The sequence below is a fragment of the Marmota flaviventris genome, chromosome 5 (assembly GCF_047511675.1).
Source record: "Marmota flaviventris isolate mMarFla1 chromosome 5, mMarFla1.hap1, whole genome shotgun sequence".
Classification (NCBI taxonomy): domain Eukaryota; kingdom Metazoa; phylum Chordata; class Mammalia; order Rodentia; family Sciuridae; genus Marmota; species Marmota flaviventris.
The window spans coordinates 73,096,263-73,672,978 of NC_092502.1; the positions used below are offsets into that span (position 1 = coordinate 73,096,263).

The 576,716-nt window shown below is 37.9% G+C and overlaps 1 protein-coding gene, 2 long non-coding RNA genes, 3 other non-coding genes and 2 pseudogenes across 11 annotated transcripts in view; 3 read left to right on the top strand and 5 right to left on the bottom strand.

The window, feature by feature from the left end:
* Window positions 1–209,682: 209,682 nt before the first annotated feature.
* Epb41l4a (erythrocyte membrane protein band 4.1 like 4A) lies at window positions 209,683–441,306 on the top strand. 6 transcript variants are annotated; one of them, XM_071612342.1, is made up of 24 exons: window positions 209,683–210,236; window positions 210,625–211,049; window positions 310,829–310,933; window positions 333,310–333,361; window positions 337,424–337,502; window positions 345,655–345,752; window positions 346,882–347,002; window positions 349,038–349,125; window positions 351,467–351,555; window positions 352,396–352,459; window positions 366,376–366,467; window positions 367,797–367,874; window positions 373,453–373,574; window positions 400,294–400,384; window positions 403,707–403,790; window positions 404,368–404,481; window positions 409,759–409,806; window positions 410,843–410,920; window positions 423,668–423,787; window positions 432,397–432,444; window positions 433,011–433,079; window positions 435,092–435,202; window positions 435,374–435,455; window positions 439,317–441,306. In XM_071612342.1, exons 2-24 carry the CDS (start codon window positions 210,951–210,953, stop codon window positions 439,443–439,445), a joined length of 2,061 nt encoding a protein of 686 aa, XP_071468443.1. In that variant the 5' UTR covers window positions 209,683–210,236; window positions 210,625–210,950; the 3' UTR covers window positions 439,446–441,306. The 6 variants fall into 6 exon arrangements, with proteins under 6 accessions (XP_071468443.1, XP_071468444.1, XP_071468447.1 ...); XM_071612343.1 differs by having other exon boundaries at window positions 373,459–373,574; XM_027927707.2 differs by lacking the exon at window positions 209,683–210,236 and having other exon boundaries at window positions 210,520–211,049.
* Window positions 251,475–251,911, bottom strand: LOC114086452 (transcription elongation factor A protein-like 8; annotated as a pseudogene).
* Trnaa-ugc (transfer RNA alanine (anticodon UGC)) lies at window positions 257,393–257,464 on the bottom strand. The gene has a single exon. It is a non-coding gene; the product is annotated as a tRNA-Ala (tRNA).
* Trnat-ugu (transfer RNA threonine (anticodon UGU)) lies at window positions 414,928–415,001 on the top strand. The gene has a single exon. It is a non-coding gene; the product is annotated as a tRNA-Thr (tRNA).
* A 74-nt stretch (window positions 441,307–441,380) lies between the features above and the next one.
* Window positions 441,381–442,878, bottom strand: LOC139705779 (uncharacterized). Its single transcript, XR_011707604.1, has 3 exons — window positions 442,383–442,878; window positions 441,905–441,970; window positions 441,381–441,638 (listed from the first exon to the last, which is right to left on the bottom strand). It is a non-coding gene; the product is annotated as an uncharacterized lncRNA (long non-coding RNA).
* LOC114086678 (small nucleolar RNA SNORA13) lies at window positions 442,066–442,198 on the bottom strand. The gene has a single exon (XR_003581677.1). It is a non-coding gene; the product is annotated as a small nucleolar RNA SNORA13 (small nucleolar RNA).
* Window positions 442,879–472,417: 29,539 nt separating the features above from the next.
* On the bottom strand, window positions 472,418–473,416 carry LOC114086450 (nuclease EXOG, mitochondrial pseudogene; annotated as a pseudogene).
* Window positions 473,417–574,007: 100,591 nt separating this feature from the next.
* LOC139705696 (uncharacterized) overlaps window positions 574,008–576,716 on the top strand; it is a 101,349-nt gene continuing 98,640 nt past the window's right edge. Inside the window, exon 1 of the long non-coding RNA XR_011707506.1 lies at window positions 574,008–574,091. This is a non-coding gene — a long non-coding RNA (uncharacterized lncRNA). The remainder of the gene's footprint in view (window positions 574,092–576,716) is intronic.

A 576,716-nucleotide genomic window follows, 5' to 3' on the forward strand; every position in this document is an offset into this window, starting at 1 on the left:
TATTGTAAAAAGAATGTTGCTTCAGTTTTTTTTTCCCATGTCCAGTGAAGATGGAGAGCTAGGAATGGCATTCATCTTTGTCAGAAGTCAGGATGGACACAGAAAGGATTTCCTGCATCTAGGAGTTATGGAGCACAAAGCAGGTCTTGATGGATGTGCATTTCCTGTCCCTGGAGAACTTACAGATGATGGACGATATGGCATACATTTGAGGGTGGGGTGGGGTGGTGAGTATAGTAATGGAATCAGGAATGCAAAATATTAGTTACAGAATAACTGGTTGCTCTGTTGCTAAGGAATCCTAAAAATGGGGTATGAATGAATGACTGAGAGGGGCGAGGGGCGAGAGGAGTGGATGGTTCTGTGGTTTTTAATAGGTAGCCCAAACCTGACAAAGGCAGTGCAGAGCTGCTTTCACAGCTGCAGAGCCGAAACAAGCTTGGGCAGCCAAGTCTGAATCCCAACCATCTTGCAGAGTTATTCTTAACAACAGCCTAGCGTTTTTTCAGTGCAGGCCAGGCCCAAGATAACAGCCCTCCAGATTCACAGTAAAGACTCAAGCCTAGGTTCCTAATGGACAGAATATAGGTCCCCAGTATCTCCAGCAAATGTGCCCACTTCCCACCTACTTTTCAGTCTAAGTCCCCAAGACTTCCACCCATCATGTCACAGTGTGCAAATAGAAATCTAAATGATGAGGGAAGGGCAGGTGATTCTAATTTGGAGCAGAGTTGTTTTTGTTTTCATCCTGGACAAGTTTGACTTCTATGGAACTTTTTTTTTTTTTTTTTTTTTTAAAGAGAGAGTGAGAGAGAGAGAATTTTTTTTTTTAATATTTATTTTTTTAGTTTTCGGCGGACACAACATCTTTGTTCGTATGTGGTGCTGAGGCTCGAACCTGGGCCGCACGTATGCCAGGCGAGCGTGCCACCGCTTGAGCCACATCCCCAGCCCTCTATGGAACTTTTTAGTACGATGATTCCCTGAAAATATTTTAAGAGTTCACTGCTTATCAAACAAATAGAGAAATTCTGCAGGGAATAATATGTTGGAAAATTTGCCTGCACATTTGCCACAGTATCTACCTGATAGCCTATCAATGGCATGTTCCTTGTTTCCTCTGAAGAGAGGTTCCATTAGAGATTATGGCTTTCATCTGTCATGGCCTGCTTGATGGAGTTAAAAATTTTTTTTTGTGTGTGTTGCTATAACAAAGGGCTTTGCTCACCAGTTTATTTTTCTTTTGGTCAATGGTAAAATATGATAGAAATGATAATAGATCGCTGTGTGGACACTGGGCAGATAACAGGAAAATGAGAGCAGGGACTGAGCACATGACAGGAAAAGGGAGAGAGGGGAGGAGAGGTGGAGGGGAATGTCAGCTGAAAAGAGGAAACTTAGCTCTCTTCCCCTGAGCAGGTGTGTTACTGTAGACCACAGCAGGTAGGGTTCATGTTCTCTGGGTCCCTTTGATGCCTTTGTCCATTCTTTTAAAAAGCTGCTTGAAGGAAGGAAGCTCAGGGCTGTGTTTCCTAAGGTTTCTACTTTACCATTGCTAGTAATATTATTAGTTTGTGGGTTTAGAGGCTTAGTCAGTGATTTTCGGTTTGTGGGATTACACAAAGGACATCCCAACTGAAGGGAAAAAAAAAATCTTTCTTTAAACTTTTCAATGTGATTCACTGTTTCTTCATTAAGTCATTATCTTTTCCTGGTGGGTTCTGTTAACTTTAAAAAGCAAAAATTGAAAAAAAAAAAAAAAAACCTTGGTAGAGGTATGATGACTATCTGATAATAGCATAGGCTACAGAATAGATTTTTTAATTTTTAAAATTAAATATAACTTGGGTATACTAAATTTCACCTCCCTTAGTGTATACTTTTTCAAATGTTGTTAAACACATTGTAGTCATGTGAATACCACTACAGCCAAGACATGGTGAGGTTTCAATGCATTAAAATTTTTTCTACATCATATCAAGATAATGTCAGATAGTATCCATATCTTTATTGGTCAAACCCTGCTTTTCCCAAGCCCCAGCAATCACTGATCTGTGTTTTGTTCCTTTTCCAGGCAATGTCATGTAAATAGGTTCATATGGTAGCATTTTTAATCTGGGATTTTGTCACTTGACATAATACCTTTGAGATTCATTTATGTTGTTTTGTGTATCAACAGCTTGTTTCTTTTTACTGCTGAGTAGTGTGCCACAGTAGGGGTGCACCAGAGTTTGTTTATTCATTTCATAGCTGAGGGACTGCTATGGACTGAATTGTGTCCCTCTAAGTTCATATGATGAAAACCTAAACACAATATAACTGTTTTTGCATAAAGCCAGAAGAAGGTAATGAATGTTAAATGAGGTTATAAGAGTGAGAACCTAATCTGATGGGGTTGAGTTTTCTTTCTCCAAGTACACACTGAGGAAAATTTATATGAGCACGCTGTGAGAAAGTGGTTGTCTGAAAGTCAGGAAGAGAGTTATTGTACTGGTTAGCACCCTAATTTTGGACTTCTGCGTTCCAGAACTGTGAGGAAATAAATTACTGTTGTTTAAGCCACCTACTCTGTGGCATTTTGTTAAAGCAGTCTTAAGCAGCCACTAGTCAGAAGGAAAAATCTAGATAGAATTCTAGTCATTCACTATTAGATACTAACAAAGGAATAATCATATGATAAATGAATCATTCTCTAAATAGAGTGGCCATGGTGGGTAGTCTCTGGTTGCTAGTGAGCTAGATTAAAAATTCATGAAAATAACTGAGAACGCATAGCTGGAGTACAAGCATTCATTTCATTATGGAGAAAAATGGAAGAAAAACCAGAATGAGACAAGAAGATGACTAAGTTGACAGTCAAAATAATGCTCTTAATTGTTTTTAATTACTTTTTGTGAGTAGCTCTGCCTAAAATAAATTAGCAGGATAAGTGTTCATTTCCTTTTTTTCCACCAAGGAGAAGAGAACTGTCCTTCAGAGGAGGACTTTGAGTGTGTACTTTTAATTTTTTGTCTTTTATTGATTTTATTTTTTAAAAATACACAACAGCAGTGGAATGCATTACAATTCTTTTTTTTAATATTTTATTTTTTAGTTGTAGTTGGACACAATACCTTTGTTTTTATGTGGTGCTGAGGATTGAACCCAGGGTGCACACATGCTAGATAAGCACTCTACCGCTGAGCCACAACCCCAGCCCTACAATTTTTATTACACATATAGAGCACAATTTTTCATATCTCTGTATATAAAGTGTGTTCACGAAAATTCATGCCTTTATACATGTACTTTGTGTTTTTTTGCATTACAATTCTTAATACACATATATACCACAATTTTCATATCTCTGTATATAAAGTATGTTGACACCCAATTCAAGTCTTCATACTTGTACTTTGTATAATGATGTCCATCACATTGCACCATCCTTGCTAATCCCCTGCCCCCTCCCTTTCCCTCCCACCCCTCTTCCCTATCTAGAATTTATCTAATCCTTCCGTGCTCTCCCTCCCTACCCCACTATGAGTCAGCCTCCTTATATCAGAGAAAACATTCAATATTTGTTTTTTTGGGGGGATTGGCTAACGTCACTTAGCATTATCTTCTCCAGCTGCATCCATTTACCTGCAAATGCCATGATTTTATTCTCTTTTATTGTTGAGTAATATTCCATTGTGTATATATACCCATTTTCTTTATCCATTCATCTACTGAAGGGCATCTAGGTTGGTTCCACAGTTTAGCTATTGTGAATTGTGCTGCTATAAACATTGATGTGGCTGTGTCCCTGTAATATGCTGTTTTTAAGTCCTTTGGGTATTGTCCGAGGAGAGGAATAGCTGGGTCAAATGGGGGTTCCATTCCCAGATTTCCAAGGAATCTCTATACTGCTTTCCATATTGACTGCACCAATTTGCAGTCCTGCCAGCAATGTATGAGTGTACCTTTTCCCCCACATCCTTGCCAACACTTATTGTTGTTTGTCTTCGTAATAGCTGCCATTCTGACTGGAGTGAGATGAGTGTATACTTTTTAGACAAAAGATGTCTAAAAAAGGGGCTACCTCTTGGAGTATTTGCTAAAAGAGAGGTTCCCAGGCCCTACTTGCGGACCTCACTTTCAAAAATGGTTCCTTAGAGATAGTTAAATTCTTAACTGTATCATTTGAACACATTAAGCAAAATGACTGTTTTAAAATGCATCATTGCTTAGACTCAGATCCTGCCTCTCCAAAAGATATGCACATACCAACTCTGGTACATTTATATGTACATAGACAAAAGCCTGTGATATTTTATTTCAGAGTTTTATTATTTATTGCAGGGGAGCCAGACAAGTTGATATTACTGAGAAGATTGCTCCTAAAGGCAGATGATGGACTTTCCAGGATCCCTAGTTTTCTGTGCATAAAATCCTTCAGCCAAATACTGGATGCCAGGGCTGCAATGATGCCTATCCTTTCACACATTTTAGTATGTTGAACCCTGGAGGGAGAAAGTTCCTATGGGCGTCACCATGGGGCATCAGAGGAAAACAGCTGTCCCTGGCTTCTAGTCAACAATCTGCAATGACAAAATGACTGTTTCAGTATTCCTGAATAGTCTGCTTAATAATTTGGAAAGCAGAATGTATTTCTCTGATGCTCACTAAGCATTTTTGGCAAGTAATTTGGGCACATTTATCTTCTCTGACACTGCCTAATGGTGCTATATACTTTCCTGGAGCATGTAGAATATGACTGGCTAAAATGTGTACATTCTGCACTTTACAATAAGGTGTGTGTGTGTCCCACAGATGAAAGCCACCACCATGGGCACCCAGCCTGAAAAGCTAAACTAACAAGTTCTCCAGTAGCTGTTTAGCAGGGTGTTTGTGTTATTTTAACCTTTGATAGCTGAGTAAGGTCTCAGATCTTTTAGGGCTGGACTCAGGAAGTTAAGAAAAGTTTTAATCAAGCCTGTCAAATATATTCCATTTAAAAATAGTTTAAACTAAGTGGGAAACAAACGGAAGTTAATTAAAAGGAATATTGTGAATACTTTACCCATATTTCAATTCCTGAATCCCAAGAAAGTAATGACAGTAGGAAAATATGGCTTATTGAGACAGTTGTATAAATACTTTAAAATTAGAATAATATCATAGGATGATGATGATGATGATGAAGAAGAAGAAGAAGAAGAAGAAGAAGATGACGACGACCACAAAGAAGAAGAAGGAGACTTGTGGGAATTTTTTTGTCCATAATATCTTAAAAATTTCTGCAGAAAAACCTGGTCTCCAAGTTAAGAAAAAGCAGGGAGGGTAGCCAGAGAAAGAAGGAATCTAAGACTGGTGCTTACATTTCATCTGTTTATAAATTCATACAAGGAATGATAAGCTCTTGTAAAGGAAGGGTGAAGCTGTGGGTTAAGTATGTATAAGTTCCTTGTAACTAATAGAGAAAGAGAATTCTAAGAGACAGACTGCTGTCACTATACGGGGCATGTGCACTAGTGTGGCTCTAAATCTTGGGGTGGCACATCTTCCCAAACCTGTCTATACCAACCCATCCTCCCAGTTCAACACCTAATACTGTCAGCTTAGCTTTTCATTTTGGGATAGGTTATAAAAATATTTCTAAGATGGTTCTTCACATATAAACTATTTACATTTAATCAAGTTTCATAGCATTTCTGACCAGCAATTGAAAATGCTGAGCAACTGAAAGTTACAGATAGATAGAAATATACCAGTCATTCACTGTGAAAAGCAAAGCAGATAAATGTTCTGGATACCTTGGGACTCTTGTCTTTCAAGATGGATTTCAAATGTTAAATGATACATTTTAGAGTTAGGGTTAGAGAAGATTCCAAAGTGGCAGAGGTCAAACCAGTAAGTATGTATAATATACTTGAATAGTGTCTGTTCTCATCCAAGTGCCAAAATAGGCTTCCCAATCTTTAAGTCTCTTGTTTTCATTTTTTCTTAGAAAGTATTTATTTCCACTACTTAGGAGAGAGAGAGAGAGAGAGAGAGAGAGAGAGAGAGAGGAAAAGGGAGAGAGAGAGATTGATTTCCATCTCTATTCCCCTGCTATGCCCCCACACATAAGCCTAGACCAGGGCTATCTTTTCCCCTCCCGGGATGTCCCACTATTGGACTAAAAATCTGTTAATGTGACTAGGTGACAACATGAATAAAAATCAGTAGGATATAATAATAATAATAATAAGAAGAAGAAGAAGTAAAGAAGCCCAGGTTCAAAATTGGGTTCATGAAATTGTTACAATTATGTTAAAATTATATATGAGATTCCACACATCCAGAGTTTCCTCCTTATTTCAGAATCTTTGGTGGTGCAAAAACAAAGCACTTGAGAGATTAACTTCATATTTGGGTACCAAGTTTCATCCTTTGTCAGACAGAAAGAAAGATTAGGATTCTTTCCTCTAGGATGGAAATAGACATGTAGATAAGACTCAAAGGAGAGAGACATATAGAAAATGAGGTCAAATAAATTATTGAAAAAAGATTTGAGATGAATAATTTTTTAATTTCATAATTTCCAATATTATCATTGCTATATTGTTTGCAATAAATAAGATTCTTTAAAAAAAGAATCTAGTGGAGCTAGGCCCTCCCAGAGACTAGGGGGGCTGTAGCAGAAGGAGCACTAGTTTGAGGCCCGCGTGGTCAATTTAGCAAGATCCTGTCTCAAAATGAGAAAAAAGAAAAGAAAAGAAAAGAAAAGAAAAAAAAAAGAGTTGGGGAGCTGGGAACGTAGCTAGGTGGTTAAGTACCCCTGGCCTTCAATCTCTAGTGCCGGGGGAAAAAAAAATCTTTGGTGGGTTTATACTGTGAAATCATAAAATTTTGCTGAAAGAAATGAAAGAAGGCACAATGAATAGGAAAATATCCAGTTTTTACAAATTGGAACACTTAATTGTTGTCAGTATTATCCAATGTGTTCCATAGATGCAATCAAATCTCTATTTGATTAACTTCTAACTTTTTTTTTTTTTAGGAACAGAAATATTCATCTTATAATTCATGTAGAATTTCAAAGGAGTCCAAATAGCCAAGCCAACCTTAAACAAGAAAAAGTTGGAGATCTCTCACTTCTTGTTTTCAAAACTTACTACAAAAAAAAAAAAAAAAAACAGTAAAAAAAATCAATGTGATACTGGCATAAGTACCCACATATAGACCAATGATATAGAATAGAGTGCTCAGAAATAAATCTTCTCAACATTTATTTTTTTCAAATTATGAAAAGGTTGTATAGCAATTAGTCAAGTTGAACATGGAATCACTTGTAGGTAAAGGAAGTAGCAAAATTTAGATTTTCTTTAGTCTTCTCACGAAAAGGAAAAAGAATATGAGAAAAGCATGCACATTTTTTTTTTTGCTCACTCAGTAACTAACATCCATTTGAGATCTAAAAATGAATAATCTCTGATTTGAGATTCTGAAATCTGCATTTGGAACACAGCATATCCCTTTAAAAGCCCTAAGAGAATAAAAGACTTCCTTCTGTAAAATTTCTAAGCTATTTCCCCATTTTTCATGGAGGAAATACAGACAAAGCAAGGGCAAAATTTCAGCATGAGGGCCTCCCCCTGGCTCACAGCCTTGGATGTTGCTAAGCTGGTGAGCATCCTATTGTCATTTGAGAAAGCCAGCTGCAGAGCTAGATAGAGTGAGCCTGTCTCTTCAACTCTAAGACTGTAATTATGCTAAAATGGGATCTTGCAGCAGTGAATATAAAGAGAAGCCTTGGAATATCTCTCCTACACTAAACAACTTTATGGTTGAAAGGAAGCAATTACGGAGAACAAGATGAGGCTAAGTAAAAACAGCCTAACTCTTCAACTTTTTCAGCTTGGGTATTGATAGTGTTGTGCTGACCTCAAACAGGCTACTCCTACCCGCAAAGCCATAATAATTCCAGTTTTCTTCCTGATTTTTAGATCAAGCAGAAATAATTTTTTAAGTTAGCCTTCCCCTCACTCAATTCAAAGCAACTTCCTAGGTCAGTTTAATACTATCAGTAATTCTATCAAAGTCTCTATGTTTAGTTATCTCTGCCACCAAGACCTGGTGAGATACTGGCAATCCAACTAAGCTGATGAATCACCTCGACTTTCTGAAGTTTGTCTGGGGATGTATGAGGTGTGAAAATAGCAGAATCTAAGGGTACTTAATTATTTTTCTTTTCCTGTGATAGAAAGTGCCAGAAACAGGAAATTAGAGACAGAACAGGATTATGCCTGAGATGAGAAACTGCAAATTAGTAGAATTTATAACAGTACAGCTACAACCTCTTCATTCTGACTTTACTGTCTGCAATTAAATATGGGCACCCTGAAAACCCTATCTGTGGTGTGTATTGTATTGTTAAGTAAAGAGGAGGTGGCGTTTGAAAATAAGCACTCAGGCCAGGTCTGCACAAGCTAATTAGATAACACTTCTCTCAATCATTCTGGAGCTCCCCAAGTCAACTTTTATCTAAATTATACAGATGGCCATGAAAAGTAATGTATATTACTCTCTTATGGAGGGCTTAGCCAAGACTGAAGTCAGCACAAGGAATCAGGATGGAAAATACAGTGAAGAAAGAGTAAAAAAGTCATGATCTCTAAATGATGTGATTGTCCCTTGAAAATTTAAGACAAAGATAAGAACAGTGAGGTCAAATGAGAGATATCAATAAGGAAATCAGGAATAATTATAAACATGCCAAAATCAATAACTTTCTTACAAATAAGAAATAATCAGTTATAAAATATGCTATGTAAATGAGAATTCTTTAAATAAATCAAGGTATTTCAATCTAATGTCATTACAAAGATGAGGTGAATCTCTGTAAGATGACATGGAAAGGTAACTAAGGTATTGTTAAGAAGAAATAGAAAGGTCCAAAACAGTATGTAAAGTATTAAAATAAATAAAATTATATGTATATGCATACATATAAAAAGGTATAGTACATATGTATGATATAAAATTTATTTATTTATTATTTGTAAAGAAAAATAATCTGGAAGACCATAACCAAACCCTTTAAGGTTGGTTTCTTAGGAAGGTGGAAAAGCTAGAATTATGACTACTTTTCATTTTCTATATTCTGTGTTTCTCTAATATTTGTACATGATAATTATGTTTTATATTTGAAATCCACAAAAGCAAAAAAAAAAAAATCTGAGGGAAAAATACTAAGACTCTCGAGATTTCCTTTCATAGAGAATTTGAAAGCTTACCTACTTGAGACTGAAATGATAAATGAAATAAAATCCACCAAAATGGATTAGAGTTCTAAGGTTTATTTCAGAAATAAAAGTAATCACATGCTAATATTAAATCAAAACATATTTTAAAAGATAGACATAGCACTGGAAATTCTCATTTCCCTGGTGTTTATATCAACCTTTTCAAACAGTATGTTTTTTCTTTCCTGACTTATGTCAGTAATTCATGTTTTTCTAGGAATTTAGAAAATACCAAAAAGAACAAAGAAGAAAATAGAAATAATCTATAATTTATGCTTTCCAGAGATAAACTAGTTTAATATTTTTGTGACTGTGTTTCCCTTTAGTCTTTTTATCAAAGCATATGTATATTTTAAAAAGAGGAATAATAGCTATTTTCATCTGACAACACATGGTGAGCAGCTTCCCATGTCATGCTTTGAAAGATCATCACAATTTTCCATTACTTTTAAATTTTATCACAAATAATACAGTAACAAACTTATTTATATAAAATGTTCAAATTAAAAAAAAAGGCTATGTTCAAAACATTAGAAAAACTAGGGATAACAGGAACTTACCTCAACATTGTAAAAGCTATCTATGCTAAGCCTCAGGCTAGCATAATTCTGAATGGAGAAAAATTGAAGGCATTCCCTCTAAAATCTGGAACAAGACAGGGATGCCCTCTATCACCACTTCTATTCAATATAGTTCTCGAAACACTGGCCAGAGCAATTAGACAGACAAAAGAAATTAAAGGCATAAAAATAGGAAAAGAAGAACTTAAATTATCACTATTTGCGGATGATATGATAATATATCTAACAGACCCAAAAGGGTCTACAAAGAAACTACTAGAACTAATAAATGAATTCAGCAAAGTGGCAGGATATAAAATCAACATGCATAAATCAAAGGCATTTCTGTATATCAGTGACAAAACTTCTGAAATGGAAATGAGGAAAAACACCCCATTCACAATATCCTCAAAAAAAATAAAATACTTGGGAATCAACCTAACAAAAGAGGTGAAAGATTTATACAATGAAAACTACAGAACCCTAAAGAGAGAAATAGAAGAAGATCTTAGAAGATGGAAAAATATACCCTGTTCATGGATAGGCAGAACTAACATCATCAAAATGGCGATATTACCCAAAGTTCTCTATAGGTTTAATGCAATGCCAATCAAAATCCCAACAGCATTTCTTGTAGATATAGATAAAGCAATCATGAAATTCATATGGAAAAATAAAAGACCCAGAATAGCAAAAACAATGCTAAGCAGGAAGTGTGAATCAGGCAGTATAGTGATACCAGATTTCAAACTATATTACAGAGCAATAGTAACAAAAACAGCATGGTACTGGTACCAAAACAGGCGGGTGGACCAATGGTACAGAATAGAGGACACAGAGACTAATCCACAAAGTTACAACTATCTTATATTTGATAAAGGGGCTAAAAGCATGCAATGGAGGAAGGAAAGCATCTTCAACAAATGGTGCTGGGAAAACTGGAAATCCATATGCAACAAAATGAAACTGAATCCCCTCCTCTTGCCATGCACAAAAGTTAACTCAAAATGGATCAAGGAGCTTGATATCAAATCAGAGACTCTGCATCTGATAGAAGAAAAAGTTGGCTCCTATCTACATATTGTGGGGTCGGGCTCCAAATTCCTTAATAGGACACCCATAGCACAAGAGTTAATAACAAGGATCAACAAGTGGGACTTATTTAAACTAAAAAGTTTTTTCTCAGCAAGAGAAACAATAAGAGAGGTAAATAGGGAGCCTACATCATGGGAACAAATTTTTACTCCTCACACTTCAGATAGAGCCCTAATATCCAGAGTATACAAAGAACTCAAAAAATTAAACAATAAGAAAACAAATAAACCAATCAACAAATGGGCCAAGGACCTGAACAGACACTTCTCAGAGGAGGACATACAATCAATCAACAAGTACATAAAAAATGCTCACCATCTCTAGCAGTCAGAGAAATGCAAATCAAAACCACCCTAAGATACCATCTCACTCCAGTAAGATTGGCAGCCATTATGAAGTCAAACAACAACAAGTGCTGGCGAGGATGTGGGGAAAAGGGTACTCTTGTACATTGCTGGTGGGACTGCAAATTGGTGCGGCCAATTTGGAAAGCAGTATGGAGATTCCTGGGAAAGCTGGGAATGGAACCACCATTTGACCCAGCTATTGCCCTTCTTGGACTATTCCCTGAAGACCTTAAAAGAGCGTACTACAGGGATACTGCCACATCGATGTTCATAGCAGCACAATTCACAATAGCTAGACTGTGGAACCAACCCTTCAATAGATGAATGGATAAAAAAAAATGTGGCATTTATACACAATGGAGTATTACGCAGCACTAAAAAATGAGAAAATCATTGAATTTGCAGGGAAATGGATGGCACTAGAGCAGATTATGCTAAGTGAAGCTAGCCAATCCCTAAAAAACAAATGCCAAATGTCTTCTTTGATATAATGAGAGCAACTAAGAACAGAGCAGGGAGGAAGAGCAGGAGGAAAAGATTAACATTAAACAGAGACATGAGGTGGGAGGGAAAGGTAGAGAAAAGGGAAATTGCATGGAAATGGAAGAGACCCTCATTGTTATACAAAATTACATATAAGAGGTTATGAGGGGAATGGGGGAAAAAAACAAGGAGAGAAATGAATTACAGTAGATGGGGTAGAGAGAGAAGATGGGAGGGGAGGGGAGGGGGGATAGTAGAGGATAGGAAAGGTAGTAGAATACAACAGTTACTAATATGGCATTATGTAAAAATGTGGATGTGTAACCGATGTGATTTTGCAATCTGTATTTGGGGTAAAAATGGGAGTTCATACCCCACTTGAATCTAATGTATGAAATATGATATGTCAAGAGCTTTGTAATGTTTTGAACAACCAACAAAGAAAAATAAAAAAATAAAAATAAAAAAAGGATACATAAGCACAAAGACTTTTTCTGTGTTATTTATGGGTGTATCCCTAGTGCAGGAACAGAGCCTGACTCTTGGTAGGGAATAAACATTAATGAACGAAATCTCTCATTTCCCAGTAGGGTCAGTAGGGCTTAACTTTTGGTGCATGTAAGGATTGTCAGGAGAACTTGTTAATGCACAATTCCCAGATATTGATATTGATTCAGAGATGTCTTTGGAGGGCCTAGGTGATTCTGATGCTGGGACCAAGCTCTGGGAAACATGCCTTAGGCTAAATATATAGAAGCAGAATTACTGGATCAAACGTATAGAGATTCTGAAGGCCTCTGATTTATATCATTAATTTTCCTTCCTGAAAGATTTTGCCAAGTTTCTCTTTTAAAGTGTTCTCCTCTCCACCTGGAATTATGTAAAACTGCCTATTTTGCTGTCTTTCATCAACACTATATATTATTAACTTTAAAAATTATTACTGATTTGATAGGAATAAGAAAAAAACAGTTTTTCATTAAAATGCAAAAAGTTATAATAGAAAATCATATTCACCTATATTCTCATCATCTAGAACAAAGTTCTCTTGTTCACTTCTTGGCATAGTTATTCCTCATCTTTAGTTTTTGTTTGTTTACTGTTTATTTTTACCTGCTTCATTAAGATTTAATTAATAAATATTTTAAATATTCAAGGTATACAATGTGATGATTTGATATATGCTTTACCACAGAGGGACATCCCCAGATCTTTTTTTTTTTTTGAGATAAAGTCTCAGTTGCTGAGACTGCCCTCAAATTTTCTATCCTTCTGCTTCAGCCTCCCTAGTAGTTGAGATTACAAGCATGTACTTGGTTCACTGCTGTTTTTTTTTTTTTTTTTAAAGTGGCACATACTTGTTATAAAGAATATATAGTAGATAAGGACAAATATGAAGGCTAAAAATGCCCCCAGATTGTAAGATGTAGACATAATTAGGCCTAACATTGGGAATGATTTTAGACATCTTTTTACACTTGTCTATTGATGAATGAGAGATGGATGGATAGACTGGTTGGAGAATAAGAGAGGAATACTTCGAGAAACATGCAACTGTACCATAGATAATGATGGGTTTGCTATCTTGGACATTGTCTGGAATCTCCTCTTTCTTTTGGAATTTTGTTAACTGTTCTATCCCAGGATTCATCATCTTTTTTAGGTGTGTGTTACATTCTTTTCATTGATTGTTAGGTTGTGCTATGAACTAGATTATTCTTTTTATTTATTTTTTCATATTTTTTATTGGTGATTATAGTAGTACATATTGATGGGTTTTGTTGTTACACATTTATACATGCACACAATATATAAACATATAATTTGGCTAATATCACTCCCAAGCATTACCTCTCCCTCTTTACCCCAACCCCTTGGTCCCTGTCCTCTGCTGATCTCCCTTTTATTTTTAGGAGACTCACCCCCTCCAGCTTCTTTTTCCTCACAGCTTCCAAATATGAAAGAAAACATATGACCCTTGACCTTCTGAATTTGACTTATTTTGCCTAACATGATGGTCTCAAGTTCCATCCATTTTCCTGCAAATGACATAATTTCATCTTTCTTTATGGCTGAATAAAATTCCATTGTGTATATATACCACGTTTTCAGGACTAGGTTATTTTTGGGGCAATAAGAGCTCAATCCCATCAGAGAACTTGGGGGTGGGGTGGGGGTAGGCAGTATAGAAGACACACCAGAGTTTACCATGCTTGAGGGTGGAGGAATTAAGTAGTCAACCCAGTTGTGGGCAAAGCTTGCTGGAAGGAGGCGTTAACTCTCCAGTTCCTCCTACTTGCACTAGGAGAGACAAAATGGGTTCTGCTGGTCAAAAGAACCGACTTGGTCTCTCCTAGGGTCAAAAGAACCCTCAACAAATTGTAGATGGTGGCAGCTGGAAGTTCAAGAAGCAGATGAGGGAATTGTGGATGCTGAGGAGTATGGGAGAGCCCCTAAATGTTGGTATTACCCTTGGGCTTTGGATTGCTTCTGCAGTCAGCCTGGAACCCTGGAGCATAACACACTTTGAGAAGAGTCAACGCCATGGCTTGTTCCTCTATTCTGTTCTCTCCAGCATCCATTTCCATTATTCCTCAGTCAGAAGATGAAGAAGGTATACCTAGTATGCAGTATATTTGGAGGAATTGGTGAGAATCCTCAGGATTTTGTCTACTATCTTGCACAGTTTCTGGGGTGGCAGTGATATTAGGAGCTTAATGTTCTTGTACATTGAAACCCTCTGCTCTGTTCTAGAAGCTGGTGCCCCCCCCCATTTCCCCTCTGTGTCACGCCCTTTAAAGGTTTTAAAGTTTATTGTTTGGTGGTTTAAAAATGTGTCCACAAATTCTTTGGCATCTTCCTTCTAAAGGGCAGAGGCTGATTCCCTCCTCTTCAGTGTGGACTAACTTGGTGGTTGCCTTCTTCTGGCTTTAGGATGGTGGAGGTGAAGAGATGTGACCAGGTCATAAAAGGCATCTTTTTTTTTTTTTTTTTTTTTAATTTTTTATTGTGGGTTGTTCAAAACATTACAAATTTCTTGACATATCATATTCCACACTTTGATTCAAGTGGGTTATGAACTCCCACCTTCACCCCATACACAGATTGCAGAATCACATCAGTTACACATCCATTGATTTACATATTGCCATATTAGTGTCTGTTGTGCTCCGCTGCCTTTCCCGTCCTCCCCCCTCCCCCCTCCCCACCTCTCCCCTCCCCTCCCCTCCTCTCTCTCTACCCCCTCCACTGTATAACCCTGAGGGTCTCCTTCCATTACCATGCAATTTCCCTTCTCTCTCCCTTTCCCTCCCACCTCTCATCCCTGCTAAATGTTAATCTTCTTCTCCTGCTCTTCGTCCCTACTCTGATCTTAGTTACTCTCCTTATATCAAAGAAGACATTTGGCATTTGTTTTTTAGGGATTGGCTAGCTTCACTTAGCATAATCTGCTCTAATGCCATCCATTTCCCTGTAAATTCTATGATTTTGTCATTTTTTAATGCAGAGTAATACTCCATTGTGTATAAATGCCACATTTTTTTATCCATTCGTCTATTGAAGGGCATCTAGGTTGGTTCCACAGTCTTGCTATTGTGAACTGTGCTGCTATGAACATCGATGTAGCAGTGACCCTGTAGCATGCTCTTTTTAGGTCTTTAGGGAATAGACCAAGAAGGGGAATAGCTGGGTCAAATGGTGGCTCCATTCCCAGCTTTCCAAGAAATCTCCATACTGCTTTCCAAATTGGCTGCACCAATCTGCAGTCCCACCAGCAATGTACAAGTGTACCCTTTTCCCCACATCCTCGTCAGCACTTGTTGTTGTTTGACTTCCTAATGGCTGCCAATCTTACTGGAGTGAGATGGTATCTTAGGGTGGTTTTGATTTGCATTTCTCTGACAGCTAGAGATGTTGAGCATTTTTTCATGTACTTGTTGATTGACTGTATGTCCTCCTCTGAGAAGTGTCTGTTCAGGTCCTTGGCCCATTTGTTGATTGGGTTGTTTGTTCTCTTATTGTCTAATTTTTTGAGTTCTTTGTATACTCTGGATATTAGGGCTCTATCTGAAGTGTGAGGAGTAAAGATTTGTTCCCAGGGTGTAGGCTCCCTATTTACCTCTCTTATTGTTTCTTTTGATGAGAAAAAACTTTTTAGTTTGAGTAAGTCCCATTTGTTGATTCTAGTTATTAACTTTTGTGCTATGGGTGTCCTATTGAGGAATTTGGAGCCCGACCCCACCGACTGTAGATCGTAGCCAACTTTTTCTTCTATCAGACGGCGCGTCTCTGATTTGATATCAAGCTCCTTGATCCATTTTGAATTCACTTTTGTGCATGAATCAACCTAACAAAAGAGGTGAAAGACTTATACAATGAAAACTACAGAACCCTAAAGAGAGAAATAGAAGAAGATCTTAGAAGATGGAAAAATATACCCTGTTCATGGATAGGCAGAACTAACATCATCAAAATGGCGATATTACCAAAAGTTCTCTATAGGTTTAATGCAATGCCAATCAAAATCCCAATGGCATTTCTTGTAGAAATAGAGAAAGCAATCATGAAATTCATATGGAAAAATAAAAGACCCAGAATAGCAAAAACAATGCTAAGCAGGAAGTGTGAATCAGGCGGTATAGCGATACCAGACTTCAAACTATACTACAGAGCAATAGTAACAAAAACAGCATGGTACTGGTACCAAAACAGGCGGGTGGACCAATGGTACAGAATAGAGGACACAGAAACCAATCCACAAAACTACAACTATCTTATATTTGATAAAGGGGCTAAAAGCATGCAATGGAGGAAGGATAGCATCTTCAACAAATGGTGCTGGGAAAACTGGAAATCCATATGCAACAAAATGAAACTGAATCCCTTTCTCTCGCCATGCATAAAAGGCATCTTGACTCCCCCCAGCTCTCTTGCTGTTGGATCACTGTGAGGGAAGCCATCTGCCCTATTGTGAGGACACTCACTGGTCGGCGGAGAGATCCATGAGAGTCTGTGAGCTGTCGGAAAGCAGTTACAACCTCCAGACAAGGGCCAAACGGGTGAGTTTGGAAAGATACCCTGAAGCACCTGTTATATCTTTAAATGAAAAACATTGAGCTAGAACAACTCAGCTAAGCTTTGCTCAGATTCTTGCCTCATAAAAGATGTGAAAATAGATTTTTTAAATGTGGCACTGGGGATCAAACCCAGGGCCTCAAGAATGCTGGGTAAATGCTCTACCACTGAGCTACATCCCTAGCCCATGTTTGTTGTTTTAAGTTACGAATCTGGGGTAATTTGTTAAACTCCAGTAGGATTAAAAATTGCATAACTTTTTCCATTTTCTAGCTTTGCTCTTTTTAGTAAATTTGAGGCCAGTTTTTAAGCTATATTTGATTTCAGTTTGTAAAAATTTGTAGTTTAACTTGCCAAATTAAACAAGAAATTTGATATTAACTCTTGAACATGATATAATCGGTCAATCTTTGCTTTTCACTCCTTTCTGTTGTTATACACAGCCATTAGGGACTTATGGCATTTTTTGTCATTTTATTTCTAGAACAACCTCAGTATGTTCTTCCCCCTTACAGTTTACTGTAAAGAGAATACTATGGGGTGGTGAATATTTTTAATTAGTAGAGATACTTTAACATAGTCTAGACCAAAGAAGGCTTTAGTGCTCCCCTCAAGAACCACTTTATCTTACATAGTTTTGTCCCACCTACTTCTAAAAATCCTCTGGAATCCTGGGGTTTGTCAATGCCCTCAGTCACCATCACCACCACAGTTCTCCCCTGGTTGATATGGATCAGAAGTGGTTGTGCCTCCATATCACCAAATAGTCACACTTTCATAGGTTCATAATTTCAATATTCTCTTTTTGAAATCCCTTAAGTAATGCTTTTCTTCTACAAAGTTCATTGGCATTTCATCTTTAGAAATATTGCATGAATAAAATAGAGCAAAGGGAAGAATCAAATGACTGAGTGGATTATGGCCTCATGAAGTTAGAGTCTATAACCTAGAAATTAGATTAAAGCAGACATTCTACTTATAGCAACTCTTACAACTCAGTTTTTATAGTAACTTAAACCACTGTGAAATAAAAATCTTCTATTTTGAAATGTAAACATTAGAGAACAGGATTTCCAGCCATACTTGATGACTTGGGGAAAAAAGTCTCCAGTAGAAACAAGTTTAAAACGTAGAACACAGTTGGGCAGTGTTGATGCACACCTATAATTCCAGAGACTTAGGAGGTAGGAGGCTCACAAGTTCAAGGTCAACCTGGGCAACTTAGCAAGACCTGTCACAAAAAAGGCGGGGGCGAGGGGTTTGCTGGGGAGTGAGCTCCATCCTTGATGCTGCAAAAATAAATAAATAAGTACATAAATAAAAGTTCTTAGTCAATTAATTTTAAAACTGTAGAACAAGAATCTCACATACTCTATATTAAGAATATGTGGAGAACTAAAGAATGCAAATAGATATTTCATTTAGGCCTAGACATCACAGGTACACTTTTTGAAACCATAAATTCAAAACCTTTCTGGAAGAAAGAAACATAGCTACCTATGCCTGAGTGGATTTCTGTAAACATACCAAGCGGCAGAATTTTTTAAAGTAGATTGGGCTGGGGTTATTAGGGAGAGAAAAAAAGCGTTCTTCTGGCTGAAGTGAGGCTTCTGAGCTAAGAGTTTGCTTGTATTGGCTGAGAAGTTTTCTTAGGTTTCTTTTCCTTTCCTGCTGTCTCCATTTTATTGTACTCTGCTTTTCTTCTGTCTTGTAGAAAATTTATTATCATTACTTTTGCCTGAGCAAAAGTAATGATAATAAATTTCTAAAAACAGAAGTGCTGGAAGTTCTAATTTTAAAATCAGACCAACAAGGTGGTGTGTCAAGAACTCTCCTTGAGTTCTTGGGAAAAGACCACCTTCCTCAGTCTCCTATGTTTGCAGCTTTCTGAGTATGGAGATTATCTAAGGGAGGGCAGCCAAGAAGATTGTGGAGCAGTCCTACAACTTGAAAACTAAGTAGGCCTGCGATTTAGGTCTCTCCATAAAACTAATTATGATGTTATTCCCTGTTCATTAAATAACATAATAAGCACCACAGGTTACATTACAGATGTGCTGCGGTTAACTTTAAAAACGTGGCATCTCCAGAAGGAATTGCACTTGGAGAAGGGCAAGTTGCATTGCCATGTCAAACTGCTTCTATATGTCCTGTGGCTGGCTGAACAGGGATCACTTATGCCTGTTCTTATGTATTCTTTCCCCCCTCTTGGCAAGCAGAGAGGTACACATAAGGCCAAGGCAGATCTTTACAGAAAGGACTCCAGCCCTGACCTTAGTGTTTTGGTGGAGGTGACCTTGTAGGATTCCTGGCCAGGGGGCGCATTCAGGAACCTGCATTCATTATAATGAATAAGGAGACAAGAGTAAAGACCTGTGTGGTATACAATGGCAAACTCAGGGATTCTTGTGCAGTTTTTCTGTGGCATTGTCAATCCCTGGGTTGGCATCTTAGGGAAATGTGTTTTTCAAAATGTTCCATTTCTTTTTTAAAAACATTTTTATTTGTAGATGGACACCATACCTTAATTTTATTTATTTATTTTTATGTGGTGCTGAGGATCAGACCCAGTGCCTAACATGTGTTAGGCCAGCACTCTACCACTGAGCCATAACCCCAGCCCTCAAAATGTCCCATTTCATTCTACGACCTGACCTCATACAACATGGGCGTCTCTGTCTTTTTTTTTTTTTTTTAACCAATACAGCATATCAGAGACTGAGTAATTTGTAAAGTCTTAAAAATGCAGATGATTTCTTTAAGTGATTTTAGTGTTAAAACTTCTAGAACGTGCCTGAAACATAAATCTACATCTTTCTTTATCATTCACTATTCATTTTTTTTCATTTCTTTCTTACGACTATCTGTGTTTTTTGTTTGTGCCTTTCTCAACTTTGGGTCTTGTGACCCTCACTCCATCCCCATTAGATATTCTACTTCTTACCTAAAATTCTTCCCACTCCCGTGTCTGTTGGCATACTCTCTATCTTTTTTCAAAAATCCTCTAGAGATTTTATACTCAGTCAGACATTTGCTATTGGTAGGACAAACTCTGTCCCTGAAGTCACATTTGGTGGAAGAGACTGACAGCTTCTAATATGTCAACCTCAAAAGATGAGGGATTGAGGGTAAGACCATAACAGGTAACTTTTATTCTTTTTGTTCTATACTTTTCCCCAAATGTTCAATAACAAAAATTTAATACTTTTATTTAGAATTCGAGAAGGTGGATATTTATAATAAATACCACTGGAATCCTTTTATTACTTTATATAAATACTTTTTGAAATTGTATATTTTATCTTTTAAACTATAAGTTTAAAAGCATTGTAAATTGACTACCTATGAGAAATTAGAGATGAATGTCTAAGCTTTTCTTTTTAGAGAATTATATATACTAGATTGTTTTTAGTCTAACATTGAATATTAGTAATGATCCTCATAAATCTTGCAAATGAACATAAAACATCTAAGTGCTATTTTACTTCAATTTTTGTGTCTCTGTGGCAAACAGTAAAATGAATTATGGCAAAATAATTGATGTCCATCTAGCAGATGTCTGTTGGGTGTGTCTGTATGGTAGGCTGTCTGCTCAGTCGGGACCATGGGCCTTGAAGTCAGCAAAAGCTGGGTTTGTGTCCTCATTTACTACTTCCAATGTCACCTTAAGCAAAATTTTCACCATTCGGAGTCATGTTTTTCTGACTTGCAAAATGGGATCATGAGATTAAGCATCTGATTGCTATGAGGATTATACAGCCTACAAAATCCAGAGTAGAGGAAACTACAAAATGAGTGTCCCAGTTTCTTCAGTGAATAAACTGAAGGAAAATAAGGATGTTTTGCCCTGGAGGAGTAGGGGAGAGAGTAAGAAAGAGACTGAGTATACAATACATTTAGTATAGGACCTAGCAGTAAAAATTGTATATCATTATTATCATATGTCTTCCAAATTAAACTATCCAACAGTTTACTTAAATCAAATAAATGTTCATGACATCCCAATAAGTGTACTTCTAGGTCTTACTGTAATTCATGATCATTATGCTGTCCCTGCTTGGTTATTCAGGGTTATAGAGAGGGTTAATGGCAGATCTCACTCTTGTCCTGGCTTTGATGTTTATTAGATGTGACATCCTGAGCAAATAATGTTTCTACTTCTCCATTTCCTCATCTATAAATCATGATGAATATAATGATATCTGTCTCTTAAAGCTGTTGTGAAGATTATTACACTGTCAGGTGTGAATACCTAGCACCCTACCTTACACTCAATAAATATTCAATACATAGTGCTTCCTTTTATTGCGATCACAGTAACAAACATGCTCTCGGTAAGCTTATGATCCAGTAGAAGAGACAGGAAACATCTGAAATGTCCACAGAGAACATAACCCAAGGACCAAGGTGACAAATGATGTAAGACACCTAAAGGTGTTGTGGGTGCACAGGAGTGGGGTGGGGGCAGTGCTTGGAGAGAGAGAAGATGTAAAAGCAGGAGGTCTGTGCCTTTGACCAACAAGGGTGTTTTAAAATCCTCCCCTCTGACAGTAAGAGCTGCAATCTCTTGGTGCTGAGCCTTCTTTTTGGAGCAACACAGGGGATGCTGCTGTGAATGCAAATTCCAGATTCCCTCAGATGGCATCCCCTACATGTGCTGGTGTGTTGGTTCTGACCCCATTAACACCCTTCTCCCTTTCACGTTCCTGCCATGCAGCAGCCACTTGATGAAAGTCTTGGAAGAGAGGAGAACCCTCAATAAGGGAAAGGGGGCAGGTAAATAGAGCTCAGTTAGGCCCTGGGAGAGGGAGATCAAGGACCTCTTAAGCAGAGGGACTCAGAGGCCTCATTGGGAGGAAGAACTTGAAGCTGTATAGGATAGTTCTCTGAGCTCCCTGACCTCTTTGCCCTACTATCTTATCTTTCTTAGGCAACCTTCGTATTCCATTAACAGTGCTCAGGGCACTAGGACTAAGAGAAGTGGTAAGGTGAGTGGGAGGAGCCCTGGATTTGAATCAGATGATCAGATTGAGTCCTGACTCTACCACTTATAGAGTGGCCTCTGACAAGTTGCATAACCACACTGGGTTGCAATTTCCTCAACCATAAAATAGATTTAGTAATACCTGCCCCGAGTATCTCCTGGGAGAACAGGGAGGATGAGTGAGTTAACGTACATGAAACTGGATTTTTTTATTGTTAGTGACTTTGCTCTCTTTATTCTTGACTTTGAATGTGCTTGAGCATCTTGAAATGAACCATTGACCTTGACCAGGACATAGAAACAGACTTGTTTCTGTAAAGGTCATTTACATTTTGATATACTTCAAACATTTTCTACATTTTTTTTCTCCCCTCAGGGAAATCCCTGCTTTCTGTGTGATAGAATACTTACTCATCTTTTTATAATTCAACATAAATACTGTAATCACTTTAATGTCATGGGTAGGCAAAGCAGATTTCTTCAAGACTCCACCATTTGCTATAAAGGGTAAAAGATGACCTTGTCTGAAATACAGGATGTAATTATTTCAGGTTCTGAGAAAAACTGTTCTTTGAACAGACCATGCCTTTCCTTTGCAAGTTTCTTTTTAAAATCTGCAAGCTCTAGCAAGAAATATGCCACAAAAATAGAAATGCCAATCTCTAAAGATCTTGAGGCACTTTCAAAATGATAAATAATTTATTTTCAAGCATCCCTAATATAATTATCTTATTTTAGAGATGAGGCAATGGAGGCTGACAGAAGTTAAGGGACCTGCTCAAGGTTATAAACAGCCAAGCCTGGAATAGAAGCCAGGCTGGAACTTGGAGCTTTGTCTAACAAAAGATTTTCAGTTTAGTGCATTTATTAAAGATGAACTGCAATGTTATATGTGCTCTGGGAGCCTTATCATCTAGGAACTCTCATTCTAGCGGGGACCTCTCTCTAATACACATTTACATACTCATACAAGCATACAACTACACACACACACACACACACACACACACACCCCTAATGTAAAGCAAACAACAATGAAAACTATCACATCAAAATTCTATGAAAGTAGAGGATGGAGAGATTAATTATCACTAAAGCACAAGGCAAGTCTGGGAATATTTTTATAGAGGATATGGGATTTGAGTTGAGGCTTGGCAATATTGATTGGATATTGATAGTGAGATAGAGGGGGGGACAAGGCTAGGTAACCCCAGGTTGAGTATTCTGGTTGAAGTCAATAACTAGGGTTTGGAAAGCATAGGAGAAACTCACACAAACAGCCAGTAAAACTGGTTGTGCAAAGAGTAAGGGTCAGTTTGCTGAGGATCTTAGATTCTGAATTGAAGAGACTGACTTTTGTTAACTAGGAAGAAATGTCTGTGGTGTTTGGGTAGGGAAGATATAAGATACCTGTTCAAATAGGAAGGATGCTATGGTACCAAGTTAGAAGGAGGAGTAATAGGAGGCAAGAAATCAATAATTCATTAATTAATTCAATCTCTTAACATATTTGTGGAATATTTTATTATTATTACATATTAAGTGCAATGCTGAGCATTACATATGCCAATATAAAAAGACATAGTTCTAGCTCCTGAAGTTAACAAGTGCTTCCCAAAGAGGCCAAGAAGTGGAAGGAATAAAATACTTTGCAGGCACAGATGAGGTGTATCTAAACCAGGGAAGATTTCCTAGAGAAGGAACTGTTTGTTACATCTCTCATAATTATAATAGAATACTTACTCATCTTTTTACAATTCATCATAAATACTAAGAACTGTTTGTTATACCTCTCATAATCTAATCATTTCACCTCTGAAAATTCTTGCATTGCTTCACACATGAGCTTTTGGGAGACACATCATACTAAATCATCACTGTAAATTTACCACTGAGCCACATAACCAATCCTTTTTTATTTTTCATTTTGAGACAGAGTCTTGCTAAGTTGCTAGGGCTGGCCTCAAACTTGCAATCCTCCTGCCTCAGGCTCCTAACTTGCTGGTATTACAGGTGCCTGGCTGAGTTAGGAAAGATTTTAAAAGGAGTAAGACTCAATGAAGTAAACAAGGAAGAAACACTGGAAAATTTTAAAGAGAGGATTGACCTTTGTTCTTAAAATGACATAACTCAGGGCAGCTTGTTTAGAGGCAGGAGTTTAGGGTGGCTTAGGAAATGGAGAGTGCCTCTGACTATCCTGAAAATCTGGCTGTAAGATGTGGATCCTTTCAAATTCTCTAATAACATAATCCTAACTTCTCAGGGGATAGCCATGAACTAAACACCCCTCCCACACCATACTCAGATACCATTGAAGAGTATTTGCTATCACCAGCTAAATTCTAGAGCTGCTGAAACAGAAGGACTACTTCTAGAAAGCAAACCATCTGTGGCATTAGGGTACTGGGAAGTATTTCAGGGGACAGCTCTCTTGATGTCAGTGAAGAAAGCCCTGTATATCCCAGAGAATTGACCTGGGACCAGGCTGGGTATTCCTGATGAGTTACTGTGCAAACAGGCCCAAAGTGGGCCACTTCGGATCCCAATGGTTATGCTAAGGCTCTCGTGGGATTAACAGTGAAACAAGGAAAGCCCAAAGCATGCCTGAAAGAAAGCGCATTGAGTAAAAGAGAGATAGTCAAGAGGGGCAGTTTAGAAACTGAGTAGTTGTATCAATCCATGACCAAGGGACCGAGAAAAGATAGACCTGGAATGGAAGGGTTTTAAAATTATGGCTACAGCCAAAGGAAAGAATAATATTCCCTACCCCTTAACTGCTTCCATGGGGCTAGATGTGCTCAAAGGCTTGAACCAGAGTAGAAGACAGTGGAATAGAAAGGAAACATGGACTTATTGGAGAGATAGGAAGAGAGGGCCCCTAGAAGAGGGTAGATCTCTATGGAAGTGATTTCTTAAGCCAGAGCCAGTATTTAGTGACTGCCCTCAAGTTCTCTGTGTGTGTTTTGAGGTAGCTTTGTTGCAGTCAGGATGACTGGACGGAGGATGTGAGCCTTTTGAGATTTAATACTCGAGAAAGTTCTGAGAGATGATGATATTTCAAATTGCTGCATCTCTGGACAGTATTCACAATAGTCAACCACCCCTTCATTCTTGAAACACTCTCCTCTCTTGCTTTGTGTGATACCGCAGCCTTGTATATTCCCAGTGGCTCCTTTTAATTCATTTGCTGCCCACTCTTTCTTATTTATTCTACAAATGTTGGAGCTCCTTAGAGGTCTATCACAGGTCCTTGCCTCTGCTCCAGCTATCTGATCTCTCCAGGTGAACTCACCAGGTGGACTCATGTAGTTCCTTGGTTTAAACATCATATATACACAGATGATCCCCAAATCTGCAGTTCTGGCCACTCCTGAATTCCTGACTCATGTATCTAAACGTGTACTTGATGTTTCCATTTGGATAACAGACGTCTCAGATTTTATGAGGGCAAAATTGCAATCTTGATTTTCCTGCCCAATCTTGTTCTTTCTGTTACCACCATCCACCCAGTTGTTCCAGCAAGACTATTCTTGATCCCTTCCTTTGTTTCAATGAATCCATTTCCAAGTACAGACCATTCTACTTTTAAAATATATTCCAATCTGTCCATTTCTTTTCGTCACCTGGGCTAACCTCATGATATGAGTCTCCATCTTCTGTGGCCTGAACTACTGTTAGAGATGCCTGCAGTGCACACCCGCCCCGTCTCTACCAACAAGCATTTGTATTATGACCTGCAACTCTCCAGAGTCTGTCACCATCTGACAATTCAGTTCCATCTGGCTTTACTCTCCTCCTTGTTTACTGCCCTTTCAGTTCCTTTAACATGTGAATTCTACATTGAGTTATATTGAAATGATATAGGTACAAGTTGGGAGGAATTTAGAAAGAGGAGGGCATGAGTGAGAAAAAAAGAAGGGGGTAAAACAAAACAAAACAAAAAACAAAGTGAGCACCTTTTTTTTTTTTGAGATAGCTGTTCTGGGCCACAGGGTTCTGTTCTGCTGAGATCTCCTGGAAAGTACACAGAATTATCTCCCAAAGATGTTAACTTAAAGGAGGGGAGGCTGGAACATTTGTCTACCAGATCCTGTCCCCCATAATTGAGGGTTTCCTGGAGAACATTAACACCCTGCCTATCAGAGAAAGAAGAAATATACTCAGATGCTTAAGGGGGGGTGGCTGATAGTTGGGGGTATATTTGAACTTTCAGGGAACTGTTCACCACAGCTGTGGCTGAAAACAGAGGAGGCTAAGGGGATGCAGTCAGGGGCACCAAAAGTGTCTCCTGCTCCAAGTGCTTTCTTATGTTGGTGGCTTCATACATGTGGTTCTTGTGGCCTCAGCTTCTCTTTTTCCCAACTCTGTAAGTAGCTAGAACCCTTCCAACTTTTAGACCTAAGCTTAAATATAATTTCCTTGGAGATGCCTCTCCTTATCTCTAAGTTATAGCTCCCTTATTAATCTCCATTATAATACTTTCAGTGTATCTGTCAGGATTTGTGATTATATAGTTATATGTTCCATGTTGTTTCTGTTATCTGCATGAGACTGTAACTCTCTGTCTCTCTGTTTATCTCTTCATATCCAATGCCTAACATTGTGTCTGGCACATAATAGATACACAACTAATGAACAAAGTTGAAAAAGTTGTAAACCTAATCATGTATCCCAGAAATCTATCTCTAATCCTTCTTTTGGCAGGAAACACAAGAGCCCTGGTTCTCTATCAAGCCTGGGTCACTGCTGGAAGAGTTCAGGTTTCCTGGGAAAGAATTAGGATAATAGTGGGGGGAGACTTAGGACACCCTATGAACAGGGCAGGACTTGGCAAACATTGGTGGAGCTTCCTCAGTGGTCCTAGCTAAGTGAAGAGGGTACAAAAATTGTGAGGACATAGTATCTGCTCTCGTGGAAGTCAAAGAAAGTTATAAATAGCAAAGTGACTAGAAGACTATAAAGCACAAGACAATGTGAGACCTTGTGGTGGTTGGTGAAAGATTGATCTAGATGGTTCTAAGGAGCCTTCTGGCCTTTGAATTTAAGGCATTTATATCAAATGGGGCAAGGATGAGAGGTATTTGGGGATCTGAAGGAGATTCTTGGACTATTTAAACTAAGAGGGTGCTTGAAAATAGTTCTGCTCCCAACTTTCAAGGGCTGCCCATCCCTTTGGGAAGACAGTTTCAGATATAGAACACAGCTGTGCAATTCCCAAGCCAGGAAAAGGAGGTTGGTTCAGTGCCACTTTATGGTAAATGAGTAATTATGCAGGATTCAATTTGGAATACTTTCTGTAGTTTAAACTTTGAGCTCATGATACATTTTTTCTTTGGGGTAATGATCCCAAATGGAATGGTCACATTGAACACAATCTGGTGTAATTTAAGTCCAGAATTTCAGCTCAAAAAGTATATTTTTACATTAAAGATATTCTGCAGTAACATCTGCTTCAACAACATTAACCACTAGTGTACAATCTGAGTATTAGAAAGATCCTGAGAAATAAATTTGTTTGTTGCTCCATGTCTCTGAAAGACTCCCCTTCACCACTGCTCAATGTAGACTCTCCATCCATGTCTTAAGTGTTCAGAACTTCCCAGGAATTCAGAGGGATGACATTCTGGGGGCACTGGTATGTCACCAAGGGTCAGTGGAATGAGCAGGTTCTGGGATTAGGAGGGCTGTTTTCCAGTTCCATTCTTCCACCACCCGAATGGATAATCATGGGCAGAAACTCCTCTGGCTCCAGTTTCTTCAGCCTCAAAGTCCTACCTGGTTTTTTCAGAACTAATACCTTTTGAAAGCATGGAGGCAAAACAGTATGTTTGTGAAGAACTTGGATTCTAGAGCCAGACTATCTGAATTCAAATCCACGTTCTACCACTTACTAGCTGTGAGAATCTGGGTAAATTACTTAAGCACAAATTTAGATAGGTTTAGATTTAGATAGCTTTGTGCTAGTGTGTATATAACAAATTTTGAAAGACCATAGAGACTCCTTTCTTTAATAGTGGTTATGTCTCTGAAGGAGACTTGAGGGGTAGGGAGGGAAGGTTAAAAGAGACAACTTTCTATTTTGTCCTTTTTACCATGTGCATGAGTGTATTTTTCAAGAAATAAGCTGGTTAAAAACAAAACCAAGGGCTAGGGTTGTGGCTCAGTGGTAGAGCGCTTGCCTAGCATGTATGAGGCACTGGGTTCAAACCTCAGCACCTTATTTAAATAAATGAATAAAATAAGGGTCCATCAACATCTAAAAATATATATTTTTTTAAAAAAACAAAACTAAACAAAGATAATGATAATGCTTGGTTTGTCTCAGAAGACATTTGAAGAATGAATGTGAGATACTGTATCTAAAAGTACTTTGGAAAACTGGAAAATGCTAGGTCAGTGTATTGTATGATTAAAATAAAAGTGTTTGGCCTAGAAAATCTAGAAGCCCTAAATGTACATGATTGCTGAAATTTCTGGCTTTACAGTATTTGTATTATGATTAACAGTAATTTAACAATAATATCAATGGATATATTCAGTATTGATGACAGGTAAGGTTGGAGTAATAATGAAAATAAAAAAACTTTTCTGAGAATTGACTTATTTTTCTCTTTAAGTAAAGGGTAAAGGATCCCTCCCCAAGATTGTTTGCTTGGAGTCCTAATTATTTTAAAACATTAAAAAAAAAAAAAACAAATCTAATATTGAAATTTCCAGTGTTTCAAGTATTTTTCCTTCTTCTAAAGCAGACAACTATTAAGAAAATATTCCCAAATTAGATCCCTTGCAGCCTTCATCAGAAATCCTGTCAGTGAAAAAGATTTATCCAATGGGAAACTTAAAAAAAATAAAATAAAATCAGTAAGAAATTAAAAATTAGGTCAGGCATGGTGATGCACACCTATACTCCCAGCAACTAGGGAGGTTGAGGCAGGAGGATCACAAGTTTGAGGCCAGCTCAGGCAATTTAGTAAGAACCTACCTCAAAATAAAAAAGAAATTTGAAAAAGGGGCTCAGATATAGATCAGTGGTGGATTATTCCCAAGTTCAATCAATCTCCTGTACAATTTCTTCCCCTGTACATTTATTCAGAACAATAGTAAAATTTTTAAAATAATTTTAAAACATAAGAAGTGCTCAGAGAGCACTTACTTAGTACATGTGAAATGTGAAGCCCTGGGTTCAATCCTCGGTGTCTCTCTCTCTCTCTCTCACACACACACACACACACACATACACAGAAATTAAAAAGCAGACTAATTTGAAAGATGAAGATTATATAAATGGTTTGAACTCAGGCCTAATAAAAAGAAACCTGGTGGGGAGGAAAGTTCTTCCTCACCCAGAGGAGGGAAAACATCTTTTCTGCACCCAGTCCTGGCTCATGGCTGAGGTTTCTATAACAAAAGACAAAGTAATTCATACAAACGTATTTAATATAGGTTTTACATGACACTGGAACCTTCATAAAGAAAGGAAGACCTAATGAAACACTGATAAAAATCTGTGTATTTGTATGTTAGGTTTGATGAGGAGTGGACAGTTGTCATCAGCAAATATTATCAGCAAAGACTACGATCTGATGGGAATAAACTGGGGGCACTTAGCAAGGCCTTCTTGTCAGGTTCTTTTGTGTGCCCTGTGTCTTCACAGATGAGAATGCTCCTTTCCTGCAGGGATAGGGAGGGCAACTCTCACATGAAGATCTTCTGACCTACTTCACAGGAAGGTCAGAAAATCCTTCCCAGGTTTTATTATCTGCTTTAGGGCAGAAGAGCTGGGGAAGGCCGGAGAGATCTTTCTGCTTCTTCTGTTTTCTTAAATGCAAAGGTGCCATATTTTGAGGTTGTACGTCCTGACCTCACCATTCATTTCCCACAAATGGGAGATTCTGAACTGAATTTAAGAAAATATAGTTTACTTTCTAGTGGCTCAGTCATGAAAAAGGATGTTCTGTAATTTTGTAAAGTTTGATTTCACACAGAATACCAAAGAATGTTTTTTCCAAAACTTCACTGCTCTGGGTTTTGTGAACCTAACTATACGGCTTCAAGTTGCTCCTTTTTTAAATTCCTGATTTCCAGGCCTAGCCCCTTTTGCAGCAGCCCCAAAGTGTGTGGCCTAGAAGACAAAATCCCAGTGGGGTTTTCTCTTCCCTTGTACATTTTTTTCAAAAAGCAATTTCCAGCCCCATTCACTTTCTCCCAGTACTCCTCATTTCTAGTTTCTAATTATCTCCTGGGATTCTTGACAAATCAGTCAGCCACAGACCCTCACAAAGTTGCACAGTGGCTTTGTGTATACTGCTGTTCCAATCCCTCTGGCCAGTGTCAAGGATTGGGGACCATCCATTTGGAGAAGTACTGGAGTCCTGCATCTTTCCTGCTTCTTCCCAAATCCTGCACAAAAGAAGTGTGTCTAGGTTGACTCCTCCACCCTCCCCATTTTCAGTCCTCTAAACTGGGTTGCAAGGAGCTGCTTCTCTCCTCCCCTGCGGGGAACTCCACCTGTCATCCCAATTTCTTTGGTTGTCTGGAGAGCAAAATGCAACACTCTTGGCAGCACAGCCACCATTTCTTTTTCTCTTTGAGAAGCCCTCTTCCAAATAGCAGCTGGTGGGTGCGGTGACCCTGGCCTCCAAACTGCTGTAGGCAGCTATTTACTTTTTCTTACCATCTGATAATATCCAACCATTTTTGCTTGCAAATTGCATGCTGCAGAAATCTCATGTCTCCTAAGAATTGAAGAAAAAGATCTGGATGTTTGAAGTAAAGTTATAAAGCATTCCATTTTGCTGGTGACACAGGGGTTCAACCACAGGACTCCTGATAGTGTTTTGAAAAGACAGATTTAGAATGATGCTGTGTTTGTACACACAGACTGCCTGCCTGGAGATTCCAGGGAATGCCTTAGGTTATAGTTGTCTGGAGGTTGAAAATGGAGACAAAGAATCTCTGCCTTGGAATAACAATTGGCTCTAGAGCTTTGATTTTGACTGGGTCTTTTATTTATACCCTCTACCCCAAATAGACTTTCCTGTAGCCCGGATAAGCTGAGGAAAGGGACTGCCAATGAGCAGTGATAGGCAGCAGGGATTACAGGTCTGAAAGTGAGCTCCTTTGCCCATTTTTGGGGAGTGTAAATTGTGCATTTAGGTTCTGTGGTCACTACAATAATAACAGTTGATTCTTTACAATGTTCTTCATGTACCAGTTAGGGTATTAAGTACTTTATTTATGGTAAGTTATTTTATCATCATAATAACCTTTCAGGTGGTTGATTTTATTATCTTCATTTTATAGTTGAGGAGACTAAAACTTAGAGAGAGGTTAAGCAACTCATGTAAGATCACACCATTAGTAAGTTACCTAAGTATGATTCATATCCAACCAGTCTGCTGCTCCAGTGACTGGATTCTTAATCACATCCCAATTCTGAAAATCTGAAATTCAAAATGCTCCCAAATCTGAAACTTTTTGAGCACCTCCACAAGTGCGAAATTCTACACCATGAAATAGTTTTATGCATAGTTAAAAACATTGTATGTAGGAAGTTCCCTTCAGGCTATGTGTACATGGTGTTTATGGAACGGAAACAAATTTCATTTTTAGATTTCTTATTATGTATGTGCAAATATTCCAAAATTCAAAATAAATTGAAACCCCAACACTTCTGGTCTCAAACATTTCAGACAAGGGACCCTCAACCTGTACTACTTTTCCAGGGGATACTGGTTTAGAGATCTTTCAGGTTCCTACTCTTGGTTTTATGGATTAGAAAGATAAGTAGTTTGGAGGCAAAGGAGGTTGTCCCTAGTAAGATGTAGGGCTGTCATGAAAAGAGCCCATTGTGTGGAAGTGTTGAGATGTTGAAATGAATCCTAGTTATGACCTAAAATAAAACAGGAAATACTGACTAGGAAAGGAAGATGAAAAGAAGAAGAGGAAGATAAATTAAACTACATCCATTCACTGAGTTAATAAATGAATGTCCTCTCTGTGTTAGCCAATGGGATGAACCTTGTAGATGCTAGTGAAACTGCAGTTTTGAGATGAAACTCGATTCATTGCTTCTGCTGGCAATTGGGGTCTACACAAGATTCAGGCTTCTGCAGCCTAGAAGTGTCGCAGTTCTTAATGGTGGGCCATGCCCTCCAGTGTTGCAGAACACCCCAACAGCTCATCTTCAATTTCTTCTTTCTGGGTTCTTGTCTTGTGATTTCGAAGACTGAAATCCACAGACCAGGATGAGTGAGTGTAACCATAGGATTTTATTAACAGGAGCAGAACTCTTGCAGTGCAAGAGGAGACTTGATAACAGGGTTTTTTGGTCTGAATGTGCTAGTCTGGGGGTTTATATAGCACTTGGTTCACTACTGTTAGTCCAAATTGATGCTAATTAGGGCTTGGAAACTTATTGGTCAATTCTTGAGTTTCAATTTTCATTCAAGTCTGCCCTATTTTATTTTCTCTGGTAGGTCAGGAAGCAGGAGGTTGAGGTTGTGGTTGTAGGATGGGGCTGCAGCGCTGTGTGGAGTGGAATTCTGCAGCAGGTGCTGATCCGACTTTGTCCGGCTTGGCTGCTAAAAGATGACAGATTCGTACACCTTGGCTTGTCTGGGTGCTGGCTCACCACACCTCAAGCCCACTGCACCTGTAAGGCTGGCTTCAACTGGCTGCAGGCTGTGCTTATTAGTGCTTTCTGATCCACCCAGGGCCACTACTCTGCTGCTCCAGTGCTTCACCTCTCTGCCCCTGCTTCTTGGCAGGTACAAGTAGGTTAGCCAGCTGGGGAGCCATGTCACTAGGAGTCAGTGGCATGCAAATAAAGAAGATGCATTTTTACCCTTGGGCAGGGGAGCATCATCCCTGAGTGTCTCACTCTGGATGAAGAAACTCCCCTCCCTAAAAGTCATTAGCCAATAGCTTTTTTTTTTTTTTTATTGGTTGTTCAAAGCATTACAAAGCTCTTGACATATCGTATTTCATACATTTGATTCAAGTGGGTTTTGAACTCCCAATTTTACCCCAAATACAGACTGCAGAATCACATCGGTTACACATCCACATTTTTACATAATGCCCTATTAGTAACTGTTGTATTCTGCTACCTTTCCTATCCTGTACTATCTCCCCTCCCCTCCCCTCCCATCGTCTCTCTCTACCCCATCTACTGTAATTCATTTCTCTCCTTGTTTATTTTAGCCAATAGCTTTAAAGGTCACCTTCAGCAATACCATATAAACCCCTAGCCAGCAGCAACTCGGAAGCCAGCACTTTCAGACCCCTCCCTTGTGGGAGCTACATTTCTTTTCTCTTAAAAGACAAAAAGAAATTCTGTCACTTTACCCTCCATTTTCCACCAGTGTCATTCTTTGGATCTGTGAGACAAAGAACCTATACCTTGCTGCTGTGCCTCTCACTGACAATATAATGGAACAGAGTGACCTTGACCTTCATCAATAACCACACCTGAAAGTTTTCAAATTATAGTGCTAGGAAGGAAAAATAAATATAGTAAAATTCTATAAGAGGGACCTGCCCTAGTCTTCCTCAAGGTTAAGCTGTGTCTGGCAGGGTTTTGATGCATTGCAATTCCCTGGGGAAAGGTGGAGTTGACTGATATCCTTGAATGAATAAAACTTGCAGAAAAGATAGTTATCTTAGTTTTTCATTAGAGGAAGTTTGTCTAAAAAAAACGAAGGGCATGATTTTTTTAAAACTCCCTTTTTTCTTCACTACTTGTTCTCATTTTGATATTTTACATACTCTGGTCCAATGCCCTTTTCTACGCTGTGCTCCTAAATCACTGTTGCTTCCTTGCCAGTAGCAGTTTATCACCTGGCAATTGTCTGCTGAAGGGTTCATTCATCAAGGAGCATGTCACTTCCCAGTTTGGCAAAAACATCTGGGAGCTAATTGGCTAACCTCAGCTTCTCTTCAGCCTTCTGTCTATCCCTAGAAGGTTTACCTGACCAAAAGGCTGCGATAGTCTTTACCATTTATTAGACTCACTGTTTTTTGGATCATAGATCATTTTACTATTATTCTGCAATCATAAGCAGAATATATAGTTTGTTATAAAGAGAAAAGTATAACATATAATTTGTTATATAAAGAAAAGTATATAGCTAATCCTATTTCTTTTATTTCCCCTTTACTCCGTAATAGGAAAAACTGAAACACTTAAAATCCTAAGATAGTGATACAAAACAAGTAATTATACAGTGATCCAGTGATCTTGTCATAATTAATACAGATTTTGTGGTAAAGACTATTAGTTTTCAGACTGTTTTCTTTTTCTTTGTTATAGGTCAAAAGATCTGATCAGGTTCTAATGCTTTAGCCATTAGGAAATCATATTTAGTTTAAAATTAAGAGAATGACTGCTATTGTTACCACTAATTCTGCTACAACTGCTCTTTGTCATGTGGACATTGAGTGCAGACCAAAGTGTTCTGTCATTGTCTCCTGACAGGGGCTTCTTGTGTTTGGATTTCAGAACTTAGAACCTCTGTGGAGTCAGCTGGCACCAGGAAACACACACACACACACACACACACACACACTCAAAACATTCTTGTTTCTATTAAACCCTACCACACAACCAGAGCATAAAAACAGACACCAGAAGCCCAAGAAGAATATTTATTATTCCCTTGCAGGACACACTGGAGGCTTTCCTCTGAGTCAAGGGACTGCTTTCTCACAACCTCAGGGTCTTGAGCCCATCTGCCTCTCAGTACCCCCAAGGGCAGTAAATGCCTGGTTTTCAAAAGAATGTGTCTCGTGGTTGAGAATGCCTGTCACCCTGGGGTGTGCTGAGAGATTCTTTCTAAAACCTCCTGCTTTTTCTAAGTTCTTGAAAGGGTCCCGAGTGACTGCCCTGACTTCTTTCAAGCAGGACTTTCACTTCCAGGTGACTACCCCAGCCTGCTTGAACTGTCTCTTCGGAATAGAGCTGTAGAAATTTCATTATTGAGAAAGGTCAAGTGGAAACTATTGCTCAGATAGAAAGTGATCCTTCTCCAAGGGTATAAGTTAAAGTAAGAAAAGTGCATTCTGCTATTCATTCAGGCAAGATCAATTGAGTGACACCATTCACCCATCCTGGGCTGGGGCTGAGGCTGGGGCATACAGTGGAGAGCAAAACAATCCTGGGCTCTGTCCTAGTGGAACACATTATCTACTTGGAGAGAGATTATTTGCAACGATCATATGAATGTGTTATGACAACTGTGAAAGCATTGAATGAAAGGTAGGAAGCCAGGAGAGTGGGGTGAACTGGGAGGGTTCCTGGAGAACTGAGATTTGAAAGACATCACCCTTCTTGTCTCTGTGTATTTGACTACCTCCTGCCTGTGTCCTTACATTTGGTTCTAGAACAGATACCTACTGGGGCAGGACTTTGTTGGGAGTAACCCATTCCCAGACCTGTATAGAGCCTTTGTTCAGCACTAGTAGAGGATTCCTGGCCGGCCTTCTGAATCTGCCAGAGTCACCCCAGGCTCTCAAAATTCGAAGGCTGTTTTCCCAGGTCTTCCTCTGACACATTCAAATTTTCCAATAAGGTGTTTGACTAGGAGACACAAGTAAGAAGTCATTATTCTTAACCAGAGCATTTCAGCTGCATGACCTCATCTGGTCCTCATGCCAGCCTTGTGAGATAGGCACTCCTTCTGTCACTCCAACTTACAGGTGACGAAGTACACAAGATTGATGTTTCAGTTTTTTGTCCCTGTACCTTCCCTTATCATAACACTTAATACACTTTATTGTCATGACTTGTTTAATTGTGCATTTACCCTGTGGGAATGTAAACTTTATGAGGGCATAGCCCCAGTGCGCCAGTACAGAGACATTGTCATTGAATGAGTAAATAAGCAAGTGAATGCATTGTCATGAAAATTTGTGTTCTGTTGAAAGAAAAAGACGTTGCATTAAATTTCCAGTGACATGTAACCAAACAGAACTACTTTGCTCCAGGTGAGCTGAAATTCAAGGAAACAATCAATGTCAGGGCCAAACCAACTTTTTGCATGTCTAAGCTGAAAATCTCTAAAAGATTTTGTGAAAATACACAACACTTAAGCCTCTTCCCCCAAATTACTACCTCCACCTCTGACTTGTCAGCCCTTGTCCAGAAGACATAGTTAGAACCACCACCACCCAACTTCTTGTCAAGATAATCTGAGTGTGGCTCTTTTACATGTTGGAGCAGAAATCAGAAGTCCTTTTTGGCTGAGTTAGAACCCTGACGTCATCAGGACAGAGGTAAAATGGGATCGATGTCTACTGCACCATGGTTCATGCCCCTGTCCCACTACCCTTCTCCATTCGCTACCAACTTTTCCACCCTTTCTCTACCCAGCTGCTGTACATAATCCAGTGTCAGTAGCACTCCACTCATGATTCTCCTCGGGCACAGGCAAGACATTCAGGCCAGAAGAATTTAGCAAATAGCAAGACCTCAGGGGTTCTCTGGCTATATTGCTTAGCCTGGGAGAACAGATGTCTCTGAGTTTCACAGTGAATCAGGCATTTACTCTTCTAGGTTTTTTCTCCAAACTAGAGCAATGGTAACCTGAGAGTTGGACCCATATCACATCAACTTGTGGAACCCAGCTGTTTTATCACCATTTCTGTTGTCACTGTTCAGGGGGTGTTGAGTTTCTTGCCCTAACAACTGTTCAAAGAATTTCACTTGAGTAACTTACGTGCAACTATTGCATAAGGGCTAAGGCAGAGAGGATTTGGGGTTAGAGCTAGATGTGATGTGCTCAACAGAACACTAAACACAGGGAGGCTAGTGCTTCAGGCTTCTCTACCACCACCCATTGCCATTGTTTTTATTTGAATGGAAGAATTGTCTGAATAAGGCTAATAATGTAGATATCCACACAAAAATTTCTAGTCCTTAGTGGTTCTATTTTGAATAATTATTACTGAGGGGAAAGAAGGTGGGGTCAGGGCTGGGGTGGTGGCTCAGTGGTGGAGCAGTTGCCTAGCACGTGTGAAGCACTGGGTTTAATCCTCAGCACCACATAAAAATAAATAAATAAAATGAAGGTATTGTGTTCCTCTACAACTAAAAATATTTTTTTTAAAAAAGAAGTTGGGGTCAATGTAAAAGGGATTTTGAACTTACTATTTCAAAAAGGAAAAGAACAAAATGATAATCTGACTATTTTGAGTTTATCTTCTCCACACTATTTTACATTGGATATTGACTCACACTGGAAGTGATAAAAGATGCCATAAAGAATATTTACAAATAAAATTGTGGTGACACCAACCTTTTTCTTTTTCAGTGCTGGGGAACAAACCCAGGGTCTCATGCATGTTAGGCAAATGCTATACCACTGAGCTATGCCCCAGATCTGATGCTGAGCTTCTGAATGGATCAGGAAAATACTCACTAGTCTCACTTCTACCTCTTCATTACTTATGTAGCTTTAGACAAATTATTTCTTTTGAACCTCATTCTCCTCATTTGCAAAATGTTGGGGCTGGGACAGATAGTCTCTAGAGTGTTCTTTACAGCAGTGAAATTCTCTGGTTTGAGGAAGTATTGTAAATATCTACAGGAAGCCAGTGCAATCTGTTGTTTTCAGTGAAGTGAAATTGGTTTCTGAGCTGTCACCTAGAAGGAATTTCTTAAACCACAGTTCAGTCAGTGGCAATTTCAGTGAAACGATCTATAACAGAATTTAAATTGCCTTAAAAATATCAAATCATACTGGGGTCTATCTGGACATGTTTAAATGCATTGATAGTTTCAGTATGACTTGAAAAAAAGCTACAATATCCATGATTATATATGTATATATTTTAGTTGTAGTTAGACACAATACCCTTATTTCATTTATTTATTTTATGTGGTGCTGAGGATCAAACCCAACGCCTCACATGACTAGGCTAACCCTCTACCACTGAGCCACAACCCCAGCCCTATCCATGATAATATTAAAAAGACAACTCAGCGTTAATGTCCCACAAAGAAAACATAAAACCGTACAACCTCTGATTATTAGTTGTTGTAGGGTTCAGTGATTTTTTTTTTTTTAATGCCATTGCAAAACGTGTAGTCAGGGAAAAAAGCATCTGCTTCAAACTCTGCTGGGACTAAGGCAATTGGAATGTTAGGAAGTACTGTCTTGGAGGGATCAGAAAGCAAGGGCTCTATTGTAACTGCCTACAAGATTATTTCTCAAGAGTATTTCTCATTCTGCCTATCTCAGAATCAGCAACCATGTGAAAGTGTACACCCCTGACCTCATTCAAACATTTGGAATTAGAACTGTGGAGGCTGGACATTTTAACAAGCTCCTAAGTGTAGGAAAGAATTGAGAACCACCAGTCTATAAACACACTTGGGGGAAAAAACCTTTGCAGAAAATAACAGTGACCCTTAAAAGAAGAAGAATCTTCAGGGCCTCTACAATTTTTGAAAACATGTTTTATGTTAATATGTCAGTAGCCAGTTAGAAATAAGATTTGTTAGATCCCTTAATTGGAATAAAAATGGGTTCAAGCCCAGGCATTCACCTGGAGCTTGGCATGGTGGGCAGCAGAGAATAGTGTTAAGGGCACTGGCTCCTATGCTGGATTGGCCTGGATATGGGTCTTGTTTCTACTTAACCCTGGTAAGTGTGCTTAGTCTTGTAACCTCTACATATATCAACACCACATGGTTGACTCCCAATAAATGTTCGCATTAGTTTCCTATTGCTGCTGTCACAAATTACCACGATTTAGTGGATAAGCCAACACAAACTGGTTTATACATTTACACAATTTCTTGCAGTTCAGAAATCTAAAATGGGTCATGAGGGCTATGTTCCTCTTGGAGGCTCTAGGGAAAAATCCTTTTCCTTGTTTTTCTAGCTTCTAGAGGTTACATGCATTCCTTGGCTGGTGTTGCCATTCTCCATCTTCAAAGCTAGGAGCAGAGAATTTTCAAATCTCCTATCCCTATGACCTCTGATTCAGTTGTCAGGTCTCCTCCTCTTTTGACCAACAGGCTTCCCTCTTATAAGAGACTTATGCTGACATAGGGCTCACCTGGGTTATTCATGACAATCTCTGCTTCTCAATATCCTTAATCATATCTTTACAGTCCCTTTGCCACGGAAGGTAACATATTCACAGACATGGACATTTTAGAGAGTGGGTAGCATTATTCTGTCTTCTACAATGTTGTCAAACAAACATTTCTTAACCTCTCTAAACTTTGGGTTTCTCTTCTGTAAGATGGAGTTTCTATAAGGATTAAATGAAATAATGACTATGCATGCACAAAAATAAATATACTATTATAATGATGATAATGTCTTCTAATCAATCTAGAATCAAACTATTTACAAGGAAGTGGCTTACATATACTAAACTCTCTCTCTCTCTCTCTCTCTCTCTTTAATTTTCTTCTTGCTGGTGCTTCATTACCAAGAGTATAGATTTAGGGCTGGGGATATGGCTCAAGCGGTAATGCGCTCGCCTGGCATGCGAGAGGCGCTGGGTTTGATCCTCAGCACCACATAAAAAAAAATAAAATAAAGATGTTGTGTCCACCGACAACTAAAAAATAAATATTAAAAAATTATCTATCTCTCTCTCTCTTAAAAAAAGAGTATAGATTTAAATTTAGGGAAACTTAGGAAGTCTTTGAAGAGTTTCTGTATCAGGGTTTATTTAATAAAGGAAATAGAACAACTCTAAGTATTTAAAGCAGGTAGGAATTTATTATGGGACATTAAATACTTTAAAAACCATTGAAAGTACTGAAGGAGAAGGGTATAATAATGGCCATAGCAATATTGAGTTTGGCAATGTTGAGGTCCCTGGAAATATTAAAATGAAATAAAACAACAAAAAAGCAAACCATGATCTTGCATTTATTTGTTTTCCAAAGAGGATGATTTTGAGCCACATATTGCAATTATATGATGGCGAAATGACTATTCTTTGCAGAAACTGAAATTGCTTTTTTGCCACCTAAATACATATATGTATGACACATCAATTTGGTAGCCTACAGTCAAGCAAAAGTTTTTTTTGTTGTTGGTTTTTAATTAGGAACACTACATTCTCTTCCATTACACTAATTTACATGGGTCAGAAAAAGATACCTGTAAAGCATAATTGCATATATAATTTATATGTAGTTACTAATAATCTAAAATTTCATATAAAGCATAATTTATGTTTAATATTTTCCACTGTTTTATTTATTTAAGTATGTAAAAATATATATTTTTAACCTTCTTTGTTATCAAAAATTTATACTGAACACAAAGCACTGTGGTTTTTTTTTTTTGGTATAAAATAGAGTGCAAGCTTAGAATACTGCAGTGAACTGGCAGAGCCCCCAGTGGACAGCTTGGGTTGGATTTGGTCCACGATATGAGTGTTCTTGGTGGTTTCTTCTCCACAGTGGGGGTGTTTGGGAAGTCCTAGCAAGTCTGGTGGTGTGCCAAGCAATAGAGGGATGGATTTTTTTTTTCTTGTAAATTGAATGAAACACCCCTCATCAGACCCACCCAGGGAAGGCCCCAGAACAGCTGGGTGGAATTAAATGGCATTTATTCCTCTATTGGTTGTGGCCAGGAGCCAGGAATTCTACACCCCAGACGCTTGCAGCCTACAGCACACATGAACAGCAGTGTTGATTGTGGCTGGAGCCCCATTGCTCTCACTGTGGACAGGATGTGAATAATTAATTTTTCTATTTAAAAATTTCCTGAAGGGTATGGAAGGACTGTTCATCTTTTATTTTTTTGCCTTAGGCTCAGTTTTCCTGATACCCACATAATTCTCATATGTCTACACAAAAAAGGAGAGAAATGCTCAGTTACATTCTCAGTTCAGATGTCTCGCACAACAAATCCAGTTGAAAATGTCCACAAAGATCTGCTCTCAGATTTACCAAATGACACTGTCACCAGTGACATTCTGAGTACTGTACTTAGAATCAGAAAGGCTCAATATTACAAAAATATAATTTCTCTCAAATAAACCTGTATGATCTTCTAGAAAATTAAATGTGCTAAAATTGTTGAGAATGTTTTGGGTGAAGGGAGAAAGATGTATGAAGTGGGGACCAGCCTTATCAGATGAAAAACTTGCTATAAATCTATAGTAATATAAATGGTGTGGTATTGGGGGAGAAGAGCTAGTTGATGGATAAAACTGAACAGAGAATTCAGAACAAGACCAGTATGTCTAGAGGAATTTAGTATATAATGTATTTTGTAATTCTAATTGATGAAGAAGGTATATATTATTCAGGGAACTGTTTGGGAAAAATTAAAGTACAGTGTTACCTCTCAGGAGATATTATCCCTCTCCCTCAATCCAGATGGATTAAATATTTAAACATTTAAAAGTCTTTAATAGACTAAGAAAAATGGAGGAAAATTTTTGTATTATGTGGAAGTAGACAAGCCTTTCTAAATACAACCTAAACCCTGGGATCATAACATGAAATATGGTTTAAATTGATTCAATAAAAATAAAATAATTCATGGAAAAAAAGTATAAGTCCCTCTATACATTTAAAAAGGTGCTTATTCTTAAAATTAAGGAAATGCAAATTAAGCATAAAAGAATACTTTTTGCCTATCAGGCAACTGTAAAATTTCTAAGTCAATATTGGTGAGAGAGTGAGGAAAGGAGTACTTTAGATAGAGGAGTGTTTGAACAAAGCATGATGTTATAATGTCTATGGAGGCAATTTGATAACATCAATCAAATTTTTAAATGCACACATCTTGGCCTAATAATTTTACTTTTATATTATGGAAAAATATGCCAAGAAATTTATTGCAGCATTGTGTGTATTAACAAAAACTATAGTAGAAACAATCTAAATGTCCAGCAAGAGAAATAACAAAGCTAAATTATGATGTATCCATGTCCATGTATCCATTTATATATATATAAAATTTTATTTTTTGATAGTGTGCAGGGAATTGAACCCACAGCCTTGCAAATGTTAAGCAATACTCTGCTATTTAGTTGTATCCTCAATCCCTATGTGATAGGATATTATCTCACCACTAAAAACTAAGTATGTACTGATTAAAAAATTACATTTATAAAATAAATAGAAAAATTCATGATGTTGAAGATTCTCACAGATATATAATAAATTTAAAAAGTGATCATATATATGTCAAGTTTAAAGTCATATGCATGTGTAATATAAATGTACCACATGCCTACTATATTTTTCCTGGACTGAAAACTGTTAATCATGATTATTTTTAGGTTCTAGGGAGGGCGGTGTGTGTGGTGAGAGTGGAGGTAGAGACCAATTAGTAGGAATTAACTGTGGAAAAGTTAATTTGTCTTGAAAGTCAAGAATTTTGAATTTGCACATAGGCAATAGTAAACCATTGTAGATTTTAAAGTACATTAACATAGTTCAAAAACAAAAGTAAAAATTATATAGTGAAAAAATTTTCTTTTATCCCTATCTTTCATCTTCCTAGTTCACCATCGTCCCAAATAGGAAACCACTGTAAGTATTTTCTTCTGTTTCCTTCACAGTTCGTTTTTATAAGAAAATGGAATTATGGATACTTGCTTTTCCTTTCTTTCTATACAAAAGTTAAAATTTTTTACATACTGATTTACATCTTGAATTTTATAAAAAGCTTACTCTGAGGTTTTTGAGATCTTATACAAGTGTGTACAGATATGTATTGTATTTGCTGTTATCTAAATGTTTGTGTCCTCCTGCTCCCAAATTCATGTATGAATCTTACCCCCAAGGTGGTGATACCTTTGGGAGGTGATGAGGTCATGGGGGAAGAGGGTTCAAAAGTAGCATTCGTGTCCTTTGAAAGGGTCCAGGAGAGGCCCTTACACTCTGCCATGTGAGGCTAGAGTGAGATGCAGGCCCTCAGCAGACACAGACATCTGCCGTGACTATGGTATTTTGTTATAGCAGACAAAACAGAATAAGATATGCTCTTTTGTAGAGCAGCATATTCTTTTATTTTAATAATCACCATAATTTATTTAACAAGTATACTATTATTGCTATTTGGACTATCTTCAATACTTTTCTGCAAAAAGTAGTCTTCTCCATATGTAAAGGAATAATATTTTAAAATTTCCAATTTAAGTACAGCATGAACGTCAGTGTTTTAGGATGAATACAGGACGTGAACTAACGAGTTGGATCACATGTGCATCAGTTAAATATTAGTCCTAGCCATGTCAGCTGGTGGATGTCTGTAATTTCAGCTACTTGGGTGACTGAGCAGGAGGATAGAAAATTCAGGGCCAGGCTAGGGGCCATAACAAGACCCTGTCTCAAAACATAAGAGGGACTGTGGTGTAGCTCAGTGGTAAAGCACCCCTGGGTTCAATTCTCATTACCACAAAAAATAAAAATTAAAAAAATAAAAGTCCTGAAAATCTTTTTGCATATAATCAAATACATAGAGAATGTAGAATGTAAAATCTGTGGAATCCATGGGTACATTCATAGAAACAAAACTGACAAATTAAAATGTATGGGTGTCTAACATACATTGCTAAATTGTCCTACATAGGAATCATATTTTCTCTAGATCTTGTGCTAGTGACTATTTCTCTAAACTATGTCAAATTTTTGGGATTTTTTGCCAGATAGCTAAAAATAGTTCTTTGGGGGTAGTTATAATATTCAATTTTTTCTTTCTTTTTTTGATGTTGGAGACTGGTAAGCACATGGTGTACCACTGAATTACACCCTGAAAACTATTCATTTTTCTTAATATCAATGAGCTGAAATTGAAAAACTTTTCATGTGTTTAAGGAATATTTATGGGATTTTCTTGTGAGTTGAATTTCAAATTCTTTGCTTGTCATTCTATATTATTTTATATTTATGGATTCTTTCTTACTGATTTCTAGGATCTCTTTCACAATAGGGATTAGCTGATTGTCTGTGATATGAGTTATATCCCCACACCCCAAGTTAATCAATAACCTTTTGACTTTCCTTCTGGTATTTTCATGCCAAGCTACTTTTCTCCCTCTATGGCTTCTGGTTTTTGAGTCATATTTGGAAAGGCATTTACTGCAAAATGATAAAAGAGTTCTCCAGTGTGCTCATTTAATAATAGTAAAGTTTTCATGTTTAATTGTATTATCTATTTGGAATTTATCCTACTGCCAGTTGGGAAGTATATTGTTTCATTGAAGATTTTTGCAACTTGTCTTACACAATAGAATGGCCATTTCTGTACTGATGAATGTTAAGCCTGACACAAATATCAGTGATACATTTTCTTTAAAAAATATGTTTTTTAGTTGTAGTTTGACTCAATACCTTTATTTTATTTATTTTTATGTGGTGCTGAGGATCGAACTCAGTGCCTCGCACATGCTAGGGGAGCGCTCTACCAGTGAGCCACACCCCCAGGCCCCAGTGATACATTTTCTACTCAATGCCTGACCACCAATTATTGGCATTGTAGAGTCACTGCTGGCCTCCTCCAGTGACAGCTATTTCTCCATATTCTTTTTAGTAAAGTTTTAACTTAGCTTGGGTAGCTATCTCTCCTTCATATGTCTTGGGGTAAAGCTTAGTTAACTTAAATCTATAGTCATCATCCTATTTCCCATCTCAGGAGTTTGTTGCATGTGACCTAGCTCTACTCAATGAGACTCGGAAAAGATCTGCTGAAAGGCTAATGAGAAAGTTTTCTTTTTGTACTACGGTCCATTTCATGCTTTGAGTATAAAACTTACATGATTTCCCCCCCTCTTCTTCTCTTTCTTCCTTCTCTCCTTCTTCTCCTCTCTAACTACAGGGGAAGTAAGATGAACATTCTTCCCACCCTAGGCCATATTTTCCTGTTCTTCAGCCCCATGACCACAAGCATGAAGGAATCCAGATCTGGGAACTGGTGGTGCCTGCAGATCTGAGCAAGGACTATCTCAAGATCACCATCTGGACATGAATCATAGTACTCACATGTGGAACCCAGTCCTGAACTTCCTTTTGAGAGGCTCTTTCTTTCCCTTTGTGTATGGGACAGTAGTTTTTGAGACATTAGTCTGTTATTCTCCTTATTGGCTAGCAAATCCATAAAACTTCTATTTCTTTTTTCTCAAAATCTTGTCTTCATTATTTGGGTTGGCACTAGGGACAAGAACCAAATTTTTGGTTCACTTTCATTCTTATGATAAGGCCGAAAGAGGGGGAAATCTCTCTTATTTTCTTTTGTGGGTGTTTTTAGCTTTTCATGGGACTCTGGAAACCAAAGTAGCCAACTTTTACTTGTTGAGAGGAGGCAGCTAAAGACAAAGCCAAATGCTGTGTTTGGCAGAATGGGAAGATGAAGAAACTGGAGTCCTGGTTGGTGTCATTGTATGTTGAATTAAATACCTTGTAGCCACTCTTCTTCTGGACTTCTGGATGCGTGAGCATACATTTTCTTCATTAAGGAAGATGGATTGGCTGAGTGTGGTGGCACACACCTGTAATCCCAGTGACTTGGGAGGCTGAGGCAGGAGGATTGCAAGTTCAAGGCTAGTCGCAGAAACTTGAGATTTTGTTTCAAAATAAAAAATTTAAAAAGGAATGGGGATAGAGCTCAGTGGTAAAGCATACTTGGGCTCAGTCTCCAGCACCCCACAAAATATTTTTTTTACGAGAGAAGGTAGAGGGGCTGGGGTTCTGGCTCAGTGGTAGAGCACTTGCCTAGCATGCATGAGGCACTGGGTTCAATTCTCAGCACCACATACAAATAAATAAAATAAAGGTCCATCAACAACTTAAAATTTTTTTTTAAAAAAAGAGAGAAGGTGGATTATTTATTATAATATCGCATCCAAATTCAGTGGGCCACAAATGTGGCATATAAAATGAAATGCAGTCATAGACGAGCAGAACACCCTTGATCTTAACATAGCCTTCAGGTTGGTTTCTTTACACATCTTTTGGGCTAACTCTGTGTAACCTCACTAGAGGAGAGTTCTTATCAGAACATTCAAGTACTTGAAAATATTGAAAAGTTGAACTCACAATGTCACAATATTATTTTAAGTTTAAAGAGTTTACTTATATTTCAAACAGAAGTTTTTTTTTTTTTTTTTTTTTTTTTGTAATTTTACCTTCTTGGTTTTAATGGAAGCAGAACTATCAATAATATATTCAAAATACAGTTCTTGAAAAAATTAAGAAATAAAAACCTATAAATAGGGGGCTCACTTTTCCTTTTGTCTTGGGCTCTAATACGACATGGCATGGCATTGTTGGATTCAGCTTTTATTTAAAATATTGTTGTTTGGTTCATCATGGATTTTTTTTTTTTTGCATTTTTTAGGTTCAGCTGTATGTATTAGAAAAATCAGAATAACAGTGGCTTAATAGCAGTTTAATTCACTCTCCTGTTAAAGCACTCTAGCAGTAATGTTCCAGAGCAAATGTGGTCCTTCTTGGTGTCAGAGATCCTGATGCCTTCCCTCTTGTTGCCCTGACATTCTCAGGCAATAAGGTTTACTTCCTAAGTCAGATATAATGAACATTGGATGACAACAAGCAGTCTTTGTCAGAGGTCAACTCTGCCTTTTCTCCTACCTTCTAAATTCTTGTTAACTGAGATAGTAAGCAATATTAATGTTTGAACCACTTTTGTTTGCTATATTCTAAGTGATGCTTCTTATTTCTTTAGCTTTTCCACTGTATTAATGATGCAAATATTTCATCATACAGCTGAGCCATGATTTACTTAATGCTTCTTCTAAGTTTAAATATCTAGGATGTTTCAATTTCTTACTGTTGATAATAATACAGTGATGAGCCCTTGGGCTCATTACATGTGACATATTGTATTTCTGATTATCACTTTGGAATATAGATTCCCAAACAAACAGAATAAGTTTTTTTTTTTAAAAAAAAGGTTTATTTCTTTTTTATTGGCAAATAACAACTATACATATTTATTGGATACATATTAAAAAAATCAATGTCATACATATTAAAAAAAATCAATGTCCCCTGCTGCTCCGTATTTTCTTCTAGTAGCTTTATAGTCCTATGTCTTACTTTTAAATCTTTAATCCATTTTGAGTCGATTTTTGTATATGGTGTGAGATAAGGGTCTAATTCCATTCTTTGGCATGTAGGTGTCCAGTTGTCCCAACACCATTTATTGACAAGACTGTTCTTTCCCTATTATGTGCTTTGGCAACTTTGTCCAAAAGGCATCCAAATTAGAAAGGAAATGTTAAAGTGCCCTGTTTGCAGCCAATATGATCTGATCTATGGAAAACCCTAAAGACTACATCACAAAAGTGTTAGAACTAATGAATTAATTTAAAAAGCTGGGCAGAGTGGCATATTCCTGTATTCTCAGCTACTTGGCATGCTGAGGCAGGAGGCTTGCAAGTTTGAGGCCAGCCTGGGCAACTTAGCAAGATACTATCTCAAAATTAAAAAAAAAAAAAAAAGTCTGGGATGTGACTCAGTGATAGAGTGCCCCCAGGTTCAATCCCTAATATTGAAGAAAAAAAATTAGGGATAAATTTAACCAAGGAGGTGAAAGACTCACACACTGAAAAACATTGATGAAAGAAATAGAATAAAACATAAATAAATGGAAAAACATTCTGTGTTCATGGATTAGAAGAATTAATAGTGTTAAAATATCTACATTATGCAATCTCCAGTTTCACAGTAATCCCTACAAAAAGTCTAATGATATTCTGTAGAGAAATAGAAAAAATAACCCTAAAATTCATATGCAACCATGAAAGACTCTGAATACCAAAACAATCGTGAGCAAAATGAACAAAGCTGAAGACCTCACATTATCTGACTTTTGCATTAATTTTGATCTTTTAGCATTTACATCGATTACTGGATGTTTTGATGTCACCATATGTTTTGTACTTGAGAGGAGTGCCTGCTTGCCTCATTTGTGCCCCAGCCCTGCTACTGCCACATCCTTGGGGTCACAACACACTTGTGCATAGTTTCTGGATGATGTGACCTGAGTCGCTGTTGTTTAACTTTTGGGGTTTAAAGCTCCCTAATTCTAAGGATGACTAATTTTCCAGAGATCCTCTGATTTTTCCTCCTTGCCTAATATTTAGCATCTTTATAAGAGAAAAAATACCCCCCCTCAAAGAAAGAAAGAAACTCCAGCTAAATAAGCCCTAACAACAATTTTTGAGTATGGAACTTTGAGATATGATTTAGAAATACAAAAGCCAGTTGTTTATTTTGGATCAAGTCAGCAGATTGTCATGCCTAGGGCAATATATGTAAAAAGCTCTTTGGAAGTTAAATTTGTTTTATTATAGTAGCAAGTGTTTTTATCTTTTCTAACCCATAGGCAACTGATGTATTTTTCTGTAGTCAGTTGGGGCAGGAGAATTTTTCAGATGAATTACCTCTTATTATACTCCTGAGACATCATTCATGGTGCTATCTAGGATCTTGCCAAAAGTGATTTGGTGGATTCTTAAAGGGGACAGAAAAAGAAAATCAAGAGAGTCATTCCTAAAATAGTAGTCATTTCAATAAAAGATTTGGGTGAAGTGGTTTTTATGTTTGGGCCCTCCATATCTTTTTCAACATGGGAGTTAAACAGATTGTTAAGTACTATAGTGGAAATAAAAAAATTGAAATCAGTGAGGAAATGTCAATTTCTCACTTAACAGCATTTGGAAATGCCTGCTCGGCAGGAGGCATAAAATGTGGCCATTCTACTGTACAGCTTGTGTAGACACAAGACAACCCACGGCCCAGCTGAGATGTTGTGCTCCGGTGTTTTAGTCTTCTCTCTGCTGTCAGACTACCAGCTCATTAGTATTTAAATGAGCTCATAAATATTTCCTGGAAATTCACAGTTGCTTAAGCTTCACCCCTATTCATCTCCTCATTCTCCTTCTTTCATTTTACTTATGCCTTTGTTTCGTAGGCTGATGCATTGCAGGAGGGTGGATCTCATTACATATTAATCCTACTAATATATGGTGATGAGAGTGGGAAGGGGGAAGTCCTGCTAGAGGATAAAGATGAGAAATAGAGAAGGGATGTAGAAGAAAATTTTACTCCATTTCCTTTGTACAAATAAAATTATATCTAATGATGCACCGAGGAAGCCTGTATAAAATAAGAACAGCCCCAAAGCGTATGCCAAGGCAATTCAACCTGAATGAATGTTTCTTTCACATACTCTTTAAAGAAGCTTTGAAACACACGAAACATTTCATTGGGGGCAGGCCCTGGATGTTCCCACTGGGGAGATGGTTGCGTGGTTACAAAACCTCTTCTGTTCAATGTGAGAGCTGTAATTCTAATTATAAAATAATGATGGCAGAGAGGGGCCAGTTCCATCATGATATTTTGTATGGTTCTTAGCATTCTGTCAGGGTTCAACACTAATACCCAAATTCAATGCCAAGAGCAGTAAGTGAGTGTGAATAAAATTTAACCAATGACAATGGGAGAAAAATAAACACATCCTATTTCATTGAATTTAAAGTGTCATTGGTTTTATAGAGTCCTAAGAAAGAAAAAAATGACTATCAATTAAACTATCATACACTATTGATTGTAAGTGAATCTTGATTATTTCAGATATAAAGAAATATGAATCAGCAAAATATGTTAATTTTACAACAGATTGTTCTGGAAAGAATATAGACTATGGTAGCTATATGATTTGGAAGAATGTTGAAAATAGTGTTAATTTCTTTAGCGGGAGCACCTACTCGAAGAAGCAATGACTTCCAATATTATATAGCAAGATGTGTAAGAAACCACACAGAAGCAAAACTTTTGGGAATTACCAAAACGTCATTTGGACATTACCAAATGACAGAATCACCACTGATTGAGAACCACTGACAGTGTGCCCAGGATGGGGGACGTGAGGGAGTCTTATCATTGGCAGCCTCATGTCATTTGCTCCAAAGTTCTTCTAGAAATAAACTTCAAAATAAATAGACATGCCAGGCCCAGAGGCAATTAAGATATCATTGTGGGCTAAGAAACAGCCAATCCTATTTAATCCAGTCTAGAAAACTTAACCTAGCATTCAAGGCCCCATAAAATCTGCCCTGATGTCGTATATACATATAATTTTTCAAAGTTCTTTTGCAACATTTGCTTTTTGCTTTTCTTTATGTAATTATGCTTCCAAAAAATAATTTACATTTTCTTAAACCTATATGATATCTTAATTCCTGATTTTTGCTTATACCACAGATTGTCAACCTTGGAACATTACTGACATCTTGGGTTGAATAATTCTTTTTTGAGGAGGCTGTTCTGAGAATTATAAGATTTTTAGCAACATTTCTGGACATTATTCACTAGATACCATTAGTACCTCCTCCCAGCTGTAGCAGACATTACCAAATGACTGAATCACCACTGATTGAGAACCACTGCTCACTTCACGCTGACATAGTCTAAGAGTGCAAACTTTGGCACCAAATGCATATGAGCTTGAACCCTGTCTCTCTGGAATGGATATTTGATTTTGTTGTTGTTGTTCGCACCTGTCCTTGCTTTCTAATGGCACTCCATCTTCCTGTGAGGGACTGACTTTTCCTCCACTGTATATAGACTTGAGGGGGTTGCAACCTTGGAGAGAGTGCCTTGCCCAATGTGGAACTGAGCTTAGTCAATCTCATACTTCTAGCATTCTACGATCTTGTTCCAGCAAGAGCAGGAACAAACTTTGGAGTGAACTGAGTCCTTGGTGGGATGGGTGAGTCATCCCTACCACCCTTGTATCTGTTCTAACTCTTATCCTGGTTTTGACTTGGGTTTCTAGTTTCTCATCCTTTGTGCATCCCAATGCCCCTCCAACAAATGACATTTTGTTTGGTTATTGAACCAAAACTCTAGAGACTAAGAGATCTCTGAAATAATAGGGTTCATTAAGCCATTGATTGTAGGTGTTAACCAAAAAGAACCAGCTCCCAGCAGTAAGGCCCAGGTAACAGTTGGGAAAATGTCTGAAAAAATCTAAGAATCCAGGGTATTTTACAGTGAAAATTTGGGGAAAGGAGCCATAAGAGAGGCAACATTATGTGAAGTGGGAAAAGTGTTGGGTTAGGGCGGTGTCAGTTGGAAAAGTCATTGTTGTTTCTGCAGTGGCTGAAGTTGTAAGCAGGATGCAGTGGCACCTAGGGGGTCATTTGAGCATCAAGAATGTGAGCTTGTCTTCCTTCCTTCTTAGGTTTTTGTTTTGCATACTGAGGATTGAGCCCAGCCATATTTTACCACTGAGGTACATCCTCAACCCTTAAAATTTTTTTAAGATTTTTTTTTTTTTTTTAAATTTCCAGGCAGGGTCTCATAAATTGTCCAGCCTGGCCTTGAATTTGTGATCCTCCTACCTCAGACCCCAGAGCAGTTGAGATTACAGGTGTACACCACCACACCTGGCTTGTTTTCTGTTTTTTTTTTTTTTTCCAATCCTGTAGCTCATTCACTGATTAACCTACCCAGCTCTCCTTTACATTTTCCAGGTCTTCATAATTAAATATAGGACATCTCAAAAATTTCCTCCTACGTTAAAAATGTCAGAGCTATTTTCTGTTGCTTACCTCCAAAGACACTACTATTGATGAGCTTTGTGTTTTAAATAAGTCTCTTTACACCTTCAAACCGATGTTTCTTTCCTGCAAATTGAAAATACAAGGCATTTTCTTTTCATATTTCTGTAAGATGCCCTTTCCAAAATCTGCACCTCTTTAAATCCCACCTATTCTATGTTCCATGCTAAATCCTAGAGATGAACAAGATATCCCCTCTATCTTTTTGGAGCTCACTTTCTTCCTCTGACAAAAACCAATGGCAGAACCCAGACAACAAAACAAAGCAACAGAAGCAAACAAAAACACATTCTGAGTGGAAACAGTACCAGCAGGTCAAATGGCATTGGCTGAAATTGGCTTTTCCCTCAGCACGCCTCCAAACCACTTCATTTTGTGCTTACTCCTTGCTAATGGCCTCCCTTTCTCCTTTTCACCACTGAGCATCGAGCTGGGAGGGCAGAGAGGGCTCCTGTCAAGGAGCTTTTTATGCATTCATTATTGTGTACCCCCAGCCTGGCTAAAGCTGCTGAAGTGTCTGGGATTCTGCAGTGCTGCTAGGTTAGCAGCAGGAGTAAATAAAAGAATCCAGGGTCAGCATTTTCTGTTTCTCATCTAACAAACAAGGTCAGGTATTTCTTTGAACAATCCAGTTCCAATAGCTGTGAAACACAGAGACAAAGAGGGAATGATTTTCCCGAAAGGCTGGTGGTCAGTCATAAGGTGGGTTTAAGTTTTCAGCTTTTGTTGTGGGAGAGGGAAGTTTCCCTCATCCCAGGCTTCCCCTTTTCAGAGCGAGGAAAAAGAATGATCCCGGTGAAAGGCTCTTTTGTCTTCCTTTGCTCCTTGGACTGAAGTGCCAGGTGCAGACTTCGGTTCCCAGGGGAGTCAGAACATCATTGCCATCAAGGGTTAAGGCCATTAGTCTGTATTTTCACTGCTTGTTGCTGCTTCCAACTCTGAATCTTGAAGCAGATGAAAGAGAAGGTAGTACAAGCAGGTGGCAGAAATGGTGTTGTGGAGGTCAGGTCTGAAGTGTGGGTCTTTGAGAGCTGAGGTTCAGGCCAGACAGGACCTCAGCTTGAAGATGGTGAGGGTTCCTTTATCTCTCTCCAGCAATCCTTGCCAGGTAAAACCCATGCACAGAAGGCAACCTATACACCTAAACACCTCTCTGTATACCTTCTGTTTTAACTCCCCAGGGGTAAAAGTTCAGTCTCTTTTGAACAAATTACATGGTTAACAATGTCATTCTGGCTAAGGAAACAAGAAGGTAGAATTTATTAGAGAAAGCTAGGTGAGTTAAAATCCTAGGTCCCAGCACAAACCACTCCTCTTGGACTGCCTGTCCTTTGGTAAATTACTAAGCACTAAATATTCTGTTTCCTGTGGACTGTTTCCTTTTATAAAAGTTTAATAAAATGTTGGAAATTTTCCCTGGACAGAGAAAGGCAACTTCAGTATAGAGCCCAGGTTTTCCATTGGACATCTTTACCTGGATGCTATACAAGTGCCCCTCAAATTAATATGACCAAAGATGATCTCAACCATCATCCACAAACTTATTTTTCTCACACCCTGCTTCTTTTGGTGAATGGGGCACCATTGTCCATATAGACACTTGGAATCATCTTAGGACACCCACACCTCGAACAACTCCTGCCTATCTCTCAAATTAAACTTAAAAAAAAAATGGGGACTGGGCACATAGCTTGGTAGTAGATTGCTTGCCTAGTATGCATGAGGATGAGTTCAATCCCCAGTACTTAAAATAAATAAAGAAAGAACCTTAGACCTCTTATTGCTACCTTTCTTCAGGATAAGGGATAACTAGTGAGGGGAGAAAGCCTCAATTAATATAGGTAAACCCAAAGTCACTTTGTATAATACCTCATCCTCTAATCTAGTCCCCTCCCCAAGGTAAACAACTATTGTCAGGTGGTCGATATATGTAGATTTCTATAATGTTTGCATATATATTTTTTCAGATATAAAAATGGAAATATATCATTTATTCAAATTATCTACCCTATGTAGAATATTCTATTCTTTATTTTACCCAACAAGTATCTTAAAGGTACTTCCTGTCAGCATACATCTCTCTTTTAACCTGTATAGTATTCCATCATGGAGAACATCAGTTCTCTTGCCCTTGGGAAGCCACCTCCCACAGCTACCTTGGGAGTTCTACCTCCTTCCTTCAGCAGTGGGACTGTGATCCACATTGGGCCAGTTGGTCTCACAAGAATGGTCCAAAGGTGAATAAGTGCCCTAATCTGGGCCAATAAACGTCATGACTGAGACTTGCTGGTTGTTAAGCTGAAGGTATTCCAGGCATCTTGTTCTCATGTCTACAACTTGTGAGTCTGGAACATTCCAGGAGCCACTTCCATCACTTGCAGCAATCTTCTTCAGGGTATTCTCTAGAACTTGATTTCATCTTTACATTCTGATTCTTGTGTTTCCTATATTTTAAGGATTCTTTATTATTTCTGGCTCACTCAGAGCATTATCTTTTGCTTTCCTGGCCTGTTTTAGATTTTTAATTATAAATCTTGGGTCACTTTTGTTATGATATCTTGCACATGGCCTTGTAATTATCTATTTACTCATCTATCTCCGGACAGGCATCTTTACAGACAGACAATAACTAATTATCTGTCTGTCTGGCATTTGGTAGTCATTCATAAATGCTTATTGCATAACTAAATAAAAAACTGATCTTGCAAATACCTTCTCTGGATGGTTCAAGAGACTGTAATGCTTTTTTAAAAGTACAAGTTTTTGTATTACCTTGTGATAGACTATTGTTTGACAAATATTTACTCTCCCTACCAGAATTCCATGAGAGTGGTATGTTCTTCCTTACTTGATTTTATCCTTGACCATGGAACTTTCTTGGGCATTGAGCTATGAGCAGACTTGGCATGTGCTTGAGTGGTAAGCTTTGCCTTTTCACGTACTCCTGTCTTTCTCAACGAGAGGACTCTGTCTCAGATAGATGCTGGCTCAAAGTGGGTAAGAGATATGTGGAGAGATCTGGACCCAGTCAATATCTTGCAGCCAGATTCAGCCTACTTAAGATGAACTCCAGCTTTTCTGCAGATGCACGAGTGAGAAGATGGTTATTGCTGTCTACCACTGAGATTCAGGGGTGGCAGGTTGTGACACAATATTATTATGGCAATGGCCACTGAAATACACCTACATCTGAATCATCTTGAGTGATTGTTATGAATGAAGTTGTCTGAACCACACCCTAGGCATAATAACTGATAATCTCTGGGTTGTTTTTAGAAGTTTGTACTTCAGCAAGATCCTCAGACATTCTTATGCTTTCTGCTGGGCTACAGACATTTATTACCAGGCTATTTTCAGTGACATGGAAAGAGCAGTAGGTTAGCACTCAGAGAGCTGCTACATTCTCCTACTAAAAACTGTTTTGAGAGATTTAGGGCTGTGAAAAAGCTAGTAAACAAGCTATTCTCACCAAATTTATTAAAGCAAGTGGGAATTAAAAAACTTCTTGAGGTGATTAATAAACAGGCACTGCTCAAAAATCTATCCTTACAAGCAGGTATCTACTTAATAGCTGCTTGTTTAAATTTCAGTAAAACTACTCAACCTTTAGAACATCAATGACAATACAATACTAATTAATTAAACATGTATTTAGTATGTGCTTAGTAAATACCAGAAAGTCTGTAAGGCATTGGGAAAATCAAATATGCCTAATTAAGATAATGTTCTTACCTAAAGAACTTCTAGTCTAGTTTATCATGTTCTCTTTGTGTGTAGATGTGGCAGTTTGGGAATTTTGAAGAAAATAGATGATATAGTTCTTGTCTTTCACATGCTTGCACAGGATGATATCATCCTTTTTGAGTGTTTGTGCTCTTTGGGACCCACCTTGATTCCTGTTTCAAGGAGAGATTTTTTTTCCCATATTTTTTAAATTGCTGCATTATAATTGTACATAATGGTGGGATTTGTTGTTGCATATTTCGACATGTCCCAATATAACAATATAGTTTGGCCAATATCATTCCCAGTATTTCCCCTTTCCCTTCCTTCCTCCCTGACCTTGTCCCTTTCCTCTACTTTACTGCTCTCCCTTTGATTTTCATGAGACTTCCCCCTCCCTTCCCCCCACAACTTTCTTTTCCTTTTTCCTCTCTAACTTCCAGACGTGGTCTTCTGAGTTTAGCTTATTTCACTTAACATAATGTCCTCAAGTTCTATCCATTAACATAATATTCTCAAATTCCATCCATTTTTCTGCAAATGACATAATTTCATTTTTCTTTATGGTGGAATAAAATTCCATTTTATATACATTTTATATATATATATGTGTGTGTATATATATATATATATATGAATTTTTTCTGCCATAAATTTATATATATATATATGAATTTTTTCTGCCATAAATAGAATATGGTATGTATATGTATGTGTGTATGTGTGTGTGTGTGTGTATATATATATATATACACATACATACCAGTCTAGGCTGGTTCCATAATTTGGCTATTATGAATTTTGCTGCTATAAACATGAGTATGCATATCACTATAGTATGATGACTTGAATTCTTTAGGATATTACTGAGGAGGGGTATAGTTGGGTCATATGGTGGTTTCATGCTTTTGAGGAACCTCCATTCTGATTTCCATAGTGGTTGTACTACTTTACAGTCCCACCAATAGTGTAAAAGCGTTCCTTTTTCTTCACATCCTTTCCAATATTTATTACTGCTTGCATTCTTGGTGGCTCTCATTCTGACTGGTGTGAGATGAAATCTCAGTATATTTTTGATTTGCATTTACCTAATTGCTAATGATATTGAACATTTTTTCATAAATTTCTTCTTTTGATAAATGTCTAAATAAATTTCATTTTCCCATTTATTAATAGTTTTTTTGGTGTTAAATTTTTTGAGTTCTTTATATATTATAATTATTAATCCTCTGTCAGAAGAGTAGCTAGCAAAGGTTTTTTTCTTCCATTCTGCAGGTTTTCTCTTCATATTCTTAATTGTGTTCTTTGCTGTGCAGAAGCTTTTTAATCTGGTACCATTCCATTTTTTAACTCTTGGCCTGAGCTTTAGGGGTTGTACTGAGAAAGTCGTTGCCATGCCTGAATGTTGGAGTGTTGACTCCACATTTTCTTCTAGGAGTTGCATAATTTCTGGTCTAATTCCTAGGTCTTTTATCCATTGAGTTGATTTTTGTGTAAGGTGAAAGATACTTGTTGTTTCAAGCTACTATTTATGGATAGCCAGTTTTCCTAGCACCAATATATGTTTTTGGCACCTTTGTTAAGGCTCAGATGACTGTATCTGAGTGGGTTTATCTTTGTGTCTTCTATTTTTGTACCATTGGTCTATGCATTTATTTCTATGCCAGTACATGCAGTTTGAGTTATTATGGTTCTGTAGTATAATTTGAAGTCAGGTATTGTGATGAGTCCAGCACTGCTTTTTTGGCTTAGAATTACTTTGGCTATTCTGGGTTTTTTATTCTTCCAAATGAATTTAGGATCTTTTTTTTTTCTTCTAGTTTTGTGAAGTATGTCATTGGTATTTTGATTGGGATTACATTGAAGCTGTATAATGCTTTTGGTGGTATGGTCATTCTAAACAATCTTAATTCTGGCTAACCACGGATATGAAAGATTATTTCATTTTCTTATGTCTTCTTCAATTTCTTTATTCAGTGTTTTATAATTTTCATTGTAGAGATCTTTTGCCTCCTTGGTAGGATTTATTCCTAGGTATTTTATTTTTATTTTTGGAAATTATTGTGAATGAGATTATATTCCTGATTTCTTCCTCAGTATATTGGTATATAGGAAAGCTACTGATTTTTGTATGTTGATTTTGTAATCTGCTACTTTGCTGAATTTGTTTATTAGCTCTTGCAGTCTTTTGGTGGAGCTTTTTTGGATCTTCTAAGTATGGGATCATATCATCAGCACACAGTGATAATTTGACTTCTTCTTTTCCTATTTTTATCCCTCTTACATCTTTCCCTTTCTAACTGCTCTAGCTAGAATTTCTAGTACTATATTAAATAGGAGTGGTGAGAGTGGACATTCTTGTCTTGTTCCAGATTTTAAAGGAAATGCTTTCAGTTTTTCCTAATTCACTATAATATTGGCTTTGGTTTTTTATATATAGCCTTTATGATGTTGAGGTAGATTCCTCCTATCCATAGTTTCTTCAGTGTTTTTATGTGGAAGGCTTTCTCTGTAGCTACTGAGATGACTAAATAATTTTGTCCTTAATTCTATTTATGTGATGAATTGTATGTGTTTACTTACATTTGTTAAACCATTCTTGCATCCTGAGATAAAACCAACTTGGTCATTGTGTACAATCTTCTTGATATGTTGCTGAATATGATTTGCTAATATTTTATTAAGGATTTTTGCATCTAAGTTCATCAGAGATATTAATCTGTAGTTTTCTTTCCTTGATGTGTCCTTATCTGTTTTTTGCATGAGTGTGATACTAGCTTCATAGAATGTATTTGGAAGTGTTCCATTTCTTTATATTTCATGGAATAATTTGAGAAGCATTGATATTAGTTCTTCTTTAAGGGTCTGGTAGAATTTAGCTGAGAATACATGTGGTCCTGGGCTTTTCTTTGTTGGAAGGCTTTTTATTAGTGTTTCTATTTCATTGCTAGTTATTGGTCTGTTTAGGTTATCTATGTTTTCTTGATTCAATTTTGACAGGTTGTATGGATCTCTAAATGTATTCATTTCTTCCAGGTTTTCCAATTTATTGCAGTATCAGTTTTCAAATTAGTCACTAATGATCTGTTGAATTTCTGTCATGTCTGTGGTGATTTGTCTAATTTTGTTAATTTCATCTCTAATTTTATTAATTTTGGTCTTCTTTTTCTTTTGGTTAGTTTGGCTAAGGGCTTATCAATCTTGTGTATCTTTTCAAAGAGCTAACTTTTTGTTTCATTGATTCTTTGTATTTTTTTATTCTTTATTTCATCAATTTCAGTTCTGATCTTGTTTCCTTCCTTCTACTGGTTTTGGAATTGATTTGTTCTTATTTTTCAAGGACCTTGAGTTGCATCTATAGGTGGTTTATTTCAGATCTTTTTGATTTTTTAATGTAGGCACTAATAGCTATAAACTTTCCTCTTAGAATTGCCTTTAGAGTGCCCCAGAGATACTGGAATGTTTTTTCACTACTTTCATTTGATTCTAATTATTTTTAAATTTCTCCACCAATTTCTTCTGCCATGCATTCATTATTTAAAAGTTTGTTGTTCAGTCTGCATGTGCTAATGTAGTTTCTGTAGGGTTTTGTGTGTGTGTGTGTGTTGATTTCTAATTCATTTTATCATAATCTGATATGATATATGGAATTATATCTTTTTTTGTATTTTCTAAGATTTTCTTTGTGGCCTAAAATATGGTCTATTTTGGAGAAGGAGCTATGAGCTGCTGAGAAGAAAGTGTATTGAGCTGTTGCTTGATGAACTATTCTATAGATGTCTATTAAGTCCATTTAATTTATGTTATTTTCCAGGTCCCAAGAATCTTTACTGGGTTTGTGTGTGATAATCAATCTACTGGTAAGAGAGGTGTGTTGAAATCACCTGGTATAATAATACTGAGGTCTATCTGAGGCTTTAATTTGAATAGTGTCTCTGTTTTATGTTATTAGGTGTACCAACATTTGGGGCATAAACATTTACTATTGTTATATCTTTTTGTTGAATTGTTCCCTTACCAGTATGAAGTGACCTTTTTTTTTCTCTTCTGATTAATTTTGGCTTGGATTCTGCTTTGATGACTGGGAGAATAGCTATACCTGCTTGTTTTGGGGCTCCATTGGTATGGTATATCAATTTTGATCTGTTTACTTTCAGCCTATGGCTGTTTTTGCCTGTAAGTTGAGTCTCTTACAAACAACATATAATTGGGTCTTGTTTTTTAATCTATTCTGCCACCTTATGTCATTTTCATTCAATGTAACTATAGACAGATATTTATTAATTTCTGCCATTTTGAATTATTTCTTTTTTTTCATTGTATACAATTGCAGCACAACTTTTTATTTCTCTTGTCATACATGCTGTAAATCACACCATATGTGCAGTCACACATGTACCTAGGGTAATCATGTCCATCTCATTCCCACATCTTTCCTGCCCCCAATGCCCCTCCTCTTCCCCACTTCCCCCTTGCCCAATCACAGTTTCTCCATTTGCCCGTGCCCCCCTGATTCTGGATCAGCATCCACTTATCAGACAGAACATTCGGCCTTTGGTTTTTTGGAATTGACTTACTTCACTTAGCATGATATTCTCCAACTCCATCCATTTACCTGCAAATCCCATGATTTTATTCCCTTTTAATGCTGAGTAATATTCCATTGTGTATATATACCACATTTTTTTCCATTCATTTACTGAAGGGCATTTAGGTTGGTTTCACAGTTTAGCTGTAGTGAATTGTGCTGCTATAAACATTGATGTGTCTGTGTTACTATACTATGCTGATTTTAAGTCCTTTGGGTACATGCCAAGGCATGGGATAGCTGGGTCAAATGATGCTTCCAAACTCCAAGTTTTCTAAGAATCTCCATACTGCTTTCCAGTTTGGTTGCACCAATTTGCAGTCCCACCAGCAATATACGAGTGTGCCTTTCCCCCCACATCTCACCAATATTTATTGTTGTTTGTATTCTTGATAACTGATGTTATGACTGGTGTGGGAACATTTATCCATATTTAATTATACCTAGTTACATCTGGCTATCAAAATAAATAAATAAATAAATAAATCGACCAAAAACTTTACAGCATGGTCTTATGAAAGCTATTTATAACTCAATATAATTAAATATATTACTTCATGTTATCACATTTTTATTAAGAATAGAGAATATTGTTGCTATGATCTAATTTTAAATGTATTGGGTGGACATTAAAAGTGAAAGAATGAACAACTAGAAAGCCTGCACTACAGAACATCCTCAGCAACATATTCCAAGAAGAGAAAATGAAAAACAATGATAAAAATCAGCAGAGAGAAGTATTACTCTAAAGGAAAATCTAATCAGAGGAGAAACCAAGTCACATTAAATACCAAAAATAAACAAAATGCAGGGAATACAAGTCATGTCTCAATAATAACCTTGAATGTTAATGGCCTAAACTCACCAATAAAAAGACATAGACTAGCATATTTGATAAAAAAAAAAAAAGACCCAACAATATGCTGCCTCCAAGAGACTCATCTCATAGGAAAAGACATCCACAGACTGAAGTTGAAGGGTTGGGAAAAATCATGCCACTAACAGGGACTGCAGAAGCAAGCAGGGGTTTCCATCCTCATATCAAATAAAGTAGACTTCAAACTAAAGTCAATCAAAAAGGATAAAGAAGGACACTACATACTGCTCAAGGGAAACATATACCAAGACTTAACAATTATAAATATATATGCCCCAAACAATGGAGCAGCTATGTTCATCAAACAAATTCTTCTCAAGTTCAAGAGTGAAATATACCACAACACAATAATTTTGGGTGACTTTAACATACCTCTTTCATCACTAGACAGATCTTCCAAACAAAAGCTGGAACAAAGAAACTATAGAACTCAATAATACAATCAATAATTTAGACTTAACTGACATATATAGGATATTTCATCCTTAAATGAGAGAATACACTTTCTTCTCAGCAGCACATGGATACTTTTCTAAAATAGAACATACTATGCCACAAAGCAACCCTTAGCAAATTTTAAAAAGTAGAAATACTACCCTGCATTCTATCAGATCACAAAGGAATGAAATTAGAAATCAATGATAAAATAAGAAATAAAATCCACTCCAACACCTGGATACTAAATAATATGCTACTGAATGAACAATGGGTTGCAGAAGACATCAAGGAGGAGATTAAAAAATTTTTAGAGGTGAATGAGGACACAGATACAACATATCAAAATCTCTGGGACACTATGAAAGCAGTTCTAAGAGGAAAGTTCATTGCATGGAGTTCATTCCTTAAAAGAAGAAAAAGTCAACAAATAAATGACATAACATTACATCTCAAAGCCTTAGAGAAAGGAGAACAAATCAACACCAAAAGCAGTAGATGACAGGAAATAATTAAAATCAGAGCTGAAATCAATGAAATGGATTTATTTCTAATGTTTAATTTGGTCCTGTTTCTCATTTGCTTAGTTGCTCTTCAAATGCTATTTGTTCATTTGTCAGTTCTGGGGTTTGTTTTTTATTTCTTCTATGTGGAGTACTTCTTTAAGTAAGTTCTATAGTTCCAGCTTAGTAATTGATTCTTTTCACACATGCTAGCTTAGTAATGGATTCTTTTTGTTTCGGCTTATTTTGGAAGGTGTTTATTTCTACTTTGATTTTGAAGTATAGCTTTGCTGGATATAGCAATCTTGGTTGACAGTTATTTTCTTTCAGGACTTGGAACACATCGTTCCAAGTCTTCCTGGTTATAGAATTTGTGTTGAAAAATTGCAAGTAATTCTGATTGACTTGTCTCTAAATGTGATTTGAAGTTTTTCTCTTGAGGCTTTTAAAAGTCCATTCTTATTCCTTACGTTAGGTATTTTAATTGTGTGTTGTAAATAGGTTCTTTTTTGACCTTGTCTATTTGGGGTTCTGAATGCATCCTGTATCTGGATATCTACCTCATTCTCAAGGTTTGGAAAATTTTCTATTATTATTTCCCTAAAGAGGTTATCCATTCCTGTAGCCTTCATCTCACAACCCTCCTCAATTCCAGTGGTTATTAAATCTGGTCTCTTAATGTTGTCCCAGAATTCTTGTATGTTCTGATTATGTATTATGTATTTTTTTTTCTTTTTAAAATATCTTTTGTTATGTATTTTCTTTTCTTTTTAAATATTTTTTAGACATTGATGGACCTTTATTTTATTCATTTATTTATATGCAGTGTTGAGAATTGAACTCAATGCCTCACACATGGTAGGTAGCCACAACCCCAGCCCCATATATTTTCTTTTCTTGTCTGAATGTTCAAGGCTGACCACTTCGTCTTCCAGCTCTGAGATTCTATGTTCAATATGGTCTACTCTATTAGAGAGACTTTCAACTGAACATTTTATTTGATTTTTTTATGTCTTTCATTTCCAAGATTTCTGTTTGGTTCTTTTTCAATATCTCTTATCTCCTTATAGAATTTTCATTCTTATCCTGTACTGAGTTTCTAAATTCATTCAGTTGTTTTTCTGTGTTTTCTTGGAATTCATTAATTATTTTTATAATCATTTTTAAAATTCTTTATCTGATATTTCATCCACTTCAATGTCTTTGGAGTTAGTTGCTGGTGAATTATGAACTTTAGGAGGTGTTGGGTTATCTTATTTTTTTCATATTTCTTGTATTCATGTGTTGGGTTTTATGTATCTGTTTATATATATTTCTCTTCCACTCTTATGTGTTTGCCTTTTTATATATGGCCTTTTTCTTGCCAAAGTGTTCTAGAATTCTCTATATTGAGACCCCCCCCATAGGTACAGTATAGGTAATTCTCTGTTTTGAGGGGCTTTTTTTGGCCCTGGGGATTGAACCCAGGGGCACTTAACCACTGAGCCACATCCTCAGCCCTTTTTTTTTTGTATTTAGAGACAGGATCTCACTAAGTTGCTTAGGGCCTCACTAAGTTTCTGAGGCTGGCTTTGAATTTGCAGTCCTCCTGCCTCAGCCTCTCAAGCTGCTGGGATTACAGGTGTGTCCCACCATGCCCAGCCTAATTCTCTGTTTTTGCTATAGGAGTGGCTGAAGTTTGAGTGTTGTTAATTTGTGTGTGGAGCAAATTGCATTGTCTTTTGGTTAAGTTTAGTTCAGCAGCAGAGTCTCTACCCTGTGATCTTGTAGTATCCCTGTAGATTCCTAGTACCTCATCAAAAAAGTAGAAACATACAACAATAACAATCAAAGAAAACAATATACAGCATTAAAATAAGTACCCAGTTCCAACTATGACATTTACAACTCTTATTACTAGAAAAACAGGAATGGTGGGGTCAGTAATTGCCAAGAGTAAAAACAATAAATAACCATCAACTAAATATGGCATTAGAGTAAATAGCAGGTGTTAACTATGTCATGCACAACAGTAATAATTGCACAACATGAATGGTGGGGGTGGGAATTATATAAACCAAATCGTTCTAAAAGATGACAAAAATGCAGTTCATTAAGAATAAAAACATGATAGGAAGATAGAAGAGAGTTCAGAATGTTCACACTGTGAATAGAGAGAATGCAGAAGAGATATAGCAAGTGACAGGTGAAAAATAGAAAAAAACAAAATAGAGAAAGAGTGAATAAGAGAATTTGGGTATTAGTGAGAAAAGAAAAGAGAGAAAGACAAAACAAACAAAAACAAAATAAGAAAATCCCAAACCCCTAACCATCAAAGACAAGGCAAGGAAAAAGAGCTATGGTAAAAATGAGAAACTAAAGAAGTACATATATGTACTATGCCCACAATCCATAAAGATTCTTAATGAAAAATGAAAAAAAAAATTGTTTGTCCACAGATGATGAGAATATATGGTCTCTGCCTATGCCTATCTGTTTTTTCTGTTTCTTCTTGAGCTATGTACTGAGAGAGAGAGAGAGAATAAGAGGTAGAGAGCTAGGGCTGGGGGCTGTTAACTCCTTCTTTTTGTGTTGCTCAACAAGCTGCAGAGTTTTATGGGAAGTTCCAGTGGGTGGGGCTTAGGTCTAATCAGAGCTGAGGGACTTTGGGGATGGTTTGTGCCCTGGAGAGATTACATCAACACACCCTAGGGCCCAGCATATATAGATCTTTGCTAGGAGTCTGGATCTCAGGAGTCTCCCAAGAATTCTACACACAGGCAGGGGAGCCAATCTTTCACACATTCTGGTGTTCACAAACTCAGTCTTCCCAGACTTAGTTCTTGAGTGTTTTCATATCCATCTGTTCAGATTTCCAACCCTCTTTAGCTGGTCATGTGAGTCACTAGACTCATGAGGGGTCTGAGGGCAGCCATGATGCCAAATAGAGATGGCTGACACCTTTGTAGGCAGTGTCCAGGAAGAGAAGAGCCAATGTACTCTTTCTTGTTCTTTGCTCAATGCACCCAAGTTTGTGACTCTCTAAGATGCTCTGTACAGTATTAGGCAAAATCCCTTTTTTTTTATCTACCACTCTAAGAAGTAGTTCTTCTGCTGATTGAACCCCAAGGCATACAGTAACTAGAAATGTAGATTCCCTTTAATCTGCCATCTTGAATCTCCCCCAGGGGGGTGCTGGGGATATGGCTCAGTTGGTAGAGTGCTTGCCTTATATGCACAAAGCCCTGTGTTCAATCCCCAGCACCACAAAAAAAAAAAAAAAAAAAAAAAAGAAAAAAACTGAATCTCCTCCATGAAAAGAATCTTTAAAGTAGATGACAATACAAAATTATTTCTCTTCTCAACCTTGAATTTACTTTAGCACTTTTGTCCCACCATCCTTCCCAAGTATAGTGCCTATGTCCAAGAAATTCTACCACTCAACTTGTTAGTCACCAAGCAATTGCATTAGGTGCAATCACCTATGTTTGAAGGAGTTAGGAGGAATCTGTTACCCCTTTAAGTGACTATTAACAATCCTTCATAGTTGTTTTAGTTTCACATAAGACATTCAAAGAAACTCAAAAGAAATCAGTTAAAATCACTTAGTCACTGTCACTGTTTTTAGATGACCTAGAGTAAACTTTGCTCATTGTAGTACTAAATTTTCTGCTGAGAGGTGTTCCCATTTGACATTTTTTAACATGTATGAACTCAAACTGAGCATGCTCAGGAATGCATGCCCACCTCTACGTACGATGACACATCTTTCCTATGTGAATAAGTGTAAGTGTCCCCTCCAAAGCCCCATGTTGTCTTTGTTCAGAGAGAGACACTGCTTTGAGAATTATCTCCAGTGCATTCCTTACTTGCTGGAAGTAATAAACCTTTCTTCATCTCCTGGTTGTACTTATTGGCTTTGTACTCACCAAAGACCAAACCCATTTCATTCAGTTACTAATGCCCATGTAGAAGGCCAAGGTTGCTGAACTCAGGTCCTGCAGTTCCATTCACTGTGTGCTAGTGAATGGGCATGAGCAGAGGTAATAAACAATAAACATTCTGATGGAGCACTGCTATAATTACCCAGGCCTTTAGAAAAGCATTTTCAGTAGCAGACAAAAATAAGAGGATTGAAATCTGTGGGGAGTCTCACTCTGATTAATATGCAGCAGAAGAAAGCATTGATTTGTTTTTTTCCCGTCTGAGGGTCATCTTCAAACTGTGAAAAATGGGTTACTGAGGTAACATTTGGTCACTGACAATATAGGTTATATGATGTCCTTAATTTTTTCCTAACAATGTAATATTACATACCTAGCAAATTGCAGTATGGCTTTCTTTCCCCCTTCGCATTATTCATCCAAATCAAGTCCGCCCTGTGGAACTTGTCTTCTGAAAAAATAAAAAAAGATAACTAGACTCATATAATAATAATGTCATTTTTATCATCTTGTATGAACAATTCTTAATGGCATCAAATGTTGCAAAATGAAAGCATTTATTTAATAAAAATTGTGCCTTTGATCTTATTTTCTGCCCAGAGTGCCCTAAAAGGATATTTAACAACTGTTAAATGGGGAAACAGTAACAGTAAGCTTATGGGCTGAACTTCTTTGGAATTCTAGTGCCCTGATTACATGATACAACTTGGCAGCTCTTAGAGTGCTATTTTCATCATTGCAAAGCCCCATGAATGCCAGCAGTGGTCCAAATGGTATGGCTTAAGGAAGCTCACATCCTTATTCCTGATATTCTAGAATTGGAATCACCATAGCTATTTGTCCTGGAGGCAGAAGTTATTGTTATCTGTGATGGTTAATTTTAAGTATCAATCTGACTGGGTTAAAGGATTTCCAGTTAGCTAGTAAGACATTATTGTTGGGTGTATCTGTGCGGGTGTTTCAGGAAGCTGTTAGCATTTGAATTGGTGAATTGAGTAAAACAGATGGCCTCCCTGAAGTGGGTATCTTTCCTGTGTATCCTCAGAACAGAACAAAATGGTAGAGGAAGGGTGAATTTATTCTCTTTGTCTGAGCTGAGACAGCCATCTTTACCTGCCCTTGGACATCAGTGCTCCTTATTCACAGGCCTTCAGATTCAGACTGAAAGACACCAGCAGCCTCATGGCTCTCCAGCCTGCAGACAGCACATGGTTGGACTTCTTGCTCTCTATAATTTCATGAACCAATTCTTATAATAAAATTTCTCTTATGTATAACTCTGTCTATATATCCTGGTGGTTCTTTTTCTCTGGAGTACCTGGATAATACAGATTTTGATACCAAGAAAAAAAAAAACAAAACAGGAAACTATAAATTTAAGGTATAAAATTTAAAAGATGAGTTTTCTGAATTGGTTCTGGGTTTCCTAAAATTGTCTCTGAAATTTGAGTAGGTTTAAAATACTAATGATTGTGTTTTCAGTAGTACAGAGAGTACTGATAGTCTATAGTATGAACAATAGACATATGAAGATAGGTATGTTAAATATCTCCATTGAATACTCCTATCCCATCACTTATAAGAAGTAAAGAGTTAAGTGATTCTGTATGTGATAATTATGAAATTTTTTTTGAGAACTAAGGAATATAATAAAATTGATTGGTTGCCCCAAAGTCACTGGACATAGAAGCCAAATAAAAAGATGGGCTCGGGAACTTGAATTCCCTGCTCAATCGTTGCATAAAAAACCAAAGAACTTCTGCTTCTTGGTGTGCCCTGAAAGAGAGCTTTATCACTGTGACTACAGGCTGAAACTGTGAAAATCAAACACAGAACCTCATTGTGCAATTGGCTGAATTATAACACAAGTTTGATTTTTCACTTTTTTCTGGGTATCTACTGTAAAAGTAAGGGCACTGACTAGGAAAGAACAAGATCCTACAAGTTGAATAAGAACATGTGTGAAGACTCCGGTGAAGCTGGGGACATTGAACTCCTAAATTCTGGTTAAGTCTTCTTTGCTAGAGGAAGAGTTCCCTCCAACCCAAGTGACAATGACATCTCCATGCCTCCTGACAATGGCTTCCCCACTCAGAGTGATATTAACCTTCCACCTCCATCTGAAGGCATTAACCTGGCATTGCCTAAGGAAGCTGCTGAGGCAGTTGTCATGCGAGGCAATGCTGATTTTTCTGGGGACTTCTGTTTGTTTCTAGAGCTGTACATTAGACTCAAGTCGCAGCAGATATCTAAATGTGAGGTATAGAATTGAGACTCATGAGGAAATATGTTACACTCCAAAAGAACAACTTGAGTGTGGGACAGACCCAAGATGGCTATAGTTAAGCTTCCTCACTGAAACTTCAGGACAGCTATGTTTTAGTATGTAGTCAAGGTCATGAACACCCTGATTCAGCATATGTACTCAAGGTCATAAATATCTGCTTGTGAGACACATGCTCACTTATGTAACCTGTTGGCATTGTGCCTTTTGTTGTTGTTGTTGTTTGGCTTATTGGAAAGATTCGGGGGCTGCTGTTGCCTCTGAATAAAGCATGTCTACTATTCCAACTGTGCCTCATATCTTCCTTTACCTGTTGGGATCCCAAATTTGTTTTTTTTTCCAGGGCCTGAACCCGGGAAGGACATTGAGTTTTCTAGTTTATACAAGCAGTAATCCAGGGAATATGTATGGGAATTGGTATTTAGGGTGTGAGATAATAGTTGAAGGAACATAAAATTAGAACGTAATTAGAACTGAATCTATTGATGTGAGCCCACTAAGTCAAGAGTTTGCATTTAATGTTTCAGCTTGGGAGGTTAGAAAAGGCTATTTGGCTGGAAGATGAGTTGGCTAAAATGTGGAATAAAATATGGTCTATCATGAGCTAATTGGAATTGCTTGACCTCCCTTGGTTTAATGTAGAGGGAGGGTTTCAAAAGCTTAGGGAGATTGAAAGGTTAGAGTGAATCTATTGCTGAGAGATACTTACCTACAATGGAAAGGTCCAGAAGATATACCTTTCACCACCAGTGCTTTGAGAAAGAAATTTGTGAGGGGAACCCTAGAATCCTTAAATAGCTGTCTTTGTTGGAAGTCAGGTCTTGCAGTGGGAATGAAGTTACTAAATTAGAAAACCTAAATGTAATGGAAGTACTTTGGATTCTTGGGTGCCAGGGGCCAAGTGGCTGCAACCAACTGATAAAGGCAAAGTGGGGGGCTGGATGTAGTGGCACGTGGAGACCCTGTCCAGTGCAGGCTACTGAACCAAAGTCACTCAGTGAATTTGGGGTGACATGAAAAGACCATGCAGACATGGAATACCTTTTAGAGCTTCAGGACAGCTTCCCCAGCTTCCAGCCTCAAGCTCCCACAAAGGGGAGTAAGAGAAAAACACGAGAGGCTGACGAGGGAAAGGGGGCACATTCTGAGGCTTGCCTTTTATTGGGGGTGCTATTCCATGGAACATTCTATCCAAAAAAGGGAAAGGGGTAGGATTATAAAGGAACAGGTGAGTGTAACTCAACCCTCCTGGGTGACGCTCACTTCTGGAGACACACACCTTATTATCCCAGTGGAGGTAAAAAGTCAAGTATTTTGCGGGGGTGCAATAATTGTTCAGCACCTTTTTACTCAGGACTTAAAGGTGTGTACACAGCTACTGTCCAGAGCGTGTCCTCACAGGTGCACATCTGTAATCCCAGCAATTTTGGAGGCTAAGGCAGGAAGATTGCAGATTTGAGGCCAGCCTGGGAAATTTAGTGAGACCTTCTCTCAAAAATTGGCTAAGAATGTAGTTCAGTAGTAAAGCACTGACCTAGCATTTGCAGAGCCCTGGGATCATTGCCCAATACTGGTAAAAATAACAACAACAACAAAACTCACAAGGATATGTAGTTTTCATAATGCACAGCCGAGTCAAATAGTCTGACTCTCATAAACCTGTGGCATTGGCTGGTTAAATCATGTGTTCCTAGAAGTGAAATAGGTCAACTGAATAAATATCTAACATGAATCATAAAAACAAAGAGTCAGACCAGGAAAAGTGGTTAATTTCTATAATTTCAGCAATGTAGGAAGCTGAGGCAGGAGGATCCCAAGTTCAAGGACAGCCTTGGCAACTTTGTGAGACCCTGTCTCAAAATATTAAGGACTAGGGATATAGCTTAATAGTAGAACACCCTTGGGCTCAATTCTCAGTTTTTTAAAAATCATAATTTCTTAATCAATTCCAAGACCTCAGCTAGTTTTCAGATGTGAAACCCCTCGAATGATGGGGAGTCCAGGCTCCTCAAGGAAAGGCCACAGTGTACCACAAAAAACTTACTGACTAGAGGTTGACGAGGGAAAGGGGGCACATTCTGAGGCTCGCCTTTTATTGCGGGTACTAATATTTCTCCCAGCTTTCCCAAAGAGATCTACAGTCTTTTACTGGGGTAAGTACATTCAGGAAATAGACTTTTCAGGGGCTATTGGATCCTACTTCTGAACTGACGGTGATTCAGGAGATTCCAAATGTCATTGTGTCCCTCCAGTTAGAATAGGGTCTTATGGGAGTCAGGTGATCAGTGGAGTTTAAGCTCACGTGTTTCACAGTGGATCTCATGGGTTCTTAAATCTATCCATGGTTATTTCCCAGGTTCTAGAATGCGTAATTGGAATAAACATACTTAGTAGCTGGCAGAATCCCCATACTGGTTCCCTGATCTGTAGAGTAAGGGCTATTACTGTGGGAAAGGCTAAGTGGAAGCCATTAGAACTGTCTTTAGCTAGGAAAATAGTAATCAAAAACAATGCTGCTTCCTGGAAGGATAAAAAAAATATAGTGCCAACACTGAGGACTTAAAAGAGGCAGGGGTGGTGATTCCCACACTTTTCCATTCATCACTTTGTATTTGATCTGTGTAGAAGACGAATGAATCTTGGAGAATGTTGTATTTTTGTAAACTTAACCAAGTGGTGACTCCGATTGCAGCTCCTGTACTGAATTGAACAAATAAACATATCTCCTGGTATCTGGTATGCAGTTATTGTTCTGAAAAATGCCTGCCCATTTCTCCACCCCTGTCCATAAGGGCCACTTATTTGCTTTTGGGTGAAAAAATAAGTAGTACACCTGCACTACCCTAACTCAGGAGTGTATTTACTCCCTAACCCTATGTCATAAGGTAGTTCACAAGCCTCTTGATTGCCTTATCCTCCCCCAAGATCATGCTGGTCTACAACACTGATGACATTAGGCTGATTGGATCTAGTGAGTGAGACGTAGCAACTAGAGACATTGGTAAAACATTTGTGTGTCTGAAAGTGGGAAATAAGTATTCTAAATTTCGGGGGCCTTTTAGCTCAGTGAAATTTTTGGGGGGCAGTTAAGTAATCTGGGGCTTGTTGAAATACCCCTTTTTAGGTGAAGAAAAAGTTGTTGCATCTGGCCCCTCCACAACTGAGAAAGAAGCACAAGCCTAATTGGCCTCTTTGGATTTTAGAAGTAAAATGCTCCTGGGCTTTACCTCTGCCCAGATAATGAGGTGTGGTTCCAGGAGTAGGCGTTACCCAGTGGGGTTGAGTTACACTCACCTGTTCCTTTGTGATCCTACCCAATGCCCTTTTTCAGATAGAATGTTCTAAGAAACAGCATCCCTCAATAAAAGCCAACTTCAGAAAGTGCGCCCCCCGCCATGCGTCCTCTCTCTCTCTCTCTCTCTCTCTCTCTCTCCCTCTCTCCCCCTCTCATCAGTCTCTTGTGACTTTCTCTTGCCCTCCTTGTGGGAGCCTGAGGCCGGGAGCCTAGGAAGCCATCCTGGAGCTTTTAAAAAGGTATTTCGTGTCTGCATGGTATTTTGTGTCACCCCAAATTCACAGGAGTGATTTGGGATCAGTTGGACAGGGGTAGCAGTCCCGATCCTGCTATATTACCTTCTTTCTCTTGTCTATCATAGGAAATTACTTATGATCCATTGACAAAGGAAGAGAAGGCTCAGGCCTGGTTTACAGATGGTTGTGCACCATGGGCCCAGCCCCTGAAAGTGGACAACTGTAGCACTAAAGCCCTCTCAGGGACATTCCTAAGGGACAGTGGTAAAGGGAATTCTTCCCAGTAGGCATAACTCTGGACAGTGTGCACTTTTCTTAGAAGGAGAAATGGACAGATATGTGATTATATGTCTATTCATAGGCTGTAGCTAGTGGTTTGGCCAGATGATCAGGGACTTAGAAGGAATGTGGTGGGAAAATTGATAACAAGGAAATTTGAGGAAGAAGTATGCGGATAGAATCTCTTGGAATGAACAACAACAACAACAAAACCCATAAAGATATTTGTGCCCTATGTGAATTTTCACCAAATGGTGACCTTAGCAAAGAAGAATTTTACTAATTAAGTCTCTGTATAAGTCTCTCTCCAGCCACCCCTGTCATTGCCCAATGGGCTCATGAATAAGGCGGCTATGTAGTAAGGGTGGAAGTTATGCATGGGCTCAGCAACATGTGCATCCACTCACTAGACCAGCCTTCGTATAAGCACTACTAAGTGCCACTCTGCCAGCAGCAAAAATCAATACTGAGCCCCTGATATTTGATCATTGCCCAGGGTGATCAACCAGCCACCTAGTGGCAGATTGATTACATTGGACAGCTTCCATCATGGAAGGAGCACATTGTTTCCTTACTGGAATATATAATCTGTTTATAGATTTAACTTTCTGCACTCAACACGTCAGAACTCCCATCTGTGGGTTACAGAGACCTTATCCATCATCATAGTATTCCACGGAGCATTACTTCTGATCATGAAACTCACAGCATAGCAAAAGAATTGTGGCAATGGCCTAGGCTCATGGAATTCACTAGCTTTACCATATTTCCCACCATCCTGAAGCACCTAGCTTGATAGAATAGTGGAATGGCTTTTTGAAGACTTAGTTACAATGCCAGATATTCAATGCCAGGTAGATGGCAATACCTTGCAGGGTTGGAGCAAGGATCATTGGAAGATTGTATATGCTCTAAGTCAGTGTCCAAGATAGGAAGTACTGTTTCTTCCACAGCCAGGATTGGTGGTTCCAGGAATCATGGGGTGGAAATGGGAATGGCACCACTCTCCATTACTCCATGATGTACTAGCAAAATTAGACTTTCTCTTCAACTTTTTGTTCTGTTGGCCTGTCGTTCCTAACTCCAGAGGGAGAAATGCTTCCACCAGGAGACATGGCAATGATTCCATTAAATGGAAACTCAAGTGCCACTTTTCCACTTTGGCTTCTTCTAAATCTGAATCAAAAAGCAAAGAAGGAGTTATGGTGTTAGTGGGGGTGTTATTTCCCCGAATGCCAAAGGGAAAATTAGACTACTTTTCTCCACAATGTAGGGAAAGAAGAATATGTCTGGAATACAAGAGACCTCTTTGGGTGTTTATCACCATATTCTGTGATTAAGATCATTGAAAAACTACAACAACCTAATCCAGGCAGGACTACTAATGGTCCCAACTCTTCAGGAATAAAGGTTGTGTTACTTGCTAGAATAAAAAAACCACGACTAACTGAGAGTTGCTGAATGCAAAAAGAATACAGAATGGGTAGTACAAGAAGGCAGATATAAATACCAACTATAAACACATGGCCAGCTACAGAACTGTAATTGTCATAAGTATTTCCTCTTTATCTCATTATGAATACCTCCATGTGTATAAACATGTATTAAGCAACTATCTTTGTTTTCTTTTCTCTTATTCCTTTGTCATGTGACAAAAGATGTTTTTACATCATATTGTTAATTATATGTTACAATATTTATGAGATGTAAGGAGAAGAGTAAACATCACTTAGGGACATCCTCTCCTGGGGAAGGGATTTTAGGGCATTTTCAGTTGTATGCTGGATAGTTGTATCATGTTAAATGAGCTATGACCTTGTTATTGTCTTTGTTTGGAAATTAAGTATGATTTAAGGAGATGAGTGAGTGTAAGTGCCAAGTTCAGAAGGACTTGCTGTGATTAATTTTATGCAGTATCATGACTGAGCTAAAAGGTGCCCAGAAAGCTGGTAAAACATTATTTCTAGGCATGTTTGAGGTTGCTTCCAGAAGAAATTAGCATTTGAATTGAAGAACTGAATAAAGCAGGTGGCCTTCCCCAATGTGGGTGGGCATCCAATATATTGACAAAAGGCCAACTTCACTCTCTCCGAATGAGCATCCATAATCTCCTGTCCTTGGACACTGGCACTTGTTCTTGGACTACTAGACTCACACCAGGACTTAAGAAATACCAACTCCTGGATTCTCATATCCTCAGACTCAGACTGAATCACATCACTGACTTTCCTGGGTTTTTAGCTTGCAGATGGTAGATCATGGAACTATTGGCCTCCAAAACCACATGAGTAAATTGATGATAATTCCCTGAGTTAGTCAGCTTTTAAAATTTTTTTTTTAGTTGTAGATGGATGCCATACCTTTATTTTATTTTTTATGTGGTGCTGAGGATCAAACCCAGTGTCTTCCACATGTAAGGCGAGTGCTCTGCCACTGATTTACAACCTCAGCCCCCAGCTTTTTATTACTATGAACAAAACACCTAACAAAAACAACTTAGAGAAAAAATTTATTTGGGCTCATGATTTCAGAGGTTCAGTGCATGGTTAGCTGACTACTAGGGGCTCTGTTTCTGTAACTGGGTTGACTGGGCTAATTGTGATTGGCTAAGTGTCCCTCCACCTGACTGCACTCTCCTGCTTCTGTAACTTGGCTTGCTTGCATTGGCTAGACCCCCATCATAGCAAAAAGGTATGGTGGAGGAAGGTTTCTCAGTTCATGGCAGCTAGGAAGGAGGTGGGGGAGAAGGAAAAGAGGAGGAGGAAGAGGAGGAGGAGGAGGAGGGGAAGAAGAAGAAGAAGAAGAAGAAGAAGGAGAAGGAGAAGGAGAAGGAGAAGGAGAAGGAGAAGAAGAAGAAGAAGAAGGAGAAGGAGAAGAAGAAGAAGAAGAAGAGAAAGCCGGGGACAAAATATATCCTCAAGGCCTGCCCCAAGTTACTGACTTTCTCCAGCCATACCCCATCTGCCTATGGTTACCAACCTGTAGACCATTTGATTTATCTATCTATCAAATGCATTAATCCACTGTATAACCCCTATGATGTAATCATTACCTAAAAGTCCACCTCTGAACCTTTCTATATTAGGGAACATACTTCTAAAATGAGATTTTCAGGGTATATTTATAGATCTAAACCATAAAACTCCCCTTATATATATATTTATATAGAACCCACTGGTTCTGTTTTTCTGAATTACCCTAACTAATATAATATCCCACCTGATACCCCTTTTTAGGATTATCTATCCTCCTTTCACTGCATATATTAGCTACTAATAATGGCAGGAAACTACAACTATGGCAGGGGTGGGGGGAGAGGGGTACATGTCCTTAAACTATGGGAACCACCTTGTCCAGAGAAGCCAGGGAAGTTATGAGCTCCCTCCTTTTCATAAAGGTGAATTGTGGTCAATGACTGACTGGTAGTGGGTGGAATAAAACTCCAGCCCCTGTGCCTCAAGGTAGAACAAACTGTGGTATAATTAATGTTCCAGAGCTCTGTGTGACATTAAGCTAAGGCTAGTTGTCTCCTGAAACTCCATCTTTGTTTAACATCTTACCTTCCTCTGTTCTGATTTCCTCTCTCCTGCACAAGTATTTTCCTGAGAGCACTGTCTGTATTGTTTCAACAAATTGCTTACACAGGAATCCTCATCCAGGTTTTGTTTACAAGAAATTTGTCCTAAGATACCCTTCTGGGTAGGGGTGAGAGAAAACTTTCCTAACAATATAATGATCTAACACTGAAAATAAGGTGTTATACCAATGCTGAAACCCTCAAATAACTCCCAGACCACACATTGCCATTCCAATTAAGCCTTTATTGCTGGCCAGCGGCGAACACTCCACTCTCTAAAATCGAGATAGTCAGAGTGACGCACCCCCTTCAGTTTGGCCTCATATTTAAGCCAAAAAACCACAAAAGGGACTTGGGGGTTTAGTCAATGCAAGCAAGCCAAGTTATAGAAACGGGAGATTGCAGTCAGGCGGTGGGAGGCTTAGCCAATCAAAATAAGCCCAATTGCCCCAGTATAGAAAAGGAGCCCAGTCACCCCAATTACAGAAACAGAAGCCCAGTTAGATAGCTCCGTGTTTTTGAGGGTTTCCACAACAAAAGGAAAAAACAACTTGCCCCAGTCATGACCTTTCTAGTTGGCATGGCTGTTTCACAAAATGGAGTTACTAAACAAAATGGAGTCACGATAGTCAAGACTTCTATTTCATCACAAAGGTATATATGTTGTTTTTGCTTGTTTAGTGTTTTTTTTTTTTTTAACTGATTTTGAAAGGTTAAAAATGTAAGAATTAAGTTCTGTTTTCCTGGAACCTAAAACTCATGTAGAAGTTAAAAACAACTCTCGGAAATGCCCACTAAATGTATGTTGAAATCTCCCCTGACCTTCTGGTTGCTCTGTAAAAACAACCCCTCTCAGAAACCGTGCAGTCTAGCACGTACACACCTCAGGGCTCAAACCAATCAGTTCAAATGTATACCCTTCTTTGTACTGACCAATCACCCCTACCTGATCTGTTCCCGCCAGTGAATGCGCTAATCATGTTATAGAATTGTCATTTGATTTTCCCGCGGTGTGCGGTGATTTGCTATGCTGTATGTGAAGTCTCTGCCCTTTCCAAGAAATGTATATAAGCTCTGCTTAAGTTGTTCTTGGGGCTTTCTGCTCCTCCGAAGTGAGCTCTGAGCCCCAGCATGCTGGTCCCCCAATAAACCCTTTGCGATTGCATGAGACAGTCTCTTGGTGGTCTCTTCCTCCGACGCTCGCCAGACCTTAACAATTTGAAACTCTTAAGATTCATATAGGCACCACTTGAAACACTTAAATCTGTGAATTTCAGAAGTAGTTACAATAGACATCCATCAAGATAGAATGTTTACAGACAGAGATGTTTTATAATCCAGTAGAGTTGCAAACAGAAACTCAAACTTTATGTAGAAGTTGCAGGATTTCTTTCCCTCTGGTGTTGTGAATCAAACCCAAGGCCTCATGCATGTTAGGCAAGTATTTTGCCATTATGTCCCAGACCTTTGAAAGTTGTAGCTATTAACCATAGTACAAGTCACCTGTGATAGCATCTTTGGAGAGAAAATGCTCATACATTTAGGTAATAATATTGAATATCAGCAGACTTTTCACAGATAAATAGCATGAATTTATAATGATAACAACAGTAGCAACAATAATAATTGCTGTTTTTTTAATCCATCATAGACAGATATTAGATATTTTATCCAAGTTTTCCCTGTATTACTCTATGATCACACAGTTAGCATAGCAAGGACCCCAATTCAACTGTGACTTATCAAGGTATTGCTCTTTCAAGCCACAAAAATTGGGTTAGTGGATGGTAGAAAATTGGTACTGTGCCAGGAGCACCTCCCTTTGAGTGTAATGCCAATTCTTTCCTTTTGAAACAATGAAGATAATCATCAATTCCATTTTCTTAAGCCTTTGTTCCTTCTCATTTCAAACATCTTTAGTTTTTCTTTATGTTTCAATTTAATGTACTGCCTGTTCATTTCAAACATCTTTAGTTTTTCTTTATGTTTCAATTTAATGTACTGCCTGTTCACTAGAAGCAACACTTTTTACTGAGCTACTAAACACAAGAATGTATTAGTTAAACATTAGCATTTTTTGAAGTCAAGTATAATCTAGAAGTGGCAGACAGTGAAATTCTGAGATATAATTCCTCCAACATCTTTTTGAAACTCATTGGTCTAGAATATTTACACACTTCAGGTTCTCTTCTCTGTGGCTAGAGAGGAATTTTAGTTACATATTCTTAGTTACATTGAGGGTGTCTATAAATTTCTTTACTAAATGATTTTATGTCTCAGCAAAAGGCATATGTGTGCACCTTGTCTTAAGAATAATGTCAAGGTGTTGGTAATGAACTTTCGCAGGCAGAGAAATGGCAGGGCTTTGTATATCTGAGTATATCTCTCCATCTCACCCCAACTCCATCACAAGTACTGCTTGGATATTCATACACCTCCTCCTTAATTATGTAAATGTCCTTCTTATCCACTGTGAGATCCTTCCTGTGTGCTTTGGAGACTCTCTGAGGGACAGTCCTCTCTAGTCATTATCCCTCTCTCTGCATCATATTCATTCATTCTCTCTCTCTCTCTCTCTTTCTCTCTCTCTCTCTCCTATCAGCACATCCTATCAGTACATGTATTTGTTCTAATATTACTCACCTTACTACAAAGCCCTCTTTTGAACTCAAATCAGCAACTTTTAAATTTCATTTCTTCCCTTCATAGTAAAATTTGTTGGAAGAGTTGTATATACTTGTTATGGCTTGGATGGCTTGAAAGTGTCCTCCAAGGCTCATGTGTTGAAGACTTGGTCCCTTTTGCAACAATGTTCAGATGTGGGGCTTTTGGGAAGTGATCGGATCACGAGGGCTCTGATCTCATCAATGGGTCATTCATTGGGGGTTACCAACCAGTAACCCATTTACTGGGGTCATTGGGGGCATTCCTTTGAAGACTATATCTTGTCACCAGCCTCTTGCAAGCTCTCTGTCTCTTTCTGCTTCCTGGCCACTATGAGGTGAGCAGCTTTGTTCTTCCATGCCCTTCTGCCATGATGTATTGCTTCATCACAAGCCCATAGCAATGATGCCAAGAAACTATGGACTGAAACCACTGAAATCATGAGTCATAATACATTTTTTCTCTTTTAAGTTTTTTTTCTCAGTTATTTTGTTACAGTGATAGAAAGCTGACTAATACAACACTAGATTTTCTTAACCTTTTGCTTGCCTTTTCTTCCTGTTAGGCTTCATTCCTAATTCTCCACTGAAACTGCCTTTGCTGAATCATTAATCATTTCTCTGTTGAGAGTCCTACAAATGACAAATATTTTTCTGTCCTTATGCCATTTGGCCTCTCAGCAGTGTTGCATGCTGTTGAACACTATCTTGCTTTTTCAGAATCACATGACTTCCATGAGGTGGTGTGCTGATAAACTAGTTCAGAGTAGTGATGGGGATAACCCTGACTTGCAACATTTTCCTTTTTCCATAGTTATCATGGCCAATATCAACTTCCTAATGTTTAACAGGGTCTTATATGCCACTCGAATTGTAAAACAAGGTATTGTTGAATTTTCCCCTGCTCTGTCCTCTTGCCTTACCTTGTTCTTTTTGTTGACCTGTCCTTCATTGCCAAATAAAGGTCAGCCTTCTTTGGGACTTAGATCTGAGCCCTCTTCTCTTTTCCTTTCTTTCTTCATAGACTATCTCAACCATCCATATTGCTTTCTTTTCTTTTTTTTTTTAATCAGATTTATAATAGGCAATAATTTTAAATTTTGAATTGATACAAAAATACTTGAAGAAATGTCATGCTTTACTCCTGTTCCAGTCACTCCTACCCATTAATTCCTCAGGTAAGCACTTTTATTAGTTCCTTATGTATTCTTCCAGCATTTCTTTTGTAAATGTAAATGCATATACATGCATGTATAGACGTGTGAGCTCATGTGTATATTCTGACAGTTCCCCTTTCTTTTTCTCCCTGTGGTGCTGGGGATTGAATCCAGGCTCTCACACATGTTAGCTAAGTACTCTACCACAGAACTACATACCCAGCCCTTATTGTTCCCCTTTATTGTCCCAAAAGAAATGTCATCAATATTATTTTACACTTTGCTTCTTTTTGTTTTAATATATATTCTAGAGTTCTTTCCCTATTAGTACAGAGATATCCACATGATTTAAAAAATATCATTTAAGCCCCAGCACTGCAAAATAAAAACATAATAAGTACCATTAATATGCTGATTACAACCAAATTCATATGTCTGTTAGAGACCCCTCTCTGAGCTCTACCCTTTCCAACTTCTTATCTGACTTTTGATTTTTCAAAGACATTCAAACTGACCAGGCCCCAAATGAAACACTGGTTTTAACCTCCTGTCATGGATGCTTTTTTGCTAGCCTGCCCAATCCCCATTACAGCTCAGAGACCCATTCCCCAGTTGCTGCATTGACTGCTAATGACTCACAGCTGCCTCTTCTCTGGAGCATTGCCTTTGGCTGAAGAGACCCACTTTGTCCTGGAACTTGTCCTCACAGGCACAGATGGGCCCCTTGTCTGAATGAGGCACAGTCAACTCTACAGGGAGGTTTATGTGGTGATAAGCTTTCCCTTGTTGCATTGTTTCTCTTTCCTTATCCTGCTTCCCTTATCCCTTTCGTGCTTTTCCTGAAGAACACTTCCTCAAAAAATCATGTGCACCAGGTATGGCAGTGCATACCTGTAATCCCTATGACTCAGGAGCTTGGGGCAGAAGGATCACAAGTTCAAGAGTAGCCTCAGCAACTTAGCAAGATCCCATCTCAAAATAAAAGATAAAAAGGGCTGGGGATGTAGCTCAGTGGTAAAATGCCCCTGCGTTCAATCCCCAGTACCCAAAACCAAACAAACAAAGCAAACACATGTTCCAAGATCTTTGCATCTAGGAAACAGAACCTAAGATACTCCCTTTACTGTCCTCCTTGGTCTTCTCCATCACAGTTGATATTGTCTTCATTTACCTATTTGTACAGACCAGAAACTTGGGTGCCATTCTTGACCCTTCTTTCCTCGTCAACTGCATCTATTCCTTCAGCAAATCCTGTTGAGCCTACCACAAATACATCTTGAATCTAGAGATGTCTTTCCAGATCTTTCAAATCCTAAGAAGGTCACCAGCATATATCTTACTCATTTAAATTTTTATTTATTTATCTTTTTGAATTGATGTTATAGTTTGGATGTGAGGTGTCCCTGAAAAGCTCATGTATGAGATAATGCAAGAGGCTTAGAGGTGACATGATTGGGTTATGAGAGCCTTAACCCAATCCATGAATTAATCCTCCAATAGGAATTAACTGAGTGGTTACTGTAGGCAGGTAGGGTGTGACTGAAGGAGGTGGGTCTCTGGGGCTGTGCCTTTGGGGTATATATTTTGTTCCTGTTGAGTGGAGTCTCTCTCTTAGCTCCCTGGCGTGATGTCTTGAGCCGCTTCCCTCCACCACACACTACATCACAACAGAACATCATCACCATGATGTTCTGCTTCACCTTGAACCCTGATGGACAGAGCCAGCTGTCTATGGACTGAGACCTCTGAAACCAGGAGCTCCCAAATAAACTTTTCTGCATTAAAAATGTTCTTGTCAGGTCTTTTAGTTATGGTGCAGAAAAGTTGACAAAACAATTGATAATACTTGTTCATGATTTAAAAATTTTAAAACTACAAAATAATATACAACATGAGACACCTTCTCAACTCTGTCCCCAAGCCATTTAGTTCTCTTCTCTAGAAGCAAATGCTGTTTCCCATTGGGTGGTTTATTTTCTGACACCAAAAACATGATGTTTTTCAACACCCATTTCCCAACTCTCTGACACCAACTGGGGTTCAATAATTCAACTCAGCCTCACACTATTTATTCAGAGTTAGCACAGGCCCCACAGGTTGAGGTATCAGTCCTATAAGACTTCCTCCACTGCTGGGTGTGGTGGAGCCCACCTGTAATCTCAACAATTCAGAAGACTGAAGCAGCAGGATTGCAAGTTTGAGGCCCAGCCTGAGCAATGTACTGAGACACTGTCTCAAGATAAATTTTTAATAGAGGGGGCTAGGGATGTAGCTCAGTGGTAGAGTACTTACTTAGCTCTAGGTTCCATCTCCAGTACTGAGGGTAAAATACTGTCCCCCTACAGTAACTAGTGACAAATCTAAGATCACTGGGCTACCTGTACTTCTGTCTGACTTGCCACAAGCTTTCTGTGATACTATGAGATTTTACACACACACACACACACACACACACACACACACACACACACACTTCTATATTCCTGCATATATAATGCAGGGTTTTTTGCCCATTGTTGTTACTGATGCATAATTCCCTCCCCAAGGCAGCATAGAAACTAGAATTTCTCTTTTTCAAGGAGGTTCATAGAAACTCTAATCATCCTCCGCCTTTCTACCTTAAACCTAGCCATAAAGAAATTCTCTGACCCACTTTGTCTGATAGTAGATCCCAAGACCCCCATTTCTGCCCCATACCTGGGAGGAAGGAATGCTGTACAGAGAAGCCTTGCCCGCTCCGTGTATTAGCTTTTGATCTTAGCCTTTTTTTCCGATTGCATTTTTGCATAGTTGTCTATGCTTCAGTCATGACTATGCAATGAAGTCTCCGAAAAGACACAAAAGGACAGGAGCTGGAGAGCTTCTGGGTAGCTGAGCATTCGGAGGTTCCTGGAGAGTGGTGCACCTAGAAAGGCAGGGAAGCTCCATACCTCGTCCCTCACACCTTATCCTATGCATCGCTTCATATATATTTTTTATAATATCTTTTCTAACAAATTGGTAAACATGCTTCTGTGAGTTCTGTGAGTTACTTGAGTGAATTAATCAAAACCAAGGAAGGGGTTGTGGGGATTCCAATTTGTAGCCCATCAGAAGCACAGGTAAAACCAACAAAAACCAAAAATACTTTGGGGTTTGGACTGGCAGCTAAAGGTGAAGGCAGGGGGTGGTGATGGTAGTCTTGGGGACTGAGCCCTCAACCTGTGAGGTATGATGTTAACTCCAGGCACATAGTGTCAGAATTGAATTAGAGGACACTTCAGCTGGTGTCTGCCGCAGAATTAACTGCTTGTGTTACCAGCAGAAATCAGAATTGGGTTCATAGTCCACGGAGCTGAAGAAAGAAGAATGAATGACGAGGGAAGAATGCTGAGATAAGCAAGTGAGCAGGAATTTTATTAAAAAGGAAAGCAAAATAAAAGATTCAGAACTCCCAGCGTAGTACATGAGAGAGGCAAGAGTGCCCTTTAAGTCTTAGAACATTCTTTTTTTTCAAAAGCACAGAAGGAGATAGGCTCCTCCTGATTGGTTGCTCACTGTTACTAGGGGTGTGAGCTTTGTTGATTGGTTCTTGATAATTTAGTTATTCCCCACACAGGCTGTGGCTGGATTAAGCAGTCACTTTCTGGGAGATGGAAGCTTCCTTCTTTTCTGAGAAACAGGAACTGTTTTATAACATGTCAGCACATGTTAAAGTGGCTGTTCTCATGCTTGTTTTCTTGTTGACCTTTACTGACCCTTTCCTACCTTCCACTGCCTATCTTTTTCTATCTCAGTCCCCTAATAACTGCTTCAAGGGAAATTGGGCAATGAACAGCAAGAAGTTTGGGTTTCCCCTTGGGGACAATCCAGTAGATCAAGAGGTTGGGGTAAAAGTCATATGGAATGGTTACTCAGTAACTGCTTCCTATTGTTAAGGGATGTTGAGAAGCAGCAGCAAGGATTCCTTTGGTGGCTGGTGCAGGGGTCCCAGATGAATGTCCATGTATGATTCCTTTGTGTCTAAGAGGAAGAGATTTGTTGATAAGAGACAGGATTTTGTTTTGTACCATGGTTTCAATTATTCTCTGGAGCAGACTGTGTATGCAGGGAATGACGCAGCACCCTACCACGATTAATAGCCCCAAGCACTACGATTAAAAAGTTACTGTGGCATATCCAGCTTTACGTTCCCTTATTCCATAAAAGAATGCCCAAGTGTATATATAGTAAGATCTGGATTGGACAGGGGAAAAATTTGGAGTTCTTCCCTGGACTGAGTAATCTATAGTTGAAGCTTGTTGACAATCATATTCAGGGTTTTCTTCTAGTGATTCTTCTAGCTAGGTTTAAATTTGAGCAAGGCCTAGTATTTTTATGAGATGACTATCTGAAAGCCATAATCCCCCTTTAGTACTTAGAATTCCTGAAATGTCATGAGAAGTGTATACAGTAAGATCTCTTTCTAGTATTATCTTAACTGCCTCAGGGACCAGCAAGGCTACTGCCACCGCAGACAATGGAGCCATCCCTGAAATACAGTATCAAGCTCCTTTCTGAGTTATCCTACTGACTGTTGGGCTGGTCCACTCCTTTGCCTTATCACCCCCAAGGCCATTTCTCCACTCTCTGTCACAAACCAATTAAATTCTAGCTCTGTAGGCAAGCTGAGAACATTAGTGTGAAGTAAGCCCTCTGTTAGGGCCTTAAAAGTTTAACATACTCTGGTTCCCATATTAGAGTGTTCTTCCCTTGGTGTTGGGTTTCTTTGAGGAATTGATAAAGAAAGGGGTCTGGCTATCTCTCTATACCCAGTGAGTCAAAGCCTGCAATATCCAGTTATCCCCAGAAATCCTCTGGTTTGCCATATGGTCTGGGGTAGAGGGTATCATCCTATAGGGTCATCCTTTCTTCCCCTAATCTGCAGATTCCATGTGAAAATTGTAATCCCAACTATTGAACCTTAGGTTGTCATAGTTGAGCTTTCTTCTTTGAGACCTTATACCCTCTATCAGCTAAATAATTTAGAAGCTCTGTAGTGACCATTTGACATTCTTCCTGAGGGGTAATACACAGGAGTTGTCCACATATTGGAGGACAGTTACAGATGACCTGTTCTTAAATTCTGCTAGGTCCTTGGTGGGGATCTGTCCAAACAGATGGGCGCTATCCCTAAATCCTTGGGGTAGCACTATCCATGTCAATTGATATCTGCTACCTGGGTCTTCAAAGGCAGACAGATATTGTGACTGATTATCTAGGAGCATATAGAAAAAGGCATCCTTAAAATCTAATACAATAAACCAAGCAGCAGCAGCTGGGATCTTGGATAACAAAGTATAAGGAGTGAGTACCACAGGATGAAGAGAGACACCTGCTTCACTGATTACCCTGAGATATTGAACTAGTAGCCAATCCCCATTTATTTTCTGGACTCCTAAAATGTATTGCAATCATGCTAAGTGAAGTAAGCCAATCCCCCCAAAACAAAGGCCAAATGTTTTCTCTGATAAGTGGATGCTAATCCATAATGGGGGCGAGGATGGGAGGAGTGAAGGAACTTTGAATTGGGCGAAGGGGAGGGAGAAGGGGAGGAGGTGTAGGGGTAGAAAAGATGGTGCAATGAGAGGGACACCATTAACTTAGGTAAATGTATGATTGCACGAATGATGTGACCCTACTATGTGTACAGCCAGAGAAGTGAAAAATTGTGCTCCATTTGTGTGCAATGCCTCAAAGAGCATTCTGCTGTCATGTATAACTGATTAGAACAACAACAAAAAACAAACAACTAAAAAATTCTGAGCCTCAAAGAAATGCTACATCAATTTCTTTCTCAGTCACCAAAGACAAAAAGCAAAATCCTATTTGTTTTACATCGCATATCACTGGGACATCATTAATTGTAAATGTATTGCTCATAAATCCTAATAGTGGCCTAATGATTAGGAAAGTTGGTTCTGAAATGTTTTTCAATATTTATTTATTTATTTGTGCTTATAATCTATATATTTACTACTCTTGATTTCTGAGATGTATCATATTTTTAGTTGAAGTATTTGGAATGCTTGAAAAAGATTATGATTCTTCTTTTTGACCACTTTTTAAAAATATAATTATGCCTCCCTTTGCTATTATATCAAAAACATTAACTAAATACTACCCTGTGGCAAGCTTAGCAGTAAGATTTGGGGTTGCAAATATGAGTAAGAAATGGCCTCATGATGACCATTTAAACTAGGGTGTTCTAGTGAACCTGAAGCTGTATAACCACTCTAAAACTTACTGACTCAAAACAACTGTATTTACTTGACTCAATGATCTGTAATTTGAGAAGAATTTGGTAAAATCTAGTTTTGTTTGACATCAGTTTGAGCAGCTCAAAGATTAGAAGCTACAATATCTGCAGGCTCCATTACTCAAATGATAGTGATTAATAGTTCAGTGATGTCACCTTAGTAGCTTGAATCTGCCACAGCATGAGTATGGGAATCAGTCATACACATCAGGGCTGTGTATTTATTTATTTGCGAGATGCTTGTTAAACATTTGAGCACACTACTGAATAGCTGGCACCAACTTTTGAATTTGTGACTAAAAATTCCCACATGTGAAAGTCTGAGTAAAAAATGTGCTACTGAATTTTTCAAATGATATTTGGAATTGAGCAAAACCAATCATACTGGCTTTTCAAAATGATTTTAAAAATACATCTTGTATGCATCTGTTATGGTATGGCTATATTTGTACATTGTGTAATAAATATGTACATGAAAAATAAAATAAAATGTATTGCAAGCATTATTACAAATCACCAAGAGTCTCTGCCATTTAAGGTTTTTGAATGATCTCCAGTAAACCTCTTTTTGCCTCTTGGTGCAAGGGGTACTATCTCTGGTGTGGGAAGATGGAGGGATCCTTCAAAGTTATTTTAATTGGAATTGCACTCTGCTTGCCTGATTTTGCCCTCTGTGGCCCATATTTCAGGGTTTACATTGCATTCTAATAGATGTAGACATAACGAGCCCTGGGTTCCCAAATTCATGGTGATGGAGGCCTGAAGTTCTGAGGGTATATTTCTGCTGAGAGCCATAGCCAAATCGGAATGACACATGGCATTTTTGCCAGAACGGAGTGGTTGAGAGGTGACTGCCAGCAAGCCATTGAGATGATGATGGTTATGTTAAGCTGTGTATTCAAGTGTATATTAGACCCCTGCTGTCCACCTCTGCCTGCTACTTTGGAGTTCTCATGCTACTTTGGAATTCTTGCGGGATTCCTGGGGAGTTTGCATTGGTTGGGGAAGTGCCGGAGGAGGGATTTCCGGAGGAGGGATTTCCGGATGGTGTGGTGTGTCCCGGGAGAAGGCCACGTGCGTGGCGTTGGAGGGAGTGCGTAGAATAAAGGAGTTCCTGTTTTGAACCTACAAGGCTGTGTGGCGGCTTGGTATTTCTTCCCAATAAAGGAGTAGGGCACTTTAAGACTATCAGGAATGCATGAGAAAACCTCACCCCATCCCATTCACTACTTACCAAGGGAGTAAAATACCTATTGATAGGTCATCCAGACATCTCGCACCACCATAGTATCAGAGGAAAGGAGTCCAGGGTAAGAGACAAATATAGAGAAGCTGGCACCAGTGTCCAGAAGAAAACCGACCTTTTGGTTCCCTACTGAGAAGCATACCAGGGTTCATGCAAGGTAATGGGAGTCACAGGAGCCATTAAGGTTGACTCCAGGCCCCTTCAGACTCTGTGCCCCTAAGGACCTTCATTCCTTCAGTGATGGCCTTGACAGACAGGACAGAGCCTTCGTGGGGGTGTTGGCATTCCCACTGGTAATCTCTCTCCTTTTCACAGTGGAAACAAATTGCTTTTTTGATTCTAGGTCCATTCCACTCACTTCCTCTAACACTCTGAAATCTTGCTCCCTGCAGGGCCATGACCAATACTTCAATCTTCAATTTCTATGTTCCCTTTCCTTCTTCTCCTCCTGATCTGTTATAAAAGACTTGTGATTCGAAGGATGTCATCTAAGGACTGATCAGAGACATATGATAATTTTTTTTAACTTCCTCCAAATGTCTGGGGTCAACTGAATAATGAATTTATCCTTTAAAATTATGTGGTCTTCTGTGGATTCAGGATCCACTATAGTGTGATTTCACAATGCCTGAGTTTTTCCAGAAAGATTGCAGGGTTCTCCTGAGGGCTTTGATGGATTTCAGATAGCTTAGAGTAATTGATAGACTTCTGCCTCAACCTGAGACCTTCAACAACCAGAGCCTGAAAATGTCTCATTTTTCAATCATCCTGTTCATCATTTGGATCCCATTCAGGTTCATTCCCAGGAACTGCCCATGTCCCAGACTGATAATTAGATTTACTCCTAGTCTGTCCTGCAGAAATACAATCATCTCCAAAATGCTCAGCTGCCCTTAAGACAGTCTCCTTTCCATTAAAGGTCATAATTTGGCTGAGCAATAACATAATATCCTTCCAGGTAAGACTGAACACCTGACAGAAGTTTTGGAACACCTCAATGTATTTATCTGGATCCTCTGAGAACTTCCCTAAATCCATCTTTATTTACCTCAGGTCCTGAAGGTAAAAAAGAACATGGGTCTTGGTTGGCCCAGATTCCCTTCCTGCCATCTCCTGAAGCAGCAGTATGTTTTGTCTTCCTCTAGGGGTGATGACGAGTGTCCTAAGTAGAGAAGACATAAGGGCTGTTGGCAGGGGTTATTAAAGGTTGGGAATCCTTGGAATTTCTCTGGCTTTTCTATCCTGATAGGTGTATCCTTAGATTTCTTTTCCCTCATGGGGTCTAGCTTACACTGATGACATAATTGGGGTTCTCAGAGCAAAAAAGTCTGATCATGGGGGACCTCAGACCACTTTCCTTCCTTCTTATAAGACAAATTAAACAGCAAGATAGTATTAAAGTTTATATATCCCTCTGGCGGCCATGATTCTCCATCATAGAGTTTGTGTTGAGGTCACATCTGACAGCAGAAGAAAATCATATACTTTTTTCCTGAACATTTGTGGATCAAAATTGTCCCATATTTTCAATAGGTGGCTAGTGGTGAACCTGGCATTATTTTGGAGGCTGAAGTTCTCATCTGGATACGAGAAAATATAACTCAGGCACCTGTACCAGAAGAACTGACCAATCTCATGGGGATGTCTTCCTGAAGAAATTTCTTGCCTGTTGGCAATCCTGCCCCTCTAACTCTACATGACTTGGTGGATTTATTGCTGCCTTACCTTCTCAGTCACACAAGTCTTTGGTTTCTGCATGACAAAGACCGGGAGGAACCAAGACTTAGTGAGCCTTATAGATCTCCTCTGGCCCCTACTGGATTTCTAGATACAATGGCTGATAATTAAATGTCAATGGACAGTGGAATATATTCCTCTGCTTTGTGTGTCTACAAATTGGTAAGCCTAGGGAATATAAATTTTTCTTTCAAGCAAGGCCCAAGGACATTATGTAAAGGCAAGGTCATTAAGGACAAAGAATCATTTTAAAATGGTTTTTTCATCTACAATCTGGATCCCAGGGGTCGTGGAAGGACAAAGAGAACAGGTTGTGTCAGAGGACCTTCTGTCTTCCTTATGGAAAAATTTGAAGGAGAATTTAATGAACAGGCTGTGAGCCTGTGGGTTGGAGTTACTCAGAGGGATAGAGTTCAGCCTTGGTGGAAGGTGGGAGAACGTGTGAGAATGTATCTCCTAGATCCCTAAAGAAGAAAACCACATGGGTGCCTCCTCTTCCCTTACAGGCAAAGGAACTATGGAGGCACAGAAACAACAGTAGGAAAGTCTTCAGTCCTTCAATTTGTGAGAAGAGGGAGCCCAAACCCATCCCTAAAAAACACTCCAGTATATGCCTCTTTCTATGGATAGAGTTTTAGCTATTAGGGAAGCACTTAGGAGGATAGAGTGTGAGGGAGGAGGTGCAGGCGGCTCATACTGAGGTGCCAGCCTCACTGAATGTTTGCTCAGTGCTATGTTCAACTAAAAACCACAGGGTACCCCAAGGGGCTGTTGGGAAATCGGGTTGGAAGAGGGGCCTTTGAGAGTCATCAAAAGTAGCCTCAGTCAGGATCTTGCAGTTGTCTTTCAACTTCACCCAAATTCTAACATCCAAAGGCAGGCCAGGATCAGGGGCCATTGTCTACTTGCTCTAGGCACACTCCAAACCAGGACAGAAAAGTAGGAAACAGCTCCATAGAGCCCAACATGCCTGATCCGCAGGGCAGGTGACTCAGGACAGAAAAACAAAGGAACACATCACCTGAGACTTGAGTGGTAGCCACACTAATTGCTTTTAAGTGGCTGACAGATAGATGCCCAGTTTTCTGGAAAAGGATAATGAAGGCAAAGGGCGTTCAGAGCAAATGACTTACTTTGGTGGGGATTGGAGATCCTGGAGGAGCCTCCAAGATGTTATGAGCCCCCAAGATGTTACTGGCAGGAGTTGGGATTGGGTTCATGATTCATAGAGTTGAAGAATGAACACCATCAATGCTGAGGTAAGAATGCTGAGATAAGCAAATGATCAGGAATTTTTTTTTAAATATGTATTTTTTGGTTTAGGTGGACACATTATCTTTATTTTATTTTTATGTGGTGCTAAGAATCAAATCCAGTGCCTCACGCATGCTAGGCGAGCACACTACCACTTGAGCCACATCCCCAGCCCTAGGAATTTTATTAAAAAGTAAAGTGAAAGAAAACAACTCAGAATTTACAGTGCAATATCTGGGAGGAGCAAGAATGACGTTTAAGTCTTACAGCCGTCTTTCTTTTAAAGGCACAAAAGGAGAAGTTGATAAGCAACTCCTGATTAGTTCCTCACTGTTACTAGGGGTGTGTGCTTTGTTGATTGGTTCTTGATATTTCAGTTGCCCCCCCCCCCCTCCCTGCTAGGGGTAGCCAGATTAAGCAGTCATTTTCTACAGGATGGAAACTGCTGTCTTTTTTGAGAAACAGAAACAGGGCATGTTAAAATAGTTGTTCTTATGCTTTCCCCCTTGTCGACATTCCCTACTGTCTCTTTCCTACTCTCTACTGCCTACCCTTTTCCATCTCACTTGCATGCTGTTGGAGAGAATCCCCACACCATTTGTGTGTGTGTGTGGGGGGGGAGGGTCACAAGAACGCTCTGTGCTATGAACATATAATGGGAGAGAGATTGAATTTTTTTCCCTTTACTATCTTCAGACCCTTTATCCCCAGCAGGTTCAATAGTTCACCAGAATGACTTATAGAACTCCGGAAAGTGCTTCAGTTATGATTCCTGGTTTATTATAAAGAATACTATTCAAGAGCAGCCAATGGAAGAGATGTACCGGGAAAAACCAGGGTGAGTGGTGTGTGGAGAGCTTCCAGGCCTTCAGTGGACAGGCTAGCTCACTACTCATGGATGTGTTCAGCAAGCAGAAAGCTCACCAAAGCTTGTTGTTCAGTGGAAGGTTCATTATATAGGTATGATTGAAATAGGTCATTGATGACTGACCTCAATCTCTAGCACCCCTCTCCTTGGAGATCAGGTGTGGATCTAGAAGTGCCCACCTTTTAATTACTTGTTTGATCTTTCTGGTGACTAGCTCTTATCCTTAAACTGTCTAGTCCCCCACCCTGAATTACCTCATCAACTTAAACTCAAGTATAATATGGGCTCATGCAAAGGATGATCCAATCACTCATGAAATTCCAATGGCTTTTCCTAAACTTGGGGCAAAGACCAAATGAAGGTTATTATTATATCACATGTATCCTTCCAAAGATAATTGAAACATATATAAACAAATATATTTTCATGCTACTTTAAAAACATACATTATTCTTCATCTTGTTTTCTTTACCTAGCAGTTTGTCAACCCATTTCAGAACTGAAAATACATTGCCATTCTTTTGTATTGGCAGGATCCCACTACTTGGAGGTGTCATGATTTATACAATGAGTCCCAATTTATAAATACCGGGGTTGATTCCAATCTTTTGCTACTGTGAACAATTGGAAATAATGTTGTACATGACGATAGGTGAGTGTCAATTTAGTTTCTAGTACCCATTGCTTTCCACAGAGTTGTGCTAGGAATCCCTGAGAGTGCCTATTTTCCCATACTATTGCCATTATTTTAGTAGAATTTTATTTGTTTTTTAAGTAAGTGAAATTAAACACACTTTCCAATTCTAAGAGCTATTTATTTTCTATTTTTTTGTAATCAATTCATTATATATTTCGTCCATTTTACCATTGGATGTTTGATCTTACTAAAATTGATTTTTAGGAGACCTTTATATATCAAGACAGCTGTCACCTGGATTACTTCTGAAACCTAATTGTTTTTTCTATTCTGCTCTTTTCATAATTAAGCCACACCCAGCCTAATAGCCTGGGGAAAACAGAAACAGGATCATGTCGTTACTTTCAATGGCTTACCATTGCTTTTAGAATAAAATTCCAAACTCTTTGCAATGGTCACGAAAGCCCCACATAATCTAATGACAGCTCATCTTTTGAGCTTCATATGCTTTCTTTTTTGCCCTTTTACCTCACTCCAGCCACACTGGACTTCTTGTAGTTCTTTTAAGATGTCAGGGCCTCTGTGTATTCCAATTCTTCTGTGTGTTTATTCTTCTAGTCCTTCCAGAATGACCATGTGGAAGAATGCTTTTCATCTTTTAAGTCTCACATGGAATCTCATTTAAGAAAAAACTTCCTTGTCTACTCTGTCTAGAGTAGCTATTGTTAAGAATTGTAAAGAGTTTTACTCTACTTGCAAGTTAACAATTTAGCCTGCTACAGTTTCACAGATGCTGATAGAAGACATGGATTCCTAGGTCAGGGACAAAGGACTTTATTATTCACAGCACAATAAGCATTGACAGCATCAGCCTATGTGTCAGTACCTCTTGCTCCAAGGCCCCGGGAAATAATGCAGAAGGGTTCAGATGAGTACTTGCATATGGAGTTGGTCATGTTACAGCAGATAATTTTTTGGTACCACCATTTTAGTGGAAACCAGTAAGGAGAACTATGTAGGAAGACATCTGTTCATGGCAATAAAAAAACACCCATATAAGAAGCACATTCTCTTTGTAGCTCTACTTTCAGATTTTATTGGATGGTCTCAGTGTCATTTGTTTCCTTGCCTAATTTCAGGAATTGAGACTGCCAGTTGCCTATCTATTCAATATCCATTTTCTGTTTCTTCCTTTTCAATAGAACCCTAACTTAGAGAGAGGAGCAGAAAGACTTGTGGGCAGATGTACAACAATATCCCAATCCTCCTCACAGAGAAGTGTGGCCCTGTGATTTAGATTTTGTCAGAGAGATGTAATCCCATACTGGGGAGAGGACCAGAGAGCAAGTAAGTGAGTTGGTACATGCCCTTCTGTACTTTGCTCTTTCTTTCTTTTTTTTTTTTCTGCTTGGACGGTATAGCATGAAATGACCTTAAAGAACAGGCCATGAGAATTACAAACAACTTGGCTCTGGTGTCCTCAAACAATTGACTTACTGCCACCAATCGTCTGCCTCCAGATTTCTCATTACTAGTTAGGAAAAATAAAATTTCTGATTTATTTCAATCACTGTTTTTGGTGTTTCTGCTATTTGCAACTGAACTTAATCCCTAACTGATGTGATAGGGGCAATCAATAAGAAAAATCAATTTAGGGAGATATTTTTATACCACAATAAACAGAAGAAAGTGCACACAAAATAAGCTCTCCTACCTCTATTACTAGATTCTTCTGAGAATGAAAATGCTGAGGAGCTGTCATAATTCTTTCCCTCCTTGTACCCCTTCAAAAGTAGAGCAAGTAAGCTTTTTTAGACTAGGTGGTTAGGCAAGATGTTAGGAAAAAGAGAAACTGACCCACCATCATGGCAATGCTCTTTCCTCCAAGGATTGTGGTGCTAGGCCTTGTGGCTGGGTCAATACTGCATCGAGTTTCAAGGGCAAAGCTCCAGTACTCCCATAGGAGCAGAGAGGCTAGGGGCTTAATGGTCTAGGGTTAATGGAAGGTAGAAACAACCTGCATTGTATCAGTAAATGCACAAAGCCTTTGAGTCAGGTATGCATGATGTGTAAAGGGATGAGGGTTAGAACTGGGTAAGTAATTCTGATTGGGTGACAAAACACAGAAAGGCGTCAGGAAGGAATTCAAAATAATAGTCCAGAGCCAAGAAGTTGGAGATCTGGAATAGAGGAGAGAATGGAGCGTGAGGTTCATGGTGGCCCCATCACCTGCAACGAAGCTTTCTTTTGCCTGCTACTGAGATTGTGGCCTGAACAAGCCAGATGGAAGAGATGAAGGAAATTTACTTTTTATAATTAAAATGCTACAAAATTTATCAATTCATTTTTTACCCATTATCCACCTGTCTATTTGCCAAATATCATCAAACCTTTGCTAGGGGGCAGGCATCCTTCTGATTTCACACTTTCTTAGTGACCCAATGTATTATTCAGGGATGAAGGTGACTGTAATGATGAAAAATCACACAAATTTGAGAATTTTAAAAGCCAGATTGGTAATCACAATTGAAAATTCTGATATGGCTGTTGCAATCCTCCTCGACTATCCGACTCCAATGACAAACGTCTGCATTTTGCAGAACCAAGTTGGCTACAATCTGACCAGTTTTTTTTTTTTTAAATTAATAAATTCCCTACAACCTTTCCTGTAGACTAAATATAAGGTAATGTTATGAGGTGTTTTATTGAGAGGTATAATCTCAGGTCAGTGAAAGAGAGAAAAAAAGGAATAAAAACAGGGAAGGACTGGAAGCAAATACTAAGCTGGCTATTTCTTCACAAGATTTCAAGGGACACAGTGGATTGCTTGATCACATGGATATCTTCAGAGAATTTGTTCAGAAAATATGTGGTTTGGAATGGCCTATTGAATAGAGGGAATATTTATTTGTTATCTTCCTGTCTCCTGTAGTGCCCATTGATTAAAGGTCACCTTATAGGCCAGGCATGGTGGCACATGCCTGTAATCCCAGCAGTTCAGGAGGCTGAGACAGCAGGATCCTAAGTTCAAAACCAGCGTCAGCAAGTAGATGAGGCCCTAAGCAACCCAGTGAGACCCTGTCTCTAAATAAAATACAAAAAAAAAAAAAAAAAAAAAAAGGCTGGGGATGTGTCTCAATGGTTAAATACCACTGGATTCAATCCCAGGTCACCTTACAGTTAATGCCCTATCTTAATCTGTTTTCTGTTGCTATAACAAAATACCGTAGACTAGGTAATTTATAAAAATTAGTGATTTGTGTAGTTCAGTTCATGGTTCTGGAGGCTGGGAAGTTCAAGAGCATGGCACCAGCATCTGCTTACCTTCTGTGAGAACTTTCTTGTTGCTTTATAAAGTATTAGAGTGCATGATGTGAGAAACAGTGAAATAGAGAAAACTCACTTTAACAAAGCATTCCTATAATAACCCATTAATCCAATAGTCCCTTTATGAGAGCAGAGCCCTCATGACCCAATTACCTCCCCAATATCCCACCTCTCAACCTGACTACATAGGGGGACCAAGTTTCTAGCCCACATGTTTCCTACACATGAACTTGTGGGGCACACATCCAAACTACAGCACCCCTCACAACTCCTGGCTGCATCACTGGGTTCCTCTGGCACTTCATCTGAGTTTAGCAATAGTGGAGGAAGCAGAGACACAAGTATGGATGTTAGGCTGAAGTCTGCATGGGCCTGTGCAGAGCTATCATCACAGTGGTGACAGAGACAGAGCAAGCAGCTAATGTCTGGGAGAATCTAAGGAAGTGAACACAAGGCCATGTTCTCACAAGGCTGTGTGGCAACCTACCTGGCCATATAGCATATGGAAAGGAGATTTAATTAGGAATGAACAAATAAATAAAAAGAAGGGATATACAATGTGGTCAGGAATGAGGATACTGCAAGATAATGTGCCATGCTTATACATTTTATGGTTCCAAGCTTCCTAGAAGCTACTTCCAAAAAGAAAATCTGGCTGGGTCTATAATTTTTAGGATCCATAGGAAATGTAGAGATTTAGAACTGGGACAGAGGGTCAGTGCCATCACTTGTGGCTCAGTCACTGTAAGCAATTGTTCTCCATTTCCTACTTTGTAAAATGGTGATAATCATAGTACCTACTTCACCAAACTGTGAGGCTTAAGTAGGCAACAGGTGTAAAGAACTTGATACTGCATGGTGTATCAAAGGGATCCACAAATACCGGCTATTACAATTACAAATTAATTAGTCAGAAGAAGCATAACTCTACCGAGACTATTTTCTTTAGGAAGGTCCTCTATGATGAGTCTCTGATAAAAGTCATCAAAATTTTCCATTGTCACTAAAATAACAGATTCATAGGAATATTGATTATGGTGATCCTGAGCCAAGACTGATGACATCACTCTAAAGTGGAGCTCAGAAAATAATTTCTTATGGTGACCCAACATAGGTCAATTCAAATACATGGCTGTCTTCTGGTTTTCCTAATATATATCTGGAACAGATATTTAATTTGGAGTTATGGATGAACCTGAAACTGCAAACGACATTATAAGCATATGAAGAGAGAGTCCACAATAGTGCTATCCAATAGTAATATGGTGAATATAATATTAACCACATTTGTAATTTTTAAAATTATAATCTTAAACCATATTTTACTTTAAAAAAGTAAAAACAAACAGGTGACATTAATTTTATTTCCCAATGTATTCAAATATTATTCTTTCAACATGTAATAAAAGAATAACAAATTCACTTACATCCCTTTTTTTGATAGTAAATCTTTAAAATTCAATGTGTATTTTACACAGACAGCACATCTTGATTGAGAATAGCTGCATTTCAAGTGCTCATAGCCACAACTGGCTAATGGCTACTGTATTGGATAGCATAGATATATAATTTTTTTTTTGTCCTCAGTGGCACTCAACCACTGAGTCACATCCCCAGCCCTATTTTGTATTTTATTTAGAGACAGGGTCTCACTGAGTTGAGCCTTTTGGTTGCTGAGGCTGGCTTTGAACTTGAGATCTTTCTATCTCAGCCTCCTGAGCCCCTGGGATTATAGGTGTGCACCACCATGCTTGGCAGAGCTATAAATTTTTTGTCACGTTCTTTAATAACTAATGATCAGAGGAGTGAGTAGAATTTATGAAATCCTACATATGATTTCTTTCCATTTTGGGGGGATTAAATGAATGCTGTTTTCTTAAAACAGAAAATCCATATGAAAAAAGAATTATCTGTAATTCCACCTGCAGATAATAGGTGATAACATTAAAAATTGATAAAATTTATTTATGGACTTGGTTAGAAAATTGCAACTACAGAGAAATGGATAGTACTTTATTTTCTTCCAGAAAATATTTTCTATGAATATGTGAGCACCAATAACTACATAATATACTTGGTTATTTACATGGAAAGGAACATTGTACTGATCACCCTATCCTGCACATTATTTTTCTCAGCAAATAATAATTGCTTAGATCATTTTTTTGGTATTAGAATATAACATATCACTTCACTTGTTAAAAACAGTACATTGCATTTGATGACATCATGTACTATAATTTATAATTTATATGATCAGTCTCCTTTTGATGGTCATTTACTTTTTTCCACATTGCTGCTGTAGTTATAGGCACTATCGCAATGATTATCTGTGTCTACAATCTCATTTGCTTGGTTTACTTTGGCAATAATCATATTTTAAATTTTGACCAAATTACCAAATCCCTCCAAAAAAGTTACTAAAATTATATGCTCACCAAGCAGTGTAACATCTGTTCCTGAATGCTGTTTTACAATTTTTTTACTCCACAAATAAGCAAAAAATGAAAACTTAGCTTTGCTTTGGTTGACGTTTCTATCATTTTGAGTAAGATTATTTTTAGGGTTTTGGCCGTTTGCCTTTTGTTATTACTGTTGGTAATAAACTGTTTATATAGTTTACCCATCCTATTATTTACATGAGCACTTTTTTCTGTCACATGTACTTTCTATACCTTCTTTTTTCCAGCAGATATTTAGTGGACATTTAAACAAAATTTTTTTAGTTGTTGATGGCCCTTTATTTTATTTATTTATATATAAATAAATGCTGAGAATTGAACCCAGTGCCTCACACATTCTAGGCAGGCTCTCTATCACTGAGCTACAACCCCAGCCCTTAGTGGACATTTTTGCATTTTTTAAAAATAGAGCTAAAAAGTTCACAACAAAAATTTAGAAAATGTAGAAAAGATGATATATGAGAAAAAAATGGTATTCTTACTGTTAGGAAAAAAAAGTCCTGTTTTATTGATTTTTCATAGTTTTTCTAGCCTTGAGGATAATGAGTGATTTTGAGGCATGCTTCCCAGGTCAACAAGGAGGTGTGGTGGAATAATATTTTTGAAGTACTAATGTATTTTAAATAGACTTGATGTCTTAATAAATATAATACAATTTAAATTTATTGATGTATTAAATGTAATTTAAAATATAGAAAATTAATGTTTGCTAATAGGATTGGTAATTTTCTTCCCTACTCTGCCCCCACTCATAGAGCCAGAATTTTCCCTGCTTCCCTAAGGATGCTATGGAATGGAAATGAGGGAGGAGGGGAGAGATGCTGCTGAACCCTAAGGGGTAACCCTTTCTTGGCTGGTGAGGATGGGGAATTGGGAAAGAAGAGAAGACTCAAAGACAAAAGGATCTTCTTTTTTTTGTCCTTAGAGGATCCCAGAAAAGTGATGAAAGTCAGACTCTTGGGTCCTTTGATCTAATGTGTGAGTGGAGGAAAAAAATCTTAGCCTGGCAGGGTAAGAGAGAGAGGGCCTACGATGATTTTCTGAGTCTCCCGTAGCTCAGAGTGGCCAGGTGTGCATCCACCCTTGCCCAAGATGGGTACAGAAGTAACTTAAAGAGGTCTGTCAGATTATGAGATGCTTCATACTGGGAAGAGGTTGCCCAAGAGCAGATGTCGGCGCTGTCCTTCTCAAAGGCCAGATGGGAACTCAGTTGCCTCCACGGATGCCAGCAGGGATGGATACTGACAATTGGCAACTCTTGGGAACAAGGACATGGCAGAGGATGCCAGCATAGACAGATGACAACCAAGGACCAGATGAGCCCCTTTCATGTCCAGATGTTCTTTCAGTCTCCTTCCATGTCCCCAGGGCAAAGTGTGGAGGAAGAAAAACCCCAAATGGAACAAATTTGCCTGGAATCAACTTGTTTCTAGCTGTCACCAAGTAGAATGGGGGCTTAATGTAGAAATCAGTGTCAGTCATGGAAAATACAGAGTTTTATATTTGTGCATGTCTGAGTTCTATCACCAGAAATATTAGGCTGGATTGAGACATGGGAAACAGAAATGTTCTCCACTATGGGGGGAAAAAAAGGCTCAACTTAGGAAAGGAATTCTTTAGAAAAATTTCAGGCAAAAAAAAAAAAAAAAAAGGTATTAGGATTATTTCTCTTTTCTATGTAGATGGGGATTTTGGTGACACTTGCAGCTATTGATTAAAACAACATAGAAAAATGGAGTGTGTTGCTCAGACTAACTTGTTCTAGAAAGCATGGTCTATGGTTTGCATCCCAGATTCATAGTATTGCAGTGAATCTGTAGGAGAAAACGGGAATCTGTACATTTCCTAATGTTCTGCTGTTCCCACCACTGCTCAGACACCCTATTAACTATGCTCACCGTGTTTAGGTTTAGAAGGGGAAGGAATGACCGCATTCATATCCCAGAATATGTATTTTCATTAAAAGCAGAGATTCTCAACCTTGGTTTCTCATTAGAATAATCTAAGGAGCTTTTAAAATTTTGAGCCCAGGACCCTACAAATTCACAATTCTAGTTTAATCACTCTGCCTTGGTTAGCAATCATGGGATTCTATAGAAATAGAGAAGACGGGAAACTTGACTTCACTTTGCTGTGCAATGTCAGCATGGATTTTACTATGGAGTATGTTAGTTATCCCTTATTTTAGTAAGAGACCTTTCAATTTTTAGGTGGATATATGGCCACCTAAACTAACAGCTTTTTTTTCCCCCCAGTGCCTTTTGCAATGAAGATGAGCCATTTGATTAAGTTATCCTGCCTACTCTTGCCTTTTCACTGAGAATTTATAGTGTAGTAGGAAATCAGCTCATGGTGGTAAAACAAAAGGGATTCAGGTTTCTTCCAATGGGTCTAGAGGTTGATAGTCCAGGGCTAAAAGAGGTTATCAAGTCTCAGGCTCTTCCTATGTTTCCTTTCTGTCATTCTTAGCATAGTGGCTTCCTACATTATGGTACAATATACAGTGGTTGTCACAGTTCCAAGCATTGTTTTTCTGTTTAAGCAGGAAGAAAAACAAAGGGATGGTTTCTGCTGTATCACTCTCTTTTATTACTAAGAAGTGCAAACACTTTCATTGAATCCCCTTGTTATAGTTTGGATTATAAATGCTTCCCCAACAAAGGCCATGTGATAAAGTCTTGGTCTCCAGCTGATGGCACTGTTGAGAGGTGGCAGAAACATTAGGAGGTGGGGCCTACTTGGAGGAAGCTCGTCCCAGGGGCATGCCTCTTAAAGGTATATTTTGTCCCTGGACATGTCCTCTCCTCCCTACCCCTCTCTGCTTCTGGACCATCATGAGGTGATCAGATTTGCTCTACCACATCCTCCCCATCATGATGTTCTGCCTCACCAAGGGCCAGAAACAACAGAGACAAATGACCTCAGACAGAAGCCAAAATAATCATTTCTCTTTTATTTTCTCAGGTATTTTGTCACAGTGACAAAAAGCTGACGGACACATCCACTAATAGACTTTCACATTCATCTCATTGGTTACAACCATGGCCTATGGCCACTCCCAGCAACAAGAGAGGCTGCAAATGAGTAGATTTTCTAACCTGTACATTGAAAAGAGCTCAGAGAGGAGGTAGAAATGATGTTAGGTCAGCCAACCAACCAACAGTGTCCATCATATTTACCTAATACATCTAGTTGAACATAATTTTTTCATGTATCACTTGGAGAGTAGTTTTGAATCCCATTTCTCTAATTCAAGACTATATAATCTATAGCCTCCACTTTTGCAAAAACTTCCAAAGTGGTTTCTATTTGTAATGTACATTGGCTGAAATACTTGAGAATATTTAATTTGGCTGTGCAAGACAAAACAAACAGGATGACTGCAGCTCATTCAAGTACAAAGTATCGACAGTAAATGAAGAGCTTATGAGATACAGACAAACTCATAAGATGTGTTAAGCATAATAATGATTAAATAAGTAGCATGGGACAGAGGTAGAATACATAAAATATGTTAACTGTAAATAGCAGGTTATTAACCTGGAAGGCATGCTGAGAATAAATAGAACAAATAGTAAATATGAGGTAGAAAGCAAGAGAATTGCTTACAGACACAGATCATTAATGCTATTACTGGGCTAACAGTTATGTCACCCCTAAATTTCCCACCTGGTGATGACACTCATATGACTATAATCCCCCCGTGGTAATGCATGTGCTGTGTCCAAGACTTGCAGATAAACTTGTTGCTGTTTGTTGGGCTATTGGGAAAGCTGTAGCTGTGGCCAGCAGTACTTGCCCTGTATCCCTCCAATAGCACCTGTGTCTTTGGCCTTGGGTACCTTCTGTCTGTGAGTTCCTTGTTCAAACTTCAACTCTTATCCTCGCAAACACACCATCAGTGGGGGGAAGCATGATGGAGGTCAATGAGGGAGTCATGAGAGAGAGGACGAATGAACAAGATCAGGGAGCAGCGTCTTTCACCTGCTTGTACCCTATCCTACCTGTGTTAACACACTCCATTTCTCTCCCCTGCCCCTTGCTTGTGTTGTGTTGTGGCACTGGGAATTGAACCTGAGGGTGCTCTACCACTGGCCTACATTCCAAGCCCTTTTTCTTTTTTCTTTTTGAGACAGTTTCATGAAGTTGCCCAGGCTGGCCTGGAACTTGCAATCTTCCCACTTCAGCCTCTTGAGTAGCTGGGGTTACGGCATGGTTCTCATTGTGTGTTTTGAATTATCCTAATGACCTGCGTTGTTTGAGCATTTTAATTTGCTCTGTGTATTTTTTTGTTCTATGGCTTAGCTCTGTTTCTGGGATATTTCTCCTTGTTGGGTACTTGGAGGTTACAATGTGTTAAGATCTTGTTCCGCCAACACTATTCTGTGTTTACCCACCTCTATGTATCCTTCACATACTGCCCCAAAGTGATGTTTTAAAATTGCAAGACTGATCAGGATTAACCCCTTGTCTCCAACCTTTTAGCAGCTCACCATTGCTATTAGGGCACACCAACTCTCCATCATGGGGTTGCAGGTCCAACTCCTTGAGAAGCACTCTGAGGAACAGATTAGCATGTAGAAAATGTGCTAGGGAGTATTATTTGCAGCCTTTATGTCCCCCAAACTGCCGCAGTCTGGCTGGGCACAATTCAGGAGCCACTTGTCAAAAGAAACGAACTTTATTTTTAGAACCACACACGCCAAACAAAACAGCTCCTCAGGAAAAACCTTCAGAGCCCAACTGCCACCACCGGCTTCCCACAAGCCTCTCAACCTCCCCCACTCCTCCTGCTCTTGAGGCCGATTGGCTGGGTCGTGTGGGCGGAGCCAAAAAAAGTCCCCCAATGAGCAGCTCCGTAGTCTGAAAGGGCGGGGAAACAGCCCAATGAGCATCACCACAGAGGAGCCAATCAGCTAGAAGTTGCTGGGGCGCTGTGAGCCAATCATCAGCTGGCAGTCTGAAAGTTTGCTGGGGCCCCTTCGGCTGTGGCTCTCAACATCTCCCCCTCTCTGTTTAAACAACAAGCATGTGGCTTAGGGACTGTGCCTGCCTTAGGTTGTCCAATAGTACATATGGTCCTTACCCATTATCAGATGAGCTGACCTCAAGGCGTCAGCCTCCTGTCTTAGGTTGGTACCATTGCAATTGGATCTTACCCGTCACTGACTACTGGTCCAGTATACAGCCACACCTGTGGATAGGTCTTTGTACCGGGGGGGGGGGGGGTGAGGTTCTTTGCCTCACCTCTGTTGGCCCCAAAATTTTAGCTGAACGATCATGACAAGCAGAAGGGAGGAAGATACACCAAGCCAATTGACGGCTCCTTTTGGAAAAATTGTACCACTGATGACATAATCAGCAAAAATACCCCAACACTACCACAAGTCACTGCACCAACAGATAGTTCACAATGCATACAGGTGAGTTCACAATGCATACAAGTGATACATAGTCCAGGCAAGTTCTGCAAGCAGTTCAGTGATGGCTATTGCAGAAGCTGTAGATTGGTTTTATCTTTGTCTTCACCAGCACTGGGATGAAGATAGGAATTCTGGCAATAATGGCTAAAGAAAAAATTATGTAACATTCCAGAAGGCACTAAAAGAAAACAATTTTCTTAACAATTTACATTATCTTGAAGAGAATTATTAAATATAATGAAAAGGAAAGGTGAAAGTAAACAAACAGATCTGTTAACCTCCTTTTTTGTTCACATATTAAAACAATCCTCAACAGTTGTTTACCCAATTTAAATTAAACCATTTAAATCACATGAATAAAAAAATATTTGGATCCATTTTTTCATGAGCGCTCATCATATATGATATATGGACATACGTACATACAAACATACAACATAAAACACAAGTGTGCACACAACACATAACATAATAGTAAAGGCCTTATAACTTTTTACAGGTGAAATCTCCATTGCAATGTTTAAAAACTCTATAGTCAAAAAATAGAACTGATCAGCAAAACATTAACCTAGGTCTGTATGAGCTCAAAAAACAAAATAGAACTTCATGGGAAAGGGCAATAATGAAATAGATATTAAAAAAAGCATCCTGGTTCTGTCGCAGATGTAAGGGTAGCCAAACTGGAGTTCTGGATATCAGCTGTTATGGATTTGAGCCAAATCATCTTCTTTTTGGTCTGTAGAAATCGCTTTAGTTAATCTTTCTGGAATCCAAATTGGCTGCTGTTCTCCCTGTGGAAACACATAAACAGACCCCCGACTCCAGGCAATCACTGGGTCAGGACCTTAGTTAATCTCTCTGGAATCCAAATCGGCTGCTGTTCTCCCTGTGGAAACACACAAACAGACCCCCGACTCCAGACAATTACTGGGTCAGGACCTTTCCATTGTCCTGTTAGAATATCCTTCCAAAGTACCTTGGGCTTATGTACATTTTTTGGACACATATGCCTTTCCGCAGCACTAAGTCCTGATGAATCCAAATTTAAAAAGTTTAGAGTAAAAAGGGTTATTTTAAGTTTATCTTTGGGGAATATATACCCCTTCCCAATTCCTTCTTTTTGCTTTAATAAGTACATTTTAATAGTTTGATGAGCTCTTTCAACTATGCCTTGTCCCTGTGGATTGTATGGGATTCCTGTTATATGAATAATGCCAAATGTTTAGCAAAATTGTTTAAAAGAGGTAGAAGTATAACCAGGGGCATTATCTGTTTTTAACTGTTTTGGAACGCCCACAGTGGCAAAATTTTGTAAGCAATGAGCTATAACATCTTTAGTTTTTTCTCCGGCATGAAGGGAGCCCATCAAAAATCCGGAAGAAGTATCAACTGTAACATGCAAATATTTTAATTTTCCAAATTCTGGCAAGTGTGTGACATCCATCTGCCAAATATGGTTAGGTATCAATCCTCTAGGATTGACTCCAAGATTAACTTGTGGTAAAAAGGTCACACAATTTTGACATTGTTTTATTATTTGTCTAGCTTGTTCCTTAGTTATTTTAAAACTCTTTTGTAAGGTATTAGCATTGACATGGAACTTTTTATGAAAATTTGTAGCTTCTTCTAGTGTAGAGAAAATATGTATGTCATGTGTAGTTTTATCTGCTAAATCGTTGCCCAAACTAAGGGCTCCAGGCAATCCTGTATGTGCCCTAATATGTCCTATAAAGAACGGATCTTTTCTGTCCCAGATTAGACTTTGTATAGTGGAAAGCAAAGAGAAAACAGTAGAGGAAGGGGAAATCCTACTAGCATCTTCAAGGGATATTATAGCATTAACTATATACTGACTATCGGAAAATAAATTAAATACAGAATCTTTAAACATCACAAAAGCTTGTAATACTGCATTAAGCTCTACCTTTTGAGCTGATTGTTTGGGTACTAAAAATGTAAAAGTTTGATCAGGTGTAACTATTGCTGCTGTACCATTATTTGACCCATCAGTGAATATATTTGGAGCATTCATGATAGGTGTTTTTCTTGTCATTTTTGGAAAAATTACAGGATGAGATGACCAAAAAGACAATAAAGGATTAGATGGTAAGTGGTTATCAAATGAAACATTAGATTTGCACATGATTTGCACATATTTGCAGCCTTTATGTCCCCCAACCCCCCAACATGGACCTGTTATTGCGTGTAGTTTGCCCATGGCAATGGGGCGTGACCTTAGTGAGCTCTCTGCAACTGAGGGCACTTCCTAGAGAATAGCCCTTTTGGAAGTCCTTAGTCCTGCAGAGGGGTGCAAGCAGCATGACATTGTCCTGTAAGACTTTTCCTGACTGGCTACTGCCATTCTCTCCGTCTTATTTCTTGCTTTTTCTTTCATTAGAGGAAAATACACTGAGAAATAATTGTCATTGTCTAAACACATCACAGTCTTCCTTCTCACTGCCTCTCTTCCTAGATGTCCTGTTTTCCCACTGCTTCCACCCCTGATGCCAGTCTGGACCCACACTTCTCAGATCACATCTCTCACCCAAACTACCCATTCCAGCTGCTGAATGGGTTGTCCCTTCTCCAATTCCCTCTGTCACCTTGTGGTTCTGAACCAGCTGCTGGGTTTGGGGGAAGAAGGGACTGAAGCCCTGCATGAGGTACAGAAGATGAATGCTTGGAAAGAAGGAAGTCAAAAGTAAATCATGCTCCCCATTCTCAAATGTCTTCTCAGAATAGCTCCCTTCCCTTCTACCCTGCCCTACCACCCCAAAGCCAGTGATGAGAAACTCGGAATCATTTTGTAACAGAAGACGGCATACTGCAGTTCTAAACTGTGCTTTACAATTTTAATAGCAGGCTAAATCGAAAAACACATAGGGAGCATTTTGAAGATGCCCTGCAGCTGGATTTGTTTTATGCTGGAGCAATTTTGCTGCCTGGCTGCTTCCTGCTGAAAGCACAGAGGATATGCTGAAATGCTGCCACTGTAAACAAAACTAGATCAGGCAGAGGCCTTCCTCTTGCACTGACAGACTTACCTTGTAAATTGCTGGCAGCGGTGTTATTTGACAGGCACAGCGCTAGGAAGCCAGTGGCTTCAAGAATAAGAACTGAAAGGCATGAATTCCTCAACGTAAGGTGGAAAATACTAGCACTGGAAGGGTAGTATTTTAGAAACCATCTAGTCCAACTCCTATGAGAAAACTGAAGCCAGGTAGGTTAAGTACTTTATCCTAGGTCACACAGCTAATGAGTGGCAGCTTGAATTAAAATGCAGATTTCTTGGCTTCTAGTCTAATTTTTATTCTACTAACATTGTATTCAAGTTCATCCAAGTTCATGAATATTCAAGTTCATTGCCTCACCTTCATGTTTTTATTTTTGCCACTGTGCATTGCAGAGGATCATGTGTAATTCCCATAATCAAAGTAACTATAGTATCTAAATGTATATGGAGATGTCTATTGGTTCTATCACCAGGAGAAACAGTTAACAAGTTTGCTAATTGGACTTTTGTGTTAATTTATTTTCTCAAGACTAATTACTTGTTTAATCAAGGCATCTTGCCTTGATTATAAATGCTATCACATAAAACGTTTGATGAATCTTGACTGTGCTATGAGGATCCAACATATGTGTGAAGTGCTTTCATTAGAACTTATGAAAACTAAACAACTAATTAGCTTTGAGATGTTTAAAGTTTAAATAAAAACAAATTCATGCATTTTAGAATTATTTTCTATTTTGTATATTAGTTCACATGTGTATGAAAAATCATAAGGGAGTTATTTGTGGAAGTTATGATTTACTATTTCCTTATGATTTTTTTTGGGGGGGGCGGAGTAAAACTTCCAACATGCCATTAAATTAAAGCAATTTTTGGCATTTAATACTTCTTTGTGTTTCTATGACACTTTTTTCTCCCTGCAGCTCAACATACTTAATGCATATCAATTTAGTAATCCTCATGACAGTAAATCCAGGGAGAGTAGATGGCAAGTAAAATCCTCTTGATCCAGAAAGTTGAGAGTGTGCCTGGAAAATCCAGTGTGCAATTGACTTGCATGTTAAATGCATTATCAGAGTATTTGTGCACTGTATGGAAATTGTTGTCCAATCTATATATGACTAGTTATTTGCTTCTGGGCATCTTTTCAATTAAGAAAAGAGGAACTAATAACAATACAGCATATTGCTGAGTTTAAAAACACCAAATTGCACACAACATGGGTTAATAATATAGGTATGATTTCCTCAGGATGTCCTTGTCTGTAGCTAAAGAAAACAACAGTGAAAGCAGTGAATATATAGAATAAACAAGCCACTAATAAAATCATGATTATAATTTAATGAGTTCCAACTCAGCATTGGGCTCAGATGTTTCTCTAATCCTCATGCTGATTCTGCAAGATGGGCATAATTATTCCTCTTTTGCAGATCATGAAGGTGTCATGGTGAGGATTTAAGGCACATCATCAAAAAGTGGTAGCACTAGTCAAGGGGATTCTAGGATTCACTCCCTTCCAGTTCCCTGCCTCACATTACCACCCCCTTCCTTTTCATTCATTGAACAAATGTTTATGGCAGACATTTAGGGTGAACATCCCTAATCTAAAAATCAGAAATCTAAAGAGCTCCAGGCCCCAAAAGTTGTGAGGACTGACATGACTCCATGAATGGAAAATTCCTTCACACCTGATATCACATGATGGGTTGCAATCAAGACACAGATGAACTAAAAATACTATACTTCAGGCTATATGTACAAACTATAAATAAATGTGCTATTTGGACTTGAGATCCAAACCTAAGATATCTCATTATGTATACATAAATGTTTCCAAATCTGAAAAATCTGAAATCCAAATATCTCTACTAGGGACACTCAATCTGTGCAGATTTCCTGCTCTTGTGACTCTTAACCTTCTTGGTTGAACCTTGTATTTCTTCAAGGAAGTGGAGAGAAGCAAACAGAATAGAGTTAGGTATGAGCTGATACACTCAGGCAAAGAAAATCAAAAGCACAAATATTATCAAACCAAATATTGATTATTCCAAAAATGGAAAGTGTTATGCTTTTCGCTTCTTCCCCTTAGGGATTTTATTTTGGTTATTTTGGTACACACCCAGCACCAGGCACCCTATTGTGGAAAAGAGCAGTAGAGTTTGTAACAAATTGACACAGTAGTTAGCCAGTAATGCCTACTGTGGAATCTTGGGGAATGTTTAAAGCTTGGGTGAAACATTCCAACCCATTATGAGTCCCCAGGATGGTGCAATCAGCTATGGCCTAACCAGTTTGTTCCATGTGTCCCAATGTTTCTTCACTTGGTCACAAACCACTCTCCTAGGCATTAACTATGCCTCCCTTACCCTCTACCTTAAGCCCAGGAGTGAGCTGAATTGTCTTCTCTATAATTATGTCTACTTGGAACCTCAGAATGTGACCTTATTTGGAAATAGAGTCTTTACAGATATAATCAAGGTAAGGATCCAGAGGGTATCGTACTGAATTTAGGGTGAACTCTAAAATCAATAAAAATTTCCTTACAGTGACAGAAAAGGACACACAGAGATACACAAGAAAGGAGACCATATGAAGACAGAGACAGAGATTGGAGTGATACAGCCCTAAGCCAACAAACACTAGGAGCCACCTGAAGAAATTTACCTGTAGAGGATTCAGAAGAGCATGGCCTATTAACACGTTGGTTTTGAACTTGAGGCCTGAAGAACTTGCAAAGAATAAAATTCTGTTGTTTTAAATCACCATGTTTGTGGCAATTGGTCACAGCAGTCCTCAGAAACTAACACAAACCATCTTTGCTTTTTGATCCCTCTCCTAATGCTCAATGGTTCTCTTAATCCCTTGCCTGCCCTACTCCATGCTCTTGTTGACAGGAGGCCAGGATTTCTATAACACGGAAGTTTAGGCATCCATTTGGCTGTCAAGAGGAGCATTGGGCACTTGTTTTGAAACTATACAAACATATAATTTCTACTTGTAATGGTGGTGTTGGGGGCAGCACTTTAACCCTCATTTCTTCTCACAGTCTCTTTGGAATGCCCCACCTACCTACACTTTGCCACAGGGGGATTTGGGGCTCTGTTTCAGGAATACTTCTTGTTTATTCTATTCTGGGAATTACTGTCAGGGTCCCTGAGCATGCAAGATTTCTGCCTGAGCAGCTCCCAAGTGCTGGCTTTATCAAAAAAAGCCAGCAAAGTACACCTGAGCTCGGTCTTCACTTAACATTTTTTAATCTCACAGAAATCCTACATTTACTCTATTGAGTAAGGAGTACTAGTACTAGTACTATAGTACTCCTTACTCAGTAGAGTAAATGTAGGATTTACTCTACTTCCTACTTCCATTAAAATTTTACCTACTTCCATCAAAATCCAATCTCCAATGATAGTTCACACACTCAAATCTTATAGATAAGTGTAAGTGGGCATCAGGGTTTCTTATGTCTTAGCATTTATTCTAAATCCCTATAACCTTACCTGTCTGACCTCCAGAACTCCATTTCGCGTCTTCCGCTCTTCCACAAAATCCTTATTCTCAGTTTATTGGTTCAACCACTCACTACAACTATTCTCCAAATTTATCAGCACTTTCTGTCTGCAAAAGAAAAAAATTTCAGACATTTAGTTATAAGCCTGTGTCAAAATTTCTTGCCACTAGTGGGCTGGTTCAAACATGGCAGAGAAACAGTGAGTACTCTTGGTAGGGCCACTTTACAGGGAAAAAGAAAATCTGTAACGTGGAATCAATCTGCCCATTTTGTGTGGCCTTTTTCTACAACTCCCTTCTGCTTGGATCAAGGTAATGAGAGTGCAGATAGTTGGATTGATCCTAATCCCAAACCCAGTGTTGGGTTTTGGCTCCGTGGGTATCATGCAAAGAAGAAAATCATTATAAGACAAGACAGAAAAAGAAAAGAATGCATAGCCAAATATCCCTGGATGCCTTTCAGTCCACTGGGAGGGTAGGTGACTAGTTTCTTAGAACAAGTCTTATTTGCTGTAAGGTTTAGAGTAAATTTGCCCAAGCATTTAATCAGAGAGGCTAATTTCTTCCCAGAAGAAGATTGGGAATTCAGTGATATAAAATAGGTTTGTACCAGACCAGTCGAGACAATTTTTCTTTTACATCTCAAACTGCCAAACCCAGCCTCCCACTCTGACCACAAACTCTTGTTCTAACTTGCTTGTTCTACGACTTGCATTACAACCATTTTTGAAGCCTATCCAGCTCTCCATTCCTTTGACTCCTCTATTTTCTCACTAAGTAATATCTAACATTTATATGCATGAAGTTCTAGAATATGTACTATCATATTTCCTACCCATGGTCACCCTATGAGATAACATTATCCTCATTTTGCACATAAGGACACCAAGGCACCAAATGGTCAAATAATGCAGCAAATAAGGCAGGCAGTTTCACTTCAGACTTTGTACTCTTAACCATAATATGATACTGTCTCTATTTTTTTTAAGTTCGTGGGATTGAAAACAAGTCCTCACCCACATTAGGCAAGCACTTTACCACTGAGCTGCATCCTCCATCCTATACTGTCTTCCTACAATGCCAATCTATCAACCTGTCTTAGTCTGTTCATGCTGCTGTACCTGAGACTGTCAAGTTTATAAACAATAGAGCCAGGTGCAGCGGTGCATGCCTGCAATCCCAGCACTTGGGAGTGTGAAGTAGGAGGATTGCAAGTTCAAAGTCAGCCTCAGCAATTAGTGAGGCTCCAATGTTGTAGGGACAGATGAGGATAGCAGGAAACAGTTTTATTTGGCTGCAGCCAGGTTTAGAGGGCACAGCTTTTGCTGTAATCAATCAATCCCCTAAACCCTGAGTTCAGGGAGTTTCAGAATTTTGTACCCATCATGTAAGGGGAGGGGCTCAGAAGTTCACAATGTGCAAAAGTTCACATAAAAGCAGCTTTTTCTTTCACTGCACTGGCAAGTTAACCCTTCAAGGACAACACCTGAGAAGGGGAGAGCTTTTTCTCCCCTTTCTTTCTTCCCCCTGCCAACTGTTACCATGTGTCCAAATTTCTTGGTAACTTCTCTTAATCTTAGAAATGTAGACATCTCTGTGAAGCTCCAGTTCAAGGCCAGAGGCCTTTTTACATGTTTCTACAAACAACTATACTGGATACATGTTTGTGAAAAGCTAGTAAGGGGGTGTCCAGCACCTGGAGTGCTGATATCTTCTAGGCTAGCAGCCAAGTAAAATAGAGCAACACAAAAATAGGAAGTTTACCTACATTGAACTCTCTTGTGGAGACTCTTTTGCTTATAATCTTAAAACCAATTATGGTGAAGATTTTTGGAGAAGCTTAGTTAAGATTTTTTGTGGAAGATGGGGTGTCACTATACTAAGCAACTTAGTGAAACCCGGTCTCAAAAAAATTTTTTATAACGTGCTGGGGATGTAGTTCAGTGACACCCCTGGGTTCAATTCCTGGTAAAACAAACAAACAAACAAACAAATAAATAAAAATTTAAAAATAGAATTTATTTCTCACAAATCTGGGCTGGGAAGTCCAAGATAAAGGTGCCAGCAGGTCCAATGTCTGGTGAAGTCTAGGTCTCTACTTCCAAAATGGTGCCTGGAAGTCTCCTAAGAAGATAAACTTGATGTCCTCATGTGATAGAAGGAATGAAAGGGCAAAAGGGGCCTCCCTCTTTCATATGGGGTTGATGTTTCCGTTCGTGAGGGCATTCATTATTTGCTCAGTAGAGCTTCTGTATCTCTACTAAAGTCCCCACCTCTCAACACTATCACATTGTCTCAGCACATGGATTTTGGGGACATTCAGACCATAGCACAATTAAATCTCATGTCCATCAGTATCTATCTTGGATATGCTGGCCCATTATTTCAATAATTTTCTTGGCAAAAACCCTACATTGCTTCTTTGCTTGATACCCACAGAGCCAAAATCCAACATTGGATTTGGGATTAGGATCAATACAACTATCTGTATTCCCAATACCTTAACCCAAGCAGAAGGGAGTTGTAGAAAAAGCCCACACAAAATGGGCAGATTAAGTCTACTCTATAGCCATGTTCACCAACTTAAATGGGCCTTCCATCCTAACTGGAAGTCCTATTCTACTTCATGGTTTACTCCCTCCTGCTGTCCCTCCTGCTTAGTTCAATCATCTCCATTCTTCTCTCAAACTCTCTCTCCTCTATACAAATACTTCCCTCATTCTCAGCTTTCTCCTTTGTAGAGAAATTAGAATCCATGAAACTCAATTACCTGTTTTCCTATATATGGGCTCCATACATTTTTAGCTTCCAAGGTTCTATTTAGTAGCAAGTTTAATAAAATCCTATAAACTTGCTAGGGATGTAGATCTGTCCTACAGATGGAAGAGAGCAGTTCTAAACTTTTTCAGTCACTGCTATTAGAAACACTTCCCATGGTGACCAACTCCAGTATACAATAAGCTCCTGCACCTTTATTGATGACCTCAGAGGTTTTTCTCATTATCCACTGATATCAGTTGGAGGGCTTCAGGATGCTGGTAAATTCAGGGAACACTAAAAAGAAGATAACTTTTTATTTTATTGATATTGAGGATTGAACCCAGAGGCACTTAACCACTGAGCCACATCCCCAGTCCTTTTTATTTTTTAAATTTTGAGACAAATTTTCACTGAGTTGCTTAAGGCCTCACTAAGTTGCTGAGGCTGGCTTTGAACTCCTGATTCTCCTGCCCCAGCATCCCGAGCTGTTTGGATTGAACCCAGGGCCTTCTGCATGCAAGGCAAGAACTCTATCAACTGAACTATATCCTCAGCTCCCCATATCATTTTTATAAATTAGAATTTATAGCACTGACTTAGATATATAGATACATATAAGGAAAATGTGTATGCAGTGCCATTTCAAGTGTGGGCTCTTAGCAAATCCTTATTCTATGCATTTACTAGAGCTAAACTGGACAGTTAGTTGGGGCAGCCCTGGATTATAATTTCAGCATTCATGATTAATCTAGTTCTAACAAAAAAGATTCTGTCTTACTTGTTTGGGCTGCTATAAAACAGAAATTTATTTCTTATGGAGGCTGGGAAGTCCAAGATCAAGGTACTAGCAGATTCAGTGTCTGGTGAGGTCCATTTCTCATAGATGGGACCTTTCAGCTGTGTCCTCATATGGTAGAAGAGCCAAATAAGCTCCCTTGGGCCCCTTTTAAAAGGACATTAATCCCATTCATGAAAATCCTGCTCCTCTTAATTCCATCAACTACTGCATCAGAAATTAGCTTTTGAGATATTAACTTTGGGCGATGCAAACATTCAGACAATAGTAGATGCTGATCTGACACCCAGCCACCGTGAGCCCACCCATAGACAACACCATTCCTTAAAAGGGCTGGCTATCTCTAACCTTAATCTATATCCTTTCCTTATTGCATCCTAGCATTTCAGCTTGTTTTGGGTGCTAAGGGGGATACTCTAGGAAAGTTCCATTTATCTTCCTAGACATTTCCTCTATATTGGTATAAAAAAGAGAATGTCCTTATCAAAGGAAACTGTTAGCTCCCTGGGATCTCTGTGGTTAGGTTTTAGGGCTCCTTCACCCATGCAGCCCTCAGGCATGTGCTCAGTTTCTCTCCCCTCCCCCCAGGAGACTAATATTATTTTTATTTATCTAAGTTTACTAAAATCACATACATTGTACACACATTTGTGTTGTTGTGAGCACTCTAGGTTAACAGTAGAATATACAAACACAGATATAAATCCATATGCTGTCTGAACAAACCACACACTTACCTACATATAGAAGTTCAGACTGATGAAAAGAAAGATCTTGTCATTTTTGTTTTAAAATTGTAGTCATGAGAGCTGAGGATGTAGCTCAGTGGTAGAGTGCTTGCCTAACATGCGTGAACTTGGTTGGGTTTTTATCTCCAGTTGCACTTGAAGTAGGCTGATCTCATAAGTGTTGTAAATATCTGGTATTTATCAGTGATAGGAGACTCTTACTCTTAAACCTATTTTCACTTAGACCATCATAATTGTTTACAACTCTTTGTTACTTCTTTCTATTGGAGACATTGTCTTCCAAGTTTAAACTACATTTCAAACACCCTCTAGCATCTGCTCCATTGTCTCCACTGCAGTCTTATGCCACCTGCAAATAACTGTAGCATTTGGTACCTAGTGACATTTAAAGTGGATCATGTCCCTTTCTATTTCTACCTCTGGCCATCCATTTGGGGTTCCCACATGACTGCCTGTAAAACTGGTTTCTGATTGTGTCCTTTCTCAAGCTCTGAAATAGTTCCCATAGATTTTTCTTTCTTCTTTAAAAATAGTCCAGTGTGTGAAAAATCATAATGAATACGTGTGCATTTACCCTACCCCTCTGCCAGCATAATGGTCCTGTCCTGGTATCTTCTGTAGCAGGAGTCAGGGCACCAATCCTGAAACTCACACCATGCCTTGTCTGGTATTATTAGAACAAGCAAAGATACATGGAATAAACTGTATTTGACAAAGGAAATGATTCGCTCACCTTTTTTCCTTAATTAATTTTGGCACCAATTCCTAAGCTTCTCCAGGGAAAAACTTCCCTCACTAACAGAACCTGTTAGAATGCTAGCAGGAGATTTATCACCACTCCATATGCGTGGAAGTCCATTTTGTATCTAAAGCCTGCGTAAGCTTTAACAGAAGCTTCTTTCTCTTAGAGAGGAAGAATGTATTTGGGTCTGGAGATTACAAGTAAGATTCTGGTCTAGATAAGAGGGACAGGAAATAAAAATAATCTGATTAAGGAATGTCTCATGATGCCAGGAACAAAATTGTTGTAGTCATAAGTAGATTGAGCAGTAATTAATCAGTGAAATGATTATGTGCCTAAGGAGGACAAAAAAGTAATTTGAGGTACAGGAGGGCAGAGAACTTATTTTCAGAAAATAAAATAAAAATAAAACAAACCAAAAAACAAAGACACACACACAAAAGCACACACACAAAAAAACAAAAAACAAAAACAAAAACCCTGGGCTTGAAGTGTAGCTCGGTGGTACAGCATTTGCCTAGCATTGATTCCCCAGCTCTGTAAAACAAAAACTAAAAAAATCCTGATTCCTGATTTAGTGGTTCTCAAAGCGTGGGTCATAACACTCAAATACTGATGTCATCTGAGACTCTGTTGGAAATGTGTATTGTCAGACCTTGGATCTACTGAACCAGAAACAGGGTGGCACCCAGCAATCTGTAGTTGAGCAAATCTTCCAGGTAATTCTAATTCCTGCTGAAGTTAAGGAGTTAAAGCCTCCTCGTCTGTGGGAAGACTGTCTAATTCCACACCTGGTATGGGAGAATGCTGGGGCAAGCAAATCAAGGGTCAATTTGTATTTCACATGGGCAAATTGATCCCACCATATCTCATGGCCAAGACTAAGAAGTCTGGGAACTGAGGCCCAGATGCCCCTGCTGCTTCCTTTAGAATTCAAAGGAGGATTTCAGAGCTGAGCTGCTAAAGACTTTGTAGCCAGATTAATTAGTCTCTAGCAATTTCCTGTAAGAGCTGGAAGGGCTGAGTTGGAAACTAGCAACCAATTGCCCTGGTGAGACAGGGAAGAAAAAGACCAACAGCACTGTTAAAGTCCCACAGAAGCCCCTCCTCTCCCAGAGGGTCTGAAGGAAGGCTTGTCTGTGTAATAGGTTGTAAAAAGCCATTCCTTTACTCTGATGGGAACTGGGCTCAAGAGAGTTTCCCTTCCAGCAAGAAACTGAGGGGAAAAAATCAAAATGACTGCCAAATCTTGTGTAAAGCCCAGATCCATGTGTCACCCAGCCTGCTGACTTGTGTGCTTTTCTTCCAGGGTTTCTTGCCTTCTTTCCTCTATTCCTTCCTTCCTTCACAGTGGTCAGAGACCTTGGCTATGACGGAGCACTCCATGTTGACCATGGGCAGACCACTGTCAGACACAGAATCAGTTCATGTGTAAGCTTGAGTTCATTATTTTAAGCTCTCAGGACTGAGTTAGATGCTCTTTAATGTCCCTTCCAGGTTCTGATGTTTTTCAGCTGAAACTTTCCTCGAGGTCAAGAGCTTCATCCGGTGAGAGATGCAGCTGGAGTTCTAAGGCCTGTTACTGCCTTTCACAAATTCATTAGTGCAGCAACTGCCTTCTGTCAGATGTCGTTCTTAAGCTGGATCAGCTCTTTTAGGATTGGCCTGATTTTGAGAATGATGGTTTCTTCCCCCACATTCCTTCATCCATGCATACATTTGTGCATTCAGCAAGAGTTTACATAACAGAGAATTAGAAGCTGCTTTTGCTAAATGCAGTGATTCTTTACTTAGGCCCGCAGATGCCCAGTTGGTAACTGAAAGCAGGATAAAGCTTGGCTTCTCTGTCCTTATTTTCTGTCTCCTTTATTACCTTATATTTTGTGTAGGTTCCCTTTCAGCTGTGCACATAGACATGTTAATGAACTAAGAAGTATTATACAAGGTAATTGGCCAAAATTTACCTAAGTTATCTTGTTCCCCTTCAAGACTGAATGAAGTATATGGAAAATGACAATCCCCAGAAGAGAGAAATGACAATCCCCCAAAACTATCTGAACTGGAGGAAGAAGGAAGACAATCATTAATCCTCTTCCAGTAAATCCTTTCCCAGTAACAATGGGCCCCAGAGGGTAAAAAAGCAAACTTTCACCCCTTCCCAACTGCAATGCATCCTGAAGGGAGGAAGCGGATACTGAAATACTGGGCCCTGGCCTTTTACCATTTCCCATTACCATTACCAATGAGTCCTGGAAGGAGAATGGCAAACAGTTAAGCTTTAGGCAACAATGCTCTTCCTTCCTCTTGAGGAAAAAAGATAAGCAGTGAACACCAAATTCTGAGCAAACCGACACACCTTCTGCTTCAGTCTCTGATGATTAATTCACCCTCATTGCAACCTAAAAAAACTCAGACTCCTTCTGTAATCAGTGGCCATTTTTCTACACAGAAAATGAGCTCCCCCCCCCCCCCAATGCCTGACTGATTGACTCTACTGTGGAGTAAAGGAACACTTGCTGATCTGTTTGAGGTCTGCTTCTGTCCTGCTAATTTGTGCTTCCATAATGGTGCTGAAACTGCGTTGGTTATTTTTGCTTACACTGAGGACACTGAAATAACTAAGATATTTTTAAGTTTCTTGGGGACATTCAACTGCCAGATCCTTGCAGTGATGCCTAGAAGTCATTGCTCTAAACCTGTAGTCATCTTGGATTCCAGGAACAGCAGAGCCTTGCAGACAGATAACCCCATGATGAGATCACCCCGCTAAATGTGAGCAATTACTCCGTGACAGGAACTGAGACTGCCCCCTAAGAGGAAGTAATCATCTCATGGGAATCTGATCACCCCTCAAGCGATAACTTCTCCAGGGCTACCTTGAAGAAACAGTCCTGAGATAATGATCACCAGACCATGGTCTGACCAGGGATGATTTACTCTACCAAGTATGCAAACTCCCCAACCATGCAAACCTCCCAACCCTTGCCTTTGTTCCCCCTTTCTATAAAACCTCAATGTTCATATCAATCCCTTGAAGACAGACCTTTGGTCATGCTATCCCCATATCTGTTCTTTCCAGCATGGCCGCACTGATTAAGGCTCCTTTCCTCCTCTTCACCACTGATCCTCTTTCACCACCATATTGGGATGGTGTCCAAGCCTGGTCTGTGGGGAGTACCAGCCCTGAGGCCTTCACCTGAGCACTCCAGTGACACATGCTGAGCACTGAATTCAAGCGCTGGGCTTAAATCCCTGGGCTCCAGGAGTGTTGAGGGGCTCAGTGCCATGCATCTTTTTCTCTACTTTTGCTTTTGTGGAACCTTTCCCCTCTGCATATAATTTCCTTCTCCTTGTCCAGGGTGACTGCATACTTTACCTTCATAATTAAACTCTCTTTAACCATCCTAAGATCCTAAGAAAATGAAGTTTCTCCTTTGTGCCTCCATAGTTAACACCTGCCACTTTTTTTTTTTTTCAGTACTGGGAATTGAATCCTGGGGCTCTCCACCACCAAGCTACATCCCCAGCTATTTTTATTTCTTGAGAGAAAGAAATGAGCTTCCAGGCTGGTCTAAGCTTCCCAGGCTGGTCTCAAACTTAAGATCCTCCTGCTTCAGCCTCCTAAGTAGCTGGGATTATAGGTGTGCACTACTATTCCCCACCCCACCTCTATTTTAAGCAGTACTATATTTTAATTCACATATTCATGTTCCTTTACCAAGATAGGCTGTGAAATCTTCAAGGACAGGAATAATTTTTTTATTCATCATTATATCCTTATGGCCAAGCTGGCTATGTATATATGTAGTACAGCCTCAGTAATGCTGAACTGATATGTTGATTTAAGTATTTATGTTTTTATGCTATTTTTCAGCCTAAAGAAAATTTGAGTCTTTTTTGCTCACAATAAATAGTTGTGAGCAAAAATGTATTTTTAATTAGAGCAATTTTCCTAGAAGTAGACAGTAAACATTAATTATTTAGCCCAGAGAAAACAGACCACAATGAACCATAAAAAACAATCTAAGGGAGTTTGGAGTCTCATCCTCAAAAGAAATATATGCCTTGAGCCAATAAAAATGTAAATAAGTAATTTATGAGCTCTAGTGCTTTTACATATTTGGATTCATGTATGGATTATAAATGTGTGGGGAGGGAAGGGATAGATATAAGGGGTTTTTAGTTCATTAATTTTGTGTTATTGACAAGTTGATGCATGTGCATTTATAAAATCTGGCTAAAAACTGTGTTCTTTAAGGTTTCATTTATGGAGTATGTTGAAAAGAAATATGCACACACAGAAAAGTGTAAATCAGAAAGATAAGTTAATATTATTTATTCTCTATAAGTAGAGGTTAGTGTCTTAAGCTAAGAACTGCTAATCTGTAGGTTGCTAAGCAGTCCATAATTTGATTCCTGCATGATCACTGCACCTTTAAAAACCGTCAGCTAAGGATATCTACCAAGCTGGCTGTTGCATTAAGGTACTGTGTTGAAAAGAGTTATTTTCATGCTCCTAAAGCTCTGTTACACCAGGGAAAGCCTGTGAAAAACCTCACAGTGAATTGCTGCCTGTCAGGGGCTTTGAAAATGTTAAGTGCCTTACAAGTGCCCAGCAGGGCTCCTGCTAACATAGTTTTATTGTTCTACCAAATAACTATGGCAATATCATGCCATTCCCCCAACAAGTTTAACATATCATTTGCATTTACAGTGTAAAGTTGTTATTAAAGGCAGGATATTTTTGAAAGTGCAAACATCTCTCTTCTGTAGTGGCACAGTATTTAAGAACCTGCTGCTCAACCACCTGTTCAAGTTTATTAATGTGAGAACCATGTTCTTGTCGTCAGCAGATTTCTTTCTTTGGTTGTAATATTGCTTTAAACACATCTAGGATAATCAGCTTTTCCTGATCTGGTAAAGATGAGCCTCCACAGGGTCATGCACTTCCTTTTGCTAGAAACTTCCTTTTGTTAGAAAGATCTCTAGGTAAAGGTAACTTCTGGTTCTCATCTTTGGGCCATTTTCACAATTCCTATTTAAACATGGGTGTGTGTCACAGGTGAATGGGGAGATGAAATTTGGTTCTTGTCTCCCAGTGAAAGGAAATTTAAAGTCAGACATGAAAAGCCAAGCAAGAGAATTTTAAGAAAGTAAAGTGAAAGTTCAAGCAAACAGCACTCTCAAGAGTAAAAGAGAGTGAGTGGGTCCTCTCTGAGCAGAGAATGACAAAGGAAACTTAATGCTACTTCCAAATTTATTATTGTTTCATGTTTGCCATGAGAACTGGGATCCACCTTCAGTAGCCTTCACCAATCTGGTACTTAACTCCTCCTTTAGGTTGGGTGGAGGAATTTTTGACCCTGATTGGTCCTTTGTGAAACTGTTCTAGCAACAGAGGTCTTCATCTACAAGCCAATTCTAAGTTAATGTGGGTGCTGGGATCAACTTTCTCTTATTGTTCCTGTGCTACTAAAGAATTTTCCCTTTTGAAATCCACTGGGAATCCTATAGTCATAAATCCTAACTTTACAATGATTCCAGTAGACTCTTGTCAGGAGTTATCCCCATTGAGCTTCCCTTCTTGACATATTTCTTAATTGGCTCCCTTTGTTTCTACCTTGCATTTACAGTGTAAAGTTGTTATTAAAGGCAGGATATTTTTGAAAGTGCAAACATCTCTCTTCTTCTACCTGTTTATTCTCAGGGCTAGTACACTTGTTGTTTTTCTACAAGTTATTTGGTTATTCATTCTCTTATCACAAATATTCATTAAATGAACAAAACTCTTAGGTTTGCAAGCTAGTTTAAAAGCATCCTGATGAGGAAACAGAATATTTGGTGCATAAGATCTCCTGGGCCTAACTATAATCAATTATTTGGATTTCACTGCCAATATGATTCATTGGGGGGTGACTAGAAGACTCTGTGGAATGCTTTGTTTTTTGTCTTTTTTTTTCTTAACAGTAAAAATGTTGGTGTAAAGCTACAATCCAGGATATGAGCTAAATAAAAGAGAAAAGAAATTCTCCTGTGATTGCAATCTGATTTATATACTCCTCCGCTGCTGTGCTTAGAAAAAGGAAAGGCTAAGAAAGAGAGAGAGGAACTAGGTGTGCTGGTGCATGCCTGTAATCACAGCTATTTGGGAAGCTGAGTCAAAAGGATGGCAAGTTGTTTTTTTTTTTTTTTTTTTGCATTACAATTCTTAATACACATATATACCACAATGTAAGCAAACAAACAAACAAACAAAACGGATGGCAAGACTCTATCTCAAAAGAAGAAAAAGAAAGGAAGAAAGAAAAGAGAGAGGGTGGGGAGAAATAAAATGAAGATAAAGACTGAATTAAGTGAAAGAGAACTCTAACAAATGCTTAAGAACGTGATTAAATGCAACAAGAACTTTGGGTGTGGTACTCTAAGTGGAAGAAAGAGGTAGGCTAAGAAATCTAACTACATTTGCACCTCAGTCATGGTGAGCTACCACAGAAAGGTACCGACTCCTTTAAACACTAGTAGGCCACAGGGGAGACACTCTGAAGGAAACATGATGTATCCAGTCATCAGGATTAAGAGACAGTATTAAAGAAGGGAGATAAAAACTGTTCCAGGAAAAGGAAGACTGAGAATATACCATAGAGTAAAGAATATGAAGGATAAAGACCTTTGTTCAGGAGGCAGAATTGGTCATTGGATAAGAGTGGGTACCCACCCAGCACAGAGGCACATGCCTATAATCGCAGCAACTTGGGAGGCTGAGGCAAAGGGATCACAAGTTTAAGGCCAGCTCCAACAATTTAGCAAGGCCTTAAGCAACTTAGCAAAACCTTGTTTCAAAATTTAAAAAATAAAATTAAATTAAAAGGGCTGGGGATATGGCTTAGTGGTAGAATGCCCATGGGCTCAATCCCTGGTACCAAAAACAAACAAACAAACAAAGGTGGGGCCAGATAGGGATTTAGCACAAACTCCTTTATGAACAAATTTTAAATTTGAAAAAGCAATATTGAAAGTTCATTTTTGGTAAAAGGGAAACAAGGGTTTTGTAGAAGGGAGGAAAATCATGAAAGCTAATTAGTAGAAATAAAATGAGTTATATATTAGAAAAAAAGAAGTTAGTAAGTTAAGAAATAAAACGGATTACCAAACACTTATAGAAAGAATTTATGGGTAAGGAACTTGTTTCTCCTGAAGACTGTAGGATAATTCAGTAAGGGACAAATCCTAGAGTTGGATACTAATTTTGCCACTTCTTTCCTACCCATCATTACTATTGCCTGGAAGAAAGCTTGGAGCAAGAAATGGAAGATCCTTCTCTGGGCATCGTGTTGTGAATTAACCCACAACAGGAGCAATCCAGACTGCCTATTGTTTAGATTGCTGTCTCTGCTTAGAGTCAGCCAGAAGGTTGGGCAATAATACAGGGAGGGTTCCAGAGCAAGGCAGCATTCGGTGGGCCAAACAATGTGCATCACAAAGGCTAGTGGCTGAGACTCCCACCTTCGAGAACAAACCTAGGCCATGCCCACCAGGGCTGCTGTAGGACAGGTTCTGAGAAATGGGGTGAATTTCTATGCTAAGTGGAGATTGGTTAAGTGTTTCCAAACACTGGAAGAAGGGGGCATTCTGAACAATAAGAAAAGAATTGGGAATGTCAAGATAGGTAGACACCAAAAGCTGAAGAAATTATAATTGCAAAGACAGATATGAGTGGATAAAGCTCTAAGATAAAGAATAAGGTATTGGAGGTCAAGGGCTGGTTATGAAGGAAGATTCTCTGGGGTATGGAGCTCTAGGTGCAATATTTCCCTTATGTAGGCTATTAGCTTTGTGTTATTTTGGTGAAACTGTTTTTTGTAGTATCCTACCAATACCAGTGATTTGTTTAAATTCCTGTTTGACTTGGGAACTACCCCATGTGAGTCTAATGCTGGATAGCTTCTTTTGGCCCTTCCCCCTCCAGATTATCCCCCTTCCATTTTGTCTAAACCTAAGAGGCCAACCTGTATGGATTGTATCAGAGAGCCGCCGTGGCTCTCTGGCTTCTAGTTGGGTTTGATCAATGATATGTGCTGTGAGGAGGATGAGAAAAAGGTCAGATCCGAGAATGAATCCTCCCCACCCTCATCAAGAATTCATCTGTCTTCTGTATTCCCACTCAGTCATCCACGGGGTAGGTTTTTATCCTTGGGCTTGTCTCCTGTGGCTGCAAATGACTGTCACAACTTCAGGCATCACACTTATGCAATGTCTTTCCACTCAGGAAGGACAGACACTCTCTGTCAGGGAGAACCCTCCCAGCAGACTTCCTCTTATGTGTCATTGGCCCCAACTGCACAACATGCCACTGCCCATGGCTTAAAACAACCACTGGTAAGGGGAAGACAATTCCATGATTGGCCTAGAATAGGAATAGACAAACTACTACCCAGGCCAAATCTGGCCTGTTGCCTGTTCCTGTAAATAAAGTTTTATTGGAACACAATCACACCCAATTGTTAACATATTGTCTATCGCTGGTTTCCCACTATAACAGCAGAATTGAATAGGTGTGACAGAGACTATCTGGATCACAAAGTTGGAAATATTTATAGAATATTTTAATAAGAGCACAATAAATTTTATAGGAAGTTTTTTTTTTTTTTTTTTTGGTACTGAGGATTGAACTCAGGGGTGCTCAACCAGTGAGCTACATCCCCAGCCTTTTTTATATTTTATTTAGAGACAGGATCTTGCTGAATTGCTAAGTGCCTTCCTAAGTTACTGAGGTGGGCTTTGAGCTCACAATCCTCCTGCCTCAGCCTCCTAAGCTCCTGTATAGGAAATGTTTTTAACCCCTGGCTTAAACTAATTAATAGCCACTCTCAGGATCACCTTCTCCAAGCACACAGTAGAGTGAACCCCCCAAAAGCCTAAAGTGGGGACCATGTCAGCAAGGACAAAGAGGAGATGAGATAGTTATTATTAGGCAAACCAGCCCACGTGGAGAGGGGCTGGAAGTGGTGGACTGAGATCATCCATGGGCACAGTTGCTGCTACCCTGCAGAAGTCTTGCTGGAGGAGTGTTAGTTGTAACCTCAAGGCAGAGGTCCCTGATCATGCCATTTCCTATCCAGGGGGCTGATGTTTTGGAAAAAGCAGGAGACTTAGTCTGTGGTTCAGAAATGCCCCTAGAACATCCCAGTAGGGGAAGGATTATCTAGAGGATAATCAGCCTCTAGATTATGTACAAAGGGGAAGATTGCTCACTAAGAGGCTGAGTGGATTAGAGTTCAGAAGGGACTAGAAAGGGCCTTGAGGCAAATAGCTCTTTGAATGTCATTCATGCCCTTGGTCTCCTGTTTTACAGTAGCTGGTGTAATTAAGTTTAACTTAATTTGTTAAAGTTAAAAAAATTCTCAATATTTAAAATTACTCTCCACAGTATCATACTATAGGAATAGGTTAAGACCTGGACATGCCTAGGCAAAAAATCCTTAAATAGCAAAGCATTTAGATTGTTTTTCAGGAAAAGTTTCCAGAATCCATTCAAGGACAGTTTGAAACTGGCTTTCAAGCATGGACACGTGCAGAAGAAGCCTCCTCATTCGCCAGTGATCTTTTGATATCAATAGTTCAAAATCCCCATGTGCAGATCATCATTCCCTCTGCAAAGAAGCATGCAACCTCTGAACAGGCATAACTACTGTCCATGCTTGTACAAAAGATTCCTAAAACTTCCCATTTTCACCATCCAATCAATAAACAGCTTCTCCTTTCCTATAAATTATTCCTCAACCACATAATTGTGGAAATAGATTTGAGCTTTTTTTTTTTTTTTTTAACTCATGGCTTCCATAATAGTTGACTGCACAATAAAGCTTCTTCTTTTTGCAAAAACCTGATGTCATAATATTGGCTTCTATGCACATTGGGCAGCAAGCCCTTGCTCAGTATCACTATCTGCAAAATACTTTAGTTATAAAAGAATTTATATTAAAGTTGCTCTTAATTGGTATAAATAGAAGGGGTGTTGATCCTTTTTAGACATACAAAAACCAAAAAGGAAATCTGTTTTCCAAGCAACAGGATAACCATATGACACACTATTTTTTTTTTTCCTTTAATCAAGCAGTTGTTCAACATTTATTGAGTGTCTACTATGCATTAGACACTATGGTGGGTCCTGGGGCTCATAGTCCAAAGTATGATGTGTTGGCATGCTGAGTATTTTTGAATTGAAGGACATGGGAAGGCCCCAGAAGCAAGAAGCTCTCCTTTCTGCACCCTTCCTTCTCCTCCAAAATAAGTCAGCAAACTAGAAAGGTCATTCTGACCTCCCTTCAATGAAAGTGTTTTACTCAGCTTTTTGGCTGATGTGACTAAAAGATCTGATAAGAACAATTTGAGGGGAGGAAAAGTTTATTTAGGGGCTCATAAAGGGGTTTCAGAAGTCCCAGTCTATAGAAGGCCAGCTCCATTCCTCAGAGCTCCAGTGAGGCAGAACATCACGGTAGAAGAGTGTGGGGGAGGGAAACAGCTCACATGAAGATCAGCAGAGAGACTTCATGTGCCAGATATCAAATATATACCCCAAAGGCACACATCCAATGCTTACCTCCTCCAGCCATACCCCATCTGCCTTTAGTTACCACTCAGTTAATCCTCTCAGGGGACTGATACACTGATTGGGTTGAGGCTCTCATAACCAATCATTTCACCTCTAAACCTTCCTGCATCGTCTCATGCATGAGCATTTAGGGGATACCTCACAACCAAACCATAACAGAAAGTAAGTCATAAGATCCCCATGTGATATGTGTCCTGCTTTATACCCAGAGAAAAGGGATGCTACACAGAGGCCAAGAAGACTCTGAAAAAAGCAGGCTTTGTTGTATCCCCCCTCCCTTTATTACCATTAAATCATACCCAGTCATGTCCAATCATGTTTCTGCTAACTTCTATCTACTTCTTTATCAGACTCAGCATAAAGATAGTTTTCCCTGAGTTTTTGGGTCTTTCTTTAGCCAGAGGGTTCTGCATTCCTGACCTGACACCTGGGTTTGCTGATTCCAGAGAAAGGCTAAGAGTGGCCCAGATCCACAGCAACCCTTCCTCCCTTGAGGGGAAATCTTTTCTTTTTTTCTTTTTATTTTCTTTCTTTCTTTCTTTCTTTTCTTTCTCTTCCTTCCTTCCTTCCTTCCTTTCTTTTTTAAGGAGAGAGAGAGAGAGAGAGAGAGAGAGAGAGAGAGAGAGAGAGAGAGAGAGAGAGGTACACAATGCCTTTATTTTTATGTGGTGCTGAGAATCGAACCCAGGTCCCGCCCATACTAGGGGAGCACTCTACCACTGAGCCACAATCCCAGCCCCTTGGGGGGAAATCTTTAAGTGAGAGGCTTAGGGGACCAGTTCTTGCTAGCCTAGGTCAATCTTGCTTCAGCCAAGTCCACTGGGAAGAGGAAGGGAACAAAAACCTGCCTTGACATTCTCTTTGCCCTGTGATTTCATAGGGAAAAGAAAAGAGCCAGTGGTTTAGAACAATTTTCGAAGAAGAGAACAAAATAGGGTCTGCAGCATCTCAAAGGGAATTTGAATGTGCAAAGGTTCTCATGGAATCTTACATTTCTTGGAGAATTTGCTTTTTTCTCTCTTTATACTTAGGAAAGAAGTTTTTTTTTTTTTTAAATTCAAAACCAGAAAAGTGATTTTTGTTCAGAATTTTTCAGATATTATAAAAGTTTCTAAGAAATCATGTCCAGCATATTTTTCAAGTCAATAAAGTCTATTTTCTTGATCACTACTTTTTGTTTAAGTAATTTGTATATTTTATGTTAAAGAGCAAATCTTCTCGGCCTTGAACCACAGGAGAGAAAAATAATAAAGATTCTATGACCATTTAAAAATGATTATTTCTGCATTTCATAGGCTAGAAATTATACCTATGTGCATAAAAGTATTTATTTTTTCCATATGTGCCTATTAATTCGTGATGTTTATTGAGACTTCACAGTGAGCTGAGCCCAAGATGGGATCCTAAATGTGATGCCAGGTCTCATTCATGATTTATCCTCTCTGTTCTAGCATCATGATTTACCTACAGAGAGTGTTAAATAAATGTCTGTTGTTAAATAAAATGGAGATAGCCTTTACCTTCTGCCCCTGGCTGTCACTAAAACAGCATGAAAGAGAAAAGTTAAGGACATTTGCTAGGACCTAGATGGGCAGATTGGAGAGTACATAGCAAGGATATATAACAGATTCGTGGAATTAATTAGCTTTTTCCTGAAGCTACCTTGTGTATGAGTGAGCCTGGAACAGAACAGGGCAGACGTGAGGAAGAAAAGTGTCAGGAAACAACATGCTTTGGGTAAGTTGCATTAAGCATGGAGTATACCTATTTCTTTTACCAATCTTAATCTGTAAAATTGGAACAATTATAGTCATCTCTCTGGATTTCTCTCTGTAACAGGCCATAAAAGAATTCTATGACCTATGTCCTCTGAAAGTAGACCTTCCTTCCAGAGAGTCTTGTTCTATAACTGGAGGCGAAGCGTAATCAAGAGCAATCCGAACAATACAGACTTATTAAAGTCTGTTATTACTATTAGATCATACCCTTTTGTGCTCCAATTATACTATATGCACAATTGTCCGTAAAATGACATTGTTTTCTACTTGGTAGTTTGAGGCAGAAAGTTTGAGACCAACCTGGGCAGTTTAGCAAGACCCTGCTTCAAAAAAAAATTTTTTTTTAAAAGGGCTGGGGATATAGCTCAAAGTTAGAACACTTATCTAGCATTCACCAGGCCCTGGGTTTGATCCCTAGCACCACACACACACACACACACACACACACACAAACACAAACACACACACAGGACACACAAAAATTTTTAAAAAGCATTAAAAAATTCTTAAACCCTTTGATCCAGAAATTTTGCTTTTAGAAATTAATCAGTAGCTATACTTTACTTGCGTGAATAAAATTAGTAGCATTATCAAAATATTAAAAACAACTGACTATTAATATTAGAACTGTCATGTAAATTACTGTTATTCATACAATGGAATAATAACATGTTTATGGTAAAAAAGGAGACGGAGCTACATGTAATAATATGGCACTTCAAAGTACATTACATGAAGAAAGTAAGGTTGAGAACCGCTAATGTAGCATGTTGTAATTGGTAGTAAAAACAACAACAAATGCTATGATGTGAAAATACAGACTGATTAGCTCTGGAAGGGATACATAAGAAACTGATTGCTATGTTTATGAGGAAAGGAACAGGGGCTTGGGAGGTCAGAAATGGAAGGGAGCTGACTTTCTTTTTTTAAATTTTTTTATTAGTTATTGATGGACTGTTATTTGTTTGTTTGTTTATATGTGGTGCTGAGAATCGAACCCAGTGTCCTCACGCATGCTGGGCAAGTGCTTTACCACTGAGCCACAACCTCAGCCCCATGACTTTCTTTTATAAGACATTTTAGATTGTGTAAATATTTATTTATTTATTTTTACTGAGTATTCCCTATTAAAATTTAAAAAAAAATTAAGTAAAACTGGTGTTAAAATATAGGAAACTAAATTTAAAAAAAAAGAATAAGGTAGCACAGTGTGCTGCTTCTTGCCTTCCCATGGTTCCTGAGTATGTAGAAGCACATGGTAGGACTTCAGGAAAGAAAGAACCCAATTCATCAGGGGAGCATGCTGGATCCAGGTGAGACTTCAGGAAAGAATCAGAAGCTGAAATGTAAATTCTCCCAGCACTTTATAAAGTGCTTGCTAAACAATAATGCACAAGATACTCTCATAGGTTCAGAACTTTCTGGTCTTGGGGATGGGTGGTATGGGAGGGAGGCTTAGGCAAGAGCACTGGCAACTGCCCTTAGCATCCCAGCTCCCTCTTGATAGGTATACCCCACCCCATTAATATTTAGTCCTTTTCCATCTACAATGTTCAGAACTCCTTCCTCTGGCCTGTAGCCGATGGATCTTAGCCCACTACCTGCTCTTGCATAAGGGGCTGGCCATGGAAGCCTGCAAAGCTGTCAGTGGTGGCAAACAACACGAAGTGCATGTCTTTATGCAGGGTGATTACCACTGTCTGCAGGACACTGCGCAATGTATTGCTCAGGTGTCCACAGGTACTGCCTTCTCAGTTTACAGATGAGAAGAATGGGGAGGTTGAGGACTCAAGAGACAGAAGGCTGAGTTATGACTGCAATGTGGCCTCTGGTACTGCCACCACCCAGCCCACCTCTTTGTGTGATATCTAATGAAATAAACACATCTCATTACTCTCTAGGAACAATTTTTATGGTATTTACATTTTTAGCCAATAGGAAGGCTGAAAGGTAGCAATTAACATGCTTACCTGCCACCACACTGTTGTAGAAGGGAAGGAACACTGCTCTGGGAGTCCAGAACCAGAGGCCTGACTTGCTCACTCACTGTGTGACCTACAAAACAACTTTTCTACACCTCAGTATCCTCAGGATTAAAGACAAAGAGAAGTTACATGTATTGAATCAAATGAAAACGGCATCTGTTTTAAATTAGCTTATAGCTAGTCAAAGTGGGAATGCTTCACCAAAAAAATCCATATTCTCAGACTTAGAAGGATAAGGCAGGTGGATCACAAGGTCAAGGCCAGACTCAGCAACTAAGTGAGACTCTGTCTCAGAATAAAAAAGGGTGGGGATGTAGGTCAGGGGTACAGCACTCCTGTGTTCCATCCCCAGTTTTGCCCCACCCACCACATCTGCATTCTCAGCTTGCTTCTGCAAATCATGTGATTTGACCTCAGAGGGCCCCCATGCTGCAGTCAGTTGCAGCTGCAGGGATGGCTGCCCCCTTTTCTCATTCCCTCCACCACCATCACGGAGTCACCTGCCTGATTTTTTTACAGATCTGCTGATCTTGCAGGTATTTAGTTGCTGCCCTAGTTATTCTGTAAGCTTTCTTTCACTTTTACAGTTTAATGATTTTAAAATTTGGTCCAGTTGTCAGTCCAGAAAATATAATCCTTTTTCATGTTGCTTAAAGGCCTGGGCATTTTGAGATAATGTTGGTGTAGCAAGCTCTGGCCTGATGCTTTTCTTTTTTCCATTTGCTTGTAGCAGACTATCCTTGGTTACCATGGTGATTACTACCCCTTAATGATACGATGCTCCCGCAAGGGGAATGTAATTTTCTTTAAGCACAGTGGAAAGCAGTGGTAACAGTAGTAGGTATAAAAGCTTTTTCTCTCCCTCTGTCCCTCAGGTACTCCTCAGTTGCCACAAAAGACAAGATCAGGCTTCCGATCAATCTCTCCAGAGAAGCCAACGTGAGAGCGGCTGTCAGGATTTAAATGCCTTCCCTGGGTCCCTGTGCCCATGTGGGAACCCTGAGAAAGGCTATTTTCAACCTCTGAAAAGTGTTCTGCATCAAGTCTCATGGGACTTAATTAAAATGATCAGTTTTCACAGCCAAGGCTTTTGACTTTAACTTCCTCCACAAATGAGCATCCCATGTATAAGGAGGCACTGCTCACACGTATTCAGAATGAGCGACACCTCTATTTACAGGCTTTCTCTCCTGCTAGAAATCCCAAGGTCTGCGTCTGGCCCTTCCTGGCTACTCTCAGGGAAGTGGAGGACACTCCAAGGCCTGTGGCTCTGCTCAGATCTCCCACATCTCACATTGGGGGTTCTGATGTTCTGATCATGTCCAGAGAGATGGAGAAAGATGTGTCCTCTCCCTCACCCAAAGCCTCAAACTTTGGGCACACTATGGGAAGCTCCTGTGGGGAGGCAGTGTGGATCTTCTCAGGGCTATCCAGCTCATCAGGACTTTGACATCTCCGATTCCCTGGGTCCAGTTTTAAATCATAGTCAAATAGAAACTGGGTAAATGGAAGCAGCTGAAATTTAAGAAACGGGTTATTATACCAGAGTTACCTCAATAGGCCTTTCCCCTTTCCTTCCCTTTTCCCCACTTCTTCAAATTCTCAGAGTTAAAATAAAGAAATAAATGGGTATATGAGGGGCTGGAGTTGTGGCTCAGAGGTAGAGCGCTTGCCTACCATGTGTGAGGCCCTAGATTCAATCCTCAGCACCACATTAAAAAATAATAATAAAATATATTTTAAAAAATGAGTATATGAGAAAGTGAACAGAATCTAGGTGATACGTATACAGGGATATGCATTGTAAAATAATTTCAACTTTTTTTTTTTTTTTGGTACCAGGGTTTGAATCCAAGGGTGCTTAACTACTGAGGCACATAACAGACTCATCCCTGCTTATTATGCTGTATTTTGAGATAGGATCTCCCTAAGTTATTTAGAATGTCTCTAAGTTGCTGAGGCTGGCTTTGAACTTGAGATCCTCCTGCTTCAGCCTCTGGAACCACTGGAATTGTAGGCATGGTCTACCACACCTGGCTTCAACTTTTCTATGAAAATTAAAATTTTTGAATGTTGGAAAATAATTGACTAATGGTAGAGTTCACAAATGGCTATGTAAAAGCCACAGACAGGATTTACTTGACCAGTCAGTAACTTTTTTTTTTTTTTTTTACTGAATCATTTGCAAATATTTAGAAATCAGGAGAGTTCACATACAAATCTGAATTTCTAGTTTCTCTAGACAAATCAGGAGATTAGGTAATGTTGGGTCTCACATTCTTACACTGTAACAGCTGAATCCAAGTGGCTGCTGTCCCCTTTCAGTTGGGAATGTTCTCCCCACAAACTATTCATTCCTCATTTATGTTACTTGAATAAGCCAGTTTCTCAGTTGATGATGATTCAGAACAAACTCAAAAGGAGGAAAAGTCATAAAAAGGGGCAGCTGAAATCTGTTAGCATTGTGTTGTGTGAGAAAATACAATCCTGCACCTTTGTCTTTGGTTTGTGTGGTCAGGGGCCAAAGCCTCTTCCTCCTTTCTGATCCCAGCTTTAGGTGCTGCTTGGGGCCATTCCACATGGTTTACAGGGGAGAGCACTCAGAAACCATCTGGGTGTGGCTGTATTGAAAAGAAAGTCTTAGAATCAGCAGTGTCAGGCTGTATTTACTTTTGAATGCTTGACTTCTGACTAAAACTGCCTCAGTGTACTAAGTAGACCAAGTCTCCTATCAAACCATCACCATCAGTATTTATCATAAAGCTTCATTGTTAGGTGCCAGGCAAAGAGGGCCATGCAGAATTCACGTGTCCTAGAGACTAAATTCCATCTGCACATAGTGTGATGGGGAAGTGGTACTTCTTGTTTTTCTTTCTTGTCTAAACGGGGGTTGTGGATTAAATTACTTTCTCAGGAAATGGATGCTTGTCACAGGGTTTAGTGTTAGGTTTTTTGTTTTTTTCTTTGCTATGCTTTTTTCTAGCAGGGCTCCACACTCAAAAGGATGCCTTCGTTGGGGTGTTCTATGCCCCTGAGGTCTGCTTAGGGTTGGCAGGTCAAGGGTAGAAGCTGTGTCTATGTGAGCCCTGTAAGACACTTCATCCATTCTCACTGGTGATAATGATGAGGATGAACTCAACTCCCTTCAACCTTCTGAAACTGCCCCTAGTGTTTTCTATCGAGTTTGGAATATGGTCCCAATCCTTACTGTTAGAAATATCAGGGTACCGCAAGAAATCAGGCATCCACAGAGCGCGGTGGCGCACACCTGTTATCCCAGCAGCTCCAGAGGCTGAGGCAGGAGGATCACAAGTTCAAAGCCAACATCAGCAAAAGCAAGGCCCTAAGCCACTCAGTGAGACCCTGTCTCTAAATGAAATACAAAATAGGGCTGGGAATGTGGCTCAGTGGGCGAGTGTCCATCCCTGAGTTCAATCCCCAGTACACGGCACCCCTGACACCCCAAAAAGAAAAAAATCAGGCACATGCTCCAAAGTCACTTGGCAAGGCAAACTTTACTTTTGCCAAAGGATATACAACCCAACAAAGTCTGGCAAGCAAGCACACTTGGGCGGCAGTCTGCCTGTTTTTATCCCCAAGGCAGCATTGCCCCTTGTTCTGATAGGAGGAACTAGGGGTTAAAATGTATGCAGTTGGCTAATTTGAAATTGGGGAGGGAAAAAAGAAGGGCTCTAGTTGTGGTCAGTTCTTTGAGTATACTATACACATTATGCTTGGAAGACAGAGGAATAAAGGAGATTATAGTGGGGGATTGTGACAGGTATCAGGGTCTGCATTCAGCTTATATAGGGACGTATGTTGTGCATGCAGGGGAGCTGGAAAGACTATATTTTAGCAATATGGCTGGGAATTAAAAATGGCTCCATCTAACCACACATTGTGAAATTCAAGTTTTAGGTTACAGTAAAAAGGTGTTTGCTACATATTGGGAAACTCAGACTACAGGTTTAACTGATAGAAAAGAGAACATTAATCTCATATTACATGGTCTGCTCCTTGCTTATCTCCCAGCCTCATTTTGTCATACATTTCTCTTGCCCCACAACACTCCAGCCTCATGGACTTCTTTTGAGTTCTTAGTCACCCAAAGCTTGTGCCCACCTGGGGCTGCTATACCGGCTCCAATGGACCTTTGCCTGGGACACTCAGGGACCAGCTCTTGGCTCGGCTGTTTCCTTTTCATTCAGGCTTTGGGGCACCTGCTAGCTTCTTCGTGGCCTTTCCTGACCTCTGTCCTCTTCCCTTCCCATTCGATTACACTGCAGTGTCATTTTTCATTGCAGTTATTATCTAGAATTATTTTCATTTACTTGGTTAATGTCTGACTCTTCTACTTTGGTGCAGTCTCCACAGAAGCAAAGATTTTGTCTCTAGTTTACCATAGAATTCTTCATACCCGGAACAAGAATTTTAATCAGTGAATATCAGCTAGGTGTGGTGATGCAATCCTGTACTCCCAAGTAATTGAGAGGCTAAGGTAGGAGAACTGTAAGTTCGAGGCCAGTCCCAGAAACTTAGTGAGACCTTGTCATAAAAATAGAATAAAAACAGCTGGGCACAGTGGCACATGCCTGTAATCCCAGTGGCTCAGGAGGCTGAAGCAGGAGGATCTAGAGTTCAGACAGCCTCAGCAACTTAGCAATGCCCTAAGCAACTTGATGAGACCCTGTCTCTAAATAAAATATAAAAAAAGGGTTGGGGATGTGGCTCAATGGTTAAGTGACTCTGGGTTCAATCCTAGGTACAAAAACAAACAAACAAACAAACAAAAAATAAATAAATTAATTAAATGAAAACTAATAAGCAAAAAATAATCAATGAGTGTCCTCATAACCCAGGAGAGTGAAAGAAGTCTAAAAATTAAGAGGCTGCTGGATTCGGGTGGATGCCTCATGAATATACACATTTCTGCTTCCCTAATTTGTGTCTGCCTTCAGGAACAGCCTTTGTTGGTTTGACATAGAAGGATGTCAATGTTAAAGTAGAGCTGGGAGAGAGGAAGGTTGAGATTTGATGGACTGATTGATTTCCTTAGAAATTACGGTTTTATAAAATGGCTTTCATTGCTAACATAAAAGACAAGGTTGCCACCTAGTGTTTGGACACATGGATATATGTGTGACAGCGGCAATATCTCTTTAAAAAAAAATTGTGCCAGTCTATGGAAAGCCAAACTTCCACAGTTTTGATATGGAACAGAATTTGCTAAGAGAGCATAATTCCCCACAAAGTACCCCTTGAGAGGCTCCAAATCCTTTCTCTTCTCATTCTCCTCTGCCAAATGTTGAGATACTATCCTTTTTTGTTACAAAAGAAATCCAAACCAACTAAGTCCTGTCTAGATCCAGCATGTTTTCTTGAATTCCACCTGTTAAGGTGTCCTGCTTATTAAAAAAATAAATAAATAAAATGAAAAAAACAGCATCCTTCCATCTCAATTACTTTTTGCCCTGGCTACATGGGATGGGGGTGGGAGTTTCTTCAAGGTTTAGGAACACCTAAAACCATTCCTACTCCTAAGTATTTGCAACTAGGCACAAGACTTGCCTACACTGAAACACCTTGGTAGCCTTAGGCTGGATATTTCCCATTCCTGATCCAAGCTGAAGACTGGCAAGATAAAAGGGAAGCTGTGAAAAATGGCCAGATGAAGGTGACACCAAAGGAAACCATTTAAGAAAGAGCCTGGGTTGTTGGCTTCTAAGGTATCACTCCAGGAAACTAGGTTATTAGAAATGATGGGAAATGGGTGGTGAGGTGAGCTGGTGGATGGGAATAACCATGGCAACCAAATATCCATTTTCTTATTATTTCACTTTCCTTGAGACTAAAAATAGATCAAGTGTAGGTCACTGCAAACAAGCTCAGCAGTGGTTTACACCTCCTGCAACAGCCTTTCTTGGCTTCTTTATGGGCATATGAAGAAAATGCTCTTACTTTTGAAAAAAAAACAAAACAGCATAGATCTTTGTCCTGAACACCTAAAGTGTATATCATCTTAATGCATATTACGTTCTGTTTTTTATTTTAAAATGCATTTTCTAAGAGTAAATAGGGAATAGATGTGGAATTGCAATGCCAGAATTAGAATGCTTGTTGGAAACCACCTACTCAATGCAAAATTTTTTTTCCCTTTGTCATTCTGAGATATAGTTCTATTTAAATCTCATCAGTGTCAAGGAGCTCATTTCTTTGTAATATAGTGATTCCATCTTTAAATTGTTGAAAAACTCTTCATTGTTTCATTTATTCATGCAACTGTTATTTATTTAGTACCTATTCTATACCAGGCACTTTGCATCTAGTGGTTAATAAAGAAAACTTAGTACTGGACACAGAGAAGTTATAGTTTTCTCCCCAAGTTTTTTGGTGAATATGTGTAATGAAAATGATATGGAACAAGACTGTGGTTTTTGTCCTATATGTACATACTCTGAAGTTTGTAAAGAACTTGTAGATTTTCTCTTACCAACACACCTTGTGGGGTCGTTAGGATTTTTTTTTTTTGACTGTAGCAAACAAATGGATGAACAAAAACTCGCTCATGGAAGCAAATCTATTTGAGGACAATGGGGTAACTCAGAATTTTGAAGGGAGATGGAGGATCAGCCTGGAGACAACCAAGCAGAGGCAGCTCTGGATCCAAATAGCAGGAACTAATGAACAGTCTTTTTGAGGGACTGATATTGCCACTGCAGTTGCTTTCAATCATTTGTAACTTTGATTCAGATAGTCTTTTAAAATTTATTTTAAAGTGATATATGAATACATAAAATTATATTTATTAACGGAGTACATTAATGTTTGATGCATGTATACATTGCATAACAATTAAATCAGGTTAAGCATATTTATCTCCTTAAATATTATCATTTCCTTGCAGTGAAAGCTTTCAAAATCCCTTGTTCTAGATTTTTGAAAGTACAGCTTTTTATCGTTGTCTATAGTCACCCTGTAGGGTAGCATACCAGAACTCCTTTTCTTATCTAACTGTAACTTAGTAACATGGGTCAAACCCCTCCCACTTTCCCTGGCTTCCAGAACCACCATTCCACTCTTAACTTTTATGAGATTAACTTATTTTATATTTTACTTATGGGTGGAATCATGTGGTACCTGACTTTATATGCCTGGCTTATTTCACTTAACATAATGATTTCGAGTTCCATCCATTTTGACACAGATTACTATTTTATTTTTTTTTGTGGTTGAATACTGTTCCATTGTGTGTATGTGCTGCATTTTATTTATCCATTCATCTATTGATCTTAGGTTGTTTTCAAATCTTGGTTATCATGAAGAGTGCTACAATGAACTTGGGAGTGCAGATGTTTCTCTCCCTTTAGCTAGCAGGCTGGCGAGATGAGCTGGGTTCAAAGGAGCTGGCTGCAACAATAAACTGAGAAAACCTCGAAGAAACCACACAAAACATGAACATGAGTTTCTAAGAAGGAGGGCAGAATGGCTCTGCGACCTTAAGGGCCAACTCCACACTGAGCAGCTCTGGAAAGGGAGCAAGAGACAGAGTGCACCCAGAAGCCCTCTATTTATTAGGGAAAAGACATTCGATAGAATATTCCACCCAAATAACGCAAGGGATAGGGTTTCAAAAGGCGGAGTCTTCCTGTTTGAGGTCTTGTGGCCAGCAGATTGATTGACATCTTGGCAAGTCACACCCATCTCAGGTGCTTTGTGGGATCACAAAGGAAAAGAGGAAAGGCACAGCCCAATCAGCGCCCAAAGCCAGACCAGTCCCCTCATATGGCTCAAATGCACATAGCCCCCCCACACAGCCATGGATGGCTCACGACATTTCTCCAACATGCTCATTTCACTTCCACAACTTACAACTCAGTTGTAAGATTGCTGAATCATATGGTAGCTATTTTTAATTTTGGGGGAACTCTATATTGTTTTCCATAATGGCTGTACTAATTTATATTCCTACCAACAGTGTATGAGGGTTCCCTTTGTCTCACATCATTCTCAGCTTTTATTGTCTTTAGTCTTTTTTAGTAAAAGCCATACTTACTGGGGTGAGGAATAGCTCACTGTAGTTTTTTTGATTTGTATTTCCCTGATGATTAGAGCTGTTGAGCATTTTTTCATGTACCTGTTGCACATATGTATGTCTTCTTTTGAGATATGCCCATTTGGATCTATTGCCAATTTTTAAATCAGGTTGTTTTTTTTTTTTCTTTTTTATTGTTGGTTGTTCAAAACATTACATAGTTCTTAACATATCATATTTCACACTTTGATTCAAGTGGGTTATGAACTCCCATTTTTACCCCGTATACAGATTGCAGAATCAGGTTGTTTTTCTACTATTGAGTTTTTGGAGTTTCTCATATATTCTGGATATTAATCCTTTGTCAGATGCATAGTTTGCAAATATTTTCTCCCATTGTGTAAGTTATCTCTTTAGTCTGTTTTTTTTTTTATTTTCTTGCTGGATGGAAAGTGTCTAATTTGATATAACCCCATTTTTCTATTATTGCTTTTGTTTCCTGTGCTTTTGAGGCATTGTCCAAAAAGAAAAAAAAATTCTCACTTTTTCCAATATCCTCTATGTTTTCTTCTAGCAGTGCCTAATTATCACAGCCTCAAGGACCTGCAATCTCAGGGTGCACCAAGGCTCATGCCAAAACTGCTGGTGACACATGCTGAAATACAAGCCCATCCCACTGGAGTGTGGGTCTCAGATTGGTGCAGGGGCAGTTCTAGAGTCTTGTCTGAGCATTGGCCTGGCAATAGCTGTACTGCCCAAGGTTGGGAGATAGGTGATAGAGACAGTCTCTTTGTTACTAAAGTTGATTCTAAGCTGGGTTGCACTTGAGTCTCACAGTCATGGGAGTCTTGCACCATCTCAGGGAGAGGGCAAAACTCCAGGCCCTTTCCAAAGATGGAAATATGCAAGCTGAAACAAATCTGTTCCACTGGTGCACAGATTGCACCTAATGATGGAGCTGGTCTAGAGGCTTTGTCCATGAACTTTGGCTTGTGTATGGAGCCAGCCTTTAGTTTCTCCCAGGTGCTGGATCTCACTATGGTGACCTGGCACTGGGCTCCAAGATACAGCCCTGTACTAGCTTTAGTGCCCTGGTCCCCACTGGGTGGAGTCTTTCCACTCTGCCACAAGGTGGGAGGAGGGTGGTAGAGAGAGTATCTCTGCCACCCCAGCCAAATGATATTGCCACAGATCAGTCTACTGTATTGGCCTGGCACTATGGGTCATGGATCTTTGCCCAGCACTGGATTTCTTTGTAGTAGGCCTATCACTGGATTTCAGGTTTAATTCCGACACATTAATTCTGTCTCTGTCCCTCAAGCAGGAGCTGCCTCTCCACATACAGGCTGCTAGGAGTTGAGGAGGGGTGACACTGTAACTTCCTGCTTTATTCAATATGTCTTTTCATGTTTTCTTTTTTATAGTAACAGCAGGCATTGTGGCCTCTCACCTGATTTCCTTAGCTCTTATGAAGGTAGTTTTGTGTGTGTATAGCTGCTCAGCAAGGTGTTTCTGTGGGGAGAGGATAACTGAAGGATCTTAGCTGTCATCTGGCTCTGCCCTCAAGGTTCAGATTTTAAGGAGAGATTATGTGACTGGCCCAGCCTGAGTCCCTTGCCAGTCCTCGGTTTGGGTGGCAGCAGAACTTCTTGATCTCCTTGCAGAATGTACACAATGGGTCCAACTGGCAATCAGTCTGTTTTTTCTAAAAAACACACACTGGAACATTCTAGATTTTTCATGATAGTTTCTGTTAAGACTAAATATCTATACATCTATTTTCTAAAGGGTGAAAAAAAAATCTAACTTTTTCCAACATTCTGGCAGCTCCTCATGTTTTCTCGGAGATCATGACAGTATCTCATATCACATCTGCAGGCTCCTCATGTGCATTGGAATATAATTCACTTGGTCCCAGTGTCGTAAATTCTCTTAAAGCTTCCAGGTGCTGTCACTCTAATATTTACATGACCTACTTTGCCTCTACAAAATCTAATTTGAATAGCAGTTTCTATGCTAGATGAGACCAGAGAGTGAATTGTGTGTTTCAAACTGTGTGTTTCAAAGCTTTGCAACCATAAAGACCTGTGATGTACTAGTTGCGTGGTCTTGGCCCAATTATTGACCTAGTCTATGTCTCTATTTTCTCATTTGAAAAATAGATATAATCTCATGAGATTGTTGGAGGATCAATTGTATTAGAAAACAAATGGCACCATTTTTTAACAGATTTTATCTGAAGAACTGTTAACTAAGTATTGAAGAAATGAAAAGGCAAAAAGCAAACACAAAGAATATAGCCATAATAGAAACAGTTACTGCCCTAGAACTGGGGGGATACATGGAAGGGAGTGGAATTGCTAAAGTTTAGGAGCTTGGAGGAAGCACCTTGCAAAGCTGAAGCTCAGACCTCTGAGACGGGGTTGCTGCTCACCTGCACTGTTGTCTCAGGAGCTCGAAGGTGGCACCTGGTGAGGGTGGAGTGGGATCCAAACCTCTGAAGATGGGTACTGACTGACTAGTGTTGAGGTCTCTGGGGGACATAATGATGCTGGCTCTGTGAGTGGTGGAAAATGAAAATTGAATCAACTGTGCTCCTGAACAACCTGCTGTTGACACAAAGTGAAGACCCATTGTTAGGATGGTGCTGACTGGAACAGTAAGAAAAGAAGGAGCAGGAAGTACACAGGAAGTGTCCCTTCTTCCTCCAGCCTTGCAGTCTTCTTCTAGTGTCCCCAGTCAGCATAGCTATCGGGAATCAATTGATAAAGGAGAACCAAGGCTTGCAGACTCCCAGCTCCAAACCACAGTGCAGGGAATAAGAAGAAGGTGGGCTTTTTTGCTGAGAAACAACAGCTTAATTACCCTTTTGGCTTGCAGCAATCATGAGCACCTTTCTTCCATATAACAAAAACGTCAGGCTTCCACCTCTTCCACCAAAGATGCTCTCTCTTAAGGAGGACATACAGAATCACAATAGCCATTGTTTTTTATCTCTGGGAGACAGTTATATTGTATATCTTTGAACTATTTTAGCTAATTCAACATCTTATCAGAACACTCAGTTACTGAAAGAGTATGTGGTGGTTTTTATTTTTTTGTAAAATAAGGGGAAAGAAAAGAAATATGAAATTGGTTGCTACCAGATGTGGACAGACTCCAACTCATGTACCAAATCCAAATTTTAAAAATACACTTTTATAAACTGGATCTGGTGGCACATACCTGGAATCCCAGCAAGTTGGGCGGCTAAAGTAGGAGGATCACAAGTTCAAGGCCAGCCTCTGCAACTTAGCAAGATCCTCAGAGACTTAGTGAGAGCCTCTCCCAAAATAGAAAATAAAAAAGACTGAAATATGTTCAGTGTTAGAGTAACCCCTGGGTTAAATCCCCAGTACCAAATAATTAAAATAAAATTTTATTGGAGTACACTATGCTTTGGGGCTACAGTGGGAGAGTTGAGTATTTGCAACAGAGACCATGTGGTTTGCAAAGCCTAAAATATTTATCTCCTTTTTACAAAAAAAGTTTACACTTGCCTTAGCCAGGCACGTGTGTGTGCGCATGCGCGCATGCACATATATATATATATATATATATATATATATATACACACACACACACACACACACACACACACACATACACACATACACAGAGTAAGTGGCCTATTACAAGTTTCCTATGCTTTCATCTAGAACCTTAGCTGATCGGTAGTTTATACCTGATAAGTTAACCCAAATATTCATTCCTGAATGGATGTTAGAATGAATTCAGAAGTATCTAAATCCTCAGTGGTTCTGTCTTTTCTGGGTTTCCAGAGTTTTCCATGAACTTTATTGGTGATACAAGTACTTAGATATGTCCTGGATCCCTTGACTCTGAGACATGATCCTCTCTTCACTCATTTTGTTGTAGCAACACAATTAGCTCTTGGTAATCAAGGTCACTCATCCCAGCCAGTAGCATAATTTTTTAAATTAGTTAATTTATTTTAATTAGTTATATATGATAGCAGAATGTATTTTGATTCATTGTACACAACTTCAGCACAACTTTTCATTTCAGTGGTTGTACACGATGTAGCGTCACATCATAAGTGCAGTCATACATGTACCTAAGGTAATGATGTCCATCTCATTCTACCATCTTTCCTGCCCCGATGCACCCTCCCCATCTCCCTCCCCTTTGCCTAATCACGGTTCCTCCATTTCAGTAGCATAATCTTTGCCTATGGATTTAGGGCACAAGGACCCTAAAATGACAACATGGCATTCTAATTTTCCAATTATATAGAACAATTGTTATGTCCTTGAAAGGAAGCAGTCTTCCCTTTAGGACAAGGGGTTTAAACCAGAAGAGATTGACATTGCAGGAACAGACAGAAAAAAAAAATCTGTAAGAAAAACTTATTGGGTGTATTAGTGGGAAGAGTCATTCTCACATTTACCTGGACATTTCTTCCTGGACCCATATCTTCTGGACGTAAATAAAAGAGCACCAAATATTGGTCACTGATTCTAAACACACACTGTATCCTGTAAGACAGAACCGCATACTTTCAGGATGTTGTTTTTTAAATGACACTGTAACCTAGTTTTCAAAGGACTATCCCACTTTTTTTTTTTTAATGCCATCTGCTTCTGGTTGATGGGGAATGGGGTCAGACAGACAGACACTAGGCCTGTAGTCTCTTTTGTGCAACCTGGTCCAAATGGCACCAGTGCCAGTGATAGACCAGGCATCCTACATTTCACGGATATATCAGGCAAATAAAGGAGGCCAGCTCAGCCAGAGAACCACAGGGTACTCTCAATCTCCAAACTTTTCTGGGTGTTCTTTGTGTTTCTTGCTTTTCTTTCTTTTTTTTTTTTTTTTTCCTGAAACAGTTCTCTCATTGATATTCTCCTCCTCTCATTGCTGCTGTCAAAGGCTTCTCAACTCAGAAAGAACTCCTCTGCTGGGGTCTGTGAGGCTTCCAAGCTGCAGGGATTTCTTCCTGCTAACATCATGGGCAAAGGCTTCCTAGACCCCTCTGGGCTTCTAAATGGCTGTACATTGCTTGGAATAATTCTCCATGGTCACTCAGCCAGAGTGTGGTTCTGGAAAATGAGTCACTTCTTTTCCTTATGCACAGCTATGGTGTCAGGACAAAGCCACTGTAGTGTGTCTGAACCCTAGGACATGTTTCAAGTCAGCTATGCCCAGCACATCATTATCCTCCACCCACTTCTTTGGCATCTAATGCAATATAGTTGACGTGAATTAAATCAAATATTGTTTTGGTCATTTCTGCTAAAGCCATACTTGGTGAAAGTAATTCCAGTGTAAGTATGTAAGTAACACCAGTATTTCATTGACCTCCAAACAATCATTACATGGGATCCTGCAAAGGAGCAAACATTCAAGAATCTGGATAAGTACAAATAATAAGGATTATTGATTTTTAGGTCTGTATGTATGTAAGTGTGCAAGTACTTTTTATTTTTTTTAGGAAAAGGAAGGCTGGGAATTGAATTGAACCCATGCTAGGCAGGCACTCTGTCACAGATATATATATACCAGCCACAGTGTACGAGCACATTTTTATATAAGAAGAGCAATAATGTTTCTATGTTGAAAAATTTGAATAAATTTTTCCAGGATGTAGTTTGCCTTTGAATTTTTAAATAATGGAGTTTTTAATTTTTAAGTTTTTTTTTAAAGAAATAACTTTATAAATAGCTAAATGACATCTCTCTTACTTCTGATTCTTTGAGTCATTGTGCTTGAATTGGGGCAGCGTGGGCAAAGAGCCAGAGGTCAGTTCTAGCTGTCCTTCTAACCCTTTTGAATAGATCATGTGTGGCCCTGGGCATCAGCCCTCTGCATCTCGGTTTCCTCAACTACAAAATGAAGTGAGTAGATGAAATGACTTCTGGGTCTTTTCCATCTTAAAACTATGGTATGAAATGACACCAAGTAATATGATTTCACTTAATATGTCTAATAAAAGGATAAGGCAGGGACTGAATTTTCTAAAGACAACTATGACTTTTATTCACATGAAATAAATATGACATATCTGATCTGTGGCATCTTGATTTTATTTCTCCAGGGAATTGGCAAAAGATTTCTCCAATATTTATGGGTAAACAAGAAATTCATTATAGATGGTGGCAGCCAGGAGCATGTGGTCAGTAACTATAAAATCTTTACACTCACAGAACACTGAAGAACATTACAGTAGGTTTTGATTGATTCCCTATCTTGTCATGGCTGGGTCAGAATGCCCCTTTAATAACAGTGACTTCCTGTATTTAGCACAATCTAAACTTGAAACATGAGTAAGAGGACAGAGTCTGAGAAAGGTAAGGAGGGAAGAAAAGAGACCAAAAAAGGGATTGGATGAAGGAAGCCCTGTTGTTTTTTGTGTGTTGGGATCTAGCCCAACCTCCTCTGAAGAGCTCAGACCGTTGGAAATGCCTTTGGATCAGGATCTGGGGACTGGCCTGAGAAAGTTCGACCCATTCATGTTTTGTTTTCAATTACTTGCTCATGTTCATACATGGATCCAGGGAAACCAGACATAGTGTAAAGCAAGAGGTACAAGGAGTAACTCAACTGGATTCTGATCATGAGTTTACCTTGTTTATAAAGAAGAGTGTCTGAAAGATTTCCTCACAGAGCACCAGGGCTGGCCAAGGAGCCAGATGGGGACTGGGCTGTGAGCCCTTGAGCATGGATTAAGAAGTCAAAGGTGGCAATCAGACTCCACGCTTCATGAGTATAAACCAGTTTAGTTGTATAGGGCTCTCTGTTTGGAAAGACCTCATACATGAAGTTTAATCTTCTGAGATCACCATCTTGAAAAAAAAAATTTTTTTCCCCCTACTGGTGATTAAACTCAGGGGTGCTTTACCACTGAACTACATTTCATTCCTTTCTTATTTTTTATTTTGAGATAAGGTCTCCCTATGTCACTCAGGCTGGCCTTGCACTTGCAATCTTACTGCCTTAAACTCCAGAGTAGAAGACCCTCATTGTTATGCAAAATTACATATAAGAGGATGTGAGGGGAAAGGAAAACAAAACAAAACAAGGGAGAGAAATGAATTACAGTAGATGGGGTAGAGAGAGAAGATGGGAGGGGAGGGGAGGGGAAGGGGGACAGTAAAGGATAGGAAAGGTAGCAGAAGACAACAGTCACTAGTATGGCAATATGGAAAAACGTGGATGTGTAACCGATGTGATACTGCAATCTGTATACGGGGTAAAAATGGGAGTTCATAACCCACTTGAATCTAATGTATGAAATATGATATGTCAAGAGCTTTGTAATGTTTTGAACAACCAATAAAAAAAATAAAATTAAAAAATAAATAAATAAAAATAAACTCCAGAGTAGAGGTGTGTGCCACTGCTCCTGAAGAAATTTTAATAATTTCGTCTTCAATTTCTGTTTTATAAGTGAAGGTGGATGGGACAGTGGGATCAACTGAATGACTTTCAGATGTACTCATCTGAAGAATTTTCCCCTGATTATTTATATTAAAACATACTAAAACAAAAAGTCAAAACATCATATTATCCAATAGAAAATTATTGTAATATATAAAGTAAAAGGAAATTGAAAGCATTATTTCCAAAGTGATTGCATCATATAAATTTCCCAAATATGAATCCAACATATGATAAATCAGACAATGGCGCATGAGCTAGAGTCTTAGAACCTCTGCTATTCGGCAATCTTGCTTTTCATTTCTTTCTGCCTCCCAGAAATGAATTCAAAGTTGTCCCCTACTCCCAGACTCTTGCAGCAACTACTGCTGCCCTTCCTATTTCCCTGGCTTAGGATCTGGGTGTGGTGGTTGAAAGGGTTGGGGCCAGGCATGCTCAGGTCCCACACATGCCACATGTCCAGTTGTGGGGCTGGGCCTCACTCATCCTGTAAGTATGTGTGTATGTATGTATGTATGTATGTATGTATGTATGTATGTATTTTTGGTACCAGGGATTGAACCCAGAGGTACTTTACCACTAAGCTACATCCCCAGTCCTCTTGTATTTTTAAGGCAGGGTCTCACTAAGTTGCTTAGGGCTTCACTAAGTTGCTTAGGACCTCAATAAGTTGCTGAGGCAGGCCTTGAACTGTGATTCTCCTGAGCCCCTGGAATTACAGGCGTGAGCTAGGCCTATTCTGCAAGTATTCTTGAACATGGGAGTGCAACATTAAGCAGCAAATAATAAACACATAGCAAGTCAAGAGAAAGTGCAGAAGAAGCAGGGTCGGGGGTTGGGGTAGAGTCACTTTTTCTTTCACTTTTTAAACAAGAGAGCCCACATATGAATTTTGTACTGGGCCCCACAAGTTACATGGTTCACCCTTGGCAGATGATGGCTGTCCAAGGAGGGAGTAAAGCTGACCTCTGAACGTTGGGTCAAATACATGGCACAAATATGCAGGCTGGAGCCAGGGCAATGGGATCATGAGTTTGAAGCAGGGAAGATAAAAGAAAAGAAAGGAAGTTGAGATCAGATGAATGTGTACGTAGGGTATCCTGAATCCTCACTCACCCAGTGGTGTGTATTTCAGTCTCTTATATGTGTGGGTGAGGTCTCTTCTCACTGAAATTCACATAAGTGAGGCCAAAAATTGCTATATGCACAGCCCTTATTAATCCTTGAGAAGTGAAATGAAGACAATAATATATTTTCCTCATCTGAGAAAGTTTATAGAGGACTGAATTTTTCTTTTAGCCTTCCTATAGACTGGAATGAATTACCATAATGAAAATCTGGTTGTCTACTACGCATTTCATGTGAATATTACTTTCGGAAAAAAATGACTATTACATCCCATAACATTCCTTTTTTCTGTGTTTTAATCTTCAGAGGAAGGGGAAAAAAAACACCCTTATACATTCTGTCTTAGGTCTGACATCTTTAGTCATATATATGGGGGGCATCGATACAGGCCATTGCTCCTGATAATGAAGCCTGGAGAGCAGACAATAAATCCTCTCCACTTGGGCTGCTGGGATCTTGCAGCAGCATTTTGCTCAGAGGCCCTGAGGTTACGCTGAGTCAGGAATGAGGTCCAAACAGCGCTCAGCACACTGCCTATTTTTAACAAGATGGAATTTAATTAAACATGATTCTTGCTCTTAATTTTTCCTTCAGAAGCCTTTATAGTTTTGGAGTTTCTACTACTAACTATAAGTTAGTAGTAGAAAAATTTTGTTAGTAGAAGGAAAAATTAGTTAGTAGTAGGAAAAACTTTGACTTTGAAACAGACTTGATTCATCAGAATGGCAGGGGAAACAGGGAGGACATTGGAAGGAAGCAATACCATTTTGTCTGCTGCTTGAAATGTTTATTTATTTAACAAATTATCATATAGTGCTTAATATTATGTCAGGCACTGTTTCAAGTGCCTTACAAACACCAATTAGTTTAATAACTTAAGACAACCAGGGCTGACTTATCCAGTAGGCATAAGTCCATAACGAAAAGTTTTAATTTTCTTTCAAAGTCAGAAGAAAAATTTGGTAATAATAACGATCAATATGTAACAATTAATCCATCCATCTTGTATTTGTCTTTGCAGTAGTACAGTTATAAAATATAATTTTAAATATCATTTTATGAAGGAAGGGACCTATGGAGGCTAAAGTGTCTAGGGACCATGAAAGTCATAATATAGTTCTAATAATAGTTTTGCTATGACCTTAATTTTATGAATGAGAAAACTGAAGCACACTTAAGTGACTTGTTTAATTTTACACAGCTAGAGATCAACAGAGCTGAGACTCAGCTGGTCTGATTCCAGTGTTCCTAGAACACCATGCTGAGATATAAGGATACAGTCATCAATGGAGTATCATGTGTATTTTCCAGATAGCTAAAAAAAAAAAAAAAAAAATCAGCTTTCTATAAAACCAACACTTTTTGTTTTAATAATTTTGGAAGAAGATCTCCCATACATTTTAAAAATTTTACTTTTATGTCTTATTAGATAGCCTGAATGAATCTAATCTTTTTCATGATGCTGCAGTGTCTTTGTTCATAGCTAAAGCATATTGAGTACATTGGGGGTGGGAGTTGGTACTAGGGATTGAACCCAGGGGCACTCAACCACTGAACTACATCCCCAGTCATTTTATTTTTTCCATCTTGAGACATTGCCTTGCTGAGGGTCTTGCTCCATCGCTGAGGCTAGCCTTGAACTTGCTGATCCTCCTGCCTCAGTCTCCTAAGTGATTGGGGTTACAGGGGTGCACCACCACATCCAGTTATATTGAGTTGTTTTTTTTTTTTAAATGCACCTGGCACCATTCTAAGATTTCTATATGTATAAACTCATTGAAGTCTCACAGCCCTATGAGGTTGATTTTATAGATAAGAAAACCAAAATTAAGCAAAGTTAAACTGTTGGCCCAAGTTTGCCCAGCTAGCTGGTAGCATCTAACCCAGGTGTCCTAGCTTCACAGCTGACCCTTTTAACCAGATCAGGCATCTGCTTTGTGTTGTTCAGTATAGAGTGATTCCCTCAGGAGCATCATTCCTACCCCTAATATTTTCAGATCGACATGTTATTTTATGTCTTATGTCAACTTTTCACAATATCTCTTTGCTCCTGTTAGGCAATTGGCTGATAAACTTATTCACTTGATAAATTTATTGAATGCCTACCATGTGCCAGGTGTTCTGTTTATTTGTTTCTTCAAAACTACTTTCACTGAAGGACCAGACAGCTCATTTTCTTTGAGTTTTGTGTGTCACGTATTGTTAAAATGAGCTAGGAGGAGGGGCACCCTCATAATTGGCCTTGTAATCCTTATTGTCTGGCCTGATGAGGGTGATTTCGAATACTTTAAGGGCTTTTGGTTAATGTCATTTGTGTCTAGGTTTTCAGCTAAGTTTTCAACAGTGTGTACAGGTAAGTGGCCTGACAGATGTATGAAAGGGGAAAAAAATGCTGGCAGGATACCCCAATTGAGCAAGTACCCAGACAGAATTCATTTGCCTGGTGCACAGCAGTATCTTCATGGTCTTTATTGAATGGTGTGCAAATGATTTAAGAGGAGATAAGAGGATATTTGGCTGTTCTGGATTATGCTTCCCTTAAGGCTCAACCTTGGAAACTAAGCCTGAGTTGGGAAGGACTCCATCTCCTTTCCTATATGTCTGTTCTCCTAGTTATTTTTTTGTAGGAATAAATGCTTCTTACATCTTGATCACTGATCATACCCATATGTCAATTCAGGCATATCCTAAATTGTAGCCTTTATCACTGTTTTAGAATTTTATACACCATTTGACTATAATTCGAGGTTTTGAAGACAGACCCCTATCAGCAGTTTGATTCTTTTCTATAAGCTTTATTTTAGTTCTTGGTCTTCACAATTCTTAGGAAATGTGCTACCTCATCCCTTATTCATTAGGACTCGCCCAGAGTGCCACAGTGGGAAGAAGTCCACAAACCTATAGAGGATTGAGTTTTGAGGCCATATTGCTTGGTCATCGTGGAAATAGTAGAGCCTTTGTGGGATCTGCAAAATTAACTGATATTTTGCAAAGGAGGAAAACTGGCAAGGAATGAAAAGTCTCTTGGAATATCTTTATTTAGTAAAAAACAAACCAACAAAACCAAAACTACTCTGGAATACTACCTAAGTTGGAGTTTATAAAGTCTGCAGTCCACAGAATGATTTGAGCCACAGACATGATTTTTTTGGCCATCCTAAACTACAAAACTGTAGATCAGTTGCTTGCATTTAAAAGTCAGGAAATTCACCTTAATTTCATTTGGTAACTTCTTTTGAAAATTGTATGATCTGGCAGCATCAGATACACATTCCTGCATGGCAACAGTTGGGTATACTTGAGCAGTGCCCAGCCATGTTAGGCATATACTGACTCACTTGGAGTGATCTGTATGCAATCCAATTTGTCAACTTATATTTCTGGCTGTCTCCTTGACGCATTTGATTGTATGCCCTAATATGAGTCAATGAAGTATATAAGCTCATAAGTTCAGGATATAAAGCTGGATGCAGTGGTACACACATGTATCCCAGAGACTTGGGACACTGAGGCAGAAATGTTTCAAGTTCAAGATTAGTCTGATCAACATAGTGAGATCCTGTATCAAAGTTTAAAAATCAAAAGAATTGGGGGTATAGCTAAGTGGTAGAGCACTCTGAGTTCAATCGCCAGTACTCTTCCCACAAAACATTCAGAACAAAAATACCTGCCTCATTTTTTGCTAAGTTGGTATATTTTTAAAAAAATTATATTGAAAATTAATATATTCACAAAAATTAAAATAGTGCACAGTATGTACAATAAAAGATACAAGTCCAATGACTTTATTTATCTAATTCCTTTCTCTTACTCCCCAGAAATCATACCATTAATCATATCTTGCATTATTTTTCTGTGGATATGATTTCTTATCCACATAGGTTACCTACTTTTTGTAAGGCTACATGTATATAAGTTATTGGATTCTTCACATGCACAAAGAATGATATGGCATATTAAAGTAATTATCTGTATAAATAAGAAAAACCTTTTGTTGAAGATATTAGGGTAAATGTTTTTAATTATCTGGCTAATTGCCTTCATTAAGCATCCTTTCAGGTCCTTCTTTCATGGAGAGAATCCACCTATTCAGTAGGTATTTGTTGAGTGCCTATTATGTTCAAGGCACTGTTCAAGGCAAAGTGGGAAATACAGAGACAGACTGAAAAACAAGATCAACAAAATTAATGGAAGGCAACGGCAACAAACCCTAGTAAGGGAGAAGAATCTAACTTCCAGAGTTGCCACTTTATTTAAAAGTCTGATTTTCAACAGAAAACTACTGGGCATGCAAAACAAAACAAGTAAACAACAACAACAACATCTACAACTACAACAACAAGCCAAGAAAATAGTCCTGTAAGCTTGTGGGGAGGGTGCAATGAATAGGATAAGTCTCCAGATATTGGAATTACTAGATAAAACTTTATATTAACTATTGCTACCCATGAAAAGATCATCATCATTAATGATTAGGGAAATGCAAACTGAAAATATGATGAGATTCCCTTCATACGTGCTTGGTTTGACACAATAAAAAGGACAATAATAATTGTTGATAAGAATGTTGAAGAGTGGGCTGGGGCTGGGGCTCAGCAGTAGTGCACTTGCCTGGTATGTGTGAAGCACTGGGTTCGATTCTCAGCACCACATATAAATAAATAAAATAAAGATCTATCAACAACTAAAAAAAATATTTGAAGGAAAAGAATATTGAAGAAGTTGGAACTCTCACTGTTGTAGGGAAAACATTTGCAAAAGATTTTCAAAAATTTGGAATTTCCTCAAAATTTTAACATAGTTATCGTATACTCAATCCTCCTGCCTCAGCTTCCCCTGTACCTGGTATTATGTGTAGGCACCACCATGTCTGGGGGATTGGCCTTTTTGCATTATGAAATATCTCTCTATTTCTGGTGGTATTCCTTATTTTGAACTCTACTTTCTTTGATACCAATATTTAAGTCTTACTAGGACAAATATAGAGTAACCTTTATTTTAGAGTTAGTAAATAGAGTAGATTTGAATGTCTCTTAATTCCATGTGAATTCTGGGAATTTTTCAGTTGCCCTTTGTGTAGTCATGGACTTTCTGCATGCGTACCATACAGGCATAGCTTAGCATTTAGCTAAAGACTCAAGGGAACCAATGCAGATTTCTCTTTTACTATCTTTCTTCTCTGATATTTCTTCCTGGCAAGTTCCATCTGCCTCAGCCTCCCCAAATTCTAATCTCTGTCCCATTAGCTCGGTGAGATGGTAGTGATCTGCTTGGGTTCCCCATCTCTGCACCACACCCTGGAAGTGCCTTCAGGCAGAAGGCTGAGACATCCACAGGGCTTGCCTTGTTTGTTACTCTTCTCTCAGGATCACAATGCTGAACCACCTGGTGTCTAATGTCTCATCTACCTTGTCCAGCCTTCTAGTTGTTTATGACAGGTGGGCGAGTCTAGTAGAAGTTACTTTCAGGGCTGGAAGCCTTTGGCTGTTGTAGTGTGTGGACTTTATGACTGGCACAGTAGCAGCCATTTTGTGGCAATGAGGGAACAGGAAATCAGGCCAAGCTGCCGTTGGTGGGCTGCTATATCAATCAGCTCTACAGCGACCTAATTCTGGGTCTTGTGTGAAATTAAAACTCCTATTTTAAAGCCAATTTTATTTGGGTCTTATGTTATTTGCAGCTACATTTCCTAACAGAGTCATAAATAAAAAGCCCCAATGTTAGGAGGAGGAAATAAATATATCAAGAAACCTAGGCTAGTTACCGCAAGTTCAAGATAAAAAGGGATATATTAGACTATATACTTCTTATTAGCCAGTAAAATATTCTGACGAGACTCTCCTTTCTTGGGAGAAAGTTCTAAAAAACAATATTATCATGCAGGCTTTTATATAAGAGACATAAAAATTAGGAATGCTTAGATGTTGGGAGTATTCCCAGTAGATTAGCAGTTTCTTACTACTGTCAACACATAGTAAGTGCCTTGACTGTCACCTTTTGAGTAAGTGCCCCTTTTACTTCCTTAGTGGGTTTGGCCCTGCAGAATAATTTCCTTAATTGTAATATGGCTGATAGCATGCACATACAGGACAAAATGGATTTCCTTCTTGTTAAATCTGCTAAACTGAGAAAGTCAATGTGGAATAAATTTGTTGTCTTCACTTCCTCTGATAATACCCATTAGAGAAGACTTAGATGCGGTGGCACATTTCTGTAATCCCAGCATCTCAGGAGGCTGAGGCAAGAGGATCACAAGTTTGAGGCCAGCCTCAGCAATTTAGTGAGGCACTAACCAACTTGGCAAGATCCTGTCTCAAAATTGCAAATAGAAAGATCTGGAGAAGTGGCTCAGTGGTTAAACACTTCTGAATTTTTATCCTCAGGACTAAAAGAGAAGAAGAAGGAGAATAAGAATAAGAATCTCATGTACTTATTGATTGATTGTATGTCCTCCTCTGAGAAGTGTCTGTTCAGGTCCTTGGCCCATTTGTTGATAGGGTTATTTGTTATCTTATTGTTTAATTTTTTGAGTTCTTTGTATATTCTGGATATTAGGGCTCTATCTGAAGTGTGAGGAGTAAAAATTTGTTCCCAGGATGTAGGTTCCCTATTTACCTCTCTTATTGCTTCTCTTGCTGAGAAAAAACTTTTTAGTTTAAGTAAGTCCCATTTGTTTATTCTTGTATTTAACTCTTGGGCTATGGGCGTCCTATTAAGGAATTTGGAGCCCGACCCCACAATATGTAGATCGGAGCCAACTTTTTCTTCTATCAGGCGCAGAGTCTCTGATTTGATATCAAGCTCTTTGATACATTTTGAATTAACTTTTGTGCATGGCAAGTGAGATTGGCAGCCATTATGAAGTCAAACAACAATAAGTGCTGGCGAGGATGTGGGGAAAAGGGTACACTTGTACATTGCTGGTGGGACTGCAAATTGGTGCGGCCAATATGGAAAGCAGTATGGAGATTCCTGGGAAAGCTGGGAATGGAACCACCATTTGACCCAGCTATAGCCCTTCTCGGTCTATTCCCTGAGGACCTTAAAAGAGCATACTATAGGGATACTGCCACATCAATGATCATAGCAGCACAATTCACAATAGCTAGACTCTGGAATCAACCTAGATGCCCTTCAATAGATGAATGGATAAAAAAAAATGTGGCATTTATACACAATGGAGTATTACGCAGCACTAAAAAACGACAAAATCATGGATTTTGCAGGGAAATGGATGACATTAGAGCAGATTATGCTAAGTGAAGCAAGCCAATCCTTAAAAAACAAATGCCAAATGTCTTCTTTGATATAAAGAGAGCAACTAAGAACAGAACAGGGAAGAAGAGCATGAGGAAAAGATTAACATTAAACAGAGACGAGTGGGGGGAGAGAAAGGGAGAGAGAAGGGAAACTGTATGGAAATGGAAGGAGACCCTCATTATTACACAAAATTACATATAAGAGTTTGTGAGGGGAAGGGGAAAAAAAAACAAGGGAGAGAATTAAACAACAGCAGATGGGGTAGAGAGGGAAGATGAGAGGGAAGGGGAGGGGGGATAGTAGGGGATAGGAAAGGTAGCAGAATACAACAGTCATTAATATGGTATTATGTAAAAATGTGGATGTGTAACCGATGTGATTCTGCAACTTGTATTTGGGGCAAAAATGGGAGTTCATAACCCACTTGAATCAAATGTATGAAAGATGATACGTCATGAGCTTTGTAATGTTTTGAACAACCAATAATAAAAAAAAAAAAAACTAACACCACACACACAAAAAAAGAATAAGAATCTCATCAAATGTCATAGTTCTCATTAGATTGAAAGGACCCATACATTTCTCTTCCCAAAGAGCAAGTACAAGATTTTTGGTTTACAATGTTATAACCACCACCCGGGAGAGTCCTTCTTTCTGGGAAGTGCGCTGAATGGTCCTCAGGTGCAGGACAAGAGAATTATTCTGGGTTCATTGGACTGTGTGACAACATAGTTCTTCCTCTTATTTTTCTCATCTGTAAAGGAGGGATGATGGTGGCTTCTCTAACTCATACAGTTGTGAGGATCAAACAGGATAATGCATGTAGAATAGCTTAAATGTGAATCTTGCTGAAAGACACGGACACAAGGCTAGTGGGAGAGCAAGGGGTGTTCACACCACTAAATTTCTCCATGCAGATAGACTGAGATGACCCCAGCATCGTAATTTTAAAGAATATATAGATCCTTGAATATAGGTCCTCAAACATGTCTAAAATCATGTGGAGGGAATGAGAATGGAGATCCAGTCAAAGGGGAGAAACATAAAATATTGGGCCAACTTGGGCTTTGAAAACGTTTCCATATGTGGGGACAGCTGGAGAAAGAGTAGTATCCTTCTAGAAGGTGTCCAGAAGGCCTAAAGTAGGAAAGGTCATGAACCCAGTTCTCTTATTTTTTATTTCAATGTATCTGACAAACCTTATTTTGGCGAGTGTAGTCTCCACTTCAAAGCCAGGTAAAATACCTCTAGGTAATGAGGGAACTTTCTAGCATTTCCCAAATTTCTGCAAGTACCCACAAATCACACTGATGTGTCCCAAAAGCATCTTCTTAAAAGAGCAAAGAAAGACATAGGATAATTTAGTGGATTAAAGGCCAGAGGCATGTTCTTGAGACACACATTCCTCTTTGGATATGCTTGACTTCTCTTTGTTATGCAGAACCACAGATTCTAGTTGAAGCGATTTGCCTGAAGCTCAGATGAAGTATACAGTAATTCAGCAATATTCTGTCACTTGTGCTATAGAATCTGACCCCACTTGACTGTGGAGGTACATGCTATTTAGCTTTACAAGGTATTATTTTGATTTGTAAAACTGATTAGTCTCTTTAGCTCTAGGCTGTTGTGCATCAAAATCTTTTGTCATCAGCAACAACAACAAAAAAATGAATTGGTATTTTCTGTGGAATCCACGACAAATGCTGTGATTGTAAGGGTAAGAATAAATCAAGCAACATCCTGGAAAATAAACCATGTTAAATATAATTTAGTTCTCCTTTAAATGACAAATATTAGTGGTTTTCTTATAGGGATATGTTGAAAGTAAAAACCTGGTAGCTATTATAAATCTATTGGTCAATTTTAATTTTCCCTGAATAGCCTTATTATTGCATTATTTCATGCAGTATTTCTAAGTGGCAGCCATAAATCTCCTTCTATCATACTAAGTATTCTGGCTGTGATGAATGTGGCAGTTGCCCTCTGGGTTGGTAAAACATGTTCAGGTGTTGCCAGGTCCTGTCAGGTATTTGACTAGTGAATGTGTCTCATTCTGCTTTTTACTTAAGAAGATGAAAAAAAATATATATATATATATATACACACACACACACTGGAGATTGAACCCAGGGGTGCTCTACCACTGAGCTACACCCCCATCCCTTTTTATCTGTTTTTTTTTTTTTTTTTTTTTGAGACAGGTTTTTACTAAGTTTCCCAGGCTAACCTTGAATTAGCAATCCTTCTGCTCCAGCCTTCTGGGTAAAGAGAAAGAAAATTTTGTTAAATCAGATTTCTCATTTTCCATTTAATTGGTACAATAGTATTAGTAATTTTCAGTAAAATAACCATGTGCTTTTACTTTTTAACATGTGTCTGTGAATGTAGCTCAGTGGTAGAGTGTTTGTCTGACAAGAGTGAAGCCTTGGGTTCTATCCTCAGCACTGAAAAGAAAAATTAACTTATGTCTCAGTAAGTAGTTGCTTCTGGATTCTTGAATGATATCTTCAAACATAAAATAGAAAATACAGTTCAAACTTATTTTAATCTTGAGACATCCAGAAAATCCTCAGTTAAGAGCAACACACTGGCAGAGAATGGGTATTGAAAAACTAACCTTGATAATTACTCGTTATCTTCTAATTTATATACATCCACACTGAAAACCCATTTAAAATAGAGTAGAATACTGCCTATGTTTTTGGCAAGCATGTCCAACTGAAACTTGGGAGCTTCTTGAGGCTTCTTGTTACATTTAGGGACCTCAACCATGTCAATTAAGGATGGTCTGAGAGCTCATTCTTCCTCCCCAGCTCTGGCACCTTCCTTACCTTTCCTGAGGCCTCAGAGTCCCCTGCTGGCAGCCTTCTCCAGCAGATTGTTAGCCCCACATGCTTCCCATAAGCGCATTTCTCATTTTTTTCCCTCAATCTTTTTTCAAAACCTCAAATCAAAAGAAATGAACAACATTGGGACAACAGCCTCCTATCTAGGGCTACTTTCATAGCAGAAACTCTTCTCTGTGTTTGACTTTTCAGATCCCTCTATCTTTGCAGATTTGAATTGGGGCAGAATATCCAATCCTCCTGGATATCAAAAATATGGAGGAAAAAAAAGAGTACAGGATGGAGGTATCAGGTTTAGGAGATCAAAAGTAGACATGGAGAGATGACTGAATTTTCAAAGGATCCCTTTTATTCTTTCCTAGCTATTTAATAAACAGGCTTTCTGCTAGGTCTTGGAAGTGGTTGCAGGGTTTTTCTAGCTCAGTGCCATCCTATGATGGATTTGGGCGATTGTACCCTCTCTCTTGTTGCCACAGATGCAGCTCTTAAAAATGGCTCGTTTTGCTGCCAAAGTCCCAGCAAGGATGCCAGAAATGAGTCAAGAAAGCATCTACTTTGGAGTGAATCTAATGGATAAGATGACATACCACAACAGTGACCATAGTCTGATTGCAAACCAAAGAGTGGTACTGGACCTGCCGTCCTTGCCCCCGAGCTCTAGAAGTTACACTGAACACCCTGCACACAGCCCTATCCATCCTTCAGAGGGAATCTGGGTTCTAGATGGTGACTCCAAACTATCATAAAATTCATCCTTTGTCATTCCTTCTCCCTTTCCTAATCAGAGCTCTCCCACTTTAACAATGTAATCCAACAATTCTGTTTGGTTTTTAACAACTAAAGCTGAGATAGAAAAAAAATCAATAAGAAACTTGATGATTGGAGAGAGTGACTGTCAGCTACAATGCAGAAAATCACTTGACATAGTAACATAAGATCACTTTAGGTAAGAGCTCCAGTCACAAAAACAGTATCTCTGGGCCCCAGTTTTCTCATCTCCAAATTAGTAAACATGGACTACATGATTTCTGATTCCAAGAATCAGTACGCTACAGAAATTTATGATTAGAATGTTAAGCTCTATTTGCTTAAATCAGAGACCCATTTTTCATTTCCATTCTCACTGGTGTCTCGTTTATTAGAAAATGGTACTTTATTAATTTAGCAAACATTTGCTAAATGTTTACTCTGTACCAAGCACTCCTGTAGGCACTGAAAGTACAAAGACCCTGGACAGAAGATGCTCATGGTTTAGTTGACAACTGCCTCCCTCCTTTCTTTTCCCATCTTCTGTGGTAGTAAATTATTATTAGTTTTGCAGTGCTCGGAATTGAACCCAGGGCCTCGCCCATGCCCAGCAAGTGCTCTACCTCTGAGCTACATCCCCAACAATTTTTTATTTTTATTTTGAGACAGGGTCTTGTTCAGTTGCCAAGGCTGTCTTCCAACTTGAGATCCTCCTGCCTCAACCTCCCAAGTAGCTGGGATTACAGGCATGCGCCCCCTGTGCCAGGTTTAGTAAATTTGTGGTTTTTATCCATTTCTCACATCAATTCTCCATCTCTTTGATGGCTTCTCTTCTTTTTTCATTTTTAGTAAGCCCTATGAAAGATGTCAGAATAAAATTGGAATTACTTGTATCAAACTCTAACAAAAAAATAAAGCCAGTATGTTATGAAGGAAAGAATCTCATGCACATCAGCCCAATAAAGAACTATGGCAAGACCTGAAATCTTAAGCAAAGACCACTGAAACGTTTACACATAAAATACTTCTTCAAGGATATCAGTCCAATCACTGACTGTTCAACCTTGAACTGACAGTACTGACAGTACATTGTTATTGATTTTTTTTTTTTTTGGTGGTGCTGGGGATTGAACCCAGGGCCTTGTGCATACAAGGCAAGCACTCTACGAACTGAGCTATATCCCCAGCCCCTTGTTATTGATCTTGTAGCAAAGGATTATTGTTTCAAAAACAACCTATATAATCCACCTCACTTTGACTTTAAAAAAATTTCCCTTGCTCAACCTCCTTGATTTTCACCCCCACTGTGCTGGGTGCTGGGAATGGCACTCAGGGCTTGAGCATGCTAGGCGAGTGCTTTACCACTGAGCTACATCCCCAGGCCTCCTTAACCTCCTTGAATACACACTTTTTTTTACTATGTCACTCATATTCCCTTTTGCAATGTTCATTTCTAAATAAATTATTATTTTGGAGACTTTCCCTCTGTTTTTTATTTGGGCTGACAGTTCTAAGGATTAGCCATCCTTTTGTCCTTGTTTCCCTATACAGTCCTTTAAAAGAACTTTCCTCACAAACCATGTATCTTCAAAAATGCTCCTGCCTTTGATTACTGAATCTTTGTCCTTGAATCGCTCTTGTCATACCCCTGTGCCAGGTCAATAAGGCAAGGCACAGACACTGTCGATCTAGTTCTCTACCCAGAAGCTTCCTCACTTCTACCTTAACCTGCAGTGGACAATCCCATCTCATTTCCAGTTCTTAGATTTTTGGATCTTTCCTTTTCTTCACACTACTCACTGAATTTGGCTCCTGTGTTCTACGACTTCTGTAACAAAGCACACAATCAGGAAACTTTAAACAATCTAAATTTATTCTCTCACAGTTCTGGAACAGAAGTGCAACATTGAGGTTTTGGTAGGGCCATGCTTCCTTTGAAAGCTCTGGGGAAGAAGTCTTCCTTGTTACTGGTGGCTGCTGGTAAGCCTTAGGACTCTGTGGTTTTTGGATGCGTCAGTGGAGTCTCTACCTCTGTCTTCATATGGATTCTCCTGTGTCTATCTGTGTCTTTCCTCTTCTTATAAGGACACGAGTCACTGGATTTAGGGCCTACCCTAGTCCAGTATGACATTATCCTAACTTTATTACATCTAAAAAGAGCCTATTTCCAAATAAGGTCACAATGACAGGTTCTAGGTAGAAATGAACTTTGGAGGCATATTATTCAACCAGGGTAGTTTTCCTCATGTGACACTTGGCAAGCTGATGGTGTGTCTCAGAATCATGCTGTGGCTTTTTACTCCTTATCATCTTGGGCAAGATAACCCAATCAAGTTCTGTTCCCCAGGAACCAAGATTCAACATCAACATGGCTTCCAGGTCTCCAGCAGATTCTCCGTGGCACCAAAATTTCTAGTATGTTGTATTAAGGGAATATTTTTATTTTACTATTATTTTTTTGTGGTGCTAAGAATCAAACCCAGGCCTCATGCCTGTTAGGCAAGTGTTCTACCACTGGCTTATATCTCCAACCAAGGGAATAATCTTTCATAAGATAAAATTTGTAAGCATGGACAGCATTGCAGTTTTATCTGTATTACCAAAGTCTGGAAACAAAATTGAGAGAGGTTTGATAATTGTGGATATATTATCTGTATAGAATATTATGCTGCCATTAAAAGAAAAATTATGAAAACTATAGTATATGATCAATAATTATAATAGTAAATTGAAAGATTATAAAAAAACTTATTTTACCACATACAATATTATTGGACAAATGTGAAATGAAATATACAAAAATAGAAATCATAAGTAATTTCTCTAATGTAATTGCTACAGTGTTGCTACAATAAAAATGTTACTTTAGGGGATGGGGCTGTGGCTCAGTGGTAGAGTACTTGCCTAGCATGTGTGAGGGACTGGGTTCCATCTTCAGCACCACATAAAAATAAATAATTAAATAAAAATAAAGACATGTTGTCTACTTACAACTAGAAAATTTAAAAAAAAGTAACTTTAAAAAGAAAAACTAGATATAGTACTTTCTATTAGCAAATTTATGTTTTTATTGATCTATTGGATTTTTCTTGTTGGTTATTTTACCACCCTTTGGAAATCAATATTGTGCACACTGAACTCACCATCCAATTTTAATCATATGATTGAGAACCTCATAGGGAAGTTCTGGCACATCCTGTAGCTGAGATGCACAGGGCCTCTGGGCTCTGGTATAGCAGTCTTCACTGTAGGAACAAAGTAAGGATAATGTGAACCTAAAGAAATCTCTGACCTTCAGAGCACATGCATGGGGCAGTAGTGGGGCTGGGCAGGGATCACAACGGCATATCTTACAGCATTATGGAGGCATGCATCTTTTTTTATATTTAGTTTTTAGTTATAGGTGGACACAGTATCTTTATTTAATTTTTATGTGGTGCTGATGATCGAACCCAGTGCCTCACACATGGTAGGCGAGCGCTCTACCTCTGAGCCACAATCCCAGCCCCCCCCCCCCCATGCATCTTACTGTGCAGGACAGTTTTCCAAAGTCACAGTGTGGCAGCAATAGACGAAATGGCAGCTGAATCCAGGGCAGCTAGAAGAGTAATTGGTTTCTTCAGTGCTCTCTGTACTTAATGTTTAAAAATTGGATCCTTGGGCTAAGACTTTGGGGTTCTTGGAAAATGTATAAGCACTTCAAGGGATACAGGATTTTCTGCTAATATGACCTGATCAATGAGAAAGTATTTCCTTAGAGAAAGAGAGGTGGCAGCAGTTGAGCCCCAAATTGGTGTTGTAGGTCATATAGGTTATATTTCTGTTATATATCTTTTGCTTTTATTTTTATTGCAATGACTTTAATATGGTCTTCATTTCTTTTCTTCATGTGCTTGGATTGCTACAATAGCAAAAAGGGCAATAGCCCTTTGCACCAGTTCATTTATGCAATAGTAGGTTATGAAATGCTCAGTTCTTTGTGTCAACTTGGCTAAACTAGGGCACCCAGTTAATAAAGCAAACACCAATAAAAATGTTACTGTGAAGGTGTTTTGTAGGTCTAGTTAATGTCTACATTAAATGGACTTTAAGTAAGAGATCACACTCAATAATATGGAAACTGATTTAAATAATTGAATGCCTTAAGACTAGATCTGAAGTTTTTCTTTAGAAGAAATTCTCCCTCCAGACTGCAGCTTCAGCTCCTGCTTATACATCTTACATATATGTATACATACATATCTTACTGGTTCTGTTCCTCTGGTGGAACATTAATACACCATGCAATAAACGTTTGCTAAATGAATTAATGAAGAGCAAAACTGAATAAGAAAGCCTCTATGCTAGACACTGATATGATTTTCCTAGATTTAGTGTATTCTTCCACTAAAAAGTCAAACTTCCTTCAACATGAATTTTATTACTTTATTCATCTTCTAAGGCACAGAGTATAATCCCGTTGCTTGAATTTTTAGAAAGTCATAATCTGAGCTCTTTGTCTTATCATATAGTAAGATCTAGTGGTTAAAATATCATCTATGGTCTCAAAAACATCTGAGTTTAATTTAGTCTTCACTATTTACTATGTATTTGTATCTATCTAATGTATGTCTAGGATACATTGTGCTATTTTTCTGAGCTTCAATTTCCTTATGTATAAAATGCACATCTTATAGCACAAATAACTATATATAGAAGGAGTAAATAAGACAATATATCTCAAGTTCTTGATTGAATGCTTGGAAGACACTAAGTACAAAACAAATGAAATTCTCTCATATTATTATCTCCATTCTACTCCATCATGAATACTCCATTTTGATCACATTGTTCCTCTCATAGGTCCAGAGATTCATTCACCACCCCATGTCCTCTCAGAAGTGTCTTCTTTTCATTCTATCCCTTGTCTTATTCCTTCTGCTCTCCTCCTTTATGAATTCAACCCATTTTAAAGGTTGGACCTGAAACTACTTCTACCATGTCAATCCTCATTGATTCAAACTACTTCCCTGTGGACAATATTTAATCTATTTGAAAATCCACTTCCAGGGATATGTTATAGGTCTACTTTTCCATATTCTTCCCCATTAGGTACAAATAAAATATCTTGATACTAAATATAAAACAAACATAAGAAGACTTTGAAAATTAGAAAGAAAAAGGCAGAGTATCTAAGAATGTTAACACACAAAGATTTTGTTTCATATTTCCCAGACTTGGAACTGAAGCAGGCCAAAATCAGAAATGCCAAATAGGAACATGGCAAATTTATGTGTGTATACACACACACACACACACACACACACACACACACACATCCTAAGCAAATACCATATCCAAAGAACTCTTAATCCAAAGGGTCAAAGACATATAAACTTGGCAAGACAGAACACTTTTAGACAATAGTAGAACTACTTTAGCCAAACACCACAGAAACACTGTGGCTTCATATAAGGAGCGACGGCCAGCATCTCATTGGCGGAGGGGTTCTTCTTCCTGCCGGGGAGGGTGTAGGTCACCTGAGAACTTAAAGTCTAAAATAGTTAGTGAAGAACAAAAACAGAGTCAGAAATACATTTACAAAAGCGGAGTCCCTGGTATGTCCAGTCCACATAAGAGCTGGAGCTAGACAAAGGAAAGATGGCTCCAGTGGTTTATTTAAGGGGTACATCAGAGGCAGGGATAAGGTTTCTAGGGCGGAATCTTGATTCATGATGTTTTATAGTCAGCAGGTTGATTGGCATATTGGCAGGTCACACCCAACTCAGGTGCTGTGTGGGACATGGCAAAGCAGGATAGGAATTCACAATGTGTCAGGGCAGTTAACCAGAGGAAATGTCCATTGGTCATCCCCAGACACCAGATGCTGCTATTCACTAGGCTTGATGCACGGTGGCCCACACGCAGCCCATGGATGGCTTGCAACAGCTTCACTTCTTCATATGCCAGCAAAGTCCTAGAGGGTGTGAAGCATCCAACACCCCAATAGGCATGGTGTCAGAGAAGGGCAAATAGGGAGCCTAGGCTTCCATTTCTTTCTCTTTTCTTGTGATTTCAGAGGAGGTATTAAAAAAGCCAGGATTCTAACCACTGACCAACAGTAATGAGGCTATTCTGGTTGCAATGAACACATGAAAATCAAAATTAAAAATACATCATTTACAATTGCCCTCCCCCCTCCCTCAACAAATGACAAACCTACTTAGGTGTAAATCTCACGAAACATGTACAGAGATACCACACTCATGAATTGCACAACTCAACATCATAGAGATGTCATTTCTCCCTTACTGATGTACAGGTATAATACAATTCCTGTCAAAATCCCAGCGAGATATTTTTATAGGCATAGACAAAATTATTCCAAAATTATTTGGAGGGCAAAAGAAGCAGAATAGCTAAAACAATTTTGGAAAATAATGTACTTTGAGGAATAAGTCGACTCAATTTTAAGCCTTTCATGTAACTATAGTGACCAAGATGGTGTGATATTGGAGAAGGGATAAACACATAGATCAAGAGAATAGAGTAGAGAATCTAGAATTATACCCACAAAATACACCCAACGTTTAGACATTTTCAACAAATGGTGTTGGCACAAGCAGACATACATAGGCAAAAAAAAAAAAAAAAAAAAAAAAAAATCTTGACATGTCTTACACCTTTTTTTTAAAAAAAGAAGCTCATAATAGATCAAGAATTAAATGTAAAACTATGAAACTTTTATGAAAAACCATTGGAGAAAATCCTTAGTAGCTGAGACTTATCTAGTGACTTGACACTAAAAATGTGATCAATAAAACAAAAAAGCACTGGATATGGTGGTGCATACCTATAATTCCAGCAACCCAGGAGGCTGAGGCAGGATGACTGTGAGTTCAAAGACGGCCTCAGCAATTCTTCAAGACCCTGTTTCAAAATAAAAAATAAAAAGGGGGTGGAAATGTGACTCAGTGGTTAAGCAACCCTGGGCTCAGTTCCAGTACCGAATAAACCAATAAATAAATAAACAATAAAACAAGCTGATAAATTGGACTTCATCAATTTACTTCATGAAATACCCCGGTGAAAGGATAAAAGCCAAGCCACAGATCGAGGGGAAATAAATATTTGCAAACCACATATCTGAACAAAACAGTAATAGCTAGAATATGGAAAGAACTCTCAAAAGACCAAAGTAAAAAAGAAAACTCCATTAAGAACATTAGCAAACTACATGAAGAGAATTTTTACCAAAGAAGATATACAAATGGCAAATAAGCACATGAAAAGATGTTCACCATCATTAGCCATCAGGGAAATACATAGGATTTTTATTTTGAAGACTATTCTTTTAAGAGCAGTTTTAGTTTCACAGAAAACTGAGAGGAAAACAGAGATATCCATATATTCCCTCTCCTGACACATGTGCAGCCTCCCCCATTATCAACATCCCTCACAAAGAGAAGTTTTAGATCAGTGAAACTACCCTGTATAATACTATAATAGTAGATGCATGTGGTTGTATATTTGTCCCAACCCACAGAATATATGAGACCAAGAGTGAGCCCTAAAGTAAACTATAGACTTGGGTGATAATAATGTGTCAGTGTGGATTCATCAATTGCCACAAATGTCCCATTCTGGTAGGGGATGTTTGTAATGGTGAAGACTGCATACATAGTGGCAGGGAGCATTCAGAATATCTATAACCTTCTGCTCAATTTTGCTGTGAAACTAAAGCTGCTCTAAAATATAAAGTTCATTTAAAAACATAATGAGACATTACTATACACCTATTAAAATGGCTAAAACAAAAAATAGTGACAACACCAAAGGCTAGATGTGGAAAAATTGGATCACTCACTTATTATTGGTGGGAACATAAAATGGTACAACTCTGGTAAAGAGTTTGGCAGTTTTTTAGAAAACTAAAACAGCAGCCACCACACAACCCAAACTCCTAGATATTCATCACAGAAGGTTGTAAAGTATCTTCCCCCCACCAAATACTTGTAATGAATACTTATAGCAACTTTATTTTTAATAGTTCAAAGTTGGAAACAACCCAGATGTCCTTCAGTGGGCGAATGGTGAAGCAAACTGATATATCTGTATATCTACACCATAGAATAGTACTTGGTTGTAAAAATACTACTTGAAGGACCTTCATATTCATGGAAACAATGGAAATGTTCTGTATTTTAATTGAATTGATGTCAGAATCCTGTTTTTGTTATTGCACAGTACAATAGTTTGGTAAGATGCTACCATTTGGAGGAAGCTGATTAAAGGGTACTTAATCAGATGCAATGGCACATTCTTGCAACCCCAGCTACTCAGAAGGCTGAAGCAAGAGGATCACAAATTTGAGGCCAGCCTGGGCAACTTAACAATACTCTGTTTTTTTTTTCAATGTTTTATTTTAAGACAGGGTCTCACTTTGTTTCTTTGGGTCTTGCTAAGTTGCTGAGGCTGGCTTTGAACTCGTTATCCTCCTGCCTCAGCCTCCCAAGTCGCTGGGACTATAGGCATGTGCCATTGCACCCAAGCAAGAGCCTGTCTTTAAAAAAAAAAAAAAAAGGACTGAGGCCATCTCAGTGTAGAACGGCCCTGGGTTCAGTCCCCAGTGCTGCAATAAAAAAAAATCAAAAGGTTCTTACAATTGCAAGTGGTTCTATGATTACTTCAAAATTAAAAGTTTAATTAAAACGAGTTATTATATTCCAGTTTATATTGTTCATTGTTCCAAATGATATTGTATTGTCTTCATAATAGATTTGAAACTACTCCAAAGTAGGGACTATCTCTAATCTTATTTCTAGCATGGTCTTTGGAACAAAGTAGACATTCAGACAGTATTTACTAAGTGGATATTGTTCTCTCTCCTATGTCCCTAGAAGAGAGAAAAATAAATAAGCATATGGCTTGAACTCATTTCTGGGGCCAGATGGAGGGAATCTGCCCCATGTCTGTACTATTTCTCCCAAGGAAAAAATACAGCGACACAGAACTGTCACAACAACCATACCCAGACAAACTCCTTTCCGATGCTTTCCCCACCCCATGGGAATGTTGACAAAAGAGGAAATGAGATAGAGTAAATATCTTGATAATATTTTTCCTGCTTGGAGAAACAGAGGAGGAACTTGTCACATAAAATAACACAGCAGGAGAGTTTATGTAAACTCAGTTTTCTAACTTGAAGCAGATTGCAACAGATAGGGACTTCTGTGCTACCTCTCACTGTACTGTCTCTGCAGCTTCCAAAGTGGCCACAGACTGTGTGCTTCCCTGGTCTAGGAAGAGACACTTGAAGGAGCTAGCTGAGCTGGATGGGAACCAGACACCTTTAGGACATAATAAAGTTCTTTCTTTTGATTGATGTTTCTAAAGCTCAGTGTAGAGAAACCAGTTGTTTTTTTCTTTTTCCGTTGTATTACTTTTCATCTCTTGTTGCCTAGCATTTAGTTTCCTATGTATGTTTGTGTTAAATTTAAATATTAGTCTTAATACTAATAAGAGTAAAAACACTAATTGGTCCATTAAAATATGTAATGGCCAATGACAAACCCAATAGAAGTTTAACTACACTGTGATTAGCTCTTTAGAAGGCTAAATTAAGATATGATTAGATGGTTATTTATAGATCTGATATTAATTGGGTTTTCGTTAAATGACCCATATTATAGAGGATTAACAAGATGAATAAAACATAATTTCTTTTCTTTGAAGAGCTCACAGGCCAGAAGAAGACAGACATATAAAAGCAATTATAACACCATAGTAGAAGCTATAACAAGGGTGTACTCAGTGTTATGGAAACACAAAGAGAAACTAACTCAACCTGTATATGGTGGTTAGTCTTTAAGAGTCATCGAATTCTGTGGTTTTCAAAAGACTTGAGTTTATTTCTTGGTTCCAAAACTTTCTCTTTATTTAGCTGTGAGAAATTGTCATGGCCAAGTTACTCAACCTCTCTGGACTTTCCCCAATGATAAATTGCAATCAATGATAATACGACTATCTCTCTCTAATTTTTAATTTTTTTCTCTCATCACTTCTATTCAATCTAGAACAAGACAGGAATGTCCTCTCTCACCACTTCTATTCAATTTAGTTCTCGAAATACTAGCCAGAGCAATTAGACAGACAAAAGAAATTAAGGCATAAAAATAGGAAAAGAAGAACTTAAATTATCACTTTTTGCGGATGATATGATACTATATCTAACAGACCCAAAAGGGTCTACAAAGAAACTATTAGAGCTAATAAATGAATTCAGCAAAGTGGCAGGATATAAAATCAACACGCATAAATCAAAGGCATTCCTGTATATCAGCGACAAATCTTCTAAAATGGAAATGAGGACAACCACCCCATTCACAATATCCTCAAAAAAAACAAAATACTTGGGAATCAACCTAACAAAAGAGGTGAAAGATTTATACAATGAAAACCACAGAACCCTAAAGAGAGAAATAGAAGAAGATCTTAGAAGATGGAAAAATATACCCTGTTCATGGATAGGAAGAACTAACATCATCAAAATGGTGATATTACCCAAAGTTCTCTATAGGTTTAATGCAATGCCAATCAAAATCCCAACGGCATTTCTTGTAGAAATAGATAAAGCAATCATGAAATTTATATGGAAAGACAAAAGACCCAGAATAGCAAAAGCAATTTTAAGCAGGAAGTGTGAATCAGGCGGTATAGTGATACCAGATTTCAAACTATACTACAGAGCAATAGTAACAAAAACAGCATGGTACTGGTACCAAAACAGGCGGGTGGACCAATAGTACAGAATAGAGGACACAGAGACCAATCCACAAAATTACAACTTTCTTATATTTGATAAAGGGGCTAAAAGCATGCAATGGAGGAAGGATAGCATCTTCAACAAATGGTGCTGGGAAAACTGGAAATCCATATGCAACAAAATGAAACTGAATCCCTTTCTCTCGCCATGCACAAAAGTTAATTCAAAATGGATCAAAGAGCTTGATATCAAATCAGAGACTCTGTGCCTGATAGAAGAAAAAGTTGGCTCCGATCTACATATTGTGGGGTCGGGCTCCAAATTCCTTAATAGGATGCCCATAGCACAAGAGTTAATAACTAGAATCAACAAATGGGACTTACTCAAACTAAAAAGTTTTGTCTCAGCAAGAGAAAGAATAAGAGAGGTAAATAGGGAGCCTACATCCTGGGAACAAATTTTTACTCCTCACACTTCAGATAGAGCCCTAATATCCAGAGTATACAAAGAACTCAAAAAATTAAACAATAAGATAACAAATAACCCAATCAACAAATGGGCCAAAGACCTGAACAGACACTTCTCAGAGGAGGACATACAATCAATCAACAAGTACATGAAAAAATGCTCACCATCTCTAGCAGTCAGAGAAATGCAAATCAAAACCACCCTAAGATACCATCTCACTCCAGTAAGATTGGCAGCCATTATGAAGTCAAACAACAACAAGTGCTGGCGAGGATGTGGGGAAAAAGGTACTCTTGTACATTGCTGGTGGGACTGCAAATTGGTGTGGCCAATTTGGAAAGCAGTATGGAGATTCCTGGGAAAGCTGGGAATGGAACCACCATTTGACCCAGCTATTGCCCTTCTTGGACTATTCCCTGAAGACCTTAAAAGAGCATACTACAGGGATACTGCCACATCGATGTTCATAGCAGCACAATTCACAATAGCTAGTCTGTGGAACCAACCCAGATGCCCTTCAATAGATGAATGGATAAAAAAAAAAATGTGGCATTTATACACAATGGAGTATTACGCAGCACTAAAAAATGAGAAAATCATGGAATTTGCAGGGAAATGGATGGCACTAGAGCAGATTATGCTAAGTGAAGCTAGCCAATCCCTAAAAAACAAATGCCAAATGTCTTCTTTGATATAATGAGAGCAACTAAGAACAGAGCAGGGAGGAAGAGCATGAGGAAAAGATTAACATTAAACAGAGACATGAGGTGGGAGGGAAAGGGAGAGAGAAGGGAAATTGCATGGGAATGGAAGGAGACCCTCATTGTTATACAAAATTACATATAAGAGGTTGTGATGGGAAAAGGGGGAAAAAAAAACAAGGGAGAGAATTAAATTACAGCAGATGGGGTAGAGAGAGAAGATGGGAGGGGAGGGGAGGGGGGATAGTAGAGGATAGGAAAGGTAGCAGAATACAACAGTTACTAATATGGCATTATGTAAAAATGTGGATGTGTAATCGATGTGATTCTGCAATCTGTATTTGGGGTAAAAATGGGAGTTCATAACCCACTTGAATCTAATGTATGAAATATGATATGTCAAGAGCTTTGTAATGTTTTGAACAACCAATAAAAAAAAACTGCTCATGAATTTGAATGGTGGATCATTACTGCATCTTACTCTATTACTTTCAAATAGTTATATGACCTTTATCTATATAGTAATAATGATTATAATCCACAAGTTTTTTGATTCTTCATTCATGGTAGAAGATATTTCATATTTCTCAAATGCAACTTTTCCTGACACCATGTAATTTTTCAGAACACACACATACACACACACACACACACCTACATACATATTTGACTAGAAACAAATAAACTGAAAATTTTTAATTAATTAATTACCAGGAATTGAACCCAGGAGTGCTTAACTACCAAGCCTCATCCCAAGCCCTTTTGTTTAATTTTTTTTGAGACAGGATCTTATTAAATTGCTCAGGCTGGTCTCCAACTTTGATCCTCCTTCCTCAAACTCCCAGTCCACTGGCTGGCATTTGTAATAGGTAGAATCCTGACAGGAAATAGCTACCCTGAATTTGAGCGATTTAAAGAAAGCTTGTAAAAGTGACTATTGGCAAATATGTGGAAAGAAAGTAGGGAAACCAGTAGGGAGATTGTCCAGCATGTCAGGGTGAGTAATAGCAGGGAACCATTCCTGGACCTGAAGGACAAGTAAAGGGAACAGCTATTAGAATGCCCAGAGCACTGTTTGACAGGGGCCATTACTTTAGTAGGTTCCTGGCAACTCACCAGAAAAAAACCTGGGGGAAAGACACCCCACTCTCACTCTTTCCTGATCATCTTCAGGTTCAAACACAACAGAAAGTCAAAGGGCAAAGGAATTCATTAAGGCCATGCACAGAGGTCAGCTTCCCAGGGGAGAGAGCAGGGGTGAAACTGGTGGAGAGCAGTTCTGAAGGGGCAAATAAAAGAAAGTCAATACGGAAGCTTAGTTATTTTTATGGGGAAATTCTATTGCAAAACAACAGCAAAGCAAGAAAACAAATCAATGAAGCAAAACGAACTTAAGACTTGGTTGACAGCTTGTCACTCACTGGCCTCTAAGACAATTCAAACCTACAGGGTTTGATTCATGTTACCATTTGGTTGGGGGGCGGGGAGAAGGCTGCATATACTGAGAACTTTCCAGGAAGAAACTTCTCCTTACTGTTCATTTCAGATGTGGCCACAGAGGCAGTTCACACAGAATGTTCCCCTTCACAATGTATAACCAGGAGGCAAAGGAAAATGAACAAAGAGCATTTCCATGAAGGGCAGAGCCAGGGTCTAAAGAGCCTGAGTAGAGAAGCTTCATTCTTACTGTTCAGCAGGAGGTATTATGGGCTGTTTTGGGGAGTTTTTATGTATGGCAATCCTCCACCTCCCCCCCCCCATTATTGTATACCCAGTGTACTTAGAGCAAATATCTTTTAAACTTAAATTTGCAAGGTCACATGGACTAGAAATCTGGCCTGTGATTTGAAGGTAGTAAGTAGATGAGAGTTTGGGGTTGTATTCTTTGGGAGAAGGAAGGAATGACTGTGTTGTATATGAAATGAAAATAAGGAAATGTGTGATTTGGGGATGGGGGAGAGCTGAGGGGCACACATGGATGGCCATGCACAAATCCTTCACATACCTTTCCTTTGCCTTTCTCTACTCAAGAGACAGAAAAGCTAAAGCACGCCTTCCCAGATTCTGTGTTATTCCCATATAACACAGTTGTGGATATTCAAATGTGGGAAGAGGACTCTAAGGATAGGCATACTATTTCCTCCTTTCTCCCTACAATATAAATATGATGCTTAAAGTTGAGCAGCCATCTCCTGACCATGATAAAGAATTCTGCATATAAAGAAAATTAAGAAAAAGGAGATGAAACCTGCTTTTCAGATTGTTATATAGCAAGATTTTCAGCCAATGTAATCATAATTTATATAGATTCATGTTACCTAATGACCATTTGGTTGGCAACTTTTGTCATAATAGCTCTTTAAAACTTATACCACTTCTTGGACACTGATTCCTTCTGCTGGTTTGTTGTCTTTGTGACTTTTTCATCCCAAAACACACTAAGAGATATAACATGAGAAGTGACATTTTGACATTATACTTCCAGGCAAAGACACACTTAGAAAAATCCTGACCAAAAAGTTGTTAGAGAATAACATATAGGCCAAATATGAATTGCATACCTTGTTGAAAAGGGTTCTGTGCTGAGTTTAATGTTCTACTGTACCATTTTGAAATTCTTAATAATTTTATCTTTGAATTTTGTGTTTTTATATTATCTTTAATTAAAAGTTTTAGAAATGTTTTAGTAGGGAATGTGCCTGATTTCCATTTGAAGCCTAGGTTATTTCAGGTAAGAACTATTTATTTTTTGAAGTGCTGGGATATGAACTCAGGGCTTCCATACGCCAGGTAAGTGCTCTACCACTGACCTACATTTTCAGTCCAGAATTGGTGTATTTTAAATAGACTCTGATGAAACAATAGAGCATGCATGTGAGTGGAGATACATGCAATGTGTGTGTGCTGTTTCTTTTTGTCTTGTTTGCATACAGCATCTGCTGTGCCCCATGAGCACAGAGTTCTGGTGAAGGGGTTGAGCAAGAGTCAAAGCCAGAACAAGGTAAGCATGTTATGAAAACAACTGAGTAAATGGTGATATCGACAAGGGGCTGTGCTTTCTGTTTTAACCAAAGTTACTTTGATTGCAGAAAGAAGGTAATGACATTCTAAGAAATAAGAACAACTGGAACAGTGACTCAGAGCTATCTGAATCTGTGTCTCTCAAATTGCAATCCCTAACACCCCAAATAAAGTCCTTTTTGCTTTTTAGAAAGAAAGAAAAGAAAGATGAACAACCAAGAAACTCTATCATATCTCTTTTATTTGTGTACACTTAAATTGAAGGTGGGAAAACACAGGTTTTTTTCTTCATAAATAAGGCAGAAGTAGAGAATGTTGATGGAACATGCATATATAAAAAGCAAAAGAAAAATAGTTGAGTTAGTTTTGTGCAGTATTTCTACTGTTTTAGTAGAAACAAAATACATATGCATGTATGAACTATGAAATACAAATTGTGTAAGATCAGTGAGTCCACACACAAATTTTAAATATTCATCTATTTGCATTTCAAACTGGCATTGAAAAATATAAGAACGAATGGTAAATGTTGGGCCTGGTGGATCACACCTATAGTTCTTTACTCAGAAGTCTGAAGCAGGAGGATTACTTGAGCCCAGGAGTTTGAGACCAGCCTGGGCAGCCTAGGCATCTCAAAACAAAACAAACAAAAATAAATCGATATGATTCAGGCTGGGGTTGTGGCTCAGTGGTAGAGCTCTTGCCTAGCATGTGTGTGGCACTGGGTTTGATCCCTGGCACCACATAAAAAAATAAACAAATAAAATAAAAGTATTTTGTCCATCTACAACTAAAAAAAGTATTTTAGAAAAATTGATAAGATTCATGTTAATAATTTAAATTTTTCATTTTTATTTGCCTAGAATGATATTAAACAGAAAATTTAAAACAGGAGAGCAAGTTGGGAGAGATATCACAGCAGAAAGCAATGAAGCTTCATATTTTAGTATCTTTTATATTTTTAAAGATTTTATTAGTTGTTGATGGTCCTTTATTTATTTATGTGTGGTGCCGAGAAATTGAACCCAATGCCTCACACATGCTAGGCAAGCGCTCCACTGAGCCACAACCCCAGCCCCCGTATTTTAGTATCTTTAACAGCATTTATTTCTTTTCTTTGAACAAGGAACCCTGAGTTTTGCACTGGACTCTAAAAATAATATAGTTGGCCCTGAGCATGATGTGTATTTATGTATAGCACATAAATTATAACTATAAACTAGTTGTGATAATACTAATTAGACATCTAACTAACAATAATGCCCCAATAAACAGTCCTTTATTGAGAAGAGAAGAAAATAAAACTTTGCTAAGAGAGCTTATTCTGGGTACAGTGCATAGTTAATCAAAGATTCAGATTCTGTAATATCTGGAGAAAAAAATTCTCCTAATCTAATGTTGGTGCAAGAAAAAGCAGTGGTAAGAGCCATAATTGGAGATATTATGGGACCTGGGAGGAACTTGGCTCCCTGAGCCTTCCTCAGGAACCTCCATCCAGTCTTCCTGTCCTGTTCTTCTTTCTGAGCAACAGAAGTATGAATGTCATCTTGGATGTGGCTGCAGAGAAAGAGCAGATTAAGGGATGCTGGCTTATAGTAGTCTATTGTTTAAGGTTGCCCTGAGGCAGAGGGCAAGCAAGTAGCAGGCACCCAGGCCTACTGGTAAGAAAAAGAAGGCAAGACTCTATGCTCAAAGTCTATGACTTGAGTGAATTTAAGGCATTAATTCATAGACCATAAAATTGAAGCCTACTAAATTTGTTAGGGAATTATGCTGTCAAAGAATCCCTAAGCATGTGTCTCAACAGTCTCCATGGCTCAACCTCATTAAGGCCCTAGAATTAATATCAGCAGAGAGTGGTCTCAGAGACACTACCACCATTAAAACAGCCCAAATCTCTACTGTGGTTACAGGTATCAAAGGAGACCTTCAGAAAGCAGAAGCAGTAATCATGGAAATCAGTGTGCAAAGAAAGTTCCTCCCCCACCCAAAGGGCAGAAGCCGGAGCAGCTGGCACGTAGACCAAGGACTGCCAAAGCACAGAGTCCTTGCTATTTCTGTCCTGCGGGAGAGAATATATGTATGCTATGGTCAGGGACTACTGTGTTCTCTCTTTTCCTAAATGGGAGTTGGTATTGAAGCTGTTCTGCTATCTCTCCACTGTTTATACAGAGTTCTTGGACTTGGTTAAACATGAATAGCTGTATTTGGAGAGGGCCTGGCAGAAGTGGACTGAGAGCTGCTTGAAACACAGAAAAGATACTTGGATGAACTTCCTCTGGGGTGTTTGCTGGGAACCAGCTTGTTGATATCCTCTGCCACAATCATGGAGGACTTCTGAGATTCTCCTGATGTCCTGGTCACAGGTGCTGCCCACTGAGCCCCCAAAGCTGCAATGATCAGCTGTGCTACTTTTTTTCTTTTCAAGTTCTTAGCATCCTGAAGACACGCTGTATCCTGTGCTTAGCTGGGGAGAAGTCCCCTTCTCCTTACATGGGCACAGGAGCAGTACTACCTATGTCCTTATGTCTCACAGTGCCACAGAGTCCCTGTGAAAACAGTTCTTTGGGTGTGTGCCCGCAGCCACTATCTCCTTAGGACTCTCTAACCCAAGACTTGGGGCTGGCCAAGGGGACCATCTCTGAGCTCTGCCATGTTCCCTCATAACATATCTTTCCCTCCAGGATGTGGGCACCCTGCCTCTTTTCTTTGTCAACCACCAAAACAAGGTAAACCCTCCTGGCAGGCCAGCCCTACCAGTTTAGCAGACAAGCCTGGTCCTGTCTAAATCTCAGCTGTGAATCATTGCAGAAAATAGATTGATGTGAGCATTCCTATAGTCTATTAAAAAAAAAACCTCTATGATCTCAGACTGATTGAATGGAAAATCAAAAGTGCTTAAAACTGACTTGTAATTTGATTTTTAGGTTAGCCCATTGGAACTGGGCAGAGGTGATAGGGGCAAACTATTTATTAATGTGAAAGGGGTAACATGAATAACAGGAAAAGAGGATTTTTCTTAATCTTGATGGAGCCAAAAAGTTGAGAATAATAGGTGGCAAGTACTCCCACATTCTAAAGAGAGATCCTAAGCCATCTCAATAGGACTTGCTAAGAGATGACTCCAAACTAGCTGTTGTTATGTCTTCTAGGTTTAGTGAAGAACTGAGCATAAAGATTTTGGAAATCTGGTGGGCACTATGTTCTGTGTCATGGTCCTTATTTTCCCAGTGGGAGAGGAAGGAGGGTGCTGCCTTCTTTCACCTGAAGCCCAGTGAGGACGTGGGGAAGCAGTGGCACTGGAGTGGAGGCTGGTAAGAGCTCACTGGAGATTTTGACTCGTGATTCTCAGAGTTTAGAGGATGTGGGGCTTGACTGTTGCTTACAGACTTCTAAGGTGTGACGCAGGGCAATGAGGGAGTGTAGTGAGGCTGTGCTGGCTGTACTTTCCTTGAGGGGGTGGTCCATCCCCAGGGCTGGAGTGACCAGGTGACTACCCTCCCCCAAAGAGCCTGTGTAGGCATCCCACAGAAGCAAGCTCTGGGGAGCAAACTGCCCACATCAAAGCACATACAGTGATGGATGGATCTTAGGGCAGAGTCCCCAAAGAACCACAAAGAGAAAGCCAACTTCAATGCATCGGCCACGCAGGGGTATATAACAACAGCACCCAGTGGGTCAGACCTATTTGTCCCCTTACCTAACTTCTCTCTTCCATCTCTACCCACCCTGGAGTTGCTGAGGGTGTACAGTGCGTGGGAGAGGAAATGTGGAGGAGCTGAATCAGGGGGCTGTGGAGATGTAGAGGACAGTACTCCCCTTCCCACTGACGGGCTGTGGCTGGTAGCAGTGAAAGCTGGAGAGATCAAAGTCATCACTTTTATCACACAGGACTCATTAATATTGTGCCTGAAAATAAGACCTTTTAATATCTGAAAGGGACTGGAAATCTATGGGATTTGCTGAGGCTATCATCCAGGGGCAGAGAAGGGAGATCTGACAAAAGATATCTGAAGATCAAAGTGGGAGAAAAATGAAGGTGCTTCCTGCATGTATCCCACCGAGCCCAGTTCATTCAACCAAGCTGTTCTATCTAGGATCCGGGGAGAAACTGGAAGGAGAAGTAGTTAACAAGGATTTCAAGTAAAATGCCTCAATGGAGAAAATTTGAATTGGTGTTTACAATGCTATATTATTTTTCACTATTAAAATTACAGCATTATACAGGAGGCATCAAATGTGGGTCTTTCTTGAAGTTTGCATCAAATGTAATCAAAATTGTTTCCTAGATTGGAAATGTAGCTCAGTTTTAGAGAACTTAAGTCCTTGGGTTCAATCCCCAGCACTACAAAAAACAAACAAAAAATTGCTATCCCACCTCCATGGTCATTCCTTTGGGAGAAAAACAACTAATGACTTGCCTTTTTATTTAATATTCTATCATAACTATTTTCCATCTTATTTCATATTCTTTTGAGTTCAGTGTTTAATGACTTTATAATCATACCCTATAAAATGGTAGGTTGTAACAGTTTTTCTTCACTTATAAGTAATAAAGTATGTAGATGGAAACTTGAAAAATGTTTTAAAGCTTGTTTTGGTTATATTCCAAGAACTAGTTGAAGTTACTAATGATTATTTCATTTTGAATTTGTGATAATTTGAGATACAGTAGATTTTTATTAATTACAATTTAAAGTAATTTTTTGCTCTATTAATTTCTGAGTTGTACTGGTTAGAAAAAATAATCTTAGTCTAAAGCTGATCACTTTAAAAAAACATAAAAGCTCATCAATTAATAATTTAGTCTATGAGGAACAACTTCTGGATTGAGCAATAAATTAATTTGCATTAAATGTTGTGTTAATTGTTCATTTTACTCCTTATTTCTGTACATACTATATTAATAGTGAATTGCATTTAAAATTATTTTAGATTCAGAATCCTCATGTAGAATAGTCATTTCATTATTGTTTTTGCTTTGTTAGATTTTATCATAACACGCTTATATTACCAGACTCAGAGTTATTTTAAGAATTCATAGTAATTTTAATCCATTGGCTAGATAGTTCTGTAGAACTAAATTAGTTTATAAACATACGAGAAAGTTTGAGTGATAAAATTTCATTTTTATTAAAAGTTCTCAAGTACTAAATAATGAATTAGTATTAAATAAATTATATGAGCAGAATGAAGCATGTTCCAAAATGTTTTGCTTACACATGTAGCTTTATAGAACAAAGCAAGTTTCAATTGCCAGAGAAGAGAGACAGCAGAAATAATAAATAATGCCTGATCTAACTCAATGATAATATAAATATTGACTAATATTCAAGCATAAGGCTGGAGTTTAAGGACTTGTTTTTGGCACAGTTATTTTTAATATGTACAGGATAACATGGAGAAAGGTATCATAATTTTAAAATTTAATTTGAATTTTTGGCAATATGTCTTTGAGCAAAGAAACCTGGACTGGCTTCTCAGTTGCCTTTGGTAATAAACCTCATAGTGACTGATCTTCATGACCTCATCCTGGAATTTGGCTTGAGTGACCAGTTTTAATCAACCTGAAAATAATGCCTCTTTGTCTATTGGAAAACAAATGGCGACAGATTGGCTCATTCTGCTATAACCATAGCTCATCTGACTAGTTTTGCTCGTGAAAGTCTTAGAAAAGTATGGAATACAATTTGAGGAGTTAGTTGTGTGTGAAAATCTTAATGAACTCAGTCACCTTGTAATTTAATGGCCAACAAGCAGCTGTCTGAACAGATTAGCCATGAAATCTCAGATGTGGGGTTGTTTGACCTCAATTTGCATATTTTAAAAACCAAATTCTGTTAGTAGGGCTTTCTGAGTGGAGGAAAGAACTGACTTGGTTCTGTCTGGTTACAAAGCTACAGAGCAGGAGCTGAGCCAGTCAACACATAAAGCCACTGCTTTCCTTTGTCTTTTAATAGTTTTATTAAATTAAAACTGCTTTAGATGATTAGCTTTAGCTCACTGGTCACTGTTGTTCTCTGAGAAGCTAAATCAATATTCACTTATATATACTTGGAAGGCCTGTGGTGGACCACGAAATGAATCATTTATGTTGTTTTTTATAATTATTTCTGAATACAGAGATGATGGTGCGGCTGGGATCTAGAAAACTGTAAATGAAATAATGATGACACTAAAACAGTTTTGCCAAAGGAAGAAGGGGACAGGTAAAAAAGTTGGCGGACATGACTAATGGAATTTGCATAGTAATAGAATCCTGCTCTGAATGTACATTATGCTTCCCAGGCTTCTTTGCAACTAGGAGAGGCAATGTTCTAGCCAATGAAATATTTGCAGAAATGACGTGTGTAACTTCTGGGTTGTGCTATTAAGGGAATGCACATACCTTCCCCTATGATCTCTCTCATCAGCTGCAATCTATTTGTGGTGGAAGTGAGCTATCCTGGACCACTCAGATGAGGACAATGCCTTAGAGATAGTTAAGCGACAACATAGAAAGGGACTGAATCCCTCCCACCATGGACTTATACTCAGATGGTGACATGACAGAACACAAGCTTCTCTTTTATTTAAGTCACAGTTACTTTGGGTCTTTGTCTTAATAACACAATCTACTTCTCAACGAACACAGTGTATAATAATAACAAGTGTGAGTGGTGAGTAGAGTCCTAAAAGCATTCAAATCCAAACTTTAGAAAACAATGTGTGGGCAAAACAAAAGTAAACCAATAATATATCTCAAGGATGAATTCATTTGAGATTGTGGCCTCCAACTATCAGCCTCTTTTCTAAAGCCAGGACTTAAGAATTATTGGAAAGCTGCCACATGCCACATATTCCTTCTTCTCTGTTCCAGTTTGTTAAAACACCTCTCTCACATAGTCCAATAAAGGTAACCCTGCCTGCCAGTTTTTATCAGGTCTAGACTTGGAGTCGGGGGAGGGGGAGGACATAGTTCAGGTTCTTTGTTATCAAATGGGTGATGAATTGTGAAAACAGGAAGCCATGGGTTCATGAGGTGCCAAAAGAGAAGCAATTTAAGGATGGAATGGAAAGTAAGTGCGTTTGGAAGGGGTGGGCATGGGGCCATTCCTTGTCATTTTTGTAGGCTGTGTATTGTACAACTCCCAGGAAATCCATTCTTGACAGAGTTGGAGATGTGTATATGTTAACTCTCCCAGTCACTGTTAGTGGAGAGTCAAGAGACCCTTCTCCTAAATTGTACACAGTGTTGGTATGGGCCAACATTAGTGCTACACTGGTGGAAAACTCTGGCTAGGGCTCAAAACCAAGAATGGGAGGCATCCTTGGGCAAAATCCAGGAAAAGGAAAGAGTTATCTTCTCTTTATAAAAATTAGTGAGGATTTGCAGTGCTAGATTGACCTGAGTTTTAGAGTAAGTAAAGGGACAGCATCTAGGTCTACACAGTCCTGCCAACAACAACAATAAAAGAACAATGAGAGCTGGAGATAAAGCTCAGTGATAGAGCATTTGTCCAGCATACAGAAGAAGACCTAGGATTCCATCTCCAGCATGGGGTGGGGGGAGAGATTGATGTGTAGTTGTAAGAACACATGATCAGAAAGATTCTTAAAATTTCAGTCATTGCATAGGATATCTTAGACACTTGAAATGGCGGTAGGGGAATGGGGTGGGAGAGATTTCCAGCATTATATTTCAACCCTTTAAAAAAGCTTTTATTATAGCAAATATATTTTAAGAGTAACTATCCAATATTTCAGATATTTCCAAAAATTGAGTGGAGAAAGGAAGGGAAATGTAGATACTATGAAATTCATTAAACACTGTGTAATGTTCTATGCCAGAGATTATAAACTGCTGCTCAGGTCAAATTTGATCTTGCAGTCATGTTTTGCTTTGCTGATATAGTATTATTTAAAAATTGACATTGGTTGTTAGTGTTTAAAAAGAAGAAATTTCATGATGTAATTGGGATTGAAGCCTCATTTTTGGAAACTAGAAAATGCTCTCTACTGAGCTTGCTACATTCTCTATGGAAATAGAGTAGCACCTCTTTGCTGTGGTTTTACTTTTTGAGATTTTAGTTACCTACAGTCAACTGAGCTCTGAAAGTATTAAAAATTCCAAAAGTTAATAATTCGTTTTAAATTGTGCAATGTTCTGAGTAGTATGATGAAATCTTGCACCATTCTTTTCTGTCCTCTCTAGGATATGAATCATTCCTTTGTCCAAAGTATCCACATGGTATATGCTATCTGCCTGTTAGTCACATGGTAGCTCCTCAGTTGTCAGATCAATGCTCATTGTATGGCAGTACTTGTGCTCAAGCAACCTTTATTTTACTTAATAATGGCCCTAAAGTGCAAGATCAATGATGCTGGCAATTTGGATTTGCCAAAGAGAAGCCATAAAGTACTTCCTTTAAGTGAAAAGATTAAAGTACTACAAAATATTTTGGGAGAGAGAGAAAAAGAGAGAGACTTTATTCTCATAATTATTAAAGTATATTTTAAAAATTATTTCATTTTAATATTTTTTGTTGTTAATCTCTTACTTACCTAACTTATAAGTTAAACTTTATCACAGATATGTATATACAACATGGGAAAAGTAGTATGCATATGATTTGATACTAATCTTGATTTGGGGCATCCACGAGGGGTCTTGGATAAGGGGGAATACTGTAGTCAGTGGTTCTGAATAAAGTCAGCATTGCTTAGATGGCGCCTCTACTCTTCAGTACACCACAGTTCCCAGGTCCCACCTGTCCTGCCACCTTTGTGTTACCTACCTGGTAGGAGTTGAGTCTGCTACTCCAGCTAGATTTGGAACAGGTACTATTTTCCCTCACAAGGACCTAGTGTTTGCTGGTAAAGTATAAACATCATAAGTATTTATTGAAGAATGAATGAATGAATAAGAACCATTCCTTCCTAAGTTTCACCAAAGCTGATGTCCATGATCACCCTTAGGCTAGAGTAAGTTAAAGCCAGTGATTTGATCATCTTCCCTGTAATTTTGCTTACAGCCAGGGGACAGGCAAACTGTCTAAGCCAGATGTTGTGACTCCATCTCCAGAGGTACAACTTTTGCAGTTATTCCTGATGAATTTGCTAAACTTGGTCATGCTCTTTATTTTTTATTAGAATCTTTCTTTTCCCATTGCCCACAGTCTGGTATTTCATGCTCAACTGAGGCGATTTCTGGGACTCTGCCCACCTTTCTTTGTGAAGCCTGCATTAGATGCTTTGTTCAAGAAAAGATGACGTTTTCCTGGTGACCTGATTTTGCTTATCAGCTTTTTCAACAATTTTGTGATTTCAGTCATTTCCTCAGGAAACTGTGTTTGATTCCAAATGAAACACTTAAGTGTTTTATCTGCAAGTAACATACAAAGTGTCCCAAATGCATTGACTTTATGAGTCATTTAAGAGAAAGGATGATTAAAGGAAAATGGAGAGTGAGAGTGAGAAACAGCTACCAAGAAAGGAAAGATTGTTTTGTGGCCTCAGCAGAAAGAATAGGGTAGGGATCTTAATCTAATCTTGACTGAATAATCTAATCTTGGATTACACTGGCATAGTATAGTACAAAGCCAAATGTAAAGCTCTTCTAAATTAAAAGTAAATCATCCAACCCATGTTTTGGGGAAGAGACCTCTGTAATTCTGGTTTAATATGTTTCTACCATTTGCTTTGCTCTGTTGTGATTCTGCTCCTTTTTTGTGGAAGCTGGAACAGCCAAGAATATCTACTTAGGTTTCTGCAGGTTATTTGGTGTTTTGTAACTAAGCCAGAAAGGATTTTAAAGCCCTCTCAGAAGGATACAGTATATTAAAAAAAATAGTACTAAATTTTTAGTTGCTTCATTACCAAGATCTTTAAGTCCCTGTTTTAAGGTAACTAATAACTGTTCCCCTAAGATAATTCATGAAAGCATCTCCTGATTTCATCTTAGTGCTTTCTGAGCCCCCTTTCCAAAGCCTAACACTTGAGGGAGACAGAGGCAACCTCCTCTTTCTGGAACATCTATTTTTTAAAAATAATACACAAATATATTTACTTAATTACATTACAAAATAAAGAAAAATTTACATGTTAATAAAGTCCAGGTGGAAAGATTACTGTTTCCCCCCTACGATTAATGTATTTATGTTTATAAGGAATATTGATAAACAGTTTTTCTTTTTTAAAAAAAATTTAAATTTTAATTTGTTATATATGACAACAGAATGCATTATAATTCATATTACATATAGAGAGCACATTTTTCATATCTCTGGTTGTACACAAAGTAGAGTCACATCCTTTGTATCTTCATACATGTTCTTAGGGTAATAATGACCATCAAATTCCACTGTCTTTCCTACTTCTACGCACCCTCCCTTCCCCTCCTTCTCTTTTTCCCTACTAGAGTTCATTTAATCCTCCATTCTCCCCCACCACAGCATATTATGAATCAGCATCCTTAAATCAGAGAAATCATTTGGCAGTTTTTTTTTTTGAATTGCCTAATTTCACTTAGCATTATATTCTCCAGCTTCATCCATTTACCTGCAAATTCCATGATTTTATTCTTTTAATGTTTTTTTATTCCATTGTGTATATATACCACATTTTCTTTATCCATTCATCTATTGAAGGGCATTTAGGTTGGTTCCACAGTTTAGCTATTGTGAATTGTGCTGCTATAAACATTGATGTGGCTGTGTCCCTTTAGTAGTGTGCTGTTTTTAAGTCCTTTGGGTATACTGAGGAGTGGGATAGCTGGGTCAAATGGTGGTTCCATTCCCAGTTTTCCAAGGATTCTCCATACTGCTTTCCATATTGGCTGCACCAATTTTCAGTCACCAGCAATGTATGAGTGTACCTTTTCCCCCACATCCTTGCCAACACTTATTGTTGTTTGTATTCATAATTGCTGCCATTCTGACTGGCATTAGATGAAATCTTAGAGTAGTTTTGATTTGCATTTCTCTAATTGCTAGATATGTTGAACATTTTTCATATATTTGTTGATTGATTGTATATCTTCTTCTGAGAAGTGTCTTTTCAGTTTCTTGGGCCATTTATTGATGGGTTATTTGGTTTTTTTTGGTGTTAAGATTTTTGAATTTTTTATATACCCTAGAGATTATTGCTCTATCTAATGTGTGGTTGGTAAAAATTTGTTCCCAATTAGTAGGCTCTCTATTCATCTCACTGATTGTTTCTTTTGCTGAGAAGAAGCTTTTTAGTTTGAATCTATTCCATTTATTGATTCTTGATATTAATTCTTGCACTATAGGAGTCTTTTTTAAGGAAGTTAGGGCCTAATATGACATGATGAAGATTTGTGCCTACTTTTTCTTCTAATAGATGCAGTGACTCTGGTTTAATTCCTAGGTCCTTGATTTTGAGTTTTGTGCATGGTGAGAGATAGGGGTTTAATTTCATTTTGTTGCATGTGGATTTCCAGTTTTCCCAGCACCATTTGTTGAAGAGGCTATCTTTTCTCCAATGTATATTTTTGGTGCCTTTGGGAAAAGAAATCTGGTCAACATATTAAAAATAAAATCATACCTATTCTCTTTGGGCATGTGGTTCCTTTTGGATAGAACTCACAGAGACTTTGTCAAATATAAGATAACTGTAAATATGTGGGTTAGTCTCTGTGTCCTCTATTCTGTCCCATTGGTCTACAAATCTATTTTGGTGCCAATACCATGCTGTTTTTGTTACTATTGCTCTGACATATACTTTAAGGCCTGGTATAATGATGCCACCTGCTTTACTTTTCTTGATAAGGATTGCTTTAGCTATTCTGGGTCTCTTATTTTTCCAGATTAATTTTATGGCTGCTTTTTCTTTTAAAAAATATTTTTAATTGTAGATGGACACAATACCTTTATTTTGTTTATTTAGTTTTATGTGCTGCTGAGGATAGAACCCAGGACCTCATACATGCTAGGCAAACACTCTACCACTGAGCTACAACCCCAGCCCCTGCTTTTTCTATTTCTATAAGTTATGTTATTGGAATTTTGATTGGAATTGCATGAAATCTGTATAGTGCATAGTATATTATTGGTAGTATGGTCATTTTGTCATATATTGCATATGTATATTGGTAGTATGGTCATTTTGACAATATTAATTCTGCCTATCCAAGAACAAGGTAGATTGTTCCATCTTCTAAGATCTTCTTTAATTTCTTTCTTTTCATTACAAAAAAGGTGAAAGACTTCTACAACGAAAACTACAGAACGCTAAAGAAAGAAATTAAAGAAGACCTTAGAAGATGGAATATCTATTAAGTGTGCCTGACATACTTTACCTTGCCAGACAAGGGGTAGAGAGTCGTGGCTGGAAGGAGTATTCTAAACACTTTGGAAATAAAGTGGTACAAGAGAATAGAGATAATTCATATGATGAATAGCCCCTGATCAAATAGTCAGTCATTGAAGGAGATAAATTTACATAGTTCATCTATTCAGTTCATTTTCTCTTTCATTTGTCATTAATTTATAAAGCTTGTATTAATTTATATTTAGAAAAATATAACATGAAAAAATTAAAAGGCTAGAGAAAGGGTATGTAACACGTAAAAGCACTCAATATTTGTTAATTATGTTTATTAGAAAATAGAATACTATCACAAAGATCACCTATGAATTAATAAGAAAAGAAAAACTGATAGAAGATTATGAACAGGCAATCTTATAGAAGAGACATCCTAATTTCAATAAACATGTAAAAAATTATATTCATCCTCACTAGAAGTCAGGAGAAAACATCATTTAAACAATGAGATACTGTGTTTCACACATTGGGTTGGCAGAACTAAAAAGGGCTAGTGAGGAGTGAGAGAAATAGTTGCCATAACTTTGGGAAAAGAAATCTGGTCAACATATTAAAAATAAAATCATACCTATTCTCTTTGGGCATGTGGTTCCTTTTGGATAGAACTCACAGGGACTCTACAGCTCTGGAAAAGGCATGTGACTATTCAAAGTCTGTCTGCTTGCTGCATGATGAGAGAGGGAAGGTAGAAGTAGAGAAAAAACTTCATTGCAAAAAACCAACAGATCAGATGATGGCCAGGATTCTTGTCTAAACAGCCATCTTGCCCAAAAGCCAATTTAGGGACAATTTTCATAGGAGATGGGAGCCTTCTTAGGTGGAGGTTTGTGACCAAATGACACGTATTTGATCCTAATTGCCTGGTCTGGAAATGCTTTAAAGTTCTGTGAATCTCAAGAACAAAGGTTATTATTTCATTGGGCTATTCTTGTCACTATGTGGTTTGCTCACATGAAGTTCCTGGTATATTGCACAATGGACAGGCTAGAGGGACCCCCTTGCTGATCACCAAACTCACAGTAATGAAAAAAAAAAACCACACTTCACCTGATTGTTGTGAAAGACAGGGTCAACTCAGTGTCTAGCTTCAGGTACCCAGTGTATATGCTGGGAAGATTTTATGTACACAGGAAACCTGGCAGGGTTTTAGTCAAGGAATGGAGCAATCAGAATTAGGTGCCAAAGATCAGAGAAGGATGCTCTGGCTGCAGTGTTGAGAAGGTGGTGGATAGTCACAGGGCTGGAGGCATGAAGATGAGGTCATTTTTATGTGGCTGTGAAGAGAAGACCAAATGCAAGGAGATGAGGATATATTGTTTGGGCAGCAGGCCTGAGAGGAGAGGATACTATTAAAACACTTGGGAGGGCAATTTAACAGGACACCTAAGTGAATATTCAAGATTGGGATGGTATAGTGCCAATGTCTTAGGAAACAGGTATGATTCCAAACCTCTTAAAAGTCCAGGAAACAAGGCTACCCTGCATCAAATTTTGAAATAGTTAAATTCACGTTAAGCTCTTCCTTTTACCATTTTGTTCATTAAATACCAAGGCGCTCATGCCCTCCTAGATTTGCCAGAACTCTCTGCCATAGAGCCCCAGCAAATCATCTCCCACCAGTAATGCTGCAGCCTTATGAAGTTTCATCCTTCCCAGGCAGTAAGTAAACTGTGAACCAATGGAGGGCAGGGATTATCCTGTTCATTACTGTTTAGTCCCAACCTCCAGCCTGTGTCTGTTACACAATAGCTGCTAAATAAATATTTGCTGATTCTGTACTTTCATCTCATTGTTAAGATAATTAACTAGATTGCACCAAAATATACAATGTGTGTCTTTCCAGAAGTCACTTGTTAACCCAAAGGAAAGTATTAGTGATGGAGAATCCTCTGGGAGATGAAGAGCTTTTAGAAAACTGTCTTCTAGGCCTGTCAAATCCTACAATGCATGCAGCCATCTAGCCAAACTGTATTAAACTGGCTTGACAAAACAAAACAAAACAAACAAAAAAAGAAGTCCTGAGTGCTATGTTTGGTTATGAGAATCTGATGAAATAAATAAAACTCTACATGAAGCATTTAGAAGAGTATAAAGAAAATTAGTTGCTCAAGTTCTGTGACAATCCTATTCCTGTCCTACAAAAAAAAAAGTCATTGTATGGAGCACAGAACCTATATGCATTAGAGGGCTTTATTTAGTGATATTAATTAACGGTAGGCAAATGTGAAATTTACATTAAGAGTTTTTAGCCTACTCCGCAATCTCAGTCTTTCATACTGTATCTTTTCTGGACTTTCCACCACACAAATTTGCCCACCTCATTTTGCTGATTGCTACTTCTCCTCACCCTTTGCGTGTTCTCAGGCCCACCAGAGCCAACAATGACCTCCTTTGCAATATGCACTCTGTGAGTGTGTGTGTGTGTGTGTGTGTGTGTGTGTGTGTTGATAATAAGGGACCCCTTTCCTTTCAAGAACTAGAACCAAACTCTGGAGGGCAAAGGCCTGGCCTTCTCTTTACTATATCCTCTATGAGTCTCTGTATTTGGTGCATAGTGGGGTCTCAGTGAATGTCTATTGTGTTGAATTAGAATAAATCACAGAAAAAGGAAAGACTCTCAAAGTCCTCTGACTGGGACAAAAAGAAGCTGTGTCTAGAGGTGGAAAGCAGATTCTGAAAATCACAAATACATTACTGGCCCCCAGAAAGGCCAGGCTATTGCCTGAAAGGCATTCTACTCTTTCGGCCCTCATTTATATCATGTGCTCAGAAACAAGAGATTCTTTGCTGCTCAGTAACTATAACAATCTCAGAAAGGCAACAATTATTTACTATTTATTTTTCAGGCAATGTTTTTCATATTTTAATTCTTCTTATATTTAATTATTTTCTATATTTTGTCCTAAAATACAGAAAAGCTTCCTATATTTTAATTCTCCTCATAACAATCTAGAAAGAGAACTAATTCTTGTTTGATCATTGACATAAGACCAGGGAGTCAACAGGCTTGCCCAAGGTCACTGGGCTAATAAGTCTTCTGGTCTCTGAACTTGTATCAATTCTTCCTACCTCATCCCTTTTATCGATTTGTGTGGCACGCACTTCCTCACCTCCCCTACTGCAAATGCAAGGAAGACTAAAAGAGCCATTTATAGTAAAGTGGAGTAAGTGTTCTGATAAGGGTTAGTAGAAAGGACTACAGAAAACACAGGGAGAGATATTAAGTCAGACTGGGCTCCAGAGTAAGCCAGTCTTCTCAAAGGAAGGGATCCACGGATATAGTTTTGAAAATAGCAGGGGTGTCATAGGCAGAGAAGGGAGAAAATTTGTCTGGGGAGCTGAACTGCTAAAGCACTTGGGTTTAAATCCTGGTTTATCTGTGCAGTAGCTGGATGGTCATGGTTACTTAACCTCTTTGAGCTTCAGCTTACTCATCTTAAAATGAGTAATGATTTGTATTATTCAGGGCTCTGATGAAAAGCAGATGGGATAATGTGGGGAAAGCCTTAAGCTCATTGCCTGGTGTGAAGAAGAGGTTGGTAAATGGCAGTGGTGGTGGATGGTGGCTGTGGGGTGGTGGTTCTTATCACGATTGAAAGTGGAGGCTTGGGTAGAGCCCCTGGAACAAGCAAGATTGGTGAGGAGGCCACTGAGTAAACTGAGGAAAGAAGAATGGAAAAGTCCGAACTCAGGCAATAGCAGTGGGAGTGGAGAGAAGGAGAAGATATGGGAGAGATTTCAAAGGTTATAGATGAAGGAGAATCTGGCGGTTGGGTAGATTTGGATAGATTATGAATTAAAGTGAGGTGGTGGGAGCTTTCCTTCAGGATTCTGGCTCAGGTGCCATTGCTGGAGTAGGGAGGAGGGAAGAAGAACATATGTTAGCACATTTGCTGTTTAGAGTCTGAAAACTGTCCTTGGCTCCTGTAGAGTTAGGAGAAACTTAAATCCTGTCTCTTGGAACTGACATAATGGGTATGGAGGGTTCAGTCTGACCATAGGGATGAGGAGGAAAATGGTCAGCATATCTTTAACCCAACTTCATGTGCTCATTAATATTTGTGGTCTTGATGAATGTTGGAACAGTGATCCCCAAAATATTTAGGATGACATTTTTGGTACTGGGGACTGAACCCAGGGACACTTAACCACTAAGCCAAATCCCCAGCCCTTTTTATATTTTGAGACAGGATCTTGCTAAATTGTGTAGGGCCATGCTAAGCTGCTGAGGCTGGTTTTGAACTTGTAGTACTACTGCCTCAGCCTCTGAGCCACTGGGATTACAGGCATGCACCACTGTACCTGGCTTCATTTCCCTAGTTTTTAAACATTGTTCATCTCAGGAAGATTTTGAGTTAAGGAATAGAAACAAACCCAGGGAACCCTATAGTTTTTGTTTTAAGGGACCTGTGCACATTTGGTACTTTAAGTATTTAAAAATATTTTTTATTTTTAATATTTAAAGAAATTAAGCCTATTAGAATAAACAAGTAATCTGTTCTCAATATAGATTTAGAATTTAATAATTAAATTAAGCTTGTGATTATAAATCAGAAAATATAAAAATATTTTACTAGGTTTAAAAAAAGGATTAGAAATTTTTTAAAAAATGAAAAAATATGCTTAGATGTTTAACATCTGTATAAATTTATCTTAAGGTTTTTAAAATAATTTTTAAACTGAAAAAAAAATTGCATATATTTATCATGTAACAGGAAGACTTTGTGTCCCTTTAGATAACTGAAATATTTAAGAAGGAAATTAAATATAAAAATGAAGTTTAAAATGCTTCATCATTTTATTATATAAGGCTATTAATTTAATACATTAATCAAATCTTTCTTAAAATCATTTGTTAAACTGGGTGTAGAGGTGTTTGCCTCTAATCCCAATGACTCAAGAGGTTGCGGCAGGAGGATCACAGGTTTGGGGCCAGCCTCAGCAATTCAGCAAGGCCCTATTTCAAAAAACAAAACAAAACAGTATTAGGGATATAGCTCTGTGGTAGAGTATCTCTGGGTTCAATCCTCAGTACCAAAAAAAACAAAGCAATTGTTAAAATTTGTTAGTTTAGAGATTAACATATGATATGTAAGTGAACCAAAAGCTCAAGAAATACCTAAAGTTTTCATTTTAACTTTAACATATAACTTACTAAAAAAAAAACCACACATCTGAATAGTTTCTGTTCCCAAAGGCCACTCAAAGGCATTAAAAAAAATCACTTTGATATAAGGTATGTAAATTAAAAAGAATACTGTTTCCTAAATAATATACATATATACTTTAATAATGTATTCTCATATAAACATATCATATATTGCATGTTATTTATAATAACAATACATTCTCAGTGTTCATATATGCATATTCCAGTTTCCTTGCATAGGAGAAGTGACTGTAGGCAAACACTGCACACTAAGGGTTGGATAGGCTGTCTGAAAGCTGTTTTCATGGCTTTGATATTCAGTAACCCATGTAGAGAACAAAGGGATTTTGCTCCACAAAGCCTAATTGCCTGCTGAATGAATGAATAAATAAATAAATAAATAAATAAATAAATAAATAAATAAATAAATAAATAAATGAAGTACTGCACGCATTAAAGGAAGGTAAATATTGATCCTGACACCATATGTTTGCTGGATGCCAGCTGAAGTGAGCTGGCAGGTTCCATCAGTCAGGGGGCCACTAGCCCAGCAAGCCTGATCCTCTACCATACAGGCACACATTCTGGGGAGAGACAAAAATGTCAATAAGGGCCTCCTGCTTGTGCCTTAATCTCCCTCAAGTCCCCCTCCCCACCGAAGTCTTCTACCAAAGGCAGCTTACAAAATAAAAAAAATCCCAAAAGGGAAGAAAAGGTTGGTTATTGATTGTCTAGAAAAAGATGTTCCTGCGAGAGCCTTTGTTAACTCAGACTGAGGAGGATATGCAGAGCTGGGTGGCACATGCCTATAATCCCAGCAGTTTGGGAGGCTGAGGCAGGAGGATTTCACATTCAAAGCCAGCCTTAGCACCTTAGTGAGACCCTGTCTTAAGCTAAAAAAAAAAAAAAAAAAAGAAAGAAAGAGAGGAGAAATGATATTGGGTCCAACCAGAGTGTAAAGGCACTGCTGTGTGCCCTAGTTGGGGAATGCACCCACTCTCAACCCTCACCTCTCTGAACCTGGATTTACTGATCCTTATGGTGAAGGTAACAATACTGGCCCTGCCTTGATCGCCTATTTCAGAAGTTCAAGTGAGGTTTATCATAGAATACAGGCCTGGAGGAAAAGACTGTGGATATAATAAATTAACTATGACAACTTCTGAGTAGCATCAAGTTACTTACTCTGGAATATCCCCTCACTCCTCCTTTGCTTTCTGCCCTGCCCTGTTTTGCAAGTCCAGAGAAGTTCAAGCAGGAAATTCCTCTTTCCTCCTGGTTCAAGTTCCCAGTGCAGCATCCAAAGCACCTGAAAACATCTTACCCTGATTTTCATTACTTTTAAAATTTCTTTAAAAAGACTAATCCAAGAAGATTGAGAAAGACTTGTGTAATCATTCTAGAAGTTTGCAACACTGGAGTTTTTATTATTATTATTATTAGTATTAGTATTTGTATTTCCATTCTGCTTTACGTGATAATTGCAATGATTTCAGATTTGTTCCATAAGTGTTCACTTCTGCATTTGTTTTTGATAAACAGACCTAAAATAATGTCTTTAAGAATATCTTTTAGTTACTGACTTCTATGGATGTAAAAGTAATATAAATCTATAAAAGACTTTCATGGGAAAAATAGAAAAGCAGACACAAGATGTTAAAGGTATCACTTATGACATTATCATATGTATTACATTAAAGGATAATTTATTGAGGTGAAATTCACATCACATATAATTAACCATTTTAAAGTGAATGATTCAGTCACATTTAGTACATGCCCTGTGTTATGCAATCACCACCTCTAACTTCAAAATACTTTCATTACTTCAAAGTATTCTTATCCATTAAGCAATTTCTCATTTCTCTCCATCACCCACTCCTCACCCTCCCTCCCCAACTTCACTTCTGGCAATCACAAATATATGTTCTGTCTCTTCAGATTTATTTACTTGGGATATTTCATATGAATGGGATCATATGACAGGTGGCATTTTATATTTGATTTCCTTTATGTAGCAATATTTTGGAAATTCATTTATGTTATAATATGTATGAAGACTTCATTTTTTATGGCCCAATTATACTCCATTATATATATATAGTTCACAATTTGTTTATCCAGTCATCCTTTAAGGAGCGTGTGAGTCATTTCTACCTTTTAGTTATTGTGAATAAGTGCTGCTGTGAATGTGAGATTATTGTACTTGTTTAGTAACTGTTTTAAATTCTTTGGGGTATATACTTAGCAGTGGAATTGCAAGACTATATGGTTACTCTATGTTTAAATTTTTGAGGCATCATTAATTATTTCCCATAGCAGCTGAATGATTTTAAAATTCTCACCAAGTGTAGAAGATTCCATTTTAACTGACCCTCATCAACATATAATGTCTTTTTTTTTTTTTGGTCTCTCAAAACAGTTTTTGACTTACAGTCTATTTGGTCTGATGTTAGGATAGCCTCCCCTGCTCTCTGTTGGTTACCTTTTGCATGGAATATGGTTTTCCATCCTCTCTTGTGTTTTTGGATCTAAAGAGAATCTCTTGTAGATAGCATATAGCCAGATCATGCTTTTCATCCATTCTGCCAAACTCTGCCTTTTGAGAACAGTTGAATATATATATATATATATTATATGTAATATATATGTAATTCCAATAGTGAAGGGCTTACTGCTACCATGTTATTGCTTGTTTTCTGTACGTCTTATACGGTTTTGACCCTCAGTTCCTTCTATTACTGCCTGATTTCATGTTTATATTTTTATGTTGTTCTACTTTGATCACATTCTCATTACAGTTGTGTGTATTTCAGATATTCCTCATTTAACTTGGGGATTATAATTAACATCCTAAATTTACAACAATTTACTTTGGATTAATAACAACAACTTCAATAGCATATAAAAGCTCTGCTCCTACACTGCTCCATCCCACCTTTATGTTATTGTCACAGTTCATTTTTATATATCTTGTACCCTATAACAGATTTAAATTATTTTTAATGCATATGTCTTTAAAATCACATAGAGAAGAAAAATTGGAGTATAAACCAAAAATACAATAATACTTGCTTCTGTATTTGCCCACAATTACATTGAGTAGAGATCTTTATTTCTTCATTAAGTTTCCATTTATCATTGAGCGTCCTTTCATTTCAAACAGAAGGACTCCCTTTTGCATTTCTTGTAGGGCAAAACTGATGAGATACAACACTTATCTGGTAATATCCTAATTTCTCCATTTTTGAAAGATAGTTTTGCCTTTAACAGTTTTTTTTTTGAAAGATAGTTTCTTCTTTAACAGTTTTTTTTTTTTCCTTCAGCATTTAAAAGTCAGCTTTTAATCTGGTTAAAGATCACTTGCCTGTGAGGACTCACTTCTTTCTTTCTTTTTTTTTTTTTGGCAGTGCTTGGATTGAACCCAGGACCTTGTGCATGTGAGGCAAGCACTTTACCAACTAAACTATATCCCCTGCCCCTTACTTCTTTCTTGATACCTTAAAGATTCTCCCTTTTTGACAGTTTGATGATAATGTGTTTCAGTGTGCAAGTTTGTCATAGTTATAGTTCACTGAGTTTGTTGGATGTGAAAATTCATGTCTTTCATCAAACTTGGAAAGTTTTTGGCCATTACTTTTCTTTTTCCAGATAAAATATTATAGGCTTATTTTAAAATTATTCTCACCTTGAGTATGCAAAATGAGAACTCCACAAAATGTGCATTTTTTTTACTTTGCAGCTAATAAATATATAAAATAGAAGTTTGCTTAAATTTATAGCATTTATGTATTAAAGCAAGGTGTTATATTAGAAAAAAACACATTAGTTTTGCTTACATTATACCATTGTACAAATTATTGAATACTGAAGCCACAATGCATAACAGACTGTTTGCATAAAATTGTTAAAGAAGTAAATTAGGTGTATTTACCTGACTTAGGTCTTAAATGCAGTTTATAAATCAAAAATAGATTTTCCTTGGCAAAGTATGTAACAGCTTGAGAACTTTGGCTTCCTCATTTGGTATCTTTAGAACCAAGATTCACCAAGCATCATCATGTAGGCTATCAAAACACATTTTCTGTATCTGAACTTCTTCCTCTTCTTCTAACAGCATAACATATCTCTTAGAAGATAAAGAAAATACAAGATGACCTTTATACCTATATTGGCTCAAAACAAAATTCAAAGGAGGAGATACGGGAAGAATAGAAGTTCAGTAGATTAGACAAAGGGAAATGAAGGGAAGGGCAGGGGAATAGGAAAAGGGAAAACAGTGGAATGAATTTGACATAATTTTCCTATGTACCTATATGAATACACCACAGAGAATCTCACCATCACATACATCCACAAGAACAGGATCCTAATTAAAATAAGATATACTCCATGCCTATACAATTATATCAAAATGGATTCTAGGGCTGGGGCTATAGCGCAGTGGCAGAGCGTTTGCCTAGCATGCATGAGGCACTGGGTTCAATCCAGTGATTGAAAACATAAAAATTAACAAATAAAATAAAGGCATTCTGTCCATCCACAACTACAAAAATTTAGCAAAACATAAAAAATAACAAATAAAATAAAGGCATTCTGTCCATCCACAACTACAAAAAAATTTAAAAATGAATTCTATTGTCATTTATAACTAAAAAGAACCAATTAAAAAATTCAAGAGAATTCTGATATTCCCTCCCCTCCAACTCTCCCCTTGGTGTTTTCTAAGTCCATGTTCAAGTTCGATTTAGAATTGGAATGACTGGTCAAGTAACAAACTCCACCTGTTCTTTGCTCTTTTCCTTTGTATTCCTCCTTTCTTTTGCTTATCCATTCACAAGCTGACTGGCTGGGAACCTGACCGTGATTGTAATGCTGTGCTCCTCCCCACAGGAAGACTGTGAAAGGTAAAGAAATATGGAATTCTCTTCTGGTGGGGTGGGTCATAGCCACTGTTTGGGATTTGAAAGTGCCTTTTCATGTGTAAGTTGAGGTGTCCAACCTGGAAAGTTGGCCGTTACTTTTTCAAGTTCAGTTTCTGTTTCTTTTTTTTTTCTCTTTTGAAACTTTTACACTGTTTCTATTGGTCCACTTGATGGTATTCCACAAGATTTTTAGGCTCTGTTCACTTCTCTTCATTCACTTTCTGTCCCTTGGACTTGATAACGTCCATTGTCCTCTGAGTTTCCCCATCCTTACTTCTGCCTGTTTAAATCTGCTGTTGGACTCCTTTAGGGAATTTTTTATTTCCTATAGTTACTATACTTTTAAGCTCCAGAATTTCCATGTGGTTCCTTTTTAAAATCCCTATATCTTTATTGATAGACTTGTTTTGTCATTATCATTTGTCATTGTTTTTCATACATCATTTTTCTAGTTTCTTTTAGTTCTTTGCCAATGTTATCCTTTTGCATTTTGAATATACTTAAGACAATTGATTTAAGGTTTTTGCTTTGTAAGCCAAATGTCTAGGTTTCTTTGGGGATAGTTTTTTTTTTTCTTTTCAATAGGTTGTATTTCTCTGTTACGTTTTTTTAAAAAATATTTTTTAGTTATAGAGGAACACAATAGCTTTATTTTGTTTATTTATTTTTTATGTGGTGCTGAGGATTGAACCCAGTGCCTGAGGATTGAACATGTGCGAAGGCAGGCACTCTGCCACTGAGTCTCAGCCCCAGCCTCTTTTTCTTTTCTTTCTTTTTTTTTTTTTTTTAACTTATGAAATTGTGATCTTCCTGCTTCAGCCTCCTGAGTAGCTGGGATTACAGGTGTGTAACACCATACCCCATTATATTTCCTGTATCTTTGTAAATTTTTTGTTGAAAAAAAAAATTAAGTGACTTTTTGTCAAAAACTGGACATTTTACTATTATAATGTGTAACTCCAAAAAGTGGATTCTCTCCTTTCCCCCATAATCTGTTGTTCTTTATTGTAGAAGGCTACTGTCATTTATTTGATGACTTTTCTTCAAGCTATTTTTTTTGTAAAGACTGAATTACTTGAGATATGTTATATCTGAAATATCTGTTCCTTTCCTTGTATTCAGCTAGAGTTTTGACAGGGATTTCTTTGAATGCCAGGAGCTGAAAATAAAATCAACAAAATAAAAGCTACCTCCCTCTGTCTTTGTGGATTGGCCCTATGTTGAGGCTAAGACACTCCTTCAACATTTTGCTAGACTATTTACAACTCTGCCTTGGGCTTCACTTCCTACTGGCACTGGGTTGGGGATTAGCCAAAGGCAAAAGCCGAGGACCTTCTCTTATTAGTTCTAATCAGTTATACATGACAGTAGAAAATTCTTCGATTCATTGTACACAAATGGAGCAGAAATTTACACTTCTCTGGTTGTGCATGAAGTACAGTCACACCATTTGTGCGAACATACGTGTACCTAGGGTAATGATGTGTGTCTCATTCCCCTGTGTTTCCCACCCTTTTGTCTCCTCCCCACCTCCTCTTTGCCCCATTCAAAATTCCTCCACTTATCCCATCCTCTGCCCCATTATGGATTAGCATCCATTTATCAGAGAAAACATTCAGCCCCTGGTTTTTTGAGATTGGCTTATTTCACTTAGCGTGATATTCTCCAATTCCATCCATTTACCTGAAAATGCCATAATTCTCTTTTAATGCTGAGTAATATTCCATTGTGTATAGGTACCACAGTTTCTTTATCCATGTGGTTGCTTCCACAGTTTAGCTATTGTGAATCGTGCTGCTATAAACCTTGAAGTGGCTGCATTAAGGCAGTATAATGTTTTTAAGTCTTTAGGGTATAGACCGAGGAGTGGGATAGCTGGGTCAAATGGTGGTTCCATTCCATGTTTTCTAAGGAATCTGCATACTGCTTTCCATATTGATTGTACCAGTTTGTAGTCCCACCAGCAATGTGTGAGTGTGCCTTTTCCTCCACATCCTCGCCAACACTTATTGTTGTTTGTATTCATAACTGCCATTCTGACTGGCGTGAGATGAAATCTTAAGAGTAGTTTTCATTTGCATTTCTCTAATTACTAGAGATGTTGAACATTTTTTCATATATTTGTTGATCAATTGTGTTTCTTCTTCTGAGAAGTGTCTGTTCAACTCCTTAGCCCATTTATTGATTGGATTGGTTGTTTTTTGGTGTTATGTTTTTTGAGTTCTTTATATATCCTTCCCCAGCTCACTTCTGAGCATGCATCCTGTTCTGATATGCATGTGGTTTTCTAAATTTTTCATTACATGAGTTTAAAAGGAATTTTTTTAGTTGTAGATGGACACAATACCTTTAATTAATTAATTAATTAATTATGTAGTGCTGAGGCTTGAACCCAGTGCCTCACATGTGCTAGTCAAGTGCTTTACCACTTAGCCACAATCCCCGCCCCCACATGAGGTTTTTTAAATTCCCTTATTTCCCAAAGAGACTTCCAGTTTTTCTTCCCAGATTTTTGGTTGTCTACTGTATGTCTTAACAACAACATTTTGCCCCAAGTGTCTGCAGGTTTTTCCATTCACCTTACAATGTTTTTAATCAATATTTGTTGCTTTTATGTCCTGAATGTATTCTGAGGTAGGTGAAACAGGGACAGGTGCCTTGTATTAGTCCTTCAGGTAGCACAGACAGGTTGTAACAGCCAAATAGTATAATTTGTGATAAGTTTTGCCCTGTTTTCTCTGGGCTCCATCTTTAAGATGGGAACATGGGTTGCCATCTTTAAGACCACCTGAACTTCCCTTCCTGTTCTCATGTCTCTCTTCATCCTTCTTCTCTCCCCTTAATTGTTAAACATTTTGTGAGTGCATAGTATGTCTGAGAGCCTGTGCTTAAAATAATAATAATAATAATAATAATAATAATAATAATAATAAGTAGTAGTAGTAGTAGTAGTAGTAGTAGTAGTAGTAGTAGTAATGTTCCTTGGACTCACCTACCTGAAGACAAATAAGGTAAAAGTTTCAGCTGAGTAAATCAAGTGATGTGATAGTGGTGCCAGCAGGACACTGTGCCCTTTAGGAGTAGGAACTGGGCAACAAATAAACTGAACCATTAGTGCAACAAATAAACTGAACCATTAGGTGATAGAGCCTGCTGAAACCAAGTTTAATGACATTTATTCAGTATTTTTGATGTTTTTCTACATATGCTTATCTGTAAGAAGCAGATTTTGGGGGCTGGTGATATGGCTCAGTGGTAGAGTACTTACCTATCTTGCATGAGGCACTGGATTTGATCCTTAGCACCACATAAAAATAAAAAATAAACTAAAACTAAAACATAAATTTTTAAAAAGCAAATTTTTACAAATTTATTCCCAAGATCACCCACTATATTGCAGGGCCCTACAAATCTGATAAAAATACTCATGAAACACAAATACATTATTGGTCATGAAAAGCAGGATTAAATATTCAACGACAAACATTTTACATAAAAATAATGCAATATATTTCAGTCAAAGAAAAGTTAATTTTTTAACCTCTTCAATATTTTGAATTAAACTTTAATTATTATATATAATATAGAATTGACTCCTTTTACAAGCAATATAGCAAGTGTCTTATTGGCACACAATATGAGAAGAGTTGTTCTGACTTGATATGTATTGAAGTTTCTTCAAATGGTCTTTCTTACTTAAAAAGAGAAACATGACTTTTTGCTTTCAAAGAATCAAATCAAAATATAGCAACCAATTAATAGAAAGAAACCAATAAAAAGAAATGATTAATTGAAATATTAAGCTGATTTGACAGAATCTCAGTCTTTCGGCCCATTGAGTTTTGGCCAAAATCCACGTTTTAAAATGTTTTAGTCTGAAGATTAATGTAAGCATTGTGTTTCATTCTATTGTTTTTGTTATGTGAAGCAGAGTGTGGTTTAAGAGCATAAATATTAAATGATTAGTTATTTGGAATACTGGATGAGAAAAATTCACTTAAAATTCAAGTTTCTGGCACTCACTACAAATAATCTCTGTAACTTTCTCTTTTTCTTCCATAAAAATAGAAATCCCCAAGCTAAAATAATAACAATTATTTAGAAGTATTCGAGATTATAAAATTATTTCATAACCATGGAGTCATAACCTATAAAACTTAAGATCCAATCAAGAATAGATTCTTTAAGAGCTGGGGATATGGCTTAGTGGTGGGATACTTGACAAGCATAATAGATTCTTTAAATGTGAAGGAAAAGATAAACCAATAAAATGAAAAACCTGAGGATTTTTGAAAATTCAATTTATTTCACTATTTTTTCAATAGCCTTTGAATCCAACATATAATCAAACCAAATGGCTATAAATCTGGATAGATTAAAAACACAATTTATAAAATAAAATATATGATAAGTACATTAAGATGGTGAACTATTATTCTGTGCTAAAAAGAAATGAGTTATTAAGCCATGAAAACACATGGAAAAAACTTAAATGCTAGCTACTGAATGAAGGAAGCCAGACTGAAAGGGCTACAATACTATATGATTGTAACTGTATGACATTCTGGAAAAGCCAGAGCTATGGAGGTAGTAAAAAGATCAGCAGTTGCCAGGAGTTGGGGGAAGTGAGGGATGAACATGCAGTGCACAGAGAATTTAAGGGTAATGAGACTACTTTGTATGGTTCTATAACGACAGGTCGATGCCATTATACATTTGTCCAAACCCATAGAATGTACCACACCAAGAGTGAATTCTAATTCCTTCATTTTGAGGATTTCTGCTTGATTTTATTTTCAGAATCTCTCTCTCTCTTTATTGAAGTGATCTTTTACTTCCTATATTTTCTCTCTGATTGAGAGAGAACCCTAATTTAAACTATGAACTTCGGATGATAATGATTTGCCAGTGTAGGTTCATCAATGCTTTGGTGGGGCATATTGACAAGGGGAGAGGCTATGCCTATGTGGGGGCAGGAGTATATGGAAAGTCTCTGTGCCTTCTGCTCAATTTTGCTGTGAACTTAAACTGCTCTGAAAAATAAGGTCTATTTAAAAATACCATACCTATAACAAGCATATTAAATTTAATGAATGCACTTATATTATTTTTAAATTAACAATGATAATAATTTTGAATATGTAAAATTAACATTAATTTTAATTTGATTAAAATAAAGCCATTAAAATAAAAAACTATTAAATTCATTAAAATTTTTAAAGTGAAAAGTATTAGTACATTATATGCAATAGTATTACTATTAAATAAAGTAAAAGACCTTGATTTAACTCAGGTCTTTTTTTTTTTTTTTTTTTTAGCAAGGTGTTCAGTATCTTGCTATATTTTACAGGAATGTCACCTCAAACTCCTGGGCTTAAGCAATCCTCCTGCCTCAACCTCTGGAGTGGCTGGCATACAGGTGCACGTTTCCAGGCCTGGTTCTGACTCTGCTTTTGTAAACAGCAGCACTAAAAAAGTTTTGAACCAGGCTGAGCACTGTAGTATGTTTAGCAGCATTCCTAATATCTAACCATTATAAGTAGCACATCCTTATTTGTTACAACCCCAAATTTCTCCAGACATTTTCAAAGGTACTCTGGGGCACAGGGTGTAGGATCACTGCTTTAATTGAAGCAGCAGAAATATCAAGTGATTACATTAACAAAATTATTTTCTTTCACATTTTACTTCGTTATGTTACCAGGGTGAAAGGCCCCATACCAGATAAATTGTGCCATAAGCAACATCAGTGATGTCATAAGGTTTGTGGTGGCTAGAAAAGCAGCCAACTCAAAATATAAATATGCAAATCTAAAATTGAGTGCAGCTGTGAAGGGCAATGATCACTTCTCTTCATTCTGCCCTCTCTTCTCTCTGCACATAGTCAAGGAAAGGACCTTCTTTTTGAACACTAGTTTTCACCAGCATAATCATTCCATGCCATGTACTTCCTAGCCATGTCAACAACATGCTAATGAAGAAATGCAGTGGAGTGGTTTGAAACTCTGCAATTTCCATATTGTTGCATGATGGCAGATTACCCAGGAAGAGTAGGTGGTAAGTCCACACCACTTAGTGGTTCATAGCCTTTGTCCATCCTTGAAGATAGTCTGGCTCTGATTATCTTTGAGCAGAATACAAAAAGCCTCAGAGGAATAGTTTTAGCTTAAAACACTTGCCCAAATTCCCTACAAAATTTGTCCAGTCATACAACCAAAAAAAAAAAAATCTTACAGCATAGAAAACTGAGAGTGATGGCCAACTTCAATTACAACATATGGAGTGAATTTCCATTGAGAATGAGATCTGGGAAGTTGGCCTCTGTATGATGCCATGGAGACAGGGAGCATGGTGTGGAGGTCTCCTTCCACGAGTGTTGTTCTGATGGCAACCCTTGGTGTCAAGTTGCTGAAAATCAAACGTAGGCATGCATTAGTGGAAAAGAATGTACCTGGACTTTTTCAACTGGTTATGAGGGTTACCTCAGCTAAGAGATATGCCTTAAACTTTTTCAGTGGCTTGCCTTCACCTACATATTTATATTTGAAGGATTAAGCTTGCTGCTTAAATCCCAATACAATTGAGTTTCAGCTTAGGCTATAATTAAACTGACTAGGGACATTCTGACACTTATTGTGACAGGCGGATGTGTCCAGTTTGACCCTTGAAATAGGCTTACTTGTGTGGATGTAGCCGTCAAAGATGTAAGACAGTGGCTCCTCAATTGGTGTTCGTGTCTTTTCATGTGGCATTTCCATACAGATACAAGAAAGGAACATTTCTCACAGCAGTAAATCTTCAAAGAGAGAAAACAATGTGTTATGAAAAGCCCTCCCCTCAACAGTGACTTTATAGTGGCTCATCTCCTAAAATTTTTTCCAGTCTGCTTGCATGGGTATAGCCTCCTGGCTTGTTCTCCTGCCCTTGTCTTAGGTGACCATTTGCATTCCAGTCATCACACACAAATTCCAGCTGCTGGGAAGGAGGACAGAGATTCGCGTCTCTTCTCTTTTGTAGAAACTCTCAGAAAGATGTCTAAAAGATCCTCAGGAAGTACCATTTAATATTTAACATTTACATCGCTTTGGCCAGGTTGGATCATAGTGCTGTAGCTCCCTGCAAGGGAAACTGAGAAATATGCCCAGCTAACACATTAGGCTTTAGTTTTAGGGGTGGATTATTTGACACATTTTGCTTTAACATGTAGATACCAAGAAAGTAAACATGAATCTCAAGTTCTCATAAATTGATTTTTTCAGATAATTATTCAGGAACTCTCTCTTCCTACCTCATTCTTAATCAACTTTGCCATGCATGGTACATTTTGGAGTTTGGAGTAAATTAACTAGTTAAAAGCTGTGCCATGTATTATCATTAGTCATTAGTTGTTATCATTAGACATTAATCATTGCAGAGGGGCTTCCTCTGCCCTCAAGCAGCTTGTAATCTTGTCTGGAGACAGACACATAAAATGCACTTAGTAATACAATACTATAGGCAGGAAACAATCAATTCAACAAGAAAAAAAAAAATATGTGGTGGTTTCCTAGGCTCCTGTTTTGCACTTTGATTTTATATAACAGTAATCAGTTGAAGTAAGATTAATACTTGCTAAGAACTATCATTCTATAAGACTGCACACTATGAAGGCACAAACAGTGTTTGTCTGACACACAGTGAATCACCAATGAGTGCTGATTGAGTAGTAAAGTGAATGGAAATAGGTGAGTGAAAGAAAAGTCTGAGTAGCATTTGTAAAATGTATAATTCATACATGGAAATTTGTTATCTGAAAATATATAGTTGTGAAAGATACCAGGCATAGAATGATTATTTTCCATGAACACGTGATCTTCATTTTGAACTATGACTTATCAAACAACCCTGTACATTTAAACTGTGATTTGTGTAGAAGACATTTGTTGGTTGACCCTGCCTACGTTCTATGCTTCAATTGCCTAGTTATTTCTTCTGGCTCATATTTGGAGGCTCACATGGTTCCAGAGACACCAGTTACGTCTATTGCTCTGGAAGCATGTTTTGATCTAGGTTAAGTCATTTATTCAGCACAGTGTCCTTTTAGCCATGGTGACCATTCCTGAAATCAATGTTGATCATTCCTGAAATCAACATCTCCTATCACCAACACTTTCATAGCTTTTACTAATTTACTAGGTGCATGGTTCTAAATGCTGCATTAACCCATGTAGTTCCTTACATCAACTCCATAAGATAGGTGCTATTCCAGTCCCCTCTGTGCTGCTCTGAGGCACAGAGCGGGTAAACAGTGTTTTGGGATGAATTCTGAACTTAGGCTTTGGAATCTGTGCTCCTAATGACTTCATGGTATTGTTTGTGACTCAAACTGGTCCATGAGAATGAACCTTGGGCTTCAGCTAAGAAAGTCAGGATGGGTGGCTCACTTCACTGTGTGTGGTGTGATGAGCAGATGTGAGTCCTGGAACTGCTCCAGCATCTGATTGCTTTAGGGGAGGTGAGGCTCAGTTCAAGGCCAACTCATGGAAGGGAGAGAGGTGAAAGGACACAGAGAAGTGGAATCGGTGCCTGGATGATACTGTGAACTACATAGTCGGTGAGGCAATAAACTCTATTTAAAAGGTTGGTTTGAATTGGGTTTCCAAAAGCATTTTGACATCTCTTGATTTATAAACTAATGATAAACATGTACTCTTTTTTATATACATCTGCTTTCTTATATACAAAAATACATGAAAATATTTGTATCTGTGTCCCTTCTTACATTTACTGATGAACGTAGTATAAATACAAACATTAGTAACATTAAATAAGCTGTTTTGGAAGAGAAGAGTAACATAAACATGAGCCTACTTCATACCATATTTCTTCAATTATCAAAGTGATTATTTTCACATTTTAACATTTCTGAAGTTAGGGTATATCCTATAATTGATGGGGTCTTTAATTAATTGACAGTGTTTTTATTTCTTTCCCAGTGGTAAATAAAAGAATAGTTGTGAATATAATTGATGGAAGCTTAGGTTCAATGAGATATAGTAATTTGATTATAATTAGATGTATTCCCCCTCCTAAGTATTGTTTTATCCTATCTACAACCTGGAGTAAGTGTATTTAGATAGACACTCCTAATCAAGTGATGTCAAGATGCTCTTGGAAATCCAATTAAGCCCACTACTAAGGGCAGGAGTCTCATGGTCAAAGCCTATTCTGCCAAAAATGAGATACTTTATCTTTTTGTGTCTCAATAACTTCATCTGTAATATCATTAAGAAATGAGATTAGGTTTTATTAACTTTCTTCTAGCTAATAGATGCTATGGGTCCCCTGAAATTGTATTACTTATAACTGTTCTACAATATCACCAGCACTACCAACTACTGTCATAATATCAATAAAGCATGCTCTAAATAAAGGCTAAATTAATTATTAAATATAACTTCTCACTTTGGGCAACTTAACCAACACTTCTAAAGAAACAGATATTACAACTCTTTTTGGTATTATCTTGGACATCTCTTTAAGTGCTATATCTAATAGCAAACAACTTTTATTTAATACCTCTTGAGTGTGAATTCTGGTCTGTCAGTTTGCACAAGGAAGGTCTGAAGTGTTTACCATTGCCCTGGTTGCTTGTCTGAGTTAATTTTTAAAGAAAATAAGTGAACATCTCATAAAACTTATTAGATTCAAGGGCAAATCACAGAATCCACTATTATTTAGGACCAAGAGAATTTTCAAGAGAAAAGTGCAGATTTCAATACACAGCCATGGTTTCTCCAACTCTTTATTACTACAGCAAATGAAATTGCTTTTCTTGTTTTTTTTTTTTTTTCTGGTTGTATTGGGGATCACAACCAAGGCCTCTTCATGCTAGGCAAACACTCTACCACTGTATCCATATCCTCCAAAGTTGCTTTAGAAGATGGATAGCTGAAAAAGTAAGAGTTTGTTAGAGGGGAATGAAGCTAGAGTCTAGTTGAGGATGCGCAAAGGAAATTTGCATGTACCATGATGGAGAAAAGGCTTGTACGAATCATCTCATTGATCACATGAATCTCTCGAGCCTACTATCATCCATCAAGCTCTGTGCCAGGCTCGTAGAATACAACAGCGGATGGACATGGCCCTAACCCCAACTCAGTGAGACCCTATCTCAAAATAAAATACAAAATAGTCTAGTGAGGGGGTAACTATACAGATTGATTACACATGTGACCCCACCTAGAGCTGGGAGTCAGAAGAGTTTCCTGGAAAAAGGAGAACAAAGCGGATACCCAAGTAGCCAGTGGGATCCGCTGAGATGCAAATGGGACAGTAGGTGGAGGTTTGGGGAAGAGAAGTGTTTCAGCTGAGAAAATAGCTCATAAAATGAGAGGATATAAGGATTCAGGGACTAAATTCTGTCATTCGTAGACCAACCACTGAGCACCAGGTGACAATGTTTTCAGAAGAGGTTTTACAGACAACATCCCCCTTTCCTATGTTTACCTGCTCATTTTTCTTTTTTATGTTCTTTATTTTCATTTTTTATTTTATAAGATTAATGCTTGAGCTGGGCACGGTGATGCATGCCTGTAATCCCAGCTATTCTGGAGGCTGAGGCAGGAGGATCATGAGTTCAAAGCCAGCCTCAGCAACAGCGAAGTGCTAAGCAACTCAGTGAGACCCTATCTCTAAATAAAATACAACAGGAATGATAGTCAAGGACGAAAATTTATAAAAATAAATAAAATCAAATGCTTTTTCTGCAGGTACTGAGATAATCATATGATTCTTGTCTTTATTGATGTGACAAATTACTACCAAGTATAACTAATAAGAACAAATTAAAAGAAAAAAGTAAATAAAATCACAGAAAACAGAGTTCACTCACTAGGCACAGTGGTACATGCCTGTAATCCCAGTGGCATGGAAGGCTGAGGCAGGAGGAATGCAAGTTCAAGACCAGCTTCAGCAATTTAGCAAGGCCCTAAGCAACTTAGTCAGACCCTGTCTCAAAAAAGGGTGGGGTAGGGGGATTTAGGGGATGTAGCACAGTAGTAAAGTGTCTCTGGGTTCAATCCCCAGTACCATAATAAATAAACAAATAAATAAATAATAAAATGAAATTCACTCACAGTTCTGCTACAGAGATAATCACTGTTGATATTTTCCCATATATAATTCCAGCATGCATTCCCATTTAAAATGATGATATCATAAATTAAACTTCATCTTTTTCAAGATGATTTTAAATATGTAGTACATGTATGAATAACAGGTTACAAAATTCTGAAAAAGAATACAGTAAATGTCTCCAATCCAGCTTGTCCACCAATAATTCAAATACCATCTCTAAACAATCATTTCAGTTTTTCTTGCCAACTTCTTAATTAGAAAGCTAGATGTGAGTTCAGATGTTTCCTTGCCAGATGTTACACTGGGTTGCTCCTTTCCTGGACACCGCCTTTAAGGAAGAGCCAGAAGACAGACATGGAAAATCAGCAGGTTGGATAAGAGAGTCTGGAGAGCATGGTGAGGCAGAAAGAAGATGGGGCTACTGCAAAGTTTCTGGTAGAACTTAAAATAAAAATGATTGCAAGATAACTAAAAGCTAATTTTCCTATCCTTTCTCTCAAACTTTTATGAAGAGAGTAACACCCATATCACCAACCTGTTTGTTATATTAAGTTGATAACCCTTATGTAGGGAGAAAACCAGAACATATTGATGAGGTAAAATAGTCAACATGTTAGGATCTAGGTTTCAGCCTACAAAAGGAATCCCATTCTAAATGGAGGCCAGTTTCATTAACTAGCAATTTGACAACATTCTTTTTTTTTAATATAAGAATCTATTTTCAGTTTAAGTTATTCGATGTGCCTTTTGTGTGTGTGTGTGTGTGTGTGTGTGTGTGTGTGTTACTAGGGATTGAACCCAGGGGTATAGGTACTTTACTTCTGAACTACATCCTCATTCCTTTTTATTTTTTAGTTTTATATAGTGGCTTGCTAAGTTGTCCAGGCTGGCCTTGAATTTGCAATCCTTCTGCCTCAGGCTCCTGAGTTACTAGGATTACAGTTGTGTGTCATTGCACCCAGCTTATTCAAGGCTCTTTGTAAAACATTCAAACTTTCTTTTAAAAACAAAGAAAATTGGACCTTCCTATTTTGCATTATTATGTAAGCTACTGTTTTTCACCTTTTCTTTTTTTAACCTTAAGACTTACCTCAGCTAATTTTCCATGTCCATGAATCCATTTAATCTTTTGGGGGTGTTCTATTATATGCAGACACTATAACTAATTTAATAATTCCCTAGTATTGGGCTGTTAGATTGTTCAAAAAGTTCTAATATTACAAACATGCTATAGTTAGTATCTTTTTACATATATCCATTCCCATTATTTGATAAAGATAAATTCCTTGGTGCTGAATTTCTGGATCAAAGTGTATGCATATTTCAATTATTGAATTTATGACAGATTACATTCCAGAAAACCTGAATCAATTTACAGTTGTACCAACAATGTTTCAAAGTACCCATTTCACCATACTCTTGTCAATCTTTGAAATCTCTTTTAATTGAATAGAAAAAAGATTTGAATCTGTTGTTTAAGGAACTTAAAAAATGCCCCTAAAAGACTAGACTTATCAACTAGTGCCTCCCACCCCTATGTTTTGCTAGCTTGCATTTGAACAGAGAAGGGAGACTGGGGTTTTTCAAAGTCAAAATTCTAAACCACTTATGTTGAATGTAAACCATTTAAATGCATTCATCAACAAAGGTTAATAACTGTGTCAATTAAGAATATCAGAAACCCAAAAAAACATTTATCTGGAGACCACCTGGATGAAGAAATAGCTTAGATGGCAGGGAAGTCTTGGGAGATGATTTCCCTTGCAAAGTGGGTAATACCTTGAGGCATTTCAATAAATGGGTTCTTCTAAGTACTTAGTTCTTAGAAGAGAAAATAGCTGGTTAATGACATATATATGAAGTGAGTCAGAAGGTAGAATGGTCTTAAAAACTGAATGTGCCTGGGCACATACTATATTAGAAATAAAAGTGAGTATTTTCAATTAGACTAGGCAGCAGTATGATGAGACCAAAATGGGGATATATCCTTTCCCCCAAAACTATTCTTTCTGATATTATCTACTTGATAGGGTCTTCAATACTTTTCTGTGACAGGCATTAATTTGATGGATGAGGTAGAAATAGCAGGGAGGCAACTGGTTAAGAATGAACCATCCCTCAAATTACTCATAGGTAATTAGAAATAATTTTTATTATTATTTTTAAAGTTAACCTCAAGAGCATTGGTTTTCAAAGTGTCCTTGCCAGCCAGCAGAATAAAGATCACCTGAGAATATACTAGAAATGCACATTCCCAGGCCCCACTCCAGAACATGAGTCAGAAATTCTGAGGGTGGACCAGAAATCTGGGGGTGCCCTAAAAATAACAAGTCTTTTAACAAGTCTTCCTGGTGATTATGCTATATTGCCCTCAGATTTTAAGTAATTATTTTCTTATATCATCAATATTTTCAAGATTTTCTTTTTCAACGAATGTTTGAAAGTTCAGAAAGCATAAAATGACAAAAAGGTGACAGGAGACATGGGTTGTTTAAATATTTCTTCCTAAGAGTGCTTTAAGAAGAATTCTGTGTTTGGCATTTTGAAGCGGGGGCTGTAAGTGAAATCTCTTCTTCCAGGATGAGGATTCCTAAATCCTTTCACAAATGGCTGGCATATTTCCAAAGAAATATATTTATTCTGAATTTTTGTGTCATTTGGTTCATCTATATTAGCCTTATTGTGACAAAATATCATCTTGACCAAAGGAAGTATTTTTTAAAAAAGTCTCTGAAAAGAGATCAAAGTCTTTGACACAAAGCTTTTAAAAAAATAAGTTTATAAAGATTTCTTTCTACATTTTTTATCTGTGCATCATAGTTGTAGATACAATGTTTTAAATAGAGTGTATTATGTTGTGCACATGTTGAAAAACTATGATTTTCCTGGAAAACAGTTTGAATAGTATCTTGTTTTTCTGGATAGGCAGAGAAAGTCTCCCTAGGAAATCATGTGGAAGGTATATGTTCACCTTTAAAGAAACTGCCAAATTGTTATCCAAAGTTGTTGTACCATCCTACATGCATACCCATAGTGTATGAGAATTCAAATTGCTCCATGACCTCAGTGACATGTGGAATTGTAGTAGGTAGCTTGGTATGACAGACATTCCATTACATATGTAGTTATATCTTACAGTGATTTTCATTTGCATTTCATTGATGACTAATGATGGTAAATATCTTTCTATGTGCTTATTTGCCATTTGAAGATATTCTGATGCAGCCATTACACTTTTAACCTAAAAATAAAAGCATAAATCCATATAAAAACATGGATTCTTACTGTCGATTCAGTTGTGTCTTCTCGAAATTCTTATCAAAGCCCTAATCCAATAAGTTTATGTAGAAATGAGGCTATAAAGGAGAAATTAAGATTAAATGAGATCATAAGGGTGGTGCCCTAATGCTAAAGAATTAGTGTCATTATAAGAATAGAACTTAGATTGTTTGCTCTAGGAGAGAGCTCTCTCATTCTTTCTTTCTCTTTCTGGCTAGGTGAACACACAAAGAAGAGGTCATGTGAGTACAGGAAAAGGTCATGCTGGAGCAATGATCTTGACTTCCAGCCTCTAGAACTGTGAGAAGATAAAGGTCCATTGTTTAAGTCTGAGTCTATGGTGTTTTGTTATGGTAGCTGGAATGACTAATATGATCTGCATAGAAACTTTATTTGTAATAGTAAAAAACTGGAAACCACCCATATGAATGGGAAAACAATTTGTAGTACATACAATTGAATATCACTAAGCAATAAAATTGAATAAACAATTTATAAACATGAATAAATCTCAAAAAGATTGTGTTGAGTGAAACAACTAGACAATAGTTATACTGTGTGACTCTACCTATGTAAACTCTAGAAAGAGTAGATAATCTATAGTGACAGGATACAGATCTTTGGTTGCCTGGGGGCAGAGATGTGGTGAAGAATGGGAGGGAAGGATTATAAAGGTACAGGAAGAAACTTTAGGGGGTGATAGATATCACTAGCTTTACTGTGGTGATGATTTTATGGGTATCTTCATATGTCAAAACTTAGTAAATTAGCTGGGTGCAGTGGCACATGCCTATAATCCCAGTGACTCAAGAGGATAAGGCAGGAGGATTTAGAGTTTGGGGCCAGTCTGGGCAATTTATTGAAAACTTATCTCAAAATAAAAAGGGTTGGGGATGTAGCTCAGTGGTAGAGGCCCCTCCATTCAATCTCCAATATTGTAAACAAAACAAACAAAAACAAAAAAATATTATTTTTAAAAGATATGTGCAGTTTATTGGCAATTGTACTTGATAATATTGTTTTTTTTTTAAAAAAAAACCTGTGGTCTTCTTATCTCTAGGAAGCCCTAATTTTGTGTTAAACAGACTTTTAATTTTACTTTCTTTAGACCTTGACAAAGAAATGGAAAAGAAGATGTCTGAATCAGAAAAGGCTATTATATGTATGGCATGTCATGGCTTTGTACCTTCTCCTATGAGGAGCCTGGAACAGAATTTCTGCTCCACTCCAAACCTTGCCATTACCTTCGAAGGTCAAAACCAAATCAGAACAGATCAAAGGGCTGAGGTTTTGGCTTAGAAAGCTCGCCTGGCATGTGTGGGGCACTGGGTTCAATCCTCAGCACCACATAGAAATAAAATAAAGGTATTGTGTCCAAGTACAATTTATATATATATATATATATATATATATATATATATATATATATATATTTTTTTTTTTTTTTAAACAGATCAAAGGACCATAAAAGAGGTGGAAGCAAAACTCAAAACTGGAATACAAAAGATTACATGTAGACCTTTTTGCAAGGTTACAAAAATTGGATACCATAAAGAGTGAAAATTCATTAATCTTTCAATTACTTTTAGTAGTTGGTATTAAAAAAAACCCTATATTACAAAACAAAACCAAAACCAAAAACCCTCCTCAAGTAGTGAGGCTAAAATCCAGAGGTGTCAGCAACTGTGCAAAATTTTGACATTAAATCCCAAAGTTGAAACAAAATTTTATTAGAAGTTCAAGACCTGCATCACTTTCACAGGAAGCTTGGAAGATAAGTAGGCTTTTATTCATCCTTTACGTAAAGTTCACCCCAAATATAACTTTATCGTATTTTGAGGGGGTGTGCTGATACACTATTTATACTAAACTGTAATAATATGGAAGGAAAAAATTTTCGTGGCATATCAGTATGGAAGGAAACCCCTCAACGCTGCAAATTGTTTATTTTTACTGTGCTGCTGTGATAATCGGGTTTTTGTTTTTTTATGTCTAACGTCCTAGGTTTTAAGCAAATTCTTTGAGCTTTGGCTACCCAAACTCAAGTGGTAGAGAGGGAATTCAAGACTATATTTGAATCTAATAATATCGAACAGAGAAGTTGTCTGGAGGGCCTCCTATCCACATAGCTCCGCGTGTTCCCCTCCACGACTTGCATTAACTTGCTGCTGCTTCCCAGCTGGAGAACACAGATTGCACCTGCTCCGAAGGCCAACGGGGTCCTGCCGGGTCCGCAGCTCAGCCTCCGTTGCTTGTGCACAGACGCGAGGACCCACCAGGGGTCACTGTAGCCTCAGAGCTATTGTGCCCGCCAATCCTGGACGCGGCCAGCCGCGCGGAGGGCGTGGGACTAAGATCGCTGAACGCTAGGGTCGAAGCAGAACTGCGCCTTGTCCTCCCGAGCCAGCCTCCTAGTCTCCTAGGGAAACCGAAACAGCGAGTCCCCAGACAGCAGCTCGGCTCCGGTGCGGCGCACAGCTTTCTCGCGCCGACCTGCCGGCACCTAGCCATTTGGACCACCTCCACTCCGCCCTCCGCACCCAGCTGAGATCCCGCCCAGAAGGGGCGCCCCTGCCACGGTCAAGGGGATCCCGCTAGGGCTTTTCGAAGGCATCTGGGCTGGGCCCAGCTGCACCTGGGCTGCTTCCGCCCGGGACGCCACCCCCAGCTACGCCCAAAGAACTTTCCCCGGAGCCCCCGCGGCCTGGCGCGCCCGGGGCACACCCCCACCCTCCCACCACTTTGCCAGCCAGGGCGCCGGCTTCTCAGCGCGATCGCCAGCGGATCCTCGACTCCCGGCTTTTCTGGCTGTCTTGCAAAAGCAGGGCTCCGCCGCGGCTGCAGGACGTTCCCCGAAAGAGAGCTTGAACTTGACCACACAGAACCCCGGTAATGAGTTCGGGAGCTCCCAGACCGGACCCTTGCCCCGCGACGAGCTGACGCCCCCTCGTTGGTCTCGGTAAGGAGCCCACTGTCCTTCTTCGGGTCTCTGGATGCCCACGGGATGGAGTGTTGGGGGTAGCGGTCTGAGTGACGACTCTCGCCACTGCCTGTGAGCCCTGGGTTGAGATGTCGTGAGTACCCCTGACACAAAAGAGAGGCCGAGAGCTCCCCTTTTGGCCGACCGGTCGGGCGTGTGGGGCGGGGTCGGTGGTGCAAGTCCGCTCCTGCTGGGGACTCCACAGGCTGACGAGCCGCGGGTGCGTCGCGGCCACGCTGGAATTGGTGCTGGTGGAGGGAGCTGTAGAGCTTCAAGGGGGCCCTTCCTAGTCCGAGGAGGGCCTTGGGCACTCGTCTCTCCTTTTCTTGTCTGACCCCCATTGCCAGGAGACTTTTGTCGTCCCCAGGTCTGTGGAGGGGCCGCGTCACCGCCGCCTTCAGAAGAGTCAAAGCCGGAGCCGCAGGATGCACGGGGACGCGCCGCCCTCCGCGCCCAGTTCCGCCGGCGCTTCCCCGGCGGCTCCCGGGCGCTGACTCTCCCAGCCTTCTCCGCCCTCCTTGCTTCTCGCGGCGCCAGGAGGCTCCGCAGCTCGGCTCCGGACTCCACCGGGAGCAGCTTCTCTCGCTTTCGCCACGGCGCGGACAGTAAATTAATGCTTCGTGTTTGAGGGGAGGGGGCGGCTTGGCGCTCGGTCACAGCTTTCTCGCCTGGCTGGAGACGGTCACAGTCGACATGGGCTGTTTCTGCGCTGTTCCGGAAGAATTTTACTGCGAAGTTTTGCTCTTGGATGAATCCAAGTTAACTCTCACCACCCAGCAGCAGGGCATCAAGGTAGGCATGATCGGGGGCGCGTTCCCGGGGTCTACAGCAGGGCGGGCGCAGGGGTCCGCGGCTTTGTCTGAGGGCTGTCACGGGTCGAGGCTGGCGGCCGCGTCTCTGCGCTGTGGGAAGGAGAGGCAGATGCCCCCTGCGCTCAGACACAGGGTGGACGTGTTACGGTGGGTTAACTTTCAGTTCCTGCATCAAGTACTTCGACGTCGCAGAGGTTACTCCATGCACCAATCCAGCCGCAGCCCACCGTCCTGCAATGGAGACCAAAAGTCTGTCCACCACCGATTTTCTCCCAAAGCTTTTAGGCCCCTCGCAGCTCCGAAAGAGATGCAAAATTGAATGTACAGGCTGCACTTTACCCCAGGGTTGAAGGCATGATTGTCCTTGGTTTTGTTGATTTTTTTTTTTCTTGATAGCTTTCTTGGAGAAGTAAAGTAAACTGGTTCACTCCTTGAAACACATTAACCGGGTTGTTGTGATTGTGTTGCAACTGGGTAAGGCTACGTTTGTACTGAAAATAATTTCCCTTCCCGCGAACGAACCGGTTTAAGTAAATGTCTCACAGTTAAGTAAACGTCTCTCAAAGCTACTCGATAATAACTTTGCTTTTAGTCATTAAAAATGCGATTACTACTATTTACCTACAAAACCCGAACAAACAGGCTGCAGACCTTTCACAGATCCACTTCCTTAATTTTGAAGAGTACCTGCCAACCTGAGGATGCGCCTGCGCGCTTGTTTCGCCTATTGCAACAATTGAACTACCTAGAGGAGACCCGAATCCGGAGCGTTTTATTGTTTTGCTTCCCTTTCCCCTTCAGTTTAAATCACTGAGGTTTTTTAGATAACGCGGCGGCTGAATCTGGTGAAGGGAAACCTCCCTCCCAACCCCCAATAGAGCCGGCTGGCTGGCTGAAAAATCTAGTTCAGGCTGCCAAGAGCCCTCTCCTCTCAGAAGTTAATCCTGGTGGGGTAGGCCTGGGCATTTCCTTTTGCGAATCCGTTTTAACACAGCTGGATGCGTACTGAAGTAACTGTTCCTGGCTAAAAGTCTCAGCGTTGATGATGCCATTTTTGGTGTACAGCGTTCTCATATCACAGGTGTACTTCTTTTGCAGGAGAAAAGGGTGAAGTGATCTATTAAAGCTATGAGGTTGTTAACCCTTTCTTTAGGAAATTGTTTTGAATATTGTTTCCTCAGTAATTAAAATGAGCAAAATGTAGTCGGATCTCATTTGATATTTTCTTTCAGGACCAATAACACAGGATCTTTTGGGGGAGAGTGTTCATTTTGTATTTTTAACTTTTATGTTCCTAAACATCCCTCTTGGATGCCCACAGAAATCAGGAAAAGAATTTACAAAATGATGTAACCTTCTGTGGTGTACTATGTGAATAAAATAGGCCAAAAAAATCATAAAACATCCTAAATTCTTGATAATACATAGATTCTCTGGTGTGGGAGTGGAAACAATTAGAAAAAGATAAGTGATGATCTGATGCGGAAACAATAAAGAAATCTTTCTGAAGTGCAAAGTCTCAGTTCATCTGGAGTCTAGTCATCTGCAGTGTGAGCTTCCTATTTAATCATAAAAGCCATGCCCCTGTCAGCCGTGGAGCATGTACATTTTTCTGTCAAGAGAGCAGCCAAGACTTGGGATCAAATGGAATAATTTTGTCAAAGAAACATGAATCAAACGTCCTGATCCATAATTATTTTTAATAACCCAGTGGTGCTTATCTTGTTTTACAAATGGGTTGAAAATTGGTGAGTGATTCAAGGGCAACAGCAACTTTATAATACTGTTATCTTGGCTGTATGCCATATAACTAAACAATAATTTAAGTGGGCTTTTGTTGTAAGTAATCATTTCACAACAGGCTTGGTCTCTTTCAGTGTCACAGAAGCATACTATGTTATTTTGATGGCCATGTGTGTAACATAGATATTGTCTGCTAAAGTTAACCACATTATCAGTAACTACCATGCAACCATAAAAATGCATATGTTAAGCACCTTGTGGTATGTACTAAATTAAACATTTGGGTATCTATAAGTGGCATAAGGTATGAAAAAGCAACCTTTTATGTAAACGGTGCTTATACCTTGAATATGTGTATGTCTTTCTGCACATTATCTGACTTTAAAAAATTTTTCCTAACCTTCCTATATCATAGATATTAATATTCCATTGTATTAATCAGATAAAATCAGCTCCTACTTTAGTTCATAAATGAAAAAGTAAATAATTACTTCAAAATTAGCCAATAGTTACTATTGTGGTGTTTTACTGTGAGATAATACATTCAATAATTTTGATTATCACTTCATTAAGAACAAAGTTAAGCAGGCAGCATCAATTAGCTAATATTTCCTGAAGTTAACATAGAAAAACAAACAAACAAAAAAAAAGAATTTGCTTTTATAATAATGAATTATGGATTGGAAGATTAATTGGACTAAAGTACAATAATTATGAGAGAAGCTTTGTAAAACATTTTTTTTTCTGTGTGCCATTTTGAAAAACACCATTTGAATCAAAGTACCAGATTACAAATTGAAAAGTTATGAAATAATATTCTACAACTTAAAATTTTTCATTGACTTTGGAGAAAAATTGCTGTTTCTATAGAAAGCATTTTAGCCTGAAGACAATAGTTATATTTTGTATGTTCAGGTGAGTATCATTTAAATGGAAAATGATTTTGTTTTAAAAATAATTTGAAAAATAAGGCACAATATTTTTGTAACCATATTAATAGGTACTTACATTCTTAACTTGCTTTGGAGGTAACCTCACTTGACAAGCAGGAAGTCTTTTTCATGCAATTCATAGATTGAGTCCTATCCAAGATTTAAATACCCAAGTTTGTATAAACTGAAAGCTATTGGTTGTGTGTTGAGCCCCACAATAGCTTTTAGCTGTTTGTTCTCTGCTGCTATCTCTATTGTTTATTCAAGTAAGAATTTCTGCTATGGTTGGTCTCAGTTTTTTGAGTAATGTTTGGTTTGGGAAACTTTTGCTAGGTCTTTTGTTTTGTGTGCTAGGGGAGGGGAGGTAGAGATCTTTCTTTCTTTTAGAAAGTAGACTTGAATGTGGCTTAAACTAATTTTTGGATTAATTGGTTAGCAAAAGATTTTTCAGGGGAAAAAGTCACAGGTTTGTTTCTAAATTTAACCCTCAGAATTGCTTGCTGTTGCAAATATAAATAGATTAATATTTTCATTTCAAAAAATTTGATCCTCTGAAATGAATACCAAGGTACTCATGATTCCTTTTAGTGTTGACTAAGTTAATGAAACCTAACATGATAGAGAAATTGGAACCCCATTAGCTTTTTAAAGGAATTTATGGAGATACGCAACACAATTTACCCAGTTAAAACATACAATTCACTCATTAACTGTTAAAAAATGTTACCTCTTAATTATCCTGAGATTTCTGAAGGAATACTATAAGTCAGTTTTAATGCTTTGATCAGAAGCTCCCTAATAAACCAGAAAAACAATTATAAGGTGAGAATTTAAAGTATATGTGTCTTACCAAGAATTGTAATTTTCATTTCATTTGAATGGTAATGAAAATGTCTTAGAAGATTGGGGAAGAAAGTGAAGAGCAACAGTTTTTCATAAATTATATTAAGCATCTATGTGAATACCTGTATCTTTTATTGTTTTTATTTTGCTGTTTCTATAGAAACACATATCTTATAGACTTGGGGACCTTATAAACATTGGTTGAGGCAAGAAATCATATAGTAACATTTCTGGTAATGTAAGCTGAGAATGGTCAGTACATTAGATGGGACTAGGATAGAAAATTCCCTTCTCTACACTGTATCCAGCTTTTCTTGTTTGTTTGTTTTAGTTGTAGATGGACACAATACCTTTGTTTGTTTATTTTTATGTGGTGCCAGGGATCAAACCTAGTGCCTCATGCATGCTAGGCAGGCGCTCCATCACTGTGCTACAACCCTGGCCCCACATCCGGCTTTCTAAGATTCAGATGTGAGATCCGTGTTGTGGTTGCATAAGATGAACTAATATGTAACCCGCCATTATAAGCAGTTTATTTTTATTGGAAAAATACTTTTATCAGCCATAACTTAAATATGATTTAAAAACTAAGAGGGAGAACATTGTTTTGTTACCTCTAGCAGCTGATGGCCTACCTTCTCCAGGGGCTTATAATGTTCTTGGCTAATGGTGGACCACATTCTTTTGCAGCCCAGTTACGATGTCTGTCTGTTCTTGAATTCTATAATATGAAGCTTGAACTGAGTTTGAACTGAACTTGAATGAATGCAGTGTTTTTGTTGCTTTTGAGCATGGGTGGTAAGGTTAAATCTAAATTGTAGGAATAAAAGTCCAGGCTCTACTTCTTATTGGCTCTGCGGACAGTGGTTTGTTATTTTTATTAGGACACTTACACTCAAGATGGGAATGTAATTTGTTTGTTTGGTCAGATTTTATTTGAGACTGTAGGGCCAGGCAGTTCTTTCCTGTGATAGGTTGTCCTTTCCATTGTGTGATACGTGGCTGCATTCTTAGCTACTACCCAGGAGATGCCAATTGCACCTCTTCCCTAGCCATAACAACCAAAAAATGTCCCCATGTGTTGTCCAGTGTCCACTGATGGTCAGTATAACCGTTGGCTGAGAACCAGTGCCAGAGAGCACGTGGCTTCCTTTATTCTTAACGTTTTTGGTACTTAGTTTTCTGCAGGATGCAGGGTAACCTTGAGATGTCTTCTGTTCCCTCCCTCTCCTTGGGAGTGGTGAGTTGTTTATCTTTTATTCAGTGAAAACAATATGATTTTCTGTGTCTTTTAATTGCTCATTTTTATAGTGGGAGCAATATAATGGGAAAAAATAAAAGCCTATGCCCTGAAATCAGACCTCCTGGTTTTAAATTTTGTCTCCACTAATACTTACTAACTGTGGGGCCATCATGAAAGATACTTATCTTTTCTGAGTCTCAGTTTCACCATGTGTAAAATGGGTACAAATCAGAGTACTCACTTCACACATCCTTCCACGTGGTGAGCACCCGGAAAATGTTATCTATCCTTTTCCTCCTCTCCTATCCCTTTTTTTTAAAAAAAATATTTTTTAGTTGTAAATGGATCTTTCATTTCATTTATTTATTTATATGCGGTGCTGAGGATCCAACCCAGGGTCTCATACATGCCAGGCAAGTGCTGTACCAATGAGCCATAACTTCAACTCTTCTCCTACTCTTTTTTGAAATGACTTATTCTTGTCTAAAAATTGGGACTTTATTGTTTGACTCAGCACCCTACCTGATTGATTTAGCCCTGCCTGACTAAATGACTTGCTCTCTTGTCATGCAGAACCGCTCAGTCTCCCAAACATTCCATACTTCCTTGAGACTTTGTGCATGGGATTTCTGCTGATTGGTGTACCCTTTTGCCTTTCCTTGAACATATCCTCACTCATCTGAACCATCCTTTAAGACTTGAATAAAGTGCCTCATCTGCTCAGAGGTCTTCAGCTGAGCTTGTGACCAGGCAGAATTAAGTGCTCATCCATGCCTCTCACACATCCCTCACACAGCACCTGTCATGACATGAGCATTATTTCTGGACTCTGTCTCCACCAGCAGCTGATGAGCCCCTAGCTGTGATTCCAGCAGCTTGAGCCACATGCCTCATGTAATAGATGCTTGTTAACTACAATTCAAATAGAGGAATGAATGGAGTGTTACAGTTGGAATAGGCCACATTGAAAATCTTTAATAGGATAATGAGGTTCCTTTGCCACTTTATTTTTACTAGAAAAGACCTCCCAAAAAGTGATTCTCACTGAAAAATATATTTTGCCAAGATACTTGAATTTTATGTTGATAACGTATAGAAAATGAGATGGTGCCGTGGACTGACTACATGCAGCACACTGAAGAGCTAACTAGCAGCTGTTTTAGAAAACAGACACTGTTTTTGTCTTTTAGGGGTAACTTCATGTCTTTTTATTTTAATGTAACTTTCTCCTTTCAATTTGAGTCTTTGGGAAGAAGTGCACATTTCATGAATAGGTAATAGAGCCTCATACTTTAATTACTTTTCCCCCGCCTGATCTCCTGTTCTTTAAACTTTGAGAACAGTGTTAGTTGGGCTCACACAATCTGGAGCCACTACAGTAATTTTGTTTTTTATTTATTTTTGTGGTGCTGTGAGTTGAATCCAGGGCTTGGCCCACTAAGCAATCACTCTACCACTGAGCTATGTCTCCAGCCCCACTGCTATAATTTTTAATGTTCCTATTTTATCTATTTTACTTTTGAAACTGCATAAACGAATCTGACATTCATCTAAGGCTTAATAGAAAAGGCAGAGTGATAAGTTAAATATTGGGGTTTTTATGAAAAATTATGTTTTCCATTCCAACAGGAAGTGCATTTGTCTGCAGGCCTGTTACAAACATGACTGTGCGCTTCATACCTCTCTGAGATTGACTGCTTTGGCTGAGCCCTCTGACATTTAGCCCCATGTAAGGCTTATACACTTCACTCCAGGTCAGCCTGCTTTGGTTGCAGTGACTTGCCCTTTGCTTCTGCACCATGAATTTTGTTCTTAAGTCTTGTATATTAAGATTAAGCAGGCACCTGTTATCACATGTGGTAGGCCGTAGACTAGGTGTGCTCAGTTCAGGAACCAGTTTACTGTGTGACTCAAAGAGCTTGTAACTACAATTTGGAGAGTGTACCATTCTTAAAAATGTGGATCACATTCCTGTGCCTCCTGAGCCGTGTATGTATTTCCTGTTTGTTTTCTTTTTTAAGTGAATCAGCATTCTTCTTAAGTGCTGCTGCCTATTGTTAGTTCCTTTCTCAGTTACTAAACATTCTTGGGAAAAAAATCCCCAAGGGCTGAAATGGCTTCTCTGGGGGATCTCCTAAGAATCAGCTCAAGACTTGAAAGGGCTGGTTATGCTTCCAAAGGGGTGAGAAGTTGGTTTCCTAGCAGAGGAGATTGACAGGCCCAGAGGAAATTAGAACAAGAGAGATGGGGCAGGCAGGGAGAACCAGGGAGTGCCTTGTGGGACTGCTGAGTGTTAGCCTGTAGGGACAATAGCAGAAAGGTCAGATGGCAAGGGAGGATCAGCAGGCCCCCGAAAACCAAACACTGCAGTGTATTGTTTAGAAATGACACATTTTGAGCTCTGGAATGGCTCTGAGTTTCCAGCTTTGTGGGGATGGTGCTCCAGAAGGTGGCTAGGAAGTGCTTTGTTTAGAGTACAGCTTTCCACAGTGACTGGCAGGAACAAGGCTCAGGTTTCTGAGCTAGCCACAGAGGCCATTTGCATGGATAAACTATTCAGTTCCCATCTTGTCCTTCATTCAGATCTGAATTTGAGAAGCAGTTTTGAGCCTCTGCTGTCTTAAATGTCACTTGTCAGATTTGGTTTTTCTCCCCCATCCTCACTGCTCCCAACAGCATCTTATGGCCTTCACTTCACACTTCACATCAGAACAAGCCCCCTAATTGGGGTGCTGTGTGGTCTCCTTCAACCCCTCCCCCACTGTGTTCAAGTCCTGGTCTACCACATAATTACTGGCTTTGTGATTGATTGGACAAATGATTTTTCTTTTCTCAGTTTCCTCATCTGTAAGTTGAGGGACATGATATCTTTCCCAGGATGAGGTGTGAGAATTTGAAAAAAGAATTTTGGGATAAAAAATGCTCAATAAATGGTCACTGCTAATATACATGATCTATTATTTTCAAGTATAATTGGTTTTCAGTTACAATTTGGAAATTCTAATCCCCCCAACTCTGCCCAAGTACTTTCTGAGGGGTGTGAGTGGTTGACTGGATAATCGTAGATAGTAATGACTTGTTAGATCTCAGTGTTTCAAGGAGAAATAGTGTCATCTTCTAGCTGTACATCTACTCACGTTGCTTTAGCAACGACTGGAGTGTGGAAACTGCATCTCTACTCTTACACATCTAAGCCATATCCTTAGCCCCATTGCCTTCTTATTATCTGGCCTGTATTTTTGACTCCCTCCTAGGCACCATAGTGGATGGCCCCCTTCAGACCACCTCCTCTTCCTGTGCTCCTGACTTGGGTGAATGATACCATATTCTGTCCTTATCAGTTAAGATGCTTTAGATTCCACTGTCAGCTGCTTCAACGTGATGAAGTTTATTAGCTCACCTATAGGAATCTGGGGGCAAGGAGAGAAGGCTCAGGGTAGGTCAGTGACACTGTGGTCCCTGCTTCTCCTCATCTCTTCTTTCCTCTGCATCTGGAGAGTCAGTGTTGTCACAGGCTGTAGCAGATGGTTCAGTGGTTCTTTAGATGAGGAGATGATGTTTGTATACAGTGATGTTCTAGTTAGGAATATAGACAGTCTCTTTGCTAGGAGAGAAATGGTTTTCTCCATAAGTCCTGCAACAGACTTTCCCATGTGTCTTTTAGTCTGAATGAGTCTTGTGACCATTCTTGAGTCAAGATGGCAAAGAATCTTCCTGGGAACTGGATAGAGCTGGGATTAGTGGCTAAGGCTAGTGGCTGCACAGGAGAGGAACTGAGTCAGGAAGGAAGAAGGGGAATTGTGGATGCTGTGGCCACCAACGGTGTGCTTTCTACTTCTTGGGCCAGGATTCTTAAATTTCTACATCCTTCCAGGTCTTGGAGTTCCTGTTTCAAATATCTTCCAAATTTATTGCCTCTCCCCTTTTCTCATTACTATTGCCTTGATTCAGGCCCTTCTGGGTTCTGAACAGTTCAGAACTGAACAGTTCACAGTACCCTTCTAATCCCTGCCCCTGCTACTGTTGTTAATTCCATGTGACTGCATCTAGGGTGGTCTTTCTGGCCCCCTGTGTAGAATACTGCAAAGGCTAGTCTGTGTCTTAAGTTTAAATTCCTAGCAAAGCAGCAGCTCTTGGGGCCCTTCATATCCAGGCACCCTCATCCTTTCTGTTTTTTCTTGCCACCACTTCCTCATGCCTGGCTTGCTGTCCTGCCAAACTCAGCTTCCACGTCTTTGCATTCTCCACGTTCCTTCTCACTCCCGTCTTTTCTGCGTGGAAAGCCACAGCCCACCTCATCTTGTCTGAGTGAGGTACTAGCCCTCACCAAGCAGTGTAGTGCTTAGGTGTCATATTTTCTGAAGACTTCTTCATGGTGGAGAGCTGGAGATGCCCTCTTCTGACCCTGCATCTCACTGCAGAGGTGTCTGTACTTTCCTGACCATCTCTCCCTGGAAGGAACATAAGTTGGGTGAAGAAGGCATAGACTTCTTCTGGCTTAAGCTGCGGTCCATTTGTTAGTGCTGTCATCCTGACCAGGTCACCTTCTTTAAGTGTGCTTCTTCATCTGTAAAATTAGGATAATGCTCTCCACCTTATCCTGAGATGCTGTACATGAAACCTTTAGCTCTGTGCCTACTGTGTGGTAGCTGGTGTTATTAGGAATGGAAAGCCTGGGTTGGGGGGAAACTAGATCTTTTCTATGGGATTCCCAATCAAGTTCAGTTCCTAAGGAGTAGTAGACATCAATGAATTGATGTTGAGTGGATGACTTAATAAATGCACCTCTTTGTGGACATAAGTTAGTATATCTGTGAAAAGAAAAAACAACAACTCTTTTCACTGTTTAGTTTTTCTGGTACAAATATTATACCTGTTTGGCTCCTTAATTTCTTATTTAATTTTTAAAAGCAGCTTTATTGGGATGTAAATCACATACCACACAATTCACCCATTTTTAGTGTACAATTTGATGTTTTTTCCATATATTTGGAGCTAGCAACCATCACAATAAATTTTCATATATTTTCATCACTCTGAAAAGAAATCTTATACCCATTAGTAGTCACTCTCTGTCTTTCCAACCCTCCACCTCTACTATTGCTAGGCTACTACTAATCTTTGTCTATAGATTTGCATGTTTTGGATATTTCATATAAATGGATTCACATAATACGTGGTCTTTTGTGACTAGCTTTCACTTAACATAATGTTTTCAAGATACATTCACTGTATAGCAGGTGTCAGTACTTTGTATCTTTTTATTGCTGAGTAGAATTCCATTATATGTATATATGCACTGTGAAGATTCACTGTTGCTGTGAAAATTCATGTACAAGTTTTGGTGAGGATGTATGTCTTAATTTCTCTTGTGTATATACCCAGGTGTGGAGGTTTACTATTATATGGAAGTGCCAAACTGTTTTCCACAGTAGCTGCATCATTTATCATTCTTTCTAGCAATGTAAGGGTTCTGCTTTCTCCATGTTTTTCGCCAACGCTTTTTGTAATTTTCTTTTTCCAGTGGGATTCTGTGGGATGTAAAGTAGTATCTTAGTGCTGTTTTGATTTGCATTTCCCCTTGATGATTAATAAGTTGAGCATTTTATGTCCTTATTGGCTATTTGCATATCTTTAGAGTAGTGTTGATTGAGATTTGTTGCCAATATTTTTTTCCTGGTGCTGGGGATCAAACGGAGGGCCTTATGTATACTAGGCAAGCCCTCTCCCTCTGAGCTACACCCTCAACCGTCTTTGCCAATTTTTAAAATTGGGTTATTTGTTTTCTACTCATTGAATTTCTTACAATATATTCTGTATACAAGTCTCTCATCAGATATTTGATTTGAAAATATTTTCTCCCATTCTGTGAGTTGTATTTTTACTTTCTTGATGGTATTGTTTTCAAGTATAAAGAATTTTAATTTTGGTGAAAGTACAGTTTATGTTTTCTTTTGTTACTTTTGCTGTTGGTATTATAGTTGAGAAACCATTGCTTAACTCAAAGCATGAAGATTTATTCCTGTGTTTTCTTTTTTTTTTTTTTTTTTTTTAATTTTTTATTGTTGGCTGTTCAAAACATTACATAGTTCTTGATATATCATATTTCACAATTTGATTCAAGTGGGTTATGAGCTCCCATTTTTACCCCATATACAGATTGCAGAATCACGTCAGTTACACATCCATTGATTTACATATTGCCATACTAGTGTCTGTTGTATTCTGCTGTCTTTCCTATCCTCTACTATCCCCCCTCCCCTCCCCTCCCCTCCCCTCCCCTCTTCTCTCTCTGCCCCCTTTACTGACATTCGTTTGTCCCCCTTGTATTATTTTTCCCCTTCCCCTCACTTCCTCTTGTATGTACTTTTGTATACCTCTGAGGGTCTCCTTCCATTTCCATGCATTTTCCCTTCTCTCTCCCTTTCCCTCCCACCTCTCATCCCTGTTTAATGTTAATCTTCTTCTCATGCTCTTCGACCCTACTCTGTTCTTAGCTACTCTCCTTATATCAAAGAAGACATTAGACATTTGTTTTTTAGGGATTGGCTAGCTTCACTTAGCATAATCTGCTCTAATGCCATCCATTTCCCTGTAAATTCTATGATTTTGTCATTTTTTAATGCAGAGTAATACTCCATTGTGTATAAATGCCACATTTTTTTTATCCATTCATCCATTGAAGGGCATCTAGGTTGGTTCCACAGTCTAGCTATTGTGAATTGTGCTGCTATGAACATCGATGTAGCAGTGTCCCTGTAGCATGCTCTTTTTAGGTCTTTAGGGAATAGACCGAGAAGGGGAATAGCTGGGTCAAATGGTGGCTCCATTCCCAGCTTTCCAAGAAATCTCCATACTGCTTTCCAAATTGGCTGCACCAATTTGCAGTCCCACCAGCAATGTACAAGTGTACCCTTTTCCCCACATCCTCGCCAGCACTTGTTGTTGTTTGACTTCATAATGGCTGCCAATCTAACTGGAGTGAGATGGTATCTTAGGGTGGTTTTGATTTGCATTTCTCTGACTGCTAGAGATGGTGAGCATTTTTTCATGTACTTGTTGATTGACTGTATGTCCTCCTCTGAGAAGTGTCTGTTCAGGTCCTTGGCCCATTTGTTGATTGGGTTGTTTGTTCTCTTATTGTCTAATTTTTTGAGCTCTTTGTATACTCTGGATATTAGGGCTCTATCTGAGGTGTGAGGAGTAAAGATTTGTTCCCAGGATGTAGGCTCTCTATTTACCTCTCTTATTGTATCTTTTGCTGAGAAAAAACTTTTTAGTTTGAGTAAGTCCCATTTGTTGATTCTAGTTATTAACTTTTGTGCTATGGGTGTCCTATTGAGGAATTTGGAGCCCGACCCCACATTATGTAGATCGTAGCCAACTTTCTCTTCTATCAGACGGCGCGTCTCTGATTTGATATCAAGCTCCTTGATCCATTTTGAATTAACTTTTGTGCATGGCGAGAGAAAGGGATTCAGTTTCATTTTGTTGCATATGGATTTCCAGTTTTCCCAGCACCATTTGTTGAAGATGCTATCCTTCCTCCATTGCATGCTTTTAGACCCTTTATCAAATATAAGATAGTTGTAGTTTTGTGGATTGGTTTCTGTGTCCTCTATTCTGTACCATTGGTCCACCCGCCTGTTTTGGTACCAGTACCATGCTGTTTTTGTTACTATTGCTCTGTAATATAGTTTGAAGTCTGGTATCGCTATACCGCCTGATTCACACTTCCTGCTTAGCATTGTTTTTGCTATTCTGGGTCTTTTATTTTTCCATATGAATTTCATGATTGCTTTCTCTATTTCTACAAGAAATGCCGTTGGGATTTTGATTGGCATTGCATTAAACCTATAGAGAACTTTTGGTAATATCGCCATTTTGATGATGTTAGTTCTGCCTATCCATGAACAGGGTATATTTTTCCATCTTCTAAGATCTTCTTCTATTTCTCTCTTTAGGGTTCTGTAGTTTTCATTGTATAAGTCTTTCACCTCTTTTGTTAGGTTGATTCCCAAGTATTTTATTTTTTTTGAAGATATTGTGAATGGAGTGGTTGTCCTCATTTCCATTTCAGAGGATTTGTCGCTGATATACAGGAATGCCTTTGATTTATGCGTGTTGATTTTATATCCTGCCACTTTGCTGAATTCATTTATTAGCTCTAATAGTTTCTTTGTAGACCCTTTTGGGTCTGCTAGGTATAGAATCATGTCATCTGCAAATAGTGATAATTTAAGTTCTTCTTTTCCTATTTTGATGCCTTTAATTTCTTTCGTCTGTCTAATTGCTCTGGCCAGTGTTTCGAGAACTATGTTGAACAGAAGTGGTGAGAGAGGGCATCCCTGTCTTGTTCCAGATTTTAGAGGGAATGCCTTCAATTTTTCTCCATTCAGAATGATGCTAGCCTGAGGCTTAGCATAGATTGCTTTTACAATATTGAGGTATGTTCCTGTTATCCCTAGTTTTTCTAGAGTTTTGAACATAAAGGGATGCTGTACTTTGTCGAATGCTTTTTCCGCATCTATCGAGATGATCATATGGTTCTTATTTTTAAGTCTATTGATGTGGTGAATAACATTTATTGATTTCCTTATATTGAACCAGCCTTGCATCCCAGGGATGAATCCTACTTGATCATGGTGCACAATTTTTTTGATGTGCCTTTGTATCCGAGTGGCCAGAATTTTATTGAGGATTTTTGCATCTAGGTTCATTAGAGATATTGGTCTGTAGTTTTCTTTCTTTGAAGTGTCTTTGTCTGGTTTAGGTATCAGGGTGATGTTGGCCTCGTAGAATGAATTTGGAAGTTCTCCCTCTTTTTCTATTTCCCGAAGTAGCTTGAAAAGTATTGGTATTAGTTCCTCTTTAAAGGTTTTGTAAAACTCTGCTGTATACCCATCCGGTCCTGGGCTTTTCTTAGTTGGTAGTCTTTTGATGGTTTCTTCTATTTCCTCAATTGATATTGGTCTGTTTAGGTTGTCTATATCCTCCTGACTCAATCTGGGCAGATCATATGACTTAAGAAATTTATCTATGCCTTCACTATCTTCTAATTTATTGGAGTATAAGGATTCAAAATAATTTTTGATTATCTTCTGTATTTCTGAAGTGTCTGTTGTGATATTGCCTCTTTCATCCCGTATGTTAGTGATTTGAGTTCTCTCTCTTCTTCTCTTCGCTAGCATGGCTAAGGGTCTGTCGATTTTGTTTATTTTTTCAAAGAACCAACTTTTAGTTTTGTCAATTTTTTCAATTGTTTCTTTTGTTTCGATTTCATTGATTTCAGCTCTGATTTTAATTATTTCTTGCCTTCTACTTCTTTTGCTGTTGTTTTGCTCTTCTTTTTCTAGGATTTTGAGATGAAGTATGAGATCATTTATTTGTTGGTTTTTTCTTTTTTTAAGGAATGAACTCCAAGCAATGAATTTTCCTCTTAGAACTGCTTTCAATGTGTCCCATAGATTCCGATATGTTGTGTCTGTGTTTTCATTAATCTCTAAGAATTTTTTAATTTCCTCCTTGATGTCTTCTATAACCCATTGATCATTCAGTAACCTATTGTTCATTCTCCAAGTGATATATTCTTTTTCCTTCCTTCTTTTATCGTTGATTTTCAGTTCCATTCCATTATGATCAGATAGGATGCATGGTATTATCTCTACTCCTTTGTATTGTCTAAGAGTTTCCCTGTGACATAATATATGATCTATTTTTGAGAAGGATCCATGTGCTGCTGAGAAAAAAGTGTAACTGTTTGATGTTGGGTGGTATATTCTATATATGTCAATTAAATCTAGGTTATTAATTGTGTTATTGAGTTCTATAGTTTCCTTATTCAACTTTTGTTTGGAAGATCTGTCCAGTGGTGAGAGAGGTGTGTTGAAGTCTCCCATGATTATTGTATGGTGGTCTATTAGACTCTTGAACTTGAGAAGAGTTTGTTTGATGAACATAGCTGCACCATTGTTTGGGGCATATATATTTATGATTGTTATGTCTTGTTGGTGTATGGTTCCCTTGAGCAGTATGTAGTGTCCCTCTTTATCCCTTTTGATTAACTTTGGCTTAAAATCTATTTTATTTGATATGAGTATGGATACTCCTGCTTGTTTCCGAAGTCCATATGAGTGATATGATTTTTCCCAACCTTTCACCTTCAGCCTATGTATGTCTTTTCCTATCAAATGCGTCTCCTGTAGGCAGCATATTGTTGGGTCTTGTTTTGTGATCCATTCTACTAGCCTGTGTCTCTTAATTGGTGAGTTTAAGCCATTAACATTTAGGGTTATTATTGAGATATGGGTTGTTCTTCCAGCCATATTTGTTTATTTATGTTACTAAACATGGTTTGTTTTCCACTTTGATTATTTTCCCCCCTTTAGTGTCCTACCTCCCACTGTTGGTTTTCATTGTTATTTTCCATTTCCTCTTCCTGTAATGTTTTGCCAAGGATGTTTTGAAGAGATGGTTTTCTAGCTGCAAATTCTTTTAACTTTTGTTTATCGTGGAAGGTTTTAATTTCATCTTCCATCCTGAAGCTTAATTTCGCTGGAAACACAATTCTTGGTTGGAACCCATTTTCTTTCAGTGTTTGAAATATGTTATTCCAGGATCTTCTAGCTTTCAGAGTCTGTGTTGAAAGATCAGCTGTTATCCTGATTGGCTTACCCCTAAATGTGATCTGCTTCCTTTCTCTTGTAGCTTTTAAAATTCTCTCCTTGTTCTGTATGTTGGGCATCTTCATTATAATGTGTCTAGGTGTGGGTCTCTTATGATTTTGCACATTCGGCGTCCTGTAGGCTTCTAGGATTTGGGGTTCTGTCTCATTCTTCAAATCTGGGAAGTTTTCTCGAATTATTTCATTGAATAGATTGCTCATTCCTTTGGTTTGAAACTCTGTTCCTTCCTGTATCCCAATGACTCTTAAATTTGGTCTCTTGATGTTATCCCATATTTCTTGGATGTTCTGCTCATGGTTTCTTAACAGTCTTGCTGAGCTGTCTATGTTCTTTTCAAGTTGATATACTTTATCTTCATTGTCTGATGTTCTGTCTTCTAAGTGTTCTACTCTGCTGGTAGTATTCTCAATTGAGTTTTTAAGTTGGCTTATTGCTTCCTGCATTTCTAGGGTTTCTGTTTGTTTGTTTTTTATAACCTCTATTTCCCTGTATAGTTGATCTTTTGCTTCTTGGATTTGTTTATGTAATTCATTGTTGAAGTGATCTTTCATTGTCTGATTTTGCTGTCTGATGTCTTCCTTGAGACTCCAGATCATCTGAAGCATGTATATCCTGAATTCTTTATCTGACATTCCATCAGCTGCAGCTATTACCTCTTCTAAAGTTGAGTTGACCTGCAATGCTTGTGGTCCTTTCTTTCCTTGTCTCTTCATACTGTTCGCGTTCCTTTCTTCTTGGTGAAACTGTTGTGCTATTGAATTTTCCCCCTATATATTTATATTGGTCTTGTATAGTTGCAAAGTCTCCCTCGCAGGCACGGGCGGCGGCTCTGCCCCTCCGCCAATTGGGGCAATGTGCCTACCACGCCGGCAGGCCGCTGGGCCTGCTCTGCCAGTCGGTAGCAGGTCCGCCGTCCTTGCAGGCGCGGGCGGCGGCTCTGTCCCTCTGCGGGCCGCTAGGCTTGTTCTGTCGGTGGTCGCAGTTCTGCCTACTTTGCAGGCGCAGGCAGCGGCACTGCCCCTCTGCAGGTCTCTGGGGCTGTACTGCCAGTGGGTCGCAGGTCCGCCTACTTTGCAGGCGTGTGGGGGGGGGGCGGCTCTACCCTTCCTCAGGCCACTGGGCCTGTTCTGTCTCTCGGTTGCAGGTCTGACCTGTTCTGATGGTGGTCTCAGTTCCGACTACCTTGCAGGCGCGGGGGGGAGGGGGCGGCTCTGCCTCCCAGCAGGCCGCTGCTCCTCTTCTGCCGGTGGGTCGCAGGCCCGCCTACCTTGCAGGAGTGATTGGAAGCTCTGTCCCGCCGCGGGCCACTGGGCCTTTTCTGTCGGTGGTCACCCTTCCCCTACCTGGCAGGCGAGGGGGGTGGGGGGCGGCTCTGCCCCTCAGCAGGCCGCTGGGCCTGCTCTGTCTTCGGTCCCAGTTCCCTCTACTATGCCGGCGCAGGGGGAGGGGGCGGCTCAACCTCTCAGCAGGCGACTGCTCCTCTTCTGCCGGTGGGTCGCAGGCCCGCCTACCTTGCAGGAGTGATTGGAAGCTCTGTCCCGCCCTGGGCCACTGGGCCTTTTCTGTCGGTGGTCACCCTTCCCCTACCTGGCAGGCGAGGGGGGTGGGGGGCGGCTCTGCCCCTCAGCAGGCCGCTGGGCCTGCTCTGTCTTCGGTCCCAGTTCCCTCTCCCTGTGTTTTCTTTTTAAAAAATATTTTTTTTTGGTTGTAGATGGTCATAATATGTATATTTTATTTTTATGTGGTGCTGAGGATCCAACCCAGCGTTTCACACAGGCAAGTTGAACACTCCACCGCTGAGCTATAACCCCAGCCCCTGTGTTTTCTTTTAATAGTTTTGTAACCTAAGGTCTTACATTTAGGTTTATGATCCATTCTTTTTTACTTTTGTATAAGGTTATCCAGCTGTCCTAGCATCATTGTTGAAAAAACTGGTTTTTTTTTTTTTCCCCCAGTGAGTTGTCTAGGCACCCTTAGGAAAAAAAAAAAAATCAATTCACAATAAATGTGAGATTTACTTTTTATACTTTCAATTCTGTTCATTAGTCTATATGACTCTGTATGGATCTTGTTAATTTTTACTAATTCCTTGGTAAGTTTAGTAATTCAGCAGAGAAAACACTCCTAGTTAAAAACGTTTAATATTTTGAGAAATTTTTTCCTTAAACTTCCTGGGTATGGTGACATTGTTTTACCCACTGTTAAATCCCCAAGAACCTAGAAGAATGCTAGGCACATAGTGGTGCTCAGTATGTATTTGTCAGAGGACTGATTGAAGGATTGTTTTAGTCATGCTGCTGCTATTGCTTTTGTAACTTGAAACTGTGATTGAATATTTAGATTTCTAAAACTTTCCTGTACAAGTTTTGAGTGTTGCTATTCATGTTCTGCAAGGGATCTGCCTTTGATTCTTTCTGTAAATCACTTGGTGTAGGACTGAAAAAGGGTATTTGCATATGTTTTGTGAATAACTTTTCTTTGGTAGTTTTGATAGGTGAAGATGCTAGAAAGTTAATACCACTTAAATATGTATGTGGTTTGTCTCTATTACCTTGAAATACATTGAGAAATTGTTCTGAGCAGGGTGATGTGTGCTGTTAGGGTGATGTGTGCTGTTTTTCTCCTCCCTAGAAAAAAATAATACAGGTGGCTAGAAGACCACTTTTGAACATACACACCCTCCCCCATCACTTTCAACCCCAAACTTCAGGGATTTCTAGCAGGATTGTAGGTTAATGTCTTGGGAGCAGCTGTGGCTTTATGGAATTGGACTAAGATCCCCTATGACTGAGGGAAATTGTAGCAAATCTGAGTGGTATTGAAACTGGCATAATGTAAGCTTTTCAGTCTTGTCTGGATTGCACACTTTCAAAGTCCGTAGTATTCAAACACTTGAAAAATCCCAATAGATATGCAAGATACAGCAGCTCTCTTTGTGAAGAGAATTTCAAACATCTAGTGTAGATAATGCCATAGCATCACAAAATCTTTCACACAAATTCGTTTCCTCTCATCACTGCTTTTTTCTGTGAGCCATTCATTCTTTTGGCCAATAGGGCAAGGGTTTGTTTGGTCCTTGGTACTAAACCTGTGCGTGGTCACATACCCTCAGTTAATTTAGCCCCATGATGCTTCCTCAAAAAGCAGCAGACAGCTGGGGTGAGAGTGTGGAAGAGGTGATGTAAATTACAGCTGGCTGGCTGGATTTCACTTACAGTTGAAAGTTCGATCTGGTATAGGCATTAAAATCATCTAATTCATCAAACCCCACCCCTACCCCCTACCCACCCAATTCTGCACTTGGGCCTAGAGATCCTTGTCTCCACCCAGTTCTTTTTGTTTCTTTCTTTCTTTTTGTATGAAGGATTGAACCTGGGGGTGCTTAGCCACTGAGCAATATTCCCAGCCTTTTTTTTTTTTTTTGGACAGGACCTCACTAGGTTGCTCACAGTCTTGCTAAATTGCTGAGGCTTCCTTTGAACTTGTGATCCTCCTGCCTCCGCCTCCCCAAACCCTCCCAAACCGCTGGGATTACAGGTGTGCACCACTGCACTTGACTTGCCCCATTCTTTTCTCATTGTTGACCCACCCACACTTTCTTTTCTTCTTCATAACTTGGAAGGAAGGCAAGGGAAGGAAGAAAGGATTGAGAGTTGGTTGTGGTGGCAGAGTTCCTATCTTCTCCCATGCTCCCAGCCTCTCCCTGTGGTTTGTTTTGTTCCCTCTCTGCCACTTCTCTAAATCTAAGTCTTTCTGTGGTTTATCCTGATTATCTTCTGCTGTCTGGGCATTTGCATTTGTGGAACTCTTCCTGGATAGGACATTTAAAAATAAAATACGAGATTGCTTATGTGGAATTTCTTTTCAGAATGATAGTTATTGCAATTTTTTTGGCTATTTTGAAAATGTTTATATAAAAGGTCTAGAATAACTAATGTAATGGCATGGTTTTAGGACTTGGATCACTCTGACTTTTTCCTTGGTCTTTATTTTGTAAATTTTTTACTCTGGGTTCCTGCAGCTTCGTGCTGACTCTCTCTCTCCAGGAAAGAAAATTAAAAACTGATTAGTGACCCATTTTATCGTCTGGAGGAGGGTGAAGAAAAGAGAGGGGAAGGTAAAATTGTTCTTTCATTGAAAGGTTCAGATGGGCCAATCATCAGGAGGCTAATAGATCTTTTCCCCTGATAAAGATTATTTCGATTATTTCATGCTTCTGCTGCTGTTTACAAGGGCACTTGGAGGATATGCAAATTTTCCAGAATTCCTCAGAGAGCCTGCTTCTATTTGCTTTCTGACACTGTTCTTACATCATGTTCTGAAATAATTTTTTGAAGGTAATAGATTTTGAGTGTGAAGGTATATAGGGATGTGAACCAGTGCTGTGTGTCTGTGATTGTAGGTATGCATTTGTGAACTCAGTTGCATAAGAATTTATTCAGAGCTTATTGTATACCAGCTAGCATCAGGATTTCTGGGTGGGAATAATGAAATAGAAGGAGGGCTCTTGTTCATTGGTTTAACATATAGGTAGACAAATGTTTGCTTATAAAACAACAAAGGATGACATATACTCAAGTATTGGTTATGTGGTGGAGATTCTGTTATGTACAGGAATTCCTATAGGAAATTGTTTCTGATATACCATGATAAGGATAACCAAGAAAGTTGTATTATAAAAAATGAAAATAGGTTCACAGTGTCTTCTCTGAAACTCTTGGGGCCAATGTGTTTCAAGGGCCAACATTTTTCAGGTTCTAGTAAGGTATCTGGTATATATTTTAGTAACCTTCCCAGCCAGGTCTATAGCAGTACCTCATAAACCCAAAACATTAATATTTTTTTCAATCTAACATCTGTATATTTGCAATAAGTGGAGGTAAGTGAGACTATAAGAAGCTTTATTGCAATTTATAACAGATAATAACTATCAATTATCTGTTGCTATGTAGTAAATTATGGCTATGTGGCAAATTATAAAGAACCAGTGTTTATCAACTACAGTTTCTGTGAGTCAGGAATCCAGGAGCAACTTAGCTGGATGATCTGGTTCATATATTGGCAGGCCTCAGTTTCCCAGTGGCCATCAATGGAAAGTCTCTGTTCCTCGCTACATGAGCCTCCCTGTAGGCTTCTGAGCATCCTTGCAGCATGGCACTTATCTTCCTTCAAAAAAGGGGTGGGGCAGGAGGAGACAGACAAACAGAGAGACAGAGTCTCAAGCCTTAACATGGAAACTACAGTCTTTTTATCCTGTTACTTGTGATAGGTTTTGCTGGTCTTGTCAACCAACCTCATGTAGGTGGGAACTATAAAAGGATTTGAAGACTAGGAAGCAGGGAATCACTGAGCGCCATCTTGATAATGGATTACTGTAGTCCTCAAATAAGTCTGGCATTAAATTTAAGATAAAGCTTTCAGTTTTCATATCTTCTTGGATTTTAGATTGTGGAGAAATGATTGTGGATATATATAGACTTTGGTTTCCTGAAAATGTTGACATGTGAGATTGGTCTGTGTCTCTGAAGGCTGTCCAAGATGGAGAGGCAATGGGAACATAAGAGAAATGGGTTTGATCCAGAAGACAAGGAGTGTCTGGGCAATGTGCAGACTAGTCATCTCCTGTGTGCCATGCCCTGCATATGATGCTGGTGATAGATAATTTTTAATGCCCTGGAGTTTAAATTTAAAATTATGCTTCAAGTAATAATCAGTGTATGATGAAAATATTTTTACTGAGAGTCTACAGTAGAAAAGGCAGCCTGTACAGTGGGAGAAGAAGAAAGTCTAGACTCTGGATTTCTTTTCCAGTGCCTTCATTTCCTAACTTGAGAAAGTCATTTAGTGTGTTGAAATCTTAGCTATTCCATTTGTAAAATTAAATGGACGTTAATAGTATCCCAGTATTATCATAGGCATAGGGAGACTCAAAGGAGATAATGGCCGAAAAACTATTTAAAAAATTTCAAGTGCTGTAGAGTGTTAATAATTACCTTGTGGGGCTGTCATTTTCTCACTAGTGACCTTTGGCAAGTTATTTAACTCTGCCTGAGTTTCTATCAGATAAATGAAGTTAATAATAACATCTACCTCATATGTTGTTATGAGGGTTGAATGAAATAATTCATGTAAGAACTCAGTATAGTGGCTAGCACATGATGGTATGATAATTACCAAAATAATAAAAGTTAGCTGCTATTGTTTTGCAGACATATAGTGCTAAACCTAAAGGGATTTTTAAAAAAGTGAAATCATGACTTGGAATATCTTTGACAGTTCTAAGCAATGAGGAAAGTACAGTTAAAAGGCATTTTATGATTTGCATCTGCATTTGCTGATTAGACAACTGATTTCTTACTTAGGTGCAGTGGTGCATGCCTATAATCCCAGCCATGTTGGAGGCTGAGGCAGGAGGATCTTAAGTTTGAGGCCAAGGTTACTTAGTGAGATGCCTAGTGTCTCAAAACAAAAATAGGGCTAGGAGTGTAGCTTAGAGATACAGTGCAATGCCCAGTACCTCAGGTGCAGGGTGGGGGAAGAAGAGAATGATTTATTGGGATGAACAGAATTTAAAACTGCTACCAGCTTCTTCCCTCCTTTTTTTCTTTTTCTTTTTGATATTGACCTTTATGTACAGCTTTTCAAATGTTTGACGGTCATAGCTGAAAGTAAATCTCTTTGTATTTCTGATAGGATAGTATTGGAGAATGGATGGGTCAGCTTGCCTGCTCAAACACAAAATTATCAGTGTAGATAACTGTGATCACTTGATAAAGATGTGTTTCAAAAAATGAAGCTTAGATTTGAGAACCTATCAGGCTTTACTAGTGGATATTCCTTGTAGAAGTAAATTATCAGTCAAAAAAGAAGACACAGTTTTTGATTATTTTGTTAATGATTTAGCCTTTGTAGTAATTTGAACTCTGTCCTTTTTTTTGGGGGGGGAACATTTAAAAATGTTGATAAGTCATTGTTTTCTAGAACCTTTGTCCAAAAAACCCTAGATAATTTGGACTGCCTTCAAGCTATTACATGAACCCAGGAGAACAGGTTGTAACAGGGTTATAGAAACATCTGTATTGACACAGGCATGATGGCCACTTCCAAGGAACAGCTATAAAGGGAGCCAGACCCTAGACTGGCAGATCAATCCCTAATCCTCTAGGTCACACATTTCCTTTGTGAATGGTGGTGAAGAAACTTGGAGCCCCTTGTATAATTTCAGGTTAAAAAAATAAAAACAAACAAAAAGAGTTGTTTTCCCACTAGAAAGTGCCTCCCCCCGCCCCCAATGAGCCACAGGGAAAAAAGATAAGTGACCCAACATTTAAATGCCATATTTAATATTTGGGTCAGTTGTGTTTAAGAGTAAACATTATGACTAACTGCTCTCTAGGAAACCCTTTATCTTCCTCTTAAATATTGTCTTCAGCAGATGAGTGGTATTTATGTCATGAAACATTTAAGATATGAAAACCAGAGCTACTGAAAACAGGTGTGTATATTCAACACAGTGTACTTTGCTTTACTAAAACAAACAAACAAAACCCCTGTATTTTTGAAAACTTTCATTATAAATTGATTTAGCTTTAAAATGCTCCCCATCTGGTGTCATAGAAAAGTTGAAAAGTATGCAGGGATGTTTTTCTTCCCCGCCTGGGGTGGGGTAGTGATTTTATGTGATAAATTGCTTGCAGTTTGCAGAGCCTTCCATGTGCTTTCCCCAGCCTTTTCACTTGTTGCAGTAACTGCTGAATCCACCACAGCCATGACCCTGACGAAGGCCACTGTGGGTTCTCAGCACAAAGCAGAAGACAGGCACATCTCTGCTTTGGTTCTACCTCATCCACAAGTGATTAGATAATTCTGTGACTTTTTCATGAAGTTAGGGTAACAAAGTCACAACAAAATGCACCCTGGGCCCCTACATTGGACAAATTCTGCTGCTCTGAGTGGAATCCATGGCTTTTTAGACATGCCAAGTAACTAGTTTTCTAAACATGCTCAGCCAAAAATGGTGAGCAAAAAACACTTAGGCTACCTGACTGGCTTATTGTGAAGCCTCTGTGTATTTTGTCAAGAGTTTGGCTCTCATTTTGACTGTCTTCTCCACAGAAGATCCACCAGCATTTAGCTGTACTGCTTGTGTTAGATTTGGTTAGATTCCTGTTGTAGGCAGAGGGGAATAAGAGACAACAATATTGATTATTTATATAATTTGCTGTGAAGCTAAGAGACTTTATACTCCCCATAAATTAAAACTTTGGGGCAAGAGTAAAACCTTGTACAGTCCCCATGTTATTCGTTATCACATGATTCTGGTATTTCTGGTTGTGTCATTGCTTGCAGGAATAATACTTTAAAACAACCTCTCATTGTGTATTAGCATCCACATATCAGAGAGAACATTTGACCTTTGTTTTTTGGGGATTGGCTTATTTCAGTTAGCATGATAGTCTCCAGTTTCATCCATTTACTGGCAAATGCCATAATTTCATTCTTTTTAATGGCTAATATCCAGTTACACACACACATATACACACACATACATATATATGTATGTATGAATGTGTCTATCTATATATATATCACATTTTATTAATCCATTCATCTATTGAAGAGCACCTATGTTGGCTCGATAGCTTAGCCATTGTGAATTGAGCTGCTATAAATATTGATGTGGCTGTGTCACTATAGTATGCTGATTTTAAGTCCTTTGGGTATAAACTGAGGTGTGGGATGACTGGGTCAAATGATGGTTCCATTCCAAGTTTTCTGAGTCATATCCATACTGCTTTCCATAGGGGTTGCACCAATTTGCAGTCCCCCCCATCAATATATGAGTATACCTTTTTCCCCACACCCTCACCAACATTTACTGATACTTGTATTCTTGATAATTGCCATTCTGACTGGAATGAGATGAAATCTCAGTGTAGTTTTAATTTGCATTTCTCTAATTGCTAGAGATGTTGAACTTTTTTTTTCATATATTTGTGGATAACTTGTATTTCTTCTTTTGTGAAGTGTCTGTTCAGTTCCTTTGCCCATTGATTGATTGGGTTATTTGGTGTTTTTTTTTTTTTTTTTTTTTTGGCATTAAGTTTTTTATGTATCCTGGAGAGTAATGCTGTGAGGGGCAGGTGACAAAAGTTTTAGGACACTGATTTTTTAATTTTTTTTTTTTACTAAATTTTCTTTATTAGGGCTACTTCATAGAGTAAGGCCATATGTAATTAAAAGTTGTGCACAAAGAGTGAGGGAGTCGGTTGGGGTTGTGGCAGAGCGGCAGAGTGCTCGCCTAGCACATGCAAGCACTGGGTTCGATCCTCAGCACCACGTTAAATAAGTAAAATAAAGGTATTGTGTCCAACTACAGCTAAAAAACTTTTAAAAAATTAAAAGAGTGAGGGAGTCAATTCAACAGAAGTTTTAACAGTACTTGCAAGGTGCCCAGGCAATTGTTGTCTCCTGCAATGTCATACTCAGTAGTGTTTAGTAAATGTTAATACCTTTCTCTTTTTGATATTAGCAGGATGTTGTGAGGGATGCAAAATGAACATGCATGAAATTATAAGAACCACTAACCAGGTTCTGAAGTTCAACAACTCGGGAAGCTGAGGCAGGAGGATGGCAAGTTTGAAGCCAGCCTCAGCAACCTAGGGAGACCCTGTTTCAAATTATAAAATAAAAGGGCTGGGGATGTGGTTCAGTGGTTAAGTGCCCCTGGATTCGATCCTCACCATATACCTTCACCTACCAGAAACAGTTACATGTAGATTAGGACTACATGTATGATTGATCTTGAGTGAGGAAGAGACTTGGGAGCCTTGTGGAGGAGCGTGTCTTGAATTTATTAAGGATAAGTGGGCTTTAGATATACAAAAGGTGAGGAGTTGCCCCATGGAACTCCTTGGACAGTGTAGAGGCTGGCTGAACCCAGAGGCAAAGGGGGAGATCAGCTTGCTTCCACCTGGTATTCGGTAAGGGAAGGACTGGAAGTTCATGAAGGGATGTGTGACCTGGTGTGGGAAAGGTCATGGTAGAGGAGAGCCCAGGTAGTATTTAGGAAATTAAGTGGGCAGTCACTGACTGCAGACTGGACTGGAGCTTGGGGAGACTGGAATCTGTGGGATGATGAGAGCTGGGGTTCCCCATTGGCAGGGGATAGAGTAAAAAAGATAGTAAGGAGGCCTCGGACCATCATTCATTGCACAGATATATTTTGAGACCCTTAAGCTGCCAGGTACTAGGCTGGGCTCTGGATGCAGCTGAGAAGCAGAGTAACATAGTCTATGCTGGTGTGGAGTATGCAGCTCACTGAGGGACCCCGGTAATGATCTCACAGGTCAGAAGAAGGAAATATTGACAGTGACATTAGAGTGTACACCAGGGATCTGATGGAGTGAAGTGTTGCTCACGAAATGATACTTGGGATGAGTGACAGTGCCGTGGAGGCAGAAGTACCAGGGAGTGGAAACAGCCTATGCAAAGGCCCTGAAACAGAAACAGAAAGACTCCATTGTAACTGGGGGGTGTAGTCAGGGGAAGAAATGAAAAAGCTGGTGATATATGTGACCATTGTGAGGGTGGGTGTACAGAGAGGAGGATCGACAGGAACTGGGTAGTTTGATTTGTGTGGGAATGATGGATTTGGAATTCAATTCCTGTTTATTGCTTTTCTCTTTATACCTCTATATCAGTTTGTCCCTGGAGTTCCACCTACATGCTAAGACTCATTCCCAAGGATGGCTTATTTGCCTAATTATAACTCTCTGTGCAGCTGGAGATTGTTTAATGCGACCTATCTGAGATCAAAGCCACAGCAGTTTCATTTAGGTGTACTCATTAAAGTGTGTCCATTTTTTAGAGAAATGTGCCCTAAAAACAGAATTTTCTGTTTTGGAAAACTGCTTTATGCATTAAAAACTTTGGGTTTATTTTAAAAGATAATTTTTTAAGAGACAATGAAATTTTTAATTATAACATAAGTACTCTGAATTCTAAAGCTTAAGATTTGTGAAGTTGTCGGGAATCAGGTTTTTTTTCTCAAACATATACTTATTTCTACTGTGGAGCTTTAGCTGTTCCGTCTCCCAGAGTTCTGCATGGCTTACCCTCACCTCCTTGAATGTGCTCATGTCTCTTCTATTGAGGTCTTCTTTGACCTTCTGCACCCTGGGCTTGTAACACATACTTAATGAATACCTCTTTTTAACATGGGTTACACTTGTATTTTTCTAACTGGCTCTAATCAGGTTTTACTGAAATGCATTTTTTTTTTTAAGCATAGGCTTCTGTTAGCTTCTTTCTTCTGGAAAACACCTGACAGGAAGTGAAAGAAAGTCTCTAAGATACTTGGGTGTGCCACCTTGAAGTCCATGTTTTGAAGCCCATATATTACTCAAAGCCTGTGAAATTAAATTGTCAATCTTTTTTGTTAGTATTTACATAGGATAGTTGAACTGATTTTTGAATCTCTAGCAAACATAGGCCTATTGGAAGAATCTTAAGTGAAAGAAAACCTCAAGTTCTAAAGAAACACTTATTAGGGGACTATTTATTACATAAGGGACCGTTAGCTCTCTCTCTCTCATTAACTACTAAGTACAGAGAGTGGACAAGCTTAGAAAAAAAGAAAGGGAATGTGAATTTTTTAAATAAAAGAATTCTCTTTGTGTTTCCCTACCTTGAAAAATAAATCTTTTACTTCAAATGATTGTTACTATACAATGAATAGATTGGACTAAGTTATCGATAAGACCAATTTTCATCTTGAAAGCTGTATGTTATTCTTGTCTAAATATTCTGCTTTGGCCAGTTAGTTTTATGCATCATTGTATGAATATGCCACATGCATCCCTTAGCTGATTGGCTTAGCATGTAATTTTCTTCATCCTGAGTCCTCTAGAAAGGGAATTTCTGGACTTAAATGCACAGAGGTTCTTTTTAAGACTCTGGACTCATAGGGACAAATGTTTTCTAGATAGGCTACACTGTAGATTAATGGTTGATGGTTAGATTACTGAGGTAGGAAAGTTGTAGCCAAATTCTGGATCTGCCACTGACTAGCCAAATGATTGAGGATTTATTTAATTCCTGTTCCTTCAGTTCTTCATCTGGAAAATGGAGAATAATGACTATACATTCCACATAAGGTTGTTTTAAAGATGAACTGGAATGCCCTCTGCTATTATTTTATTGTACTCCCAGATTTTCATGAGCATAGAACATTAATATATAAAATGTCCTTGTCAATTTGCTAAGGAAAAAACAAAGTTTTTTTTTTTAAATTACTGTTGAGGTTGCATATTTTTCTTTCTTTTTTTGAGGTTGCATATTTTCATGTTGACTACTTGATTTTTCTGTAAATTCTTTTTAATGTTTCAAACTACTTCATCATACTAATGGTTCTTTTCTTAAAATGTATAGCCTTATGGCATCCTTCACTCACATGACATGCACTTGGTATCCTTAACAGCACCAAGTACAGCACTAAGGCTGCACAGTTTGTTCAGAAGGTCCTCTATAAATTTTTAGACATACACATTTATAATATGTGAATACTCTCCTTATATCAAAGAAGACATTTGACATTTGTTTTTTAGGGATTGGCTAGCTTCACTTAGCATAATCTGCTCTAATGCCATCCATTTCCCTGTAAATTCTATGATTTTGTCATTTTTTAATGCAGAGTAATACTCCATTGTGTATAAATGCCACATTTTTTTTATCCATTCATCCATTGAAGGGCATCTAGGTTGGTTCCACAGTCTAGCTATTGTGAATTGTGCTGCTATGAACATCGATGTAGCAGTGTCCCTGTAGCATGCTCTTTTTAGGTCTTTAGGGAATAGACCGAGAAGGGGAATAGCTGGGTCAAATGGTGGCTCCATTCCCAGCTTTCCAAGAAATCTCCATACTGCTTTCCAAATTGGCTGCACCAATTTGCAGTCCCACCAGCAATGTACAAGTGTACCCTTTTCCCCACATCCTCGCCAGCACTTGTTGTTGTTTGACTTCATAATGGCTGCCAATCTAACTGGAGTGAGATGGTATCTTAGGGTGGTTTTGATTTGCATTTCTCTGACTGCTAGAGATGGTGAGCATTTTTTCATGTACTTGTTGATTGACTGTATGTCCTCCTCTGAGAAGTGTCTGTTCAGGTCCTTGGCCCATTTGTTGATTGGGTTGTTTGTTCTCTTATTGTCTAATTTTTTGAGCTCTTTGTATACTCTGGATATTAGGGCTCTATCTGAAGTGTGAGGAGTAAAGATTTGTTCCCAGGATGTAGGCTCTCTATTTACCTCTCTTATTGTATCTTTTGCTGAGAAAAAACTTTTTAGTTTGAGTAAGTCCCATTTGTTGATTCTAGTTATTAACTTTTGTGCTATGGGTGTCCTATTGAGGAATTTGGAGCCCGACCCCACCGACTGTAGATCGTAGCCAACTTTTTCTTCTATCAGACGGCGCGTCTCTGGGTCGAAGAGCATGAGAAGAAGATTAACATTAAACAGGGATGAGAGGTGGGAGGGAAAGGGAGAGAGAAGGGAAAATGCATGGAAATGGAAGGAGACCTTCAGAGGTATACAAAAGTACATACAAGAGGAAGTGAGGGGAAGGGGAAAAATAATACAAGGGGGACAAACGAATGTCAGTAAAGGGGGCAGAGAGAGAAGAGGGGAGGGGAGGGGAGGGGAGGGGAGGGGAGGGGGGATAGTAGAGGATAGGAAAGACAGCAGAATACAACAGACACTAGTATGGCAATATGTAAATCAATGGATGTGTAACTGATGTGATTCTGCAATCTGTATATGGGGTAAAAATGGGAGCTCATAACCCACTTGAATCAAATTGTGAAATATGATATATCAAGAACTATGTAATGTTTTGAACAGCCAACAATAAAAAATAAAAAAAAAAAAAAAATATGTGAATACTTTTGGTAAAAATCATTGTTTCTGATTTTATTTTTTATACTTATGTTTTAGTTTACCTGGTTTTAGATAAAGTCTGTGATTGGTTTATAAAATAAGTATTTTACGTGTCAAAGCAAATCTCAGAGTTGATTCCTTGGGAATTCTTAAAATATGAAAATTCTATCATACTTACAACATGTTGGTTATTATAATTTAAAAATATGTTCGTAACTTCCTTGAAATTTCTCCTTTCAGAAGTTGGAAATGAATCCACCTGCCCTTGAATATGGGAAAGACCCCGTAGCTTTCTCTTCTATCCTTCCCTGTATGTCTGTCCATCACTTGTTCTGTGGAAAGCCAGCTGACTTCTCTCCTTAGGCCTTTGAGGTGAGGAGCTGAAGCCTCTTGCCAACAGCCAATAGGTGATTGAGCCATTTGGAATTCAGTCCTTCAGCCCCAGGCACACCTTCATTTGACTGCAGCCCTGGCTAATAGTTGACTGTAATCTCAGGAGGGACAAGGAGCCAGAACCACTTGGCTTAATTTAGCTGCTCCTGGATCCCCTACTTTCAGATACTGTGTGAAATAATGTTTTAAGTCATTAAGTTTTGGAGTAATGTGCTACACTGCAGTATTATCTTATAGTTATCCTGCAGTGTCCTGTAGATGTCGGGGTATTTAAAACTAAAATAAAAACTCAATATGACACTCTAAAACACTGATTATGCATCTGAAGAAACTGTTTATTGAAGTAATGTAGACAAAGCCTTTGTTTAAAAGTGTGAAATGATTTTCTTGCAGTGGCATTCTTTCATATTGTTTAAGTATTCAGAGATACAGAATTTGCTGGGCAGGTGTGGTGGCGTGCACCTGTGCACCTGTAATCGCAGTGGCTTGGGAGGCTGAGATAAGAGGATCACTGGTTCAAAGCCAGCCTCAGCAAAAGTGAGTCACTAAGCAACTCAGTGAGACGCTGTCTCTGAATAAAATACAAAATAGGGCTGGGGATGTGACTCAGTGGCCGAGTGTCCTGTCCCTGAGTTCAATCCCTGGTACCAGGGAGAGAGAGAGAAAGAAATATGCTGAACTTATCTGTTAGAACTTGGTTATTGAAAGTTTAGAATCAGATAGACTTGGTTTTGTGCCTTGGCCCCATCCCTTTATTGGGTGAAATTGAACTGGTTGCTTAGCCTCTGTGCTTCCTTCAGGATCCTCCCTTGTAAATAGGTAAGGTCACTGCTACTACTAATTCTAGCATTGTTGTGAGGATCAAGTGAGAGAATGTATATTATACCAAGTTCTTATTAGTACAGTCTTGGTATATTATAAAGCCATTATATATTTAAATTTTTAAAAATGCCAATACAAATATTTTCTAATATCAGGAAATGAAAATTTTGAATGAAATAATTTTCTCATATTTGAAAATGTTAGATATTTGTTTTTTAAATGATTGTAATTTATGTATTTCTACTCTTGTTCCCTGAACTTACTGTTAAGCTCCAGACATTTTATCTTATTTTTTTTGTGCCCATCAGTTCCTTTCCTGGGATAAGAAATTACTTTAGTATAAGTTCACAGCTCATTAAGTTAACTTAAGAGTCAACTGCTTCAGAGGTCCTCAAACCAATAATTTACTCTTAAGTGTGTGTTTACATCTGGGAACTCATAGCAGGGGGTTAAAGGGGAGAGTAATGGGCTTGGAAACTCCCTTGCCAGTGCTGAGGCTGTCCCCTGCCTAGCTGGCTCTCAAGACTAGTTACCCAACCAAGATGCTATTTTGAAGACTAAAGACAGCTGTTGTGCATACCACATAATGACACAGAGAATGGAGTAGCAGAAGCTCCTGAGCTGCCCCTCACATCGTAATTGAGCAGGAAGATAAGAAGCTGTGGCCAGATCTTTGAGAGAGTTGTCTGCTGCTGAGATGGGTGGGGTGCAGAGCCCTGTTTTATGTCAAGGCAGTCCATGGACTTGGGATTTTTCATACACAGCTTATCTGTTCCAACCAACCCACGAATCTGATTCAAGTAATTTGGGTGGTGTCTTGAGTTTGGATAAAATTAAAAACTTCCCCCAAGTGACTCAGATGCACAGAGGGACTTGAGAGCCAGGGACAAGTGCCTCCTCCCCTCCACCTCACCCATATGTGTGTGCTTTAAAAGCTCACTCTGACTGGTATCAACTCTACATTGCCCTTTTAAATGGTGGGAAGGAAGGAGATTTATTTTTGTGAAAAATCACAGGCTGTAAACAGATACTGTAAAAGGGTAAATTGTTTGCTGCCCTCTTGGGTTTTGATTAATTTAATGATCTGTGAATTTCTGGTGAAGCAATTTGCATATCTGAGTCTTTCTCTGTGCTGCAGTCCTTACAGATAAACTTTTGGGGTTTCGTATCTTAAAAATTTTCTTTGCCAGTCCTTGTGCAATGGTATAAGATTGGGATGCTTTACTTTTTTATTTCTTTATTATTATTAATGGTGTTGTGAAAAATTAGGTGGATAACTTTTACTTTTCTTTTTAAATGGGGAAGGTGGAAGATTAATAATTCTCCTAAGGCTAATCTGATTTTTTTCTCTTTACTGTAATTGTATGATAGTGCTTTATTTATTTTTCAGTTCTTTCTTTTCTTTCTCAGTACTGGGGCTTGAACCCAGGGGTGTTATACCACTGAGCTACTTTGCCAGTCCTTTATTTATTTATTTATTATTATTATTTTGAGACAGAGTCTTGCTAAGTTGCTGAGTCTGTCTTTAAACTTGGGAAACTTGAGATTTGCCTGCCTCAGTCTCCGGAGTTGCTGAGATTAGTGGCTGATAGTACTTTAGTGCTTTAATAAAATGTACAATATATGAAGTTGTTTCATATATAATGTCATTTATAGATAATGATTATTTGAGAATATAGTTTCCCAGACTGTACTTTGGAAGTCTTGTGATAAATGTAAAAATTATTTCACAACTCTAAGGAAACTTGGAAATCATGTAATGTAGTTACTTTGAAATATTGTCACCTGGGACTGGGATGTAGCTTGTAGCTCAGTGGTAGAGCATTTGTCCAGCATGCCTGAGGGCCTGGGCTTGATCCCCAGTACCTAGTCAAAAAAAAGTAAAAAAAAAAAGTCACCTGGCAAAAAAACCCCACAACAATTAAACAAAACAAAACAAAACTATTACTGAGCTTTTCCAGGCAGTTCTTAACCTTGGAGATGCTAAAAGTTATGGGAAGGGTTTGGAGCCCTGGGAGTGGGACATCGTGCTTGGGGGCATGATGCGGAGAGCACCTGGGTTGGACCGGGTCCAGGCACTGATACATGCACGTACCAGCCTTAATCCCTGGTTGAAGCTGAATCTGGCCAAATTGGAGATGGAGGCATCCTCAGCAGGCATCAAAGGCTGCCGAGAGACTTTGTGAGCACAGTTATCGGGCTGAATTCCAGTGACAAGGCCAGAACACTGTGGGCTCCTTGATTCAGAGTAAAACAGCGCAGGTCCCTAACAGTCCTCCAGGGCAGGGCGCTTACTTACTGATAGAGAGGAGGCAGCCTTCAGGCTTCTCTCTCCTGCTCAGGCTTCTCCCAGTGCCTGCAGGGCTGTGATTATGTTGATTAGTCTCAGTGGGAGGGAAGCGCACCCTTCCCTCTGGGCTTCTAGGTTTTGTATTAGACGCCAGGCTGAGGCCCTTCACAGGCACTCTGGGTATCCAGGTGGCAGTTTTCTCTTGTAGAATTTTTTTTGTTGTTGTTAAAGCAGGGACCCATGGGTAGGAACTTTTAATGGTGAGGTCAATATGGGAAGGAGGTAACAGAAAGGAAAGAATCTATCATCATCATCATTTCGATTGCTTTTGCTTCCTTGCAGGCGATGGCTTTCCATCCCCACTGAGCTTCTACTCAGTCCCCAGCATCATGTCTGCAGTGTTTTTCTTGACGCTATGGAATCAATAACCTGCCTTGAGATGCGTCCCGTATTTATGATCCTTACATGCAGAATTTTAAAAAAATTGGTATAAGAAATTTATTTAAAAACTTTATTTTGATAGTATGTCCTAAAGTGAATGCTCATTGAGATCTCTTACATCTTTGACAGACCAGAGCCTGACAGCTGAATACAGCCTTCTGCTATATTGAATTACCCAGGGAATCCCTTTCCCCAGAATCCTTTTTAATCAATATTAGGTCATACAGATACGATCAGAAGTCTCTGTCTTCCATAAAATAAAATATCAAAATCAATATTAATTTTTATGCTAATAAAATCAATTGCTGAAGGTTTGATGTTCCATTGGAAGTAATTTAGAATCAGAAGTAATTTGATGTGAAGATATGTATGTAAGATTTGAGTAATTTTATGGGCTGGGTTTACAAGGTGAATGCTTCAGAGGCTGTTTCTTTGTATGTTTTCAGGCTTTAAGGTATGATGCCCCTCAGCGGGTGACGGTGCCTTCCTTGTGTCTTAGTGCAAACAGCTGTGCTTATTAAAAGAATGACTAACAGGCTGAGAGGATGTAGTGCATCATTTCATCCATCATGCCTTTGAAAAATATAAGACACCAGGGTTGAGTTCTTTATTAAAGTAGCTAGAAACACGTGTAATTGAAAGGGCTAATTAAGCCATATTAAAAAATTAATTACTTGTCTCGAGATGAGCTTACACTTTTGTTGCTGAAACAGTTAAGCTAGAAGAAAGGAGTAGTGTCCAATTTTCAAAGAATTCAGTACACTTTGCCCACATTATTTCAGAAACGTTCTATTCGTCTGAACACCCACCAGGAGCTGGTGAGGCCAAAACCTCATTATCTCCGAGTGATATATATATTTGAAAATTTGAGAGATAAAAATTTCATCTAAAAAAATACATGGATAAAATTGGATGTGATGATTTTTGTTTCCTCCTTTTGAATTTTGTATTCTGTGGCCTATTGGAATCTCTTAAGATGTTTATGGGTTAGGGGTTGGGGTAAAGCTCAGTGGTAGACTTTGGCCTATCATGTATGAAGTCCTGGGTTTGAATCCCAGCACTGACTCCCCGCCCCCGCAGCCCCCCCAAAAGGAATGTCTCCTCTCTGACTTAAGATTATAATTTTAATTCTTTTAATTCCAGTAAGTAGATAATTTCAGTGGGCTAAAAGATGATTTTTTCATTTGATTATGTTTTTGCTTTTGGTAATGCAATGTATTTTTTCTCATAAATTAACTAGTCCAGCAATTGGTGGTTCAGAGGATTAACAATGTAGAGCTCTAGCTTGGCTTTTCTGTGAGTTTCTTAGCCTTTTTCAAGTGGTTTCTAGAGTTGATAAGAGCTTGGTACTAACTGGGATTCTGTACTCTCTACTGGTTTTCCGTACCAAGCCCAGACTTTCCTGTACCTTCATTAGACTTTCTCCAGATTGCCCATCTCTCATGTTTTTCTTCCAGGTGTCCTGATTGGTACATGTTTCTGCCAGAGGGGAGCATTTTTTCCTGGAAGCACCCCTTCTTCATCAGACCTCCTTTCCCTCGGTCCCACTAGCCAGAACTATAGGCTGTGGAGAAAGCACCTGGCAGGCTCAGGTGGGAGGCTGCCTCTGCAGGCAGGCACTTTACCTGCTTTATAAAAAGTAAAGCTGAGATCATATCCAGGGATCCTCTGTGCTACTTCAGTCTCTTTCTCAACATGTCATGGGCTTCTTGAGCTGGCACTGCTTAGCTGTGATCAGAACCTAGCAGCCCAGCAATTGAATGAAGCTCTCAGTTTTTTATATCACCATTCTCAGCAAATATTGGGGCCTAGGGGAACATTTATTTACTGCCCATGCTGAAATGTCTCCAAACTAAGGCAAAATCCATGACTCTTCTTTCATCCGTTTATTTATTTATTTATGCAGGGGATTGAACCCAGGGCTTTGTGCTTGCTAGGCTAGTGTTCTACCACTGGGCTCCATTTCAGCCCTTTTAGAATAAATCTTATTTTGAGACAGGGTCTTGCTAAGTTGCTCAGGCTGCTCTTGAACTTGTGATCCCCCTCCATCTCTGGGTTTACAGGTGTGTACCATTGTGCCCAGCTGTTTTTCCTTTAAATTTTTCCTTAAAATAATTTTTTTGTCATTAAAAAATTCCCACTGAGATTTCAGTCTTATGGTGCTATACCTATATTTCATTTCAGAAAAACTAAAAATTCAGACTTTGCATATAACAACTTGTTCTTTTGCCTTCCATTTATTCAAGCTTTCCTGTCTTTCGGTTAAGTTTTAGTTTTTTTGTCATTGAAATATTACATCTTTCTTTTTAAGGCTATTCCTAAATGTCATGTTTTTGGTTGTATTTTGAATGTAGTTTTTTTGCATTCTATTTTTTTTTTTAAAAAAAGAAAATTGTTGGTTTATAGGAAAGTTGAAGAGAATTGTTTATCTTGTGTTTTTTTATTTTACCAAACTTTACTATTGACTCCACTTAGTTTTAGTTGGAATGCTTTGGGATTTCTTGAATAGTTCAAGTTTTTCAAGTTGTTCTTTGGGAATCATCCCTTCCTTACATATCTAAATGTCATTACAATTAAAACAAATTCTGTATGACTGAGGAGTGTCACTTACCTTCTCACACACTTATTTCTTTTTTTTTTTTTTGTGGTTCTATGTGTCTCTTTTTCACACACTTATTTCTGAGAATCCTCTGTGGACAGCACTGACTCATCTTGGTTGGCGTTTATCACCTCTTATTGGAGACTTTTCTTTCCAGCTCCTCAGGGTCACTTCTGACTTTTTATTACTGCTTTGCCGAGCTTCCACTGGACTTGGCTTTACCCCAAATCATAGTTTTTCCTATTCAAATGTGGATTGGGTATAATGAGATTTATTTATTTCTTCAGGTTTGAGAATAACATGAATAAAATAGATGTCAAAGCAGGTCACGGTTCTCCTTTAATCCCAGCTACCTGGGAGGCTGAGGAAAGAGGATGGCAAGTTTGAGGACAGCCTGGGCAACTTGGCAAGACCCTGTCTCAATATAAAAAATGAAAAGGGCTGGAGATGTAGCTCAGTGGTAGAGTACTTGCCTAACACGCAAAAGGCCCTGAGTTCAATCCTCAGTACTAGGAAAGGAAATTTGACACTTGGATGTCAGACACATCTGCTCCTTACACATTACATCTTTTAGCTACTTCCCTTTCTGCTGCCCAGTTACCAGGCCTGTTCCTTCACTCTCCACCCCAGGTGAGAGTCTCCTCTCCTGTCTTTTTTGGCTGGGTTCCTAGGCACCAAACAAAGTCTCTGACCACCCTCAAAAGACCCTGGAAGAGATACTTCTGCTTTATAAGTATTTAACACCCCAATCTGAATAACTTGATTTGAATTACTCCACTGGGTCAGAATTTTTTTCCAATCTAAAATGCAAGTTCACCAAAGGGCTACTCAAAGGATAGATTATAACAATATGATAATAGGGTCTTTCCCACTTTCTGGTAGTTGTATCTCTTCTAACTACCACAGGTTAGAGTTGTTTTTTTTTTTTTTTTTTTTGGTACTCGTGATTGAATCCAGTGACACTTTACCACTGAGCTACATTCCAAGTCTTTTTTTGGTAGCAGGGATTGAACTCAGGGCACTCAACCACTGAGCCACACCCCCGGCCCTATTTTGTATGTTAATTAGAGACAGGGTCTCACTGAGTTGTTAAGTGCCTCTCCAGTTGCTGAGGCTGGCTTTGAATTCAGGATCCTCCTATCTCAGCCTCCTAAACTGCTGGGATTACAGGCCTGCACCACTGTGCCTGGCCCAAATCCTTTCTATTTTTTGAGATAGGATCTTGCTAAATTGCTTAGGTCCTTGCTTAGATGCTGAGGCTGACCATGAACTTAGAATCCTCCTGCCTCAGTCTCCCTGATTGGTTGATTAGAGTTTTTGAATGATGTGCAGAAATAGTGTTGACTAATTGAAATGGCTTATGTGTTGCTCTTTTAATATGACTAGATTCAGGTGAAGAGTGTTAGGTTAAAGAAAGAACTTTCTCCTCCTAATTTACCAAGAATTTTAAAACATTTAGAATGGGTGTTAAATTATATCAAGTATCTTTTTAAATACTGAGTTGTTTTTCTTTTTCTTTTTTTTTTTTTTTTTTAATTAGTCTTTTTTTTTTTGGTGGTGGTGCTGGGGATTGAACCCAGGGCCTTATGCATGTGAGGCAAGCCCTCTACCAACTGAGCTATATCCCCAGCCCCTAAACACTGAGTTTTTAAGATTTGGCTAATTGATATAAAATACATATTCTAAATATCTTTTAAACATAATTCTATTCCTGAAGAAATACTACTTTATGGCATGCCATTGGATATAATTTGTAAGCATATTATTTAGAATGGCTATAGTAGCTTTTTGTCACTTTCCTTTTAAGGGAGATTGCCCAGTCTCCTGACATTCCTTCACTTTGGAGGATGCCTTTTTCACAATATGGAAGTACATGGGTGAATAGCTGAGGCTTAACTTCCCAGGCCTTTGAATTTTAGTGTTTGGAAAGTTTTCAGGCTGAGTTTGGTTATAGCAGTACTGAGTCTGGCAGCAGTACTGAGGCGTGTGCTGCCTTTGCAGTGCCAAGGCAGCATCTTAACTTCAGTACACAACCTTGGTCACTGCTTCTGTAACTTGGCCTTCTTTGGCCTTTGCTTGATTTGCAAACCTGTTTTTTCAGTCCATTCTGGAAGCTGTCAGTATGCTTCCAGAAAGTGGCTTCTCTGCTTAGATTTGCTAGACCTGACTGGTATAATAGCACAGTGGGATGGAATATGAATAGATCTTGGTTCAAATTCTAGTGTTTTCAGTGTGACTTTGGGTAAACCACAACCTTTCTGAACCTTATTTATAAAATTTATAATGTTAGCCAACCATCATTTCTCACAGAAAGCAGTCAGTGAACTTTCAGTAATTATCATTACTTACAAAAGTTCCATAATAAATCAATAATGCTTTATCTACAGTTCTGAAATCCAAGCTGTTTTGAGAACTTAGACATTTTTCCCCCCATAACTTTTGATTCTAAAACTTGACCTGAAGTGGGTATATTTGAGGGAAAGACCTGTCTCTGATGTGAGGCAATTCATAGTCTTTATTGATTGTATTTAATGTAAATAATCATGAGTTTTTGCAGCAGAAATGTCATAGTTACCTCAGACTCCTGAGGATATGTGAAATATCTTGGAAATGCCCAGAAGGTACCCTTTTGAAGTTAAAAGTTCTCAAATCACTCTTTTTTTTTTTTTAATATTGCAGATTGAACTCAGGTACACTTTGCCACTGAGTTACATCCTCCAGTTCTTTTTATTTTTTGAGATTGGGTCTTGTTAAGTTGCTTAGGGCCTTGCTAAGTTGCTGAGGCTAGCCTTGAACTTGCTCCTTCCTCAGCCTCCTGAGTTCCTGGAATTACAGGTGTGTGCCACTGTGCCGGGCTCAAAAGTTCTCAAATTTTTCTTTTTAGAATTTTTTTAGTTGTAGATGAAAACAATACCTTTATTTTATTTTTATGTGGTGTTGAGGATGGAACCCAGTGCCATCCGCATGCGAGGTGAGCACTCTACTCCAGCCCAAAAGTTCTTAAATCTTGAACCACATCTGGCTCCATGAATTCTGGGTAAGAGATTTGTGAAGGATTGATAATGTATACTGTCCCTCTGACACAAGGAATTTCAATATGGTCTGGGGGAGGTTCTCAATGCATTTGGGTCCTCTGGGTGAATGAGATACATGCTGCTTCTCCTTTCCATTTGGTTGAGGTGTGTGTGTGGGTATAGTGGTTTTTCTGACTGTTGTGGGAACCAAGTTTATGCTAGCATCATAAAATTAATTGGAGATGTTTCAGGTTTTTTTTTTTTTTTTTCCTGTGCCTTGTGGTAGATTTTGTAAGTAGAGATGGACTGCTCTTTGACAGTTTCATAGAGTATATATTCAAGACTATCTGAAACTACTCTTTTGCTTTTCCTTTCTTTGATATTATTCTCTCAGTATTAAAAAAAATCTCCCTTGATAATGTATTTCTACATAGATTCAAATATTTCTACATAAATTCTTCCATTGGCCAAATAATTTTCAAGAGTTATTATTATGGATGAGAAAATGCAAGCATCTGCCTTATTTCTCAATGATTATTTTAAAGACTACCATGAATAGTTATAACAACATCTTGTTTTATGAAACCATTCTAATAAAATCTTATTGAACAAGCAGGGTAGAGGGAGCAGCGTCTTTAACTATAGGTAAATATATACCATTGATGTTTTTCTTTTTGGTTCTGGGGATTGAACCCAGGGTGCTTGACCACTGAGCTACATCCCCAGTCCTTTTTATTTTTTTATTTTGAGACAGGGTCTTGCTAAGTTGCTTAGGTTCTTGCTAATTTGCTGAGGCTAGTTTCAAATTCTCAACCCTCCTGCCTCAGCCTCCCAAATCACTGAGATTATAGGTGTGTGCTATCAAACTGTGCCCTTGGATACTTTTCTTACTGATCCTTAATTGTTTTCAGCCTCCTTCTCCTCCTCCTCCTCCTCTTCTTCTTCTTCTTTTTTTTTTTTTGTAATGATCGCCAGTTTTATTTCTCTGGCAAAGAAATCCAGAGGTAACTTGAGGTTTACATTTCTTTTTTTATAGTTATTTCTTCAAGAGTTTAGGTGCCCCCATTGCCCTTACAATCTAGTTGCAAACTAGTTTTGATCAACTATTACTTATTAAAAAAATCTTCACTTCTTTGTGTGTGTGAAAGGTATTCATTAAAAAATACACATAAGCAAAAAGCAAAACAAAAACAAAACTTCACACCACACAGAAATAAGCACAGTTAAGTTTGAGATATGTATGTATGTATACACACACACAATTTGGAATTGTATCCTACATATGTGAACTGATACTAAATATGTTGCTTTGTAACCTGCTACGTTTTTACTGTACATACAGAATGAACATATTTCCATGCATATGTGTGAAACTTTCCAGTTGAAAAATAAACCTGGAAAGTAGGTCAAAATCCAAAATCCAATAAAGTGCTGATAACAAACTACCTAAAACAATACCGCCATGTAATTAAAAGTAAAATGAAAGTCAAAGATACATCAGAAAATGCTAACATAAAGAAAGCAGGGGCTCGATTTTAATATCAGACAAAAAGGAATTCAAGGCCTGAAACACACAGGATAAGGGTGGCTGCGTAATGTCTTTGCTTCCAATGCATCATCACGAACTTATTCCTTACTCTTCTGATCTCTTCCCTAAGCCTTTCCAACTCATCTACTCCTCTAATCATTTCTTCAGGGTCCAAATGCTTTCAGGTGTGTCCTCTTTAAATCCTTGGCCAGGTTGGGCAGGCCCTCCTCTAAGGTTTCCTTCTGCTTCCTGGCTTACACATTCTTGGGAAGGTTGAGGATTTCCTTCTGGTTCCTGTGGTACATCTTCTGAAGGATGGTCTTCTGCCTTTGGCATGTTCTGTTTTCCTTCATTTTCTTCACATGACTTTGGCATGTTGATTTTTAAAAATTATTTCCTTTTGGAATAAATTAATCCTGCAGGGATCCAGGAGATTTTCCTTCCTCTTCCCTCACCTCGATTTCTGTCACGCCCCAAAGACCAAGAATCCTGAAAGGATCTGGGGCACTTTTCTCCTTCTCCAGCAGAAGCGAGCTGCTTTGGAGAAACAGGACCTGGACTATAAGGACTTCTGCACACGACGACTCTCTGTCATTCTAACTAATCTAAGTCTGGTCTTAGCCTTTTGCTGAGCCTGAGATCCCGGTCTCTCTGAGTATGGTACTGCTGACCACAGCTTTTCAGAATGACTGGGATTTCAGGTAAGAGCTGAGCAGCTTTCCATGCAGTTTGCCATTAGTGAGATTTCTTTTTCTCTCAGAAAGCAGGATTAATTAGGCATGTGAGCATTTCATGTTTCTCCTTTCCTTGCTCCATTAGCACCAAACTCCCAGACTGCTCAGAGTGTTGTTCCAGACCCACCTTTTCTGCTAGTAACCTGTATCCTCTTCTGTTGCATTTCTTTAGCCTTGGCCTTTGTGTTTCTCTTTGTTTAACCAAAACTGGACCTTTTCTCAAAAGTACTGAATGTTATGCTGTAGCTTTATTGGTGACATATAGGATCTTGTGATAAAGGAATTTTAGATGTTTAGTAGATATGGGGAAACTAAGGAAGCATTTAGTAAAGTTCTAATTATTTTAAGATAAAATGCTAAATGTTTGAGGGGAGATTCATCTATTCTTTGCTTTTCTCTTGATACTGAAAGTCAGTGGGCTGGTTTAGTCCTCCTGCCCCAATTACTCAACATGTCATGTGCGTGTCCCACAGATAATGAGTATCTACAAAGAGTAGTAGGGAGTTCTGATCTGGTGCTTGCCCACTGTGCTTTGTCAGCTGTGTGAAGGTGTTTGTATATGTGCACTCCTGTATATACCTTCTCATACCTGTATACTCTTTCATATCTCTACCTACCTGCAGACTACCTAATCCATGGGAGAAACAGTATAGACTAATGGAGAACACACCACAGTGGAATGACTTCCAGATTCAGCCCCTGATGTCAAATTTGTGCTGGTTAAAATTAGACTTAAACCTACTAAGACACTTAAACCAGTGTCTTCCATGATGAAAGCTGCTCTTCCAGGCCTTTTAAAAAAATTAATTAATATATTTTAATTAGATATATATAACAGCAGAGTGCATTTTGATTTATTATACACAATTGCAGCACAACTTTTCATATCTCTGGTTGTATAGGAAATAGCATCACACCATATGTGCAGTCATACATATACTTAGGGTAATGATGTCCATCTCATTCCACCATCTTTCTTGCCCCTGGGACCCTCCCCTCCCCTCCCTCTCAGGTTTGCTGTTAACATTGAAGCAATTACATTACTGTGTTCAACTGAGCATCATTGAAGAAGGAAGCTCATTGCTAGAGAACATGTACAAAAAATGGTCTCAAACCACTGGGCACAGATTCAGTGTTTCAGGGTTCACTTCAGAGGCATCCAGGATCTGAGAGGAGAGACCAGGAGTAGTCTCTGTACATTCTTTATCTTCTCTCTCCCCCACTTCCTCAAATGGATCTACCTCTGGAAAAATAGTGATACTGGGCAGAGGGATATTTGAGCATCTTTATCATCATTGTTCCCTGAAGAGGTGCAAGAAAACAGAGTAGCCATGGAGAAAGTAGTTCATTCTAGGTGTGGTGTGCTGTTGGTTTATGTTAATAATATGTTGAGTGTCACCATGGAAATAACTGGTCTCAGCAAGGCTAAAGGGCCCCCTTCTTTATGGAATAAAAGTAAATTGCTGAATCTTATGAATCATGAATGAAATGCTAGAGCTAAAAATGACCATAAAGAAAATATTTGGAACACACATAAAGGTCACTTCCAAGTACTTGTTATTTGCTGTATGTTGCAGTCAGAATTCAGTGATTTAGTAACCTTTTATTTTTAAGTATACTTTTTATTTTGAGGTAATTCATAAGTAGTTTTAAGAAACAGAGATCTCTTTGTCTTTTTACCCATGCTCCCCCAGGGGTAACTTCTTGCAAAAGTTTAATAGTGTCACAACCAGGATATTGATATTGGTAGTCAAGTGATAGAACATTTCCTCAAAGATTCCTTATATTGTTCTTCTACAGCCACATCCTTTCCTCTGCATCTTTTGTCTCTTCTTAAATTCTGTATACCATTATTTTGCTTTCTATTTCTGTGATTTAATCATTTCATGGATGTTGTATCAGTGAAATTATGCCTTTTGGGTTGGTTGGTTTTTTCTTCATTAACATAATTCTCAGGAGATTCATCCAGGTTTTTGAATGTGTCAATAGTTTTTTTCTTATTTTTTTTATTCTACAGTGTTGTTGTGCCAAAGTCTGTTTAATCGTTCACCTGCTGAAGGATGTCTGGGTTGTTTACAGTTTTTGGCTTTACAGATAAAGCTGCTGTAAACATTCATGTGTAGGTTTTATGCATAAAAGTAAAATTTTATTTCTCTTGTTTAAATGCCAAAGAGTGCAGTTATTGGATCATATATAAGGCAATTGTATGTTAACTATTTAAAGAAATTACCAATTTGTTTTCCAAAGTGGTTTTATCATTTTACAATCCTACTAACAGTGTATGAGTTCTTCACATCCCCACCAGAGTTTGGTATTATCACCTTTTGAAAAATTTTAGCCACCCTGTTAGGTGTGTAGAATTTGCTCATTGTAGTTTTCACGTGCAATTCCTTAATGGCTGATTGTGTGCAGCATGTTTTTATGTGCTCATTTGCTGTCTGTGTAGTCTCTTTGATGAAATGTTTCCTTATGCTTTTGCTGATGTTCCAAATGGGTTATTTTTCTACTGTTGAGTTTTGCAAGTTCTTTACATACTCTAGATGCATCCTTTGTTTGAATATATATTTTGTAAACATTTTCTGTCTGGAGCTTTTCTTTTCATCTACTTTCCAAAGTATTTAGTGGAACAGAAATTATTACTTTTGATGTAGTCCAGTTTATTGGTTTTCCTCTGATGATTTATGCTTCTGGTGTCAAGTGAAATAAACCACTGGGGATAGTCATGGAGCCTGGTTTTCCTAACCCAACCCTTTGGAGACACAGATGCTTTCAGTCATTCAGTCCCTGGGGATGTAGCTCCCCTTGAGGGATTCTTGTCTTTGACTCATTCGATAATCTCATTTGGAAAGTCATTCTAGATCCATCAAGCCAAAGACAAATTACGGTGAACAGGTACCAGGTCTCTGTGGGCCAGTATATGGCTGAACTAAGGTCCAACGGGTTCTTCCATCAAAACAAACATCTGTATGTTCCCAGACATGAACAATCCTTGCCCAGCAGTGAATCTACTTCAAGGGCCTGAGCAACGTGATGGTATTTTCCCCAGAGCGTTTAGCATCCTTTTAATTGCTCATTGAAGAATTTTTATTTTATTATTATTATTGTTATTTTTTTCACCATGGCTACGTGAAAATCTTTGTCAGGTAATTCTAACATCTGTCATCTTGGTGTTGGAGTCTGTTGGTTGCCATTTCTCATTCAGTTTGAGCTCTTTTTGGTTCTTGGTATGATGAGTGACACTTTCATTGAAACCTAGACATTTTTGTATTATTTTTGGAACTTTGAATTCCATTCAAACCTTCTGTTTTAGGTGTTTTTTATAACACTACTCTAGCAGAGAAAGAGTGTGTGTTTTGTCTTATTACTATCTGTTATCTCCTAGAGAATTGAATATAAAAGAAGGGGCAAGATGAGTATTTTCAAGGGTTGACTTTGCTGTTCCTACATCCTTCTGGGGCTTTAATTTTGCTTAAAGATCCTCTGAACAGGATCACAAGTTCAAAGCCAGCCTCAGCAAATTAGTGAGACCTTAAACAACTTAGCAAGACCCTGTTTCAAAAAATTAAAAAAGGGCTTGTGGTTAAGTGCCTCTGTGTTCAATCCCCAGTACCCCCCACCATCTGCCAAAAAAAAAAAAAAAAAATCCTCTGAGAAGTGATTCTCAACCCTTTCTGTCCTTTAAAATTACCCAATGGAGCTAAAAACAATAATATCAGAACACAGTGGTCTCTTCCTATATCCTGAGACTGATTTGGTTGGTTTGGCGGAGGTTAGGCACTGATATTTTAAAAAAGGTTTCCAGATGATTGTCACGTGCAGCTGGAATTGAGAGCTACTGATCTACAGATAAAGAGAACTTGAATGTTAAACATCACACTATGGTTTCTTACATTTTAAAAAAGCCTGGTCTCAAACTCAGAGATTTTTGAATTCATTCTTAGTGGTGGTGGTGAGATGTGAAAGGCCACAAGATATGTTTGACCCATCATCCTGGTGTGGCAGTTTTGTCTGATAATAATGTTTGAAGTTACCTTATCTCCCACCCAAGGCAAAAATCAAAACAGATCTTTTCAGAGCAGAACATGAAACTTGCATGCATTTTTAAAGAAAAAGTCAGGTAGGATGCTAGAGAAAGCTCACTTTTGTGGGGAAAAGTGCCAGAGATGTTTATGGAGTTCTCCTACTTGGGGGAGACTTTGGAGCTATTTGAAGATGAGCTCTGAAGACCTAGGAGGCAAAATAAAGTTGAGCAATGTTTATAATTTATTGTTATGTAACTGAGGCAACTGGACCAACCTTATGTTTTATAGTATGAATCATTTTTATTTAGATTTTACCCCTTTTCATCATCTTTAACTGTAGAAGTATTTGTTCCCCCTGAACAAAGATATTTCTTAGTACAGTGCTGCTCTGGGTGATGAGAGTCCCATGGCTCTGAGTTCTGAACTTAGGAAATGCTTCTGTTCATTCTCAGAAGGTTAAACCAGGAAGCTGTTGGATAATGAGGACATTCTCAGACTTTTTGTTTCCATTCCCAATCACTGTCAGCAGAGATGAACTCCTTTCTTCCTGGCTACTGTTTGTAGCATCAGCTTAATAGTCTAGTTGGAGATCTGAGTTATTCTGTTGGGGATGCTTCTGACATTTGAAGAATGCCATTTATTTCGGAGTTGAGTGCTCGTTCAGCACTAATAATTCTCATGGTGGAAAGTTCTCACCGAAGATGGGTGCTTCCTACCCTGCAGGCTCACACTCTGGCAGAACTGACAAGTATGTACAAGAGTTGCTCTTTTACTACGTAGGGAGTGAAAAAAGATGAATGTTTTCCCTTCTTCACATATTAATCTGATTTTTTGGGAGTGATCTCAAACTTGATGAAAATGAATTCAATTTCAGCACTATAGAAACCATGTAAACATTCACCTGGATGTTTCTCCATCAAAATATAAGTTGGATACTCTTATTAAATTGCATCTTGGACCTTCCTGTGATTGATGACTGCAGTTGTCTCATCCTTATTTCTGAACAGCATGACTTTGGAGCCAGACTCCAGTAGGCAGACAAGAACATGGGGCCAGCAGCCAGACAGCCTGGGTTCTTTTTTTTTTTTTTGTGGTGGTGGTGGTGGTGCTGGGAATTGAACCCAGGGCCTTGTGCATGCAAGGCAAGTACTCTACCAACTGAGTTACATCCCTAGTCTCAGCCTGGGTTCTAATCTTGCCTCAGCCACTTGCCAGCTAGGCAAGTTACTTCTTTATATCTCAGTTTCCCCTTCTATAAAATGGGGATAGGATTTTGATGAGGATGATACATGCTAATACATTGAAAACTCTAATACATGGCATCTAATAATAAATACATTAGCTATTGTTTTAATGGAAATAAAATTGGCTTCCAGTTTCAGCACCCTTATATGTGAAAATGAATTCAGTTCCCAGGTTGGGCTACAGGGAAGAAGAAATCACACCAGAGCAGATGGGGGTGGGAAGAGGAGAGGAGCATGTTGACAGGGAGTGGGCCTAAGAGGACCCAAGGCTGGACATTGTAGGGACCCCTGGTCCTATCAACATTCCACCCTTCTGGTGTCCCACCTCACCCCTTGCTGTTCATGACCTGTATAATTTTTAGCCTCAGGCTAAGGGAACCATAGACAGGGGACTGGAAGCTGGGTATCCACACTTCCCCTTTTCTTGTGGAGAACCAGGATGGAACACGGGTTCCTGGTCAGTCTTCAGAATATTCTTGGGTCCCGAGTTTATACCTGAACATGTTTTATTTTTTTTCCCCAGAACAGACATTGTTAATCCTAGTTGTTAAATTATTTAGTGATTGCTCTTAAAAAGAACAGTATAGAAATACTGTTATACATTGCATTGTATGTCAGGTATTTTGAGGGAATATCTATCCACCTCTCTGTGTTTACCTCTAGTCTATAGGTACCATCATCTCTGGCCCAAGGTTCTGTAACAATCTCCTGTTTCCACTGCTTGCTTCCTTGACTGTTTATTTTTCTATGTAGTAACTGTATTGAGTTAGCTTCTTAAAATTATACAGTAGTTTCCAAAACATTTTGAATAAAATCCTAGCTCTTTTCATGACCTACCAAGACCCATGACACCTGTAAGATATGATCTGGCTCTCATCTTGGATAGCTCTCCCTTTTGCACACTATCCTTAGCCGTGTAATTCTTTTATTTCTGAATTGCACTTACTGGTGCCAATCTAGCTTTTAGCATTGTTGGATTCTTTCTGTTCAATATGGGTAGCCTCCAGAATCTAGAAATAGGAGGGTGCTATCCATCCCTTCCCTTTGTAGTCTCTTGCTTCTTGCTGGTAAATTACAATGAAAACAATTTCTGGTCTTAATTCTGGCAGGACTAACGTTATAAGTACAGCAAGGAAGTATCATAAAGAGCCACTTTGGATAATTGAACTCTGTCCTTGGGCACTCTGACTAGCACCTACATGAATGGGTTCCTTCAGTATAGGTACAGTGACAATGTCTGACAGTGAGACTGGCCAACTGTGGCTTAAATTATCACCAGAGTCCTCTGAGGAGTGGACAGCAGCAGTACCCAGGGCTCTGATCTTGAGTCCCATACTGGAGATGTCAGATATTTGGCTTTGCTGAGTTTTTGTATTTTGTTGCAGAAATGGTGGGGTCTGTTCAGTTTTTTAACCAACTACATGTCTTGGTCATCACTTATTTCACAAATGAAAATGATTTCCAATAGCTCCTTTGTTAATTAACAAAGGTTTTGTTGAGCTTTTAAATAATGATATTTAAAGTGCTAAGCCAGGAGTGCTGGAGACTGATAACAGTACTTGAAATGCCAGCTAACAGCTGTGAGGGTGTTGAAGTCATGAAATGTAAATACACAGACACATAAGAGTATACGCATACTGTGAGTTGGCTACTCCAAAGTTTTCCTATATTAAATTACTAAAATTATAATAGGTGGAGATCTTGTCTATTATATTTACTATAGTATCTTTCTCACTTCACATAGTGCTTAGTGCAAGATAGGTGTTGCATGAATGAATAAAATTAATTCCTTATTATCTAAACAACCAGCTTACAGACTTTTGGAGCAAAATGGAAGTTGACGATTTGTAATTTAAAAATTTACCTTTTCTAAAAATTCCAACATTTAAAAATTCAACTAAATGAAGTTTATGTCTGGCATCAGTCAAAAATGATTAGTAGAACATTTTATGTGGTACATTGAACATATCCTTACCATTCATATGCTTAAAAATGTTATCTAGTCAGAATGACAGGAAAAAAATTTTAGGAAAAACACCCTTGAAAATTCAGAAAAGAGATGGAATGCCATCAAAAGATTGAAACGTGAGTAATTCAGGAAAGATGGAAAAATTACCAGCTTGGTAAAGAAATAAAAGTGAATATAAGTGAAAGCAGAGTATTGCTGCAGAGGGGGAAGCAGCTCTGGGGACCTATCACTCAGTGCCAGAGGCACTGGAGGCACATGAGGGCTGAGGACAATCACCCAAGGTTCATACAGGACTTGGAGGCCAGTGGACCTTCCCCTTGGGCCTTCATTCTAGGAGGCTAAAGGGAACTCTGCTCAGGCGTCATCTTGTCACACTAGGCAGGGTGGGGGCTGCCAGACAATAAGCTACCCATCTCCCTCACTGCATTCCTGCTGCTTCCCAGCAACAGGCTGGCCATTTTCAACATGTCTTTAGTTGTACAATGGAGATAAGACAGCTATATTTTTTTAAAGCATCCCTGGTTCATTTCCCACGAGGGTTTTGAATAGGCTAGTAATAGACATTTGTATTTTTAGTAGATCCTCCTGGGTTATGTCAGGGAAATGAAATAAAGGGATTTTCAGGAAGCTCTGATAGGAGACTTTATAGACTTCAATACCTCCAGGTAAGAGAGATTAAGAACTTCAATGAGTACTGAGAAAATCAGGGTGGAAAGGAAAGGATTGATTTTAAAACTATTTAGAAGATAAAACATGCAGGAATTGGTAATGGATAGATGTTGGAAATGAGGGTAGAAGAGTTTAGGATGGCGGTCTCTGGTGTGAGAGACTAATGATCTCATCATTGATGGTTGCGGCAACCTTGAGGGCATTTGTGTTGAGTTACTACTGCTTCAGGCACCAAACAACTGTCTAAATATAATGTCATAGCTGGTGAAAGGACTCTGGAGCCTATGTGAGAGGTGAGAGTTGCACCCATGGAAGTGGATAAGATCGTCAGCTCCAGGGAGAGCTTGGAGAGGGCAAGAGCAGGGTCTGGGGGGTTGTGGGGATGGAAGAGGATTGGAGATAGAGGAGTGTAAGGCAGAGTGCAACAAAAGGTTGAAACACTAGGGAAACAATAGTTAAGAAGTGAGCAGAAAAAGAAAAACCAAGAAAAGACAATGAGCAAGGTAAGTTGGAGATCCAGAAGAGCCAGAAAATCAAGGAACATCATAGTAGTTGTGGGAAGGAGAGGTCAGAGATAGCAAATGTGACAGAGGCTTCCCGGAAGACACAGGCTGCAAGGTGTGCAGTGGATATGGCAATACAAGAAACCAGCCTTGAGAGAGCAGGTGCAGTTGAAGCAGAGGTATCAGAACTGGGCTCAAGAAAAGGAGGGGCTGGGAAGAGATGGAGGAGGTCACACACCCACAGTCTTCTTCAAGTGAGAAGCAGGGAAGCAGTGGATGGTGTCTGGAGGGACTTACTGGATGTCAGAGAGGATTGTATTTTTTTAAAGGAGTGACCAAGGCGTATACATTGGGGACAAGGTGGTGGGGACAAGTCAGTGGGGACAAGGTGGTGTCCCCATTGAGGAGAGGAGACTGTTAACAAATGAGGCAGGTACTAGAGGAGGTGGGAGGGAGTGGTGTCAATCACACAGTGGAAGGATGGCCTCATAGAAGAGCATTCATGCTTTAAGACACAGGGGAAGAGGAAATGTTTTACATGTAGGGATGGAGAAATGAAGTGGGTATGAAGGCTTTGCATTAAAAGGCTGTGTGTGTGTGTGTGTGTGTGTGTGTGTGTGTGTGTACATACACACATACACATTGGGGATTGAACCCAGGGGTGATAACCACTGAGCTACATCTCTAGTCCTTTTTAATTTGTATTTTGAGAAAGGATCTCACTAATTTTTTAAAAATTGCTTTTATTTTTAAATACATGACAGTGGAATGCATCACAATTCTAATTATACCTATAGAACACAATTTTTCATATCTCTGTTTGTATATAGAGTATGTCCACACCAATTTATGTCTTCATACATGTACTTTGGATAATGATGTCCATCATATTCCACTATCATTGCTAACCTCTGCCCTCTCCTTTCCCCTCCCACCCCTCTGCCCTATCTAGAGTTCATCTATTCCTTCCATGCTCCCTCTCCCACTATGAGTAAGTCACCTTATATCAGAGAAAACATTCACCATTTATTTTTTTGGGATTGGCTAACTTCACTTATCATTATCTTCTCCAACTGCATTCATTTACCTGCATCCATTTTATTTTCTTTTATTGCTGAGTAGTATTCCATTGTGTATATATGCCACATTTTTTAATCCATTCATCCACTGAAGGGGATCTAGGTTGGTTCCACAGTTTAACTATTGTGAATTGTGGTGCTATAAACATTGATGTGGCTGTGTCCCTGTAGTATGCTGTTTTTAAGTCCTTTGGGTATAGACCGAGGAGAGAGATAGTTGGGTCAAATGGTGGTTTGGTTCCCAATTTTCCAAGAAATCTCCATATTACTTTCCATATTGGCTGCACCAATTTTCAGTCCCACGAGCAGTGTATGAGTGTACCTTTTCCCTCACATCCTTGCCAACACATATTGTTGTTTGTTTTCATAAGAGCTGCCATTCTGACTGGAGTGAGTCAGAGTATTTGCATTTCTCTAATTGCTAGAGATGATGAGCATTTTTAATATATTTGTTGATTGATTGAATATCCTCTTCTGGGGATCTCACTAAATTGCTTGGGACTCACTGAGTTGCTGAGGCTGGCTTGAACTATGATCCTTCTGCCTGGGTCACAGCATTATAGGCGTGTGCCACCATGCCTGGCAAGGCAGTCAATTTGTTCAGGTTTACTTCTCGTATCTTTAAAGATAATACTAAATTGAGAAATAAGATTAACAAAAGGCTCAAAGCCTATGGGGGAAAAGTTCATTATTTTCTTTGCTGCTTTTAAATTATTTTGTACCATAAGCTTTATAAACTATTTTCCCCTCAAAGTTATCTCATAATACAAACTCATTTAACTCAATTAAATACAGTTGAGGACCATCTTTTCTAAATAACAATATGAAGTCATCTGCTTTGTGTTTCTGGTGAACACAGTAGCTCATTGTCACACCACTGTGAAGATTTGATTCTGGCTTACGGTATTTGGTGTTCTTTATTTTATGAAGCAAGCGGTTCACGATTTGTTAAGCTAGGTACTTGGGAAATTATTGACAGCACAATCATAATGGAATGTAAATGTCATCCCTGTGATCTTTCAACCTTTCATATTTTCATTGTATTTCTGAAAAGAGAAATGGATGTTTTTATTAAATGCAAAGGCATCTGCACACAGCATGTTCAATTCATGAATTTATGAAGCACTTACAATGTTGCTCAGGATGGTGTTGTTTGGGGTGGGGGGGCATCTCCTTGTCCTGAAAGGAGCTGGTCATGGACCTTGCTGAGTGGGGGACCTGGAGTGGTGAGTTCCATAGAGAAAGATGGCAGGTACCAAGACAGAAAAGGAGAGGAGAAAAGGCCCACATAGGATGTTTACCAGGGAAGCTTACGTAAGAGTGGGTGATGGGGAAGATGTGCAGTGTTTTCATGAACACTGAAACACTTGTGCCTCATCAGAGGTCTTAGAAACAGGAGGTTTGATAGGCTTTTAAACAAGAGAAATTATTTGAAGAAGTGGAGTGGAACAACCATGAAGTTTTATTTTGCTCTACATCTGTAGAACAGATCTGAGGTCTAGCACTGGAGCTCATGAAGTATTGGGTGGGATGATCCAATGGTTAGGCTCTATGTGTTTAAACATAGGCTGTTTATTTGGACCCTAGGTGTAAACTTTGTCCTGCATTGACATGAGGTATTGAGCAGAGCTGAGTGATTTGGTCAGGCTGTTGAAAGAGATCTTGAAGTCTCTTGCTAGTTTGGAAGCAAGTAAGATAGACCCTCTTTTTAATGTGGAAAGGACTAGCCTCACCTGCCTCCATTTCATGAGGCTTGGTCAGGCTCAACCTCAAGGCTGTGCCCTGTGTGTGTGGTCCTGGCAGCAGAATCATGCTGTGTTGGACCCAAGTGCTGCCCTGACTAATGGCTGAGATGAGCATATTCCATCTCATCTTTCACATAGATCCCATATGCCTACTATAAGGTTTACGTGGGACCTAAGTGTTCCCCCCACCCCTGCAAACTGCTCTCTCTGTCTTGAAGGGAAGTCCATAGTATCTTAGGATAAGACATAAATATAAAAATGCAAATATCCTCATATAAGGTCCTTTCTGAACTGCATCTTTTGTCACTGTAGATGCATTTCCATCCTGATCCACTTTGCTCTGTTCCTGGGATACTGACCCATGTGGGCAACATTAAGTCCTTTTGCCTTTTGGCCTTTCTAGTTCCAGCCAATGGAAGGCACTAGCAGGGTCAGAGGGCAGAAGGAAAGTGAGGTCACAGTGTTTGTTCCCAGTGTCTTCCTGCAGGTGGATGTTTCTTTGCAGAGGTCCACGTTCCCCTTTCCTAATCACTTTTCTCTCTGGGTTCGGACAATGCCTTGCACCTCTTGTTCTTCCAAGCCTGGCACTGGGAACAGCTCTCTGTTGTTGCCAGCCCCAGAGACTGTGCCATCTCTTGTTGTTTCTCTGCCCATGCGGGTAGATAGCGCCTTGTCAGACTCTCCTCAGTTACTCTGCCAGTGATGCTGTTTCCTGCTGGGATCCCACAGAACACTTTCTTTTTTCTTTTTCTAAGGACGAATAGAGACAACTTACAAAGAAGGGCAGATACACTGCAATGAATAAAACTAGGAATGAAGAAGGAGAAAACAGAGTGTGGCAGAGGTAGGGGGTGGTGGGGACACAGTCACTACAGATTCTGTTTCACTCTGACTGCACAGTGAAGCCTGGGGTGTAATAGATGCCTCATTAATTTTCTCCCGTCTTTTCTAAACTTTCCCTTGTCCCTTAGTGAGTCTTTCTTCAGCTCACTTTACCTGGGGGCCTTTTGATCTGTGCCCCCCCACCAAGTCGGTCCGCTTTAGTTTCCCATTGCTTAAGTCCTTTATCTGCAGTGTGGATTCAAAACCTCTGGTTTACTCTCTTCCCATTGTAGTGCATGTTTCCTTAAATAAATGGGGAGATCAAGGCCACAGATTTTACTTTGTACTTTGTTCTGTATGAGAAATCCTTGAGCTGAACGTTTTGAAATCTGATGTATTCAAAATTTAAGTCTTTTGAGAAAAATATAACAGGTTCAAATTGAGGAATGTTCTTCTACCCAGTTCTTCTCTCAAAACTCAGTCATCAAACTCAAGGAAAGCCTGAGAAAATGTCACAGACCAGAGAAGGTTAAGGGAATGGGATGACTAAATGTGAATATGGTCTCGGACATTAGGAGAAAACTAGTGAAATCTTAATAAAGTGTGGAGATCAGTTAATAGTAACGTACTAATGTTATCTCCTTAATTATAGCAAATGTATCATGGCAATGTAAGATGTTAAGATAAGAGGAATCTGGTACCATACAGGAACTCAGCATGTATATATTTGTGATTTTTCTGTAGCTAGAATTGTTCTAAAATATAAAGGTTATTTATAAAATCAATATCTTTAATGTGTAGGTGAGTTGATATTAAATCAGAAACAGTTTGTTAAACATATAATTTTTCTATGCTCAGTATTTGAGGATGATAAAAATGTTTGGACTCAAAGCAAAGTATGAAATTCATATTTTCTGCATAATTTTGGCCTGTTAAGATCCTCAATTTTTGTCTGGCATTTTTAGTCATAATTTAACAAGCATTTATTTGGTACTTGCTCTTTGCCAGGAATTAATCTAGGCACTAAAAATACAGCAATAAATAAGACAGACCAGTTTCTTTGTAGTCAGGAAATAGATATTTTTTATTTTTCTGGATATTAATCTGGAAAAATTCTTTCTCAGACTTTTTTTCACTGCAGTGCACAGTCCTATATGTAAGCTTAGGTACTAAAAGTTCTATGAATGTAAGTATATAAGGAAGGGGTGGGGGAGAATAGAAGTTCATTGGATTAGACAAAGGGGAATGAAGGGAAGAGAGGGGGAATAGGAATGGGAAAGACAGTGGAATGAATTGGACATAACTTTCCTGTGTTCATATATGAATACACAACCAGTGAAACTCCACAGTACATTTAACTACAAGAATGGAATCCTAATTAGAATAAGTTATACTCCGTGTATGTATGTCAAAATATATTCTACTGTCATATATATCTAAAGAGAATAAATAAAAAGTATTTAAGAATATATGTTATAAATTCCACTTAGATCTATTATGCATTTGTTCATAGTTAAAATTATAGTTTATATTCTATTTGAGAAATGAGCCTAGACTTAGGGACTATTCTTAACAATTAAACAGAGATGGAATTATGAATTGGAAAGCCTTTGTGTTATAAAATTTATTGGAGTGTTGGGCATGGTGTCAAAAAACCCAAATCCCAATGACTTGGAGGCTGAAACAAGAGGATCACAAGTTTCAGCAACTTAGTGAGACCTTCAGCAACCTGGTGAGACTCAATCTCAGTGTGTGTGTGTGTGTGTGTGTGTGTGTGTATAAATCGCTGGGGATATAGCTCAGTGGTAAAGCACCCCTGGGTTCAGTCACTAGTACCAAAAAAAAAAAAGATTTTTTTTCTCAATAGACTATGTGTTTTACCTTGGTGAGAATGTGTTCATATCATGGTGTCTACCATGTAGGAATTTGGCAATAATACAGATGTTGCTGGTGGGAAATTAAATGATCTTAGTAGTAACTCCAGAGTAAGAAAATAAAAACAAATTTAAACATTTTAATTGTAGTGTGAACTTTGATTACTGCCTTACAAATAATATGTGCCTGAAAATATTGGCATAGACCTGTTATTATTTTTCCTAGAATATATGCTGAATATGTTGCTTTTTTGAAAAGTAAACTTCGTTATTGAATAACTTTTTTTAAGTTTCACTCTGCAATCTTACATGAAAATGAGGCCAATGTTTGGTTGAAGTGGGGGAAAACTAACATGCATTTATTTACTTTTAGTTTTTATTTGTTCTTTTTAGATATATATGACAGTATATTTTGACATATTTATACAAACATGGAGTATATGTTCTTCTAATTAGGATCCCAGTCTTGTGGTTGTACATCATGTGGAGATTCATTGTGGTGTACTCATATACATACATAGGATAGTTATGTCGGATTCATTGCACTGTCTTTCCTATCCTCCCCCATCTCCCTTACCTTCATTTTCCTTTGTCTAATCCACTGAACTTCTACTCTTTGCCTCCCCCTTCCTTGTGTGTTAGCATCCACACATCAGAGAGAACATTTGACCTTTGATTTTTTGGGTTTGACCTATTTCACTTAGCATGATAGACTCCAGATCCACCCATTTACTGGCAAATGGCATAAAGTTGCTCTTTTTTATGGCTGAGTCATAGTCCATTGTGCATTTATACCACATTTTCTTTATCCATTCACTTATTGAAGGGCACCTAGATTGGTTCCATAGCCTAGCTATTATGAATTGTGCTGCTATAAATATCCATGTGGCTGTGTCACTATGATATGCTGATTTTCAAGATGGTGGAATAGAGGAAGTTGCTTTCCAGGCTTTCTGTGGCGTGAAACAAGAAGGCGGGTAACATGTAGTTTTACTAGAAACTGCTGACTGCTGCACTGTGGAACTGCTTAATCTAAAACTGTAAGTTTAGTATCTAGAATTTTGAACTATAAGAATATTCAAAGATAAGGATAAAGCCATTTTCTACTTTTAGAAAATATTGCAAGCCATTTAATCAGATGTGGGATGACTTGTCATATTTGATATCATTTATGCGGTGTTATTGTTTTAAAAATGATGTTTTATTTTAAAGATGGTAATGTATTTAAGGGAGGGGTAAAGACCATTTTTAATTATTACTTTAGAGAACTTAAGTTGAGCCAAAGACTTGTTGTTTTCCAAGATTTAACTTTGTGCAATATTGATATTAACCTTTATGGAACCGATATGAATGGTGAAATGAGGCCCATGTTTTCGTCGACTTTTAAAATTAGAAACTCTCTATTTTATTAGGTAACTACTTTTACAAATGTATTAGATCTGTAGCCAGAACAAAATAAAGTTTTTGTTGTTAAATATCAATACCTACAGAATTCTTGTGGATATTCAAATTTTGAAGCATGATTTGTTGAGATGGAAAGTGATAACTTTATATAATTAAGGATAATTTTAACATATAACAACTCTATAATCATAACTTTGTAATTATTAAGGATAACTTTAATATATGACTTACATGTAAAATAAACTCCTCAAGGTTTTCAGGGACATTTTTTCTAATTTATTCTTGAATGCGAAGCAGGAAATAAGTTGTTTCAAAATCAAAACTCAGTAATTTTTATTCCATCTATGTTGCCGCAGTCTGGCTGGGCACAAAATCACGAGCCACTCAAGCAGGAACAAACTTTATTTTTGAAACTGCCGCCAATGCTCCCTACACTCCGGGAAGATTGCCGACAGACCCACACTGCGTTCTCCCGGACCCCAACAGGAAGTCCCTTCTCCGGAATTCCCTCCTACCGCACTTCCCCAACCAATGGGAACTCTCCAGGAGTCCCGTAGCAGGCCCAGGTGGACAGCAGGAGTCCAATATCCATATGAATGCAGATCTTAACATAATCATATTATCTCAATGGCTTGCTGGCGTCACCTTTCAACCAAAAATGCCATGCCTCATATTACTTGGCTGTGGCTCTTAGCACCAAGTAAGACTTTAGAACATTAGGAGAAAAGCTTTTGAAATCAGCTATATTAGATAATTGGGTGCCTCTGGCTAGATAGAAAAATAGAAGTTTCTCTAAGCACTCAACTGAAAGTTTAATGAATTACTTATTGCTTTTTCTTTTCTTTTTTTTTTTTTTTGTGGTACTAGGGATTAAAGCCAGGGGCACTCAAACACTGAATTACATCCTCAGCACTTCCTTTTTTAAAATTATTTTTGAGACAGGGTCTCACTAAGTTGCCAAGTCTGGCCTCAAACTTGCGATCCTCTTGCCTCAGCTTCCCAAGTTGCTGGGGTTACAAGTGTGCACCACCATGCCCAGCTCTGTTGGTGTTCTTTACCTTATTGGATCACAGACCCCTTAGATTGCCAGAGAGTCAGATGAGGAGAGACTCTACCTCTGGATTTTTTTTTTAAGAAATGCGAACAACCACGTAAATCTTCCAAAAACAACTTCATTGAAGTATAACCTGCAATAAAATGCACTATCTTAAATGTGCAGCTGAATGAACTTTTACATAGAGATACAATTGTACGAACACCCCTAAAATCAAGACACAGTATCCAGGGATGCTTTCTGTATACTTCAACCAGTACCCCACCCATAGATAAACCACTGTTCTGACTTTTAGCACTGCTAGTTAATTTTCATGTTTTTGACATTGTATAAATGGAAGAATATAATGACATACTCTTCTGTGTCAGTTTTCTTTCACCTAGCATTATACTTTGGAATTCTTTCACGTTATTGCCAGTAGCAAGTTCTTTTTATAAAAAAATTTCTGTGTGGTATATGAATATAGTACAGTTTATTCTGTTTATGGGCATTGGTTAGCTGTTAAAAATAAAACTGCCTTGAACATTCTTGTACATGTCATTTGTTGAATGTATGCATTTCTCTTTGTATATCCCTAGAAGTAGAATTGCTGGGTTTAAGGTACGTATATATTTACCCTGAGAAGATACTGATATGTGGATATCACAATTTACACTCCCATGAACAGTCTATAAGAATTCTGGTTGCTCCATATTCTTGCTGACACTCAGTATTATCTTTTAAATTTTTGCTGTTCTATTGGGTAATCTTTTTTATGGGAGTATAAGGGGATTATAGTTCTAATGATCAACCATGAACACATATCAGGGTCTTGGATCAAGAAATTCATGACTGTATGACAGTTATGTTCTCTGTCTCTGGGTGGAGTTTTTCATTTACTCTTAATTTGTTCAGTTCTGTGAGAATATTCTGTAATCTATAAACTAAACTCTGAAGTTCATCACAGCTAAACCTTCTTGAAAAGGAGGGAGTAAACTAGAGGGTGAAAAACTAAATGACGTGTGTGTATGTAATACACATGTATGTGTGTGTGAGCTCACAGTTGGACATACAGAGTGAGGACAAATCATTACCAACTCCTGGATGGAAAGGATCCCATGTAATCAGTCTGCCACCAAGAGGTCATCTGATTTTTAGTGGGTATTTCCTTCTTGAGCACTGGGGCATGGTTTCTGCTGTTGGTGGGAGTGTGTTGTTGGCAAGGGCTAGGTTTGTTTTCATGAAAAGTCTTGTTGAGTCCCTCCCAGAGCCTCTGCTCTTGCCACTATGGTCACTTGTATTTGGTCTGTTGATGAAGCACTCATGTGGCTGGTGGGAGAAGCAAACTGAAATCCAGAGTCTTGAAATTTTGTCCACTTGATTATTAGGAGGCCCTTCTCTAAATGAATTCTCTTTAGTGTACATTCATATGGGACAAAAATATTTTTCAGACAATGTGTTCATTCTCAGAGGCCCATCCTCTTCCCTCAACATCCTAATTCTCTCTTCCAACACCTTGCTTTCCCCTGCAAGTCTGACCATCCAGGTTATATTAATCTTTGCCTGTGACTCAGTGTAGATCCATATTTCTGGCTATTTCTCATTGTAGGTGAAAATGGACAACAGGTGCTGATCACAGTTGTCTTCTGGGATGATTTCTCTTTGAAGTCTTTTAAGGACCCTATTGAAGATGTAAGACTGCAGCAGTCTGCTTTGCTTAGTGCCAGATATCATGCACACCTTTCTAAACCAGATGCATGTTTCCTTCTCAGTCAGCAGATCATAAGGAGATCTCCATGAAGCCTTAAGTGTGGTGTGGAGTAGGTGTAGGTGCTAGATGTATCTGAGACATCTGCTAATGCACTTTGCCCTATAGATCTGCTTGAGCCTGATCTCTTTTATACAATTGCCTTCTAGAGATTGCTTCAGTATTAGGCCCAACATGATGGCTTGGTGGGTAAGACAATATTCAAATTATTGTGAGCAGCTTAAGTCACATGGTTACTTGATGGCCTTTAATCAGGTTTTGATACAAGCTAGCAGCCGTTGCTCAAGTTGTTCTTTGCAGAAGAGGGTATGACTTTCTTTTAGAATCTCAGCAGTTTGGGCTGATTCTCTGGATCTTAATGGATTCAAATGATGGAATTTGATGCATCACAAGACCCAAGTGGCCTAGTAGTTTGTGCTGTAGTCCAGCCCCTTGGCAGAACCATCTCTTGCTTTGGGTCCCATTCAACACTGGCAGACTTGTAGATTGCCATTAAGTGTATTTAGATTTGGTATGTATTGCCTTTAAGATGTAAAGTAGCCTGTGAAGTATTGTACCTTTTCTTTTGTACTAGTAATAAGCCATTAAGGATGTAGCACCTTATCAGGTCCTGTAGGCATGTTGTAATGCATATAGTGGGTCAGTATGATGGTCTGTAGGATGTTGGGATAATCAGTATCTCTATAGACTAGATCATGGCAGAAAGGATAGTTGTTATAGCTCTGGAACAAGAATAAAAAGTGTGTTCTTATTCTTCCCCCAGTACTGGGATTGAACCCAGAGATGGCCTACACGAAACTATATCCCTAGCTCTTTTTTTTTTTTTTTTTTTTTGAGACAGGGTCTTCCTAAGTTTCTGAGGCTGATCTTGAACTTGCAATCCTCCTGACTCAGCCTCCAGAGTAGATGGAATTACAGGTGTGTACCACTGAAGCTAGCTTAAAAGTATATTTTTGACCTTTTGAAAAAACAAAAACAATGACAAAATCAAATGACTTCTTGAGTTCCTTCCATGTTGATAAAACATTTCCCACTTCAGTATCTTTATATTCAGTGCCATATTTGCTCCGGAAAGGGACTTCATTTGGTAAATTAGCTATATTGGAGTCATTGCCTGAAAGGGTTTACAATAGCCCATTCTCCAAGATCTGTGTGCTGTGTAGACCAAAGAGGTATGTTAAGCAGGGATGTGAAAGGAATTACCATCCTTGAAAATTTCAAGTTTTGATGGTGATGTATTCATCTCTACACTTTTCCTGTGGATGTGGTTTTTCTTTTGCTTTATCGTCCTGATAGGAAAAAGAAATACAGTCTTTTACTTAGTCTTTTTTGTCATGATAGCCTGTACTTCATGGCTGGGGAGCCATTATGGGACTCTTACCCGTGCTTTAGTATGGTTACTCTAAAAATACATTCAAAAAACTGCAAAATAATCATAAGGTGGCTCCATGGATTTATGAGGCCCATAGTGAAGTTGAAGAGGCCAAAACTTCATGAATTACCTGACCACAAATAACTGTTGGACAATGGCAATTCAGGCTCCCAGAATTTAGGGGAACTCAGTCTTTTCAAAAGTCAGAAGGTAAGGATTGCTCTCTGAGGGAAGCAAAGTAAATAGAATGTGTATTTTGTACTTTTGTTCCCAGCTCTGAGATCTCTCATTATACTCTGAAAGGAGCATCATCTGGGGTAATTAAAGGACAACAAGTGAAGGGCTGAAATTATCCAGGGGTGGTGTTCATTTGCAGGCAGTAGTTCTGCAGAGGTTAAAGTTGTGTTAGGAGAGGGTTTGGAAGAGTACTCCTTTTTTTCACATGTCCTTAATGGTATTCTGGCTCCTAAGGAGGAGTGTCAGCATAGTGGAAATTGTGTTTCAGCTGTGAGATTCAACTTCTGCTGATACCTAAACACATTTAGCACTCCCAAAACATGTGATACATCATTTTGAAGTGTGAAACATACTTGTGGAAAAGAGGTTGTAGGTGTTTCTTTTTCTCACAAGAATAATTTGTCTCAAGAAATTTTAGAGTTAATTTTTTTATTATTTATGTCAAAATGCGAGCATATTGAACACTTAATCTGCATGTACTGCATTAATTTCAAACATTTTCGTTGCATAGTAACTATCTTGAAATAGTTTTTGGCTTCTAGCATCTTACTAGTTTTGAATAAGGAAGAATATCAACTTATTTTCTTTAGCAAGTTAATGAAGTAGATTATCTGGTAGTGACAAATGAAATATGAATATAAATCTGTGCTTTTGCGTCTTTATGTGGAATTCTAGGAAACAGAATAAAACTGAAACCAAAGGCATTTATTGGCGGCCAAATTTCCCGGCCTTCTCCTTTTTCTCTGGGGCTATTTTAAGCTTCCCCTTCTTTTATTTATTAATTAATTTGTTTGTTTGTTTTTGTTTTGGTATTAAATTAAAGCCAGCCTCAGCAATTTAGTGAGGCCCTAAGCAACTTAGCAAGACTCTGTCTCAACATTAGAGAGGGAACATAGTTCAGTGGTTAAGCATCCCTGAGTTCAATCCCCAATATTGGGGGTGGGGGAAGGGGGAAGAATTGGCAAGGCTCAAGGTAAGGAGAAAGTAAAAGAAAATAATAAATAAAGGAAAAATAAATAAGGGGCAGTGATAAGCCATGAAAATATGGACCCAGTTTCCTGGCTAAACAATGTACTACAGATGAAATATGAATATAAATTATTCTTAAATTAAAAAATATTCTTTCTAGAATCATTTTTTTTTATTTGAAGCAAATATGCTATTGTTATTAAATGACATTAGTGTTTTCTGACTAGATAAGAATGCATATAAAGCGAGTTTTCTAATAGTGCCTTAGCATATCATTTGCTAAGCCCTCAATATCAATTAAACTGTTTGAACTATATCAGCTGTGAATCATAAAATGTATACCATTAATCTGTGGAAGATGGATGTTTCTTATCAGGAATCTTTTTCTGGATGGTTTTCACGAATGCAGAACTACATAGCAGGGAAAAACAACACAAAAATAATTGCTTGACTAGTATTTAGCTTATGTTAAATTTGGTAGGGAAAGGGAAGAAACTGAGTAAAACTGAATTGAATGTTTCCTCCACATCCACCCTACCTAAAATATGATTTGCTCCTGACCATGTGGCCCCTCCTTCTTGTGTGCCCATTTGTAGTACATTGTTTAGCCAGGAAACTGGGTCCATATTTTCATGGCTTATCACTGCCCCTTATTTCTCTTTTATTTATTTGTTTGTTTGTTTATTTATTTTTTACTTTCTCCTTCCCTTGAGCCTTGTCCATTCTTCCCCCCCAGTATTGGGGGATTGAACTCAGGGGTGCTTAACCACTGAACTATATCCCCTTCTTAATTTTGAGACAGTCTTGCTAAGTTGCTTAGAGCCTCACTAAATTGCTGAGGCTGGCTTTGAACTCTCCATCCTCCTCCTCCAGCTTCCTGAGCTGCTGGGATTACAGGTGTGTACCACCATGCCCAGCAGCCTTGCCAATTCTTGACTTCTAGTTCCTCAACACATATTTAGGCCTTTGGCAATTCATACCCACTGTTTGCCCTTGCAGCTATAAGAAATCTTAGTAATTCTAACATCATTTGGCACAATGATGACTAACTTTTAATGAGCTCTTCTTAGGTTGCAGTCACTTTTTAGTTTTGGGTACTAGGGATTGAACCCAGGAGTGCTTTACCACTAAGCCACCTCCCCAGTACTTTTTGTTTATTTTTGAGACAGGGCCTTGGTAAGTTGCTGAGGCTGGCCTCAAACTTATAATCCTCCTGCCTCAGATTCCCGAGTCCCTAGGATTACAGCCACTAATGTGAATTACTTTTGTGTACTGTTAAATCATTTAATCTTCGGAGTAGCCCAATGAACTAGACTTAGTTATTACACCATTTTGCACATGAGATTATTTGTTCAAGGTTACCTTACTCAAAATTGGCAGGTCTGGGTTTTGAACTCATTTGGCTCTAGTGTCTTTGTTTTTCTTTCTTTCTTTTTAAAAAATTTTTATTTTTTCCTTTTAATTGATGGGATTTTATTTCTTTTTTCTTCTTTTGTTGCAGTTTTTTATAACTTTATTTTACTTACTTATTTATTTGTTTTCTGTGGTGCTGAGGATCAAACCTAGTACCTCACATGTATGAGGCAAGGGTTCTACCACTAAGTTACAACGCCAGCCCTAGACTCCATGTTCTTTTTTCTTTTTAAATTTTTCTTAGTTGTAAATGGAAACAATATCTTTATATTGTTTATTAATTTTTATGTGGTGCTGAGGATTGAACCCAATGCCTCACATGTGCCAAGCAAGCGCTCTGTCACTGAGCCACAATCCCAGCCCAGACTCCGTGTTCTTAGTTCTACACCAGTGGTTTTTCAAACTTGGTTTCATCTGGGAAATTTTAAAAATGCTGATTCCAACTAGATAAGAATTCTCTGGAGAATGGGATCCAACTTTTAAAAGACTTTTTGAGTGTGTTTACATTACACAAAATTAAGAACCATTTGCACTTTTAATATGGCAGCTTCATAAGCTTCCATATTACATGTACTTATTTAAATAAATGAATTGAAACCAACATAAAAAATTCAGTTCCTCAGTTATACTGGCCACAGTTCCAGGGCTCCATAGTCTCATGTGGCCAGAAGTTTCTGTTTTGGACCATATAGATTCAGAATATTTCTGTCCTTGTAGAAGTTCTATTGTACAGCGCTGCTCTGTGCCATGCCCCCTCCTGGCTGTCATACTGTCTTCCTCGGTCCCGTGCTATTTACAACAGCCCTCTGACATGGCTAAACCATGGGCCTTTTCATCACCTGGAACTTGTCAACTTTGCAAAAATCTTAACTCATCAATCCTTCTTTGACCAGATCCTCCTATCTTGTCTTCTCTCCAGCGAACTCAGTTAGCCAGCCCCTCCATCAGTCTATATGTTTCCTCATTGTCCATTTCCTCCAGGCTTCATTTCTCTTTACCATTTAATTTTGGACCTCATGGTGTCCTGGCCATTTCTTCTGATGTCTTCCTTCTCTCTTTCTTCCTGCCACATCCACAACTTTCTTGATGGGTACCAAGCCATTCACATTTTCTGCTTTTTCCCATTGCTGCTAGAGGAAAGTCTTCCATCTTCTAATAGATGTCATTAACTTTTCAGTCTCATTTGGAAACTCAAATTTGCTTAGTGATTCTTTTTTTTTTTTGGGGGGGGGGATTTACCAGGGATTGAACTCAGGGGCACTCAACCACTGAGCCACATTCCCAGCCCTTTTTTGTATATTATTTAGTGACAGGGTCTCACTGACTTGTTTAACACCTCACTGTTGTTGCGGATGGCTTTGAACTCACAGTCCTCCTGTCTCAGCCTCCTGAGCTGCTAGGATGATAGGCATGTACCAGCTGCATGGTGATTCTTATACTTGTTTTTATGCAGCTCTTTTCCCCCATAGCAACTGTTACAGACCTTTCATTGTCTGGTGTCTGGTCTGCCCACCCTACTCAGACTCAGATGAATGACCTGGAGGGCATGCAGCATCAACTTCCTGGGCTTCCCTCCCTACACCTTTATCACATCCTTTGTCTGAGTGGAACTGCCCTACTCCTTATCAAGGTTCACCTCTCCACATGGTTATCTGAGCCCCATCTTCCTGGTACCAGGACTTTGCTCAGGTCTTTCCCATTCTAAAGAAGTGTATTCTTGACTGCATCCCTCTAAAGTGATGCCATTATCCCCCTCTTTTCCTGTTCTGACAAACTTCTGCATTTTTCAATCTGTCTGCCACCCACACCAGGTAGTCTGCATACTGAAACTGTTCCTTCTGTATCATCCCTGACCTCCAGATGCCGGACGAGTGCTCTGTAGTGATATTTGAAGTTGTTGCCATTCCTCCTTTGCTGAGACTGTCTTCTCTGTTGGGGTCCCTGGCACTGTGCTGTCTGCATTCTCCTTTTTGCTTTCCAGCTGCTTCCCAGAATCCTCTTCATGCTCTGTCTCCCATGGCCTTTGTTACATGAACTGCACTTGATTTGTGAGGATTTTGAACCTGTCTTGATCACATATTTTTCATTTAAACCTCATAGCCTCAAGACTGGTGCTTGGTGTGAATATTGTGCATAAGTAATATTAATTAATGAGATAAGGTTCTAGCAAGATTTTGTAGAGGAATAAATAGCTTGTTTGGGAATGCCTTGAAATTCATTTTTGATCTGCACATATGTGATTCTGAATGGGCAGATGGAATCCCTAATAGATGTTTGGGAGTTCACTGAGGTTTATTTTCTCTCTCCACAAAACACCTGAATGCTTCGTCAGTATCACTGTCATGTTACCTATCAAGTAGTGTCTTTGCAGATTTGCTCTGAACTTGCACCCTACCCTGATGCTCTTGCTGGCTCTTGCTTTTCCCTGTAGAGTGATGCTTGGGACTTCCCAGCTGCTCCAGATTTTGTCTGCAGCCAGGAAACACTTAGAATTAACATGTTTATAAGTTACAGTTTTTCTTTTTTAACAAAATGGCTTTTCATAAATTAGGTTTTGGCCATATTATTATTTGTCATATCTGCAAATGATTAATTTATTTAGAAATTTATGAGGACTGTGTTCTTGGAGATACCAAGATAAATAAAACACAAAAGCCATGGCTTTTGAGGAATGTACAGGCTACCAGAAAAAGACCATGTATACTTTTAGATTCTAACACAGTCTTGATGCAGCAAATGGACAAAGGTGGGAGGTTTCACAGAAGGGAATGAGGAAGACTTTGAAGGATGCAAAAGGATTTCCATTGGCAGAGCCTAAAGCGAGGATGGGTAGTTCAGGTGGAGGCCGAGGCCAGGATAAAGTATAAAATGTGGCACATGTTGGCTTTCACTAAGTGTGTGAGTTTGACTGGTGGAAGGGCATTTTGGGAGTTAAACATGGAAGGGCGAATTGAACCACATAATAGAGAACCTGAAATGCTAATCTAACCAGTGTAGATGCTGTAAGGTTTGAGGGTTGTGCTGGAGGGTTTGAGGCAGGGCCCCTGTGGCTGGTGGCTAGATGTGGGAGGGGTTGATGATATCGGTTTCTCTTCAGAGTGCTGGGTGGTCAGGGATGCTGAGCTTCCCCTTTACTATGCTCTGCTCTGAGCCAAGACTCTGAATGCGTCTTTGGCTGCTCAGCTTCTTCAACTTAAGCTTTTTTTTTTTTTTTTTCTGGATTTCTTCTAGTTCTAGTTATCCTCTCACTGCTCTATTCTACTATTTAGTTGTGTTCTAAAATATGCCCAGAGGTCAGGAATTGAAGGCCGGGAAGAAGAAGTGAAGGCAAGGAAGGAGAGAAGTAAGTTACAAAGTGAATCAGTAAAATCTGCATGAAGGTTCAAAGGTGTGTCTGACACAAACATAGCAACTGTCAGCGTTTTTTGTTGTTGTTGTTGTTGAACCCAGGAGTGTTTAACCACTGAGCCCCAGCCCCAGCCCTTTTTATTTATTTTTTATTTTGAGACAGGATTGTACTAAGTTGCTTAGGGCCTTGCTGAGTTGTTGAAGCTAGCTTTGAACTTGTGATCCTCCTACCTCAGCCTCCTCAGCCGCTGGGATGACAGGTGTGCACCACCATGCCCGACTCTGTTCTTAGATAAGTTCATACATTAAAACTTGAAAAGTTTGCTTGGAAAGTCATGCTTACAGGATGTGGAAGAGTGACAAAATATAAGTGCTTGCCTAAATTCTGCATTTCAATAAGCAGATATGAAGTATCCACACTGCCTGGGGGAATTGCCAGGGAGCTTCTCAGTTCTTTAAAATTCAACTTATTCCACTTGCATTTTCCTCACCCTTTTACCCACTATTGCTTTTCCCTCTTTAGTGGGAATATCCACAGAGTAAGAGGCAAAAGATGTCTTGGTATGATACAAACACAGTTTGGGCCCCATGAGTCCTCTTAATGAATCACACTGGTGTGTGTTTATGTATAGGAAAAAATGTCATCATGTAAGTCAATCTATGATATATTTTCAGCTATCATCTCAGAAAGTAAAATAGACATTTGTTAATTTGTTGTTATGTTTGGAACAGTTTAAGAACTCTAAAAAATGTATAGAAATCTTGTTTAAAGAAAATATACAAAGAAGTAAAAAATTATAAAAACCATGAAAAAATGTCATTTGTTCTGGTAAAGATGCAATATATACTATATAATTTTGTATATTATATATAATATATACACATACACCTATATATGTATATGTAAATCGCATACACACACACACACACACACACACATACACACACTTGCCACACGATCCCAATAGGAAAATCTCAAGAATCAATAAAACAAATTTTTCAGTGATCCTTTAATCCACAAGTATTTAAAAATTACATAAATTTCAACTTCCAACAACATTTTAGGAATGAAAGAAGCCAGGCATGGTGGGTGCACGCCTGTTATACCAGCAACTTGGGAGCCTGAGGTAAGAGGATTGCAAGTTTGAGACCAGCCTCAGTAACTCGAGTGTTACTCTTATCTCATTTTAATTAACTCGAGTAACCACAGGTGGTTAGTGGTACAGTTTCATTTTTTTAAAAAGGCATATCCATAATCTTATTATTTAGCCAAAGTCTTAATATTATTCAATAGCCAGTAAACATTAACCCTTCTAGTTGCTTAATAAGTCTAATAAATTATTGTGTATTTTAAAATAGTTTGTTTGAATTAGGATTTAAATAAGAGTTTTACACTGTAGTTGGTTGATCTGTCTTCAAAAACAATAGGTTCTTTCTGTTTTGTTTTTTATTTATTGAAAAAATTGAGCTATTTGTTCTTGCTGGATACTATTCCTTACTCATTTTATAGATGATTTGGTGATGATTTACTCTCTGGCTGCTGAACCTAACTTCTTAACATTTTCCTGAAATAATGGTGGTAGTGGTTGCCGTGGTGGTGATGGTGGCACTGATGATGATGGGGATGGTGGTTGTGACGACAGTGACATAGCTATACCACAGTCCTAGTTCTGTCCTGTGCACCGTAAGTATTTTATATATATTCACCCATTTATTCTTCACAACAGCCCTACAACATAGACAATGTTGTTATTCCCATCTTCTAGGTTGTTCAAGTGATTTCCCCAATGGTCATGTGGCTAGTATCAGAATTCAGATTCAAATCTAGGCAATCTGGATCCAGAATATGGATTTATTTTTTCTTTTTAAGTAGCTAAATAGTCTTATTGACTTTTTTTGTGAAATAAAAAACATAAAAGAAATCACCATGGATGAAGGCCTATAATCAGCATCCATCAGATGCGCCAGCCACTTGGCTCCTGGAGCTGATAACACAAGTGTATGAACGCTCAAAGTGTGAATCCTTAACCACTTTCCTATGTTGGCTCCATATTCTCTTTCCTCTTAAACACATGGGATAAGAAATTCATTTTTAATTTTAGGAACTTGGACATGCTTGACATTATGAAGCTAAATTTGACCAAGTATTTTTCCAGGGCTGATGGGAGAATGGAATCAATTAATGCTTCAAAGCACTTGAGAACCTTTAATGTAAAGACTTGATGGAAAGTGTTTACTCATCTATAAAGTCAACTGCCTGCTATTTCCAGATTCTTATTTGTGCTTTGTATGTCAGTTGCTTTCAAATGGAATCTATTCCTATAGGCTACGTTCTGAGTGTGACACTTTTATTTAAAGTCACATATGTGTTATAGAACGCCTCTAAGAAACCTGTTTAGAAACTCTTCTGTCTGAAGCATTTTGCGTAGTTTGTAGATTATATTTCACTTCTGAGTTATGAGAGATTTGTTTGTGCTGACAAGATTGCTTGCTGAAATGTGCTCTTGGGAGTGAATGCCTCAGAAACGTAGCAACTCACTATAAAACCTGAGGATCTGCATGCTGGAGTCTTTCTGCTTTGTATGCTGATCTGCTAACTGGGAGCATAAAAGCAAACCTGCTCAGGTATACTTCTTTGGATCTACCGTCCTCACTTCCTTAACCCAGCTGGACATCCCTGCTGGCTGTTGCTGCTCAACATGCAAAGGAAGAATGGATACCTCCAGCTCTAATTTGTTTCACATGTATAGATTAAACTGGTAATTAACACTGTGCTTAGAAAAATGGCCTGACTGATAAAAGGGCTTGGAAAACATGCCTAGTGCTATTGGAACTTCATACTGTGCCCTGCTGGCCCACCCACTGGTCAGGACTGCCTGTCATCCCAAGCACACTGTGTGCGTTGTGCTGAGCAGCTTCTGTGACTGCATACTGGTCAATGCTTTAAAAATGCTATCAGGAAAGGCCAGTGACAGATAAGGTATGCTTCATATTTCTACAGTTCAATTGGAAAAGAGAAAAGGAGAAAGCATAGGGAAAGGAATATAGAGGGAAAGAAAGAAATTGAGGAACTAGTTGGACACAATGTATCACATCCATTAATCACAATCTCCTTATCTCACATCACTTGTGATGTTTCTTTGTTAATATCTGTTTTTCATGAACATAGTTACTTATTAACTTATTTTTTTTAAAGTGAAGTTTTAAATGGTTTTTAGGTTAAATATCTAACAGTTTTATGGTGTCTAGTTGTTTAGCCTTTCATGAATTAGATTGAGCCAGTCTATGGAATCAAATAGTTTTATTTAGATTTTTAGATAGATATTTGAAGAAATGTCCTCACTTTTGATTTGCTTTCTTCATACTGTTATACTGTCTTCACATAAGCTAAAATTATATACAGAATTTTGGATTATTGTGCAAAAAATTTTTCAGTTTTTTTTTAAACATAGGGCTGTATATAAGGAGTCTAGTTTTTTAAGGAATGTAGTTAAAGGTAAAACAAGGTAGCTTTTAACATTTTAAATTACTTCCTTTTGGAATTGCTGAATGTTAGCCATAAGTGAAGATGTTTTTAGCAAAGTCCTATTATTTTGATATCCTAATTGATAATTACAGTATCAGATACTTTAAAGCTACATTTGATGATTAGACTCTCACCCTTTGACCAAGGAACATGGCCATATCTGAAATGCTCCCTCAAAGTGATTCTTCCTTTTGTCACTCAATCACCAGGCCTGTTGATTTGTCCCTCCAGCATCTCTTGCATACATTTTCTCCTTGCCCTTCTCTCTTCCCTGTCTTGACACTTTCATTCAGAAAATGTTCTCTGAGTGCCCCTGCCTATTAGGAAATGCATTAAGATGGTCTGGAGGTGGAATGTGAGCCCAGCATGAAAGGCAGCGGGGGTTGAACTGACATTCTGGCAGGGGTTGGCAAAACCTTTTCTGTAAGGATTAGGCAGTGCATATTTTAGGCTTTGTAGGCCATAAGGTCTCTGTGTCGACTATTTGACTTTGCCTCTGACAATATGTAAAATAGTAGCATACCTGTGTTCCAGTAAAAGCTTGGCCAGTGGCCATATTTGGCCCCTGAACTGAAGTTTCCCAGTCCTGTTCTAGAGGCAGGTCATACACAGGTACCCACCCAGTGTGTGTGTGTGTGAGGTTGTAGAAATGGCAGTGAAGAAGCAACGCAGGGAGAGGCGTTGAATAAGCTTGGGGTGTAGACGCGGATATTTTCTTTTGTACATCAGCTGATAGAGGAAGCCTGTCTGTTCTGAAGAAGTTAGGAAAACAAACCGTGGGGCATGTGGTGCCTTGAAGGGTCTTCCTGGTCTGGACCACAGGTGCTGTGACCAGGCGTGGCCATGTTGGGCTTGTTCAGGGAGCAGCAGGGAGGCCAGACTGGCTGTGGGGAGCCAGGGCAGAGCACACAGGCAGACTGTGGTGGTGCCAAGAGAAGAGTTGGTAGAGTTCACCAGCAGCTGGGGAAGAAACACTTTCCAGAGAGAAATCAGCCTGTGTAGGGAGAAGTGGGAGGCATTGTGGGCCCGGGGGAGGAAGCTTTGGTTTGACTGGAGGACAGATCAGAAAGGAGTCTCAGGAGCATGAGGACCTGAAGTCGGTGAAGTCGGCCATGAAGGTTAGGCCTGGGAGTTTTGACTATGCATTGACAGATTTTTAGGGGGCGGAACTGTCTGCTTGTGTTTTAGAAACACAAGGTGACAGATGGTACCGAGGAGGGTGAGGGGCCAGGTGTGGGTGTTTGGGGGCTGAGGCCTGACCTGAGGCTGGGCTAGGAGACCCTCTCACTGGGCCAAACAGAGTCTTTTCACGTGCATGTGCCATCTCTGCAACAACTTGTTGTTCTTCTTTAATGCCTGATCCCATCTTCACTCCCAAGGAATGGCCTAGAGCTGCTTCTCCCAGGAACTTTGGCTGATCATTCCAATCGAAAGCGTTGGCTTTCTCCTCCCAGATTTCATAGCTCTTTCTTCCTGGCACTTCTCTTCCCATATGGGTCAGACCAGGCCATGCCACTTGCTCTTAACACTTCTTAACAGTCTTGAGGGCAAGGGATAAGTCAGTGAGAGTGGGATCAGGAAAATGAACTTAGGTTAGCTATTCCACACCTAACTTGTGACCTCAGATAAGTGACTTTGCTTCTCTACAGCTCTGTTTCCTTATCTGTGGAAGGAGATAGGAGCATTACCAACTTCACAGGGCTCTGACAGTGACTGAGATATGCATGGCAGCACTTCAGGTAGAGTCTGCATGTTTTAAGTGTTTGGTAAACATTAGCAGGTATTAGTAGCATCACTGTTACATAATAACAGTGCTTAATACATACCTGGATTATAGTAAATGCTCAGCAAACATTGGTTGACAGGAGGAATGTGGGATTTCATTGTAGATAGATGCAGACTAGCCTGAACTGTGGTAACACTGACAGCCAACAGATGGCTTTGGACTCTGTAAGGATCAAATTGTGGAATTTCAGAGGAACTTCTGTGTAGCTAGATATCTTGGAAAGATATTAAATATAAAGCGAAAGCTGATAAAGTACCCTTTTACGTGAGTTAAAAAAAAATCTCAGTACACATGCATTATCAATATTTATGATCAAATGTTTTTGCATCTTATAAAATTTGCACATGACAGGCTCAAAAGACAAACACTGAATAATAACGATATCCACAATGTGTTTTGCTTCCAGACCAAGAGGTAGCTTCATTGTTTGGGTTCTCCATGACCCTGTGAAATAACTACAGACAGGTGGTCTTGTCTTTTGAGCAAGGAATGTGAGCACACTCTAAATCTCTAATAAAAAGATGCTGTTTTTTGCTCTAGAGAGATCAGAAATAGTTTTTAGATATGACCTTGAAAAATGTGAAAGATATATAATTAATCCCAGATACCTCTAGAATACTACTTACTTATTATTCCTATAAGTAAAGTTTTTTTCTGTCTGACCTTTGCTAGTGAGAGGTTGTGCTGTTGGTACCCTAGAGTTCCAGCTGCCAAGTCTTTGGACATTGTGGTCATCTCCTTTCTGTACTTTTTTCTTTCCCTATCTTGCCAAGTTTTCTGATATTGCATTGGATAAATTCATAGTAAGCCCAATCACAAGGCCCCACCTAACCACAGGGGACCTTACCACTAGAATATTTGGAGAAAAACTTTAATAGCCACTACAGTTATTTATATACATATATGCATATATGTAAATATGCACGTGTTTGCATACAGACACATATATACACCATCACACACATGCAGTAAAGAGCATCACACCACTTTGGAGCATTTTGGAGGGGAGGAATGGAGGAGTGGAAGAGATGAAGAAATCAGCTTTTGTTCTGGGAAAATTGTGAAGATGATGTTGCAGGCCTCATATCTCACACCCTGCAAATCAACTTACCTGCCAAGTAACATGCAGAGAAATTGGGAATGGCAGAGGAGAGTGTCTCACTCCACCTAACACTAAACAGCTTACTTTGAAGCTTTTTAACAGTGTTTTCTAAAAGACAGTCTGTCCATTTCTAGTTCCCTAGGAAATTGACAACTGTGCCCTTCAGTTTGTGTTTTGGTTACTTCTTGGTGCATTACTGTTGTTGAGGAAATTCTAGCCTTAACTCTACTTCTTCTAGGATTATGCAGGGTTTGCCACTACCCCATCTTTATCCAGTTTTGGTCTTAAAATTAACTTAGAATTTGTGCTGTTGGTCTCTGAATTTGCCATGGTTTCTTAAAACTGCCAAATGTCTGTCTGCCCTCTAATCCTCCTTTGTATCTTTGTTCATGTTTTCCTTTTATCTGGTAGGCCCTTCCCTTTTCTTCCCACTCTCCAAATCCTTACTTATTTAACTTATTTCCTCCAGGAAACCATTCCTTCCCTAGTAGAGGGAGTCGTGAAGTACAACTATATGGACATGTAGGGGTGGCATCAGATGGATTAAAAAGACTGGGGGGTGGTACTGTTTCTAGACAAGGAAATCCAGTTGCAAAGTCTTCCTGGACAGAAGTCCTGTGTGGCCAGACCCTGAGTGGAGAAGAGAGAAACACCACCTGTGATAGGTTGGGACATTGTGAAGGGAGGGCTTGGAGATCAAGGTACAGGAATTTAGTTTTTGTCTTTATTATATTGGAACTCCATTGAAGAAGTTTAATCGAGAAGGTGTTAAAGTGAAGTTTGCATGCTAAAACACCGTGGTGGCTGTGTGGTGATGGGAGTGTGGGATCACAATTTGGAGGCAGTTGGAGTTGTCTAGTGGCTTGCACAGGGCGTTGGTGGTGGAGATGGAGCATTGAGGACAGATCTATCTTGTCATAGTAATCAGAATGTCTGACTGGTGTCATTGGGTGAGAAGAACCACCTGGAGAATGCCAATTGGAAGGCCTGGATGAATGGAGTTGAATATCCAAAAGTATTCAAACTGAAACAGAAGTGGTCAGTTGTATTTTCTGCTTACATTACTTTTACACTTTCCTCTTAAAACACACTGTGTTATTTATTTTTTTACAGCATAAAAGTTTCTGACTGTTCAAGGAGGGTCCTTAATACTGAGCCCTTCAGTGAGTCTGGTGCTTGGAGATTCAGACTCTAGTGCGGGTGCTTTGGTTTTGTGCCTCTGAGAGATTGAAATCTCTCCCCTGTCCTCCTGTGTTCTGGCTGAGCTGTGGCTGCATCCTAAGCAGGTGTCCTTTGTGCCCAATAAATGCAAAGCCTTCTGTCTCCTTATTCTGATAGAGTGTTTATGCTTGGACAACATTATTTTCATAGAAATGAAAATAATTTAGGGGGTGAAATTTTACCCAAGTCTAGACCAGTGTTTGGTGAAACATTTCCTGAAGCTGTTTTCTCTGCAGAAAGTGTGTGTTTGGTTTTGCCCAGTAGGATGTCTGTGGACACATAACCTGTCCCCTCATTTTCTTAAACTCACAATTGCTGGTGTGTTGCAGGCCTTGAGGTGACCTGGAGTGGGTGCTGAGCTCCTGGTTTCTGTACATTCATGGGGGAAACTGATGGCAACAACATCCAGTCTGAGCAGAGAATAATTCAATGTGATATCTCTCCTGGCTAATCAGAGGCCTGGCAGACAGCTGGGTTGCCAGAGAAGCATTTATGTAAAAAGAGAGCAGTGACATGTGTCTTTGGAAAAGTGGCATCAGATCTGTTGTCAGAATATAACACTGGGGGTGGGGATTGAGACTCCTGTGTGAGTGGAGGAGGGTATGTGTGGGGGGGAAGAGAACCAGAGAAAGTCAGGCAATATTGGAAAGACACATTCTGCCCCCATGGCCAAGCTATCTATTTCTGAGAACAAGGGTTTCAGACATAGCATCCCTCATCTCTGCTTTGTCTGTCAGGGTGTGATTTTTAATATTCATCTGCATCCCATCTCCTGGGGCTTGGTGTCACAACCATTATCCTTCTGTGGTGAGCTGGCTGCAGCTTCCCATGGAGACCAGCAGTGTGTCTCCTTAATTGGCTGGAGGGTCAGTGTGCATTGACATGCACATTCCTGCTGTTTCCCTTCCCCCTCTTCTTGACATCTCTTCCTTCCCCTGTGCCCAGTATATTTCCTAGAGGGGAAGGCCCAGCAGAAGCAGGAGGAGTTCGGAGTCTTGTTGATAAGTGCAGGGTGCAGCTTCTCAGCTATAAACTTGTTCCCAAACTGGGATCCCCTCTAAGCCTTTTGAGGGGGCACCTCCATTTAACTGATGGAGAAAAAACATAGTCTTGCAGTTAGGGAGCTATTGGTCAGCAGAGCAGCTACTAATGATTTCAATATTCTAAGTGTTTATAGGCATTGAGGACTCTACAGTATCTTACAAAATGTGAGTTACACTTCAGTCAGTACATCCCATTTCTATCTCCCACATTCTGTATGCCATCTGAGTCTCTGAAGAATCTTTCTTCAAACCTGGGACACTGATCTCTTGACGATTAGTTGCTTTTAAACAATAGATAAAGAAAGCCTTTTAACATTTACAAATAGCCACTAAGTATATAAGCAATTCTGCAAAAACAACAATGTACTTTTTGGGGAAAAAAATTGGTAGATTAAAATGTTTCATCATTTTTGTGCATAATTTCATTTGCTAATTTGTTTTGTTTGTACATTCTTTTATCCTGAGAACTATTAGTAGGACATAAAATATGACTTTCTGTCAGTCAAATTTAAGACTTAGGAAAGAAAGTACACTTAGGAAAAAGATGGTCAGGAGTGGAGAAAGTGTATCTAGGTGGAGGAGTGGAAGAGGTCCTCAGGAGAGGGTCTGGGGTGTCGTTCAGCATCAGTGCCATGCATCTCTCTTCACCCAGAGTTTTATTATAGTTTCTTAAAAATAAAAACCGACAAGCAGTTATTTCATGGCAGACCTTTACACTGTCTGAAATGCCCCCAGCAATGACACAGGCAGTGACATAAAAGAGGATCAAGGTTTTGGGTGGTCTCCAAGCCAGACTGTTAACTCAAATAATGGAAGAAATACTACTCCAACTAAGGCTGTGTTTCAGCAAGAATGGTTAAAAAGGTAGAAAGAGTAGAATAAGAAAAACAAGACAAACCTTGGGAGAGAGAACTAAAAAACAATATGCTTTCCTCTCACTATCCTTCTTAGGGTTTCTGGAATGGGAACTTGAGAGGCTGGACTTCACAGTAATGTTGGAACTGCCTCCTTGAGGGTAGAGGCAGAGGGTGAGAATAACCTTTTCTCTCCTTGTCTTGATTTTCCCTTCCACAAGATCCTTGTATACTCCTTCAGTCTCTGTTCCTGGTTCATCTGGTTTGGGGGGAGCTCTTTGGTGGCATTCCTGTTTCTTAATAAGACATGATTTTTGTGATTCTGACTCCTGGATGCCCTTGGCAATCACCTGGACATTACTGGGTAGGAGGAGAAAGATTAGGACTTGAAAATGGTGCAGGCAGTTCTCACATGCTCAAGAAATGTCTCTTGTTGAGTGGGTAGCTCCCCAAGCTGCTGCTGTCCATGTTGGTTGGGGAACTGGTGTTTGCCCCCTTGCCCTTAACCTCACCAGCTGTCTTGTGAGGATATAGCATCCTGTTGGTGCTGTGCCAGGGTGGGGGCCAAGGACTTTGCTCGGACACTTCGTGGGGTGCACAGTAGTACCCAGAAGTCTCTACTTTGGTGGCCCATGTCTGGTATCCTCAGCTACTCTGACCTGAGACACAGAATTGTCTGTGATTCAGGGTCCAAGAGATTCAGCACTCTCACTCACCAGCCTTCTGAAACCCCAGCAAATCTGCCTTCTGTGTTGTGGGATGCCTGGGGCGGGGGTGTGTTGCAGTTACAATACGGAACACAAAAGTAGAGTTTAACCTCCCCTTTGGCGCTGTTTGTCTGGCAGTACAGGGTCAACACTCTGCACTGGCTATGTGTCTGTCCAGCAGATCTGAGTAGTTTCATATGCGTGTTGGTGGGGGAGGGTGTGGAGGAGTAATATTTTTGAGCAATGGCAAGGCACCCGTTTAAGGGTCCATTCTTGGCCTGTGTCAGTCTTTCCAAGAAGCCTGTGAAGAAAGTGAGTACAGAGGAACTTTTCCAAGTTCATATGAGTATTAAGTAGTGGGAACTAGAATTTGAACTTGGGTTTGCTTGACAGAGTCTAGAGTCCTTGGCTTCTCTGTCATGCTGTTTTAGGATTTATAAGACTAGAAAGGTGGTTCCTTAGCATGTTGAAAAGGTGACTTCCTGTTCTTGAAATGGTCTTCTGACCTAAACAAGATGCATAAGGTCAGGAATCAAAATAGTACAGAAGTGCGTAGATAAAGAGTGAAGCCCCTCACTCTGTTCACACCCTTTCCTGCTAACTTCTGTCTTCAAAGTCCATTACTATTGATCATCTTCTAAATATGTGCCAAAGTATTCTTATGTTAACATACGTTGATACACAGACCCAAAAGTATGATCCTCTTTTGTTTATACTAAAGAGAGAATACTTTGCATACTGGAGGCAAGATGCATGGTTGTAAGCATGGGTTCCACGGCCACACAGCCTGTGTTCAAACCTTGTCTACTTACTATGTTTAAGGCACTAAGTAATTTACTCTGTGTGCCTCAGTTTCCTCATTTGCAACATGATTTTTCTGTTTGGATCTGATAATGTTCAGAATTTAGAGCAATGCCTGTTACTTAACAAATACAGAATCAATGTAAGCTATTAAAATACTGCACCTTGCTGTCTTTTCTTAATTTTTAAAAATGTGAATGCTTCATCAGTGCTTTTATTTTCTTAAAAATAATTCAGCAAATTATCAAAATTTACCCTATTGTCATCTTTCAGTTCGCAGAGCCTGTTTAGCACACATAGAGGCTATGATTGTGTGTCTCTAACATTTTATGTTGGGGATGAAACCTTAACCATCTATGTGGGGCTTTGTGCTTTTAAAGAGAACTTTTAGGGATGGATATTTTATTTCATCTTTCAAGCCAGCCTGTGATGTGGGTTGAGCAGGTGTTATTAATTCATTTTGCAAATAAGGACATTGAGTTTGAAAGTGATTCAGCAGACTTGCTGAAGGTTACATAGCCTTGCCTAGACCTGTGAAGATACCCCAGTATTTAACTTCTGGGCCACCTGCCTCCAGAGGGCCTTGTTACCATCAGCTGAGGAGAGGTGGGGGGCTGAAGCTGCTTTCCTCATGGTGGGATAGGTTGCTCACATTCATCCATACTCTCCTTTTCCTGTATAGAGTGATGTAGAGTTCATTTGCAGGACAGTCCTTGGGATTAGAGATGTATTATCCTGCCACTAAACAGATAAAATCAGAAGGGGGCGAGTGGTAATGTTGCAGTTGTGCAGCGGAAGGAGCAATGAACCAGAAGGCAGGAGGCGCGGGCGCTCAGCCCCTGCATTGTCTAAAGTGATGACTTAGTCTTAGATCCCCGCCAGGGTTACAGATGAGATTTAGGGCTGGAGAGCACAGTGGCAGTTCCAGTTCACCCAACTGGTTAACATCAGAGCCAGGGCTAAATAGGGAGGGTTTGTAATGAATGGACTAGTAGTAATCAGCATCCTTTTCCTAACTCAGCAGTTTGCTATCTGTAGTTGCGTTTCTTTAGCGAGAAAAGCTTTGCTCTAATGCTGTCCAATAAAAATATAATATAAACCACATCCCTTTTTAAATGTCTAGCCACATTTAGATAGTTTAAAAAAGGAAATTAATTTTAATAACATTTCGTTTAACCCAGCATATCTAAAACATGTCATCAGTGCAAAAATTATTGTTTTTCATGTGGTCTTAAAAATGTATTTTATATTTGTCTCAAGGTAGAGCAGCCACATTTTGAGGACTCAATAGCCACATGAAGCTGGTGGCTACTGTATTGGACTATACAGGTCTCCGAGGTTGGGGCTAAGAATGCATACGTTGTTCAGGTAGTTTTGAAATAAAGCCTATGCCTTTTTGCCAGCATTTCACTGTGTATCTTGGTTAAATTCCCTTAGAATGGAGAAACTGGAGGTAGTTTAAGAAATGCCACAGAAGAATCTTAAGTTTTCAAATCAGTGATTTTGGAATTGATCATTCACAGTTTAAAATAATTCATTATATAGACTTTAATGCTTTCAGTGCATTTATGTTTTCTTCCAGTTATTAACTATTGAACCAAACATTGTGAGAAACTGAGAAGTTTTGTCAGGCACTTGACCATTTGAGGATTAATGAGTAAGTTCAAAAGTTTCAGACATAAAATTAATAAGTTAAACTGGGTGTTGTGGCATAGGCCTGCAATTCCAGTGGCTCAGAAGGCTGAGGCAGGAAGGTTGCATATTGAAGCCAGCCTCAGTAACTTATTGAGACCCTATCTCAAAAAATAAATAAAAAGAAGCTGGAAATATAGCTCAATGGTAAAGTGCCCCTGGGTTCAATCCCCAGTACCAAAAAAAAAAAAAATTAAGTCAATGGTATAATATAGTTGAAATGATATAAATTTGATTTCCTGATAGCTTTTTAGATGAGTGTTGGTTGTTTATGGGGCATTAGCCTGAATGAAGTTTTTTCTTACTGGATTTCTTTTTTCTTTAATAAATAGTCAAATTATATATAATAAATTCCTAGTTATACCAGCTTCATCCAGTTAAATTCCACTTTTCTCTCTTTCTTCTTTGTCTCTTGAGATCTCTTGTTTATCTAGACCATATCCTCAGAGATTTCCTTAGATTAGGGTCATTGGTTAAGTAGCTTCTTAGTTCTTACATGTCCGAAACCAGTCTTTTGTTTGCCCTGACCAGTGAATGACATCTGGGCTGGGAATTTTCCCTCAGTAGTCATTGTTTAATTGTGTGTTCATTTCCAGTGTTGCAGCTGAGAAATCTGATGCTAATCTGCTTCTTTTTCCTCTATAAATCTTCTGTTCAGTTTGTTTGACTGATTATATGATTTCCTTTTAATCTTTAGAGTCTCTGCTGACTCCCTGAAAAGACTGCTGAATAACTTATAGATAAGCAAAGTCAGGCTAACTGTGTATAGCAATTAAAAAAAAAAGTGGTTACAGTGAGCATTTTGGAGGAGGGAGGGCAAAGATGAGGAAGATGAGGATTTTTACGGTTTGGTATAAGGCAACTTGTTTGGTGCAGGAGCATGGAATTAGTCAGTTTTTGATAAAACAATTGAAGACTTGTGAGGCTGAGTAGGGAATATTTAATAAGGAATAGCTGAATTGTCTAGATAAAGTGGTTTTTTTTTTAATGTTCTGAAATAGCAGAGTTAATGTAACTTCCTATTCCTGGGTAAGTTTTCTCAAGTAGTAAAGACGTGTTAATGTAGACAGTTGAATAGAGAAGTCAAGCTAATGGCAAGACAGTAAAGTGTGTGGCTGCAGATTATTTGGATTCTTGCTTTAAATCTTTTACCAAACCAAGACATGGGTCTTTTTTTTTTTTTTTTTTTTTTCCCCTCAGCAGTGTTGCCCGAGCTTGTAGGGAGCCCTGTTAATCTGGAAAATTACTCCTCCTTTCAGCTCAGGGAGGTTTTCTTTCCTTCTGTAATTCTTCCGTCTCTCTTCTAGTTATGTCTTCTTTTTTTCTTGTTTCTCCCCCAGGAAACACCGTTATCAGTGTGTTCTGGCTTTGGTTACATCTTCCGTACATGTGATATTTTCACTTATGACATCCAATCCATCTCTCAGAGCTGAATCCGTTCTTAGTGGTGACTGTGCCCTTTTTAATTTTGTCAGTTGAAAATTTTCTTTTTAATATGTTTATTTGTTTTTATGTGGTGCTGAGGATCGAACCCATGCTAGGCAAGTGCTTTACCACTGAGCCACATCCCCAGCCCTGTCAATTGAAATTTTAATATCAGAAATCAGGTTATTTAGTTTTGGAAAGTCTCCATGTGTGTTCTGATTGTCTCTTCTGGACAGTCGCTATTACCTTTCCCCTTTATTTTCTTTTGTCTTTTTCAGAGGTGCTGTTTGTTGTGGTTGTTCATCTTGATCTCTCTCATGCAAGTGGATTGTAATTTTTCTTTATCTTTTGATGGTTGCCAGTTCCTCAGGCTGACTGTAGCACTCTTGGGTAGTGGCAGATCATCAAGTGCTGAAAGGAGCATGTGTGGTATGTTTTGTGGTAGATGGTATAAGCCTTCAAACTGGGACATGCCAGCTGAGGTCTGAGGAGGGGGCCACTTGGTTCTGGAGAGCAGTTTAGCTCCTCATTTCAGTGACCTTTGAAGTCTCCTGGGGTCAGTAGGATTAGAAATCTCTTCAAGTGACTAACCAGTGTCTTCCTAAGTAGAACCAACTTAGGTTTCTGGCCAGATTGCTTCAGGGAACTTTATAGTCTGGAGTTACCCAAGTGAGTCCTTTGGCTGTGACAGGTTTTAAGTGCTCTCTCTGGGAATTTGTGAGAGCTCCAGCCTCAGATGCTTGCTCCAGCTTTCCCAGGGTAGGTTGAGTACTCAGGTTCTAGAATAGGCAGTCTAGGCTTTACTCTTGGTGCTCTTGGCAGAGTAATTTAGCCCATGGTTTCCAGTGATCTCCCACTCTCCCTTTGTCCTGCCTTCCTTTCTTCCTTCCTCTTCATGAGGTCTTACTGTGTTGTGTAGGTGCCTCAAACTCCTGGGTTCTGGTGATCCTTCTGCCTCAGCGTACCAATTAGCTGGGGCTGCAGGTGCATGCCATCACGCCTGGCTTGTTTCCTTTCTAAAATGAGGAAAAGAATACCTACTTCCTAGAGTTGATATGAGGATTATATTAATTTCACACTTATAAAAAGATGCTGTGCTAATCGTTATTATTATTTCTTAATGCATAGGGTTGTTGTGCAAATTAAATGAGCTCATATGTGTACAATACTAGCATGTGCCCAAAAGGTTAGTGTTATAGATTTTGTTATAAGTCATGATTATCATGACTTATGTGACTTGGAATTATTACAACATAAAAAATATTTAAAAGCCTCATCTTATCTTTTAAATTTGGAATCTTCTTCCAAATTAAGAAATCTTATTAAAAAAATCATATGATTTTAAAGTTGGAAGGAAAGACTAAGTGAATTGTAAACTATTTATGCTGTAGCCACCTTAAGGGGGTGCTTTAGCTGGCAAAAGAAAATAACCCTGTGTGCTGGAACTTGTGCAGGAAAGTTTAGTCACTACTGTGCTATTATTTTAACATTTGCTATTATTTTTTTAAAAGCCTTTTTTATTTGGGAAATATAGTCTCCAAGTATTTCTTTAGTTGTGGTGTATTAGGGCCAAGGCAGAAGCACACCCCAAATCAGTAACTCAAAGCAGAAGTTAGATGTTGTATACATCAAAGTAGTTGAACCACAGCACTGGTAAACTGTGCTATTAATTTAGGAAATAGCATTTTGCCAAACAATATAGATAATAATGCAGTACAGTTTTCATAAGATAAAGCAGTAAGGCATTTATAGATTTGTGTACACTATGAAGGTACTTTCCTGCTTCTCCGTTATTCTCATGAGGAAATGTTTTAGACTATGAAATGCCTAAGGAAGGCGTCTTTTGACCAAAATACTCATATTTAGTCATTATGTTACTGCAGAGAAGGTGGGAAGAAAAGGAGGTTGGGAATATACCTCATGGAGTCACTTGCTCATGGCCTTTTCTCTTCCAGTTTATTTCTAACTGCCCAGCACCCATCCCTCTTTCTGCCCAGACCTGGGAGCATCTCTTCCTTATTGGTTCTGATTCATGTTATCTCTTCTGTCATCCCAGGCTTTTTTACTCTCCATTTAGCACCCTGACTTAAACTAGCATGTAATTATGAGTTTCATAGGTATCCGTCCTGGTATCAGGCAAGACTCTCAACATCCTGGAGTTTCTATGACCTGAAATCTCCATGACCCTTTATCTCAAAGCCTTTCAGGAAACTCAAGGCCATTTACGTTTGGCTCTTCAGTCAGCATTATTGTAACTGCTAATTCACAGGCCGACGTGGGCCAGGCAGGTCCCTTAGGTGAGTGAGGTGGCAAGGTGGGAGACCACAAGGTGTGGAGGGGACTTGCAAAGTGGAAAGCATGTTCCCACACAACAGGGCGGCTGCAGGGATACCTTGGCTAATTTTTGCCACCTGCTTCAGAGAAGGCAGAAAGTAACATTCCCCGCTTTCCCCCATGGCTCTATGAAACATGGGCTTCTATTTGTCTTAAATACATCAGTGGAAATAAAGACTGAGAAAGCAGCTTGCATGTCCATACTCAAGGACCCTGTGCTCAGTTATCTCCTCCAGCCTTGTTGTCCCTGGGGCTCTTCTCTCTCTTTCAAGACAACCTAACTTCTCAGGCTTTTCTTAGGGAATTGCTCAGGTGGAAAACAGACTTCTAACAGAAGAGTAGCCAACCCCAGCTCCACTATTGCTTCCGATTTAAAGAATGGCTCTTTTAATATTAAAAAAGAGTAAGAATAGCTAATAAATATTGAAATGACTTTAGTGAAATGTTTGTTGGGTCACTTTAGGGGAAAAGTTTTAAGGAAACATTATAATGTTTCATAAAACCGTAATTTCAGTGGAATCCTATATTATGTTGTAGGATCCATGTTGTAGATGACCAATGTGAGGGTTACACAACCTCCTCTTCCCACTTTTCCCATATAGCTTTCTCCCCTCACTGATGCCCGAAGACTCGACAGAAGGGCTGAGAGTCAGGCATGGGTAGGAAGAAGGGATGATGTGGGAACAACATCAGGATGACCAAGAGAGTTCTCTTGGATGGAAAGGTAGGCAAGGTCTGGAACTTTTGAGGTGCCTCAGATAAGAGAGGATTGGAGATTTTGTTTAACTTTTTATCTTGAAATAATTCCAATCTTATAGAAGAGCTCTAAGAACAATACAAAAAACTCTGTACCCTTGATTGAGTCATTTATAAATACAATGGCAGTTTTCTATTCTGACCTTCTACATGTATTAGTTTGCATTTTATTGTCTGGAAATACTTTCCCTTTTCTTGATGTATCTACTAATATATGTATTTATATTCACCTGAGTTCCTGGATTCCTCTTAAGGGGGCTATAATCTGATGCTAGCATTTATTTTTATGAACAATTTTTATCCTTCAAACTAGGGCCTATCTTCTTTTGAAATGGCCCCATTGTTATTTGAACTCTTTCCTTTTTGATGCAGTAAACTGTTTCAGGCCTTATCCTTTCCTGGCTTGGAATCCATCTGTTCTCCAAGGAGTGAAGAATGGTACTTAGAAGCCAAAGATCTGGGCATTAGGTGTGGTCATTGTGTTTGAGGTGTTATACCTTCCATTCCTTCTCAGTGAGCAAACCTAGAGGGTTGCTCACATATACATATTTATTTCTGTATTTATGAAAACATATTAATCATGTATTTACAATGGATTCCTCTGTTTCTACAGGGTTCTATAAAGTTTTCTCCTTTGCTATATTTGTAGCTCCTTTCTCTAACAGAAGAAACCTGGCTTTTCTTATTCTCAGTAGATTTGCTATGGTGGTTAATTTTATGTGTTGACTGGGCCACAGGGTGCCCAGATACGTCAAACATTATTCTGGGTGTGTCTATGAGGGTGTTTCGGATGAGATCAACACTTGAATCAGCAGACTGAGTAAAGCAGATTCTCCTGCCCAGTGTGGCTGGGCCTCATCCAGTCTGTTGAAGGTCTGAGTAGAACAAAAGGCTGAGTGAGACAGAACTCGTTCTCTGCCTGCCTATCTTGCAGCTGAGACTTTGGTCTTCTCCTGTCTTCAGGTTTAGACTGAAACTTACACCATCATCTCTCCTTGTTCTTAGGCCTTTGTACTCCAAATGAAACTGACACTCTTGGCTCTCCAATTTGGCAACGGCACATCATGGGATTTCTTATAGCCTCCACAACTGCAAAATCCAGTTTCTTATCATGAGTCTCTTTATTCATGTATATACACTTGCACACACCCCTGTATCTATACCTGTTTAGCAATCTGTCTATATACACACATGCTTATCTTTATTATCCTATTGGATGGGTGTGAGTGTACATATAAACATATGTATTTGGTTCTGTTTCTCTGGAGAACCCAGACTAACACATTTACTTATTGCTTAATCCCTCTTCATGTAGCCAGTCTCCAACCCTTCCTGCCTTGTTTAGCCACACCACCATCCTTACTCAAATACCTGTTATAACTTCACTTCTGACCCCACCATGCCACCACCATGCTCAGCCTTGAGCTTGCTGTCTATCTGAAACAACTGTTGAGAAGGGGGAAGGGGTACTACTGGCTTTTCAATAGAAATTTTTAGCCCTTAAGGAAGGAAGGAGGAGAGAGAGGGAATGATTTATTTGGCTTATCTTTGTGTTTTTGAAATATGAAAGTAAAAATCATTATTTGTCTTGTGGCCCTGTGTGTTAAATCTGACACTTCTCTCTGACTGTGCTGTGGAAAAGCCTAACATATGTGGCTCAGTCACTGTAGAATTGTCTGACAGAAAAAGGGAGACTTGCTCTCTCTGAATTTATACTGTGTTGTGTGAGAGAGTTTATATTTTATTGGGATTTATTGGCTTTTTAATAATTCCATTGGTGTTCTTAAATGTGCTTTTGTACTGTATTGGTGAGTGTTGTATAAGACAAGTGCCCTTTCTCAATTCTGAAAAGAATTCTAGAAAAATAAAGGCTTGATCATGATAATATGTTGAAACAATAGGGAGTTTGGGAATATGTGCTGTGTGTTACCCAGTATGAGTATTGTTCAGGGGGAGATGTGTGCACCAAGGAGGGATATCTAGTTAATGAAACAAAATAGTTATTCTGCTGACAATGGAGACAACAAGCCAGTGCCACAATGCACAGGGAAAAGCCTCGAGGTAGCCTTGAAACAGGGGCTTAAGGGAGCGGAGGAGGGTAGGGAGACTGAGGTGGGTTTGGAAATACCTTTGAACTGGGAATCTTTCAGGCTTCCTTATCTAAAATGCATGTTTTACTTGTTTAACTGATAACAGGAAGACAAGAATTTCTGATGTTCAGTGTTAGCTATGACTCTTTTTTTTGTAGGGACCTACGTTTTGAAGCTGAGAACATTTGTGTTTGACTATTAATCTGGTTAACTATGGTTGTGTAGTTGTGTACCCAAAATGTAGTGGCTTGTACCAATAGTCATTATCTCATGAGTTGTAGGTCAGGACATTGAGTAAGGCTTCTGTGGCCATTTTTCTCCGTGTGGTGTTGAACACTCGTTGATACTGATCAGGCAGTTGATGTGGTCTGAGGGTGTAAAATGTCTTCATTCAAGGCCGGGTGCTTGGGGCGGGGCATCTCTGCAAGGCTGGCTCAGAAGGACTCCATTTCTCTAGTGTTTTCCTGTCTCCCCATGTGCTCCCTCTGGGAAGGTAATTAGATGGCTCAGGGCTCCATGACACCAAGGGAACAGCCAGTTGCTTCAAAAACAAATCTCAAAGTGTCAGCTTACTGTCACTTCTGTGCTATTCCATGTGTGAGAACAGTCAGAGGCTAGCCCAGAGTCAAGGAGAGGGGAATTAGACCCCATCTCTTGATGGGAAGAGAGAAAATAAATTTGCAACAATCTTAACTGTATCAAACTTGAAAGAATGATGAGTAGAAGATGAATAGATTATGACTTTTTCTTAAACCTTCTATATCAAATAACTGTTAGCTGTTTTTCATATGAATTTATAATAGTTAATATTAAACAGTACCAGGGAGGGAATGTGTTTAGAAAACAGATTCTTGGCTTAACCCATGCTGGACTGCTCAGTAAGACATGTGAGTTTAGAACCATCTGAATATCCTGGATAAAATAAGGTTATTAATGAATTCTGAGATTTTTCATAATAGGGTCATAGAACCCATTTTCTTTTCCTTTAAAAAGCCAAAAATGGGGCTGGGGCTGGGGCTCAGTGGTAGGGCACCCACCGTGCACGTGTGGGGCCCTGGGTTTGATCCTCAGCACCACATAAAAATAAATAAAGATATTGTGTCCATCTATAACTAAAAAAAGTTTAAAATAAAGTAAAAAAGGGTGTGTTATGAAAACACTCCTTTTGTTTAATATTCTAGTATGGATTTTGCACTCTGACTTATAAAGCATAGAATAGACCAGTAGGGTTTCTTTTTACTTTATGCTCTATTATTACCTATGAAACTTTTTTTGGCTAAAAGGTTAATTTCTAAAAACTTTCTATTTTGAAATAAAATAAAAACATATTTAAAGAAGAATTGCTAAGGCTAAGTTTCCCAGATTCACTCAGCTTCCCCTTGTGTTAACATCTTATAGCATCATGTTGGATTTGTCAAAACCAGGGAATTAACATTGATACCATGGTAATAACTAAACTATAGATTGATTTTGAATTTTAGAATCCTATTCTGAAATCCAATTCAGGAAACCACAATTCATTTAGAAAAATTAATTTTTTTTCTTTTAAGGTGCTTTTTAAATTAATTATGCAAACTTTAAAAAATTCTTCTTGTATATACATAACAGTAGATTGAATTTTGATATATTGTATATACGCAAAGTATAACTTATTCTAATTAGAATCCCGTTCTTGTAGTTGTACATGATGTGGAGTTAGAAAGATTAATTTTGGAGGTTCATATCATTTGAAACATTTCAAGGATGTCCAAGATAGAGATGAAAATTTGACTTGCATTTTGGGCATTTATATTTATTGTGATTTAATTTGATGCAAACTTGATAAAACCAGACTATGCCTTAAATTAATCTTGGAAATAGCACCCTACTCTGGGAATTCTGATTTCCATTGTCAAAGAATGGTGCTATCAATCTCTGAGTTAATTTGTGGAACTACTTTTATGGTTTGTTTGTTACATTATGTTATCAATAAGATTTTTCTTTGGGTAAACTCCTATTCTAAGAAGATTTGTAAGAAATTGGGAGAGGAAAATGCTTGTTTAATGGCAGTTTGCTGCATTGATTTTATTCCTGGACATTTACTTAGCTAGCCTTCTGCCTGTGGGCAAGTCACCTGTCTCTTGGGTCTTAGTTTCCTCATCTAAAAAGAGGAAAGGCTGGCTTATCAACATATAAAGAATATTGCCTATTTTGTAATATTTATCATTAAGAACATACTTTTGTATTTAGTATAATGGAGCAATTCTAAAGCTTCTTAAATTCAGGGTCCCCTACCCTCTTTGAAATTATGAAGGACCTCAAAGAACTTTGGTTTATGTGGGTTATCTCTATGTTCACCATTATTATAGATTGAAACTGAGAAATCTTAAAAAATGAATTTATTAAATAAAACCCATTATAAAAATTACATGACATCAAACATATTTTTTAAAAATACTTTTTATTTTTCAAATGCAAAAACAATTTTAGTGAGAAGTATGGCATTGTTGTTACATTTTTGCAAATCTCTTTAATATCAGACTTAATAGAAGACAGCTGGATTCTTATTGCTGTTGTCATATCATATACTGTGAAATCTCTGGAAAACTGTATATGTGTAAGAGGAGAGAAAATAATAAGTATTATATCAGAAATATTGTTCTGACTTTATGGACTACCCCAAATTCTCTTGTTCCCCCATGCTGGAGAAGTATTAGTGTAATAGAATGAGCTTGGGCTTTCAGTCGGATACTTCTGGGTTGGAATCTTGCATTTACTACTACTCTCTGTTGCTGCAGCCATACTGTTTATTCTTTCCCAACCTGTAAACTTATTTGTAAAATGAGAATCAAAATGTCAAATTTGCATACTTTTGTGGAGATTAAATGAAATAAAGTATACAAAAGCATCTAGCATATGTCCTTAAGTATACATGAACAAAATAGTTTCATTTGTTCTGTTTTTGTTTTGTTGCAGTTTGAAATTTTACAGAGGGTAAATTGGGGAGAGGAAAATATCCTAAAGAATAGAACAGGGGCTAGGGATATAGCTCAGTTGGTAGAGTGTTTGCCTCACATGCACAAGGCCCTGAGTTCAATTCCCAGCACCACTACCACCAAAACAAAACAAAACAAAACAAAACACACACAAAAAAACCAAACAAATTTATATAACTGTAATTCATCAATAAAAATGTGGATGGAAAATAGAACAGGTATAAAGAGAAAAAAATTGAGCTGAGGTAGATGGTCTACAAATATGGCCACCTTTGATTCTTCCAGTCACTTACTAGAGGTTCATGTCATCCTCCTGTCAAGAGATGGAATGTTTCCCCTCCCTTCCCACCTGGATAATCTTATGACTTGCTTTTGTCAGTAGAGCTAGCAAGAGTAATGCTATACAGCTTCCACTCTTGCTCTCTCCAAGCCCTAAGTCACAAAGGAAGGAAATCTTGCTGGAGAGAGACCATATAGGAATGGAGGCTGAAAGGAGGGAGAGACCCCATCATCTCAGCCCTTCAGTCCACTACAGGAGACATGCCAGTGTGTGAATGAGGTCATATTGGATTCTTGAGAGTCCAGGTGAACCTTTCTTGCCAAAACCAATTGTCCTTCTAAGTCCTGGCCAAATTTTCGAATCATGAATCAATTATTGTTGTTTCAAATCACTAACTTTTGAGGTTGTTACATAGCAATAAATGGTTGAAAACTAGGAAAAAAATTATCAAGGTGAACAGGCTTCTGTATGTGAGAAACATAAATAGCACCTTGAAAAATTAACAATTTTACTAATTTTTTTCATGACAAAGTGAGGATTTTCTTTACAAATGAGAATGAGGGTAACTCAGAAAAACACCCAATGATGCTACCATGCTTGCCTGAGAAGGGAGCTCCATGGTGCCTGAGGAAAATCTTCTCCATACACCTACTTTACTTTACCCAAATGCGCCTACACTAAAAAATGTAATGTGATTTGTGCTTTCTGTGAGAACTTGCAATCTCTTACGTTCAAAATACTAAATAAAGATGGGATGAATTTCTGAGGGCATGACATTAAAGAAATTTTTACAGGGTTCATTCTGTCTTTGTGAAGAAGTAAGCTGTTTGTCTCCAATGCAGAAGTTATTCTGTGCAGCTGGCAAAAACCTGCCTTTCTGGTTTGTAATGTCATGTTAATCAGCAAAGGTGTTATTACTCATTTGAAGTATTCTTTGTTCTGGTTAAAAGCCCCACAGATGGTATTTTCAAATAAACTTGTCCTTCTTTGGAGTTTTTCTTAAGATTATAAGTCTCTGGTAGCTCTATTCTTTCCAGAATGTTGCTAGTGTGAACATAATCTATCTCTGTTTGCTAAGTTAAATTGTATAATTCATAATCCAGAAATATGTCAAGGCAGTTATTTACTCTACTTAAAAAGTAAATTAATGTGTTCTAACATTTAATGAAGTTTTTCTGAATATAATTATAAAGAGTCAGACTTTATTTTTATTTTCTTCTTACCTGTCTTATTTCTTCCTAAGAGACAGAGAGAGAGGTTTATATCTAGTCTTTTTTGTTTTTCTTAATGATGGAAAAAAAAATTCTTATTAGATTTATTTCATTGAATAAAAATTATACATCTTTATATAGAGTTTCATATGGAAAATTCAATACCAGGCCCCTTTATTTTTAAGTATCTTACAAATTTCAAATAGAACACACCAATTCCTTATAGCATTAGCCACTAAGCAAGGTGAACATTGTGAGGGGCAAACTCCTACTCTTATAGGAGAGGAAGCTGCTGCCCCTATAAAAGACTGTTAACATACCTTTCACAGTATTTTTGTTTGTTTGTTTCAGGTAAAACTCTTTGAAGAAACTTACAAGGAGCCAGCCAAGATCAGTAGTCACTCTGGCTCATTCTTCTAGGTGACCTAGAGTAAACTTGGCTCACGATATCATTAAATTGAGCATGCCCAGAAATGTACATGTCTACCATCTTTCCTTTATGAACATGTGCTCTGTGACCTTGAACTGAGCATGTGCAGAAATGTGCTTGACCCTATATGAATAGGGTGCTTTTTTTATATGAATACTTAAGAGGATCCTAGAATAAAATCTCCATGTTTCTTTGATTGGAGGAGAGCCTTTGCAAATAATCCCAGTATTGTTGTTGTTATTTAAGATTTTTTAGTTGTCAGTAGACCTTTATTGTATTTATTTATTTTTATGTTGTGCTGAGAGTCAAACCCAGTGTGTCACACATGCTAAGCAAGTGCTCTACCACTAAGCCACAACCCTAACCCTCAGTGTTGTTCTTTCTTGCAGCAAGTCAACAAGTCTTTCTCTATTTTTTAATTGTTGGCTTCACAATCACAGAAAGGAGAATCCAGTGAGTTCAGTTACTATTACCTTTAGAACATGCCGAGTCTATTGGAATTATGTATCTGAAACAAATGTGCATTTTATTGAAAACTGAACTGAATAGCTTTGAATCGGGCTGATATAACAAGACAAATTAATCCATCCTTTTTCTCTTTACTTTCATAAGTTTGATTGATCAAGAAAAATAAAAATCTTCCTAAGAGACAGGGAGAGAGGTTTAATGTTTTTAGGATTGCATCTCTCTCCTTCCATTGTTTATTGTCCTTCTCATTAATTCAATGAACTTTTAAGGAGCTCTAACTGGGTATAAATTATTGAACTATATGTAAAGGAAGTGATATGTAATACTCAGTACCTGCCCTCAGAATGTCTGAACATTAGTAGCAAAGTTAAGAGAAGTAATAAATGACTTTAATAAAGGAAGAATGGGGCTTAAGTATCAGAGACAGGCAGAAGTAAGAAACTTCATAGGTTTAATGGATGGAGAGGTTATAATGAGGTTAGGATGGTAAGGACAAGCTTTATGCAGAAGGTGGCCTTTGAACTGGATCTTGAAAGATAAGCGGGGTTTTGATCATGACAGAGATCAGAGAAGTTATTCCAGATAAAGGGAACAGTATCATCAGGCCAAAATCCAGAGAAACCTCATGAAACCTGAAATGTTTCATAAGAAGAAGCATGAAGAATTCTTTTCCTGATATAGGTGTTGATATTCATGTCAAAAAGATATTCTCTCAAAAGTCTCATTCATGGAGGTCCATTATCTTTGATAAAATTTTAATTTATTTGTTTCAGAAAATTCTTAAGCATGTTGCTAAGTGCTGCAATTGTATCTCATTTTGTGATGTCTTAATGATTTCCCCATTTGATCAGAAATTTCTTTTAGTAATGGGCAGGAAAAAACCTGGAATATTTCTAAGTAGAGTCACCATGTCTTTTCTTTGCCAAGGACTGAAAGAAGTAAAGAATCAAGTTTTCCTTGAGTTTCAAATGAAACTAACCATCTGACTTGGAAGTGAAACCTTTATCTCAGGGTATTAAGGGTAGGAGCCCATACCTTCCATCATGGTATATAATGGCTTGTAATAGTTTTACCTGCCCAAGGGGCTCGGGAAAAACTCAGATAAAAAGTCCTTATGTAACTTTTTTTTGGGAATGTATAAATGTGGTTAGTACATTGACAGCTTACCACCATACTCCAATCTAGTCTCCATGCATTTCTTAACACCTCTTGGTGCATGACCCAAATCCACAAGATTACTGCCTCCATAAGCAAAATGAGGTAATGGTGAATTCTTACTTGTATGATATATATTTTTAAAAATATTTTTATACAAGTAATATATATATATCCCATAAGAAGTCAAACATACTAAAGAGCTTCTCATGGATATCCAAATCTCCCCTCATCTCACTTTTCAGAGGCCACTTTTAGAAGTTTCTTAGTCAGTCTCTAGCCCTGGGGTTTCTCTAGTGTTCTGATAGGCCAATAAAGGACTTCTCCCATCATAGCTCATGGTATCCTATCCTGGATGTCTCTTCCTCTCCTTTGGAATTGATTAGTGTGTATGTAATGAGGACTTAAAAAATATTTGAGCCATGGACATGGTGGTACACACTTGTAATCCCAGTGAATCTGGAAGCTGAGGCAAGGGAATCACATGTTCAAGGTCAGCTTGGGCAACTTAGCAAAACCCTGTTTCAAAATAAAAAAGAGCTACTTAAATTCTATAGTATTTCTATAATTCTGTAATAAGAATAGTGTTGCACTGTAATCTGTCGTATAGACTATATATATGGATGATTCTGATCTGTTTTTTAAGAGATGTTTGCAAAGGCCCAATAAAGTTTTATCTTATAGATTATAGGCAGTAAAGCTAACAATAAACCCAACTTAACACATACCATACTCATTCTCTGTTCATTTGATTTTGGAAAAAGTTGAGCATATTTAATAGTTTCAGTTTCAGGGATTTCATTTAACTTAAAAAATTGTGATATATTTAATTTATGAATTTCGGACTGATACAATAGAATTTTAGAAAACTATAAGAAATGCTTTGTTGCTATGTGTATTCCTATGTAAAACTCATGGCTTCTCCTGTGTATATTTTTAAAAATTTAAGAAATGCACATTTAAAAAAATAAAAATAGAGCTGTTTGTAGCTCAGTGGTAGAGCAACCCTAGGGTTAATCCCCAGTACTGGAAAAAAACACTTTTTTTTTTTTTAAATGAAGTCATGTGTTTTTTCACAATATCCTTGATGATACTTACTTATTCTCTCTTTCAGTAATAAATCCTGGAACTGGCCCACAACACTTTAGTTCCTGCTCTGTCTCTCATGTTAGTTCTCTGTGAATTCTTAATTTCTTCATTCAAAGATGATTTCTTAGGGACATGAAGACTTTATACCTCAACTACAAAATATAGACCCACCAGCAATCCCTATGAATAACCCACAAGAAGAATGAAATTATCCATAAGAGCAGGAGGCATAACAATGGAGTAGAAACTGGGAGAAGGATCATGGAAGAGGTCAGTTAGGGTAGGCCTGGCAGAAATGTGAGCTGGTGATGTGCACCCTCGCTAGGAGCAAATCTTCTACTGGCATCCATGCCTTCTGAGTTTTGTCTTATTACAGTATGACAGATGAGAAGTTAAGAGGTTTTCATGTGCATATTTGTTTGAAGTGGTGACAGAAATATAGTACTTCTGATGTTTGGCTCTGCTCCCAGTGCATGTGGAGACATACCCGCACTGCATAGAATGCTACAGCAGGAACCATGAAACATCACGTTTCTTCTTAGGTCAGCACTAGATTCACTGCATAACACTGGATGCTTTCCTTGTGGTTTCTCTGTAGAGGATAACAAGATATGCTAAAAAGAATAATATTTGTAAAGTGTTTGCACCACCAGTTTCTATACAAATGCAAAACTGTCACAGAGGTTTGACAGACTATATTCTGGTATTTTGGGAATGATAGTTTTAGAAAATGGTGATTTCCTTCTATACATGAATTTTTTTACAGTTTCCATATACATTCTAAACTACTGAGTTGGTTTTCTAAGCTTGCTTTTGTGTATATTCTTCATGAGTACAGTATTAGATCTTTTTTAAATAGTATATTATGAAAAAAAACCCTAGTATTTCTGGCGGACATAGGAACATGAAAGTCATTTTCAAAAAGAAGGCTTCACTTACATATTTAAAAAAATCTGTACCAGTTCATTGCCATAATTTAATGCATAAGTCTTTCCTGTTTTTATTCATGAACCACTTATTTTTAAAAATTAATTAATTAATTAATTAATTTTATTTATTTCTTACATACATGACAATAGTGGAATGTATCACATTCATAATTATCCATTCACAGCACAATTTTTTGTAACTCTGTATATAAAGTATGTCACGCCAAATTATGCCATTATACATGAGCTCTCTTATTTATTTATTTATTTATTTTTGCATTACAATTCTTAATATACCTTTATACCACAATTTATCATATCTCTGTATATAAGATTTGTTGACACCAAATTCACATCTTCATACATGTATTTTGTATCATGAATCTTGTTTACTTGCTTGGGATAGAAAATTAGGTGGAGTTGTGTGGCTGAACCTGCTCTAGTTATTTCACCTATTCTGTCTGTGCCTGGATAGGGGAAAGGACCCATAGGAGAGATGAGATCAAGATGGAAGATTAGCCTTCTGTCCCAACCTTCCAGAAATATTTTGAGTAATAAGAAAGATGTATAATAGAAAATTTGATTTCACTTGGCTAGAAATTATAAGTATTCCTGAAAGTCAGTAGAAGAGAATTGAAGGTGGAAATCATTGCTCAAAATGTGGGCAGGAGGACCATGGAGGAGGTAGTGATGGATTCGGGAGCACTCCACGCTTAGTGGATGTGGTTACACAAGATCAGGGAAAGCCTGGGTAGCCATCGTGGTGAGGTCTGGAGTTTGTGAAATATACAGTATCTTTCCCATAAAAATCTTCTTATAGTGGACATTAGCCTGAATCAGCTTGAAGAACTGTTCCTGATGCACTTAACATTTCTAGGATAAACTATTTGTATTCATGGTGATATTTTTTATACTCCATTAGACCCAATTTTTTATGTTCCTACTCAAGATTTTTCTTGGGACACTGGCATGGCTCTTGGACCAAATATCACTGCTCCCAAGGGAAGGTAGGTGCTGGATTGCTTGGCTATTCCTACTGACTGTCTCAAGAATGCTGGACATGGTAGTGCATGCCTGCAATCCCAGCAACTTGAGAGACGGAGGCAGGAGGATCATTAGTTTGAGGTCAGACTTAGTAAAGCTCTAAGCAACTTAGTGAAATCCTGTCTCAAAGCAAAAAGTTAAAAAAAAAAAAAGGTTCTAGAGGTATAGCTCAGTGGCAAAATGCCCCTGAATTCAAGCTTCAATATTCAAACATACAAACAAAAAAACCTGGAAAATATGGCTCAGAAGTCAGTCACTACTCCTGCTTTACACAGCTGATTCCACAGCTAGAAGTCTGTATTGCTGTGCTCTATCTGCTATTGGACACTCCTCTGCCCTTGGGAGCTGCTGCCATGAATAAATTCTAAACTCTTTCTGTATCTTTGCATCACTTGTTGAGAAGCCAGAGTCCTTGGCTGAAACTAGGTCATGCACCGTGGTCTACTTTCAGGTCTTGAAGAGTCTGGTTCCAGCCTCTACCAAGACTCATACAGTGGGGGATTCTCTCCAAGTAGGGAGGAGGATTGATATTATATACCCAGAACAAAATAAACTAAAATGAGACCTTTTCTATTGAGAATATTTGAAGTCAGAAGCTCTTTTAATGTAACTCATAGACGAAAAGACAAAAATCATATAATGTTTTCACATTTCTGAGAAGAATTTGATAGAGTTATGCCCCATTTTTTATTAAAAACCAGAAGAAGGAGGAGAGGAGGAGGAGGAGGAGGAAGAGGGAACTTCTGTTTGATAGAGTATACGTAAGGGCCATGCAACAGCCAATTAACTTAGTGATGAAATTTTAGAAGCTGTTCATTAAAACTGGGGAGAAGCATGCCTATCCTCACAACTACCATCTATCCTTCAGCTGAGGTACTAGCTAATGAAGTAAGAAAAGGGAAATAAATATGGGGAGACATTTGAAAAGGAAGAACCATAACTCTTATTTGTAGAAATGTGATTATCTGAAAAGACACCATAGAGAAACTATTATAACTGTTGAGAGTTTAGCAAGATGGCTGGGAATAAGACTAATGTGGAAAAATTAGTTGCTTTCCAATACATTAGAAATAGCCAGTCAGAAAGTATAACAACAATGGAATTATAAAATACTTAGGAGTGGGCTGTGGCTGTGGCTCAGTGGTAGTGCACTTGCCTGGCATGAGTGAGGCACTGGATTCCATTCTCAGCACCTCATGTAAATAAAAAAATAAAGGTCTATCAACAACTAAAAATGCTATTAAAAATACTTAGGAATAAGCCTGTATGAGTTTTCCATCACTGTGTAACAGATTGCCACGTGCACAGTGGCTTAAGCATACCCCTGTTTATTATCTTTCTGTTCTCTAGGTCAGAGGTCCAGACTGACAAGGCTGGATTCTCTGCTCAAGGTCCCACAAAGACAAAGAAAAGAGTGTTGGTCTGCTGGTCTCTTATCTGAAGACTATGGGGAAGAATCTTCTAGCCTCTTTCAAGTTGTCATCAGAGTCCCATTTTGGTGATGGTGGTACTGAGTTCCCCTTTCCTTGTTGGCTGCTAGCTGCTAGCTGCAGGCTACCCCTGCTACTTGGGACTGCTCAGATAATTTCTCAGATGTCCCCTTTCAATTTTAAGTGGCAAAGACTTTTGGCTCCTTCTCAAGCTTTGAATATCCTTGACTTTTCTTCTGCCTTCCCCTTCTGCCGGAGAAAGTGATTTATATTTTGGAGCCTATGTGATTAGATTAGGTACACTCTGGTAATCTATTTTAAGGGTTGCTGTGCAGTCATTCAGTGATAGCTAATCACATTCACAGGTTTCCAGAAATTGAGACAGGACATCTTTGGAGGGGAGTGGGCATTTGTAAATTTTGCCCGCCATGAAGTCTAAATAAAATTATATGAGACCTACATATAAAAAAAAAGTATACAATTTTTTTTTAAACATATAAAAGAAAACCATGTTGGTTTTACTTGGTAAATATTGTATCATTCCCCTCTTCCAGCACACGTCCATTCTGTCAATCCAATTTAATTCCAAATTCCTAGCAGAATTGTTTATTAAATTGGCAAGCTGATTCTAAACTTCTAGTAGAGAAAAATGTCTAAGAACTGGCAAAGGCAATTTTGTAACAGAACAATGGATGTCAAATGAATGATATTAAACTAAATTCATTAAAATATTGGGGATGTTGTTCTGAATCTATGAGAGAGAATTGAGATTTAGTAAATGACAAAGTTGTTTCAAATCAAAAAATGGAAATGGTGGCCTTTTTAGTGAATGGTGGTACAGTTATCTATCCATTTGGAAATAAAGTTAGGCCCAGATCCCAAGCACAGAAATAATTTCCAGATGGGGTAAAGAACTAAATATACCAAGTAAAATTGTGCAAGTATTAGAGGTACCAGGAGAATTTGCTCATAAACTTTGGAAATGCAATTGGCTACTAGTAAGTACACGAAAGAGCACTTACGTTTATTAGAGTCAGGAAAATATAAATAAAAATACCCCCCATCTTTTTCTCAGATTGGAAAACATTTGTTCCATGCAAGTTTTGGCAAGGGAGGGGGAACATCTATTCTCACTGTGTGAATTATAATGGTCTTCTTGGCAATGCCTGTCATAATTTTAAATATGTATATTCTTCAAATGAGTGATTTCACTTCCAGATTTTTACCTCAGAGAAATACACGTCCAAGAGCGCAAAGAGGCATTTGCTAGATGTGGAATTGTTATTGTAGCAGAAGATGTCTAACCACCTGTCAAGAAAGGGCTTTTTGTTTTTAAATAAATTGTTTAGTGGATTTTGAAAAAGGGACCAATTAAATATAACCAGCATAATTTAGAGGAACACAAAATACCTAAGGAATTTTGTAACAAGAACTGTCTTCTTCACGTATGTACTATTGTTACTTCATATCACTCATTTTATAATACATTTAATCAAAACATTTCCCTTCGGTTAACAATCCATTTTCTAAAAGCAGTGTAGTATTGAGTCCTCACCCTGGGTGCATGAGCACGTAATAGTAATTTTCTGAGGGAAAATGCAGTTGATCAAAAGCCCCTACTTTATTGTCACAAGGCATGACTTGGAGATTTTTTTCTTGCTACCCTGCTAGTGATGGGGCACAAGAAAGGGAAGTTCTGACTGATCTGTCCCTGGGCAAAAGTGGATCATTTTCAAGATCAGTGTGGTGTGTGGAGTAGTACCTGATGGTTAAGTATTTCTTATATGTGTGAAAAATTGGATCTTTGTTTTGGTGCTGGGGATTGAACCCAGGGTCATACATATGCAAGAACCTTGAAGCATCAGTGTATGTATCAGGAAGGGAGAGGAGATGGTTAACTTTTTAGGTAGGTGTCAGCATTTTAAAAGCAGCCAGAAGAGCTGGCACAGTGGCACACACCTGTAATCCCAGTGGCTTGGGAGGCTGAGCAGGAGGATTGCAAGTTCAAAGCCAGTCTCAGCAAAAGCAAGGCGCTAAGCAACTCAGTGAAACCCTATCTCTAAATAAAATGCAAAATAGGGCTGGGGATGTGGCTTAGTGGTCAGAGTGCTTCTGAGTTCAATCCCCAGCACACCCCCCCCCCCCAAAAAAAAGCAGCCAGAAGAAATATTTACTTTATGTCTCTGCTTATGTGAAAGAGATCAAGTAAAATATTTTCACAAGGGCTTTTCAGAACATTAACTTTAGCAGCTTTAATCTAAGGGTTTATTATTGAGGATTGAAAAATAAAAGCTCTGGCTATTATTATTTTAATTTTATATATCTTCTGTATTTGATGCTTGTGAGAGTAATGGTGAAAACTGCTTTTAAAAATGAAAAAAATGTATGTTTTTTTTTAACCAAAGTGCTCTTTGATGAATTTATTAGATGTTCTTCATATCTTTATCTTTAAATAATTTTGTCCAAAGATACTTTGTAATCCCACAAGAAAGAAGCTTATACTAATTTAACAGTCAGTACTATATAAGAATTATTTTCCAAAGCAGCTTCTTTAATAAACTTTAAATTACATTTGTCTTTGTAATTGAGGTAAAACCTAAAGAGATACTGTGGTCTAATAAAAAAGGTTCCATTGTGAAGGAAGCTCATAAATGATGAGAACTGTGATTGTATCCCACTGAAACACAAGACAAGATACCTTGTGAAAAAAAACAATTGAACTGTGAATTATTTTTGCAGAAGTCAACAAAAGGTTCCATTGTCTTGGACCATGTCTTCCGTCACATAAACCTTGTGGAGATAGATTATTTTGGACTGCGTTATTGTGACAGAAGCCATCAGACGGTGAGTACAATGACTTCTTATTAAATTTGTCTGCTTATAAATTGTGCTCTCTCTGGCCTTTTGGATGTGGTCCTAGATGGTTAGGTTCTTTGTAACGGAAAATGACTGATAACCACAAAACTGTTTTTCCCTGGTAATTTCTTTGCATTCTCCCACCCTTTTTGGGCAAAAGTCTGAAGAGTTGATGGACTCGTAGTTTCTTTGTGTGCAGTCCTCTTTGTAAATGGTTTATGTTGCTTCCATTTTTGCAACCATATTGAAGTGAAGTGCTTTCCATTTTGCTGTTTGGGGTATTATATAAGAAAAAAACTGTCTAATCTCTTGAAGAGACAGGCATTACTGCCTTTGAAGAAAGGAAATGGTTTAAGAAATACATACAGTACACAAGTGTTAAAAAGGTGCCTATCTAAGTTTTAAAAGTGGTTTGAACTGTTATAAAACAAGTAGGGGTTTTCATTCATGAGTCTGACAGAGGAATAGCTTTCTAGAGGTAAGAATAATAAAGGCAATCTGGCTTTTGATTCAACGTCAGTAGTTCACATGGTTGACTTGGAAGATCTTCCTGTTTGGTCAGATGGTAGAGAGTTAGAAATTTGCCACAATGGAAAGATTTTAGAGGTGATGATTTTGGAGGATGAAAGGATATTCACTAATATGACTTTTGGTTTAGTCTAAGGAAAAATCTTAGCCTGAGATAGACACACTAGGATTATGCAAAATGCTCCTATGCTTACCTTAAAAATACCTGATTTGACTTGCCTTCTGTTTTTCGCCCTGTGCAACTGTTGTTGGACTAAAGATTTCCTCCTCTTTCTTCATCAGTTTTCCCAGTCTCCACTAGGCCATTTGAGATGCATTCAGCGAAGAACCTGATTTTTTGAGTGGTATTTCTGTGCCCTACTCCAGGAATGTCCTAGGGTAAAAGGCAGGCAAATAGAATGCTGTTGATGGTGATAACTTGTGGTTTCTCATGAGCTAGTCTATTCCGTTTCACAGGAGGATTTAACAAAATAGGAGTAAAAAGTGGGCATGTTGGGTAGAATGGTGTAGAAAGGAATAGCTTTCCAGAGGCAAGTGGTCATTCATGTGTACTTCAAAGAAATGCAACAGACATGTTTAGAAGTTCACTGAATTCTGTCTCTATAGCAGAGCTGTAAATCTATACTGAAAGATTAAATTGAAGCCAATAGAATGTACTTTAAATTATATTCATATTTCATAAATAATATTTTCCCAGCAGAGAAAAATACATTTTCCTGATCTTAATCTAGTATGTCAGAACTTGCCTGGGAGGGTTAACTGTCTTGCTAAAATTGTATAGAACTTATTACCCTCTTTTTTTTTTTCCCCAAAGAAAAACTGAAAAGTAAAGAGAATTGCAAACAATGGCTCTTACTGTTTCAAAAGAATTAATAGTGTTGATAGTTTATTGAAAGTTTTGTAGGGTTTATATTAAGTCCAATTTTTTTTTCTGTTACCCTAACTCCTAAGGTTTGGCATCTGTGATAGTGTTTGTAATACAGGTTTTAGGAGAAAATGAAATTATATGCTTAGAAGGAGAAAATTATTAAGTCATGTTTTGATGTGGTTAGAACATTGGCTATATAAATGACATGAAAAAGTACTCTTTGCTTTCTGAATTTGCATTTTCTCTAGTGAACTCAGATAAAATAAAGGTAAACAAAAGGAAAAATAGAGATGATTTATAAGCATTGTTTAGTCTTGACATGTTCAAATGCATTGTCTGATTGCCTTATAGTACCTTGTAGGAGACTTTCAGAATACTGTCATGAAATTTTGTAAGTATTTCAGTATATTAGTAGGAGCAGCACTACATATACCATAGTTACTTAAAGCAAATAAAAAAATTTAAGAATATCCTTATGTTAGAAGAGTTGGGATATAATGAAAAATACTTGTCTTAAAAACCAAGTAATGGTTTCCTGAATGTTGCTTGAATTACTGTGCATTAGATTTTTTTATATTGCTTTTCTTTTCTTATGCCCCAAGATTTATTTTTAAAGGGTAATGGCTATGTAATAATGCTCAGTAAAATGAATATCTCCATTAAGATCTACTTAGAGAAGACTTTGAGACCTGAAGATAGACCACTTAGGTCAATTCTGGGGGCACATAAAAGGAGAGAAAGTGGGAGAACCATGGATCAAAGGGAAGGAAGATAACTAGGAATGAAGAGTGCTTACATCAGTGAAAAACCCTGGGATCTTTCTCCTTTCCTTCTCCTGCCATTGGCAATGGATTGTGACTTGGAGCCACGTTGAAGTCTGACTTGGATTGAGGCCAGTGCCTTTACGTGTGAAAGAAGAAGGCTGGAAAAGTAGAGAGGATGTAACAGTGGAAGCAGAGGTTGGAGCAGTGTAATTACTGCAGGGCACCTTGAGCCAAGGAATGCAAGCAGTCTCTGGAAGCTGGAAAAGGGGAAGAAATGGATTATACCCTAGAGCCTCTGGAGGATAGGCAGCCCTTACCTGCATTTTGATTTTAGCCTGTGGGTTTCATTTTGGACTTTTGACATATAGATTGTAAGATAATTTCTGTTGTTTTAAGCCATCAAATTTATGATAATTTGTTATAGCAATGGAAAGAAACTAATACTCATGGATACTGTAGGGGAGAATCTTATCTTGCTTGCCCAGTGGGAATATAAAGCTGTATTATTTGGGTTCTTCACACTAGGAAGAAACCTGAAACACTATTACTCTTCCTGAGTGATAATATTTCATGTCCTCTGATACAGATGATTAGGATTTCCTTGTGATTAGAGCTGTGTGTGCTTCCCCAGATGTATGTGAGCAATATTAGTGGCTGCTTCAAGAGTATTTAGGTACCTTATTATGGGAGATGGATGGTGAGTTCAGTTGATGATAGGCAGAGAGTTTAAATTGTAGCATAGACTCCTTCATTTTAAATAATTGGAAGAAACTGGAACCACCTTTTGGGTTTTCAGATTTTATTAGAAGTGGAAAGGCAGGAGAATCACAAGTTTGAGGCCTGGGCAACTTAGTGAGACCCTGTTTCAAAATTAAAAGTTAAAAAAAAGGGGGGCTAGAGATATAGCTCAGTGGTAGATTACCCCTGGCTCAATAACCAGTACAGGGAGAGGGAGAGAGAGCGAGCGCGTGAGAGAGTGTGATATGGTGGAACAGATTGCTGCCTTTAGAGTTACAAGATAGATGTGAATCCTGTGTGTGCTCCTAATGAATGATCAAGTCACTTAATTTTTCTAAATCTTGATATCTCTATTAGTCACGTTTCTGTTACTATAATTAATACCTTAAGATGGGTAACAAATAAAGCAAAAAAGTTTGTTTATTTACCCACAGGTTTGGAGGTCCAAGAGGGTAGTGCTGGCATTGAATCAGCTATGGTGAGGGCCTCATAGCAGAAAGCTTTATAGTGGCAGGAGTGTGTGTACAAGAAGGAAAAATCACATGGATAGACAAAAAGTGGGAGAGACTGTAGTGGGACTGAGCTGGCTCTTCTATAACAGTCCTCTTGAGAGAACTAACCAGGCTGCAGTGAGAGGAGCATCAATTCCTTCTGAGAGGAGTGCCCTCAGCAGTCTAATTGGTTTTCACTAGATGCCACTTTTTAAAGGTTCTACACCACTTCCCAACACCACCACACTGAAACCAAGTTCCCAACACATGAGCCTTTGAGGGACACATTCAGACCATATTCAAACCGTAGCAACCCTTACCAACATCCTTATCTGTAAATTGAGAATAAAATGCCTATTCTCCCTAACTTTCAGAATTGATGTAAGACCAAATCAGAATGCATGAAAGCTTTGTAGATTATGAGGTTTAAAACATGTAAATGGTCTTTCTTTTTGAAACTAGCCTAGGAGAAAATATTGCTGGTGATTTTTTTTAAAAGTACAATAGGGAGAAGAAGGAAACAGTCTGGAGGAGAGAAGAAAAAAAAGCAAATAAACTCCAGAGTCTTGAGATCACTTTTGGAAAATTTTCAAAATGAGTTTTGATGATTATTGGAAGCAATAGTAAGGATAAATGGGATATTCCAAAACTGCTTCTGGTTTTATAGTAGTAGGCATAATCATGTCTTACTTTAACATTAGCACTCCTTTACAAATTACTCCTTCAAAGGCAGAAGTCATATATAATTAGAGGTTTTCTCAGAAAATGGAACTCAGCATGGCTTTGAGAATCAGGCTGCGGCATCTGCTGCCCTTTGACTTCAGAAGTCAAAGAAGGGGGAATGCATGAAGCACACAGCTAAAGGCAGTATGTAATATCCTCTTTCCCCAATGAACTCTTCCTTTGGTTCTCCAAGACAATAAAAGCAATCAGAATGGAACTTTACCTTCTGGACCAACCTCCACCCCAAACATACTTAGTTGCTTCTTTCCATCTTTTTCTCTCTGGTCACAAGAGAAGAGTCCCAGGGCCTCTGACCTGGACCTTGTCACTCCTTGCTTTTTCTCTCTGGTAGCTCTAACTTACCCTTCCTACCCCCTCGTTGCCATCAGTGTTTGGGCATGTTCAAGTCTTTGCATTTAGATTCCTCTCCCTCTACTCCTCTGCCTTTCTTTTTATTGCCGTTAGTTGACTCTGTCACACCTGAACTCCAGAATGCTTTGTCTAAATTCATTGCCCCTATTTCTTAGATCTCACTCATTCCTAAATTTCTCACAGTTTAGCTTTGAGCCTTATTGTGTAATTGAAACTGCCACCCACCCCTCGCCTGGGAGACACTCCAGCCCTCATCTCACTTGACCTTTCTGTTACGCATTGACACTAAAGAATCTTCTCATTTGTTCTTATGACACCACATTCTCCTTGCTTTGCTCTTTTCAAATTTTCTTCTAGTCATTTCTGTTCAATCTCTTTCATGATCATGTTCCCTCTGATTATTCCACAAAATGTTAACGATTTACCAGGATTTTGTCTTATTCTCTTATGTTCTAACTCTGTATAGGCTCACACACTTAATGCTACCTCTTACGGTACTATCTTTGAAATAGTCAATATCTTTTAAAAATATAAATTAAACTGTATATTTGTATTTTCCCCACTGCTCCCAAATGCTTTGAGTGTTAGTGAACAGAAACAATCATCATCCACTGAGCACTAGCAGGCAGCCCAGCTCTGTACTCTCTGGCCTTTGTATCCTGGTATCATATTTTGCCGTATGTATGTTATCGTTGTATGTTCTGGCAAACACCCCAAATGACTGTTAAACCATATGTAAGTGATAATGTTAGTCCTGTTGCGAAGAAAGAATGGAAGATTGTCATGTTACATTATTACAAATCAGAACTTTTCCTTTCTGGGGCATCTTCAAGCACCTGGTAGTAGAATAGAGGGTAAAGACAAAGAAGCACAAGAGTGTTCTTTGACTTTATGAAGAGCATCATAAATCACACAGTGGCTGGGAGGACTGATGGCAATGTATGAAGGATACCTGGGGGCCAGGGGGAAACATGCAAGAAAAGTATGACTGGAGGGTTTTCATGAGTAAGGGGCTTGGAAGGGAATGCTAGAAACATCCTCATAGGAATTCAAAGCACCGAAATGCTAATTTTCCTGTGGATTGATGCACGTTACTCTCCCTGTGTAGCCTCCTCTGCTCTGTGGTTTAAATTTTTGTCTAAAGATGAGTGACCCCTATAGCTAACTCAGATATCTCTAGAGGCATTACACCATGTAAGGAATACAGAAGGATTCAAATCAGGCTGTACTACTTAGGAGAGCTCTGTGGCACTGGGGGAGTCTCCCTAACTTCTCTATTTCTCAGATTCCCCATTTATAAAGTGGGGATAGTAATAGAGTAACAACCTCATAGGGTGGTTGTGAAGATTGAAGAAAATACCCAGACAGTTGCTTTAAACCTGTGGCCAGTGTATAGCTCTTTCTTACTGCTTAAATGCCCCTCGGGTACCTCAAATGCAGTATCTTCAAAACTGAAGCCATCCCAGGGTGTGGTGACACATGCTTGTAATCTCAGTTATTTAGGAAGCTGAGGAAGAGGATTACACATTTGAGGCCTCCGTAGTATAGTGGGACTCTGTCTCAAAATTAAAAAAAAAAAAAAAGGGTGGTGGTGGTGGCTGGAGACCTAACTCAGGGGTAAAGCGCCCCTGGGTTCAATCCCCAGTTCTGCAGTACAAACAAACAAAACTGAAGGCATTATCTTTCCTTCTAAGTCTGCCTTTAAAAAAAAAAAAAATTCCTGAGAGAGTGATTTTTTTCAATCACTTTTTACAAATCATGTATGTATACGTAGGTTTAGATTGAGATTAAAAATTTTACCATAAGTTATAGTACATGCGAATCTTCAGTTTATCATAAACATTGGAAATCCATCACATTACTATTAAATGTACCCAGTCACTTTATATATCATATTAATTTGGACTTTATTATCTGCCTTTAAAAAAGAATACACGAATCAGCTCTTCATTAAAAGTCAGAAATTTTCCTTTATTCCTTTTATCCATAAACTTGTATTTTTGATTCCATGTTCTCCCAAAATTTTCTCTTATATTTTTATTAATAAGATATGTTTCCCTATAAAAATATTGTACATATAAATAGAAATTTTACAAGTTTATTTCCAGAGACCTTAAGGCCCTAATTGTTATTGTTGCCTGTGGGTAGTTATCACCATGATTGTCACTGTGTAATTAATTAAAACAGCAAAGTATTATGCATTTTAATGATTATTAAACATAAAAGTATTTATTGGAAACATATCTTTAATTCTACAAATGGGCCTTTTTCTTTTCAGTGAATCCATATACCCTAGGCTGATTATAATATGTTCTTGGAGTGAGATAAGGCTCAGCCATAATTTATGCCTATTTTTGTTTTTTATAGATATTAGCACTGAGTAACCTTTATTTTTAGATGAAAAAGGAGTTTCAATAAAGGAAGATCACTCAATTTCTTGAACTTCTTCTGCATTATATGTCAAAAATTGCAGAGTGATCTGTCATCTAAAATTATTTTTGGTAATCTCTCAGGTACCTCAAACACAAGGTAGTCATCTTCTTTCCTCCAAATCTACTTTTTCTTATGTTCCTGAGAGCAGAGATTTTTTCAGACCACCCAGTTGGGGTGTCCTTCAATTTACTTGAAAGCAATGAATTAAAAACCACCTGGTTTAATTTGTTAATCATTATAATAATCAACTCCATGATTTCTGGCAAATGTGTTTAAAAATGTTTATTAAGAATTGTCAAAATATTATTAAGTATGGTGTTTTCTTTTTAATGTAGAGGCACCTGATTTTATCCCAGTATAGTTATTAGTAATTAGGAACATTGAAAATTGTTAGTTTCAGAGATGGGTGTATTGCTATCTCCAGTGTGTGTCTAAAAATTGTTAGTTTCAACCTACATTTGCCAATGCAAGATTTTTGATAAGATGCATTTATCAAAATCGTATACTTTATGCAATTATGTACTTTATATATGCTTTAGAATCTTGGAGCTGCAGACTTAGTTAATTTGGTTTATGGAAAATGTCCAACAGACAACTCTTTGGCAAAGTTAGTCATCATTAAACCCCTCAGCCAAATCAGCTTGCTTTCTGTCATTTGTCTATTTAAATAAAAATGTTAACTTGTGTTCTGTGAGAAGTATTGCACTTGGAGCTCTTTTCCTAAGATGGATAGACAGATTAGGCAAAGGCTTTTGTCACCTAGAGGAGACAGATCTGCCTTCAGTGAAGTCTTCCCGAGGCTTTGATTTGTTTTATTCTTATGGGACTCTTCCTCATGAGCCAGGCATATTTTGATCATAGAAAGAGGATGAAAGTTGAAAAATCATTAAACCAACATCATCACTCCTTCTGCTGCTCTACTCTAATAAATCTGATTTCAGAACACCCAAGCTCTGCGCCAAAATATCAGGCATCTAACACTTTGCCTTATCTTTGCCAGAAATATGTATTAAGTGGGGAATGATATAAAGCTGTCTCTTCTGGCTTATGGAGTCTTTATTAAAGCCATCTTTGTTAACCCCAGTACTTACAAGTGTGCCTATGATTTTCCTCGCAGTGGGGTGATGGGCCATGGCAGGTGGTCTGCCATTTTATTAAATGGGAAAGAAGGCCTTTGAAAAGGTAGTGCAATGGGAAAAGAGGACCAATAAAACAAAATTATTTTTGGTAATCTCTCAGGTACCTCAAACACAAGGTAGTCATCTTCTTTCCTCCAAATTTCAGGTCTATTCTTGATAGACCAGTTTTAGGAAGGAGTATATAGGGAAGCTGAGGATCTGGGAATTAAGATCCTTGAAACTCTCTGTTGCATGGGTATTTCCTGGGAAGTCCTCACGTATGCATTCTTAAAGTGTCCATACCTTTGTTTGAACAGCTTAGTGAATTCCACCACCATCCACCTAACGGCAGGAGCTAGATCATTTCCAGCTGATGAGATCCGCTCCCCTCATGGCTCACCTGCCACCAAATGATACTTTAGGGAGTGGAAATGGATACTGTCAATAGCTAAACTGGCATGACTGGTTGTAAACACAATTTAGGGTACTTATGGTCTCCTGCCAACCTCTCCAGAATCAGTCTACAAACTCCAATTTTAGTTAAGATACTAGCAGATTAGCTTGGATTTCTGTAAAAGCTTTTGACTGGACTTCTTGTCTTTGATCTTGCTACCTCCAGTAGATTTTCCCTACCTCATTTGCAGTTTTCTCTCAGAAAGGCATCCTTGATGATGTCTCCTCTGTGGCTTAAAATTCTTTAAAGGCTCCCTTGCCGGAAAATACAAACTCCAAAACATGGTTTACAAGGTCCTTCAAGATATAGAGCCCTTGGTTATCTTGAGCTCTTTTTCTTCCATTGTGATTCTGCAGTCCCCCACCTAAAACCCCCACCCCAGGTACCTTGTAGCTACCCTGCACCACCTGCAGCTCCTGATCTGTACCGTTATATCTCAGAGTGTTGCATCTGCTGCTTCTGTGATGAAATACTCTTGTTCTCTTTCGCTCTCAGTTTTGCCTGGTTGAAACCTGTTTCTCTTTCCATCCATGTGTATTTCTAATGTCTCCTCTTTAAGCTTTCTTCTACCACCCCCAGAAATGCTTTGGGCCCTCTTCTTTCACATGCAAATACCACCTTGTATTTGCCTGTTAAATAACACTGCATAGTAAATGATCTATACTGTTATTGAAGGAAAGAACTTCCCTGGACTGTGTGGGCAGGCTGGTTGGTGGTGAGGGCATTGACAACAGTGCTCCCTGCCTCCATGTCTGTGCTCCCTCCTTTTCTGCAGTTGAAGTTGTCACCTTATTATGAAAGACCTCTTCTATTGTTTACTTTCAGTAATGAACATTTGTTCACTGCACACTTTGAAGAGCCTCGTAAACCATGTTTTGTTTGTTCATTTTCAGCAGATTTCACTTATTTATTTATTTTTTTAAGAGGGGCTGGGGCTGTAGCTTAGTGGCAGAGTGCTTGCCTTGCATGTGTGAGGCACTGGGTTTGATTCTCAGCACCATATAAAATAAATAAAATAAAGCTTTAAAAAATAAAAAAAATTAGAAAAAGAATAGAAGAAGCATTACTGAGATGTTGAGAAGTTAGCTAAGAAGTTGATGGGATCATAAGAAATTATATGTGGTATTATAACATTCTGGCAGCTACTGGGTGCTGTTAAGAGTATTTTTGTCTAGAAAGAGGTAGGGTAGTATAGTGTGTAATAGAAGACGTTATATGAGGATTTGAGTCCAGATAATGTCACCAGTAGCTGTATGGTTGTAGAGCCTATGCTTTATTGATTAATTGACTAATTAATTGTACTGGACATTGAACCCAGGGGTGCTTTACCACTGAGCTACAATCCCAGTTCTTTTTTAAAATTCTTTTTTGAGACAGGATCTTGCTAAGTTGCTGAGGGTGTCACTAACATGCTGAGGCTGGCCTCGAACTTGGGATCCACCTACCTAAGATTCTGAAATCACTGGGATTACATGCATGAGTCACTATGCTGGGCATCATGATTTTAAAAATTTGCTTATAATAAATAGTGCTTGTAATAAAAGCGTAAATGTTTCTATTTCTCTAGACTAGACAAATAGTGTCTGGTAAGAAAGAAAGAGATGGTGTTTTTCTGGAACATTTCTATTTAGAAAATGGTCTTCTCTATCCTGAGCACAGTCAGGTGAAGTGTCACGAGAAGTTAGGAGCTCACATGCTTGAAAGAACACTGGGGGACCCTGCCAAGCAGCACCTGCAAAACGGAGCCCCTAGGTGCATTGCCTACTTTCCTCACTGTAGCCCCTGGGAAAAGGAGAGCAGGCTTTGACTGATTTTTAGTTTCTTTATTGTATATGATAATTTTGACATGGATTCTGAAATGCTCTTGAAAAACCTAGAATTGTCAAGAGAGCTGTACGAATTACCTTGAACTTAGTCTTTTTATAGTTTTTTGTTTTTTTTTTCCCCTTTCCCTTCTCAGATGTTTGATCACAGGCACTGGTGCATCTTCCGTGGATTTTTTATAATAAAATATTTTATCCTATAGTTTTCATAAATGTGTTGCTTTCCAGATTAAGGAGTGTGAAGAACTGAATTCTATCTTAAGTAGAAAGTTCCTTCTTCATTAATGGTACCCAGTGCCTTTTTTCACCAAAGCTAGATTAAATAGATGAACACTTGAAAATGATAAAGGTACAAAATTCTTTAAAAAGAACTATCAGGATTGGTGGAAAAATCAATATGTATGCATACATTAATATATTTATATATAAAACATGGTGTGCAAGTATTATAAGTATTTTTCTTGTCAATAAAATAGGTTCTTGAGAAATTTCTGTGACTGGCTTCTTCTTCTTTGTATAAATATATGAAAGGAATATGCCTGAGTTATTTTTATTTTTATTTTCAGTTGGACACAATATCTTTATTTATTTTTATGTGGTGCTGAGGATCGAACCCAGGGCCTTGCACATGCTAGGCAAGCGCTCTACCACTGAGCCACAACCCCAGCCCAATGCCTGAGTTCTTTATCATTAATATTTTATAAATCGGACTGTCCTTCCTGATTAAATCAGAATGAACTATAAAGGATAGAATTTCAGACAGTTGATTGATGGATGGCTTATGAGAAAGCAGTGGTTTTAGAGTTAATGATTCTCAATGTTTTCTTGATTATTATAAGAGCACATTTCATGGGCCCAGAAGCCTATTTATATGGAATCTGTTGGAAATTTTAAGTATGAAAGGTTAAGATTGGACTGAGGAGCTGTTTTTTGGAACTGGGAGTCAACAGTTCTGAATATGTTAAAATCCATTGAAGTGGAGAGGCAAGATGAATAGTTGGACTCTCAGAAGGCTAGAGTCGCAGTAGTAGTCCCTTGGTTTTTGAAGTCCTGAAACTAGACAGTCATTGAGGGAGAAAGACCCATGTAAATACAGAAGAAAAGGGTAAGGCTTCCACGCGCCCCTGTTCTAACCATCTAATTTGTGCACTCTGGAGTTTGGCACAACCCTGTGGTGTGGCGCTGAGGAGGAGGTCTAGGCCCTACTGGCTTTATAATCCTGAGGGTTGGCCTGGCTCCTCTGAGTCAAGTTACTTGGCTAGCTACAACTGCATTCACTTTCAGCTACTAGAACACGTATTTAATTTCTACAGTTTCAGGACGTGTGGACTTCCCATGTTGTTGCTTGGCTTCCTCACAACATACTGGTTGGTTTTCAAGGGCAAGCATCCAGAAGAAGAGGGAATGAAGGATGGATGGCAGGACAAAAGCTGTATTGTTGCAGAGCAAGGCTATCCACAGAGCTGGAGCAACTATAGATGTCCTGGGCACCAGTTTTTGTGACCATGGAAGAAAGATTTCAGACAAGGTGCACATAATAGCAGGCATAAGTTTATTAGAAGAGAAGCGAAAAGGAGACACTCTCAGAAGAGAGAATGGGTCCTCTCAGAGAGTAAAGGGATAGTGCCTGCCTCTCTGGCCCTCTAGTTTTATTGAGGGTCCCAGGGAAGATTCCAGAGTGTCCTACCACATCCACCTCTTCTGACTGATAGCAGGATTGCATTGGACTTTCAAGTTCTGACTGCTATGGTCTTACCCCATGGAGGGGAGATTTTACTGTTATAATGACATGCTAAAGATCCTCTGGGTCACCTTGGCCTACACTGACAGGTTCTAATTGGAATTGTTCCTACATATTTTATGGTTAGGGGACTTTGCTTCTAATTATCCTATCTCCCTGCATCCTGGAATCTGTGTAAAGGTCACGAAAGTACCCCCTTTCAGGGTGACTTGTGTTCTTATCGACAGGTAGGAGTCTTTGGGTCTACATTTCTCCTGCAGATAATAGGTTGCTTGCTGAGAAGTGTAGCATATACTATTGACTTAAGCCAGGCAGGGTCAGAATGGTCTCCAGTAAATTGCTTTTTAAAAGAAAGCGTGTAGGGGTGAGCACAGTAATCTCAGTTTGTAGAATTATCCCTTAACCTCATGTTCCCACTACTCAAGTCTGTTACCTATCAGTATCACCTTTTATGAATCAAGTCTCAAGAGTCAGACAGTGTTACTTCTGTTGCTTTGAAATAGGTCAGCCCGCATGTAATGAGAGGAAATATTACATTACACCTTTTGATAGGAGTAGTATCAACAGTTATGAAGACATGTTTTAAAGCAATGAGAGTCTTTTCTCTGGTCAAAAAATATTTGTATTCTTCCGACACATAAAATGCACTCATGCCGCCCATCATCTTTATTATAACATTGGATTCACACTTGAAGTCTAGAATCTCATCAAATAAGACTCTGGGTACTTTTAAGTTCAACTCCAACTCCTTGAGTACAGTTCCTCTTGAATTGTGAATTAAGATAGTGAGAAAGCTATATGGCTGTACTTCACAAGCAGCAATACTGGTGATATGCATAGGATACCTGGCACAAACATTTCTAACTAATTAATGGAGTTGTTTTAGTTTTTTATAGTTTAGTTTTAAGTTGACAACAATATTTGCATAATTTGAGTTTGGAAATTTATCAGACTCATGTAGCCATTTCTTTGATTAGGGCTTGGTCTTACTGGCTAGAATTTGTTTCATTGTGATGCCTGTCCCTGCACTTGGGCCTCTTGGTTCTATTTACTGACTTTTCTTTATTTTTCATTCTGCTTTTTGCCAATGAACATTGGGGAGTTCAGAGGTTTCTCGCTTCTTTTCAGTCTGTAATGTCTGTTTTTTTTCCCCTCCCATCCCAAGCTGGAAAATTCTCTTAAAAAACTGTGGATTTCTTATGAATCAATTTTTAATCTACTTTGTTAACAAAGGAAACACAAATTGCTTTGAAATAAACTCTTTTATATACGTTGGATTCCCTATAAGACTATTGAGGAAAAAAAGCCCTTAGGATTTTTAGGGGAACTTTTTTGTTATTTTGAAAGGGTCTATGAGACATCATATTAAATCTTTTGGAGCATTTCAAAAAGTTTTTTTTTTTTTTTAAACCATCGCCTCAAGTTTTGCTGACAGCATACTGGATTCAATCTTTGCCTAGAAGCCATGTCTTAATTATAACACCATTTGCCTTCTGATAAGACGAAGAATGAGAAAGTTTATTTCCAAACCCAGTAAGTCCTGGCTCTTTTATATTTTAACATTTTTTTAAGCTTATCTCTCTCTTGCATTTCATTATAGGCAGCAAAATGAAGCCAATCGGCACATTCACCAGTCTGCTTGGAAATCTCCTTATCTGGATCATCCAGTCCATTAGGTACATTTTTTATTTTCCATGTTGCCACTGGCAACAGCATCTCTAAACTTTCTGCCCCTTCATAAGGTTCCCTTTCTTCCTGCTTCCAGTAGCTTTCTCTTTGCTTTTCTTTAAGCCCTTGCAGAGAGCCTCCTTCAGAGCCCTCCGGCTTCTGCTGATACTCTCCTTAAGGTCCTTCTTGGTGCTTCATCCAAAAAACATTGAGTGGAAAGTGAAGGGAGTGGGGTCAAATCACATGCCTTTTCGATCAACAAAGGGAATTTGACCATAAGGAAACTAATAGAGGATATTGGCCTGAAAAGTGAGCAGATCTGATTCATGCTTTAAAAGAATTCCTCTGACAGCAAAGGTAGAAACAAGGATACCATTAAAGGAGTTTAAGAAATATAGGTGAAGGCAATGGCTGCTTGACACGGGATTTGAGAGAATTTTTCATATTGTTTCTGTTTTGAACATAGAGCCAACAAGATTTGCAGATGGATGCTCAGAGCTAACAGAAGAGTTTTGTACCATTTACTTGGATGGGGAAGATGACAGGAGAACAAGTTTGTTGTTGTTTTTTTTTTTTTCATTGATTTGTTTTTGGGGGAAGTGGAATCATCCATACCCTTTTGGACATACAAGATTTAAGATTCTAATTGACATCTAAGTGGAGATGTCAAATAAATAGTTGGATTTAGGGGAAGATTCTGCTTTGGCTATAAATCTGGTAGTTGTCAGTATATAACTGGTGTTCATAGCTTTGGGCTTCAGTGTGAAGTGTGAGCCTGGGTAGTCTGGCCTTTCCTGGTTAGGAGATGAAGAACAACTAGCTAAGGTGGTGGTGAAAGTATGGGCAGTGAAGTAGGAGAGAGAAGCCAGGGGAAGGGCTGCCTTGAAGCGTGTAACAAACATTTAGGTAAGTGGGTGAAGACTCTGTTTCTGTCATTAAACAATAAGAGGGTCATTGCAATATTCTGGTGATGCTCCTGTGCTGTTTGGTTACCACGAACACATTAATTTTTCACTCTATTAATGAAGTGCAATATTGTTGGCTGTGAATTATTTATAAATAAGTGTGAGAAATGATTGTTTATTGATAGCATATAAATTCAGGGTGGGAATGATGGAGATGCCAGACATCCAGGGGTTGTTCACATGGGTGGTGGCACTAGTGACACCTTTACTTTCTGAAGGTTCAGTGTGCACATATTCTGTTAAGTGCACAAAACTAAACTATTGTATTAAATTATCTATATGTATATAAAATGTGTATAAAACATAAATGGATTTTATGTTTAGACCTGGGTCCCATTCTCAAGATCTTTCATTATCTATATGGAGCATTAGAAAACCTGAAAAAATGCATTTTGGATAAGGGATACTCAACCTGTGTTAAAGTGAATTCAAGAGAAGATAAGAGAGAGATAACATAAAACAACTTTTGTTTTCCATATATTCCTTTTAAAATGTGGAAATAAAATGGGAAGATATAGGAATTAGAAAGCTTTTTATTTTGACCAGGTGCCATGGCCCATGTAGTTATCCCAGCAACTTGGGAGGTTGAGGCTAGAGGATCACAAGATCGAGGCTAGCCTCAGCAACTTAGTAAAACCCTTTCTCCAAATTAAAAGGGTTGGGGGTGTGGTTCAATGGAAGCCCCTCTGGGTTCAATCCCCAGTACCCCCCCCCAAAAAAAAAGTTTTTTTTTTTTATTTTGAAAAAGGCATGAATTCAGCCAGGAATGATTTTTCAGAAAGGGAAACGGTGGTGGTACGGGAATGAGCAGATAATTGGATGCACTTAAGTGGAGCATGGACTGTTCCTCCATAGTAATGTGAGAGGGGACAGGACACAGCACAGAGGCAGGCAGATTGGTGTGTGGCTGAGAATGCATAGGCCTGTCCTCAGTGAAATAACTGAGATCTTCAGCTGAGAGTGAGATGCTGGAGGTTTAAGAACATAGGAGAAAGTGTCAAGGAGCTATTTAGGCAAGTAAGATGGTACAACATAGTAGAATTCTGGGTGATTCCAAGGGTTCCTTGGATTATCGATGAATGAATGATTGAGCTTTCAGTTGTGTGTAGCCCTTGGGTTCCTGCACAGGAAAGGGAGGGAGTTTAAGTTAACCATTGTGTGGTCTACCCTGTCCCCATGGACATTGTGGAGGGAAGGATGTGCAAGGGAAATGAGGACAACTGCAAGTGAATGATTGCAATGGATAAATGAGGGAGGTCAGGGCGTGGGTGGGGGGCAACTGGAGGAACAATGAAACACTAGTAGGATCACTGAATTGGATGTCCTCGGGGAGTTAGAATACTAGAGGAAAGAAGCTGGGAAAGAAGAATTTGTAGTTGAGAATGATAATTTTGAAATTAAAATTATGCATTGTGGTTCAGATAGTAATCTAGAGAGTACCTTGGCCCCGGGCATAAGATGAAAGGAATTCAGTTCTGTGGATGTTTTTCTATACTTTGGGGCAAATTGTTTACTCAGTGTTTATTTCTTCATTTTAAGTGGTAATTTAATAGTTTCTGCATCATCAAGATATTAAGAGGATTAAACAAGAAATAAATGTGAAATCTTCAATAGTGCCTGGCACAAGGTAATTTAATATTAGTCATTGCTCTTGTTATATCTTTAACCCTAAGAGTGGTGACACAGTCCAGAGGCCTATGGTGACTCATTGCAATTCATTTTTTGCTGAAAAATGGTGCCCAGTTACAATTCCCTCTCCTTCCAACAACAGGCCCTTGGTTTTTTTCTCTACTGAGAGAGTTTGGTTATGGTGGTTTTACTGGCGGTCCTTAGGCTTTTGTGATTCATAGCATGGAGCAAATTAAGACCACATCCTGTTAATGTTGCTTAGAGGACCTGAGAGCTCTTTACAGGAGGGCTGGGAAAAGCACAAATAGCTGTCACCACAATCCTGGATTTCTTGGAACATACGTGTGAATTATATGAAGTCTTAAAGTTCCCAAGAGAGACCTGTTTTGTCATTTTTTGAAATCTTTGTGCTCTAGTCCCTGACAAATGACCATCTCTCTTTTTACTCCCCAGATCAAGAGGTTGTTTTACTATATTGAAAAAACAAAACAAAACAAAAAAACCTACAGGGTGTTTTAAGGCCTTTTCTTTGGCTTACAGAAAATATTATTAAATATAAATGTAGCATTCCTAGATTTTCTAAAGGAGAATCAGTATTATACCCAGTGTGAAATAAGATGCAGCAAGGCTTTTATTATTTTATTCTGTCTGTTTTCTACTTAAGACTTTGGAGGATTTATTCTACTTTTAGAACTCTAGGAGACTCTAAAAGAACAGTTAGAAAATGGGAGGTTGTACCCTGGATTTAATTCATATCTTTTCAAGGTTAGGCTATTGATTTACTGGACAGCATTAGTGTTTAAAGATCTAATTCTGAGACTGTTAACCTAGGAAATTGATGAAATTGAGACATTATAAGCCCAGGTGAATGAAGGAAGCCCAGGGCAGTTTAGCCAAGACTGTCATTGTCCGAAGGGCCTGTCATTTCTCTCCAGGTTACATCAGTGCTGTTATTAAAATTGACAGGACTGATGCAGTAAGGTTACCTAACTGCTTGCCTCTCCCATCCTGGGAAAGAATAAGAGCCAGAGAGGATTGTGGTCCTGACTCCTTAGTGACTGAGTGTTTGGGAGATGGTGTATTAACTCTCTCCTATGTTGGTAGCTGACTGTATGAAGTATGCATGAGAGACCCGGGTCTGTTTTGGTTGATTGTTATCTTCCTACAAAATAGATTCTCATGCAATGTGTGAACTACAAACAACAGGATGTAAGTTTCAGATGGAGAGCAATGTCAAGGGGAAAAGTGACTTTCCTAGAAAATGAACAGGTTGAATGTTGAGAGAGACAATATGAATACATGTGTTTCTCCTCATACTCACCTGGGCAGATAAGACAGCTGTGCACCCAAGTACCATTCAGAAAAGCCACACAGGAGTGTGGCCAGTACCACATTTTTACAGCTGGATTGATGTTTCTCTTTCCTTTCACCGTGGGCAGGTGGAAAGTATGGATAGGTGATTTTTCTTTCTGGAAGTTCTCTTAGTCTATTTTTGTTGCTATAACTGAATACCTGAGACTGGGTAATTTATAAAGGATAGAGGTTTATTTTGGCTCATACTTCTAGCAACTAAAAGTCCAAAATTGCGCAGCTACATCTGGTGAGGGCCTTGTGTATGTTAAAACATGGTGGGCAGGTGGACATGAGAAGAAAAGACAAAGCAGAAGGGATGGTCTTAATAACCCATTCTTGTGGTAAATAATCCAGTCCCTGGAGAACAGCATTAATCCATTTATGAGGACAGTGCTCCCTGTGACCTAGTCATCTCTTAAAGAATCCATCCCTTCTCAGTATCATTACATTGGGAACCAAGTTGCAATATGAATTTTGGATGAGACAAATCATAGTCAAACCACAGCATTCTCCATGAATGTTGATTTTTTTTTTCAAGCTGAGTATTTGTTAGCTATTTGGGCAGCACTGATTTTGTTTGCAGAGGATGTGGAGTATTACATTTAGATGTTGTCACTTAAAAAATGGACCCATTTGCTTTAAGAGCAGTTGAGCTGATAGACACATTTCTTACAAAATAAGGTTCTTTTCTCCCCTATTTATTTTGGGGAAGGTGTTTTTTTTCCTCCACAAACACACTATTTAGTGGTTTTCTGTTCAGCAAAGCCTTTGTATACCCAGCCTGCAGAGTTGATTTTCTTTGTATATTATTTTATTATCTTGCATTATATGTCATATACACATTATTATCTCACTTAACTACCTTATATTATAATTATATGTCTATGCATCTCCTGCTATGCTGTAAGTGCCGTGATGTTAGGGACAGGTATTGTTCATCTTTTTTGTGTTCTTGTGCTCCCCAGGACAGTGTCTGACGTGATGTATAAAGAACAAGTATAGGGAATGTCTATATATATTAAATGAATAAATAAAGGACACCCCAGGATTAGAGCCTGCATCTAGAATATTGCCACTTTGTGCCCAGTATTCTGGATGTAGCCCTTAAAAGTGGGGTGCTGTTTTCATTGGCAAATTCTTGAGCCCTTTTTCCTCTTAGATTACAGAGCAGCATCCCGATGTGTCTCATTGTGATCTGACGTGTGCTATGTTTGATTGCTTGTTGATAATGAGTGGTGACAAGTGCTGTCATAGTGTGGCTGCTTTGGTTCCAAGGTCATATCTTTCCCTTGGTTGAACATACGTGGGTTTTGCATTTCAAGATGTTGGCTTATGAAACCTGGTAGGTTGTGTTTATTATTTGTGTTCTGGAGCATTTATCATTGTCTGACCTCTGTAACCCCTGGTTTCCATTTTGATCAAATACCATTTGTGCATGGCAAGCTCTGGATTAATGCTTAGCATATCTAATGTGCAGTGAGTTGATTGAATGGCCTTTGAATCTTGTCTCTTCTTTTTCTTGCTGCAGAATTATGGTTTCTAACTCATCTCAGGATCTTCATTACATTTTTTGCTTTGTGAATTATTTTCCATATTTCTTATTGGCGCATTATAATTATACACAATGGTGGGATTCATTGTTACATATTCATATAGCCACACAATTTAACAATATAATTTGGTCAATATCATTCCCTAGGATTTCCCCTTTCCCTCTCACTGGTCCCTTTCCTCTACTGGTCTCCTTTGGATTTTTATAAGATACCCTCCCCCACTTTTCTAGCCTTTCTAGCTTTCAAATACCAGAGAAAACATGCAAACCTTGATTTTCTGAATTTGGCTTATTTTGCTTAATATGATGTTTACCTCATAAATTTAATCATTCTCATGGGGAGTGATTTATTTTAGAATTGTATAGATCATTACTAATGTGACATTTAAAAACATTTTTTTTTTTTTTTAGTTGTAGATGGACACAATGCCTTTACTGTATTTTTTATGTAGTGCTCAGGATCAAACCCTGTGCCCTCCACATGCGAGGTGAGCACTCTACCACTGAGCTACAACCCAGCCCCATTAATGTGACATTTTTAAGATATGTTATTGAGTCTTTGTTATTCCACTTAAAGAGCTTCCTTTCTGTTTTCTTTAGCTGAATTTTGATTGGCAAACACTCTGGAGACAGGAAAATAAAACAAAACAAACAAATGACAAAAACATGACAGAATGTATACACATTTTAAAACATCATATATTACCCTACTTATATGTACAGTTTTTGTTTTGATGAGCCCATTTAAATTTAATTACAAATTTAAAAAATTTTACTACCAAAGACAAATGCATAAAAAAATTTGTAAAGTTTGTTACATTGGAGTGATGATGTTAGAGAAATTAAAAAGCTTTCCTCCAATTTGTTCATTACTAATTTCAAGACAAGATTAGACAGAGACAAGGTTGGAGCAGAGGCCCTGCCCCTTTTCTCCTTTCTTGCTGTAGCACTTATTAAGTCCTCATATATAAGTGATGTGTAAGACCAAAAATTGAGATCAATATTCTAAGTGCTTTGACATCTGGGCTTCTCTTGTGGAAAAGTCCCCCAGCTCAACAACCGTCTCAGACCCCAGCCCACTGGGGTTTTGATCTCAGCCTTGTGAAACCCAGAGCAAAGGGACCCGCTGACTTATAGAACTCAGAGATGATAAATGGGTGTTGTTTTAAGCCTCTAACTTTGCAGTCATTTATTATGCAGCAATAGAAGCTTAATACAAGTGTTAGTGGGAATTTATGTTTGTTTTCTTTGGTTTCTCCCTCTTTGAGAAATATTGCATTAATCAAATTATTTTATTTAACATGAATGACAAGAAACAGTCCATCTACCTAATGTTTCCATTTTGTGGGAAGAATTCTTACACAGAGGAATGGGTGTGCTCTGTGTGTCCAACACACAGCTTAACATTTGGATTGGTTTTGGTCTACTTGGATGAGCCACGGTTTCCCTATGAATCACTATTTTAATTTCAAAGTCACATCTTCAGTTATCGTGGGATCCAAAAGCACTTCACTGATTACAGCCTCTGCCTCGAATCTTTTCTGTTTGAAAAGTGAATGCTTGTAGACCTTTAAAGAAATGAGAAATGATCAATACCAGAATAATGAGAATTGTATTTTAAGTTGTTCCACTTGTGTATGTTGGTTACTTTCCTTTGTAAAATACTTGGAAACTTGAAGCTACCATATGAGTGACAGATAGTGAAGACATTGTATGCACAAACAGAGTTTAGTATGTAATAAAATGAGTATGATACACACTTGGTGTGGAGATAAAAGGCAAGGGGGTTGCATGAAATATTATAACTATTACTTATAATTACTCTGCCTGTTATATAAGGCATTTCTTCCCTCAGCCAAGGGGAAGGAAACAGGAAACTGGCAGGCGGGCTCTCTTGGACTTCTCTTGCAGCCCCTGATTCCTGCTCCAGGAGTGACAGGAGAGATGTGAATGCTCTCAGCAGGGCCAGCCCAAGAGTGCTGGGGACGAGGTAGCTTAGGTGGGCCAGCTCCTGCTTCCTTTCTTCGTTCAGGAACATGAGGACACCGAATGGGGCAGCTTGGCCTTAGGGCCTCTTGGATTTGTCTAGAACAGTGGGGGAGAAGCTCCATCTCTGCTTCCCTGTAGGTCCTCCAGGGCAGCCCTCTTTCCCTCTGTGCTTATGTGAGATCTCCTGGTGCCTTATCTGCTTCTGTGGCTTCTCCCTGCAGACGGAGAGATGAGGCTAGAGGCTTGAGTCTTCTCTCTTTCAGTGATCTTATTTCACAAAGGTAAAATTTAAAGGAAAGCCTTTTCCCAGGACCCAGAATTTTCCCACTCCTGCTTGAAATTCAATTCATTAAAGATTAATTTGAATTAATAAGCAAGTACCTTAAACCAGCTAACAGCAATTATAAAAAATGACCCTATACCTTAATAATAATCATCCCTAGCATGTGATACATAAACTTAGTGTGAGCCCCGGGCTGTTCTAAAGGCTTTCCGTGAAGTAACTTATTTAATCAGTATAGAAACTCTGTAAGGAAGGTTCAGAATGTCCAGTCACTTTTCCCTGCTACACAGTGATGATGAGGAGATCCTGAATGGCATCCCCATGTTCTTGCTCTGGGATTCAGGTCCTCAGCCACTGTACAGAGCTGCTCTCCTGCATCTTTAAGGATGGTTTGATTTAATTTGCTTTTTCTTATCACATAGAGCAGTACATGTAGGGGATAGGACTGGAAGTGAAGAGGTTGGGGGCATTTTGGGAGGAGGATGACTCTAAGGGGATTGCGATAGGAACTTTGGAAAGACACTTGGAGGGCATTCTGCATGGCTTTTGTTTCCCCACGAATAGTAGTAAGAAACCCACTTGCAAGCATCTTGGTTTACTGGCTTTATAATTAAGATAATAATTCAGCCAAGGGCCCAGCGAGCTCTACCTCTCTCTTCTGCCTCTCCCTTGACCTCAGCATCATTTTTCTTTTCCTTTAATGTTTCAGTTGCATAAAGCTCTCATGTATGTTCATGTACATATACGATAAATGAAGTGTTTTACTTAGCAAGTATTTAAATGTCATTTAAATGGCATTTTGCAAATATTCTTGAAGTAAAGGCCAATGAAAAGCAACTAATTCTATAATTACCCTTTTCTACCTCACACAGTATTGGCTGGATCCTGCAAAAACCCTTGCCGAACACAAAGAACTGATCAACAGTAGGTATTTAATTTTAACTTTGTTGAGGGGGTGGCTTGATGTAAGGTCTGTGGTTTGTTGGGTACAGAAATGGGTGTTAGTCCTGTCGAGGTGAGTACTAGTGCTCAAGTACCAGAGTATAGAAATGGGGTATTCCCATGTTGCATTGCTAAGCTGTCTGCAATTTTAGTTTAATCAGACTCTGAGTAGATCCTAATGCTGTATTGAATTTCTCCTAGGGGTACATCTTCCCTCGATTTTTTTTCTGCGATTTTTCTATATGCTTGTCGTTAAAATTTGGCCTTAGTATAGAAAAGGCAGAGAGGCATTGATTTTGAAAACAAGATGAGAGGTTATGGAGTGGTTTTAATTAAGGGGTGTCCTTGTGACCTGAAAAATTACTGTGGCTTCAGAGAGACACAATCCATTTTCAGGGGTTAGCTTTTGTATTTATCAATGTGCATATTACTAGGATACTCAGTACAAATAAGTATATATATTCTTTAATCTTAATATAATTTCGATAGCTCATTTTGTATTTATAAACACACACAGATTGCTTAAGTATACAACAGAACAGCCCTTTAAATTTTTTTTTAAATTGTAAAATAGGCATAACAAAATATACAATTTTGACCATTTTTTATGTACAATGCAGTGGCAGTAAGTGCATTCACATTGTTGTGCAGCCATCAGCACTGTCTCTCTAAACTTTCTTCATCTTCCCATTTTGAAGCTCTGTACCCATTAGAACATTTGGTTTAAATGTGTGAATTGTTGCCCCTCAGAACCCTACTGGGTTCTTTGGCCTTATGACCCCATTCCAAGTCTGTACTTTTCATGACTCTTTCCCCATTGGTTGCAAATGGTTCACAGATCTGAGTAGGAACACAGGTAGGCCTTGGAGATGAATTGGATGCCAGGAACTGCAGGACCCCCCCCCCCAAAAAAAAAAAAAAAAAAGTCCTGATTCTCTCAACATCAGCATCGTTTTTGTTTCTCTACTTTTCTGCCATTGTGGAAGGAGCCACTAGAGTTTACAAATTACAGCTCCAGCCCATTTGAACCAATTTTTAAAATTCCAATTGGAAAATTAGAAAAATTTCAGGAATGATTATTTGAAAATAAACGTGCAGATTTCTTTTATAAGGAGGAGGTTGATATTTTCATTGAGGTTATAAAGAAAAACATTGAAATCATTTTAAGTTTCATTATTAAGTGTTCTTTGGCACATTGTAAATGTCCATTTACATGATAGAAAATATTTCTTTAAATATCACTGTAAAAAGTAATTTTGGTCCTAAAGATATTAATACTGTTAAAAGTTGGATAAGCAGTAAGAATGAAACTCTGTTACAATTGAAGAAATATGATATCACTGAAGAATACTTACATTTCATTTCATGAACTACTTTGATACTTATTGAAGGAAAATGGCTCTCAAATCTCCAATAGGATAGTCAAGAGGAACATCCATAAAAATAACAGAACATTAGCTAGTCACCAAGATTCTTGTGGGTAAGTCATGAAAAGCCTTGAAATTAGTTTTTACGAATTGTAGGTTAGGGGATTCCAGTTTCTGGCTCCTGACATTTTGGCTAAAGAAAAATAATATTCATTTCAGTTTCTTTAATGTTGAGTGTATGGAATGACATGAATTTAAGATAATAATTAAGCTGTTTGCTTCACTAGCACCTGATTTTTGCAGTTAGTCTTAGAATAGGAAGCCAAAAAATATATGGCTAGCCATAGTCTTTTTCCAAAATGAACATTTCCTTACCCTTTGATTGCTCTACCAAACAGTGATGTACATGAGAATATTTTCTCACACTAAAGGAGTTAGAATTTTGGTTTCCTTAAGAGGCTGCGTAGAACAGTGCCGAAACAGCACTGAACACTGAATACTTGCAAACTGTGGTGGAAGGCAAATTGCTGAACTCCTCAGCATCTGTTACCAGGTGGTTGTGGAGAATGAAGTGTTTATGAAACATTTTTGTACATTACTAAATTCAATTCAAAGTAATGATGCCTTAATTTAGAACACAAGGCACTTCATGTGGGGCTTTTTGAGTGGGGAATGGAGGGCTTATTTGGGCCAAAAGTCCTTTAAGAATATTAAGTCAAACTGGTTTTTGTTGTGTATTTTTCCAAGTTCTGCTTAACTGCTCATTATTGAACACATTTCAAATAGCTGTGCTTGGTGAATAGAGTGTAATCTGTCATGTGCCACAGAATGAAAGCAGCTCTGTGGTCTGGAGAAGGCCTCTTCCCTTTGTGCGCTGTCTCGGCAGCATCTGTGCGCCTCCCCGCCCCCTAGGTGCCAACCCCAGCTGCCTGTGGGCACAAGCAGGCCCATCTGCTCAGGAACACAGAGCTTGATTGACATAGACAGAGCAGCCAAGGGTGGACTTCCTGGTTCTTCTAAATATTTAATAGTCTTGCCTCCCTGACATCTATGTTTAGGGGTAGAGGTGTTATTTGTCAGAAACACATAGTGCTTAAGTAAACATTAAAACATATAAACATCAGTAATTGTAAGAACTTATAATCAACTCTAAGGATAAAAAATTAGAGCAAAGTTTTAAAAATTTTGCTTTCAAAAAACACCAGCATAAGAAGTACCTTCCTCAGAAAGACACAGATGAGGGGAGTGACCCTGGCCTTGATTGTCATCTGTATGCTTGAACAGGCCTATGGGTTATTACAAACATAAACATGTGTGTATGATAATAATAAATAACATAGTTTGCATATTGTAAACATGTCTTTGTTACTTGTTCTGATTGATTTTTTTGCCAGTTTCTAAATTTGTCATTTTATTTACTCGGTTAAAAATGAAAATAGAAAGACCAGGCTTATTGTCAGTTATTCAGAATGACAGCCTTACTGGGATGCATGCTTGACATCTTTTCTTATTTGTTTGTGTGGGAGCCCTTTTGTCGAAGAAAAAGATTGCAACTGTGACCATCAGTTGGTGCAACAAGCAAAATAATCTTTCTTAAAATAAAGCACATTAGATTTAGTTAGAGAACAGTTTGAAAGTATGCAGTTTTGAAAATAGTGAACATTAGATTTATACCCTATGACACAGAAATATTTCTAGTAAAAACATAATATATTGTGGTTGGCACCCAAGGGACCTTGGTCCTTCTGCACAATGTGAGTGTTTGATTACTTATTTTATATTTGCATGTGTATGTACAATTCCAGGCTTTGTTTCTGATTATTTTTTATTATTTGTAGACTTAATTTTTCTGTGTGTGTTAAATGCATGAGACAAGAAATGTCTCTTACACATGTAAGAATATATTTTTACACTCACAAGAATTTAAGAATGAAACAATTATTGTCCGGAATCCTATGGTATAGCCCCCACTGATAATTAAGAAAATTCTAACTAATCAGTTTAAAAGTAGAAAGTTTCTAATCTCATCTTCCAAAATTTGCCACTGATTATAATTTCTTATGTATTTTCCCAGGAAAAAAAACACAAGGTGCAAAAAGGACCGTATTTTTGCACCCAGGAATGTAGATTGGTGATCTTTTTCACATCAGCATGTAAAGAACTCTCTGTCAGTTGGAGTAGTTGCTTGAGATCATGTGTATGTGCTGTGGTTGGGTTGACTTAAATTGTCCACCTGCTGCTGAGAGTTTGTTTCCAGTTTTTTGTAGAGAGGTTGAAAAAAAATTTTGGTAGTTGAAGTGAACAAATGGGTGGTTTTCTAAATAATTTATTTTGTTTATCAATATCCTTTTTTTGTTATGAAAAACTATATATATTAGAAATTGTGAATAATGGGAAAATAGAAATAATAAAAATTGTGTGCAACCTTGCTAACCAGATAAAAGAAACAGTGACATTCTTGTGTATTTGACCCAGCATGTTGTCTATGTTTGCTTGTGGACACATACACACATATATACATACGCATTCATGCATAGTTGAGCTCTTACCGTTGATAGTTCTGAACTCTGCTTTTTCCATTTTGTTTTCTTATGTCAAATTCTTAGTAGCTATGTAATATTATAATGCTACTTTGGCTATAAAATGAACCGTAGTTAATTTCTATTTCTTATTTTAGCTGGACCTCCATATACTTTGTATTTTGGTATTAAGTTCTATGCTGAAGATCCATGTAAACTGAAAGAAGAAATAACCAGGTACAGTACTGACTTTGTTTTTGAACAGATACATGTAGGGTATATACAAAAGGCTTTATTAGAAACAAATAAAACTGGGGTCGAGCCTTTGGATATGTGTCTACATGGTTTTGTAATTTATTTCCAGTGAGAATTAAATTTACACTAGCATTGTGTGAGGCAAATCAGTGTCTGATGATAGATGTGTTTGAAAAATGACATGAACCTGGGTGACAGACACGATGATAGATTTTGTATCTGCTGTGTTGGGAGATTCTGTATTATTACTGCTAAGCGTGCATTCAGCCTTTGTATCCATATAGAAATAGCCCTTTGAACTGCATAGTGGAAGGCTATTTGGGTGCTTGGTTTACATATGTAAATATACATTTGAAGAGTCAGTTGTTTCCCTTTTATTAGTTGTAGCTAAAATATCAGTTATTCAGGTGTTTCATTTATCTCTACAGGAAAAGAAAATTACTTTTACTATTAAGAAAGGAGAGAAAACACTTGTGTTTTCATTTATTACTTTACCTTGGTCATCAAATATTTTATTTCTGTGAAGGCAGAATTTCCAGTTGGTATTAATTAGGTGATCAAAATAGCCATGCCAACATTCGACAATGATTTATAAAGAGCAGACAATAGTGTGTTTAACTTATTTGACCAGTGACCTGGCTGCATGTGGCACCAAAAACAAAAGCTTTTTCCCTAACTTAAGTGACCAATTTTCCAGTGAACCTTTATCAGGGGTTCAAATAGAGCCTCATATGGTATTTTAAAAATTGGAAATCATATCTTTGAGAACTAAGTCAGCCTGTGGTTTTATTTTATTTCATCCTTTCATCTTAGACTTTTCTTTTGTCTTTATTTTGGACTGCACACAGAAGAGTGAGAAGAGGGCAGGCTAATCAAACCTTTTCCATCCCACTCTGAAGTGCCGCATTTAGGCCTCATTTTCGGAACACGTGGATGCCTGCACTCCTGTCTTTCATTGTCACGTCGTTGCTGAGCACATTGAAAACTGGGACACCAGTTCAGGCTTTCCCAGTGTACATCTCTCTGGGAGAAGGGCCATTGGAGCAGGAGGGGATGTTCACACAGGAGTGGTATTTACATTAGAGTTTCAGGGGGGAAACAGAGTCCTAGTGATATAAAAATATCTCAATACCAGTAATCATTAGGGAATTGCAATGGAACAACATTTTATTAAAATACAGTGAAAGTTCCATGTTTTGAAGTTGTCCCTGTGTCTCAGTTTCTTCAATGGTAAAATTGGAGATGCAACTGTCTCACAAAATTTTATGAACTTTAGACAGAATGATGTATTTGAAGCTCCTATAATTGTGTTTGGCTCATAGTAAGTGTTGAATAGATGTTAATATTTATTATTTCATTCTTTGTCCTAACAATACAGTGAAATTGCATTTTAATTGGGGTTAGGTTCCAAATATATTTGATTTAGTGTTATCTGACCTTTGTTAACCACATATTGAGTAATCAGAAATTTCCCTTCAGGATCAACTAATGACTTGTTAACAGAACACAAGGATTTGTGTATAATGTCTATTTCTAGTGTAACCTGTTTTTTCTCAAGTATTAGATCAGATCATATAGCTAAGAACCAGGGATGGAATTGATTACAAATGGTGGTTATGCCCCTCCCTCTCTCTCTCCCTTCCTTCCTTCCTTCCAAAACATGTTTTTGAATTTAGGTAAGTCAAATGTGCATTTAATGTGATATCACTATATACTGACTATTAAAATGTGCTGAAGAGAAAGATATTGAATTGCATGAATATGTTAACTTAAAGGGACAGGACCTGAAAAAGTGAGACAATTGCAAGGTATAATTTTGGCAAAAGTAAAAACTGAAACAGAAAAGCCCAATACCCCAACTTATTTATTTATTTATTTAGTGCTTGAGATCAAACCTAGGGGTGCTTTACCAATGAGCTATATCCTCAGTCTTTTTATTCTTTATTTTGGGCCAGGCTTTTGCTAATTTGCTGAACCTAGCCTTGAACTTGCCATCCTCCTGCCTTAGCCACCTGATTTACAGGGTTTACAGGGGTGCACCACTGCCTGGGCCAACATATACTATTAAAGGAAAAGGGTACTTAGGCCAGCATTTTCAAGTTGTTTATTTTGATTCAGTTTATTCAAAAATTGTTCCAACCTAATCTGTGTTGTATACAAAATACAATGCTGTATAGTAAACTTGCTTATATGTAATCTACAGATTTTTTTTGAAAATCATATATTATATGGATCTTTTCACCATCTGACCTATTCTTTTTATTCCTGCATAGTGTTCCATAATTTATTTAACCATGCCTTTGTAAATGGCCATTGAGATTATTTTCTTTTTCTTTTTTTTTTTTAAAAAAAGGTTATAAATAATGCTGCAGTGAATCTTCTCATGCACATACAGGATCATACTATATGCAATATTTCAAAAGGATAGTGTACTTAGGGGAAAAGGACTAGAAGTGAATGGACTAGAATGGGAAAAGACTAGGGTTCTTCTATAGCATGCATGAGGCCATAGGTTCAATTCTGGAAAAAAACAAAAACAAAACAAAAGTAGGCAACAAAATTCAACCAGGATCCCTTTTATCATTTGTACTATGTTTTCTTTCTGGGTCTATACAGAATAAATCTAATCTCTCTTCTTTAGTCCTTCAAATAATTTGTGTCCTTATGAGATCTGTTAAGCTTATTTTCAATTCTAATTAAAATATTTTGATATTCTTCCATGCATGAAATGTCATTTATACGTTTGCATCCTCTGCATATTTGATGTATGTATAACACACACATTGGTGAATAAGACAGGCTTAGGCTCAGACCAGCAGAGGTTCATTTTCTTAAAACTTACTAGTTGTATATTTCTGAGAAGATTATGTAATCTTTCAAAGTCTCACTTTTCTCATTTGTCTAAGGGAATTATAGTATTTCTTTAAGAAGATGACTGAAGGAATATATAAATTAATCCAGGAGAAATATTTTAAATGATACAGAATTTTTAAGTGTTCAATAGATAGTAAGGGTAGCTAAAATGGAAATAATGATGGCTATTTTATATTTTTCAAATAGATTGAAAAATTAGGAAAAGATCAGTGTGGAGCCCTGAGCTAAGTCTTCCAGGTTTAAATCAATCCTTTAATCAGAACTCTCTGAGTGTAGGTGTTCATTTAACTGTGTAATCATCCTGCTTCTCTCTCTGGCCTGCTTTTCTAGAATTTGTTGGTCAAGACAGACTTCCCTCACTCTCTCATTCTTCATTCAGTACCTACAGGGAGCTCAGTATTCCAATGCTGAGTGAAAGGGAACTCAGCAGTGACCAGGGGGAGCTCTGGTTTCAGTCCACCTGGAGAGAGAATTGCCCCATGCCTAGCTATGATGCCATTGCCATTTCCCTGAACTTCTACACATCTAGCAACTTAAAAAAAAAAAGTTATGTCCAAATGACTCACTTATCACAGATTTTTTTAGCTTATAAAAATGGATGTTTGATTTGTTGTTATCATTCTCTCCCCACCCGCCTTGAACTGTGGATTGAACTCAGGGACACTTAACCACTGAGTTACATCCCCAGCCCTTGCTTTATTTTTTATTTTGAGACAGGAACTCACTAAGTTGAGGAGGCTGGTCTTGAACTTGCCTCTGCCTCCCACCTTGAATTACAGGTGTGTGCCACAATGACTGGCTGCTATTATTTTTCTTTTGTAATCCATAATCTCTTCTGTGTGAAGATCAGCTGATTTTAGTTGCTTTGGTCAACAGCTCAGCCATATGCTCATGTCCTGAATCCCTGCCACCTCCTTTCAGTGTAAATAACGGTCCTTATCTCCCTTAGAGCCAAGGTGTAAGGCTCATATTCTATTATGGATACAATTGGCATTTATGAACTTTAAAAGGCTGTGCAAAAATGTAAGGTGATATTATTGCTATTTGTTCCCTTATCATTCATCGGTTTTAAACTTCAAAGTAAGATTGTTTTCCTGATCTTTATTTTCTCTTGAAAATCACTAGATGTTTCCCTTGTTTTATGTCTCTAAGCCATACCTGCCATTTCTAATCACTATTTAACTTTATGATGTTATAAACATTTTCTGTACCCCTCACATTTAAGTTTTATTCATGTTGATTGGGCTGCTATCAAATTCTGTGTTCCTGCTCTTTGTAGGATGAAGAAAACAGTCCTGCTCCTCATCACCTCCTGTGTAGATACGTTCTCCTCCTATAGTCCTGTACTCACATTCAACTGGAGTGAGAGATCAAATTTCTATCTGCCCCATGTCTTTGGTTTCTGCACCAGGATCTCAAGTCCTTGGAAGGTTCTCTTCAGACTTCTTCTTCTTTTATTTTTAATATTTTTCAGTTGTCAATGGACCTTTATTTTTCATTTATTTTATTTATTATATCTAATGCTAAGAATTGAAGCCAGTTCCTCACACGTGCTAGGCAAGCACTCTACCACTAAGCTACAGCCCCAGTCCTCTCTTTAGGCTTTTTGGTGTGAGCATTCATGATGTTTTTTTCTTCCTTTTTTTTTCCCTCATGGAGCAGGGGGGGTGGGCGTCATCTTCCATTTGGGGCTCCCGTAAGAATAGGATCTTTCTGCCCCTTCTTTAATAGCATATCTTCTCCTTTTTCCATTCTTCTTAATAATTGCTCCGATAATTGCTAAATTGTGTATGGTCCTCCGTGACTTACACATCCTTGGTTTCAGTTCAGCTCCTTTCAGCAAACATCAGATGTGTGGATAGCTGTGAGGCTAATGCTTCCAGTTTATCACTTGGGTAGTGCTGGTTGTAGTGCAGTCTTACATGTGAGAGCGGGCGGGGAAGGTCATCCCTGCTCCCCCAGGACTCATGATCTAGTTTGGGAGACAGTGCATATGCATCAATATATTAATTTCCATAAGCAAGTAACTAGAAATTGCTTTATGGAGCCCTCTGCTTTGTAATATACTATGTTCTGGAAACTTCCTTGTTAAGCACATCATCTTTAATCAGCATTTTTTTCCAATAAGGTACAGTATAACTAGGTTCATAATATAATTTCCTGCCCAAAGCCTGACACTTTAAAGAATGGTAAGCATAGTTATTAATAATCATACCACTCTAATAGGCTTAAACAGGATAGAACCATCCTAGGCCAACTAGGGTATAGGTTCGCCCTAATTAAAACCAGAGACAAACAAGGACTCAAGCATTTCTTCTTAGTTTTAATCAGAATGACACAGAAGGAAAGACCAAGCAACTTTAAATCTTTTTCATTTAAATAAAGTAATAAATTGTACTCTAACTCCCATTAAATAGACAAAATAAGTTATATGTAATTAAAATAGGCTCTGAGAGACTATGAAGTGTTTAGCATATGAAAACATGATCATCATCATAAATTTGTCTTATATGCATCTATGTGTCACAAAATTAGTAAAATTCTTAATTAAAAATAGTTCTCTTGCCTTCTTTGATTTTGGTGGGTTTTTAAAACTCAGTAACTTTAAGATATCTGGTATCTTTAAAAGGCAGGTTTCCCAGGGAAATTAGAACAGATGTCCTTTTTTTCTTCTTGAATTTCTCAGAAACAGCAAATAGCATTCATGGTTTTCCTTCACTTCCTTCCTTCCATCCATCCATCTGTCCATCTTATCTGTTCATCAGTATTCCCATCTATCACAGCTGTTTATTGAGCAGTTATTATGTGCTGATCCCTAGATAGCTGGAATGCCTCATCAATATGATATGGTTTCTTTTTCTTTGTGTGTGCTTGTCTATATTTCAGCTTTGCTTTGTTTTCTCATCTCCCTATTTCTCTTCCTTTTCAAAGCAAGTTCTTGTGGTATTAAGCCTCTTTCTGTATTTGGCAAGGTACTTGACTATCTAGTCAGATGTTATAAAAAATCTTCATGAATATGCATCTGTGACTTGTTTTTTTTTTTTTTTTTAAATGCTCCAGGAAAAGAAATTCAAAGGTACTAATAAAGAAGGAGGATCTAACAAATGCAAGTTTCCAGCAAGCAGAAGTAATTCCAGCAAATGTCTCTGGTTTATAAACTGTTTCATTTAAATTCTTCTATTATTCTGCTCGATTTTTCTCCTCTGTAAGAGGAGTACAAGTGGTCATTACAAAGTGGATTTGGTATTCCAGGGAAGGGAAAGTAGTTTAATAGGGTTCAAGAAATGAATGCAAATCAGGGAGTAGTGGTGGTCCCTGGTCTGTGGCAAGAGATTTGGCTTGAGAAGTAAACTATTGAGCTGGGCTTAGTGGCGCATGCCTGTAATCCCAGTGGCTTGGGAGACCGAGGCAGAAGAATCATGAGTTCAAAGCCAGTCTCAGCAACAGTGAGATGTTAAGCAACTCGGTGAGACCCTGTCTCTAAAAAAAATATAAAATAAGGCTGAGGATGTGGCTCAGTGGTCAAGTACCCCAGAGTTCAATCCCTGGTGCCAAAAAAAGTAAAGCAGAGATCTTATAAACCATTTTAGGAGCTTGAACTTTATCCTGAAGGCAGAGAGAAGTCTTTAAAGGCTTTTTAAGTCAAAGAAGTGACATACTGCTGTTTACCCCTAGGGAAGGTTGGAAGGAAGGTAAGTATGGATGATGGCAAACCAGTTAAGAGGTTTTAGAAATCCAAGGCATAATGACCTGAACTAAGGGGTGGAGAGAAGTTATCACTTTCCAAACCAGCATATTTAGTGATTCAGTGTGGGAGCCTGGGGTTATTACCAAGTGTTCCCAGATTGCTTTGTGCAGGAATCTGAGAATGGTGGTGCCACTTACTGAAATAGGCAGTGGGGAAGCATGGGGCCTTGAGCAGGTTTTCGCTCAAGCCTGTGCTTGCGATCAAAGTTGCCACCTGCTTTTTGGTAGTCTTACAATTGGATTCCCCCTCTAAGGGCTTTATTGTGAGCCGTTGAAGATGCTGTTAATCTCAGCTGATTTTTCTGCTTCATTTCTCTCACTTTTTCCGCCTCTCCCAATGATGTCAAAATTCACCTTGCAAGTGAAGCAAAGCCACAAAAGGATAGTCTGGGGCGTGTGAGTGTGTGTGCACACATGTATAAGTGACAGTGATCAAGCCTGGTATTGGTTTGTTAATTTGGCTCATAAATCTCTGTCCTCTTTCAGCCCAGTGGCAGAAAGACTGAATAAGAAATGACAAAAAGCTAGTTAAAGTTGAGTGACATCTGGTTGAGAGAGTTCTAGGGTCAGACTGCTTAGGTTCTTGGTGAGATCTTGGACAAGTTATTTTCATCTCTATCAATTTCCTCAATTGTAGAATGGAGATAATAGGATTGGCCTCATTTTTAAAGTGTTACCTAATGTTATTGTATGTAAAAATCCTTAGAATGAGGGCTGGGGCTGTAGCTCAGTGGCAGAGTGCTTGCCTAGCATGCATGAGGCACTAGGTTTGATCCTCAGCACCACATAAAAATAAATAAATAAAATTAAAGGTATTGTGTCCAACTGCAACTAAAAATATATACATTAAAAAATCCTTAGAATGAGATGTAGTGTTTACAATGTTTAGAGTAGTTCTTAGCACTGTAATTTAAATAGGTTTTCTTTTGGCAACACGAAATGAGTAAAGCCACAGATGATGGACAGGGTCTTAGAAAGTGGGAGAATTGATGGAATTAAACCTCATGATCTTTTTGTCTTGGACACATAATTTTGAGCCTTGTAGATAACACTGTAGTGGAGGTGGGGTCCTTGTGACTTATTCCTCCTGGTAAGAGCCTTCTGTGGTGGTAGTGGTGGCAGGGGCAGTAATGACAAAGGCAAAGTACCTTCTATTCAACCTTCACATCCACCTATAGGGTGGATACTGTCACTCCCCCAGTCTTGCAGGTAAGGAGACTATTAGGGTAAGCAGCAGCCCCAGATCCCAGAGCACTGAGCAGTGGAGCTGGGATGCAAGCCAGGCAGTTACCTTGAGAGCCTGAGCTTCTTAGCCCCAACACCAGCAAGTTGCTTCTGTAAGGTGTGTTCTGCTGGTCTGGTCCCCATTATTCCACAGCCCTTTCACAGAAGAATGGAGTGTGACTTAATTTTCACTAAGATGATTAGTTTTGATTTTGATGTTCAGGGCCTGAAACTTCAGATTCAAGTCGTGTAAGAGATTGTTAATCTCTTTTTTCCATTTCTCTTTTAGATATCAGTTTTTCTTGCAGGTGAAACAAGATGTGCTTCAGGGCCGGCTGCCCTGCCCCGTCAACATTGCTGCTCAGCTGGGAGCCTACGCCATCCAGTGTATGTTCCACTTCAGTGTATTTGCTTCAGAAATGTCTGGGGGAAATATTAGAAGTTTTCTTTGTATGCAAGTTGATATTCTAAAACTCTTCTTATCAAATGACAGTTGGAAAAAAAATTTAGTCAGAATTCAGGTTTTGACCAGTGTCCTTCAGAAGAGGTAAAACTGGAGTCAATTACATTTCCCTTGTAGTAGGTTGCATGGAGTTTTAGTTGCAGAAATAGCATTCGTTCTTGTTTTAGTGGAGGGCCTAAAAATCTGCTCTACTCTACATCCCACTTGATTTCAGTGCCTCTACACCCTGCCCCCTCCCTGACAAACTGTTGTGTCTCAAAGATAACGTTGCTTCTGGGCAGCTGTTGTATAGACTCCACATGGTCAGGTGCCAGCACCAAGTTCAGTGTGGCACACGGCTCTTGACATCAGTGTGGCAGCCATATGGGATGGCTCTGGGTTCTTCTGTCTTTTTAGAGACTAAGGCTGAGACTATTTCTACTAATGATTATTGAACACCTTTTAAGAATCTAGCTAGGGAAACAAGACTGCATGATTCTTGGCCCTATGAAACTTGTAGACTGGAAATTATGTAGAAATAATATCCCAGGAAAGCTGTGGAATAGATGAACTGGGTTGGGGCTTGGAAGGTAGGTTAACATAGGGAGAAGAATTTTTGTAAGAGCAGTATAGTGAGCTTCCTGGTTTCACTTTGTTTCTTTGTTAAACAGACGGAGTATGTACAGCATTGTATTATGTTTCCATCACCATTATTTGAGGCATAGATGTTTGAATCACATGTTTTCTCTCTCTCTGTGTCATTGAGAGGATATATGGGAGGTCACCTCCAGCATTTCTACCATATGTACCCTAAAGTCTGTTTATAACATTTTATTTCATATAAGCTGATAAGAATAATTGAAAGGAAAATCTCAGGAAAAGCAGAAATACAAAATTTATATTTTCAAGTCAAGATTTTATGTCATCCCTATATGCTCATCATATTTTAGTAAAATGTTTAATAGTTATACAGGTATTTATATGTTTAAGAAAAATGTTCACACATGATAGGAATATTTTTAGAAATGTTTTTCTAAAATAGCATAAAATTATAATTTCTTTTTCCCCCCCCAGCTGAACTTGGAGATTATGACCCATACAAGCATACTGCAGGATATGTGTCAGAGTACCGGTTTGTTCCTGATCAGAAGGAAGAACTTGAAGAAGCCATAGAAAGGATTCATAAAACTCTAATGTAAGAATTATGTCATATGTTTCATCAGCCATCAGTGATCACTGCAGGTTAATGACAATCATAAGAAAAGTTTTTAGAACAATAAAATTTTCACCTATGCCTTGAACATTCTAGCTTGATTTCTCTTGTAATAACTTTTACTGATTACAACACTAAAATGCTCATCAAAAGCTCAAGAGATTTTAAAAGTTCAATGTAGAAAGTCAATTCTAAAAGCCAAAGTCACCATATATTTGGTCAGTGATACTGCAGGCCTGTCTCTGTGCATAACTTCCCACAGACAAAATTTATTTTGCATAAATTTATGTATTATGATCTTATGTAAGTGAATTCATTCTGTAAGTACTGTGTTTTACAATCTTTTTTTTTTTCGGTCACTAGTGTCTTATGAAAAATTTTTAACTGTAAATATTATTTTTAACTATAAAAAATAACCACAAATGCCTTAATGTATTCTAGATTTGCTCTGGGTTAAGTATGTAAATTCTTTGCAATTAAAACAAAGTCCTATTCAGGCTATCACAGTGAATCTGGAAATCACGATGACATGTGTGTAGCCTCTGAGGGCGTTGTGTTAACACCACATGCACTTCTGACAGTAGATGCGCTCCCCTAGTAGGATTTTCAATTAATAGCCTGGAGCATTGAAGTTATAATTTAATTATACTTATTTTGGTTAAATCTTCTATACTGATTAACTTTGCTTTTTTTGCTTCTTATGTAACATTCCCCCTTGAATATACTTGATTTCAGATCTATTATAGTCAAGGAAAAAAAATGTAGAATTTATCTGCTCAACAAAAAAATATTTGCCTAAAGGATCTGTTTCAGTGAGTAGATGCAGAAGTCAGTTGCTGAATGGTAATCAGAGAAACCTGGCTCTGCATGTTGTATTAGCCTGTGCTAGAAGGCTCTCCAGCCTGGTTATAGAGTCCTTCATTTTAAGGTTTTACTAAAGTGGATGCTAAGAGAGTGCTTGTTATAACATCATAAAGGGCAATGTGTTTGGTACATTTTGAGAATATTAATTCTACCAGGAGTTTCCAAGCACAATTGTGTTTAGACATTATCATGGAGCTTTAAATAAAGGCCCTCAGACATGTTTTATGTGATGGTGTGGATAGTGTGACTGTTTTACTGGGAATTAAGCATGATCAAGGCTTGGTAGCTTTCTTGTGCCTAACTTGTGATGAATATTCTTCACAGATTTCACAAGTATGCTACATTGTGAGTTTTTCAGCATGCCTGGCTGAAATGAGGGAATGTATCAAAGCAAATTAAATTTCTAAATTTTTAAAAATTCATAGGTCCTTTTGTTAACCATTCCAGTGTCTCTCTCTCTCTCTCTCTCTCTCTCTCTCTCTCTCTCTCTCTCTCTCTCTCTCATACACACATATACATACACACTCTTAATTTATCCATGGAGATTCCTGGCAGATGCTTGCTCTCATTAGGAATCGGTGCTATTTTCTGTATTTATCACCAGTGAACATTTCTCTATTCTCTGTTGAGAAAATAATAGGTACTGTTACAATTTCTGTATGTTAACTAATGTATTTCTAAACTTCATTGTGCTCAGAAGATGTTGCTATGACCCCACTAAGAGGTGGAGATCCCATTCTCCTCTTCTTTCCACCCCTGTGCTAGCTCCTTTCTCATCTGATGCAGAGCTACTGGTGCAGGGAGACATTTTGCTCTTTGTGAAGTGGAGGCTTTTTAATTTGCGTGCTTATGTCCTCAAAAACCTCTTTGGGCGTTTTTGAAATTGAGAATTTTTAATATATGTTGGGACATTAGGGATAGACTATAATGAGCAAGGATCTATTTAGTAAATGAAATTAACTTAATATGTATCACCTCGAAACATAAAATTTTGTCACCAGCAAGGTGAAGGCCTTCTTGAAATACAAAAACTTATGTTCACATTAATACAAAGGGATATTTTTTCAGTGAATACAATGAAACTGGTTTGCAACCCCTGTAAGCGCAATAGCTAAGGGTAAAGTAAGGCTGTTTGTTTTTTTGCTGGGTACAGGGGTCAGGCTCCTTCTGAAGCTGAACTGAATTACTTGAGGACAGCCAAATCCCTGGAGATGTATGGTGTTGACCTCCATCCTGTCTATGTGAGTAACATTTAATTAACACAAAATATTTTAAGCTGATGACATTTTTCTTAAAAAGTCACCAAGACTCTCAAAGGAAAATGGTAGTCCTGTTGTTCAGCAAGCAGATGATACCTTTTCATTTGTGTTTTTTGAACAGAAAGCAGCTCTTGCATGGATTAAACTCTAATGAATTTTGCATAAAAGTCTGTGATTATATTACCATGTGTAGAAAACAATTAACTGGACTTGAAAACACAATCTGGATAACAGTTCCAAAGGGTTTAGCTAAACATCAAAACAACTTAAAATTGGTCTATACTTGATTGTATTAGATAGAAAACAGGAAGATTTTTCCCAAAATAGATTTGATGGCTGAAAAACACAATTCAGGTTTCTAACCAGGTAAAGCAAGGGTTAGGTAGCAGTCTGGGTGCACCAACGGGTGGTTCTATGTTGACTGTGCAGGTTCTGTCGCTGTAGGTATCACTGCCTTCATAAAAATATTTATTTTCTTCAGTGCCTGATGAAAACTTGCTAAATATAGTTAGAAATTAACCCTGGGTGTGTATTGAGTGTTCTGAATCCAGATCTTACCTTTGAGACATTTCTCTTATACTGCCAATTGATTATTCTATGCCAGTGAGATTGAAATGCCATTGCCTTTGATTTTTGTACAAGTGTACTTAGCTGTACTTAGCAATAATAACATTTGATTATCTGAGAAAATGAGCAAAGTTCTTAATTCTCTATAGGAAATTGCTGAAGAGTATATTTAGGCTTACTTTTCATCAGTTGGATCATGGAACTCAATTTTTAAGGAACCCTGATAAGTCTTTCTCTCATGCAAATAACCCACTCATGCATTCATTATATAATATGTCTTTTTCTCACCAGCATTTTTTGAAAACAAAAAAACTCTCTCATATTATTTTTAGAGAATTAAATGCATTCCTGGGTACACAGTCAGTGTGGCAGTAAAAGTTACAGATTTGTGAAGAACAGTAATTCTTTGATATATTAGATTCCAATCTCATGAGATCATTAAATGCTTCATAGTTCCCTCCTTTAAGAATACTCTTAACAGCCTGTGATCCCAGTGACCCGGGAGGCTGAGACAGAAGGATTGCAAAGGCCAGCCTCAGCAATTTGATGAGGCATTAAGAAACTTAGTGAGACCCTGTCACAAAAATAAAAAGGGCTAGATATATAGCTCAGTGGTATAGCACTCCTGGATTAAATCTCCAGTCCTCTCTGCCCCCCAAAAGAATAAGATTTCATGGAGTGGTTATTTTTCCCCATCTAGTCATATTAATCTTTTTAGGCTTAGTTTTGTTGTTGTTTTAATCTACTAGAAATTTATTGAGAGTCTTCTGCAAAATGCTCTGTTTCTGTCATCTTTATCCTAATTAACCATCAGACTTTTTCATTGTTAGTTGGAATTTATGGGAAATGAACTTGATATGTTAGAATCTTCCATGCATTCAAGATTGAATTTCTAGGGCTGAAAGTGGGTAACAGCTGGTGATTATATCCCCAAACATATTGTTACCTTGTGTTCCTGTGACTATAACTTTGCAGGCTGTTTGACAGTTCTGTGCATGTTCTTGGTATCCACTCTGTTGACTTTTTTAATTTCAGGATCTTGTTCTCTTAATTGAAAATAATCAAGAGAAGAAGAGATCGTATTTTTAAAATTTTAAGTAGTCTTAAAGTTAGGGCAGGAGGGAACAGGATAAAATAGAAAGTTCAAGGGTATGTCTGTTGATGGCTACCGGAACTTTCTGATGAGGGTTGTGGTGTAGTGACCTGGGCCTCATGATTATCCATATCAGGGTAAAATTAAGACAAGGCATTGTAAAGCACCCTTGATAGAAGCTAGTGGTCCTCAACCTTGGCTATTCAGAGAATCACTTGGGACACCTATGTTGTTTTGATACTCTGGCTCCTTCATTAGAGATTCTGATTTAACTGGCTTCGGTAGCCCTCAGAATGCTAATGGCATTTTAAGCTGCCTGGGGGATTCCAGTTAATGTGCAGCTTGAGTTAAACACCACTGTGGAAGCAACATTGGATAAGTCAATCAGTGGCCTGAGAGGTAGTCCAAATTCCTTTTAGTAAATTGAAGTTGCAAGTGTGAATTAACATGGAGGTAGAGAAGTTCTCTTAGGGAACTTTGGGGGGGGGGGAGAGCATCAAGTTAATCACTATCATAACTTAGCTGGATTTTTAGGCAGATGTCTTTTAAAAAGTTAAATCCAACTTCAATCCAATAAATTATATTTATATGGCCAATTGTAGTTTTATCAAGAGCTTTTATGTGAATAAACTCATGGTTTTAGGATTGTGTTTGTTTTTGCAGGGAGAAAACAAGTCTGAGTATTTCTTAGGATTAACTCCCGTTGGTGTTGTTGTCTACAAGAATAAAAAGCAAGTGGGGAAGTACTTCTGGTAGGTATAACTCCAGGACAGAGTTGGTATAAAAGCTATACACTGCAGAGCCGGGCATGATGGTGCATGCCTGTAATCCCACAGCTTGGGAGGCTGAAGCAGGAGGATCAACAGTTCAAAGCCAGCCTCAGTAACTTAGCGAGGCCTTAAGCAAAGAAACTCAATGAGACCCTGTCTCTAAATAAAATGCAAAATAGGGCTGGAGATGTGGCTTAGTGGTTAAGTGCCCCTATGTTCCATCCCTGGTACAAAAGAAAAAAAAAAAAACGAAACTATACACTGTATGACTTACTAGACTTGTGTGTTAGTGAAAGTGTTGGGGAAAAGGAAACAAGTATGTTTTCCATAGTTCATAAATAAATGAGTGCAATTGGATATAATTTCCTCTCAATGTACCTTAGTATATATATATGTTTAATCTGTAAATTTCAAGCACTGTGGGTCTGGACTCTCTTATCCATGGAGAGTGTGTGTAGTAGGACTTCCCACCCATTCCAATGTATGGTGTGAGCTGGAGGTCCAGCACCACTCTAAGTTTTAGCTCTATCTAGGGAAGGGTTGGAGGGATTGGGGAGCCTGTGCTCCTGCATGTGTCTGGGGAGGTGGTACTGTCAGGGCCAGTGGATTCCAAGCTTATTTTTGTAGTTAGTGGAAAAGCATAGGATAATGAGAATGGAAGATGTCCAGAGCAACGACCCAGAGGAGATTCTGCAGTCACTTCAGCAGTATATAAAAGAGCCAATATTCACTAGTCTTTTCCCACTGTATGTGTCTCTGAATTTCTAAATGACTAATTCTTCAAAAAGCAGTGACCACACCACCATCTGCTTTGTTTTTCAGGCCTCGGATTACAAAAGTTCACTTCAAGGAGACTCAGTTTGAACTCAGAGTGTTGGGAAAAGATGTAAGTTTTTGTGAGCACTTAGCATAAATGAGAAGGGGGAGGAGGGTCTTATCTGCTCATTTTTATAACTTAGAATACATTGTGAAATAAAAAGACATGTTTTCTTCGGCTGCAGCCACGTGGAACCAGGTTAATTAACTGACATGCACAACTTCTCAAGGAAGGGAAAAGGAAATGAGTAGAAATGAATGAGAGGGTAATGGAAAAATGTCATTTTGGTTTTAGCAAGGGAAAGCAAAACATTTCCAGGACTGAAGAGAGAAAAAGAGGTGATTATCGTTATTACTGTAATTTGCTTTTCTGAACTGCCCGTGAAGGTAGGATTCATGTAATCTAAAAGGTGTAGCCTGCATATAGGACTGCAAAATGTGTCCTAATTTTGGTCTAAAATCAATTAAACAACCTGTTGAGAGTTACACTTCTGCTCTTTCTTCACTGAGTGTGATAGACAACCCAGATGAAAATTGTGGGCACTTTCAAGGGAGAATGTAAGGTGAAAGCCCAGAAATGCCGACCTTCACTGCCCGTTGGATGTGTTTGGTAATGGACATGGGTCAGCACCTGGCTGTGCTTTAGCATGCCTTGGCAGGTACTTTTAGGAAACTGGTCAAAAGAAAGCATGGTGTGAAAGCTTCCTTTTGATCTACCTGTGAAAATAAAGCACTCTTGAAGTGCTATTAGTAGAATCCTTATAGGATAAATGAATGGAAATATAGTGTAGGAAAATTCATCCTTATTTCTTTTTTGGTTCTAACCTTATGTGGGAAAAAAAGCTAAGTGTAAATGGAATTGAATTGACTTTTTTGATGTTAAAAAGATCTTAAATATAAATCAGTGATCACATGTCCACATGTGAAAGTATAGCAACAGTTCGGCTGCCCCAATAGTTGGGACTTGGTATTTGGCACATCATCTCACCTGTAGTTGGTACTCAGTAAGTACCTGTCAAATGATCAATGAACTGATTACTGTGAATACAAGAATATGTACTGTCAGTTCAGAAAACCTAGTACTAAAATTTATTATCTTTTATAAAACAAAACAAAACAAAATAATTATCTCACACTGAACTATATGGCAAGTTGGCATTTATTGATAAAATTATATTGAAAGAAATGTTTCAAGGTGTTTTTTTTTATAGCAGAAGATTAATAAAGTGATAAGATCTCTCAAGAAAGCCTTACTGTTACTCAAAGTATTCTTTTCCCTTATACCTAAGTATTTTTGTGAAATATTGGTGAACTCCTTTTATGTTGTTATTACAGTGCTTTAAAATATCTTCTACAATCTCACAACAAATATTTGGTAAAGTCAGAGATAACCTTGCCAGATCTGGTGGCATATGCCTGTAATCTCAGGGACTTGGAAGACTGAGGCAGGAGAACAAGTTCAAGGCCAGTCTGGGTAACTAAGCAAGACCCTGTCTCAAAAAATAAAAAGATCTAGAGATATAGTTCAGTAGTAGAGTACCCTGGGGTTCAACCCCCAGTACTGCAAAAGAATTAAAAAATAATAACAACAATAAAGCTAACCTGAATTTTCAGCTGTTTAGATTTCTTCAACATAATGCAAAACTAACAGCAGCAATACAATGAACATCATTGTGAATTTTTCCTTCTGTCTTTCTCCCTCTCTTTTGAGGCCAGGGGCCCTTTATCACTGAGCTACCTCCCTACCCCTTTTTATTTTTGAAACAGGGTCTTATTATGTTGAGGGTGGCCTTGAACTTGCATTTTTCCTGCCTTGGCTTCCTGAGTCTTGGAGATTACAGGCATGCACCAACACACATGGCTCACTGATTATATTTCAATGTCAATCTCCATGATATGACCTGGTTTTCTAGATACTTTGTTCAGTCCTTGTACCTTCCAGCTTTTAAGATGGTTTGAGGCCTTTTTTTTTTTTTCTGGCACCAGGGATTGAGCACAGTGGTGCTTAACCACTGAACTACATCCCCAGTGCAGGGCAGTGAGGTGGCGATTTATATATTTTATTTTGAGACAGGGTCTCACTAAGTTGCTTAGGGCCTTGCTAAATTGCTAAGGCTGCCTTTGAACTTGTGATGCTCCTGCCTCAACCTTCTGAGCTTCTGGGATTACAAGCATGCACCACCATGCCTGGCTCAGCTTTGAGGTAGAATGGATGTTTGAGAAGCCTGAGGCATGATGTACTCCTGGTTGGTCAAGCCTACTGTTAGTGATCTTTATTAGGGTAACAAAACAGGTCACTTAATGCAGGGGCTTGCATCAAAGGAATTTTTAAAATTGTTATTAAATAACACATTAATTAACCTAACCATTCTATTTCCTGAGCATTCTCGCTTGCAGGGTTTTTTTTCTTTCTCCACCAGGGTACCTTTCTGGGAGGCAGTGATTTACATAATGGTAGAATTAAGTTGATTATTATGGAGGCCTAACTGTAATCACAGATTGAATTAAAAAGCCCCTAAAACCTATCACCTGGAACAGTAATCACATTCAGCTTGAAAAATGGTTGAAATGCTTATTCTGCTGGTTTTCTGGTCTGCTGGTATGGTCAGAGAGACTTAACTCAGTATGTCCAGTGCTTTTAGGCTAAATTCAGAGACACTTTTATGCATTATTTATATTTCAAAATAGGCTTTGTGGTTTAAATAACACCTCACAGAAAATAAAACTTTTGGTATGAAGATTTTTCATATGATGATGGTATAAAATCTGAGAAAGACACAAAGAAGAAAATTACTGTTTCTTATTATCCTAAAATCCAGAGGTAATAATTATTAATATTTTGATATAATTGTTTCTAGATTTTGCCTTACTAGTGTGAATTTGCCTTACTAGTGTGAATGTGTGTATATAAATATACATGTATGCATGTCATTCCCTATATGATTTCATACATGCTTTTTACTTAATATTGTATAATAAGACTTTCCCTTCTTTTATTATATTTATTCATATGTACTGCTAGGTGTTAGATAAGTTTCATTTTTATGTGTTTTACTCCTTGCTATTGCAGATGTAATATTTTTCTCCTATTTTCTTAACTGATTTTTGCTAGATGTGAAAGCTATGGGATTTTATATGTTTATATGTTTACCCAATTCTTGTGTTTTAGCCAAGAGTTCTTCATTTGATTCTCATAAAATTTTATAGCTATATGTCATTTTTCAAGTGAAAATTATTTATTACTCCATTTCTGCTGTTTTTCATATTTAAAGTGTTGTTGGAACTTCTGAAAGTTTTAAAAGCTATCACCACTGAGGCCTCCTTGCTGGCCTTGGTGATTCTACCTCTAAGGTGTCTTTAATGAAGTCCAGAGATGACAGTAGTTCTATCTCAGCAGAACAGCATGGCAGCAGCTGAAGAACTGAGAAACTGTTGGATTCTAGACTTAACCTCCAGGGCTTCCTGATATGGGGAGATATGAGAGAGGATTCCTGGTGATTTAAAGGTGTTTGGTTTCAGAGGAAGGATGAGCAGGACTGAGAATTGACTACTAGATTTAGAAATGTAGGAGACCATTGACAAAACTTGTCTCAGTGGATTGGAAGAATGAGCTTCAACGCAGCCATTCCCCTCTTAGAAATAAACGCTGGAGAGAAACACAACACAGTTGTGCTCTGTGCAGTTCTTAAGTAAAAGTTAAAACAATGAAAAGAGCCATAAGTCCATAAATAGGAGAATGAACGAATAAATTGACACACATCCACTGAGGAAAAAGAAGGGGAAGAATAGAAGAGGACTTGGAGATGGTGAGATAGAAAACTCTCCTGGGGAGTTTTGGCACAAAGGGATTAAATAGGGATGCAGGAGCATCAGGATGTGAGGGGATCACAGCCACCATGAGGGACTGCAGGTGGTATAAGATAGGAGATTTAGGGGAAGGAGAGAGCATGCTCTGAAGCAGTACTGGCAGCAGTAGGACCCTTCCCCTCTTTTAGGCCCTGTGATGCAAGAACAGTAGGGGACAAAAAGCACACCAATTGGGAAGGCAGCAGTGGCAGCTATGTCCTCAGGGGAGCACCAGCTTTCTAGTAGTGCAGGAGGGTGAAGGAAATGTGAGAGAACAGACTAAGAGGTGTTTGGGATTTTGCTGATGAGAACCCATGAATTCCAGAGGGCATAAAAGGGAGGGATTCAGGAGTTGGGTATGGTGGAGATGGGGACAGATTAGGAGAATGAGTACAGATAATGTGCTGAGCATTTTATTTGGAGATAACTGATACCAACAGTGGTAAGAAGCATGAGGAGCATTGGTCTAGTGGGTTCAGGGGCTGTGACTGTTGGCAGAGATTTTCTGGCTGTCCACCCTGATGATGGGATAGAAGGTCTAAGGAGAGGGGATGGTCCCAGTAGCTAGTTCAGTCTGACAGTTTTGGGGGAGGGCCTCTCTTTCTTGTGTACATGTGTTGACACTTGACATTTACTGGTGGAGTTGAGGATTTGGGGAAATTGGTTGTTGCAGCAAAACTCTGGGCTTCAACCTCCATGACCAGATGTGCATTTTGGAAAGTTACTGCAGGGTGAAACCCTACACAGATGTGAAAACAAAGGTGGTCAGGTTAGGAGATAGCATCAATCAAGGGCAGATGAGGACTGACCAAAAGAGTGGAGAGAAGTGGGCAGATGTGGGGAGCATTTAGGAAGTAAAATTGCTTTTACTTGGTAGCAGATTCAAAGTTTTTGTAGAAAATGGGGAAGAATTTAGGATCATACTCAAATTTCTTGGTTTTAACCACAGGGAAAGGGTTCCATTCCTAGCACCAATCCCAGAACTTGGTATGTAGTAAGCACATTTGAGGAGTAAATGCAAGGATGAGTAAATGATGCTGTGATTACTCTTATATGCAGTGCATCATGAAATAAACCTCAGCTAAACTTGCTCAGCGTGACAGGATGTAGGACCAAAAAGTTCCTGGCAACTCTGGCCATGAGAAATTAGACCCACTTGGCAGAACTCTTGGTTGGATCTGCTTTGGGGAGAGCACACAGGAAGTTATGATGACCAGGAGCTGTCATTGTTGGTCAACAAACCCAAGAGGTCTGCTTATGTAAGTGGGGTATCCGTCACAGTTTAAATGACCCTACAGGTTTTAAAATGCACTTATTTTTTTTTAAAATTTCAAACTTATGAAAGTGGCTAAGAATGAAAATATTACAAAGAACATGCTTATTTTTTGTTATTCAGATTAAACTGCTGACATTTTACTCCATTGCCTTAGTATTTGTGCTTTCTCTCTCTCTACTCACACACAAGTCTTTTCTGAACAATGTGAGAATAAGTTGTATGTGTCACAGACTCTAAAGACTTCAGGGCGTATTTCCCCCCAAATAAATATATCTCGGATGTAACCTCAGTACAGTTATCAACTTAATAAATTTATATTGTTCTCATACTTTTATCATCTACTTTCTATACTCCAGTTTTGGTGGTTGACCTACCAATGCCCTTTATGGCATTTCCCCCTAACAGAAAAAAGTCCAGTTAATCTCCCTCTATCTGGAATATTTTTATATCACTGAATATTTTTATATCACTGAAGCTTTCTGTTTTAAAATAGTGGGATAGAACTGTATTCTAGAAAGCTTCTTGTTTGGTGTTTTTCTGCTGTTTCCTGAGGTAATGTATTCTCAGCTGTAAGGCTGACTTGAAGTTGTGTCCATGTCAAGGTGGCACATCTGGAGGCACACGATGACCATCTGTTCTTTGTTGGCTCTTAAGTTTGATCACCCAGTCATGGTATTGCCCAATTTCTGTACTCTGTAATTCTTGTTTGGATCTTGTTTTCCCTGACCCTGAAGCTGGTAAGCAATCTGTAGGGAGATAAATCAATGCAAATACCATGGTACTCCTTAAAATTTCCCTGTATACTTAGCATTCAGTGAGGATTCTTGCCTGAGTCACTCTTTTACTAAGATGATGGCAAAGTCCTGATTTTCTAGCCCTCCCACTCCCTCCACATTTATCAGTCAGCTCTCAGCATTCCATTATAAGCAAGAGCCCCACCTTCTCTTTCTTTTTATTTATCTGTTGTTGGCATGGACATATTAATCCTCTTCTTTTCCCCAGTGATTTATAATTCATTACTGTATTTAACCATTTTGAGGTTCAGATTGTCTAGATTTGATCAGTAGGAGTCCCTTCAGCCTGGTTCCTATGCCCTTTGGACCCATCCCCAACATTTATTAGGTACTTTCTTCCTTTTTGGTCTACTATGATATTGTAGGTGCATCTCGTATGTATCCTGGTAACAGGCATTTCTCCAAGGAACTCTGGTTTCTTTCAATGGGAAATGGTAAGATCTTGGTGCTAGGTGTGGTCATTACTACTAGGACAACTTTGCAGTAGACAAAGCTAGGCAATCTATGCATGCATATCCTCATAGGTAGAACATAGTACATATACAAATATAAATACATACATATATAATCATACACATACTCAATTGTATTTTAGAAATCATAAGGTCACATCATACCTCCCCAAACCCACAAGGGTTCCTTTTTGCCATCTTCCATTTCATATTTTCATGTCCTGTCTTTGTCTATGAGAACTTTGGCTTCCAACAGCAGCAACACATTTACTCATTTGCTCAGTTCTAAAATACATATCAAATAGTCAGGATTGCTTTGGCCAAACCGCTAAAATTGTTTGCAATTCTTTCACCCACACGCACTACCTTGCCAAGATGGAGGGCCTGTGCTATGCTGTGTTCAAAATTTACTGGGTGGGTCCTCCCTCCCACCCTCCCTCTCTTCATTCCTTTCTTTCTTCCTCATTACTGTGGTTGTGTATTCACTTGAAATCTAATTAGGTTTGTTTCAGTTTGTTTTCAGTTATGGTTCCCTCCCCTTCACATTCTTGCTCATTTAATTTTATGTTTTGAATATGTAGAAGATTAACATGCTTCCAAAAATCAAAGATATACAAAAAGGCTCAGAGAAGTTTAACAGCCTCCCAGATTCTTTCAGACCCATTTCTTTACTCTTCTCTGCATATATCCAACTTCACTATTCTCTGATTAATCCTTTTTATGTCTATTTTTGTAAAGATAGGCAGTTATATATTTTTTCCTTATTTTTCTTCTTTCTTACTCAGAAAGCCTACTGTATAGGCTCTTGCTCCTTTGTTTTGTTTTCCTCCTAGAAATCACTCTATATCATCTGTTCATTAAGAGCTTTCTTGGTTCCTTTTTTGTACAAAACATTCCATTGAGTATATTTCCTATAGTTTATTCAAGCAGTTACTTGTACTAGAATATTGAGGTAGTTTTCAATATTTTGCACTTAGAAATTTTCTTTCCTTCAATAACTTTTTGCATATGTATTTTTGGAGTGGTATCTGTGAGGTAAATGCCTAGGAATGGAATTGGTTGGTCAAAGGTAAGTGCCTGTGTATTTGGTTTGGTATTGCCATCTCTCTCTCTCCGCATCTTTGTACATAGGTTGATTTCATCTCTCCCCCCAGCTGTTCCTGAGTATGGCTTTTCAGTAGTATTTGGACCCTGATACCATATGATTGTTTGGTGGGAGTCTTTCAGAATGGTTTAGGTCCAGGGCTCCAATTTACTCTCTATTCCCTGGGTTCCATCTACCTACATTTTCTTATCTGTAGAGGAAGGATGATACTATCTGTCTGAAAGAGTTGTCATGAGGCTAAAAGTTCCCTAGTCCAAAGTTAGACAAGTCACAGGCACCCAGTGCAGGACTGAGTTGAAATTGCCTTTTTATTTTGCAACAGGAAGGGACTCAGGGTCACCTTGTTCTTGTCAGTCTTATCTGGTAAATAGCTTGTGCCAGGGCAGGAAGGAAAGTCCTGGTCTTCCCAGTCCATGGTGTTTTCTTTGCTTCATTCGCTGTTGTTTTTTGTTTTACTTTTTCCATAATTAAAATGCATAGGTCATTTGTTCAAAGGAGTAAAATTTCTCCTGTAAAAAATTTAAGTTACACCAATAAATTTAAATTAAGAGTATCAGTAGATCTTATAAAATATACCTTCATCTTAATAGCAAAACAATATTTGTTATTGAATTGTTTTAACATTTGTAAGATTGGGGACAAAAATTGTCATTAAAACAAAAGTTAAGTCAGTATGCACATAGAAGAGAGAAATGTTGATATTTTGGAAATAGTACAGGTTCCCTAAAGAGCAGTTGAAGAATAAAGAGAGTCAGAACAATAACAGAAGTAAACCATCTGGACTTCAAAGTTTGCATCGGTGAATTCCTTCAAGTGGGAAGCAGAATGACCTCAGATTTTGGGCTCTTTGCTCACTTTAATTAGGAAAGCAGCTCTCCACGTCACCAGCTAGTGGGATTCTCAGTGCACATTAGCACACCAAGAGGTCTGAGTGCTTACCCCAGTATTCCCCATCTTTACTTGACAATATAATCCTTTTATGCCAATATCTTGACAGTAATGTTTTGAGAAACATTCTTTGGTGGTCCTTATATAAAGACAAAGCTTCAAAGAATAAGGTAATATATATATACTTCATCTTTCAAAATTTCCTTCTGACTTCCTTTTCCACATAATAACAAAATTGGATTTTTTTTTTTAAAGAGCTCACTCCAAATTCATTAGCCAGGTTTGAATCCAGGATTTCTGGAAGAGAGGGTAATTGAAAATATGAGGAAAGCCATTAAAACAAAATTGTGTTCAGGGCATAGTGGTTGCACACCTATAATCCCAGTGACTTGGGAAGCTGAGACAGGAGGATCACAAGTTCAATTTAGGGAAAACCTGTCTTAAAATAAAAAACAAAAAGGGCTGGAATGTAGCTCAATGGCAGAGCACCCCTGGGTTCAATCCCTGGTACAAAAAAAAAAAATTGTGTCTAGTATCTCATATATACCAGCATAATTCAAATTTTAAAACTGTAGTATATTTGGGCTGGGGATGTGGCTCAAGCGGTAGCGTGCTCGCCTGGCATGCGTGCGGCCCGGGTTCGACCCTCAGCACCACATATAAACAAAGATGTTGTGCCCGCCGAGAACTAAAAAATAAATATTAAAAAATTCTCTCTCTCTCTCTCTCTCTCTCTCTCTCTCTCTCTCTCTCTTTAAAAAAAACTGTAGTAATTCAACTTCACCGTTTAGAAAGATAAAATTTCTCAAAACATATAGGTTTTATAATAACTCTTGGTACATATTTCCAGTTGAAGAATAAATTTGTTTCACCACTTTCCTTCCTTTGCTTTATCAATTATTAAGAAAGTTATTTTAGTCATTTGTTATCAGTCTCTATTTAGTTTCTTCCCCTTGTGCCTAAAGTAGTTGATGATTACCAGCTAAATATATAACCAGTTAAATCTGTAAATTTGTATAGATTGCATGTAAAAATTAAAAAAACTCAAACAAAACAAAAATCCCACAATACGTTAGACTTGTCATCTTCACATTTTAGCCTCTGCCCTACCTTGATAGAATGTTGTTAGAAGCTTCTCTGCTGTAGGTCTTCAAGTATGTATGTAATGATGGCATCTTTCCAGTGTTAGAAGTACTAATCTCTCTTACTCTTAAATAATGGCCCACATCTTATATCTTGAATTGCTTCTTGCAACCTTGGATGTGGGACAAGTATATAATAATGAAATGAAGAAGTTCATCCTTGTGCTTCTAGAGAGGCTGGGTAAGGCATTGAGCACTTGTGTGGCTGCTTCCCCAAACACAAAGAGGGAGAAAACAGAGTACAGACCATGTGTGTAATGAGGATCTGTGTTAAGGACACAGGCTTGTGGGAGGCAATGGAGCTGGAGTGGGCCCAGGGAGGATAAGTGGCTGTGCTGCTTGAAGTGTTGAGTCCTTCAGTGATACTATCAATAATCTCAACATTTGTAAGAGAAGCCAAGCAAAGTAGATTTATTTCTCTAAGCTTGACAAAGAAGATGGATAAAGAGTCTGAAAGGACTAGAGGGACTTAGGTTGGGATTTTGTACAGGGCCTGAATACTTGCATATGATGGAATTGGGAATTTGAAGCAAGTTTACATAGAGAACCAAGGTACAAGGCCAGGCACTGTGGCACATGCCTATAATCCCAGCAGCTTGGGAGGCTGAGGCAGGAGGATTGCAAGTTCAAAGCAAGCCTCAGCAACTTAGTGAGACCCTGTCTCATAAAAAGGGCTGGGGATGTGCCTCAGTAGTTAAGGCCCCTATGTTCAATTTCTAGTATCAAAAAAAAAAAAAAAAAAAAAAAAAGAAAGAAAGAAAAAGAGAGACTCAAGGAACAATGATAGGCACATGATATAGTATCTGAGTATAAAAGTGACCTAAACTTGAGTAGTTCATAAAATAAAAAGAAATAGATTCAGACAATATCTTTGCTTTGGCATGAAATGACTAACACTATAACGGTATTTAAGTAATTTTGCAAAAACAAGTGTTGGATTCTTGGACAGTATCTTTAGCAGTATCTTGAAATGAAGTGCTTCAATTAGGAAGCTGCTGCTCTATGTATGGATGAGTGAAAATGTGCTAACTGACCATTTGGAAAAGATTTAATAGGTAGAAGAGTGATGGAAAGAGACATTTGAAACACCGTGCCAGTTCATTCAGGCTAACAGTTACTGCATGTGGCAAAAGTACATAGAATGTATTTAGAATACCTAGTTCCTATTTTAGTTGTGTTAACCCTCCTTTTAGTATTTAGATCATTTTGCCAACACTAGGATAAAAAGTAGGCAGCTTGTCTTAAAGCCCTCTAAAAATGGAGAATGTGTCCCTTCTTGATTTGTTTGTGACAGAAGTAATTAGGAGGTCTGTAGGGAAACTTTTTTGTTCCTTTTAATATATTCATACCCAAGGAAACTTGAGAAAAACCTAATTCTGGCTGGATTTTATATGCTTTTTGTTCTTTGATTGAGAAACAGTAGATTAAAAAGTATATTAAGAATTAGGTATTCCATGATGAGATCTGTTCTTAAAAAATTAAAAGAATGGAGATATGATTGTGAAGAATGAAGCAAAAACTGGTGTAAGAAAAGTTTGAGATTTGAAGGAGATGTATTTTATTTCAGTTAAACACCTAATACTTTTAAATTTCTTTCTAGTTTTGAAAATTGGATTATATGTAACTAAGTTTTTGAAAATTTGATTTTGGCTTTGGCTAAAATGTGAAAGTGTCTTGTGTCTCAGTTTTCCTGGCCAACACTTCTAGGTATTAAGGCCCAGCACCTCCTGCCACACCCAGTGTTTCTGTTGTTGAAAGGCACAGGGAGATGGCCAGGTTTCCATGTACTGAGAGAGGTAAGCTGGGAAGGCAAGGACAGCCTGTCCTGATGTCCCCTTTGTCTTAACTACGTATCCTGTCAGAATGCAATCACAAGCAAATTTATTTTTAACTTATTGACCTGTTCATTTCATTTTAGGATAATCCAGTTCCTTTAAAAGCACTCACTCCTTGTAATAGAAATAGTGGTATACTCAGGGAAGGGGAAGTGTGGCCAGTGGTAAGAGGGAGATTGAGTTTTACTTTTGGCTTTTGTACAGTTTATATGTCTTTTTTATTTATATTTTTCTCTGTCTCTGGGGTTAAACACAGAGGCTGGCACATGCTGGGTAAGTGCTGTTCCACTGAGCTACGTCCTCAGCTCTTATTTTATCTTTGAGATAGGGTCTTACTAAGTTATTCAGTTAGTCCTACCTCAAACTCCCAAGTAGCTGGCTTACAGGCATGAACTGCTTCACTTGGCTATGTTATATATATATTTTTTTTTAAAGAAATTTAAAAAAACAAAAAGAGCCCTCCTTAAAAACTCCCATCTCCTGATAGGAGCCTGGGCTTTCCCATGTTACCCCCAAGAAACTTGTGTGATTTACTTTGCACCCATTCCTGTTTTCACCCCCAGTTTCTTTTGCTATTGAGGAAAGCATTTTCTGGATTCATTGACTTTTTTCCCCCCCTCAGCTCTAATTTTATAATCCCTACCCCTTTCACAGAAGTCACCAAAGATTTTTTTTCACCGAGAAATGAGTAAACTCCTTTGAAACCCAGTTTGACCTTTCTGGGTCATTTGAGATTTGTGCTGTCTCTTCCCAGCCTTTCTGAAACCATCATCTCCTGGTTCATTTTGACCCCCTCAGTCCACCTTCACACAGTCCGCATCTTTCCTGTCATTCCATTCTGCATTCTCTTCCTGAGCCATCTCATTTCCTCTCAGGCAAGATTGCCTGTGTCAGTGGCTGTGACCTCTCTCCTGAGCTCTGCACCTGTGTGCTCATACTGGCCCACTTGGCATTCCATGGGCACCTCAGGATCCAAGTATCTCCTCCTGAACTTGTTATCCATTCCCTTGTCATCCAAATCCTTATTTTTCCCCACTTGCTATATTTTAATACTAGTACCCAAGCCAGAAACCTGAGACTCATCCTAAATTTTTCCTTCTGCCTCGTAGGAGTTTGGAATTGTAGCTAGCCTTTCTGTAACACAGATAGGTTGGCTTTGTTTCATTTTACAAATAGAATGCTAATTTAGGTAGCATCATTTCATTTGGACTTGGGAAGAATTTCACAGGTATGAATATTCTGTCCTTGTTAAAAGTGGGAGACAAATCATTTCAATTATTTCTCCGTGTTCACAGTTCTGTTTTTGAGTCTGTAAGAACCTCTTTCAGAGGCATTGCTGCATTTGAGATTCATGTTTGGTTTTTAAATTTGAAACTAAATCATCAATTATATAATTTTGCAGAGCTTGTATTTTATTATTATAGCATGTATATTGTATTTTGTTTGTTTTTTCCATTCAGTCACTTAAACTAATAGTATATTTTTTAAAAAAATATATTTTGTAAATGGACACAATACCTTTATTTTATTTATTTATTTTTATGTGGTGCTAAGGATAGAACCCAGTGCCTCACACATGCTAGGCAAGTGCTGTACCACTGAGCTTACAACCCCAGCCCTAAACAATAGTATCTAGAGTATGGCGGTATACATCTGTAATTCCAGCCACTCAGGAGGCTGAGGGAGGAGGATTACAAGTTGAAGGCCAGTCTGGGCAATTTAACAAGACCTTGTTTCTAAAATATGAAAAAGGCTGGGGTTGTAGTTCAGTGGTAAAGAACCCCTCGGTTCTGTCTCTAGTACTGCCAAAAAATAAGTATCTCATACAAAATTAGAATTACCTTTAATGTTGCCTTAGTTTCTTTTGTATTAAGTATATTAAAGAATCAAATAACTACTAGATTAAAATGATTAAAATTTATACCTGTTATGTGACATTTTATATCTACCATATCATTTAATTCAATAAATCCAGTAACTTGGTACAGAATGGGGAAGAACTCAAAATCAGAGATGTTACTTAATTTGCCCAGATTACATTGCACTGGTGGCTGCTCCTCTCAGTGGTTCCTTCTGAAATTTTTAATCTTTTTTTTTTGGTGTTTGTGTGTGGTACTGGCCATTGGCCAGGACCTTGTGCATGCCAGGCAAGGGCTATACCACTGAGTACCACCCCTGGCCCCTGAGGTTCTTTAGACATCAATTTGAGTTTGACCTGTGCATCCCTTAATTATACTTAAAGACTGGATTTATGGGCATCTGTTTTTTCTTGGGAAATGATTTCCACACAGTGTTTTTTGCTTGTCAGTCAGTGGCAATTTATGATGGGAGATTTGGCAGTAATTCAGTGCCATCACCTGGATTATGCATAGCTGTGAGGTGATGTAGAAGTAGATAATGAAGTTGATTGCAGTACGATTTAAACAGAATTTATGTTTTGTAATTTTAATTAGTGGAAAGTGATTTTAATACAGCCTTCCAAAAATAATTACTAAGAGACAATTACTCATTGTTTTATGGGTTAATAATCTCTCTGCCTGCTTGGTTTTGTATTACTAAAGGAGGGACTATCTGAAGAGTGTTATGGCCAGTAATTCAATTCATTCTCTCTCTCTCTCTCTCTCTCTCTCTCTCTCTCTCTCTCCCAGTGCAATGAAACCTCATTCTTTTTTGAAGCTCGAAGTAAAACCGCTTGCAAGCATCTCTGGAAGTGCAGTGTAGAACATCATACATTTTTTAGGTATGTTAATTGGATAGTTTTGTTCATCATTTCTAATACATGAAAATGGCACTTTTTTATAGTGGAAATTATGTCCAACAGAAATTTTAAAGCTTTTCTCTTTTGTTTATTTTGGCTCAGTTCTCTGGATGGCATTAGATAAGCATCATATACACGTGTGTGTACATATGTACATGTTTGTAAACATACATGTATATACATAACACAATGTAGACAGTACTTACACTGTAAGAAAGGATCAAGTATTCTGGAAATCAAGTATTCTGCTGTGGACATAGTAAATTTGAAAAGCCTATGAGCCATCCATGTGGTAAGGCAATTGGGTATACAGGGCCCGGTGGAAAGGTGAAGGTTGATGGTGTAACTTTAGTAGATATTTAATACAGAAGGGATGGGTTGAGATCAACTATGGAGAAAACAAAGAGAGGGAAACTCAGAAACCTAAGAACTGAGCTTTGGAGACAAGAAGAGCCAGCTGAGGGACATGAGAAGGAACAACCAGGAGAGGATGTCATGTACTGGGATATCAGGAATAGGGGGCCAGCAACTATGTGCAGCCTTCTGGGGAGGGCAAGTAAGATGAGGACAGAGAACTGACTACTGGATTGTGGGGACCTTTTTCCTTATTTCACATCCTTGTGTCATAAAGATAAGATAAAATTTTAGCAGATAATACTTTAAACTTTATTGCTTTATTTTTGTGTATAAAAAATTAAAACAGGATTGAATTCTCCCCCTTATTCCTGGAGAATTTTGATTTGTATGGAACAGTTTAGCTGAATTGCATAGTGTTGGAGAAGTATTTTTGTAAAATGACTAAAGTCCTCTTTATGGTTTGTGTCAGGGGATGAACATGGCCCAGGAAGCCTAAGACTTTGCCTGCAGGTCAGTGGGACAGGGCTGGGAGCCATGGCAGTGTCTGTTGAAAGTGCCCTGGAATGGGAAGTCCTGGAACACATTATACAAACAAGAGCAAAACATCATATCTGTCATGATTGACTTATGAGAATCTTAGGAAGAGTAAATCAGCATAGTGACAAAATTCCCAAGATAACTTAAACAGAGAAATTTAATTCACAACTAAAATCTCCTAGGACAATAATGTGTATGATAATTTTTAGAAAGTATGAGTATTTGGTATCATACATATGTAACATCCTAAGGTGTGGATGTGTGTCACATATGAACTTACAATAGCCAATTCCTGATTCTTTCACTAGCTTTGTTAAACTGTATTGTACTGTTAAGTTTTCAATACAGCTTTTTGTTCAAATATTGTACAAGTATCTGCATTTATGAGTCTTTGGTTTTCTTTTTAAAATTAATTAGAATGCCAGAAACAGAATCAAATTCATTGTCAAGAAAACTCAGCAAGTTTGGATCCATCAGTTATAAGCATCGGTACAGGTAAATGGTATTTTTTTTCTTGGGGTATGTGCCTGTAAATAAGTATTTAATTCAGCTGCCCACATACATGCACAAGGAAGTGTGCGATTTAAATTTTTTCTTATTTTACCCACAGTGCCAGTGTGTTTTGTAAGCATAACAACTTATTAAAACTTTGTTGACAAAAATGATTTTCCAGAATTAATTATACTTAATGTCTGTATTAGCTATGTTAAGTTTAGGACTTTTAGAATATAGTATAACTTATTGTCTTCAGAATTTTATTTTGATTCAATTATCACTTATTTCTAATTTTATTCTATTATGATGAAACAAAATAGATATTCTGAATATTAACGGATGGATTGTGTTCTTAAGATCTTCAGTTGATCCCTTATTATAACACAACATATACTTTATACTGTATATCAAACACACTGTTGATGTGCAAAATTATTGTATGTATATAGTAATGAAACAATTAACATTATATCTTGACTTAATCTGAGCAGCTACTAAATGCCATTGTTGTGCTGTTTTCCATTTATTGCTTCATTTAGTCATCATAATCTTCTGTAATATTATCTTTATTAATATATGAGGAAACTGAGGCTCCGAGAGGCCAAGTGGCTTCTTACGATAACACAGCTAAGAAGCAGTGAGATGGGATTCACACCCTAGCATTCTAACTCCACAGCCTGTCCTTTTAACCATTAGACAGATTAGCTTGTTGGAGAAAAAGCCTGACTGTCATGCAGCTAGGTAGGTGTTTGTGTCTTTTTCTAATACCAGCATTAAAAGTGGAAGTGAGATCTATATGGAAAAAGGATTTGTTTTAATTCATTCTGTTCAGTGGAGAGCCTGTGGTGTGCAGGGTATGGTATCAAGAGTCCAGAGACACAAAGAATCAGATCTAACCACCTCTGCCTTCAAAGAGCTATAGTATTCTTCAGGTGGCGCTGCATGACCCCAGGTCTTGAAAACCCATACAGGGTGCAGAAATGCCACACAGCTGGTGGGACGCTGTTCTGTTGGTTCCATTGGTGATGTCACTGAAAGAAATGATTGCACAGGAGATTTGAAAATAAAGCCCACTCAAGTGTTTATAGGACAGCACTGTGCCAGGTTTTAATTCTTCTCTTTTAATAACTCGCTTTTTGATTCTTAAATTTGAGACCAAAGACAATAAAGGAGTGACTAGTAGTGAATTCGTTTGTACACAATATTCAGTTGAATGTTTGCTTATTTGATGACTAAAACTAAAAATGTTAATTGTATTATAGATATTCCTGGTTTTTAATATGAAGATATTTATTGATGTTTCAATATTTAACCTGCAGCTTTTCAAGGTTCTGCATAGAAAGTGAAATAATTACAAGTAGTTTAAGGAAAAGATTCTTTACTTTTATACTGAGAAGAGTAGCCAGTAGCCAGTATGTAGGCTGTTCTTCCAGTTGTGGCATAAAACACTGCCAGGGTTATAAAGAAAATGTGTAAAGCTATCTCCTTGTCACCAAAATGGAGCTAGTGAACAGACATCTGCCTTAATGTTTATACTATTAAAATTATAATTAGGGTGTTTAACATATGCTGTAGTTGGCTTCCACAAATTTAGCCACACCTGATTTCTCAAATTTATTGAAATGCAAATGTTGTGGCTACTGGGAATTATTATTAGAAAGTTATTGGATTTTGCATATTTAATATGATTTCTTCCAAGAATGTAATTAAAGGTAACCTTTGCAGAATTGGAGGTTCTGCTAAATCTGTTCTAATTTCTTGGCTAATGTTAACTGCCGAGTAAGTCTTAATGAAACGCAAATCAACACATCCATACGTAGGAAGCACTAACCTAACACAACCCTTGGAAGAAAGCTGTTTTATCCTTGTAGACAGAGCTTAGGCAGGGATGGGTCTCTGACTTCTGGATGGTCATTAGCACACAGATGGTTTATTGTCAAAAGACAACACACAACCCACCTTTATCCAGCATCATATGCCTGTCTCAGTTTTGAGACAGTCAGGCAATATCCTCACCTGCAAGCAGAGCTCTGAAACACAGACAGCTCCCTGCTTCACCTTGCAGGCTTTAGAGTGTTGGGGAAAAATAGCAGCCTATGAAATGGCTGCAGTGTGTGAATGTGAGTCTCTGTGCACATAAGGGTGTGCGTTTATATTAGTATATATGAATATTTTGAGGGGTGTGCATTTACACGTATGTGGTATGTACATGTATGTGATGGAGGAAGACAAGTGTTCTAGTCTTTATTCTGTCTTCCATTTTAGGGCTTTCAGAATGCCAAGGAGATTACTATATCTTTTGGGAAATCTAGTAATTACTTAATGGAAAAAACAGACATTTTAAAATTTAACAATTTTTAAATTTTAAAAAAGACATTTTTAGTGATATAGGATAATCAGATTTCAAAATTAAATTGGAGGACAATGACTGAGGTGAAATCAGGTGGTGTTCTAATTTTCTCTCTCTCTTTTTTGGTACTGGGAATTAAACCTAGGGGTGTTTAAACAATGAGCAACATTTCCAGCACCCCCCCTCCCCTTTTTTCCTTTAATTTTTAAATTTTGAGACAGGGTCTTGCTAAGTTGCTTAAGGCCTTGCTAAGTTGCTGAGGCTAACTTTGAACTTGTGATCCTCCTGCTTCAGCCTCCTGAGCCACTGGGATTAGAGGTGTGTATCATTGTGCCTGGCCCTATTTTTTTTTTTAAATTATAGGGACCAACAATCTGAAATGGAGATTGATTAAATATTTGATTGATTAAATGTCTTATTATACATTGCTATTTCCTTTTCTAAGTCCCTTAAAAATTAACTTTGCCCTCATCTGATGTTAAGTGTATAGGAGACTCCTGGTTTTGATGAATGAATAAGTTGTGTGGGATTAGTACTCCAGAAGTGAGAATGAGGCCTGAGAAACCCCACTCCCCAGAAACCCAGATGTTCTTCTCCTAGGACTTAAATCACAGGCGCCCTTACGGGATCTCACATTTCATGAAGCAGAGAAGAGACCAAGTTCTCATGAGAACCTCCTTAGTGTCAGGTGCTTCCTTTCACATGGGCTACTTTATTCATTCTATATGGTGACCTGCCAAAAAAGGTATCAGATCCCCAATTATACAGATGAGAAATTTGAGCACCTAAAATAAGGTAACTGAACTAAGGACCCTTAACCACTAAGTAGCAAATCTGGAACTTGAACCCAAGTGCCTCTCCTCTCCTTCTTTTCCCTCTTGCTCCCTGGAGGCTGAAGGACTTCTGATAGTGTCACTTAACATAGAAGGGGGTGTATGCCAGAGTGTGAGAGGGCAGGGAAGTGGGTGATTGTGGAAATAGAACTCTGCCCTGTCACAATAGAGAGTCCCCAGACATGCAGAGAGACCCTATAACCATACACTGTCAGTTTCTATATGTATTTACTCATCACTTTCTGCTACAAAGAAATAGAATGCTACATAAAACTATTTGTATTAGGATATAGTAAGAACAAATATAAATATATATAAGAAAAATGAGACTGCAGAGATTTTTAAAAATAAAAATCTGCTGAGGACAAGATAGTTAGAGAAAGGCATAGCTATGTTTTCAATAGGGCTTGTTGCTTCAGACCAAAGGCTAATTGTTCTGTCCTTTCTCCCATGCCACAAGGCTGTGCCATTATGACCAACTGAGGGCAGAAAAGTTGGTGTAGTACTGGGACCTGTGCAAACTGTGGCAGATCAGTTTGTTTCTGGACCTTAGCCTTATTAATCTTGTGATGTGATTTTCTCATTTCTCCTCTGTTCCCAAGAGAGAAACCAAGAGGTAAAATTGAATAATAAAGTACAATCTCATTATAAAATGTCTCAGTGGTTCACATATTGGATTATATTTTCACAGCAAATATTTTCTTCCTCTGTGTAATGAGGTACTCAGTGCCCAAGTCTTTCTAAAAACAGAGAAAGTCTTGTGTCAGTAGATCTGATCTTCATACTCCAGTCATTTTTAATAATGAAATTCTGCTATATCTGTGGATTTTTTTTAACTTTTTCAGAAATTTATGTTCCCTTATATACCTTTGAAAAAAATAGGTGTCCTTTCACTTGAAAATTTAACTATCACAGCTTGTTCCCCTCCACTCCAGTTCTCATTAACTGTTAAACATGAAGTACTGTCACGGATGGAATTTGGCACCTTAATTCACAGAGTAGCTCATTCCTGGTAATGTCCTAATTAGCCTGATGAGAAGTTACTTTTTTTTTTTTAATGAATGTTGTTGCACTTCTCTGTTTTTTTTTCTTTTTTGGTGGTACTGGGTTTGAAGCCAGGTGCACTCTACCACTGAGCTGCATCCCCAGCCCTTTATGTCTTATATTAAGACATGATCTGGTAAGTTTCCCAGGCTGGCCTCAAACTTGGAATCTTCTGAGTAGCTGAGTTTACAGGCATGTACCACCTCACCTCCTCACCTGGCTACAGTCATCTTTATTTCTAATAAAAGTGGATAGTGAGAAGGGGAAATATTCAAAGAAGCATATAAGATGAATTTCACATTGTTATTGTTTAACCACCTTTTGGGAGACATTTATCAATCTTTATTCTGTAAATGTAGGACAAATAGAATTGGGGGCCAGTAAAAGACTTTTTTTTTCCTCCCAAGATGGCTCTCCTCATAGTGAAACAAAATAAACATATAGAAATGCATTTTTTTCTGTACCTAAACAGTGTTTTTCTTTATGAAAACTAGGGTCATTCACTGGCTCAAATTCACCAGTTGTGGAATTAATTTTTAGTAAAATAGCTGTTCACTGAAATCTAACGAATGAAATTATACAATTCCCTGGGAAAATTACTTAAGAAGCCTTGTCCAGCCCCAGGGGAAGCTCACCCTCTTGAACCCTCATGGAATCTTTAGAGAATATTCTAGGCCTGCTTTCCAGTCTTCCATGTGATCTGTTAGGTGAGGTAGGCACAATAAATGGCTAATTGTGCCACGGTGGGTTTCAGAATAAAACAACACAAAGTGGTCCTGCAGGGATGCTTCACAGCTTGCTCTGTAAGGACAATAGGGGACTTCCCTGTGGGATTGTTGTTCTTGTGTAATTTCACCTGACATGATTTACCATTGAGTTGTGGAGCTCAAGAAATCAGAAACCTTTATTTCTAGCCCATCGTTCTTCTTCTTCTTTTTTTTTTTTTAATATTTATTTTTTTAGTTGTTGTTGGACACAATACCTTTATTTACTTATTTATATTTATGTGATGCTGAGAATCGAACCCAGGGCCCCACACGTGCTAGGTGAGTGCTCTACCGCTGAGCCACAACCCCAGCCCCCGCCCCCCACAAATCTAACTCCTTCTTTAATAAACTCTTTCTTCCTGTTTCTCCCTCATAAAGATCTTCCTCCTAATATAAATTCCCGTCTAAAATTTAATGTACTTCCTTAGCCAATTTTACAATGAATAATATTAGAAACCTCTGTATGTGGATGGCCAGTCAAGTCTTTGTGTTTATTCTTCTTTACAGCTATTCTGAATGAGCTCTTGTTTAATTTTGTAGCTGTGTGATTTTACCTTTGCTAATCAAAATGTTGCATTTTCAAGTGGCAGGACAGCTTCACAAATGAGCCGAGATCTTTCTATTCAACTTCCCCGGCCTGATCAGAATGTGTCAAGAAGTCGAAGCAAAACTTACCCTAAGAGAATAGCACAGACACAGCCAGTTGGTAAGTCATGATGCCTTAAGTCATCTGTGTAACTTTGCATTTTCTTTTAGGCTCATGGTACAAGACATGCTCAGGTAGTGACTATAATCCTGTATGTAGTCTCTTTATTCCTTTTTTTTCTTTTTTGGTACTGCAGATTGAATCCAAGGACACTTTACTATTGAGCTGCATCCCTAGTTCTTTATTTTTGACAGAGGCCCTCACTAATTTGCTGAGGGGGAGAGTCTTGCTAAGTTGCTGAGGCTGTCCTAGAACTTGTGATCTGCCTGCCTCAGCCTCCCAAGTCATGTACCACTGTACCTGGCTTTTTTTTTTTTCTTTTTCTTTTTGAGACAGAGTTTGCTAAGTTAAGGCTGGTATTGAACTTGAGAACATACTTCCTTAGCTTCTCAAGTCACTGAGATTACAGGTGTGCACCATCCCACCGGGCTTATAGTCTTCTCGTTCTTACTAGTAGAATATTTAGTTTGACCTTGGTAATATTCAATCAGTAATTATTCATTTGTAGATAAGTAGTCACTTGTAGATAAGTAGTCATCCTGACTTGCTTAATGATTATAGTTTATTTTTGAAAGGGTTTTATTTTATAAATAAAATCTCAGCTTAGTAATTTCTTTGGTGATTTGACATTGAATTGAAACAAACTCTTTGCAAAAGTCTCCTAAAAACAAAACAAACAAACAAACAAACAAAACACTGGTGATGTAACTTAATTTGTACAAAGTTTGTTTGGGTTTTTGTTATTGTTTGTCTTTCAGTATGAAATATAATACAGAAAGTGCATGAAATTCAGACATGCACATGTGTATATGGGCATATATGCATGTGTCCGTGGGTGTGTTGTGTACACAAAGTTTAATATAACTAGTACCCCCCCCATCGAGTCCCTCATGGCATTTCTTTGATCATATTCTCATCATCCAATCTCTCCAGTTAGAAGAAATCCTGTCTAACTTGTGATCATTATTTTCTTACTTTCCATTATTATTTACTTCTGATAGAGCCTTTGCCTGTTCTTAATCAGACATGTGCATATTCTTTTGCATCTTATTTTTTGTATCAACATGACATGTAATGGGTACTAAAGTGTATTTATTTTTCTTGCTGTGAGTATTCCAGAGGTTGACAATTTTATCTCTTCTACTGTTGGTAGACATTTGGGTTTCTTGATTTTTTTTTTTTTTTTTGGTTTCTGATGTAGATTATTTCTTTAATAAATTAATCAGTTTTAATTTATATGTTCAGTGCTCAAAGCCCTCAGAATTTTACTGTAAAATAATGTTGCTGACTTGGGTCTGTGGCTTGCTTATAGATTACCCTTGTCTAACTCTCTCCAGATTCATTTCACATGTAACATCTCATTTTAGTCTCACAATAACTTTGTTTGGTGGAATGAGGCAAGTATGTTCACATTTTATAAGTGAGGGAGACACAACCCCAGCAGCTATACAGAGGTAGGGTTGGGGAAGGAACCCAAGGTCTCCTGGGTCTTTCTGTCATATTATGTGAAGTCAACAGAATTTTTAAAAATATCTTTATTTTATTTTTATGTTGTGCTGAGGATCGAACCTAGTGCCTTATGCATGCTAGGCGAGCTCTCTACCACTTGAGCCACAATCCCAGCCCCTGAATAGAATTTTTAATAATAGAAGTAAATCTGAACATCATATGAAAATTTGCAAAGCATTATGACATCTACTGTTTCATTTAATCCTTATTAAATGTCAAGCCTATGAAGTGTATGAGTTTGTTTCACCATTTCTGGGTGTGAAGATGGCATCTGACTTATCATTTCTAAAGCCAAATTAAATCCAAGAAGGTCCCCTTCTTTCATTGAACTGGGAGGAAACAATCCTTTTCTGGTGGTTCTATAGGGGCAGAAATAAAGCATGATTTCAATTTGTAATAGATTACCTTGCCACATCACTGTTACTGTTATTCCTCACTTAGCTGATGAGGAAACTGAAGATTTCAGACAGTTGGTCAGTATTAGTATGGAGCAAGTTCAATTAGTTACCAATTAGTCTGGTTACCAATTAGTCTGAGTACAAGGAGACAGAACACACTCAAGTGTAACAAGTTACATGGAGTAGATTTATTACTTACAGTTAGGTAGCATGGGACAAAAGAAGACTAGAATCTCTTGTGAGTTGGTCCTCCAGAGCTCAGTAAAGCTTCCTGGGACAGAGTCTTAATGGAGTATGCTTCACTTCCACTACACCTTAAAGGACCCTAAAAGGCAGCTCACTCTGGATTACATACCTAAGTGGTCATGTGACTCACTAGACTTTAAAGCTTTGGTGGACATCTTGCTTCTAGAGAAGAGAGGAACAAAGCTTAGGCTGTCCTCAGGGGTTTCTTCCTAACTCAAGATGTTACAGTCCCTAGGAGAGACAGGAATAAGGGCTGGGCTAATCAGGGTAGTTCCTCTCTATCTTATGATATCTCATTCCTAGCGTATTTTACAGTTATTCTTGAGATCCATAGGCAAAAAAGCCTGGGTTGGGCCAAGGCCACCCAGAGGACTTTCTTGCAATTACATAATAATCCTAGGCCAAAAATTCTAGTCTTCTAATGCCTAGTTTTATGCTTTATCTTAATATTTTGTATTACTTTTATATGAGCAGTCTGAAGTCCCATTTGGATCAATTATACTACAACTATAGTTAATAAGAAAACCTTCAAATCCTATGCTATTTCTGAAACACCATGAATGCCTTATAAAATTATTCTGAGACAAACTGAGAATATTAAAAACATTCACTGCCTCAAGTCAACATTTCATTCCACTTGTGATGTTGGAATCACATATGCTATCTCTATAAACCTGTGCAATTTGCTTTTTTTTTTTTTTTTTTGGTCTCCTGTGCTTTTATGAAATATCTGCATATAGTCTACTGGCTGGAACACTTTTTCTTTGTGCTTTCCATAGAATCCTAAATACTAGAAGCTGGATTTAGGGACAAATCTTTTTTTTTTTTCCTGGCTTTTGTAGATTCAGCCAAATGCAGTTTTCACAGAGCAACTTGGAACTATATTGCGCTGTCAAATCCATGCTAACAAGGTCACGTCTCAGGTTCCATTCTGTTCTGCTGTGAAAGAGCCCCCTGTAGCATGGTCTGTTGGTTGAGCATATTGGAACAGATTCCTTCTTCATTAGGGGATGAGGGTACAGGTGGGGCATGACATGGAATAGGTGTCCTTTTTTGAGGACAGCCTTCTAGCATCAAGTGGGTCTTTAAAGAATGTGACATGTTGTATGCCTTTACTAATATCAAAATATATAGTTATTTTATAAGATTTAGAAAACTTAGAACTTTCCCTCACAAAAAAGAAAAAATAAAGCTTTCATATTCAGTTCTGTCTTCTAGTACTAGCTATGTATTATTATAGCCTGTTAATTGTTCATATATCTTTCCTAGAAAAATGGAATGATAATGTTTTACAACAGAATTGTCTTCTTTAATATATCATGAATATGTCCTACATCATTACATGTTCTTATGCAGCACCAGTTTAATGTCTGGATGATGTTCTGCTTTATAGATTTTTATATAAATGTGACAATTTATTCAACCAATCCTTAATTATCGGATACTTAAGCTGTTTTAATATTTGAAAACTATAACTATAGCAAATATCCCTCTAGTAATGTCTTTAAGCATTCATGATTATTTATTATATATTTTAAACAATGATATATACCCATCATTTTTATTCTAAAAAGTGTTTAAGACTGCTAAAAGCACATTCCACTTTGAATTTTTTTTTTTAGTAGCTTATGCTCCACAGTACTGTGATCTGTTCTATGAATCCCTAGATGACCCTCCCTATGACAGTATGATTGTCCTGAGTGAGGAAGTACTGCTTAGCAAATGCCAGTGATCCAGGATTGCAGTTGCTATCATGCTATGTAGGAAGAATATTGTCAGGGATAATTTTCTTCCATTTTTTAAATATTGCATTTTCTTGTTTTTCTATTTCAAATGTACTCTGCATTGGGTCTTAATTGACCCTGGCTGATAGAAAGGCAGTCCCTCACTCCTAATACTGTGGTGGGCTTCTGATTCAGAGCAGAGGTTTGAAGAGGCCCTCTAGTCTTCATTGCACTAGCATGGCTGTGCTTGTTATATGCATGCTCCTTTTCCAAGCCCTGCAGGCCCCACAAAGGTGGGCAGTCTGTGTAAAGCCAGTCTGAGTGAGAGTAAGAGGGGAAGGGTCTGTGATCAGTTTGGAATCCTCTTGGGCCTAGGGTCCAGCCTACCTAAAGAGATCTTCCTGTCACTCTGCTTTTTCCCATCTTCCTCCTGCTCTGCTGCTTCAGAATAACTCCTCACTCAGAAGCTTCCTTTCTCTGGAACTTATTCATGAGTAGTTGGGCGAGAATGAACAATGGCTCTCTCATTTTTTTTTTTATTCAAAATTTTTTTTTAATTGGACTGGAATTGGAGCTCAGTGGTAGAGCTTTTGCCTAACATGCAGAAGACCCAGCCCTGAGTAGGCTTCCCAGTACCTCTCTAAAAAAATTAAAATTTTTTTTTGCTAGCTAGAGGAAAACAAAAGTGTTACCTTAGTAAATTACTTTGCCATAGTTACTTTTCTTATTATTTAAAAACACAGAAAAAGTTTTTTTATGATAGTATACTATATTTGGCAGAAATAAAATTATAGTTTAAATAAGGAGATTTAGTTTTACCTTAATCAGGCCAGATATTAATTTTTGTAGAGGGAATTCTGTTGGTATTCTTTTTATTTTTTTAATATTGTTTTTAGTTGTAGATGGACACACAATGTCTTTATTTATTTTTATGTGGTGCTGAGGACCGAACCCAGTCCTTCACACATGCAAGCAAGTGCTTTACCACTGAGCTACAGCCCCAGCCCCAGCCCCCATTATTCTCTTTAAATGAAATTTTAGAGTTACAGTTTTTGGATTATCAGCACACATTCTCACTTCTCATTTAACATTTATGTATAATAAAAAATAAGTTCTGATAGAAAGGAGATTTTTACTTTTTGTTAGTTTGTATCATTAACTTATAGTAATGACTTTTGTTTTAGAAGACCGTCTCTTATTTCTTCTGAAGTTACAGTAATTCAATCCAATTAAATGACTATTCCCCTTAACCATATCCCAGTTCTCTATAAGTTTAAAAAGCATTTTATTCACCCCTCAGTAAGGAACAATAAATGCCTGGTAACTAAAAAGCTATTGTGTTTAGAATCTGCCAAGTGTAGGTCTTGGCACCTCTATGAGGAAGTACATTCCAGAGTCAGGAGTTCTGCACCCAGCAGCCTGCTGCCCCACCCAGAGTTCAGCGCCAGGGCAGGCAGCCAGCATTCCTTGCAAATCAGAAATGCTTAGGTGGAGTTTGGGGTAAATCAGGAAGAGAGATGCAGATGGGAAAAGTGTACATTTGTATAGGCCTTCTCTGATAAGGTCTTAGCAACTCATGCAGGTAGACTTGTCAGAAGAGTCTCTGCTATAGGTAATCAATAAAGACGGAATATTTAGATATAATCCATAATTACCTGTAAGGAAAATATTGAGTGAAACCAACCACAGTGGATGAACAATGGTAGGATTCTCTGATGCAGCATTTTAAGGTCATAAATGTATCCCACTGATGGACACAGAAGTAAGTGATCACAGCAGCATCTTCAGACTGAAAAGCACAATAGGATGACATATATCATAGCACATAACTAATGATTCACCTGGGGCTAGCTGGGCAGCATTTCTGTTTGTGACCTGAGGTGGGTGCACCCAGAGCAGGAGAGACAGAGAAATGCTTTGATATAGTAAAGTACAGTTTCACTTGGGGCAGTGTAGCTCTGGGCTTTTGAGAAATAGTTAAGAAAGTAAACATTGAATGTTCAAATTCCACATATTTCACTAAGATTTTGCACTAAAATGTCATAAGGTGATTTGTTCAGTGACATTACTCTCTGCCCAAAATATTTTAAATAAGGAATGCTTTAAATACCAAAGCCATAGCAAGAAGATCCATTGGTGCTATTAAGCAGCATGTGTATTTTATGTAATATAAATACTTCTTTCCTGGAACAAAAAAGAAAGTAATTATCATATATTGGGCACTTCCTCTGGTTGGCACATTGTGTCAGATGTGAGAGTCAGCAGAAGCTCAGCTTGGCTTTTGGCATTTAGATCTTTTTTGTTAAAGTAGAGGAAAGGCTACTGTGTGAAGAGACCAGTGTGTCAGATAGAGGTGGTGTGGATCTGGTAAATCTGTGTTCAGCTTCAGTAGTACATGTGTCAAGTGTGTAGCATTATAAAGGCACTTAGCCAACCAGAGCTTCAGTTTTTTCATCTGTGAAATGGGGATATTGCCCCCTGCCTCAGAATCGTCAACATGGAAATGGTGTTTGAAATGAGCTGAACATCCTGTCAGACTTTGGTAGGAGCTTGGTACGTATACTTTAGTTTCCTTCTCCTAAAATAGAAGGATTTCTTTCTATATACAACATGAAAAGGTCTGCAAATCCACCTGTCAGTGTTTGAATTATATTTACAATAATAGTGTCCACTTTATATACAAAGGATAATAGGTTTATGTTAAGGAGCTGTGGGCTTGAGAGTGAGGGATGGGGAGAGGCCATTCAAGTATAGTGAGTGGAGCTTGGGAAGGAAATTGGGGAGTTTCATTTTATTCTAGTGCATTCAGTATAAATAGGGAGTGGAGGAAATAGGCAAGCCCAAGCACACTCTGCCTACAGGTTCTTTTGCCCTGCTCACCTGCAGATCTTAGCAGCCAGGCATATTGTGAGCACATTTAGGGGTTTTCTTCCTTACTGGGTTTCTACTTTTCAGCGTAGCCTTTCGTTCAAGCTATTTTTTAAAATCATGGTAAAAAAATTAAGTTCACTGTATCTGCCATTTTAAGTGTAAAATCAGCAGTGTTAAAGATATTCACATTGGCCTACAACAGATCACTAGAACGTTGTCCTCTGTAACACTGAAACTCAAAACCCACTGAACACTGACTCCCCTCCTCTCTTGGTAACTGCCTTTCTACTTTCTGTCACCACTTTCCCCTCCTCCTCACTCCAAATGCTCATTGCTCTCCAGCCCCATTGGGGTTTTCTGTGACTATGAATTGGAAACAGCAAACTTCTCATGGTGCATTCTTAATAGTGAAGAGATTGTGGTAATTTTAAAGTTCACATAATTACTCATTACATCTTCTGTGGAAGGTAGTGGTATCCCCCACCCGACTCTTCTTTTTTTCCCCCCCTGTTACTGAGGATTGAACTCAGGGTCTCACATGCTGGGCAAGTGCTCTCCCACTGAGCTGTATACTTAGACCCCATTCTTTCCTATTTGAAGTCATTAGTTGCTAGCCCCACCTGAGTGCATTTTTTCAAGCAGACAAGAGAAGTAAAAAACACAAAGAAAGGGCAAAGACTGAAGAGCTCAGAGAGGGGAAGCAAAGTTATTGAATGAGGAACACACAGAAGCCAGGGCTGTGTATCAGGGATTTCACAAGTAAACCCCAACCTCTCAGTTGGTCCAGAAAGTTATTAGATCAACAAGGTTACTTCTATAGTATGAGCTGAACTTTGGCTAAGTTGTCATCACAGAGACTTGATATTACCTAAATATTCAATACTAGGAAACTGACTTAATAAAAGAATATGTTTCCCCATCTCTATGGAACACCATGTCTCTGTTAAAAGAATCTGAGAGTGGGATTTGAACTTTTGTTGGTTTGATTCCATAATTCCACAGTGTGGGCCATGAAAAGCCAGGCTCCCCTAGGAGCCCACCAGGGGGCAGGAAGATTAGTGACTCGAACATCCCTGCATGCCTGACTCTATGTGGATACTGTACAGATAGTATCTCACTCCTAACTTTTAGAAGGTGCCTTGACTCTGAGTGTTCAGGTGAGATAGCAGAGGATGAGACTTGTTCAAGACCACACAGCTGGGGTCTGTACCCTAGTCAGATAGTATCTGTAATGTAGAAAGAAAAAACAATCAAACAAAATGTATTAAATTTGTATAAGCTAATATGGAATGATCTCCAGGATATAGTGTTAGTAAGGTGGTGGAGAAGACAAAAAAGCATGGATCCTGGTATTGTATAATATGTTCCCATTATATAAAAAGACAAAAATTGAGAGGTAGGGGGAGGATGCATGCAAAATTACTTGCAGGCAGGATGTGTTACAAACTGGTAATAGTAGTGGCCTTTGGGAAGTGTTCTGAGAGAACAGGAATTGGAAGTGGGAGTGAGATTTATTTTCATTTGAATTTTTTCCATGTTGTAATTTTTAAAAGTCCTATAGATAATTGTCAGGAATGTATTAAGTTTGCAAAAAGGTTTCAAATGCACACTCGTTTCCAACAGATATAGTCTCAAAAGGCTCAGAGTTAAGGACACTGATATTGTACTAGGAAGCATGCAGTGTCATTTACAGAAAAAGTCATGAAACAATTCCAGACTGCTCATACAAAATTCAAGTGTCAAAATTTCTCCCATGATGTAACAGATATAGCCTGAGTCTTTGAAGAGAGGGCCGTAAGACACATTTATACATGAACATGTTAATTCAGGGTAATATACAGAGGGCTGCAGATCCCTCCTTTTTCAAAGGAGGAAGACTTGGACAGAGGAAGAAGAAGACAATCAATTTGTGTTTTAGGCGAGGAAGTAGAGGCTGGAAGAGGTGATTTGCAAGTGTCCTGGTTGTGCAGCTTGGAGGGTGTCTGGGTAAGACTTTGAGGAATGTTTGGAAAAAGTGAGGATAAGGTTCCTGGAAAAAGATGGTGACATAAGAGCTTTCATACCTATTGGGCCTTTGTTGTTGATTGTGAAGTTTGTGTTTGTTTATTCCTTCTGGTCATCTCAAGATGAAAAAGAAAAAATTACTTTTAATTTTCATCCAAGAGAATTAGAACAAAGCATTCTAACCAAGAACTGTTGAGTAGGTGTTTAGAGAAGATTTCTAGAAAATTTAACACTTAGTTTTGGAGAGTGTGATTGTGGCTCTCCTTTTTCATGGTGACAGATCAGAATTAGATAAGCTACTGAGATGTGGTTGAAATCTGTGTTCCCACTCTCTCCTCACCCTGACTATAAGAGTATCTGCTCTGAGGGAGATTTAGGTTGCTCTTGTCTGATTATTTAAACCTTTGCATTGAGAAGGCCTCTGGTGAAAAAAAAAAAAAAAAATAAGAAAGAAAGAAAAAAGAAGAACATGAAATTGAACTTGATTTCAGTAGACCAGAATTCCAGGTCTAGCTTGGCTATGACCTGTTGTAACATGTCACTTAGCATTTTGATCTATCCTTAAAATAAAACAATGGGTACATAAAGATTCCTATTCTTCCTTAAATTCTGGTTTACCTGTCACAGAGTTGGAAGGACTGAAAAAATGTATACATATAAGTATAAAAGAATTTTAGAAACCCCCCCCCCCCCAATTCTATTGTTTTTTAATTTAGCTGTCAAAGCAAAGTTGTCAGAGTTTAGATCACAAGCCTTTTTCTTTTTGTCAGTATTGTGGTTTTCTCAAGTATACTTTTAAAAGACATCTTTTGAAAAATATTATTATTAATTCATATTAATTGTATAAATTAATCTGATGCACTGATATTTCCATACATGCATGGATCATGTCCACCCACACATCTACCCTCATCTCCCTGTCCCCAGCCCTCTTCCCAGCCTCTAATAGTTCCTCTTGTACTTTCAGGTCATCCTTCTTTTTTGTTTCAACAGTTGAGGGAAAATGTGATACTTGTCTTTCTGGGACTGGCTTATTTTGCTGAACATGATGTCCTCTAGTTACATCCATTTTCCTACAAATGGCATGATTTCATCCTTATATATTTTTTATCCATCCATAAATATATATGCACACATATTTGTATATATCATTCTGTATAAATATCTTATTTTCTTTATCCATTTATCTGTTGATGGGCACCTAAGTTGATTCCATATCTTGGCTATTGTGAATAGTACTGCAATAAACACAGGCATACAAGTATCTCTTATATGTTGACTTCATTTCTTTTGACTCTATACCCAGGAGTGGGATAGCTACATCATTTGTTCTAATTTTAATTTTTTGAGGAACTTCCATACTGTTTTCCATAGTGACTGTTCTAATTCACATTCTCACCAATAGTATTCTAATTCACATTCTCTTTTTCAACACAGCCTCACCAATTGTGTTATTTTTATTAATTTTTTTTTCCTTTTTTGGTAATAGCTATTCATGGAGTGATATGAAATCTCATTATAGTTCCAGTTTGCATACCTGTTATGGCTAAAGATCTTGAGGCATTTTTTCATAAATTTATTAGCTACTTGTATTTATTGTTTTGTTTTGGTACTAGGGATTAAACAGAGGGGTACTTTACCACTAAGCTTCATCCACGGCCTTTTTTATTATTTTATTTTGAAGCAGGATCTTCAGTTGCTTAGGGTCTTCTCTGAGTTGCTGAGTTGTCCTTGAACCTGTGCTCCTCCAGCCTCAGCCTCTGAGTCATTGGGATTACAGGCATGCACCACCATACCTAGCTGTATTTCTTCTTTTGAGAAGTATTTATTTAGATCATTTGTCCATCTTTAAATGGGATTATTTATATTTTTTGTTATGTCTTTATGTATTCTGGATATTAATCAGGTCAGATGAATACCTGGCAAAGCTTTTCCCGCATTCTGTAGGTTGTCTCTTCCCTTTGTTGATTGCTTTGCGATGGTATAATTCCATTTGTCTGTTTTGTTTTCCTGTACTTTTGGACTCCTAGCCAGGAAATCATTGCCTGTGCCAGTACCTTTAAGTGTTTCCCCTATGTCTTTCTCTAGTAGTTTCATAATTTCAGGTCTTATATTAAGGTCTTTTATCCATTTTGAGTTGATTTTGGCTGGTAGGGTGGGGGTGTTTACCAGGGATTGAACCCAGGGGCATTTAATTTGTGAGCCACATCCCCAGTCCCGTTTTTTATTTTTTATTTTGAGACAAAGTCTCATTAAGTCGCTGAGGCTGACTTTGAACTTGTGATCCTCCTGCCTCAGCTTCCCAATCCATTGGGATTGCCAGTATGCGCCTTTGTGCCCCACTTTGAGTTGATTTTTTGACAGGGTAAGAGATAGAAAACAAGTTTGTGTTTTCTATGTGTGGATATCCCATTTTCCAAGCACCATTTGTTGAAGAGTCTGTCCTTTCTCCTGTGTATAATTTTGGCACCTTTGTCAAGAGTCAGTTGGCTGAAGATGTATGAATTTATTTCTGGGTCCTCTCTTCTGTTCCACTGGCCTACGTCTGTTTTTATGCAAAGCAATGCTGTTTTTGTTACTATGGATCTGTGGTATGTCTCAAAATCAGGTATTATAATGCTTCCAGCTTCATCCTTTAAGCTCAAGATTGCTTTGGCTACTTAGATTCTTTTGTGCTTTCATGTGAATTTTAGGACTAAAACCACATTGTATTTTATTTTATTGCAGTACTTAAGATTGAACCCAGGGCCTTATGTGTGCCAGGCAAACACTCTACCACTGAGCTACATCCCTCCTTTTAAAAATTTTATTCTGAGACAGGAGTTTGCTGAATTGCTGAGGCTGGTCTTGAACTTGGGTCTTCCTGTCTCAGTCTCTCAAGTAGCTGGGATTACAGGTGTGCACAATAACATCCTGCTGAATTTTTTTTTTTTAAATGTATGGTCTTTACCACCTTAGAAGTTTCACAGACTTGTGAAAAATATCTTCCCAGATTACAAAACTTATTTTTCTCATTGGAAATGTATAACATTATTATATTTGTGAAACCTTTTAGCTGATTCTTTAAAACAGAATTCAAATGAGAAACTTATGGATAAATTGAATAAAACTAGTTGTAAAAGCCTCTGCTTTACTACAGTTTTTAAATTATTCTTTTAGTCTAAAGTGACTATATGAATCTGAGATTTTTACCTCTTTGCTTAATTCATGGTTAAAAGCTAGTTTGTCTTGCTAGGCAAAAACTAAAAAGAGACGTTCCTTTCTAGAAAAGCTTGCACAGCTTTGCCTTTGCCTTTTACTTCTTTCTTTGTGAACATAACTCTATAGACTAGTCCTTTCTTGAACTTGCTTGTACTTTTGGAAGTCAGCAGTGGGACTGGCTCCACCTTGGTCGTTGTTTTTCTCACAGTTCTTGATGCTCTGTTTTGATTTTACTAACTTGTTAGGCAAACATCCCTGTTTTCTTACCCAGCTTTCTTTTACCCAGGCAGGGGTTGGAAGGTTTGTCTTTCAGCCATTCAGATTCTGTTTTGGGGGTAGATATTCCTGGGCAGATGTGTTTTGGGGGTAGATATTCCTGGGCAGATGGCGTCTGAGATTCCACACCTTTGTTTTCCTATCAGATTCAGGATTCCTTGTGGTGGTTCCTATTGCCAGCCTTTTCTTCAGACTTTGAGAAATCTGGGATGTATTTCTCTGGCTCTTTCTGCCTTACTTATTGATATCAATACGGACAATGTTTTGGGTTCCCAGAGTTCAGGGTTATTTTGGTAGGTGCAGGGACAGGAGGTGTGAGGCAAGGGTGAAGGGAACTACTTTCCCTGCAGAGGGAGGAGGTGCCCACTTGGCACTTTGAACACTGCACTGTACAAATCCTGAGGCCAAGAGTACAGAAAGGGTATGTGGGGGTGCTCTGTAACTCTGGCCTTGCCTGGGGTAACAGTGGGGCTTCTGAAGAAAACTGGAATCATAGACCTTTTCCACAGAGGCTGAATTGGAATGCAGCAGATGAGTCACTCAGCTGGGTGGAGCTGAGTCTTGTGCAGCTTCTTTTACAGCCCAGGTACCAGGTGCACCCCTGAACAGAGAAGCTGTTTTGCAGAGAAAAGAGAATGGAATCGACTCACTGTGAGAGCACTGAGAGATCATGCAGCGTTGCTAGGAGTGAGGAAGGGAGACTGTGTCAGGAATTCTAGTCTGTGAGGTCCTGAGGTACTGTATTTACCACCAATTCCTTTTAAGCTGGTTTTTCACTGTACATAATCTTTTTAGTAACCTTGTGAGGAAGGTGGAGTGGGGTTGTGTTTTGCTTTAAAAAAAATAACAGTGAAGAAGCTGAAGCTTAGAAACATGAAGTAATTGTTCAAGGTTACATGAGTAGTTAAGCTGGGGGTGTAGCTCAGCGGTGGAGCGCTTGCTTAGCCTGGGCAAGCCCTGGGCTTGATCCTCAACATCCGCACAAGAAAAAAAGTCCTGATCACAGATAGTAAGAGCAATGTCAGGATTTGCACCTAAGTTTCTAGAAGACTCGGGTGCAACATTGCAGAATAAATGGAAAACAAAAAAGGGTGTGAAAATACACATCCTGTTTTTCCCCTATGATGCAATTTCTTCCCTGACTTGTTTCAGCAGATGTTCTTAAGAAGACACGACATTCTGTTCACTTACAATGAGCAAGTGAGCCTGCTGAAAATCCAGTTTAAAAAAGAAGTGTCTAAGTTTCCTGGGACATTTTACCTAGCAAAGAGGGGGAAAGGCGTAACTAACGGTGTTAATTACAGTGAGCTCTAGGCAGATCACATAGTCAGGTGCATATATTGTTCAAGGCTGTTTTCCTTTGTTGACACCCTGTTCTATTCTGCCTTAAAGTCTTATTTTCATCCTGTAAAGGATTTATTAATATATGTCAAGTCTGGTTAGCTTTTCTCTACAAAGTTAATGTTTCTACTCTTCTTAGGAGTGTTTAGCATTCCAAGCATAGCTGGCAAAATTAGAAAAGCAAGGAGAACTAAGGGCCTATTATATGTTCAGGTTAAGGTCATAGTTTCAGAGAATTGCCATGAATGACATCTTTTTTCTTTCCTTTCTTATTCACCAAGAATTTATTGAGCACCTCTTTGGCACAAGACCCTATTCTGTGAGGCATAGAAGGTTGAATAAAACTCGGCCCTTTATCTATAGAAGTTTAGTCAGATAGAGATAACAGGGTACTCATTTATTTAGCACTTATTAAATATTATGCACTATGCTAAGGATTTTCTATAAGTTTTATAATTTAATCTTCCTGTTCATGATGTAACCCCATTTTGTAGATGAAAGAACTGAGGCCCACCGGAGTTTAGTATCTTGCCCAAGATCACAAGATCAATTGACAGAGGTAAATGGGCAGAACTGAGAAACAAATGTAGGTTTGTGGAACTTTCAACTTTGTATGCCTAACCACTTTGCAAGACAGAGAAAAAGAGAATACCTGGTTCAGGGGGGCAGGATATGTCAAGGGTCACAGAGTGATGTCCTGAAAGAGTGGCAAGTGTTCAGAAGGATAATTTGCTGTGGCTAGAGGCAATCCATGATCCTGTTGTATAGTTTTTGAAGGCCAGATAAATTAGCGAAGTAGATTTTAAGCTGGGGTATGTAGCTACTGGGTGGAGTGTATGTAGAGGAAAAATTAATAATTTTTTCTTATCCATTGCTGGGGGTTCATGATTGGGGCCTGTATAACACATGGCAGATTAACAAGAGAAACACACAGAAATCTGTTTAATAGAAGCTTTGTGTGACACAAGAGCCTTCAGAACTGAATACCCAAAGAAATGGGAGAACTCTATTTTTATGAAAGTCACACAGAGTGTGATTAGGGGATAAATGGCTATGGTCTAAAGGGGAGGAAGAGGGAAAAAGATAAAAGAGTGAGATTCCTAGGTTTTATGACCTGCTTCAGGGGAGAAGGGTGTGTGTGTGTGTGTGTGTGTGTGTGTGTGTGTGTGTGTGTTTTAGCTGGATCCAGTGGCATGCCTATAATTCCAGTAACTTGGGAGGCTGAGGCAGGAGGATCACAAGTTTGAGGCCAGTCTCAGCAATTTAGGAAGGTCCTAAACAATATAGTAAGACCCTGTCTCTAAATAAAAAATAAGAAGGACTGGGGATACAGCTTAGTGGTAAAGCAGCCCATCTCTAGTACCCACCCCCTAAAAAAGGTGTATGTGGAAGTGGGACTTCTTCTACTGTTTTCTCAAATGCCAAGGTACCATATTTTAGGGTGACATATCCTGAACTCAGTCAAGAAGAGATGGAGATAAAGAGGATGGGCTCAGAGAGTTTTGACTGACTCAATGCTATATTCTCTTTCCTGTAAGAAGTTTAGCATGGTAATAGGCATGCTGATTCTTCTCTCCAACCTGCCTTTTTGAAGTAGCTTGACCTCCATTTTGCCAAAGAAAGAAGTTCTTTCCCCCATCCTAAATCTATTGAACTGCTTTGTCTTTAAGTGTTAAACCCCCTGGGTTGGTGTTGAAAAGTAAATGTTTCTTATTGTCAAGCAACATGTGCATTTCTAAGTCATTTTCTCATTTTGACTTAGAACAAAATTGAAGGAGGATGCAATGTTACCTGATAGAATATTCAAAATTGTTTTGGATAATATGTCAATACTAGACATGTAACTCTTAGAAGTCCTTTGGGACAGTGGTGGTGTCCACATGACAGGATACCTCAGATACACCTCTACTTTGAACAAGTTTTCTTAACATAGAAAATCTGTTAAAAGAAGAAATGGGGCTGCAGTGTAGCTCTGTGTAAAGCAAGCAGCCCTGGGTTTGATCCCCAGCACCAAAAAAGACAAATAAAATAAATAAAGGAGTAGGTTTTTTGCTGTACTGTTTAAATCTAGCACAAAATGAAAATTTTAAATAGATATGATATACATAATTATTAGGGAAACAACACCCCATTTATCTCATTAAGAATTTCTAGTAAAAATTTACTTTTTATATTTAGCGAGTATTTTATTGACATTTGTATGGTATACTATTAATACTACTAAATGTAATAACTAGTTCAGAAATTATTTATAGTACTTAGAGCTCTCACCAAAGAAAATCCCAGGACCCCTCCCCTGCAAAAAAAAAAAAAAAAGCTCCTTCATTGCATTCTGCCAACATTTAAAGAAGAACTAATATTAGTTCTCCCTAATTATTCTAAAAGAATAAGAAAGAATTTTTCCAAACATATTTTATAAGGCCAACATTACCTTAAAACCAAAACCAGATAAGAATGTAATAAAAAAACCCCAGAAACTATAAACCAATATCCTTGATGGACATCAATGCAAAAATTCTCAACGAAATACTAGTAAGTGAAATCCAGCAGCACATTACAAAGATTATTCACCACCATCAAGTGGGATTTATCTCAGGGATACAAGGATGGTTCAGTGTATGCAAATCAATGAACATAATGTAGCACATCAGCAGGACAAAGGATAAAACTTATGAGCATCTCAATAAATGTAGAAAGATGTTTGATACAATTCAACACCCCTTCATTATAAAAATTTGGAACAAATAAGATATCGAAGATATGTTCCTTAGTATAATAAAGCCCATTTCTAATAAACCAACACCAACATTATGCTGAACCAGGGAAAAACTGGAAACTTTCTCAGATCTGAAATAGGACAAGGAGGCCTGTTTTCATCACTTTTTTATTTGACATAATACTGGAAATCTTAGCCAGAGTCACCAGGCAAGGGAAAGAAATAGAGCATCCAAATTGGGAAAGAAGTCAGATTGTCACTGTTTGCAGATGACATGATCTGATATGTAGGAAACCCCCAAAACTCCACCAAAAAATTATTAGAACTAATAAATCAACTTAGCAAAGTTACAGGAGAGACAGAATCAATATACAAATATCAATGTATGCTAACAATGAATTAATTGTCCGACTAGAAATTAAGAAACCAATTCCATTTACAACAGCTACCAACCCCCCCCCCCCAAAAAAAAAAACCTAGGAATAAATTTAAACAGAGAGGTGAAAGAGCTCTACAGTGAAAATTATAAAATGTTGATTAAAAAAAAAGGAAAGTGAACAGAAAAAGTGGAAAATATCCTGTGGTCATGGGTTGGAAGAATCAGTATTGTTAACATGTCCGTGCTACCCAAAGCAGTTTATAGATTGAATGCAATCTCTATCAAAATGCTGGTGGCGTAGGGCTGGAGGACTTGCCTAGCATGCTCCAGGCCCTGGGTTCAATTCCTAGTACTGAAAAAATTAAAAATGGCATTCTTCACAGAACTACAAAAAAATTATGAAGTTTATATGGCACCACAAAAAAGCCTGAATAGGCAAAGCTGTCTTGAGCAAAAAGAACAAAGCAGGAGGCATTATATCACCTGACTTCAAAACATACTATGAAGCAGCATGAGCAAGGCTCTGGTCTGGGTTTAGTCCCCAGCATTGGGGGGGGGGGGATATATGTGTGTGTGTGTGTGTGTGTGTGTGTGTGTGTGTATGTATATGAGGAACTATGAAACCCATACATCTACAGCCAACTGATTTTTAAACAATCATGCTAAGAATATCCACTAGAGAAAGGGCAGTCTTTTCAAAAGTGGTCCTTGGAAATTGAATATCTGTCTACATGCTAAAAAATGAAACTAAATCTAGACACCTTTAAAAAAAAAAAAAAATAAACTCAAAATGTACTGAAGACTTAACTATAAGACCTGAAACTACAAAACAACTAGAAAAAAACAGGAGAAATTCTTCAGGACATTGGAATGGGCAAGAGATTTTTTTGGACAAAACTCTGAAAGTACAGGAAACAAAAGCATAAAACAGACAAATGTTATTTGCTCGAACTAAAAAGCAAAGGAAACAGTCAACAGAGTAGAGAGACAACCTACAGAATGGGAGAAAATCTTGGAAACTATACTTCTGAGAAGGGGTTGATATCCAGAATACACAAGGGACTCCACTAAAAAACACAACTAATTTGATTTAAAAATAGGCAATAGACCTCAATAGACATTTCTCAAAAGAAGACATATAAATGGCCAGCAGGAATATGAAAAAGTGTTCAATACCACTAATTATCAGGAAAATTCAAATCAGAACCACAATAAGATATCACCTCACCCCAGCAAATATGGCTATGATTATAAAACTAAGATAATCAATGCTGGTGAGGAAGTGGGATAAGGGAACCCTTGCACACTTTTGGTGGGATGTAAATTTGTACAACCATGGTGGAAAACCATATGAATGGTCCCCCCAGAATTGAAAATAGAGCTGCTGTGTGATCCAGCAGTTTCATCCCTGGGTATGTATCCAAAAGAAATCAGTGTGTCCAAGAGACATCTGTACTCCCATGTTTATTGTAGCAGTATTCACAGCCAGAAGTGGAAACAACCTAAGTGTCCATCAGCTGATGAATGGACAAATAAAATGTACATACTCAGCATGAAATATGGTTTGATCATTAAAAAAAAGAATGAAATCCTGTCATTTGCAGCAGTATGGATGGAAATGGAGATCATTATAAGTGAAATAAACCATCCATAGAAAGACAAGTACTGCATGATCTTGCTCCTATGTGGGATGTAAAAAAGTTCATCTCACAGAAGTTGAGAGTAGAAAGGCAGTTAACAGAGGCTTGGCAGAGTAGACTACAGGGGAGGGATACATGGAGAGAGGTTGATTAATGGGTGCTAAGTTACAGTCAGATGGAAATAAGAAGTTCTGGTGTACTATTATTCTGGTGTAGGCTGACTATAGATAATTATGTGTAATATTTTAATATTAGTGTAATATGTACAATATTATAATGCCATACCTTTTAAAAGTTGGAAAGATTTTGAAAGTTTTAACCATATGTAATGATAAATGTTTAAGGAGATAAATGTTTAAGCTGAGTTAAATATTGCACAATACAGGTCTGTCTTGAAGCATGACATGTTAACCCATTAATTATGTACCATTTTTATGGTTTTTGTGTGTCATTTAAAACTGGGATGGTATTTTATTACATTGGATACATTCAACTAAGTCATGAAACAGTTTCATTTTAAAATATCAATTTTTATGCTCCAAATTATATCCTTTGGTACTCTTTAAACTCTTGATGAAAAATGTTAGTTATCATCTTAGATATATACTCCCAAGTGCATAGTTTTAAAAATTCTTTTATAGTGATAACTTGTGTGGAAAAGTTAAGGATCTCTGAATTACAGACACCTAGAGATAAGCTTAAATGTGAAAGTAGACAGAATAAAATATTTCCAGTTTTTCCTTAACCAATAAGCCTTTTAATAGCAATCCTTATATACAATTATGTGTACTCTGTTTGTATTTACTTTATATATTATTATAGTTTTATCATATAAAAATTTCTAAAGCAGTGATTCATCCAGCACTCTCCACTGGAACAGAACCAACTTTACTTCTGGTCTGAAATGATCCCCCTACCCTAGACCAAGAGGACATATATTGTGCAGTTTGGGAGTATGTGGCAGGGGAAGGTTTGGGGTATGTTGCTGAGAAATTGGGAGGAGTTACTGTCAGGATCAGATGTGAACATTTATTTAACTCTGTTCCCTTGAATTGTATCCTCTTGTCATGGGAAGTGCCTCCCGACGCCTTTTGAGGCCAGCCAACTATTCCCAGATAGGTGTTGTCTTTAGAGAGTCCAAGAGAGCTAGAAGGAAGGACAGCTGCCTTCTACTTGACCACATTTGGCAGTCCCTCAATGCTGGACATTCTGTTCCTCTGAGGGCCTAGGAGAGTGAGCTAAGCCTTCCCAGGCTCAAAAGTGCCCTTTTTGTTCTGAACCTGGCATTGGGACCCACAAGCAATAGTGTCAGTGGCGCCCTCTCCCTTAGTACATGCACCTCTGTAGTTCGACGGAGGGGCAAGGAAGGAGTGCCTTCATGTTCACCCAACTCACACCTTCAAATTGATGAGCAGAGGAACTGGGAGCGTGTCGGGTTAGGGAAGAGGAAATCGGAAGCAGACCAACTTGAGAAGGCAGCTATGAAGCACAGACATGTTTTCCTCCCATCTTTCCTGTCTACACCCATCTTTATAAGCTGTCTTCCAGCTTGTTAGTGGAATGCCTTGTTCAATCTTGCAATTGGCATGTAGCAGATAGTGTCTTAAATCAGTATACTTGTGGTAAAGAAGTAACTGTGCTTAAATGGCACTCTCGGGGCTTTGAAGGCAGAAATGCTTTACCAAAGCAGGGCTCTGGAAACTCTTTTGAGATGAATGAGCCAATGTCAGGCATTTAACTTCAAATAATTAGTCATGGGACACAGGAACATTTAATTATCAAAATTTTGTGTCTAGAATTTTTTTTTAAAGAATTTAATGAGTGTGTGCTCTGCCAAATATAAAATCTTCCATGATGATTGGGGAAAAGATATGTAAATTTTCCTCTTGGCCATTTCTCTGTTTGACCATAATTTGTGGCATTAAAATAATGTTTTATTTGTGCTAATTTGCTGCACTCTCTGCCATTTCTTCCACAGTACCCAGTCTAAAGTTGGTGAGACCAAGGCAAAGTGACTTTGTATTGTGACTGAAAAAAAAAAGCTGAAGTATTATTTCCAATTACTAGCTTATTCTTAATTCATGAATATCATATTTCTTCAGATAAGTTGTAATGGGTTAGATAATATAAATCAGATAGCTTTTATTGAAACCTGACAGGGTATATAGGAATAGTTATCATCTGTCCTGATTATTTGTCTTAAGCATTAGATGTAAATTTTTGTTTGTTTTGTTTTCTAAGGTTGGGGAAGAAATAAAATGAATAAGTAAGATAAAATTTAACCTAAAGGTTTACAATTTTATATTTGAGGGGCTTTAAAGAAATTATAATATGTTACAAACCCATTTTACTCATTAGCAATGTATCCTTTTTCCATATATCAGAATAAGGTATCCTTACTATCTAAATATATGGGTTTATTTATTTTTTCATTTTAAGGTCACCATCCACCTTCTACTTCTACTCTGAATTAAAAACTATGCCAACATTTAAGTAACATCAAAGATTTTATTTAGATTGACAGGTATCCAATTGAGTTATGAATTTCGTACAACTTATATTGCTATTTAAATGCAAAGTATTTTTATAATCGAAAATACATGTCTGTTCATCACCCAGTCTGTACATCACAGGATGACTTTTAGGAATTACCCTCCAATCAAATAGCTGAATAGATCCTGGGAAAATTGCTTCTGTTTCTGGCAGTCACTCTTCCTGAACTGAAGGCAAGGGTCACTTAACATGAAGGCACTCAAACGTGAACAGAATTAACCACACAAAAGCCTGGTAGTGGTTCAGTGAACACAGGCTGGAAGCATTTGGAGATAGTGTGTTAAAAGTGAACAAATGAGACCCTGGGGCTCTGGACACTGGCATTGTGGTGCTGTCTAAACTGCAAGAAACTGGGTGAACCCACTGTCAGCCATAGTGTCTTCTAGTCAAGAAATAAATATCATAGGCTTGAACTCGATTTGGTTCATTAACAAACTATAGCTGTCCCCTGACAACTTGTATTTCAAATATGACCTACTTCTTGAAACAAGGACTTTGTATTTTTAACATGAACAATATGATATGTAAGATGAATTGGCATTCTTGACAAATCTAAGTGGTTTCACTAGAACTAATATTATGTTACCTAACATAGAATAAATAGACTTATTTAGAAGCCTTAATAACCATATATCAATAACTGATCTTTAATATAGGTATTATGTGGCTTTGATTTAAAAGAACACTGTGCTATAGCAGAAGGCTGCTTTTAAAGCTCTAAGCAGTAGTCTTGCCCTGCAGGATTTTGGCTGTAGGTCCGCTTGAGACCCATCTCATATGCTACCACATCCAGGAAGTTGTTGTCATTGTTTTTTGTTGTTGTTTGTTTTGATTTTGATACTTGTTAAACATAGTATTGTTATTCTGAGTTTTTCTTGCTAGTGGAAAACATAGAAACAGAAACAGCTTCGCTAATAAGAGACCTTTGTTGAATACCTCCCATGGGCAAAACCCTATACCGCAATACAAGGGGATACAGGGATGCATCCTTCATTATATATATATATATATATATTTCAGTTGTAGGTGGACACAATACCTTTATTTTTATGTGGTGCTGAGGATTGAACCCAGTACCTCACGTGTGTCAGGTGAATGCTCTACCACTGAGCCCCAGCCCCAGCCCTGTATCCTTCATTTTAATAAGCTCTCAAGGCCTATTTATTTATTAAGATCTTAGGGCCTTATTATATATAATTTTGTTATATAGTTTTTCTTGTATGTGTTATAAATATTTTAAAAATATGTGTGGAATAATCCTTGTTTCTAGATAGTTTAAGGATGGGGAAAAACTATTGAGCTTCATCTAAAAGATAAAGAATTACTCCAAATGGGTTGGTTTATGATGTGTAGGAAATTTGTTTCAATTCTTTTTTTTTTTTTTGGCACCAGGGATTAAACCCAGGGTACTTAACCATTGAGCCACATCCACAGCCCTTTTTAAAAAAATTTTTTTATTTGTTTTAATTAGTTACACCTGACAGTACAATGACCTTGACATATCATACATTTGAATCAGATGGGATATAACTTCTCATTTTTTTGAGTGTACAGGTTGCAGAATCACATTGATCATGCAGTCACGTATATACACACAGCAATAATAATGTCTATTTCATTCTACTGTCCTTCCTTTCCTCCCTTCCTCTCCCCTCCCCTCCCATCACTTCTGTAGCCCTTAAAAAAAAATTGAGACAAGGTCTCACTAAGTTGCTGAGTCTGGTCTTGAACTTCGCAATCCCCCTGCCTCAGCCTCCCAGGTCTCTGGGTTACAGGTATGTGCCTCAACATCTGGCTCAGCGTTTTAATTCTTTAAGTGGATGGTAGTTAAATTATTTACTTTGTTATTACGCATTAAGTTGTTTATATTTGTGTTTTACTCTTTTCTTTAAGTCTTATTATAATTTATAACTCTTATAAATGAAAACATGAATCCTTCAGAGGAATGAGTTGGTCAGATCATACTTCTCTGTAACCCAAATTCTCAGCTAATATAGAAGATTGTTTCTGGAAAGTGGTCTGATGAGGGGGAAAAAAGTTTAGAGAAAGAAAACAGAGTTAGTAGTGCATGTTGGTAAAATGAAAAATCAGTAAACCTAAATAATGTATCACCTAAATTTCTCTGCAAACTTCAGTAACCAAATGTCCTAGCATTACTGAATTGATTTACTTTCTCCTTAAATGGTGGTATGGCAAAATCTCACTAATTTTAACTGATTAGGAGGATAGGTACTACTTTTAAGGGCATATTTAGTGACCTTAAAGAAAGCTAATTGTTGAATTGGGGTTAAGGTTAGCGTATAAATGGATACTTCAGAAATGCTTCCAGTAAGTTAATGCTTTTAAGTGTAGTTCTGTTATTGTATGGATTACATAGCTGTGAAGCAGGAGAAGACATATAAATGGACTTTTAGTACAGAAAAAAAACAGACTATGCATATAAGTGATGAATAGTTTATAAATTTTAATATGAAGAACCATGAATTAGATTGTTTTACTGACAACAACATATCTCATTTGTGCTGTATGGATGAGAGTTATGTTAGTAAATTAGTCCTGACAGTTGAATAATTTATTTTCAAGTCTTGCTTCTGAGTGTCTGTGACAGAGAGCATGCTTGTAAATTCTTTTGGAAAATCGTGTGTGTGTGTGTGTGTGTGTGTGTGTGTGTATTTTTTGGTACTAGGGATTGAACCTAAGAGCATTTAATCACTGAGCCACACACCCCTAGCCTGTTTTTTATGTTTTATTTAGAGACAGGGTTTTGCCAAGTTGCTTGGGGCCTCACTACAGTTTCCTGAGGCTGGCTTTGAACTCACAATCTTCCTGTCTCAGCCTCCTGAGCCACTAGAATTATAGGCATACACCATCATACCTGACAAAAGCTAGTATTTCATTTTAAAAATTATGATTAGGATTCTGCAAATAATCAAATATTAATTTCTTTAAGAGTACATATAAACATAGCATGCAATTTTTCTATGTGAAAGTATTCTTCAGTTTCAGTTTCAGCTTATTCATTAATTTTGGAAAATTTGATTGGAAGTAGACTAAGTGTGCTTAAACAACTTCACTTTCCTTAAAGTGAGTGATTGTGAGACTAAGAAAAGACTAGTCAGTCTAGAGAGACGAGAGTTTCTTCTTAAGCTAGTTACACAGGGCTTTGGCTGACATAATGTTCACCTTTACTCTGCTCTTTTGCGATTGATATCAGTGGCACTGGGAATTGGTCTCTCTGATGTATCCTCCTTTCCCCAGCCTGTGTAAACAGCCCTATTACATGAAGGTTTCTTTCATTAATATTGTAAATCATTAATACCTGTTGAAAACAATACCACATTTAAAAAAAGCTCATTAGTAACAATTACAAATATTAATGTTAGGCCACACCTACTGTCTGGTACACAAATGAATTAACCTCTCCTGCCCTGGCTCCAGGGCAGTACCACATGGGGTTCCACATGTGAAAAGCAGCTCCATTCCAGGTCTGCGTCTGCAATTTTGAGAGTTAGCCCTTGTGATTTTAATGGTCATGTGGCCATGGCAAAAGTGACTTTAGACAATGACACTTTCCACATTCGATACACATGGAGTAGTTCAAGGGAATGGGTTGTGTCCCATTTATTATATCTTGCAAAATTTACCCAATGGCTACTCTTTATAACATTGAATTTGGAATGTTGTTCAGTTATTCTTACTGGCTGCATCATAAACTCACCTTTAAAAAGTTCTGGATATATCAGACTCACCCGTCCATATCCAGATTCCAAAACAGGAACAAAGTTCAGATTGAATCCCCGTCGGATTCCTTAGAATAATAGTTTTAAGAACTCTTATTTGAAATTTGTTTTCTGTGTAAAAAGCATATTTATTAATACCTCTGTTTCCAGGAGGGTAACCAGACATACTTCCAAACTCCTCTGGAAGGAAGTTTCCAGTTTCGGGAGTGCTCAGATGTTCTTCTTGTCTTTCAGTCTTGGTTGTCCATGAGAAAAGGAATTCTTCTTTTAGTTGTATATCAAATGCTCTCTTCATTGGATGTGCCTTTCACTTGTCCTCTGAAGGATCTCTCTCTTACTGTTGCCCCATAATTTAAACTGACTTTTGGGCTGTTCTTAGGTGGGGCCTATATGGTAGATGGACAGCAGTGTATTGTGGTGGGTGAGAGGAAAGTCTCTTGAGTCAGTCTGCTCAGTTTCAAAGCTATATGCCTTAGGATATGGGACCTATCTTTGAAAATGGGATAATATTAGTATGTACTTCATAGGATTTTTTTTGAGGATTATCTGAGTAAATATGTGTGAAGCGCTTGAAACAATACCTGATGCATAGTAAGTGCTCAATAAATACTAGTGTTTTCTTAATATTGCCAACTCATCTTCAGAATTCAAACCCTCAGAGGTTAGTGATGAGTATGCTTTGTGTTCAAGTGTTCTATGGACATATACCTGCAAGAGCAACCCTGAGGAAGAAGTTCCTGCGTGCCACATAAACTTATTTGAGGCATATGGGCATCCTCAATGGCTGTTTCCCCTACTCATCAGAATTGCCTCTTCCCAGGTGAGGTCATGGACACTGGAGAAAAGTGTCACCAGAGCCCATGCATCTCAGTCCTAAGGGCTTTTCAGCCTCTGCCCTGAGAACAGGATCCAGAGCTTCAAAACTAGTGTCTCACTTATCTTTATTTTGACCATGATTTCCAACATCACATCTGCTGTGGGCTCCCTCTGCTGGTCCATCTAGCATGTATGCAAATCTGTGAAATAACTGCTTTTAAAAATTCAGTTTTAGGTTTTTAAGAATGTTTCCATAAAAAACACATGTGGAAAATTTGTTTTGTATGTGAGTGATACATGTAACATCTATCTTACTCTGTTTTGCTATTCAGATTATGAATAGGGATATTTTCAGGTTTGGTAGTTTTTCTTCTTTTTGGTTTGATTTCAGATGGGGGCTATCATGACATGCTGAGAATTTCTTCACAATATAGTTACCAAGAACTATTATGTTTTATATTCCAACATATGGTACTAAATATCCCAGAATCTTATATTAACAAAGTAAATAATGTCCATTATATAGGAACTTAATTTACTCTGAAAGTATCAAAAAAGTCACTTCCTAGATTTCTGGAACATTGTTGAGGGGTTAGTACACGTCCAAAGCTAGTACCTCATATCTGGGCACTGTCTTGTACACTTGTGATCCCAACAATTTGGGAGGCTTGGCAGGAGGATTGAAGGTTTGAGACTTGCTTCAGCAACTTAGATCCTATATCATAATAAAAAAACAGGACTATCAATGTAGCTCAGTGGTAAAGTACCCCTGGATTCAATCCCCAGTACCAAAAAAGGAAAAGAAAAAGGCAGGGAGGGAAGGAAAGAAAATAGTACGTCACATTTTTTTGGATGGTTCATTATTTATTGGGAGATATAATCTATGGGTACAAAGTGCCACAATGTCCCTACAATTGCATTTTAAAGTAATAATTCTGCTAGGCATGATGGAATACACCTGTAATTCCAACAACTTGGAAAGCTGAGGCAGGAGAATCACAAATATAAGGCCAGCCTGAACAATTTAGTGAGGCCCCAAGCAACTTAGCAAGAGCCTGTCTCAAAATAAAAATAAAAGGGATTGGGAATGTAACTTGGTGGTTAGGCACCCCTGGGTTAAATCCCCAGTAAAAAAGAAAAAATAAATAAATAAAGGGTGGAGGATGAAGCTCCGTGGTAGAGTAAAACTGGGTTCAATCCCTAGTACCTAAATAGATAAATAAAAATAATTCTTATGTTTCTTTGTTTTCTTTATCTCTGTCTCCTTTCTCTCTTTGGTGTTTTCTTCCTCACCTTTCCTAATAGGATCAAATAGCATAAATCGGATAACTACAAACCTGGAAAATGGAGAAACTGAAGGAACAACTAAAATTATTGCACCTTCACCAATAAAAAGGTCAGTAGTTACTAAAGAAATATGCAACCATATGCTGTCATATGTCCTTGTTGGCAAGGTTAAGAATTTTTTCACTTTGAAAAAATTAACTGATTTTGCTCCATGGGTCCTGTAGATAGTCTCCGGGCCAAGGACTATTTTAAAATGCCAGTAAAATATTAAACATCAAGACCTGCCTCTCTTATTGGAGAAAATGCTTTTACTGTCAGTGTGATGAACTCACAGATCATCCATGGTCTGCATTCGCAACAGCAAAGTGAAAATTCCATGTGATTTTTTTGAAATGGTATGATATAATGGACTAACTCACAGGGACTTGTGAAATAAAGTAGATGATATTTATGTGTAATGTACTGTGTTCATTACAGTAGTGCGCCGAACTGTGGCCCCAGAAAGAGAGTTTATAGCATGTAGAAGCATCAGAGCCTCAGAGTCAGCAATTGCATATGTATGAAGAGTTGTTACGGTCTTCTGCATCAGTTTTCCCAGAGGCATTCCCCAGTGGAAAAACCTTCCCTTAATATATTACATGGATTGTTTTCCTGAAAGATCTGCCTTGTTCTCCTTTCAGACACTGTTTCAGGGTCATTTTTTTTCCCCTATCTCCAATTATGTTCATGGAGTAGCATTAGAAACATACAATGAGCCGCTTTCATAGGCTCGCTTTCTCTTTAGATGTTGCCCCCATATATCATGGAGAAGTTCAAGCACTCACAGATATGTGACCTGATGTATTTCTTACATCATTGACTCCATCTTTTGTTAGTAAATAATGGTGTCTTCCTTTAGCTAGAGTGTGGCTACTTTGAGGAATCTAGTTTATAATTCCTGCACAATAATAATTTCTGCACAATATTATATTTTTAAAATTTATTTATTCAAATTTGTTATATATGATAGTGGAATGCATTTCAATTCATAGTACATATATAGAGCACAATTTTTCATGTCTCTGGTTGTACACGAAGTAGACTTACACCATTTGTGTCTTCATACATGTACTTGCGATAATGATGTCCATCTTATTCCACTGTCTTTCCTACCCTGCTGTCCCCTCCTTTCCCTTCCCTCTCTGTTGCCCTATCTAAAGATCCTCCATTTCTTCCATGCCTCCTGTTATGGATCAGCATCCTCATAAAAGAGAAAACATTCAGCATTTTTTGGGGGGGGATTGGCTTAATTCACTTAGCATAATATTCTCCAACTCAATCTATTTACCTGAAAGTGCCATGATTTTGTTCTCTTTTAGTGCTGAGTAATATTCCATTGTGTATATATACCACATTTTCTTTATCCATTCATCTACTGAAAGGCATCTAGGTTGGTTCCACAGTTTAGCCATTGTGAATTATACTGCTGTAAACATTGATGTGGCTGTGTCCCTATAGTATGCTGTTTTTAAGTCCTTTGGGTATAATAAACAAGGAGTGGGATAGCTGGGTCAAATGGTGATTCCATTCCAAGTTTTCCAAGGAATCTCCATACTGCTTTCCATATTAGTTGCACTTCACAAGATTATTTTAAGATATGAGGATTCTCAGAGTTTTGCAGTTTCTCTCAGGGTTTTGCCTACCTACATGAACTTTTCTTCAGTTCCAAGATATTACAGATTTCCTTTTTGGAATGACACACTCTTTTTAAAAATTATTAAATTAAATATATATATATATATATATATATATATATATATATATATATATATATATATATATATATTGTAAATGAACCTTTATTTTATTTATATGTGGTGCTGAGACTCAAACCCAGGATCTCATACATGCTAGGCAAGTGCTGTACCACTGAGCCACAATCCCAGCATCTGAAATGACAGATTCTTTGAATGATACACTTCCATCTACTGTCTCTGCTGGTTGACCTCACACTTATGAACAGGGAGTCAATGTCTTCTGCACATACAGGGTATACTTAAGGTGTGTCCAGCATCAGAACAGTAATCTTCCCTGAAGATCAAATTCTGGGTCTTTTAGAACATACATAAAACAATTCAATCCCCTTTGTGACTGCATTCCTGCTTAGGGGTAGTACTGACACCTGAGGGGGCTCCAAGTTACCACTGAAGCTCCAGGTGTGAAACAGCTTAGGGAAAAAAATGGAATTAACCTGGGATTTCGTTATTATTATTAATGTCGGTCTACGCTCAATTCCTCTTTCATCTCCCTTTTTTTCTACTCCCCACCTCTTGCTTTTTCTTTCTTATTTATTAAATGCACACACAGTTTCTACTATTGTATTCAGTCGTCACCATATTTACTAATTTTTCTCATTTCAAAAGGTAAACTTTTACTTTGGGAATTTGAACTTCAGATTTTTTTTAAACCTTTATAAAAATAATATATTGTTCCTATATAAAATGTACCTGCTACCTACCAAGACTATGGCGTATATGCCTTTGTTGGATGTATTATTTCATAGGTGTCTATTAATTCCTGTATGGATATAGTATGCTAGGGTACCAGTTCATTTCTTTTCCTTTTGAAATGATCTTGTCAGAATTATGAACTCTACTATATTCCTATTCTAGGATCTCTCAAAAAGCCAGGGTTAAAAGTAGTTAGGAGTTAAAAAGCTTTACCTTTTTCTGGAGCTTAGACTCCTGATGAAGGGAGGAGTGACATCCCTCCACCCCAACTGGTGACCTCTGAAGAGTCTCCTTCCTATGTGTTTCTAAAACAATTTGTTAGGATTGAATAACAACTCAGTTATATTTACCTTCTTAGGGCAGAAAGATGATACTAAGTCAGGAAATAGCATTTGAAAGTAATTCTGATCTGGAAGGATGAAGCCAAGATTTAGCGGAAGCTGAGGAAAGGTCAGTTTGGGCCGCCCAGGGCTGAGCCTGCCCAGAGTTGACTGACCTCCAGAGATTCAAACCTGAGTTCAGAGCCAGGGAGTCTGCACTCCCTGGGAGTCTGTTGCACAGAGGGCGCTAGTCACATAAGCCTGGCAGCCCAGGTTTCCTTCCTCTGCTTGCTTCTCTCCTTGGTTTTGTTGTTATCCTTGCTTCCTGTCCTGATGTGGACACTTGAAAGTTTATTAACAAATGATAGACCTGTCTTCTATTGACCTAAAGCAGTAAAACTAGAAGCAGGGAGGAAGCCCAGTGGAACTTGCTGGAGAAATATATTTTTCAGGCAGGTACCTCATGTTCTTTTTGGAATGAGTCACAGGTATGAACAAGCAAACACACATACACACACTCCTTAGCATTTGTTAAGTAATTTTACTAAAGAAATAAGTATGTGAATTTACTTCCCTTTGTTTTCTAGTCAATTTATTTTCTATTTTTTTTTTTAAATTAAAGCTTTAAGAAAGTAAAGAATGAAAACAGCCCTGATACCCAAAGAAACAAATCTCAAGCACCGTGGGAAGAAAATGGTCCCCAGAGGTAAAGGGACTCATTCTTTTTATAAAGAACAGTAACAAAAGGGGATAGCAATCTCAGCTCACTGACTAAAGGAATCCCACCGCTATGTGATTGCTCACTTGGGGAGATTTCTAAGTTAGCATGACTGGTGGGAATTTCTGAAGTGGAAGTCAATAGTATGATTTGTTTGGGGGGAGCAGGGGTGAGTAGTGGGGATTGACCCACACAGGGGCTCTACCATTGAGCTACATTCCCAGGCCTTCTTAAAATTTTAATTCTGAGACAGAGTTTTGCTAAGTTGCCCAGTCTGGCCTTGAACTTGGGATCCTCCTGCCTCAGCCTCCCAGGTCACTGGGATTGCAGGTGTGTGCCACCACACATGACAATAATATGTCTCTTCATGTAAAACTTTTTTCCTGAAAAGACAGAAGGGAAAACTAATGTAAGTTAAGAAATCATCTGAAAGTTCATTAGGATGGTTTAGAGTAAGATAACATTCTGCAAACTCTAAATGACACCTTAATGATAATTTCCCCTGCTGTGTAGTTCTTGTAAGAACTTCCAAGTAGACATGTTGACCATTCCTCTTTCACTCCAGTGGGCTCTACAACTCTCCCAGTGACCGCACTAAATCACCAAAGTTCCCCTATGCACGGCGTCGAAACCCCTCCTGTGGAAGTGACAATGACTCTCTGCAGCCAATGAGGAGAAGGTAAGTTGAGCACAGCTCCTCTGCAGTTTTCAGCAAACGCTTTGGTCCCAGGGTGTGCTGTTATAACAGGTGATTCTCAGAATGCCATTACTGGTCATCTTCTCAAGGTAACAGGAAGTTTATTCTTTTCTGAGATAAAGCAAATTAGGGATGGTGAAGCATTTATCTGAAACAGCCAGAATTTTAGAGAAATAATGATGAAATATCAATGGGAACTTGCTTTCTGTATTTTAATTGATTAATAAATTTTTAAAAATGTCTTATATGTACTATGCTAATGATATGTGTAACATGTATATTTTATAGTATAAATAATATATATTAAATATTTCTATCTGGGTGGACAAAGCCACAGTTATCATGTTTCTTAGCCAAGCCCGGCTGCTATGCTCTCCAGATTTACATCATTACATAAATACCAGTGAAACCCTTTCAAAGCACAGAGAAAATGAATCCTGTTATCTTTTCCTTAGCAGGTTAGAACGTTCATGTGATTTTTTTCTTGTGTATGTACACTTAATCTTTATACATTCTTTATACATTTGTAAGTTTTGGACTCTGCAAAGCAGGCAGAGTAATGTGACAGACGCAAGAGAGGAAGCCCTAGAAATGACATACCAGTGGAATTTCTTTCACTTCTCAGGGGGAATTACTTTGGCTACCCCACATAAGTCACATAAGTGGCTTTGATAATTATTAAAAGTTCAGGTCATAATATCAGATAACCATCAAGACTCTTTTTATGCACATTGTGGGTTTAGAAGCCGACTCCTCCTTTCTCTTGTGCCCTTGTTCAGGCTTGTTCATCCTCCCCTTTGATATCTTCTACTGTTGATTTCCCATTCTTGCTCCCCAGCTTTCCCAAGTTAAGTCCAACTTCTCTCAAACCCTTTGATGGTGAAGAAGAGTCTACATGGCCTTCACCGAGTAGGATTGACAAGAGGGAGCTAGATCGCAAAGTGTTTGCTGTATATCTCACTTGATTCTGAGAATAGCTGTCTGGGAACTGGCATTTTGATACAGTCATGAGGTATTTCTAGTAGAGAGGGATTATTCAGGGAATTGGTACAAAGATGTGAGTAGGATTTGAGGCACAAAAGGTGGAGAATGGTATAACCCAGCGATCTAGCCACTGTTGCTGTCCCTGGACTGGTGGAATACAAGAAGAGAAAGGGTTGTTATTGTCCAGAAACCAGAGCTGTTTCTGCCTTTGAGCTCGCCTTCCTGAATCTGCACTGCTGCTGACATTGCTGGAGGCACCACCACTCTAGTGAAAGCTCTGGAACCCACTTTTCAGGAATGTAGGAGTGGATGCCACAGTTTCTGCCAGAAGCAAAATCACCTTCCCTTTTTTCCTACCTTCAAATCTTGTCTGAGTGCCTCTCCAACTAGAACCCAGCTGGCAAGGGAGTCCAGGAAAATATAATTTCTTAGTTTCCAGTCTTACCAAAAAGGGGAGGTTATTAGTGGGTCAGTATGGCAATGATTACCAATGAAAAAACCTGGCCAGCATTATCATCTCCTTTCCATAGATGAGAAAACAGGCTGAGAGAAATGGCAGTAGCTTGTCTTTTGTGGCACATATGGAATTTGAATCCAGGTCTGTAGGTCAGAAAAAGATGGGGATAATGAATCATTTAAATAAGGCTCCATCCTGCCCTTACTAAACTTTCTCCTTGAGACACGAAGAGTTAGTTCAACTTGTACAACTCTTAAAACCAAAGCAACATCATTACAAAACATTTTAAAGCACAATTTTTGTGTGTGTGTTGTTAGGGCGTTAAGTGGTGGAGAGGACTACATGTATTAAGGACTTTGCGCTGTATTATTATTGTTCAGTGGGTAGATTTTTATACTTTTCATCTGTAATTATTAGCACAATTTGTCAGCACTCCCTAAATAAAATTATTATATATGCTAAATAGTCATTTTGATTTTACTGCATTTGAAAATACATTTACCAAGATTTGCTTAGGTATATCAAAATTCAAATTGTGTGAAATTATATGGACTATATACATTCCCAAGTCCAAACTTAATGATTTCTATACTGAGATTATGTTTTCTGCTGGCTTCCTGTGAAATACAGAGAAGCATTTGAAGAAAGTGGTTACAGGATCCTTTCACTGGCATATATTCCTGGGAAAGGATCATTTAAATTTATTGAGAAGAGAATCTTTTTGCCTAAGTATCCGTAGAGACTTCTGTCTGTTCTGCATGTCACTTAAAGATCTCTTGATGGGCATGTTCATTTTGAGAAGACCAGACATTGCTGCATGTTGGCATAGAAGAGCTAAAGTGCATTGTTTTCTGTTTCTTTCCACTGTAAATGACCTATAAATGTCCCTGTCCTTGTTAGTCTTGTTTTATCTTCATACAAATTTACCTTACTCCTGGGCACAAATCCCTTCATTGCTGGATTAACTCTGACATTTAAAACTGAGATTTGTCATCAGCATGGAAGAATCTCAAGAATTTACAGTTAATAATAGGAAGTTCTATTTTGCTTTGGATACCAGGATAAATATGTTTTGCAAAAGATACCAAAATTTCTTATTTGTCACTTGTTTGTCATGAGTTGGATGTAGGCTATCAAATTTTGGCCAAGTCTACTATAGTGGTCCTTAACTTTTTTGTGGCCAAAGAACCCTCTGAGAATCTGATAAAGCATTGTGTTCAGTCCCTAAGGGAAAAGGTACATATAAACATTTTCATATAGTTTTCAGGGTTTATGGAGACCCTGAGGCCTGCTTGTTTCAACATTTCTGCTCTAGGAAAAGATAACCAGTACATGTTCTGGAAGTACAGTGTATTTGCACAGCTCAACTTCCATCTTTACATTAAAAATCTTTATTGAGTGCCATTAGTATGCTGGGTAGTATGCTAAACAACACTGACAAAATTCTTGTCCTTTGAGAGCTTACCAGATGTTACAGGAGAAATTTATGTATCATACAAAAAAATGTGCAATGGTGACTTTAATAAGTTATGTGAAGGTGTATTACCTTTTGCTTAGAGGAATTAAAAGAAAATCTTGTTGAAACCTAGAATACATACAGAAAAGCACATATATCATAAGCATAACTGCATGGTAGATTTTAACAAATCAAATACCTGTACAACTATTACTATTAAGAGAAGTTTGCTGGATCAAGGGGGTTGGGTAAGGTTTTCCTGAAGCTAGGCATGTGAACCAGAAACTGAGATAAAAGCAAAAGGAAAGGAAAGATCATGCCAGCCAGAGGTAGTAGAAGGGATCAGAGAGCATTCATGAGAAGAAAAGAAGACAGTGTTGTTCAAACTCTGAGAGTGAATAAAAATATAGATGAGTCCAGAGATAAAGATGGGGACAGACTTTATAGCCCATCTGGGCTTGTTCAGGAGTTTGATTCTTAGACCAGTAGTTGTTATAAGGGAGTATGATAGCATGATTGCATTTGTGCTTGTAAAGTTACTGTCCTGTGGAGAAACAGTGAAGGAGGCTAGTTTTGGAGATGGAGAGACCAAGCAGCAGGCTGCATTTCTAACCCTTTTTCCTTCATTCCCAGAATGCTAGAAGCTAAGCTTTTATCTCCCAAGCATGAGATGAGAAAATCCTACTGTAAAAAATAGACAGGTACACGAGAAATACCTACAGATCCTGACTTTGAAAGGATCCCCAATGAAGTGGTAGAAGCTGCCTCACATTACAGCAGAGGGGTCAGTTAACATGCTTGGCACCATCTAGATGGCTCTGGTCTCTTGATTGCTTAGTGCTGAGATAGGAAGAGAGAGCCATTATGAACTGCATATGAGGGTGGCTTCTGTCTTAAAAGGCCGACTGAAACAAACAAATGAAATGCAGAGAGAGAGAGGAAGGGAGGGAGGGAGGGAGGGAGGGAGGAAGGAAGGAATGCAGTGAAGGGGAACTCACAGGAAATAGATGATATAAGAAATAAAGAAAAAATTTAAAAACTATTACCTTTAGAAAAATGAAAAATATTGTATCAATGAGTTGCCATAAGAAGGTGGAAGGACTGATCTTAGTTGTCAGGATAGACTCATAAATAACTAAAATATTTTGATAAGTTTTGAGATTTGGTAGCAGGAAGAAGAAAGAGTCCCATCCGATGGACACTTTTTCCTTTGGAAGGAGAAAGAAAAGCCATGTGCTGAAGCAGAGGTACCATGGGCCAGGAGTCCAAGAGAAGAAATTAATACTGCTTTGCAGAAACATAGTCCTTGGGTCTGAAAATGGTGGTGAGATTGCTGGACCACATTGGGGCCCCCCCTGGAGGTTTATGAATTGGATTTCTGTTGTAGTAAGATGCTTTCTTGTGAACTCCCTCCAGCACTTCTCAGCTCACTATTTGGAGAGAACCTGGGTAGTTGGATTTACCCATGTGTGATGTTTTGCCAAAAAGATGCAGTGAAAGGCACGTTATTGAAATGGGGGACTAGGAAATCTAAGTTGGATAAGGAGGACAGTGAAGAAAAGTGAAGGTGGAAAGTGGTAAGGTCAATAGGCAGCCTTACTAGGATGGAAGAAAGGGCAGAATGAAAATCGTTGAGTAAACAGTATTATAATGGCCCAGGTCCTGCTGTGCATTTAATTCATTTGCTCCTCATAACAACCTTTTATGGGAGGTTTATTAAAAGTGAGGTACTAAGTAGAGAAGTAACTTGTTTAAATCACGCAACTTGGCAGTGGAAGAGATGGGATTCACATTCAGTTTGTTTTGACTTTGGAGCCTGCACTTGAACCAGGATGCCCCATTGGAGCTGCTTGAACGTCAATGGGAAGTGGTGAACAGGAAGGAGAGGAGATTGTGGTCAGGGAGCAAAGTGTTTGGAGGTGGTTACAGATGATGTGGCCCAATGTATAACCATACTGTACGTGGCTGAGTTGTGGTGGGAGAGGTTTAGAGAAGCAGTAGAAGGACTTTGAAGGACAGGATATTGAACAAGGTCATCCTAAAAGAGTTGATATCAGTTAGGCCATGGCAGAAATTGGTTTAGAGGATTACAGGCCTATAAACTGCAGACTTACACTACCATTGGCTGAATGGAACTTAACAGATAAGCTACTTGTTGCTATTTGTAGACTGTAGCTCCCTATGGAATTCTGGCTTCCCGAGGCCAGAGGGTGGTATGTTGTGTTTCTGGGACATAACTGTGTGGTAAGTGAATAGACGTATAACAGACATGAACTAACTGCAATGAAGCCTGCCTTGATATGCTTTCCTTAGCCAATTGTAATGTTCTATTTTCTTTAATGTCTTCTTTTGTTTTCCATAGGAAAGCCCATAACAGTGGTGAAGACTCAGATCTAAAGCAAAGAAGGAGGTAAAATACCAAAAATGGGCAAAAATGGAAGAGTCAGGGAGAGTGGGGAAGGGCTAGCAGATTAGCTCAGAGTTGAGGCAAGAATGGGATTTTTTTTTTTTTTAACTTTCAAAACTCCAACTGGTTTCAGCTGGTTCTCAGTCATCCATTCTGTTCTATCCTTAGACATTTCTCTTTTTCTTCCTGCTCCTTTGTGTTTCAGAGGAGCTATCTCAGTTAAGTATTGCTAGTTTACAAATCATTCCAAAACTTGGTGGTTTAAAGCAACAACAGCCATATCTTTATGTGTGTGCTATATGCACACACATGTATTTATTTATATAACATATTTACGTACAGTTTAATTCTGTCCAATGGAAGGCAGTTCTTTAGTTGGTCTTGCTCAGGGTCTCATGAGGCTGTGATTGATGGTGGCAGAGGCTGTGTTGTCTAGCAGCCCTTTTTGTCTCATGTTGAAATTTTGGCAGAAGGATTGAGGCCTAAGACCTCTCTATCTGGTCTGTCTGCATGGCTGGCCTGGACTTCTTTAGATGGTGGCTGGGAGGAAGCAGAAGCAATCAGTTCTTTTAAGGGCTAGTTCTGGAATTGGCAGAGTATCTTTCACACCTCACAAATCAGTCACAGGACCTATAGAAATTCAAAGTCAGAGGAAATAAACTCTGCCTCTTTGTGTAGGGGATAGGGAGGGGTGAGACTCTTCCTCCATATTTAGTCACCACAGGGACTCACAGCTTTGCCATGGCAGAGTTTTGTTAGAAGTGATTGGTTTTTGTGGTCCTTTCTGGGAACATGATGACATTTGCCTTAATCTGTTTCCATCTTTCCCCTGTCTTGCTGTTTCCCTGGGCTGTAGGCTTGTTCTGATGTCTGACTGAGGTCAGAAGCACTGACTGGGAGAGGGATAAGGTAGCTCTTTATGTTTGGATCAGTAACTTGACTGCAAAATTAGTTCAGAAGAACCAAATGAGCCTTTCTGAAACTTTTCATTTGTCTTACACCTGGGTTTTCTCCTTTGCTCTTCTCATTTTGTCTTCAGGTCTCGCTCACGCTGTAACACAAGCAGTGGTAGTGAATCCGAAAATTCTAACAGAGAACACCGGAAAAAGAGAAACAGGTAATGTCTAAACAACATAACTAACGGGAACTCTGAAATCAGAGGCTGCTGTTGGTACTAGAATCTGTGTGTCCCACTTATTCATGAACCTGGTTTTCTCATCTGTGTTACCAGGAATCTGACACACTAGTTTAGGAAACCTCAGCTCTTTCAACTGAGTATTAAGTCCTTACAATAAGATGATTAAACGGTTTGATAGTGAGGTCCCTTTTGGTTTCTATTTTTTAAGAAGATGATTCCCTATTTAGGTACCATGTGTAGTGAATTTGCCTAAGTCTGGCAGCAAAGTTTACCATTTGTAGAGTGACTTCTCCTTGTGGTATATTTAATGTGACATTACTGTACCTTACCCAACCCCAAGATACCATAGTTTTGGCCTTTTGTTGATCTCTGTGCTATACATGTTTACATTCATCTCCTCTGTCTATCTGTCTGTCCTGTCTGTCTGTGTCACTCTCTCACTCTCTGTTGGTACTGGGGATAGAACCAAGGGCCCTGTGCGTGCTAGGCTAATGCTCTATCACTGAGCTACATCCCCAGTCCTTGTGTTGACATTCATGTCAGGCACACACAGGTTAATAAATGCTGTCAGTTCACATTTCCAAGATTCATTTTTAAGAGTTCATTAATACACTACTTGGCATGTAATCAGCATTAGCATTGGCTTAATGCATTCATCTCTTCTCTGTAGTTTCAAAATATATATTTGCAAACAAGTATTCATGGTGTTAATGAAAAGAGCACCAGGTTGGGAGGCAGAAGAAATTAGTTACCGGTCATACCAGTTTCAAACCCAGTGGTTTTCAACCGGGAGAGTTTTGTCCTCTCTGCCTCCTCCCCAAGGCCATTTGGCAACATCTGGAGACTTTCTTTATTTTATTTTTTATCAGTATTGAACAAGGAGATTGCTATTGACCAGAGATGCAGCTATACATCCCACAATGCAAAGGACAGCTCCCCACCACAAAGAAGTGTCTCGTAGTAAAATAAATCAGTCATGCCACTGTAGAGAAACCTGTTTTCATCAAGTGTGGAACTTTGGCCTGGTTCCTTTGCTTTTCTAGGTCATTTTTTTTCTCTCTCAGACTAGATAATCTCCAAGGTTCTTCTTTAGTACTTGGAGCCCTGTGCCTGGCACAAACTGAATCTGCCCTAACTACAAAGCCTGCATCATAATAGCCCAGACAGCATTGTGAGAGTGGACCACTTTCTTAGGAAGAGCTTTCGATGTGGAGCCTTCTTAGGGACTGGAGTTGCGCCAGATAGATGTGAGATCACAGCGTGCTACAATATTTTTCTCAAGGAAACGATCTGTTTCTTTACCTGTAGAAACCCAGTGTGGGAGGTGGCTTTCCCTCAGGAAAGAAAACCAGCTTCTAAAAACCAGTATTTCTGTATAGACAAGAAAAAACAAAGCAACCCCCACCCTACTTTTTTCCTACTTAAAACTTGTACTTATTGATCAAAACAGAATTTTAACATGTCTTTGTTTTGCTTAGTATATTCCAAATTGTGCTCATACTGCTCCATTCTCAACTGCTCAGAAGAGAGCCTGTTTAAAAACAATGTTTTTTAGGGCTAAATGTACTCATGGAGACATTTGCTGTTAAAAATGAAACACTATTGAAAGGTTGCCACCAAATCCTTAAATTGCTTACTGATCTGGCACCACTAGCTTCAGTGTTCCTCCTAGGTGTTTCCTTTTTGGGGAGCTTTCTCCTCTCTCCTCTGGGGACATTATTTATTTATTTAAATTTTTTTTAAGACATCCTCTAGCTTTTTTTTTTAATGTTATTCATTTTTCCAAATTCAAAATTTTTCCATTTATTTATTTTAATTAGGTGTATATGACAGCAGAATGCATTTTGATTCATCGTATACAATTGCAGCACAAATTTTCATTTCTATGATTGTACATGATATAGCGTCAAACCATATGTGCAGTCAGATATGTACCTAATGATGTCCATCTCGTTCCACCATCTTTCCTGCCCCCATGAACTTCCCCACCCTCCCTCCCCTTTGTTCAATCAAAGTTCTTCCATTTTTCCAATGCCTCCCCCTTCCCTGTTATGGATCAGCATCCACTTATCAGAGAGAACAAAAATCAAGAATTAATAAATAGGATGGAGTAAAACTAAAAAGCTTCTTCTCAGCAAAAGAAACAATCAATGAGGTGAATAGAGAGCCTACATTTTGGGAGCAAATAGAGCAAATAGAGCAAATAGAGATCAGATAGAGCACTAATCTCCAGGATATATAAAGAACTCAAAAAACGTAATACCAAAAAACCAAACAGCCCAATCAACAAATGGGCTAAGGAGCTGAACACTTCTCAGAAGAAGATATACATTTGACCAAAGAATATTTGAAAAATGTTCAATATCTCTAGAAATTAGAGAAATGCAAATCAAAACTACTCTAAGATTTTATCTCATGCCAGTCAGAATGGCAGTTATTAAGAATACAGATAAAAATAAATGTTGGTGAGGATGTGGGGGAAAAGGCACACTCATACATTGCTGGTGGGTCTGCAAATTGATGCAACCATTCTGGAAAGCAGTATGGAGATTCCTTAGAAAACTTGGAATGGAACCACCATTTGACCCAGCTATCCCACTCCTCAGTCTATACCCAAAGGACTTAAAACGCAGCCACATCAATGTTTATAGCATCTCAATTCACAGTAGCTAAACTGTGGAACCAACATAGATGCCCTTCAATAGATGAATGGATAAAGCAACTGTGGAATATATACACAATGGAATATTACTCAGCATTGAAAGAGAATAAAATTATGACATTTGTAGGTAAATGGACGGAGTTGGAGAATATCATGCTAAGTGAAGTAAGCCAATCCCTGGGGACATTTTTTAGTTCGGCTTTCTTGGTGCTAGGTAGGAAGCGTGTTTTAGAATGGAAGTGGCTCTGAATGTTTAAATGTCAGTGTGCTTTATAGCTTTCACAACACATTCACACATTTCAAATGAAGGATCCAGAAGGCTTTCACACTCATTTATTCTACCTGGAGAAATATTGTCCTAGGGTTGTATAAGTTTCTACATCCGTAGAAGATCTAGAGTCTAGCTCTCAAAAGCATGACAAAAAGTGGGTAGAGGAAGTATGTCTTTCAGTTCTGATCTCCACCCCTGCAAATTCTGGTGGTACCAGTGTGCCTGGAGGGAGGGTGCAAAGTCATTACGCTGTCTCCGGGTGCCACTTACCTACTATGCTGTGCTACTGCCAGTCCCTCCCTCCCATTATGAGCCTTTTATATTTTGCCAGAATGCACTCGTTCTTCATGATGCATGGGTCTGAACATGTAAACACTAGCCTTGCTACTGTCCCAATCTGTCTTTTGTTCACAATGAAAGGTTGTTTCCTAACGTCTGACTTCCTACTTGTGCAGAAGACTTCTTTGGGGGAGAGGTTGAATCTCTTTGACCCCATCTGCATTTCCTTTTCCTGGCTGCTGGTGGGACCTTGCATATCCTCAGCACACACTCCGGAGCCCTTAGGATGGGGTCCAGCAAGTCTCTAGATGCAGCAGCTCTGCTTGCATCGTCATCCTCACCCTCATCAGTCTGCTCCTGACTCCAGCTTTCCTGTCTTCACTTGGGAGGCTGTAGCCTGGGGAGGACAGCTACTGGACGGATCTTCTTTTCAAAAATCTCTTTTGAAGCCTGTGATGTGTCCAATAGAACTAGAGAGTCAGCTTTACTTTTGGAGGTTGTGTGTGTGATCTTTGTGTGTTCCTTTTGCCTTTCCTTGCTGGATTTTTTTTTTTTTAATGGGAAGTCTTTCCTGTTCAGCTTGAGTATACTCTGTGGGAAGGTTGTTTTTCTCAGAAAATCAACCCACTGGGGCTTAACCTGCTTTACTGTTTCCATGCTTAACAATTTAAACATCTCTCCATTTGTGTGAAAAGAAACAAATTAATAAAACAATGTTTACAAATCAACTTCAAAGCAGGCTTTTAACACCATTAAAAGAAAAAAAGTAGGGCTGGGGATGTAGCTCAGTTGGTAGAGTGCTTGCCTTGTATGCAAAAAAACCCTGGGTTCAATCCCCAGCACCCCCAAAACAAACAAATAAAAAACCCCCACAAAAAACAGTGGAGCATTAATACTAGAAGCAAGAGGTATTGTTTTGAGTTTTAATTTTAGAAAACTATAATTGTAAATAATCCCCCCACCACCACCCCACTTTTGGGTCCAGAACTAATGAAGCCAGGTGTGTGAAGATTCTCCTAGTTGTGCATTAACTGGCAGGTGTCATTCCACAGTGCTTCCTACAACACCAGTAGGCCACTCTCTTCTCTTTGGGATGTCGTTTATGTCTTCCCTTACCCCCTTCCATTTCAGTTATTCTCCTTCTACGGTATTCATAATCCTGTGGGCATCCTTCCATCTTCTAGGTTTTGATGTTTGAGAAGATGATTTTTCGCTTCTTTTTTGTAAAGCAGCTGGGTGTTGGAGCAGAGTTTCCTGCCACATTATCTAATGTGATGGTCACTGTTTCCACTAGTTTCTCTACTTGCATCCTCATCTCCCTCTCCACTCTCTGCCCCCTGTTTCGCTCTTTGTATCTTGTTATTTTCCTCAACAGTTTTCTTCTTTTTCTTTCCTACTCTTCCTTCCTTTTTTTCTGCTTAAGAGCCAGTGACTTGTCAGGGTATAACCCCAGGTTTAGCTCAGGGTGTTGGTTCTGCCATATGCTGATAATTGTCTTGGAGTAATTATTTTAACCAATTCAAATTTGGGTTTTTTTAAAATTGTTTTTTACACAAATGGAGCACAACTTTTCATTTCTCTGTTTGTACATGATGCAGAGTCACACCATTTGTGCAATACTTAGGATAATTATGTCCATCTCATTCCACTATCTTTTCTACACACACACCTCCTCCCCACTTCTCACTCCCCTCTGCCCAATCCAAAGTTCCTCCATTCTTCCATTGACCTCCCCATTATGGATCAGCACCCACTTATTACAAAAAACATTTGGCCGTTAGTCTTTTGGGATTGGCTTGCTTCACTTAGCACTATATTCTCCAACTCCTTTCATTTACCTGCAAGTGCCATAATTTCATTCTTTAAAAGCTGAGTAATATTCCACTGTATAAATATACCACAGTTTCTTTATCCATTTGTCTATTGAAGGGCACCTAGGTTGGTTACACAGTTTAGCTATTGTGAATTGAGCTGCTATAATCATTGATGTGGCTGCATCACTGTAGTATGCTGATTTTAAATTCTTTTGGTATAGACTGAGGAGTGGAATAGCTGGGTCAAATGGTAGTTCCATTTCAAGTTTTCTAAGGAATTTCCATACTGCTTTCCAGAGTGGTTGTACCAATTTGGATGAGTGTACCTTTTCCCCCACATCCTCTCCAACACACATTATTGCTTAAATTCTTGAAAATTGTCATTCTGATTGGAATGAGATGATATCTTAGAGTAGTTTTGATTTACATTTCTCTAATTGCTAGAGATGTTGAACATTTTTTCATATGTTTGTTGATCAACTCTATATCTTCTTCTATGAAGTGTCTGCTCAGTTTCTGAACCCAATCAATAAATGGGCTATCAAATTTGAGTTTTTGGTCCTTAAAGTGTATGTTTTGTGGGAGAGAAGGGGGGGGCATAACAATTTACCTGTTTTGTTGAATGAGTTACTGTAAAGATCAAATGAAATCCACAAGGTAAGGGTGCTGTATGGTGTAGAACCACACAGTCCTGTACTAATTCCAGTACCACTGCTTCTTCTCCACCTTCCTGTCCTCTACCTCTCTCCCAACCTTTCCTTTTGTTGGTCCTATTTTCCATTCTCTCACCTTTTCTAATTTCACATATTTGGTTGCTTTTATACCAACTCTCTTAACCTATGGTTTATGGGTGAATTTTTGGGGTCTCATAACCCCATGGAATCGTATATACAGTTGTGTGTGCTTAAGATGCACAGCTTTCTGGAGATCACATCTGTAGTGTTTATCAGTTTCTTAAGAGGTTTGTATGTGATACCTCCTCCCAAAAATTATAAAGTGTTCACTGTGATCTAAATTGTGAAGGGTAAATTGGTATTGGGAAATGAAATTGGTATTTCAATTCACTGATAGAATTAAAAGCTAAAATGTTTAAACTTTCTTTAGAGATTACTTTCTGTGGTATATTGACTTGTGAAACAATTGTTTTAACTAAACTCATCAAATTGAGAACCTATAAAGCACAGGCACTTTGAAGTTAATGACCCATGTGAATAGTAGAGTGTGGTAGTTTTTGCTAGTTAGAGTTTTGAATCCTGTCCCTGAGATGAGAAGGATCTCTGTAGGCCTGAGCCCTGGGGACCATGCCCTGGATTACCCAGGGCTTATGCAGAAAGAGGACCCAGAAAATAGATTTATCAAAGGGAAACCTCTCCCAAATCAGCTTTCCCTGAAAATACCTTGAGCTTAACAAAATATTCTTCACATTCGAAGAAACTGGTCTGAAAAATATCTTTTGTACTCATGATGGAAATCAACACTCCTCTGGGCACCACTGGAGAGACTCTTTGCATTTCGCAGTCATTCGTTAGCTTTGATGTGTTGCTGGGCTTTTAGAGTTTTAAGTGGGAGATTTGGAGGGTGACACAGAAAAGTAGTCTGGTGGGTTTTTTTTTTTTTTTTTGCATAAGTGAAAAGTGAGAGTAACTCTGGAGCTTGGTGAGGATTAAAAGAGTAAGAGAAATGAAAGAAGCTCAGGGAAAGAGCAGGACTAAAGGAAATTGGCAACAGGAGACCATCTGAACCTTTCTCTAAATAACGAGTCATATATGTGAGGCTATGTGTGTGTGCAAATTAGGGAGCTTATGTTGAGAGCCTGACCCTGCTTTGAAGAGTTCTGTGGTTTTGAGGAGGTTACTTTACCTGTGAATCTTCATTCATCACATGCAAATTGGAATAATGCCTACCCTGCCCACCTCCAGGAGGTAATGGATATATGTGAAAAGTGGAAAATGCCCTGCCTCGGAAGTTGCTATTAAATTAATGAGAACACTCAGCAGTGCTCTGGGTTATCTGAAGTCCCCGTGTTATATGTAAATCGAGGCTCAGCTCCCTTGAACAAAACAAAAAAAAAAAAAGAAGAAGAAGTCAGTGTTTGGAACCTGAATTCCTGAATTATTTCTGGTATGAATGTTGTAGAGTTTATTCCTATCCTTTAGATGTCTTTAGGATCCATTAGTCTATTAGATGTCTATTACTATCTGAATAGTGGATTAAGAATTTTATGTTAAAGCTTAACAAATTTTATTTGTTAAGCTCAAGGTATTTTCAGGGAAAGCTGATTTGGGAGAGGTTTCCCTTTGATAAATCTAATTCCTGGTTCCTCTTTCTGCATATGCTCTGGGTAGTCCAGGGCATGTTCCTTTAGGCCTTTTATATTATTTTTCTAACAAAACAACAACAAAAAAACCCCTATATATCTGTGGCAGAAATTCTGTACTATAACTAATGGGGACAGTATATCTGAGTAGGGCGAATCCAGAAGCTCATGATTTTGGTAGGATTTTGTGCAAGTGGTTAAAAAAGAAAAAAAAAAAAAAAAAAAGAACTTTATTAGTATCCGTACCCTAGGAATAAATGGTTTTGGATGTTAGCAAACTTAAACCAGTGGGCTTTCTTCCACACAACCTGAAAACAAGGACCTGTTTCCTTGCAAGCATTCCATACTGTCCTGTCCCTGATTGATGTAAAGATAAAAATTGGTGATGGTGAACGTTGTGGTTATGGAGAGGACAGTTCAGACAAAGCCAGTGGAAGCTGATGCTGGTCACCATGCCATAGATGCAAGGGCTTCTGATTTGTACTTTAATTGGACCAAGATTTAGACCTATGACATGGGTGATATAGGGCTTCCAGAACATGAATCCAAGTTGACAGAAATGACTGTAGAAATGCACAGCCACAGCAATGGAGGAATGCTGTTGTATTACTGAGTGGGAACAAAACAGGATAAAAAATATTGAAAATAGGAGAGTTTGAAAGGGAAATTGCACCATAGGTAGCTCATCTTGGTAACAGGAGCACAAGGAATAAATGGAAGAGACTGAAGCAACTTTAAGAGCAAATAAGAATAATTTATTGGTGATAGGGGAAAGTGGGAAAAGTGAATGGATTTATTTGCTCGCTAGTCTCAAGGGAGGATGTTGACAGATGCCTGGAACCAACTTAAATTTCCCTAGGGAAGAAAAACCACTAAAAAAAAATGAAGATTGCTTTAGAGCAGGTGATCCAAAAATGAGTGCAGTTGATGAGAACACAAGTTCATGATCAGTTGGAACCTGCTGATTTAATTTTAACAATGGAGTGGCCACATGGAGCAATTGTCTGGAGCATTATGCTATAGTTGAAGAGTAGAAATTTGCTTCATTGTGTCTGATTGGCCTGGAAATAAAATAGAAATAGAGAAATATTGAGTCTTAAAATTAGAAAAGATTGGCTGGGCCCGGTGGCACATGCCTGTAATCAAAGCAGCTGGGGAGGCTGAGGAAGGAGGATCGAAATTTCAAAGCCAACCTCAGCAAAAGTGAGGTGCTAAGCAACTCAGTGAGACCCTGTCTCTAAATAAAGTACACAGTAAGGCTGGGGATATGGCTCAGTGATTGAGTGCCCCTGAGTTCAATTCCTAATACAAAAAAAAAAAAAAATAGAAACGATCTCTGTAATAATTTTGTATATGAAGAGACTGAAACCCTACCAAAGCAGACAAGTGATTTGCCCAAGATGTGAGAGCCAGATTGGCAGAGGTGTGGAAATAGATAAAACCCAAGAGCAAAATGGGCTGCTCACATCAGCTTGAAGTTTCCTTTTACATTGAACTCCAAAAAATTCTCAGGTTCAACATTAATCATCGCCATTATTTCAGTGAATTAGAAGTAAATTAAGAATTGATGTAAAGGAAGGTCCTATTAGGAACAAAACTGATAAAGGGAGAGGACAAAGTAAAACCCAGGGAGATTTGTATAAGACTTAATTTGGTAATGTGAAGAATTTTGCAGAAGAGGCAGAACTATAATAGGGAAGAAGAGACTAGGAATAGTTATTATCTTCATTATTGTTGTGAAGCGATTATATGGCATTTCATCTTCTAAACCTTTGCGAACTTTAATTAAGTGTCAAATGCAGTTAAGATCTACATTGCCCATGTATTCTAAGAAAGTAGAACATTAAAGTTTGGTGAGAAATTGAGAAAATATATTAGAACTCTCCTATTCTGAAACATTGCTAGAAGTTGCTGTGTTTGGAAACAACCTTCACCTTGGACATTAATTAAAATTCAAAAGCCTTGTTACGATGTACTTCCTACTCTTGCTGTTCACTCTCTGTAGTTGTTTGATGGGGAAATATATGAAGTGTGATGCATGTAGATTATCATTTGGATTAGAGAGTACAAGAAGGAAACATTTCTTGTTTTTTTGTGGCTCATTGTTACAACATTTGAAATAATCAGATCTGTAATATAAATGACAATCGACTCTTTGCCCCCTTGATCATTTCGTAATTATGATGTAAGAGCATTTTGATTTTTTAAAAAGTTTCTATGTCAATATAATTGCAGTATTTTAATGCTTTAAAATGTTTAAATCTCTATATCAAAATTGTAATATAGCAGGAAAGGAGGGGAACAAAAAGAAAAGAAAATACTTGTGTACCTACACTTAAGAATAAATGAGACTTAAAAGTAAGAATCATTATAGGAGATATGCTTTTTCATTTAAAGATTTCTTTATTACTCATGCATAAACAAAATAGATAGCTTCTGTCTTGTAAGTACTGTGTGCTACAATAGTCTTGCTTTTAAAGGCTAAGATTTTTTTTTTCTTTCCAAGTAGCACCTGTGTTTTCTGGAGCAGTTCAGCAATAGAAGAAATGACACTTTCATTCTTGTAATGAGGCACCATTAACCAGAGGCTTTTTGTAAGGGTGTAATTTCAAACTTCATTACAGACTGAGGCTGCCGTACCACCATTACTCAGGAAAATGTGCTTCTGTTGTGACTCTCCAATGGGCCTTACATTTTTAATGCATCTTGTTAGAATATTTATGAAACAGCATCACCAATAGAGGGCATCTGTCTTTAAAGCATGTGGGTCACAAGGATATTAACTGACAGAGAGTCACTGCCCTCACTTGAGACTTTTCAATTAGAAAAACAGAAGTTAAAGGGACAAGCTGTCATCCAAAGTTTATTCTGATTCAGTCCTTATGATAGCAAGGAAAAAGGAAGTATGTATGTGTCTGGAGTTTAATTTTATTCTCATCATTGTCCAAGTATAAAAGTCACCTGTGAAATTCACAATGGATGAGAATGAGCTCACAATAATTGTGCTTCTTTGAAAAGTCTATACTCTGGGGAAAGTTTATGTTTGCCTAAGTCATGCCTTAGTCTTGCTTTAGTAGGTTTAACCTCTTAAAAATATGTAAAGATCCCAACTTCCTGATAAAAAACATTTCACATTGTAAAATTTAATTCTGCCATTGAGCTGTGCAGCAATTTCATCCAGAATGGAAGCCGCTGGCTAATAGACTCCAGGGATAGGAGCAAGAGACCTGGGTTTGTGTCTAATCCTCAGCCCAGCATTTGAGGTGTGGGTTCCTGTGGGAGGGGAGGTTCCAGCTTACCAGCTTGACACCTTCCCTTCTCTCTTCCTGAGCCTGATCCCTCAGCTCCGGAAGTGTCCAGGGCTGCCTATACCAGCTGGCCTGGCAGGAACTGTCATGTGATCCATGGAAGGCTTGTAAATGTAGGTTCTGGCATGAAGTATGTATGTATACAGGTGCACAAGTACCTGTATGGCATTGTCAAATGGGAATGTTTGTTTCAAAGTACGATTAGTGGTTATGACCACAGCAGTGTACCTTCTCATGTTTTTCTTCAGATATTTCTGATGTTAATATCCATAGCAGTATATGTCCAATTTTAATTTCCTCTGTACCTGCCATGAGAAGAAGGAACTATGTTCTTAAATTTCTGAAAAGTACCATGACTGTGTCCTGTTAATCTTCAAATAATAGCCTATTAGCAATGAAAACTTTAGAGAGGAAATGTACACACTTCAAAGCCTTGGATAATTTTTTACTTAATACAGTTCCCCTTTAATCTAGAGATTTTAAATTGTTTCTTCCTCATAAGGTGCTGTTCTTTTCAACTTGAATTTGCTTTATGTGATCTCCATTTAAATTCTATGTGGAATGAATATTTGCCATCATTTGCTGATTTACACTTAGAAGCAAAGCCAGTTATACAGCCCATAGTCTAAGTGCCAGAACAGAGGAACCAAGAGCCATCTGTTCAGACAGAAAGGACTCAAACTTGCCTGCGCTTCCTGCTTGGTCTCCTGCAGTTGTGCTCTTGCAGTTTCAGTACCAGATTGGGATCCTGACAGTTCCCAGCTGTTCTCCACAATGGGGAGGTGCTCACTCAGGGCAGCTTCCTGCTGAGCTTACATAAATTAAAAGTTAAATGCTCACATAACAGGTGCTTGATTTTTGCTGGGAATAGTCACAGCTTCACAGCATCATTGCCATGCATTCCAGACAGCATCCACACATTAATGAAGCACTTAACTTCAATTAAGTACTTGTTTCTTTCTCCTCCCTCCTCCAATACCTCACCTCATTATTACAAAGACTTGATACATTGACATCCAAAAGCGTCTGCAGACTGAGTGTGGCCCATGGATAGGGTTAGGGTCAGACAGTGCCTTGAAATTCAGACTTGTTTGTCAATATGTGAACATTGGAAATGTTCACCGTAGAAATTCAGTTTTTTTTTTTTTTAATTCACTTTTTTTAAAAGTAGAGGATTTGCTAACACTATTCTGTGATCTCACATGGCCACGGCCTGTGCCCCACAGAACCCGTCCCTATTTTTCTTTCCCTGCCTGGTCCCTGGCCACATCAGGTGTACACCCTTCATTGCCTATTCCACAAGAGAGCAGCTGCATCAGAGTAGTGTATGCACACATGTGCAGCCGCTAGTGCCTTATGCCAGCCAGCATGTTTGACTTCACACTTCTAGTTTGCTATCTTAAAAAGGGGAATTATACCTTCCACCTATTGTCCTCGATAACATGGATGATTAACGTGAATTTTTAAAAGCATTGCAAAGTAAGATTATTCATTGCTATTTTAAGTAGCATATTTGAAAAATGATTTTGTGCCTGTAATCCCAGCAACTGCAGAGGCTGGGGCAGGAGGATTGCAAGTTCAAGGCCAGTCTCAGCAACTTAGTGAGGCCTCAACAACTAAGCGAGACCCTGTCTCAAAATTATAAAAATAAAAAAAGGCTAGGAATGTGGTTCAGTGGTTAAGCTTTTCTAAGGTTCAATTCCTGGTATCAAAAAAAAAAAATTGTGTTTCACATTGGCACTATATGCTACATCATTCTTTGTTTAGTCAGAATTTAAATGTGTTTTGAATGAGTTTTTATTTGATACATCTTTTCTTAGAAAATTTAAAGTCAAAGAAGTCTGGAAAAATTAACATATTTATATATTTATTTATGTCTCTGTGTATATATTTGTACATATGTACACACACACACTTATCTACTTTAGAATATGTTAATCCTGTTAATACTTTCTTAGCTTTCAGTGGTTATAATAAAATTTCTGTTGTTTAAGTGAAAAGCAAGTTTAGGATGAACGGAGAAACAAGGCACCATGTATGGGTGTTAACTTTAGATGAATGATTTTTCTTTTCAGAATACGGCAGGAGAACGATATGGTTGATTCAGCGCCTCAGTGGGAAGCTGTGTTAAGGAGACAAAAGGAAAAAAACCAAGCAGACCCCAACAACAGGCGATCCAGACACAGATCTCGCTCGTATGTTAGCTCTTTTTATACCTTGATTCAAAAACACTGAGCTTCAAGTAGCAGGCAGATGCCCGGGGCTTTTAATGTAGTGTAGCCAAGCCACAATTACCCTGTGCTTATTTGTCAAATTTACCTTTATTTGTGACTTTCATTAAATATATTTGAAGCTATAGAAGATGGAACACAGCCAAAACAAAATGTCATAGAAACAAGGCTATCAAAACTATATTTCTGTTTTGTTTGTGCTGTTTTTAAACAAATGCGTATACCCAGCTGGATAAATAGAAATAGTCTCCTTTGTTCTGAAGCCTGGCCTTGGTGAAGTACCTGCTGCTTCTCTCAATTTGAGTCTGCAGAATTGTCTGAAGTCTTGCTCCAGACTAAACCAGATGTGAATGTCTTCCCATCAAATTACCATTTGTGAGCAGTAGTCAGCGATTCATTACACTCCTGTGTTGGGGTTTATGCACTCCTGTTGCTAGGCAATGCCATGTGTGAGCACAATTACCCCTTAGTGGTGAGATTGCCAGTCCCTCAAATTAATTTTCTTCAAGCTGATAAAGTTTATGTGTGTTTGTGTGCAGTGTGTGTGTGTATCTATGCATCAAGATTTAGACCACCCATTTCCCAAAGCATATCTTTTTCAAGTGAGCTGGGGCTACCTATAGATCCCTTTGGTCCTGGACGGTTTGTATGTTGTCATCTACACATGGGAGGAAGGATTAATGTCTGAAGTAGGGCAGTGGAAGGATGTTGAGAAGTTTATACAGGAAAAAAAAATTCTGGGTAGGTATGTGGGAGCTTTGAGGGAGACAGGTCAGAGTGTGCCCGAGGACAGCTGTGAGCTCTAGGTCAGGTTAGCAGGCCACGAGAGGACATTCACTTCTAGTATGAGTAGTCTTAGATGCTGATGTTTTGATTAGAACTTAACCCAGAGTGTTTTTTTTTTTTTTTTTTTTTTTTTTAAGTAGGTCGTACATTGCAATCAAAGATTCTGTTCTTTTGTAACAGAAAACCTTTTAGGTTTAGTTGTCACTGAGCAGTATACACATTATATATTTATTCATTGCTTTATGTTTTTGTTTGGAAACCTAATTAAACTGTTGTTCTTAAAGCAGAAGTCAGAAGTTCCTTTGTCATTTTTAAAAACCATTACTTATTTGTAGGGTTCTTTATATATTCTGGATATAAGTCCTTTTTCAGATATGTGTATGGTGAATACTTTTTCCCAGCCTGTCATTTGCCTTATGGTCTGAACATTCTTTTTGATGACCAGACATTTTAAATTTTGATGAAAACCAGTATTTCATTTTGTTATGTTGTTTATAAACATAACAATTTTTTGCCCACCTCAATATTACAAAGAATCTTTCATATGTTTTTCTTTTTCCTTCATGGATTTTGTTTTTATATTTAGATCTGTGGTCCATCCAGGATTAATTGTTGCATATGTATTGAGTAGAGATTGAGACATACATCCAGTTATTTCAGTACCATTTGTAGCAAAGACTATTGTCATTGAAATGCCTTAGAGCTTGTGTGTAAAATAAATTACTATCTATATGTAGGTCAATTTTACTTCATTGATCTATTTATTTGTTGCTAAATGACCATCCTGTCTTGGTTACTATAATTTTATACTAAAACTTGAATAAACAGTGTAAATTCTCCAACTTTGTTCTTTTTCTTTTTCCCAAGATTGTTTTCCCTTTGCTTTTTATGTAAATTTTTGAGTCAGCTTGTCAGTTTTTACTACTCACCCCAAAAAGACTGTAGGCTTTAAATTAGGATTATATTTATAGATCAATTTTGACAAAATTAATATCTTCCCCACCCATTTGTCTGTCTTTAACTTCTTTCAGTAACAATTTTAATCGTTGCTATATTTATAGTATTTTTGTTAAGATTAATCATAAATATTTAATATTTTAATGATTTTACTTGTATATTCTTAAAAGTTGTCTTAATTATTTGCCAGTCTATTGAAAAACATGATTGTAAAAAAACTACACATAGTATCTTGCTCTCCTAGAGCTTTGTTAAATTCTCTTATTAATTCTGGAAGCTTGCCCCTTTTGGGGCAATTTCTTGGAAATTTCTATATACACAATCATATTGTTTATAAATTCAGGCAGTTTTCCTTTATTTCTAATCCTCTTGCCTTCTTTTTCAATTTCTTCCCTTATTGTGCTGGCTAGCTCCTCCAGTACAGTGTTGAATCCCATGCTGAACAGGAGTGGGAAGAAACTAGATATTGTTGGCTTGTTCTTTCTAGGGGGAGGCATTAGACATGTCACATTAAGTGTGATGCTAGCTCTGAGACTGAGGAAGATCCCTTCTGTCCCTAGGTGCTAAGAGTTATTGAAGAGTTTTCATTGTGAATGATTTTTGAAGTGTGTTATGCACTTTTTCTGCATCTCTTGAGATGATTGTTATATGGGTTTTTCTTCTTTATATTTTTTAGTGTAGGAATTGTATTGGTTCAGTTTTGAATGACATATTCCAAGGTTCAGTCCCTTGTAGTCATGATATAGTATCCTTTTAGTACATTGCTAGATTCTATTGGATTTTATTTTGTTAAGATTTCTCTATGTTTTTGAGAAATATTGGCGCATAATTTTTTTGTAATACCTTTGGGTTTTGGTAGCAGAGTTATAGTGGATATGCAAAATGGCTTGGGAAGTCTTCCTTCTTTGTTTTCTGAAAGTAAACAAATTGAAATCAGCATTATTTACATTTTAAATACTTGATACAATTTACCAGTGGAATTCTTTCTGCCCGGGATTTCTTTGTGGGAAGTTTTGAATTGTAGACTCAAGTTCTTTAACACATGTGGTGCCATTCGTATTTTCTACTTGTTATATTGGGTCTCTATAATTTGCGTTCTTAAAAGAGTTCACATAACCACATATAGTCCTTCTCAAAGTCTGTGTATCTGTTGACTGCTCTTGTTTGTTTGTTTGTTTCTTTTCCTAGAGTATGGTTATAATTCCCTGACTCATGTCTAGTAATTTTTTATTATATGCTGGAAATTTTAGAAGACACATTGTAGGAGGTCTGGATTATGTAGTCTTCTTTTAAACAGGGTCAAATTTTGTTGTCAGGCAGTTCAATTTCTGTCCCATCCTCTTGATATTATCAAACTTGTTTAATACGTTCATAAAATGGGGCTTTTGTCATCAGCCCAAGATATGTTTGTTCTCTACTTTAGGCTTGGTCTCTGCTCCCACAGCCTGGCCTTTCTGGAGTCTTAGTTGAATGCACACAGTCCTCAGCATGGGTTCTGCACTGTGACAGCAGGACTTCACCCTGCCTGGTGCTTCTGATTGCACTTAGCCTTTCATCAGCTGTGCTGTTAGGTCTCTTGGGGTCTCACTAGCGTGTGTGGAGACTGTGTTTCGTGACCAGACCCCATCAATGTTTTAAGAAAAATCCTCATACAAACTTCTAGAGTCTCTAGAGCTGCTTTTTTTTTCTTTCATCCTGCACTTGAGTTTCAGCCTGGTCAACAGCTTCAGTCTCTGATCTCTGACACCTCAGCAGTGTGAGACTGTTGCTTCCTGAGTTGCACACTGGGAAGGTGCCCCCCGGGGAGAAAGCTGGAGCAAGCAGGAGCTCACCCTGGGCTTCCCTTCTCTCAAAGATCACAGACTTCTGCTGCCTGATGTCTGCAGACCTTTGCTTTGTGTATTTTACTTTAGGTGTATCATTTACTTCATTGTGGCAAGAAGCAGAAGTTAAGGAATGCTCTTTTGAAACACAGAAATAACTTTAAGTTGGGAATTGTTTCTATCAGATCAGCTGGAATCGGAAAAAAAAATAATCTAATGGTACTTTAAATTTAAAATTTTATTTAAACATTGAAATTTTACCTATATGATCAAATTATCAGATCATATAGAGGATTTTCTCAGAACAGTGCAGCTGTATGAAACAGACCTATTAAGAGTTAGGTGTGTGTCTTTCTGGAATTTATAAGCAAACTATAAAAAGATCTAGCAAATATTTGAGATGATTGTATGGCTGAGCTTGATTAATTAACTTGATAACTTATATGGCCAAAGTACAGATAAGATAGAAAAAGAGTGTTCACTCAGAAGTTGCTCTGACCAGGTAAAAGCAGATTGACAAAGAGTAAACAAGCAAAAAGGCGGATTAGAGTTTGCAGTCATCCAGGTGAGAAATGATCATAGCCCAGAAGAGATGATGGTGATGGAAATAGAGACCAGTGGATTTTGAAAGTAGAGCTTGCATATTTGTAGTATGAGAGGAATTATGGATGTTGTTTAGTTGTTGAGCTGATCAACTGAGTGGGTAACCATGCCATTTTACTGAGAAACCAAGGAATGGGCTGAGGATATGAAAGCCAAACTTTCTGTTTTGTTAGGTTTGAGTTGCTAAACAGGCAGTCAAATGGAAACTCTCTGCAAGATGACAAATTACTTTATATTGGACAAACTAGGCTGTCTTTTATTTGCATTAAAAGCATTGAACTGAAATATAAGGATCTTGTCTGGTAAATCATTAAGTACAGTGCCACTTAATATATTTTCTAGCTACATTGCTATGACATTCATGTTTACTATCATTAGAAAACAAGTCGGTCTCAGTGAAAGCACATTCAACCTGAGCAAGCCTTTACTCATTGCGTGCCATATGGGGGAAAGCACTGAAGCTCAAACAATAGTTTTGAAAGGTTCCACTTGTGTGCTCTAGTAAGCACGGGCTCCCTCTGGTGGTGATACTGTCTTACTGTTGTCCTTGAAAAGTAATTGATAATGTGGAAGATGGGTTTGTCAGGGCCAACCAGTGTTCTCAGTTAAAAACAAAACAGAAGTTTGCTATAGTCGCTCAAGATTTAATGTGAAGTTTCTGGAAGGGATTCCTGAGCAATCTTTAAAAGCTAGGTTGCTAGGCTCCAAGGCTTCTCAATATTTCTTTAATTTGGAGAGGAAATGAGGGAGAAGAGTAAGCTATCTCCTAATTTGTTAATTCTGACCACGTAGGAATAAGATGAAAAATTACCAAGAAATTTGTCAAATACTTTGAATTCTGTAACTAAAGATAATTTTATGAATTTAACTATTTTCAATTCTAAATTTCCTATTTGAGCTATGATCAGTGTAAAGATCACAAAAATAATACAAGTCAAATGTTGCTATCTGTACTATTTTAAAATACAATATGGCATACAAATGTAGTATAGTATATACTATCATGTAATAATATATAGTATGTACTATTGTGTAATGTTTCTTAGATAACTGGAGAATTTGGAGGTTATATGAAAAGACTATATGTAATAATGGAGTTTAAATCCTTTATAAATTTATAAAATGTTCTTGTTTTGGGCTTTTGAGAGAAGGGAATTGATTTGTAAATAAGGTTTCAGTCAAACTAATTTCTCTGATTAATTTGAAGTGGAATATTTGTATGAGGTGTAGATGAAGGATGCTTTTGGAAAATATTGGACTGAATGTTTATTTTTCATATACGTCTTATCTTTGGACAACTCAGCAGTCTATTTCCTGAGGGCCTTCTTTGGAGAATTTAAGTAAAACATCTGCATAATGAAAAGTCTTTTAATTATGAAAAATGACTGCTAATATTTCACAGCTTTCTAAATCCACAAAATGATGAGCTGCAGACAGAACATGAATTCATCCTAAATTATTGATTAAATGAGTGCAGATGTAAGCATAAAAATAATATCTTCTTCATTAACATGTAGCTGATGTTCATATTTTTTTTCAATCATAGGAGCTCTAACAGTCAGAAAATTATTATTTTTTTTTAAAGCTTTGAACCTTTCTTTTTGCCTTTAGTTGTTTGAAAATCCTGGATATTTCAGAGCTCAGTTTAGTTAAAAATATGATCTTATGGTGCTCTAGGACTTAAAGTTAAAGACTAAATTCCTGAATCTTTTAGGAACAATATTTATGGCTAGAAGGACTGATGATCTCATTCAGGTTAAGATAACATTTCTGCTAAGTCTTCTGAGATAGGAATGAAAGGCATTTCCTAAGGAATTACAATAATAATAGTTTTTTTAAAAAAAATACTTAGAAACTACCTTTTTTTCCTGATAATTAATATAAGAAATTATCTTGACTTAAAAAAAAATCAGAAAAGACAGGAAATAATAAATAAGAAAATTAGTTGGGTATGGTGACATATCTACAATCCCTGCACTTAGGAAGCTGAGGCAGCAGGGTCATATGAGCCTGGGAGTTTTGAGACCAGACAGGGCAACAGCATGAGACTCTGTATCAAAAAAAAAAAAAGAAAAGAAAAATAAGACACCTCTGTAATTCCAATACTCAGAAATATCCACTGTTACCAGGATTTTATATATTATTCATACTTAGGATTTCTCATCACTGGGCCTGATAGGGTGGTCCTGGGGTGTATAACCTCCTTGCCCATTATTTTTCTCATTCTCCCTCCAGTCTCCTTAACAGCATTCAGCTTTAATCTTACGCCATCAAATTATACCACTCGCCACTCCTCCTTATTGTTGTCATCAACTATGCCCTGGCACTTTCCTTATTCGTAACATTTCGTTCCTGCCTATCATTTTCTGCAGTACTATTTCAGTAGTCACCTAATGGATCTTTATAAATAACTTTGTCTCTCAGTTTCACTACCTAATCTTAGCCACTTCTTAGGTCATACCCTTAACTAGTGGTTTTTAGTTGGGGGCAGCATTGCTCCTCACAGGACAATGTCTAGAGTCATTTTTGGTTGTCACACTGGGGAGGTGTTATTAGCATCTAGTGGGTAGAGGCCATAGGTGCCACTAATCATCTTTGAGTTCCCAGACCCTTACAACAAAGAATTCTTACCCAAAATGTCAATAATGCTGAGGGGAAGGAATCCTCCTATAATGTGCAGAAAGGTACTATTGTACCTTTCTGAAATACGAATGATTATCAGCAAAACCAGCTTCTTAGCCTAAATATTATGCAATACTCCGGACTCTTGAGTAACTTTCTATGAGAATCAGATGCTGGTATAGTTAGAACTGAATCACCATTGTCATAGAATGGAAAAATAGCTTGGTGCCTTTTTAACACCTTCTCAGAGATTAGCATTTACTGGTTTAGCTTAGAACCTGGTGAATCAAACCAACCAAACATAGGAAGGCAGATTCCATTCAGGAGATTCTTCCAAAGAAGTAGTTTTTAGAAGTGTGTGTGTGTGTGTGTGTGTGTGTGTGTGTGTTTTACGTATACAATTTTATTCTTATAACAAGCAAAATCTACATTTAATAATACCGTTCTTGTTCTGAGACTAAGTCATCATCCCATCCCCTTAACTCCTTTTTGTTTTGACTCCTTTTGAATTGATTCCTAGGTCTTCATTGACACATTTTTCTCCCCCAAAGACAAAAACTACTTCTTTAATTCAGCGACTAGAAAATAGCTTATCATATTCTGTAGGCTCAGAAAGTTCTGCCAGAACTCCTTAGTCATACCCTTATTGTTGAAAGCATTGATGATATCATATGTTGAAACAATAGTAGAGCCCCCAAAATGCTGATACAGATGATCAACATAAAATTCCACAGGACAGAGTACATCAGTGGCTTTGCTTAACTCTTGTCCTTTCAATTGTTAACGTTTGGGAACTTTCTTTGGAGCTATTAACTAGACCTCTTGTTCTGATGAGGGGACTGATGAAAGTTTATCATTTTCTCAATAGGAAAAAAATCATTCTGTGACAAGAATTTGGGTGATAATAGATTTTTAGTATTCACTGCTACAGTAGGGGTTAATAGTTCATACGAGGAAGAACAGGAACACATGGACATTGATTTCAGATTTCTCATTCTGTGACATTAAAGACTGTGGTATAATTTCTACTTAAGTAGTTCTTGAGGAAGGGATTTGTGGATTGACAATTAAGGAGAGAAAAGAACATATAAAGAATGGCCACATGGCCGGGTGCAGTAGCACACACCGCAATCCCATTGGCTCAGGAGGCTGAGCAGGAGGATCTCAGGTTCAAACCCAGCCTCAGCAACTCAGTGAGGCCACATGATTGGGAGCCAACAGATAGCTTTAGCTTTTGTGTACCCAGGTTTTGGTTGGTGCAGAAATGTTATACCAGATGTCACATGAAAGATGGATCATCTGTATATAGTCTGCCATCTGGGATGTCCCACCAGTTGCTTTTCCCTTGTGGTTGTTGGCTTGTATTAAGTAATCACAGATCATGTTGGGAATCTCACCTAGTAATAGTAGTTGGATGAGTTTTTCTTTTGCAATACTTAGCAATAGCTAGCATGATCAGAAACCAAAGTCCCTGAATCATTCTTGATTGTACAGTCACCACTGGAGGATACGTGGATTTAGCCCTGCAGCTCTAACCTCATTAAGTAAATGAAACTCTGGTTATGGGTGGTTTTTATGTGATTTTTTTCCCCCTTCAGTGGCACCAGCAGATGAATTACCTGGTGTTTTTGTACTGACCATTGCTGTAGCCCTCCTTGCTCAGTCTTTGTCTGGTCTCAGCTGGCAAATAAGACCTTCACAGTCTGAAAACTATTAAAGTTAGCTATTAGATTGCAGATGAAGCATATTTTCAGAGGTGAGCATTGTTTTCTTCATTTATAGGAGAAGCCCTGATATTCAAGCAAAAGAGGAATTATGGAAGCATATACAGTGAGTATTGAGTTTTCCTCATTGTTTTCAAAACCCAGGAAGTTTGTTGTTGTTGTTGTTTTAATCCATGTAGTTTGAATATAGTTACAAGAAAGACTGTTATAACAAAGAGGCAGCCTCCGTCTGAGGCCTGGCAACTAGTCTTATCAGCATGATATGGTACAGGCAGCCCTATCACCTCCTCTCCTGGGGTCACTTAGCTTACCTGTAAATGGACTCAGACAGTCCAATAGTTTACAAATGAATACCGAGGGGAAAAAAATCCAGAAATAAATAGATACCTACCACAGGGGAGGGAAGCAGAATTTTCATAGGAAATGAGAGACAGTTGAAAAGTGTGGATGTGGTAAAACTGAAAGAAGGCAAAAGAGCTCCAGAAGAGGTTTCCTCCCGTATTACCTTGGGCACATTCTCATGTTTTCATCTTTGCTCCCAGCTTATATTAGTCTTATTAACACTGCATTTTGGGACAAAATTTGAAAGGGAAAACTCATTTGCTGATTGTGAAAGAGAATAGTGTGTATATGAGCATGGCCACATTTATTTTCTTGCTTATTTTCCTCTAGAAAGGAACTTGTGGATCCCTCTGGAATGTCAGAAGAGCAATTGAAAGAGATCCCATACACTAAAATAGAGTACGTCTTTGAAAATCTTTTCACAAAAGTTTTATTTGTGCTTCTAAGGAAGTTATTCATTCTTACCCTTTATTTGTGTTCCATAGAGTGCTTTAATTTGTCTGTGTATTTTAACTAAAGTTAAAAGTGAATATAGGGAGAGAGGTAGAAAAAGGTGTATCTTACTTCTGCACTCTAGTCAATATCCTGTTAGAGGCCCCTTTTGTATGTGGTAAGTGCAAGGGGGCTTTTGATGATTAATGTCTGTTTTAAAATAAATTCTTGCTGGGCACAGTGGTGCATGCCTGTAATCCCAGCAACTTGGGAGGCTAAGGCAGGAGGATTGTGAGTTCAAAGCCAGTCCCTCAGCAGATTAGCGACGCACAAAGCAATTCAGCGAGACCCTGTCTTTAGTAAAATATTAAAAAGTACTGGGGATATGGCTCAGTGATTCAGCACCCCTGGGTTCCATCTCCAGTACCTGCCCCATATATATATATATTTCTGAAGTATTTATTTATTGGTAACAAAGTTTGCATTTATCCACTATTTTACCATCAAGAGAATTATGTTTACCACAAAACTGTAAGACCAAGATGGTCCCTGTCATAGAGCTAGCACATTCAGCTGGATAGTCTTCATGAAAGCCTGATAGGTACCCCTGGTTGCTCATCAGTGTGGCTACAGCATACCTTTTACTGTGTTTCCTGCCTTGCTATAATTGGTTCAGAGAAAGTGGGAGCCTTCTTCCTTGCTTTATTTCTCTTCTGCAACACAGGCTTCTTTCCCACTCAGAAGAATTGCTGATTGGTGTTCTCCAGCCTACCCTAACCTGTTTTTATGCCAAAGATTGAATTTTAGATATAATTGAATTAAGATATAATTGACAAAAATTATAGATACTTATGGTATATGATGTGATATTTTAATGTCTACATTGTAAAATCATTAAATCAAGCTAATTAACATATCTACCACCTGACATCATGTTTTTGTGGTCAACCACATTTAATATTAACAACTTTCAAGTGAAGATTAAATTCTTTTTTATTTATTTAATTTTTGGTACTAGGGATTGAATCCAGGGGCACTTTACACCTGAGCTACATCCCCAGTCCTTATTTATTTTTTTATTTCAAGACAGGGTCATGCTAAGCTGCTTAGGGCTTCACTAAGTTACTGAGGCTGGCCTCAAACTCGCAATCCTCCTGCTTCAGCTTCCTAAGTCATTAGGATTACAGGTGTGTGCCAACATGCCTGGCTGGAAATCAAACTCTTAATGGCAGTCAAGTTAATAGTTATGATAATGATCAACTTTTTCTGATAGTAGTGCCATTTGTCTGCAGTGTAGATTTTTCTTCCATACTACTGGAAAGCATTCAACTGTAAGGAGTAATTTCATTGAAAATTTGGTGGTAAATATATACATATATGTATACACACACACACACACACACCTATATATACACACACGCCTATATATACGTGTATATATATATATATATTTGTATATATTATGTACACATACCTTTGAATTCATACAAATACTATAAAGAGCTCCATATTCATGTATGGTCAAGGAAGCATTTTCCTATTGTTAACAGGTGAAAATTAAGGCACTCATGCTTTTAGAGTCCAGAAGAGACAAATTTTATTTTTTGCACTAAGGATTAAATTTAGGGACACTCACCACTGAGTCACATCTCCAGCCCTATTTTGGGTTTTATTTAGAGACAGGGCCTCACTGAGTTGCTTAGTGCCTCACTTTTGCTAAGGCTGGCTTTGAACTCATGATCCTCCTGCCTCAGCCTCCTGAGCCACTGGGATTATAGGCATGTACTACCATGCCTGGCTGAGACAAATTATTTGAATAATCTGTCTGATGGTAATTTTTTTCTTTATTTTTTTTGGTTTCAAAATTAAGGGAAAATTCCAAATTATCCTGTTTTGACTTTTGCCATATTTGTTTGTGTTTTGTGTATGGGTGTGTGTGTATATATTTTTATTTGTTTGTTTGTGTATTTCTTGTTCAGGACTCAGGGTGACCCAGTCCGCATCAGGCATTCTCATTCACCACGAAGTTACCGCCAGTATCGAAGGTCCCAGTGTTCAGATGGAGAGCGATCTGTTCTCTCAGAAGTGAAGTAAGTAGGTCGCCTGTGGATGTCACCTGCCTGGTGGCTCTGGAAAAGCAGAGTCTGGTAAAGCTCTCTGCAGTGATGGAAATGTCCTATATCTACACCATCACCCTCTTTCAAGTTAAGTTCTGATTCTAGGTGTTATTCATTCATTAATTCTGAAACTCATCTCTGCAGTTCAAAAACAGATCTTGTACCACCACTTCCAGTGACTCGTTCTTCAGATGCTCAGGGTTCTGGTGGCTCTACAGTTCATCAGGTTAGTAATAATAAAGTTCTAAGTGTTGTACTGATGGCCATTTTGAGAAGCATTTTGTGCTTTGGGGAGTTCCTTCAGATGAATCATTAACTTCCTTTTTGAGATTCTATTCAAATAGCATTCACAAAACATGGAAGGAGAAGGAATGAGGAGGCAGCGCTCAAGACCAAGACACAGCCTGATTAAGTTAGGAATAAGAGGTAGAGGATAGTGTGAGATTTAAAATGATCTGAACCTTGTGACCATGCCAAGTATTTTGAAGACTGAAAGATCATTTGATTAGATTAAAGAAAAAATAGCATCACTAATTAAAAAAAAAAAAAAGTCTTTTTAGGTATTTTTTGAGCCAGAGAAACAAAGAGTAGGTGATAGATTAACAGGTGGGGTGACAGATGTTCAATTGTCAAACAGAAGAATTAGTCCTAGTTTAGGTCTGTCCTCCCTATTAGAGAGAATGAGTTTCATGCTGGAAATGTTTTACAAATGTGTTTAAAAGGGAATTCAAGGACACAGTAGAACACCTTGTTGCTTTAAGAAAATTAACACTCAGTGGAGGTACACAGATGTATCAGGGAAGCACTGTAGCAAGTGTATTTCTATAGTGTTTGAGATCATCTCTCATGGTCTACTTTTTAGCAAAATGGGAAAAATGTGGGCTGAATAAGATATTTGGATATATAGTTGGGTAAACAATCACTCCAAAACCAAAGTTAATGTTTATGAAGGATCAGTGTCAGCCTATTGTTTACAATTCTGTGGTTTTCATTCTTGTTTGGATGGTGGATTCCTTAGAAAAGCCAATTATAACTATTGTCTCTCTCCTCATCAAAAATGTATGAAAATGCATACATCACGGACAACCTGTTAAGCCTGATCCCAGTGGTATCCATGATGTTCTACCTTTCATTTGCCCTGTTTCTTTCTTTCTTGGTGCTGGGGATCATGCAAGGCAAGCTCTATCAACTGACCTATATCCCCAGTCCTTGCCCTGTTTCTTTCTTATCAATAATTCAAACAAGGATGAAATAAGTCTGTGCTAATTTTGCTTAGATTCCCTAGTAACAGATTCTGAGATGGAGATTTACAGCAGGAAGTTTATTGAAAAGTATCCTTAGGATTAACACTTGTTGGGGAGTGAAAGAAAAGAGATTTGAGAGGAAAGAGTTGTGTGATATAGTCCCAATTAAGGCAGTAGTTGATTCTGTGGGAAGCTCCAGAGATGGCCCTTTATCCTACCTTGTAATACTACACACTCACCATTTGGCAGTTATCTGATAAGGAGTGCTTCTGGGAGAGACAAGATCTTAAGTGACAAGGCTCTTTTCAGCAGAGGGTAGTTCCTGGGAAGCAGCTCAGTTTTGAGCCTTAAGTAGTTAACCCTCCTGGCAGCTGGAGGAATGAAATTTAGTCTTTGTCTGGAATGGAGATTTAGCAGTAAACACAGCTTCTGCTCTAACCTGCTTACTGTTTGATTAGGTAAATCTGGGAGAGCTAATAAATTGTCAAAACAGATAATTTGTTTCAAGTTGAAAGTACTTTTTCAAAGTTACACTCATGACTGATAGTTTGGGCTTTGCCTTTGGAAACCTCAAACCTCTTAGGATTATTATGATGATTATCAATAAGCACTAATAGCTTTCAGAGTTTTTTTTTTTTTTTTTTGCTTTATATTTAAGTTGGTTTCAACAAGAACAGGAATTTTATTCTACTGAAGTTTTACTTTTCTAACTACTATAGATCCTCAACTTAATTACCATCAATGAGGAATTTCAAGAAACACAAATTGTACACAATAAATGTTGAAAAGGTAGCTCTTTGTTGCATACAGTTACTCAGGTGCATCTTCTGATCAATGGCTCTGATTGTGAGCCTGACTCTGGGATGCATTTGATTTAAAATTCAACAACTAGGTAATGAGCATTTCTAAAGCTTGACATGCACTGGTCTGAGCAATCATCAAAGTATGGCCAATTGGCCAAATTTAGTCTGCTGCCTGTTTTTGTACAACCCAGAAGGTAATAACAGTGTTAAAAAAATAATATGTAAAAGAACATAGTCCACAGTCTGGTCCTTTACCGAAAAAATGTTTGCTTATCCTGGCCTACTTAAAAGTAAACAGGCAAAATAATTAAAATAGTAAGCATTCTAAAGAAATAAAGATCTAGGGGCTGGGATTGTGGCTCAACAGTAGAGCGCTTGCCTTGCAAGTGTGAGACCCTGGGTTTGATCCTCAGCAATAAATAAATAAAATAAAGGTATTGTGTCCAACTACAACTAAAATTATATATATGAGAGAGAGAGAGAGAGAGAGAGAGAGAGAGAGAGAGAGAGAGAGAGAGAGAAAGGTCTAATAGTCAATAGAGTCAACCTCACTTTAGATAGTGCCATTTAAAGTTGATATCTAGCAGGTGAGGAGCCAGCCATGTGGGTGGGTGGAAGGCTGAGGCAAGTAGGGGGAAGAGCATGGGAGAAATGCTGAAACTGGAAAGGGCCTGGTTATATGAGGAGCTAAGACCAGTGTGGCCTGAGCATAATGAATGAGGGTAAATAACAGAGGACCCTTAGAATTCAGGGGAAAAGGGTTTGGATTTTATGCCTTTCTAAGTGCCAAAAAGGAAGCCATTAATCTGGCTACCATGTAGGAAAGGGACTGGAGTGACCAGTAGAAACAGGAAAGTTGTGTTTCCTAAGCTCCTTTGTAGTGCCAGAGTTCTGACAGTGTCCTGGTCTATACCCCACCTGGCCTTTTAATGCACAAGCAATAATGGGGTGGATTAGATAGGGACTCAATTCAATGCTAAACAAACTTACAAGGTAGTGTTTTAGATCACTTCCTAGCTGTTGTACTAGTGGTTCTTCTGCTGAAGTCCTTTCTTCTCTCTCACATGCATTCTACCACAACCTCTAGCTATCTAGAAATCTTCTATTTTAGATTCATACTTGTTATTCTTAGCAGAATTAGTCTATCAGTCCTTCTTACAAATTAAGGCAGTCATAGGAATAAATGAAAGATAACTACTTCCTAAAGGATGATTTTTAATGTATTTTTTTTTAGTTGTAAATGGACACAATATTTTTAATGTGGAGCTGAGGATTGAACCCAATGTCTCACATGTATGAGGCAAGAGCTCTACCACTAAACTATAGCCCCAGCCTCGGACGATTTGTTTTTTAAGTCCAAATGACTCAAAATAGGAATATGGATAGTGTCACCCATATGTGTGAGGATATACTTTCATGGAAGAAAAAAATGCTTCCCAGTCTGATCTATAGACCATTTGGATCATTGGTAAGGGCAGGAAGTTTGAGGTACTGTTAGTGGCATTCTCAGAGCTTCATCCAGTTGTGGGTTGTGTACAAAATTCAATTCTAGAAGTTTTGGGTATAGTGCCCAGGCTCTGGTAACTCAGCCAGCCTTTTTCTCTATGATGAAGCAAGCGCTCACATCACAAATTCTGGTAAGTGAGGGAGCCCTTAAGTCATTGTGCTGTGCATATTGTTTCATTTAGTGACTTCTGAAAACAATTTATAATTATGGAAGATTTTAAGTTACTTCAAGCTGTATTTTCATCTCTCTGCCCTGCTTGGAAGTGGGAAGACTGAGTCTGGTTTAGGAATTATTCACAAAAAAATGACTTATTTGGGTGAATTACGCCTAAATTTCATGAATAAAATTCACCATGTACATAATTGTTAAGACTGACATATTTTAAGATTACACACATTTTAAATATTTGAGGGAGTATTTGTCAAACAGCTTTTGGTATTATGAACCCGAATAATAATAACCTGATGTGGTTTTAAAAATAACTGATTTGGCTGTATTTTCTTCTGACTGTATTTTTTCAAATTTTCTTTTAGAGAAGAAATGGGTCTAAAGACAGCCTGATTGAAGACAAATCTCAGACATCTACAAGCAATCTAACTGGAAAGCACACAGCAAAAACAATAAAAACTATTCAAGCTGCTCGCCTCAAGATAGAGACTTGATCCTGGTGAAGGGCCAGGAATGGGAGTGGGAGGGGTGTTGTGTGCCACTGGTACTTTGAAACTGTGAATTTATTCAAACCTTGCAAGTGTTTCTTCAGCACAATAATAATCTTTTGGTTCTTTAAAGGGTCAACTACAGCATACCTATGCTGAAGGGCCTTTTAACTGGAAGGAGAGTCTTGTAAAAACTCTAATTTTCCTTTCTGAAACAGGGTAACAAACTATCCAGCTCTATCTTATGTCTGTCCACCACCAGATGCTTCAACCTGGAATCCTGGCCTGCAGCTGGCTTGCTGTGCAATAGTATACCAAGTGGGAGGAAAACATTCTTCCCAGTTCTTGGTGGTTTTCAGCTTGTGCTGAGGTGCACAAGGACTAAGACATCACTTTCAAACTGCAATTTTTACTGATATAAAAGTTCTTTGTAATATTGTATTTTGTGGCATTAAGTTCCACTGTTTATTTACAAATGTTGTAAAAAGCTTTGTTTTTAAGTGCTGCTTTTAATTTCATAAGTGCCCTAGTTGTGTTTTCTGGAAAAAAAAATGAGAAAAAGGTTTGAAGTGTGAATTTCAGTTGTCATTCCACCTTACTTGCCTCTTTCCTTAGTGATCTTTTCAGACCTTTCCTCTCTGCAGATGACTTTTCAACCTATGGGGAAAATACAAATACTCATCCTCCATCCTTTCTACCTGTGCTTTGGATGCCATCTCTCCTCAGGATCCTTGCCTCTGCTTTCTATATATTCAGTCTTTTCCTTTTCATATCTTTGCCACCTGGGTTTAAACATGACTACAACTTAACAGTTCAATTTTTTGTGATCACAAATCTCTCAAGCTACAATTTTTCTTCTCTATTCTTGGCTAAATTCTTTGAAAAGATCATCTTCATCTTCAGTCAGTGCCCTCAAATGCCTATTTAAAACTCTTATATGGATGCTTCTCCCACCACTCTAATAAAATCTTCCTGTCACTAAATCCCCAAACTTTTACTCTTAAAACATTCTCTTCTGATGTAATGCAATCCTCTTTTGCTTCTACCATTCTGAACACTTTGCAGTCTATATACTCTACCTTTCTATTACTTATTGAGTTTTTCAAACCTCAGATCTAGAGGACCTTTCTCTACTCAGGTTTCATTTATTTCCATGGCCTCAAGAATACTGTGGCTTAGCCTCCAGTGTTTTGCTAAGAGGCCACTTGGATTTTTCAAAGGCTTCAACTAAGCACTGGCCCACAACCTAGACTTAGGGCCATTGTCACAATGTAAGCCTAACTCATTATGGACCTCTATATTATCAAATCCTGTTGATTTTGCCCTTTTTAATACAGTGGTCCAAATCAGTCATCTCTTGCCTGGACAACTGTAGTGGCATCTAGTTGGGCCACTTGCTCTGCACTGTTATCTTACTGGATTTTCTTTTCTTGCTTTTAAACACAAGCCTTACATGATCTGGTCTATTTACTACCTCTTTAACCTCATTTTGTAACATGCCTAGCTCCTGTAATAGCCATCTCACAAGCCTCATTGAGCATTCAACTCTAAACCAGAGTACTGAGAAGGGGAAGCAACCCAAACTGTCATATGAAGCAGACCCACGTTATCTAAGGTCTCCGCACATGTCATTTGTCCATATTCACCTTGGAAAAATGGCATCTACCTTTAGTCAACTTTGCTTTCTCAGGTTTCCCAGATGTGGTCAAATCTCACTGTGGTATTCATCTCACAAAGGAAGCTTTACTTTTGTGATATTTCTTAGGCCCAGATAAAGGGTCCCAGCGGGTGGAACTGTTTTGCTTATCATTGTGTTCCCAGATCCTAATACATTACTTTTAAATAAAATTTTCTGAATGCCTGAACACACTATTTGCTCTTTCCTAATAAGTAAAGGAAGAATCATTACCCAGTGTCTTAAATTCAAGAAAACCATAGTAGTTTGAATTCATGGGAAGAAAAGTATTTATTTATTTTTGACCCTTGCCAGAAGCTATCATAAGACCATCAGTGGCCATGATAGCACTGATTATTTACTTATATGCTATGTTGAGAATCAAACCCAAACATGCCAGGTACGTGTGCTACTGCTGAGGCACAGCCCCAATTATTTCAATATTCCTCAGACTCCTGGAAATTTTTTAAATGATCCAAGCAACTTTTGAAGACCAAACTTCCAAAATCCATACCAAGGATGTCCTGAAATAAAAGAAAAGTACATATTTACACATTACATTTTAATATATTAATAAAGAACTTAGTAATAATAAATCCTCAGTATTAAAAGTCATATCATTTCTGGACTTTATGCCTGAGATTTGTCAAGTTTTTCTTACATTTACTAGAAAGAAACAAATCTAATGATATCCAGAATTAGAGTACTATGTTTTTACCTTTTCTCTTCAATATTGCCTACTCAAGAAAAAGATAAAATCTCCACAACTTCTACTTTGATATCATCCTACCTTAAGTCACCTTTGTGCTCAAGTGTTCAGAGGTCAATAGTCCGCTTCAGGCATCCATTTTTTCACCTGAACAAAAATTAGTTAAAACAGGTTAAAAGAAACACATACTGAACACTGTTCGACTTAAAAGACGCATGTATATACAAATTAATGTAAATGCAAACTGTCACTTATGCAGTTCCTACACCAAAAATATAAAATTTAAGGGCAGGAAAAGGCTGCAAAGTATCTATTTATGCCTTTTTTGACACCACATTCACTAGTTTACAAAAGTGAACGGGCAACACAAAGGCTCCGTGAAAACAAAAGTTCGGCTCTACCATGGCAGAGGCTGCTGACTGGCTGAGATGAAATGATTACTGCTTGAAAAGAATACAACTAATCCTACCCGTTAATGAAAATTGAAACAAAACTTTAAACGGTGGGTTACAATTCTTATCCGGAATAAGCTGGTCAATTTGCTTACAAGAAAACTTACCTACAAAGTTGGTGATACTCATTCAGTTTCGGCCAACTTCTGCGCCTGAGCACACCTGTAGCGATATGCATTTCAAAGGCACTTTGCCCGGATGTTGACCCACTTCACAGTGGGCTCGGGCAGGCACAAAGCCATTTACATCGTGGGGCCTTCCCGGGTCACGCGAAAGAGATTTGCACTTACGCCCAAGGCTCCCTGGCGTACAATCGGCGATCAATAAAAGCAAATCTTGTTAAAGTCCCATTTCCCGGGAAGGGAATATAGGCCGAAGTCGGCCTCAGGCCCTCAAGAGGATCCTCGGAGTATGTGGCCCATAAGGTTAGGCCGCTGCCGTGCGCGTTTGAGTCTTGGACCCTTAATCGTGACCCGGCCATCGCAGGCGCCTCATCAGGCTCAGGGCGGTCGCCCTTGCTCCTCCGAAGCCCGGCGCCCGGGCGCGGGAAGCCGCGTGGCCAGCCACTAGCCATGCCCGGACCCCCAGCACACCACAGACCCCGAGAAGAATAGGAAGAAAAAGGCGGAATGGGCCTCCCACAATGCTTTTCAAGGACTGGAAAGGTCCACTGTGCTAGAGGCGCGGGGAGAACGGACTGTACCATAGGCTGCCGTACTCTCGTGTGCCGCCGTGTGGCCGGAGGGAAAAGCGCTCAGTGAGGGGCTGTGGGACTGGTTTCCTATGGAAAGAGGAGAGGAGGGAAGGTCCCGTTTGAGGATGGGTGACCAGTGTTTTCGGTAGGGAAGGAGGTTTTATCAAAGGTGGATATCCTACCATCCCTCCTCCCAGGGTTGGCAGCGTATGGTCAGTACTGAGCAGCGTACATAACCCAAAGAACTTGGGTCCCAGAGTTTTGTCGGTCGACACAAAGAATTGTCGTCTCAGAGTAAGTCATTCATTTTTAAAGGTTTTATTGAGTACTTAGAGTGCTCTAGGCTCTGTCCTAAATGCCTGGGAATCCGGGTGTGAATGAGACCGACAAGGTTCCAATCTTACGTTCTAGTTGCACGAGGAAGACCCAAAGCCCTTAAACGCAGATACTGTAATTTAACACAGTATTAAGACCCCCCCGCCCCGCCAAAAAAAAAAAAAAAAAAAAAAAAAAGCATACAAGGGTAAAGCAACAGAGCAGCACTGTCCAGTAGAAACGCAGTGTGAACATGAATGTAATTTAAAAATTTCAAATTGCCACATTGTAAAACGTACGAATAGATTAAATTAAGCAGCCCAACCTATGCTAAATATTATTTCAACAAGTACTCAATATAAAATTATTAATAGGATGTTTCATATTTTAAATTCCTACTGAATCTTAAAAAATGGTGTATGTTTTATGCTTCAGTTCAGACTATGCACATTTCAGGTGCTCAATAGTTCACTGGGCTAGTGATAGAAGATCTGGAAGTGAACTTTTCTTTCCTTGTTGGGCATTGAGTCCCAGGATGCTTTACCACTGAGCTACATCCCCACCCCTTTTTGATTTTTTATTTTGAGACAGGATCTCACTAAGTTTAGGGCTTGGCTAAGTTGCTGAGACTGACCTGGAACTTGCAATTCTCCTGTTTTAGACTCCTGAGTAGCTGGGATTACAAGGGTGCACAATTGTGCCAGGCTGGAGGTGAACTTTGAGTACAGAGTGTGGGGGTGGTCACAGGATATCTGGGGACAGCTGGCCTTGGCTAATGTGATTGGAACACAGTAGAAAGTGCAGTGAAAAGATGTGGTGAAAGAGGGGGGGAGCAAGTCATACAGGGAGAGGAATGGTATTTCATGTTGAAATTTTAGAGTTAATTATCACCACAGAAATAAAGCAGAGACTGTTAACTGGCTCCCCACCACCACCACCAACCATAACTCCTTGAAGAGATAGGAAAGACAATGAGAAAGTAATAAACAACAAAATCTTGTTTCTGTAAATCCCAGCAGAGACTTAGCCAGAGATCACAGTCTCTGTTTGAACCTTTGTTTCTTTGAAGCTTAGTGCTAAAAACAAACAAACAATTTACCTCTTTTATTGTTTCTCTTGCTGAGAGAAAACTTTTCAGTTTAAGTAAGTCCCATTTGTTGATTTTTGTTATCAACTTTTGTGCTATGGGTGTCCTATTAAGGAATTTGGAGCCCGACCCTACAATATGTAGATCAAGCTAAACGAATTTATCTCTCAACTCATCAAGTTGTATACATTAAATTCTTATAGCTTTCTGTATCTCAATCATACCTCCATAAAGTGGTTTGAAAATAGAAAATGAAAATATAGTTACACAGCCCAGTGGTCATCACACAAGAATTTACCTGAGTAATAAGAAATTCAATTTGGGAATAAATGTGTAGCAATCAAAAGAAGGTAAATAAATCCAGATCTACATTAGGAAGTCACTGTCACATCCAGGGTGAGAGAGGTTAGATGTAGAGGAGATACCACCAGGAATGTCATTTAGACACTGAAACAGTCAGTGTGGTGATTATAGTCTTGTCTTCTCCATAGAGAGAGGATGAAGAAATTGCCTCAGCTGGGGCAGCCAGCAGGCTTAGGTTTACATCTAGTCTTAAACTTGTTTCCTTAGGTAAATGAATCACCACTCTGAGCTTGAATTTCCTCATTTACAGATAGAATTTACGCACATGTATATATGGGTTAGTTTAAAGAATTAAGAAAAGTTTGTGGAATTGTGTAGCACTGTGTATGGTACATAATGACATGTAATAAATTATTCAAATGAGTTAGGCTCTTCTGAGGTTTATCCCACCCCAAGTTTGGAACCTTCTTAGATTAATTTGTTAAAGAAGGGGTAGGAGGGATATTCTTCTGTTTTTCTTGTAAAGATTTTGTGGTTTTGCTCCCAACTTATTCTCTTCTCCTTTTCCTTTTGTATCTCTTCCCTAGACTTTGGGTGATACAAGAATAGATAAATAGAGGAAAAATGGTTGTTACAATATTAGATTAGCATTAGGTGTCAGGAAATCAAATCTAAATCTGAATCTTCCTATCTGTTTTGGCCTCACATGTCCTGGTAAGTAAAACCCAGTAATAACAAATTTGTGATAACAAATTTGTGTTGTGTTAGCCCTCTAAATTTGTGTTAATTTATTATGGCAGCAAGAAAAAAACAATCATGTGAGGTGAAGAGTAGGAGAACTTTATATTTTACTCCACCTTTTCTTGTCTCACCCCATCATCAAGAATGTAAATGAGATTTTTCAGACAAGGTATGTGTATTCCATTTTATAGTACTTACTCCATATAAAGTTGTCATGGGTGTGGAGATCCAATTATATTTTTTCCATATAGAGAACCAATTTTCCAAGATCATTTATCAAATAGCCTATCTTTGCTATACAATTCTATCAGCTGCCATAGTCATATATCAAGGTTTTACCATCTATTCTGTCTCTAAGTAGTCAATTTGTCTATCTTGTATCAGTATTGCACTGTCTTAATTTCTGTATTTTTATAATAAGTCTTGATAAATGGAAATGTAATTTCCCTGTTCCCCCATCCACTATCGCTACCCAGATCCCTTGATTTTTCTCTTAGCTGTTCTCTCTTTTCTCTTATAATATTTGAATTAGCTTGTAAAGTTCAGTGAAAAGCACTGTTGGGATGTATATTAGAATTACATTGAATCTGTGATAGCCTGGGAGAAAATTGATCTTTAGGAGGATGGGATGATAGTTAAATTTTATGTGACAGACTTGTCTGAATCACAGGGATCCCCATCTGAGTAAACATTGTTCTGGGTGCTATCAGTGAAGATGTTTCCAGAGAAGATTAGCATTTGAAGTGGAAGACTGAGTAAAGTGATTTTTCCTCCCCAATCCATAAAAGGAGAATTCCTTTTTCCTCTGCCTGACTGACTCTGCCCCCATGGCCCCTATTCTCAGACCTTTGGGCCCTCCTAAAAGCTATACACCTGTTCTCTGGTTCAGGCCTTTGAACTATACCACTGGCTTTCCTGGGCCTCCAGCTTGCAGAGAGCAGATCTTGGGGCTTCTCAGACTCCTCCACAATGGTGTATGCCAATACCTTATAATAAATTTCTCTCTCTCCCTCTCTTCCTTTCTCTGGAGAATGTTGCCTAATGCACTATGCTATTCTTTTTGTCTCTTCAACGTCTTTCAAACAAAATTTAAAATTTTCTGGCATAAAGATCTTACACATCTTATGTTCATTTTTAGATCTTATAATTCTGTTGCTATTGTAAATATTTTTAATTAAAAGTTCTATCGAGTTGCTCTTAGCATGTATCAATATAATTGCTTTTATATAGAGATATTAAATAATTTACATAACTTAAAATGTTTTGTAGATTCTTTTTGGGCTTTCTCTTTAATCATATTCATCTTCAGAAGCTCTATTTCTTCGTTTTCCATTCTCGTGTGTGTGTGTGTGTGTGAGAGAGAGAGAGAGAGAGAGAGAGAGAGAGAGAGAGAGAGGTGGGGAATACTCAAGGTAGGACCTCCAGGAGAGATGCTGAACAGAGTGATAAGATGTCTTAGACATACTTATCTTGCTTATGATTTAAAGGAACGTTCTTATTGTTTCAGCCTAGGTATGAGATGTGGATGACATTTTCATGCCTTTCCTATTGGGTTAGGGAAGTTTCCTTCTCTTTCTGGTTTGCCAATAGCATTTTTGTCATAACTGAATGTTGAATATTATGACCTGTTTTATTCTTCCTCTATCAATATGAACATTTTTTTCTTATAATTTATTAATGTGGTAAATTGTATATGTATACAATTTACATATATATGATATATGTTTTAATATATATCTCACCAGTAGCATTTGTGTGGCATAGATATTCATATCAATTTTGATGTTCTGACACATGATACGGTCATTTATCAATCATGTTTGTAATATAACTTGGGCATTTCCTACACATTTTTGAGTGATGGTTTGAAAATTTTGTGTGGAGTTTTGGGTCTTAAATATAGTTTTTCCTAATTAAATATTAGATGAAACATTGTTTTGAGGGATACATTGTTGTATGATGTGGGGTCATTATATGCAATAGATAAAGTATTGGCAAAACATTAATCTGGGAGCTGTCCTAGAGTATGCTTGTACTGACTTTTAAGTTTAGTTAGACAACTTTTCATTTTTTTCTTTTCTGTGATTTTGTATGATTTTAGAATTATAATTATTATTGTAGCTGGAGATCAAATCCAGGGCTTTATGCATGCTAAGCATATACTCTACCAATGAGCCGCACCCCTGGTCCCTACATTTTCTTAATTAAGAAAAAAAAATCCTCACTTTTAGAAGTGTCTGTCTAGGTCTAGTATTTTCTTCATGGGAAGATTTTAAACTGCTGATTCAATTCCTTAATGGTCCTAGGATCATTCAGTTCTTCTAGTTCTTCTTCAGTTTTGGTAAGTTAAATTTCCAGAAAAATCTCCACTTTCTCTATGTTTTTAAATTTGTTTAAAGAAATCTTTTCATCATATTATCTATTTAAATCCCTGATTTTCCTTATTTATGTTATCTTTTTCATTCCTAATGTGTGCCATAGGATTATCAATTTTATTATTAATCATTTGATATTTTAAAAAGTATCGACACTATTTTTTTCTGTTGACACAATGTATATTCCAATATTTATTTCATTTTAGCAATAATAAGTAACCAAGTTATATTTTATTTCAGATTTACACAAAGTTTGGGGAGAGTCTTTTTATGCTTGCATGGTATAAAATAAACATTCCATGTCGATTCAGTTTTTGCATAGTATTAGAATATTTTCCATGCTGTTCTTCATTATCAATAATGATTTTTTATTTCCTTGCAGATTTAAAAGAAACCTGTGAATAATATGTAAAACGTACATTAAAATGTTTTCTTTATTGAAGGAATTTGACTTTAAAATTATGTTATACATTCTTTTTTAAAAATATTTTTTTAATATTTATTTTTTTAATTGTAGTTGGATATAATATCTTTAATTAACTTACTTATTTTTATGTGATGCTGAGGATTGAACCAAGGGCCTCACACTTGCTAGGCAAACACTCTACCCCTGAGTCACAACCCTAGCTCTTTTTTATTTTTTTTCTTTCCTTTACTTTTTTTTTTTTTTTTTTTTTTTTGTGTGTGTGTGTGTGTGTGTGGTATTGGAGATTGAATCCGGGGGCACTTTACCACTGAACTACATCCCTTTAATTTTTTTTTTTTTAATTTTGAGACAGAATCTCACTAAGTTGCTCAGGCTGGTCTCAAACTTGAGAACTTCTGCTGCAGCTTTTAGAGTTGCTAAGGAGGATTACAGGTGTATCCATTGTGCCTGGTCCAGGTCTACTCTTAGACCACATAGATAGTGTGAATTCTTAATCCCTCTTACATGGGGGAGGGCTGTTGTTAGTAATTTTCAAAGATGTTCCCTACCATTTTATCCTTTTTCATATTATAGAGGGTATTTATCCCTTCTGTTTCTCTCCAGAGGGTGATCCTCTTCCCCATTTATTTATTGAGGATATTACCTTTCAGGGGACACAACTTTGTGCATGGTTTGTTAGTTCTACTTTGCCTTGCTCAGCCCTCGTGTTTTATCTCCTGACTTCCATGTGACTCTATGAAGCCTAAACTCCAAGCCACCAAAGATAGGTTAATATCCCAGGAAAATGTCAGCTCTAGAACTTCCTCTGGGTTCTTGTTATCTCATTTGTTGACTCAGAGGACTTCCTTTATTTTTCAACTAATTCAGCCAGGCATTTAGAACAACACTTAAAAAATATTTTATCCAGCATTTTTATTTGTTCTGAATTAGAGGATTTAGATATATATCTCTCCTGCCATATTGGAAGACCAAAGCACCTTTTGTGTTTCTTGGTCAATTTGTTCCTTCAAAAACTATCCAGTTTAAGAACATCAGAAGAGTTTATCACTAACCCTGTTCTATGTGTAAAGATAGCAATTCTTTCCAAAGTAATTTATAATTTAGGGCAATTTTCACAAAGTCTGTTTTTAAAAAATCTTAGTTAAATTCTTTGTGAAACTGACAAAATTATTCTGAAGTTTATTTGGAATGATAAACTGATGAGAATAATCAGAATAATTTAGAAAAAGAATAAGGAGGAGGAATAATTGCCTTTAAGATACTAAATATTAATTATGTTATTTAATATGAAATCTAATATAAGTATAAAAAATAAATATAAAACATTTTCTGAATTTTGCCAGATAATCAAATTAGCATGGTAATGGCACAGACATTCTTGACCAATGAAATGAAAGCTGTAAGTCAGAAATAGTTTGTAGTGTATATTGGATTTCTTTCTTGTTTTTTTTTTGTACTGGAGATTAAAATCATAAACTTTTACCACTGAGCTATATCCCCAGACCTTTTTATTTATCTATTTTTATTTTGAGACAGAGTCTCACTATGTTGCCAAAGCTGGCCTGAAACTTGTGATCTTCCTTCTTTTAGCCTCCTGAATTGCTAGGATTGCAGGTATGTGCCAATTGTGCTGGCTAATATATCTTGTATTTTAATATGTCTTAAAGCAAAATCAGCAGAGGAGGGGTGCTTGTCCAATACATGTTTCCATCACATGAGTGATTGATTTCCATTTAGAAAAAAAGAAAAAGAAATTTACTTGATAGTATAATGCAAAATAAGGCCTATGTAGTTTAACAAATGAATAAAAAAATCAAATGATAGAAAATATAGTAAAAATATCAAAGTAAAAACATTTGTTTGATTATAGAAAATATTTACTAAACTTAAGTCAATTTTTAACAAGTTCATTTTATTAAATTTTGAAAAGATTTATCCCAAATAAATACTCATGTTGGAAAAAAACAAAATCACTTTTTTGAAAGTATATAGAAACTAGTTACAATGATTGACAGGATAATGGAGACTTTTCTTTTGAACTATTAGAAAATATTACTCTTAATAATTAAAATTTATTTAGTAAATAAATAAATAAATGATAAGATAATTGATAATCTTAATTTGGTAAAAATTTAAAACATCTGTTTAGGGTTAGGGTTAGGGTTAATAACTAAATAATAATTAAATAAGAAATTAAATTAAATGATATTTAAAAAGAAATTCCATATATTATTTGGTCAAATTCTTATAATAAAATATAATTTTAACTAATATAATCCTTAATAACAAAATAGTCATGTATATGTATATGAACACTAAGGAATCAGTAGAGTCAAAGACAAAAAGAGACATTTTACAAAAGAGAAGCATGAATGAATTCTAAAACATCAAGGAATCCTATAAAGAAGTATTTTTGTAATTTTACTGGTTTCTGTTACTGCTACTGTTTAACTCCAATTTTGTTTTTCTGATATTTATGTGTTGGTTTTTATTTAAATATATGAGACTCTGTTTGTAAAGGCTTTCTTTTTTTTTAATTTTGGGTGTTAATGACCTTAATTTTGTGGGGAGGGAGTATTGGAGATTGAACCTAGGGGCTCTTTACAATGAACTACACCCCCAGACCTTTTTTTAAAATTTTGAGATAGGGTCTTATTAAGTTGCTGAGGTTAGCCTTGAAATTTTGGTTTTCCTGCCTCATTCTTCTGAATTTCTGGGATTACAGGTGGAAGCCTCCACATTGAGTAATTTTTTTATTATGGATTTATTAATCATTATGCTAAATGTATTATGGATTTATTAATCAATATGCTAAATGTATTCACATATAAATGATGTGATTAAGTAAGGTGTGGTTTACTTTAATTTGATTAACAAAGCCTTCATGTAAAATCTCTTCTGCACCACCATTTTAGAGATCTTGCAGGAAGGATTGACTTCTCAGTGAGTGATACTGCCAAGAGACTGCTAAATGAATGCTAAATCACGAGATTTAGAACAGGTCTGATGCCAGTACATGTAGAAAACCACGAGGTGGCAGTATAAGTCAAGCACAGAACCCACACTGGGACACATTCATACTATTATACAGAACCACAGTGAGTCACAGTCAAACAATTACACTTTAATTGGAATGAATTTAGCAAACAAATTTCATATTTGAATATAACCATCCCATCTTCTAGGAATTTTTAAACTTGGTTTTCGTACTATTTAATTTTTTTTTTTTAGTTGTAGATGGACACAATATTTATTTATTTATTTTTATGTGGTGCTGAGGCTCAAACCCAGTGCCTCTCATGTGCTAGACAAATGTTCTGCCTCTGAGCTATAGCTCCAGCCCCATCATACTAGTATTTTTTAAGAGACAAAACATTGATTTTCTTTTTTGTAAAGTAGTGTCTAGTTGCATGGAAAAGACTTATTTTTAATGTTATTTGAGTAACACAAAAGAACATCTTATGCATCCAGTTCAGACAAGAAGGAAATATCTCTTAAGTGATGATATTCTCTGTACACAGAAGTATGTATCTTAAGTTAAAATAAAGCTGGTGGTTTAGCCAGGAGCCAGCCTGTCAGGAAACATACATAGCAAAGGGGGCTAAATTATTAATAGACACTTCTTTAGTAGGTTATGCAGTTCAATCTGTCTTTTTCTTTTAAGTCAGGTATGACTTGATTTTTGAGCTTAGCCACACATCTGGAAATAAATAGTGTGTGCAATTTTCACAATTAAATATATGTGGCATGTTTTTCATGTCCACACATTTCCAAGGATATTTTTATAAAAATCGGTTTCCATATGAGTAACTGCTTTTTGTTGGCATAAGGGCTTTTCTTTGGAGAGTAGACAGCACAGGAGGATATTTTGTGAGGAAGATACTCTTGCACACCACAAAATAAATCACTCAAACACAAAGCCTGGTTTTTGATGAGTGACTTTAGTTGTATTAATGTTAACATTGTTTTAAGTACTGAAAGAGAATTCCCAGTTGCTTCATTAGATTGGAAGTCTCTCAAATGGATAAATTACATCCCCGAGGACTGGGTCAACTTGAAATTGAGAGTACAGAAATCCTTCAGAAATCATCAAAAATCATGGTGAGGACAGGAAGGGTTAAAAGATGGGAGAAGTCTGAGGATTCTGATTCTTCCAACTTCTAAAAAGGGAAAGCAGCAATTTCAGTAAACTCTGGTCTAGCACAATGAATGTGGTCTCTATAATATACAATCAGATAAAGGCTTGTTGATTCCCTATAGGAAGCGTCTCACTTATTCATGAGAAGCCAGAATAGGTTTAACACCCATCAGAGCAGACTTTCTTCTTTATCTTGGTATCCACTCCAGAGCTGAGAAGGGTAGAGAACTCAGGAAACTGAGTTTGATATGAAGGGATGTTTCCAGGGATGTTCTTGTCCTTAAAAAAATCGTTTTACTGGTGATTTGATCAAAGATGTTATAGACACTCATCAAATTCACTGTGATGTGAAATTAAAGATCATAAACTAAGTGATTAATTCAGGATCCTAAAGTTGTAGGTTGGTTAAATTAGGTACATATAATATGAATGGCTTTAAAGAGATGACATGTAAACTTCACTATTTGTGTCCTAAAATCAACAGTATGTATACCAGAGAAGTTATTCTTAGCTTTAGCACATCTGGAAAAGATTGAGGAAATGCAGCTGTCAGTGATATAATGTAGATCAGGTATGTACCCTGGCTGTCAGCTGTCAGCAGAGTAAATGTTTACTTAGTTTTACTTAGTTTTCATTTTCATGATGGAAAGAGGGGACACCCCCCTTTCTCTTGTTGGCTGGACCAGCCTGTAGGTGCTCCTGTTCTCAAGTGGGACATTGGGAAGTTACTCCCTAGTCAAGAGGTAAGCAGGAGCAGCGACAGCTGTGTGATAAAGGGCATGGCTACAGGAGCTAACTACATTAGAAAATGCAACATGGAAACATGGGGTGAAGAGGCATCACGTATGTCTTTGTCTGTTATGTGAGAAGGGTTTATACTTGTTCTGTATGAGCCAAAGGGATCAAATTAAGATCAAGAGGGTGGAAATTTTAAAGAGGCAGTTTTGAATGTCATATAATAACTTTTTTGATGGTTGGAAGCAATCACAAATGGGAACGCACTCTTTCGTGAAATGGTGATTTCTCTTTCATCAAGGTGGTCGTGCATAGATTGGCACAAACTTGGAAATATTCTAGCAACTGCTAGATGGATAGAAGAATTTAAGTTCCTTTTCAGTTGTGAGAGCATGGGATTATTAAGCTGTTATTAAACTAGCCTCAATCTTTTGAGAGAAAGCATGTTGGAAAATTTCTCAATATTAATTTATTCCAATAATCCCAATGTGTGTTGTTTTTCTTTTCAGTTTCTTTAGTTAGAAGAAGAAATTTTAAAATTTTAAATGTCACTTTTATTCCTCTTGTCTCAGAGATATGGTCAAAGCCCCAAATGTCAAGATAAACAAATCCTAAAGGAGTTGCCCAGGTAGGTTTTATTAAGTGATTACGTGACTAGTTTTGCCTGTTTTAGCCCATGGCTCACCTCTGGTGTTAGGGTTGAAGAGGTGGTGATGCAGACCCTTTGGGAGAGAGAGTCATTGGTACGTGGCAAGGTGCCCCTTCCCCAGTGAGGAACTGCTGGGAGCACTTGATATGTATCCCCTGGAGATTGGTAGACTCAAGGACAGTGACATCCACTAGGAGACACTGTAGCTGGAGCTACTGGGGCCTGCAGTAGCACAAATGAGAAGGCTTTGTTGAACATTTCCTACCACCACCAAAAGGATGTGACAATGGTGCATCTTTTGCCTGGTCAGAAGGGGATAATTTTAAACGGAACTTTGCTCAACAGGTTTGCCTAGAGCTGCCAGCAATCAGGGACTGATGAGGAACACTATACTCAGGCCATCAACAGTGTGCAGATGTGAGGAGATTAAGAGATTTAACGCTAGACACCTGGATTCAAATCCTGGCTCTGCTGCTTGTTCACTGTGTTGCTGTGGCAGAGGTAGTGCAAGACCTGTAGAAGAAACGAAACTCACTTCTGCCTAAATCTTAGGACAGTATCTCAGGAGAGCCAATTTAAATTGGGAAAAAGGAACTTTTAAAATACTAAAGTAAGACTATGTTTGTAACCTAAAGGGACACAGGGAGCTATCCCCCTTTCCCAAGTTTTCATCTGAGGGTGGAAAAAGAGTCTAGGAAGCAGGTTTCAAGGAACAGGGTAGGAAAGAATAAAGCTGCCTTGTGCTTGTATCCTGTGCAGACCAGCTCAATCAATGCAACCTAGCTACAGCTGTGAGTGGGAATGCCAGGGGCTGTGGATGGATTCTGGACAGGATTTTTTACAAAACAGCAGCAATAATAGGCAATCAGTCTGCCAGTTTGGGTCTTAAATTTCTTTACCTATAAGAAGACCTCCTGGGTCCTTCCAGTTCTGTAGTTCAAGGTTTTCATTTCCCATCACAATCAAAATTTGGTGTGTATATTTAATTTCACAGACCAAATCTTTATTTATACCAAGACTTTTTCCAGAAAAGATTGAGTTAACTGAATTTTTTTTCTGTTGACATACTAAATATAGTGTTAAGGTTTTCTTCTGTGTTCCTCCAGTAGTTTTCCTCTCTGCTAAACTTTATATAAATAAGCTTAGTAAGATATGGCACTTCAAGCACATGTATTTTAAGACTCTTCCCCATATAAATCCTGCTGATTCAGTCTACATGTGGTGTTTACATTTTCTAGATGAAAAATCTCAGGCAAACTAAATTCAAGAAGGTGAAAGGAATGGTCAATTAAGCACAGTTGAATATTAAACAATTCCTCAGACCTCTTGGGATTCATGAGCTAGTTTTGTATTTTCTTCCTATTTGCAATAAAAATAGAGTTTGTTTTTGAATTTTAAATCTTTTAATAACACAACTGCTGTCTCAGATAACATAATTTTCCATAAATTCCCATCAGTCTCTGACATGTTCTGGAAAGAGGTGGCATAGTCAAATAATTTCTTTATCTAGTTGAGCTGTTTTAAATGATACAGTAGGTACACACTTTAGTTCAAATGAAAATGAGACACTCATTAGAACACGATAATGTAGACAGAATGAGTGGGCAACACGAATCTTCACCTAACCAGTTCTTTGCTAGAATTTCTAATTTCTGGACTATTGCAATAGCAATAGATACAGTTTATTACAGATTTTATTTGACTATGTACTTATTCATTTTATATTTTGTAAGACATCCAATCTTTTCAATAACATTGAGTAAGGGATTCTCAGTTTAGCACTATATGTGGATTACATATTTATAGATGTAGCACTATGTCACATGTTGAGCCAGAGCAGCAGTAGCAACAATTTCAAAACCTGTGGCCCCAATACCTGCAAACTGAGATGCCTTTTTATTTTCACCTAATTTAGATTTAAATAATCTCTAAGTTTTCTTCTCTCTTTACAAACCTATGCTTTGGCTCCTAAGATAGATCATCTTTAAACTTATGTATAAATTCAGCCATGGCAACTAAAGCCTCTAAAAATCTCAGTATCTGGAACATCCCAAACCCTATTAGAATGTGATGAGAATATTTGTATGTTGCTAGGAGAAGGAGAAGTCAAATAAAATGCTGTTCCTTAAAAGTATGTATTTTAGTTTGATTTCTCAGGGCTGCTCCATATTATGGTGGTTAAGAAAACCATAACGAGTAGTAACAGAGACAGAGGCAAGCACAAAGCCCTAAATTCTATTTCTAAGGGCAATTCATTTTCTGCCTCCTTGAACTATGAATTCCAAACCAAGGATCCAGGCTGGTGATAATAAGGGATGACTGTACCTAAAAGAATTAGAAAGTGACAGCAGCATAATTTATTGTTTTAGGCTTCTGGTAGTGTTATTTTTGGCAATCCAGGACATTTCCCATGCTTTCCTACTCCTTTAGTCTAGACTCTGGTTTCTTGCTTTGTATAGCAGGATAAGCTCATGACCCAAAGTGGACAAATAGCCCAATCTGGCTGCTGTGATTGGATCAAATATGACACATGACCAAGCTGAGCCAATAGGAGCCCTTGTCTGGAATTTTTCTCTGTTGGAGTCAATAGGGAGGGACAATTGAGATTGCTTCTGTGTTCCTGGGGTCAGAAGGATAGCAGAGGAGGCTACCTTTGATATCCTGTGCAGAAAACCTGTCTGCATTAGACACAAAAAGGTCAACACAAAGAGATAGAGGAGAGGAGAGAAATGAAGGTATTGTTTGAGGTGTGGATCTGGTTCTGCCTGACATTACTTCAGATAAATCACTCCTTTTTTGTATGTTTGAATTTGTATTTCTGTCATTTGTCTCCTAATATAACCTTCAAACAGAAATATTACCAAAAATCTTGTTATAAAATATTGTTTCATAAACAAAAATATAGATTATTTTTGCTATGAAGATAAAAAATATAATCTGTTAAATCTCTATTATATGCTAGGAACTGTCATAGACTCTTATGTATTTTTTTTCACTTAATCTCAATAACTATGTAGTACTTGTGTCAGTTATCTATTGCTCACTAACTTGTGCACCCAAACTTATTGACTTGAAACAATAAGAATCTATTTAATTCACAAATCTCTATCTTGGTTGGGTGATTTTTTTTTTGGCCTGGACCAGGATCAGCTCATTTTAAATGGGCTTGCTCATAAGTGTGTATATATTATCAGATTTCAGGATGGGTTCACTCATATGCCTAGAATTTTCGGATCCTCTCAGCAGATCACACACACAAAAAGGAATGACTGGACATTGTCTCCATCAGGCTAACCTGGCTTGTTCACATGGACATTATGGAGTTCCATGGCACAGAGTGGTGGAGGCATATAAGTTCTCCCAAGGCTCACCCTTGGCCCTTGCACATCACAGCATTCTGTTGGTCCAGGAGTGAGGAAGTAATCTCTGTTCTAATGAGAGGAGCTGAAAAACCAAAATGGGTGTGGGAGGCAAGGAAAAAGTGGGCACATAACTGTTCTATTATAAAAGGTATATATGCATATACTTCAAAAGTTAAGAAATTTATTCAAGGTCATAATGTTAGAAAGCAACAGAGACAGGATTTGAGCCTTAATCTTCTAACTAAAAATCTCACTCTTTCAACATTTCTTTCTAGTCTTGCTGATTGATCTATGCAGTCCAGATGTCACAGTGTAATTAGTTTCTAAAGTTCTATCCTTAGATCACTTTTGAATTATTTCTAAGTTATTATGAAGAGTTCTTTGTTGTAATAAAAGTATTAACTTTCCATGAATAGGTTATTCTTGACCCACACTTGTAAGTATTTTTACTTATATTCATGTCCATGAGAAAATTAAGTTCACATTTTCCTTCCTTTCTCCTCTTTCCCCTCCTCCCTCTACCCTGCCTTTCTTCTTTCTGATACTGGGTATTGAACCCAGGGGAGTTTACCTCTGAGCTACATTCCCAATCCTTTTTATTTTTTTATTTTGAGATGGGATCTCACTGAGTTGCCTAGGGTTTTCCTAAGTTGCTGAGGCCGGCCTTGATCTTGCCATCCTCCTGCCTCAACCTCCTAAGTCACTGGTGTTAACAAGTGTGCACCACTGCACCTGCCTGAGGTTCATATTTTCATCTTGTAATAAAGCTACTATTTGAAATACCAGATGTTATTTTAAAAGAATAGATAAAATTGCCTGTAGTACCTAGTGAATTCTTAAGTGAGGAAATAATGAGTTCATGCAAGTGGGAAGCTGGAGGATTATGAATGAAAGGATTGGCAGGTGTTATGGTTTAGATGCAGTGTTCCCCCAAATCTCATGTGAGACAATGCAAGAGGTTTGGAGGAGAAATGATTGGGTCAGAGCCTTAACATATTCAGTGAATTAATCCCCAAGAGGATTAACAGAGTGGTAACTGGAGGCAGGTGGGGTGTGGCTGGAGGAAGTGGTTTATTGGGGGTTTGACTTTAGGGTATATATTTATATATATTTGAGGTTTATATTGTTGTATATATTTGTATCTGGCAGGTGGAAACCCCACTCTCTGCCTCTGATCATCATGTGAGCTGCTTCTCTCTGCCACACTCTTCCACGATGATGCCCTGCCTAACCTTGAGCCTTGTCTTGGTTGGTTGATGGAGTCAGCCTTCTATGGACTAAGACCACTGAAACCTCAAGCCCCTAAATAAACCTTTCTTTCTTTATAGTTGTTCTGGTTGGGTCCTTTAGTCACAGGAGCAAAAAAGCTGACTAAAACAATGGGCTAGAAGCAAGTTGTTAGCAAACCAGAGAGTTGTAGAACAGTGGACCTCAATCCTGTAGTATCCTAAGGAAAGGAGTAGTGGCAAGTGGCCATTGTTTAAGCTGAGAAAAGTTCCATGCATATCCCAGATCCAGTGTTCTCCAAGGAACTTCAAAAGAATAGAATATGGGGAATAGAGAAGAGGCATACAGAACCTGGCATTGTACTGCAAAACCAATATGTCCCACATTGAGCCTCTATGAAAAAAATTTAGCTCAAATGTTCTTCTCATCCTCCCTTTAAAGTCTAAGTGCAATATATCTTATATCTGTAACAGTCCTCAGGATGTTTATGAGGAGCAGTGGTCAGGTAGGCAGCTTTATCTGAATTAATTACCAGTAGAGCAGAGGGAGGGGATTAAGAAGAAAAGAGAATGAGAGGACATGTGGAATGAAATCTGCTAAATTATGCTATGTCCATGTATGAATAAACCACAATGAATTGTACACACTCATATACACACACACACGATTATAATGAATACTTGAAATAATAATAATAGAAGGAAGATCAGTAGAATAGAGCAAGCAGATCAGGGGAGGGAGGAGAGGAGGGAAAGCAAAGGTACTGAGAAATGAGCTTAATGAAATTTTTATGTGCAGGTATGAATCCCACTATTATGCATAATTATAGTGGACCAGTAAAAATATTTAAACAAGACTAAAACAATGCACAGATTGCTGGGAAGAAAGGAAGATCAGGGTGGGTAGAGAAAGTAACAAAAAGAGGCAACTTCCAGGAACTTTCTTCTTGCAATTGCAGTGGGGTCTTCTAACCTTTGGGATATAGGCATGAGAAAATGAGATGTTTCAATGGTTTAAGTGAGGCAGTGAGGCGGAGGTGAAGCAGGACAAACAGGAGGGTATATATAGGTTGGTAAGGAGAGCAGATTGTTTAATGAATTTTGAGCTGCCTACTGGGGAAAAGGTGAGATATATATATATATATATATATATATATATATATATATTACATATAATATATATATATATATATATATATATATATATATATATATACAGCTTAAAACTCATTAAGTTTATACATATGTATATATGTATATGTGTGTGTAAATATATATCTATATATATGTGAATATATCTATATATAGATATATAGATATATGGTTTTGTTCTCTTCCTTTTCTTTTTGTTCTGTGGATTGAGCCTGTGGCCTTGTGCATGCTAAACACATACTCTGCCACTGAGCTCTACCTCTAGCCCCTATATAGTTTTTAAACATCTTAGTATCTGGTATCTTCATATTCTTTTCATTACAGTTTATACAACAAAAGAAAGTTTGGGATCTGGTGGAGTTGGAAAGAACTGCAGAAAGTGTTCCCAGACTGGGATTACACTTTCCTGGAATTTCTTTCTACTTTTTAAAAATTTTTTGGTACCAGGGATTGAACCTAGGGGTACTTAACCACTGAGCCCCATCCCCAGCCCTTTTTGTATTTTATTTAGGTACAGGGTCTCACTGAGTTACTTAGGGCCTCACTGAATTACTGAGACTGGCTTTGAACTTGTTATTCTCCTGCCTCAGCCTCCTGAGCCACTGGGATTACAGGTGTGCACCACTGCACCCAACTTTTCCTGGAAGTTTTTTAAAGACTTACTTTAAGAAGGGTTTTGCATTGTCTATTCAGAAGCACAGAGAGCCATGGATTTGTAGAATCAGTATTCCTCTTTTATGTTGATCTCCATCTGTACTCTGGCACAGGATGATTCAGGAAAGAGTAATCTTTCAGCCTAGGTCAGAGAAGTTGGGCACAGTGGAGCTGGAATCCCGGGTCATTCCTAGACCCCACATCTATGAATTTTTGTCTGTATCTGGTTGTCATCTACTTGCAGTTCCTTTCCCCTACATCAGAAAGGTACAGAATTCTAACCACAAGACTAAAATTCAGAAATCACTTTTCACTTGAGACTGTAGATCCCATTTTATAATATTGGGGAAAAACCCAAGGAAATGAAAAGAAACCAGATTATTACCCATTGGATAGAAATGTATTTGTGAAAAGTGGCCAAAAAAATAAGAAAAAAAAAAAGTTCAGTGAGGGCAACCCCACTTAATCAGATTAAGCTTATAAATCTCAGGTTTGAGCTGTAGGAATGCCTTTGTTGATAAATAAAGAGGAACTACCAGCCACTGGAACCATTTAGCTTACATTCCTTTAAAGCACTAAATAAATTAGAGAAAATTATGTAATGTTTGGAATTTCACTGTGATGCGTGACAAATACTCAAAGAAAATCAAAGAGTTGTTGAATTTGCATTTTTGCAGTGATTGACCAACCTCCTTCTAAATCTGTAATTAAAAGGGGGAAGAAAAACAACCAAACATTAAAACAATTTCCTATTTTTTAAAAAAAGTTTGTCTATTTTTTTTAGTTGTAGGTGGACACAATGCCTTTATTTTATTTATTTATTTTTATGTGGTGCTGAGGATTGAACCCAGTGCCTCACGGGTGCTAGGCAAGTGCTCTTCCACTGAGCCACAACCCCAGCCCCAGTTTCCTATTTTTTATCTTCAAGTTTTGGATGAAGACTTTTGAAAGGTCAGGATGGTTTTTCATCTTTGATGGCTGAGTAAGTCAGCTTTCCATTAATGTAACACGTACAAGAGATAATCATAAAGAGAAAAGGTCTGTTCTGGATCAAAGTTTTGGAGGTTTCAGTTTGTGATCAATTGCTTTTGAATCTGGGGTGAGGCAAAGAACATCCTGGCAGCAATGCATGCCTGTTCACCACATGACTGGGACATGAAATAGAGGAAGAGGAAGGAGCTGGGGTCCCATATCCTTTTCAAGTGCATGTTCTCAGTGACTGGAAGACCACTCACTAGGTTCTGTCTCACAAAGGTTTCACCACCTCCCAGTAGTACCACAGGCAAGGGGCCAAGCTTTCAATGCATGGGCCTTTCAAGTACACATATTCCAAAGCATAGCAGTGACTTAGCCTTACAAAAACAAAATATAATCTGAGTGATTTCTAGAGTATTATTTTTATTAACACAAGTTTACAGAATTTTAATCACACATCATATTAAAGGGTATATATCCACATGATTTATCTCTGGTGATGCTAACCTTGATCACTTAAATAAGGTATATTTTTCCGGATTTCTCCATCATAAAGTTAATATTTTCCCATTTCATACTCTATTTTTTGGAAGCAAGTTTTAAGTCTAGCACATACACACAAGGATAAGAGATTAAGCTACACCTCCTTGGTTAAGATGTATGTGGGGAGAATATCTATATATATTTCTGTAAGAAAAACCTGTCTGTTCTTCTTTTCTCCCTTTCTTTCTTTTCCCCTCTTTCTTTCTATTATTTATTTATTTATACCACGGTCAATGCTTGCATACTTATTTTATATTATTTCATAATCCAATTCACCATTATAAACTAATTGCTGTATTTTGTTGTCCAAATTCTTTCAACTTTTTAAAAATTTTTTTCATTCTTTTTTTATTGGTTGTTCAAAAAATTACAAAGCTCTTGACATATCATATTTCATACATTTGATTTAAGTGGGTTATGAACTCCCATTTTTTCCCCGTATACAGATTGCAGAATCACATCGGTTACACATCCACGTTTTTACATATTGCCATACTAGTGACTGTTGTATTCTGCTATCTTTCCTATCCTCTACTATCCCCCCACCCCTCCCATCTTCTCTCTCTACCCCATCTACTGTAATTCATATTACATTGTATAGTATTGGTGTAAGCTTTCTTTTCATTCTCTAGTCCATTCACTGTCTATTGCTGTATAACAAGTTACCCTCAAACTTAGTGACATACAACAGCAAACAGTTTTATAGTTTCTATAAGTCTTGAGCCTGGGTGCAGCTTAACTGGGTTCCTTGAGTCCCTCACAAAGCTGCAATCAAGGTGTCAGTAAGCAATGCAGTTACCTCAATCCTCTATCCCTGACTATAGTAGTGGTATTTTCTCTGAGTTCCACAAAGATGAGATACATAAGAAGAGAACCTGGGTGTTTTCCCCCATATAATGCTCTTTATCTGAGGTTACTCATGAAATTCCCCGACCACCCAGTAATCTCTTCACCAGCCACCACTTTCACTGAACTGAGAGGAATCCTTGAAGGACTTACATTATCCAGGAGGTAGACAAGTCCCTACACTTAAGGGTTATAAAATGGTATGAGTGTGAGGAGGTAGGAATCATGGAGGGCTGTTTTAGAGGCAGCTCACATACTCAGTATTCTAGAGTTTCATCTAGTCACTTTGGTTATTAGAATGGAAAAAGGGAGAAGAGAAGGGGGAAGCTTTGAAAAGCAAAACCCTGATGGACTAAACATTTTGCTTAGAATAATTTGGCATGTTGTCATAAAGTATATGGCATTTACCTTTCATTATTCTTATTGCTCATTTAAGCATTTACTTATTCATTTTGGAGTATATGACATGTACCTTCTAAGTCAAATGTGGTTTTTCTGACTCCCAAGGTTTTTGGAAAACATTTTTTTTTTCTTAGCTAGCCCCTGTGTATTTATAGGTCATTTAGGCTCTACCATCTGAACATCACTTCCACAGGTGCCTGGGTTTGCTGAGATTCCTCATGCAGAACATTTGTGAACTTCAGAATACTGATGTTATGGGCTGGAGTTGTGGCTCAGTGGTGGAGCGCTTGCCTAGCATGTGTGAGGCACTGGGTTAAATTCTCAGCACCCCATAAAAATAAATAAATAAAGTAATTGTGTCCATCTATAATGAAAAACATTTTTTTTTTAAAAAAAAGAGAATACTGGTACACTCTGGAATTAGGGCATGTCATTGAGGTGGTGAGTGAGGTTGTTGTGTGCAGAGACAAGATAGGTGCTCAAAAGGCACTGGTGATTTCAGGAAAACCAGTGTACTATGGAGAGACCAAGTTGGAAGGAATTCTACAAAAATGTTTTAAGGTTGGTGGGCAGAGGGAAGAGAGGGCAAATATAACCTTAATAAAGTCTGTGGATGGATTTAGGTTCTGTGCATACCAGGAAAACTGTTAAAAAGGCAGGCACCTGGAATGTTTTTTTAAGGTATCTCCTTTAAACTTTGGACTTAGAGTGGATTTCCCACCTGGAGGGGAAGGTATTGTTCAGAAGCAACTCAGGCCCCTTGTGGTGGCACAGCTGGACACTTACCACAGAGTTCTTTTTTAAAAAGAATTTTTATTCTAATTAGAATACTCTTTGATACATCTTACATAAATGGAGTATAACTTCTGGTTGTAATGATGTAGAATCACACCAGTCATGTAATCATAAATGTACATAGGATAATAATGTCTGATTCATTCTACTATTCTTCCTACTCCCATACCCTTTTCCCTCTCATCACTCCCCTCTGCCTAATTCAAAATAACTATTCTTCCCTAGGAACTCCCCCCCCACACTTTGTGAATTAGTATCTGCAAATCAGAGAAGACATTTGGCCTTTGTTTTTTATTTTTGGGATTGGATTATTTCACTTAGCATGATATTCTCCAGCTCCATGGATTTACTGGCAAATGCCATAATTTCATTCTTCTTTAAGGCTGAGTAATATTCCATCATGTATATATACCACATTTTCTTTATCAGTTCATCTATTGAAGGACACCTAGGTTGGTTCCATAGTTTAGCTATTGTAAATTGAGCTGCTGTAAACATTGATGTGGCCCTATCACTGTGATATGCTGACTTTAAGTCCTTTGGGTATAAACCAAGGAGTGGGATAGCTGGGAAGGAGCAGAGATACACAGTTCTTTTCAGTTTCCCTGAGTAAGGCCAATTATATGATAGCTACCAAGGCAGAAAGATCCTGGTGCCCTGAAAAATGGTGTCCACTTAATGTGTGAGGGGTAGATGTGGTGACCTGAGCCACATTCAGAGACTCCTTTGGAGAAGGACATGAGTCTCCTTACCAGACTCCAGAGCATTTCTCTGCATTGGAAGTTGATGCATCTAAGACTCTAGTGAAGCATATCTCTATTTTGTTTGTAGGAAAATTAAGAACATTTTCATGATAACTTTGCCTTATAAGAAACCCTCATCTTGGGGCTGGGGTTATGGCTTAGTGGTAGAGCACTTGTCTAGCATGTGCGAGGCCCTGGGTTCGATTCCTCAGCACCACATAAAAATAAATAAACAAAATAAAGGTGTTGTGTACAACTAAAAAATAAATATTTTTTAAAAACCCCTCATCCACTAACATTGGAGGAAGACCTGCTCAGTCAAGGTAGGAGAAGAATGTCACAGAAAGCACAGGATCAGAGAATGGAAATGTGCACCTTCAGGATTCTGGCCTTGGGGACTGGAGAGGTAGCTCAGTGATAGAACTTGTGTGTTTACTATGTGTAAGTCCCTGGGTTCAATCTCCAGCACCAAACAAACAAACAAACAAAAAAGTAAGTCTGGGTTCAGTAGATGCCAATATTTCCTCTTTCTGCAGATCCTAAAGCCTGGATATAATATAATAGAGATTTCAGGAAAGGAGCAATTAGAGCAGAGATTTATACTGGGGAGCCTGTTCACAATGCCTGCTTCCTTATATAAGTCAACAGCAGCTTTTCATCTCCTGGCTAAAGTAAGTGCCTCAAGGCTTCCTCTCAGTTCAGTGAAAGTGATAGATGAGTCTGAGGGTCTGATGGTGGGAGAAATTTCACAGTAACTTCAGATAAAGAGCATTATAAGGGGAAGAAACACCCAAGGTCTATTCTTATGTATCTCATCTTTGTGAAACTCAAAGAAAAATATCACTCCTGTGATTGGGGGCTGCTTTGTGCAAAGCAGGTCTTATACTTTTGGGATTTGGACTCAGGTCTTAGTTTGGGGCATGTGTGTTTATTTGCAAGGGGGTTTTTGGCAAGGGTGAAGAGTGACACCTGGATATGAACTAAATATTTTTTTCAGGTATGTAAATATTTAATTTAGCAGGAGAATATGATGGAATAATATATTTGAGATTTATTTTTCACTTCTTTTGGAACATCTTTCCTTTCCCCATTGTAGCAGATGGGCAGCTCTGAGCTCATCACCTCAGGGAAGGGAAGTGACAAAGTAGAAAGAGTCTCTCCAGAACTGTGTTCCAAAATTCTAAGTCCTTAGAGAGCTAAGTGTATTTTGGGGATGGACAGAATATTTAAAAGGAAGAAAGGAAGGAAGGAGGAAGAGAACAGGGCTTCCCCTAAGATTAGAGAGAAAAATTCCCTAGACTGGAGTGTGAGAAGGGGAACTTGCTGAGCCATGGGTAGGTCTCAGAAAGGGGCTCTGAGCCCTGGTGCCTGAGTGCCATCTTGGAGGAATGGCTTCATGGACTGCCTCCTAGTCAGGGCCAGAGATGACCTCTCAGATATTCCCATACACCAGGGGGGCCTGATGCAGCAGATGGTTTCCCATACTGCAGTCTGTAGACCCTACCTGTCCCATCTGGCCTGCGATCAGTGTTCCAAATGAGTTTCCACTGACACATTTTTTACAGTGAGTGGTCTATGTGGCCCCTGCCGGTCAGGTAGCTTCCATGGTTGCTTCTTCAATGCCAGGATAGAGGAGAGGGTCTTTTTGTCCTTATGAACCATGCTAGGACACGGACGTCTATGTGAGGCCATCTGTGGAACATATGCCTTGATGTACCTCAGGGTCAATTTCTCTGAAAACATAATGCCTTTTGAGGTCCCATTCTCATGCCAGGTATGGGGACCCTCAGATTCCTGGATTCTTATTGAGTCTCCTCAGTAGAAACTAAAATGAGACTCAGAAAATCACTAGGGTCTGCTTGAAAGGAAAAAAAAAGGTTAAAAAAAACCCCACAAAAATTTACATATTTTTGTATTGGGAATTTTCTGTGGGTCAACCTGATCAGTGGTGGCCAGAACCCACTCTTGCTGAGGTAAACTGTAATCACTTCTATTACAAAACTACTTTGGACATTCCAAGTGAGTTTCTAGAGACAAAGATTTCAGGTTCTGAGATGTGATCAAGATTCTCTGATAGTAGAATTTTTTAAAGAAATGCATATCAAGCTCCTGCTACAGACCCTCAATTCACATCAACCTCACAATAGTATGTCTTGCACGTATCTTGGCTGTGGATAATTCACTGCGGCTGTGGATCATTCACTAGGTTTTTTAGTGATGGTGGCCGAAGTAGATGGTCAGAGGAGGGTTGTCCCTTATTATCTGTGGGTATACATTCTTTGACTGCTTGTAGGTATGTGAAACCTTGGGTAGTACCAACTCCTGTCTGCATATGCTTTATTTTTTCATATACACACATATCTAGGATAAAGTTTATAAATTAGACACAGTCAGAGATTAACACAATTAACTAAAAATAGATTATAACAACACTGTGCAATAAAAGTTATTTGAATAAGGTCTCTTTCTATGGCTCAAAAAATGTTTTTGTATAGTGTTCCATCAGTATCCATGGGGGATTGGTTCCAGAACCTCTGGAGGATACCAAAGTCTATTGATGCTAACACATAGTATTTGCATGTAACCTATGTATGTCCTTCTGTGTACTTTAAAGCATCTCTAGACTACTTATCCTATCTGATATAATGTAAATGCTATATCAATGGTTGTACTGTATGTCTTAGAGAATAATGACAAGAAAAATATATGTACATATTTAGTATAGGTAAAATTTCCTCCAAATGATTGGTTACATCTGCAGATGTGGAACCTCTGAATATGAAGGGCCCATTGTATTACACTGAGCCTTCTTGTTGTGATGACGTGAGATAATACAATGCCTACATGATAAGATAAAGTGAGGTGAATATGTAGGCATTGCAACATAGCATTAGACCATTAGGTAAGGGTTACTTGAGCACAAGTACTCCTTTACTGTGACAGTGCACTAAGTGACTAATGGGTGGATAGTGTATGTGGTTTATATGCTCTAGACAAAGAGATGACTTATGTACTCAGAATGGTGCACTTTATAGCTATGAATTGCTTATTTCTGGAATTATCCATTTAATATTTTGGACTGTGGAAATTCAGAAAGTGAAACTGCATTAAAGAAGAACACTGTTGCTTGTGTACCCCTGGAGATAGGGGTACAGTTAACTTCATTACAAGTCCTTGGACTGAATGAGGAAAAAGTTAGTTTCCTAGAGGAAAACTAGAATAAAGTGATCCTGACAAAGGTGAATGGTAACTGGGTAGAGAAATTACAATCTTTTGAAAAGTTAAAAATGTTTGAAACTTTTGGATAGATGAATGACATTTGACAAAAGGAGGTAGGATGTGAATAGAAGTCAGATCAAAGACACAAAGGGCTAGGTTGGATGGGAATAAATCTAAGGGACAGAATGGGATTATATTTGAGTCTATCCTGAAATGACATGAATAAAGCATAGAATTCGGACAGGCAATGAGGAGTTTACTAAAGTTTGGGTCCCTATTGCAGTTTGGATTCCGAATGTTCTCTGAATGTTCTATGTGTTGAAGGCTTGATCTCTAGCACATCCCACTATTGAGAGGTGGTGAAACCTTTAGAAGGCAGGGCCTAGTGGAAGGAAATTAGGTCATTGGGGGTGTGCCCTTTACAGGGATATTGGGATGCAGTGCTGCTACTCTCTCTTTGTTCCCATTCTTGAGGTAAATGAGCTTTCTCTGACACATGCTCTTGCCATGATGTACTGCCTCACCACAGGCTCAAGAACAACAGAGCCAACCAAACATGGGCTGAAACCTTTGAAACTCTGAGCCAAAGTAAAACTTTTCCTCTTATAAGTTGATTATTCCAAGTATTTTGTTACAGTAATAGGAAGCTGATTAATAGAGCCCCTGTTTGATTTTGGCACAAAGCTGTTTTGCCTTCATGCTTTAGTTCTAGGCTCTTTATTCTCCTATATTACAGAGGACCTGAGACTTTAAAGGTAGCTCATCAGAAAAGCTAATATTTAGATGAAGTGTTTTATCCTAAGTATAATAACAACTTATCAGTGATTATTATTAATGATAGTGTGTTGTACGTTATTCTCTATTACTCTCTCTTTTTCTCTTTCTTTCTTGGGTTAACTATTCGAAAATATTGTAGAACAGGAGCAAAATTATGTTCCCCAAAAGATCACTAGAATTTTTTGCTATGCTTTTTCTATCACAAAAATTTGATTAAGATTAATTTAAAATGACAGAACTGAAGACATGTTTTACTTGCCTTAAGCAGAGGCCAGATTCAATGTAGAACATTTGTATTCTTCATCGTGGAACAATTATCAGCTGATTTATATATTACATAATTCTTATTAGTGGCTTAAAACCCCTAATCAAGCTTCTTAAAAATTTAAAGACATAAAACAAGAATATTTAACATTTTATATGCTATTTGATAAACTTATTAATTTTTAGCAAGGTCTTTATGATTGCATTTAGAAATATATGTTGTTATTGTTGTTTTAGAATTGGCAACAACTTGGACTGGAGCATTTTAATAGAAAAGTTAAGAATGGAAGCTTTTTTCTAGGAGAGTGCTGGTTAGTCTTACATTTGTTTTGGAGATCTAATCGTTGCCATATGTTAGACCTATCAAATGAATGATGTAATTTAGGCTGCCTGTTGTCCTGCCAACTGCTCCATGCTGCCTCCTCACTTTTAGCAAGCATTACTCCAATATGTGCATATATCACCCAGCAGTAGTTTCTTATACAACCCTGGTAGTCCTTGGGCCCTTAACCTTATCCATCATCTACATAAGCTCTATCTTTTTCCCACTGTAATTTAAACTAGTGAAAAAATCATAGTAACCTTGGCAGAGAATGTACTTGAAGGATAATAGTTAACCCAGTATTCTGATGCATGAATAGAAAACCAAAGCGAGGGTTTGATGAAATTAAATCATGATGGATGAATTCAACTTTCTCCACCATGACAGTGAAATACTTCTTTTTTAATGAGACATTAGATGATACATTTCACCATTCTGAAGAATAGGATGACAGAGCAAAACAAAAAGCAACTTATATATTTTATCACCTCTGGTGACTTCTATCTAGGAAGATACAAAGTTCCATCTGAGTATCTCAAATATTTATGGAGCTATAACCCATAATCTTTCAACTTAATAAATGAACAAACAGTCGATCCATGACTTATTCCAGGTTGTTATTTATATATCTGTATTTATTGGAAGAAAAATTTGTAGGTATTTTATTCTCTAAGTTATATTAGGAGAAAAATCTGTGATCAATAAATACATTTGAAATTTATTTTTTTAACAGTTTGAGTTGCACTGTCACAATCATCCACTGTTTTGAACTATGATTTTTCAAAGAGTAAGACAGTGAGAATTTTCTCAGCATTATGAGAGAATCCTAGAATTTGCCACTGTGCAGCTTGAAAGGCTTTTATATATCTTTTTGTATTCAAACATTAAAACTACTTATTTTAACCTGGTATCCTCATATACTTTCATTATGGCTGATTTCTTTTTCGCTACCCTTTTTGGTTCTTTTTTTCTTTATACCTAGGATTGGTGAGATAATTTTAATTTACACCTTTTGCATGGTCCAGCAGGATCTAAAATTAATCCTTTCCTTTATAGCAGTTGTACTCTTATGTAACCTTTGGCTCCCACATGTCATCCTAATGAACTTCCCCATTTCCTACTGTTCTACAATCTGTCTTTTTGGCATCTTAAAACCTTCTGCACTCTTTTTTTTGGATTGGTGTGTTGGTTTGCTAGGACTTCCATAACAAAGTACCACAGAGTGGGTAGCTTACACAACAGACACTCATTTTCTCACAATTATGGAGGCTGGAAGTCAGAGATCAAAGTATTGACACAGTGGATTCTTTGTGGGGGTGGGGCATGAGGGAAAGGTATGTTCCAGGCCTTGCTTCTTGGCTTTATAGATGGCATCTTCTTCCTGGGTTTTCATGTTGTCTTTCCTCTGTAAGGGCTAATGTCCAAATTTCCTTTTTCTATAAAGGACACTGGTAATATTGGATTAGTATCTACCCTAATGGCCTCATTTTAACTTAATTACTTCTGTAAAGACCCTAGCTACAAATACAGTACTTTCTGAGATACCAGGGGTTAGGAAAACAGTATCTGAATTTTTACTACTACTACTACTACTACTACTACTACTACCACCACCACCACCACCACCACCACCATCACCACCACCACCACCAGGGATTGAACCCAGGGACTCTTATCACTGAGCCACATCCCTAGCCCTTTTATTTATTTATTTATTTATTTTTTCATAGGAAATAAAAACCTAAGACATTAGTTTATTGAGCTAAAATATCAGCATTGTTCACTATCCCAAGAGGAGCACAGGAGGTAACTCCAAGGCTGCTGAAGGTCAGGGCAGCACAGAGCAAGGCACAGTGATGGGGAAAGGGAGTCGGGCTCAACTGCAAAGAATCACAACAGGTAGCCAGGACTTATCCCACAGAACTGCCCCTTGGGCTCCTGGAGAAACACCCAGGCCCCACCATCACCTCTCCACTGAGGAGAGAAAGTAACAGAATTTTTTGGTCATAGTGACATTTTGGCTATATATCCTTAAGAAAAGGACTGGCACAAGCTAATGGGGAACAGTGTGATAAAATAAAATGGAATCAATCAGGCTACTGTGTTCTACCCCCCAACTTTTCCTTTTTACTCAAATAAAGGAGCAGAACAAGGCCATTCATTATCTTCTTATCTTTATCTTAAAGCCTTGGCATTTCTATTAGAGACAAACACAAAACACCAAAAATTGTTCTAATACTACTTGGAAAGGCATCAGCAATATGACAGATAAGTTCTTGTTCCCTCAAGATATTTTACTATCTATAACTTATGATAGCCCATAAAAGGATGCTGGGTAAACCCAAATCTAGAGATCTGACTCAGAGTAACAGCTACCCTTCCCTCGAGGGGTAACTGTCTTTGGAGCTTTGCCCCCAAGCTCCACCTGCCCTGTGCCGCTCAGGTCTAGACAAGCAGGCACAGAGGCAGCCAGTCCTGCACTGGTGATTCAGCACACACTCTTGTTAGGTCCCTTAGTCTTGAGAACAAAAGCTCACCTGGGAAACAAGGAACACATGGACCCAGCTCCACCTGAGCACTAGGAGAGAAGAATGGCATGTCTGGAGCAAGCAAGAGCTTTCAAATACCTACTTTTTCTGTTCCAAAGAGCTAAGGACTATTCACATTAGAGGACATTAAAGTCCCTTTGGCTCATGTAGCATACAAAAACTAGACCCTTCTTACCAAGCAGGCTTTAGGACAAATATCCATGGGAGTGGGCAATGCATTTTTTTTTAGTCAAAAAGTCTCCATGTTGGGAAGACTTAAATCCACCAGTCTTCACTTAGCTCTGTGTGGTGATATCTCTGGAAAGGCGAAAACAAGGGTAAGATATGAAGCTCTGTAAGCCTCAATTTCCCCAGATATAAAATGAGGGTAGTGGGGTTTACCCCAGAGGATCACTGTGACACAATATAAGTAAAACACTGAGCTTAGCACAAAGAAGACAGAGGTGGAGGAATATGGGGCATAAGAAAAGAAACAATAAAATTATATATTTGGACAGGATAATAGAGGGTTTCTAAAGGTCTTCTTTAAGACCAACTCAGATCCTTGGGAAAGACAACATACAATACTGAGTTCCAAGATAGCAAAGCAGATATATCAAAGACAATGTATGATTTGGATACATAAAAAAAACAAAAACAAACAAAAAAAAACAATGCCTTCCTTCACACACTGTTCTTCCAGAGAGACATGAATGCAGTATTAACTAGTGGACACAGTCCTGATAACATGACACAAGACCAGTTCTCGATCTGGAGATATGACAATGCTCTTAGTAATTAGTTCACAAGTCAAAAAGACAATGACAAAAAAATTGTAGATTTTTCATCCTTCAGAGGAATTTCCAGTTGTAAATTTAGGATTCCATCATTTCTTTAAAGGAAAGCCACGAAATACATCAGCCTGAAGAATGCATGCCTGCCTCATTTCAGCTGATTAGCACGTCTTCTGAGATTAAAAACTAGGATGGCTTTCCCGTCTGGGTTCCTGACTGCTCCTTCGCTTTGAGTTCTTTTAGCTTCTTCTCAGAGCGACTCATGAAGTAATCATCTGGTTCAATTCCTGCATTCTTCAAGTTTTCCATGACCTTTTCCAGTCTGAGCACTGAACGGGCTCCCTCAATCTTTCTTGTGCTCAGGTACAGAGTGAACTCTTGGAAATCCAGAAGCTTACAGGTGTCCACAGAACAGATATTTCTGATATCACTGCTTCTATCCAAACGAGGGAAAAACACCAGTCCTGACAACTTCTCTAGGTCCTGGAGGCTCACTTGGAATTCAGTTAACTGGGGTTGGAAACCAATGGCTTCATTGGGCACCACAAAGGCCCCCAGTGCCAGCGGTTCAGTAGACTCTGGGCTTCTGTGAGCCAGTATCACCTTACAAAGGTGTGAAGGAACTGCCACATTGTCCTCACCAATCACCTGGTAACTAACTGTTTTTTTCCCATCACTTCTAGTCTGAGGTAAGGTTAAAGGTCCAGACACTACCCAAACATCTTCAAACCTCTCTGTCAGTTCACGACAGTACATTTCTATTCTGTTCCAATATCCAGAATTATTATCAAAATTCTGAGGCACAATATTAGAAAGGTAAAAGGTTTCAGCCATGGCTTTACTAGAAAATTTGTTATTTCCTGCTGGAGCCATGTGTCCTCGTGACCAGCCACTTCCAACATAGTCTTCATTGAAGGCACTGAAGGCTGGAGGGATGTTGGGATCAGGCTTGAATTTACAATGTTTTCTGTCGGCATCACCCATGATCTTACTTCTGGATATATGTTCGAGAACCCATCTAGGCACCCGCTTTGTCTGATCATAAGACAAGGCATGATTAGTATAACACCTAGTCTCTGTTCCAGTTAAAGGAAATCCCAATTGTTCCAATACAGCCTTTTCTGCAGATTCCTGGTGAATTCTTCGGGGACGAAGGGAGAGATCTCCAGAGAAAATTAAGGTCGGGAAAGGGGGCAGGGAGGCCGCAGCATCCCTAGCCCTTTAAAAAAATATTTTATTTAGAGACAGGGTCTCACTGAATTGCTTAGGACCTCACTAAGTTACTGAAGATGAATTTGAACTCGTGATCCTCCTGCCTCAGCCTCCCGAACTGCTGGGATTACAGGTATGTGCCACCTGCCCAGCTCTATATCTGAATTTTAGGCTGTGAGGATATGATCAAGCCTATTGTAAAAGGAAAGAATAACATACAATTATTTAATATCATATGGTATTTCCAAGATATTGAGATTTTATGTAAAAATATAGATCTTAATTATTAGGCTACAAATAGGGATAGTCACTTGCATAGTGATTGTGATCTTCTGGAAGTTGAAATGCTAAGCTGAGAAGATTTACAATTCTCTTTCTGCTGATACATGACAAGAAAATAGCACAAGCTAAATTAGCTGTTTTCTTTTGCTAATAACATTGCCAGAGACTGGGTAAATTTTAAAGAAAAGAGGTTTATTTTAACTCTTGGTTCTGGAGGTCCAAGGTAAAGGTGCTACATCTGAGAATGCTCTCTTTGCAGGGACGGCCCCAAGGCACTGAAGGAATCACATAGCCAGAGACTCTGTGTGTGTGTGTGTGCATGTGCGTGCATGTGTGCGTATGTGTCCTTTGTCTTTCTGTCTCTCCTTACAAAGTTATTATTATGCAACCATGACAACTTCACCCTAATAATCTTATCTAATCCTGATCATCTCCCAAAGGCCCTACTTCAAAACATCATACCTGGATTAACTTTCTAGGTTATTTAGTACAACATGATGGGAATTAAATTCTAACATGAGTTTCAGAGAGGACAAACCTCTTCACATAGTAGCAAGTATGTGAAGAGTGGAGCCTAAAACAGAAATGGGAAAACCGATCCTTGAGAGCCTTGAACAACAAATGGTAAAGAAAAATACTCATTTTAATGAATAGTTGTATTTTTATTCAGATTGAAACATATACATGCAAACCAACACTTTCTCACCCCAAAATTTCAACATTATGTTGCATTCAATATATGCTATTTCATGAGAGTCAATTATTTCTCTATTGTCATAAAGTCTTTAAATATAAGAAGAGTCCCATAAATAATCGTAAAAGATTGTACAATAATTCCAAGGTGGCCAAATGGATGAGAACCTCTTTCTTTGGAGTCATAATAAAACACTGAATTATTTCAAGACTCAGGTATTACTAGAAGGCATGTGAGATCAGATGCTCTGAAAATAGCTTTTGACTTTTATGCCATTGTTTCCTCCTCTGAATAAGAAGTTATAATTCTATAGAGATATGAATGACCTTCATCATTGTCTAGTATAAACAACTTAGGGTAATGCTGGTGGAGGTTAAATTCTAGAGATAGGGTGGCCCATTCTGAAGGTTTTTACCAGATCAAACCTATGTCTGCTCTGATCACTAGGCTTCCAGGTTAATTCTGGGGGCAGCTCAAGGACAAGGACCAGTATCGGAGAAGGAAAGAGTGAAAGGGAGATTCTCAGCTTCTTCCTCCATGGAAATTGACCTGGCCTCATGAAGTGTTACCCTGGATTAAGGATGCCATAACAACTCTGTTATGAGCTGGACCTACTTCTTTCATAGTGGTCACATTTAGAAGAGGACACAAGAAAGGAAATGGGACAAAAACCTCCACTCAGTGCTTGCTTTTACCAAGAGGGTCTCAAAAAGGATTATATATCACACATTGAAAAAATGCTCTTTGAAAATCATACATTTCTGCATGCTTCCCATTTTGCTTTGCCTAGTTTTGAATAAGGAAAATTATGCCATAGTAGGGTATTAAAATTCCCTATGTAAATCTGCTTGCATTGTTTTAGAAGTCACACTTTTTTTGTCACATTTAAAGTAGGGCTAGTGTGTCTGAGAAATGATGGAAATTATTGTCAGGTGTTTTCTTTCTAAATAGAATTTTCTTGAGCTATTAAAAAGGACAGTGATCATTAATATGCTAAAATCTCCAAGTTGCTATTTCATTAATGGATAAAAAACTGGGCAGCTTATCCTTTTTCTCAGAAAGTATTAGTGATTTCCTGTGGGAGGCAAGAAGTAGGAGGGAAAAAAAAAAAACCTCTTCCTGCACTCTTCCCCAGTTTCCTATTATTTTCCATGACCAAAAAAAAAAAAAAAGATGCAACCTGTTCCTCTTTCCCAATTTATTACTTCCTCTCCTGTACTCAATCCCTACACACCTACAGAGACCAATTCTCACCTCAACTCTTTTGGTTGTACATTTCATTTATTTCTACAATCCTTCCAAATGACTCAAAAATGTGGATGTATATGTATTCTTAGAGGTGTCATCTCACTTGTTTTAAATTATAACACCAAACAGAATTTAAATCAAGCTTTCTAAGTCAGTTAAATAAAAGGTTTGGTTATAATCCAAGAGTTATAGTTATTCTTATTTATGAAGTTTCCTGCAAGAGATTTTTCAATAATGAGAAAAGAACTACAGTGATAAATGACCATTCTCCATCTTGCAGGTGAGGGAGTAGGATGATCTCAAGGCTCTCTCCTGTCTCATCCATGACTTGAAAAGACAGTTCAATGTGCTTTAGATTCTCAAGAGTCCTGCCTCAGGGAAGGGGGCTGTCTCCTGTGTGTGTATACTGTCAGTCTTTGGTAAGATGGTGGATATCCTGGTCTTTTTGACTGATTTCTTTGGGCTTTTCTTTTCTTTACTATTTATTAAAGGTGAGTTAAAAACCAGAGTTAGTGGCTATGTTGGACTCTACAGTTTGAGAGAAGAATTGGTAGGATTCAAGTAGGAATTTTTTAGAAATGAAAACCTTTGGGAAGTGTCTGCTTATTTTTGGTAGCAAAAAATAAATAGATAATACAGAAAGTGGGCAGAAAAATAGGGATTTATTTCTCTTGGTGTTATTTGAGGGCAGAGAGCTGAAAGTAAGATATTTATAGGTATGTTTACCTAGGAGCCAATTGAACACTGCTAAGGATAAACTCTTCTTGGTAAATGGTAGTAATCCTCAGGGTGATAGAAAGATTAGGGAAGAAAGATATTTATATTTATTTCTTTTTTACAATACCAATCAATATCATTTTATATTTCAACCAAGTAAGCCATTCAAAGTATTCACTGTGAAGAAATGGTAAGTTTAAGGTGATTTGGTATGCTATTTACTCTGATTGGATCACTACCCAACATATACATGAATCAAAATAATACTTTGTATCTCATAAACATTTACAAATGTGACACAAATTTATGTGTCAATCAAAAAATGAAAAGCAAGAAGACAATTATAAAGAGAAATGAAAATTTATTTCTAAAAACAAAGGGACAGTCAGTTTAGAAGCCAGAGCTTTTAAAGCCTTGTTGGTCAGGTCAGAGATGTATCCCCTCAACCATACCAATTAGTATTGGTGTATGTGTAAATGTTCAACCTGGTGAAGAACCAATCCCTTAGAGGGATGAGGAAAAGGACATAAAGAATGACCCAGAGAAGCTTTTGAAAAGTAGAAAAGCCTGTATAATCCAGCAGAAATTTATTGATAATTTAGGGCACATCCATCATTTTTCTTCAAATGAGCTAAGGATCCAAGGTGTATCTTGGACTGTAAGAAGAATTTATTGAAGGTCTTCCATGTCAAACAAGTCTCAGAATTAAAAAAAAAAAATAAACAATCAAACAAACAAAAAAACCCCCGATATTTTAAGCAAATGAAAGTACAGAGAAAAATTGGTGGAGAGAGATGGACAAATCACCACCAGAGCTATGAAGATCTTGAGGAGGACTAATGGGTTGGGAGCAGCCTGAGTGCCAAGGTGGGAGCCTTAAAGTTGAGCAGGAGATGCTTTCCTCTCCCAAGGGTCCAGGGAAAAGTTAAGACCCCAGATGGGGAATCATGAAAGTTTCTAAGTATGATGAAAATAGTAAAGGATGGACTGAAACCTGGGTAAGCTGAATATTTGAGGGGTGGGAGTAGAAACAGCAGGATAAGAAATAATAATAAATTACAGGTAAAATACATATGATTTTTGGCAAACAGGATGATCATCCACTGAGAAGAAAAATCATAAAAACAATCCAATTGATAATGGCTTAGAAATACCCAGGAATAAACCTAGACCTGGAGGTGAAAGACCTCTATATTGAAAATTATAGAACTCCAAAGAAAAGAAATTTAAAAAAGACACTAGAAGATGAAAAAAAAAAAACCAAAACTCCCATGTTCCTGGATAAGCAGAATTAATGTTGTTAAAATTGCCCTATTACCAAAAGTGATCTACAGATTTAATATAATCCCCACCAAAATACCAATGATATTCTTCACACAACTAGAAAAAGCAATTTTAAAATTTATATGAAGAAACAGAAAACAGAGCATAAAGAGCAACACTGGAGGCATCACAATACCTGTTACAAATTATACTACATAGCCAAAGTAACTAAAATAGCATACTATTGGCATAAAAACAAACATGTAGAAACACAATAGAAGGCACAGAGACAAACCAACATAGCTGCAGCCATCTGATTCTTAACAAGGATACCCAAAACTAACACTGGAGAAAAGACAGTCTCTTTAATAAGTGGTACTGGAAAAACTGGATATCTGTCTGTAGAAAAATGAAACTAGAACTTTATCTCTCATCTTGTACAAAAGTGAACTAAAAATGGATCAAAGACCTAAGTGCAGGACCAGAAACGGCAAGTGTTAGAAGAAAAAAATGGGAAACACTTCAACATATAGGCATAGGCAAAGACTTATTAAATAAGACTCCTATAGCTCTGGAAATAAGAGAAAATATCAATAAGAGGGATGGTATCAAATTAAAAGAATTCTCTACAGCCAAGGAAACAGTAAACAGAGTGAAGAGACAAAGAAACAGGCAGAATTGGATAAAATCTTTGCTAGCTGCTCCTCTGACAGAGGACTAATATTCAGAATATATAAAGAACTAAAAATATCAACATAAAAAACAAATAACCCCATTAACAAATGGACAAATGAACAGACACTTCTCAAAAGAAGATGTACAATTGACCAACATTTATATGAAAAAATATTTAACCTTTTCAGCCATCAGGGAAATGCAAATCAAAATTACACTGGGATTCCATCTTACTCCACTTAGAATGGTAGGCATCAAAAATACAAATAACAATAAATGCTGATGAGGATAAAAGGGACAGAAGAACTCTTATACACTGTTGGTGGGAATATAAATGAGTCCAGACACTGTGGAATTCAGTGTGGAGATTCCTTGAAAAACTAAAAATAGATCTACCATATGAACCAGCTATCCCATTCCTAGTTGTCCAAAAGAATTAGTCAGCACATCTTAGAGACTCATGCATATCCATGTTTATTGTAGCACAATTCACCTCCACCAAGTAATGGAATCAGCCTGGGTGTCCAGTAACAGAAGAATGGATGAAAAAAAATGACACATACAAGTTTTTTCAGCCATAAAGAAGAATGAAATTATGTCATTTGCAGGAAAATGGATGGACTGGAGACTATAATTTTGAGCAAAATAAGTCAAATTTGAGAGAAAATTATGTTATCTTTCATATGTAGAAGCTAGAAGAAGAAAAAAAGGGAATCAAAAAAGGGGAGATGGTTTTAGTCAGTTTTTGTTGTTGTTGCTTTGACAAAAAGATCTGACAAGAATAACTTAGAGGAAGAAAACTCTATTTTGGTTCATAGTTTCAGAGCTCTCAGTCTATTGACTGCTGATGCCATGCTCTGGGCCCAAGGTGAGGTAGTACATTATGGCAGAAGAGCATGATGGAGAAAAGCAACTCAGGACATGGCCACAAGAAAGGAGAGAGAGAGAGAGAGAGAGAGAGAGAGAGAGAGAGAGAGAGAGAGAGAGAGAGAGAGAGAGAGAGAGAGAGCTGCTCACCAGGAACAAAACAGATGCCCCAGTGGCATGCCCCCAGTGAAGTACCTCCTCTAGCCATACCCTACCTGCATACAGTTACCAGGGGCTAATCCGTATTAGTGGATCAAGTCATGGATTAGGTTACAACTCTCATAATGTAGTCATTTCACCTCAATATTCTTGCATTTTCTCTCACATGAGATTCTGGAGGACACACATATATCAACCATAACAGAGACCAGTAGGGTAAAGGAAGTGAGAGGAAGAAGGGAAGGATCGGTGAGGTACTGGGGAGTAAAACTGATCAGATCATATTTTCATGTGTTCACCAATATGCCACAATAAACCTACCATTTTGTATAATTAATATGCACCAATGAAGAAAAGATTTAAAAGGGGTGATTGTGCAGCTAATACTTGACAATGAAATGAAGCAAATCTGAGAACACCCACACATAATTATGGAAAACAGGGTTATTACTTGACGGTAAGTAGCAAGGGGCAACCAGCTCCTCTAGGCTCAGGAAAGCTATCTGGTGGAGAGTGGGGGATGGAGTATGTTTCATGTGCCCCACTTGCACCCCAGCTGAAGGGTCCCAGACAGTACTCCTCTCTGAGTTTTATATTTTAGGAAAACATTAGTGTTTGGGCTACAGCATTGAAAGACATCCTGTTTCAGGGCCAGGGGGAATGGTTAATCCCTTCTTATCTCAGAACATTATGTTCTCAGCACACTCTACATTTGTTCTTGAGAACTAAGAGAAACAAGGGTGGGGAGAGAACTGGGTCGGTCCAAGGCCAGATGGAGAACTGTTCGCAAAACCTACCAGATTTAATGGCCATGCTAGTTTATATCTGTGTCTGACAGGATCATGAGCTGGGAAGAGACCCAGCATTGGTCTCACCATCAACTGGGATGCAGCATATCTTATGCATTAGCTAGGAAAAAGGCCAGGAAGGGGACATGGGAACTGTGACACTCGTTCACTTCATGTTTCTCCAGAATCTAGGGAGCGTGGCAACTATGTGAGCCTTCTTGAAGCTGTGGTTTTATCATGATTATATTTGTGAAGCCTTATCAGTTACCTGTAGTGAAAAATTTTTGGAAAGAAAAATATAGCCATTTATTTTTCCAGAGACAGGCAGTATGAGGGAAGTGGAGGTGGAGGAGGTGCCTATATTGGTCTGCAGAGAGAATCAGGAAGAAAATTATCTATAGTAGGGATTCTCACTGATGAGGTGAGATATGTTGCCCTGGACGGAACACTAGGCAATGTCTACAGATATTTTTGATTGTCAGGACTGTGGGAGAGAGTGCTATGGACACCTAGTGGGGAAAGGTCAGGGAAACCATTAAACATCAGACAGTGCCCTGGATAGAATCCAGCTATCCCACTCCCTCCACCAACAAAAATTTGTTGGGTCCAAAATGACAATAATGCAGAAACTGAGAAAGCCTGATTTAGAGGCAAATGATGTTTAGAGGCAAATGAATGTTCTTTAGCTGAAAACAAGGGAAGGGAACAGGTCTTTCAATCAGTTACTAGTGAAGGATAGGGGCAAACTGGGAAACTGCTAGAAAGCAGGTAGTGTCTCAGGTATGGGAGTGAGATGGGGTAGGGAGTGTTTGGAGGAATGGCCTGCATTCCTTACCAAATGTTTGTGGAGTTGAAGCCAACATCTATTACTTTAAAGGGGTAGTTAATTTTCTCCAGGTCCCTTTTCTGGAGAGATTTTTGGTCAGAATAATTCTTGCCTACTCATGTGCCCATTTTATACTGTTCAGAACCAGAAGGAGGAGACAAGATATACATTCTCTTTTAGATTTTCTCTACCTTGAGAAAAAAATTTTGATTAATGTTGCTTCTTTCTTGAGCTATCATTTGGCTCTCTTATTTCCTTTAATTTCCTCTGAATGGTTTGTGCTTAGTGTCTCTCTGTATTAGTTAGCCTTTAGTTGCTGTGACAAAAATGTTTGACAAAGAACAATTTAAAGGAGGAAAAAAAATGATTCCGGGCTCATGGATTTTGGGGTTTCAGCCCATGGTTGATTGACTTCGTTGCTCTGGCCCTGAGATAAGGCAGACTACCATGGCAGAAAGGCTTAGTTGGGGAATGTTCTTCAGCTCTGAGTAGCTGGAAATCAGAGAAAGCACGTGAGGAGCCAGGAACAAAATATAAATTTCAGAGGTTTATATTTCCTCCGGACAAACACTACCTGCCTACAGTTACCACTAAGTACAGTAGTCCTTTCAGATTATTAAGCCATCAAATGGATTAAACCACTGGTCAGGTCACAGCTCTTATAATCTAATCATTTTACTTCTGAACATTTCTGCCTATGAGCTTTCAGGGGAAACCTTATATCCAAACTATGGCAGCCTCTTTTCTTCTCACAGTCTGTGCTTCTTACCACTCCATCAGGTCTATGCAGTGAACATTCAATAATGTCCTCCACTTTGCTCTATCCAGGTCATTTTAATAGTTTTTACTCTGCTTGTCCCTTTCAGGATTGACACTGCTCCTTACACATTTTTTTTTTCCTCCTCGGAATTCTATCTTTCCTTTAGTTATCCACACCCTTTGTCTCCTCTTTTTCATCCCTAAATCCCTCTCTTGCTTCTTTCTAGCTCAGTGATTACTCCTGGTCCCCATAACCAGAGCTCATGTCTTACTTTCTTGAATATATTTTGTTGATGATTTTACTTATTCACCCTCCTCTATCAACTCATTGTGGATGAATTTTTTTTATCTTAAATCACCATCTTCAGTCCTGTTACAGATCCTTAGTGCTGAACTACTGAACAATTCCACTTCACTTCCATGCTATGCTTTCAAAATATTTGAGTCTAGAGCTGATGATTTTTTTTTCTCACCAAGTGCTAAGATTTGCATGAAACCTTTAAGATGTCTTAGAGCAAAATTCCTCTGATGTACACATGATTTGCCTCTTTGATACCTAGCTTTCCCTGTATCTAATTTTTCAGATTTTTCTTGAGACTTTGCATTTCTGTTCCAGTGAGAAGTTTGACTTTTCCTCATTAGTGAATATCCACTACTATTCACAATGTTACTTATCCATCAAGGTCCCGGTTTATTGACCCTATACCTGCCTAATTTCATCTATTGTTGATGAAATTTCCACTTTAGTTAATCTGAATTTTGCAGTCTCTTACTAATGTGCAGGTTAACAACTCTTAGAGATTAATTCTTTTATCATTCACTGAAACTTTATTATGTTACATTGCCTAAGTAATATTGGTATTTAGGAAAATGTCACTACTATCTTGGGTTGGAATGTAAGCTATGCAAGTTTCTGCCTCTGAGGTAGAAGTTAGTGGGCAAAATAGAGTAGAGACAGGAGGACCTTTTGGAACTTTCAAAATCACATGGAACTGGTAGTTTCCACATGGAAGCTTGGCTCTGGAATACTTAATTCTTCTTCTATTTAAACCTCCCTGCTTCATATGGCAGTTAACACCCTCCAGATCAGGAACAGTGGGGTCTTCAGAGGTTGTCAGTAAGAGTGAGAGAAAATGATATTGGATGCAGAGAAGTAGAAGGAAATTAAAGTGAGTTCCAGGGTTTCTTTGTCCTAGTTATATGCAAATAAGTTAATAAGCTTGATATGCTTTGCTTTAAATACAGTTTTGAGAATTTGCATGAAATGATTTTTTTTTTTTTTTTTTTTTTTGCAAATCAAGCTCTATTTTAAAGCTATTATTTAATATTTGCTCTGGCAATTTCCATTAGGTTGAAAAGAGTGCTTAAAAATACCATACTTTTTACTTTAGAGAAGCTATCTATACCTTTTAATATCAGGTTTGTTTGCATTTACTTCATGTTTGATTTCATAATCACATAGCTAGGGGAGTCATTTCTGTTTTGCCATTGGTCAATAGCTATATTAAACTGGCTGCTTAAAGCTGGCTCAAAGAGAATTAATAAACACCAGATCTTTGTTCTGCTTACTTTTCTCAGTTAAAAGCTCATGAGCAATTTTAGGTTAAAATAGTACGTTAGCTCAAATCAGCTATACTATACCAGATTCTTAGCAGACTTTCACTTCTCTTTGTTCCTTTACATTTTATTCCTTAATGCCTTTCAGCTTCTTTTCTACTTAGAAATAAGAAAATTATAAATTCTTTTTTTCTTCCTCTTCCTCTTCCCCTTCTTTTTCTTTTTACATATCTAGAGGTCAGGGATTTACTGAAGATAGTGAGAAAGATGTAGCATTTGGCATTTGTATTTAGAATACATTAGATAGACATCTACCTCAGTGTGTGACTAATTCACAAAGGCAAATATGAACAAGGTTCAGAAATTCATATGATTCAGAAAGAAACATAATTTTGGGTTTCCCTAGCATTTTAGCTATATTTTCTGACAACACTGCTTATGGCAGAAAAATAAAGCTAAAACTTTTTAGTTAGCAATGGTCCTAAATATTGGCAGAAAGTCAGAGTTGGCAGAGAAGTTTAATAAAGATATTTAAAACATCTAAGTAATTCAGTTTTACTGAGATTCTTACATTATAGAACTTCAAACTAGATCCTGTTGTTTCTGTGGGTGAATATTTGGCAAGGAAAAAAATCCACCACATTTCACACAACAATGTAATGAAATTGGAAGATTTGGGGGTCTGATTTGTTTATTTTCTATTTTTTTGTGGTAGGCCATTGCTAGAGATAACATTTTATCCATCTTGGAAAGTGCTGTTTATAAGGTAGGTGAAATTCCATTACTGTCAGTTTACAGAAGTGGGAATTTCACAAAGGCAAAAATGAAGCCTACTCCAAAGGCAGGTAGCCCTCTTTCCTGATTGTTTCTTCTTGCAGAAAATGTCACTGACATATAATTTCTCTTAGAAATTACATAGTACACATGGGTAAAGTCCAGTGTTAGAAGTGACATCACACAACACCCAGGCTTGAGATAAATTACCAGGGCCCCTAAAACAAATGAAAAAGAGCATTGTACATTGCAATGCTAAATTATCAGGATTTGTATAATTGTGTCTTTTAAAATTAATGTGATAATAGCAATTCTTCAGTTGCATAATAGAGATATAGATATGGGTTGTTTTCACATGGGATTGATGTTTTCTAATGTAAGAAATTCAACTCAGTTTCAGAACCATGCTAATATGAGAAATTCAACTCAGTTTCAGAACTATGCTCTTTAGGTTCCCATGAAAACACTAGTAGGTAATTTTCAAGTGTTGATAGAGCTCATTTCCTTCCCTCCAAATCCTTTCTCCAATAGGACCCCAAATAATCTTTTAAAGACTTGAATTAGATCCCATCATTGTATTTAGAAATCCTTCAGTGGATTTTTGTCCCATTCAATTTTGAATAAGATCCATTTACATTCCATACAATGCTTCATATTCTACACTAGCAGTTCTCATGCATCTTGATCTCAGAATCCCTTAACACTAGAACATTATTGATGTTCTGCAATAGACTTTATGTGAATTATACCGACCAACATTTGTTATACTAAAAATTGAAACAGAAATTTAAAATATATATTAGTTTATTATTTAGAAAGAATAATATATAATATATATAATTAAAAATAGCTATATTTTTTCAAAATAGGAAAGTAGCAAAAAATGATGGTGTTTTACATTTTTGCAAGTTTCTTTAGTGTTTAACAGAAGATGTTTGAATTTTCATATGTGGTTTTTCATTTAATTTTTTTTATGATACCATACTCCTTTTGCCTCAAATACTTAGGCTTACTAAGTTGCTGCAGTGAGGACTTCTTTTGCCATCTACTTATGCAGTCACCTTCAAATCCATTATCCTATTTTCACTTTCTCCATAGCATTGAAAACTATGTAAAATTATTATCGGGTTCATGTTTATCACCCATCTCTACCCACTCAATTATAAATTCCACTTAGGCAAGAACCTTATTTGCCTTACAAACCATTGTGTATTGGTTTTCTATTGTTGCATAACAAATTACAGCCAAATTTAGCAGCTTAAAACAGTAAACATCTATCATTTTACAGTTCCTGTGGGTCAGGAATCTGGGTGTGGTCTAGCTGAGTGCCTCTGGCTTCTGATCTCTCCTGAGGTTGCAGTCAGGCTGGGCTGAAGGTTTACTCTCAAGCTTATTCCTGTGGTTGTTGGCAGGCTTAGAAATCTGCTTTTGAGGTAATTCATGTAGGCCAAGGCTGCCTCCATATACACAGCTGGTTTTCTCCAGGGTGAGAGAGGGCATCCAAGACAGAAACCACAGTATTTTCATAATCCAGTGTTGGAAGTGACATCACACATTTTTGCCATTTTTACTCATTAGAGGAGAGTCACTAGGTCAAGCCCACACTCAAGGAGAGGGGATTACACAAAGGTGAACATTGAGGGGAGATCATTGGGGATGAAGAGGCTGTCTACCATCAGTTGTATCCCCAGGAACTAGTATAGTATCTGACACATAGTAGGTAGATAGTAAATACTTGTTGAATTAAGTTAATGCCTATGAAGTGCCTAGGGGGTTCAGTCTTGTTTCCTGAGCAGAAGAGGGATTATTTACTTAGAAGATTTTAAAAAATGTTATTTTTTATGTCTCCTCTAGTTCTTGACTATTTCAGTAGTTGGTGTAAGCCTACATAGAAAGGAAAATGTTAATTTCTTCTATGGGATAAGAGAATTTACCGCTGGTGCTTAAAGTAAGAAATTGGGGGGCTGGGAGTGTGGCTCAGTGGTAGACTGCTTGCCTAGTATGTGTGAGGCACTAGATTTGATTCTTGGCACCTCATACAAATAAATAAAATTTAAAAATGTCATCAACAACTAATAAAAATATTTTTTTAAAAATGGGTGAATATGTTAGTCCTGGGCTGTGATGTATTCCTTCAGGGGAAATAAAAAGAACTTCCTATTTTATCTATTGTTCTTCTTAAATAAAATTTCATCATTCAGACAGAGTACAGTCTTGTGGGACCACTGTTCTCGTCTGATATTTGGCTTCCCTAGGGCAAGGAGCATATTGAGTATTCTGATTGGCCACATTTGTTCTAAGAAGCAATAATTCCAAATTTATTAATGTTATCTGTAATAATTTTAATTATCTTCTTCAAATATAATGTGCTTAACTTATTTTACTATATAGAACTGCCTTATGTATCTTTATATTGTAGTACTATTTTAAAGAAAATTATAGCTAGTCTTAACATTTAGTCATTAGATAATATTATTTTACACTTGTTAGTCAGTCTTTAAAATGGGGGTTTCCTCTATGGAAATTGTTTGGGAGTATGACAACAAGGAGCATTGTTGTTTTGAGTAGAAAATAGTATATGGAAATCAAAATCTGGGTGGTCAGAGATGCCTATTGCTATTGGTGGTGTGTCATTGAATTTTGGCCCTCTTAGAGTCCGAACTAGGACACACAGACATTCAGACACACAACACACATACATAGAACTTTTTAAAAGAATGATTTCATTCTAGCAAAAATGTTTCAGAATCAATTTTTTATTAATTGTAACTGAAAATGAAAGGTAGTTTGTTGATCTTATGATTCTGGTTTAGTAAAATGTATGTAAAAAGAGCCATTGAATACATTTAACCAAGTGTAGGATATGAATCCCTTGAATGATATGTCTGTGCTTTAATAATTTAATAAATGATCTGTTTGTGACCTAAGGTCACTAAATAAATGTCATCAACAACTAATAAAAATATTTTTAAAAAGTGGATTGGGCTCTTCAGTGTTAACCAATAAGAACAAAGCCTTGCATAAATTTGTCTATTTGGGTATGTGCCTGTGAAATAGATTGGGAGCTATTATGCCTGTTTTACAGATGCAAAATCAGAAGATTCCCTTAAGATCTTTGTTGCAGTCTTAATAGGACTCTTTTTTTTTTTGTCTCATTCTATTTGTATTCCACAGTTCCACTGCTTTGTGAGCAGTGCAGTTTCTCAGGGCAAGCATACCATTTTAGGCAGCAAATACCTTTTACACTCTTTTTTTTTTGGGGGGGGGTGGCTGAATTGTTCTGCCATGGAGTCCACCTCAATGAGGGTTTCAGAGGCTACTTAGCATGCAAAATTGTAAAAAAAAAATCCTATCATGAAATTTAGGGCCATATGCATCCTTTGGTATGTATCTCAACAATGCATGTCAAGCCTAGGGACTTCTGTATGGAATTAGGAATGCTCCTTTGTTTCCTTTCTACAGAGGGTCCCTAGTTACCCTATTGGTCTTAATTATAATTGTGTTCTAATCCTAACCTATAGATGGCGCTTGGTGTCAAGTGGTGGGAAATGCTCTGTGGAGTTGGCAATTGTTGGGAAGTCAGCCATTTGGCTCTGTACAAGTCAGAGATGGCAGATGTGAGTGATAATTCATCTCATACACATTGACTTCTTACAAAACTTAAAATAATATAAATCTACAAGTACTTCTCTTTCAGTGAAGGATTAGTTCAGGATAAAGTTGTGGGAGAAGTCTTTCTATTCCTGTGGAGTGGGTTTGGGCAGCCCACCTGGTGCAAAGTTAGCTTACTGTAGAAAAAGGAAAATATTTTCAAAAGTCCTGTATTTAGAGCTTAAGGTTTACTCAATTGGAAAATTTAAAGTAAAAATGGGACGAGAATAAAATGCAAGAGGGTAAGAGAGAAATCCAGGGGGTGTAAAAAAGAGTGGATATATTTACAGCTTTCTTTATAAAAATAAATGTGCAACCATCAAACAGTCTTAAGGCACTTTAAGTTCTTTATTCAAAAGAAGGAGGAAAACATACTTGAATCATGGTTGCATTGTAGGTAAACTGATTCTCTTTACTTGATATTTTCAGCAGGTATTCAATGATGCTTTTAGAACTGGGGGTCTGGCATTTTTATATTTCATTTCTTTTTGGTTTTGTTCCACTGTGAGTTAAGAAGAAGTGATTGGCTTTCATGTATAACTCGCAGTAATTTATTATATTTCATTCTCTACATTGTGTACACAAAAACATGTTTCTGCTGTGGCTACTGCATCAAATATCTTCATGAATCTACAGATGACCTTTCTTTACATTGAAAGCACTGATTAGTGGTTTTTAGGAAGAGTTCTATCTGCAAAGATATGACATATATACAAAGAATTTTACTATTAAATATTGTTAATGTATAGGATTTCCTATTTATTCTGTAACTTGGGGAAATAAGAGACAGTTGTATCCCCTTTGTTTTTCTCAGTCAGATTTTCTCCAGACACTCTTTCAAGGTAGGCTACTTAGAAATTCAATTGCAATCATCATGAAGGTTCTTTTCTTGCCACTCTGATCACCCAGATGTTTCAGAGGTCCTCCACAGTCCAAATTGTTGTGTTTCTTTGGTCTTCAGTTCTTATCTCTTTCTAGTTTCCTAGGACACATATCAGCATTGTCACATCTGTGCTAAGACAGGGTGTAGGATCTTTGTCCAAGGCACCCATGGATATGTTCTTAGTATTCTATGCTCATTTATCCTCCACAGGTCACCTTTAAGGTACATCAGAGAGCCAGGTACCTTTTGGGGAGGGGTCATGTACATACATCTCTGTGGAGATGAACTGTGGTCCCTCTGCTCTTCAGAGACATTCTCTTACTCCCTTTACCCCAAGCCCTCACCTCCCTCTTTTTTTTCTCTGAGATGACCCAGGATTCTTTCTATGACTTTTAAGTTTTTGAACATGAAAACCAGGAAAAGGTGTCATTTCAGTAGTTTCTGTTTTATATTTAGACATAAAAGCACTTGAGGCAAGTCAAGGGAAAAATGTAAGCTTAGAAACCCCTTTGGGATTAAGGAGGGGAAAATACCTATGCATAGGAGAATAAAAAACACATATTGATATTCTGATAAAATTTTCAGTGTCATATTTTTTTTATTCTTTGGAAGATTAAAAACCAAAAGGCATGTTGATGTTTAGTATTTAATGGTTAGTAAACATTCTCTCAAAATATATTAGGAATCTAAAAATAACTTTGTTCTTGTCACCCTAACCAGAAAAAATGTTTTAATTTATGTAACTTCTTTTCTAAAGAAAGAGAAGTTGAGTCAATAAACCTGTCCCAGGCAGAAATAAGGGAATGAGAGGAAGCCTCTTTGCAGTATGCTGTTTTGTAGAAGCAGGACCATCAGAAGCAGACCTGCTCTGCTGCAGAGGAAACTGGTGGGACTATGGTAGGATTAGGCAGAAACCAAAAAATATTCAGCTCTTTACTTTAGGCCGGACTACTGTGTGACATCTCCTTACACTATCTGGGCAATACTTCTGACTTCCATGAACATGTGCAGGAAGTGACATCCATGGAAAACCCAAGAGAAAATCTACCCTTCAAAGGAATCTAAGGACCTTATGAGACAACCATTTTAAAAAAATTAGATGATTTCTAACACATCTGGGAATTCTATAGGAGATAACTATTATCTTAATAACCATAAAAGACATGCAGAGTTAAATCTGTGCATTAATTCTTTTCTTTCTTTCTTTCTTTCTTTCTTTCTTTCTTTCTTTCTTTCTTTCTTTCTTTCTTTCTTTCCTTCCTTCCTTCCTTCCTTCCTTCTTTCCTCCTTTCCTTCCTTCCCCCCTTCTTTCCTCCTTTCCTTCCTTCCTTCCCTCCTTCCTCCCTCCCTCCCTCCCTCCTTCCTTCCTCCTTCCTCCTTCCTTCCTTCCTTCCTTCCTTCCTTCCTTCCTTCCTTCCTTCCTTCCTTCCTTTCTTTCTTTCTTTCTTTCTGTGGTGCTGGAGTTCAAACTCAGGGCCTCAAGCATGCAAGGCCAGCATTCCACCAGACTCAGCTCTGTGCCTTCATTCTAAGTGTCTTTAACATATTATACTGTTGCTTCATTACTAAATTGGAGAAACAGAAATCTGGAGCTTAATAATTTTCTCTGGATTTTTAATTTCCATTTTTACAGAAAGGCATGGAAACCTTTGGGTATGACCTGAGACCCAATAATTGTGTGGAGATTGTTTATACATATCTAAAAGAAAAATATTACCACAAGACTAGGGAATGAGAATTTCTTATCACATAATTTCTCATTTTCTCTGTAAGAATATACATCATTTAAGGAATGAATTCTGGTTACTCTTACAGTGTTGAACCCCTATTGGACTTTCTTTATGGGATGGGATTCCAGCTTTTCTTACTAGAAAAAACACAGTTTTTTTTCCCCTATCACAGGCAAAGTGTGTTTGTCTTCCAAGGCTTGTATCTGATGACCTGACCAGCCCAGGACCATAATGATGTTACCAACTTGTTGGTTTACATGGTTAAATTACTTTATAATGTAAAACTGTAAGAGGAGCTAGGACATTAAGAAATCTCCAATTCATTAATTTCTTCAAAATTCCTTGTAGTGCCTTTTAAAATACACAAGTGTCTAAGCCTCATTGAATCAGAATCTCCTCTTAGTAAAATCCAGAAACCCACTGATCTTGTCAATCACTTCTCTCTCAGAGATGCTACCACCTAAAACCGTCTACAAACCAGTGAAAAAAACTAAATGGCAGTTAGTATGGCTTTGTTTTCCTTTGACTTTAAACACCTGATCAGAGAATTCTAAAAAGGGAAAACTGCCTCAAAATAAAGAGATTTGAAGTTTAAAGGTTTTCTATTTTATAACTGGTTTCTATGTTGAACAAAAGGTCTTGGAAGTATTAGGAGGCTCTATGAAGATTTTTATGACCAACTAAGATGTAAGGGCTGCTGTACTCAGACTCTCTTAACTTGCAAGCCACACTGTTGGGACCAAGTGGACTTACTCCTTAATCACCCTTGTAATATTTAAGGGGCATTTTTGTAATGTTTAGAATTTACTCACCTGTCTATGTTTGCATTTAAGAAGTCAACATATTTTTTTTTCTTTAAATAAGATTTGGGTAAGATAAAGTACAGAATGAAGGTAAAAATATTAATTGTATCTATGTATACAAAGCACAGGCCTTTTTTCACAGCAAAAGATTTTTAATGTTAAAAAATGAAGACTTTGTAATATGAACAAATTTTTAATTATGATCTTCTCCTTTGAGTGAGAAATAGAGTCAGATAGAAATTACTTCATTTAATCTTAGTATTTGAACTCTAATATAAATAGAAATGAGTTTGTTAGTCTATTCAGTGATATGATTTTGACATTCCTCTCTATTTATGCTGTTGTATAAAATTTATTAATTTTTGTGCTATGGACTTTTCAGAGTATAACTAGGCAGATTCATTTATCTGTTGTACTATTGGTGAATTTTTAGGTTATTTTCAACACTAAAGATACTATTGCTGTGAACTTTCTTTTTAAAACCTTTGTTGATAAATAATTTACATGCCATAAAAATTCACTCATTTAAATGTATGTACATTTCAATGGTTTTGCAAAACTGTGCAACTATCACTAAAATTTAAGAACATTTCTCCACTCTGTACCCATTAATATTCACTCCCTCTTTTCCCCTTTGACTCTCTTGGTGCCTAATCTACTTTCCATCTCTACAGATCTGACTGTTCCAGACATTTTATATAAATGCAAGCATACAATATATGACCTTTGGTGTCTGGCTTCTTTCATTTAGCATAATGTTTTCAAAGTTGTCCTTGTTGTGTGTGTCAGTACTTCATTCATTTTTATTGACAGCTGATATTACACTGTTTGGATACACCACACTTGTTGGTTCTTTTATGAAGTGATGGGCATTTAAATTGTTTCTTTTTTATGGCTGTTATGAATAGTGTTGCTTTTCATATACAATTTTTTTGTGAGGAATAAGTATAAGTTTCATACAAAGGTAACTAGCAGTGAAATTGCTGGGTCTTATTATAACTTTATATTTGATATGTTGAGGAATTTCCAAACTGTTTTTCCAGTTACTGTACCATTTTATATTCCTACTAGCAATGTATGCAAACCACAATTTCTCTACCAACACTGTTTTAATAATAGCCATCCTGGGCTGGGGATATAACTCAGTTGGTAGAGTGCTTGCCCTGAACATACAAGACCCTGAGTTCAATCCCCAGCACCACACACACGCACACAAGACCATCTTATTGGTATTTGCATTTACCTAATGACTAATGATGTTGAACATCTTTTCATATTTTTATTAGCCATTTATATATCTTCTTTTGGGAAATGTCTATCAAACCCTTTTGCTATTTGAAAGTTTGACCATTTGTCTTTATATTAGTTAGTTATAATTCTTTCTATATTCTGGATATAAGTCCCTTATTGGTTATATGATTTGCAAATATTTTCTTTTAGTCATTGGATTATCTCTTTACTTCCTTGATGAAGTCCTTTGAAGCACGTTTTATATTCTGGTAAATTGTAATTAACTTTTTTTCTTTTGTTGCTTGTGGTTTTAGCATCACATCTGAATAACTACTGTCTAATTTGGAATCCCCAAAATTTATGCCTAGGTTTTCTTCTGAAATGATAGAAACTTAGTTCTTATGTCAACTGGTTGTATAGCCACATCACCTTTTTTTTAGAAGGACTAAAATAGGGCCTGTGCAGTCCCAAAATCCTAAGGATTCTAATGTCTTTTCTGATGCTGAACAGTTACAGGAGGAAATGTCTCAAGATTTACATGTCAATAAACCTTTAGTTTGCATAGTGCAGTGTAGTTTAATAAGTGTTTGTACACAATCTATCTCATATGTGGTCCTTAAGTTCTCCCTGCCTTTTGCTTTTTACAGATTAAACAGATGAGTAATAAATGAATTTCCCCCCTTGCTGTTTATTATTTGGCTTTGCCCATTCCAAAAAATGCCATGTAATATGTTTGTGATAAGATACTACAACCTCTAAAAATAAAGTTAATTTCCATATTTAGTGGAATTTGGTAAATAAAAACAACTTAGAGACAGTAATTGATAATTATAGTTAACTTTTGAAGAATTTATTATATGTGAAGTAATTTGAATAAGTCTAAGAAAATTTCACAAAGGATAGATTCATGAACATTGGTGAAATTTTTGTTATAGTTATTTTTGTTCCTAGATTATAACTAAATAGAACTTGAAATAGAACAATGGTCTGATTCATGATTCTGAAGATCCTTGTGATCCAATTAACAAATTGAATTAATCATTATCTCATTGTGGTATTGTATATCTAACAGTCTACATTAAAAAAGTGAAATCCCAAGAGAATGAAATTGAGAAAGCTCAGTAATAAATTGCCATAGTGCACATGTAATATTCTGCAATGTTTCTAATAACCTCTAAGCTATAATTTTCTAATGGAATACAATAACTGTCAGAGACAAAATCAATACCTTGAAAGTACACACTGATGTTCTGTGAAATTAGAAATTGACCTTTTTTCCTTTATCCAATAAATACAAATTGGTTTAGATATTTGGAGTGCATGCAGTATTTGAAATACAAATCTTATATGTATCTCTGCTGCAAAATACATTTTATATTCTGTAAGTGTACCTTCTTCCTTATTCATAATAGATTAAAATATAAATAAAATTTGATCCTATATAGTTACTAATCAAGACAATTTTTATTTCAATATTTGTAAATTACAACTTGAACAAAAATGATATTTTTCAAAACTTAGACATTTTTCTATCAATTAAGAAGGTAACACTATTTTCTCCCATAATTCTTGTGCTTAAAATTCATAATATTACTAACTTGGGAGTGATTATGCATATGAGATCTAGTTTACGGTAAGATTTTTTTTTTTTCACAAGGAATGAATTGTCTACAAATCAAGCTCACTATATCAACTTTATAAACTCTGAAAATGTTTTCATTTTTAAAATATTTTGGATAGATACATTGTTGAGACTGTTAATTCAACCTGCTATTATTTATTCAGTTCTTACTATTTTATAGACATTTTGCTCATTGTTTTTCTAGTTTTGGTGTTTAAAAAGAAAGATAGAAAATCAGCATAAAATAATATAGGCATTTGGCTTTGCCTTGGGAGCTAGCTGAAGACTGACTTTTGGATTGGCACTTATTTGCTACTTACATGTGCTACTGTTAGAATCTCTACCACCAATTCTTTTCCATATTTGTGGCTACAGAGGAAGTATATAGTATGCTCAAGGGCATGGACCCTGGCTACATGTGTTCAAATTCAGCTCCACCAGTTACTAGTCATGTGAACTTGGGTAAAGTATTACCTTTTTTCCTAATGCCATTTTTCATTGGTAAGCTGGAGATAAGAATGTTCCCATGGGTCTTTTGAGAAGTTAAAATGCAATGTTGCATGAAAAGCACTAGAGCTATTCCCAGAGGGAAATAAAGCATAACTCCCAAAAGGTTTTTTTCTATATCTTTTCATATTTCTCTACTCCTATGTGATATTTAGCTTTCAGAAAATGAAAGAAAACATATTCTCCAAGTTGTGGGAATGGTGCCTTGCAGTTAGGGAGGTTTATTAACTTGTATCAAGTACTATTTAGCAAACAAAGATTGCATGGTTGTACTAGTTGTAATCAGAAAGAAAGTGATGCATGGGATCTTTGTGGGACCTTTGACATTCATACTCTGTGGTTTGAGCCATTTTCTTGGAGTCTGTAGTCTATGAATTCCTCTTTCCTGCCTAACTCCCTTGTTTGCTGAAGCATAGCCTGCATAAGGGAATGGTGCTTGGGATATCACCTAAAATACCCTGTTGTGTTTAACCATTCTCTATTTCATTGTTACACTTGATTGATATTTTGGTTTGGAACAGAATTTTAAGGAGAAAAAATATTTCCTCTTAGATTTTGAAGCCTGGTTCATTGCCTTCTAGTATTCAGTATTGCTATTGTGAAATTTGATACCATTCTCATAATCATTTTTTTCTATTAACAGACTTTTTCTCATTAGAAGCTTTTAGGATCTCATTATCTGTGGAATTCTGAAATTCTGTATTGATGGATATTTTTTCATTGTTCTGGTCACTTGGTTAGCTCTTTCAAACTGTAAATGCTTTTGGTTCTGAAAAAAATGTATTATTTCTTTGAATTATTTCTCTCACCATTAGTATTCTTATTTACTGGATATACTGGATCAATTCTAGGGTTTGTTTGTTTGGTTTTTTTTTCCTTTCATGTTTCTATCTTTTGAAATTCTTTTGTTGTTATTTAATTTTCTTGGTGATTTATTCTGCTTTTATATTCAACCATTTTATCAACTTCTATATTTTGGATGTTTTATGATGAGGGTCAATTTTCAAGAACTCTTTCTTATCTTTGGATCATTATGTAGCTTCCTTATATTGTTTTATTAATATTTTTTCTCACTGAGAAAATTAATTATACTTAATTTAAAGTTTTCTATTATGTTGCTTTGTTTCCTATCTCCTTTTTATTTTTTTCTTTGCATCTCTTTCTTTCATGTTGTTAGGAGTTGAGCAGGAAAGGGTTAACTCTGGCAGGTCTGGGTTTCAAATCCTGCCATCAAGATTGGCCTTTGGCTGGCTCTTGGGTGATAAACTCTGAGCCTTTGGGATATTCTGCCTGGAAGATTGATTTGGTAAGCCTGTGGCCTTGGGTTGCACTACAGCAGTTTGATCAGGTAACTTATGCTGATGATGTGATTTATAGTAAATACCTGTTTTTGTCTGGAGGAGGAGCTGAAGTCTGAGTAGCTGAGGTCAGTGATATAAGTGCTGGTTATCTATGTGACCGACTCTCCAATAAGATCCCTGAACCTCAAGGCTCAGCTGAGCTGTCCTGGTTGGCAATACTTTCATTGTGTCACCACTTCATTGCTTAGAGATTTAAGTGCATCCCCTTGTAACTATGCCAGGACAGGACAGTGCCTTGTTTCTCTTGGACTTTGCCCCATGTGCCTTTTCCCTTTGCTGATTTTAATGTGTATCCTTTGATTGTTATAAAATATAATCATAAATTTGTCAGCTTTTGTGAGTCCTGCAAGACCTAGTGAATCATTGAGCCTGAGGATAGTTTGGGCAACCCTCAGCACACAAAGGATTATCAACTCTTCATATTTTGTGTAAAGGACTAAATGCATATTGGGTTCTCAGAATATGAAGACAAGATTTGTTCATTTAATAATAGGGCAGTTGTTCTCATGGTGTTGTTCAATAGTCCCTAAGGTCTCAGAGAGCCTTGCAGGGAATTCATTAAGTCAAAATAATTTTTGTATTAATACCAGATTTTATTTGCCTCTTTCACTATGTTAACATTTGCTCTAATGGTACAAAACAGTGATGGACAAAACTGCTGAAGCCTTTGCTGTGAACAAAGGAAGTAGCACTAAGCTATACTGGAATCCTTAAGCACCACTCACTGCCATAAAGAGAATGCTAGCTTCCCTTGAGACTGACCTTGATGACACAGTAAAACTTATGGATTAAGTACACAGCTTTTAATATTTTATGTGAGAAAGTGAGAAGTATGACTACAGCACTTCTGCATACAGAGATCAATGACATTCTCAAGAAAAAGCACTAGTGTAACTGTTTGAGAGTTGAAATACCATTTCCTCCCTCCAAGGAGACCATTTTTACTTGAAAACATGACTGACAAACTATGGTTATTCAGATGTGGATCTTTGGAAGAAATTTCCTTAAAAATGACTAAAATGAACCTATCACTTAAGGAAAACAACTGACTACCTCTGAAGATAAAATTCAAGCTTTAAAGAAAAAAATAAAGGATTGGAAAACTTGTATTGGCTACTGGGAACTTGATATTTCCCAATACTTACAGAATTTACTGATGAGATCAGTGGAAATGTTAGCAGATATGATTTAAAAATATTATATAATGAAATTTGTCAACATTTGGAAGATCTGTATTGCTTGGTGAGCAAAGGTTTTCCAAATGATAAATTGCACAGTGTTACAAAATGACACATTCAAAGTGCAAGATACACCAATAGACTTTAATGTAACAAAGTTAAAAAGTTCATTGAAATAGTTTCAGATTCTGCCATGCAATTAGCATTTAAGAAACTACTGCTTTCACGTGATGGTGTAGTTTCAGTATGCAATGATCTGAAAAAGTATTAAATATCTTTCTCTCTTCTAACTATATATTGCTGTGTGGGTGCATTTTCTTCATATACCTCATGTAAAACAACATGTTGCAACAGGTTAAATGCAAAAGCAGATATAAACATCCAAATGTCTTTTACTAAGATAGACATTAAAGATATTGCAAAAAAATACCACTATTCTACTAATATCTTTTTTTTGGAAAATATTTTTCATAAAAACATGTTGTTTTGTTATGTAGTGATTTTGCTATTATTTTGAAATTAACATTTAAAAACTTTTCAAATTTAATTTCTAATATGGTAAAATTTGATAGATATAACCTGAATAAAAAAGAGCTCTTCAAGTGTATTATAGAGGTTCTTATCAAAAAGTCTGAGAATTGCTATTATGGTGTTTAGAGAGGGAGCTGGTCTTTTCATTGGGATGTGACCAACTTTATGATTTACTGGTGTAGTTCTCTGAAATTGTTCATCTTTTTCATATAGGAAGCTCTTATGTGGGGCTCTCTGATAGCCTTTTGGGAGTAGGTCAGAAGAAGAATTTGCAAGTCCTTTAGTTCACTGTGTAGGCTTTGGGTTAATCCCTGCTTTTCAGTTCTGTGCCACATTTCTGTTCTCCATTTTACTAGACGGTCATGACTCAGGTGTTATGATTTTTGTTTCCTCCAAGCACAGTTTCGACTCTCCTGTCAGGTTGGATGAAGGAAGGTGGATATATGCAGTGATTCACTTTTTGTTAGCAGACTCCTCTTCCTCTGTTCTAGTGTAGCAGTCTCCACTGCTCTATTTCAATTTTCTGATCAGTTATACTTGAATTCAAGGTGGTTCCTCTGCTGATACTGTTTTAGGCATGTGGTGTGCTGCCCCCTCAAAAAATATCCTTTGAAAACCATGAATGATCTTATATGTAGTGAAAATATTTCAGATGAGCTTAAGTTATTGCAGACTGGGAGAACATTCTGGATATTTGGGTGGGTCCTAAATGCAATCACAGATAACTACTTGGAAATAAGGCAGAGGCAGATTTGTCACAAGCAGCAGTGGAGCAGGACCTATGAAGTGGAGGCAGAGATTAGAATGATGATGCACAATCCAAGGAATGCCAGAAGCCATCTGAAGCTGAAGAGGTGAAGAAGGGCTCCTCTGGAGAAAGCCAGACAACCAACACCTTGCTTCCTTCCAGTGATGGGACTTTTAGACTTCTGGCTTCCAGAATTGTGAGGAGATTAATTTCTATTATTTTATTCTATTACAATTTTTTTATTGTATGGTACTGGGGATTTATTACTAAGCTATGTCCCCAGCTCTTTTTTTTTTTAAAAAAAAAATTATTAATTTACTTATTATTTTGAGACAGGGTCTCACTGAGTTGGTGAGGCTGGCCTCAAACTTGCCATCCTCTTGCCTGAGATTTCTGAGTTACTGGAATTACAGGCATGAACAACTGCCTTGGACACTAATCTCTGTTATTTTAAGCCACCAAGTTTGTCACAATTTGTTATGGTAACTTTAGGAAGCTAATCAAGGCAAAGATTTTTTTTTGTAATCCTTCCAAGATACTTAGATGGGGTTTGAGAGGTATACTAGGGTCTGTAAATGCCAAATGTAACCGAAAGTTTTTCAGTGAGTTTCTAACGGCCATGAAGATGAAGCAAGGAGATGAGAATGGAAATTATACCAGAATATAATTCTTCTGATGGTTTTGAGTGGCTCAGATATCAGCAGGGGTCCTAGATATTAGTCACTTCCTTTTGGATTCTTAAGAAAAGAAGCTCATCAAAGTGGTTATAACTTATCTGAGATTTTTAGACTAGTTAATGACAAGTATGAATTTGTGATCTAGTCCTGAAACTTGGAAAGGTTTTGGACTCACCCATTCTGGGGGAGAGGAGATGTATTTCTGGAGATGCTCTGTTGATCTATTGGTGTGGGAGGAATTACAGATGTCGGAGCTGTGTGATTTCTTTCTAAATGACTGCCTCATGCATCTGCATGCAGTTTAGATAAGAGAGAAGAGAGTACTGCTTCCCCACTTTCCTATGCTAGATGTTGGGGATACTTCTCACTTATGTTTGTGCATGAGCTGGAGGTCATGGAAAACTGAAAGGGAACCTGAATCTGAAATCTGGAGCTGCAGCAGCATTCTGAATCACCGCTGGGCCAGTGCAGAGACTGAGTGATGGAAGTGGGCCCTGAAGGTGTGTCTTCCTTTCACAGTCAACAAATGTTAGGTAGCACCCGCTGTGTGTGAAACTCCATACCACAGCCATCTGGGGGGAGGAGTAAATCCCACTGCGTCCTTTCTCTTACACAAGTAATCAGACTGCATGAGAAATTATAATGCATTTAGAAAGGTTTAGGGGAATTATTCCCTGAGGGGAATAATTTTTGAATTCTTGGAAATAACAGAATTAAAAGCATAAATTTTAATGTCCGGAATTTGCAACATTAAAACCATTAAAAGGTGAACTATTATTGGATTGTATTGATACATTATTAGGGAAATCTCAGAATTTATAACACAGTTGTTATTTAGACATTCTCTACAAATTAGGTTTTTCTTTTCTTCATGTGAGTAAAAATGCTTGGGATAGTTTAGTGATAGATACAGATATTTAAAAATTGTGATGAATAAGAGATGACAAAACCAAAATTGACAGGCCAGGCCAAATAAACAGAATTATATTAGAGGAATGAAATTACCATTTTAGGCAGCTTGCCCACTGGGCTATAATTAGGCCTACTGCCATTTTTTGTGGTGTTTTATATGCTGCTGGTGGCTAGTGAAAATTTAAAACACAACCAGAAACATGTCTGCAGTAATAAATTTTACTTTTAGTATAGAAAGACTTGAATATAAAACTATTGACAATTAATTAAAAAATACTTCTCCTAAACAATCCCCCTTAATATCTGTCCACTAATTGACATTGAAAGAAACAATGTTTAAAAAAATGCATTTCTTGAAAATTCACTGAATATTGGCTAAGCATCTAATTAGTGCTCATAGTAAGAGTAGGAAAGAAACATTGGGCAATAAAGGAAGGAGAGATCGTAGGTAAATAATATATGAGTTAGGAGGGCATAAGTTAACAAAGGGCTAATGTACTAAATCCTGGCCTTAGGAAAAAAACAACTTTCTTCTACTGCCTGCCTTGTTCCAGAAAGTTCTAAAGTTAACAGATGTGTGTGTATGTGTTTGAGGGAGAGAGAAAGAGACAGAAAGAATGAATGCAAGAGAGAGCAAAATGTTAAGTGTGAAGAGAAGAAATCAATAGTCATTGATATTAAAATGGAGCAAGAAATGACATTAATTAAAACTTTTATGCCAGTTATGGACCAGAAGGTTTTCCAGAATGAGTTTTTGATTGCCAGCCACAAAGATCCAAGAAGGGCCTTAGGTTTGAGTCTGAGATTCTGCCAGCCATTCAGAACAGAAATATTTGGAGTGAATTTTATATAACATACAAGTATATTTGTGGCTCTGAAGATGCAGAACTATCCCTGCAGCTGGGGACAGGCAGGTAGTTCCTGAAATCATAATAGACATATCATTATGTGATACAGTGAATGACATTCTCAACCAAACTCTTCCGAGGGTCATTGTGTATATAAGCTTCAACATAGGTCATTGACTACACACCCAAAAACAATTTGGCAAAACTATTCCTACAGGGACTGCTATACTACAGATCATGTTTGTAGCTGGATAGAGAGACCAGAACTTGCTTCTTTAACAAATGTGCTACTGAAAGAAAGAAATGGTGACAGCTGGGCTTGCCTTGTCTTTCAAATAGCACATAGTTCCCTATGTACTATTTCATTGCTGAGCATTACATCAAGAAGTGACTAAATGCAGTTACTTGAACAGAGAAGGAAGTGTCTTTCTGCATAGAAGCAAGAAAAATGGAAAAGACTGAGGCTCATTATATACATTTAAGCAGCCCATAACTACCCCTCCTTCACTTATTATATACTTGCAGGTATGGACCTATGGTTGATTCTTTATCCTGTAGATGAGTGGGCGTTTATCTAAGCACAGAGTCATTGAGTATGGATGAAATACACATACACTTAAGTGATCCTTCCTGTCATTCTAAGATCAAGTGGGGCCAATTCAGAGACTTTTGCATTGCACAACTTCAAGAAGGCATCATTTAAAAAGAATTTTATGTGAAAGTCCAGAAGAACCTGGAGCTGTGCTACTGAAAGTTCTAGGAGGCTCATTTTTCCCATATCAAGTACACACCGAATATTTGAGATGGGACGAAGGTACTGTCTTAGATAGGTTGAGTCTTTTTTTTTTTTTTCTTGTCAAGAAAAGAGACAGTTTTTCACAGTGGCAGAGATGCAAAAGCTGCACAAATGAAGTGTAGGCCTACCGACTCCTGCTCTATATTCTGTTGGAGTTGATGGCTATTGGACGCACCAGTAAATATAATTTTCAGAAGGTTAAAAAGATGATTTGCACAAATATAAACACCTGTCACCAATTTCACTTGACTCTTCAATTAATGTAGGAACCACTAAGATGGAACACTGATTCTAAAAGCATTTGAGAGACTGGGCATTTATAGGAAATTCAATAAAAAAAAATGTTTAGAGGAGATTGCTAAATTAGATTGGAAACTGGTTAATGATCTAACAGGCAATAGACTATAACATAGTCATAACATATGTTTTTTTCCTCTACCCAGCAGAAATCATTTGGATGAAGTTCCTTTTTAAAAAAATATTTATTTTCTAGTTGTAGTTGGACACAGTACATTTATTTTATTTTATTTATTTTTATGTGGTGCTGAGGATAAAACCCAGGGCCCAGCACATGCTAGGCAAGTGCTCTACTGCTGAGCCACAACCCAACCCCAGATGAAATTTCTTAATATTCCTTTTAAAGAATCAGTTGCTATATTCCTGACTCTTGTCAGGAGATGCTAGACATCCTAATCTCAGTGAAGGTGTTTTACAGTGCTAGGTTGCTGTTGGATTTTTAATATTAATTTTTATTAATTTATCTTGAAAGCACACACAAGGTATTATCACATCAACCCCTTTGGCCCCAGACTTTATTTCTGGTATGACCTGAGAAAAGTCAGGCACAATGTTCAACCTGAGTGACTGGATACTTCACAGGTGAATGACAAGAAAAAAGTTGTCCATGATTGTAATGGGAAAGAAGGGAGCTTTATCCTCCCTCCTGCAGCTCCTCTTTGGAATCCTAAATTACCTAATTCTTATTTCAACCCTTAGGTTTATAAGTAAAATCTCCCACAGGGACAAAATGCCCAGTGTCTTGGTTTTTAGGACAATGAGATATATACAAGTTCTGAGGAGATTTATTCCCCCTTAAATGTAAATACCCAGGGACACAATACTCCAGTCAGGGCAGTAGCCATTTGGCAGTCTTGTGGTCCTCCAGATGAGAGAAATTAGCTCCAACATTAGGGAAACAAATGATTTATAGATGTTATCCTTATGGTAAGGGAAAAGAGTTTCTAGGAGAAAGGAAAAGCTCCTTTTTCTGAGAGTTTTCTATCTGTCCATTACATGTATTTCTGTCTCAGGAGGCTAGAGGTTTTTTAAGGAGCAAATATCATAGGTGGGTGATTCTCAAAATGTCCCTGGACCAGAAGCACCAGCATCACTGGGAAGTTTATAGAAGTGCGAACTTTTAGACATTAGGTTACATCAGGTTTACTGAATTAGAAACTCTGGGGGTGGGACCAACAATCTGTTTCCTGGTCTTCCAGGTGATTCTGACGTAGGCTAGTTTGGAAACCAGTGCTGTAGCCCATGCATTCATGAGCTACTCCCAGTGTTTCTCTTATTTGCAACCATAGTCTTTTTGCTCCTCCCATGCATTGTCAACTCTTTACCAACTAATAAAGTCTATCTGCTGCCATGATAAGGTTCACTGTCATAACTGTGGGTTTAAAAGTAACCAGAAAGAATAAATTTATATGAAGGAAGCATTTTGTATAATGAGGAGATGAAATATTCCTGTTTCTGAAGGGCTGTAACAATTAGACTAACAACCAACTATTTTGATGATTTAAACATAGTCATCTGAGCATCAAGGGGCTGGATAAATGATAGTGAACTTCTTCCATTCCCTCAAGGCAAACAGTATTTGGAAGGCCAAATAATAAGACGATTTCTTGATTGAAGAATAACTGAGCAGAATTATGCTTTATAAGATTCACCGTGCAAAGAACAGACATTTAGCACATGTTATTCTGTGTTACATATTGTATCATCAGTACATTTAGGAAACAATAATGACTATTTTTTACATGTCTCATAGATTTTTTATGTTTTTAATTTGTTGGAATTATTGTGTCATTTACCTCTCTTGATGCCAGAATTTTTAAAAGTGTTCTGTGGTGTCTGCCACTTGATTTCTGGTACCCTCACAAGGGGGATGCCAGAATTCCCTTTATCTGTAAACAGGGTATTCTCTTACACAAAAGTTGGTTTCATCTTATCAGTTTGAACTCTAGGGGCTTAGGAGAAACAACCCATTTGCTCAGGTAATCTGTCCTTCTGGAACATTAGTAAATGACATCAAACCATATAAAATTCCAATTCTAAAGTCCCCTAAGTTCTCTTGCAATTCTCTTCCAGTTTTATGAATCTAAGCAAACAGAACATCTGGGATTGATCACAAACATTTCCAAAATTCTTGTTGTATTTCCATGAGCATAAATCTGATTTGCTTGGCTTTCATGACCAAGATCAGAAGAATTAGTCCATAGCAGAGAAGAAACACATAGTAAGGAAAATATAATTATTAGCATGTGTTTTTCAGCACTGAGACATTGATATCAACCCAAGTGCAAGTGCAACATAAGAAAAATGTGACAAAGAAGAGATGCCTAAATTTAGGTAACAGTATGTTACTTGAAATTAAAGAGGGAATAATTCAGAACAGCATAAATACTAACATGTACACCATAAGCATTTATGTTTTCAGATATAGAGAATGTTTGGGTGCTTCCTGCATCACTCATTTTCATAAAGCAGAATTGTTTTTATGGATGGTAGAATTATTCCTTGCAGTACTGTACTCCTTCTTGCTTCTGAGACTGGTTTGGGAGGAACAGTTATTACTTTTACAGTTGCTGGCATGTTTATCCAGCTTTCTGTGGCCATTTTGTTGTTCCAAATATGAATATCTCAATAGGACCAAGATACCTAAGCACTTCCCCACGCTACCCCTTCCCCCTTCCTCTTGAGAATATTGTTTTTTAAAAACCTACTTTATAGGGAATTTTTAAATGTGATGACTCAGTTGTCGTTTCTCCTTTTATCCACTTTTTGAAAACAAGATTTTCAAAAAATTCTGTTTTCCTTTGATTTTGAGACTGCTCAGCACCCCAGGTTGTAGAGAATGACTGGCATATTTGGTTTGGATTGATAGACCCACAGTAACAGAAAAGAATGAGTGCCTGGCATTGTTTACCAAAGTCTCTGAGTAGGCGGAAGCAATCTGGTCATACCTCCTTCAAACAAAGTCAATTACAGTTTTGTTTAACATGACCCTGTGGTTCTGGCATGTGCATAGTGGCATGATGATTTTCCTAAATGAAAACTCACCCACACTCTCTCCAAATGGAAAGACAAAACAAGGCTGGGCAGTCCCTTGGGTTGTGCACTTGTCCCTGCTGTTATATGGCCTTCCCCTTAGGCGCCCCAAGTGGCCCAGGTCTGCTCTAAGGGCAAGAATGTTCTTCCTTGTGTGTTTTCCTTTCCAGCTAAGTCTGGGGTTCTCTGTTCCACGATGTTACCACTTGCTTCTTGTGCATGAATGTGTGTTGGGGGTGGTTTCCCTTTTCCAAGGATTTGGCTGAAAATTTAGGTGCAGTTCCTTCCCTCTTGCTTCAAAGATTAAAGCACAGAATCTTCTTATTTTAATAGGTTAACAAATAATTGTGAAAAGGGATAAAGGAAGGGAATAATAAAAAGATCATACTCTGTAAAGTTAGAAAGTATTTAAGAAATCTGACAGTTTCTTGGTTCTTCTGGGTTCTTTCCTTATCCTTCATTTTCTAATTGTCTACCTTGGAAACCAATTCTATAACGGCAAAACTATGACACTAAATATTATGTGCTGTGTACTCCGAAAACATAGCAAAAGAAAGGTCCAGACTACCAAATATATTTTATTGGAAACAAGTTCAGCAAAAGGATGGAGAGGATACAAATTTGGTTATAAAATTGATTTCTAAAAACTAACTGAAATCTGCGAGTAGTAGGATTTCTTAATTAATACACAGCCTATGAAAAAAATTTCCATTTCCTTACTGAAACAGAACAGATGTAGCCCTGCTTTGCAGATAAAATAAAGGGCTGAGGAGGTAACCGAAGGTGTCTTTGTTGATTTCAGTACCATCACAACTAAGATTTACAAATGTCACACTCTGTGCTCCTCAAAATACAAAACAACACATCAAAACTAAGTTGATCATCTTCCTGTTTGCTTCCTTGTCTTTCTTGAGTGAATTGTGTAGTTGTGTATAGTGACTCTGTTTTTTCCTTCTCTTGCTGGTACAGTTTCAATTATTACTGGAAATATGTTTCTCCATGACTGCCTGGCACTGAGCAATGTGTCCATCCTAATATTGTGCTCTTCCTTAGGAAGGAAGTTAATGTTAACTTTAAAGTTAACTCTAGCACAGTAAACCATGTTTTATGGCTCTAAGTTTTTATTCTTGGCAGTAGAAATGTGCTTGGTGGTTAATTTTATTCCATGCTGCAACCCAAGTGTTTGTGTCTGACAGCTTTAAATAGAAAACACTAGTGTTTTTAAAGCAGACCAGTAACAATTGGTATGAATCAAGTAATTTTGGGCTAGGGATGGGTAGTGAGTAAGACCTTCTCTATTCTGTAATTGTGTTGCAACTACCTGCTCCTGACATGACAGGTGGACATTAAATCTGGAACCACTTTTTTTTTGGGCTTCAAGGATGACTTTTCCTAGCTGGACAATAGATGGAAGGGTGAGATTTTTTTGAGTTAGCTTTCTCTTTGGCTTCACGGTGCACTAGGCTTTCTAGAATGGTGAAACAGGAAGAGATAAGAAAGATATGAGTTAGACTTCTTGTGCTGGGGATAATACTAATGCTACCTTCCAAGGTTATTGCCAGGATTAAGTGAGGAACATGTGAACAACTCTCAGCATAGAGCTGGCACATGGTAACTCAGCAAATGTTATAGCTGTCATTATTATCAGCTGTGTTCCTGGGCCATCTATATAAATTTCTGGAGTTTCAGTTTCCTCATCTGTGGAGATTGGGGATATACTAATACTTATATCTCATCATTGTTAGGTTGTAAGGACAGAGAGCATACATACACTGGGTGAGGGCAAAGAGTCACTCCTCACCAAGTGTTAATTATCCTCCTTCAAGAAAGCCAGATCTGTACTTGATCTAGAAATGTTACCCTGTAACTGTTTTATTGGTAGGATACCAGCAGGATTGAACTTTATTTCCTTTTTAAATTTTATCTTGTTCTTGAGCCCTTTCTGTCTGATCTCCTTTCTTTGTCTCAGGAAACTCCTTTGGAAAGATTCTACAGTTTTCTAATCATATTCAAGAATTAGAGATGGTCCCAGTTTCAGATGTCAGAAACTTCAGAACTTCAGTCTTATCTAACCACAAACTTCTATTACTATTACATGTCCCCCCTCTTTCCTAGATCTTTTCTTAGACTTGGAAGAAAATCCACAGTAGGGAAGTAGAACATAGTTTTCCCTTTGACAATTCCTTTTGGATATTTCATGTTTTCATTCCTGTCTCTGAAGTATCTGGTTCCTGCATGGCAAGGGTAGGGGAAAGGAAGGAGAGGGAATGCAGCATGCGAGTCTAAGCTGATTAGGCTGGAGTAGTGCCCCTGTGTGGCCACTGTCCCAAAGCTCTTCCTTTCAGGCCATTCTGTCATGTTCTTAAGGAGCCTCATTGTAGGGAACATTCCACCTGCAGTTCCTTGATGTTTTTCTTGCTGATGATTTTGTACTTCCTCTCAGGTCTGGCCCTGGTGGTCCACTGGCCAGCCTTCCTGTGGAGCTGGTTCCCCTGAAGGCAGTGTCTAGTCTGCCATTTGAGTATGTGTGCCTGCTCCCGCTGTGGGACCCTTCTCACCCTCTATCAGGGCCAGGAGACTTCTTCATGAAACCAGGCTGTGACCCCTCATTTTGGAGGAGATGGTCAGGTTCTCTCAAGATCTCCCTGTTCTCTGATATAGGCCAGTGGCGGGCCCTGCTCAACTCGCTCTGACTACTTCAAGGCACCCATTCTTCGTGCACAGCATGCAGGTGTAAAGATCATGGAAACAATGTTTGAACAAGGGAAAAATAGTAAGAAATCTACACAGCCCTCAACAAAATGACATTTTATGGATGTAATAGCATAGGTAAAGAGAGTGAGGTAGGTCTGCTTACTTATGTGGATTTCCAAAATATGTTTTGTGGGTGTGTGTGTGGGGGAAAGCATATATTAGTACAATATATACAATACCCCTTCAAAAGTCTCATGTATTTTACATTTACATATATGTAGTCAGAAAGCATTTGGAAGGGTAGCCAGCAAACACCAATTTAGGACAGCATGTGAGCACTGGTAGTGACAAAGTTTTTTTTTCTTTTGATTTTTGTTCTATACTTTTATATTGGCTGGACTTATATTTGTTATATCTAAAAGAACAAGCTCAGTCTTGTTTTATTTTTTATGAGAGAGGAAAAACAAAGCCCTACCTACACATAAAACTAATATTTATAAGGCATCAATAACAAGGTGATAATTTTAGTCACAGTGGCATCTGTAAATCCTTTAAGTTATAAATTCTAATTTCTAATTAAGAGACTGTTTAAATGTCACTAATTATTTTGGAGGGACTAGAAAAGTAAATAAATTTACAGCTTCTCTGAGGAGCCATACCGAAGGAGATCAATAAGAAACTTAAGCTCTAGAGGAGGGCAGAAGCATAAGTCAATGGAAATATCATGCAAGCAATTGTTTAAAATGACCCATATTTTCAGAAAAATAACCATCTATGTTATAGGTGATCAAAGTAGCTATGCTCTCAGGCATCGTGATGTGAACCACACACTTTGCTTTGCCACACCTGTCCATACAGCCTAACATAGCCGTCTACCCACTCCCTGTCACACCACCATCCTTTAAAAACTCTTGACATAGTACTCACTACTCTTTGGTTAAGGTAGATAATAAATTCATTGAGATCAGCTTTATCTTGTTCAACAGTTTTTCTAAAACTGAAAACAGTTGTTGGCACTAGAAGGTGTTCCATGAGTATTTGTTAAGTGAGTGAGTGGTGTCAACCCTGTCCCTAATTAGACTTTTGCTGATTTATTCATCAAAACTTTATCAGGCCTTGACATATATTTAGTATTGTACTAACTACTTAGTTTTCTTCTGTATGAAATAAAAATATCAAATTAGGTGATCTTTATAGTTTTTTTCCCACCTTGTAAAATATGTATTGTGTTCATGATGATATGTGCAAACATTTCTTATTCAGTTTTTACATGAAATCTGATCTTCACTGAAGGGAATGGGTGCCAGGAACCTGTTGCTTGTGATCAGCATGTAGCCTGGGCCTTAAAAATGTGGCATTGGCCAAGTTGTTGCAGAAGTTTCATTAAAATATCTCATTTAATCCATTTATAATCCAATCTAAGGGTAAGCCAAATGAAAGTAGTCCTAAATGCAAGAATACCACAATGAAAAATCCAGGTACATATAGCAATAGAAAGTGAAGTTTCTCAGCCAATATTTAAATGATAATTCTTATATGTCTTAAAATACAAGACTTGAGCCAGGCGTGATGATGTGTGCCTGAACCCTAGCAACTTGAGAAGCTGAGGCAGGAGGATCACAAGTTTTTATTTTTTATCAATCATGTTTTATTTCTTTGGAATCTGAACTAAGTAATTAAAAATATAAAATCCACAAGGTTTTACAAGTTAAAAGTAAAATGCCAAGGCCTTTATGCTAACAAATTATTTTGTATCTAGAAATACTTAGGAAAATAAGAATGGATTGAAAAGCTGTGGATGAGAAATGTAGTAAAAAAATCATGAAAAATGGCTCAAATTCACTCATGAATTTTCTTTAAAAAATTTTTTTTAAAAATTTGTTCCTTTTAGTTTACAGGGCAGTAGAATGTATTTTGACATATCTTTTATACATGGAGTATAACTTCCCATTCTTGTGATTGTATCTAATATGGAGTTACACTGGATGTGTATTCATATATGATTATAGGAAAGTTATGTCTAATTCATTCTATTGTATTTCCTATTCTAATCTCCCCTTATCTTCCTCCCCACCTTGTGTAATCCAATGAACTTTGATTTCCCCTCATCCTACTCTATGTTAGCATCCGTATATTGGAGAACATTCAGACCTTGGTTTTTTTTGAGATTTTTCTGCTTACTTTACCTTCAGCATGATATTCTTCAGTTTCATCCATTTATCAGTAAATGCCATAATTTCTTTCTTCTGTATGGCTGAGTAATATTCCATTGTGTTTATATACTACACTTTCTTTATCCATTCATCTGTTGAAGGGTACTTAGCTTGGTTCCCTAGCTTAGCTATTGTGAATTGAGCTGCTATAAACATGGATGTGGCTGGTTCACCGTAGTGTGCTGATTTTAAGTCCTTTGGGTATAAACCAAGGAGTGGGATAACTGGGTCAAATGGTGGTTCCATTCCAATTTTTTGAAGGAATCTTCATACTGCTTTCCAGAGTGATTGCACCAACACCAATTTACAGTCCTACCAGCAATGTATGAATGCACTTTTTACCCCACGGAGGACTGCAAGCTTGAGGCCATCCTCAGCAATTTTGTGAGACCATCAGAAACTAAGTGAAAGCCTGTGTTAAAGTAAAATAATAAAAAGGGCTGAGAACGTAGCTCAGTGGTAAAGTGCCTCTGGGTTCAATGGTTTAATCCCCAGTACCAAAAAAGAAAAAAGAAAAAAAAATCACTTGAGGGTTTTACTTGTAAGACTTATTCTAGAATACGTTCCACTGTGAGTTCTTGAGGACTGATTCCAAGGACACAATGGATGATGAAATTAGAACACACCCCATCCAAACACAAGTCTCCCAGTGATGATACCTTACCACCACCATCATGATTTCTGAAAACAGTCAACTACTTCCTGACAGATGCCTTTGTATCTCATTTAAAGATATGGGTTTACAATATCCATGCTGTCAAATCATGTTGCCTTCCACAAGAACTTGTCTCTGAGCTGGCCATTCTGGTTCTTTATTCTCATTTATGGAGTGTAGTTTATCTTCATTCTGTTACTTTGTTTGGTTTTAATGTTCAGAGAGTCCTGTTATCCCCACCTTGGATTTTTTCTGTTTGCCTTCAGTATTTGCTGCTTTCTAACTTGTAATCCCTTTTCTCTTTCCATTATCCTTAAACTATTACGTATCATCTTTGTTTGCTTTTAGTGTTTCTTCCAGCTTAGTCATTTCCAAAATGACTTTCTCTTTAGCTTCTATTTATTTACTTAAAATTTTTACTTTATTTTTGAGTTTTTCTTCAAATTTATGTATAATTTTTTTAAATAACTTTGACTAAATTTGATTTAGTGGATTGTAGTTGGATCTGTTTTATGGGCAAATCTTTCTGGCATCCACTCATTGGCTAGAGTGATGTGGTTCTTGGTGTCTCTCTCTCTCGTCTAATAACCTTGTACTAGATATGGCCAAGATACTTTTCTGTTGCTCATATTTCATGTGAAACTTGTTTTCCAGAAGTTTTACAAGATGTGACTCAAGCAGTTTTCTTAATTATTCAGTGTGCTCTCTTATTGTTATTACAACGTGTTAAAACGTATATTTACTTGCTTTTTCAGATTTCCTGGTTCTAGTTTCCTCTTCTGCTTACCAGGACTCTCATTTATTTCTGTTGTTTAAAACTTGCTGAATTAGATTTCACTCCTGGAAGTTTCTCACTGTGCGCTCTCCTGAGAAGGATTTCTAGCTGTTTGCTTTTGTCATTCAGGTGAGTCAAACTACTTTGGTCTTTTTTCAGTATTTACTATGCAGCATACACTATTGTAATGGGTAAAATGCTGTCCAGTTTCATTCTGTTTTCAGATCACCTGATTTTGCTTTCCAGGGAATCACTGTTCACTATTTCCCTCTTTCCTTTCCCAGATCCATCAAACACTCACGGTTTCCCTTTGCCTTCTCCCAAAGAGACGGTGGCACCATGTAGGTCTTGTGGATGTTGTTAGTTTACCATTGCCTGCTTGTATTGGGCGACTAATAGGGCTATTTTTTTTTTTTTTTTGTCACATACATACACACACATTTATTTGTACACATATTTTTTTTTTTTGGTAAACCTTGTTTTGTTTTTCCATTGAATTATTTTTTAATGTAGGGAGAGATTCTTTATAAATGTGTTTTACATGAAGTGATAGCCCCATTAAAATTACATACTAGGTTCTTATAAAAATACATTATTGCTATTCTTCTCTAAGATCAAATGCACTGATTCAACAGTAAAAATAATATTTAATACTTTTATTCCTCAATTCAATAGCCAGTGAAAACCAATTTTTAATATTTATTTTATTTATTTTCATTTTAAATTTTAATAAATACTGATAAATTGCTTCATACAAATACCTAGCTGCCTTTTAAATTTTTATTTATTTATCTATTTATAATTTGTTTAATTAGTTATACATGACAGTAGAATGCATTTTGACACATTGTAAACAAATAGAGCACAACTTCTCCTTCCTCTGGCTGAAAATGGTATAGAGTCACACTGGTAGTGCAATCATACATGTATGTAGGGTAATAATGTGTGTCTTATTTCACCATCCTTTCCATCCCCACAACCCCTCCGCTCTTCTCACTCCCCACTGCACAATCCAAAGTTCCTAAATCCACACCCCCCCCCCCCCCCCCCCCACTTATGTATTAGCATCCACTTGTCAGAGAAAACATTCAGCCTTTGGTTTCTTGGCTTTGGCTTATTTTGATGAGCATGATACTCTCCAGTTCCATCCATTTACCTGCAAGTGCCATAATTTCATTCTTTTCAAAGGCTGAGTAATATTCCATTGTATATATGTACCACAGTTTCTTTATCCATTCATCTACTGAAATGCATTTAGGTTTGTTCCACAGTTTAGCTATTGTGAATTGTGCTGCAATAAACATTGATGTGGCTATGTCCCTGTAGTATGCTGTTTTTAAGTCCTTTGGGTATAGACTGAGGAGAGGGATAGCTGGGTGAAATGGTGATTCCATACCCAGTTTTCCAAGGAATCTCCATACTGCTTTCCATATTGGCTGCACCTATTTGCAGTCTCACCAGCAATGTATGAGTGTGGCTTTTCCCCCACATCCTCATCAACACTTATTATTGTTGGTATTCCTAATAGCTGCCCTTCTGACTGGAGTGTGATGAAATCTTAGAGTGGCTTTGATTTGCATTTCTGATTGCTAGAGATGTTGAACATTTTTTCATATATTTCTTGATTGATTATATATCACCTTCTGAGAAGTGTCTGTTCAGTTCCTTAGCCCATTTATTTATTGGGTTATTTGTGGGTTTTTTTTTTTTTTTTTTGGTGTTCAGCTTTTTGAGTTCTTTATATACCCTAGAGATTAATGCTCTATCTGATGTGCAAGTGGTAAAAATTTGCTCCCAAGATGTAGGCTCTCTATTCACCTAACTGATTGTTTCTTTTGTTGAGAAGAAGCTTTTTAGTTTGAAACCATCCCATTTATTAATTCTTGATTTTAGTTCTTGTGATATAGGAGTCTTTATTAAGGAAGTTGAGGCCTAATCTAATAATGGTGGAGATTTGGGTCTACTTTTTCTTCTACTAGACATAGTGTCTCTGGTTCTTGATCTACTTTGAGTTGAATTTTGTGCATGGTGAGAGATAGAGGTTTAATTTCATTTTGTTGCATATGGATTTCCAGTTTTCCCAGCACCGTTTGTTGAAGAGGATAACTTTTCTCCAATGTATGCTTTTGGCACCTTTGTCTAATATAAAATAACTATAATTATATGGGTTGTGTCCTCTATTCTGTACCATTGGTCTACCAGTCTATTTTGGTCAGTGCACTCTCTTATTTTTATTATAACATGTTAAAACATATATTCACTTGCTTTTTCAGATTTCCTGGTTCTATTTTCCTCTTCTGCTTACCAGGGCCCTCTAATATTAAATAACTACTCCAAAATTATTTTGGTGTCAATACCATGCTGTTTTTGTTATTATTGCTCTGTAGTGTAGTTTAAGGTTTGGTATAGTGATGCCACCTGCTTCACTCTTCTTGCTAAGGATTGCATTAGCTATTCTGGGTCTCTTATTTTTCCAGATAATTTCATGACTGCTTTTTCTATTTCTATGAGGAATGTCATTGGGATATTGATTGGAATTGCATTAAATCTGTAAAATACTTTTGGTAGTATGGTCATTTTGACAATATTAATTCTGTCTATCTAAGAACAAGGTAGATCTTTCCATCTTTTAAGGTCTACTTTAAATTCTTTCTTTATCATTCTGTAGTTTTTGTGTAGAGGTCTTCCCCCTCTTTTGTTAGATTATATTTTTATTTATTTATTTATATTTATTTAATATTTTATTAATATTTATTTAATATTTTATTTATTTTTTGAGGGTATTGTAAATAGGGTAGTTTTCCTCATTTCCATTTCAGAGGATTTAAATTCCATATATCATCCTGATTCAACTTGGGAAAATCATATGACTCTAGAAATTTGTCAAAGTCCTTGATATTTTCTATTTTATTGGAGTACAAGTTTTCAAAATAATTTCTAATTATCTTCTGTATTCATATAGTGTCTGTTGTGAAATTTCCTTTTCATCACAGATGTTAGTAATTTGAGTTTTCTCTCTCCTCTTCATTAGCAAGGCTAAGGGTTTGTCAATTTTATTTATTTTTTCAAAGAACCAACTTTTTGTTCTGTCAATTTTTTTTGTTTCAATTTTATTGATTTCATTTTTTTCCCTGTTTTCTACTGCTTTTGGTGTTGATTTGTTCTTCTTTTTCTTGGACTATGAAATGTAATGTTAGGTCATTTATTTGTTGAGTTTTTATTCTTTTAATATATGAGCTCAATGCAAGAACTTTCCTCTTAGTATTGCCTTCATAGTGTCCCAGAGATTTCAATATATTTTATCAGTGTTCTCATTTACCTCTGAGAATTTTTTAATCTCCTCCTTGATGTCTTTTGAAACTCATTATTCATTGAGTAACATATTATTTAGTCTCCAGGTGTTGGAGTAGTTTTTATTTTTTTATTGATTTTTGATTTCATTCCGTTGTGATCTGATAAAATGCAGGGTAGTATCTCTACTTTTTTGTATTTGCTAAGAGTTGCTTTGTGGCATAATATAGATCTATTTTAGAGAAGGATCCATGTGCTGCTGAGAAAAAAGTGTATTTGCTTATTGAAGAATGAATATTCTATATGTGTCAGTTAAGTCTAAGTTATTGATTATATTATTGAGATCTCATTTCTTTTTTCAGCTTTTGTTTGAAAGATCTATCTATCCAGTGCTGAAAGAGGTGTGTTAAAGGCATCCACAATTTTTGTGTTGTGGTCAATTTGACTCTTGAACTTGGGAAGAATTTGTTTGATGAACATAGATGCTTCATTGTTTGGGGCATATATATTTATAATAGTTATGTCTTGTTGGTGTATGGTTCCCTTGAGCAGTATGAAATGTCCTTCTTTATCTCTTTTTATTAACTTTAGCTTGAAATCTACTTCATTTGATATAAGGATGGAAACCCCTGCTTGCTTCTGCAGTCCATGTGAGTCATATGATTTTTCCCAACCTTTCACCTTTAGTATGGATGTGTTTTCCTATGAGATGAGTCTCCTCTTTTTTAAGAATCTCTATCTTCCTATTGAGATCCTGTATTTGCTTTTGCTTCCTGTATTTGTTTATGTAGGTCTTTGTCAAAATGATCTTTTGCTGCCTGTATTTGCTTTTATATGATCCCTTAATTCACAGAACACTTTAATTATGTACATCCTGAACTCTTTCCTGTAATTTCTTCTGCTGTGCTGGCCATCGATTCTAATAACATGGTATCTTGATTTGTTTGGGACACTTTCTTTCCTTGTCTTTTCATGTTGCTTGTGTGTCTTCCCTTCTAGCACTGTGGATCCAAGGCATTACTATTTTTACCCTATAGGCTTATAGTGTACTTGTAGGGTTCCAATACCTCTCCTTTGAGCGGAAGGACAGTGTCAACAGATCTCAATATAAACAATATACAACCTTAAAAACAACTAGTTGCTATTAAGATGTTTATAGTTTGGTCATAATGTACTGAAATGGTGAATTCAGTTATTATCTACAATATAATCAGTAGATTTGTAAAAGGGTTTACAGTTTCTTATGGTGGACAAAGAACTGGGGGTGAGGTATAGGATGATATGCTGAGGAGGTAGGAGGTGAGGATATAGAGGTATTATATCTTAGGAAGTGTGGAAGAGAAGAAGATTAGTAGCAGGAGAATAGAGAGGAAGTAATTTTGGGTAGATAAATAAGTGGGAAGACAGTAGAGTACGTAAAACAAACACACACATATATTAAGAAAAATAAAAAAATGTTAAAATAGTAAAAATTGGAGGGAAAAAAGAATATACAGCACAACTCTAATATGCTATTCAGACATCCCAGTCCTCAAAATCCTAATGCACACAAAGTACTTGGTTTCACATATGGTGGGGATGTTAGGGTGGGAGAATAGAGAAGGAGAAGAAAAAAAAAAAAACAATCTCAAAGGAAAAAAACAAAGATTCTTTTGGTTGGAGATCAGTATCTTTCCTGCCTCCCTTCTCATCCAATAGGTGGGGTCGTCTGTTGTTAGCTGGTATCTCTGCCCTCAGGATGGTGAAGGTAACCAGGGTGTCACTGTGCCCAGTTAGCAGCTGCTGGGGAGCAGAGGGAGTTAGAAACTGGGTATCTGGCCATCAGGAGTTCCAAACTGGGAGTTGCCCCCACTAAAGAAGATGATGATGGTGCGCCAAGATGGCTGCTTTCAGCAATGGGGTATCGGGTTGGGTCTGGGGAGCTGGGGTTGACGGTGTTGGACGTGGATGTAGAGTTCAGGGAGAGCTCTGTGGCATGCAGTGTGTGGTTTTGGCTGTCTTCAGAGCCTGTGTGAAGTTAGGCAACTGCGCATAGGGGACTATTTCTATTGCTGCAGAGTCCCAAGATGGAGGTGACGGGGGATACCCACATTGGTAGATGGAGGTCTACACAGGAGTGGTGGCCAGAGTTCCTGCACATGGGTATCTGCTGGGTGTCCTGTATGGGAGCAGCATCCAGGATTTCTTCCCAGGTGGATGGTTGAAAGTTCTGTGCAGGTGCTGATGCTAACGGTCCTAATCGGTCACCTGTGGGCAAGTAGTTGGAAGACCTACTCTGACATGAGGCCTGGATCCCTGCACAGGCATGGTGGCTGTGATTCCTGTGTGGGAGCAGGAATATCGCTCACAGAGAAACAATATTCTCCCTACTTGAGTCCCAGGTCACAGAGCAACACAGAATGCTGCCTCCCTCTGGCCAGCCATCTTGAATCCACTGCACTATCTTTTAAATGTGTTTTTGTATTCAATTTGCTTAGCACTTCACTTTTTTTTTAATTTCAAAAGTGAGATGCTTTATTATTAATATCCCATGATCATAATCAGCTTTATTATCATTATTATTATTACTCCTAGGTGTTACCAAGAGCAGAGTGTTTGGGTGAGCTGAAGCAGAGGGCATGTTGCTGTCTTTTTTTTTTTCAATTTTTTTTAAAAAAATATTTATTTTTGCATTACAATTCTTAATACACTATTATATCATAATTTATCATATCTCTGATTATATATAAGGTATGTTGACACCAAATTCACATCTTCATACATGTATTTTGAATAGTGATGAGGGTCTCCTTTCACAATTCATGTTATTCCCCTTCTCCCTCCTTTTCCCTCCCACCCCTATTCCCTATCTAGAGGTAATCTTCCTCCCTTGCTCTCCCTCCCAACCCCATTCTGAATCACCCCCCTTATATCAGAGAAGACATTCGGCATTTGTTTTTTGGGATTGGCTAACTTCACTTAGCATAATCTTCTCTAATGCCATCCATTTCCCTGCAAATGCCATGATCTTATTCTTTTTTATTTAGCACTTCACTTTAAAAAAAATAATTTTAGTTGTAGGTAGACACAGTATCTTTATTTTATTTATTTGTACGTAGTGCTGAGGATCAAACCCAGGGCCTCACACATGCTAGGTGAGCCCTATACTGCTGAACCACAACCCCAGCTGAATCACTTTTGTTGAAGCTGGCTTGAACTTGCAATCCTCCTGCCTCAGTCTCCTGAGCTGCTAGGATTACAGGTGTGCACCACTGTGCCTGGCTCCAATAAATCTTAAATTTGTTCTTCTCATGTTGTTATTTATTTCTTGGAAGTTCTGTTCATGGATTCTTACCATCTTCTCTGTATGGTAGACTTTATTTTCTAGAGTATATATTTTGTCTTCATTGCTTGAGGTTCTATCTTTCAAGTGGTTATTCTGTTGGTGATACTTTCTATTGAACATATAATTTGGTTTATTGATTCCTTCACTTTGAGGATTTATACTTTTTTCCCCACAATCTCTCTTTGTTGAAGTGAGCTTTAACTTCCCATATTTTCTCTTTGATTTCACTCCTTATACTCTCCTTTACTTTGCAGATCAATTTAACTATGTATGTTCTACACTCCTTCTCTGACATTTCTTCCTCTGTGTTGTCTATGGATTCTGTTGTGGGAACATCTTGGTTTGTTTGAGGTGTGTGCTTTGTTCCCTTGTTCTTTCATTTTGTTTGTGTGTCTTCCCATCTAACACTGTGGGTCTGAGGCAGCACAGTTTCTACCCTGTAGTCTTACAGTGTCTCTGAAGGCTTCTAGTACCTCACCTTAAGGGGGAGACCAATATTAACAGTGCCTAATGTGAACAACATACAACCTTCAACTAAATAGTTGCTATTGAGTCATCTACAGTTTTGTTCAATAAACAGAAATGATGTGTTCAATTATTATCTACAATATAAACAGTAAGTTTGCTAAATGGGGTGTACTGTTTCAAATGAGGTACAAAGAGGGGACAGAGGTAGTGTAGGATGTGATGTTTATGAGGGAGAAGGAGAGAAGATAGAAAAATGTATAGTAAGAGCAAAGGAGGAATTAATATAGGTTGGCTGTTAGCATGAGAGAAGTGAGAAAGAGAATCAGGGAGACAGATAAGTGAGAGAGAAAATATATACAAATTTAAAAAATAAAAATAAAAATGTAAAAATATAAGAATATACAACCAAACTGTAATGTACCATTCAGACATTCCGCTTGTCAATAAATTGATGCATGAAAAATGTTTGGATTCAAAGATGGTACAGATATGAGAGAGGGGGGAAAATGGAAAATTGAATGACCGCTTTCGTTGACTTTCAAAAATTTTCTCAGTTTCCCTTCTCTGCCAATAGGTGGGGTTGTCTGAAGTTTAATTGTAGCTCCAGTAGGATTGGTGCCAAACAGGTTGGCTGGACAAGCTGATAGCAAGATTCCCTAACACTCTCTTCCAGTCTTCCCACCTTCCTTTCCGCGAACTTCAGAAATCACTGAGCTGATTTTCTCCAACCTGTGTTCCCCCAACCCCCTGGAGAAATGCCCCCAGGCCTCAGCTTTCCATAGGCTTGCCAGGCCCAGACTGGCCCATGCAGTTCCAGCTGCAATCTGATGGACCTGGGCTTCATATTCCCCAGTCTCTGCCTTGCTTCATTCCCAAGATCTCAATCCCATTTCAACTTGCAGAGAGACCACAAGGGATGTGCTCACACAAAGGAGTGACTCTACAAAGAGGCAGTGAGATGGCAGCCACTATCACACCTAGCAGAAAGACCTCAGGTGCAGCCAGACCTGCAGGTACCCCAACAATGTATCTCCAGGTCCTGGGCTGTGTCCCCAGACTGAGGCAACCATGCCCTGAGATGGGTATGGCAGCAGCAGCAAACCTACAGGCCCCTTGACCCTGGACTCCCGGCCCCTGGCTTGTGTACCAAGATGGCGGTGGCTGCATGTAACCAAACCTGTGGGTACCCTGACAATAGACCCCTATGCAGCAACCATCAGCGGGTAGTCTGTACGTGGTCTGCAGGCAAATGAAGGTGCTCCTTTGATGGACATTGGGCAGCGAGTGATAGGCAGGCTAAAGGCTGGTAAACAGGCAACCTGCCAAGGGTCCAGGGGTCAGCCAGCAATCTGCATGCAAAAGGTGGTCAATATACTGGCAAAGGAGTGGGGATCTCAGTGGACAAACGGAGGGTGGGGCAAAGAGCAGGGGATTGATGGGCAGCGAGCACTGTCTCGGAGAGAAACAGTATTTCCTCTGCTTGATTCCCGAGTCACAGAACGACAGGGAATGTAACCTCCCTCTAGTTCACCACCTTCAATCCTTAATATTTCTTTTAATGAATCTGATCTGTTGCAGAATTCTATAAAATGTTAAAATTTATTTTACTTTTTCAATGCATATTCCCTTCTATCACTTATGATTTACTGTAGCCACCCTCAGAACCGCAACACAATAGTATAAAAATAAAAACATATGATCATGCCATCTACCATTTAAAATACATGTACAGTAATTATATTTAGTTATGTTAGCTTTCTATACACACACACACTATTAGATATAACTTGCTATCAGAACAATAGAGGCAAATTGGGGATTTTTAATCCATTCCCTGATTTCTTAAAAAGTATCAGATATCTCTTTTTCAAGTGATGTGATATACATAGCACAAATCTGTATTTCTGCTTTTGTGTGGATTTTTAAATCCTATAGTTCCAGAGTCATGAAAATATATGAGTTTTTAAAACAGTGACATGATTGGGCTGGGGATGTAACTCAGTGGTAGAGCGCTTGCCTAGCATGTGCGAGGCCTTGGGTTTGATCCAAACAGCAATGTGATGATAAGGGTTGGCTATTGTCCTAAGTGGGTGGTAGACAGGAATAGTTTCTTGTTTTTAGAGAATTTATTCTTCCAAAATTATCTTTTATCTCTTTAGGTTAATTGAAAGATTTGGTGGTTTAAGATGACAAGAAAGATAAGGTTATTCAGATATGAATAGTTCTTGGTGTTTACTAGGTCTCTCTTGGAAGTACCTGACATTGCTGTTTCTCCAGGCCATATCTGGCAGGAGGCAGCTGCTTTCAGCTCTCTCTTGCCAATTTCACCAGTTCTGGCCCTTCTAACTGCTGATTATTTCTGATACACACATTGTGAATAGCTGCAGTTTCCATCCCTGCAGTTTTTCTGGATTATTTCAGAGATAGCTCCAGCTGCTGGGAAGATGGTCCTGTCAGCAGAACATCTTGTTCAGAGTGGTCTGATCTATGTGGCCCACTTTCTTCCTCTCAGGACAGTAAGCTAACACTGACCACTCCTGCCCTAGCTTTCTGCCATATGTTAAAGTTGGTCTGGCATGTATTCTGTATGAGAAATTATGTATATACATGTACCTATATCGCATGATATATGTATGAACATATACACATATATATGTAAGTTTAAAATATTCATGTGATTTCCTATTATATAGGAAAAACATCATAAGCAAGTGGAAAAAAACCCCAATCATTAGACTATGTATATTATCTGCAAAATATAGACATGTATATATGCAGTTAAAGATATATAATATATCTATCTATATATCTATCTATATATAGTGAGAACATTATAGAGTATACATACATAAACTAGAATAACATAAGTCAGTTACTTGGCATGGCCTCTCGATGCAGTAAACATGAATTGTGTGATGATACTGCTGGTGTGACATGGTATATTGTTTTACGGTAAACTTTTTTTTTTTATAAATAGAGTACACTATAAAATATATAGTATAGTAAATACATAAACCAAAAAACATAGTATTTTGTTATCATTGTCAAGTATTATATACTGCACACAATGTATTATTCTTTTATACAGCTGGCAGCATGGTAAGTTTATTTACACTAGCATCACCACAGACCTGAGTCCTGCATTGTGCTCTGATGCTACAACAGCTACATCACTTGGCCATGGGAATTTTTCAGCTCTATAAAAATCTGATGGAGCCATTGTTAAAATATGCCCTTTGTTGTTGATGGAACACATATATACATACACACAGAGTCAACAATACTCTGAACCTTACTATAGATTTGAACCAATAAATATTAAGTCCTCAGCTCCTCTTTGGTGGTCATAATGATAACATCCAAAAACGTTCCACTTACTACTATGGTAATTGATTAACCATATGTGTCAGTCAAGACAGGTTGAGTGTACAGCTGTAAGAGGTAATCCTCAAATTGTGGTGGCTTAAAACAGGAACATGCCCAGTGAGAGTCAGCAGTAGATATCTGCTCTTCTCAGTCACTCAGGGACACAGGATGAAGAATTCACCACAGTCTCATGACACTGCCACCTCATAATGCATTTATTTGATTAACCCAGCAGGCAGAGAGCTCTGGGGAGTGTCACACCAGTAATTAAATGTTTCTGAGTAGAAGAAACACTCAGCACTTCCACTCATAACATTGACTCGAATTAGATTCTTGGCCTTTTCCAGTGATAGTGTGCCAGGAAGTGCAGTCTAGGAGGCAGATCTGCATGTTAGTAGCCTGGATAATGTCGACCACAGTACAAGGTTCTTTCTTGTCTTAAGTCAAATGAGATCATGACACCTTATGAATTAACATCCTTCCATGTGTTTGTGTGTGTGTGTGTGTGTGTGTGTGTGTGTGTTTTGATAGATTTGTCTGCTTCTAACTTTAACCCCTGGAGATCTGGTGCAAGGATTCCCTTCTTACCAAGGTCAGCACCTATGAAATTTTGATTACAGAACTTCATTTTGAATTGTAGCTTTTTAAGATGACCACATACTCCACCTGAAAATGAATCTAGAAGCAGATGAGAGAAGGCGAACAATATCTCCCTCTGAATTGAACACTGAGAATTATACTAAAGGGACTGTGAGGTACAGTTATCTAGCAGCTATGAGAGATGTCATCCAAAAGATGAGAAGGGGTGAAGAAGCAGGCTGTTACCTACTTCTTCATGAAGGATGCCCAGGAACACCTAAGATGTGCATGTGTCTATATGTACACATGCTCCAAACTGCTACCAAGTTACTGGAGATGGGTGAATGTTTACTCTATTTCTGTGAGTCTTCCCTAAGTTTTGCAGGGGAAAGAAAAAAAAATTCTCCAGGTAACTCACTATCTCAGAAATAACTTATGTTTTGATTGGGAAAACTGATTAGTAAATTCAATTTTTGTAAGCTTCTTTCACAGTTTGCATTATTGCTTATACCATGGAAATATGAGGATGTAGAAATATATAGAATAAGTGTATGTAAATCCACATGCATGTTGTTGTTAAGTGGAAATCAATATTGAAGTTAATTTTTATGCTACTGAACCAATGCAATGCAAGGTAGGATTCAAAATTTTTAGTTCAAATGGTGCAAACTCCTCTTCACTGTGCTGAGAACAACAACTCCTAGGAGGCTTTTTGCTGATAAGAGATCTCCAGAGGATTAAGAAGGAGTAGGCTTGTCCAAGAATATTCTTTGATTCTTAGTTTTATTGGAAACATCACCAACTATCTTGATATAAATAACTTTCCGTTGCTTCCCCAACAGAATTCTTAGATTGCTGACTTGGCAAAGCACAATTATTTCCATTCCTTTCATATCGTTATTTATGCAACTCAGTACTAGCTTTCCAACATTTCTTGCCTAATGGCACTTAAAATCAACAATCCGAGCACTTTGGGGAGATAGATTGTGTCGGGGTTGGGTGTTAGTGTAAAGTTTTGATGGAAGCCATTCCATTTTCTTCTATTTTTTTCAGCCAGTGAACGGAGGAGGTGGAGGTGGCCACACCTAGGATTGAAATAAGAGGTTGTATAAATGGGGGCTCAAAATATATGGACTTGGCAGTAAAAAAGTAGCAAAGAAACCAAAGTAAAAGAAATGGTATCTTTCTAAGCTCTCTTACATTTTCACTTTGTTTTGAAATATTTATTTCAATAGTCTCACTCCCCAGAAATAATGGTCACTAACAGCTTGTGTATATTCTTCTGGAATTTATTTTTAAATTTATAACAGTGATTTTCCTTGGCTTCTTGTCTTCCTCCTCTTTCATTCTTCCCTTTCTCTTCCTCCTTTGGATTTCTCTCCTTTCTTTCCCTCTCTTTCTTCTTTACATCTTCCTTCCCTTCTCTTATTTCTCTTCCTCATATCTCTCTGTCTTATTTCCATCTTCTTCTTCTATTTCTGTATTTTAAATTGGTATATACAGTATTGCTGGGTCAAAGGGTTTTTACTGGGGGGTGGGGGGTATCAGGGATTGAACTCCAGGGGCACTTGACCACTGAGCCACATCCCCAGCCCTATTTTGTATTTTATTTAGAGACAGGGTCTCACTGAGTTGCTTAGCACCTCACTTTTGCTGAGGCTGACTTTGAACTTGAGATCCTCCTTTCTCAGCCCTTGAGCTTGCCAGGTTCACAGGTGTGCAACACTGCTATAAGCAAAGGTTTTTAACTTTTAAAATCTCAGCAGATTGCTAAAAAATATTATGACAATCAATATATTAGTAATCTCTCTATTAAATCAAGTTGATTTAAGCTGCATCTCTCCAGACACTCATCAGTACTGGCTAGTATCAGTTTTTAATCTTTGGCAATCTTGTTTAAATTTATTCTTTTTTCATAAGCTTCTCTTCATAAGTTTATTGGCTCATAATCTTTCTATGATTTTCCTATTCATGTATATCTTTTCCCCTTTGGTTTTATTTGTCTAGAATACCAACTTCAATGTGTATTGATGTGTTATATATTAATGTTATATATTAACATATTGGGGATATTAGAGAGATTTTTTTCTTATCTGTGTATTGACTATACTTTTCTCTTATTGACATTGTTTTCTTCATTTGGTTTATAGAATATTTTCAAATTTTCATGTGAACATGAATATCCACAATTTCTTCTGAGTTTCATATCAATGTTTAGGAGTGCCCCCTCCATTCTCAGTTTAGAACAGATACTTATCATTGTTTCCTTTAGTTCTTTTGTGAATTTACTATTTTGCTTTGTATGTCATTTTATCATGCTTCTTGAATTTATTTTGTAGTAAGATATAAGGCATGGATTCAATTTAATTATTTTCCAAATTGCTCTCCTTTTCCAAATGGCTGGCTCATTGTGCAAGCTGCTTCTGTGAATAGTTCATTTTTCCCCTCTGCTGATTTGAAATATGGGTTCTTATCAAATACTACATTTCCATATAGTTGGGTCTATTTTGTTTTATTAATTCTGGCTATCTGTTTCTGTGCTGATATACTGTGAATTTCTTTTATGACCATAGCTTTGATATATTTGAATACTTAAGTGGTCTTTCGCTTCCCTTTGCTACAATACAGTGTCAGCTTCAAAAAACAGTGGAGATATTGATTTTTATAACACTGAATTTACAGGAAAATTTGAGGAAATATAATGACTTTCTCCTATCCAAAATATAAAGTGAAACTTGTTCTTCAGGTCTTCTCTTTTGTCCCACAGCAGAGTTTTATAGCTTTTTTCTTGTGAGAACTATGCCTTTCTGATTAGGCTTTCTTAGAATGTTTTGCAGTTTTGTTTCAGTTATAAATATAAATTTATAAATAGAAAAGTATTTCTATCATGTTTTCTAAGAAAATAGAAAACTGCTATTTTTACATATTAGTTTTAGATCCAGCCTAATGCTGAACACTTTGCTTTCTTCCAGCACTTTCTCAGCAGCTTAACTTTGGTTTTCCAGATCCACAGTCATACGGTCTATAAACAATGACATTGCTTTATTTTATACCTCTAGATCTATTATTAAAACTAACAGAAATTTTCTTTTAAAAATTATAACATCACTGGTGAGGTTATTGTGAATGTTTATATTATTTTTAGTCAGTATATACCACAGATTCTTTCATAGTGGGTTTTCTTCACTTGTGAATTCTGTTTTTTGAATCATCTTTCAATTGGCTATATTAAGGGTTCACTATATACATATACATACATATGAATATATGTATACACACACACACACACACACACACACTTAGGAAGACCTTTTAAGTGATTTTATTCTAGAGTTGTTGCAAAATTGGACATTTTCTCCTGTTCTATGCGTGACATTGTGCCTGAATGTGTAGTTCTTGAGTTCCATCCTCTCCCCTTCAACATTTTGCACGTTTCTTTGTTATTTTGATCTTCAGTGGTGCTAAAGTGAAGTCTGAGATTATCCTTTATAAAATATCATGTTTGCTTGATTCTTCTCTTTGGGTGCTTATTGGAGTCTATCTTGGTCTTCAAAATTCAATAATGTTATTAGGAATGAACAAGATTATTTCCTTATTTTTTCATGGAACATAATAAACCCTTTCAATGTGAGCCTGTAGGTCTTCTTTTGGAAAAGGAATGCTTTCTTGATGAATAATTTTATTTTATTTCTGTCTTTACATAATGACTGGCTTCCAAATATGTTCACTGCTGTGTCATTTTCTTGAGCTTCACCTCCACGTCACAGCTGTGTTTTCCCAGTGTTGGTTCACCATTTGCTGCTTCCAACTTGATTTTTATTTCTGTAATTGCATTTTCCCTTTAATTTTCTTTAAAATCGCCCTCAGTCCAAACAGCATCTCACCTTTGTTCTCTTGCATCTCATTTCTTTGATCTCATTACCTACTTGAGATATTTTGTCTAAAATCTTAAAATCATTTCCTCATTAGCCATTTGGTGGATATGTTCCATTCTTTTCTTTCCCCCCATACCATCAACCTTATTAATACATTTATGCATGTTATTTTTTTTTATTGTAATGGGGGTCTTATTTTTTTAATTTTTATTTTGAGACATGGTCTCACTAAGTTGCCTACATTGGCTTCAAACTTTCAATCTTCTTTCTTCAACCTCCAGAGTAGCTGGTATTATAGATGGGTGCTACCACACCAGTGCACATCATTAATTAAAATTTTTTTATTTGTTTTAATTAGTTATACATGACAGTAGAATGCATTTATCCACTTTGATATATCTCATACATAGATGGGATATAATTTCTCATTTTTCTGAGTGTACATGTTGCAGAATCATATTGGTCATGCAGTCATATATATTCATACAGTAATAAGGTCTGTTTCATTTTACTGTCTTTCCTATCTCCACATCCCCTCCCCTTCCCTCCCATCACTTCCCTCTACCCAATCTATGGTTATGTCATACTAGACAACGGTGCCAAAAACATTCACAGGAGAAAAGATATTTAACAAATGGGTGCTGGCAAAACTGGAAATCCATATGTAGCAAAATGAAATTAAACCTCTTTCTCTCACCCTGCACAAAAATCAACTCAAAGTGGATCAAAGACTTAGGCACTAGAACAGAGACTCTATGCCAAATAGAAGAAAAAAAATAGGCCCAAATTTTCACCACATTGGCCTAGGATCTGACTTCCTTAACAAGCCTCCTAAAATGCAAGAAATAAAATCAAGAATTAATAAATTGGATGGATTCAAATTAAAAAGCTCTTTTTCGGCAAAGGAAATGTGAGGAGAAATGTGAGGAGAAAGCCTACAGATTGGGAGAAAATCTTTACCACATGCACCTCTGATAAAGCATTAAATTAATCTCTAGGATATATAAAGAACTCAAAAAGCTTAACACCAAAAAAAAAAAAAATAATAACCCAGTTGATAAATAGGCTAAGGAACTGAACAGACACTTCACAGAAGAAGAAATACAATTGATCAACAAATATATGAAAAAGTGTTTAACATCTCTAGCAGTTAGAGAAATGCAAATCAAAACTACTCTAAGATTTCATCTTACTCCCGTCATAATGGCAATCATCAAGAATACAGGCAACAATAAATGTTGGCGAGGATGTGGTGAAAAAGGTACACTCATACATTGCTGGTGGGACTAAAAATTGGTGCAACCACTATGGAAAGCAGCATGGAGATTCCTCAGAAAATTGGGAGTGGAACCACCATTTGACCCAGCTATCCCACTCCTTGGTTTATACCCGAAGGACTTAAAGTCAGCGTACTATAGTGATGCAGACACATCAATGTTTATAGCAGTTCAATTCACAATAGCTAGACTATGGAACCAACCTAGTTGTCCCTCAATAGATGAATGGATAAAGAAAATGTAGTATATATACTCAAAGGACTATTACTCAGCTTTAAAGAAGAGTAAAATTATGGCATTTGCCAGTAAATGGTTGGAGTTGTAGCGAAATGCTTAGCAAAATAAGCCAATCCCACAAAGCCAAAGGATGAATGTTTTCCCTAATATGCAGATACTAATTCACATAATTAATTTTTAACTGATATATTAGTTGGGGTTGAAGTATAGACACAGGAAGCTATTTTAGCTATTTAAAGCACAAGGAATTTGTAGCTGGAAAGTCTGTATTTAACCTCACTGAAAGGGAAGGAGGAGCAGGTTGTAGGCTGGGCTACCAGGAATTATTCCAAGAATTTTTATCATGGTAATTCTCCATGGTATCTGGTATCATAGTATACTAGAACTGGTATACTATGATAGCTGCTCCCTTTGTGACAGTTAGGAAGCTGCTTGGAAACAGGTGGCAGTTGTAGGTACTATGGTTGTGAGGATGTGGTAGTAGGAGTTTGCCAAAGTTGTCTTCTTATTGCTTCAATTTTCATAGTGAGGTTGGAAGTAAGATCATCTAAGAGTAAGCATGCTGGGAGAGATGATGATAGGAATTTGAAGGAAAAGGGGAAAAGTAATAGTTGATACTGATATTGATGCCTATAAAAGGGTAGCAAATAGACAAGCTATTGAAATGTGGCATGAACGATAAGGAGCAATAGGAGATTGTCTGAAGTTTGTGACTATAAATTCAAAGTGAAATCAGTCAGGGTAGTGTGTCCAGCTGCAGGATGCAGGTATGGGTGGTTCGAAGGTTGTATTTTACTAAGGTTATACATTTGCCAAAACAAGGGAGTTCAGGGCATGTAGCAGGAAGAATTATAATGATTGATCACAGAAGTAAAGCTGGTATGAAAGAGAGAGGCTATCAAGAGGTGAGGCACAGTGGAATATGGTAAGGCTAAGGAGCTGGAGTCTTAGTAGGATCAAAGTGTGCTCATGCAAACATGTTTCCATGCAAGTTCTTGCTTTTTGTCGCTGGTTCCTAACTAGATAACTGAGTGTTGTGTTTTTGAAGACTTTCATTTATAAGTTGCTAGAGTATGTGTAGACTAAATTAATTATGCTTATGTCAAAAGAAAGCATAGATAGTTGATATTGATGCCTATATATACCCATACTACTCACATTTTTTAATGGCTTGAGGGTGAAATTCAAAAGCATAGCATCATAAAAACTATGATTAATGAATTTTTAAAAGCTATGTTAAAGTATTTAGGTTAAATGTTTTGAGATTGTATTAGTTTTCTATTTTTGAGTAACAAGTGACCCCAATTTTAGTGGCTTAAAACAATAACTGTGATGTTTTGCTTATTGTTCAGTAGCTCAGCAATTTGGCATGGCATCACTGAGTTCTTTGCTCAAGTAACCAAAAGGCTGAAATCAAGGGACTGGTTTGGATAAGTTCTTATTTGAAGAGTTTGGAAAAACCTGCTTCTAGACTCATTTTTCTTGTTGACAGAATTCAGTTCCTTTTAGGGCCATCGTCCCCGTCCCCTTTTCCTTGCTGGTTGTCAGCTGTGTGCTGCTCTCAGATCCTTCAGGCTACTCACATTTCTTACCAGGTGTGTTAGACAGGATTCTCCAGAGGAAAATAAGCAATAGGATATTTATATTTATTTTACCTGAATATTATTTATTTATTATATATTATATTATTTATTTATCATATCCTGCAATTGTGATAGCTGAGAAGTTCCACGATCTGCCATCTGCAAGCTGGAGACTAAAGACCCAGGAGAGCTGGTGGTATAAGTTCTTTGAGTACAGGAGAAGACTGATACCTCAGCTTGAAAATAGAGAGAGAGAGAGAGAGAGAGAGAGAGGGAGATATGTAAATTCTCCCTTACCCTGCCTTCTGTTCTGTTCAGGCCTCCAATGGATTGGATGAGGCCTACCCACATTGAAGTAGGCAATCTGCTTTGTCTACTGACTCAAAACACTAATTCTATAGAAACACTCTTATCTACACACCCACAATAATGTTTAACCAAACAGCTGGGCACCCTGTGACCTAGTAAAGTTGAAATATAAACTTAATCATCACCACTTAACTTATTTTATTTTCAAAATCAATTTGATAGACTGAATAATGACCCTCCATCCCAAGATTTCCATGTCCTTCCAGAAATCTGTGAATATGTTAATTTACATGGCAAAGGGGATTTTGCAGATGAGATTAAAGTTTTTGATAGGGAGATTATCCTGGATTATTTAGGTGAGTCTGATGTGATCACAAGGGTCCATCTGGGGCAGAAGGCTATGAGATGACAGAAGCAGAGATTGGAGTGAGACAACCAGGATCCAAGGAGTGCTGCAGTCAGAAGAGCAAGGAACAGGTACTCTCTTGGTGACTTCAGAAGGAACTGGCCTGGCTGACACTTTAGTTTTAATCCCCTAAAACTCATTTTGAATTTTTGACCTCCAGAATTATAAAAGAATAAATTTGCATTGTTTTAAGGCACTAAATTCACTATAATTTGTTACAGTAGAAATAGGAAATGAATACATCCTGCAATGGGAAACGGCTCCTTATGCAGCCACACTTGGAAACTCTCTAATTCCTCTTCTGAGACCAATGAGAGGAACCTTTCTGCTTTTAATGGGCCCACATAATTAAGTCCAGATCACTCACAGCTGAGCCCTAATTTAAGGTCAACTGATTTGAGGCTGTTATTACAGTTGCAAAAATCCCTTCATAGAAGCTTAGTTTAGCGTTTGATTGAATAGCAGGGAGAAAATATGTGCAAACCAGATGCCAGGAGTCTTAGGAGTTGTCTTAAAGGTTCTGCCTCCCACAGAGATTAACATTTTTTGAAGTGTTTTGAGAGTCATTTAAACATTTAAAATAATTTAAACTTGAAATTTACTTGGTCTTTTGAATATTAGGGAATAATTTTTAAGAGTCCACTGAAATTCTGAAATTATATAGCAAAATATTTAATCTGTCAATTTCTTTAGCAGCAAAAGTGACAGTCCTCTCCAAATACTTTCTGTCCTTGCTTCCTTTGTTTTCCTCCTGATGACAAGGCTGCTGCTTTACAATGCATGAACATACAAGGAAAGGTTTCCATGGCTCTAATTTATTCAAAGGACATTTGCAATGGATTTTCTTTGGAGGCATGCCTCTGGAGTTTTTATTGACTTTATACTTCCTTTTATAGCTATTTAAAGGGTGTTTTTGTCTTTTTTTGCAGTCATTTTTAACTTACTCCTATCTCCTAGGATACTATGTCTATTTTCCTACCTCTGTTACTTATCTGTGTTTAAGTATTTTTCCCAGTCTCATAAGATTACATTTCTTTTTTTTGGTGTGTTTCTTAATGAAAATCATTTAATTTTATCCTTTGCATTTTACTTTGCACTTTTCCCCTTATTTACATGAACTCTTGTGTGTGCCAGAGAGTGTACAATGGAAGGTGAATTCCCTCCTTTTAGATGTTTCATCATAGTTTGTAAACTATGTTTATTTGATAAACCAGCATTTTATTAGGAAAAGAACTTGGGGCACGGTAAAAAGTTAAAACTGAATTATATTTCTTTAACAGACTCTGCTTTTTATAAACTCTTTCTTAATATTCATTGACAGAACAAAGAATCGTGCTTTTAATTTTCTATCTAGACCAATGGAGGAACACAGGTTAAAAGAATAACATCATAAGGTTTCTGAATGTGCCAAATGCTTTCTCTGCAAACATCTTGAATATTTCATAAGCAAAGTCTCACAAAAAAGGTGACATTGCTTTATGATTCCTGCCTGGGGAATGAAAACATAAAACTTAGGAATAGAAATATCAGAAATGGAAGACTATAGTGATAATATTGGCTAAAATTATATCCTTTTGGCATTTCTGAAGTCCACACATGTTTTTATTTAATGAGGAATCTTATTTTGCTAATTTGCCAAAAGAAAATGTCAAATTAATGATTAAATTGGTTTCATCAAGATGTTTATTAAAACCTGATTATATTAGCATATATGCAGCAAACATTACGGTTTCTATATTTCTTAGCCACTCAGTAATATATTTTTGCAGATCTTACCAGATATATTACTAATAGGTAAAAAGTTCGATTACTTAGTTTGAATTTACATTTTTACATAGTTAACAATATTTTAGTACTAAAATCTAAAAAAAAATAGAAAGATATGAAGAGAAAAACTAATTTATTATTGGTGGTTAACTTTCTAAGTATTTAAGAGATTACACACTGTAGGAGAATTCTGGAATTTATTTCAATGTGTTAATCATATATTATAACAATATGTAATATATATGTTACATTAATTCTGGAATTTATTTCAATGTGTTAATCATATATTATAACAATATGTAATATATATGTTATATTATAACAATATGTAATATATATGTTACATTACTCCAAGATGTATAAATTAAATTATACATTACTCCAAAATGTAATGTGTAAGTTAAATTACTTCAAAACTATATGTCTTACAGTAATGTGAATTATTTCCATGCTCAAAGGTTTATGCTTGGCCACATTTTGATCTAGTGTGGAACAGTTGAGCAGCTCTTCTTTAGGCTGCTGGTTGGAATATATCTTCTTTACATTCATGTACTGTTCTATGACCAGTGTCTAATCAGCAGTTTTTCTGGCAAAGAGCAGGAAAACAAGAACCGTGCTTACCTCTGCACACTCTCCATGTCCATCCTCCTGTAAGGTTTCATTGTCCAAGAATCAGTCACCTGACTAAACCATGGAGGAAAGTGGAAATGAATACTTACCAAACAGTTATCCAAAGATCCAAACTACCTTGTGTGTTTTTATTCTTTATGCTTAACAGTATGAAAGACTGAATAAATCCTTTTCTGTGAAATGATATGCATATAAACTAACTCGACCCACCCTCAAATCTCAGAAAACAGTTTAAATTTGTGGATAAATTTGCTAATTGTTATTTTAGGATCTGAGATGAACTTTTATGTGTTTAAGCAGCCATTTGCTTTGTTTTAGCTATTTTAATTTATATACATTTAGTGGATTGATAAAATCCACTCATTTTTCCTTTTTTTAATCTAAGAACAAACATCTGACAGGAAAAGGAAATAGGAGAGTGCTTGTCCTGTTAAACTGTCTGCTGTACAGAGCAGAAGCCACGTCTGTGTCTATTCACTGCTGTGTCTTAGTACCCAGCCTAATACTTTGCTTCTTAGTAGTTACTCTATAAATACTCAACTGGGTGATTACCAGCTTTCAAGAAGAACTCCTCTTGTCTTCCTCCTCTATCTCTGTTTTCTTTCATATTAATACATACTGTGTCAAAGAACATATATAGTATTTTCTTAATTATGATAATTAGCACAAAATTAAAATGTATAATTCAGGGTCACTTACAATGTTGTGTGATCATCTCCACTGTATAGTTCCAGTACTTAAAAAAACCCACAAAAACAAAAACACACCAAATGGAAATCCTGTCCCTTTTAAACAGTCACTCCTCATCCCTCTTCCTCAAGCCTCTTGGCAACTACTAGTCTACTTTATGTCTCCATGGATTTGCCTATTTGGGCCATTTCATTAAAAATGGAATATATAATATGTATAAACTCTTTTTGCATTTAATTTCTTTCAATTAGCCTCATGTTTTCAAGGTTTATTCATGTTGTAGCATGTACTACCAGAAGTTCATTCCTTTTTATGGTTGAATAATATTTCATTGTGTGGAAACACTCAGTTGACAAAAATATTTTATATATGTGCCAGTTGATTTCAGATATCATTCAGAGTATAAGACATTAACAACCCGAAGTTTCGTTTTCCTCTGTGGAACATAGCAGTGGAGAGGGACTTTCTTGCAGAATTTACTTGGAAAGCGAAGAAGAAAGAACTGGAAAGTTTTTCAGAAAAATAATATCAACTCAGTGGATAGTGAATTCCCACTTGCCTGATTAAACTGTGATAATGTGATTTATTATTTTCTAAACTTCAGTCTAAATTACTATGACTGGATATCATGATTACTTGACAGGAACTTGGTAAAAAACCAGGAATCAGCAGCTGGTTATTTTAATTACAACTTTCATCTTCTGTCTTTCACTTATTTTCTTTGACACATTCCTTAGTTTTCCTTAAACAGTAACACCCAAATGGTACTTTCCTATTTCTTCCCAGGCTTTATGTGCCAATTTTACATGTATTTTCCAGTCTCCTCCTGCTCTCCAAATATGTTTTAAGTCCCAGATCATGTGAAATTCTGATTTAAGATTTTAAATGTTCCCCTGGAAGGTTTATTACCCAATTAGAATTTGCAAGGGGCTGCTTGGCTATTTCATAGCCTATAGACTCCAAAAGCAGTACAGTGGAATTAATTTTAAAAATTGAAAAATAAGATATATGATTAAAATGAAAGGGATTGGTATTATGTAACCTAGAGAAAGGAAGGCTGAAATCTTTAATACACGAAAGACTATTAAATAGAAGAGGATGAATGGTTTTCTCTGTCTTTCATGAGAGTAGAATAAAAGGAAATGAACTTATACTATAGCAGGTAGGATTTCGACTAGAAATAAAAATGCTTTCAAACTTTAGGGAATGTAAGGTGGTTTATCAGTGTCCTTGTTAACCCCAGAAAAAATTTAAGGAAAAGAAATTGAAAATGAAGAATTCCTTTCATTGTTAACATTGTTTATTAAGAGGTGTTCCTAAACACCATCTACCTGTTGTGGATGATCTCAGCTCCTTAAGAAAATAGGCAGCACCAGATTATCATATTTACACTCTGTAGAAGTATCCAGAGCATGTTTTATAGGAAGAGACCACTCAATAAATTTTAGTTAAATAAATAAGTTCTCTTTGTTAAAGACAAGAAAACTAGAGTGGTATGATAACTGTCCACTGTAAGATCACATAGCTGTTAACAGGATCAAATTCACATAGTAATTTAAGACAGAGGATAGATATGAGGCAGAAAACAGAATTTTGTACCTAAAACACTAAAGAACCTGTTTTGTACCTAAAACACTAAATGAATAAACCAGAACTGGAATTGGGCATAGCTTTACCTTCTGTGCCCTACATACCAGGACTGTTTCCTTATCAACAATTCAATAATGTATGGTTAATTGATCATGTCAGTGCCCTGATTCTACTTAGAAATGTACATCTACGAGCATTTTCTTTAAAAAATGATTTAAAACAATGCATTCAGTAACTATTTACTGATTTACTATATTACATAAGGCATTGATTACATCAGTCCTGGTACTAGGTAGTCCATAAGACGGCAAAGATGTCTGTGAAATAATGAGGAGGAAATTATCCCTTCTTTTCAAGGAATCTGGTGATAGTAAGTTTAAAAATTAGAGGAAGAAAAAAAAAAACAGTGCAAAGGAGTAGCTTTGGGTTTCCTCTAAAGGCGTCAGGGTGCAGGTCCATTGCTCCCCAACACTCCTTTGGGGTGCCTCCTGCTTCCCTTTTCCTGCAGCCCCGTTGGCTGACCCACACTCCTCCACCTTATACTGCTTCCAGCATTTGTTCACTGCCTTACCAACTTCTATAGAATTGTAACCTACATTTTCACTTTCAGAACTTGTAGGGTCCTGAAAGGAGAAAGATTACTTAAAATGGCATTTGACAGACTGCTGTGTTGGTGTAGGGTGGGGAGAGCACAGAGATCCTCAAAACAAACCTTGAGCCTAACTTTGAGGTGCCAAGTCTAGAACCTTGTTTCGATTTGTCTGAGGAAAGTAAAGTAATAAGAATTAAAATCTGTCATGGAAGGAAGAAATCTTCAAACCACCCAGACAGTAGGTAATGAGAAATTGTTAAAATACTAGTTACAAAAATATACCAATTACCAATTATGCACAATTGCCATGTAGCACAATAATGATCATTATTAAATATGTCATATTAGTTTAACATATGGTTACATTCATTTAATCTTAACAATTTATGCAGATCAATTTTCAAAATTTCTTGCTTTTATAGCATGCTCAGAGTATATAAAACAACATAAGGAACAATACTGACACATGGAATAGAATATTCACCTATATAATTATTCACAATGTTTGAGTTGTTATTTCATCAATAATGCTGATATTAAAAAGATTTATATGTTGAAATGGAACGAGACTATTTCAAGGATATTTATAAATTGCAGCAATTGGCATATTGTTCTAATTGCCTTTGCTGCCTTCCCTAAAGGAAACATTTATTTTCAGGGCTTGATAGTCTTGGCATAGTAAGAAATTGTTCCTAATGTTAATTTGAAAAGAAACTTAATCATACTGTTTGAAATTTGGCAATTTCAGGATTTCTAGTTTCCATCTTCTGCTTTCCCAGCAAAAACTGAACAGAGAATTGGATTTTCCGTTCATGAGATATGTCACTCAAAGCGTGACCTTTTTAAATTTTTTTATTTTTATTTTTTTTAAGATAAGATTTAACCCAAAGGTAATCAAAGGCAGTCGGATCTCCCTTGTTTAGCCACTACTATTAACATTAGTAGAAAATAGTATTGTGTTTTTATTTTACTTTTGAGATAGCAAAACTGAGGGGTAAACTTTTATAATTAAGAAAGGGAAAAAGTGATTAATGGCTTAGATATCAAGTAGGCCCTGGGCTGACCCATTTAAATGCAATTTCTTTAACCTTCTAGAGTTTATTATCAGAGTTGAGTTGCAGTTCTTTGTCATCAATTTCATGTTTGTTTGCTTTTTTCCTTTCCCTTGAAGGAGTTATCCCTGATTCTTGGCAGTCTTGCAGAACTTCAGTGCAACCAAGGACTTTTGTGTATTTGAATTCTTAATTGTAAACATTGTGACAAGCTTTGGCAAGTCTGGGAGTTGGCAGAGTTGGTGTGATGTCATATAAAATAATTTCCTTTGTTTTATTTAAAAAAAGGTTTCAAAGTTTCCCCCCAGTAAATTTGGCCTTTATCTCAGGCTCTAAGAGAGCCCTTTACCAGATGTCAGATCCCAGATGTTATCTCTGACTTCTAAGGACCTTACCCAGGCTGACCTGGATGACTCCCCTTCACGAATTGAATACAAACCTCTTAAATATCACTCCATTTTTCTAGGCCAATGTACTGTCTTTTTCTTCATTATCTTGTTACCTTCAACCTTTGTCTTAGGGAATAATTTCCCTCCTCAATACCCATAGCATGAAAGTGATTCTGCAATCCTCTCATCTCCTTCAAACATTTTTAGAGAGAGGTATTGATTTCCAACTTGATTTTATCCTCTGTGAACATTCAGGTTACAGATTGATGAGTGTGATGTCAGTTAGTGGTAAAAGCCTAAAACAAAATATTAAACAAGTGGTTTGTTGGCACTTGGGGAAAAGGTCAGTGTTGAATTGCAAGGGCCTGTCTGAATTTTCTGGGAACAAATAACAAATGGCAAATAAATCTCCCTCTAAGCTAGGTTACCTGATCAGGAGGTCAGAGAAACTTGCTGAAAACTGGCTTCAGGAATGAGGTGAAAATAATGTATCTGAGTGAAATGGCCATGTATGGTAGAACAAACAGTTGTGGCTATTAGTGAAATTATATTAATTTAGGAGGTGGTCTTTAGAGGTATGTCAAAAGCCTCTAGTCTTAGTCCAGCCCCAGTCAATATTTTGATTTATAATTTGGAACAGCTAGGGAAGACCCTTTTCTATTTTCTTTTAGCTAAATCCTATTTGATCTTCAGAACTCCAATTCCAGAATCCCCTTCCAGTGGAAGTCTTCAGTCACCCTCAGGTATGATTTGGAGAATTCTCCTCTGTATGCCTATATTCATTTCCCACAGCAAAGACCCATGTTGTTAACTTAATATCCGATAGCATCTGGTACCTAGTATCCAGCAGTAGTTTTTTTTAAAAAAAATAGGTGAATGAACGAGTGAATAAATGCTGTATTTATCATTATTTTCACATAACCCCCAAATGACATGATAATAACACATTCGAGATTCAGAAAGAAGGGAGTGGTTGAAGAAAATGGTCCAACTAAAACAAAGAGGTTCAGTATCTCTGCTCCACTGATCTCACCATGTTTCGTTACCTCTTAACTCCTTGCTGCTCTCTGTCACCTGCTCACAATGCTTCATTTCATGGTGGATGATTATAATCGCTTCCGTGTACTTCTTTTTCTTTGAGAAAACCATGACTCTAGGTAAATACGGTTCTTGCATCCATGGATTATCTGGGCTGAAAAAAAGCCCACATTGGTACTGACTTGTCTGACTTTAAATTCATGACTACCAGCCTGAAATGGTGGTCTTTTCGTGGCTACTCCTACCAATTATTTTATACATCCCTCATTTGTTTTCCCCAACTCTGTTAGGCGGCCATTTTAGATTTTCTCTCTCTTTCCTCAAATGCTTTTGCCTTCTCATTCTTGCTGTCACTGAGAAATATAAGCAATCCCATTAGAACCTCCACCTCACCTCCTCTGCACCCATGTATATCACCTTCATTATGCTCCTAGGAGAGGAACTATTTGTGATCCTGCAGAGAGCCTCCTTTGTATGCTGGATCCCACCCATCTTGTTTACTCAAGAACATCATTCCAAGAATTCTGGGATTTCTTACAAAGTCATTTTTTATTCTCTGTTATGTCACATTTATAATCATATAAGCATGCCATTATTTCTTTCTTGAAAACAACAACAATAGAAAAACCTAAAAACTTTCTTAGCCAGGAGTGGTGGGTGGGCACACCTGTAATCCCAGCTATTTGGGAGGATAAGACAGGATGATCCCAAGTTTGAGGGCAGCCTGGGCAATTTAGTGAGACTCTGTCTCAAAACAACGACAACAACAACAATAAAGGATGGGGATGTAGCTCAGGAGTAGAGCATTTTACTAGTATGCCCTAGCATCTGGGTTTAGTTGCTAGTATTGAAAAAAAAAATGAACCAAAACAAAACTTAAACCCCCAAAACTTTAAGTTTTATTTCTGACCACTACCAGTTGTAGTGGTCCATGCCTTTAATCCCAGTGGTTCAGGAGAACAACCTCAGCAACTTAGTAATACCCTCTCAAAATGAAAGAAAGGGCTGGGGATGTAGCTCAGTTGTATAATGCTTCTGGGTTCAATCTCAGTACAAAAAAAAAATTAGTTCTGCCCCACCCTCTTTATTTGGCAGCAAATTCTTCCAAGTTGTTTATTAATTACTTATTAATGTTAGATACTGTCTATTACTTTCTTGTTCTCTTATAAACCTACCATAATCATGATTTTGCCCAGATAATTCTATTAAAGCTGTTCTTGATCTTCATCTTAACTTGTCAGCATTCTCTGGCACTGTTCATTATTTTTTTCTTTCTTACTGATGATACACTGTCTTCCTTTGGCTTTCAGGATGCTATATTAGTTTGGGTTTTTACTACTTTATTAGATATTCATATTCAGTTCCCCGCTTGTCTTTTCTCTAGGGCCTCTTTATGGACTAGAAGTAGGAATTACTCCTTAGTGTTCTTCTCTTTCTGCATTCTTTGCTCTGATGACCATATAGTTTCATGACTTTAAGCCACAGATCTATATATTGATGACTTCCTAATTTACATGTCCAGTTCAGATCTCATTCCTAAATACTTGATTCTTACAACATGTCTAGGAATGATCTCTCACCTGGGAGCAAATCTGCTTTGACTATAGTGCTCCCTATGTCAGTTAAATGCACTTTATTCTTATAGTTTATTAGGCCTGAAACTTTGATGTTATCTTTCTTTTTCTTATACTCACATCCAGTCAACCAAGAAATTATGTTGACATGACACTAGCTTTAAAATATATTCAGAATCTTACGTTACTCAGCCATAAAGAAGAATGAAATTGTGGTATTTGTTGGTAAATGGATGGAACTAGAGACTATCATGCTAAGTGAAATAAAACAATCCCAAAAAATCAAAGGCTGAATGTTCTCTCTGATATGTGGATGCTAACACATAATAAGGGAGAGAGAGGAAAGAATAGAAATTCACTGCATTAGACAAAGGGGAATGAAGGCAAGGGAGGAGGGATAGGAATGGAAAAGACAGTAGAATGAACTGGACATTACTTTCCTATGTTCACATATGAATGTGCAACCAATAAAGCTCCACAACATGTAAAACCCCAAGAATGGGATCTTAATTAGCATAAGTTATTACTCCATGCATGTGTAATATGTCAAAATATACTCTACTGTCATATATATCTAAAAAAGAATAAATTTTAAAAAATAAAATAAATCCAGAATCTCATCTTGTGTCATCACCTCATGATTACCTCCCTGATCCGAATCACTCTCATCTCCAGCTGGATGACTGCAGTAAACTTGACGGTTCCTCTGCTTCTATTTGGCCCTCTCAGTCCATGCTTAACATAGCAACTTCTGCTCAAAACCCTGTCCCATTTCATTTGGAGAACAGGCCAAAATCCTTACAATGGCCACAAGACCCTACTCGCTTCTCACCCTTCGTTCCACACTTCATCTCTTCCTCCTCTCCCCCTTTCTCCCTCTGCTCCAGTGGCCATGTCTTCTTGCTGTTGCTCAAACACACCAGTTGCTTTATTTCTTTCTTGAAAACAACTCAGGGTCTCTGAGTTCGCTGTTGCTTTTACCTGCAACACTCTTTCCTGAGTTACCTGCCTGCCTAATTCTGTCACCTTCTGCTCAAATGTCACCTCCTCAGTGAGGTCTATTCATGCTTAACCAACCATGAAATACTAACAATGGCCTCCCTACTCGGAGCACTTAGATTCTGTTTTCCTTTCTTTTTTACATCACACTTACAATTTTTCTAGCATACTTAAATACAAATTTATAAAATTTATTGCTAATTGCCTTTCTTCCCTTCTGGAATGCAAATTCCACAAGGAATTCACAGATAAATCTTAAATGCCTAGCTATGACAACATATTATAAGCACCTAATAAATATTTTGTTTGATGAATAAACAAATATCAATTTTAAACATTTCACAATTACATGGTAGAAAAGTTGTGACTTAATGTTTGCTCGTGAAAAGGATAAGCATTTTATTTATTTATTGATTTATTTTAAAATTTTTATTGTTGGTTGTTCAAAACATTACATAGTTCTTGATATAGCATATTTCACACTTTGATTCAAGTGGGTTATGAACTCCCATTTTTACCCCATAAACAGATTGCAGAATCACATCAGTTACACATCCATTGTTTTACATATTGCCATACTAGTGTCTGTTGTATTCTGCTGCCTTTCCTATCCTCTACTATCCCCCCTCCCCTCCCCTCCCCTCTTCTCTCTCTACCCCCTCTACTGTCATTCATTTCACCCCCTTGTATTATTTTTCCCTTTCCCCTCACTTCCTCTTGTATGTAATTTTGTATAATCCTGAGGGTCTACTTCCATTTCCATGCAATTTCCCTTCTCTCTCCCTTTCCCTCCCACCTCTCATCCATGTTTAATGTTAATCTTCTTCTCATGCTCTTCGTCCCTACTCTGTTCTTAGTTACTCTCCTTATATCAAAGAAGACATTTGGCATTTGTTTTTTAGGGATTGGCTAGCTTCACTTAGCATAATCTGCTCTAATGCCATCCATTTCCCTGCAACTTCTATGATTTTGTCATTTTTTTAATGCAGAGTAATACTCCATTGTGTATAAATGCCATATTTTTTTTATCCATTCGTCTATTGAAGGGCATCTAGGTTGGTTCCACAGACTAGCTATTGTGAATTGGGCTGCTATGAACATCAATGTAGCAGTGTCCCTGTAGCATGCTCTTTTTAGGTCTTTAGGGAATAGACCGAGAAGGGGAATAGCTGGGTCAAATGGTGGTTCCATTCCCAGCTTTCCAAGAAATCTCCATACTGCTTTCCAAATTGGCTGCACCAATTTGCATTCCCACCAGCAATGTACAAGTGTACCCTTTTCCCCACATCCTCGCCAGCACTTGTTGTTGTTTGACTTCATAATGGCTGCTAATCTTACTGGAGTGAGATGGTATCTTAGGGTGGTTTTGATTTGCATTTCTCTGACTGCTAGAGATGGTGAGCATTTTTTCATGTACTTGTTGATTGATTGTATGTCCTCCTCTGAGAAGTGTCTGTTCAGGTCCTTGGCCCATTTGTTGATTGGGTTATTTGTTATCTTATTGTCTAATTTTTTGAGTTCTTTGTATACTCTGGATATTAGGGCTCTATCTGAAGTGTGAGGAGTAAAGATTTGTTCCCAGGGTGTAGGCTACCTATTTACCTCTCTTATTGTTTCTTTTGCTGAGAAAAAACTTTTTAGTTTGAGTAAGTCCCATTTGTTGATTCTAGTTACTAACTCTTGTGCTATGGGTGTCCTATTGAGGAATTTGGAGCCCGACCCCACAGTATGTAGATCGTAGCCAACTTTTTCTTCTATCAGACGCCGTGTCTCTGATTTGATATCAAGCTCCTTGATCCATTTTGAGTTAACTTTTGTGCATGGCGAGAGAAAGGGATTCAGTTTCATTTTGTTGCATATGGATTTCCAGTTTTCCCAGCACCATTTGTTGAAGATGCTATCCTTCCTCCATTGCATGCTTTTAGCCCCTTTATCAAATATAAGAAAGTTGTAGTTTTGTGGATTGTTTTCTGTGTCCTCTATTCTGTACCATTGGTCCACCCGCCTGTTTTGGTACCAGTACCATGCTGTTTTTGTTACTATTGCTCTGTAGTATAGTTTTAAGTCTGGTATCGCTATACCGCCTGATTCACACTTCCTGCTTAGCGTTGTTTTTGCTATTCTGGGTCTTTTATTTTTCCATATGAATTTCATGATTGCTTTCTCTATTTCTACAAGAAATGCCGTTGGGATTTTGATTGGCATTGCATTAAACCTATAGAGAACTTTTGGTAATATCGCCATTTTGATGATGTTAGTTCTGCCTATCCATGAACAGGGCATATTTTTCCATCTTCTAAGATCTTCTTCTATTTCTCTCTTTAGGGTTCTGTAGTTTTCATTGTATAAGTCTTTCACCATTTTTGTTAGGTTGATTCCCAAGTATTTTATTTTATTTTTTTGAGGATATTGTGAATGGAGTGGTTGTCCTCATTTTCATTTCAGAGGATTTGTCGCTGATATACAGGAATGCCTTTGATTTATGCGTGTTGATTTTATATCCTGCCACTTTGCTGAATTCATTTATTAATTCTAGTAGTTTCTTTGTAGACCCTTTTGGGTCTGCTAGGTATAGAATCATGTCACCTGCAAATAGTGATAATTTAAGTTCTTCTTTTCCTATTTTTATGCCTTTAATTTCTTTCGTCTGTCTAATTGCTCTGGCCAGTGTTTCGAGAACTATGTTGAACAGAAGTGGTGAGAGAGGACATCCCTGTCTTGTTCCAGATTTTAGAGGGAATGCTTTCAATTTTTCTCCATTCAGAATGATGCTAGCCTGAGGCTTAGCATAGATAGCTTTTACAATGTTGAGCTATGTTCCTGTTATCCCTAGTTTTTCTAGAGTTTTGAACATAAAGGGATGCTGTACTTTGTCGAATGCTTTTTCCTCATCTATCGAGATGATCATATGGTTCTTATTTTTAAGTCTATTGATGTGGTGAATAACATTTAATGATTTCCATATATTGAACCAGCCTTGCATCCCAGGGATGAATCCTACTTGATCATGGTGCACAATTTTTTTGATATGTTTTTGTATCCGATTCGCCAGAATTTTATTGAGGATTTTTGCATCTAGGTTCATTAGAGATATTGGTCTGTAGTTTTCTTTCTTTGAAGTGTCTTTGTCTGGTTTAGGAATCAGGGTGATGTTGGCCTCGTAGAATGAATTTGGAAGTTCTCCCTCTTTTTCTATTTCCTGAAATAGCTTGAAAAGTATTGGTATTAGTTTCTCTTTAAAGGTTTTGTAAAACTCTGCTGTGTACCCATCCGGTCCTGGGCTTTTCTTAGTTGGTAGGCTTTGATGGTTTCTTCTATTTCCTCAATTGATATTGGTCTGTTTAGGTTGTCTATATCCTCCTGACTCAATCTGGGCAGATCATATGACTTAAGAAATTTATCTATGCCTTCACTATCTTCTATTTTATTGAAGTATAAGGATTCAAAATAATTTCTGATTATCTTCTGTATTTCTGAAGTGTCTGTTGTGATATTGCCTTTTTCATCCCGTATGCTAGTAATTTGAGTTCTCTCTCTTCTTCTCTTCATTAGCATGGCTAAGGGTCTGTCGATTTTATTTATTTTTTCAAAGAACCAACTTTTAGTTTTGTCAATTTTTTCAATTGTTTCTTTTGTTTCAATTTCATTAATTTCAGCTCTGATTTTAATTATTTCTTGCCTTCTACTTCTTTTGCTGTTGTTTTGCTCTTCTTTTTCTAGGATTTTGAGATGAAGAATGAGATCATTTATTTGTTGGTTTTATCTTTTTTAAGGAATGAACTCCAAGCAATGAATTTTCCTCTTAGAACTGCTTTCAATGTGTCCCATAGATTCCGATATGTTGTGTCTGTGTTTTCATTTATCTCTAAGAATTTTTTAATTTCCTCCTTGATGTCTTCTATAACCCATTGATCATTCAGTAACCTATTGTTCATTCTCCAAGTGATGCATGATTTTTCCTTCCTTCTTGTATCGTTGATTTTCAGTTTCATTCCATTATGATCAGATAAGATGCATGGTATTATCTCTACTCCTGTATATTGTCTAAGAGTTGCCCTGTGACATAATATATGATCTACTTTTGAGAAGGATCCATGTGCTGCTGAGAAAAAAGTGTAACTGCTTGATGTTGGGTGGTATATTCTATATATGTCAATTAAGTCTAGGTTATTAATTGTGTTATTGAGTTCTATAGTTTCCTTATTCAACTTTTGTTTGGAAGATCTGTCCAGTGGTGAGAGAGGTGTGTTGAAGTCTCCCATGATTATTGTATGGTGGTCTATTAGACTCTTGAACTTGAGAAGAGTTTGTTTGATGAACATAGCTGCACCATTTTTTGGGGCATATATATTTATGATTGTTATGTCTTGTTGGTGTATGGTTCCCTTGAGCAGTATGTAGTGTCCCTCTTTATCCCTTTTGATTAACTTGGGCTTGAAATCTATTTTATTTGATATGAGTATGGATACTCCTGCTTGTTTCCGAAGCCCATATGAGTGATATGATTTTTCCCAACCTTTCACCTTCAGTCTATGTATGTCTTTTCCTATCAAATGCGTCTCCTGTAGGCAGCATATTGTTGGGTCTTGTTTTGTGATCCATTCTACTAGCCTGTGTCTCTTAATTGGTGAGTTTAAGCCATTAACATTTAGGGTTATTATTGAGATATGGGTTGTTCTTCCAGCCATATTTGTTTATTTATGTTACTAAACATGGTTTGTTTTCCTCTTTGATTATTTTCCCCCCCTTTACTGTCCTACCTCCCACTGTTGGTTTTCATTGTTATTTTCCATTTCCTCTTCCTGTAATGTTTTGCTGAGGATGTTTTGAAGAGATGGTTTTCTAGCTGCAAATTCTTTTAACTTTTGTTTATCATGGAAGGTTTTAATTTCATCTTCCATCCTGAAGCTTAATTTCGCTGGATACACAATTCTTGGTTGGAACCCATTTTCTTTCAGTGTTTGAAATATGTTATTCCAGGATCTTCTAGCTTTCAGAGTCTGTGTTGAAAGATCAGCTGTTATCCTGATTGGCTTACCCCTAAATGTAATCTGCTTCCTTTCTCTTGTAGCTTTTAAAATTCTCTCCTTATTCTGTATGTTGGGCATCTTCATTATAATGTGTCTAGGTATGGATCTCTTATGATTTTGCACATTCGGCGTCCTGTATGCTTCTAGGATTTGGGATTCTGTCTCATTCTTCAAGTCTGGGAAGTTTTGTCGTATTATTTCATTGAATAGGTTGCTCATTCCTTTGGTTTGGACCTCTATACCTTCCTGTATCCCAATGACTCTTAAGTTTGGTCTCTTTATGTTATCCCATATTTCTTGGATGTTCTGCTCATGGTTTCTTAACAGTCTTGCTGAGCTGTCTATGTTCTTTTCCAGTTGAAATACTTTGTCTTCATTGTCTGATGTTCTATCTTCTAAGTGTTCTACTCTGCTGGTAGTATTCTCCATTGGGTTTTTAAGTTGGTTTATTGCTTCCTGCATTTCTAGGATTTCTGTTTGTTTGTTTTTTATAACCTCTATCTCCCTGTATAGTTGATCTTTTGCTTCCTGGATTTGTTTATGTAAGTCATTGTCGAAGTGATCTTTCATTGTCTGATTTTGCTGTCTAATGTCTTCCTTGAGACTTCAGATCATCTGAAGCATGTATATCCTGAATTCTTTATCTGACATTCCATCTGCTGCAGCTATTACCTCTTCTAAAGTTGAGTTGACCTGCATTGCTTGTGGTCCTTTCTTTTCTTGTCTTTTCATACTGCTCGCGTTTCTTTCTGCTTGGTGAAACTGTTGTGTTTTTGAAATTTTCCCCCTATATATTTATATTGCTCTTGTATAGTTGAAAAGTCTCCCTTGAAGGGGCGGGCAGCGGCTGTGTTCCTCCTCCAATTGGGGTGATCTGTCTACCACGCTGACGGGCCGCTGGGCCTGTTCTGCCGGTTGGTCGCAGGTCTGCCTACTTTGCAGGCACGGGCGGCGGCTCTGCTATGCCCCTCCTCCAATTGGTGTGACGTGTCTACCACGCCCGCGGACCCCTGGGCCTGTTCTGCTGGTCGGTCGCAGGTCTGCCTACCTTGCAGGCACGGGCGGCGGCTCTGCTCTGCCCTTACTCCAATTGGGGTGATGTGTCTACCACGCCGGTGGGTCGCTGGCCCGTTCCAGGCACAGTCGGCGGCTCTGCTCTGCACCTACTCCAATTGGGGTGATGTGTCTACCATGCCGGCAGACCGCTGGGTCTGTTCTGCCGGTCGGTCGCAGGTCTGCCTACCTTGCGGGCGTGGGTGGCGGCTCTGCTCTGCCCCTCTCCAATTGGGGTGTCGTGACTACCACGCCGGCAGGTCGCTGGGCCTGTTCTGGGCGCGGGCGGCGGCTCTGCTCTGCCCTTCTGGCTTGATGACAAAGTGAGGGATAAGCATTTTAGTCAGATGTCAATACAATAAAAATCACTCTTATCTTCTCCTTGCTAAGTGAATCAAACATTGGGCTATGTAAGTACTAAGTAAAGGAAGTAATAATCCATTTTCCACTTGTCCTACAAATATTTATTAAGTAGCACTTAAATATTATTGTCCCAATATCTTGTAGTGAAAAAATATATAAATACACTTGATCTCATGCAGTTGTATTCTAGTGTCCTTTATTATACACTGGACATTATGTAGTATTTAGTATTATACTAAATACTACACTGTGTTACAGGTGGTTTTTTCCAGACCAGTCATATTGTGTTTATCTTGGCCATTATTCTTTAAATAGCATATCACCCTGGTTAAGAGCGTGGGCTTTAACCAAGAGAAAGGATCTGAATCTTGGCTCAGCTATATATTTCCTGTTTTACCTTGGGCAAGTTATTTAAATTCTTTGAGCCCCCAGTTCCTCATCTATAAAATGTGAATATTAATATTTTTAGCTAATGATTATTTTCTTAGAGTGCTAGGCCTGACCTATTCCAGATTAATGCCTCTCACTGTACATATCTTAATGCCCTAGAAAGACAATGATTTGTAAAAGACATTTTAGTCTGACAGTTTTGGTGTATAATATGAAATGTAATTATATTAAGAGATAAACAAATTTAAAATGTGTGAATGTCTTGCAAAATCTTTTATTTGATTAAATATAAGGTAGACCACTTAAAGAATTTATTGTTTATCTCTAGATATTTTACATTTAATGTAATATCTTGTGTGCTTGCAAAAACAAAGCACATATTATATAAAACCTAATTATTTGATGATGTAAATATTATATAAAATTAATGTATGTTGCCTACCAAGTTATCTCTGTAACACCAGAATTTGGAAATCATACCCATTTCATAAATATAGCTTAAAAAGCATCTAATAATAATTTTAGGCATAAAATTTATTTATTTTAAATACATTAAATTTGTTTCTAAGGTACACAAAGAGGTTTGGGAAGTTCACTAATCATCAGGATTTGCTTTGTTTCTGGAAGCCTCAGGAGAAGATGCTACAATAGGTCTTTGGAAAAGATCAGGCAGTGTCCTGTGCTTGCTGTGCAATCCATCCTTTTCAAGGCTCTCTCCTAACCTGTCCATCTGGAGTAACTTCTGCTTACCAGTGAATAAATTTATTTCATGGTATTTATGAAAATTTCACAGCATCAATGAGCCTCATCAAAATCATTCTCTAGACATCTCTTATGATCAGTACCACCTTGTCCATTTTGTTATTGCCCGCCTGTCATTTGCAGCCTTGGAGATCACACCATCTCTTATAACAGCATATTGTAGCAAACTGATTTTCTATTATTACATGGTGTGATTAAGAATGGCTGATAATTGAGAATAAATTAATTACTGGAGTACTTACAGTATTCAAAGTCTCCAACATATTATCTTCTATTGTACCATATACAATTGTTATAAGGATTTTAAAAAATGGTAATGCATATAAAGAACATAGCATGCACAGAGTAGTCCCTTACTAAATGTTTTCAATTATCATTATTGTGCAAATTGGTGCATGCTTAGAGGAGAATTTCCAGGATTATTAACAGAGTTAGTATCATGTGAGGCCTTTAAAAAAAAGAAATTTTACTTAGCTTAAAGAACAGAAGAGAAGCAAATGAAATCTGTGTCCTCTGACATGAAAAGCTCTCAAGCGGGGATTGCGGGTATAGCTCAGTGTTAGAGCACTTGCCTTGCATGCACTGAGAAAGTTAAAAGCTCTCTTAAGGGAAGGAAATTATAATTTAGATGGAGAATCAATATTCCTGAATAGGACCATGATTTCAATTTTAATATATGGAAGAAGTTACTAGAAATATGACCTTGCCTGCCTTAAGTGGAGGTGAGGTCTCTGTGTCTTCCAAGTGTACAGTGCAGATGGTGCCTATCATTTACAAGTGTTTCTGAAAGATGCTTTCATGAGGTGGGAGGCTAGAGCAGATGACAATAATATTTCTTTCTTTGCTCCACGAGTCCAATGAATACATAAATTCATATTTTCTTTAGAGCTTCCCCATGTATTATCCACATTGGCTGATGAGTTACTATGTGACCAGAACCATGCCAGTGCAACTTATATTTTCTAATCGCTAACCAAGCGCTAAGTATATTATAAGCACATTCCACTTGGATTAGATAAAGCTAATTGAATATGTCTTTTTCCACTGAAGGACACTGGGAGTTTCCAACCATTCCTGGAAATCATTAAATTAGGATTAGTGATTATCTTTACAGAGAATCTATACTGCATGGCTTAATGTTAGACAAGGTCAGGGATTCATTTGTTTATTTAGCCTTTCATTTTCAAATCATTCAATAAACATTTATTGAGTGCTCCTTCTCATTAAATATGCTTGATGTTGGGGAATAAAACAAAAAAGAATTTTTTGGCTCTATTATTAATGTGATATGTACTTGCACCAGAAGACTATTTTGATGTGAAACATCTGTGGGATGTTTAGTATACTTGAACATAGGAGGGAAATTAGATTATACTATGAAGTTTTGTTTTGACTGTATTTACATACAAATGCATGATTGTATTAGTCAGAATTTTTTTTGCAGTTAAAGTGATAGGATATGCAATCCAAATTGGCTTAAGCAAAAAAGGGAACTCATTGTATCATGCTTCTGAAAGTCCAGGGTATTTCTTGTTTACAGCACTGCTAAATCCAATGTATTGGCATGGGGAGAACCGAGCCACACTTCCTATCTTGGTGCTGTATCTACAGAATTAACCTTACTTCTCAGGTGAGCTTTCTCTTTGGGCTGTCCCCTAGAAGCTGAGAATTACACCTTCTCAGGTTTGAGTGTAGTAGAAAGGAGTTACTCATTCAAAAGCCTTAACTCTCTCTGATGCAATATGGGGTTTGGGGGCTGGGAGACAATGTTCTGAATGGCCTTCATGGATCATCTGTTCTATTGCTACACCTAAAGGTGGATGTGATGCCATCAGAAGCACTTAATTTGAGAGATGGCATGAAACAGAACCCAAGCCTTGTCACATGAAGAAAAGGAACATATTGTGAGCAGTCACACAGATACCCATAGCAAAGAGTCTTGTGGCAGGTGTGGAACTGTTCAAAACTGCTGGGATTGGAAATGGAGGAGGAAGGGCTTCAGATTTACATCATCTCATGTCTTTCACCATTTACATCTGTGATCAAGCACCCAATGTAGAAATGCTGTGACCATGTTTTTAAAAATTATGAAATATTTTACTTTCTTAGTGTTACAGGGCAAATGTGTTTTAAATTCATACCATAAGACATTATTCAATTTACAAATTATCTATATTGATCCAGGTTCTCTTTTGGGATGCACCAGTTCAGGAGCTTATAATGCAGACACCTATAATGAATAATGGGCATCTAAAGATTTTTAGATTGTTTGTATTGCTAAATGTGTCACTATCCATAAATGTGCATTACAGACAACAGATTTTTTATTTTTTGTGTTATTTTGGCCTTAAGCTTCCCTCATGAAATTGCTAAGGGCACAGTTCTTCCTCTTTATTAAAAGATAACTACAACAAGGGCATTAACAACACCACAAAATGCTGCATCTATCCCTAAGGGTGTATTTTAAAGATAAACATATGCTTATTTTCATAGGGGAAGAAATGTACACTTGAATTCCCTATTATATAAGAACCCCACAGAGGCAATACAAGCACCTTCATGCTGCCAGTTGCTGTGAATTTATAAACTCATACATATTATCAAAAAACCCAGCAAGTCATATCTTATCTCCATTTTTTACATTTCTCAAATGTCTGATTACTCTTGACCATCTGTTTATATTTGAGAAGCAGCAAAGTACTGATTGGAATCAGTATGTTTGGATGGGATTTATAGACTGGTGGATATCATCAATTTGGTCAGCAGTCTTTTCTCTCCAGCTGTGAGTTTCTTATAGATTTTTATTCTTGAATAATGTTCAGAAAAATACGACTTCCTTCCTGTGGGGTATATTAATGGTTTTTAGCATACTGAATAGCAGGAAGAGGGGCTGGGGGAGGTTCACTATCTTCTATGTAGATAAAATTGAATCCTCTAGTTTTCATAAGACACTACAGGCCAGCTTCCTCTATCCTTGGTGTCCTAGTCTAGAATCCGCTGGTTCATTTTTTGGGGGTGCGGATTGGGAAAAGATATCATTGCCCAGCTGTAAGGTTTGGACCTAAAGTTTTCCTTGCTCATTATGTAGGCTTTTGAATTGGCTTCAATAATGATTGCTTCATCCATTTCTTGAGACTTTCCATGATTCTGAGAATGGCTGGCTCGCTTCTCTTTTTATTCTAGTTTAATCTCTCTTTTGTTTATGGCTGTTATGTACCCATGTTTAATATATATGTATACACATTTAGTACATGCATGTGTTCCAATAACCTTATCATTTAAGATATCTTAATTTATTATAGCAGATTTGGGGTCTTTTAAAAAAATCTGTTCTAATTAGTTACACATGACAGTTGAATGCATTTTGTCATATTGTATACAAATGGAGCACAACTTCTCATTCCTCTGGTTGTACATGGTGCAGAGTCACTCCAGTAGTGTAATAATACATGTATATAGAGTAATAATGTCTGTCTCATTCTACCATCAGCTTTTTTTTGGGGGGGGGGATTGGTTTATTTTACTTAACATGATATTCTCTAGTTCCATCCATTTACCTGCAAATGCTATAATTCTATTCTTCTTTAAGGCTAAGTAATATTCCATTGTGAATATATACCACATTTTTTTATCCATTCATCTGTTGAAGTGCATCTAGGCTGGTTCCATAGTTTAGCTATTATGAATTGAGCTGCTATAAACATTGATGTGGCTTCATCACTATGCTGATTTTAAGTCCTTTGAGTATAGACTGAGGAGTGGGATAGCTAGGTCAAATGGTTGTTCCATTCCAAGTTTTCTGAGGTATCTCCATACTGCTTTCCATAGTGGTGGCACCCATTTGTAGTCCCAACAGCAATATATGGGTGTATCTTTCCCCCCATATCCTCATGAACACTTATTATTGCTTGTATTTTTGATAATTGCCATTCTGGAGTGAAATGAAATCTTAGAGTAGTTTTGGTTTACATTTCTCTAATTGCTAGAGATGATGAACACTTTTTTTCATATGTTTGTTGATCAATTGTGAAGCAAATGTTTATTGATTTTCTGTGAAGCATCTGTTTAATTCCTTAGCCCATTTACTTGTTTTTATGGTGTTAAGTTTTTTGAATTTTTTATATATCCTGGAAATTTGTGCTCTGTTTGAGTGTGTGTGTGATAAAGATTTTTTTCCCATTCTGTAGTTCCTCATCTTATTATTGATTGTTTCTTTTGCTGAGAAGAAGCTTTTTAATTTTATTATTGTTGATAGACCTTTATTTATTTATTTATTTTTAAATTTTTTTATTATTAGTTGTTCAAAACATTACAAAGTTCTTGACATATCATATTTCATACATTTGATTCAAGTGGATTATGAACTCCCATTTTTACCCTATATACATATTGCAGATTCACATCGGTTACACATCCACTTTTTTACCTACTGCCATACTAGTGTGTGTTGTATTCTGCTGCCTTTCCTATCCTCTAGTATCCCCCCTTCCCTCCCCTTCCCTCCCCTCCCATCCTCTCGCTTTCCATCTTCTCTCCCTACCCCATCTACTGTAATTCATTTCTCTCTCTTGTTTTTTTCCCCTTCCCCCTCACTTCCTCTTATATGTAATTTTGTATAACAATGAGGGTCTCCTTCCTTTACCATGCAATTTCCCTTCTCTCTCTCTTTCCCTCCCCCCTCTCGTCCCTGTTTAGTGGTGATCTTCTTCTCATGCTCTTCCTCTCTATTCTGTTCTTAGTTGCTCTCCTTATATCAAAGAAGACATTTGGCATTTATTTTTAAGGGATTGGCTACCTTCACTTAGCATAATCTGCTCTAGTGCCATCCATTTCCCTGCAAATTCCATGATTTTGTCATTTTTTAGTGAAGAGTAAAACTCCATTGTGTATAAATGCCACATTATTTTATCCATTCATCTATTGAAGGGCATCTAGGTTGGTTTCACAGACTAGCTATTGTGAATTGTGCTGCTATGAATATTGTTGTAGCAGTGTCCCTATAGTACGCTCTTTTAAGGTCTTTAGGGAATAGTCAAAGAAGGGGAATAGCTGGGTCAAATGGTGGTTCTATTCCCAGCTTTCCAAGAAATCTCCATACTGCTTTCCAAATTGGCTGCACCAATTTGCATTCCCACCAGCAATGTACAAGTGTACCCTTTTCCCCACATCCTCGCCAGCACTTGTTGTTTGACTTCATAATGGTTGCCAATCTTATTGGAGTGAGATGGTATCTTAGGGTGGTTTTGATTTGCATTTCTCTGACTGCTAGAGATGGTGAGCATTTTTTCATGTACTTATTGATTGATTGTATGTCCTCCTCTGAGAAGTGTCTGTTCAGGTCCTTGGCCCATTTGTTGATTGGGTTATTTGTTATCTTATTGTTTAATCTTTTGAGTTCTTTGTATACTCTGGATATTAGGGCTCTATCTGAAGTGTGAGGAGTACAAATTTGTTCCCAGGATATAGGCTCCCTATTTACCTCTCTTATTGTTTCTCTTGCTGAGAAAAAACTTTTTAGTTTAAGTAAGTCCAATTTGTTGATTCTCTTGTGCTATGGGTGTCCTAGTAAGAAATTTGGAGCCTGATCCCACAATATGTAGATCAGAGCCAACTTTTTCTTCTATCAGGTGCAGAGTCTCTGATTTGATATCAAGCTCCTTGATCCATTTTGAGTTAACTTTTGTGCATGGCGAGAGAAGGGGATTCAGTTTCATTTTGTTGCATATGGATTTCTAGTTTTCCCAGCACTATTTGTTGAAGATGCTATCCTTCCTCCATTGCATGCTTTTAGCCCCTTTATCAAATATAAGATAGTTGTAACTTTGTGGATTAGTCTCTGTGTCCTCTGTTCTGTACTATTGGTCCACCCGCCTGTTTTGGTACCAGTACCATGCTGTTTTTTTACTATTGCTCTGTAGTATAATTTGAAATCTGGTATCGCTATACCGCCTGATTCACACTTCCTGCTTAGAGTTGCTTTTGCTATTCTGGGTCTTTTATTTTTCCATATGAATTTCATGATTGCTTTCTCTATTTCTACAAGAAATGTCGTTGGGATTTTGATTGACATTGCATTGAACCTATAGAGAACTTTTGGTAATATCACCATTTTGATGATGTTAGTTCTGCCTATCAATGAACAGTGTATATTTTTCCATCTTCTAAGATCTTCTTCTATTTCTCTCTTTAGGGTTCTGTAGTTTTCATTGTATAAGTCTTTCACCTCTTTTGTTAGGTTGATTCCCAAGTATTTTATTTTTTTTAAGGATATTGTGAATGGGGTGTTTTTCCTCATTTCCATTTCAGAAGTTTTGTCACTGATATACAGGAATGCCTTTGATTTATGCGGGTTGATTTTATATCCTGCCACTTTGCTGAATTCATTTATTAATTCTAGTAGTTTATTTGTAGACCCTTTTGGGTCTGCTAGGTATAGAATCATGTCACCTGCAAATAGTGATAATTTAAGTTCTTCTTTTCCTATTTTTATGTCTTTAATTTGTTTCATCTGTCTAATTGCTCTGGCCAGTGTTTCAAGGACTATATTGAATAGAGGTGGTGATAGAGGGCATCCCTGTCTTGTTCCAGATTTTAGAGGGAATGCCTTCAATTTTTCTCCATTTAGAATGATGCTAGCCTGAGGCTTAGCATAAATAGCTTTTACAATGTTGAGGTAAGTTCCTGTTATCCCTAGTTTTTCTAGAGTTTTGAACATAAAGGGATGCTGTACTTTGTCGAATGCTTTTTCTGCGTCTATCGAGATGATCATATGGTTCTTATCTTTAAGTCTATTGATGTGGTGAATAACGTTTATTGATTTCCGTATATTGAACCAGCCTTGCATCCCAGGGATGAATCCTACTTGATCATGGTGCACAATTTTTTTGATGTGTTTTTGTATCCGATTCGCCAGAATTTTATTGAAGATTTTTGCATCTAGGTTCATTAGAGATATTGGTCTGTAGTTTTCTTTCTTTGAGGTGTCTTTGTCTGGTTTCGGAATCAGGGTGATGTTGGCCTCATAGAATGAATTTGGAAGGGCTCCCTCTTTTTCTATTTCCTGAAATAACTTGAAAAGTATTGGTTTTAATTCTTCTTTAAAGGTTTTGTAAAACTCTGCTGTATACCCATCCGGTCCTGGGCTTTTCTTGGTTGGTAGTCCTTTGATTGCTTCTTCTATTTCATCCATTGATATTGGTCTGTTCAAATTGTGTGTATCCTCCTAATTCAGTCTGGGCAAATCATATGACTTAAGAAATTTATCGATGTCTTCACTATCTTCTATTTTATTGGAATATAGGGTTTCAAAATAATTTCTAATTGTCTTCTGTATTTCTGTAGCATCTGTTGTGATATTGCCTTTTTCATCCCGTATGTTAGTAATTTGAGTTCTCTCTCTTCTTGTCTTCGTTAGTATAGCTAAGGGTCTGTCAATCTTATTTATTTTTTCAAAGAACCAACTTTTAGTTTTGTCAATTTTTTCAATAGTTCCTTTTGTTTCAATTTCATTGATTTCCGCTCTGATTTTAATTATTTCTTGCCTTCTGCTATATTTGCTGTTGTTTTGCTCTTTCTTTCCTAGGGCTTTGAGATGAAGTGTGAGCTCATTTATTTGTTGGTTTTTTCTTTTTTTGAGGAATGACCTCCAGGCAATGAATTTACCTTTTAAAACTGCTTTCATTGTGTCCCATAGATTCCGATATGTTGTGTCTGTATTTTCATTTATCTCTAAGAATTTTTTGATTTCCTCCTTTATGTCTTCTGTAACCCATTGATCATTCAGTAACATATTGTTCATTTTCCATGAGATGTATGATTTTTCCTTCCTTCTTTTATCGTTGATTTCCAGTTTCATTCCATTATGATCAAATAAAATGCATGGTATTATCTCCACCCCTTTATATTTACTGAGGGTTGCCCTATGGCATAATATATGGTCTATTTTTGAGAAGGGTCCATGTGCTACTGAGAAAAAAGTATATCCACTTGATGATGGTTGATATATTCTATATATGTCAGTTAAGTCTAGGTTATTGATTGTGATATTGAGTTCTATAGTTTCTTTATTCAGCTTTTGTTTGGAGGATCTGTCTAATGATGAGAGAGGAGTGTTGAAGTCACCCATAATTATTGTGCTGTGGTCTATTTGAATCTTGAACTTGAGGAGAGTTTGTTTTATGAACGTCGCATCACCATATTTGGTGCATAAATATTGATAATTATTATGTCTTGTTGGTGAATGGTTCCTTTTAACAGTATATAGTGTCCTTCCTTATCCCTTTTGATTAACTTAGTCTTGAAGTCGATTTTATTCGATATGAGGATGGCCACCCCTGCTTGCTTATGCGGACCATGTGCGTGGTATGTTTATTCCCAACCTTTCATCTTCAGCCTGTGTATGTCTTTTCCAATCAAATGTGTCTCCTGGAGGCAGCATATTGTTGGATTTGTTTTTTTAATCCATCCATGTTACCAGCCTCTGTCGCTTTATTGGTGAGTTTAATCCATTTACGTTTACAGTTACTATTGAAATATGATTTGTACTTCCAGCCATGTTTGATTATTTATCTTTTTTTTTTTTTTAAATTTGGTTTGTTTCTCCATGATTAGCTTTCCCCCTGCTCTCTGCCTAACTGAGGTACTTCCCACTGTTGGTTTTGGTTATTATTTTTCATTTCTTCCTCGTGTAGTGTTTTGCTCAAGATGCTTTGCAATGCTGGTTTTCTGGCTGCAAATTCTTTTAACTTTTGTTTATCATGAAAGATTTTTATTTCATTGTCATACATGAAGCTTAATTTTGCTGGATACAAAATTCTTGGTTGGCATCCATTGTCTTTCAGAGTTTGAAATACGTTGTTCCAGGACCTTCTCACTTTCAGCATCTGTGATGAAAAATCCGTTAACCTTATTGGTTTACCCCTGAATGTAATCTGCCTCCTTTCTCTTGTAGCTTTTAATATTTTCTCTTTGTTCTGTATATTGGATATCTTCATAACAATGTGTCTTGGCATTGGTCTACTGTGATTTTGTATGCTGGGTGTCCTGTATGCATCTACAATTTGTACATCCATTTCCTTTTTTATGTCTGGAAAGTTTTCTATAATTATTTTATTCAACAGGTTGTTCATTCCCTTGGTTTGAACCTCTATACTTTCCTCTATCCCGATGACTCAAGTTTGTTTTTTTTATGTTATCCCATATCTCTTGGATGTTTTTCTCATGATTTTTTACCAGCCTTCCTGAGTTGGCTAGACTCTTTTCAAGATGATATATTTTGTCTTCATTATCTGATGTTCTGGCTTCTACTTGCTCCACTCTGTTAGTGATACTCTCATTTGAGTTTTTAATTTGGTTTATAGTTTCCTTCATTTCTAAAATTATTGTTTGATCTTATTTTATAATCTCTATCTCCTGATAAAAATGCTTATTTGCTTCTTTTATTTGCTTGTTTATTTCATTTTCAATGAGTTCTTTCATTGTTTGAATTTGCTGTCTCATATCCTCTTTAAGATACCATTCCATCTGTCTAAGGTATTCTTTGAGTTCTTTATTTGACCATTTTTCTGATGCATCTAGGTCCTCCTGTATATTTAGGCTGTCCTGCATTGTTTGTACTCCTTTTCTTCCTTGCTTTTTCATGCTGCTTATGTTACTTCTTGCTCTGTTTGACTGCTGAGTTACTGTTTACTCCTATAAATTTATTTGGTTTTGTGTGTCTCTGGGGTCTCTCTTTAGTTATGGGAGTCTATGACTAGAGATGATGAATTTTGTTGCACTTTAGTGTAGATTCATTCGTTTCCTAAACTGTGTATGGATTCTGATGGCATATAGCGGTCTGCGGTTTAGTCTTGGGACTTATATTTAGGTCGAGTGATATGATGGTATTGAGGTTGGTATCTCTTGGCAACCTTGGAAGGTTGCTCTACTGATGAGGGGTATTAAAAGGAGAATGATCTGGAGTATTTGGGGGAAGTTAAGGTCTTGGTAGCACTATATAACGTCTCAGAACATTGACCTATACATATTTAGTAAATTACACATAAACAGCATCGTATTGCTTGGGAGGAAAGGTATTAGAAGGGAAGAAGTCACAAAAGAGAATGAGAGTAAACAGATAGAATTCAAGGAAAGGGGAATAAGGAAATTGAAAAGAATTGAAAAAACAAAAGAAAAAAATAGAAAATAAAAAAGAAAGAATTTAAAAAAAATAATCAAAAAAGTGAAAATAAAAAATAATACAAAAAATGTTTTAAAAAATTAAAAAAGAAAAAAAAATAAAATTAAAAAATGCAGTCTTAGAGTTCGATTAACTTCTCTTCCAGTAGGTGGAGCTGTGCCCACCTGGCCAAGCTTCTCCTCTCAGTGTGTGGGAATCAATCACTGTGCAGCAACTCCTCCTCCCTGACTGGGCGGGTCTCCACTCCTGAGTGCCTCAGGCCATTTCTTGTGTCTACTTACCTCACCACTGGCCCTGTTCACAGGTGATGCTCACCACAATACTGGTTACACGCCAGGTCTGCTGCTCATGGGAGCCCTATTTTCTTGAACGGCTGGGCACACTCTCCCTGCTTGCCAATCCCTCAGTCTCTAAGGTTGTGGAGCTTGGGGCTGATAGCCCTCGGCGTATTTTGCTTGCCCTCCTGTAGCCACACCCCCGGTAGCTGGTGCAAGAGACCTCAGTTGTCTGCGCTGGTGGGAGCGGTGGCTGGGGGTCCTATGCCGCGGGTCCCGCGCCACTCCTGAATCCCTCGGTCTGACTATCACGCTCACGGGAGAGCTGGGAGGGGCCCTTGAGGTTTCCCCGCTGTGTGGAGGGGGGTCTAGGGGGTTACACACCTGCCGCCGCTGGTTTCAATGAAGTTATCTCCTCCGCCGCATTCTGGTGACGTTAGTTCTCTGCCATGTTGGTATCCCATGCGAATGGCAGCATTTCGTTCCCTTTGCCAGGTGACCAAAGCAACGGGTGGGTCCTGACCGGCCCTCCCGAGCCCGGTCTCAATCCTGTTGCCACTGCCTATGAAGGCTCGGTTGGCATTTACCTCTACAGGATTCGGCGGGACTGGGGCCGACAAGCAGTTTCCGCGGGTTCGTTTAGCACTGATTCAGAGTAGTTTGTCTGCAAGACGCAGGCGAACAGGAGCCTGAATTCGTCCGCTACGGGCTTGGTGTGTGTTCTGAGAGGAGCAGGCTATTCGCCCCAGATCCACGTTAGCTCAGCAATGCCTAGTGATCTTGAGCAAACAGCATTTAGACGATTTAAGACTCCCTATGCCCGCGTAGCTGGAGAGGTCAGAGACTTGATACCTCCGTGCCCACCGCCATGTTGGATCTCGATCTATTTTATTTATTTATATGTGGTGCTGAGAATTGAACCCAGTGCCTCACACATGCCAGGCAAGTGCACTACTGCTGATCCCTAACCTCAACCCACGAGAAGAAGCTTTTTAGTTTGAACCCATTCCATTTATTAATTCTTGATTTTACTTCTTGAGATTTAGGAGTCTTGTTAAGGAAGTCGCGGGTCCTAAGCCAAGATGATAAATATCTGGGCCTATTGTTTCTGCTGTTAGGCATAGGGTCTCTGTTCTATTGCCTGTTTTTGATCCACATTGAGTTTATTTTTGTGTAGGGTGAGAGATAGAGAGAGGTTTAACTTCATTTTGCTACATATGAATTTCCAATTTTCCCAGCACCATTTGTTGAAAAGGACATCTTTTCTCCAATATAAGTTTTTGGTGCTTTTGTCTAGTGTGGGATAAATGTATTTATGTGAATTTGTCTGTGTCTTCAATTCTATACTATTGGTCTATACATCTATTTTAGTACCAATACCATGCTGTTTTTGCTACTATTGCTCTGTACTGTAGTTTAAGGTCTGGTATTTTGATGCCGTCTTCTTCACCCTTCTTGCTGAGGATTGCTTTGGCTCTTCTGGGTCTCTTATTTTTCCAAATGAATTTTATGATTGCTTTTTCTTTTTCTATGAAGAATGTTGTTGAAATTTTAATAGGAATTGCATTAAATCTGTATAACAGTTTTAGTAGTATGGCCATTTTGACTATATTAATTCTGCCTATCCAAGAGCATGGAAGATATTTCCATCTTCTAAGGTCTTCTTCAATTCTTTCTTTAGTGTTCTGTAGTTTTCATTGTAGAGCCATTTTAGCTCTTTTGTTAGATTGATTCTCAAGTATTTTATTTTATTTTTTGAGACTATTGTGAAGGGGTGGTTTTTCTAATTTCTCTTGCAGTGGATTCATCGCTTTTGTATAGAAATGCATTTGATTTATGGATATTGATTTTATATCTTGCTACTTTGCTTATTTCTCTGGAACACTATGAAGGCTATGCTAAGAGAAATGTTCATTGAATTGTGCTCATTAATTAAAAGGATAAAAAGTCAACAAATAAATGACCTTACATTACATCTCACAGTCCTAGAAAAATAAGAACAAATCAACACCTAAAGCAGTAGAAGACAGGAGATAATTAAAATCAAGGCTGAAATTAATGAAATTGAAACAAAAGAAACAATTCAAAAAATTGACAAAACAAAAAGCTGGTTCTTTGGAAAAATAAATAAAATTGATAAACCCTTAGCCACTCTAATGAAAAGGAGAGAAAACTCAAATTACTAAAATTTGTGATAAAAAAGCAAATATCACAACAGACACTAATGAAATATAGAAGATAATTAATAACTATTTAGAAAATTTATACTGCAGTAAAATAGAAAATCCCAAAGACACCAACAAATTTCTAGAGGCATATGATCTGCCCAAACTGAATTAGGAGGACATACACAATTTAAATAGATCAATTTCAAGCAAGAAAATAGAAGATGCCATCAAAAGCCTACCAAACAAGGAAAGCCCAGGGCCAGATAGATTCTCAATCAAGTTCTACAAGAACTACAGAGAAGAATTAATACCAATACTTCTCAAATTATTCCATGAAATAGAAAAGGAGGGAACCCTTCCAAACTCATTCTATGAAGCTAGTATCACCCTAATGCCAAAACCAGACAAAGACATATAAGGAAAAGAAAACTTCAGAGAAATATCCCTGATGAACATAGAAGCAAAAATTCTCAATAAAATTTGGCAAACTGCATACAGAAACATATTAAAAAGACATTGCAGCACCATCAAGGGGGTTTCATCTCAGAGATGCAAAGTTGGTTCAATATACATGTATTAGGGTTCTATAGAGGAACACAATCAACAGGAAGTATGATTATAAAAAGGGGACTTATTAGATTAGCTTACACACATGATCAGAAGCTGGTTAGTCCACAATGGCCGTCTGCAGGCTGGAGAGCTGGAAGAACCAGTAGCTGTGCAGTACAAGAGGCTGAAGATCCAGAACAAAGGGATCAATGGTGCTAACCTAGTCTGAGACCAAAGGCTTCTGGCGAATCCTTGGCAGAGTCCTCTTTGGAAGAGTGAAGAACAGAGAGTTTGATATCCTCAGATGATCACAACAGCAATCAAGAAGCTGTTCAAGAAAAATAGAGCTTACATCTGCTGCTGCTGCCTTGTTCTTCCAACTTTTATTCCATTCAAGCCATCATCCTACTAGATAGTGCTGCCCATGCTTAGGGAAGGTCTCCATTTCAGTTGGCTATCCCACATGCCAATCATGACCCCCCCCCCCACTGACACATGCTTAAGCCTCAGCATCTCTTAATCCAATCAAATTGACAATTCAACTTAATCATTACAATATGGAAACCAATAAATGTAATACATCAATAGACTTAAAGACAAGTATCATGTGATTATCTCAATAGATGCAGAGAAAGCATTTGACAAAATACAGCACCTCTTCATGTTCAAAATAACTAGAAAAACTAGGAATAGTAGGAACATACCTTAATATTATAAAAGCTATATATACTAAGCCCAAGGCCAACATCATTCTAAATGGAGAAAAATTGAAAGCATTTCCTCTGAAAACTGGAACAAGACAGGGATGCTCTCTTTCACCCCTTGTATTCAACATAGTCCTGGAAACTCGAACTAAAGAAATCAGACAGACAAAGAAATTAAAGGGATACACATAGGAAAAGAAGAACTCAATCTATCACTATTTGCTATGACTTGATTCTATATTTAGAAGATCCAAAATATTCCACCAGAAAACTTCTAGGTTTAATCTTCCTTCTGCCTGCTAAATCATTTACCACTTCTCCTTATGCTTTCTGAATTTATGTATTTTCTTTAGAGCTATATAGCTCTAGTTGTACTAAAATTAAAGATTTTATTACCCACTTTTCTTTTAGTGTGAAATTTTAAAAGAAGTGGGAAAAAATTTCTTTACTATCTTGACATCATGTTATCTAATTTAGAACCTTCTTGATCTTGGTTTTCTCATTTGTAAAATAAGCGAATTGGCTTCTAAAGATATAAATTCACTATTAGTTTTGTCTTAATACTTATATACATTGGTGTGTGTGTGTGTGTGTATTCTCTTAATAGTTTTATTGATGTAGCACACATATTTCCTATCAGAGGCCTGAAAAAAATTCCTAAATGTTAATTCTTTTATTTTAGGTGTATAAATACAAGTTCTGATATATCCATGGTGATGTTTTATGGTGCCCACATAAAAGTGATTAGCTAATCGAAATGTATTTTAAATGGGACATCTTCCAAGCAGACCAAATAATAAAAAATAATCATGGTTATTTATTAACTGCCATGAGTATGAGATCCTTATAACTTTGAAAAAAGTGATTTTTCCAAAATGTGATCAAACTAAAAATATTCTTTAGTGATACAATTACTTGCTTTTAAAATAGTTAAAAATACTACATAGGCCAGTCATGGTGGCACAGGCCTGTAATCCTTGTGGCTGGAGAGAATGAGGCAAGAGGATCATGAATACATAGCCAGCCTCAGCAACTTAGTGAGACCTTGTCTCAAAATATCAAATAAAAAATGGGCTGGGGATGTGGCTTAGTGGTTAAGCACTGCTGGGTTCAATCCCTGATACAAAAATAAAATAAAACAAAGCGATAACAACAACAACAATAAAAATACTTCAAAACCAACCAAACAAAAAAACTACATAGGAACTTTTGCACCTTTTTCTTTGTTTTAGATGACTCTTATTTTTTTGGGATTCAGATACTAACTCATACATTGGAGAAAGAGTGATTTTAAAAGTAATCTTTAAAACTTTTATACTCCTTTGTAAAATCTTGAGATCTAACAGGTTTCCTTGGGGTATTTGCTCTTAGAAAAGCAATTATAAAAATAATACAGCATAAAATAAATTTCAGCCCATATTTGGGATTCAGTTTTAACATATTACTCTGACTCATAAGCCCAAAGGAACATATTTCTTATTTATGTGATTCCTTTTCTCCTTTCCTCCTCCCTTTCTCCATCTCTCCTGTCTCCTGAATGCTTTTAGTTCTATTTTTTTCACTAAGAAAAAGTTGTTGCATGTCTGGCCAAAGGCCAAAGGCGAATGCCAAGTAAACTCAGTCACCTCTTTCAGGATTAATGATGGGATTTCTACCCAGCATTCACTAGGTTTGCTATGTTCAAGTTTTGCCAAGATAAATCTCTGGGCAGCCCTGTACTTGTTTGGAAGAGGACTTGAGAAAAAAGTTTAATCATTTGAGGGGTTGATTTTTTTGACAGGTCAGCAGAAAACTGCTTTATTGAATCCAGATTAATGCATTCAAGTAAGACTCAGGAAATAAAGGGTATTGGCTTTGGCAGCAGGTTTAGGCAACAGGCAAATGCCGGGAGTTCTTGGGAAAGTCACCAATGAGCATATGTATCTCTGGGGAAAATCCCTTTAAACCTATAAAGAGGCCATTTTTCTAGTTAGGCAAACATCAAATATTAATTGTTTCTAGACACATTTGGATAGAGAAGGAAAAATTGGGTGCTAGCCTAGGTTCATCATATGATCATGATCTCTAATAGCAACAACCATAATATCAGCAAAACCATGGATTTCCAGAAAACCCTCCTCAACCTTCAGTGAATACATAGGAATAGAGGAGTAACCGGGAATCAAAGGACCATGCAATAGAGAAGAAGAATGAAAATGAGAGTTTCAGGTACAGAATGAATATTACTGATGGCAGTGGGGAGAGGATGGAATGAGGAAGTTTTAAAAGATTCTGAATGAACACATGCTCCTAAATGCAGTATCATGTAAGAGAGAGGTCATCTTTTAAAATCCTGAAGACTTGTAGTTCCCAGAAGTGACCAGACCTGAATATGACTCATGCTCATCAAAATGCTTACATGATTGAGGTAGACACAAGAATTCCAATTTATTTATTTACAAAGGAAAATATAACTTCTGTGGGTTGGGAGCACATGTGGGAGCATGACTTCACAATGTCCCTGTAGACAAACTTCCATGAGAAGCTTCATCTTGGTTAGAAAACATGGACAAAGTACAATGAGTTCAGGAACTATGATGATAGTTCAGGAACTATGTATCATCAGTCTGTTCTTTCCCCAAATTAAACAACTTGGAGTCAGAAAGTTCTTGGTAATCCTGGTCTCAGAACAAGGGGACTTTAAATAAACTCTGCAGTGGTAGCAGTCTAGAGATGTGTGATGCTTTCATCTCTTGAGAGGGATGATTGTGCCAGATGGGCCAGAGTATCCATAGTCTGATGGCAGTGACTTCCAAGAAACAGATCTGCAATTGGGCAGCTTTGCACTTGGTCCAGAACAAGGATAAGCAACCTCCTTTTTTCAATTTACCTGGATTTGGGGGATTACTTAAACCTTACCTCTATTACCTTACTTCTTTTTAATGAGAGAATATTTCTGGGTAAAGTGTACTTCACAACTTATGTCAACCCACTGTTATTCTCCAGGATCCATCCATCTCTTTCTTTAGCCAACCAAGTTGGAGAATTAAATGGTTATAGAATAGGACTCACCATGTATGTATTTCTAGTCTACACTGTGGCTATCATATTGATAAGTCATCAGAACTTCAGTTTGGCTTTTGGTTAGATATTGTGGTAGTTTTAAATATGAGAGAGTTATCCCAGAGTACTTCATTTGTTACTTCTATATTCTTTTCTTTGAATCAGGAAGACAACACTGGGGGTGGGGTGGTCTGTAAGTAAATAAAGGACATCTAATTCTTCAGTTCCTGAGCGTGTAAGTACAAATAACCACATAAGATTTATAAGGCTGTTATCATCCTATTTTAAACCCAAATTTACTATACCTTGATTCACTCTGGATAGTAGAACAGAGTGATATTTGGATCTCCAGGAATTGGTGTTAGTTCAGAGCCAGTGAGCAATAGTACAAAAAAGTTTGAGTTTCACATTTCCCAGTGCAAAAATATCCCTGTTAATGATATAGGGTCCTGTATAGATGGATAATATCAATAGAAATTTTTATTAAGAAAGCAGGAAATGTCCTAATATTTGTTTCTAAATGTTCTGAATGCTGGTATCTCCTTTGCAAAATCTCCAAAGCATCTGTTATAAAGTATTAATATCCAGAATATATAAAGAATTTAAAAGCCTTAATACCAACCCCCCAAATAAACCAATCAATAAATGGACAAAATAACTAAGTGGACATTTCTCAAAGGAAGAAATACACATGAACAATAAATATATGAAAACAATGTTCAACATCCCTAGTAATCAGGGAAGTGCAAATAACTACAATTAGATTTTTATCTCACTTTAGTTAGAATGTTAAGCATTAAGAAAATAAATAACATTAAATGATAGCAAGGATGTGGGGGAAAAAAGGTACACTCATATTGTTGGTGGGACTGCAAATTAGTATAATCACTTTGGATAGCAGCATGTAGATTCCTCAAAAGACTAGGAATGGAACCACCGTATGATCCAGCTCTCTTACTCCTTGGAATTTATCCAAAGAAACTGCAATCAGCACACTGTAGGCATTTCAATGTTTATAGCAACACAATTCCCAATAGTCAAGTTATGGAACCAACCAAGATACACATCAATAGATGAATGAATAAAGAAAATATGGTATATGTACATAATGGAGTTTTACTCAGCCACAAAAGCATGAAATTATAGAATTTGCTAGTGAATGTATAGAACTGTAGAACACCATGCTAAGTGAAATAAGCCAGACTCAGAAAGTCAATGGTGAAATGTTTTCTCTCATATGTGGAAGTTAGGGAGAAACTAGGAAAAATGGATGGATGGTGGTAGATCCCATGAAAACAGAACAAGATCAATGGAGTAGAGAAATGGGATTGAGGGGGAATGAGGAGAAAAAGGGAAAAACTGTTGAATGAAATTGACCAAATTAAGCTCTGTACATGTATGAATATATCACAGTGAATTCCACCTTTATGTAACTGTAAAACACCAATAAAAAATAAATAAGGAGAAGGATGACAAATAGTGTGAAGGAAGGGGAAAGAAGGGAAGGAAAGGGAAATGGAAGTACTAGGGATTATAATGGAGCAGATGATATTCCATGCATGTATGAATATGTCAAAATGAACTCACTATTATGTATAACTTTAATACTCTAATGAAAACATAAAAATTTTTCTGGACACTTCCAGGGATACATGTAAAATGTGGGCAAGTTACACGTTTATATTCCTCTCATAGAAGGAGAATTCCCTTCAAGTTAAGATAGGTCTGCAGGTTGAATATCCAAAAAGAAAAAACAGAGAGCCTATAGATGTCCGTTCCTTACTTTCAGGTCCAACTCATCTTCTGAGTTGCTGAATAAATATTTCATCATTTACTCTCTCTCATTCTTCAGCAGACATTATAGTTTCCCTGTTTCTTGATACTTCAAACGATATTTCAATAAATACTTTTACTCATCTCTGAGCATTTTTTTTAGGATTTGTGCTAAAATGAGGGCTTCATTATCAAATTTGTTGTATTTTGCCTTTATTTTGGAAAGGCCATGTTCTTACATCCCTTTCCACTTAAAGAGAAGATTCAAAGTAGGGATAGGAGCCGTGCACAGTGACACCCATGTATAATTCCAGTGACACATGGGGCTGAGGCAGGAAGATCACAAGTTTGAGGCCAACTTCATAAATTGAGTAAGATTCTGTCTCAAAATAAAAAATAAAAATGGCTAGGGATGTAAAGTGTCCCTGGATTCAGTTCCCAGTACAAAAATTAAATTAAAAAAGTTAAAAGGTAGCTATAGGAATGAACTATGGTAAACAGAAACTGAAGGTTGTTCAAGGAAAAAAAAATCAGTGAATGGTAGATGAAACTCCTCTGAATAAATAAATGAACAAATACATCTGAAAAACAAACAAACAAACAAACAAACAGAAAACTCAAATACCTTGACCAGCAATCTAGTACTAATAATGAAAATCAGCCTCTAAAAGATACGTTGAAAAAAGCTAGGCTACACAAATTATGGACTTCAGAATCTGAGTAGGAACACTGAAAAATTTAGAAGAGCCCCCAACTTTCAAAGGACAGATCCAAAATATTTAGTTTTCTATGACAAATATATATAGCATATCATTTTGTATATTCAATGCCCTGTCTCTTTTTTTCTCCTCCAAGCTTACAGGAAAACACTGTATTTATTTCTGACATTCAGAAAAGCTGTTTCAGTCTCAATGTTGATTGATAGTAATAGATATAAGGATTAATAAAAGAGATGTGTTTGGTGAGTCACTGGCACAAGAGCTAAAAACAGGCCATATCCCAAGGTAAATCAAGCAGATCCCAGCTATCATCTCACAGTGTTTTGATGCTATGATTGAAAGCCAAAGGGAGAAATATGTGTTTGCCAAGAAACATCAATGCCTTTGACTTCTTTCAACCTAGACTGCTTGGTGGCATTCCCAGGGAGCTGGTGAGGTCTGGAGGGGAAGGCATAAAGCTACAGTCAAAGCCCTATTGAAAAAGGTTTGCTTTAAATTTTTATTTTAAATGCAGGGGTATTTCATGGTGAAAAATTCTAAATGGCAGATATTAGCATGAAGTGATAAGCTAGTCCTCGCTCATATCTTGGCAGATCTACCTGACTTTTTAGTGATGGTCAAAAAGGCAGGAGATTTTATTTTATTTTTAATTATGTTTGTTTATTCATTGGCTTTTGTAGTTATATATTCATTTTGATATAATTATCTAAGCATGTAATATATCTTACTCTAACTAGAACCCCATTCTTATGGATATACACCATGGTGGGATTGATTCACTATGGTTTATTCATATATGTACATAGGAAAATTATTTCAGATTCATTCCACTATCTTTCCTTTTCCTATTCTCCCCTCCTTTACCTTATTTCCCTTTTATCTAATCTACTGAATATCTATTCTCGCCCTTTGTCTCCTTATTGTGGGTTAGTTTTCACATATCAATAAAACATGTGACCTTTCGCTTTTTGGAATTGGCACATTTCATTTAGCATCATAGTCTCCAGATCTATCTATTTACTTGAAAATGTCATAAAGTCATTCTTTTTTATGGCTGAATAACACTCCATTATGTATATACGTCGCATTTCCTTTATCCATTTATCTATTGAAGGGCATCTAGCTTGGTCCCATGTCTTAGCTATTGTGAATTGAGCTGCTATAACACTGATGTGGCTACATCACTACAGTATGCTGATTTTAAGTCCTTTGTTTATATACCGAGAAGTTGGATAATTGGGTCAAATGGTGGTTCCACATCTAGTTTTGTGAGGCATCTGTATACTGCTTTCCATACTGGCTGTACCAATTTGCAGTCCTACCAGCAATGTGTGAGTGAAACTTTCCCCTTGCATCCTCAACCAACATTTATTTCTACTTGTATTCTTGATAATTGCCATTCTGACTGGAGTGAGATGAAATCTCAGCATAGTTTTAATTTGCATTAAGTCAGGAAATTTTATTTTACTCACATTCCTCCGTATATCCTATTAATGACCTTTAAAAAAGACAAACCTGAAAACAAAAATGGAAAATGCCTCAGTCAATGATCTTATACTAATAGTGAAAATCAACCTCTATATAGAAATAAAAAAAATTAGGATAAACAATGTCACTGATTTTTATAACATCACAAATACTTTATCTTGTTTTCCAGGAAAGCAGTTTCATACATAAGTATAATTCTGAGCTCATTTTAACTAATCCTAGATTATTTGATTATTTTTTAACTTAAAAATAATTTGTTGATGAATCTATGCTTTTGAAGATTACTATTGTTCATATGAAGTAGTAGGATGAAATGCAAGGACCAACAAGTCTCCTTCAAATTGCCACTGTTTCTTTTCTATCAGTCATATCTAGAATTCCTTCATTTAGTTTGGGTTCTTGCTTGACCTTTAATTCAGCTGTGTGGGCTCTGGTGAGCTTATTTTCCTGAATTGAGTAGTAAGCCTTGCCCTTTTCATGGCTGCTCTCTGAAAACAAACAAAAATCAAATCCCTAAACAATTAACTTAGCAAAAATATATGCCATGTGTTGTTGTGTTTCCTCAAAAGTTCATGTTGAAGTCCTAATCTCTAGTACCTCAGAATGTGACTATATTTGGAGAGGGACTTTACTGAAGTAATTAAGTTAAAATGAGGTCATTAGAGTGGGCCCTAAGCCAATATGACTAGTGTCTTTATTAGAAGAGGAAATCTGCACACTGAAACACAACAGAGGGAAAATTATATGAAGACATAGGAAGAAGTTAGCTATCAACAAACCAAGGGTGAGAGGCCTGGAACAGATCCTTCCCCTTAGTAGCCCTCAGAAAGGCCCTCATGCTGATTGATACCTCTATTTTGGACATCTTGCTTCCAGAATTATAAGATATATTTGTCTGAGCTACCTATACTTTGTTATAGCAACCTTAGCAAACTAATACTGATTTATTCCTCAGAATTTCTTGCCTGAAACTCCTTATACATTTTAGATCTAGTTGAAAATTACATTTCATTCACTAAATAAAAAATCATAGTATAATAGTTTCTCTCTCCAAACACAATATGACATGACATGCATAAACTTCATTAGAAAATATTTTAAAATCAGGCTATTGTGATGACATTTCTTTCTTTGCATGTGATTTATGTATCATTTAAAAATGATTATATCCCTGGTTCTCTGTCTGGGACCTGGGTCAATTTCACCTGTATTGAATACATACCATAGAATCTTTGGCATGTGTGTTGGCTTTCTTCAGGTTTTCTTAGTTTAATGATTATTTGTCATTAATTAATATTTCTGGGGAGCCTACAGATTTGAAAATGTCTGTAAATTAACAGTGAAATGAATAATCTGATTTTTGGCATGTCTATATAGCTGTATTCTAATTTCCTGATTTTTAGAATGAATTTATCTTGCTTTGTTAGCCTTTGGCCAACAGGTTAACTTTATAGTTTGTTTTTCTGAGCATCTGGACAACTTACTCTTTACCCTAAATGTTGTTTGTTTTTCTTCTTTCATACTTTTTACCACATAGAAAGGGGAATCCCCTATCACTTCAATATCACATTGAATGCATGTCACAGGTCAAATTTTGTACCTCATTTACACCTGAGAGGTAAATTGGGAAAAAAATAAGGATATTTCAACCTCCTTAGTGTTAAGCTTACCTCACAGTTGGGTGACATGCATGCTAATGATTAATGTTACAGTGAACACATGGAATGGGCTTATGACTTATGAGTAATTCCTTAGTCTTCTCCCTGGGAAGATGGGAACTCAATGTGAAGATAAGCTTGAGAAGTGTTATTAAAACACATCTTTTAGGGGTTCCAGCAAGTTAGAGAGCAGATTATTCAGTGACTTGAGATACAGGCATGAAAAAAAAAATAATAGGGTCAGGTTACTTGCCAGGAGGTTAAAACCCTGACATGCTTCTCTGCTGAAGCAGATCTTTGTGAGTGTGTGGTATTGAGGACTGAGCCCAGGATCTGGCTTTCAAGCTATCCATCTGGGCTATATTCCCAACACGTTTTATTTTTTATTTTCAGACAGGGTCTCACTAAGTTGCCCAGGCTGGCATTGAATTTGTGGTCCACTTGAATAGTTGGAATTAGAGGCATGTGCCACCATACTTAGCCTAAACATCTTAAATTGGCAAGAGGGAGAGGGGGTCAGCTCCTAGTCTCCATTTCACTTCATGGTCCTGGACCTTAAAGGACACTGTATATTAAGCCATCTTAATCATTTGGGTAGAACACAAGTCATTTTTTCATTGAAGATGAGACCTGGTATCATAGCAGTTACAAATTGAAATCCTGTATCAGCAGATAGTTGATGAAAACCAATGGAAGGATCAAGATGAAATAACAGAACCACTGGTCAAGGTTATAAAAGAAAGCACTCAAGGAACAAATGAAAATTTAACTAAAGATGCTTCTTAAAAATCTTTAGAGTTGCCTGGCATGGTGGCACAACCCTGTAATCCCAGCGCCAAGGGAGCCTGAGGCAGGAGGATTGCAATTTCAAAGCCAGCCTTAACAATTTAGCAAGGCACTTAGCAACTCAGCAAGACCCTGTCTCTAAATAAAACATAAGAAACGGACTGGGGATGTTGCTCAGTGGTTAAGCACCCCTGGCTTCAATCCCCAGTACTGACCTCTCCACCAAAAAAAAAATCTTTAGAGTGAGTCAAGTGGCTATTATCCAAAAGAAAGGAAAGAAGAAAAGGGAGGAGAAAAAAGGAGGAGAAGGAGGAGGGAAGGTTCCTATGAAAATGTGTGACTGGAGAACACAAAATTGGTTCTTGAAGTTAAACATTTGATTGGCAAATCAGAAATAATATAAATGCAAGGGTAAAAAGCAGAGTGAATATTGCTGCAGGCTGAATTGCTAGTCTCTGTAATAAAATATCCCAAAACCTGTAAGAAGAAAGAAAATGATGGTAAAAATATAATGAAAAATTAAAACACAAGCATATTAATCTGTGATGTTCAGTACCCACCTGATAGGAGTCCCAGAAAAAGAGAACATGAACATAGAAAATGGAACAGATGAAAAGAAGATAATAGAAATTTCCCTTGAGCAGAAGGGTTTAGTTTTCAGATTAAAGCCTTCCTTTATTATGGAGATTTCTTAGAACACTTGGAATGGAACTAGCATTTGACCCAGCTATCCCACTCCTCCGTCCATACCAAAGGACTTGAAAACACATGATTACCCTAAGTACATGTATGAAGACACAAACGGTGTGACTTGACTCTGTGTACAATCAGAGACATGAACAATTATGCTCTATATGTGTAATATGAATTGAAATGCATTCTGATGTCATATGTAACAAATAAGATTAAAAAAAACAAGATACTAGAGTAATGCAACCACATCAATGTTCATAGCAGCTCAATCCATAATAGCTAAAATATGGAAGTAACCTAGATATCCTTCAATAGATGAATGCATAAAGAAATTGTGATACACACACACACACACACACACACACCAATGGAATATTAATCAGCACTAAAAGAGAATAAAATTATGGTATTTGTAGGTAAATGTATGGAGTTGGAGAATATCATGCTAAGCAAAGTAAGCCAATCCTAAGAAACCAAAGGCCAAATGTTCTCTCTGATAAGTTGATGCTGATCCATAATGGGGGTAGGGCATGGGAAAAATGGAGGAACTTTGATTGGGCAAAGGGGAGGGGGAGGAGGGAAGGGGGTATGAGGGCAGGAAAGATGGTGGAATGAGATGGACATTATTACCCTAGGTACACGTATGATTGCACATATGGTGCGACTACATGGTGTACAGTCAGAGAAATGAAAAGTTGTGCTGCAATTGTGTAAAGTGAATCAAAATGTATTCTGCTGTCATATATACCTAATTAAAATAAATAAATAATTTTTAAAAAGCTGCCTTTATCTAGCTGTATCCATGTGAGACTTCCAGTCTTTAAGGATTAAGAGAAAATTGTGAAATTTTTCAGAGGGGAAAAAAATCAGTCGATCAAAGATATAAGTGAGAAAAGAATAAGAGTGAAATTGTAGTTAGACTTCTAGGTGGAAATGTGGGATGTGGAGGAGTTTAAGTCAGTTTTTTCCATCTGTGAGGAGATTGAGGACTCTTTTCCCTCGCTCCTCATACTCACTAGTATTAATTCGAGTTCCGTTCTTTGGTTCAAATCTAGATGATTATACTCATTACCTGTGAAGAATCTGAAAACTGCAAACCTATGGGCCCTATTCCAAGAAATGTGTATTTCAGATCCAGCAGGTGGTCTGGGAATCTGTCTTCTAAAATGCTTCTCATTTTGAAGATAGTTGGCTTGGTTCACAGTCACTGACCACTCAACTCCATTAGTTTGGACATGAGACCAGCTAGGACTCATTCCCCCTTGTTCTAGGCCACCAGGCTGACTCATTGTGCTCCATCAGAGCCCTTATGAGCCTCATGTGGCCAGAATTCAGGCCACAATAATCATATTCATGACTCTGGTTTCATTTCAGACTAAACATGTCTTAGATGACAAACTAACAAGAGATGTAAAATATTTTGGGAAACTCAATCCTATTAGTAACTGTTATCTTTCATTTCTGACCTGCCAATCATTGTTGGAAGGCTCAAATTTTAGAAGTGGGATGAAGAGCTTGGGAAGAATTTTGCAGTTAAATTGTAGCTGTTCCATTCAAGTAGAATTTATTATGTGATTTTTCCAATGATAGTTTACAGATTTGTCTTATTTACAGAGAAGGCCCTAGCGTTGCCTTTAGTCCTATTGAGTTTATCATTAAGAGAACATCTTGCTGGATGTGGTGGCACACGCTTGTAATCCCAGCAGCCGAAGCAGGAGGATCACAAGTTCAAATCCAATCTCAGCAAAAGTGAGGCACTAGGCAACTCAGTGAGACCCTGTCTCTAAATAAAATACAAAATAGGACTGGGGATGTGGTTCAGTGACCAAGTGCCCCTGAATTCAGTCCACGGTACCAAAAAAAAAAAAAAAAAAAAAAAGAACATTTTACACTGACTGCAGTCACTTGAAATAGAGCAGCAACCCCTAGGGTACAATATTCAATATGGCTCTGAGCAGCAGGGTCAGTTACACACAGGAAATCAAAATCTCTAATTTTGTTGGAACCACACAGTCTTAGCAGACCTCATTCATGCTGTGGAGGATGAGCTTCACTACTCTGTTTGCATATTTAGACAAAGAATGAAGGCAGATTCTGTGCATAGAGCCACCAAGAGAAGGTATGCCATTCTTATAGTTGAATGCTGCAGTGATAAACCAAATGAATAGAACTAAGTTATTTTTTTTTAAACTCTTTGATTATTAGAAAAGGAAATGTGTGTGGGCAAAAATACAATGTAAATTCCAAATGCTAATCAGATGGGAAGAGTTTGTATTAGCATTATTTGTTTGTTTTTGTTTTGGAAACAATGGCAGACTTTTCAAGGCTCTCTCCTTTCCTGTTTGAATTTGTTTATTACATTTTCATGTGATGAAATAGATCCGTCAAAGACTTTGGTTGCAGTTTTCTGCCCTGGCTCTTTTTTTTCCACCCTCTGTGACTGTTCTCTCCAATGTGTTTCTTTGTTCCCTTCCTGTAGCCTCTTCTTAAAATTTCTTCAGAATCTCTTTAATATTAAAGAAAAAGGAAAAAAAAAACCCAAGAAAACCAAACATTTTTAAACATCAATTTTATTAGTAACCATCACCTTCACATGGCTACACTGAGCCTCTGAAGCATTAATATGTGCAGGTATGATATAGCTGGCAGACTTTTCCTTTGAAGATATTGTAATTCATTTTCTTTGAGATACCTAATAATTAAATAATTTTATCAGAAAAGATGATCAAAGTAAAATTTTGTTTCAAGGAAATCTCCATGTGTTCAATTAAATGTGTGTTGGGATTTCTAATATATTCCTTTCAGGTCCAATAAGTTAGAGAGAAATTTTGATTATAGTGCCAGGTACCTCTTGCAGATGTGATTTAAAACTGATAAAAGGCCTATCAAAGAATGCATTTGAGATACTGACTATAATTTTAAGAGTTAATAAAAACCATGACCTTTATATTTCTGAATTTCTTTTGAAACTATGAATATTTGATTGACTTGAGGAAATAAAAACAAATGAAAACTTAGCTTATGTGAGAAGTCCAAAGATGGTTCTAGTGATCAGCAACTAATGATTGTATGTCTGGGAAAGAAGATACCCTAGTAATTCTAATTTAAGTTTTGCATATTTGTGATATTTATTTTAAACATGTCAGTAGGTCAGTTTGACATATTTTCCTTTCTCTTTTTTTCTAACTTGAAGACACATTAAGTACCACCAGTATACTAAAGAAATAGAATAGTCTCATACCAAAGGATATGCTTTTTTTCATTGTGTCCTATATACGTTTGTTCTAAGGTTTCTGATTATGTTTTTTAGTGTTGTTAAATAAGAGCCATTAAAAACTAGTGTGGGTACATCTTGGAGATAATAAATGGTCACTTAGACCTCAATGGTAGTGTTGTCATTTGTGACCTGGTGTTTGGGCAGTGTCTGGAACTGGCAGCATTATTGATGGAGAGCTCTCTTTCTGCATCTGTATAAATTTATCTGAGGTAGATTTGATGTCTGCAGATGTTAGAAGAGTTTTCAAAACTATAGTAATAGTTCCTCCTTTGTTCTTTTTATCATGACTCTATTGTGTAGAAACAGTTTTGAATACTTTATCATGTTTAAATATTTATGAGAAAACAGCAAGTTTACACTACAGTTAAGTAAAAAGAAGTGAAGACCAAAAATTTAAAATAGACTGGCACATTTTTGATAAACATGGCTTTTTGCACTTTTTTTGTTTCTTTTTATTGTTGGAAACTGTTTCTAGAGAAACTCAAATGGAATAAAGTTAGATGTAGAGTCACATTTGAGATGAATATGGAGGAAATACAGTTCTTTCTTTGTATTTTTGGCAACAAACCATATTCTGCTTCATACAATTATTTTCAACATATTACATTCCCTTTTTAGATTCTATAATCTGAGGGTTTATGGACCTTCCCCAGGATATAGCCAAATCCTTGGCACATAAGTGCACTGATTAAAAAATAAACAGACAACTGTTTAAAGTTTAAACTATTAAAGTTTCTGCTTTACATCCTATTGTCAAGATTAGAATCAAATAGATTACAGTCTATTTGAGGAGAAATATTAGGGTAACTGCAACCAAGGCAGGTTGAAGTAGATACTTCAGTGGTGATACGAACAAAATGATGATGGGGCTACCATAAGAGGACCAGTATAACATTAATGGCATCAGTGTGATTCACAAAGAGAAGTGACATTGAGCCTGAGTCTTTAACAATCAGGAAAGTTTCTGCAGGCTAAGAAGGTGAAGGAAAACATTTCTAGCTTAGAAGTTGGAGAAAGCACCACCCAAATGAGGAATAGAAATCAGTTCTATAAATGTGGAACTCATTTTCCTAAAGGCAAGTGGGAAGGTCACAGCACCTCTCTTTTCAAGGGCTGTGAAGAGTTCAGACTTAGTTCTGCAAAGGGAGGACAACCAGTGAAGATTTTTGAGAATTAACACACTGCAGCCAGGTGTGGTGGCATGAGCCTGTAATCTCAGCGACTCAGGAATCTATTTTTCATAAATTCTTTCCAACTGTTATATAAACTTTGATTTTTTTCCCCATGGATTTCATAGATGTCTGGCAATTTGCCTCCAACAAATAACAATGTATTATGCTGTAATTTTTCTTTTAAAAATAGATAAAATGATCAGGCGCAGTGGTGCACTTTTGTAATCCCAGCAGCTCAGGAGACTGAGGCAGAAGTATTGCAAGTTCAAAGCCGGCCTCAGCAACTTAGCAAGGA

Excerpts from the sequence above, each read along its gene's own strand:
- Epb41l4a (XM_071612342.1), top strand. The coding sequence starts at position 210,951 with ATGGGCTGTTTCTGCGCTGTTCCGGAAGAATTTTACTGCGAAGTTTTG. Across the intron at positions 337,503-345,654 it reads CTGAAAGAAGAAATAACCAG|ATATCAGTTTTTCTTGCAGG; the intron begins GTACAGTACTGA and ends TTTCTCTTTTAG. Across the intron at positions 404,482-409,758 it reads CTGCAGCCAATGAGGAGAAG|GAAAGCCCATAACAGTGGTG; the intron begins GTAAGTTGAGCA and ends TGTTTTCCATAG.